The sequence below is a fragment of the Leopardus geoffroyi genome, chromosome C3 (genome assembly GCF_018350155.1).
Source record: "Leopardus geoffroyi isolate Oge1 chromosome C3, O.geoffroyi_Oge1_pat1.0, whole genome shotgun sequence".
NCBI lineage: Eukaryota > Metazoa > Chordata > Mammalia > Carnivora > Felidae > Leopardus > Leopardus geoffroyi.
In genome coordinates this window covers 148,676,103-149,125,705 of record NC_059338.1, presented here as the reverse complement: position 1 = coordinate 149,125,705, position 449,603 = coordinate 148,676,103, and the positions used below count along the sequence as shown (strand labels likewise).

The window sequence follows — 449,603 nt, the reverse complement described above, 5'->3', positions numbered from 1 at the left end:
CAGGTTTGGGAAGTGTCCTTAAATAACCTCTCTGCCTTCTTCCCCTCTCCGTCTTCATGTATGTATGCCCATTATTCTTATGTTCACTCTCCTAACAGAGTCTGGTAATTCTCAGAGGATTTCTTCACTTTTAAAAGAACTTCTGTCTCTCACACCGGAATCATTTCTAGATTCCTGTCTTCCAGATTGCTTATTCTCTCTTCCATCTTATCTGCTCTATTTCCAATGCTTTCCAATGCATTCTTTATCTCCTTTATTGAGTTCTTGAGCTCCAGAATTTGTTTGGTTCTTTTTTAGAATTTCAGTCTCCTTGGTAAAGCACTCCCATTCATTAATTTTATTCTTGAGTTCACTGAATTGCCTGTCTGAGTTTGTTTTACAGAGCTTGTTGAATTTCATTACAGCTGTCAAAAATGAGTGACTTCACAATACTCCATGTCTCTATTTGGTTGCTGAAGATCTGTCATTTTCTGTTTGTGATACCGTATTACTGTGATTTTTTTTCCTGGCATTCGATGAAACGGGCTTCTGTCGCTGCCCTTGAAATACTGAACACTGTTCACACTTGGGTAAGATTTTATTCATTTCGATTCACAGTTCAATAGGTTGGCAATTAGAAGCCTTTCTTTTGTTTTCCAGTAGGTGGCGCTTGAGCACAAGGTTTTAGTTTCTCTTCCTTGAGCTGTGTGGCCTTTGCAGTTGGGAGCCGGCCTAAAAAGAGAAAGGTGCTTGAGTGGGTGGCTCAGTCGGGTAAGAGTGGGCTCTCAGCTCAGGTCTTGCCCCTGGATTGGGCCTGTCAGGAGCTCAAGCCCCTGCGTGGAGCCTACACACACACACACACACACACACACACAAAAGGGGCTAGTGGCAGAGTTGGGGGAGGTGCGTGCTAGCCCTTGGGGTTGGGCGTGCCCACCGGTTGCTCAGGTTTGGGGGGAATCCACAGGCAGGGGAATCCCAGGGCACCTGGCGGGGCCTCTTGGCTGAACTCCAGGGCAGACGGCCGGAAGTGTGCTCCTCCAGAGCTCTTTGTCCGCCTTTCTCCCTCCCCTCCCCTCCCCTCCGCAGCCAGTCTCACCCTCCACCTTCGAGGCCCCTCAGCAAGTTGGGCTGTAAGGAAGAGCAGCCAGCCCCTCCAAATGCAGACGCCTCCCGCCAGTCTCACCCTCCACCTTCTTCGCTGCTGCCCACTGCTGCCGGTGCCACGCCAGCGCCACGGCCGCCGCCCCCCTGTTGCCGCCCGATTTCTCTGTCTCTGCAGCCTCCCCGAGGTCCAGCCTCCCCCCCCCCCAACCCCACCGGCCCCCTGCGCGGATGGACGGACCCCTCCAGTCCCGGTGGATGTCTGACTAGTTGTAAACGGAGGGGGAGGCACGAAAGCAATGGCTCACGGGGCCGGGACAGTTTTTCTCGAAGGTTCGAACCGTCGGTTTTCCCGATCACAGGTTGCTTTGCGTTTTTAACTGGGACTTCTGTTTTAACCTCAGCAGTGAGCCTCATCTTCACAAGCTTGCAGTGAGTGCAGTTCGTGAGAGAATACAACCGCAGAAAGGTCCAGAAATTCTGGGCTTTTCCAGACACGGCTGCCTCTGGTATAGAGCTGCCAGGGGCGCTCTGTGCCTGCTGGGTCTGGACGAGCCCGGTAGGGGCCGCGACGCCGCTGTCCTTGAAGGCCGCTGTGTCCCTAAGCACAGGCTTCCGGGCACAGGCTCAGAAGTACGACTGAAGGAAATAGCAGGACCTGATCCTTCCTTTTCTCTGAATTCACCCGTGGCCTTTAGTGTTTCAGGCAGGACCTGATCCTTTCTTTTCTCTAAATTCAGCCTGTGTCCTGTAGAGTTTCAGGCAGGGTAGATTTCTGACTCATTCGTTAGCCTTTATCTTCTATTTTGAATAACAGTGTCGAAATAAAAATATTGGGAAGACCACGTGTTAGAAAATGTAAATCTAACCCCAAACGATAAAAGACAATTGATTTCAACCTTCTGAATGGAATGTCAGCAGCTTTTTCATTTACATACTCACTTTTAAGGCATCTTAGGTATGGTAGTGTCTTAATAATTAAGGTAGTAAATTAGCATAATTAACATAATTGCAGCATAATAAATTAATCTTTGTATTTTGTTTGACGCCAAAACATATATTGGTGAGTTAGGTTATGATTAAAGATTATACCACTAGGGCCTTGATTTAATTAGTATTCTCTTGACTTGAAAGGTACAGTTGTTAGGTAATAAAAATTCTAAATTGAGGTCATGTAGTCACTTTGAAGAAAAAGACACTTTCTTTGGTCTCATACTATACCATAAAGTCTCCGAAAAGAGCTATTCAGAACAGGCAAGTTGGGAGAGAAGTTTTATATGCTAATGATTCAGTTCTTAGCTAAAGGGTATTTTTAACTTACTAGCAAAGTGTAATAATAACACCATTGATTGTCAGTGCTTTTGAAGATGAGGCAAAAGGAAAGGAGGGAAACGGGGGTGTCGTGGAAGTATCATAGTCACAGGTAGGACATGCATCTGGAGGGATATATGTGCACACCGTTTCACACAGAAGCCCACAGACCTCGGCCACCACCCTGGAGGGTGGGGGTTAGGGTCGTTTCTGGGCTTGTCTCTTGACCAAATGGTAGACCACCTACCTATCCTGGGACACTTTTGAGAATAAAAAGGAGTCCCTAAATTAAAAAAAAAAAAGTTTAAAATATCAATTTATTAATCAACACATTGGTTTATTATAGGGCAGATCTGCAAACTAATTGCATTCAAAAATCTCTTTCTGAAAAAGAAAAAATAGCATATATTTGTGTATACTGAAGAAAAAATTTTAAACAACTTTATATTGATTCTTCGATCATTCAAATGGCAAACAGAGTCCTTTTTCTTGCTACAGATTTAAATATTCAAATACTGTAATACTTTATATTCAAATACTTTAATCAACTTTGAAGACCTATCTTTTTTTAAAATACCATGGAGCTGGTATTTTTCTGAAAATATGTTTTTCAATATAGTTATTATTTAAAGCTGTTAAAAATAAAATTGCCTTCGGTCTTTTTCAAAGTTCCATTTGGAGTTAATAAAGTTGGAATTATTGGTACTTTCCATTGACTTCTCCCTATGGACTGTAATAGTTTTAATGTCAAAACGTCTCTATGGATGTTGAAGCACTTAGCAATGGCAGAGTAAACTCTGCCATGTGGAAAATACCAGTTTGGGGATGATACTACAAAACATTCTGGGTGAGCGCAGAGGCATGGAAACAATGTTGGTCTTACGAAGTTAAGAAAGCTGGGGAGCAGAGAAGCCCTTGACTTTGGTTATGACGCAGACATAATTCACAGTGTGCCCACACCAGCTGTGGTGTCATTCCAATATAAAGAGACCGACATAAGGAGAAGCCGCAGCTGTCAAAATGCGCAAGTATTTGCAAATATGCCTGTTTCTGAGTGCATTTTGTTTGATCCGTAAGTGCCTGCGTGTGTCCTTGAAAGGGAGGTGTTAGTAAAATTGCTTCTGGAAAGGGTCAGGAAAAGAAATACGTGATATAGGTATATAGGTATGTAGCGTGCCGATCTGCAAACTCATTCCAGCTTATTTTCATGCAACTATTAGTACTACTTTGTTAAAAAAAAAAATCCAGGAAAAGTGCCAAACTGGATCATTCCATAAGGATACTAGGCATGATTTAAGACTCTTCTGGTCAGACCAGGACAGATGGCCATCAGAGTCGTGTTATAGATCAGTGCTCTCCGGTACAAACCGAACACAAGTCAGATAGGTGATTTAAAATGGTCTATCGTCCCATTTTTAAAAAGCTACAGACATAGGTGAAATTTATTTTAATCATATATTTGAGCTGGCATCTCAGAAATATTATCATTTCGATGGCAGTCTTCATACGATTATTCACGTGCTAGTTCACATTCTTCTTTTCTGTACCGACTGTGAAATCCGGGCTGTATTTATAGTTAGAGCTTCTTTCCCTGTGGACCAACCACGTTTCAAGTGCTCAGTAACCACCCGTGTGGTTCGTGGCCACTGGATCGAAGAGCGCAGCTCTTGATGATAAACCTGTGGTTATAAATGTGTGCTACGACACCTGCACGGTACAGCCGGGAGGTGGCCGCACGCGTTTTGAACTCAGGTCTGATGATGCCAAGGCCGGTGTCCCTTCCACTCCTGTCTCCTGAGGCGGCCTTACCGCTCAGCCTTGTCGATGGGGGGGGGGGGGGTGAGCTTGAAGAGCACATCCCAGGGTTCCCTAAGCCCACCTTGTCAGAGATGGCGTTTCCTTTCTTTGTCTTCCTTCCCTTCACCCCTGTTCACAGCAAATGCTGTTCTATGTGGGAGGGCAGTTGAGGACGGGGGCCACAGACTGGTTAGAATCAGTGTAGGGAAGGGGCCAGCTGGGGGGGCGGCAGGCAGGTGGGGCGGCCTGGCACTCCTGGGGGTGCGGGATGGGGGCGTTTGCAGAACGGTCTGCGTGAATCCCTCCCTGGAACACAACCTGTGTGGCAGTGGCATCAGGGTCCTGTCCTGGGCCGGGCAGTTTCAGGAATTGGGTTTTATTATTTCATTCGGGGCTTTTCAGATCTAGGAACCCCATTGAAGTTCAAGGAGACCGTCCGAAAGGCACCCAGATGTCCGTGTCTTATTCGATGCTGGGTTGAGAGCTATCATTTGCACGTGGTGCTCTTTCCTTGCGAGGAACTAGAACAGGAGACAGAAGCCTGCCTTACGGAGTTCCGTCTAGAGTACGTGTGAAAACCGACGGTGTGGCGTATGCTGAGGGTAAAACTGCCCTGGGTGTTCTAGGCTGACCCGTCTTCCCTCCCATTCACGTTGGAGTCCTAGCCCCCCCCCCCCCCCCCCCCCCCCCGTACTCAGAATGCGACTATATTTGGAGGCAGGGCCCTTAGAGGGCCCTGCCTCCTGTGCTGCGTGGGAAGTGACGATTTCCTGCCACGGGCAGCATCACCTGCGTGTCCCTTCTGTGTGGCTTGGCCACCTCCCTTTCAAACTCCATCCCCGGCTGCACCAGGAATCCAGGGCTCCCAGGCCTACTCAGGACCCACTTTTCTCCTGTCATTTCCTACACAACCGGCTGAAATCCTGAGCTGCCCACAAAGCGTTGTAACACTTGATAGGAAGGAAGAGCAGGTTGAATGAAGAATTTAGGTTTGGATTATCGAGCTCATGCACTTTACGTTTTGTTCTTTTAGTTTGTGAAAGATTAGATTTTTTCCCACTGTACATTAAAGTTAGCTTCTTGGGGCGCCTGGGTGGCGCAGTCGGTTAAGCGTCCGACTTCAGCCAGGTCACGATCTCGCGGTCCGTGAGTTCGAGCCCCGCGTCGGGCTCTGGGCTGATGGCTCAGAGCCTGGAGCCTGTTTCCGATTCTGTGTCTCCCTCTCTCTCTGCCCCTCCCCCATTCATGCTCTGTCTCTCTCTGTCCCCAAAATAAATAAAAAACGTTGAAAAAAAAAATTTAAAGTTAGCTTCTTAAAGCATTTACGTATTTTGCTTGAGTAGTAACTTTACGAGGCAGAATGAATACTTTTAGATGTTTCTGACTCTTAAGACAATGCTCTGTTCCACATATAATTAGTAGCCTACTTAAAATGTTTGAGGCCTTTATAGTTCGTTATGACAAGGAAGTTAATTAAAATCAAGCTCCTGTGAAAAAGATGGTTTATAAGTTTAAACAAACAAAATTTCCTATAACCAGTGTGCTTAAAATGTAGTTTCTTACAACAATCAGAATGTTAAGGTTATAAATCCTTGAAATTATTAAGGTGAACCTTTTACAATTGTTTTTGTCCTTTTAATACGCTGACAGAAGGAAAGAGATACAGACATACAATAGCTAGAGATGTAACTTATTTTTTATAATAATGGGCAAATATGAAATAACCCTTTTTCTGTCATCACCTTCTTTTAGATCCTTAACCATTACAATGTATTTGTTTAAAATATCTGTTTCCTGGGGCACCTGGGTGGCTCAGTCGGTTGAGCGTCTGACTTTGGTTCAAGTCACGATATCGCGCTTCATGGGTTTGAGACCCACCGTTGAGCTCCGTGCTGACAGCTCAGGGCCTGGAGCCTGCTTCAGATTTTGTCTCCCTCTCTCTCTGCCCCTCCCCTGCTCACACTCTCTCTCAAAGATAAATAAACATTAAAAAAAATTCTTTTAAATATCCGTTTCCTTACCATTTCTGTGGAGTGATTTCGGTGGATAAGGTACAGAAAAGTATTATACATATTATGTAATATGTGTATATTATGACATATATATCTTTCATATCTTCCAATTTTTATTTTGTTTTCCTGAAAAGTTTTCTTTAACTGGGTTGACTCTAACATCTGAAAAAGGGAAGGGACCTTGACATGAGAAATTAGCGGCCTTTCTCACCTGACCCCTGGTTTTATGATTTGGGCCTCCTAAGTGGACCTTGGGTTCGCTTCCTCACTGCCAAGGCCATGATCTTGTTCAGGGATTCCTTTGAAGTGAGATGTACAGGAAAGGGGTGAGGTCACTTGAGGTACTTCTTGGATGTGGTTTTACGTGATATTGACTCATGTAGAAAAGGTTATTCCCTTTCACTCCTTCCAATTATATGAAGGAAAGATCTCAGCCTGGAGCTAGTGTATCCCTAAAATCATCCTTATCAACCAAGATGGACCCTTACGTGGCAAGAATGTGTAGCTAGGATTCAAGACGGTGATTCTGTTTTCTTGAATATATCTTCCTACCTCTGTTCTATTTATGACAAATAATTCTGTCATGCAATTTATAGAGATAATAATAATATAAAGTTTCTTTTAAAAATGAATTACTAGGGGCACCTGGGTGGCTCCGTCGGTTGAGCGTCCGGCTTCGGCCCAGGTCATGATCTCACAGTTCGTGAGTTCGAGCCCCGCGTCGGGCTCTGTGCTGACAGCTCAGAGCCTGGAACCCGTTTCAGATTCTGTGTCTCCCTCTCTCTCTCTGCACCTCCCCAGCTCATGCTCATACTCTGTCTCTGTCAAAAATAAATAAACTGTAAAAAAAATTTAAAAATGAATTACTAAAAAAGAGTTTAATGAAAGGTCATCTTTATTCTCTATACAAAAACTGTAAAGATGGGAGCTAATCATTCCAATGTAGGAAGCAGTGGCCTAATCCAAGCCCTAGGAACTCTCACAGACTATTGTAAGGACATCCTCTGTGTCCTCCTTGCCTTCCCTGCCTCCTTGTTGCACAAACATTTCATCACTCTGGGGTGCGAATCAGATAAGGTTACTGTCTGGCTTTAGCGGCTCCTCCATTGCCAATGGGAACATCTCAACTCTTTAGCACGAAATGTACACAGGGTGCTCACCTCTTGCCATCACTCCTTCCTGGGAGCTTCGGGTATTAGCCACACCAAACCACCTGGGTCCTTGATCATGACAAAGACGTGACGAAGACAGACCTCTACATCTTCGTAGATAAGATACTTCTGTTAAAAGCCATTCTCCCAGTTATACGCATCTAGTACGGAGGAAGAGGATGTGTGATTCTGGAAGCTAAATGTAAAAGAGGAGAGAAGACTTTTATTGTGACCAACACTGGACTAAGTCCCATCCCTAAAACAAGGACTTGGGAGAAGAGCTTTTCTAGCAGAGATGTTCGACAAGGATGGAAGGGATACAAGGGTTCTGAGCTGAGGGAGACGTTGACTGGTTTGAAAGGAACAGTTGATGGGAGGGTAAACGCAGATGAGAATGTCATTTCAAGACCTCCTTTTGTTCTGTCTTTTGCCAGAAGTTAGACTCTCATTCGCTTTTGGGGTGGGGCCACGCCAATTCTGGAAAAGCCACTGGCGTGGGTTTTGTAGTTGTATTTGCAGAGTGGTGGTTCAGGGGACGTGCCTGACAGCCTGAGTAGGTAGGTATGTCCTCCATTACTCCGCCACTCGGTAGGTGTGTACTTTGGGCTTTGTGAGGATTCACTGAAGTAGCTAAAGGACTTGGCACACTGCTTGGGCACATCGTGAGCTCCACGGAGGTATTCGCCATTCTGTCACTTGCCATCACAACGCAAAGGCGGAGATACGGCGTTTGGGCAGAGGCCGCTGGCACATCTGTGCCTCCCCTCGCTTTCCCTCCTCCCTGGCTTCTCCTGGGGTGTTGTGACGCAATCCGAGATCCAATTACATCATTTCATCCACCAATATTTCACTCTGGTTGACATACAATTTAACAGCAGAATATTTCACCAAGTACACTTTAAAAAAATCTTTATTTAAACATTTCTTTCTAGCCTGCCAGATTTTTAGGTGGTAGATTTTTAACTTTTCACTCTATCTATCTGTCACTATATACATACATATGATATATATTTCTCACTATATATCTCACTGTATATATCATATATCACTATATATGATATATATCACATATATGTGTATATTGTAATATGTACATATTATATGCATTATATAATTATATAGAATATATTTATATAACAAATATATAATAGTTCCCCCAAATTAAATTATGAAATCAAAGGGTATGAACTTAAAAAACTCGTTTAATGTTTATTCATTTTTGAGAAAGAGAAAGACAGACAGACAGAGACAGAGAGCAAACAGGGTGGGGGGCAGAGAGATAGGGAGACACAGAATCCGAAGCAGATGCCAGGCTCTGAGCCAACGGCACAGAACCCTTCGTGGGGCTCAAACTCACGAACCACAAGATCATGACCCGAGTCAAAGTTGAACTTTGAACCAACTGGCCAACTCAGGCACCCCAAGGGTATGAGCTTTTTAAAGACACCCACCTGATACATATTCCTGTTTTCCAGCATTTGGTGTACACATTTGATTGATATTAATAAATGCTCTTTTCTTTTTTTTTTTTTTTTAATTTTTTTTTTTTCAACGTTTATTTATTTTTGGGACAGAGAGAGACAGAGCATGAACGGGGGAGGGGCAGAGAGAGAGGGAGACACAGAATCGGAAACAGGCTCCAGGCTCTGAGCCATCAGCCCAGAGCCTGACGTGGGGCTCGAACTCACGGACCGCGAGATCGTGACCTGGCTGAAGTCGGACGCTTAACCGACTGCGCCACCCAGGCGCCCCAATAAATGCTCTTTTCAACGTGACCACAGGGATCTGCGTCCGTTTTATTCAATGCTTCATTTCCCACATCTAGAGCAATGCCTGACACACACCAAAATGTTCAGTAAATGTTTGCAAATGAATGAATGGTGCTCCGTTTACATCATTCCTGTTTGCATTCATTCATTTGTTGGGCAAATGTGTATTGGGGACCCTGTAAGTTCCAGACATCCTGCCCGGTACTGGGGGTACAGTAGCAAATGCTGCCCCCACTTCTGCCCTCAGGGAGCTAACCTCCCCGCTCGGTGTTCTGGGCCGCCCTGCCTGAGCAAGGTGTGGGGCTGGTGCCAACCCACAGGCTCTTGGTCTGTGATGAGATCAGCGCGGGAACTGAGAGCGAACACTTAGAAACAGCTATGGCCACGTGACAGTAATTTTACGTTCTATGGATACCATAATAATAAAAACTTCTTGTGTGTTTTGAATGCATTTTTTAAAAATTATTTTCCTAGTCATTTATTTTTATTATATTTTGCAAAAGTATGTGTCCAAGAAAGGGGGAGAAAGCCCACTAGTCCTTCACTAAAGGTAGTATGAGAAGCTGTGCTCTGCTCTATTGCAGTGTAGGAGGGAAAAACTAGAACATTCCATGTGTATTTTTATATGTCATAAGTAAAGCAATTAAGCTGCAGTGAGATTCATTACCAACGAGGACTGTGTCCTCACGAGGTCCCTGTGTCTGGTTCCTTTTCAAGCACAGCTGCAAAGCCTCCTGAGAGAACAGTTGGGAGCCATAACCCCCGGGGTCAAGAGCATCATGTTATCTCTGTTAGCTTTCAGCAAATTGCAAAGTTATTGCAGTTTGGTTGGGCCTAGTTAAACGTACTTGCAGATTACATTCTCTGGTATTAACTAAACCGCGTCCACAAAACGAACAAGAGACTAAGAATACTCCTGCAAAGAAACCGTGAATTGGAGTAATGGCACCGGGGGGTCTGAGTGGCTCAGCCAGTTCAGTGTCCGACTTTTGATTTCGGCTCAGGTCATGATCTCTTGGTTAATGGGATCGAGATCCAAGAGGGGATCCGTGCTGATAGTGCAGAGCCTGCTTGGGATCCTCTTTCTCCCTCTCCCTCTGCCCCTTTCCCTGCTCACACACACACACACACACACACACACTCAAAATAAACAAATTAAAAAAAAAATAATGGCACCACCATAGACACAAGCTAAAAATTAAAAAAAATGACAGAATGGTCACTCTTCAATCAAAAAAAGCTCTTTGTTAGTAATATTACAAGGCAAAAACCAAACAAACAACGAAAACTTAATCACATCTGACAGCGAATCACACCAAACTTGAAGTTATCACTACGAAAAAATTGAAAAATGTATTTACTATGTAACAATGAGCCTCAGCTTATTATCTTGAGAGATACACTAGCAATAGCATAGAGCCGTCACAGAGAGTACAATATTTACGAAGCAGGCATCCAGGACATAAAAATGCCTGCATCTTTGTAGATGTGTCAGTAAAGATAAAATCTCTGTCATGGTCAGTGCTACAGGTTGGTTGTTGGAAAAACAAAGTTAAAATCTCCATAAAAAAGAGCAAATCGTCAATATTACGTTTTCCAGACAGACATTGTGATTCTTTCTAGACGGCCTTTTTGAAGTTTGTCAGTCTGTGATTACAAGACATGCCCTCTCCTCCCTCCTACGGATCCGAGGCCCTTTGCCCTTGCAATCCTGGAAGCTGGACTTAGTTGGTAAGAACGCCCACAGTTTGATATGTTATATTGAAAATAAACAAATGAAACAGTGTTATGATCCTGCAACTTCCTGTTAGGAATAATCTCTTTCATCCTGCAAAACAGTTCTTAATAAATAAGCATGTAGATTTTATTCTTTTATTTTTTTAAGTTTATTCATTTATATGAGAGAGAGAGAGAAAGTACGAGTCGGTGGGGGGCAGAGAGAGAGGGAGAGAGAGAGAACCCCAAGCTGGCTCTGCAAATCGGTGCAGAGCTCGAACCCATGAACCGTGGGATCATGACCTGAGCCCAAGTCAGGTGCCTGACCAACTGAGCCACCCAGGCGCCCTGACGGTGTAGATTTGAAATGTGAAGTCTGTAGCCGTACCTTCAACAATTCTCAATTTAATACTTCACAAAATTTCATTAAATTAGATGAAAAAGTGATCGGAGTCCATGTTGCTTTTGGATTTAATAGCCAAAGGCAAAAACACATCATGGTGGGAAAATCCAATGCCCACCAAAACCACAAGTGTGGTTGAGGAAGTTTGCACACCAGGAGGACAGGGGCATCTCAGGAAGGTGCTGGAAAGAAACGCTGATAAGATTTGGACTTGGGTGGTTGTGGAGGAGGGATCAAAGAATGGCTAAGGAATGATACTGTCAGGAGGCAGTGATTGGATCCCTGTCTTATTGATGTGATGAGAAGCAAGGCTAATGCGGATTTATAAAGAGAGCGCAGTGACTTATCCTCGCCAGGAGAGGGGGATGTTCGGTCGTTTTGTGGCTTGAACTTGATGTTTTGACTGTTCGGACGAGGCGACAGGGTGGCCTTGCTCCAGGTTCAGTGGATCGTGGCCGCAGAACGGCCTTGTCTGATGTTGGTGTGAAATGGCTTGTGGTCAGTGGGAGAACACTCGTTTGTGCTGTGAGTTATCTGTGAGTGCTGGGCCGGCTCCTGGATGCCAGGGGTGCGTTTGTAAGAACCTTCGCAATGACTCTGAGGAGCCAGGAAGCCATTCCAGGACGTGAACACAGGCATACCACTATCTGTCTCCTGTTTAAAAAAGCCCACCTGGGATGATAGGGGGATAATTTACTTTACAATAGAATACTTTTGTATATTTCAGGAAGACAAAGCTGCGTGCTGATATTCCACAAAATGGCTTCAAATAGAAATGCTTCTTTCTGCGGGTCAGATTTTGTCAAGACCGCCTGCATTGTATCTTTAAAAAAAAAATTTTTTTTTAACGTTTATTTATTTTTGAGAGGCAGAGAGAGACAGAGCGTGAGTGGGGGAGGCAGAGAGAGAGAGGGAGACACAGAATCCGAAGCAGGCTCCAGGCTCCGAGCTGTCAGCACAGAGCCCGACGCGGGGCTGGAACCCACAAACCGTGAGATCGTGACCTGAGCCGAAGTCGGTCTCTCAACAAACTGAGCCACCCAGGTGCCCCTGCATTGTATCGTAATGAATACGACAGAACACATCCTGAAGAAAAACAACTCTTGATTTTTGTATGTGATTTACTTATGTTTGTTTCTATAACAATTTAACCAAAGCTTTGAAAATAAAACACACCCTCTTTTAACAATTTTACTTGGTTCTCTCGGACATCTTCAATGAACTTAATCATATTAGCTTGAACAGAAAAATTAAAAAAAAAAAACAAACCAGAAAACTACTCTAATAAAGCATTTGATGTTGGGCTGTAGAAGTAAAAAAAGTGAAAGAAAATCTGTGCTTTTCTCAGTCATCACCGTATTTTAGTAAAAGTTTAAGCCCCTCACCTAGTGCTACACATTCAAGCAAACAAATAGAAAAGCATCTCAGAACTTGGAAGTCTCCAGGCTTAATAAGGCTTGCTCTCCTTTCTGGAATTAAAGGAGCACTTAGGGAAATTTGGTTTGTGCCAGGCTGCACTGTCCCTGGGTCATGCCAATCCAGGGGTGGGACACGAGTCAGACCAATGTGACAGGCGTCTTCCGGCAGCTTCCTCCCCTAAAATTTGTAAATCATCCTGCACTGACAAATATGCCTTTTTTTAAAAATGTTCATTTGTTTTGAAAGAAATAGACTCAGAATGTGGGATGGCTAGCATGTGAATGATTTAATAAAGCAATAGTTTCCAACGTGAGAGACATACTTTGTGAGAGTATTTCTGACGAGCAGGGGCCTAAATATATGTTTCTAAAATGCATCTATTTCACATTTGTCATTCTCTTTTTTTGCCTCGGCTCCTGCTTTCTCTGTTCTCAGTCCTGGGAGCTCTCGGTTCTGAGCGAAGCCGACTTTAGCATTCTGTTTCTCAATGAAGTCTAATCTCAGATTTGGGGGAAAAGAGTACATTGTCTGATGTTCTCACGAAATTAAACAGGATTCTGAAAAAAAAATCTATCTGTACACACCACCCTGTGACATTATTGTTGGTTATCGCTATTGTGATTATATTGCTTTTTTTTTAATGTTTATTTTATTTCAGAGAGAGAGAGAAGGAGAGAGAGAGAGAGAGAGAGAGAGAGAGAGAGAGAGAGAAAGAGAGAACATGAGTGGAGCAGGGGCAGAGAGAAAAGGGGAGAAAGGATCTGAGGCAGGCTCTGTGCTAACAGTAGACAGTCCGATGCAGGGCTTGAACTCACAAACCGTGAGATCATGCCCTGAGCTGAAGTCGGATGTTCAACCGACCTTCAACCGACCGAGATGGCCAGGCGCCCCTGTTGTGATTATATTGTGTGGTTTAACATGTGCAATTTTGTATCTGCTGATTGATACTTTTCACTGCATTGAGAATGTATTCACTTTGTATTCTGAATTAAAAGAATTAATTCTTGGGGCGCCTGGATGGCTCAGTCGGTTAAGTGTCCGACTTCGGCTCAGGTCAGGATCTCGCGGTCCGTGAGTTCGAGCCCTGCGTTGGGCTCTGTGCTGACCGCTCAGAGCCTGGAGCCTGTTTCTGTTTCTGTGTCTCCCTCTCTCTCTGACCCTCCCCCATTCACGCTCTGTCTCTCTCTGTCTCAAAAATAAATAAATGTTAAAAAAAATTTTTAATAAAAATAAAAAAAAAGAATTAATTCTTTTGTTTTTAATTTTATTTTAGAAGAGAGAAAGTGTGTGAGCAGGGGACAGGGACACAGAAAGAGGGAGAGAGAGCGAATCTCAAGGAGGCTCCGTGCTCAGTGTGGAGCCTGACCCGGAGCTCGATCCCACAACCGTGAGATTATGACCCGAGCCCAAGTCAAGAGTCCAACGCTCAACCAACTGAACCACCTAGGTGCCCCTAAAACAATTAATTCTAACATATATTTCTCTTCACATCTGTCTGTCTACCTATCTACCAAGACAGATACATCTCCCAGGCTGTATATCTATCGCTTCCACACTGGGAAGATGGAAATAAATATCAGGTGATGGTTCCTGTCACATGGCCACATTCAGCCACAGTCATCGGTATTTTGAGAAACAAAACTAATTTCGATGCCTCGTAGGAGTTTCGTGACTGGGTCTGGCTGATCTTTTCAGCATGATACTCAGGATCCCCCGTCAGCATGTATCCTATCACCTGGCTATTCATCACTCCATAGAAAGTCTGTGCTCCTTTTGCTAATTTTTTGCTCTACGTGAAATGTCTTTTCTTCCCTTTTTGCTGGGCACGGTGTTGCATATGTGCTTCAAGGCTCAAGTCACATGTCACCATCTCTCCAGGTAGAACGAACTGTGAAGTCTTCTGGGGTCCCCTAGCGGACTGTACAACCCCTTCGGCATTTATCCACGTGTGACTCATGCACATAGCTGGTCCCTCTGAGGAAGCCTTCGTCTTATTAAAACAGCACAGGGATTGAATTCTGGCACCATAACCTTCAGGTGCGTAGACTCTAGGTACACCTTGTCTATGCGGTGGGCATAACCGTGCTTACCTTGGGGTGCTGTTGTTAGAAAAAAAGCCATCAAGGGACCCATCATTTGTTCTCCAGCCACACTGGCTACATTATGATGTCTGCAAGTCTCTACTCATGTTTGTGTCTTTATATCCTGGCCTAGCGACAGCATACTCTCAAATATTTATTGGCTGTATGATAGAATATGTCAGCAGAGATTAAATATAGGAGTTGACAAGGATGCAACTAAATATTTATGATGTGCTCTATCAATATCACCTATGAGCTCTAGCAGAACGTGAGGTCCAGCTGAGGCAGTGAGAAAAATCTCATCTTGCCATTTTGTAATAATATATTTTCAGTTTAACTTCTGATATGAAAGAGAAACCAGAAACCTAAATTCCACTGCCTTGATTTCCTTGAACAAAATAATTGCCAGGATGAAGCAACCGGCTTCTGTCCTTTCAACTCAGAATTTTTAACTCCGAGGTCCTCAATCATTCAAAATTTGGTTAAATACAAAATCAAACCTAATTCAGACCATTAATTACAGAGCTTCTAATGTTCTATTCAGCTCTGATAGCTCTATTCTCTTGAGAAAAACTGCAACAATAAAAGAGTTATTCCTGTTGGCTTGGAAATTTCAACTTCCTTGGGATTTTACCCAACTCTGCATTTTAAACCGTATTTTTCCACTTGCTAGGAATAAGGTGCGTTGGAGAATTGCACAGATTAGTTTGGACTGCTCTCCATTTGGCATCACCATAAATAAGCCAGAGCTGTGAACCAAGAAGAGTGGACAGATGTCATTTTGCCTGCCCAGTGTCTGTTTCTCCTTAGGTCACAGCACCCACATTTACAATAGGGATTCAACTCCCCCACGATGTCTCAGTCTTGCTAAGACTGTAAATCAAGGTGTTTCTTGCGCAGTCAGTGGTGACCTGGTAGGCTCCTTATCCAAACCACAATCTGTCCCCAGATGTCAAGTTGTCCACCCCACCCAGTCTCCAGAGCTGCCCTTGGTTCTAATCAGCTCAAAGCTGAATTCTGCAGTTTCCTTTGTGCTCTGGAGATTGCCCGAGAGCCCTTCAGTAAGTCCCTTTTTACTTGTCACACACAGTGAGTTCCTGATACAACCAGAGAACCTTAAGTAATACATTTAAGATAATTTACACTTAGGGGGAAATATTTTCATCTTCGCATCATCTTAATCAATGTCAAGTAGCTATGTCAGTCCCCTGGACCATACTGCATGTCTAACAACAGATGGATCCTATGTGACCATGGGCGGTCAGGTGGCTCTCCTGAGGCTTGACTTTCTCATTTGCAAAACAATGATGATAAAGCTACTAGACATACTTTGTTTAGACCTCTACTGTGACGGTAGATTAAAAACAAGTAACGAAATTGTAACAAAAACAACAAAACAACAAAAACAAGTAACAAATCACAAAGCACTCTATAAGGTAGGGTATTTATTTTCTTCATGTATTCTTTTAACAAACATCTCCTACTACGAAAAATATTTTTTACCATGGGGTTATTTTGGTGCTCATAGTGTATATTTTAAGACAAGAGTCAACTCTTCTCTAAAGCGTGCCATCCATGTGTCTGAACATTGATGATATCCTAAGCAGGTACGATGGCTCCTCACCTTTTTTTAGTTTCCAATAACCTCCAGTATTCCTTCATTTCATTTCAATGAGTCCACATAATCAGGGGTATATGTTGAAGGGACATTTTAAGGGAGGTGCTTGAGGAGGCATATAATAGAATTGTATGGAAAAAAATAGGATCGTAAGATTGTACTGATGAGCGATTCCAGTTGGCCTTTTACTTTCTATGTTGAAATGTCACCTCCATCCTCATTTGTTGTCCTTTTAGAAGAGCAGCGAGTTATGAGGGAAAACGCATGTGGTTGTCAACCAGAGCACCCAGGTCCCAGCCCAGGCTCCTTCTTTCATTCTTTGTGTCTCGAGAAAACCCATTTATCTTTCTACACTTTTCCCTCATCTGCTAAACAAACCTAATGCGTACTATGGTGTAAGACAGAATCAAATGAGATCATGGATTCCTTCTAAAGTGCTAAGCGCTCTCAAATCCTCGGGTGACAGCAACAATTATTGCTTGCTTACAGTAAAACGTTTACTTAATACCGTTCACGTCTCAGCCATCTTAGGATTACCTTTCGCTAAATACATTTTCTTGCTTTCCTTTTCTAGGACATTCTATGATTGATCGTAAAAAATAAAACTCGTGCCCCAATGCCTAGCAGGTGCTTACATGTAGTACATACACCGTCAGATATTTATGGAATGAATGACAGAACATGTAAGCAGAGATTAAGTAAAAGCATTGACAGAATGCAAGTAAAAAAAATATATGATACGCTCTGTCAGTATTAAGTATATACGTTTTAGCGGGACGTGAGGGAGAGTGAAAGCAGTGAGAAAATCTGTAGATCAGTGTCGTTTATACATGAGGCTGCTCTGTTGGGAGCTTCTTGGAGTTCACATTCCTGGCCCCACTCCAGACGGACTGAGTCAGAAGCCCTTGGGCTGTGGCTCAGGAATCTGTTTTCGCAAGGCTTCCAGGGAATTCTGTTGCCCACTTAAGTGGGGATGCGCTGGCTCAGACCTTCCCATTCCAGTTACTCTTACTTCCTTATTTAAAAAACATTTCATTGATTAATTATTTTTCTGGCTTTATTGAAAGATAATTGACATATTACATCGTATGAGTTTAAGGTGTACAACCTAATGGGTTTCAGGTATATGTATTATTGCAAAACGATCGCCACAATATGGTGGCAAAGTTAGTTAACGCATCTATCAACTCACATATCATAGTTTATTTCTTGTTTTTATTTTTTGTATTCCAGTTATTCTTCTGTATGCCAAATGTAGTTCTTTATTTTAAAATAATAACGATCTTTTTAAGAATTTTGTTTATGTAAATTCAAGTTAGTTAACATACACTGTAGTATTGGTTTAAGGAGTAGAACCCAGTAATTCATCACTTACACATAACACCCAGTGCTCATCCCAACAAGTGCCTTCAATACCCATCACCCATTTAACCCATTCCCCCCACCCACCTCCCCTCCAGCAACCCTCAGTTTGTTCTCTATCACTAAGAGTCTCTTATGGTTTGCCTCCCTCTCTGTTTTTATCTTATTTCTCCTTCCCTTCCTCTATGTTCATTTGTTTTGTTTCTTTTTTTTTTTTAATTTTTTTTTTCAACGTTTATTTATTTTTCTTGGGACAGAGAGAGACAGAGCATGAACGGGGGAGGGGCAGAGAGAGAGGGAGACACAGAATCGGAAACAGGCTCCAGGCTCTGAGCCATCAGCCCAGAGCCCGACGTGGGGCTCGAACTCACGGACCGCGAGATCGTGACCTGGCTGAAGTCGGACGCTCAACCGACTGCGCCACCCAGGCGCCCCTGTTTTGTTTCTTAAATACCACATGAGTGAAATCATATGATATTTGCCTTTCTCTGACTGGCTTATTTCGCTTAGCAGAAAACCCTCCAGTTCCATCCACGTTATTGCAAATGGCAAATTTTCATTCTTTTTCATCACTGAGTAGTATTCCATTGTGTGTGTGTATGTGTGTGTGTGTGTGTGTGTATATGCATATATATATATGTATATACACACACCATATCTTCTTTTTTTAAAAAAAAATTAAAATATTTTTATTTATTTTTGAGACAGAGAGAGACAGCATGAGTGGGGAAGGGGCAGAGAGAGAGGGAGACACAGAATCTGAAGCAGCCTCCAGGCTCTGAGCTGTGAGCACAGACCCTGATGCGGGGCTCGAACTCCCGGACCGCGAGATCGTGACCTGAGCTGAAGTCGGACGCTTAACCAACTGAGCCGCCCAGGCGCCCCACACACCATATCTTCTTAATCCGTTCATCAGTCGATGGACATTTGGGCTCTTTCCATAATTGGGCTCTTGTTGATAGCACTGCTATAAACATTGGGGTGCATGTGCCCCTTCGAATCAGCATTTTTGTACCCTTTAGATAAATGCCTAGTAGTCCAATTGCTGGGTCGTAGGGTAGTTCTATTTTAGTTTTTTGAGGAACCTCCATACTCTTTTCCAGAGTGGCTGCACCAGTTTGTATTCCCACCAGCAGTGCAAGAGAGATCCTCTTTCTCTGCATCCTCACCAACATCTGTTGTTGCCTGACTTGTTAATTTTAGCCATTCTGACAGGTGCAAGGTGGTATCTCATTGAGCATGGTATGTTTTTTCATTTCTTTGTATCTTCTTCAATTTCTTTCATAAGCTTTCATAGTTTTCCACATAATAATAACCATCATCTTAATGATAATACAATAATATTGACAGTATTCTAATAATAATAATATTTTTGCCCCGTCTTTCCTTTAGGCTAACATTCATCAGGAGCCTGAGTGACCCAAATAAGATAATTTCACTCTTTTTCTCAAAACAGTCTAGAGGCTTTCTGTTCTTACTTGGAACAAGATCCAAAGCTCTCACGTGACCTCCAAGTTCTTCCTGAGTTGGCCCCTGGCTGCTGCTGGATGACTCTACCAATCCCATCGTTGATGTCTCTGTTTCAGCCACCTTGGCCTCCTCCTTATTTCTTGAATGTCCCGAACACGTTCCCACCCCAAGGTCTGGGCACTTGCCAGGAATCTTTGCTGTCTTCCTGACCTTTGCCTGATTAGTTCTCTTATTTCTTTTAGACTCTCATGGAATGCCAACTTATCAGTAAGGCTTCCCTGACCACCCTCCCTAGCTTGACTTCCTTCTCCATTGATTGCCATCTGACATGCTTGCTCTGTCTGCCCCCCGAGACAGTGTAAACCCCATGAGAGAAGGGCCTCTGTCTTTAGGCAGATGTTATTTCTCCAGAACCTAGGACCAGGACTGCCACACAAGTGGTAATCAATATATTTTTGCTAAATGAAAGAATAAAGTGCCCACTGTGTGCCCACCCTCCAATGCTTGCTGAGTTAACGATATCCCAGATTTGCTAACTAACTCAGTGACTGTGATTCAAACACAAGGATGGGAGTGGGGGGGTCGTCAGTACAATACCAACAATGTGTATTAGGCAGTGTTCTTCAGAGAAGCAGAACCAATAGGATGTGTATACACATATATACACACATATCTATTAATCAATCAGTTGATCAATCGATAGATAAAAAGGGATTTATTGTATGGAATTGGTTCACATGATTATGGAGGCTGGTAAGTCCAAAGCATGCAGAGCTAATGGCTGATGTCCCGGTTCGTGTCCAAAGGCTGGAAGCTGCTGTAGGACCAGGAAGAGTCTATGTTCCAGTTTGAAGACTTTAAGGCAGGAGAACTCTCTCTTACTTGGGAGAGGGGCACTTTTGTTCTAGTCAGGCCTTCCTTGATTGGATGAGGCCCGTGGGGGAGGGCAAACTGCTTTCCTTGGTCTACCAACTTAAATATTAATCTCATCCCTCATAGACACCCTCATGGACACGTGTTGAATTATGTTTGAGCAAATATCTGGGCACCCCCATAAAGTCGACACATGAAAGTAAACACCACATTGTCACACGTATCATCACTGGGCTTTGTGCTTCTCGTGCTGTTTTCATTCCATTTAATTCCATGAATATGTTCTTCATATTCAGACATAAACACAAAAGTTTTATTTACCATGACTGCCAGCTTTTGGGTCTCCTTTGTAATAGCTCTACAGAGTCTCTCCTATGTGTCCAGTCAAAATATTGACTATTAGCCTTTGGCTAAGCACAGCTTCCTCTCTGGATGTTTTTCCTCCACTATAAATGTTCTATAAAACCAAAAAGGAAAAAAAAATGACTTAACTCCTGAGAAGAATAATAAAAAAAAAGATCGTGCAAAAAATATCTCCACGTGAATCACATTAAATTCCATATTTCCATTTGAGTGGAAGACAAGAGTCTTAGGTTCCTCTTTTTCCCCTGGAAATAAAAGGAAAAGTTCGAAATGGAAGGAAAAAGGCTTTGGATGAGGGCAACGCGCAATGGGATAGGGGAGCTGAGGGGAGGAGCAAAGGCAAAAGGAAATGTAGATGAAATTAAATTTCCTTACCACTCGCTGCCCATCCACAGATACTTGAGGCACATTCCTCCAGGAGCTCTCATGTCTCAAAGTTAATGCTTTGCTAGAGGGAAAAACAACCTTAGCTTGACAACAGCCAGGACTCCAGGATCCTGTGAGTCTTTTGAACGTATGAAAATTCTTTATCTCTGTCCCTCCCAACTGAAAAGTATATAATCAACCACTCCTCGTAATCCCAGGGCAGCTCTTTCCGCCCACGAGGAGCCCAGCCCCAGTGCTTTAACAGAAGCACCTTCTTGCACTGAAAGTGTTTCACGAATTTTTCCTTGACCATTTGCTCCTGGCCCACGTCATATCGGGTGCCAGGTGGCCTCTGATAACCTTTAATCACGTGAACTTTTAACTATTTGGCTCCTTCGCCAACGAAATGAAGGTTAAAAACTCAGAAAGGTGTTAAGTCCGCAAACTCCCAAGTGAATGGGCACTTTTAGTTTGTTCGTCATAAGGAGAACAAGTGACGAGTGGTCACAGGGAGCACTGTGGTGACTAAAGGTGACTAAAGGGGAGCTGGCAGAACTGGAAGAATGCGGAGGGAGTGCTGATGAGGACAGCCTGGCCCTGCCCAGGCTCTCTGGAAGGACCTTGGAAGGGGAGCCACCAGGTGTAGAGGATGGCCAGGGCCAACGACAGGAGGAGCGCCTGGAAAGGGTGGAGTAGCTGGGCCCTAGATTCTCCCCTTCTCTGCTCTGTTCCACAAGCCCTTTCCCACAATGACCTTAGAAGTTTAGTCCCTGGTGAAAATGAGTCACATCAGCCCCAAACTCACCAGGACCAACACAGATTAGGGACGGGGATGAGTAGAAGAAATCAGGCAACCTGAGAGATTGCAGAGGTCCATGGGGGAATGTTCATACTTCTCTCCCCATTGCGGAGCCCCCAAGCTTGGGGGAGAGCTCTCCTCTAGAGAAACAGAGCAACCTCAGGGGAAATGCCTGAGATCAGGGACTTGGGGGGCTCTCCTCTAGAGAAACAGAGCAGCCTCAGGGGAAATGCCTGAGATCAGGGATTTGTAAGGTCCCTGCTCCCCAGCTGATTCATCTTTAAGGAAGCCGACGCCTTACAAGTCCTTCCCAGCTGCAAGGTCTCAATTGGGTTATCAGTGTCTCATTCTTAATTATGAATTAAGAGCAATAAAGTCATAAAGTCAATGATTAAAAAAAAAGGAAAATAGGAAGAAAATAAAGGAACTCAGTGGGGAGATGATAATAAAGACATTAGAATAAAATAGTAAAATAATATCTAATGCTTTCAGAGAAATAACAGATAATATTTATTCATGTAAAAATATCAGAAGGAACAAAGAGGGAATAAGAAAGAACTCTAGATGACAAAATATGTGAGAACTCAAACTAAAAACTCAGTTGAAGATTCAGAAGATAGAGTGGAGAAAGCCCAAACCAGAAGAAATGAAAATAAGATGGTAAAACAGTGAAAACTGGTAAAGGAAGGATTAAAAAAAAATAGGAAAAGTAGTCTGCGTTCTTAAAATAATTTCCTTAAAACAGAAGTTTTCTCTAGGAGAGAGAAAAATAATTTTTTAAAGCTGCCCCCCCCCCTCAAACTGAAGAAAATTAATTTCTGGGTTGGTCTAGCATCTCCTCCCACGAGCCTGACTCCCCAAGACAATGATCAATAAAGAAAAGAATCTAAATGTATCATGAGATTAAAATAAATGTTTGAAGCAAAGACAAAAGATCAGGATGCTCTGATGCTTCTGAAAATCACACTGGAATTGAGGAAGACAATGGAGACATACTTTCCACATTACAAAAGACAGTAATTCCACCATGTGGGGACAGAGCAGACAACTCCATACAAGGGAGTTCTCAAAAAGCTGACCACTCAAATACACTTTCAAAGAAAAGAGGAGGTCTTCCCCCAGTGTGAAGGTGTAAGTCAGAATACAGTAAGATTCGGGTTCTAGTGACAGGACACAGATAAGAAGGCAGCAAAAGTCCCAGGGAGGGAGCTGAGCAGGACAGCGAGATATCCAGTCTCTGTTGGAGCCCAAGAACAGGGCCCTCCCTGGGAAAAAGAAAATGAACTGATAAGCTACTGGATATGCTGGACTGGATGGAAAGTTGTATTCAGAGTGTTTAAACGATACTGCTGGAAAGCTTAAGAATGAACAATAATAGGGATGTGGAAAAATCAAGCTGATGAAAAAAATCAGTCAATTAATAAAATTGTATAGAAAAGAAAATGTGTTTATAGTATACTGATGGGCTCGGCAGCGAAAAAATACTTCCAGGCCAATGATGGTATTTACACATAGTGTGAATGATGAAACAGTGTGATGTTTTTATACTGGGAGGAAAGCAGGAGAAAAGTAGGGGTAGCCAGGATAGAGGCTAAATCCTGTCCTTCACAACCAGATGTCAGTAGACCAGAGTTTGACAAATAAAAAAAAAGACATTGTAGACATCTCTAAAACTGGAAGCATAGAGGTAAAGGTTGAGGAAATAGTTAAATGAATTGAATGTGGTAGCCTTTGAGAAAGATACCCAGGAGGTAAAGAAAGGAGGGGGGCCGGGGGTGGAAGACTAGACGTCTTAACGTGTACATTCGTCACTTCGATGGTTCCAAAATGAATTTTACGTAGATACAGGTTGCGACAAAAGTACAATTTCTTATATATTTTAAAGTAATCTTTCTATATCTTCTATATTTTCTATAATTTCTTCAAGTAGGAAGCTACGATAAAAATATTCCTCAAACTGGTTTTGTAGTTGTGTGTGTGTATCAGTCCCAGAATCCGCCGCGAGAGGATGACACACACGCTCCAGTGAGGACCATTTTAGGAAGCTTTCCGAGACGGCTGCTTCCTAAGGAGTGGGCTGGGCGAAAGCAACCAGCAGGGGTGTCCCCAGGCTGGAGGGAAAAGTCAGTCGCCTTAAGGACACCTGGAACCTAAGCGAGGAACCTGCTGGCAGGCTGGGGAGGGGCCAGGAGGGACAATTCTGCTTCTTGCCCCTCGTCTGATCTTCCCCTGGGACTCAGGAACCCCGGGAGCTAATGTCGGGCTGGTACAGGGCGGAGAAGAAGCCTTGGGAGGAGCACACAGGAGTTACTTGCAAGACTGGTGTGGAAAGCGCTGGGCTCCTACCGACCAGCACATCCAGCTCAGCTCAGGTGCACGGTTCCTCCGCTGAGCCCTGCCGGGGCCGTTTGAATCAGGACGGTGACATCGGTGACATTTGTGTTCTTCCGGGAGTTGTCTCTTCCTACTCAGCCCAGGCCTCTAGACTTTCGTCCCTGGGCAACTGGCTGCCGTTTCTGAATTTATGGGGGAAGTTTTGCCTTCTCTGCTAATCAGGGTCTCCTTGTGGACCGCATCAGCGACCACGACCTGCTTGGCCGAAAGGCGGGCAGCATGGAAGGCTGAGACAGTGTAGGATCAAACCCTGCCCGTGAGCACCGGCTTCCTGACTTAGGGAAACCGTTCACGTCTCTGAGTCTCATTGTCTCGTATGGACTGGGGAAAATGCTTCCTACCTTGTCTCTGAAGGTTATGTGAAGACATTTACATAAAGCAAGTAGAACAGTGCTCGAGAGTGAGTGCTATTTCCCCTTATTTCACACAGAGAAGTTACAAGTTATTGAGAGAATGTTTCAGGGGGGTGAGGTGGGTAGATGCGAGGAAGTCCAGGAATCAGGAAAGGTTTCCTGGCAGGGAAACTTCCAGACTTTTTAGAAAAGAGTCAAAGAAAATGCTGTGAGAAGTAAGGCCTGGATTACTTTGTATTACAGCCCAGGTAATGGCATGACTACTGTGCAAACTTTGGTCTCTGTATTTTAAGGACTAATCATGATAGCGCCTATCTGCGGGGGTTGCCATGACAACGATGTGCTAGTACATGCAAAGCGCTTAGAGCAAGGATGCGCCCACATAAAAACTCATGCCAGTTATTTTCAGGTGGTTTCCTGAGCCTTTGAAACTTCCAAATTTTTGAGACCTGGCTTGCTATCTTCCAAATCTCCCGTTGCCTTTTGGTAAAGTAGTAGTAAGAGCCCAATTAACGCAGTGTGTTTCTTTTTTTTTTCTGAGATAGCAAGGAGAATGGGAACTGGACAAATAAGAATAGTCCCATAGCCAGTATTGAGAGAAGAGAAGAAGAATGTTCCTTGGGAAAAGGAGTATGCAGAAAGGAAGGAAAGAAGCTCAGTTTTTAGAGGACCAAGAAATAACTTGATTTAGGTAGCTTACCTGACAGGAGGTCCAGGTACAATTTTTCTGACTCAAAAATTGGCATCTGTAGGCTCCCGTTGGCATCCAATTGTCTTGTACATTTCCAAAGATCTTCTGCCTCTAGTTCTGTGCCTTATGTCTCAATGCAGTGGGCTAGCTCCGTAATATGTCTTTAGCCAAACAAGCTGGGCAGTTCATCCGTTAGGCTACCCTTTGGTCAGTTATCTCTGCCATTCTCTGATTTCTTTGATGGTGTGTTTCCATCTGTCCATAGTCCATTGATCTCTTTGGTCCTTACGAGCCATGTGTGCTCCTGGCTGGGGTGATGAGTAGTCTATAATCATGTTGGTGAATATGTTCACTATATATTTAGCCTTACCTCTAATTATCAAGTAGAATTCAATATAAAGAGAAGGTGAGGTACATTCACAATATTCACGGCATCTTCTATTTGCCGGGATCTTTTCTTGTCTTTCAGTTCTCACCCTGATATTAGAAAGGGTAGAAACTTTCACTCAGCAAATATTTATTGAGTATCTGCTATACACCAGTTACTGTAAGTCTGGGGAGAGAGGCTCTAATGATAGAGATGCCTTCATCTTTTGGGGGCTTATTGTCATATTTGTAAAAATAGCTGTGGGATTATGTAAAGGAGGACAGTCTTTGAACGACCACACACTAACCAATTCTTTGAAGAATCTTCTTAAATCAGACCCAGACAGTGGACTGTCCCTTTCTCAACCTGTTAATTTGTCGTCCTTAGAGATCCACAGGGATTGTAACACAGAGGTCTACATTGATTTTGTAAAGAGTAGCCAAGAACATTTTTCCTTAAAAGCATTTATGTTTACTACAACGGTGATAAGAAGATGGAGACAAAAATACCGCATTACGACGCTCATCAATTATGACTTTCTGGGTTTTTCAGAATATGCTCCAGAATCTCTTAAGATCAAATTGTTGTTTTTCATTAGATATTCTTTTTATATTACTTAAGTATTTTTTAAAGTTTACTTATTCATTTTGAGAGAGAGGGAGAGAGAGTGAGTGAGCGTGAGTGGGGGAGAGACAGAGTGAGAGAGAGAGAGAGAATACCGAGCAGGCTGTCAGCATAGAGCCTGAGGCGGGGCTCAAGGTCATGAACTGCGAGATCATGACCTGAATTGAAATCAAGAGCTGAACGCTTAACAGACTGAGCCACCCAGGCACCCCTACATCGCTTATGTATTAAAATGCATTATTATGTGTTATTTCAAACAGTAGAATAGATATTTCCACATTCTTTAAGAAATACATAGTCAGGGCCTGGAAACATTATGTATTTTTCAAGTTCAAACAGCTGTGCATGATGAAAGTACTTGCTTCTGGGGTGAACAAATGGTATTCAGCTATTTAACCCTATTATCAAAGTGAGTTAACAAAATTCAGTTTAAATAGTCCCAGTTCAGAGTTGCTAGCCGAGATCTGAATAATGAATGTGTCATATAGATCTTCTGGCATCTCTCGCTCTAAGCAAATACCCGTAGGTTTCAGACTTTCTAATGTACGTGTGCTTTGTGCACGCGTGTGCTTGTATGTGTGTGCACTCAGCATTAAGTATATCCCTGACATTTGACTCGCTTTTATTTCATTTCTGTCGAAAGAATGTAAGTCCTATTCCAATAGCAGACCTCTTTTAGTAAACTAGTACTTAAATTTGTCATAATTTTCAGGAAGAAAAATGAAATGATGTGCATAGATTTGGGTATTGATTCTATACCAACATCTTTGTCACAAAAATTTATTATTACTGAATCATAGCATAATATTTAAGACATGTTAGACCTGTGGTTTTTGACTCTATAGAAACAATGGGAGAGAATGAAAATTAACTGCATATGAACAGGAATAATAATAACAAGAATATCAAAAAGAGAGACCAATAAATTTTATAGGAGCTCAGAAACCCCAATTTCTAGAAAAAATCTGAATAAAATTTATTTCCCATATTATACTGATATAGTTAAAATTAACCGTATTCCAAAATTTAAAAAATTTTAATGCTTATTATTTATTTTTTGAGAGAGACACAGCGTGTGAGTGGGGGAGGGACAGAGAGAGGGAGACACAAAATCGGAAGCAGGCTCCAGGCTCTGAGCTCTCAGCACAGAGCCTGACACCAGGCTCGAACCCACGAACCATGGGATCATGACCTGAGCTGAAGTTGGACGCTTAACTGACTGAGTCACCCAGGCACCCTAACCTGGTTCCAAAAGTTAAAATGAGTCAATACTACTAAAGGGTGTTTTGAGACAAAAGGCTCTCTTCTGGAGGAAATAAATATGCCTAATTTTCAGCACACTTAAAATAGAATTAAATTTTCAATGAACTTAATGTGTAACTTAGCACCAATTTTTTGAAAAGTTTGGTGATGTTGAACTGGCAGTCTCAAGTCAAATATGTTTGATTTTTAAACTGAAAATTAGAAGAGCATACAGTAATAGAACAAAAATCAGATAGTAACTAATTCAGATGGATGTTTGCCATTATCACTAACATTCATGGTATGAAAATGACCAAAAGTGTCTTCACAAAAAGTACAGGATAAAAAGGTTTTAAATTGCTATGTGGTACTGAAATCATTAGTATGAAAAAGTGGTCTCAAATAATGTAAGTAATGCACAGGGTATCTTTGCAATAGATGTTATATTTTCTGAATACAAATGGCAATTTGTAAATGTAATTCCTCTGTTGTCTATAATACTTTTGATTTCTAATAGCACTCTTGTCTACTCAAACTATATTCGGGAGGTTGGGATTATTTCCATAATGCCACAGTGTAGAATGAACTTCGGGCTTCTTTAACATTAACCTTGGGAAGGATTCCCTTTAACTTTCCTATGGTGAGGCCATGATTGAATTTTTTAACTTTCTTCTGGAAATGAAGCCTTCAAGCCGAGGCTATGCAGTACTGAGGGAAAGCGTTATCTGGAAATTATCTGATTTTGAGTGAAGAAAGATAGCAGGTTCATATAATGTAAGTCTCAAGGCAAGTATCTGCAGTATGACTTAGTTTCCACAATTTAGATTAACCTGACAAATTTCATGTTGGCCCAGGAACCTCAACCCTTGGAAGTTGACTCGGTGTTCTTTTGTTGCTTAAGTGTTTTTGGTTCCTCCCAAGCTGTCCCAACACTCAGCCAGATGTTTCGGGATCTTGCAGAGAAAACCCACCGACTAGCAAATCTTCTATGGAGACAAGATTCCAGTAGATTCAGGGACTGACAGTGCCCAGGGCAAGCTCAGGAAAGGCGACCTGGAGCTCAGGAGGGGCGAGCACCTCCTGCGGCTTCGGCTGCCTGCCAACCTTGAGACTAGAAACTTCTCTCTGGGTGTGGGCGGAGGTGTCACATATGGGTGTCTACTCCTTGTCCTCTGTGCCCTTGTCACCATTTTCCTTTTCCAACTGACCTCTGGATATCCCTCCCCTTCCCACTGCCACCAATATATTTAGCGTGTTTCAAGGTCTTGTCTGTCTTTTCACCACTTTCTAACCCAAATTTTAAAATTAAAACTTGAATCCACCCCGTTTCCTTTCCCATTCTACTATCCCCAAATGCTTCTTTGGATGGCTGGGCGTCAATCTTTGATGACTAGATTTCTGTCCTTTTCCTTCTGCTTCGTCTTCATGCTGTTGGAACAGCAAAATCCTCCTTACCTCCCTCCAAACAGCCTGCCCTTCAGGTAAATTGTGTGATCAGTGTGTCTTGTTGTTTTTCATTCTTACCACTTGTACTGGACATGGAAATTCATCCCACGTGGTTGTGGTGAGCTGTCGTTGACAGTCATCTAGGAGTCATAGTTAGTTGACCTCTCCCTTCCTCACTGTGTTGTTCCCACTGATGGCTAACCATGGTCCTTTCTCATCACCTGAACCCACACTTCTGTGAGTCCCTGCTGTTGCTATGTGACTCCGACTCAGAATCTTCTCCTGGATTGACCCACAGCAGCCTCCTCTGGTGTCCACACTGTGAATTTCACCCTGGTCCCAACACATTTGCTCTGATTCTGTTGGAATACATGCGCTTTCCAAAACTCATACCTTGTACCATTCTTCTGCCTGAAATTATTCAATGGCTCCCAACTAGACAAATTCTAAAGTCTTTTGCATGACATTTGAAACACTTGAGAACTGAATTCCTGCCTGGATCTGGCCAGTCACATTCCACGCTAGACCCAGCTGCTCTCAGGGACCTTGCTTACTCCGCCCCTCTATTGTACCTAACATAATATTTTCTTGTATTACATACTAGAGTAGATTACTTTTTGCTTTTTCGATTTTCCTGCATGGGCCATCTATTTTTTATATTGTATTTATTTTTGCATATTTAACATAGAGTAAATTCTCAAAATTTTTAGTGGATTAAGAATATATTTGTGAAAAGCTGAGGTCGAAATATATTCCCCACTATTCTTTCCTCAAGTAATATAATTATCAGCCATTTTTTTGAATAGCTGCAATTATCTACATGTCACATAGTTCCAAAAAAAATTTGAGTCATCAAACAAGAAATCCACATTATATCATTACGGTGAAGCTTAAACGGTAGGAGTTATACAGCACAGAATGGCTTGGTACATTTAATGCTACCCTGACTGCTAGGGAAGACAAATGAAAAAGCAAAAAATAAAAACACAAAATAATCACTGACCACTGGGTGTTGTAGCTTAGCCATTAAAAAAAAAAAAAAGGCTATTAGTAGTGACTCTGGATTTGGTGTCTGACTTTTTAAAAACTTTTAAATATTAAACAGTTCTTTTATATCGGCCATGTTTTGTTTGTTTGTTTGTTTTTTCTACTGAGCATATTTCTCCTTCTACCATCAAACAAGGATTGTATGAAGACCCTGGTCAGGATTATCTTGGCCTTTGGATTCCATCAGGGTCATATTTAGAACTTGGCTAGAGCAAAAATCTGGCTCCCGCACACCCCTCCCTGACCAGCATTCTGTTTGGCAAAGCCTGCCAGGTGCCTGATTGCGCAGAGAAATGGGATGGGATCACTCAGTGTGACAGTCAGGAGAGATTTCACAGATCACAAGTGTTTGGAGAGACAAGTCAAAACCGAGCCATGGAAACGTGGCCTGCCATCTTCCCACTAAATGGGGGTGGCTTGCCAAGCAGGAGTCCAAGGTCACATGGCAGCACTGCTCTTTTGGACGATAGCCCGATAAAAAGAAACGCCTCGAGGCATACCACTGGTGTGTATAGTTTTTTTGGAAAAAAAAAAAAATCTAAACTCCGTTCTTTACCTGGTTAGCTAGCAAGCACAGGGAAATTGGAGTTTAACATGACTTGGTGGATAATAAGCCTTTAAGTAATGACATTTTTATAGTCCGTCCTCAAAGGAGTACAATGCCAACTTTGTTGTGAGGCAGATGGTGGGGAAAAAGGTGGATGTGAATCTGATCATTTAGCAGGCAAATTAATTTATGTGACAATAACCAGCCTCCAAATTGGGTTTATTGACTCATTACATTTTCTCCCTATGAAATTTAGTAAAATGCCAAACTCTACATTTTAAAGGAGCTGAAGGTTATTTTCTCATTTTAAAAGGGGGCACATTCAGTATTAGTTAGGATCTATAGTAATAATATTTCCGCAGGTTCAAGTTAGTTGGTGATTTTTCTGTAGTTTATGGGTAATGTATTTGCAATAAAATTATGGTCCCCAGGCAATCCTTAATCAATCTTAAAGATAATCAATTGTTTAACCACTGGATCACTTTTTCTTTAGAAGCCCAAGTAATTTTCAAAACAACAGTAAAACAGACAGTGAGGCCTCAGATCATTGTGATAAGTGAAAGAAAAGAAGGGAAAGGAGAATGTGGGGAAAGTTTTAATGTCATTTTTAGCCACTCTTTGAGTCAGAGGAGTGTGCTTACTGCGGAAAGGTTGTCTCATTTGATCTGCTAAAGCTAATGTCGTGCACGGGAAAAGACTTTTATTATAAAAATATCAAGAAAAGAAACAGACACACGTTGTTGATTAAACTGTATAGTAGACTGTGTGATAAATTCTTATAACCCATATATTCGAGTCGCTGACAGAATCTCTACAGGAAAATATCAGGGATACGTGTGGCTTTCTGAGGCCACCCAGCCGGGTGTGCTGCCTTGTTGCACTGACAGCAGCTGATGCCTCTCTGGACAGGTTTATGCTTTACCACAACAGGGTTCACCTGATCCCAGGCTTCTGGACCTGCTCCTCTTGGCCCTTTAAAAGCCACATCTTCACGGGGCGCCTGGGAGGCTCAGTCGGTTAGGCGTCTGACTTCCGCTCAGGTCACAATCTCATAGTTGGTGAGTCTGAGCCCCGCATCGGGCTCTGTGCTGACCGCTCGGAGCCTGGAGCCTGCTTTGGATTCTGTGTCTCCTTCTCTCTCTGCCCCTCCCCTGCTCATGCTCTCTCTCTCTCTCTCTCAAAAATAAATAAACATTAAAAAAAAATTTTAGGGGCACCTTGGTGGCTCAGTCGGTTAAGCGTCCGACTTCAGCTCAGGTCACGATCTCACGGTCCAGGAGTTCAAGCTCCGTGTCGGGCTCTGGGCTGATGGCTCAGAGCCTGGAGCCTGCTTCAGATTCTGTGTCTCCCTCTCTCTCTGACCCTCCCCCATTCATGCTCTGTCTCTCTCTGTCTCAAAAATAAATAAAACATTAAAAAACAAAATAAAATAAAATAAAATAAAATTTTAAAGCCACATCTTCCCCAAACTTCCTCACTGCAGCTTTTGCTTATCTCTACAAGCCAAGAAAGTTGGGTAGAAATGTCCTTTTTGTCTGCAATGCCAACATAATTGGTATAGTAAAGCACGCTTTCAATCTATTTTTTAACAAAACTATCATACAAATACATCCTTGTTAGCAAACGTTTGGACAGCGTGGATGGATATAGACTGGCAAGGCCATGCTCCCCTTTCCTGTGGAGATGATTCAAGGGAGATGCCTTTGTGTTTATGAACACAGGGCTGTGCACCTGCTGACTATTGCCCCATTTGCTTTCTGAATAAGTGGGCTGGTATTATTAGGCTGTTCACTGACTTGTATTACTCACAGAATTACCTGGGTGTTCTTCAAGTGCTGGCACATCATTACAGAAGCTCTACCTTAGTCTTTTCATAGCTGCATGATAGTCCAAAGTATGAATGTATTCTCTTTGCGTATTCAGGTCTTTTTGTTTCCTCCTCTGAGATGGATAAAGAGACATGTCTCCTGTGTTGTGGACAAGAGCTCTAACGTTATCATTTTCTTATGTCTTGCCCAGAGGGACCATCTGGCAGGAACCACTGGAAAGTAAGTATAAAACAGAGTATCGGGGACGAACATTCCTTAACTTGTTTAGAAAGTAGTTTATCAAACCGGGCACCTGGGTGGCTCAGTCGGTTAAGCATCCTACTTGGGCTCAGGTCATGATCTCGCAGTTCGTGGGTTCGAGTTCCACGTTGGGCTCTGTGCTGACAGACAGACAGCTCAGAGCCTGGAGCCTGCTTCAGATTCTGTGTCTCCCTCTCTCTCTCTGCCTGTCCCCTGCTCATGCTCTCTCTCTCTCTCTCTCTCTCTCAAATGAATACACTTAAAAAATTTAGAAAGTAGTTTATCAAATTATTTCTATAAAATGTTCTCTCCCCAGTACATCCCCTAAAGCACATGCCATCGTCACCTCTTCCTGGCCCAGGGTGTCCCCTCTCCCCTGCTTTTCTGCTTCCGTCTAGCCTTGAGCATGGCCTCCAGACTGTTCCTCCTACAACTTGGATCGTGGCCTCATTGGTGGCTCTCTCAGCAGCTGGGTTTGGACTAACTGGCAATCTCCGCAGCCTCACGGGGAGCCAGGGGGAGGTGTTGCCCCGAGCACCTCAGCTGACCGGCGGTGAAGTCACCGGTCCCATCAGCGGCCCTGTCTGAGTCTCCATTTCCTCATGCACGAAGGGAGGGATCTGGCTGCGTAACCTACATGGTTATTTTCTATTGTGAGACTCTCGGCCATTTCAGCATTGATCAAAGAGCTGAGAAATTCTGCCTGCCGTGCCAACTCTCAGATCAGCAGTATATTTCATCCTTACTCCAGCACAGTTTAAGATCTTTTGAAGGATTTTGCTTCCGTTTTAAACGTATGAGTATTGATGTTTATTGAAATCTGAAAGCCGGATGGGACCCGGCTCATTTTCGCATCCTGGCACCACTCACAGCTAGTGACATGAGGGGCTTTTGCCAGCAAGGCCTGTTTTAATCAAAAGCTTTCATCTGAAATGCAATTCACAATTTCTGGGTGGTAAAGAATAATTCCCCCTGGGACGAATGTACGAAGCCGTAACGCCGAGCACTTTAAACACTTTCTACAGGAGGTAAAACTGATTTCATTGAACAAACTTGTATCAACTGCTCTTTGCAAGCTCTCCTAAGGACACGCAATGAAGAAGATGAAGCTCCTACCCTCCAATGGCTTAGAGTCAAGTGGCAGAGAAGCCGGGAGTACCAGAATAGGTTAGAACGTCGTGAATGCCTTACAGAAGGCTTAAAATCTCTAGGGGCTCACAGAAGGCCGAGAAACACTCTTGACTGGGATGCAGAGGGAAACATTCATGAAGAAGGTGGGATTCGTGCTGCATAGTTTTTTGGTTGCGTGTTGCTCAGTTGGTAGCAGTTGAGAGGCTGGTGGGGGACGGGCTGAAGCCAGAGTGTGGAGTTCTGTACTGGTGGGGGTTTCACCTTTCCTGCCCTCTCCCAGCCCAGGCGTCACGGTTAGTGGAGTTTCAGCGATATAGCCCGTGAAAACCAGACATCACGACTCCCCTGGATCTCGCGTCCCTGGGGGGCTCACCCGTGGGAAAGCCGGGGTGGCAGAGTTTCAAACAGAAATGAGAGAGCTGCAGACGCCGGTCTTCATACCTCACGGCCAATCTAGCCATATCCAATAAAGGGTTTTGCTACCACGGCTGGGGTTTGAGCAGTGATAGTCCCGCACTCTTCGGACCCTTCTCTAAGTTCGGAACCACTGGAGAAGTAGAGGCAGGAATCCGAAAGGTGGTCAAAACGATAGCTTCCGTCCTACTGATGCACGAGTGCACCGATTCACGCAGATGGTGTCTGGTCAGTAACCACCCCCCCACCTTCTCACCCTCTCCTTTCCTGCCCAAATGGACTCCACCTCCCAGGCTGGAAGCGTCCCTTGCAGGCTGGAGGGTTGACTGAATGAGGGTTGCATGAATGAGGGTTGACTGAATGCAGGCTGCATACCAGGAAGTCAGGCAGCCACTGGCAGGGGAGGGGAGGGGGTGGCAATGTCTCCTCAGAATCCTGCAATCAGAGAAGCCATGCCACCTGCAGGGACACTGAGTATGGGATGCAGGCAGAGGCAAGAGGCCAAGGGTGTTCTGGGAAAGGTGGTCAGGGCACGAGAACATTCCTCTGGGTTTCATTTTCTGCAACAGGCTGCAGTTTGATTTCCAGATGGAGGAAGTCGTCGGTTGAATGTTTCCTCATCAGTTTTGGGGTAGTTGCCGTGAGATGGGCGCTCTGACATCCGGGTTAGCCCGTAGCCCTCTGGATCACGTTGGCTGTACCAGCCCACGTGTGCCCTGCACCCCTTTTCTGCTCCAGAACAGTGTCGTCCTGAGGGTGACAGCCCCCTTCCTGTTCTATTCTCCCACTCCGGGCCTGCCCAGCTGACAGTATAGGTCTCCAGACATTATGCAACAGAACTAGAAGGCCAACTAAAGGCACATCCTTGCAACATAACTAGAAGGCCAACTAAAGGCGCATCCTTGCAACATAACTAGAAGGCCAACTAAAGGTGCGTCCTTGCAACACAACTAGAAGGCCAACTAAAGGCGCATCCTTGCAACATAACTAGAAGGCCAACTAAAGGCGCATCCTTGCAACATAACCAGAAGGCCAACTAAAGGCGCGTCCTTCCAAAGGACCAGCAAGTAAAAATGTTCCGTATTTGACCACGGTGAATTCCTGTACGTTAATAGATTTCCAGGGAGAAAGTAGAAAGCACCAAATGACCCTCCCGTTTCTTACTCCCTTTAGCTTCAGCCAAAAAGTCTTCCCTGGGATTCCTGGCGGCAGCTGGGGCTGCGTGGCCGTCTCTGCCAACCGCGCTTCCTTCAGGATTTCGGAAGTCCAGCCAAGGCAACGCGAGCCGCTGACTGTTTCACCTTCTGGAGAATCCACAAGGCCAGTAGGTCACACACCACACTACGCGCTCCACTCCCGTCAAATGCACATGTACACATACGCGTGCATTCATGGGCACACGTGCACGCAAACGCGTGACACACACACAGGCACACAGGGCGCAGTACACGTGCTCGAGTGTAGACGCACATGTACGCACGCACACGTGCGCACGTACACAATAGACACACACGCAAGCAAATCACTGTTGGTGTCACCGTTAACTGAAGCAAAAGGACGTCCGCCGAACCAGCAGTGAATGCAGTGTGGAACGTAGCAAGCTGAGACCAGGGCAAAGATCCGGTGACGTCTGATGGAAGGAGGGAGATCGAACCATTTTTTGTTTCAATCTCAACGCAAGGTCAGTTAGTGTACACTACTGTACGGACGTAGGTTTCGCTGCGAATCAAGCTGGGCCCGAGCTCATCTCTGCATAGTGTTTCCTCCCAGTAGTTTGCAGAGTTCATCGCAAACATTAGAAACTTGCACCAGCTGCAGCTACAGACCCGAGACCTTATTTTTTTTTTTTTAATTTTTTTTTCAACGTTCATTTATTTTTTGGGACAGAGAGAGACAGAGCATGAACGGGGGAGGGGCAGAGAGAGAGGGAGACACAGAATCGGAAACAGGCTCCAGGCTCTGAGCCATCAGCCCAGAGCCTGACGCGGGGCTCGAACTCACGGACCGCGAGATCGTGACCTGGCTGAAGTCGGACGCTTAACCGACTGCGCCACCCAGGCGCCCCAACCCGAGACCTTATTGATGTGTCCTTCTTCCCCATCCAGTGTAATCAAACCCCTGTTTTGAGTGCCCCTGTTTTCCAAGTGGCCATGCCCTCCTGGGGTCAAGCTGAGGATGGGACTCAGACAGGTGACACAGTCTACTCCTCTTGTACCTCTTCCACTGCCTCTTGTGGTTGGCGCTGCGACGACTGACCCCTCAGGCTGGTGTTCCCCGCTCTGCGTGTTCATTTCCCTCAGAGAATCACTTTTGGTAGATAGAGGAATGAGCTGACGTCGCTGACCTCGAGCCCTGGGGTTCCGAGAGAGGACCATTGCCTGTCAGGGGCTGGTCCTCAGAATGTTTCCTGTTCTCTTTGACTTTCCAGGTATTGAATATCTCGTGATTCTTTTTTTTTTTTTTAATTATTATTTTATTAAAAAAGATTTTTTTTCATGTTTATTCATTTTCAAAAGAGAGGCAGAGACAGAGCATGGGTGGGGGAGGAGCAGAGAGAGAAGGGGACACGGAATCTGAATCAGGCTTCGGGCTCTGAGCTGTCAGCACAGATGCCCAGTGCAGGGCTCGAACTCACGAACTGTGAGATCGTGACCTGAGCCGAAGTCGGACGCTTAACCGACAGAGCCACCCAGACGCCCCTCTCGTGATTCTTTAATAACAGCATAAATACTTCTTTCTGATATCTAAGTTAGTGACACATGCCTCTCTGTTCTATTTTCATTGTTGTTGCCTTCATTCTTTTGTTTGTTTTTTATTGAGGTAAAATTGGTACACAACATTATGTAAGTTTCAGGAGTACAACATCATACTTTGACGTTTGTATACATGGTGTAGTGATCACCACCATAAGTCTCATTTCCATCCGTCACTACACAGCTGAGCCCTTTCACCTATTTCTTACCCCTAACCCCTCCCCCATTAGTAAGCACCCATCTGTTCTCAGTATTTATGAATTTGTTTTTGTTTGTTAACTTGTTTTCTAGATTCCACAACACATGAAAGCATATGGTATTTATCTTTCTCTGACTTATTTTACATAATACCCTCAAGTTCCATCCATGTTGTCACACATGGCAAGATTAAATTCTTTTATATGGTCGAATAGAATTCCGTTGTCTATCTATCTATCGATCTACCTATCTATCTATCTATCTATCATCTCTCCATCTATCCCACATCTTCTTTATCTATTCATCCATCAATGGGCACTTAGATTGTTTCCATATCTTGACTATTATGAATATGATAAGCGAACATACGGGTGCACAGATCTTTTCAAATGAGTAGTTTTGTCTTCTTTGAATGAATAAGCAAAAGTGAAATGACTAGATCATACGGTTGTTCCATTTTTGGTTTTTTGAGGAATCTCCATGCTGTCTTCCCCAGTGGCTGCAGCAGTTTACTTCCCATCAACCGTGCACAAGGGTTCCCTTTTCTCCACATCGTTGCCAACACCTGATTTTCTTGTCTTTTTGATAATAGCCATTCAAAGAGGTGTAAGGTGACATCTCATTGTGGCTTTGAATTGCATTTCCCTGATAATTAGTGATGTGGAATACCTTTTCGTGGGCTCATTAGCCATCTGTATGTCTTCTTTGGAAAAATGTCTGTTCAGGTCCTCTGCCCATTTTTTAATTGAATATTTTTATTGTTAAGTTGTATGAGTTCTTTACATATTTTAGATAATTAACCTCTCATCGGATATATGATTTGCAAACGTCTTCTATTCAGTAGGTTGCCTTTTTGTTTCATTGATGGTTTCCTTTGCTGTGGAGAAGATTTTTAGTTTGATATAGTTCCACTTGTTTATCCCTGCTTTGATGCCCTTGCCTTCGGAGTCACATTCAAAAAAAAAAAAAAAAAGAAAAAAAATGATTACAACCAATGTCGACTATCTTACTGCTGTGCTTTCTTCTAGGAATCTTATGGTTTCAGGTTTCACATTTAAGTGTTTAATTCATTTTGAGTTAACTTCTGTATATGGTGTGATTTTGTGCAATCTATGTGTACAGGGGTCTTCATTCTTTTGCATGTGGCTGTCCACTTTCCCAACATTTATTGATGAGACTGTCCTTTTCCCATGATATATTGTTACCCCCTCTATTATAAGTGAATGGACCATATGTGTGTGAGTTTATTTTTGGGCTCTTGATTCTGTCCCATTGATCTATGTGTCTGTTTTCTGTTTTTATGATAATACCAAACTGTTTTGATTACTATAGTTTTGTAGTTCAGTTTGAAAATAGGGAGCATGACACTTTAAGCCTTGTTTTTTCTCAAAATCATTTAGGCTATTTGGCATCTTTTGTGGTTGCATACAAATTTTAGAATTATTCGTTCTAGTTCTGTGAAAAGTCTCATTGGGATTTTGGTAGGGATTGCATTGAATCTGTATATTGCTTTAGGTAATATGGACATTTAATAATGTTAATTATTCCAATAAATGAGCATGGAATATCTTTCCATTTATTTCTTCAATTTCTTTTAGTAATGTCTTGTAGTTTTTAGTGTTCAGATCTTTCACCTCCTTAGTTAAATTTATTCTGAGTTTTTTTTAATGTGATTATAAATGTAATTGTTTTCTTAATTTCTCCTGTTGATAGGTTGTTAGTTTAAGAAATGAAACAAATTTCTGTATATTAATTTTGTATCCTGTAACTTTACTGAATTTAGTTTTTAGTTCTAAAAGTTTTTTGGTGGAGTTTTAAAGGTTTTCTATATAAAGAAATCTACTATCTGCAAGAGACAGTTTTACTTTTTTCTTTCCCATTTGGCATGGCTTTTACTTCTTTTTCTTGCCTAATTGCTATTGCTAGGATTTCCAATATTATGTTGAATAAAAGTCATGAGAGTGGGCATACTTGCTTTGTTCATGATTTTAGAGGAAAAACTTTCAGCTTTTCACTATTTAGTACGATGTTAGCAGTGGGCTGGTCATGTATGGCCTTTAGTATATTGAGGTACATTCCCTCTATCACTACTTTGTTGAGAGTTTTTATCATAAATGGTTGTTCAATTATGTCAAATGCTTTTTCTGCATCTTTTGAGGTAATGATATGAAATTTATCCTTTTTTTGTTAATGTGGTGTATCCTGTTGATTGATATGTGGATGTTGAACCATCCTTGCATCCCTGGAATAAACACCATTTGTTCATGATGTATCATCCTTTTAATGTATTGTTGAATTTGGTTTGCTAAAATTGTGTTGATTTCTGCATCTATGTTCGTTAGAGATATTGGGCTGTAACTTTCTTTTGTTTGTGTGGATCTTTGTCTGGCTTTGGTATCAGCTTAATTCCAGTCTTGTAAAATGAATTTGGAAGCATTTCCTCCTCTTCAATTTTTTGGAAACGTTTAAGAAGGACTGGTATTAAATCTGAATATTTGGTAAAATTGTCTGTTTCCTGGACTTTTGTTTGGAAGGTTTTTAATTACTGATTCAATCTCCTTGCTAATAATATTTCTTCAAATATGTGTTCTGCCTCTTTCTCTCTCTCTTTTCTCCTATTGGAATCCTGTAATGCAGATGTTATTCCACTCGATATTGCCCTATAGGTCCCTTAAGCTATTTTAAATATTTGAAATTCTTTTTTTCTTTTTGCTACTTTATCTGTGTGATTTCTACTGCGCTTTCTTCCAGCTTGCTGATTCATTCCTCTGCTTCATTCAGTCTGCTGTTGAACCCGCATAGTGTATTTTTCAGATCGGTTATTGCATTCTTCAGCTCTGTGACTTCTGTTTGGTATTTTCTTATGTTCTCTATCTCTTTGTTGAAGTTCTCACTGTGTTCACCCATCCTTCTCTTGAGTTCGATGAGCTTCTATATGACCATTGCTTAGAACTCTTTATCAGGCACATTACTTACCTCTCTTTCATTAAGGTCTTTTTGTGAGGTTTTGTCTGGTTTGGAACATATTCTTATGTTCCCTGATTTTGCTAGATTCTCTGCATTTGTTTCTATATATCAGGCTAAATAGCTACCTCTCCCAATCTTGAAGGTGTGGTTTTATATAGGAGATGAAATTTGTTATTTAACATTGTCCTAGCTTTTTTTTTTTGATCAGAACTTTGTGATTGTCTAAGTAGCCTGACTTGTTCTTCATAGGTCCCAGTTGTTAAGGGTGTGCCAAGACCTTCCAGTGTTCCAAAAGAAGGGATCTCAGATAGTGCCTAGTTCAGGCTAATTGTAAGCCAGATCCTCAGGTAGCAGATTGTGTGTGTGTGTGTGTGTGTGTGCATGCGTGCAGCTTTTAAGGTATGTAAATATATATAGTTTTGTGGGCCTGCCTATAATTGTAAACTCTGCTGGCTTCCAGATCAGGAGTTCTCGAGGTGTCCCTTAGGCAATAGTTGGAAACATCATTGCTTTAGATAAGCGAATAAACTTCTTTCTGGGAGGTATCAGCAAGCCATGGTGGGGCCAAGGAAGGGCACTGTATAGTGTCTTCCTGTGCACGTTCCCTGGGGACACCCCTGTAGCTTCTGGTTGTGTGGCAAACCTGAAACCTGCTCCTTACAATGAAGCTGAGGGCACAAAGGCTTGTTGCACATGAAGACTAGAGACGTGTGTCAGTCTGCTGTTTGTGCAGTGCCCTGGGGGTGGTGGCCAGACAAAGATAGTCTCTCCAATTACTTCAGGCCCATGGTGTCTGAAACACAATCCTCCCTGGCCACCACAGCCAGGCGCTCAGAGGGCATCCCCTATATATGCTGCACATGCCTGCTGGCTGTGATGGGGTGAGCTATGGCCATGGCATGTGGGGGCAGGGCACTCCTGCTGATGGATTACGGCAGGGGAAGGTACAAAAATGGCACCTGCCAGCACTGGCACCAGCGAGGCAGAAGGAGAACACGAATTGTGTCCACCAGCACCTCTGTCCCCAGGGAGAGTCCCAACACAACATGTGCCTGTGTCTCTAGCAGGTGCTTTTAGATTAAGAGATGAGTCTCCTTTGCATATGGTCAAATTGTTCCTTTTGTGTTGAAACCTGAAGTGACTGTGTCTGTGCACAAACCCTTTAAGAGTGGATTTTCTATTTCCTACAACCCAGTGGTTCTCTTGGCAGTAAGCCCTGTTGTTTTTCAGGGCCAGATGCCATGGGGTCTTGTCCTTTGGTGTAGGTCCCAAGGGTCAGGTACCTAATGTGGGGCATAAACCCTTCACTCTACAGGGGCAAGTTTCATACTGTGAGATCCCTCCTGATTGTGGGTCTCTGGCATCTGGAGTGGAGTTTCTTGCCAGACCACATCTCCACCTCTCATACCCAACTTGATGTGGCCTTTTTATCCTCTTTTGTGGATGTGCTGTTCAAGTAGTTCCTTACCCGAGGGAATTGTTTCATATGTAGCCGTAGATTTATTCTGTTTGTGGGAAGACTGAGTTCAAGATCTTTCTATAACACCATCTTGAGCCCTCCTCCCTTGCTATTTTATGAAAAATTTTGTTGAAGTTTTAGCAGTTTAACTCAGTTCATAAAAGTGGATCCCTTCCCTTTCCTCTTATGTTGGGCAATTTTGCTGGAACTGAGTGTTTCTTTTATATTTTCATTATTTTTAGACTTACATTTTCCATGTGTTCTTTAGATTTTACCTCATTGGAAAAAAATGATGTCAAGGAATTCTGGATCTACCTGGAGTACCAATTATTTGAACAGCTCTAGCTTACAACTTGTGCTGATTCCGGGGCACCTGGGTGGCTCAGTTGGTTGAGCGTCCGACTTCAGCTCAGGTCATGATCTCACACTCCGTGAGTTCGAGCCCCGTGTCAGGCTTTGTGCTAACAGCTCAGAGCCTGGAGCCTGCTTCAGATTCTGTGTCTCCCTCTCTCTCTGCTCCTCCCCTGCTCATGCTCTGTCTCTCTCTGTCTCAAAAATAAATACAAACATTAAAAAAAAAAAAAAAACTGGTGCTGATTCCAACTAGGCTCTCACCTGGGTCATTTGCCTTTCTACTCATCTCCAAGTCAGAGCCAGGCTTTTCAGTAAACCAGTGGTTCTTAGAGTGCGGTTCCCAGACCGGCAACATCATATCCCCTGAGAACTTTCTAGAAATGTAAATTTTTGGGCCCTACCCCATACTTACTGAATTAGTAACTCTGTGGGGAAGGGCCATAGAGTTCAAACAAGCCCTCCAGGTGCTGTTGACACTCACTCAATGTCTTAGTACAGGCTGATATAAGAAAAATACCCCAAACTGTCTTGTTTAAGCAACGGAAATCTATTTCTTACAGTCTGGAGGCTAGAAAGTCCAAGATCAAGGTGCCAGCTGATTCAGTTCCTGGTTAGAGCTCTCTTACTGATTTGCAGATGGCCAGCTTCTAGCTGTGTCCTCCCCTGGAGGAGAGAGAAGTTACCTCTCTAATGTCTTTTCTTAGAAGGGCTCTAATCCCATTGATCTGGGCTCAACCCTCAAGACCCAATTACCCAAAGGTCCCACTTCCAAACACCACCACGTTAGGGGTTAGGGCCTCAACATATACATTTTGAAGGACGTAAACATTTAGTCCTTCGCACTCAATTTTGTGAACCATCTCTTTACACAGTATTCAGGTTCTCAGTAACTCATTCATGTGGGCTTTGGAGAATGGCCTTCCTCCTTTTCTTGGCCATATTGAAGTAGTCTGCAGGGTTAATAGATGTGACAGCCCCTCTTCTTCAGATTGCTAGTACAGAGGTAGCGGTAGTAGTAGGAGTCTGGAGCTGACTGTGCCCCAACCAGTTCTAGTGGTTTATGTAGAGTAACCCATTGGTCTTACTGACCGACAGGCTGACTGACATAGGTACTCATTATATACTCATTTGTCTTGTCCCTCCCCTTCCCCTTCCTGGCAACTACTTTTTTTTTCTTACCGTCTTCATAACTGTGCTTTTTCTAGAATGTCTTATAGTTAGAATCATACAGTATGTAGCCTTTTCAGATCGACTTCCTCCACTTAGTGATATGCATGTGACTTCATGGCTTGAGAGCTCATTTCTTTTTAGAACTGAATAATATTCCATTGTCTGGATGTATTACAGTTTATGCATTCACCTATTAGTTTTATACTCATTTTACAGATGAAAAAGATGAGACACGAAAGATTAACAACTTACCTGATGACACCATAGTTAGTGGGAGACAGAGGCAGGGTTTGGACTGCCTGTACAGTCATGCTTATCATCAAAGGAAATGTGCTCATTTTTGGTTGACCTACTTCCTGACACGTCTCTATTCTTTGTCTCAACAAATATTTACTAAGTCCTCGGAAACTGGTCTTTAAAAAAATTTTTTTTTAATTTATTTTATTTTTTAATTATTTTTTAAATTTTTGTTTTTTTTTCAGAAACTAGTCTTCTGAGCCAAGTTTACTCCTATAAAAAGAACTCATACATATACTTGTTTGAAATTATATTCTCAAAAACTTGAGAACTCTATAGAACTTCTTTTGTGCTAGTTAGGTTTCCCTAAGTTGTTGACAGAACATCTCATAAAAGGTTGCCCCATTCTGATGGCCAATAGGGGCCAGGCATTTCCCTCTGCACCTAACTGAAGGCATGAGACACCTAAAGACCACAGGTTTTGGAGGATGATGACCATGTGATGGAATTTTGGCATTTCGAGTTAGGAGCTCTTTGCTAATAGGAAAGCAACAGCCCTGAGTTTTAGTTTCCTAAAACTAGAAAAAATGGAAGAAAGAAAGAAAGAAAGAAGGAAATAAAGAAAGAAAGAGAAAGAAAGGAAAAGAAAGAGAAGAAGGAAGGAAGGAAGGAAGGAAGGAAGGAAGGAAGGACGAACATGTACATTTTTCTAGGCTTGTGAACATGAAGTAAACAGGTAAGATGGAGACAATCTAGCATGAGCCTTGTAAGAAGGCATTCAGCCCAGATTGCTTTTCTCCTTTCACCCAGAGGCTGAGTGGGTCTGCTGGGCCTTGTGACATTTCTCCTAGGACAATCCTGTCCAGGGGCTCTCTCCTCTTACATCAGGCCGAGAACTCACCACTGAGCTCTAGGGGCTGCTAGAGCATGAATTATTTAAGCCATGAATCTTAAGCCACAGCTTAAGGATTCATGCTCTGAATTCAGAGCATGAATCCTTACAGAGCATGAATCCTTAAGCTACAGAGGTTCTTTGGTAGTAAGTTCCCAAGCCATAGAGATTAGGAGTGTTAGATAGGTGCCCAGGATATAACGTGATTTCCTTAAGTACAGTATGTATAATATTCCATTTCTGCATTCACAAAAATAAAAGTGATAGAATATATTTTTATATGTATAAGAAGGACTAGAATCATTCTACTTAAATTTGAGTCCATCAGAAGAAAACAGTGTCAAGGCAAAGGGCAGACTCTTGGTGCCTCGAACCTCACTGAAGCAGGACTCGGCTTGTTCCTGGAGACGGAAGTGTGACCAGGACAGTGGGGCCATATGCTTGATGGCTGTGCCTTGTGGCTTGAAGTGCTTTCGGTCCGCTGGTGGGGTCATTGGAAATGTTTGCTGTTAGCAGAGCAGCATTTCCATTATTAACAGTTGCCAAAGCGACTTCAGAAATGCCAGAAGACGCGCTGGAGTCTAAACTTGGCTATCTTAGAAACTCAAGGTGAGTGTTTTCTTTTCAGTTGGATGCCCAATAATTTATTTCTCTCTCTGTAAATATTTATAGATTCTTTGAGTCAGCTGGAGCAGTTAGCGTTGAGTCAGAATTGAAAATGGGGATGAAAATTATCGTCTTGAATTGAAACAAAAGGGCTTCTTTCAGAGAGTGGCAGCATGTATGAGCGCCCTGCCTCTGCCCGCTGGTGAGAGTGTGGGCTTTGCAGAAGTGCTATGTAATTGTTATGAGCTGAATTGGGTCCCCTAAATTCGTCTGTTGAAGCCCTAACCCCCTGTCCCTGAGAGTGTGACTGTAGTTGGAGACAGGGTCTCTAAAGAGTTAATTAAGTTGAAATGAGATGCAGAGGAGTCAACCCTGCAGACACCTCGATCTCAGACTTCCAGAATCCGCAACTGTGAGAAATAAATTCCTGTTGTTTAAGTCACCCAGGCTGTGGTATTTTGTTACGGCATCCCTCAGAGACTAACACAGCAACACACATATTCGACTTTTCACTTCTGTTCTGAGTGAACAATGGGTAGTGAATTATTTACCCTGGTTTAACCCCATAGCTTCCCTTTTCCCAGGAAACTAGGGAGAAAATATGTTAGATCTGTCTCTGAATCCTTTTCTCCTACCAAATGTTATATTTTATGAGAATAGCAATGGATAAGTCATAGCTCTGGGTCATTTCCAAGATTTAAAAGAAAATTCACTATGATTCATCTGTAATTCCTCAAAAAACAAACATGGCGTATACATTCCACTAAATCAGAGAATGGAGCAATTTAGTCTTTGGAAATACCACTTCCAATGTATTGAAGCAGAACTCTTAACAGAGAAAGTGTTTTAAGAACCTTAGTGAAATATTTACTAAGATAAAACCAAGCAGGGTTCATAAATTAGAATGTAAATTCACTTTGATTCAACTTCTGCAATTGCTTCTCACAAGGTGATTTTACAAGAGGTCTTAATATATGCTTAGATGACTATTTCAGCTTCCAGACTGGATTACAATCAGAAATGACGATACTTCAAAACTTACTCTTTCTGTTGGAATGTTGAGAAGTGCCTGGCTCATAAAATAACAATGCTATCTCTCCGCTGGCTGAAGTTGGCTGTAACCATGATTCAAAAAGCCTAAAAACGGCCCAAATAAGTAGTGATTATTTTCCATACTCATGTATAATGTTATATGGATTTATTAAAAAACAGATGGTAGGGGTATTAATTATCTGAATATCTGATGAATGACAAAAGAAGCCTAAAATTTTTTATAAAGGTAATTAACAGCAATACCCTAAAATCTTCCTGTAATGTACATTCACCTGCATATGTCAGAGACTTTTAAACAGTTTTATTTTTTTTAAATATTTATTTATTTTTGAGATAGAGACAGCCTAAGTGGGAGAAGCACGGGGGGGAGGGGACAGAGGACCCAAAATGGGGTCTGCACTGACCACAGAGAACCCGACATGGGGCTCGAACTCACAAACTGTGAGATCATGACCTGAGCTCAAGTTGGACACTTGACCAACTGAGCCACCCTGGCACGCTTGAACAGTTCTATACAGACTGATTTAAAGGGATTTGGGGGGGGGGGCGATGTTTTGATTGCTTACTTTTGAACAAGTAAAAATCAAAATCCATGGCAGCTAATGGCAATTATGACAAGAAGATGTCAGTTGGCCTGAGGTACAAAAGATGTCTCTGTTTCAGCCAAAGAATGTGACCTGAACTTGTGATTCTAATTCTTACCCAGGCATTTTTTTCAGACTTCTTGTCATGTAATTAAAATAAAGGCCGATGAACAAATGAAACAAGTGTTACAACACGTAAGAACGAAATGTGTCTATATCAGCTGATTTCTTAAGCTGGATTCAGGATACATGAGTGTTTTTTAAATTATCCTTAAGACTTCTTGGCCTGTCTTGGGGTGCCTGGGTCACTCAATCACTTAAGTTCCCAACTTTGGCTCAGGTCTGATTTGCCAGTTCCTGAGTTCGAGCCCCGCATCGGGTTCTATGCTGACAGCTCAGAGCCTGGAGCCTGCTTCAGATTCTGTGTCTCCCTCTCTCTCTGGCCCTTCCCCTCTCTGTCTCTGTCTCTGTCTCTCTCTCTCAAAAATAAATAAACATTAAAAAAAATTTAAAAAAGACTTTTTGGCATGTCTGAAATATGTCATAATGACAGAAACAAGAGTAATATCTTTCCAGCTTTTTCAATTTTCCTTCTTTTGTGGATGATGACTCTTAGCACCATCCCTCTGTGTGGTGGGTCCTTATAGCTGGAGAAGCAAAAAGGAAGCTGGCCCATCCTCGGTGTGTACAATTAGATGAACCAGCATGGCTGTGTTGTGCCCATGACTTTTCTTCTGTGTGTGTACCACTTTTAAATATGCTAGGACACTCTCGCCTTGAAAGGCACAGAGTAGGGAATCAAAATAGTTTTTTGATGATGGGAATCTCATTACTTCAGGGAACTCTTGTGGGATTTTAGAGGTTTTAAAAAAGGGAGTCTTTTGATACTCAAAAGGGAGTCTTTTGAACAGCCACTGTCAGGAAATACCCATTACTAGTTATTGGTTAAAACAGCTTATTTTGTTTAGAATGTTGGGGGAAAAAGGAGTGTTAATATGGGAAATTATGGGGCTTCTTAATAAATATAGACCATGAGAAACATTTGGGTAGAGAAGCCCTAAATTTAAAGCCCTGCCATATATATGCAGACATTTAAATCTTGTTATTCCACAATTATCAAAAACCTATTTTATACTAGACAATGTGAATAATAGAGAACGTCAATCTAAATAAAAATCTGGTGGTTTCCACTTGAGGTGTCCATTCTTTTTGCCTTTGGCTAATCTTATTTATAATTCACTTGATATAGTATATTATATTGATATTCACCTGGTAAACCAACCTTGGATTGCTGGGATAAACCCCACTTGGTCATGGTGTATAATGTTTTTTATGTTTCTGGTTTCAGCTGGCCAGTATTTTTTTGAAGGATTTTGTATCTATATTCATAAGATACATTCGTTCATAGTTTTTTTTCTTTATCATTCTAGTTTTCTTAGACATCTTATGATTGTCTGGTTTTGGTGTCAGGGTAATCACTGGCTTTATAGAATGTGTTGGGAAGTGTTCCCTCCTGGTGGATAGTTTATGAAGAATTTGTATTGATTTGTAAACGTTTGGTAGGATTCACTAGTGCAGCTATCTGACCTTGCATGTTTCTTTCAACATAGTTTTTTTTTAATTAATATATTTTTAGTAATTTAATCTCCTTACTTGGTATAGATTTGTTCAGATTTTCTATTTCTTTTTGAGTCAGTTTCAGTAGTTTTTGTCTTTCTAAGAATTCATCCATTTTATTTAAATCACCTAGTTTATTGACAAAACTGTTCATATTACTCCTTAATAATCCTCTTTATTTTTATAAGGCTGGAAGTAAGGTCCCTTTTTTCATTTGACTTAATATTTTTGTATTTTTGAATGTACAGTATGTTTCCTATAGACAGCGTATAGTTGAATGTTTTTTAATTTTTTTTTTTACATTTATTTATTTTTGAGAGACAGAGGGAAACAGAACACAAGTGGGGGAGGGACAGAGAGAGAAGGAGACATAGACTCCAAAGCAGGCTCCAGGCTCCGAGCTGTCAGCACAGAGGCCGACATGGGGCTCGAACCCACAAACTGTGAGATCATGACCTGAGCCGAAGTCGGATGCTTAACTGACTGAGCTACCTAGGCGCCCCTAGTTGAATGTTTTTTAAAAATCTTGTCTGACAATCTCTGCTTTTTGATTAGATTATTTAATCCATTCACATTTAATGTTACTATTGAATATAGTTGGATTTATGTGTGTCATTTTATTATTTTTAAGTGTCTTACTTCTTTTCTGTTCCTCTATTACGACCTAGCTACTTTCTTTCGCATTAAGTGAATATTTTCTAACATAACATTTTGATTTTTTAAATATTTTTTTCACAGTTTTTTTGAGTTGTTTCCTTAGTGGTTGCTCTAGACTTGATTATAAAAATCAGTTTCAGATTTATACTGACTTAATTCCAGCGAGATAAAGGAATGTTACTCCTATGTAGCTTTATTTCCTTTTTCTGCCTTCTGTGTTATTATTGTTGTACATAGTGCATCTATAAATGTTACAAACCTAACAATACATGGTTACAAATTATACAAGCTCATATCTTTTAAAGAGCTGAGACAGGAAAGGAGAGTAAGTGTATATTTATAGCTTTTGTTATATTAACCTTATTTTTTACCATTGCTGATTCTCTTCATTTGTTTCTGCGGTTGTGAATCACCATCTGTGGTAATTTCCATAGTCTAATGCAGCTTTGCTCTCGTTCTTCTCTGTTGTGTCACAATTTGGGCAAATGTCTTGATATGTTATAGGTACAAATATGTAACCTCTATATACATATTGATTTATATAATTGATTTTTAGATCAGTTAGTGGAAGAAAGGAGAAGTACACATTTATGCTGTCTTTTGTAGATACATACTTACCTTTACCAAAACCCTTGTTTTTCACGTGGATTCAAATTACCATCACTTGCTTTCAGTCCAAAGAACTAACTTTCTTTCTTTCTTTCTTTCTTTCTTTCTTTCTTTCTTTCTTTCTTTTAATTTTTTTAAATGTTTTATTTTATTTTTGAGACAGAGACAGAGCATGAGCGGGGGAGGGTTAGAGAGAGAGGGAGACACAGATTCTGAAGCAGGCTCCAGGCTCTGAGCTGTCAGCACAGAGCCCGATGCGGGGCTCGAACCCAAGAACTGTGAGATCATGACGTGAGCTGAAGTCGGAAGCTCAACCGACTGAGCCACCCAGGTGCCTCCCAAAGAACTTTCTTAAGTATTTCTTGTAAGGTAGATCTTCTGTCAACATTTTTTTTTCTGTGTTTGTTTATATGGGAATGTCTATATTTTGCTTCTGTTTCTAAAGGATAACTTTGCTGGTTATAAGTCTTTGTTGATGTTTATTTCTTTGAGCACTTTGAAAGTGTTAGCCATTTTTTTCTGACTTCCGTTGTTTCTGATGATTCAGGTGAGAAGTCTGCTATAATCTTCCTAGGGTCCCCTTCTGAGTAAAACTTTGTTTTTGTCTTACCAGTCACTTCTGGTCTTTGTAGCTCATCTCTTCAGGTGGGAAGTCTCCACCTCATGAGCCATGTATGGGCTGAGAGACATCCAGGTCCCAGCACATCCGTTGTCTGCAACCAAGCTAGAGCCACCACTCCACCAACGAGAGCCCCAATGTCGTGGCTGTGCCCTTCTGTAACTTAGCTTCTTTGCCAGGTTTCTGAGAGGATAAATGCTGAAACCTGCCTGTCCCAGGAAGATACCTGAGCCATCCAGCAGGGTTGCTGGGGAGAAAGGAGCCCTGTGGTCTCGGCTACCTGCATCTGGAGTGGAATTGCCATCTCAGTGGAAGGAAACAAGGGAGAGAGGAATGGGTCATGGTTCAAATGCCATAGACTCTTGCTGTTCTGACCGAGTTTTAGTAGGTTTTTTCGAATAAATGTCCCTTCGTTCAGTGTTTCACCTTAGGACTATTTCCAGAGAATTTAAATGGCGTCTTTTTATGATTTTTCACCAGCTCCACTGTGGGATGGGTCTGTGGAGCTCCTCATGTATCCATGCCCAAAGTAGACCTTCTGTTCACGTCCCTTTAAGTCTTCACCTTTTACTAAGTCTCTACTGATAGATCACAGATTATTTTAGACCACCATCATGGACTTCATTGTACCTCCATGCCCAAATTCATGTGTTGAATTCCTAACCCCTAGTACTCCACAACGTGACTGTATTTGGAGACAGGGCCTCTGAAGAGGTAATTAAATTAAAATAAGATGATATGCTTGGGACCTAATACAGTATGATTTTTGTCTTTATAAGAAGAAGAAACACCAAGAATGCACACACATATAGGAAAGGCAATGTGAGGACATAGCAAGAAGTCAGCCACCCACAAGCCAAAGAGAGAGGCTTCGTAGGAAACCACACCCGCTGCCACCTTGATTTTGGACTTTCAGCCTCCAAAACCGTAAGGAAGTACATTTCTGTTGGTTAGGCCACCCACTTTGTGGAATTTTGTTAGCAAACAAATACAAGGACTGTGATAATTTAGGCTTTTTACATTAATATTGTCTTCCACAATTGGTGTGTCAACATCTTCTCATTTCCTCCTATTTCCACCAAAACCAAACTCAACAAAACCAAACCAAATGGAATAAGACAAATCCTGGCAGTCTTCCCCAGCATGCAGTGGAAGTGGTGAGGAGCATTTGTGCTTTCAGATGTTTTCTGCGTCTTTTTGGGCTAACTCCTCAAAGACCCAAACCCATTGGACCTCTTTTCTGCACATTTGGTGGTATTGTTAAGATTTTTGAGGTTTGTTAACTCACTCTCTTCCCCCATACACACACCATTTCTGTGGGTTGGAAAAGAAGAAGAATGTTAACTACTCAAAAATCCTTAGTATCGTTTGACTTCCTCCCTTTTCTTTCTCTTCTTTATTTGTTTCTTTCTTTTTCTTTTTCTTTTCTTTCTTTCTTTCTTTCCTTCTTTCTTTCTTCTTTCTTTTCTTTCTTTCTCTTTCTTTCTTTTCTTTCTTTATTTCTTTCCTTCCTTCTTTCTTTCTTTCTTTTCTTTCTTTCTTTCTTTCTTTTCTTTCTTTCTTTCTTTCTTTTCTTTCCTCTTTTCTTTCTTTCTTTCTTTTCTTTTCTCTTTCTTTTCTTTCTTTCTTTCTTTCTTTCTTTCTTTCTTTCTTTCTTTCTTGATATTCTCTTTTCAGGATAACAAGTAGCATGAAGCTGTGCCCTTCCTTTGTAAGAGGCACTTGCATAGTTTTAACCACTTTTAAGCATTGGAGTTATTTATATTGTCCAGTTTCAGAAAACAAGATATTGCTTTCCAGCTTCATTCTGCCATTATTTCATTATTTCATTCTGCCCTCTTGTTTCAGAAGAGCCTCTCAAATAAGAGAAGGTTGGTGCAAATTTGAGGTTCTGTCAGCCAACTTCTTGACACCTATCCCAGGAGGCTTTGATTTTAACCGAGGCAAACCCAGAGTTTCCTGAAACTAAGCTCCTGTATTTCTGACAGTGCTATGCTATAAGTGTAATAAGATCCCTCTTTCCTACTGTACAAGCTAACGTCAAAAATGTGTGACCTGGGGTGCCTGGGTGGCTCAGTTGGTTAAGTATTCAACTCTTGGTTTCAACTCAGGTCATGATCTCATGGTTCGTGACATGGAACCCCATGTCGGGCTTTGCGCTGACTGTGCGGAGCCTGCTCGGGATTCTCTCTGTCTCTTTTTCTGACTCTCTCTCTCTCTGTCTCTCTGTCTCAAAATAAATAAACATTAAAAAAATAATAAACGTGTGACCTTATGAAAACACACTTCTGACCAGCACCAGTCGCATAATCTCCCCCTCCATGACTCAAATTTTATAATAGGAATTAACAGTCCAAGAGTGGCATTGGTGCTAAATAGCACAATTGTGCCATCTGTTTCAATGCCATAGATTTGGGTATTACTACATGGTATATTGAAGGATTATTTTAAGAGGTGCAGTTTATGATGAAGCCTTCTAATAGTGCTTCTTTGCTAAACCAATTTGATATTTATAAATGCCTGGGGGTGGGGGGAAAGCCACTGAAACTGTATCACCACCTTCAGAAAGATTTTTAAAGGGCTTGTTTAATATTAATGTAGTGTACAATTACTTTTGAGCTCTTGCCAAGAGTGCCAGGATAATATAGGATATGAATGTCCCAGTGTGCCTGAAAATTATTTTAATTTACAAAACCCTACTCAAGCTGCTGTTTGTAGATTTAAACTTGAGGGCAGATTCTGCAAAAGGAGCACAGCATTTGCAAAACTATGCAAATATGCATCAGAACAGAGCCCCAGGCTTATAGCACGTTAAAACACCTGAGATCGCATGGTCTAGAGGGAGACATTATATAATATTTGAAAGGACAAGATGCTTCCGGGGGCTGCAGATTTTGCAGGGGGGTTCAAAAATGGCCAAAAGAAGCAGGGGGAGGCATGCTGCCTAAATAGCTCTTCCTCATGGGGTCCTCACAGGCTTGTCTTTTCTCTTGGTCCCTGTGTTACTCAATCTCTCTCTCCTGGTGTCTTTAACATTTAATTCAGATGCAAAAAATCAGCTTCCTTTGTTCTCCATCTCTTTCCAGATTATACTCTGGAGACTATCTTTTTCCTAAAAAAAACATATTTTCCTGAACGAAGAACCATCTATTCTGAGATGAATTATGTATCTTCTCTAGTGTTAACACACTAAGCATTTTTAACATAGCACTACAGCATATCATATTTTCATGCTTAATGGAATGTTTTTTGTTAAAATTATACAAAAATACAAATTATTATTAGACTGAAAGAAGATACCATAACACTTAAAATATAAATAGGCAAAGCTGGAATTAAAAAATTATATCTTTGTTAAGGATCTTTTGGATATGCAGATAGTATTTTGCACAGGAGCAACAGAAGTTCAGTTTTCTCTGAAGTCTTGCCATCTATTGGCTAATTCATGCAATAAGAATTTATTCTAACGTTAATTAAAAAACAACCACTAGTGTTTCTATTCATGGAATGGAAAATAGGTGCATTCCTTGTGGAATTATGTAAATTTTTAAAACGGTCCCTATGATGAGTAGATGAATACAAATTTTAGTGCTAGTAATTAGTACAATTATTTTATTAGAAATATTTTGTTTATGGGGTGCCTGGGTGGCTCAATCAGTTAAGCATCCAACTTCGTCTCAGGTCACGATCTCACGGTTCATGGGTTCGAGCCCTGTGCTGGGCTCCATGTTGACACCTCAGAACCTGGAGCCTGCTTCGGATTCTGTGTCTCCCTCTCTCTGTGCCCCTCCCCTGCCCATGATCTGTCTCTCTCTGTAGCTCAAAAGTGACTAAATGTTAAAAAAAAATTAAAAACAAAAAGAAATATTTTGTTTTCGTGGAAGTTTTGGACAAAACTAAAGAAAAACTGAATAGAAGCTTGATAAATAACACAATGTCATATCTAATCAACAAAATAAGTAATATCAATAGTGAAATGTGTATTGTTATAGTCTCATTCCACAGAAAAAGGAAGTATATTGCAGAGAAGTGAAGTGACATCCAAAATCATGCGTAAAGTAACCAAGTCAGGATTTCAGTCCATGTTCGTCTAATTCTAAAGTTCCTGCTCATGCTGTCGAAAAGCAGCTGCCTAAAGACCCTATGGTCTCAATGGTAGTCAAAATAGTCACTTTAAAATTTATGTAAGTCTAAACTGTATCCTTTGGAAGGCTGTGGCTTCTTATTCTATGGCCAGGATAATTGACATCTTGTAGTACCTAACAGACACCTATTGAACATGGCCCATGTAGTCACCATGTTCACTGTCCTACAATGGCACATGGGGAGGAAGTCCCTTCATATAAAAATTAATAGTTTCCATTGTGGGAAGAACTTAAGAATAAGCTTAATTCTTTCAAAGATGTTTTACTATTATAATTTTACTTAATTGTGACCATGAGGCAGCAAGGCAGTATTATTCCTATTTCCTGTGTGAGAAAATAGAACTTCAAGGTTAGGGACTGGATCACAGAACTGGTGTGGCAGAAATGGACTCGGACTTAGGTTCCATACTCTACCAATCAAATGGGCAGCTTTAACTCTTGACAAGAAGAAAGAACTGGCTGGTAAAATGAGAGTGGAATGTTGGGGGAGCATTTGTTAAAGTATATCCGTTGCTGCAAAACAAATGACCCCAAAGCTTTGCAGTTCAAAACCACAACCGTTTTATGTACTCATGAATCTGTGGTTGGGGATTCAGACAAGGCTCAGCAGGGTGGTTCATCCAACTGCATGTGATATCTTCTGGGACTGGAATGTCTAAGATGTTCTTTCCACTCGTTTCTAGTTTCTCAGCTGAGATGGCATCAATGGCTGGCTGGGACCCTCAGACTAGGATCTCTTTGTTGGCTGTGTTTATCAGTTTCCCTGTGTGTAGTCTTTGTGTCCTTTGCTCTCGTTCTCACTCTTGTTCCCTGTGGCCTGTCCACATGGTGTCACACTAAGTTTCCTCAAATGGTTTCTCCAGGAGGCTGGCCACACCTCTCACATGGAAGCTCAGGGATCTCCAAAGTGCAAAAGTCAAAGCTTCCAGAATTTAAGAGTCAGCACAAAATGAGCACAATATCTTTCTGTCCTATTCTTTTGATTAATCAAGTCATAGACCCAGCCTGGATTCAAGGGGAAGCCTGAATACTGGGAAATGTGGTTAAGTGGAGGTACCAACTCAACAGACTACCACAGTCCACCTCCTGACCCTCAATGATTCATGTTTCCACCATATACCTTATACACTTATCCCCTAGAATGTCTTCCGGATGTCTCATTCTATTACGATCTAGGGCTCATGCTTGAGGTTACCGATCTCCTTATCTAAATTAGGTCTAGGTGCAGGTGAGGCTCCTTGGGAGTGGACCCTCTCAATTCGAAGACCTGTGAACTCAAGATTCATATTCTCTGTCGTCCACTTACCAACAGACTTCAGCGAGGCTGTGATAAGGAAAATTGGATACCTCTAATCAGAAAAGAGGAAAATAAGAGGCCCCTGGCCGTCACTGATCCATAGCAATTCTGAAACCCTGACAGGTACAGATTGCTAGTTCCCCTTCTGCCACCTGAGGGTGTTTCTCCATGGACCTTGGCACCCCACTCTTAGTCATATCTTTTCTATGAGAAATGGCCCTTGCTTACAGCATGACAGCTTTCACAGTTCGTGTGTTGGAGGCCCCCAAGACAACCTTCACTTTTAGCGATTCACTCAAAGGACTCACAGAGATTGGAAGCTTGTAATATTTATGGTTATGGCTTATTATGGTGAAAGGATACAGAGTAAATTCAGCAAGGGGAAAAGGGACATGGGATGATGTCCTGGACAGAGCAGACACAAGCTTTCAGGCGCCCTCTTCCAGTGAACTGACCCAATGCATTTAATTCTCCCAGCAATAATGTGTGACAGTATGAGTAAAATGTAGCCAACCAGGAGAGCTCACCTGAGCCTTGTTGTCCAGAGTTTTTAGTGAGGTCAGTTATCTAGGCACACAACACCTCACTTACTGAGACTCCAGAGGAAAATCAGATACACACCAGAAATCACATCATCAGTATGAACTCTCTGATCAAACCGGTAGAGCATGGCCCAAGGGCTCGGGCATACAGAATTATTCTTATCAGGCAGAATATTCCAGGGGCTCACAGCTCATTACCCAGGAACCAGTCAGGGTCCAGTTCTGAAATGACATCTTTCTTGGGAATGTGCAGTTTTTGAGCAACCGAGACCTCCTACATTAACCTTTTTTTGCATATCCCACCTGTCCTGGTCCTTGCCCTAGGCAATCATATTTTTATGAGCACCTACATTTAGTATAACATTTATACAAGAGATACAGTAGTAATATAAGTATAAATATGACTAACATTTGGAGAGGCCAGGGTGAGATAGGGATAGATTTAAGAAACAACTAATCCATCCTTGAAAGCCATTACATACATTTTCATATTTTTGTATTGATTTATTTGCTCTCCCCCTTGATCTATTATTTGTATCTTGTGATAAACTTGTACAGAACTATTTCATATAGAATTCAGCTGATGGTTTGCTAAATGCAGTTCTTCCCTAGGCAAGTGGTTTTCCATTGGCATTACGTCTTGTGGGGGCTTTAACTTGATCTCCCAACACATTTGATCATCAGTATCAGTATTATTGGATCAATTATTTACAGAAGGTACTTGAATTTTATCAACAGTGCCAATGTTACACCATACTGCAATGTGGTCATGGTAAAATTCAATTTTATTACAGAACACATCAGTAAGAATTATAGATGTATTTGCTATGCCTTCTCAACAGAGTAAATAATCCCTTGCCCATATACAAGAAATTATAATGAACAGGCATGATTATAGTTGGATGTTTGGTATTTTTGGATTCCAAGTCAGTTGGGGGGCAAGGCCTGTCCTTCTGTCTCAGTTAGAAGCCTTGTACTGAGACTGGCTTCCACTGTGTGCTGTTATATAGTGGGGTCCACATCCTTTCTACAGAAAGGAAGCAGGTGGTATTCAGAATGTTTCCTAATCCAGCTAACTGTACTACAAGATACGTCTTATTTTGATCTATTCTTGGGATGAAGGCAGTCATCGTGCATCAAAGTAAATTACAAGTGCCCTCAGAGAATTTCGATAACTGTAAAGGTCCATAAGTTTTTCATAGGTGTGCCCTTTGGATCTCAGCAGCTAGGATGGAGGGCCGTTGTCCCATGGCTACTTCAGACTCCTTCTGTGTTAAAATAGTGAAGAGACCCTGTTGGGCCAGGGACAAGCCTTTGCCAATGCTGGGTCCTGACTTTATGAAGCATTGTCTGCTGGATTTGCTTGACCACTTCACTAAAACCTCATTATCTTCCCAGGTGACTTTCATCCATGGTTTTCTTCCTAGAAGAGAATACCCTTGAGTATGCTTATTCTAGTTAATACATCTTTTAATTTCTGAGTGCTGCTCCTCATTTAAAGTAAATTCAATTTGTCCTGGGTTACCTAGACCAGCACCAGTCTCCCTCTAAAGCCCTTTCCTATCTCATGGGCTAGTGTTGTTTACTCCACCATGCATGTTGCTACTGTATTATAATGGCTTAAGTGCAGTTAGACACTAGTTCTATGCCCAAAAATGTTAGGTTCTGCATGCTAGGGTCAAGTGAATGGTAGTCACACCAAATGTAATTTAGTCTGAGTATGCTATGAGGCCACCACAGCCTTTCTTGTCTCAGGGTGGGACCATTTCCTAGGGAATTTGAGATCCACTGTGTGATGCCTACTGCTTAATTCCCATTATCCTTTCTATTCTGTTTCAAGTTTTCCATCCACAAGAACAGAGCTGGTATGTTTTTTGTGCACAACACATTTTAGCATGTAAGGCATGCAGTCTCTATGTTTTATCCACTGTAACCAGGAACTTTTCTAAGCATCTGGTCGTCAAGGTTTATAGTTACATAGATCAGTCTGCCAAGAATTGTACACTATGTGGCCCAATGGCTCTGTGCGGAGTAGTTTCCAGAAATCCCTTGCCAAATGATATCCTTTGTAATAAATGTGACCTAAAAAATAAGAGTCAAAAGTTATTGACATATTACTAGACTCTCATTCATCATTATTTAAAAAGTGGTCTAGTTCATGATCGTATTGTATGGTCAAAATGTCTCCTAGAGTGAGCCCTCTCGTGTTTGCAGGCTTCTATTTTAACCCTGTCAGGTTCAAAAGCAGGTGTGGTCGTATGTAGCTTTACCCTTTCAGGCATCTGTTATAATTAAACTCAGAGAATATCATCTCTTCCTCTGAGCTTTTCTTGAGGCAGCAAAGTAATGTTGGGCTTCCATTGTTTCATAGCTTATTATGCATTCCTTTATCCTTAGCTACTTTTTTGCCTTTTCTCCATTTGTCATTGATTTTTACCCAGCCTTTTCCAATTTTGGAAGGAACATAGGTCCCACCACTGTGCTGGCTGAGTCGCCAGCAGTGATGCTCGTCTGTCAAGTGCCTCCCGCTTAGTCTATTCCCACTGACATGGAGTAAGGTTACATTGATATGGGGTAAGGTTAGGTATAGAATTAGTGGGCTGTCTCAATCATTAGGTAATATAGCTGTATTCGTTGTCAACCCTAAATTTGACAGTAAGAGGGAAGCCACAATCCACCACATAAGCCCTTAGAAATTCTGGCTAAAGTTCTTGCTTAAGGATCATTCTTACTTCTAGCACCCCCATTGTCACTTGGGTCCCAGACCCATTGAGGGGATGTTGGGAAAAACTGCATAGCTGTGTAAGCCTCTTCTTCTATACCTTCCTCCCTAGATATTTCCAGAAAAGCATCAACCCAAACATGCTCCTCCATTCTGCAGTGTTCGAAACCAGACTTCCCCAAGTTAATCACTGTCACAATCCATTTTAGTAAAAGCTCTTTGGAAAGCTGTCAATATCAGTAGTTTGTTGGTTTTGCCTCCCCTCGCCACCAAGACGAGCCTCTGTCCTAGAGGAGCTATCTATTGTTCCAGCATAAATTGTCCCTTCAGTGTGACCCTGAGACTAAAAGCTGTAGCTCAAACCAGTTACCATCTGAGCTTGGCACAGGGCCAGGATCTGCCCCAACACAACCCTTTGCTTTCATTTTAGCTATTACCGATAAACACAACTAAGATTGCATATTTAGTTACTCATTGTTTTGCATTGCCTTCCATATCCAGTGAGCCAAAGCTTCAGGAGTCGGGTCTATCTTCCTAAATTCCATTGATAGTTTTCACTTCCAATAACTGATTGTAGCACAGCAGTTGTCTTAGTTCACAGGTGACTTGGTGGCCATTTGGACATCAGAATTTTGTCATTCCCTCATACTATCATCCTGCCTTTCCCCAAGCAATGCTTTCACCATATTTCAAGTGAGTGAGGGTCATTCTAGAAAATCCCACTTCTGCTGCCCACTGTATCAGAGGTCCCCAAGACCATCCTCACTCCATGATTCACCGGAGGGACTCACAAAATCAGAAGCTGTTATACTCATGATTATGGATTATAACAGTAAACTGATACGTATCAAAATCAGTAAAGGGGCAATATCCAGGAGAAACCAGATGCAAATTTCCAGTGTCCTCTCCCAGGAGTCAGATGGACAGACTTAATTCTTCCAGCTGTGATATGTAACAACATACCAGGAGTGTTGACTATCAGGGAAGGTCTTCTGAGCCTTAACATCTACTGTTTTTATTGGGATCAGTCATGTAGGCATATAGTGCCTGCATAACCTACTTTAGCCACTCCAAAACCATCCCCAAAGCGTCAGGTATACAAAAGCACTCTGAAGTAGAATATTCTGGGACCCCGAGTTCATATCCTAGGAGCAAGCCAGGGTCAAGTTGTGAATCAGGTATTTCCTGGGAATGTGATGTGTTTGAGAAACTCAGAGCTGCTAAGTTAACCCTTTCCAACACAGCGTATTTTCTTCCATGGGAGCCTGGAGGCCTAGAAGCCTCTTTTTCATTTTGAACCATCTCTGGCCCTTTTAGTCCAATATATTATAAGTCCTTTTAAAAGTCATTATATTTGCAGTATATCAAATTATAAATCTATTCCATTGAATAAAAGTCACACCCATAAATCCCTACAAGAAAGGTCTTTTGCTACTTTGAGCTGGAAGTCAGAGTGGTGAGGGACGTATTAAAATTCTTAGAAGCCCTACTATCTACCTGGGTAGTCTATGAAGTAGTCTTAAGATACTTGGAAATGGAGCTCTTTTGTGACTTGGACAGAGTCTATGAGGTTTTGCCTTAACGTTCCTGAAGTCTTAGCAAAGTGTCTTGCAGGGTTTTGTTCCTGGGGCCACTCTCTTTAATTTATTTATTTATTTATTTATTTATTTATTTATTTATTTATTTTCTGGGTCTGATCTTTGCTCTCAGGAAATTTATAATGTGGAGACTCTTTCACTACAAAAAAGACCAGGGACGAAAAACAGTTTTGGTTTTGGTCTTTCTATATTTTCTCTAAATTTCACTTGAAAATGAACCACTTCCTTATTTAGCTCATTTTATTTCTCTCATATTTTATTATAAACAGCTAATAGAAGCCAAGGGTATTTCGCCATGGAAATCTCTTTTGCCACATCTCTAATTTTATTAGGAATCCTTTTGTCCATTTACTAAGAGCGAGAGTTTTTCTTACTGTGCTGACACAAATCAGCTGCCCATTTCCTCACTGACCTTCCAGCCTTCACGGTCTTGCGGGGCACCTTAAAGCCTGTCTCACTGCATGGTCTTGAAGCCAATGTGGCATGGCTTAGTTTTTCCAGGTTTATCAATCAGTTTCTTCTTCTTCTTTTTTTGTTTTTCTTAAATGTTTATGTATTTATTTTGAAGGAGAGAGAGAGAGAGAGAGAATCCAAAGCAGGCTCCACACTCAGCACACAGCCCGATGCAGGGCTTGATCTCACAACCATGAGAGCTGAAATCAAGAGTCTGATGCCTAGCTGACTGAGTCGCCCAGGAACCCTGATCTCTCAGTTTCTGATGAGAATGTGTTAAAGTCTCCTACCAAGATGATAGTTTTGGCAGTTTTCCATAAGATTCCATTGGATTTTGAGTATATCTATACCTATACATCTATATCTATCTATATCTATCTATATCTATATCTATATCTATATCTATATCTATATCTATATATATATCTCAGGGCCATTTTGTGCATACAAGTTCATGACTTCATTGTATCTACTAGCATAATTGTTCCTCTTTATTACTATGTATCATCTCCCAACATCTGTCCTAATGCTTTATCCTCAAAGTCCCTTCTGTCTAGTATAAAGATCTCTACGCTACCTTTTGGTTTCCCTAACATCTTTTTCCAATTTTCTTTTTTTAAAGTTTATTTATTCTTGAGAGATAGAGAGAGACAGAGTGCAAGCATGGGACAGGGAGAGAGAGGGGGAGACACAGAATCCAAAGCAGGCTCCAGGCTCTGAGCTGTCAGCACAGAGTCCAACATGGGGCTCAAATTCACGAACCGTGAGATCATGACCTGAGCTGATGTCAGACGTTTAACCAACTGAGCCACCCAGGCGCCCTCCAATTCTTCATTTTCAATATTTCTGCTTCTATGCTTTATGCCTGTATTACATAAGCATCAAATTGCTGGATTAAAAAGAATAATTCCAATAGTAAGCAGTTCTGATGGATTTGGGCATATTCCTAAGGTTTTGTTTTATGTTCTGTTTGCCATCTCTGAGGACATGCCACTTGATACAAGACCTTAAGGATGAAAAGTGTTCAGGCTTGAGATGGACCCTTTGCAGGCACAAAGCAGTCAAAGACATGGAAGCAGGGAAGAAAAAATTTGACATAGCTGAGGACACACGAGGAGATCGCGGTGGCTGATCTCCTGGTAAAAGAGTTCTCTGGGGAGGAGTAGGACAGGAGCGAGGTGGAGAATGGTCTTATAGCCATGCTGAGTGTTGGGAGACTCTGTGTCCCAAGAAGCCTGTCTCCATGAGGGGAATTCTCCGGCTTCTTTCCATCGCCAGGGAACCAGCGCTTTTGCTGAATGGTGAGACTCGGAAAAGTAGCAGAGCGTGCCCCTTCTGAGCTCTCTCTTTGGTGGGAGAATACTCTGCACCTGCAGAATGCCTGCAGAAGGCATGTGTCACGTCTGTGCTGTGTTGTGTGATGGGCTCTGCTCGCTCTTGTCATCAGACCCATGGTCATCTGGAAGTGCCCCTGTCTACTCCAGGGCTGGGCTAGCAGAAGCCGACTTGGCCGACACGCAGCAGCATTCTCTAAACAGTGTTATCAAAAGTACACTTTGCGCTTTGCCCACTAGATGCCTGTCTTCTGGGTCTATTAGGATGCAAAACTATCATTTAATCAGCCCATGACAAGCTAACATTAATCACTTAGTATTTTTTAACTGCAATGAGAAGATTTTGAGGGGTTTCAAGGTACAGCTGGGGGCGGAATGATCTGATTTATGTTCTCTAAAGGTCATTTCGTCCACTGAGAGCAGAATGCAATGAAGAGGTGAAAAATAGAAGCTTGTTAGTGATCCAGCCAAGAAGAAAAGTGGGTTAACTTGAGATTCGTTCAGGTTGGGTGAGGGGAATGGACAATAAGGTGGAGTTTATGGTAGTTCTTGGTTTTTAGGTTTAGTAATTGAGTGGAAGGTGGGTACTGAGGTCAGAAAGCCTAGGAGGATAACATCTTTAGTAAAGGACTGTGTTTCAGGTTTGTTGAATTTGAAATACCCATTACATAGTCAAGTAAGATATCAGGTATGCAATTGAATTACATGCGACGCTTAGGGTTACATCAAGACTAACGGCATAAAATTGGGAGTCATCAGCAAAGGTGGTATTAAATGACTTTGGATTCTGAATAAAACATAACAAGTGTTTGATAACTATAATCATGTGGTGGGTGGGTGTGATGCTTTAACAATACAAGGTAGGGGAGAAAGCCAGTGGGAGTGCAGTTATCACAATTACCAACTGCAGAAATAGTTGCTTTATGAACTTACACACTCTCCTCACAGTGGAGATAATCGGAAAGGTATTATGGCATAAAGCTGGAAAAACAATGTCAGTAATGTTATGTTTAATCATGAGGATGAACCGTAATCTGAGTTTCAGATGACTTATTTCACCCTTGTATAATTTATTGTTAGGGTGTAACTTTATGAATGTTGTTCATTTCATAAAACAAAATTTCAGAAAACAGAAAAATGCGTATATCAATGCTTAAACCCAGAGAAAAAATTATTTTGATACTGCTTCACTAAAAAGAATAGTTCAAAATGTACTGGGGGAAAAATACCCTAAAATCTAAGGAAGCCAAAGCCCTTATAAAATTCTACGGAAAATATGCAATTTTTTTCTTTTAGGGAAAATTGGATTGTGAGGATGAATAACAAAAAATTTCCCAAAGTCTGTCATTATGAAATTGAATTTTGTAACTGTAAAAAATTAGCAACTTGATAATAACGTAAAAGCATGAAACATTTTTTTTTTTTTTTTTTTTTTTTTTAATGATCCAAAGTGGACTGAAACCATCGAACTACTGCCAGGAAAATATCTACAAACAGATTGTCCTCTTATTATTAGATTGGCGTTAATAATTATCCAGGCTCCAAATGGTAGTTTGGAGAATTGCTGAAAGAATACTTTCAGACCAATTTTTCCATCTGAGACAATTTTGGGACTATGAAATATGTGGAATTGAATTAAAACACTGGTAGGGCAACTTATTTTCTCTTCTCTGTTGCAAATAAATTTATCTAGCATTCTGGCTGAATCTTGTAGCTGGAGGAGAGGAGACAGAAGGAGGTGATATTTATCCAGGCCTAGGGTGCGGGGGGCCTCCAGTCGGTAGATAAGGGTTGAAGGGAATTGAGAGACTATCCCTGTCCTCAAGGAGCTCATGCAACTACTTTGCCTCAAGGCAGTTCCCCAGACAGATACAGTTGCTCTTGGATGAAGTCACTGAGGCTGAGGGAAGGGACAGGAAGTTGCCCGTGGTCTTCTCTGAGACCTTTGGGATTCCAGGCGAGAGCACAGGATCAGAAGCAGCAGAAACCGAGTGTTTGAGATCTGTTTTATGGGTGGAAGAGCGGCAACGATCATTTGTTATTCATTGATTCATTCCCTTAACAAATACAGCGAACTGCCAAAGTAGCCGTACTAGGCATATGGAGGGAAACGGAGCTCTAACTGTGGGAAGAACAGATGTGTCCTTCTCTTAAGAGTTTACAGTCTAGTCGGAGATAATAATCATGAAGGTGAAATGCGGTGTGGAAAATACTGTGACAGGAACTGCTGTGGATGTCTACATTTCACTCCTTCACACTGTGCTCCAGTGACCACCCCAGCAAAATTACTGGGGCCTCTCACTATCTTTTGATTAACATGAATGTTGATAATCAAGGGCCTATAGCCAAACTTGACCAAGTCAGTAGGTCAATAAATGTGTAATCGGTGAGTTATTTGGGGCTATATATGATTCCTTTTGCTCTGGTTCACTCACCATAGTCCTCCAGTTTTGTTAGGGAACACAAGAAATTGCTGAAATTAAACTCAGTAACTGATTTTCTTTCCATGTTTGCTTAAAAAGAGAAGATATGAAAATAAGGCTTAAATGAGCTGTGAATTCCAACCATGCATGCCTTTGTTGCCTCCTCTTTGTTTTATCTGTCTTCCTAATAATTTGTCTCAACGTTATTATGGAGTAGCTAATGTTGACAGTCCTGATGTTTCTTTAAAAAATGGAACAAACTTGAAAGTTTTAAAGATTATCTTGAAAGATATCAAAATATAAGTTTATGCAGTAAAATCTTAATGTCCGTATTAAAAGAAGAAGTATATTTCAACGGTAATTTCATTAAGCAGAGATAACCATTGGTAAATTGTTGTTACAGTCCTATATTGTTCTAAGCTTGTAATTTTCCTTATGCGTGTATCAGGAAATTTTTTTTCTAGATTAGTGCACATAACTTTAAGTTACCTTTTAATGGGTTATAGTATTTTATTGTATGAATGTACCACGAGTGACCTAGCCATCCTCTTATGTGACAATGAAGATAATTCTATATTTTCCTTATAAACAATGCTGCAACGAACCTCTCTGCACACATCTTTACTAGGTGCCGTTTTTAGAAATAATATTGCTGGATCTAAGGTACCAACATTTTACAGTTTTTGATACAACTTGACAAGTTTTCCTTCAGAAGAGTAGCAACTAATGCTTTTAACAGCGGTGCGATAGAAAACTTATTTCCAAAAACCCTGGTCAAGACTAGTTTCGTCTCCTTTTTTACTTTACCAATGGGATGGCCAAGTGTAACTCATTGTTTTTAAAAGAAAATATTCTGGGGCACATGGTGGCCTAGTTGGTTGAGCAGTTGACTCTTGATTGCACCTCAGGCCATGATCTCATGGTTTGTGAGATTGAACCTCGTGGCGCGTTCTATGCTGACAGCACGGAGCCTGCTTGGGATTCTCTCTCTGTCCTTGCCCTACTCGTGCTCTCTCTCGAAATAAACGTTAAAAAAAAAAATTTTTAACGTTTATTCATTTTTTGACAGAGAGAGACAGAGCATGAGCAGGGGAGGGGCAGAGAGAGAGGGAGACACAGAATCGGAAACAAGGCTCCAGGCTCCGAGCTGTCGGCACAGAGCCTAACGCGGGGCTCGAACTCACAAACAGTGAGATCGGACACTTAACTGACTGAGCCACCCGGGCGCCCCAAAATGATTTTTTAAGTTTTACGCACAGATGCACAAAACAGGGAAAATTAAACATTATGACTTGAATGAAAGCTTTTTCTGATTTCATACCAGACATGGGATGAGACACGCTAAGGATTAGGTTCACCAAGGCTGAGTAAAGGCTTTGGTTATTATCAGCACTGGGCCTGCTTAACAAGGAATCTTTGAGAATAAAGGAGTTTTGGCAAATCCTAGCATGAATTGTCAAGAACTGCCTGAGGAAGGAGAATGCAAGTGAGGGGAGGCAGAAACACGGGGACGGAAGTCCAATAGGAGTCCAATAGCTCCAACAGGAGCTAATTGTAATGTCACTGTAACAACTCCCAGAAGTTAAAAGAGAGAGTGTACCCGAGTCTATTCTGATCCTTTTATAGCTCTGACCATTGTCTTTCTACTTCCTTCAGACATCTCAGCTACTGAGGTCTGTGAAGGAAAGACTCACCGATAGTCTGTTATTTGTTGCTTATTTTTAAACATTCTATTATATTTACAATAGTCAAGATATGGAAGCAAGTATCCACCCATAAATGAATGGATAAAGAAGATATAGCTATAATGGAATATTATTCAGCCCTAAAAAGGAATGAAATTTGCCATTTGCAATGACCTGGATGGTGCTAGAGAGTGTTATGCTAAGCAAAATCAGTCAGGCAGAGAAAGACAAGTGCCATATGGTTTCACAGAGATGTAGAATTTAAGAAACAAAACAAATGAGCCAGCAAAGAAAAAAAAGAGACAAACAACAACAAAGATATGAGAGAACAAACTGCTGGTTGCCAGAGGGGAGGTGGGGGGATGGGCGAACTAGATAAAGGAGGTCAAGAGCACCGGATCTTAACTGGAGCACTGAGTAACGATGTGTAGGATTGTCGAATCATTGTACTGTATTCCTGAAGCTAATATAACACTGTATGTTAGTTATACTTCAATAAAAATGCCCTTCTATAAGCATTTTTATGTTGCCATTAACACGGGTTTCAGTCTACACACAATAAACTTAAGAGAAGGTGGCTCGCCCTTCTGAGATAGAGAACTGAAAAAAGCTGAGTAAAGAATAGTGGACCTAACCAGAGGTCCACAGGACATGAATGTGAGAGTTAAACGAACGTCTCCTGTATTCATACTAGAGTGTGCATAAGGGCGAATTTACTCCAGGGTGACAGAATGGAGCCTCCAATGAGTCTGAAGCCAGCCTCCAACCTGGAGGAAAAACACAGTTTCTTTTGGGGGAGAGTTATTACTGCCAAGCCAATGAACAAAGAAACACCCTCGAAAAGTCAATGATTGTTGTTCACAGATTTGCAGGTGAGAAAACACAAGAAAATCCTGGCCAAGGGGCGCCTGGATGGCTCAGTCGATTTAGCGTCTCACGGTCTGTGGGTTCGAGCCCCATGTCAGGCTCTGTGCTGACAGCTCAGAGCCTGGAGCTGCTTGGGATTCTGTCTCCTTCTCTCTCTGCCCCTCCCCCACTTACTCTCTGTCTCTGTCTCTCTCTCTCCAATATAAATAAACATTAAAAAAAGAAAAGAAAATCCTGGCCAAGACAAAAGTAGCTTCTCTTATCCCTCCACATTCCCCTTCATCATTTCAATGCACCAGTAACGATGGTAAAATGCATATTACCAAGTACCCATGGATGTCCTTTATAGGCACGACTGTTTTCTCTTCCTCACAGAAAACAGTCCAGTGAAATTGGGAAACTGATTGCTATATACCTTCAATTAATCACATCAAGAGCTGTTAACACCTTTCTCTGAAATATTCACTGCGCATATTGCCAAAATAAAATTTGTAATTCTTTTGGCTTCTAAATGTTGTTAGACCAAAAATAGGGATTTGTCTGCTGAACACCAATCAAATACAGAATAATTAACTGGACAACGGATCATCCCTAACGTCCTAGGAGAGGTGATATGGGGGGTGTTCAGAGCACCTAAACAGTCGTATGGTTACATGTTAAACTCTGTATTTGCCCTCTGAGAGAGGGTGGGGCTAGAATCGGCTTAGACTTAAAAAAACAACACAGAATAAGAAATCTCCAGCAGATGGCTTAACTGAGTCTAGCAGAAGGCTGAAACTGATGTAAATAATATCTAAATATTTAATAGGTTCTTGAGTAGAAGATGAATGGTTAATACAAAACCCTTGAATGCCTTTAGTATTTCATTGTCACAGAAGGTCCACCCCCTTGTTTGTTTTCAAAGAATATTTACCTACCTGAGTGAATTGGGACATGATTAACTTTGACCAACACCAAAGGTGTCTACCATAGCACTTTAAAACTCAAACTCGTGGTAGTTGAATGAAAATACAAATATTATTTTTTCTCCCTATAGATAATGTCACAAAACCAAATTTCTTACTCATTGTATGAAGCAGAAGAAATGTGCCATTTGCTAAAGTGTATCCATTCTAATGTTAGAAAATGGCCACCTTTTAGGAATTTCAACACATATAGCAATATTTTTCTACTGTAAATTTTATATTCTAATATAAGCTGTTTTTATTAAAGCGGCTTCTCTCAGGCCATCTTAGAGAAGTGTCTGAAAATCTACAGTGAAGAGGCTTACTTGGATCTATTTATGCATAGATAAGCCTTCATATGGCTCAGCCCTGAATAGAAAATTATATTAATGTGGAATTATTGGATTAAATGACTTTACTGGTTTCAGAAAATGTTTCTTGATGGACATAGAAGTTCTTTAGTTTGTCCCAGTAGGTGTTAAAAAACCAACTCTAATCTTAATTTCATTTTGATCATACTTATCCGTTATAAGTTGTAGCCTTGACCAGATGACTTTGAGAGTAGTGCCTTCTGCTCTCAAGCCAGTGTGAAGAAGAGTAGATTTGGGAGAGGCACAAGAAACAACAGACTAGCAAGAAGATGACTGCAGGGGTTGACATTGTTTCATTAGAATTTCAATAACGTGTCCTTACAAGAAAAAGATACCTGAGCAATCACAGAGTCCAACTCTTAGTTTATTGTTGGAGGAAGTTAAGTCAGAGAAACTAAGTGGTTTATCCAATGCTAGTTGTAGAGCAAAGACTAGAATATATTTCAGTTACTTACCTTTTTAAAAAGTATAGTTGGCATAAAATATGCTGTTAGTTCAAGTGTATGTCATTGTGGTTTGATATTTTTATATTACAAAATTATCCCCAGGATAAGCCTAGTTACCATGCGTCACTATACAAATTTATTACAATTTGACTATATTCCCTAAGCTGTATATTACATCCCCATGAGTTATTTATTTTATAAGTGAAACTTTGTACCTCTTTTTTTGTTTGTTTATTAAGTTTCTAATTCCGGTATAGTTAAAGTACAGTGTTCTATTAGTTTCAGGTATAGAATATAGTGTTTTAACAATTCCATATAACACCCAGGGCTCATCACAACAAGTGCGTTCCTTAAAGCCCATCACCTATTTAGCCCATCCCTCCACCCACCTCCCCTCTGGTAACCATCGATTTGTTCTCTATAGTTAAGAGCCTGTTTCTTGGTTTGCCTCTCTCTCTCTCTTTTTTTCTCCTGTGCTTGATTGTGTTGTTTCTTAAATTCCATGTATGAGTGAAATCATATGGTATTTGTCTTCCTCGGATTGACTTATTTACTCTCTAGCCCTTGCAAATGGCAAGATTCCATTCTTTTTTTATGACTGAGTAATATTCCACTGTGTATATGTACCATATCTTCTTTATTTGCTCATCTATTGATGGGCATTTAGGTTGCTTCCATATTTTGGTTATTGTAAATAATGCTGCAGTAAACAGGGGCTGCATTCATCACTTCAAATTGGTGTTTTTGTTTTCTTTGAATAAATAGCCAGCAGTGGGGTTGCTAAATCATATGGTAGTTCTACTTTTAATTTTTTGAGGATCTTCCATATTGTTTTCCTTAGTGTCTGCACCAACTTACGTTTCCACCAACAGTTTATGAAGGTTCCCTTTTCTTCACATTTTCAGCAATATCTGTTATACTTTGTCCTTTTTATAAGACCCAGTCTGACAGATGTGAAGTGATAGCTCATTGTAATTTTCATTTGCATTTTCCTTATGGTAAGTGATGTTGAGCATCTTTTCACATATCTGATGATCACCTGCATGTCTTTAAAAAAATGTCTTTTCAAGTCTTCTGCCATTTTTTAATTTTTTACTTATCGTTTCCCAAGTGGTAACTTGATTTTGATTGTAAATTTATTTTGAGTCATTAGTGGGGATTATTGAAAGTAAATGAAATGAAATGTGTTCTGGAGGGTCAATTTCTGTTTCAGGTGTTAAATGTCATTTAGCATGGGACAAATGTGAATCAAAATCAGGAGAAGTAAAAACTAAATTCAGAATGATGAGTGAGGGAAATGGACAGGCAAATGGTAAAGTCTTGGTTGCAGGAACTAGAAAAGAGAATATGACATATAGTCAAAGATGAGGAATGATCTGGGAGATGTAAATTTATTGTTGATTGAATGTTCACTGCTTAGTTGTGAATGTGGGAAAGATACTTGAATTCATTGTTGTACTGGCTATATGTTTGTTCTTTTTTTTTTTTTAAGTTTTATCTGAAGTCCAGTTAGTTAACATACAGTGTAATATTAGTTTCTGGTGTAAAATACAGTGATTGAACACTCCATATAGCACCCAGTGCTCATCACAAGTGCATTCCTTGATGCCCATCACCTATTTAGCCCATCCCCATCATCCACCTCCCCTCTGGTAACCATGAGTTTGTTCTCTATACTTGATAGTGTGTTTCTTGGTGTGCTTCTCTCTCTCCCCGTACCTTTGCTCATTTGTTTTGTTTCTTAAATTCCACATGAGTGAAATCACATGGTATTTGACCTTCTCTGACTTATTTCACTTAGCATAATATTCTCTAGCCCCATCCATGTCATTGAAAATGACAAGATTCCATTGTTTTTTATGGCTGAGTAACATTCCTTTATATGTATACACCCCACATCTTTATCCATTCATCAGTCAATGGACATTTGGGCTCTTTCCATAATTTGGCTATTGTATAAAGCTGCTATAAACATAAGGGAGTATGTATCACTTTGAATTAGTATTTTTGTATTCTTTGGGTAGATATCTAGCAGTGCAGTTGCTAGATTATGGGGTGGTTCTAGCTTTAACGTTTTGAGAAACCTCCATACTGTTTTCCAGAGTGGCTACACCAGTTTGTATTCCCACCAACAGGACAAGATGGTTACCTTTTCTCCACATCCTCGCCAACATGTGTTGTTTCTTCTGTTGTTGGTTTTAGCCATTCTGACAGGTGTGAGTTGGTAGCTCACTGTAGTTCTGATTTTCATTTCCTTGATGGTAAGTGATGTTGAGCATCTTTGCATGTATATGCTGACCATCTATATGTCTTCTTTGGAAAAATGTCTATCCATGTCTTCTGCCTATATTTTAATTGGATTATTTGTTTTTTGCGTATTGAGTTTTCTTTTTTTTTAAATCTATATCCAAATTAGTTAACATATAGTGTAATAATGATTTTATGAGTAGAATTTAGTGATCCATCACTTACGTAAAACACCCACTGCTCATCCCAAGTGCCCGCCCTAATTCCCATCACCCATTTAGCCCATCCCCCCACTCCAGAAACCCTCAGTTTGTTCTCTGTATTTAAGAATCTATTTTGGTTTGCCTCCCCCTCTGTTTTTATCTTATTTTCCTCCCTTCCCCTATGTTCATATGTTTTGTTTCTTAAATTCCACATAAGGAGGAAATCACATGGTATTTGACCTTCTCTGACTGATTTATTTTGCTTAGCACAATACACTCTGGTTCCATCCACATTGTTAGAAATCGCAAGATTTCATTCTTTTTGATTGCTGAGTAATATTACATTATATATATATGTAAATTATATATTATATATATATGTATATTATATATATATATACACCACATCATCTTTATCCATTCATCAGGCGATGGACATTTGGGCTCTTTGCATAATTTGGCTATTGTCGACAGGGCTGCTATAAACATTGGGGTGCATGTGCCCCTTGAATCAGCACTTTTGTATCCTTTGGATAAATGCCTACCAGTGCAATTGCTGCATCATAGGGTAGTTCTATTTTTAATTTTTTTTATTAAAATTTTTTTTTCCAACGTTTATTTATTTTTGGGACAGAGAGAGACACAGCATGAACGGGGGGGGGGGCAGAGAGAGAGGGAGACACAGAATCAGAAACAGGCTCCAGGCTCTGAGCCATCAGCCCAGAGCCCGACGCGGGGCTCGAACTCATGGACCGCAAGATCGTGACCTGGCTGAAGTCGGACGCTTAACCGACTGTGCCACCCAGGCGCCCCTCTATTTTTAATTCTTTTGATGAACGTCCATACTGTTTTCGAGAGTGGCTGCACCTGTTTGCATTCCCACCAACAATGCAAGAGGGTTCCCGTTTCTCCACATCCTTGCCAACATTTGTTGTTTCCTGATTTGTTCATTTTAGCTGTTCTGACAGGTATGAGGTGGTATCTCAGTGTGGTCTTGATTTGTATTTCCCTGATGATGAGTGATGTTGAGCATTTTTCCATGTGTTGGTTGGCCATCTGAATGTTTTCTTTGGAAAAGTGTCTATTCATGTATTTTGCCCATTTCTTCACTGGATTACTTGGTTTTTTGGGTGTTGAGTTTGATAAGTTCTTTATAGATTTTGGATACTAACCTTTTGTATGATGTGTCATTTGCAAATATCTCCTCCCATTCTATAGGTTGCCTTTTAGTTTTGTTGATTGTTTCCTTCACTGTACGGAAGATTTTTATTTTGATAGTTCATTTTTTATTTTGTTTCCCTTTCCTCAAGAGACATATCTAGAAGGAAGTTGCCAAGGATGGTATCAAATAAATTACTGCCTGTATTTTCTTCTAGGATTTTTATGGTTTAATGTCTCACATTTAGGTTTTTATTCCATTTTGAATTTTGTGTATAGTGTAAGAAAGTGGTCCAATTTCATTCTTTTGCATGTTGTTGTCCAGTTTTCCCAAAGCAATTTGTTGAAGAAATGTCCCCCCCCCCACCCCACTGGGTATTCCTTACTGCTCTGTCAAAGATTAATTGACCATGTAGTTGTGGGTTCATTTCTGGGTTTTCTATTGTGTTCCATTGATCTATGTGTCTATTTTTGTGTCAGTATCAAACTATCTTGATCACTACGGATTTCTAATATAACTTGAAGACTGGAATTGTGATGCTTCCAGCTTTGCTTCCTTTTCAAGATTTCTTCAGCTATTTGGGGTTTTATGTGGTTCCATACAAATTTTAGGATTGTTTATTCTATCTCTGTCAAAAATGCTGTTGGTATTTTGATAGGGATTGCATTCAATGTGTAGATTGCTTTGGGTAGTATAGGCATTAAAAAAAATTGTCCTTCTAATCTATGAGCATGGGATGTCTTTCCATTTCTTTGTGTCTTCTTCAGTTTCTTTCATCAGTGTTCTATCGTTTTCAGAGAACAGGTCTTTCACCTCTTTAGCTAGACTTATTCCTAGCTATCTTTTTGTTTTTGGTGCCATTATAAATGGTATTGATTCCTTAATATCTCTTCCTGGTGCTTCATTATGGATGTGTAGAATGCAACAGATTTCTGTGTGTTGATTTTGTATCCTGTGACTTTACTGAATTCATTTATCAGTTCTAGCAGATTTTGGTGGTGTCTTTCAGGTTTCCTATATATATAGCATCATGTCATCTGCAAATAGTGAAAAATGTTACTTCTTCCTTGATGCTCTGGATGGCTTTTATTTCTTGTTGTTGTTTGATAGCTGTGGTTAGGACTCTCAGCAGTATGTTGAATAAAGGTGGTGTAAGAATGGACATCCCTTTCTTGTTCCTGACCATACAGGGAAAGCTCTGTTTTTTCCCATTTAGGATGATATTGGCTGATTGAATGATTTCATTGATGGCCTTTATTATGTTGAGTTATGTTCCCTCTAACCTACATTGTTGAGTGTTTTTTTTCTTTTTTATCATGAATAGATGTTGTACTTTGTCAGATGCTTTTTCTGCATCTATTGAAATGATAATAGGGTTCTTATCCTTTCTTTTATTAATGTGATGTATCATGTTGATTGATTTGCAAATATTGAACCACCCTGGCAACCCAGGAATAAATCCCACTTGATCATTGTGAATGATTTTTTAAATGTATTGTTGAATTAGGTTTGTTAGTACTTTATTAAGAATTGTTGCATCTATGTTCACTAGGTATATTGGTTTGTAGTTCTCTTTTTTAGTGATGTCTTTAGCTGGTTTTATCTTTATCTAATGCTGGCCTCATAGAATGAATTTGGAAGTTTTCTTTCCTTTTTTATTTTTTGGAATAGTTTGAGAAGAAGAGGTATTAACTCTACTTTCAATGTTTGGTAGAGTACATGTGTTAAGCTACCTGGCTCTGAACATTTGTTTCTTGGGAGTTCTTTGACTACGGATTCCATTTCCTTGCTGATTATTAGTCTGTTCAAGTTTTCTATTTCTTCCTCTTTCATTTTTGGTAATTTATATTTTTCTAGGAATTTATCCATTTCTTCTAGGTTGTCCAATTTGTTGGGTTATAGTTTTTCATAATATTTCATAATATAGCTGTTTGTATTTCTGTGGTGTTGGTTGTTATTTCTCCTCTCTCATTTGTGATTTTGTTTATTTGGGTCCTTTCTCTTTTCTTCTTGATGAGTCTGGGTAGAGGTTTATCAATTTTATTAATGCTATGAAGAACCAGCTCCTGGTCCTGGTTTCATTGATCCATGATATATATATATATATATATATATATATATATATATATATATATATATTTTAGTTTCTATCTCATTTATTTCTACTCTAATCTTTATTATTTACTTCCTCCTGCTGGCTTTAGGCTTCATTTGTTGTTCTTTTTTCAGCTTTTATAGGTGTATTATTTGGTTGTTTATTTGAGATTTTTCTTGCTTCTTGAACTGTATTGCTATATACTTCCCTCTTAGGGCTTTGCAACATCCCACTCACAGAGTTCCCCCTTAGGATCTCTTGTAGGGCTGGTTTAGTGGTGATGAACTCCTTCAGTTTTTGCTTGTCTGGGAAAACCTTTATCTCTCCTTCTATTCTGAATGACAGGCTTGCTGGATAAAGGCTTCTTGGCTGCATATTTTCCTATTCAGCACATTGAATATTTCCTGCCACTCCTTTCTGGCCTGCCAAGTTTCAGTAGATAGGTCTGCTACCCTTATGTGTTTCCTCTTGTAGGTTAAGGCCCATTTGTCCCTAGCTGCCTTCAGAATTCTCTCTTTATCTTTGTATTTTGCCAGTTTTGCTATGATATGTCATGCAGAAGAGCGATTCAAGTTACCTCTGAAGGGAGTTCTCTGTGCCTCCTGCATTTCAATGTCTGTTTCCTTCCCCAGATTGGGGAAGTTCTCAGCTGTGATTTCTTTAAGTACACCTTTTGCCCCTTTTTCTCTCTCTTCTTCAGGAACTCGTATGATACGGACATTATTATGTTTCACTAAATCCCTTAGTTCTCTTAATTCTCCCCTTGTGGTCCAGGATTTTTTTATCTTTTTCTCAGCTTCATCTCTTTCCATAATTTTCTTTTATTTCACTTATTATCCCCTCTGCCTCTTCTATCCTCGCTGTCATCGCCTCTAGTTTATTTTGTACCTCATTTACAACATTTTTAAAATTCATCATGACTATTTTTTAGTCCCTTAATCTCTGCAGCAATAGATTCTCTTCTGTCTTCTATGCTTTTTTCAAGCCCGGAGATTAATCTTATGACTTTTATTCTAAATTCTTGTTCAGTTACATTGTTTATGTCTGTTTTGATCAATTCTTTAGCTGTCATTTCTTCCTGGAATTTCTTTTGAGAAGAATTTTTCTGTTTCATCATTTTGGCTAGTTTTCTGTTCCTTTTGAGTTTTACAAGCTTGTTATGTGTCCTGCACCTGTGAGCACTAATATATTAAAGAGGGATCATGCATTGTCCAGGACCTAGCCCTTCAGGAAGTGTTTTTTGGAGCATGTTATTTGCTCTCTGTTGTTGTGACTCTGGTTGCTTTATCTCCCTGCTCGTAGTGATGTGTTGGACCCTTCACCAGGCATGCTTTGATTTGTTCATTGAAGTAGCCTTGGAAAAGAAAACAAACAAACGAACAGAAAAAAACCAAAACCACCAGCTACAGCCAAACAACGGGGTGGGAGCATTGTTGATGGAAGAGGCCTTATCCCATACAAAGAGTGAAATGATAGGGACAGGGAAAAAGGAAGGAAAAGAAAATTGACCGGGGAGAGAGACTATACAGCTTAATGCAGAGAGAGAGAAAGGAAGATAAAGAAGGAGGTGTAGAACAGGTATAAAGAAAATAAATTAAAGGTGTCTGCCTAAACGAACCAACAACTAGAACACCCAGACTAAAGGAGGGAAGAAATAAGAAAGAGAAAAGGAAGAAAAAAATGTATATGTAATAAGAATTGTCCAAGAATTAAATGAGGAAATGCAAAACCACTGGGTGCCTTGGAAGCGGTGGCAGTGCTGGTCTGGAGGAGGGGCCGTCTGGTGCCTCGGCGTCAATCCCGATCCGGTAGATCCACAGTTAGCAGGGGCGGAGGGGCGTGGTTTGGTGTGGGCGGGGCCCGCCTCCACGGTGGGCTTGCTGTCTGTTCCCTGCGGCCCCGCCTTGTTGGTGACGGGGAGAAAAATAGTGACCACCCACTCTCTTCTCTCCAGACCCGGTGTCCAAAACCACGGGGTCAAGGCGGTCCTCGCAGTGCTGCGGGCTCGAACGAGGCGGTTTGTCTTGCTCCGCTGACCCCCGAGCCTCCCTGGTGCTTGGCTGGGATCGAAACCCCGGTGTCTTAAAGGACCCCGCTCCGTGTGCCCCGGTTCTGGGCAAGTGCCGCCCGGCGCCATCGATCTATGGCCTCTGGCTGGCGGGTTGCAGGCAGTCTTTGTCCTTTGAAAGGCTAAGTCCCTTCTTCCCACGGCACTCCAGGCAGGGGACTGCTCTCTCCCACCGCGGACTGGGCCTCCGAACTAGTTCCCGAGCCCCAGGCTGGCCCCCCTTCTCCCCAGGTGCACGAACAGGGCGGCTGGCCCCAGTCCGGAGGAGGCCCCGCAGTCAGGGGTTGGGTCTTTGTCGCCGGGTCGGTGGTTTTCTCTCCCCCAGATACAGTCCTGTGCTTCCCCAGCCTCCGTTCCTCTTCCTTTGTCTCTCTGCAGATGGGGATCCCTCCCCTCCGTGCCTGTGCGATTTGGTTAATCTTGCAGTTCGCACTTGCCTACCTATGGCCTGCCAGTCTGTCCCTGTGGGCCCCCAGAGACGTCTTTGTCACTCTGGCGCCCGGACTCTTGGAATTCAAAGTCCTTTGGCCTCAACACTGCTGTGTTTGAGGGACGAGGGCACTTCGGGTCCCCCTGCTGCTCTGCCATGTTGGATCTCTCCTATATTTCCCTCTTAGGACTGCTTTTGCTGCATCCCAAATATTTCGGACCATTGTGTTTTCATTTTCATTTCTTTCCATGTATTTTTTATTTCTTCTTTGATTTCCTGTTTGACCCATTCATTGTTTAGTTGTATGTTGTTTAACCTCCTTATTTTTGTGGTTTTTGCAAATTTTTTCTTGTGGTTGACTTCTAGTTTCATTGCCTTGTGGTCAGAAAAGGTGCATGGTATGACTTCAGTCTTTTTCGTTTATTGAGGCCTGTTCTGTGACCTAAGATGTGGTCTCTTCTGGAGAATGTTCCATGTGCACTTGACAAGAATGTGTATTCTGCTGCTTTAGGATGGAATGTGGTAAATGTATCTGTTAAGTCCACCTGGTCCAGTGTGTCATTCAAAGCCATGAGTGCTCCCATGTTGTATGCATTAATATTTACACTTATATCTTATTGTTGGATTGTCCCCTTTATTATTATATAATGCCCTTCTTTGTCTCTCGTTACAGTCTTTGTTTAAAGTCTAGTTTGTCCAATATAAATATTGCTACTCTGCTTTTCTTTTGACATCCATTTGCATGATATATGATTCTCCACTGTCTCACTTTCAATCTGCAGGTGTCTTCAGGTTTAAAATGAGTCTCTTGTAGGCAGCATATAGATGGATCTTGGGGTTTTTTTTTTGTTTTTGTTTTTAATCCATTTTCACGTCTTGTGTCTTTGGATTAGAACATGTAGTCCATTTACTTGCAAAGTCATTATTGATAGGTATGTATTTATTGCCATTTTATTACTTGTTTTGTTATTGTTTTTGGAGATTTTCTGTGATCCTTTCTTGCCTTTGTCACTTTTGGTCTCTCCTTGATTGATGATTGTTGCTTTAAATTCTCCATCAGGCATGTTACTTCTATCTGTTTTATTTAGCTCCCTGGCCATGGCCTTAACCTGTTGTTTAGTTTTGGATAAATTCCTGTGTCTCTGCACTTTGTCTAAGTCTCTGCCTTCCTCTCTGTATTAGAAAATCCAGTTTTGTCTCCTGCTCCTGAATGTAATGGCCTTATGAAGAAGAGGTCATGTAGTGCCCGGGGCTAAGCACTTCAGGGAGTGTGTCTGGTGTGTGTCATGTGAGCACTATGGTGTTGTGGCTGCTCTATCCTCAGGCCAGTCATCTGCAAGGCTCTTCTTGCCTGCAGTGGGCAGTGTTTGTTCCCTGGACTGAGTGTGGCAAGTTTTACCTAGGTGCCCTGGCCCTCTTGTGAAACGAGACCTGTCACCACCTCCACTGGAACTGAGGCCCTGCAGAACTCTCTGGTTGGGAGACATGGTGTGGGCAGGGGTTTGTGCTGGTCTTTGGGTCGTGGGACCAGCCACACTGGGATTGAGGCAAACTTGACTGAGAATGGCTGTCCCAAAACTGTGTAGGGTTGTGGGGCTTGGTGTAAGCAAATTAGGCAGCCACTGTTGGTGCTGCACTGTTTCCTGCAGGTTGCTCTTTGTTTATGCTGAAGGATGGGGGAGGGGAATGGTGTTGGCCATCTCTTTTGTTCCTAGAGAGGTGTGTCATGAATGCTACCTCTTAGGGACATGCTCCCAGAAGAGTGAATAATCTCCTACTCTGTGCTGTAGGCACTCTTCAGCTTAGTGTTTCCACATTGTCTGTCCCTGGGTTGGCTGCCTTCTCTCCAGGAACAGGGCAGTGCCCTCTGGGATCTATTCCAGCCAAGGCTGCTGACCTTTAAAACTCTAGACTTTAAGACCTGCTGGTTGCAAGCACTCATGAAATTCAGCCCCTCTCATTTTCCAAGCCAATGGCTTGGGGAAACGTTATCCTTATACATTCTCCTGTGTGCTTCTGTCTTTCCCACCCTTCTCTGTGACCATAGCTCTCTCCCCTCCACAGCAGCTGTGATCTATTTCTTCCCTAAACCACATCTCTGCACATCCTACCTTCTTCAATGTGGCCTTTTCTCTCTCTTTAGTTGTAGAGTTTGTTCTGTCAGTCTTTGGGTATATTACTGGGGTATTTAGGATGATTTCACAGCTTTCTAGTTGTGTTCATGGGATGAGGCAAGCCTAGGTTCCTCTTACTACACCATCTTCCTCTCAAGTTGTAAGTTCTTTATATACTTTGGACTATTCCCTTATCAGATGTGTGATTTTTAAATATATTCTCCCATTCAGTAGGTTGCTTTTTGTTTTGTTGATGGTTCCTTTTACCATGCAAAACTATTTAGTTTGCTACAATGCCATTTGTTTATTTTAGCTTTTCATTTCCCTTGCTTGAAAAGAGTGTGCCAAAAAATATTACTAACACTGATGTCAAAAAGCTTACTGCCTGTGGTTTCTTCTAGGTGTTTTTGTTTGTTTGTTTGTTTTGCGGTCTTATGTTCAAGTTTTTATTGCATCTTGAGCTTATTTTTTTACCCTTTTAAAAATAATATTTATTTATTTATTTTTAGGTGGGGGGACAGAGAGAGAGAGAGAGAGAGAGAGAGAGAGAGAGAGAAAGAGTGGGGAAAGGGCAGAGAGAGAGGGAGACAGAGAATCTCAAGCAGGCTTCATGCTGTCAACTCAGAGCCAGAAACAGGGCTTGAACTCAAAAACCAACCATGGGAACATGACCTGAGTCAAAACCAAGAGCAGGACATTAAACTGACTGAGACACCCCGGCACCCCCATTTTGAACTTAGTTTTGTTTATCATATAAGATAGTGGTTCAGTTTTATTCTTTTGCATGTAATTGTCCAGTTTTCCCAACATTATTTATTGAAGAGACATTCTCTTTTTGGTACATTCTTCACTGGTAATCTCATTGGTAATGCTAGAGAACATCAGCTTCCATGTTGTACAAAGGCAGAAGGAATGAGAAGCATCGATTAATTTAAGAAGGTTGAATTCGTTACCCCTCAACAACTTATTTATTACCTTATTTATTACCTCACGTCAGTTTTGGGAGGAAAACACTGTTTTCTCCTAATTTAAAAAGAAAGTCCATTTAACCTGAGTCTGTATCTCTAAGACAGTTTAGCATACTCATGCACCTCCGTGCTTGCTTTTTCAGCTCCTGCCTCTTCTCCTCTCGTTCTTCTCTCTTTTCCTTTTATATTCCCACTCTCACCATTTTGGACTTAGCATTGAGTCTCCTTGGCTTGCCTTGAAGCTTCTTAAGGATTTTGCTTTTGCCCTACAAGTTGCTCAGCTTGGTCTGTAGAGAACTGGGTCTGTCAGCTCTGTGCAGTTTTTCTTGACGGGATGTTAATTCCAGCAGGCACACGAGACTTGGAGAGATTTAGCTAGTGGGTGATTGATTAGACAGGACTCTTAGTTGAAGCAAGAGAACCCCAAAACTCAAATAAGCTCAAGTAGGAATGATAATTCATTATTGGGGAGAGGGTTCTAGAAGTACCACGCCCTCTATTTTTTATTCCTCTCTGTTCACCACTGAATTGTCCATCTCCTCACATCTGTGGCTGCTATAATTTGCCAACCTTTAGGTTTGGGTGAACTCCTGTGTTTTGCTGAACATCCCTTGGCAATTAACTCTATATTTATGGGCAAGGCAGTTAACTAGTCTGAAGTACAGTGATCGGGACTTGAGGGAAGGTGCTGGGAAGATCTTTTTGTTGAGGCATTTGTGGACACAAGGGGAAATTGACATCAGCTCACTGCGATAGCCCAGTGGTCTTAGTCTTGGAGGCTGGAAGAATGCCAGGAAGCCAAAGAACTAGAAGCTTGGGCGTGAGGAGTATCAGGACGATAATGACAATCTGCTCAGCCCTGGAAGACCACAGTGAGAGAGGCAGGAGAAGATAGAGAGGTGACCCCAATTGATCTCTCATTATCCCCCTAACAGTTGATTCAGGGAAGGGAACAAGAGGGGTGAGGAGAACTCTGTAGCAGACTTTCTGGGAAAAGCATTTTTGTTCCTAAGGGAGTGCCATAGGAAAAAATGGACTGCCTCCATCCCCTGGATGGCATTAAGCCTGGAACTGTTGAGGATAAAGATGATATTTAGGAGAGCAGAACAGAGAGATGGGAGGAACCTGACACCTGGTTGACTAGTTGAGCTAATGAGCTAACCAACCTGAAGCTTGCCCTGTGTCTACACATACTGTTATGTGAGATAGCACACATCATTACTGTTTAACAGAGGCATAACCAGAGCACAGGAGTTGCAGCCCAATTCAACCTGACACAACTTGATAAGAGATTATGAAGCAAATCAGTTAGATGAGATTATTTAACTACAGAAATGAAAGAGGAGGTGGGGAGAAAGAGAGAGTGAGAGGAGACAGTTATATTGACAGACAGAGGGAGAAATATGGAGCTAGAAAACCTATGAATATGTGTAAAAAGGAAGAAAGTGTTAGAAGCATCTACTTAATAGCAACTATTATAAAGTATATACTGGAATTTTGGAAAGTGTGAAACACTGGACTCTACAACTGTAGAAATATGATACTGCACCAAAGACCACAGGAGAGAGTACAACTCCTTGAATTACTAGTGATATTCTAATCCCTTTACATTTTGTTTAATATGAAATTTATTGTCAAATTGGTTTCCATGCAACACCCAGTGCTCATCCCAACAGGTGCCCTCCTCAACACCCATCACCCACCCACCCCTCCCTCCCACCCCCCATAAACCCTCAGTTTGTTCTCAGTTTTTAGGAGTCTCGTATGTTTTGGCTCTCTCCCTCTGTAACCACTTTTTTTCCTTCTGCTCCCCCATGGTCTTCTGTTAAGTTTCTCAGGATCCACATAGGAGTGAAAACATATGGAATCTGTCCTTCTCTGTATGACTTATTTCACTTAGCATAACACTCTCCAGTTCCATCCACGTTGCTACAAAAGGCCAGATTTCATTCTTTCTCATTGCCACGTAGTATTCCATTGTGTATATAAACCACAATTTCTTTATCCATTCATCAGTTGATGGACATTTAGGCTCTTTCCATAATTTAGCTATTGTTGAGAGTGCTGCTATAAACATTGGGGTACATGTGCCCCTATGGATCAGCACTCCTATATCCTTTGGATAAATTACTAGTTCTATTGCTGGGTCATAGGGTAGATCTATTTTTAATTTTTTGAGGAACCTCCACACTGCTTTCCAGAGCGGTTGCACCAGTTCGCATTCCCACTAACAGTGCAAGAGGGTTCCCATTTCTCCACATCCTCTCCAGCATTTATAGTTTCCTGTTTTGTTCATTTTAGCCACTCTGACTGGCATCAGTCAGAAGTGATATCTGAGTGTGATTTTGATTCGTATTTCCCTGATGAGAAGTGACATTGAGCATCTTTTCATGTGCCTGTTGGCCATCCGGATGTCTTCTTTAGAGAAGTGTTTATTCATGTTTTCTGCCCATTTCTTCACTGGATTATTTGTTTTTCGGGTGTGGAGTTTGGTGAGCTCTTTATAGATTTTGGATACTAGCCCTTTGTCCTCTTTACATTTTTTAAATGCTTATTTATTTTTGAGATAGAGAGAGACAGACAGACAGACAGACAGAAAGACATAGAGACAGAGAGGCAGAGCATGAGTGGCGGAGTGGAACAAAGAGAGGGAGACACAGAATCTGAAGCAGGCTCCAGGCTCCGAGCTGTCAGCACAGAGCCCAGTGCAGGGCTTGAATCCACGAACTGTGAGCTCATGACCTGAGCCAAACGCTTAACTGACTGAGCCACCCAGGCATCCCTCTAATCTCTTTAAAGAAGAGATTCTTTTACATATGGCAACTCTTAGTAGTTTGCGTCTTTAAAAATCTGCTCTACATGAAGAATTACATACTTTTAATAGCAAGGAGAGATGATAATCCATATTTGTTTTTGTTATTTTAATTATTTGAAAACCTACTTCCAAATTCGCTGGGCAGTATCATCAATTTTCATACCTACAGGATGTCCTCCTCTCAGCAGTAACCAGCCTGCAGGAAATGGGAATTTGGAGAAATCGTCAAATTTCAACTCCTTAGTGACTATTGAGTATTTAATGAAATTTATCGCACTGAGAAGACATGAGTGAGAATGCCATAAATCACAAAATGGTAGAATCTTCACTATTTCACATTTTTACCTAATCTAATAATTTTTAATGCAGGATGGACTGTTGAAGGATGATGGTGAACAACCTCTCACTGGTTTTGAAAGTTTATCAAAACAGGTTTTTTCCTGCAAAAAAAAAAAAAATGTGTCTCTTACATCAGGCAAGTTTGCCAAACTTATTCAGAGCTGATCAAACGCTCTTTTACATGGACTGAGAAACGTGTTCTTTTTTTCTTTCTTTGGTATAGTAGTTTCAGAACTGGCACCCCAGCACTGGCACAGGGAAAATTAAAAGCACATGCTGATTGCCTGCTTTTGTGGCTATACTGCACACTGCAGTTATCTCCATGTGGGGATGTTTGTCTGGGGGTCCTACAGCTGCCTGTGGGTGAAACAGCAACTGCACATGAGCAGTGCACAGATGTTCCTCTTAAACACTTTTAAAACTAGGGCAAGTAACAAAACAATTGGTTTGTCAGCTTGCTGCTTGTATCCCAGCCAGCATGGACTTTAGATGACAGTCAACTTGAGGACTGGCCTAAAGGTTATTTTTCCTTAATCCATTATAGTATAAACAGAGCATAGGAGGTTATATTAGTTATGTTAGTTTGCTAGGGTTGTCATTCCAAAGTATGCAACAGAAATGTATTATCTCACGGTGTGGAGGCCAGAAATCTGAATCAGTGTGGGTTCCCTCAGAGGGCAGTGAGGGAAGGATCCACCTAGGGCCTCTCTCCTTGGCGTGCTGATGGCCATCTCCATGTTCCCACGGGACTCCCCTGTGTCACAGACTATGAGTCTGGAGTTCTCCCTTGTCCAGCAAGAGAGTGGACGCAGAATTGAATACGAGAGAGGCTAATGTCTAGGAGGAGACAAGAGCCCAGATCAGGAGTTTCATTTCTGTATTTGTTGAGCTCACAAGATATTACCCACGTGGTGAACGTGAAGAAAACAGACAGTAATCATCAACTTGTGTGAGTAAAAAGCAAAGGGTCTGCGGGGCAAGTGGAGTTTGTCATCACGGTACATTGGCACCAGATGGAAAGTAGTTCCCTGCAGGTTATAACAAGTTACTTGTGATCCCATTACAATATTTTATTTCACCAGCTAACCTCAGGGGCTTTCACCCTGTGGTGGCGGCTTTCCACCATAATCTTTTTTTCTAATCCGTTTATGTAAGTAGAAGCCTATTTCCCCACACCCTTGTATGTGTGCCTGGGTCCTAATTTTTTCTTATAAGGGCACCAGTCATATTGAATTAGAGTCCACTCTAACTTAATCTCAGTCTAACAATTACCTTTAAAGATCCTATCTCACATAAAGCTGGAGGTTCTGGAGGTTAGAACTTCAACATATGAATTCCGGGGGTGGGGGGTGGGGGTGTGCACAACTCAACCAGTAACAAGGATGAAACATTTTTATTATAAGTAACTTATATATGGAAAGCCAAAACAAAATTACAATATGTGGGCAATGCCAGGCCTCAATTTATTAGATATAAATAAACTTAGATTTCATGAAAGAAAGATACTGCTAAAGTAATCTGAATATTTTCCAATGATGAAGAATTTATACAAAGTAACATGTAACTTTAGCAGTTTCTTAGGTAATTCAATATCACAAATGCTTTTGCCCTTGAGGTATGTGAGAGTGGTTTTTTTTCTTCAATATTTCAGTTCTACTGGCCTAATCAAGTTCTCTGCTGAGCTGCACATCTCCTTTATGAAACAGATAACTGCATATTCCCTGGGATGATCCATGACTACCTCAAACTTCATCCCAAACCCGAGTTACAAGTCCAGTTAATGGGCTCTGCTTGTAAATCTCAAGTTCCTTTCAGTAAAATGATACAAGACTGACCGAGCAGTTATCCTAAGGGTATCCCCCTCCCACCACATTTTATTTTGCCCAATAGCATGCTATGTTATTATCTCTTCTCTCCATCTCTCGCTTTTATTCTACCTTCATTCCTGCCTTCACTTCTTACTCAAAGAAACAATTAAGACTCCTACTCTAGTAATGTAAAAGCACAACTTGACCCATCAACTGGCACGTAAAATACATGACGCTCACACGTACGTGTACCACATGAATTGGTCCTCAGTCCCCTTCTGTGTCATTATAAGAAGAAATTGGAAGAGGTGCTAGATTAGTTTTAAATCTAACTTTAAGACAAACTGAATAAAGGGGCATCTGGGTGGCTCAGTTTGTTGGGCATCTGACTCAGCTCAGGTCATGATCTCACGACTTGTGGGTTCAAGCCCCACGTCAGGATCTGTGTTGACAGCTTGGAGCCTGGAGTCTGCTTCATATTCTATGTCTCCCTCTCTTTCTCTGCCTTTCCCTGCTCGTGCTCTGTTTCTGTCTCTCGTTGTCTCAAAAATAAGTAAACATTTAAAAAAATGAAACAGCAACAAAAAAGACAAACGGAATAAACAATTAATATTGAATTATTTTCTTAACTTTAAATATGGTTAATTGACAAAAGTTATACTTAATCATAACTTTTTGGGACTGCTTCTATTACATTAAAGCAGATTAGAATTAAACAAGGCAGAAAGTTGGTTTTTCATAATATAATGGCAATTGCTGACTTGAGAAAATAGCTCTAAGTCGAGTGATTGAATATTAAGGATTCTTAGCAATGGTAGAAATTTATAGCATCTAGAATATATCTCCTGAAATAATTATTAATTTTAAAATACAGAGTATTGGGGCGCCTGGGTGGCTCAGTCGGTTAAGTGGCCGACTTCGGCTCAGGTCATGATCTCGCGGTCCATGAGTTCGAGCCCCGCGTCGGGCTCTGTGCTGACAGCTCAGAGCCTGGAGCCTGTTTCGGATTCTGTGTCTCCCTGTCTCTGACCCTCCCCCATTCATGCTCTGTCTCTCTCTGTCTCAAAAATAAATAAACGTTAAAAAAAATACAGAATATAATTTGGTAAAGGGCTCCGTTTTTGAGCACATGTGAAATATCTTATGAACAGCGGTGTCACTTCCAAAATTTTGAACGTAACATGGTAATTCACAATATGATCACAATTCCTTCTTGAAAAGAAACCTTATGCCAGTCAGTCTACTCTATGAAGCATATTTTTTTCAACCTATTTCTTGAGGTATACCTGACATACGCTAAACTACATACATTTAAAACGTGCAATTTGATAATTTTTCACACTTTTATACTGCTTGAAACCATGACCTCAATCAAGATAATGAAGATCTCCATCACACCGCAAATTTTCTGGTGCCTCTGTGGTCCTCTTTCGCCTCTCTCCTCCCACCCTTTCCCCTAAATTCAGGCGACCACTGACAATGTGACTTAAGCTAAGTCCTAAAAAACAGCAACAATTAAGAAACATCCCATCCTTTTGTCTTTCAAAGTCTCTCCACCCCTTTGTATTCCAAAAAAGAGCTCACACTAAAGGACTGCCTACCCTTGTATATTCTGAGCTAAGACCCATCTGCACCCTTCTTAATGATTCCCAACAGAGAGATGGATGAATCTCTTGTCGACCTGCCTTCTTTTCTCTGAGATAGTCTTCATTAATGAATGCGATAGCCTGATTAAAATCATCTCCTTAATTGTCCAGTGCACTTGGATTTGACAGCATGGTGCCTTGGCTCCATCAGATTGGACCTTGACTTTGAGTTTTCATTTACTCCATCTGGGTGACACGATCTTCAAAGGGCTCCATTCCTGGTTGGCCAGCTGGGGACCCAGGAGTGAGAGGAGCTTCTGGTTCTGTGGTCTGACTCCTGCCAGAACTCTCTTCTGGAAGCATTGTGAGGGTTTGGTTTTGCTTCCTTTCGTGTACTTGATTTCTGGTACAGGTTTTTTCTTTTTTAAGTTTAGTTATTTCCTTTTTTTTTTTTTACAGTAAATATAATTTATTTTATTTTTTAAGTTTTTTTAATGTTTACTTATTATTGACAGAGAGAGACAGAGCATGAGTGGGGGAGGGGCAATGAGAGAAGGAGACACAGAATCTTAAACAGGCTCCAGGCTCTGAGCTGTCAGCACAGAGCCCAACGTGGGGCTCAAACTCACGGACAGCGAAATCATGACCTGAGCCGAAGTTGGACGCTCAACCGACTGAGCCACCCAGGTGCCCCATAAATATAATTTATTGTCAGATTGGTTTCCATACAACATCCAGTGCTCATCCCAACAGGTGCCCTCCTCAATGCCCATCACCCACCTTCCCATCTTCCCACCTCCCATCAACCCTCAGTTTGTTCTCAGTATTTAAGTCTCTTATGGTTTGCCTCCCTCCCTCCCCTCCCCCATGGTTCTCTGTTAAGTTTCTCAGGATCTACATATGAGTGAAAACATATGGTAACTATCTTTCTCTGCCTGACTTATTTCACTTAGCATAATACCCTCCAGTTCCATCCACGTTGCTACAAATGTCCAGATTTCATTCTTTCTCATTGTCAAGTAGTATTCCATTGTATATATAAACCACATCTTCTTTGTCTATTCGTTAGTTGATGGACATTTAGGCTCTTTCCATAATTTGGCTATTGTTGAAAGTGCTGCTATAAACATTGGGGTACAAGTGCCCCTTGCATCAGCACTCCTGTATCCCTTGGGTCAATTCCTAGCAGTGCTATTGCTGGGTCATAGGGTAGTTCTATTTTAAATTTTTTTGAGGAACCTCCACACTGTTTTCCAGAGCGGCTGCACCAGTTTGCATTCCCACCAACAGTGCAAGAGGGTTCCCATTTCTCCACATCCTCACCAGCATCTATAGTCTCCTGATTTGTTCATTTTAGCCACTCTGACCAGCGTGAGGTGGTATCTCAGTGTGGTTTTGATTTGTATTTCCCTGATGAGGAGTGATGTTGAGCATCTTTTCATGTGTCTTTTGGCCATCTGGATGTCTTCTTTAGAAAAGTGTCTATTCATGTCTTCTACCTGAATGGCCAAAGTAATATTGAAGAAGAAAACCAAAGCAGGAGACATCACAATCCCAGACTTTAGCCTCTACTACAAAGCTGTAATCATCAAGACAGTACTGGCACAAAAACAGACACACAGACCAATGGAATATAATAGAGACCCCAGAATTGGACCCACAAATGAATGGCCAACTAATCTTTGACAAAGCAGGAAAGAATATCCAATGGAAAAAAGGCAGTCTCTTTAAGAAATGGTGCTGGGAGAACTGGACAGCAACATGAAGAAGAATGAAACTAGACCACTTTCTTACACCATTCACAAAAATAAACTCAAAATGAAGGACCTGAATGTGAGACAGGAAACCATCAAAACCCTAGAGGAGAAAGCAGGAAAAAACCTCTTTGGCCCCAGACGCAGCAATTTCTTACTCAACACATCTCCAAAGGCAAGGGAATTAAAAGCAAAAATGAACTACTGGGACCTCATCCAGAAAAAAAGCTTCTGCACTGCAAAGGAAACAATCAACAAAACTAAAAGGCAACCGATGGAATGGGAAAGGTATTTGCAAATGACGTATCGGATAAAGGGCTAGTATCCAAAACCTATAAAGAACTCACCAAACTCCACACCTGGAAGTTATTTACTTTTAAAGAGAGAGAGAAAGAATGAGCTGGGGAGGTCCTGAGAGAGGGAGAAAGAGAGAGACAATCCCAGGCTGTATCCACACTGCCGGTTCTGTGCAGGCCTTGAACTCAGAAACCATGAGATCATGACCTGAGCTGAAATGCAGAGTCAGACGTGCAACTGACTGAGCCATCCAGGTGCCCCTGGTACTGGCTTCTTTTGGTTTTATGGTCAATCCATTTTGTGATCTCTCTAAGTGCACTGATGGTTTGTAGAGCTCTTGTAACTATTTGTTATCTATTTTGATTTCAAATCAATTAAGGATTCATACCCTTTGGGAAGAGAACAGCTTTTTTAAATGTACCAGTGAGTATGGCACCTGGCTGGCTCAGTTGGTTAAGCATCCAACTTTCGATTTCAGCTCAGGTCATGATTTCATGGTCATGAGATCAAGGCTCAGCATGGAGCCTGCTTGGGATTCTCTCTCTCTCCCTCTCTCTCTGCCCCTCCTCCATTCATGCTTTCTCTCTCTGTCTCCCAAAATAAATACATAAACATTAAAAGAAAACAGTAAGTATGCAATCCTGTGTTTATCTTTGACCCATGGCAAAACTTTGAATTGAATTCATAAAGCTACACTGTCTATGTCATATTTATATGTCTGTGATTGTGTGAGTGCGTAACATTTCCCTACATCTGGATAGTATTAATAAATTAGATTACAAAATCTCTTAAATTAAAGGAACTATACTCTGACTGACTGCCTTAGAGATAATCTAAGGTAAATATTTCTGAAATACCTAGAAATTAAGAAAATTTAACTTCCAGTACTTTTCATGCTCTCAAAATTTATATTCTTCTTAAAACCTGTTTATTTATTCATTTTGAGAGAGAGTATAAGTGAGGAAGGGGCAGTGAGAGAGGGAGAGAGAATCTCAAGCAGGCTCCACTCTGTCAGCCCAGAGCCCAACGCCGGGCTTGAGCCCATGCACCGAGAGATCATGACCTGAGCTGAAATCAAGAGTCGGACACTTAACCGACTGAGCCACCCAGGTGTCCCTCAATATTTCTATTCTTATAGAAACCAACTCAAACAAACATTCTCTCTATTGCAACAGGCTGAATAAGATCATGATCATTCTCTGGTACCCTTTATCCTTGACACCACTTTATACTTTCTAGAACTATAGATTACTTTTTATTTTTTTTAGAATTTTATATAAATAAAGTCATACAGAATATACTGTTTCTTCTTTTGTCTGGTATTTTTCTCTCGCCATGATGTTGTTGCATGCATCAATGGTTCACTATCTTTTATCACTGAGAAGCATTCTATTGCATGAATGTACCACAATTTGTTTTTCCATTTTCTTGTTGCTGGACATTTGGGTCATTTTTAGTTGAGTACTATAACAAATAAAACTATTACGAACATTCGTGTACAAATATTTTTATGGATGCTTTCATTTCTCTTGGGTCAATACCTAGAAGTAAGAAGGCTGGTAGAAAGCGAATTTAAATTTTTAGCTCTGTGTTAATTCTCCCTTGTTCGAATTTCTTGAAACTGACCCTTCGCTGTATGACCAATGTGATGATTTTAAGTAGAAAGTTTCCATAGAAATTTTCCTAGGCTAACAGGATGACCTTAATAATCTTTTTGTAAAGAATAATGAATTTTTAAAAATCTATTTGCCTTCTACACTTATGGACTTTATAGAAAAAATAGAGAGAGAGAATGTGGCCTGGCTCTGGGAAGGTCCTAAGTGACCTACAGATGACCTTACTCAAAGGACAAATTTCAATTGTCTTTTGGACTTGTTTTTTACATTCAGCATTGTTCATTATATTCTTCCCTGAATTCTGAGGCTTTTCCCTGAATTCTATGATGCTATTTTTCTCTTAGTGCTTCTCTTACATTTCTGGCTTTTAGTTCTTGTTTTTTCTTTGGAGGTCTCTCTCACCCACCCCTTAAACATCCGCTTTCTAACTACTCTTCACTTTCTATATACTCTTGCTTTAAGGCTATTTCGAGGACTTCAGCTTCCTTTCAGTAAATTACAAACACAGGGGCCCGTTTAAAAAATTTTTTTTTTCAACGTTTTATTTTTGGGACAGAGAGAGGCAGAGCATGAACGGGGAAGGGGCAGAGAGAGAGGGAGACACAGAATCGGAAACAGGCTCCAGGCTCTGAGCCATCAGCCCAGAGCCCGACGCGGGGCTCGAACTCCCGGACCGCGAGATCGTGACCTGGCTGAAGTCGGACGCTTAACCGACTGCGCCACCCAGGCGCCCCCACAGGGGCCCGTTTAAATGGAAGCACTAGGAAAAGGCAGCCATGTCCTCTGGTGGCACACTCCAGGCCAGGGCACAAGGCTCATGATGACCAGATTGCACCCCCATTCATCCCCCTTCCAGGCACCACGGAGCCTGGACATAAGCCACTCAGCTGCGCGGTGGCCTCCTCTCTCATGACAGTTCCTTTCTCCTTGCTGGTCTCGTTTTGGGAAATGCAACTTAAAAGACGAAGAAGGGGTCAAAATGTCTAGCTGCACGATAGCTTTCCTGTTTTAACTCACCGTCCCTTCCTTCCACTCTGATGAATGAGATTGGCATCTATGATCACAGCAAAGTTTAGATCCTCCTTCCACGTTTTCTGAGAACAGCATGGTGCACAGAAGTACCCGGTAGTGTTTTCTGGATTCAATTACAGGCCTTTTTTTCCTTCAGCGTGGTTTATGAGAAACGTTTCAACTGTTAACGATTTTCCCACTCATCTCTCCAGTGATAACATATTTATAAAAATACATGTTAGGACAATTATTGAGGACGTATAAGGGGAAGGTAAGGAGAAGGAATTTACTGCTGTAGGAAATGGCTGCTAATGAATTCTGTGTACATTTAAATACTAACATTTTGTAAAATCTCTTTTTAATATCTGTGTTTCCTGATTTTCAGTGCATTTTTTTCTATATTTCCCTCTTTTTTTATGTTTTTATTTTTGAGAGAGAGAGAGAGAGAGCATGAGAGGGGAGGGGCAGAGAGAGAGGGAGACACAGAATCCGAAGGGGGCTCCAGGCTCCCAGCTCTCAGCACAGAGCCTGATACAGGGCTCGAACCCACAAACCGTGAGATCGTGACCTGAGCCGAAGTCGGACGCTTAACCGACTGAGCCACCCAGCTGCCTCTTTCTATATTTACTTCTTAATGTATTTGTGTGTCAATAAAGAATAATTTGCAAGACAAAATACAACCAGGTATCAAATAATAACAACAGACATCGTCATTGTTATTTTCACCAGGAGTCACACAAAAACGAGCACGGTGGAGACGTTTTTCCTGTGCCTTTCATGAAATGCAATAAAGCAGGGCTATTTCCAATATGTATTAAAAGTAGTCACATGCTTTGCATTTCTGTCCGCTTTTCCACAGAGCCAAGAGAGAATGAGTCCATTACCGTAAATTATATAGTCAAAATTGTATCCGTTTATTACTCTTTTTAAATGAAATGAATAGTTTATGAATTAGTAACAAAATTGTAAGCATTTATAATGTTGTATTCTTTGTCCAATTATTGCTAACGTGGCTCTTATAAAGATAGATGAAGTTTCACATATTTTTAAAAAGACATACACTGTGAGTCAGAGAAAGGAGTTTATTCAAGAATCTCTCATAATAACTAGGCTGGCATACATGTGAGTGATGAACATACTTTATACATTATGTTAAGTTCTTTAGAAGATATGTTAAACATTAAAACTCAGTACAATCTCTGCATGTACCAGGAGGTTTCCCCTACCCCGCCCCCTTCCCTTGGGGGCAGGGGACCTACCTGGCTTTAGTTCCGGGGCTGTGTGAACTCAGGCTAGCTCATGAACTTGTCTGACAGGTGTTCACCAGTGGAGGAAGTCATGTGGACTTCTGCCATGGCTTTGAGTGTTGGCCAGAATCCTGGAAGCGGGGTTTTAGAGGGAGAAGCCACCAGAAGAACACGGTCCCTCTGGGAACCCTAATGCGTGCGAGGGAAAGTGCTGGATGCCAGCAGCATACGGGGTGGAGACGAGTTAAATCTCAATTCTCTTCAATATCCCAAGGATTCTGAAACTAGCCCTTGAGGACATTTCTAATACTTGTAAGTAACGCTGCCCAGAGCTATTATTTAATTTTGTGGAAGTTCAGTGAAATGGACCCCACAAACCCAGTTCCCGAGTGAGTGTCACTTCTAGGCTAGGATTCTGCCCTCTAGACACCAGGAGCTTGCCCTGTGTCTGGTCTTGCTCATCCTATCTCTCATTTGTGCCATTCTTGTTTCTGCAACTTTTCTTTACTTACTTTCCCTTTCCTACCTTTTGCGCTAGTTAAATCTGGCCGAGTGATATTTGCCTCCCCAGACCTGATCCTCTAAAAAAAATGCATTTTTTATTCCTCTTTTCACTGTTTCCTTCACTTAGAAAGCCCATCTTCCATCTAGTTTTCCAGAATTCTATCCGTTCCTCAAATCCCAGCTTAAATATTATTGCCTCCACAACACTTTCTTTGGCTTCGTCAGGCAGAGTTGATCTTCCCTCTACTATAGCACTTAATACATCTGGCTTTGCGATGCAGTGAGGAGAAAAAGAACTTCCTCTTACATGATTGTGCTTGGGGTAAGTGCCGGGGGCACCCCCCAGTCCCTCACTACTGGGCTGAAGCACTGACACCCTTCACCCCGGTTTCTGGGAGTGTGGCTAGCCAGCTTGCAGCTGGGTCCTTGTCTTGAAGTAAGCTGCCTTGGCCTGGCCATGCCCCCTCCACAGAGCCGGTAGGGTCTAAGGACTCATCTATGGGCAGGGGGAGTTTCAAGGCCCAGCTCCCTTGCCTCAATGTGGAGCCATTTGGGCTCCAGAGTCCCTGCTGAGCTTAGCTGAAGTCTTTGCATGGACTGGATCACAGCTCAGCTCTCCCATCTGCCCAGTTCTGCTCCCACAGGACGTGGTTGTATGGACACTCCCACTAAACATCCTCCCTGCAAATTTGCACCTCAGCGTCTCTTTCCTGGGATCTCACTCCTTCCTTACTAGATGTGGCTGGCAGCGTGTGTTGGTTGGTTCGAATAAAACAGAGGTTGAATGCATTGAACAAAACAGAGGTTCCCAGTTCTGCCCCCTACCATAGCCCAACATCAAAAAGAAATCCAGTCCAGGCCTTGTGCTCATCAGAGATGAGCTTTGAGTTGTTCAAGGAATTCATATAAGAGACTGGGCCTTTTATTCCTAGGTGGAAATGCAACAAATATTGAATTAGATTAAACTGATACTTTAGATAGTGGGAGGAACCGAGGCCAAGAAACGTTGTGAAGGGGCGCCTGGGTGGCTCAGTCGGTTGAGCATCTGACTTCGCTCAGGTCATGATCTCGCAGTTCGTGGGTTCGAGCCCCGCGTCGGAAACTCATCCCAGCTCACACAGGTAGTAACTAACAGAGCCAAGAGCTGCACCCCAGTCCTCTCCTCATTAAGGACAACTACCCATCCCATAAAGGAGCTGTGACTCTCAGCTTCGGAAAGTCTTGATTCCGATGGGATCGTTACAGAAAATCGTTTTTAAAAAAGAAAAGAAAAATCAATTTCAACTCCACCTTGGGCTTCCTTCTGAGGCCCTACTTTGCCACTGAAGTAAAATTCAAACATCCCTTGTTGGAGTGGCTGGTGGGCTTCTCCTGATCCTCACTTTCCCTTTAACTATTCCAGAGACTTCTCTCTGGAATCGGAGCACCTTTTTGGGGGGGTAGCCTGGAGCAGTAGTTTCAAGAATCGCCTTTGAAACTGGGGCTTGACTGTCTCTGGGATCGCTTGAAACCTGGGCATCCCCGCCCTGTAGTCCAAACAAACACACTGGGAGAAACGGAGAGTCAGTTCGGCACTGTCTCGTTTCTCTCGCCAGTGATGTGACCCAAACATGTTTAGGAGTCCTGATGAGCCTGCCTAAGTCAGCAGGGTGATGTGGTTGGAACACATCCAGAGTGGCTCTAGCATCAGTCACATGCTGAGAGTGTAGCTGTGTGGATCTCACTATTTCCATCTTCTCTGATAGGGCATTCGGGCACCCGCCGAAGGGAGGAGACCGCATTCCCTTGTGGCTTCAGAAGATGTCCTGCCACACATCGTCTTGTGAGGAAGTTGCACACTGATGGTCACATTATGTCGTACTCTTTTCCGAATACTTCTTTGGGTTTCCCCAGGCGGATAAAAGTAAACTTTAATAGGTGTAGTTTCAGCAAAAGCCTTCAAATGTTTTAGGGACCATTAAAGGACATTATTAAGAGAAATTGTCCTGGGTCTGCAAAATAGAGAGTAGATATCAACTGACTACAAATCTACCAACCAGGGCTCTGGGCCAAATTAAATCAGAGAATACATTGGACTAATTTTCAAATAGAAATAATGCATAGGGTTGACTGGAAAAGAATTATGAGGACAAAAAAGAGGGAAGGAAAGCAAATTAAAATAGGTTGTTGAAAGGTGATGAAACTGGGTCGGTGTTGTCACGGCGCGTGAAATACATAACCCTCACCCCTGCATTTTAATGAGTTCCTCTCCACAGGTAACCCAACCTTCTTACTAAAGAGTAAAGCATTTATCTATATGTGACATAAGCTTTCCTCACATTGAGTTCCCTAACTAAATCAGGTGCTTGAGGAATCAAATATAGAAACAGCCTGAAATTCATGAGGGAACGTGCAGAAAAATGATATGCACTATGATAGGAAATGAGTTTTGAAATTAAGAGCATCGTGGGAAATGTGTATAATTCAGTCATAGGAACAGGCTAAAAAAGGCTATTGAAAAGTTGATTTACTCATTGTTTAGTGCCACATCCAAATGTAATTGCAGCGGAGAAATTAGCATTAGATTATTGCATAGCAGTTTTGAAAAACTGTCTTGGCCAATTTGTTTTTCTAAATCTATATAACATTAGCTAACATGAGTCAGGCTGTAATATTTTTCAGGCTCTGCCTATTTAGTGCCAAAACCTTTAGAGGAGAAGTAGAAAAAAAAAAAAAACAAACCTGTGTTCAAACAGATACAGATGTTTTTAACTCTATATCAAATGTCTTACCTAAGTGCCTTACAGTTTTTGCTAATATGAATCATTATTTTACATGTTTGGGTGAAAGTGAAAAGCGACGATTTGCGGTTGAGATGTTTCCAAGTGAAATGTAGAGGAGGACGATCCCATCATCGGGCTGCCTGTGGGTGCCTGGCCCTTCTATGCCCTCAAAGTAAGAGATCATGTATCTATATGGGAAGATGGATGTTAGCTGAACCTGTTGTGTTAAACATTTCACAGTAGATTAATTCAAACTATTATGCTGTGTGCCTTAAACTCACACAGTGATGTATGCTGATTAGTATTTCTCAGAGAAACTGGAAAAAAAAAAGAGGTCAGGTGTAGGCAGGGTGGTGAAGTGATAAGGCTTGTATTAGCCACGCCCCTACTCTGCCCACTGGCTACTCCCCTTCTCCCTGTGCTGTCTTACTTGGGTCCTTCACCCAAAGTCCCTACGACCAGGACTCCAGGGCGTGTAACATTGGGAAATGCTCCCGGGAAAAACTGGCAGGGGAGTTTGGAAGGAGGGACGAGGAGCCCTCAAGGGTGGGATGTCAAGAAAGTCCACGGAGAGGGTCCACAGAGGGACACTCTGGCTCAGCCCCACAGGAGAGTTTCGAGACATCGTAGGTCCCCTTCCAAGAGGGGCGATCCGAGAGTTAAGAGAGCTGCGGTAGTCTTCCCCCGGGTGTGTGCAACAGTCAAGAGGGGTCAGGGGTGAGAAGATATGGCTCCCTTGGCAGTTCCAGCTGGGCAGCAGCAGCAGCAGCCTTGCCGAGGGGACCCCAGAGCGTCACTGCCCCCAGACCCCTGGGGCAGCGCTGGAGCGAGAGCCCCGCACCCTTTCCCAGCCATCTCAGCAGCCCCACCGTCTTTCTAGGAGACTGCAGTTCCTCGCTCCTTCTTCAAGACCCTAGCCCAGAGCCAAAGAGGCGGCCAACAGCCACATGAAAACGTGCTCAGCACCGCTCGTCACCAGGGAGATAGAAACCAAAGCCACAGTGAGAGGTCACCTCCCACCTGACAGAATAGCTGTGACCAAAAGACAAGAAATAACGAGTGTGGGCAGAGATGTGGAGAAAATGGAACCCTGGTGCACTGTTGGGGAGAATGGAAATTGGTGCAGCCACTCCGGAAGACAGTATGGAGTTTCCTCAAAACACTGGGAATAGAAAATAGAACTACCGGATGATCCAGCCATCCCACTTCTGGGTCCTGGTGCAGAGAAAACAAAGACGCTTGCTTGAAAATGCACCCCCACGTTCACTGCAGCATTGTTTACAAAGCAAGACAGGGAAGCAACCTAAGCGGCCATGGATGTAGGAATGGACAAAGAAGGTGTGGCATATATATATATATATATATATATATATATATATATACAGTGGACTGTTAACCCTAAAAAGGAATGAAATCTTGCCACTTGTAACAACGGGCATGGACCTTGAGAGCATTACGGTCAACGAAAGAAGTCAGACGGAGAAAGACGCACAGCGATCTCACGCAAATGTGGAATCTGGAAAACAAACGCATCACGCACACACGCAAACCCCAGCTCACAGATACAGAGCGTTTGGATAGGGGGTGGGCAAAACGGGTTAAAACGTACAAACTCCTAGCTATACAGCAAATAAACCCTGGGGATGTAACGTGCAGCATACTGACTGCAGTTAACGATGCTCTATTGTATATTTGAAAGGTGCTAAGAATAGATCTGAAAAATTTTCATCACAAGAAAATAAATTTGGGCACGGCAGTGGATGTTAACTAGACTTGACTCGCTGGTCATTTGATGATATACACAAATATAAAGTCAGGATGTTATACACCTGGCACTGTTATGTAACATGTCAACTACACCTAAGCACAAAGCAGAATAACAACTAACTCAGCCAGACCTCAGAGCCTCTGGGATCCGTGATGCTCGACGTTTGGGCTCCTGAGCCCCTGCCCTCTCTGACTCCCTTTCCTGCCCACACGTGAGGATTTAGCACAGATCCGGAAAAAAGCCCAGCTGTGATTATTAAAAGTAAGCAGAAACGGGCAGAGGGGGCTTGAAAAGTCCAACCGTGTGCCAGGCAAAACTGTCTGCCATCAAACCCGAACTCATTCACACTTTGAAACAGCCCGACCTCGCCTCCACTGGGTAGTGGAAGAAAGGGGGTGTCCTCTGTTGGCTCAGGGCTCCCCCACACAGGGTGGGGCAAGGATCCGAGGGCCTAAAAGCGAGAGAGCGCGGCGGCTGAGAGGGGCATGGTCTGACCCGAGGACAGTTTGGGTGGGAGAGGCTGGAGCTGTGCGTCTGGTCCCAGGAGGCACCCAGAGGACGGAGAGGGGCTGGAAGGGAGGGAGAAGCCCGGAAGGAGGAGGGCTGCCGAGAGGGCAGGTCTGCTCCCCGCCTCACCGCCCACACCCGACTCTACTGGAGGGAGGTAAGTCGAGGTCACTAACCGGCCGCAGTAAGCAGGACTGTTCTCTGTGGGGGCTGGTTCAAGGGACTTGGCTGAGCTCTGTGGCTCTGGTCTTTGCTCTTTTCCCTTTCTTGCCATCCTTCTCTCAGCCTGGGATGCAGGAGAGATGGCCGGAGATCCGGCAGCTATTTTGACTCCTGATGACCTTGTGGCTGCAACCTAGGGGTAGGATCAGAAAGGGGCGCCTGGGTGGCTCAGTTAGTTAAGGCTCCGCCGCTTGATTTCAGCGCAGGTCGTGGTGTCCCCCTGGGTGAGATCAAGCCCTGTGTTGGGCTCTATGCTGACAGCACGGAGCCTGCTTGGGATTCTCTCTCCCTGTCCTCTGCCCCTCCCCTGCTCACGCTCTCTCTCTTTCTCTCTCTCTCTCTTTCAAAAATAAAATCAATAAATAGAAAGGCGGATAGAACTAGAGCGATCCAACTTCTTGGCGAGAGAACGAGAGAAAGAACTTTCCATGATGTTAAAGCTCCTCTTAATTGGGTCTTACTGTTAGCTTCAAATAAACCAAATCTGGGCGCCTGGGTGGCTCAGTCGGTTGAGTGTCTGACTTCGCTCAGATCATGATCTCACAGTTCGTGAGTTCGAGCCCCACATCGGGCTGTGTGCTGACAGCTCAGAGCCTGGAGCCTGCTTCGGATCTGTGTCTCCCTCTCTCTCTGCCCCTCCCTGCTCACGCTCTGTCTCTCTCTCAAAAATAAACATTAAAAAAAAAAAAAAAAACAAATAAACCAAATCTAACACAATCAAGTGTTTACTCTTTATATTAAATTGGAAAATCTTGGATGGGTCTAGAGGATATAATATGCTAAGTGAAATAAGTCAGAGAAAAACAAATACCACATGACTTCACACACATAGGACATTTAAGAAACAAAACAAATGAGCAAACAAGAAGAGAGAAAAACAAAAAAGACTTAAGTGTACGGAACAAAGTGTTGGTTGCCAGGCAGGAGCTGGATTGGGGGATGGGTGGAATAGATGAAAGGGATTAGGAGCACACTGGTCATGGCGAGCGCTGAGAATCATGTCGCCTTGTTGAATCGTTCTATTTCACACCTGAAACTAATATAACACTGTATGGTAATTATACTTGGAAAAAAAACATAAAAAACAAAACCCAGCAAAATTAGAAAATCCTGGCGTAATTATTAGTCATTCAGAGGATAGCAATTGTTCAGGGACTCTGGCAGGAAATTCTGGGTATCTGATTGAACATGGACCCAGAAATAATGCCAAGATTTCCCACTTCTTCGTAATTTCAGTGCTTCAAAGGTATTAAGGTGACAAATGCCTCCCACTGAAACATTGAGAGGTTCAATGTTAACTTGGATAATAGCTGGAAATGGATTTCTGATCCGTTCCTTGGTCGCATGTGTCTCTGAAAGCATTTTGGCACGTATTTGATCTTAGTATAGTTTATAAGTATATCCAATAATGGGGCATTGGTTTCTTTCTCCACTGAGTGAAAAAATAATCAAGTTTTGTGTAAGTATTAACTCCAGGTGATTGAACTGTTTGATCTGTAGTTTGCTTTATTCAGGAAATTCTGTCTTATCCTCAACATTAGAAATTATGATATTTTGCTTTTAAAGCTATAGGGTCATCATACTTCTGACACTATCTTTGAGATCCCAACTTAACAAAGCTGCATAAAATCTGAGAGATGATTTCATTAGCAGTATCAGGGTAATTAAAAATATCTTTCTTTCATTCTTCATTTCAGGAAAATCTCGATTAGGGGCGCCTGGGTGGCTCAGTCAGGTGAGAAACCGACTTCAGCTCAGGTCATGACCTCTCGGCTGGGTTCCTGAGTTCGAGCCCCGCGTCAGGCTCTGTGCTGTGAGCACCAAGCCTGCTTTGCATCCTCTGTCCTCCTCTCTCTCTGCCCCTCCCCTGCTCGCTCTATCTTAAAAATAAAATAAAATCATTAAAGAAAGAAAGAAAGAAAAATCTCAATTAGCACGTACGTCTTCCCTTTTATTAGAAAGCGCGCTTCAGGGTGAAAAACCAAACTCACTTCCCGGTTCTTTACAAAGAACGCTAAGAATGTGTATATTTGGTGTCCAAAGGTAATTTTCCAACTTTCACTGTTTCCTTCAACACGGCATTAAGATCAAGAAGCATATTGCAATGCCAGCTGCCCCCTGTGAATGAAGTGGTTTGTGGGTTGGCATTCAAGTTGAACCAGCTCATTCCAGTACTAACGCCCTTCCTTTTTTCACACTTAGCAGGTGCTCCGTTAGTACTGATACTAAGTATAAATAATGGCTTAAAAATTGTCATTCGTTCGGAAAAAAAAAAAATCTCACAGATTTTGGGCGATAAGAGAAAAGGCTCCCCCGTTAGCTGTGTGGCAGTGTTTGGAGATGCAGGCTCCAGACCCCAAATGGTGGGGTTCAAACCCAAGCTCTGCCACCTAGAAGCTTTATAATTCCAGTTTATTGATTGATTTATTAAGAGTGCAGTTTGTGGCTTTTAGTTTTTTAATGCTTATTTATTTATTTTAGGGGAGAGAAGGGGGGGGAGAGAGAGAGAGAGGGAGAGAGAGAGAGAGAGAGAGAATCCCAAGCAGGCTCTGCACTGTCAGTATAGAGCTTGATGTGGGGCTCAAACCAACGAACTGTGAGATCATGACTTGAGCTGAAATCAAGAGTCTTGGATGGTTAACCGACCGAACCACGCAGGCGCCCCACATGATCCCAGTTTAGGAAATCCCTACATGCTTCAGTCTCCCCGTATATCAGTGGGGAGAGTGTTCGTGTCTGCCTCACGGGACTATGTTTTCTAGGTTGAAATACTTGTGTTGGAATTGCCGTCTCTTCGTTTCCACGTCGACGAATCAGTTTTGGGCCCTTGCTTCACTTCTGTATCAACAAAACAAGACAATGAAAATGTAATCAACGCAAACATAAGGCACAGCGGACAAAAATACATTTGCAGAGACGAGCTGCACCCCATTAACAAAATGTTCGCCTGTATAAACTAACCCAGGGCATCCACAGCTTATGTGCAATTCTTAAGAACCAAACTGATAAAGGGGATTTCTTCAGGAATAATCATTTGGATTATAGTCCCCTTCCTGTTCTTCTGAAACTGCTGCACCCCTGAGAGATTACGGGGCAGAACCCCGGGACTCACTGTGGCCTGCTCACCACACCGGAGAAGCCCAGCGTTAGATGATCAGCTCAGCTTCAGAGGTTTTTTTTCCCACCTGTTGTAAACAAACAAACAAAACTATCATCTATCTATATCTATCATCTATCCATCCATCTATCTATCTATCCATCTATCTGTATCTACCCATCTATGTATCTCTATCTCTATCTACCTATCATCTATCTATCATTATCATGTCTCTATCCATCTATCTATATCTGTCATCTGTCTATATCTATCACCTATCCATCTATCCATCTATCTATATCTATCCATCTATATATCTATATCTATCATCTATCTATCTATCTATTATCATCTATGTCTGTGTGTATGTATGTGTCTATCATCTATCATTATCTATCATCTATCCATCTATATCTATCCATATATGGATCTGTATCTATCTATCTATCTGTCTATCTGTCTATCTAGCATTATCATCTATGTCTCTGTCTCTGTGTCTCTATGTCTCTATCTGCTATCTCCATCATCTATGTCTCTATGTCTTTGTGTTTCTATGTCTCTATCATCTATCTATATATCTACCAATCATCTATCATGTGTTTGAATTTTCTTAGCTAATCTCAAAGTTATAATAATTCTACCTTTATAAATGTTTCCTTGAACTTGGCCTTCCTCTTAACTTTCACTGTAATTACCTTTGGTCACGCCCTCACCATCTTTTCAGCCTTTGCAGTAGCCTCCCAGCTGGTGTTCCCAAGTTACTTTCTACCATCTACTTCCTCCCCTTCCCAGGTCCAATATTTTTCTCAGTCAAGGACCAGGTTGCATATAATGTGGGGAGAACCATGATATTTCGAGTTAGACAGACCTGGGTTTGAAGGACTTAACTCCCTTGAGCCCTATGTAAAATATAGGTACAAATACCTGCTTTGTGGAGAGACTTTCTAAGATTACATATGCTCAGCCGCTTTTGGGTTACATTAGACATCCCTCTTTTGGGTGCTCATCAACTTTGACTTACTCAAGGTTCGTGTGTCTGTGTGCTGGGGGAGAAGACAGCGTGTATGCTTTTGATTAATCCCTTCCCAGATACACACAGTAAAGGAGTGTTGGATCGAGGCGTCTATGGTCAGGCTGTGCTATGGTCATTAGTAGATAGTGGCTTGCTCCTGCAACATTCTGAGAACCTGTGGCGTCCCTTTGCCTAGAGACTCCTGCTGACGCTGGCTAGCTGGTCCCCACAGTAGGCCATCCCTGTCAGCCTTAAGGCCTCAGGATTCCTTAATCCCACCGTAAAATCTCTGAAGATTTACCTTGGAGAGCAGAAACCATCTATCTCACATAGCTTGCCATATACATTAATACAACTAATTAATATTGTTATAGTGTCTTTATCCACTTGACTTTTCAATTCCAGGAAATTCTGCCCAGGAAGATAAAGCTGGAAATAACTTTATTCTTCATTTCATAACACTCCCCCAACCCCAAATCTATTTAAGTGGACGTCAGAGCAGTCAATTTTCAATAGATAGCGTCAAACATCTATTTGCTCTCCAAGACTCCCTGCAGAATGCTCACCTCTTAACCCATGTCCAATGATTGTAAGCCATCATATCACGTAAATGACCCGATCCTAGTTAGGCACTGTCATAGAAAGATCTGTCTTCAACCAGAACCCCACAGTATAAATAACCCATGATTGTCTTTCCCCTTCCAGAAGTGCTCTCTTCCTGTGGCAGTAATGAACTCAGTTTCTTTAATCAACAAAAGATTGTGCTTGTGTAAAAGACAAGAAATCCACCTGATGTTTTTTTTTCTTTCTCCTCCTCCTCCTCCTCCTCCACCTCCTTCTTCTCCTCTTTCTTCTTTCTTTAAGTAGGCTTCATGCCCAACATGGGGCTCACAACCTTGCGATCAAGAGTCACATGCTGGGGCGCCTGGGTGGCTCAGTCGGTTGAGCGTCCGACTTCAGCTCAGGTCACGATCTCACGGTTCGTGAGTTCGAGCCCCGCGTCAGGCTCTGGGCTGATGGCTCAGAGCCTGGAGCCTGCTTCTGATTCTGTGTCTCCCTCTCTCTCTGCCCCTCCCCCATTCATGCTCTCTCTCTGTCTCAAAAATAAATAAACATTAAAAAAAAAATTAAAAAAAAAAGAGTCACATGCTCTACTGACTGAGCCAACCAGGACCCCCTTTCTGGGTTTTCTAATTTCCTCTAGGCTCTCTAAGCTTCTAAGTCAGCACTATATGTAGCTATGTACTAAAAAAGATTCCAACTATTATAGTGATCTTTTATTTCTTTAAAAACGATTTACTTATTTTGAGAGAGAGAGAGAGAGAGACAGAGCGTGTGAGCAGGGGAGGGGCAGAGAGAGAGATAGAGAGAGAATGTTAAGCAGGGTCTGCACTGACTTGGGGTTCTGTCTCACAAACTGTGAGATTATCACCTGCGCTGAAATCAAGAATTGGATGCTTAACCGAATGAGCCACCCGGGCACCCCTATTAGTGATTGCTTAAATCAGAATTTGATTCTGTAGATTGGTTATTATAAAAAAAAAAAAAGCAAGCTAAAATGATTAGATTTTCAGGTTATGCTAGCTTATTTGGTATACCTATGGATTTTATGGTCTGATTAGCTACTTCGTTTCTTTGTCTGAATACATAAAAATTATAATAATCTCATATGTTTTCATAGCTGGAGGATTTCTCCCTCAAAAAAACAAACAAAAATCATTACTGACTTCTAAGCTGTAGAAAAGGTAAAAAAGCAGAATATGTTCTTAGATTTTCGTTTTGAATGTTCTTCTGGCTTCCTGCAGAAGGAATGGTCAGAAAGCACCGTTGGATAGACGTGTAGTGAAGTCCACACGTGTGACTTCACATTTCCTAGCAGTTACATTGAAAATAAGTGAAAAGAAAAGGGGAATTTTCATCTTAAAACCGTAGTCTATTCAACCCAATACACCCAAGATACTTTTGTATCTCCGGTGGCACCGGCCGTAATGCAGCGCTCAGCCCCAACTATTGCAGATGGTGCCGGAAGGGCAGGAAGGCTGGGAGGAGAGTCTGCACGGGACAGATGGAACAAGGCGGCTCTTGAGGGGAGGGCCGAGCAGACGTGAAGGGGTAAGCCGTCCCCAGCTGTGCACCAGTTACTTAACCACTTTGTGCGAATCTTTTCAGAATGTGTAACGATTAGGATTCTTAACTCACAGAATTGGACTGAGTTAAATGATGTACGTAGAGCTCTTGAGCAGTTCCCGGCCAACACTGAGCGCCGAACAAATGTTAACACACACACACATACACACAGAGTGTTTTGGGGCACCTGTGGAGACAGGGCGCAGGCTTGGTGCGTGTCCGGACCCATGAATCACCTTCTGTTCCATGTAAGGAATTTGAATTCACTTTTTACTTACTTTTCAAAATCCTCGTGTTACCAGGGAATGATCGTTTTTCTTGTCTTTGTTCCTTCTCTTTTGCCGGAGTCCCGCTCCAGCGGGAAGGATGCACGGAGTCGGCGAAAAAGTGAAAAAATAAAAAATAAAAACGGGCACAGACAACAGCAGTGGGTCGAACTGGCCGCTTTATTGTGGCAAACGTGGCGTTATATTTGCCAGCAATTTCCTTGTAGCGTGCGTCATCTATGTTTTCTAGCATTACCTGATTCTAAAAATGTTCCTATGTGTAATCACCCTTTAAGGAATAACATGGTTATTTTCTCATAACGTTCCCTCCTGCCCTTTGCTTATTGATTAATTTCTTACATTATTTTCATGATGTATCTACATTTGTCTATCATCTAAAAGCATTTGCTTTGCTGTTTTCGTGAAAGGTCATCTATCTCTCAATACCTCAAGTGGAACAGTTACAGGGACGCGACCTCTTAGTTGTTTCCCTGAACCGCTTGTGGCTTGAGGAACAAAAGTGTTCGCCTCAGTCCGAGGTGCCAGGAGGGGGCCAAGAAGGCCCTAGAAACCCATGCCTTATACATCCTCAGAGAGACCATGCACCTAGGAACTAATGAACCATTCTTTAACCGACTAGGTTCAGTCATCATCTGGAATGCCTCCTGGGGGCCAAGTGGGCCTAGAGGTCGGAGTAACCTGTGCCCACAGATACACTCCTTAGTTACTGGAGTGGGGCTTTCAAATCCATTTTTTCCTTCCTTGGCTGGGAAATGTATGGGGCTATCCTTCCTTTAGGTAGAGGAGCCTTTATAGGGGGTGGCAAGGGCTAAATGTAGGGCCGCCCAATTTCCTTGCGGAACCTTATTTTCTTTCCCCAATGGTTCTTTTCCCAGGGGGCCTGTGGAGGGCAATTCCCCAAGAGACAATTCCCCGGGTACTTTTATTAAGGCCAAATTACATAAAAGCGGGAGTACGAGAAGCTTCGCTGTCGGCGGGCCACCCTGCGGTCCCGATCCATCCACCGCCTGGGCCCTGCCGTCAGGCTGGTGGGATTGCTCGGCTTCCGGCACTCTTCCCCCTTCACCCCTTCCACCCTCTACTCCTTTTCTTCTTCCTCCCCTGGCTCTGTGGACTATTTACCCTTTCCTACCGATCTAGATGATCTGAGGGAGATGGTAAAGGGCATGTGGGAGAGAGTAAAAGCATTCACTTTTGCTTGATGTTTGCAGACGTATCCAATGAGACTGTGGAAAATGTTTAGAGTCAAGCTCTTAGCTGCTGGATGATTCAAAATTGATCCAGGGGTGTACCTGCTTACTGAAGAATTGAAGATCCAGATATGGATTCCCGGCTGTGTGTGGGAATTACTTGGGTGGGTCGAATGCTGTTCCCACAGAATCCAGACAAAATGATCTGTTGATAACACAAAACTCAGTTTACCCTGGCAGAGTCTTTGCAAAGGGGGGATGTTTGTGTGGTCTGGGGGGTCTGATTTAAGGAAGACTTTTTAATAAGAGTGCAATTGGAATGGGATAGATTCACGACATAACAGCTTAGAAGAGACGCCACAGCAAAGCTGGGTCAAAGTGAGTCTAGAAAAGAGAATAGTCCTTTCGGGCTGGCTGTTGTCCTGAGACGGGTATTTACTCTGAGAGTACCTTGAGCAGTTCCTGTTCAGATAAATGCATTGTGGAGAAGTTCCCGGAACAAATAATGAAAATATTTTCAATTTTTCTCCCTGGGCAGAGATTTCCCGGAATAGTAAACTCATGCTAATGGACACAACCCGATAGCGGAGACATGTCGGAGAGGACAGTGACCTGTGTCCTGGGCACAGCCAGCTGTGCGGGTGGAGATGTTTCTGGTCCTTGAAGGTTCTCCTCTTCATTTTTGAAATTCAAGTACACCAGTCTTGGAAATAAGTGTTTACAAGGATGTCCCATGGTTAAAAGTTTGATCCTTTAAAAGCATTATTAAGGTGTCAAATCCCCAAAGTGCATATCTAGCTCGTACATCCGACTCCCGATTTCATCTCAAACCAAGTAATCAGTCACAGAAGAAAGATGACTGTATTTATATATGATAATACACATTTGAGTGGAAAATTGTAAAACAACAGCTGTTTCTTAAGATCAGGGAACTTCACGTTCTCTTTATGTTTTTGAATATTTAATAGCTGATAAAGGTCAGTGCAGTGGCCTTTTATTGGTCAGAGGTCAATCCCAAACTGTCGAGCACACACGAAGCAGCTGGTGCCAGAATACAGTAATTATGTTGTTTTGCCCTAAAAAAATGAGTTTTTACATTTTCTTTCTTTCTTTTTTTTTTTTTTTGGCTGTTAATACAATGCGTAGTAAGATTTTCAATCCCAATTCATCAAATAAATTATTAAAGTGTCATATTTTTATGCTACGCCCTTACAAGAGAAATACATCATAAGAGTGTGGTTTAAATGTGAAAATGATGCTTCTGCGAACAACTTTCTCTGGAGTGGTGATTAAAATGACCGCCTCTTGCCCAGTGACTGCGACTTGTGGTGGGGGCGGGGGGGGGAGATGGCGGCCAGCGAGCCAGGGGTTGGCTAAAGACAGTAATGATGGTCTGCAGAAGGGACAGGAGCTGCCCTCCGGGTCAGAGTTGGGTTGAATCCTGACCCTGGTACTTATCTCCGGGGCCTCAAGCAAACTCTTTATCCTGTCTGAGCCTCAGGTTTCTATCTGTATAATGTGGATGGTGAGCCCATGCACTGTGGCCGTGAAGCGTAGGCGAGCCAGCCCAGGGGCTCAAGCCGTCTTAACCAGCTCTTGTTTACCAACCGTGAGGCGGCATCTGACCATTCTAGACCGTCAGTAACTAGACTGATGCCCGTGGACTGGACCTTCCAAAGGTTAGAAAGAGGTCGGATCCTGTCTCCACCTTTTCCCAGTTTTCTGGTCTGGGGCAAGTCACTCACTTTCTAGAGCACCAGTGTCCTCATCAGTTTAATCGGAAGGGGCGCTATTCACTCCATGAATCCGTTTGAGGATTTCACCGGACGCAGCATCCAAGGCTCCACTGATGGTGTGTGACAGTGTAGACAGCTATTAGCCAATTAAATCTGCTTACTTTATAATTATCTGCTGAATAATGAGAGGAAATAGCAGGGCACTATTCCCAGAGCACACTCAAATGGTCATGCTGTGTGGGAGGAGAGGTGGAAAACATGAGTTTTGTTAGTGTTAAGAAATCTATGTATCATCGCAAGGTTCGTTTTCAGAACTTCTTCCAGCGAGGCAAGTGGGAGATTCATTCGGCGCCTTTCGTTTCGTCCAGGACATCGGTTCAAGTGGAAGCGTTTTAGTTCTGGGCCTGAAGACCCGGGCACCTTCCACGCAGCGGTGGGAACGGTCTCTAGGTGGGAACGTCTTGAGCTGGAAGACAAGCACAACACTCACCGTCAGTTGTTACGTTCTCCCGGACGGCAAAGGTGCAGCGCTGAGCCCAACTGCCTCGCTTTGACGTGGAAAACGTTAACTGTTTGCATGATTACCTCCAGCGGAAATCCGATCCGGCCATTCCGTGGTCCTGAAGCTTCCTCTGGCATTCTGGAGTCTGCTCCTGGAAAAGAACACCCCTCAACGTGGCCGGTCACAGCGCGGCCCCCGTCGGGCACTCGCCTCCTCGCTTCTCCCGACGTTTCTGATCTGTTCACTGCCTTAGTCTGCTCTGTTGAAGATTGGTCCCACCAGCATGCCTTCGCACATGCAGTTCCTGCTGCCCGCAATGCCTTTCCGCGCACCTGCCCAGGGCCCCTGAACCCGGCGCTTTTCCGGGACCTGCGTTCCCTCTGCACACTGTCTCCACGGGAGCCTGCACGGCCATCGCGGTAGCCGGTACTCACCTCGTTGTCCCTCGCCGGGCCGACGGGCATGGAAGCCGGAAGCGGGGCCGGCGGAAGTGTCCTCCGGTTAAACCTCTGTCGTGTGACTGTATGAGGCCTACCCATCACGCTCTTATTTCCCAGAGGACTCGCGCTCCTCGTCTGGCGTGTTCAGAGACAGGGCCACAGACCCCGGTTACTGATGGAAAATCCCAGTCGGGGCAGGATGCACACACGCTGCGGAGGGTGAGCTGAGAACACGGCCGAGCAGCTTTGCACCTGGTGACCCGTTTTCCCAGGGGGTGTCATGTGCCCGTTCGACAGGAATAACTTTCGTGACTCAGAGCCATGTTGGTCACTAACTGCCGGGCACCAACCCCCGCCCCGTGGAGGTCCCCCCAAGTGCAACCCGGGGCGTGCCTCTGGGGTTCCACCCAGACTTCCCTTCGGTCAATTCTGCTTCATTGCATGGAGTACAGGGGTTTTACCACATGGAGTATAATGTCAGCTAGTCCTACGGATGGGCAAGGCCGGGCAGAAACTGGACAATGAAATGAAGCTGGCTGCTTGACATTAGCGAGGAAGAACACAGAGGCAAAGGAGACGTTGTCGAGAACTCACCATGACTTTCCTTGCCTTTGAGTTCAGCGGGCTTGGATGGATACAGGGATGTACCCGGTCCCCAAAGCGGTTGTGGAACTCGCAGGAGGGGGCCTGTGTCTTCCTGCTTACTAGCTACAGGGGAGCTGGTTACCCATTGGTGCCAGTGCAGGTCCCCCCTGCCCCGAAGGCATCCGCTGGCCCGCGTGTGTGTCCTGAACCGAAGGCCGAGGCAACTGACCAGTTGGCAAGAAGTCCTGACCCCTCGGGAAGAGGCCATCAGCCGAGGGGCCCGGCTGGCACAACTGAAAGGAACCAGGGCCCTTCGACTCCGCGGTAGCTCACCTCAGCAGAGCTCCTCGGGGATCGAACTTTCCGTGGCATGGCGACGGTGGGCCGTAGCTGGTGGCCCGAGAAAGATCACAGCACAGCTCATTATCAATGTTTATTTCCTACCATACATCAAACGTACAGCACTGAGCACAATTTCGTTGCTTTGATGTAAGAAATATTAATCGTTTGAAGAAACAGTATACAAACAAGCTACTTGAAATTAAAAAAAAATGCATACATCATTGCCTTTTTGTGGTTTACAAAAGACCCAGTTTACAGTATCTACCATTAACAGAGTTGAAAGGAAAAAAAAAAATCAGTGCACATGACAAAACACATCAAGTACCAAGGAGGCAAATAAATACAAACATATTTCACCAAACATTCTGCTCAAACTATGCCAACACAAATAAATTAACCCGAAGTCATAGTAAATTATAGTAATAAATACATAGGTCGGTAAGAGATTTCTTTTAAATTAAATAAAATATATAACAGACTTGTTAAAATATTTAGCAAATTAAACTTTCGTCTTTGTCATAAGTGAACTTATTTGTATGCATCTATCGAGGACTGTATAGCAAAATGTTTGCAAGTACGTAACTTTTAATAGAAAACTTTGTTTGGCGTCCCATTTATAATAGCACATATGGTAGCTCTTCTTTTTTTTAAATTGATTTTTAAATAAACACCGTTCCTACCTAAGAACAGACATCTCACTTTCACTAAACTAAGGTTCGAGGGTTCAAATGAACCCCAATCCGAAGATAAGCCCCACTTAGTACATAACAATGACCACAGGGTCATGGGAGTGGAATTACTGTCGACATTCCTTTTCATTTGTGCAGGTAACAGTGATAACAGTGGAATATATCAAGCCTGTGAGTGCCATCACTTTCAATCTACGTATCCATGAGGCTAATAAAAAATAAACACTTTTGTTAGAGCACAGAAAATGAAGCCCACACTAAGTTCAAGTGTCCATTTACACGGAGGCACATTGCACACGAGGTGTGTGTGCACACCAAAAAGGCAGTTTAGCTGGTTGTCTATACCTTTTTCTTAAAAAAAATAAATATAAAAAAACTTTTGAAACAATGCTTAACTACTTTACAATCCCTGAAATAGACATTGCCTTTACTATAGCAACTACTAAACTCTGATCCACCCGGAAATTCAAGATTGCGGGCTCAATTTCCCGTGTGCGTGAGTGCGTGTGAGTGCGTGTATCTGTGGGTGTTGTGTGGGTGTGAGTTGTGTACACTTTGTAGCGCCTGTTTGGTTTTTATCAGATTGGAAGTTTTCCTGTTGCTTAAGGAGGGTAAGACAACGTCGCCAGTGTTCAAAGCAGTTACTCAGATGGGAGTAATGCTCTTTCGCGTGTTCGCGTATTTTCCATTCCTTTCTAGTCCACCCAGTAAGATAAATGCTATTTCAGGGGATATGGTACCTACAAATTCTCCCATTTGGACGTGTTTGTATTTGCTAAGTACAAATCTACACCAATATTGTCACTTGTATAGCGTAGCCACATATGGCAGGGAAGCCTGGCTGGTCACATCAAGCCTTATTTCTCATCTTGGGATAAGAGTTGCCAACTATCTGATACGACTTGAAAAACAGACAGACAAATCTGCATCACTAAAAAAGCTTATGTTTCTTTAAAACATGTCAAATAAATAATCCATAGTAACTAAGACCGTACAGCCAAGTCGAATACTTTGCTGATTGCTATATTTAATTATTGCTGACAAATTCGGAACAGGCGGTCTTTCGGTACGCTGTGCTTCTGCGGGTGCGCATTTGCCACTAGTGGGCGCTATTTATCTTATTTCTTCCCCGCTCCTTGCCAAAAGCCCGTTTACAAATACAAAAGCCAGTGAAAGGGGGGAAAAGAAGTGCGCAATAAAAATCAAACCGGACCATAGTGCAGTCCTTCGCCAAGGATTTCCTTCTTGCTTTTCGGTTTTCTCATTGAAACCCAGCAAGATATGTGATGTGAGAGTAGCCTTTCTCTTTAAACTCTATCGGAAAATAAATTAACAAACACACTTGTAAAAATATGGCAGACTTCAAAATGCAGTTAAAAGATAAAAAACTCTTTGATTAGAAATAAATAAAATATAAAAATGTCACATTTATTTTACATATACTTTACAAAAACAAAAATAACCCAAAAGAGTGCAATGAAGAAATAAAATAAAAACATACGAAAATAAATAAGATCTAATATTTGACTGCATTGCTTTTAATCCACAGAGTCTATCATAGTTCTTCTCTCCTTTTTATGTCAGCTGGGGGGGGGGGTGGGGGGTGGGGATTAGTGCAATGTTGCAATCGTAAATGCAGTAGGGCCACCCGCGCGCCTTCGCAGCACAGGGGCCCCTTCCAGATCCGGCTGTGTTCCTGCTGTTTGCAATTTCTGTTGCCCCGCAGCGCTGTGGTCCTACACATGGATGCCCTTCACTGCCTGTTTGATACTTTCCAGCAGAGCTTTGCATTCTGGGGAAGAGTCCCGTTCCAGATTGCTGTACATGTCTGTCAGTGTATTTACATATGCTTCAAAATTCTGCTCGCTGATAGGTCCCTAAATGAAGATAAAACACATTGAACGAATCAGAGTGATTGAGGCTGGGACAAAAGGAGGACCGAGTAACACAAAGGGTAGCAATGGCCCCAGAGTCTGAGAGGGAAGGGAAGGGTGCCCGTGGCTGCACGGAGGGTGTCAGGATTCACCTGTTCCGTCTTTACTCCGTTAATGGGCTTGATGTGATGGACTGTCCGGAATTTTGTGCTCAGCTTGGAGCCACACGAGGTGGATGTCTAGCTACTGGGCTGGACCCCTCGAAGCTGCACACCTTCCCTCCAGACGCAGCCTCAGCAACTGCACACGCTCGGCACAGCCCAGACTCCCTGTCTGCAGAAGGTGAACGTCCGAGGGGCTGCGGAGGAATGCTTTGCTGGAACCACGTGGTTCCTGTGGCAGCACTGGGCTGGGATTGAGGGCTAAGATCCGAGCAAGTTGCTCACAGACCGGGTGGAAATTGTTCCTTTTTCATCCTCAGATGCTTTTTTGTCCATTTTTCCCTCGATGCATTGCGACATCATTGTAATGTACTTTTTATTTTTCTGTTTCTTTTCTAGGTAGCATTTCAGATTCGCAAAGTCAGGATCTGCTTGTGCCTTATCCTTTTTGTGTGTTTTGGGAGCTCCTTTGCCTAGTGGGGTGCTTCACACAGTGGTCACTTGATACATGTGAGTCACACGCGTGCCTGAAGGGAAATGGATGACACAGGGGGAATGCCACTAACCGCCTCCTGGTGCCTCCATTTCCCCACATTTTTGAAAATGTGTGACACGTGCTTTAGTTGCTTCACAAAATGCGTGGAAGAAAGGACTTTTAAAAGGTCTAAGTACGGGGCGCCTGGGTGGCTCAGTTTGTTAAGCATCCTACTTGGGTTCGGGTCACGATCTCACGGTTGGTGAGTTCGAGCCCCGCGTCGGGCTCTGTGCTGACGGCTCGGAGCCTGGAGCCTGCTTCGGGTTCTGTGTCTCCCTCTCTCTCTGCCCCTCCCCCGCTCATGCTCTCACGCTTTCAAAAATAAACATTAAAAAATTTCAAAAGAAAGTTTATTTTTGGGGGCGTCTGGGTGGCTCAGTCGGTTAAGCGCCGACTTTGGCTCGGGTCATGATCTCACGTTTGTGGGTTCGAGACCCACGTCAGGCTCTGTGCTGACAGCTCGGAGCCTGCAGCCTGCTTTGGATTCTGTGTCTCCCTCTCTCTCTGCCCCTCCCCCGCTCTTGCTCTGTCTCTGTCTCTCTTTGTCTCAAAAATAAAGCATTTAAAAAGGTCTAAATACTATAAAGGATGTTATTGTTATCGCTGCTATTTAGAAAGCAGGCTTGCTAAATCTGATGGTTATTGTACTGAGCAAAGTGCTGATTGATTGATTGATTGATTGATTGATTTTTATGTAATTTATTGTCAGGTTCGCTAACATACAATGTGCAGTGTGCTCTTGGCATCGGAAGTGGATTCCCGTGACTCGTCGCTTCCAAACAACCCCCAGTGCTCCTCCCAACAAGGGAGGAGTGTCCTCCTCGATGCCCGTCACCCGTTTTCCCCACCCCCGCCACCCCCCCCCCCTTCCACCCTCAGTTTGTTCTGTGTATTTAAACGTCTCTTATGGCTTGCCGCCCTCTCTGTAGCTGTTTCTGTTTTCCTTCCCTTCCCCCGTGGTCTTCTGTTAAGTTTCCCAACTGCCGCATGTGAGTGAAAACACAGGATGCGTGTCTTTCTCTGACTGCCTTATTTCAGCAAAGTGCTGATTTAAATCATGAATGTCATCTAACGACGGTTTCCTGTTTGCCCTGTCGTGTGTTTCTTGGAGAGTCTGTAACCTGACTACGACCCTGGCGGCAAGGGGAGTAAAGGCCACACGGTAAAGCCGGGGTCACCTGGCTCTTGAACCTTGATCGAATTACACGAACTCTCTGAACTTTGATTTCCTCAGCTACGGAATGCGAATGCCGAGGCTCAGTTGGTGTCTGCGTGTGTGAACGGGTAGTGTAATCAGCCCTAAATCTCACCACTAGAATGCCTTGTAGACAGCCGTATGGGGTACATGGTCCCTTGTATGGTAGTGACTATTTTTATGACACTTGTGAAGGAAGAACTACTAATGAATACAAATTTCAAGTAGGAGTTACACAAACGTTCATAAATAGTATCATAATAATATCCAATAATTTACCTTGAAATTGGCCATAAAGTAATAATTTATTTTCCTGTGTTCGCTATTATATTATCGATTTTCTTTTTTTATTGTCAAGAGACACACTTGGAATTGAGTCGGATGAGGGCTCCATGCTGGAAAGTGGGGTAAATTGAAGGACTTCGTGCTTTCAGGAAACCCACTCATCTTTTGTCATTAAACTGCTGCTTGGTTTGTTTTTTATTTTTGGGACAGAGAGAGACAGAGCATGAACGGGGGAGGGGCAGAGAGAGAGGGAGACACAGAATCGGAAACAGGCTCCCGGCTCTGAGCCATCAGCCCAGAGCCCGACGCGGGGCTCGAACTCACGGACCGCAAGATCATGACCTGGCTGAAGTCGGACTTAACCGACTGCGCCACCCAGGCGCCCCAAACTGCTGCTTCTTTAAATCATTCTGTATATAAAATTTGCAGCTTTAAAAAACTTGTTCTAAAAATGCATGCATTAATGAAACGAAAAGCATTCAACAATGCAGCCTCTCTTCCAAATGTGTGTTTTATTTACGAAAACGTGATAGAAACCCGTCATCTCTGCATTTTAAATAGCTGCCAAAACTCAAACACGTTTCGGTCTTGAAAGGATGTCTTGCTCACTTTTTTATTCCATGGGAGAACTTAAGTATGTTCTTCATGCTTAGCAGGAAAAAACCCCACCAAGTTAAAAAACTTTTTTTTTTAAATGGTTCTTGAGTTGGGTGGCTGGCTTAAGCTTTCCATTTAGAAATAAACTTTTAGTGAGGGGGCTCGGGCCTCCGACATTCATCTCACATCGTAAAGCGAGATTTGAATCAGCCGCCAACTCTAAAGGACTCGGGCGAGATCCACCACGCTCCGCCTTACTGTAAGTTGGCGTGCGTATCGGCCACGGTCCCCGGCGGGGAGGTCGTCGCCGGGCAGCGGCCGTGGCCGGCAGCCGGGCGGCGATCTTGCTTGCGGAGGTGACGCCTCGGACTTACCATCTGCGGGAGCTGGATGTCCGCGAGGCTGGAGATGAGAGCTTGGCTCAGGCCAGCCAACTCCTTGAGCAGGCTTTCGTTGTTCTGCTCTATGAGCTTGTTCTCCTCCTCTATGGTCTTTAGGTTGCTCTCCATCGATGTGATCTGCAACGGAAAGGACCTGGGGTAGGAGCGGCTGATCTGGGGGAGCGCGAAAGGCGAAGGGCACCTGCCCACCCTCACTGCCAAGGAGCGCGTGCCCCCCAGCTTCTCCTCACCAAACCGCAACCCATGCGACCACTCTAAGTCTTGGGATCACATCGCCAAGTTTACATCCCTAGCCCGGACTTCCCCCGTGAGTCGCCAGTTCCGCCTCTCCACGTGGCCGGACGGTGGCCGTCTCCAGCTCAGCAGGTGCAAGAGGGAGCCTTCGCTGCTTCCCCCAATCCCGCTCCACACGCAGTCCTCGCCTACCCAAACGGTAGCAACTTGAACCTCGCGCAGACCTTCGAGGTGTCCCCGAAGGCTCTTTCCCTCTCACTGCACACCCACTGGGCTCCTCCTTCGCAGTCTCCAAGATGGACACCGTCCCCACCTGCACTGCCGGCCCCTGGGTCCACCCCCTGGAGTGACCGTGGATGCCTTGTCACAGGTGGCCCTGCACCTGGCTTGGCCCCATGCAATCTCTTCTTGGCTCGTCTTCAACAGTTACCGATACCAGTCTCTTCAAATGTAAGCCCGAAAATAGATCAAATATGATGGATATATTGATTGATACTGGCTCAAAACCCCATAATGGTTCTGCATTAAAGCCAAAATTAAAACCAATGGTTCTGGGGCACTTGGGTGGCTCGGTGGGTTAAGCGTCCAACTTCGGCTCAGGTCATGATCTCATGGTCTGTGAGTTCGAGCCCCACGTGGGGCTCTGTGCTGACAGCTCGGGGCCTGGAGCCCGCTTCGGCTTCTGTGTCTCCCTCTCTCTCTGACCCTCCCCCATTCATGCTCTGTCTCTCTCTGTCTCAAAAGTAAACATTAAAATAATAATAATAATAATAATAATAAAAACCCAATGGTTCTGCAATAAAAACCAAGCTCTTTAAACGGGCCTCCGGGATGCTCCATGGGTGACCTCTCTTGGGATCCCAGCCTCGATCACTCACCTGCACATGCTCCCCTCTGCTATTTCTCAGAACTCTGGGCCTTCTCAGGATTTAGGGTTTCCGCACTTGTGGTTTTTACGGTTTGAAATGCTCTGCCCCCACACCTGTTTGATGTTTCAGCTTCTCAAGTCTTTGTCAACACGTTTCCTTCTTCCCAGGCCAGGTTAAAATCCGGCCACCTCTCCCCGTCCCCTTGTCTCACACAATGTAATTTGTCATGTACGATTTTTTTATCCTGTATCTCCCCCTTCTAGACTTTAAGCTCGTTGAGGGCAGAGGTCTTGCTTGCTTCACGAATGGTTCCCAAGAGGAGTCCCCATGATTTGTAAACCAATGCGTCAAGCTCTTTTGTATACCTGCTAGCTATTAAAGGAAGATTATAAAACTGGTCACGGTGGCTTAGGAAACCAAGTTCTGTTTGAAGCCACAGTGAGTGAGGACTTCTGAGAGTCAGTAACCAGAAAGGCCCTAAAACCCCATGTTTCAGGAGAAGACAGAAGGGGGAAAGAAACTTCTGCCCAGGCTTTGTCTCATTATTCTCATCCCTCTGCCTTGCTGCAATATGGTCATTATTCGTGTTAAAAAAAAAAAAAAAAAAAAAAAATCCTGGACTGAACTTTTAATTTCCATTTGGATACATTTAGTCAGGGGGTGGTGCAGACATAACACAGGAGATTACATAACTGAGAAACTGCTTGGGTTTTTTCAGTAAACACTCTGTCCAGGAAAATCTCCAGAAAGACCTGTTTCTTTTTTTTTTTTTAATTTTTTTTTAACGTTTATTTATTTTTGAGACAGAGAGAGACAGAGCATGAACAGGGGAGGGGCAGAGAGAGAGGGAGACACAGAATCTGAAACAGGCCACAGGCTCTGAGCTGTCAGCACAGAGCCCGACGCGGGGCTCAAACTCACGGACCGCGAGATCGTGACCTGGGTGAAGTCGGACGCTTAACCGACTGCGCCACCCAGGTGCCCCTATGTATATTTTTTTTAATGTTTATTTATTTTTGAAAGACAGAGACAGAGCGTGAGTGGGGGAAGGGCAGAGAGAGAGGAAGACACAGAATCTGAAGAGGCTCCAGGCTCTGAGGTGTCAGCAAAGAGCCCGACGCAGGGCTTGAACTCACAGACCGTGAGATCATGACCTGAGCCGAAGTCAGATGCTCAACCGACTGAGCCACCCAGGCTCCCCCAGAAAGACCTGTTTCTAACAAACACACGTTCAGAGGTGTTCCAGAAAAAGTAAATGGGAAAAGTTGCTCTGTTTTATTTGAGTTTTGAATAAAACTAAGTCTTCTTGTATCTTTTCGTAACAATTTTTCTAAATCACCATGTGTTCTGCGGGACTCTAATTACAGGACGATCGGCTGTGCTTCTAAATCCTTTAACGCACCCAAGACAAACACGCGAGTAACTTTGCCTCCAGCTACCAAACCAGTTGTGGCCCGGGGTGACCGACCTACCTACCCAAGCTTTGCAATATGGTGTCACCGAGGCACGCTCAGTGTATTCATAGTAAGGTAACGGTTTATCTTTCATCACAGGGTTTAACTGTTCAGTGTTTTGCCCCCACTAATGGTCGTGGTCACTTTAAAGACAACGAATAGCTTTCTGTCGTTTTGTTGTTTTTACCTGCGTCTGGAGTTTCATCATATCTGCTTCAATTTTAAGGTTGGATTCGTTCAGTTCTTTTATTTCTTCATCCAGGTGCTGAATTTCCTCATCACTCTCTATACCTACAAAGAGTCAGACCCTCTTGAGTGCAAACGGAAATGTGAGACAATGAGAATACAAGTCATTTTATGTTTCGTTTGCGGTTTGCTAAGTGAAAATTAGTGTTAATTTGAAATGCTGACTTTTTACCCTGACCCATATCCAAGATTCTAAAAGAGTGGGTTCCAGAGTTACAAGATGGGATTTCTTTGTGAGACGAGGGAATAGAAAAGAGCTTTTTCTACTTTTCTACATTTCTACATTCTGCCCTGGGGTTACTACCCTGGAAAAGAGTCCCTTGTCCCCTGAAGGTGGGCCTCCCATGCTCTGTGACCCAGCAACTCCATTCCCAGGTCCACACCCGAGACAAACGGCCGCCTGTGTGCAATGGGAGGCGGGCATGAGACGCGTACACGGCACATTCACAAAAGCCCAACCTGGCAACACACGGCACGCCCACCAAAAACAACGCAAACAACGCTTACCAATATAATGTTAAAACGAACCCGTAAACCCTGAAGCTTTCCACAAAGCAGGAAAAACCAGGTGGCCGTTTTGTGGGCACGTACTTCCTTATTGTAAGGCATTAAGTGCCTGAATCAAAACGGGCCAAGCGGGCACCAATGAAGAGAGTACTTCACGAGATCCATCTAACACTGGGCTCCGAGATTCAGTAAAGAAGAAAAGCGAACCGACAGCTAAGGTCCCGGCAGTTCAGGACCTAGATCGTTTTGAATAGGAGTCAACGGTGTGACACGACTCCTAAGAAAAAATACACAATTCCCCAGGACCACACTAATGGTTCTGTAACATCCGGGATACGGGACTCAGGATTTATTCCGAACTGGCTGGCTGCACCTGGAGAATTCCGAGCACCGAGCTCAACTGGTTGCTACCCTAGACAGGATCTCCTTCAGACAACTGGGTCTGAAATACTTGATTTGGATGACACCAGGGAGCGCAGACTCCCCATTAAACATGTTACGCGTGCTCTAAGCACTTGGCATTTTTCTGATTTCAGCAGACGAAAGCTCCTGTTGCTATATTTCTTTGTCAAATTGTTTTTCCTTTCTGTCTCCTTGGAATAAAATTCCACTTCAGAAAATGGCATTTTCTTACATAGTATCTGGTGAGGCAGACCCTAAGTCTGATAAAAGATGAAGACCTGGGAAGGAAACACATGCGGTGCTTTGAGAACCCTCACTGGGGAAGGCTCTTTTAATCTGAGCCTTTGCCACTACAAAAAAGGCAGGCCCATGAAAAGCTTGGGAGCCGGGTGGGATGAGCATCCCGGGGGACGGTGTGGAAAGCACAGAAGCCTGGGGTGGGAAGGCAATGAACGGGGAGGTCTGCTCCCTGGACTGTAAGAAAGCCCCCGTGAATGAACACACGGTGAGTGACAAAAGCAGGCCCCCTCACAAAGAGCTTGGGTTTATTCTCGGGCAGTGGAAACCCGTGAAGAGTTTTAAGCAGGGGAGTTGATGCGATCTGGTTGGCTTTTCAAAAGCATAGCTCCGTCCTGAGTAGAGGATGCGGTGAAAGGGAGCCGGTAGAAACCAGGAGACTGGTTAGGAGATTATCCCTGGGGTCCTGGCTCGTCGGATGGCCCTTTGCCCCATGGCAGTGGAAGCAGGGCTGACGGAAGTGCACTCAAATAAAACTTGCAGGTAGGATTTGCAATACTTGTGACAGATGGAAGAAAGGGGATGAGTGAACGGAGTCCTCGAGGAAGACCATTTGTTTCTGCTCAAGCAGCTGGCGACTAGTGGCATCCCTGGGATGAGGAAGGCTAGCAGAATGGCAGCTTCCAGAGGGAAAACCAAGGGTTTAATGTTGGCTGTTAGGTCATGGATGCTTGCGAGAAGACTCTGACAGCCCCGATTCTCGGTACTGAGATCTAGTTAGGATTGCGTTCCCCTGGCATCCAATGAGAGTGAGAACGCTCACATCTCTTGACCACGATGGGGCCATGTAGAAGATGCCTCGTAACAAAAGGTGCCTGGACACCTACGGGAAAAGTACGATTTGGAGACGAGATCTCACAAAAGGGTAATAGCATGAATTCTCCAGAATTCCATAAATTCCGTAAATCCTCATGCAATTAATGAATACGTGAACTAATGTTTTCATTATGGCTTCTGGGATTGGGGGAGATATTTTATTTTGGGGGAGGAGGCATTTCAGCCAATCTTTTTGTAACTATTTTCCCCATGAATACATGACTGTATTTATTTCCACTGATCTATTTGTCTGCCCCCCTCCTCTCCGTACCTACGGTCTTTAAGAGCCTCCACCACTGAGTGGAGCTGGGAGGCTGCAACAGATGAACTTCACACCTGCACTTGCCAGTGTGAACTCACTGGATCCTCTTCAGGATCCCATGAAGCAGGTACGCTTATTACTCATTTTGAGGATGGGAAAACCAGGGCATGAAGGGGTTAAGTAGTAAGCGGGAGAGCTGGGATTCAGCACACAAGCTCTCCGGTTCGAGAATATGCTTTCTCAACCATTATAATGCTACCTTTAGCATAGATATTTAATCTGTTTTGAAAGTATCCATCAAATGTGTGCGCTGATGTTCTCTGACAGATACACACACAACAGAATGTAGAGTGGAGGTAGGGCCCTGGGGTAGGCCAGCTATGTACTGTTAACCAAGGAAGCCATATAAACTTTCCAAGGAGTATTCTGCTGAACTATTCAGTGGCCCTGTTTCTTTAAAGGGTGTACCTGTTTAAAAGCAAAGGAAGATGCTTTCTTTGCTTGGGTTCAATCTGTGCCTAATATACATATCTAGGGATTACATAATTTATAATGATATTTTATATTCTGTATAAATTTATAAGGGATGCATATACTCGTATACAGCAGATATACTCAACTTGCAAGGGGCTTTAAGTAGTTAGAGCTCTATCCAGAAAAGAATGATGTATAACAATATTTAGAACATGATACTCCGCCACACGGAAAGACCTAGAAAGGTCTACTAAGTAGAAGAACGTATACGTAGGTCAACCATCATAACTTTTACTTGTCCCACAAAGAATAGAAAGGCAAGCATTTGTTCATGTACAGACATTGTAATTTCACTATCAAGGACTAGTCATGGTTTAAAAAATTAGGGTGGCAATTTAATTATGGCAAGGGCAGAGAGCTAAAGACCAATTCTTCTAAAGTGAATGTAAGTGCTTTTGGTGTAGAGCTTCCATGTTTTAACTAGTTTGTCGGTAAAATGCTCCCAACGTGTCCTGCAACTAACCAATTTGCCTGAATGATCTGTACCCAGTTAACTTCATATAGCCCACCAGGAGGCTGACAGTCATATGCACTCCTGAGTTTACTGCAATTTGACTTTCTTAGGACGGCTGTGTCCAAGCTTCAAGGCAGGGGGCCAGGGGACTAGGGGACGATGCCCCACTGTTATAGAGGACCTCAAATGAACTTATGTCCTCCCTGACCCTGACTTGAACCAGGTGGGGTTTTCCTCACACACAAGTCACTGTGGGTTCTCAGGCTTTCGATGAGCATCAGCCCCTGGCTCCTTAGATTGTGAGGCTGTGCCGTTTCCAATGTCCTGGCCCATTTGGAATAGAGGCAGATCAGACACTTGTCAATGTTTTCTAGCCATCTTGCTGCTGCCCCGTGTCCTTTGAAAGTTCGGCTGAAGATGCTCAATTTATAAAGCACCCTACGAAGGACGTGTGTGCAGTCCAGCTGCCCCCAGGGTTCTGTGACCGTCTACCAGGGCGTTTGGGCAGCCCAGCAGAGCCGTGTGCCCCGCACGGCTTCGCTGTAAGTTGCTGTAGTGCCAACAACTGGGCGTCTTGTTCTTTATCAGGAGCAGCCTGCGACTTCTGTGACTCTGTTACCTTTACTGCTCAAGGTGTTGCTGGGTTCTTATAATGAAGATTCATGGGAAATGTTTTCTTCACGCACTCAGTTCCCGAGAAACTCTTTGCTCCGAATTTACTTACTGACGTGTGATTCTCATAGCGATTATATTCTTTTGCTTTGGCTTCTGAAAAGCCGGAAGTCAAATCCGAGATCCCTTCTGACCCACCGCGAAGTGCCTTGCTTCACACGTTCCTTCCGGGATCCTCAGGCTTGGCCCACCTGGCTTCCTTATCTTCGATCTCCTTTTGTCTCATTTTTTTTTGAATTACTTTCTAAGTAGCTTTTTTTTTTTTTTTTTAATGTAGCATCGCACTCCCTTTCATTTACATATTGTTTGAAATAAGGTGACACGAGAATAAATAAATATTAAATTGTGCCAGTTTCACAGAGAATGTGCTAAGAGGCCGCTGAGAAGTGAGGAGTATTTCTAAAGAACAAGGAAAACGCCTGGAGAAAGCACTTCCGCTGAGCATCTAAACGTGGGACAGAATGGCGAGCGCAGCCCCTAACCCCCCGCGTGTCCATTCCTCCCCCAACCCCCTTCGCCTCTTAGCGGTGGCTGCGGGAGGAAGAGCAGGTCCCCAAGGGGCCACCTGAAATAACGCATCTGATGGCAGATGAAAGCCTTAGAGGGAAGTAGGAAGCTCAAAAGTGTTGCCCTCCTTTGGATATTGTGCATCTTCGTTCTAAACACTCGCACGCAAGTTAAAAAAATGGAGCAACGCTTTCGAAGAAGTTAAGTAGCGGTTGCTCCGTTCCAGTCGTGTGCCAAAGACACCATCAAATAAATCTCCAACGCAAACACGATTGCTTTGCCATGGTTTCCGGATGCTTTAGAATGACGTTCTAAGGAAACACCACGTGCCTGAGATAACAGTGATGAGAATCTTGGGGAAAGCGCTCAAGAGTCAAAGGGAAATTGAAGGACCCAAAGACAGAGCTCAGAAACTGCATCTATTAACTTCGATGAGGCATTGACACTAGGGAAATACAGATACAGATTTGGATATAAATTTAAATCATCCAGATTCATCATAAAAATATCATTCTGAGTACAGAACAAAATTTGAGGATTCAAAGATAGATGCCAAAAACTGTGTTTCTTGAAATTTAATAGAAGACCTATACCGGGAACGCGCGCACGTGTGCGCATACACACACACACACACACACACACACACACACTCCTGCAAGAGCTGTCGTTTTGAGCACTGGGAAACAAAAGTTCACCCAGTGTTTCCTAATCCCTTGAATAGCATTGCTTGATTTTCCGTTGGAGATCCTTACTAAGAAGGAAGGGAAAAAACCCAAGAAATTGCGTTTTAGACGAAGTTATGGCTTTAGTTCAAATTCAAGGAAAGCTTCCTCCTTGTATATTAAAATCGCACTTCCCACTTAGAGGATCCTTTGGCACAAGAACACTTTGGGGAGCCGGCTGAGACCTTGGCGGGGACGGCGGCCTTCAGCTCTGTGCTCTTACCGCCTGTCGCTTTGAGTTTGATGGTCATCAGTTCTTCTGAGACCTTGCCCTTTTTGATGGCTTGTGCATTTAGAGGACATCCAGATAAGCTGTGAACATGGAAATTATACCAATGTGTGAAATACATATTACTTCTCCCTTTTCACATGCATTGCGTCTTACAAAAATTAAAATTTTGTATTCCCACTTACTGTCTTTGCCTGCCAAGTAATTACATTATAATCTGCAGTCTCTTTGTAGAAATAACATGTAACATCTATGAAAACGAAAGCAAAGGCCCTCAAATAATGTAATAGTGCTTTGTGTTTTTGTTCTTTAAATCAAAACACAAATAACAACTGCTGATACTATCATTTAATTACTTTTGTTAAAGTTACTATTCTGCATTCATATAACTGCCTTTTTTTGTAGTGGTCCCTTTATTTCCCATAAATGTAAGACTGTACGTATGTGCTACAAATAAGAATTGTTCCAAATTAGTCAAAATTCCATGAATAATACAGCAGAATCTAGTTCCTCCTGTTTCTTATATACTGTAGTCGGATCTTTACAGAATGGCTTGAATTAATACACACCCAAAATAATAAAAATAAACAGGTGTAGCGCATACCATTTGGGCATGGGACTGTTTCTAATTTATCCTCTAGCTTTTAAAACGTTAATTGTCGGGGCGCCTGGGTGGCGCAGTCGGTTAAGCGTCCGACTTCAGCCAGGTCACGATCTCGCGGTCCGTGAGTTCGAGCCCCGCGTCGGGCTCTGGGCTGATGGCTCAGAGCCTGGAGCCTGTTTCCGATTCTGTGTCTCCCTCTTTCTCTGCCCCTCCCCCATTCATGCTCTGTCTCTCTCTGTCCCAAAAATAAAAAAAAAATAAAAACGTTGAAAAAAAAAATAAATAAAAAAAACGTTAATTGTCATTTAAAAAAATCTCTACTCCGAAAGGAGACTAAAAGGAAGCACTGTAAATATATTCAGATGCGCTCCCTGTGGGCAGTGTCTATTCCTGCAGTGGGGTTTACCCCTTTTCCTTAATAGCTACACCCTTCTGCTATGCTTCCTTTCTTTAAGGTCACCCGTTTTATTTAAATTGCACCAAAATGATCATGACAACGTTGAACAAAACTTGTGTCTTATAGTACGTGATGAGATAGTTTTGTTCTTTTAAGCAACCATTAATTCCGTTGCAACTTTGCTATATTTTTAGAGACAGGATTTTTAAGTACCATTAAAAATGGTCACAAATCAGCCACTTCAAATATTTTTTCCCCGCAGACATTTGGTTACAATTCGTATATGAAACAATCATTTTCGACCTGAACATCAGGACACTCGGCAGAGTGAAAAAAAATATTTCTGAAGCAAAGCCCCTTATAAATGTTTGCTAAATGAATATATTTTTAAATGACTTCTAAGTCATTGTATATGGAGATTATGTGAAATATAAAAATAATAGATATGTAATATTACATATAAAAAGAAGGCCATGTGGTTTGCCAAAATTTGCTAAGTTACGAAATATTTAGAAAATATTGAAAAGAAAATAATGAAAAAGCACAAACAGAACCGTGAACTGCATTTTCCTTATTTTGTAAGCTTCTCACTGTAAAGTGTGGCCTACAAGCTTCATTATCTGTATTTTTTCTGCAAGGTTAGCACAAGTGTGTCTTATTTTATGTCACATAGTGTGTTCTCAGAAAACTGTCATGAACAAGATTAATATTTAGCTGGTAAGCTGGATTTTGAAAGTGACCTGTAAGTCCACTTGTAGTGGAAAAGTGATGGCTTTTAAGAGCTCAGAAACATTCTCTGGCCCTGTCCTCTAAACAATCTGCTCTGTTCCTAGCACAGGGCCACACACGTCCAGTTGTAACAGTGGTGAGGAGAGTTAGTGACGCGTCCGCAGCTGTGTGACTTAGAACTAAAGCACACGGGAAGTTACGAAAGTGAGGATATGATTTCAAAATACCACTTGATATTTTGTATTTTCCAACGTAGTTATATCTTCCAGGGGGTGAAACAAATCTTAAACGTAAAACAATGGGATAGGAAAATACGATCAACGGCTGTCTTCCCATTTGAGGATGAACACGTCCTCCACGGGGTTTCCACCTGCTGCGTAGGTGGAGGCTGGCTGGGGTGTCACCATCACGGTCTGGGCTCCGAGTTGCAAAGGCAGGAGAAAAGGCAGGTCACCATGGTTTTGACCCAGTGTATAAGTCTACCACTTAGCGCGATGTTAAACTGTATCTTCATCTGCCTTGTTAAAGTGAAATAGCAGATGACACGATTTACGTGGACATCACTGTGTATATTAAAGCTCTCAAACAAATTACAAAGTTCTGGCATAGCACTAAATGAGGTCATAGAAGTTCTGGTTCTGAAACTACAAACATCCATCGTGTGTGTGTGTGTGTGTGTGTGTGTGTGTGTGTTTTAATATAAAATCATTTGTCTTCTCAGACTGCTATTTTTTTCAAAGTAGAAGTTTGTCATGTAAGACTTAAAGCAAGGTTTTAAAATAGTCTGTAAATATTATGCTGATGTAAACGCATGGGCCAAACTGTTCTCGACCATCCTCTAAGGTAAATTTTGTACTTATTCCCGTTTTGCGGAATGTTAGCATGAAAAAAATGGCAGAATTTACCTTAGAGAACGGCTGGGGGCAAACCGTGTGCGTGAGGCTGGCACACAGACTCACTGAACACCAAGGAGGGTCACGACAGGGGCGCTGCTGTCCCGACACCGCCTGCAAAAGGGCAATTCCTGAACCTCCCTGCACTTGTCCTCTTCTGTCGGTGGAGGGTAATTGCACTAGCTCTGTAGCTCACAGGGTTTTGTAAAGGATTAAAGGAATAAAGCACGTAAGGTACTTAGAACAGTGCTCTCTACTGGAACAGAGCGTGCCCTGAATAGATGTTAGCTATTGTCCGCGAGCGGAGAGAGTACCAAAACACCTCAGGGATTTGAGGGTCAAAATACAGAATATATAAAAGTGTATCAGAGGTTAAAACGTGCTATTTTAGCATAAGTCATTCTCACTTTAATGAATTATTAATGAATTACTGCATATATATATATATATATATATATATATGTATGTATATGCAGATGTTAATATAATTTTTATGAAAGGGAAAGGAAATCGTCTGGGTTAAACACCATTATGTACCAGGCTATAAGCTAGGCATTTTATTACGTTAGTTCATTAAATTCTATCTAGAGTAAAGAGAAGCATTCCACCTTAAAGAGAATACGCCAAAGTAAATTCAGTCTCTTAAACCCTTTAAGCAGCAAGAGAACTCTCCAGTGAAGAACAGTGAAATCTGAATTATTCATTTGTTTAAACACTTAATTATTTTCTTTCTCCTACAAAGTTCTATCTTGGCATTAATACTGAAGCTTATATTTTTTGACTCATAATTTCCTTTTTCTTATTACGAAGCACGTAATATGTGTATTGATACATACAATGTATATTCGCAGTTTAAAGAACACCGTCAAGGTGAACACCTTTTACCTTCAAACACGAAAATGACTTTGAAGCTCCCCATGCCCTCAACAGTCACCTCTCCTGCCCCCAGAGATCACCATTGCCTGTAGGTGAACGAGGACCTAGCTTTCTAAAATGCAATTCTGCTCCTTGTTTTTAACTTTTTGGAAACAGAATCACGCCACACATATTCTCCAGCATTTTCTCCCACTCAGCATTGTGTTCTAAAATTCACTGAGGCTTCACTTCCTTTTCACCGTGGACCACTGCTCACTTACGCACTTGACTGTCAGAGGGCATGTGGGTGGGTCCGTCCCAGTTTGGACTTAGGAGGGCAACGCTCCCATAGACATTCTCTGACATGTCTCTGGGCTCCCGTGTGCAGGAGACTCTCCAAGGCGTAAGCCTATCAGCTCGGTGTCTGGGTGGCTGGGAATGTTCATCTGTTCTTTTCTCAACCTGACTTCCTGAAGGGATCGGCTCTAGCGATTCTCTTGCACCTCTAGTGAGAGCCCCTGTTGCTCTCTATCCTCACCAAGCCTCGGTGTCATCATTTAAAAGTTCATGATTTTTAAAGATAATTCTGTTGTTGCTGACCGAGGGATGCGCCCACCATAGGACGGCGTTAATATTTCATTATCGGTGTTAACATGGATATTACCGAGTCTGCGATAAGAAAGTAACGCCACTTGGGAGTTAATACGCCATCAGGCACACTTGATTTGTGACTGTCCTTCCCGAATCTGAAATAATGACTCAAACTCAGAACAATGTGTGCTGTTGTGAACATGACCGTGCATTTGAAAATCAGGAAAAAAAACCACTTCAAAAATTTAGCTTTTCTCGATAAGCAGCTATGGCTATACGTCCACTTAAAACAGCAATTCCTGGAAAGCTTAATTTTCTGATGCCATTGATACATATCTTTAAAATCAAACAAAATCCAGAACGCCCCCGCTTTGCTCAATTTGCATACGCAAAGCATCAGGGCTCACTAAAGCTGCATTGGATGTCAAATGCGCATCACGCACAGGGGGCCAGAAGACTAGAAGGGCCCTCCTTGATTAGAGAAGTGTGTGGTGAATCTTCTAGCCTCTTTTCTTTAGGTAGAATGTGAACCAAAAAGCTGGACGAAGATCAGTGTTCCCAACAAAGGACTCCATTGAAATCCACGACACCCAGTGATAAAGGAATTAAGTCATCGTGAAACTCTAAAGGGTTTTCTAAACCTCTTTCATCCTGTGGTATCCTTAGTAGTCACTGTGTCATTCTCTTTCTGGCTGCTGGGGATGAGTCACATCTCCCTAGCAGCAAAATAACTACAATTTGGCCTGAAATCGAGCCAGTTCACGAGAGGGAGGGACATAAATATGTAAAGAGAAAGTTTACAATTACGCCGCGTAACGGAGTAAATATCACCACTTGAAATCGAAGCGGACCGTTAAAAGACTAAACCATTAAAAAATAGCAGCATAAGCAAATTTTAGAACCCCAAAACCAAATGCAATTTCTATAGCCCTTGCAAACTACGGAGTAAAGTTTCAGAGACAGAGAAAATAGCATTTTTCATTCCTCGAAGTCACCAAACATCGATCCGGCAAGACTCATCGCAACATCTGAAGGGCTACGACTGATGACCCCAAGGAGGGATTCCCCACCTCGACCCAAAGCCACTGAGGTGACACACCCTCACAACAACAACACAACAAAAGACAGAAAACAGACGTTACCTTCTGTGGGTGACAAAAACATTATTTACATGGCCCAGCCCGTTGCAGCCTGGCAAGGGACAGTGTGGCAGCTCTTGTTTGTTCAGTTTCCAGGAGAGGGGGGCCCCATTGACAGGATTCTCCTTCTGTCTCTTGGCGGCCAGGGGACAGCCAGAAGCTGTGCGGTGGGACGTGTATTTACCTGATATGTGACCTTGGCCGTCACACCCTATCACAGGACATCTAGAGAGACAGAGCAGAGACGTTACCAGCAGGGAGCCAGGGGAAAACTCTACAGGAAGCACTGTAACTAGGTGAATGGGAAGGCAGCGGCGATTCCATACCAAATAGATGGCAAGTGGTGAAATTAAGGAGCTCTGAAAATGCCAGTCCAACTAGCAAAACAGCATTGTATTCTCAGTCAGAGTGGTCCGCAGGCCCAAGCTAAGGAAGGTTCATGCATGATCTCAGGTAATCTTCACTATAAACCCGTCGGGCAGAGAGCGTTATTATCCCGTTTTTTAGGTGGGGAAAACTTTTGGAGCTCAGGTAACTTGCCACCCATTTTACTAGAAGTGGAGTCATGTTCACACCCACACGTTTTAGGTCTAGAGCCAATCACGTAAGCACTGTGTTAGGCTGCCTCCAAACAAAAGAGCCAAGTGTATAAAACGTTAACCACTTTGCCCTACATTGTATGGCACATTGCCCGTAGAATGGGGACGCTGGTTTCTTAAATGCCGAAGTAACGCATTTAGAAATGTTGTAGAGCAAGAAATTTACAAACTTCTACATCTGTAGCTGCCTATATTATCCAAGACTTGGTAGCACATTTCTCAGCAGAGGGAATTTAATTTAGACAAAATTGTACCTTAATGAAAATTAAAGTGTTGGGGGGAAATGCTGCCATATTTATCACGCTATGGCCCTTCCACCAGGCTGCTTTCCATTTAAAACTCTGTTAAAAGTATAAACTTCCTCTTTTCTTTATTATTATTGTTATTTTGCATTATCAAAGAACTGTGTACACATAGCTAGGAACAAGACAATTTTCTTGAGCTTTTAAGCCCTCTGACTGCTGCTTCAAGCGTCCGTGCATTTCATAGGCTACCCCCTCTCCCCAAACGCTCAGTTGCTTCCCAACCAATGTCCTGCCCATCTGACCAACAAGCGGCTTCTGGCCCCGGTGCCCCACCTCAACGGTCACACTCACTTGAGTTCAGGATCTTCTTTTTCTTCCTTTGTAGGAGTCATTTTGACACCACCTTTCCTGGCACGAGGGCAGCCGGACAAACTAAACATGTGCATGACAGAGAACAAAACCAAACCATGTGATCTCACTGGCCACTGCGGCAGAGTTCTAATTTCGCTACTTCCGAAATGAAATCGATCTTACCTTCTGTGGGAAGCGTAGTTTCCAGTCACGTGCCCGGAACCATCGCAACCTGGGGTTGGACACCTGGAAAACACAGGAACAGAGTGCCGGCCGCGTGGTTGTGGGGGAGGGAAGGGGAGCATGCCATGTTCAAGTAGAACTAAACAGAACGAGTTGCTTTTGGTGGGGCTCTTTTTTTCCCCCTTAAATGTAATGAGTTTTTGCCTAAGAATACATTTTTAAGGAATATGTTAAGGTGGGGGCGCCTGGGTGGCTCAGTCGGTTAAGCGTCGCACTTCGGCTCAGGTCATGATCTCGCGGTCCGTGAGTTCGAGCCCCGCGTTGGGCTCTGTGCTGATGGCTCAGAGCCTGGAGCCTGCTTTGGATTCTATGTCTTCCCCCTCTCTGCCCCTCCCCTGCTTGTGCTCTCTGTCTGTCTCTCAAAATATGAATAAATGTTAAAAAAAAAAGTAAAAAAATAAAGAATATGTTAAGATGTATAAGATAACTACCGTGTGATGCTTGGCAGACAATGCATTAGCTGTTATCCTACCTTCTTTCTTTCTTCCTCTTTTTGACTTTATTTTGGGAGGAATCGGAAATTCGGCCCGCAACCTACTGCTGGCCTTCTGTCTGCATCATGCAAAGTTTTTCTTTTTCACTTAAGAAAAAAAAAAATTTTCCAAATTGTTTTTGTGCACAATTTACTTTCTTCGATTTGCTCCACGACCATGATAATCTATTAAATTCACACGGACGAGAGTGGTATGTGTGAGCTCCCGAGACTTGGCGCATTAATATAGTTGCCAAAGAACCCAAGTCGTTTGCACCTGGTCTGTTCTGCCTCATGGCCCAACTTAAATGGCCTTTTGGAAAATCTACCAATAGCTATTATCGACAATCAACCACTAAATTTGGAATGAGAAGGGGAAAAAGAGGGAGGGGAATCCAATTCTACTTGGAATGCTGAGTAGGAATAGGTTTCAAAACATACTTGAAAGTAAAAATTGATACAACTTCTCACCGATCGTTACCCTTCTAAAAAATCCCCAATACTAATGAAAACACAGTGGCCGATATAAGATGTTTGCTTTTCTGAAGGTTGCTGTACACATTATCATTGTTAGTGTTCCACTTGTATGCTCACCCTGGTTGAGATTTCTCCCCAAACAAGAGTTTGAAAATAATAATAATAATAATGATAATAATAATAAGCAACATGAATACCATTCCTTTTCTTAAACTCTAACCCACTGAACTTTCATGAAAATACTTTTATATCCAGTCCTGAGGCAGAACATAGAGTGTAAATGCTTTTTTTCCCCAAATGAAATTTAAAATCAGCATACATCTCGGTGAGCTAACCAGAGAAACCAGCTTTGTATCTTTAACCGACCTTTTAAAGACAGAGTTTATATTCTACATTGTAGGAGAGGATTGAAAGCTGGTCTTTTTTTATTAACATTTCTAGGAAAATAGTGGTTTCTTAGTATATTGCAATTACAGAAAAATCAGTGACCTTGTTTTGGAATTCTACTGGAGTATCTAAACAAGAGGTCAATGAAATGTCTCTTTTTCTTTTTTGTATAGAAAAAACCCAAAGATGTTAGTTATCAGATGGGTGTACAAAACATGTAAATACTGAATATTGCTATAGAACTTCTCGACCTACATGCTTTCAATATGTTATCAACATTTTTCTTTTCTAGAAATAATGTTCAGAGGAAATACTTAAGAGAACCCACAGTTACAATTAAGGCAGGGAAATGTAGACATTTAGAACAACTGAGTAAGACTGAATAAAAGTACTAAGTAAGATAAGTCTGATTCAGTATTTCTCTCTTTTCACTGGCACTTCTCTCTTTTCAATCTGTTAATTATTTCTCAACCTAACATTCTGACATTTCAGTCTAGAAAAATGGCAATGTATAGAACGATTTCCAGAATCTATACTGACACAATCAATTGGACTTTACATATTGAAAATGAGAAAAGTTGCGTATTTCATAGTTCACTATTTCTGGTACCAAAATTCCCCAGTTTTATATCTGTTTAATATCACCTCTTATTTCATAAATTTGTCTTTTGTAATTTTTAGAGAAAGAATTTTAAACAAGTTAGAGAATGGAAAGACTAACAAAAGAAAGAAAATAAAATCTCTGCATTTTTACTTGTGATTTAGACATCAAATGTTTATTCTACTATTTATACAAATAGTGTTTTATCACTAGACTTAGTAACACTCAGTTTTCTTAAAATATTATTATTTGCAAATAAGTTTCATGAATTTTGTTTAATGTTATTCCTTATCTTTTCTAAAGTTATGCCCTATTATATTTTTAAATATAATGATGGATTATAACTTCTTATTATTCAGATGGATTATAACTTCTTATTATTCTATATATAATGTAACAAGATGTGAAAATAAACAAGTGAGAAGTTTGGAATAAAAGAAGAGAAAAGTAGGAAAAAATAAAATCATTAAGTGGGGCGCCTGGGTGGCTCAGTCGGTTAAGCGTCCGACTTCAGCTCAGGTCACGATCTCACGGTTCGTGAGTTCGAGCCCCGCGTCGGGCTCTGGGCTGATGGCTCAGAGCCTGGAGCATGCTTCCGATTCTGTGTCTCCCTCTCTCTCTGCCCCTCCCCCATTCATGCTCTGTCTCTGTCTCAAAAATAAATAAACGTTAAAAAAATTTTTTTTTTAAATTAAAAAAAAATAAAATTAAGTAAAAGATAATAAACATGTGACTTTGAGATCCTGTACACTAGGTTGAAATGAGCTAGAATTGTGCCTAGCTCCCAAAAGTGAAAGACAATCATATGATTCAAAATTCCCATAAGGCAAAATATTATGCCGTTTGTTAAAATTAGATGATGAAAGGGCTTTGCCACACCTTTATAGTTCTGATTTAGTGTATAAATTCTGAAATCAACAGAAAAAAGCATTATGTTTAACTATTACACAGTTACTTTAAAAAATACTATAATATAAAAAAAAATCCCCCAAACAAGCAAATTAACTAAATTAAATCAGAGGGAGTTGGTTTTAGTCATTTGAACTTTTTGGTGAAAGAGTGCATTGGTCATACTTTCGTTGGCGTGATTTACTACTTGTTAGTACGGACCCCACAGGTCTTGAACGCGGGGAGTCCTGACTCAGTGGGTGCAGGGCAAGGAAGTCTTGGTTCCAATACTTACTTAAGCTCCTGGGAATTTGCAGCCATGAGGGATTTAAGAGTCTTATCTGCTAAAGGACATCCAGAAACACTAAAGAGGGATGAGAAAAACAAAAGCAAAACACACAACACTGACATGTACAAATCCCACTCAAATGGCATCTTGAGTCTGTGAATATATGCTAAATTTACTGGTGACCGAACACTGGGAAAAATACAACCAGGTTTGCATCTGGCTTTGCCACCCTGACTGGTCTGGGCTTGTGGGACCCTCAGTTATTTCCCACAGACTCAGGTTTGCTATCAAATGAAGGGCTTTAACCCAATGAGTCTCTCCGACTCTAGAACTCAGTGATACGATGATTACTGACTTGGAGTTCATTTCCATTGCACGCCGAGCTGTGGTGGCTTAAAGGTTGAAACCAATGCCCAAAGGGAAAGCGAATCACATCAACGAAGAGGTAAGTGGAGACACTAAACCCAGCTTTTTTGCATTGCTTCATCTAACACATTGACCTTTTAATTGCCCAGGGCGGAGGATGCCACATCTGACAAGGTGAATGGTCAACCCAAGTCACTCTACTGTCTTACCTTGGTTTCACTTGAGTCCTAAAGCTAGATAGAACCAAAGCCCTGACATAAACTCTAGCTTTTGGTTTATGATCTGCATAATAGGACCAGAAAAACATTTTTGACCAAAAATCATGATTTCTACACCATATAAATAAAAAGTCAGAAGATTTAACTTCACTTTATTTCTGAAAAAAAAAAAAAAAAAACACACAAAAAACAAAAAACAAAAAAACAAACAAAAAACAAAAAAACCCAAAATGCCCCCAACCGCAACTAACTCACTCTTCAATTCGGGATCCAGATACTGCCTTTCTAGAATGGGTGACAATAAGGATTTACAAAGTATTTACATTAGAATAAGATGTTGTAGGCTATCAGGTACCTGCGATGGGACGCATAGTTCCCTGTGACATGGCCACTTCCGTCACATCCTGGCGTTGGACAGCTGAGTCAAAAAATATATACATAAAGTCAAGCACTTTTCACAGATTCATTTGCTGTGTCTATAGGTTATGATGTATCGTCTCTTTTCAAGATCGGTTAGCACAGTACAGGACACGCAGGGGCTAGTGAACTAAGGATTTATGTCCTACAGGAACCAGGAGACTAGCAAGAGAAGACTGGCCAGATCTGAAGGTATTCGTTTTCTTTTCTTTTTATTTTTTTTTAAACTAGGGGAGTCTGGGTAGCTCAGTTGGTTGAGTGTCAGACCCTTTAAAAAAATTTTTTTTTAACCTTGATTAATTCTTGATAGAAAGAGAGACAGAGCATGAGTGGGGGAGGGGCAGAGAGAGAGGGAGACACAGAGGGAGACACAGCAGGCTCCAGGCTCCGAGCTGTCAGCACAGAGCCTGACGAGGGGCTTGAACCATGAACTGTGAGATCATGACCCGAGCCCAAGTCAGACGCTTAACCGACTGAGCCACCCAGGTGCCCCTGAAGGTATTCGTTTTCAATATCACATTAGTTCTCTGACTCGAATCATGTAGGAAGGCGATGCGCAAATATATGCCCTCATGATGTTATGAGTCAACAACCAATGATGTCTGATTTCTTTGAAAATATAAATGTCCTAAACCCGCGCTTTATGATGAGAATGGCTCTTGGGCATACTGGCACCAAGTACATACCAGATTTTAGGAAGGAATTTTTGTGAGTTTTTAAGGGAAGGGCATCAGAGTAACTTCATATACATTTTTAAAAACTGCCTGAAAAAGAAAATCTTTGAACACACTACCTATCTCTGGAAAGGTAAGCTGACATTTTAGATGGGAAAGTTGCTGACGATACAGAAGCAGGTAAGAAACTTCGTTATTAAAGCTTGGGATCAGTTTCATCTAAAGCTTGAAACCAACATAGACAATTGCTAATTAACAACCAAAGCAGTAGGCTCTCCAGGCTACCTGCCAAAGCCTCGAGTCGGTACTGGTGCACTCCATTTTATCTCAGAAGCTGGTCACATTCTGCACATCTTATGTGTTTTAAAAATAACGTAAGGGGATTTGTTTCTGTAGTTAATAGATTCCTTGGTTTCTCAGTCATTTATTTTCCTCTGATGCTGCTCAAAAGTCACTCATTTGGAGTAAGCAGATTGACCCCAGCCTACTCAGGGCTATTTGTGGCCATGTTAATCAGAGGAAAAATCAGTTACATCATTCAGGCTTCTGGTTTTCTCTGACACGCTGCCTAACGTGAAGGCTTACCCGTATGTGTAGAATACAGAGTTTACCTCTTTGAAGGGACATTTAGAGACAAACTGCCAACATCTAAGGCTTTTTGAAATACCACCTTTTAAGTTTCTTTTTCTTTGTGTTTTTCCCCTGTGAGCTACTTTCTAATCAATTTCAGGTAATCTAAAGAGACTATAAGACTCAGAACATTTCCATCTCTCAGGGAGATGTTTGATTTTCAGGGCTTGATCTAAGCTGAATTGCCTAGCTCTTCCCCCATCACTTTCCCTAGATGGGTTCTCAGAAAGGAAAATGCAAAAGCTATAGATGTATGTAAACAAGTAAAGAAAAAAAAAAAAAAAAGAACAACGATCAACATTTGAGCTGAGTGATCTTGCAAGTGCCGTTCACCCACTAAAGGAGGAAACAATCTCTTCTGAACACTAAAGCAACTGGAATATTCAGAGCATGAGAGATGTGTTTAATTGCCTGGGAATCCTCGCTTTAGAAATGCATGGCCACCTAGTGTGCAAAAACAGCATTGTATGTACTTTATTTTATTATTTCATTTCATTTCTATTTTTAAATGACTCCTGTTCATACTGCCAGGAGAGGCAAGGAAGTGCCAGTGATTTTTAAATCAATCAGCTAAAATTATTTAGGAGGTAAAATAATAAAGCTAATTAATTAATTTAATTAGCTGCTAATTACTTTTTTTAAGTTTGGTGGTATAAAGAGGTCGAAGAATAAAGAAAGGATTGGAGATGTCGGTGTTGTGGGAAAAGCTTTTGTTTCAGATTCTGATAGCTGGCTTAAATTACAAATCTTCAGGGGCGCCCGGGCAGCTCAGTCGGTTAAGCGTCCGACTTCAGCTCAGGTCATGATCTCACGGTTTGTGGGTTCGAGCCCCGCGTCGGGCTCTGTGCTGACGGCTCGGAGCCTGGAGCCTGCTTCGGATTCTGTGTCTCCCTCTCTCTCTGCTCCTCCCCCACTTGTGCTCTGTCTCTCAAAAATAAATAAACATTAAAAAATGAAAAACAAAAACAAAACAAAACAAAAACAAGTCTGCAATGAAAAATCTTACCCAATCACATGGGCCTAACTAGTTGGGCAAGATCTTCTGGGAAGGTTTGCAAATGAAAGTATTAACCTTGGAGAAAGGAAACACGCTAGTTCCTTTAGTAAGCGGCCTCAAATTCTAAGACAGTTTATTCTAATCAACATTAAAAAATTCTATTTTGAGGGGCATCCGGGTGGCTCAGTTGGTTAAATATCCAACCCTTGATTTATTTTTTTTTTTTTAATTTTTTTTTTCAACGTTTATTTATTTTTGGGACAGAGAGAGACAGAGCATGAACAGGGGAGGGGCAGAGAGAGAGGGAGACACAGAATCGGAAACAGGCTCCAGGCTCTGAGCCGTCAGCCCAGAGCCCGACGCGGGGCTCGAACTCACGGACCGCGAGATCGTGACCTGACTGAAGTCGGACGCTCAACCGACTGCGCCACCCAGGCGCCCCTCCAACCCTTGATTTAGATTCAGGTCATGACCTCTCAGTCGTGAGATAGAGCCCCTCTCAGGTTCCAAGGCCAGCGGGAGTCTGCTCGGATTCTCTCGCCCCCTCTCTTTCTGCCCCTCCACCACTCTCTTTCTCCCTCTCTTTCAAAAATAAGCAAACATTAAAAACAGTCCTATTTTGGGGCACATGGATGGCTCGGTCAGTTAAGCCTCTGACTCTTGGTTTCTGCTCAGACAACGATCTCACAGTTCGTGAGTTCGAGCCCTTCATCAGGCTCTGTGCTGACTGCGTGGAGGCTGTTTGGGATTCTCTCTCTCTCCCCGCCCCCCCCCCCCGCTCTGTTCTTCCCCCACTTGTGCTCCCTCTCTCTCTCTCAAAATAAATAAAAAAACTTTAAAAAATCTTGTTCTGCAAACAGTTTCCGGTAAGTAATTAAGGCACATTTATCTGTTAGAAACACAAAGCAAAACATAATTTTTAAAAAGGATGAAACTATAGAGTAGTCAGACTTTAAAAAAACCAGTGAACTACTGCAGTTACGTGAAGATCAGCGAGCGGTATCTCATCGGGAAGATGAGTTCATTTCCCAGGAATTCAAGACTGTATTCCCAAAACGGTTCCCAATGTTTTCAGGTCCAGTGTGAAGGGAACTCAGCCAGTTCCTCACCGACACCACACGTACTATGGAACTTCCCACCAACTGTCTTCAGAAACTGGATTTCAAGGGGCGCCTGGGTGGCTCAGTTGCTTAAGCGTCCGACTTCGGCCCAGGTCATGATCTCACGGTTCGTGAGTTCAAGCCCCGCGTTGGGCTCCGTGCTGATGGCTCAGAGCCTGGAGCCTGCTTTGGATTCTGTGTCTCTCTCTCTCTGCCCCTCCCCTGCTCTGTGTCTGTCTGTCTCTCTCTCTCTCTCTCAAAAATAAACATTAAAAAAATTAAAAAAAAAAAACAAGAAGTGCCCATCACAAAATAATCTCACTTCATTTTTCTGTTCAAAATGACAATGCAGGTTAATTATCAATCTTTCACACTACATTTAGTTTGGAATGACTCTTATGTTTTGCAAATACTGACCTTTAAAGGATGAAAATTTGCCATTTTTGAAGGGATTTAAAATAAGATGCAGACACAAAATCCATACAAAGTTTTCCCCCCCCGAGGGAGAAAGTATATGGCTGACCCCAGGTCACCTCTGGGAAGAAACAGTGTTCGGTGAAATTGAACCTTTAGTGTGTTTGGTACCACACCCATCACACTGTTCCAGCCACCAGGCTCCAGGTGAACATTAAATTCTTTATGAAATCCATAAAGAATGTAATCTAAGATTACTTAAATATCAGTCACAGGTCAACCCAATAAACCAATGTTGCCCTAGGAAGAATATCATCGAACACTTCCTATGTGTAAGGTTTGCAACAGCATTTAAGATGTATTCCCTGCTCCCGATGCATGTTCGTGCAGCTGGGAAAGAGGAGGCAGCGTGGTAAATATTATTTACCAATGGCGTGGATGTAGGAGAACACAAAATCAGTGAAAGAAGTCCTCCCCTGCCCCCCTGCCCTCCTGCCCCCCTGCTCTAGTGGGGGAGGCAGACAACAGAGAATACAGGCGAGCAAAATGTATGAGTGTGTTAAATACTGAGGGACCACAGGAGATCTGGGAAAGAGGACGGGAGCATGAGGGCTGGGGGTGGGGGGCGGCTACAGTAGCCAGGAAGACTGGTCAGGGCAGTGACATCTGAGAGAAGAGTCGAGGGAGATCCCTGCAGAAGTCCGTGGTGTGGCGGATGGAATGGCAATAGTGGCTCAGTCGGTTAAGCGTCCAACTTCAGCTCAGGTCACGATCTCGCGGTCCGTGGGTTCGAGCCCCGCGTTGGGCTCTGGGCTGATGGCTCAGAGCCTGGAGCCTGCTTCTGATTCTGTGTCTCCCTCTCTCTCTGCCCCTTCCCCGCTCATGCTCTGTCTCTCTCTCTCAAAAATAAACATTAAAAAAAATTTTTTTTAATTATTACTGAATAAACTAACAATTGTTCCACTGCCATAGAGAGAATAGCTAGACCCAAGTAGTCCTAAAAAGATGTGACTTCTTAAGAATGGATTCTGGGGGCGCCTGGGTGGCTCAGTCGGTTAAGCGACCGACTTCAGCCAGGTCACGATCTCGCGGTCCGTGAGTTCGAGCCCCGCGTCGGGCTCTGGGCTGATGGCTCAGAGCCTGGAGCCTGTTTCCGATTCTGTGTCTCCCTCTCTCTCTGCCCCTCCCCCGTTCATGCTCTGTCTCTCTCTGTCCCAAAAATAAACGCTGAAAAAAAAAAAATTAAAAAAAAAAATGGATTCTGGATCTGGGGCACCCGGAGGGCTCAGGTGGTTAATCACCCAACTCTTGATTTGGCTCAGGTCACGATCTCATAGTTTGTGGGATTGAGCTCCGTGTCGAGCTCCACACTAACAGTGCAGAGGCTGCTTGGGATTCTCCATCTCCCTCTCTCTCTGCCTTTCCCTTGCTTGTGCTCTCTCTCTCTCAGAATAAATAAATAAACTTAAAAATAATAAAAATAATAGAAAATAAAGAAGAATGGATTCTGGATCTTTCACTCCATCATCACCACTGACTGTAGAGCATCACTACACTCATCATGGTGAAAATGGTAATTGATTTCTAACAGAATCCCCAAATTAAATGTAAAAATTCCTCTTCAAAAAGAAAAAGCTGGACTCTGCTTTGTTTTTGTTTTGTTTTTAATTTTAGAGGGAGCATAAGCAGGGCAAAGGGACAGAAGGAGAGACAGAGACAGACAATCTTAAGCAGGCTCCACACCCAGCATGAAACGTGACTTAGGGCTTGATCCCATGATCCTGGAATCATGACCTGAGCCGAAATCGAGAGTCAACCAACTAAGCCACGCAGGCACCCCGGTCTCTGCCTCCCAGGAAAATCTGTGAGTCTGCGAGGGAGGTTAGACCGACGGGTAGTAAGTTTTTCGTATCATCTGTGTGATAACAATACTGTTAATTATGTTATGGAAAGGAACATTAATTTACTGACAGGTACTTAATATTTATTGTAAAATCAAAAAGAAAATGGCTGCCGCCTGTATTTCAAACACAGGTGTAATATTTAAAAATTTTCAATGTAATAATTGTTTAAATTCTCATTAAATGTGATTAATTTATCAAAAAAAATTTCAATAGGAACATGAATTAATGTACTTCCCCATTAAAAAAATATTTATGCCTTTAGTGGACAAAATGCAATAATCTTACGTAGAATACTGTGACCTAGTCTATGCCACAGGTAGTAATAATGATCACAAAATGAGAACATTCTGCCCGCTAGGCATTTGATATATTCTTATAGATTATTTCATTAGATTTTCACAATTTCATGAGATGACTATTGATATCCCTGTTTTACATTTAAGAAACTGGAGGTTCAAATGAGTTAAAAAACTTTGTCTAAGGCCATGAGACTAACAACTGGTACGATAAAGACACAATAGAACAAAGCACAACGAAAGATTTTGATGAGCCAAACAGAACAAAAAATGTAAACATTTCTAATTGTTTTATATTGGTTTTGTGTTTTTAAATTATATCTTAGCATGAAGTCTCGTCATGTACACTTTGATTTTTGTAATTCTCTTAGTTCTAAGCAGAAATTTCGGTACATATAGAACACTTAACTATCGACTGGTTGAAATTGTCCTAAAACATTCCGAAAATCAGCTATACAAATCAGGATATGATTACTCAAAATTATGAACTTGAGTCTCCTAGTTCTAGAATCTCGCAGAATATGCCGTTGAGGATGACTTACGTAATGAGCTCTTTTTTGAGGTCTCTCGCGTGGAGCTTGGGTTTAGGACTTGGTATGGAGGCCTCTCCAGGAAACTTTTTTTCCTCTAAATTTTCTAGAGAGCTCGCAGGGTCTTTCTGGAAAAAATAAATTAAAAAAAAAAAATACAGAAGCACAGAAGGCATTAGGGAACCTGAAAAGACAACTGTATATACTGGAGTCATTAGGGTGGAATTTGAGTTTTAGCTTAATGACTTAGCTGAAGTTCCTCATTGGATTTGTACTCAAAATTAATGAGCTAATAAAGTATAATGATATCCTGATTAGGATGGACCTCTATCCTTGGTGAAGAAAAGAAAATTATAATTCATGAGGACATTTTGGCAAATATAACTACAGAGGCATTTCTTGAGCTATATAGTGAATATGTTTCTGATTTTATTGCATAATGAATGTTTCCTGGAGAATGTAGAAATAGTTCTTTACGTACACAGCAGTCATTGGTAAAACAAAAGAAATATTGCAAAAGTGAACCACAAATTTTTAAATGAAAAAGAATAAGTAAATTTAGGTTAACAAAATGTTCTTTCTGATATACAAAAAGTTAACATTTAAATTGTTTAAAGATGTAATAACTGGTCCACAATATGTAGGCATTTGGTTTGATCTTTCTGGATAATTGCTTTTATTCTCACATCATTTCCTATTTTCTTAAGTTACCTCTTTTGCTTAGTATCTTGTAATGCTTTTACTCATTGGATGGAATTTCTTGCTGGCTTACCCCTCATTTTTGTAGCCTTCTTTTAAGCTTAATACTGATCTTGATTTCATAAGGAAGATTTATTAATCCTTTCAAATAATTTATACACCATCTGATATATTATCTTAGAGAAAACTAATGATGGTTTTCCTCAATTACATAATTAGCTTGCATTCATCCTTAAGCTTATATCCAGTAAATATAATGCTTCCTGGATTTAATATTAAAATCAGATTAACTAATATGGAAAACTATTCTAATTCTCAAAAGTACTGATCTGTTGTAAATGAGAAAACTATTCTGAATTATTCAAGGTAAATCTCATTTAGGTCAAATGGATATAAAAATGTGATGGCAAAATATAATATATATAATAAAACGTATATAATATATTTTAATAATTCTGAGTCTACACTCAAAATCAGTGGGAAAACAAACTCCCTGAGTTTTCCCAACCAAGGAAAAATTCAAACCTTGAGCTCAGTCATAAAGGCACATGTAATCATTTTCATTAATTACTGGGATAACAATTCGGCTGTTTTCCACAAAACCACACAGCGGTAAATACATTGGTAAACCATCTCAAGTAACACCATCCACAGACCAAATTAATAAAACCTGGTTTGGTCCAACTTCTTTCCGTATATTCTTTATAGTGCTAAGTATTCCATTGTATTTAATGGATATATGTTGAAAATTGTAGGAGATCGTAATGCACCGTTTAAAAATAAAGAGAAATGGATGCCTGATAATAGTTGCCTTCTAAGATACAAAAAGAAATTCCACTTTGACGCTCCTTCCATGGAATCTACAGCAAAATAGACGGATGGTGCTTATCTTTTTCAAGCTCTACAGTGTAAATGCCTAACATGAAGCAACTCCTAATTATAAGACCTTAAACCTGATAATACCACCATTTGGGGCTATCTGGAGTCCACCTGGGGAGTGTTTTCTGCTATAATTTATAAATGTCTTGGCTTTTTGAAAGTAGACACAAATGCTGAATCCAATATTGTCTCAGTGTGAAACAGCCTTTGTTTTTCTGTTTAGGCGCTGAATTTTTTTTAAAAATGGCATAAAATGAAAAAGAGCCTTTTATTATTTTCTTCATGATAAAATTAAGAACAAAGTATTCCTAAAGGCGTGTACATTTATAGATGAACGTAAAAACATATAAAGTTTATAAGCTATTGTTGAACTGCGGAATCTATACATTATGAGAGGCAAGAGAATAAGGGATTTTGAAAGAAATGATCACTTATGAAAATTTATGCTATTATTGTGACTAAAATGTATATAAACATAATGCTTGCAGAATGTATGGCATTCAATTTGGAATAGGAACATGTGGTAACGTTTTAATAGGATAATTTTATTGGATATGACCTTTTAAATATTACGCAGCTTCTTAGAAAAACTATGGACTCTTATGCATGCAATTACATTATGAAATAACTGTCTTTTTCCCTTTTCTTCACTCAGCATCCTACCCCTAGAAACCTGCAGAGAGCATATACACAGACGACCATCACTGAAAGAATTCCTAATTTTGTTGCACAAGCATTTTACACTAGAAAAAATTTTAAACAGCACCCAGTAAAAAATAAGTCAATATCATTTGGAAGCATTTTTTTCAAAATTTCAACTATAATTTTAAAAATAATAATTTCATCCTCTGGACATGTAACAGAGAATGTGATATATATGCATTACATTTAGAAAGTATACGGGTGCAATGAAATTCCTTTAATGTACAGATGGAAGTTTATATTGATTTCAGTAAAGGCCAGAACATAATGGTAACATGAATAACAGATAATAGCATCTGGCACTTTTAACATTTTAAGCCCTGAAATCTTTGGAGAACTGACAGTTGAATGCAACTGACAGCGCTGGTTATTTCTCCGCACTTTCCTTTCGAGATATTTTGAGTTTTTTCCAGATTCAGGATTTTTTTTTGCAGGGGGCATCTGGACAGGCTATTTCACTGAGAGAGACAGACAATATTTTCTGAAAATTACCACCAAAATTAAGCAACTGTTGTGCATATGAACTAGATAACAATGAATTAGAAATAATCGCTCTGTTTCTGGTTGTGTGTGCATGTATGTGTGCGAGTGTCCTGTGTGGCAGGGCGCGGGGAGGCGGTGGAGGTGGGAACGGGCAGGACGGGGTGTCAGAGCGGAACCGACCACCCTTCACAGCTTATGGCCTGGGCGGAGCACAGCATCCCATTGGGCTCACTGGAAAAGTGTGGTCACGTCCTGTAGATCAGGGTCAAGGGGGGCTTGGTCCACTGTTGCCTTGGCCACATCTCGCCAAGTACCGTTTCTTCATTGTTCTCTTCTTCCCTTTCCTTTCTAATTTCTCAATATTTCCCGGCTGTCACCATTACTTGATGTGCTTTTTAATCTTTTCCTTCTCTTTATTTTCACCCTTCTCCTCTTTCTTCATTTTAGGAAATCCCAGGCCCATTTCTTAATTTCTGTATGACCAAGGACCAACAACTTTACCTCTTCGAGTCTCAATTTTCTCCTCCAAAAACTCTGACCATAATCCTGCTTTTCAGGATTGTTAGGATGATGAGACACTGTGTCTAAAGATCCCTTATCTTTATCCTTACGGTGTCCCTCTGTTACTTTCGCAACGAGGACAATGAATACAATCTATTTTTTCAAAATAGTAACTATCGAGTATCACAGTTTTCATTTACAAGGTTCAGAACAGGGAGGAAAACATTGTCTGTTTGTAGATTACCTTGGCGCAGAAGGAGGCACAAAGAACGAGGGCTGAGAAATTGTCTTAGGGAGTCACAGTGCTTTAGAAACACTTTTGTGTGTGTGTGTGTGTGTGTGTGTGTGTGTGTGTGTGTGTGTCCCCATCAGGTATAGTTTCCCCAAGCAATGAATTGCTCATGGTCAAATAACTGTGACAATAAATATTAAGCTTAAAAAATGTTGTCAACTCAAACCTAGGGCAAGCACTATGACCTCGAGAACTCACTTAGCATCTTCAACGTCCTCTTTTGTTATTCTTAGTGACACTGAATTTCCACACAGCTTCTGGATTCCAGATTTCAGAATGCTTAGGTTGTAAACAGTAGCAGTAAAAGTCTGTACTGTCAGACCTGAAGTAAGTTAGCCTTTCTGAAAAGAGCAGAAATCTAATCTAAACAAATGCGCTTTCTCCACGATTTTGCTGGGAAACAAAACACTGTCACAGATATATAAGCATTAGATAAGAACATACTCTAGTTGAATCTCCAGGGTGAATCCAGAGTTTTTTTGGAATTACGTAGGTAAATGAGATTGGAAATAAAGATAAAATATGTATTATGAGACCTCATTTTCTGGCTGATAAGATAAGACGAATAGCCAAGGAGGGTTCCTCAGGCACTTACTAGACCCCCAAATGGGAGGCGTGTCTCAGAATGTGAATGCAATGTTGACATTGTTGCTGATGCCAAAAATTATAACCAAGATCAAACAATACAAGGGACCCTAAAGGAAAACAAGAACCCACTTGACACAAATTTTCTTCATTACTACTCAAGACTGAATCAGGATGTCTGACACTGGAGGGAAGATTTCTGGTGACTGTTGACCATGGTCCATTTATAGCACAGTCACAAGGGTGGGGACAGAAAGTCTACATCCCACCCTGCACATGACATGGAGATACTCCCAAACAAGGTGGGTGTTGTCCTCATGGGATCCGTCCAAGAATATGGCACAGTTATGCTTACTTTGTAAATACCATACTCCATGTGACATAAGACTTTTTACCGAACCTTCAACAATAAATCTTCTGACTAGGATTCGGCTTCCTTTTGGTGGTGTAGAGTGGGATGAGCCATGGTCTTCTCAGCTCTTGGACTAGCTGGTGATTGAGCAGTTTGGGAGGGTAGGCCCGTTCTCTACAGCTGGCTACTACAGAGGGGGACTGAATCAACAATCTTGAAAGGAAAGAAAGAAGGAAGAAGGGAGGGAAGAGGGAAGGAAGGGATGAAGGAAGGAAAGAAAGAAGGAGGGAAGGGAGGAAAGAAGGAAAGAAAAAAGGAAGAAGGGAGGGAGGAAGGAAGAAGGGAGGGAGGAAGGAAGGAAGGGATAAATGGAGGAAAGAAAGAAGGAAGAAGGAAGGGAGGGAAGAAAGAAGGAAGGAAAGAAACAAGGAAGGAGGGGGGAAGGAAGGGATAAAGGAAGAAAAGAAAGAAGGAAGGAGGGAGGGAGGAAGAAAGAAAGAAGGAAGAAGGGAGGGAAGAAGGAAGGAAGGAAGGAGAATTGCAGAAACAACCCAATCTTGTGATCACTATGTCACATTTATGCTTCTTTTTTTTTTTTATTTTTTTTTTTAATTTTTTTTTTTTTCCAACGTTTATTTATTTTTGGGACAGAGAGAGACAGAGCATGAACGGGGCAGGGGCAGAGAGAGAGAGGGAGACACAGAATGGGAAGCAGGCTCCAGGCTCTGAGCCATCAGCCCAGAGCCCGACGCGGGGCTCGAACTCACAGACCGCGAGATCGTGACCTGGCTGAAGTCGGACGCTTAACCGACTGCGCCACCCAGGCGCCCCACATTTATGCTTCTTTACGTCAACTTAAGCTCTCAGATGTTAAAAATCAAATTAGTATTTCCCCCAAAAGTTTCTGAACTTCAAAAAGCTCAAAAAGGTGATGGACACTTCCAAAGACAGTAGCTATTTTAGTTCTTTGAATGTATCAACCAGCAAGTATCAACAAGTTTCCTGACAGCAAAGCAAAACGAACCACTCCTGTTACAGGGTCCCATTTGTAATGATATAGTCTAAACAGTGGAGGTTTCTGGCCATGAATTCTTTTGAATGACTCTAAGTCAGGACTAATCAGACTAAGCCAGGTGGCTCAAACTATGGAGATGAAGGCTTGATGAATCCTGCACAGTGACAACATCTGGCTTTCACCGGTGAAACCACTCCAAAGAGAACCAAATACACAGATGCATCTCCTTGACTTTGGGATTGATGCAATCTAGACGCCCAACGTTCATGATCCACATGCCTCGGCCAATGGCTCTATATGTAGATATCCTAATAGTTCCTTCATGAAACCAAGGGAAGGCATCTGACACTGATCTCTGATTCTTACTTATCCCTGATTTGACCTCATCTTCTACCCTCTGGTTCAGAAAGAACGAGTACGTTGGCATTTCAGTGCTGGGTTATATATGGCACCTTACAGGCCTCTGTATTCTGAAGGGAGGAATAATATAATCTCGCATTCAGTGCACACAATCGCAGCCCAAATGGGGATACGATGTACTATGGCGACGCCATTTTGGGTAAGTGACAGGAAAAGTTGGGTACATTTCTCAATTTCTGATGAAATTTTAAGACCACCACTATACCAAAGTCTGAAACAAGGTACAGAATTATGTATTGTCTACACAGGAATACGGAAAATAATTCAGGAGGAAAAAAAAAGCTAAGAATACTGTCCAGTCATGCTGTGTCTTAAACTTAGTGATTGACATATTGAAACAATACCTCTTTTTCCTCCTCTGTCTTCCCATGAGGTTTGCTATAGTTGATAGGCGTGTCCCAGCCCTCTTGATCACAGAGAGCCTGATAGAAGGCTGCATTGACCAAAATGCTGCTTGTTTTGAATGGGGAAGAGGAAGGGGTTGGAAGAGAAGTGTTAGAGGAAGTTAGGGGTGCAGCTTTGTCCAGGGTTCGATTTTTTTTCAGGCTCAAGTCCAATGTGCCATTTTCATCCACTTCTATCTCGGCTCCCTGGTATACAATAGGAAACAGAAAAACATTTGAGCAGTTTGCAGTTACAGCTAGCCATGTGGGGCTTTTAAGGGATCATTTTAAATGCAAGCTTTTATGTAAGTATATCTGATTTAAAACCTAGCTTTCTGATTTGCTTTGGTTAATGTTCAATTCTTAGGCAGACTTTTAAGAGCAGTGCCATTAGCGAGCTTCGTGTTTCTGGGTTTAAACAAAGTAGAGCCTAATATAAATAAGATGTTCCAAACGCTAAATGTATTGGCTAACCCTGTTTTATGTATTTTTTTGAAGTTTAGCTTTAAATCTCCTTTCCTGGCTTGCAGAATTATCACTCTCAATTCATCATTTATAGCATTAACACTTGAGTTTATAAAAAGGCACAGCACTCCTTCCCAGCTCGCCCCCCCCATCACAGTATTAACCTAACACAAATAAATGCAAAAATAACCAGCTGCAAGAGAATTTTTATCGAAATATTAGATTCATAGGAACGTGACCTTTTACCCTGGGTGACTTAAACCAGAAAAGCTTTGTTACGTTGTGGGGGCGGGGGTGGGAGGCCAGATAGGGCAAACCGTTGTTGACTGGGGGGAAGGGGGGGTGGTAGGTAGCAGTTGCCATCGGGACTGCTTGGGAGTAATTATACAGTGAAACTGCACAACAAAGATGATTATTTTCCAGATACTTAGTATGAAACTAAAACTCACGATACCTCACAGCCTTCCTCCTGGGGATACCTCTGGCTATGTTTTCGTTGTTGTTGTTTTTAGGGTTCAAGGCCCCACAACTGCTCAGGTGCTCCGGATCGTCCAAATGACGCATTCCTAAGGACAGCCTCTGTGCTCTCGTCAACTGTGGTCACTGCCATCCAGTCACTCAGAACGCGGGACAGCGTGCTGGGCTCTTTCCTAACTGGGCCAGATAAATACCTCTCGGGTATTTTCACTAGCATCTACCAATTCACAATTAAATCTTGGACAATGTCTCTGCTTTTTTTTTTTTTTTTTTTTTCCTTTTGGCTGGCAAAGCAGGAGGTCTCTTTGAATACGTTAGCAAGATCCCTAACACATATGGTAGCCAGTTACTTCCCGGGGGATTTATTTTAACTCCCCATTTACACTCTGCCTCCCCCGCCCCCCAACAGTTGCCACTGAAGGGTGGGCCAAGGTAGCCGCCTCCAAAGGCTCGATGCTTGCGCCTGATCAGAAAATAAAACCCCTCTTCTGTCCGCTTGTTTCACCTGCAAAGTTCCTATTTTCAACCTCTCAGCCCATGAGGTAGATATGCTTTATTAAATTTGCGGGAGGTAAATATACTTCTAATATGTTTGTGCTAAGATGCTTTGGCTATATCTTTCTGTCCTTTTTAGTAAATAGTTTAATCTCCTGTGATAGTTTTAAGCCCTGAATTTGACAGTGCAGCTTATCCGGGATAATAACTTAGTAACCACAACATCTTATGCCATCTGTATAATATCAAATACGTTTTTATACCAGCATTAATAAACCTTAGTTACAAAAATCCAAGATATTAACCATATCCGTGCCACGTGCTTTCTCCAGGATCTAACAATGTATTCTGCCGTGAGCCCATCGAAATAATTCTTGGCATCATAGCTGATATGTAACTATAGCAATGAAACAGAGCTATAGTAATCAAGTTTAATGGCCAATGTGAAGTAAAATGCTAAATATTGTAGTTGCTGACATTTTTCATTAAAAAAATAAAAAACTTGGGTTAAGACTGCACAACCAACATTCACATAAAATTCCAGACCTCTGTGACAGATGGCTTAGGAAAAAGAAGCCATGTGACTGGGCTGCAGAGTTTTATAGTGCAAAACCCATAAATAGTGCAGATTCGATCTCCCTGAAAAAAATATCAACTATTCCAAGACAACACTGATATATATATTTTAGTTTTTACAGAAGAAAATCCAAATAGTAAATAAAAAATTAGAGATTCTCAGAGTTGTTATGATTCTACATCTTGAGTAATAATGAGCTGATTGGGGGGAAAACTCACTCCCAATGTTTAAAAGAGGCACTCTTGTACATCCCGCGCCCCAGCCGGCTGCTCTGAGCACCTGACTTGACAGGGAGAAAGCACGTTTGGGTAGCAGGGTACAGATGGGCTTTAAGTGAGCGCACAGATGCATTCAACAATTACACACAGTACCAGGGAAGGGTCCCTTTCTGCCCATAGATGGGTGGATCACACGTTTACTGCATGGATTTTTATTCACAGCCGTATCAATAGACATCACTTCTGTCTGTGCCTGAATCTCCAAAAGGAGGCGCAAAAAGGAGGGGGTGGTGGGAGAGGCCGCGATGTGGACCCCCACCGCCACCTTCTCATATTCTGATTTCTCAAAGTGCCATTCCAGACCCTTATTTTAATCATATCAATTTAAATTTAAAGGTTTTTTTAAGGGCAGACGTAGGTCTAATACCATCCATGCACTCTCCAACTTAGGAGCGACACCAAGGACCATCACTTTCAGCCACTTTTGAGGTACAGGTGCCACGCAGGATGTATTTATTAATTACATTATTGAGAATCCATATTTGGGAAAAGAAGATTGAAAAAATACTGCCTTCCTGCCTTCCAGAAGTGTGTGTTATGCATAGAGGAGATTGTCAGGAAAGGCAATTTAATAAAGATAAGTTATTATTCAACTGAAAGTTGAAATAATTATTCGTTAAAATCCTTATTGGTATTATGAAATAAGAGGTGATTCGGATGTCCACCAAGAGCGAAATGATTAATGAAATTATGCTACATCTATTTAATGGCACATTATGCAACCAGTAAAATGATATTGATGAGGCTTCTGTTGCAATCAGGAAAAGATGTCTATCACGGAAAGCAGGAAACAACCCCGAATCCCTATTATGCTTACAACCAGGGGAAAGGGTAGACATTCGTTTTCTGAAGAACAAAAGGGAAAACACAGAAATTACTGTGCTTGGATTTAGAAGGTAGTCTTAAAGCAAGCCTCCAATATTATCCAGGCAAATGGCAGTGTTACATTGTTTTAATAATGAAAAAGTATACATTCAAAGATGGCGATGAAGTAAAAGCAAAAAGAGAACTTTATCTTAAATGTTCTGACTGTGAAAATTATTAACTCTGAAAACACAGATATAACAAGACAGCCTTGTTTTCCTTATTCGACAAGGTTTCCATGAACACAGGATAGGCCGTCTTTCCCTTTTTGACTTGGCTAACAGGAGTGCAGACATTAAGCGTCCCTCCGCTTAGGCTGCTGCCGCGATTAGCCCCCGACTTTCACCTTCTGGCTCATGTTCTTCCACTTTTGCTGCCAGATGCTTTGTTTGGAGAGGATCTTTTCTGTATTGAAAGCTATCTGATGTTGTCAAAGCAGGTAGGGTATTAATAATAAAAAATATATATATAGTATATATCACTATATAGTACCTGAGCATCAAAACTATTAAGTTCAGAGTATTAGCTTATGAAGTGTGCTCAATATAAATAGAAGGACGGAATTCAGGGGAGAAATCAGTGTCTGACATAAGGTATGAAATTAAAATAAAATTTCTAACCATTTTCCGAAAGTCATTGTCTGAGACTCGGAACCAAAGTCAGTGAAGATTCTTAAGTTGGACAACAGTCTACATAACACATAATAAGATAATGATAATGATAATAAGATAATGATAAGAACTTTAAGAGCGTAAGAAATTGGACAGGTATGAATTAAAATTTTAGTTCCAATTAATAAGAGAGAATTATTTAATGTCTCCATGCTACTATTTCTTCATCTGCTAAGTGGGATGATATCTTCTTTACAGAGTTTCTAGAAGGATTAAAAAGAATTCACATAGGCGGGGCGCCTGGGTGGCTCAGTCAGTTAAGTGCCTGACTTCACCTCAGGTCATGATCTCATGGTTTGTGAGTTCGAGCCCCGCGTGGGGCTCTGTGCTGACAGCTCAAAGCCTGGGACCTGCTTCAGAGTTTGTGTCTCCCTCTCTCTGCCTGCTCTCTCTCTGCCCGCTCTCTCTCCCCGCTCACGTTCTGTCTCTCTCTCAAAAATGAATGTTTATTAAATTTTATTAAATTAAATAAACATTAAATGAATGTTTATTAATGTTTATTAAAAAATGAAAAAAAAAAGAATTAACATAGGCAAAGTGCTTATTTACAGTGCCTGGCACATAGTAGGTGTTCAATAAATGACAGCTAATAATAATAACAATTTGATGGGGTTTTCGATGCCGAAAGAGACATCCCACTGCTACTGCACTCAGGGGCAAGGAGAGAATTAGTAAATGTAATCACACATATCAGTTGGTTCCTTGTGATCTGTGACCCACGTCTCTTGAAACATTTCACTGAAAATACACGACACAATCTGACACGATACTCAAGTTACTGAAAAAGGCTGCTTTTGGATTCTAAGCATCCCAAGAGCCATCAGGCGATTTCCGATACCGGGCAGCAAGAATGGTGAAGTGCTATCATGTTGTTTCTCGGCCTTATTCAAGCACAAAACAGATTTTGAACTTTAAGCGTTTCAACCGAGTGTCAGTTTTTTGTTTTCTTTTAAGGCATACTGTGCATATGCCACTTCGTCTAAACAGGTGGGGAAAACACCAAAACAAACAACAGAATGCTTGGCAAGCAGAAGCGATCGGGATGAAGATAGACCGCGTGCGTGTTCCTACCTCTGCTGCTGAGGGCGGGAGGAAGAAGGCCGTGGGGAGGGTCTCCAACAAGCACTGGCCCGTGCGCTCAGGGGCCAGAGGAAAGCGCTCGGCCAACTCAGCCAACCCGGGCTTGCTCTGCGCCTGCTGCCCCTTTCTGCTAATGCGGGGCTCCTAACGGCAGCGACGGCCGTGGGACCGAAGAGGGAGTGTTTGAGGTTGTGGCCCACGCCCGTTTTACAAACTCCTATTACTAAGACGAAGGACATTATACCAACGATATACCAACGATACCAAGGACTTTATACCATGGGAACCACTGACTTCTTCTTCTGACTTGATGCCTTCGAGAGATATTTAAAACAACATACAGGTGAGGTGGGTGGTGTACATGTGCTGGGAATGTGCCGGATTGTCTTTCAACAAATACACAATTCCTCTTAACCTCCGCTTTCAAGTTATAATGGACTCAGTGGGGCAGTGATGGGTAATGTCAGCACTGATTTTTCTCAACGCGATGTGGGGAAAGGGTCCCTGAGGGGAGCGTCTCGGCGTCCGGTAGACCGCGGCCCGGGGCCGCGTGACTTCAGAAGAACGACGTAGAGTGTCCGCGTTGTCCCTTCACTGCTTCTAGACTCTGCAGGAACTCACAGTCGCGTGGACTCTCTGAACAGTCTCTGCTCCCTCTGTTTTCTACGAGAGCAGGGATTTCGCACGAAACCACGAACCTGCCACTGAACTCGGGGGCAGCCGTGAGCTTACGCGTGGCACAAAGAAAACCTGTATGTGCCCCCAACAAGTGGGCAGGAAGGCAATTTCAAGGTTAGTGTCCTTTGGCTTGATTTTAAAAAGGTGGCCTCCACACGTGACAGCGTGGTCTCTAATTTGTTCTTCGACTGGGCTCTTCAGGCGACGTCAGAGAAGCCCATTCCATCAAGGAAGTGAGCAGTCTGCCCTCAGCCAAGTTCTGATAAAAGCCACTCTTGCCTCCCCTTAACACTAGAAATGTCATCTCTGAAGACCTAGCTCCCCACCTGGGACAACTATTTCTTTCTTTCTGCCTTGCCCATAAGCTCCCTGAAGGCAGGGTCTGTGGCAGGATTTAACACGCAGCTGGCCAGTCGAACCCTCGTAGACCGTTTCGTGGGTACGGCTAAGAGTCCAGCTGCCAGAGTCTCTCTCTAGTACATCAAAAAACGCTCCTCTGCTCAGCTATAAGAGTAGAGGAGGGCACATCTGTATATCTCTCCATCCTTCCAACCAAACAAGGAGCTCAAGAGACCTGCGGGTTTGGGTTAGCAGAAATAAGCACGGGAACCACCACGGAGGAAAAATCAAATCACGGTGGCTAGCATTCAACGTGGAGGGGAGGACTGTTCATATATAGTGAATCCTAGATTAGGTAAAGGGCACGGAGCAAAGTGTAACACTGAGTAGAACCAGCTGACGCTGGGCACTCTTGGATCACAGGCCACTTGGCGGGGTTAATTGCTTTGGCCTTTTCTCATTGTTTTGCTACGATCATTATTTTTGTTGTTGTTGCTGTGGCTTCAGGGATTTATGAGGTCCTCTTTTATATCTGGAGCACAGGGTCCAGCTAGGAGAGAGCTCTGCAAGACGTTGCAGTCGTGTGCGAACGTGTGCCTGGAAGAGGGATTCGCCCGTAGTGACACCGTAGGGGGGACCTATTTACCCTGTTTTCACCACCGCTGTAGGAAAACGGCTTTTTGAACTGCGAGTGGAATAAAGTCCGCCTGAAAGTCGCTTGTTGCACTCTGTGTCTCCTCTTCCTCATCGTACATCAGTGGTTTGGCTTCTGCGGGTAAGATTTGCTTGGCTGTCTGGGGGCTGGGACACACAGTGTGTCCTGTCAGCCCGGGCGGGGGCATCCGCTCCGCAGAATAACCCTGGCACACACAGTGCTCCCGACAGGGGTGTAAGAACAGACGCAGAAGCCACTTATTTGGATTTTTGGAATGCGCCAATTTAACAGTCACGCTTCTGACCAGAAAGTATTCAAGAAAAGAACAAAACACGTAGAGCAATAAGAAAAAAACAAAAACAAAAAAACAAACTCTCAGATTTCGGTCATCTTTGTTTGATTCCTTATCTGGCCCCAGCAACTAACAGAACGTGGAGAATATAAAGGTTAAAGGCAGAATTCCAAAAAACAACAAAAAAAGATCTACACACGCAGATGGAAAACCTTCATTCTGCAGCCCTTTGCTCAAGTAATTTAGGTAGCATTAATCATTATTCTCAAAGGACAGCCTTAACAACAAATACTATAAAGCCGAAGACGGTAGGTATTTCAGGCTTTCTCCAACTAGCTGCGTGTTAGAACATCCCTTTGCAAAAGGAGAAATTTACTCAGGTTTTAAAAAATGAATAAAAATTAACTAAAGTAGCCCTGAGAGCACCCTGAATAATAACTCGTTTGTATAAATAATTTCTGACCTGAATCCTTTTGAATTCGGATAGCTGGGTATTTTCTTCACCGTTTTCAGAGGATGCGTTTTTCTTTGTTTAAGAACCTCATTTGTTTAAAAATTGTTTTTGAGTGGTTTTTGGCCACCAACTCTTCCTGGGGTTTACTTGGCTCAGATTTGTCCAGAAGCTAATTCTGATTCTTCTGTCAAATGCTCGATGGCACCACGTTCCCTGCTCTCCTGAAGGCCTGGCAGGCTTAGGTGAGCAGCTGACCACACCAGGGATGGGGTTGAGCTTACAGGGAAAAAGAGAGCCATCCACTCTAATCGCCTGAGTTTCGGGGTTAGAGTTTAACCCAGGAGATCTCCCACTTAAAGCAAGGGTAAAATCTCTTCTCCAGATAAGCCTGGGCACTTTGCTTCAGCTGGCTTCAGCCATCTAAGGAGGAAAAGCACTTCTTTTAACTGAGCCCTTTGCGTAGATAGGAGTTACAGGCTCCAGCTGACGGCCTGCGGAGAAGCTCTTCTAGTCCCTCTGGGGCTCTGAGGCTCGCTTGCTACTCTGGAGCGTGAGAAACCTCTCCTCTTCAAAAGGCAAGAACTGGGACATCTTTGTTTTTTGTTGCCATCAAGGTATCCTAAACATGGATGTCTACTTCTCATTGTTAGAGGGAGAGATTAGTGGAGAGACGTGGTTAATTTCATGGGCTTCAGAAATGTGGCATCTTCAGAAAGTTCGCAGAATTTGATTTTGGATTTGAACGCCCCGAGTTCTCAAGTGCCCCCCACCTCCCAAACCATCTCATGTTAATTTAGTGTATCCAGGTTTTACTATGTGTCCTTTGAGAATACCATAGCCACTGAGACCACCTTCCATTACACAGTAGTAATGCGGACAATCACAAAATCGCACGGGTCAGCTTTGCAACTGTTTCACAAGTCCCTGTGTACTCCGACATTCCCTACCATCTTTGACAACAGAAAGCTTCCATTGTTCACGCTGGTTTTAACGGCAAGCCTCTCTCTTGTGCCCCCAACACAAAGGTAGGTCTGAAATCTACAAAGTCCCCAACACAAAGCCAGGTCTGAAATCTACAAATCTCCGCAAGGCACGTCTCCCCAGACTCTGGGGTACCACCTTCAAGAACAACACTCTTTCACTCCTCCCCGAAGCCACTACGCTCAGGCCCTCTTCCCAGGATGGGGAAGGGATGTGCTTTAGGGGTGGGGGAGCGGCGTGGCAGTGAATGTGGTTAGGAACACGAAAAGCAGTTTATTCTCACGGTTCAGTCGCTGGCCCACCCTCCGGGCTCTTGGACTGGCCTACCTTGGCATGCAGACTCTGTGGTTTGTTGGAGAGGATGTCTGCAGTTTCCCTGCAGCGGGTGGAAAGGTTCAGGATAGCAGCAGTTGCTGCTATGTGGGTGTCTTCACTACATTGACCGTAGCCGTAAGAGCTGGCACGACAAGGGCTCTGTGTGTGGGCGCCCGCACTAGGCAGTCGATTAGGAAATTTCCCTGGATTTGAAAAATGCTTTGCTGTTGAAGAGAGATTTGATTAGCAATTGCACGGACGTGGTTTTCGTCATTAAATAGATTTGTTTTAAAGATACAACTCCTTGCACTGAAATATGTTAAGAACAGATTTAAAAAAAAAACACGATCCATCGTCTACTGGTACATTAAACAAAGGGGATTCAGATCGGTTTTCGCAGAAGTCTCCCAGACCAAACGTTGTGACTGCTGGGGAAGAAGGTCTATTCTCTTGATATTTTTCGTCTTTACACGTCTGATGGTAAAAACTCTGTAACTCACGTGATGGGGCAGGTGCACTGGAAGCATTTGTGGCAAAAATTGTAGATTAAAAACCACATTAGCAAAACCCATCAGAGACTACAGGAGCGTAAGACTCGTACATCTGTGAACCGTGTATGTGTGAGGACCAGTGATTCCTGTAGAGAAAAAAGTGCACCCTTTCGACATTTGTTTTCATAGTAACCGTTTATATTCAGACATCGAACTGCATGTTTATTATTTGGCATTCAGGTTTGTTTTGTGCTTAAAGCAGCAGAAGTTGTTCCTCACGTCCAACTACATGGGACTACATACACGGCAGTGTCTTTAATGAGCTGGCATTTTGCATATTTAGGTAGAGCACGATAAGTAAAGGACGGAGAAAATGTTCTCAGGGTGAGCAGAACGGCAATTTAGTTATCAAGGCTGAGTTTCTGTTTTATGTTTCTGCTGTGGCACCAAGGCATTACTGAGAGAGAAAATTAACCATATTTCCCTTCACTCTGGGTGTTTGCAAACATCACTCAAGGTCATGGGAGAAGCAACCAAGATTTAAGTGGGATAACATAGAAGTACTTATTTATTTTGCTGTAACTGTTGCTTATTCTAAATATTTGATCATTATTTTTCATGAAGTAATTGAAAGCATTAGCAAATGTTGTTCCTATGGTTGTAAAAACGTAGGAATGTCACTGAATGGTTTGCATTTTTAAACCAACATCTGTGTTGCGTAAGTGTATAGAATGCCCTTAACCAGCTTCACCCGAATCAAACATCTATGTGTATGTGCATGCATGTGGGTATATTTTGCATTTTTATAATAGAGAACATTATTCAATGTTCATGTACATGTACATACAATAGAGTGTGCATGTGTAGGTGCAAACGAATTTTTTCCTGGATCTAACAGGATTACTGTCAGTGTTATTTATGTTGGCTGGGCCTATTTTGGGTAAGAATAGATAAAATATCTTTTGGAGTGGAATGTACTTGCCCTCGATGGGCCAATTCCTTTCAAGTCTGTTTATCACTGCTAGGTTTTATATAACATGCCAGTTCTTGGAAGGAAGTGACCAACACCAGAGAATGAAGCACATAGTATGTGTCCTAAGAGCACTCAGTCTAGGTAACTAGGTAGATCGAAGAGATTCCATGGATGTGTATGTTGTAACTAATCCATGGTCTATGGAGAACTCAAACTGGGGAATCACTTCACTTCTTTCCTTATGACTGTTACCACGACAAAGAAATCATGCCTGGGTTTCTCCCAACGCTCACTCTCTTACCTTTTCATTAGAATATTCAAAGACTCTAAAACACTTGAAGAAATGTGTTAGTAAGAACACCCAAGTTGTATATATCACAGCATCTCTGAGCTCTGATCTTCTACATGGATGTGACACCATTGGAGTATTAACACACTTTAAGTGACTCTATAGTCATTCTTAAATATGCGGTTACCATATTGCTCTCTAGTAAAATCTTGATTTCTGAACCATGAGTTTCTCAGACTTTTCACTTCTTCTCTCACTTTCGGACTAATTGCTCTTGCGGATTTAAGTACCATTTGAAGTCGTATTTCAACATTTTATGTATTAAATTTCCATAATTTCAGTATGAACCAAAATTGTGATGATTATTACAGTTTCGATATATTAATCCCAATCCCACCTAAATGTGAACTAAATATTTCTTTAGTAAATTACTGTATTTCGATTCAGCAATGGCACAATGTTTGTAAAATAATTAGTCCATTAACTATTCACCACATTCAGTGCAACCTCATGCAAGATCAGAACACTGAGCAACACTGAGCAATATTCTACATTTGAGTACACTCCCCCCCCCCCCAAAACACACTCAGGCAAGGTGCTGGTTTTGGAATAAGGATTAGGATTTGAAGCTTACATTCAGGAAATGGTGGCGTTTTTCGTCCTTGACCTGTTTGTACGAGAGGGCGTTTGCCAAAAACCTGGGCATCGAAACTGGCATAATCGAATGGTACTTTCCCAAACTTCTCTTGTTCTTTTGACACCGTGGCTCTGGGAGAGGTGATGGCTTGTGATCGGAAATTGAATTCAATTTGTTTCACCAAGCTCGTCCTGAAGAAAAAGGGGAGAGTTCAGAAGAAATATGGTGAAACTCTTGGTGAGCATATTAGCCTCAGAATTTAAAGCAGACCGAATGTGTCATGCCTGTTGGTACCCACAGAGACAGTGCACTGTGGAAAAGAGCCGTGGTCACAGCAGGATCAAGCACAGAGTGCCAGGAGCCAGAGACAGGAGGTACTGAGGACTCTGGGTGGCTATGGTAAGGCTGCATGTCATGGGTCCGAGTCCCCCATGAGTAAAAGAGGAATGTGCAATTTTGCACGCATCTTATGCGGATGCAATGAGGAACAAGTGTCTGATGACTGTTGGCGCTTTGAGCTCCACAGAGGAAAGTGCCATGTAACTATCATTAGGGCACTGACAAGGTGTGCGCATTCTGCTTGTTAGGACTGTTCATCAGATTGGCTGATTCACGAAAAGTCACGATTGTAGCTGGTGTCGAGACGGCATTACAGTCAGTTCGGAAGAAGCAATGCTGAGCCCTGCTCTCCTTCGGCAGAGCTGATGGGAGCCTGACGGGGGCAGGGGCAGTATGGGCACCAGAAACTCGACTTCTGAATTAGGAGTTTCTCAGGCTTTTCACCCTTTTCCCCCTTTCGTCTGAATGTTTTTGCTGATGTAAATAATACTACTAAACTGCCATCATTTCAGTATGAATCACAATTACCATATTGTCACAGCTATCACATTTTTCAATAGAATTATATTAATCCAAGTTACATCTGAACTAACGACTTCCTTAGAACCACTGTGCTGAGATTAAACAAGGGCATCATATTTGTGTAACCAAGAAAAACACAAATATGCGTCTAATGGTAAAGGGCATAAACAAGTGTACCTCTCAGGATTTAGCAACATTGAAAATACATATGTGTTTTTCTTTCGTTTTCAACCAAAACTTCCCTGACTCATCCGAACGCCAAAATTTCAATGATATTTCTCGGATTAGGTAAAATACATTTTAGCTGCCACATAAAAATATTTGAGTAGTTAGTTGGTCTAATTATTGTATACGTAACTTGGTTTCTACCTCTAATATATCAGCGTTCTAGCCTAAAACAACATTTATTTTTTTCAGAAATTAGCAAAATAAAACATCATGCTATTTCTGTATTTGATAAATAACCTGCTTAGGGAGAAACTAAGAGAATATGATCATATTACCCAAGAACTTTGTTGTAAGATGTTTTTGTCTTTTTTCAAAATGTTTATTTATTTATTTTTGAGAGAGAGAGAGAGAGAGAGAGAGAGAGAGAGAGAGAGAGACAGAAGGAGAGAATGAGCAGGGGAGGGTCAGAGAGAGAGAGAGAGAGAGAGACAGACAGACAGACAGACAGAAGGAGAGAATGAGCAGGGGAGGGTCAGAGAGAGAGAGACAGAGACAATCTGAAGCAGGTTCCAGGCTCAGGGCTGTCAGCACAGAGCCCCATGTGGGGCTCAAACTCGCAAACTGTGAGATCATGACCTGATCTGAAGTCAGACACTTAACTGACTGAGCCACCCAGGTGCCCCTTTGTTGTAAGATTTTTCATTGCTATTTGGTAATTCAAGATCTTTGCTTGACATATGTTCTCCACTCATGGGATTTTTGACTCTTTTAATTAAATCTATAAGAGCACACATTAAGGGAAGTCTTATCTTGAAAATACTCCTAATAACTATTTTGCATTTCGGTGTCTCAGTAACAACAATGAAGATCTGGTCATCTGTTTTAACCCCGAAATCACTTTTCCTACATATACAATTTGTATATTAATAAACATACAACTTCTCATTGTGCCATCACACATAGCGTACTTTTTAGGGATATGTAAGGTCTTCCAACCTGCTAGAGCTTATGAAGTACTTGGGGCAAATAGGAGAGGTTTCATTAATAGTTATCAACTCATGGGATGAATTTTTGTTTTAAAGGAACTACATGTATAGCTGGAACAGAAGAATGAATATACACCATCATGTACTTTGGGTAGGTATGAGTGATTTATGAAGGCATTTTCTGCAGGCATCAAGGTTAATCATCGGGAGTGCTTACCTAACTAGTGGGGGATGGGTTGCACTTCGTGACAGAGAATTTTGATTAATATATGTTATAAACTGTATTTCTTTTTTTAAGCTTATTTATTTTGGAGAGAGAAAGAGAGCCAGAGAGCGCATGCACCAGAGCAGGGGAGGGACAGAGGGAGAGAGAGAGAATCCCAAGCAGGCTCTACGCTATCAGGCTATCAGCACAGAGCCCGACACGGGGCTTGATCGCATGAATTGTGAGATCGTGACTTGTGCAGAAATCAAGAGTTTGATGCTTAACTGGGTCACCCAGGAGCCCTTACTATATTTCTTTTAGATTCACCCACATTATGTTTCCTTTACATGCAGATCAATTTCATGGTGAACTTCTGGAGGGTCTGGCCACTTAAGCCCATTTAAGTGACAGTACGATTAACTGGGCCAGCCTCTCAGACCCTGGTAGTTGAGAACGAAGGTCAGGCCATAGGGAACTGGCACACGAAGGGACATGGGCGGCATCGTGTGGGAGCATGGCACAGGCATCCTACTAGGAACGCCATGGGAGGGTCATACCTGTGAACCTGGTCAGGACACTGGCCGCTTTTGGGCGAATCAAGCTGACTTTTGTCTTGGGACATTGCCAATTTTTCAGCTGCAGCAATTGGACAGCCAGAAAGACTGTTTAAAAAAAAAAAAAAAAAAAGGAGGATCTGAGTTAAAAAGATGAAGTAATTTGCTTTGGCATGTACCTTAGAGCGTACTTGGCAAACATTAAATGTGAAGTCATATTAACATTAGCCCCCTTCCCATCCTAACGGATCCCAAAAGCATTTTGCAAACTATTGTGTCATCATTTCCCCCGCCCCCCAATCACATCCCAGAACTGATGAATAAGAAACTCAGTTTTAAAATCAGAAAATTGTGTAAGGGAGAAAAATCTAAATTCTTCTGAAACTCCGTAACATTTTAAGTAGAACGCACTCACTCCAATTGGAATGTGCCCAGCTATAGAAGCTAGCATGAAAATTCCATGGTTTGTCTTAAGATCTTCAGAAAAATGTTAGGGACTTAATTTTAAATCAGTTCAAATTTAAAGTACAGGATACGAAGTTTTCTGGCCATATGCTTACGAGTCAAATGGTATCTCATGACCACATAATCGATACATGGTATAAAGTACACATAAAACGGTAGGAATTTCCAACAAAAGCATTTACATATACCCAATACATTTGTGTGTAAATGCACATATGTGTTTTAAGTGGGTGACAATCTCAATGTAACGCATCTGGAATCTTCATCCTGGTTTATAGTGAGAACCACAGTACGTTGAAGCCCTTTTGGTACCTTTTTTTATTTTTTAAGTTTATTTATTTATTTTGAGAGAGAGAGAGACAGCCAGGGAGGGGTAGAAAAGGAGAGAGAGAATCCCAAGCAGGCTCCGCGCTGTCAGTGCAGAGCCCGATGCTGGACTCGACCTCGGGAACCGTGAGATCATGACCTGAGCTGAAACCAAGAGTCGGACGCTTAACCGAACGAGCCACCCGGGAGCCCCTCTTTGGTACCTTTTTAATGCTTACTGGCTGGAGTCCAAGATAAACCCTACGCAACTCTTTTCAATGCAAAAACAGCCATGGTGAGATTCCAGAGCAAAACAGAGCACGTTCTATTTGTGTGACTGTATGAATACATAACTCTAGTCTTCAAATAGAACATTTTTGTTTGCATAACTGGCTGCTACATGAAAATTTCTAGGAAAGTAAATTGTGTTTTTTTGTTTGATTCACTCTGCACATGCTGAGAATACTTCTCTGTTTCAAGTGGCAACATATTTGATAGCGGTCCAGCGATTTTGGTAACACATTGTTAGTTCCTTCTTTTCTTGGGGGAAAGGTTCTGCCACGTCTCTTTGTAAGGGAAAAGGTTGGCGCCTCATCACGATTACCTCCTGTGGGTGTTGCGGTTGCTGTTCACATGCCCTCTTCCTGTGCATCCCGGGGTGGGGCACTTGAGCACGTTTTCATGCATGGCAAGAACTAAGCACAAAATGTCACATAAAAGAAGAGAATAATACACCATAAATACATAACCCACTGACAGACTGACTTCCCAGCTTTGCATTCACACGAACTTGGTTATATAACCCACCACGCTCCCTCCCACAGGTGTTTGGGTTGAAATAAATGAGCCCTTGAAGAACTTCAACGATGAAATTCAGCAAGCTTGTTCAAGTTTTAGTTTCTCTAAACTTCACGTTGCGGGTAACACCAGGCTCAAACGAGACTATTCTGCTTCTATTTTCCCTAACCTGAGAAGCTCATAAACTTTCTTTTACGGGTATGTGCTTTTCCTTGTCAAATCGTTCCTTCCATCTTTTCCCCACAGTGTGACCTGAATACAGTCTTCTTTACTTTCTAAGAGGTATTCTTTTGATTCCTTGTCCATTGCCCCCCACTGCCCACCCCCACTGCCATCCGGCTACTGGTGAAACAGCACGGCCGAGTGAACGACCGGGTAAGCAGGAGGGTGAAGGGTTGATCTGGTAGGCCCGTGCTGAGCAGACCAGATTTGGTGATTGGCAAAAGCGTGCTTTGGAGAGAGCTGACGTTGAGGCATCCCCACCACTGTGGCTTGGATGACCCAAGAGGGATTTCAATAAGTGGGTTCAGAGAGGAGAGGATGTGGCACGTCGATACTTCGAAACTGAGGAGGCAGCCCTTTCCTTCCCCAGTCTCCTAGCGTCACAGCGAAGGCTGTGGCTCGTGAGACCAACCGATGTTTGCTTTTGCTCAGCGCCTTCCGCTCCTGCAGGACGCCCTGGGGAGCCACGGCTGCCAACACCAGCTTCTATGGGGAGCGGGGGCCAGGTGGACACTGGGTGGGATGCATCCCTTACACTTAGATGCAGCACCGAGGCGGAGACCGTTCGTGGGCTTAAGGCAGCCACGCCCGCGGGTGAGGAAGGGCCGTGCGGTCACACAGCGTATGAACTGTGCCTTTTACTTTCTGTGTTCTGATGCTTGGACACCTGGGGCCCTGCACCCCCTGGAGAGACTGCCCTCTCAAATAGCTTTCGAAGGCAAAGCAACCAATCGTGAGCCCACACCCAAAACCGCCTCCTTTATCAGACTCGCACTCTCCCCCTGCCAGGTATCAGACACTAATGGACAACCCCCAAGCCCCAGAGCCTACTGAGAATATTCAAACTAGCCAGTCCTAAGCTTGCTTCCTCTGCGCCTTCCCACAGAAGCCGCAGGTAACCCCTCTCCCCCCCACCCCCACACCGCTGGAGGACGCCTGTGCTTCCCTGCGTGGCCCTGCCTGGCGTGGCCCGCACCCTTCTCTCAGGAACGGTAACAAATTCTTTTCTCGGTGTCGGTTGTCTCCTGTTCTATTGGCCTAACTGTACCCCAAGTGTTCTTCTTTTAAATACAATTTTTTAATGTTTAGTTATTTGGGGGAGAGACAGAGTGTGAGGGAGGGGCAGAGAGAGAGACAGAGAGAAACAGAATCCAAAGCAGGCTCCAGGCTCTGAGCCGTCAGCACAGAGTGACGTGAGGTATAAACCCACGAACCGTGAGATTATGAGCTGAGCTGGAGTCTGAGGCTCAACCGACTGAGCCACCCAGGCACCCTTACTTCAAGTTTTCTATTAATATAGTTACTTGGAAATTACCGTGAGGCAGAGAGGAATCTTTCTATTTGCATCCCTAAGTCCACATCGGAGGAGAAAGAGGGTAACCCCCCGATGCCACGGCACATATGGGAAGAGACCTACTTGCTTTGGGGATAAGCAGTACTCACTTTCCAGGGGAACCCGCACTTTGTGGGGGCACCCCGAAAGGCTGCGGTGGTGGGGGTAGAGTCCTGTCACATGTCCCGTGCCGTCACACCCCGGGATGGGGCACTTGGTCTCCCTCTTTTCAGGCCTCGGTGAATCTACAGAGAAAGTAAATCGAGAGATTCATTCGACACGCCTTCTTTCCCTTCCCATTCAACACAGTGGCCTTGTGGGGTGACATTTTCACTTCGTTCCGTGTTTACATCATAAACATTCTTCTCACGCTGCCTTGAATCAGACCCTCAACTGAGACCTGTGGAAGCATGAAAAACATTTTCAATTTTCTTGGTTTCCTAAGCAAAGGCTGACACGGGGCAGGCGAGCCTTAACAAGCGGAGACGGTCTGAAGTTGTCTTGTAGTTAGAGTCTCATGATGAGACGTGAACCCCACTGCCAGAGGAGGAACAAAAAAAAGTGAGAAAGAAAAATGAATTTATTCAAACCCAAATGATCTTGTATTCAAGGAATTTCAAAAAAGCCAGATTCAAAGTTAGAAAACTGAGAAGCCACCGTGTCTAGAAGGGCTGCTCTGGTCTCGGCCCTATGGGCCCCTGCCCTCACGTTGCCCTAAGGTTCCAGTCCTACCTGGGGCGGAGCCTGCTTTGACCAGAGTTAGGCAGGAGTCAAGAAGGCCGTCTGGTGCCATGCCCCACCAATCAGCACTGCCGCCGAGGCCCAAGGTCCCCAAACCCCCACGGTTTGTCACTCTGGATCAGGACGGGGCAGCTGAGGAGAAGCTTTTTTTACTTAATTCACTCTGAATGCAGGAACTGAAACCTGAGGCAACAGGAAGGTGGGCCGGCCAGGAAACATTCTAGGGGGAACGGAAGTAGGGAGTGGAGGAGGCCTCGAGAGGTCTGCAGTGCCAGGAGCCTCGGGGTAGAAGAGGGGACCGCAGGGATGCCTTGGGCCACCACCTGTCAGGCCACCGGGGGGCTGCGGCCTAGAGGGCGAGGGCGGGAATCGAGCCGTGCTGAGGGTGGGTTAGATAAAGGGCTGTGTAAAATAAAAATAAATATAGCGTGATAGGAGTACAAATACAAATAAAATATGTGAAATAAACGAGGATTCGCACGGATAGCGGTGGGATTGGAACTGACACAGAAGAGGCCTTCTGGAGACATTTTCGTAGTCGTGACTCCGACGATACGTAAACTGAAAACAGAAATGTGTTTAGAGCCCAGGCCACCCCCTAGCTCGGGAACGGAATGGTAAGACCGATCGCGGGGCGCTCCCGGTGCTGACAGAGGAACCAGAATCAGAGCAGGCCTGGGAACCCCAGAGACAGGGCTAGTGCACAGCCCAGGCTGGCTCGCCAGCCTCTCGGCACACCAAGTGTCACAGAAAGTGAACCCACTTGATGCTGGGAGCCACAGCAAATAATCTGCGAGATCCTGCCGCCCGAAGGCCGCGGGCACTGGAGGAGGGGGCCCATATGCTCCCGCCCCAAGCGCCGCACCGACGGCAGAGTGATGTCGCGGGATGCGACAGCCGTCTCCGGTGGGGGGGGGAGGCTGCTGAGACGAGCAGACGTGCCTGTGTGATACCACGCCACCCCAGTTGTTGGATTATTAACGGTCCTGGGCAGATGGGCACAGCAGGTTGTATGTAATGCAATTATTTGGGGGCAGGCTTCCAGCAAAGCGGGAGGGGCCAAGGACCCTTGAAGTTCCGCACGCACTGCCGGGGAAGGACGGTGGGCAGAGAGAAAGCTGGAAATTGCAAGTGAGAAATGAACAGCCCGAAGACAGGGAGGCCTCGCGTGGGCGTTTACGTTTAAGGAGGCACAGGCTTTAAACGCCAGGGTGTCCAGACTGTTCTCTGTCTTTTGCAAGACACCAAGAGGCACGTTAAGAGTTTTGACTTGCTCTGTGGTTTTCTGGGTACGTAAATCCCCCAATGCTGCCAACTCTGGAGTCGATTCAGGCCTATCGTATCTGTAGACCGAGAATCAAAAATCCTCGAGGTTCGACTCAGGTGACATGAGGAGGGTTGACGAGAGGGAATTAGAGCAAAGGAGAAGCCGTGTGGGTTTTGATGCCCTCCCTCCCTTGGATCCTGTCCAGGTGAGGCCACATTTCTAAACCACATTGAAAGGTCTGGCGCCTCTCGTTTCCTCTCCTCGCCACGTTACTTGTCTATAGGCAGCCAGAGAGGGTGTGGGAGATAAGGCAGGGCTGGCACCTGACCAGGTGTGGTCCGCTGACAGTCCATCAGGCGCGTCTGCCTGGAACCTCCTCCTCTGGGTGAAACGGATGCCATGAAACGCTCTGTGGGGCAGAACCTGTTTGCATGATAAGAAGACGGAGCCCGCTCTCAGGTGACTCTCAGGCCTGGCTCTTTTCCTTTGATCTTCTTTGCCGGATGCATCTTCATGAGGGTGACCTCATCCCCCGGTGACCTTCCATCCCCGTTTGCCTGGGACCGTCTTATTCACGCCCGATATACTCATGTGATTGTTCCTATGGCTCTGCCAGCGTCTGAGGCTGTCCGATAAATTCTATCCGCTGCGACCTCCAGTCTTGCTAAATGCTTAGTCAACGAGACCAACTTTTATTAGTTTGGGATTCCTGGCTCACCTGAAGGCTGGAGTGAAACAATATTTTAAGATGCTAGCGCTCTCTCCCTTAACAAGTGGGGCTGCATGCCCAAGGCGGATGGGAAGTTAGGACAGTCTCGTGGAGAGCTGGAATGGCCCTTGGCGTGAGTACTGACCTCGGAGCGTGGACTGCACAGCAGACAAAGAGGGGCCTCTTAAGCCACTGGCTCCCACGCCTGGAACACAGATCAGGGAAATGAATGCCTAACTTGGACGCTGCAGGCACCCTCTAGACGAAGCCTGTGGTTCTCGTGCGTTATGAGCTTTACCTCTCTTTGTCTCTGTTTCGTACGGGTCTGGTCTAGATCTTGTTGCATAGGCTTCTAACACCGCAAGGCAGGACCATGGCACCAAGGCATGCCTGGTTACGCTGTTGAGTCACCCAGCCCTCGTTAGCGATTCCCTAAGTCTTACATGACCCGTGTTCACAAACACAGATTCTGTGGCCTTGTTGTCTTTTTGAAAACAGACAAACAAAATGTTTAAGTTCTATAGAAAGGACCAAATATTTTAAGCTATGGCACAAGTAATTAAAGTGTCTCCAAACACTGAATGTCACGGGCTGGAAGATATCATCAATTGTAAGATGCAACCTCATTTTGTGTGCTAGTAAGAAAAAAACAACAACAACTAAAAGTTAAATTATGGCGTACCCTTCCGATTTCAGAGATGTTAAATGGGAAAACGGTGTATCTTAGAATGAACGAAATGTAGTATCTCACAAATAATGACTTTTTGGAATCTGAAGTCAATTTTATCTTTTTTTTTTTCCTGATTTTGTAGTTCATAAGAAGAAAAAACAACAACAAGCACATGCACAAGTAAGTTCAACAAGTTGCATACCAGTGGAGCGCACAGAGCTAAGTATTTAGTAGGTCCTGTCCCAAACTACACGCACTGCTCATTAATAGTCCATCCTACTCCCGACGCTGGCAGGATGCTTGCATAGTATTGTTATCTTGCTCCTCACTACATGACATTATTTTATTCTTTTTTAATTTTCTCAGCTCTGAGCTGCAAGACAATAACTGACAAGATTGCAGGTGAGTACCAATATCGACTTAAAAGGACAAACTATGCAATTCATTTCCCTATAAATCTCAGCAAGAAGATCATCTAAACTAAGACATTTTTCTTGTAAGCTCCCCGGGGCCATGAGCTTGATTTTCTCTAAGATATGCCTCCCCTAATTCTATGGTTCTCAGACTTTAGGGCACCCAAGAATCATCTGAAAAATGTGCTTAAAAATGCACGTTCTGGAGCAGTAGGTCTGATGGGATCTGGGAAATACCCATTTGAAACAAGCTTTCTAGGCCCTTGAGAACCACCATTTGAGAATTATCACCAGGCCCATCTGGTGCAAGACTTGGGGTGGGGGAAGAATATCTTTATGGGACAGGGGACACACTTTCCTTAAAGTTGAGGAACAATTTTAAAGTCCAAGCACATCTATCCTCTCATTCATGTTTGGCCCAGATATTTGGGGCCCTGAGTTAGAGCCCTGGTAAAAGCACAGGCTTAAAACAGCATTAACATCCAGTTTTATTCAAGAAGGATCATCCTGGCTGACTTGCCAGTTCCTGAAGCTCCGAAGCAGTCAGATGACCCCAAAAAGAGGCTGGGAAAGAAAAATTAAATTTCTGGAATTGATTTGACCAATAAAAGGATTTAAAACCCAGTAAGTACTAATGTACTTCTAACATGTCCAATAAAGTACTGCATGAGGAATACTATATATTTTTAAGAAGCAGTCATATTAAAAGAAATAGGGGCAATGGTCCTTTTTTTGCGTGCAAGAACACTGCAAAACTGACCCAGTTTGGTCTGACAATAATCTAGAGAGCAAAGCAGAAAGAAACAAAAAGAAAGAAATCGTTTATTTTATAATATATATTGGTTTTTTAAATTGCATCAAGTTGTCAAAAGCTACCTGGAAGTGATCATCAAATCTCACTAACTTTTTTTTCCCAACCCTTAAAGCCATTTTATTCCTAAAAGAAATGCAAAAAAAAAAAATGTGTCTTACGTTTACTGTTCAAGATTTGTCTTCCACCCACGTCAATTACTTTGGTCTGCCTCCTTTCCCCAGCCAGGTGCGCCAAGAGAAACCTGTCCAACTCCTTGTAGGTGTTATGGAAAACACAACCTCGCTCCGCCTGCAGAGCAATCGCCTGCTCCAGCACACTCAAGCTCCCCTTCGCTTTCTCCAGGTCGAGGGACTCTTCTCTCATGGCTGCCAGGCTCCCGTTACCATGTTCCTCCACCCCCGCGCACGAGGGCTGGCCTGTGCCATCTAGTGGTTCCACGCGAGTGTTCTGTGGGTCTCTCCCTTCCGTGTCGGGGTCACACGTGTTTTCACAAGAGATAAACTTATCGCCTTCGGTTTTGATTTCAGGAGCTCCCAGTAGGTCTTTTGCATCATCCACCAAGATATACTTGGGGACCCTGTGCGGTTTGGTTTCTTCTGAGAGGCTGGAGCCACTGTCCCAACCATTCTCTACACTTTCAGAGTTACTCTCGCTGTCATCTGAAGAGCAGAACCGAAGCTGGGGATCATTGATTTTTTCTTTTCCGTCATCGGAATGAACCACGAAGTGCTCGTCCGCTTCATCACTCTCTGCTTGGACACACTGGAGGCCACTGCCATTTAAATTCTCAGTCACGGTCTGAACAGACACATTGTTTTCAAATTTCCCCAAGTGCATTAAAGATTTGACCACGAGCTCTCGATAGCAGCCATATCTGTCTTCCTTCCCATTGGAGTTTTCTTGGGCAGTTGAATGAAGGTGCTCATCCATAGGTTTTATCATGGTTTCTTCTATGGAAAAAGAAAGCCAATATTTACAAAAAAACAAACAAACAAAAAAATCAAAAACTATTTTAAGGAAATTGCACAAATAGATGATAGATCGATTGATACAGATATACATATAGAGTAAGTACAATATGTGAATACGTGAGCTCTATCAATTTTATAAACACTGAAGAGAAAAATATGTATCTTCTTAAAACAAAACAAAACAAAACAAAACAGACCTTAATAGTCTGAGAATTAAATTTAAAGAAGTGAGCTAGGAGAATTTTCAGCATATTAAGAGCTAATTGTTTCCAGGGTACTGAAATAGATACTTAACGATAACAGAGTGCTGAATGTGAAATTATTGTTTCTTTTTTTTTTCATACAGAGAGTGTGTGTGGATGAGTGGGGGAGGGGCAGAGGGAGAGAGAGAGAGACACAGAGAGAGAGAGGGAGAGAAAGAGAGACAGAGAGAGAGAGAGAGAGAATCCCAAGCAGGCTCCACACTCCGTGCGGAGCCCAAATGTGGTACTCAATCCCACGGCCATGAGATCATGACATGAACCAAAATCAAGAGTCAGACGCTTAACTCACTGAGCCACCCAGGCGTCCTTACTATACCTCTTTATTTGCAAATCGTAGCCAGCCAGAAGGAAACCAAATATGCATAATACTATGCATTATAACAGAAACGTTCATCAGATTTCTCTGCTGGCGTGGCAATGTACCTTCAAAGCTTATTTGGTTTCTGTTCTCTACCTCCACAGTTTCTCAAGCACACTTTCAGATTTCGTGGAATGTTAGCTAAAATGCAAAATACATCCACAGAGAGACGGTAACGAAGAGTTCTGAAGCTTTCAAGGCTTCCTGTTCACTTTCATAACTGTCACGCGGAAATTCCGTGCCAAGGGAAATACGAGCAAATGGGAGAATCAGCATGATCGTGTATCTTAACTAGTAACACATTCTCCGGCCTGGTACTTGCACACATTTGTGTAAGAAGGCAACGAGACCAGAGGTGAGTGGCCGCAGTATGTGGCACATGAACTCATCGTCTTCAGTAGAGGGTCAACTGGAGTCTTGACCGTCAAGAGCCCTGTGACTGAGAACAGGCCTCCACGTGCCGCTCCGTCCAGAACAGTCCACCGGATCTCTGTGGTCCCAGTCCAGTTGTTAGTGTCCCCCCTTCACTCTTGGCAGTGGCCCAGCTGCAGGGACAGTGTGTGCGTGTATAGTCGCATGTATGTGTGTATGTGTTTAGCTGTATGTGTGTGTGCACGTATGTGCATAACGACAGTCAGCCTCCCCAAGCCGGTCCCAGGGCAAACGCACCCGTTCAGGGTGCAGAGATGCAGATTCCCCAGTAACCCAGCCCCGGCTGTGAAATGCACCTGACAGCCCAGCAGTGGTCCCCTAATATTCACTAAGACAAAAAAAAAAAAAAAAAAAAAGGAGAGGAAGCAGGGCCCTCTCTGTGTCTCTAAAGGCAGAGTGGGGGATGGAAAACGCAAAATAATAAGCCCCCTTAAAGACTGTGAAAGACACCAAGTGAAGTGCGTTCTGTGTTAATAAACATCTTTGGAGGGAAGAAAAGGGCAGCCATCCTGTGTGATGGCTGCAGGAGAGAGCGTCTGTGCCCAAGACAATGTGCCTTTTTTGGTCTCATTTAATTTTTTATAAACATTGTCTCTGACAAGGACACTCAAAAATACATCTCCATCATCTTCCTTTCTGGTAATTATCTCCCTAAATCAACACTGGACTGCCAGGATCAAGTAAATATTGCCATAGTAACTAAAAGCATTTTTGGATGCAGGGAAGAATTTAGTCACAACACTAGCCCCTTTAAATAATGCTGATTATAGGGTGCAGCCTTTTGTGGGGATCTATTCAACATAAACTGAAAAATTTAACATTTTACTTCCTAGAAAAGAGGCTGGAAAAACAAGCACATAATATTTGATAGGACGGTCTATTCTCTCCTGAATTCGTATCAGAGGAATTCCAAGTTTAAATAATATATTAAACATAGTCTAAAATGCAAATGAAGTTTTTCTCAATGTCACGGTTGGCTATTAGGAGAAAGTGTAAAGGGTTATGATAATTTTAAAGTATTATGAACTACAGAAAACAAATAAAAAGCATTTTCAGTGAATATGCTCAATTCATTGAACTATTCTCTCACTCCACTTAACTACCCACATGTGTACAATAATGATTTATAGACATTATACCTAATTATGCATATTTGGGCTGTGTGAGAGTGCTAACAAAAGCTCTAGAAAGCAACAATTACCTCTGTTGCTTAGCTACATAGTTTAAAATATTCCTATTAAGTGCAGATCACCAGAGAGGCGGGAGCGACAAAAACGCACATGTGCACGACAATGCGTTTCACTGTGCCGCTGCTAACTGCTAGCATTTTGGGTCATTTCCAGTTTACATAATTGTTTGGTTCAACTGTTTGTTACATGCTAAAAGAAAATATTTATTAATTATTCTTCAGAAAGAGAGGAGTCCTGCCGATAGAGGTGCCTACGTGCGTGGCACGCGATGGTTTCCGGGGACGTTTGCAAATCTGCAAACCAACTTTCCACGGACCCACCCCTCTCTGGCTTTCTCTGTCGTTACAAGGGAAAAAACAAAAAGACAAAAACAGAACAAAGTTGAGTCAGCTTTTGAGCCTGATAGATCTGTGATGGGCTGCTCACTTCTCTTAGCTTTGTAATGGGCTGCCTACCTTTTTAGGTTAGTGTGTTTTTATTTTCACCGGGCCACTGGTGATTTATTTTGTGCCTTTGCCATTAAAAACAGCTGACCTGGTTTTGACTGTAGGCTCGCGTGCTCACATCTGTGCAGACCCCGAAGGCTTCCTGCACCTTTCCGAAGCCTGTGTCCTCACACGCATAGTGAGGCCCACTGCGGAGGTCCCACGGGAGTGCACGCAAAGAGGGTGCCACACAACAGGTGCTCTTAAACGGTGGCTCTCTTCTCCCTTCCCCCAGATACAACTTGAGAAGACAGTAGCGGCAGAGGATACGTGGAACCCTCCACCTAAATGAGGTGGGGCCTGGTTTTTGTTTATTTACTTTTGAAGGGGGGCAGGGGCAGAGAGAGAGGGAGACACAGAATCCGAAGCCCTCTCCAGGCTCTGAGCTGTCAGCACAGAGCCCAACATGGGGCTCGAACCCACGAACTGTGAGATCGTGACCTGAGCTGAAGTCGGCCGCTCAACTGACTGAGCCACCCAGGCGCCCCTGGTTTTTGTTTAGGATAAGTGGCCAATCTGGGCACCTGGGTGGCTCAGTTGGTCAAGTCACCGGCTCTGGATTTCAACTTGGGTCACGATCTCACAGATCCTAAGTTCGAGTGACACATCGGGCTCTGCACTGCGGAGCCTGCTTGGGATTCTCTCTCTCTCCCTCTCTCTCCCTCTCTCCCTCTCTCTCTGTTCCTCCCCCACATGTGCTCCATCTCTCTCAAAATAAATAAACTTTAAACAACCATTTAAAAAAGATGATAAGTAGTGAATCCGACGTCTGAGAAAGGGCACACAGTCCAGTGTGAAGGGAACTCAGCCAGTTCCTCACTGACACCACACGTACTATGGAACTTCCCACCAACTGCCTTCAGAAACTGGATTTCAAGGGGTGCCTGGGCGGCTCCGTCGGTTAAGCGGCCGACTTCGGCTCAGGTCATGATCTCACGGTTCGTGAGTTCGAGCCCCGCGTCGGGCTCTGTGCTGACAGCTCAGAGGCTGGAGCCTGCTTCGGATTCTGTGTGCCCCTCTCTCTCTGCCCCTCCCCTGCTCATGCCCTGTCTCTCTCTGTCTCAAAAATAATAAAAATATTTCTAAAAAAAAAAACAAAAAAAAAAAAAAACTGGAGTTTCAATGCACAATGCACAATGCGGATGGAAAACCGCTATAGGTTTGAGGTCCAGAGACTGGGGCCAGACTGCTGGCCCGGCACCGCCTTTCTGCGTTCTGAGTCCTGTTCTTGTAAATGAGGATGATCCAATGACATCCTAGGACAATAAACTGATGCTCCTGGCATGGTGTTCGGTGCTTTATTGCATTTAATCTTTACAACAAGGACAAGAAAGGTCTATTCCATTTTGCAGAAGGGAAACTATTTCTCAGGAGCTACGGACTTGCTCAAGCTTACACGGCTAACCAGTGGCGGCAGGGGTGTGGTTTGGGGGCTTCCAGATCCAGACCCAGGGCCACGTGCTTCCCAACTCCGTGCCCATCCCTGTGCAACACATCCCACAGCCCAGGAAGTGCATATGCCACGGGTGATGCTTGCAAAACACAGCGACCCTTAGGAGAAACTGTTCAGCATACTAATAGCCTATTATTCTCCCAAGTTTGGATGCTTGCAAGAGTGAATTTACAGGAAGATACTAAAACACGATCGTCAGCTGACTTGCAGTAAGGAACAATGGCTCCTGAATTATAAAATTATAAATAAAATATGTAAAGATGAATCAACAACAACCACACGACAAAAATTAACAAGGAACCACACCTTGGCTTTCTCAGCACCACAGCAGCATAGGTCAGAAAATTCCTAGGGTACATTCCTGGGGGCAGTCAGAGCCTTGGGTGATTACCTAGGACACCCCTCCCTCCCCCTGAGAGCATTTCAAAGTGTGGAGTAGGGAGGAGGGGACGGAGCTTGGAGGACACCTTCTGCAACTTGGGGTAAAAAAAAATAAATGTTTTTGCCCAATATGTAAAAGTTCACATTTGTTTATTTGCTTTAAATCAAAGTCTCTACTCTGAGATGTCTGGTCATCCTAGAAAGTCTATATTAATGGATTCTCACATTACGTGTCCGCTGTTCTACATCAAAACAATTTTAAAAAGTCATCTGAAAATCACAAGTTTGGAGTTTGACTCCTTTAATACAAGTGGATTTTATTATAATTGGATTTTAGTTCTGTTTCTGGAACTATCAACGTTGCTTCTACAGACAAATTAGTTTTCCAGGTCTCTTGCATATGTAAATTCTGCTGGGAACAAAAGCCCTAGAAAAATGAATTTATCCTTCAAAGTTCTAAAATCGGGGTGGTTTATTCATTATTTGCAATTTTTTGAGAGGTAAGATGTGTTAAAACGATCATCCCAGCCCCTAGAGCTCTTACAGTAGTGACAGATTTCCCTGAGTCACCAGTGCGTGCTTAGAAACTGAGGAGAGGGGGGTGCCTGGGTGGCTCAGTCGGTTACGCGTCAGACTTCAGCTCAGGTTATGATCTCGCAATCCGGGGGTTCGAGCCCTGCGTCGGGCTCTGTGCTGACAGCTCAGAGCCTGGAGCCTGCTTCCCGTTCTGTGTCTCCCTTTCTCTCTGCCTCTCCCCTGCTTGTGCTCTGTCTCTATCTCTCAAGAATAAATAAACATTAAAAAATTAAATAAAAAAAAACTGAGGAGGGACTCCACACATTTGGCTAATGTCACTTCCAGGGGACCTTCCTTTCCTCGTCTGCACTGGGGAAGCACGCATTTGCCCTACCCACCTCCTGGTAGTACTTTGCAAACTTGTCTTCCCTTTGCCCCAGTGAAGAAGCTGCATCTGTATGGGTTTTCCACAATCTCTTCTGTCACCACTAATGTCCACCTGCAGCTCTTTGAGAGATAGCCAGTTGAGGGTAGGAGACGCAGTTGTGCCATTAAATGAATTCAAGCTTAGGACCTTAGCCTTCCTGAGCCCTGCTCCCTCTCTCTGTCATCTGAACTGCCTGCTGAAGACACAATTGGGCACACCCCTGGACAGGTAAAGACCTTGGGGTACCCGGAGTAAAGGAGAGGACAGGTGGAAAGCCCCGATGTTGACTTGCGCCCTAACTCAGCTCTCTTTCCTTCTGGCGAGAGGGGGTGACGGGCTCATAGACTGAAGCCAACGGAGAGTTTTGCTCTTTCAGCCAGGATAGGAGCATCTGTGACCTGTCATTTCTGGAAATGTGACTTTGTGATTTGATGTTGTAAAATGCTGCCCTGTCTACTTTCTGGAGGTAGTCAGAGCACGGGAGAATTGGATTATGGAGCACGGTTAGCTGGGAAATAATTATTTTGCTTATCTGTCAGTTGTGTCCTAATTATCTTCTTTTCAACACCTATGAGCTGCATTACCTTAAGCATTAAATCTCTTTGGTCTTCAGTGATCTCATCTGTAAAATCATGACCATAATCATGCGTACCTCATGTCATTGTTGGGTAGATTAAGTGATGTAATTTATGTGCCTGGAATATATTAAGAATGCAAAAATAATGGCTACCACCACTATAATTTCAGCATATTCATTACTAGTAATGCTTCGAGTGCTAAATATAAAAATAGGTAACATTTGGGAAGCTGCAAATAGATGTCCATCAATGCTTGTAACTGAATGTTTCACTGAGAACATTCTGACAGTACATCTTCTTGGTTGGTATTACGCATCTACGATGATCACGTGACTAACGTGAAAGGCAGGAAGTCAGTGGGCAGAACAGTCCTGTCCTCATGGTACTTACAAGAATGGGTTGGTGTAAAAGATGCCCATTTAAAAAAATACTCGGTGAATTAATGTCAACTAGATGAATTATGCCTCAAGTCTAACCACATCGATTCAAGGACCTTCCCTAATACCGGATTCACCCCGCAATTTTCACAAATCAACGAAAAACTGACCAGCTCAAGGAAACAAAGAGTCAAGGATGATTGTAATTTACAGATGACCGATGAGGCTGTAAGCCATATGCTAACTACAGAAAAGCCAGGACATTTACTTAAACACTGTCAAATCAGAAAATACAACTTTGTTTTCACTGCAAAATCTCAAACTACTCACAAGCCCAAATTACCGAAGATCTGATGGTTGTGACCTGACATTTGTGTTCATTCAGTCAGTACACTTTTACATCTTTTCTAGTAATACCTATCGCTATTACTATGATTCTTTCAATAACAGATATTTATGATCTAAGAACTCACTGCCTTTGGCTTGTATAATACATACTTCTTTTCACATAACATCTTATTGAGTGCATTTTGATTCCTTAAAAAGTCACATTCAGGAAAGACGTATTTCGTAGAATAGATGTACCCCTCATTTCATTTTCTAACCAGTCAAGCTTTAGATTTCCATTTATTTTTTTTTCATAGATTTTTGAGATATGTTGTGTGTCCTTTGATTTCAGCCTCATGCATAAAGTGGTTGGTGGTGGTCCAACCCCTGGAGGTGCTGTGAGTGCCATGGGCCGAATAGAAGCAACTGTGAACTGGGGAGAAACACATCCCAAAATTTCAAAAGAGTAACTACATATCACTTAGCATGCAAACAGCATGTCATGAGTGAGTGAAGAGTCAAATTCACGAAATACAATGCATGCCTAAAGATAAATGAAAATTATTTATTTCTGAACTAATGGGCACAGTGATACATTTTCTATAATGTATCATCTTCCCGCTGAAGGAGACCCTGGACGGCCAACTTTAGGTCCCTTCTGCTAAGTCCATTGCTGTAAGTACTTATTTTTAGAATGGTAAAAATATTAAGGTCACAGGCCACCGGAATTAGTCTGTGTTATTACCAAATATATTTGGGGGAGGGGGATAGTGGCTAAATAATACTCTGCATGTTTATAAAACAAAAGAAGTAAATGCTTTATTTCTATATGTCCTATCTTAGATACCTTAAGCTTAAATATGTCTGCCCTTTTATTTTTAAGGGTTCTTTCAGGGATAGACATCCGTCCTATTAGGGAGTCGAGGTTCTCTTTAAGGCTTAGATCTTTTATTTTCTTCAAAAAGAGGCACAGTCCAATTGTATACTTTTGAAAATGGACTCGGGGCAAGGACTCTCCGTGGCTTGTATTTAGACTCTCCACAGTTACTGACTGAAAAACATCGGCTCTCAGTAAATGGATGCTGAGTGAAAGCAAGGTTTGCTTTTGCTTCCAAACGGGAATCTGCCTTCACAGCCACACAGACTATGTTCTACGTAAGTGAAGACTGGGTCTTTGGTGCCAGGGAGTAGACAAAGTTTGGGCCACTCCTGCTCGCTACCTGAGGCGGTGTGATCGCTGGCTTCCGGGAGGCCATCTTCCTCCTCCGCCTCGGTCCTGTCGTCACATTCTTCTCTGCAGTCCACGTTCGGGCTGTAGTGTCGGGGCTTCATTAGCAGGGATTTTCTCTTGTTGACTGGGACGCCCAAAGCCTGCTCTGCAGCTCTCCTCTTCTTCGCCATGGAACAATCGTACGCAGCACTGTAGTGATTGAGGCAAATTAAGAACATGGAGAAAAGACTTTACTGCTACTTGCCATCTGATTTCCATGAAGTGCAACCCAAAGCCTGTGGACACCTGGGACCAAAGGTTTAGGGTTAGTTGTTGGCACTAATGAAAACAGCCCATCCACTGACTCTACTAAACTGTGTGGATTCTATTTTACTGCCTATCAGAAGAGTTTTTTTTTTTTTTTAAAAATCATCCTTAATCCTGAGTAAGCATATGTTAATCTGTGCTTTGCTTGGCACTACATTAAATACCCAGGGAGGGATGAAACAAGATTTGTACTGGTTTGCTAATCCTAAGAAACAGCTAATGTGCAAAATATACCACCAGACACACACACACACAAAACGTGTCCAGTATGGATAAACCACAAGGTTTTTCGAATAGTTGTTTGCTACCCAAACTGCTTATCTCTCCCACGGTTGTGCACCAAACTTGAGATGCCACATCCTGAGCTTTGACCTGAAAGGAAAAAGCATAAAGGGAGGGGCAAGCTAGGAACACTCTGTCAGCCCATCTCCAGCCACGAATAAAAAAATAAAAAAATAAAAAAAGGTGGAAAGATGCTACGTGGCATTCTGCCTTTTGATTCTCACCCATTTGGCACACAGAACAAACAAATAAAAGGAGGAGACATAAGATTGGATTTCACAAAAATGGACAACAGTTTATCCCTATTCTTGTCCTCGTATGATTTTATTTGGAAATGCTCCTGAGGGCGGCCCTTTCAAAACAGATTTCCTACCTATAGCTCACTCAGAATTAATGCAGATCACTCTATGTGCTGAAGTTAAGACAAACATTCTCTTGGCAAGATCCAGGAAGACCAGAGGGCTTAGCCCACAGTGAGTCTGTGAGAGATATTTATTAAATGCTCTTTGAAGAAAAGCACAAAGCTTTAGAAGCAAAGATCCAGAACAGAGAAACTTAGAGCAATAAGATATTACTTACTCCATCACGAAAAAATTACTGAATACTCAGTAATATTATCAAGTAGATAAAGGACTTAAATTGTTCTCTTAGGAACATCAATGCAAAGACAGTGGCCCCGTTCACAACAATTATGTGATTACAGCTGTATGTGAATTCTTGAACTTAGAACGGTAGATTTAAAAAACTTCAGAGGGAGGAAAAAAAGGCTATTCCTTCCAGGAAAAAAGGAATATAGAAAGAGAGATAATCCGAGAGGGTTAGAAATCTTTCAAAAAAAAAAAAAAAAAGATTAAAAAGCGGACAATTGAAAATTATCCTCCAGAAGAGAACAGTGACCTTCCCAAATAAACTAATTTCCCTTTGCAAAATCTCTCTGATGAGCCCAAATTTAAAGCGACCCTGTACAGAAGATGGAACAAGAGAGAATATAATCAGATGACTACGGTAGCTAAAACCTGCCTTTATATGGTGGTGGATATATAACATTCATATGGAGACTGCAGAAAGTGGAAACCTACATGGCCTAAATCTGGTGGTTTCTCAAGGAAAAGTCTACAACGTGGGGAGGTAATGGGAATGTGCAAAAAGAAGCAGAACTAGCCTTACACGAGTTTTCTTCGTCAAGGAGACTGACCTGGGAAGGAAGGGGGACAGAGAAACTTATCAAAATGGGTACATTTCCTAGGTATGTGAGGAGAGTTCAAGAACTTCCCCAAACGAGTTAAAGTGTCCTGAGTCAAGTGAACTTCCATTAAAGATGCTCAGAAAATATACCAGACCACTAAACTATTATCTCAAACCAAGAAGATGCATAGAAAATGAGAGAGGCTCCTGGCAAATGTCATTCAGGTATTGAAGCAGGGAAAGAAAGCAGATTCTAAAAACCACTTTAAGCATACCATCTGTGCCAGGGAAAAGGCCAAGAAAGCTTATCAAAACAAAGATTTGTCAGTGGCAGGAAACACTGATCAGTAAGACCTGGGTGGCAGGGCTGGTTTACTAACTGGTTGATGAGGAAACTGTCATTTCTTGCTTTGATGGTGGATGAATGAGGCTGACCGTCTATTACTTGGACAATCCTTACAAACTTTGTGCCATTAACACTGTTATCCAAATTGACTTATAAAGACAAGTATCGTTCTCAAAATCACGTACCTGGTCAATGGTGTGGCTGGTATTTGAATCCCAGGCTGCTGGACCCCAAAGCTCATGTTTTTTCCTATGTGTTGCCAGATTAAAACAATGAAGTTGCTAATTTCCATATGCATTTGGCAACTGGGTGAAGTTATACCTGAGTCAACCAGCCACGTCTCTAACTGGAAGGAAGCTATCACAGGGCTTTGCCCAATGATTTAGGTGCAGGTATGTAGGACGCTCGTCAGATCTGGAGGTAGTACTGAGTTGCAGCAATGAAAATCATGTTGCAAAATGTAATTAAGATCCCCAAAGTGTCCACAGTCTGGAGTTGTAGGGTGAACCTAATGAGATGATATTTAATGGTAATAAAACTCAAGTTCAGTGTTTAGGTCCAAATACTAACTGTGCAAGGATGAAAGGGCTATGTAAGGTTTTACTGAAAGTACAAATTTAGCTTCAAATAAATGATTGTGTTTGATAGTGTGTAGGAAGTTCCTTAAAGAATATTATCTGTGTAACCTGGAAAAAAATAATTGTATTTTTTGGAACATCAAATTCCTTATCCCTCGAATAGGGATAATAATTTCTATATCACATGTGGTGGATAGAGAAGATAACATCTGTGCTGTTACTGACTAAAATAGGTTAAGATAGAACTGTTCTGACTCCCTGCTCAGTGCTCCTTGGACTCCATCAACACGAGACTGATGCTGTCACAAGGCGACATCACAAACTCTCTCCCCAGCATACTGCATAGATTTATGCATGCTTGTATGTCCGTAAATGCATTCTAATTTTTTACATATTATTTATATTTACATAAATTACACGAGATTTATACATAACATTTGCTTTAAATCTCACATTCTGTGCATTTCTCCATTGCAAAGTAGCCATGGCCCAGGCAGCATTTGGAGCTAAAATGAAAGGCTTTATAACAAATATTACCCTTTGTGTGTGCATGGAAAATGGTCCCTTTCCCTAGTTTTCCCTGAGGGCACACTATTTTGGCTTTATTGTGACACTTCACTGTGACACTGCAATGAGGGAAAGCCATGCTTTACATGTCACTGAAAGAAATGCCACAAAATGCTAACATATCTTCTCAAGGTTGCCAGAAATAATTTCCACTGGGTTGTGTTTTCCCATCTGCGGAGCTCTGAAATGTTAAGGAAATAAATGAGCTCTATTATCTATATTTTTCTAGTAGATGAGAAAGAAAGAGAAAAAATACACTCAGCCCTGCATTTATTGTTCTATTCAATCAAACTGTTGCTTTAAACATCCACAGTCCTCGAGGGAACTTTATCAATGCACCAAATACCTTTCAACACCACATTTTCATATCTGTGGCTTTGACTTTATTAAAATATCTTTAAAAGATCTGTATGTTTACTTCGGAGAAATTTTTGGTTACATATTTGAGAAATGCTTCCATTTAGAAACTCAGAGTCTAATTTGAAATGGCATTCCCTTTGATGACAACATATGGCTGAAATTTCATTCAAAACAATGATTGAGAAAAACAACAATTAGATAACTTTAATGATAGACTCAGGGCTGGAAGTATGTTTAGAAGTCACATCCATTGATCTTTCAGATTTCAAAGAAGAGTACAACAAATTAGAAACCTGTGAATTCCCAAAATCTGTCCAATAAACAGTGGGTTCTACAGTCTTCCAGCTTATTTTCCAGTCATAAATTCTCAATGCAAGTTACAAGAAGACATGTAACAAATTAAAAAATGCAGGTTCAGCAATAGATCTATTCTGAGTGCACTCCCCTCAAAAAATAAAATACAAAAATCAATGAAAGTTATGAATCCCTGAGCCTATGGAAATTATTTATAGGTTCCATTTCTATGGAATATTCATAACAGGTACTCCTGTGGATTTCTTTTAACTAGGAAGAACACCACAGACTTGTGGAAAGGAACCAAGGAGTATAAATTTGAATTAAGGATGATTCAGAAAAAAAACAACAGTATGATGATTGAAAAAGAAAAAAATTAAATTATTTTCAGAGACATCCTTTTATTTAAGGAAAATCCAAATGAATCTACAGATAAAATATCAAAGTAAGAAAGCAAATTTAATGAAGTCATTACAAATTATTTGAGCTTTTATAAACCATTAATAAAAAATTAGAGGGGGGGGTCTGGGGGCTCAGTTGGTTGAGTGTCTCAGCTCAGGTCATGATCCAGGGTCGTGGGATCAAGCCCCACATCAGGCTCTGTGCTGAGCGTGTAGCCTGCTTAAGATTCTTTCTCCCTCTTCCCTTCTCCCCCACTCTCTACCTCTCCCTCAAATTAAAAAAAAATTAATTAGAAAAAAAGTTAAAAAATAAAACCATTTATAATGCATAGAAATATAAAATACTTAGGGATAAATCTAAAAAAAGATGCATAAAACTTACACAAAACAACATTTAAAGAAAACTAAAGAACTAAACAGAGAAATATAAGATGTGCATGGAATTAAAAACTCAGTTTTGGAAGATTTCAATTCTCCCCAAAATTATCTATTAGATTCAATGAAATCTCAAAGTCCCAAGAGTAATTATTTTTTTAGAAAGTAACAAGTTAAGGGGCACCTGAGTGGCCCAGTGGGTTAAACATCCAACTCTTGGTCACGGCTCAGGTCATGATGTCATGGTTTGTGAGACTGAGCCCCACATGGAGCTCTGCGTTCACAGTACGGAGCCTGCTTAGGATTCTCTCTCCCTCTCTCTCTGCCCCTCCCCTGCTCACAATTGTTCTCTCTCTAAATAAATAAATAAACTTAAAAAATAGAAATTAACAAGTTAATTGTAAAATTTCTATGAAAATGAAAAGAACTAAGAACAACATACACCATCTTGAAGAAAGCAACAAAGTTGAAAGACTTACAGTTTTAAATGTCAAAATTTATCATAAATCTCTAGTACTTGACATAGGGTGTTGTGGTGCAAGCATAAACAAATCGACCAATGTAACACAACAGATATTCTATCCACTGGGTTCAGAAATAGGTTCACACATACGTGGTCAATTTTTGACAAAGGTATTGTTGAGAAAAGGGTTGTTTCCTCAGTGAATGGCACTGAGTCAATTCGATATCTATCTGAAAAAAAAATGTCTTGACTTCTACGTTATATCATATACAACAAACAATCCCAGAAGAATTATGGATTTAAAAGACTAAGAAGAGAGTAGAAAAAGCAATCCATTGAATGGGAGAAGGTATTTGCAATTCATCTTTACTTAAAAAAAAAAAAATTTACATACAGAATATATAAAGATTTCTTGCAAACAAATAAGAAAATCACAACCTAATGGAAGTATCACAACATAGATCCATAGGTCTCTGGAGGAGGGCCACAACATTGCAGCAAAGAATTAGAAATTCTCAAAAAACAGCACTGGCAGAGATAGAATCCCTGAACTTGAAGCCAGAGATGGCCATTGTCAACTAGTTTCTGTTAGATCTACCAAGTCATGATGTCAAGCAGGCATCGAAGTCATGGAAGGCCCCCCATTAGGCTGAGGCAAGTCTAGAGGAAACAAGCAAGATCAGCGATCAGATTCCATAACATCCACCACTATGGTGGCAGTACCTCACCATCAACAGCCACAGATGAGCCACATATAGGGGTCTTGAATATCAGACACAAAGGGAGAAAAAGGAAGAACTTGATTTATAAATGAGTTGGCTCAGCATCTGAGGGCAACTGGAAAACAGGCCGCAGGTCACCATGTAAGGGTGGCTCTGAAAGGACAGAGAGAAGAAACTTCCCAGTGGGCAGAGCTACAGGACAGGGCAGGGATGCAGCTGGCCCTCCACTTTGCATGAAGAGAAAAGTTGCCAAGGAAAGGAAATATAGGTGCCCATAGGCAAAGTGAATAGTTTAATTAGTCAGGCAGGGACAGAGATGAATGGTTTAGCCAGAAAATCAGGGACAAGAAGGTCTGAGGAAAAGGCATGTGAATGCAGTTATGAAAGTTAGGACGAAATTTGAAGGCCTTTGTCTTGTGCAATGACACCCACCATATAGCACATACCAGGAAATGAGCATTAAACCACCATCCAGACATAACGGCCTTGTCAGACATCAGCCAGGCTCTTTCTTTAGCTTTCAGATGCTGTTGCAATGGAGTCATTAATGGAGTAGACTCAGGGGCAGGGGAGGAGGCACTGAATATACCGAAAACATGGATTCCCACCAAGACTGAATTAGCTACTCTCACAGCCCAATGTCCTGTGTGTCAGCAAAAGAAATAAATGGCACGTGCCCAGTATGACACCATCCTTTGAGAAGACCAACAATTTAACTTGACTGGAATTGACACATATTTTGGATATGGACTTGTTTTTCTTGCCTTCAGAGCCTCATAGCACCACTCTCTGAAGGCTTATGGAATGTTTGTTCCACACAAGAAATTCTCATACATCTCATTGGACCACAGGATCCTGTTAGGAAGAGGACTATGAGAACAAAATAATTGGGTACATGTTAATATCACTTACCATACATCGCAGAAATTGCTGGCCTGATGGAGTGATACGATGGCTTCTTGAAGGCATAGCTGAGATGCTACCTTTGGAGGTGATACCCTGCCAAGATGAAATCATATGGCATTTGTTTTTCTTCATCTGACTTATTTCACTTAAGCATAATACCCTCAAAGTCCATCCATGTTGTTACAAATACAAGATTTTATTCTTTTTTATGGCTGAGTAGTATTCCAGTGTGTGTGTGTGTGTGTGTGTGTGTGTGTGTGTGTGTGACATCTTTATCCATTCATTCACTGACAGACACTTTGTTTCCATATCTGAGCTACTGTGAATAATGTTGCAATGAATATAGAGGTGCATATATCTTTTCAAATAATTTTTTTTGTTTTCTTCAAATAAGTACCCAGAAGTGGAATTGTTGGAATATATGACAGTTTTTTTTTAATTATTCTTTTTTGAGAAATCTCCTTTCTGTTTTCCATAGGGGCTCCACAAATTTATATTCCCAACAACAGTACACAAACATTCACTTTTCTCCACATCCTCACCAGCCTTGTTATTTTGTGTCTTTTTGATAATAGCCATCCTGGTGGGTATAAGATGATATCTCAATGTGATTCTGATTTTATTTTACTGATGATGAGTGATGTTGAACATATTTTCATATGTTTGTTGGCAAACTACATATCTTTGGAAAAATGTCTATTCAGATCTCTGCCCATTTTTAATCAGATGGTTTGTGTTTTGTTGTTGTTATTGAGTTGTAGATCTTGATATATCTTGGATATTAACCCCTAAGCAGATATATGATTTGCAAATATCTTATTCCATTGAAGATGTTGCCTTTATGTTTTCCTAAGGATTTCCTCCACTGTACAGAAGCTTTTTAGTTTGATGTAGTGCTATTTGTTTATTTTGCTCTCGTTGCCATTGGCTTTGGAGTCAGATCCAAAAAATATCACCAAGAGAAATGCCAAGGATCTTACTGCCTATGTTTTCTTCTAGGAGTTTTGTGGGTACTGGTCATATATACAAATCTTTAATCCATTTTAAATTAGTGTGTATGGTACTAGATAGTGGTCCACTTTCATTCTTTTGCATGTGGTTGTCCAGTTTGCCCAACACTACGTGTTGAAGAGACTGATCTTTCTCCATGGCATATTATTGCCTCCTCTGTCATAAATTAACTCACCATATATATATGTGTGTGTGTGTGTGGGTGTGTGGGGGGGGTTATTTATGACCTTTCCATTCTGTCCCATTGATGAATGTTTCTATTTTTATGCCAATACCATACTGTTTTATTACAGCATTGCAATATAGTTTGAAATCAGGGAGTGTGATGCCTCCACTTTTATTCTTCTTTATCAAGATTGCTTTGGCTATTCAGAATCTTTTGTGGTTTCATATAAATTTTAGGATTTTTTTTTCTATTTCTGTGGGGAGAATGTCATTAGCATTTTGATAGGGATGACTCTGAATCTGTAGAGTGCTTTGGGTTATATGGACATTTTAACAATATTAATTCTTTCAATTCATGAGCATGGATTATCTTTCCATTTATTTGTGTCTTCCTCAAGTTATTTCATCAATGTCTTGTAGTTTTAGAGTACAGATGTATCACCTCCTTGGTTAAATTTATTCCTACATACTTTTTAATACAATTGTAAGGATGTTTTTTAAATTCCTTTCTGATAGTTTGTTGTTAGTGTATAAAAACACAACAGATTTTTGTATGTTGATTTTGTATCCTGCAACTTCACTGAATTTGTTTATTAGTTCTAAGTTTTTTGGTGAAGGCTTTAGAAAAGTCTTCTATGTATAGTATCATGTCATCTGAAAATAGTGACAGTTTAACTTCTTCCTTATCAATTTGGATGCTTTTTATTTATTTCTCTTGTTTGATTGCTGTGGCTAAGACCTCCACTACTATATTAAATAAAAGTGATGAGAGTAGACATCTTGCCCTGTTCCTGATCTTAAAGGAAAATTTCTCAGTTTTTCACCATTGAGTATGATGTTGTGTACTTGTTATATATGGCCTTTATGGTTTGAAGTACATTCCTCCTATACCTGCTTTGTTGAGCATTTTTAGCATTAATGGATGTTAAATTTTTTCAATGCTTTTATGCATTGATTGAAATGATCATAACATTTTTTATCCCTCATTTTGTTAATATAGTGTGTCACATTGATTTATTTGTGGATGATAAGCCATCCTTGCATCCCAGAAATATAGTCCACTTGATCACAGTACACAATCTTTTTCGTGTATTGTTGAATTCAGTTTGCTAATATTTGTTGAGGATTTTTGCATCTGTGTTTATCATGGATATTTGCCTGTAATTTTCTTTTTTGTGCATCCTTTTCTGCTTTTTTTGTAGCCAGGTGATGCTGACCTTGTGAAATGAGTTTGGAAATACTCCCTCCTCTTCAACATTTTGAAAACTTTGGGAAGAATAACTATTGAATCTTCTTTGAATATTTGGTAGAATTCACCAGTGAAGTCATCTGGGATTGGACTTTTGTTTTGTTGGGAGGTTTAGATTACTGCTTCCATATCCCTGAAAATTGGTCTATTCAAATTTCCTATTTCTTCATTAATCAGTCTTGGAAGATTTTATGTTTCTAAAAATTTATCCATTTCTTCTAGGTTGTCATTTGTTGGCATATTATCGTTCATAGCAGTCTCTTACGATCCTTTGTATTTCTTTGGTATCAGTTGTAACTTCCCTTCTTCCACCTCTGACATTACTTATTTGAGCCCTCTCTTTTTTTCTTATTAAGTCTAGCTAGGAGATTATTAATTTTGTTTATCTTTTCAAAGAACCAGCTCTTAGTTTCAATGATATTTTCTATCATCTTTTTGCTGTCTATTCCATTTATTTCTGCTCTGATCTTTATTATTTCCTTCCTTCTTTTAACTTTGGGCTTCATTTGTTTCCTCTTTTTCTCATTCCTTTTGCTGTAAAGTTAGTTTATTTGAGATTTTGAGTGTAAAGTTAGATTGTTTATTTAAGATTTTTCTTGTTTCTTGATGTAGGCTTGGATTGCAATGAATTTCCATCTTAAAACTGCCTTTGCTTCATCCCACACATTTTGGTATGATGTATTTTCATTTTCATTTGTCTAGGTATTTTTTTATTTCTCCTTTGATTTCTTCATTGAACCTTTGGTTATTTAGTAGCATGTTGTTTAATCTCCACATATTTGTGATTTTTCCCAGTTTATTTTCCGTGATTGATTTTCCGTTTCACACCACTGTGGTTTGAAAAGATGCTTGATATGATTTCCATCTTCTTAAATTTATGTGGACTTATTCTGTGGCCTAACATATGATCAATCCTGAAGAATATTCCATGTGCACTTGATAAGAATGTGTATTCTGCTGCTGTTGGATGGAATGTTCTGTTTAATCTATCTGGTCTAATGTGTCAGTGTTTCCTTCTTGATTTTCTGTCTGGATGACCTATCTATTGACGTAAGTAGGGTGGTAAAGTCCCCTACTACTATTGTATTGTCATTGATTTCTCTTTTTAGGTCTGTTAATATTTGCTTTGCATATTTAGGTGCTCCTATGCATGATGTATAAACATTTATAAATGTTACATTTTCTTGCTGCATCTCCTGCTTATCTTTTATTACAGTCTTTGTTTTTAAGTCTATTTTTTCTGAAATAAGTATAGCTACCCCAACTTTTTTTTCTTGGTTTCCATCTGCATAAAACATCTTTTTCCAACACTTCACTTTCAGTCTGGGTGTTTTCTTACATCTGAGGTAAGTCTCTTGTAGGCAGTGAAGAGATGGGTCTTGTTTTTTATCCATTCAGCCACTCTTTGTCTTTTGATTGGAGTATTTATCCGTTGACATTAAAAGTAATTATAGACAGGTAGGTACTTACTGCCATTTTGTTCATTGTTTTCCGGCTGTTTTTGTAGTTTCTGTCTGTTTCTTTCTTTTTCTCTTGCTTTCTTCCATTGTGGTTTGATTCCTTTCTTTGGTGTTATTTTTAGATTGCAGTCTCATTATTTTTTGTTTACCTACTATAGGTTTTTGCTTTGTGGTTACCATGATGCTTGCATATATCAGCTTGTATATATTGGTCTATTTTAAGTCAATAGCAAGTTAAGTTTGAACACATTCTAAAACTACATTTTTATTCCCCACTCCCACATTTTGTATTTTTGATGTCACATTTCATCTTTTTATTTTGTCTATTTCTTAATTTTTACATTTATAGTTACTTTTTTTTTTTACCACTCTTGTCTTTTAACTTTCATAGTAGCTTTATAAGTAATTACTGAATTAACTATATATTTACCTTTACCAGTGAGCTTTTCCATACATTTTCTTGTTACTAATTAGTACCTTTTCTTTCAGCTTAAATAAGTCCATTTAACATTTCTTGTATGGCAAGTTTAATGGTGATGAACTACTTTGGTTTTCACTTGTCTGGAGAACACTGTATCTCTCGTTCAATTTTGAATGATAACCTTACAAGTATAATATCCTTGGTTGCAAGTTTTTGTTTTCAGCATTGCTGACATATCATGATACCTCTTCCTGGACTACAAAGTTTCCGGTGAAAAATCTGCTCATAGTTTTATGGGTTTCTTTGTACATAACAAGTTGTTTTTCTCTTGCTGTTTTAAGATTTTGTCTTCAATCTTTGACACTTTAATTATGAGGTATCTTGAGGTGGATCCCTGGATTCATCTTATTTGAAATTCTGTGGAGTTCCTGGATCTGTCTGTTTCCTTCCCCAGGTTAGGGATGTTTTCAGCCATTATTTCTTCAAATAAGTTATCTGTTCTTTTTTCTCTCTCCTTTTGATAGCCGTATAAGTGAATGTTTTTCTAACAGATGTTGTCCTAGAAGTCCCTTATTTTCACCTTTTAAAATTCTTTTTTCTCTTCGTTGCTCTGTTTGGGTGAGTTCCACTGCCATGTCTTCCAGGTCGCTGATCCTTTCTTCTGTTTCACCTAGTCTGCTGCTGAACTCCTCTAGCATATTTTTCAGTTCAGTTATTGTATTCTTCAGTCTGTGGCTTCAGTTTGGTTCTTTCTTATAGCTTCTATTACTCTGTTGAAGTTCTCTCTGTGTCCATCTATTCTCCTAAGATTAGTGAGCATCTTAATGAGCATTACTTTGAATTCTTTATCAGGTAAATTACTTATCTTCCATTAAAGGGTGTGTGTGTGTGTGTGTGTGTGTGTGTGTGGCTTTGTTTGTTTTGTTTTTCTGGGATATTATCTTGTTCTTTTGTTTGGAGCATAGTCTTCTGTTTCTACATTTTGCTTGACTCTGTGGTTATTTCTATGTATTAGGTGAACAGCTACCTCTCCCAGGCTTCAAGGGGTGGTTGTAGGAAGACTGAGGGAGGGTCTGCCTGTCTGTTCAGGGCCCTGAATATGGTAGCCTGCCAAGAATTATCTCTACAATGTTTCAGCCCCTTGACACTGAGAAACACAAGCCCTCACACAAAGCCAGGCATTCAAGGGATGTCCCCTGTGTGGACTGTGTACAAGCTCTGGGTCACGGTACACCACCCACTGGGTTTAGGGCCAGGGGGGAGCACCAGGCCAGGGTAAGCCTGTCCACTGGAAATATGCACTTTTTAAAAATGTTTGTTTATTTATTTTGGGGGGGCAGCAAGGGCGGGAGAGAGAGAATCTGCACTGTCGGTGCAGAGCCCAACACAGGGCTCAAACTCACAAACGGTCAGATCATGAAATCAAGAGTCAGCCACCTAACTGACTGAGCCACATAGGTGCCCCTGGCAATATGCAGTTTTAATGATTATTGCATAGTGTTATGTCCTTGACAGTTTGAATATATGGGTCCAAGAGCTATGAGGTAGATTAGGAGTGGCTCGGTGTCCCGTGACTTCCAGCGGCCAACGTGAGGGACTTATATATCCCTTGCCCCAAATCTAGACTCTGTGGGTCTGATGATCTCGGTCCCCAAAAGGAGAATGCTTACATCAGGGAACATAGTAAAAGTCCTGTTAAACTTTAAGCCCCAAATGCCTCTCAGTCACTTGGGCTTCTTGCACTGGGATATCAGCAGGCAAAGAAGAGTCATCATCCTGGAAAGAGTAACTGACTCTGATCATTGGGAGAAGTGAGGTGGCTGTTACATTTTCAGGACAGAGAAGAATACATTTAGCACCCAAGTGATCCACCGAGGTGTCTCCTGGTTTTTCCTAGCCGAACCTGGCAACAAATCAACATGTGCAGCACGCAGAGAATCTGAATGTTACGCTGACCAGGGGCTCAGATCCCTTAAGGAGGAAGGTCTGAGTCAGGCCACCAAGTAAGCCATCTAGATAAGCAGATGTACTTGACAAGGATGTAGGGAATGACTAGATGAGTAAATAGAAATTAAGCTTGATACGTGAAGCAGGTGGGTCCGAAGTGTGATGCGTAGACTGTAGTGGTTGCCATGATATGCCCTTACCCTCTCTCCAATTCAGGATTAAGGTGCTCATTTCCCCCGCCTAGAGAGAGTGCTGGACTCTAATGGCTCTTAGCTGAATCCAAGAGAATTGCCCTGAGAGAACTCGTAACTCCAAACACATCCCCACAGGGGCAGCCCGCATTCTCCCTGGCCTTAAGGAAGGACAAACTCCGAAGAGAAATCTCAGAGCTCTCAGTAGAAATGGCCGAGGCTTCTGTTGCAACCGCACTGCAATTCATCTCCCCATGGGCAATCCTGCCGCCCTTTCTTCCGACGGGTGCTGTTCCCAAGAACATGCCTCCCCGCCCACCGAAAACAAACACAAAACATTGTGTGGCACATTCATGTCTCGGTCTGCTTCTCAGGGGGTCTAATGTTGGGTAAGGACTGATGAAATTAGCCCTGGGGGCTGCGGGCAGGTCCCTGCTAGTCTGAAAGCCCTGGTAGGTGTGCAGCTCACCCCTGACCTACAGAACTGGATACGGTCTCTCTTGCAATTCTTGTTCTGAGAGAATTTATGATCTTGGCTGCAGTATGTACCTTTGCTCTTGGCTCCGTTCGAGGCAAGAAGATGAAGACACAGTTCATTACTACTCACTTAGAAAACCAAGAAACATTGATGCTTTCTACTTGGGAGACTGATAGTAAAAACCATGTTAGTTTCTTTGACAACATAGCGTATTGTTTTGACATATGTTTTTCACATCACTCCATTGGGATAGCCATTCGTGGTGAGTCTCGTTATATATTTAATTTTAAAATTTGAAAAAAATTGGCATATTTCAGTGACTTTTTCAAGGATCTTGTTATTAGCTCAGCAGAATAAAATATGCAAAAGTGTGAAACATGATCTCCGTTAAGAACTCATAATCTAACTCGGGGGAGAAAGGAAACACATGAGACAAAAATAACTGACAGGAGGGAATTTATAATTATGTTTGAAATGAGTGACACAGCAAATATATGAGACAGTAGCTCAGAGAAGAGGTAGACAGGATCGACTCGCCTGTCCCTGTGTTTCAACAGACAAACTTCCTTTTAGTGATCTAAAACACTACCTATTGAAGTCTAAGAACCTCACTAAAAAGAACAAAAGAAAGCAAGAAAGAAAATGGAATCTTAATGTTATGTACTAGAAAATTGGGTCTTCAATATTTTTCCACTGTATTTTTCACAAAGTGAATGGATTACCCTAAATGCCTAAATCACTGCTGGTAAGAATATAGGCAAATGTGCAGGAATTTTTAGCCCGGACATGATGCTACATATGATGCAATGTTATATTTTCTCTGCAGGTTTTTTTTTTTTTTTTAATTTAAGAAACGTCACTTTCTTTCCTGAAACTCTGCACCCCAACACTCTGAGGTATGGATACCCATAGTCGACAATAGCTACTTGACTGCATTTTTAGCAACACAGGAGACAGGACCCCGTGGGAAAGTGAAAATCCCGTCTTCATTTGAAATGGGTCTCGTGATTCCCGACAGAACCTAAAGGCTACTGTAAATGGCAAATCTACAAGGAAGACTATAGCGATATTGTTCATTCTTTGAGGACAGTGCCTGCAATTCATGAGCCGGCTCTCAGCTCTGTCTTAGAAACTTGTGGCCATGCTCATGTTTATGGAGCTATGTCAAGCTAGAGTGTGCCCAACAGTAAACCTATAATTTAAGCTTCTCCTACTACTCATGTCATAAATTCAGCATCTAAGCTGTTGCTATTTACCGATGGTTGGTTTGCCGTCATGGAACACTGATTCCACGGGCAAGGTTATTTGATAATATCAGGTTTACAAGAGGGAGGAAGGTTTTTCCCCATAAGGCCAGAGCTAATAGATGCCTTTTGGCTCATTTAATTGAGATTAAGTTTTACGAATGATAGATTAATTTTCTAACATCCACAACAGTTTTTTTCATAAAATAGTCAAGCCATTCAAAGCCACACTGCAACAATAATAGTAATAAAAACCTACTCTTGAATCTCCCTAAAGACCTCCTGTCGCTTCTCCGTGCTGGTGAACACTTCAACTCCACCCAGATGGAAGCATATAAAAATGACAGCAGTTCAAACACGAATCGAGGGAACTGCCTTCCTCTAGGAGACGCACCAAAAAGCTACTCGCTGAATGTGCGCGCGACGTGGCTAGCCCACCTTCTTGCAACAGAAGTTCACTGACCTCTGTGAACTTTTGCTTCTAGTTCCCTTCACCACTGAGGATGTGCTTTTGCAACATGGCAGAAAGAGACGGGAGGTAAGCTGACAGTAGCAGGTAAGTCAAGAAATCCTAGTCGGTCCCCGTGAAGACTGACCAAGCGACCATGATGTCATGAACCAATCAGTTCCAACCTCTGCTCTCCAAGAACGCACAACAATCATGCCTTTTTACAAATAATTCAATCCTCACACGAACCCAAGACTTTTATAGAAAGAACTATTCAACAGTTCAGTGAAACACAATACACCAAACTTTGGAATATGGTATAACATAAAATATACATTTCCTGCGAATTTATAGCCACAGGCAAATGACGTACCTCAGGTAAATAATGTGTGCCCCACCAAATTTCTTTTAATTGCCTATAGATTGACTAAACAATTTAGTTAACGTACAGCAACAGCTTAGCCATGCAATATATAAATAGTTCATTCATCTTTTCAGAAACATAATGTGATGGGTTATACAGATTTCTCCCAAAAGAAATTGGATAGAATAAGATAAAATCAGAAAATTGAAGACAGCAAGAGATGATCAGTGTGTGCATTTCAGGATGAGGGTACCGAAAGAATTCAGAAAGGATTTAAGTACAGAAAGAGATTCGTCGTTGTTTGCTGGGAAATCTAGCTTCATCAAAGCCAGACTGTTATCTTAAATTATTAATACTTCGGGGTGCCTGGGTGGCTCAGTTGGTTGAGCATCGGACTTCAGTTCAGGTCATGATCTTCACGGTTCGTGGGTTCAAGCCCTAAGTCGGGCTCTGTGCTGACAGCTCAGAGCCTGGAGCCTGCTTCGGATTCTGTGTCTCCCTCTCACTCTGCCCCTCCCCCACTCACACTCTGTCTCTCTGTCTCTCTCTCTCAAAAATAAATAAACATGGAAACATTTTTTTAATTTATTAATACTTCAAAATACTTTTATAAGTACATAAAATAAAAAATATATGTGGTTTTATATTTTGTCAAATATCAGTATAAAACTAAAAATATTAAGAAAAATGGAATGTAGGGATCTTATTTTAATCCTAAAGAAATACAAAAATGAAATTTACATAGTTCATTAATGTTTGTCTTATCAAAATAGTATATATTTTTTTCTTTTTTAACGTTTTTTTACCTTTGGGAGAGACAGAGACAGAGTGCGAGGCGGGGAGGGGCAGAGAGAGAGGGAGACACAGAATCGGAAGCAGGCTCCAGGCTCTGAGCTGTCAGCACAGAGCCCGATGCGGGGCTTGAACTCATAAACTGCGAGATCATGACCTGAGCCGAAGTTGGTCGCTTAACCGACTGGAGCCACCCAGGCGCCCCTCAGAATAGTTTTTCTGAGGAGAAGATATTTAAAATAAGCCCTACTTAAAAAAAAAACAAACACTTTAAGATTATTGCATCATCTTAATTGATCTATAAGTATTTTATTATAGATTGTATCTGCTAAAAAAATTAAATGTGGTTGAATAAGAATAGCATTGTGACAATTCAAGTTAATGCATTTGTAGAATTGAGTTCAAAGTGACTCTTTTTATTGTAACTAAGGAGTCAACAATCTGAATTCTTTTATTTGAAACTTCTATTCCTAGCCAATAAAATAAAATAAAATAAGTTAAAATAATGAGAGTTGTGAAATTCCATGATAATGGGGATAAAAATACAGTATTTGTGTATCTTATGTTAGTATATAAGACCATATACATTCATTTCTTTGGCATATTCACAAATGCCTAGTTTTAGAGGAAAATAAAATGTACTCTCCTTTAATTTCCCTAGCATCATGTTTTATAAAATTTTATATAGCAATTTTGCTACTAGAAGAAATCTTGTTAGCAGAAAATGCTTTCAAAAATGGTTAAATTTAAACAGGAAGGCTTAGGTGCCACTGAAGTGGGGGGCTGGGCCGTGCCTCTACTCCACCTCCGACCCCTCCCACTTGCCTAAGCTCGGCCAACAAGACACTGGGATGTCAGGGAGCCCTGTTTCCTGGGAGGAACTAGCCATGCTGGCTTGGATCTTCCCTGGGGGACATGGTTTTTAAGCCCCAAAGTTCAAACTTGAAAGAAAAAGAAATCTTAAATACGAGTATCTTCATACTATTTTCAAACCACCCCCGTGAAGTCTATAGAAAAGCTTCAATCATCTGGCCATTTAATCAATATCCCATTTTATTTTGTTTGGTGCATGTCTTACAAGGACTGACACCCTGTACGTCTTCTCCCTGACTTTAAACCTTATTCGTACTTTACTTATACGTGTTTAGACGTTATATATGTGTGTGTAGCATGGGGCCTGGGCTTCCTAGAGGTAATGAAGTGTCTGCTTTGATCATCTAGGCACCGGGCAAGTGCTCTCTGCAGCTGGAAGAGAAACAACCCTTCCATGCATGCTTCTAAGGAAAGAAAAAAACCAGTTAACTTTGTCATAAAACTTAGGGCTCAAAGTAAATTGCAGTTATTTAATAATCAGAACGAGAACTTCAGGTTTTAATGGAGGGTGCTGAACAGAACGTAGACCCTGCCAAAATTCCACTTCAGCTCTCATTTTTGAACAGAACATCAGAAAGGAGAAAGTGACAGTGATTATAAAATACACATAGAAAACATCTGCTTTAAAATTACTTTTGAACAGGAGCGCCTGGGTGGCTCAGTCGGTTAAGCGTCCGACTTTGGCTCAGGTCATGATCTCACCGTTTGTGAGTTCAAGCCCCACATCGGGCTCTGTGCTGCCAGCTCAGAGCCTGGAGCCTGCTTCCGATTCTGTGTCTCCCTCTCTCTCTGCCCCTCCCCCACTTGTGCTCTGTCTCTCTCTCTCTGTCTCTCAAAGATAAATAAATGTAAAAAAAAAAAAAATTAATTATTTTTGAACAAAAATGGGGTGCCTGGGTGGTTCAATTGGTTGAGTGTCTAATTCTTGATTTCAGCTCAGGTCGTGATCCCCAGGTCATGGGATCGAGCCCTGCATCAGGCTCCATGCTGTGTAGCCTGCTTGAGATTCTCTCTCTCTCCTTCTGCCCCCTCCCTCACTTGAGCTTCCTCTCTCTCTCTCTCTCAAAAAAAAAAAAAATTACTTTTGAACAAAAATAACAAAGGTAATAATATTTAACACATGACTATGTAAAAAAATTCAAGATCATGTGAATTAGCCAGACAACTCAGAGGAGAAAAAAAAAGTTTATTGTGGACAACTTTATCAAAACTTCTCTCTATTGTACACCATGCCCAAATCTATTGAATATCAAGTTCCTACATGTTTGTGATGCAGGCATAGCCTTATTAATGAAAATGATCTCATTTATTTACAAAGTAAAAACCATTAGCTAGTGATGGGGTTTGAAGCTTCTTTGTTTCTGTCGGTCAATCACTCCCAGAAACACTCAAATCAGAGCCACATAAGTAATATCAAGTTAATTTAGTAGAGCTCTAAATGAAGATCAGGAAACACAAAGGTCTAATTAGTATTATAATGAATAAAGTATAGGTGTCCTTCTGTTCTCTAGTATGAACACTTTATTTTCTTTTTCCCAAGATGTGCGTATATGAATTCTCTCTACGGAGTAGGTTCTGAATGGTTATTGAGAATAAAGCTTAATATATGTTTAAAAATTTGATGTCAGAATCAAATATTTTCACATACTATGGATAATTATAACCATATCTTGCATATTAAAAGCTAATATAGTGGCTGCTTTTCTTTGCAATGTAATGAATTCGCTACTCCTGGATGAAATTTATATGCGAATTGTTTTACCAGGTATTATTTATATTTGTACTATTTTGTAGTAAAAAGGGGAGTCATGTTATCTTTGTCATCTAGAACAGAGTTTATCAAAGTTGACCCTTTCACTAGTCGCTGATTTTTTTTTCTGGCAACTCCCACTGTGGTTTCCATTATAGACATTTTTCGGTGTTCAAAAGAATGTTCCTCTCAAGTTCAAGTAGGGTAGATCTGGCGTGGACGTGCAGAAAAGAGATTTGCACAAAGACAGATACTATGAAAAGAAGGAGAGCTGAGAGAGAGGGAAAGAGAGAATGAGCTAGAAGCGATCCCAAGGAAGTCAGGAAGGTTGGGAGGGGGAAGGAAGGAAACCAAGCACGGGGTGGGGGAGGGGAACAACTCGATTGTCAAAGATGAACAGAAATACAGATACTGAGAGCAGTCTAGAGTGGGAAAGACTGGGAGACACAGACACATCTCTAGGAGGCAGAGGTATACCCACTGAGAGAAAATGAAACAAACAGGCACAAATACAGATACAAAGACAGAACTTCATCAAATAATGAGTAACTACTAGGACAAATGACTTTTTTTTAAATTTTTTTTTTTTTCAACGTTTATTTATTTTTGGGACAGAGAGAGACAGAGCATGAACGGGGGAGGGGCAGAGAGAGAGGGAGACACAGAATCGGAAACAGGCTCCAGGCTCTGAGCCATCAGCCCAGAGCCCGACGCGGGGCTCAAACTCACAGACCGCGAGATCGTGACCTGGCTGAAGTCGGACGCTTAACCGACTGCGCCACCCAGGCGCCCCGACAAATGACTTTTGAAGAGCACATGGCTGTTTCACGACTGCTCTCATAAATGCCAACTTTATTTCCTGACGTCTACCTGAATGCAGATATTCGGTCCATAAATCTAGGTTCCTTTCTTCGTCCTCTGAACTGACATACGAGAAACCTACAGATACGCACAAGGTCTCTGCTATGAAAGAACTGTCTGATGCGTCGAGTGTTCCCATTTACCCTTCGCAGCTTCACGAGGACATATTATGAGTCATTTCACAGAACTAGGCTGCTGTTCTGGAGTAACACTTAAAAGGAAGCACCAGGGTTAAAATAGCAAAGTGAGTACTGAGTTAGTAGCCATCACCTACTTTAATATATTGGTATAATTACGTGTATATAAACGTATGTGTAATGTCCCTGTGTGTATGTGAAGGTATATGCAGATACACACACAAATCTGCAAACTGTTTCAGCAGCCAAGCATCCTATTGAATCAGAAATAACTTAGAAAGGTTGTCTCTGCTTTACAAACACGCAACCACCAATGAAGCTGTAAGTCCCACACCTCACTTCCTGTAACCCAGCCCCTTCTACATGTGCCTGTGCCTTCCTTGCTACCTACCACCAGAGCTTCTGAGGGGCCACTTCCCCAGCCTGCCCCCATGCAGACAGGCCTGGTCACCACATGGTTCTCCTGCCTCCCAAGCTAGCAGGCTGGCTGACCCCCTGGGCCACTCATAAGATGCCCCCACAGTTCCATTCACCAGCGGGGGCAGGAGTGAGTGACCGTCTTGCCAGTGACTCCATTCGAATTTAATACTCCATCACGTAATCTTGTTTTTGTAATTCATAGCCTCATAAAGAGTATTACAAAACTGCTTCTCTGAGAACACCAAAGCAACTGGGAACCCAGTTCTGAGCCACAGCTCGCTCATCCAGACCAGTTGGACAGTAGTGCTTCAGGGGACGCGAGGGCTCAGGATACTCATTTCACCATTTGACCCACACATTGGTTGGCTGGGCTTCGGGGAGCCATCTTGTAAATCAGTACTTATAGGGATGTTTCCATGATTAACAGATATCATGAGGTTAAAAACCTATTTGCAGGCTTGGTCTACAGTGTTGTTAAGAAATCATCCCTTGTTTTTAGATGTAGAAATAAACTGATTATCAAAGCTTAACTCATTAAGCACAAAAATCAGAAAAAATAAAGCCATTTGGATCTTACAGTATAATCTTTCTTCGGATACATGATTTTTTCATGGCTTTTAAAAATATGGGGCGATCTTGTTCAGGATGGGCAAACAGAAGTGAGTTTGAAGTAACAGAGGAAATTGGCCTCCATATACGCTCAAGGGACAACCTCTGTTCTTTTCCATTCCTTTTCCTTTGACCCCCCAGCCACCCAAACCCACAGCAGGCCAAGAACCAGGCTGATCGAAGACTTTGCCATTCAGTCGAATTTAACTCATCTTTACAGAGTCCCTCTCTCTGTCCACTGGAGTTGCCTGGGCAGACACCCTCTCAACCTTCCAACCCGGGACAAACCCCACCAGGATTAGTTGCTCATTCTAGCGTGCTCCCTTACATAAATCTATTCTATAGGAACTATCACACTGTGTTTTTATGACCCGCAGGCTATTTCAAAAACTGTGAGCTCTTGCCTTATTCCATTGCTTTCTATAGCACTTGGAACACATTTAGGCAAAGTTTTTCATTAGCTCCTTATGCGAGCGTCAGGCACCTTTCTAGATTTGGCGATATTATCAATGAAATAAAAGGTTACAATTCCTGCTTTCAGGAAGCTTAACGATGCCTTGAAAAAAGACAGATTAGAAACAAGGTAGTAAGTAGTTGTACCACATGTGAAAAGGTGTTCTTTTTTCTTTTTTTTTGCCCACCCAAAATAAAATAGGGAAAGAGAATAGAGAAAGCTGAGAAATGAGGGCTTGGCATTTTAAAGGCTGAGGTCAGGGAAGGCCTTGCTGACGAGGAAGCATTTGAGTAAAGACCTGAAGCAAGACAGGGACAGAGACTTGCAGCAATGCAAGGAACAGCATTCTAGGCAATGAGAACAGCACGTAAAAGCCTGAGGCATCAGCAAGTCTGATCCAGGGAACGGCATGTGTACACCAAGAGACAATGGAGAGGTCAGAGAGACCAGGTCAGAGTAATAATTTTTTTCTTTTCTTTCAGAAAAGGGAAAACCATTGGAAGGTTTTGAGAAGAGCGGTGACATGGTCTGAGTTTCCCCTTAACAAGATCATTCTGGCTGCCTTGTGGAGTAAACTGCAAGTTGCTAATGGCAGAGGGAAGAAAACCGGTGAGGAGGTTATCTTAGTAACTCAAGTGAACAGTGTTGGTTTGGGAGCCTGGAAAGAGCAGTGGGGGTGGGGAGAAAGGGTCAAACTGTGCGTTTATCTTGAAATTCAACACATAAGAATGTTCAGAGAGATTGCATTTAGAGTGTGAAGGGAAAAGTCAAGGATGGCTCCAGGGCTCTTGTGCCTCCCAGGTACTGATACGGGGAGGGCTGCGGGTGTGTCCAATTTATAGAAGATCATGACTTCGGTCTGGGATTATTGAGTTTGAGATACACATTAGGGATCCATTTGGAGATGTTGACTACACAGTTGGAGCGTGAAGCTTAGGGAGAAAGGGTTTATTTGTGTGTAAATATATTAAAAGCCTGAATGAGATCACCAAACGATCAACTGCAAAAAAGATCAAGGACACACCTGGGGAGACCCAGTGTTTAGAGTCTGGGCTGTTGAGGGTGAACTATCAATGAGAACTTGAGAAGATACAAAGAACTAAGAGGAAATCAGGAAGTGTGCTGTGTCGGGAAGCCAAGTTTCTTTAAAAATGATCATGGCAGGGGAGCCTGGGTGGCTCAGTCGGTTGAGCCTCCCACTTCGGCTCAGGTCATGATCTCACGGCTTTTGGGTTCGAGCCCCACGTCGGGCTCTGTGCAGACAGCTCAGAGCCTGGAGCCTGCTTCGGATTCTGTGTCTCCCTCCCTCTCTCTGCCCCTCCCCTGCTCACGCTCCGTGTCTCAAAACAAATAAAGTAAAACATAAAAAAAAAATGATCATGGCAGCATGAACCCGCCGGTCCTTACTTGAAGGAACCCAGAGCTTAGCGATCCTGCAGGAGAGACTGAAGGCTTTGTGTTAGCTTCCATCTACAAGGACACAGGGTCCTCAGAAGCTCTGGAGCCATAACCACAAATACTCTGAGGGCTCTGGAGTCTAAATTCTCTCTGTTCTCATTGGGTTGACCTAGCAGAAGGGAGTCTCCTCTGGGACCCCCCACACAGGAAAGGTGGTGGAGAGTGTGACCTCATAGACATATTGCAATCACTTCCTCACATAGGCCCACTCCCCTGACCCTGAGTTGGAAACAAGTCCCTAGAATGCATTTCTCACCCCACCTTTGAGAAACATCTCCAAAGTGCCTCCCCCACTGATGAGAATGTGCTCCTGTGCCTCAGGCTGAGAACCAGGGTGAGGGTCTTTTTAAAAACCCCAAGCTCAAGACATTCTTCCTTATCTACACTGTTCTGTACCTGGCTGCCCCAGCCTTGGATTCCTTCTAAGTGATCACATGTCCAGGGGTGGCTTTACTTTCTGACCTTGTGGCACGAGGCCACTCTTGTCCGAGGACTCATTTTGGCTGATCCTTCATACAAATACAGAAATGTGAATTTCTATTCCAGTCTTAGTTTCTCTTCCCGGTTGCAAATGACCAAATGAGACCAAAGGAGAAGTAACAGAATTAAAGTCACCTCACTTTTCTGTCTGATACCTTGATAAAATATATTTGTAGAGGAAGACACTTATTGACGATAGAAATATGACTGAGAAATGAATTCGAAGCCAGCCAGAGGAGGCTGGTTTGTAGTTAAGGAGCCAGGGAGAGTTTTGCTAGCTAAACAGTCTTGACTTTAAAGGGACAGAATGAGGGAAAGAATCTAAGAATTTGGAACCAAAGAAGTTGTGGGCACTATATAAAAATAGTTAAAGAGTACTGACATTAAATAGAAATTCCTTTACAATGAGTTACTAACTACATTACTTATTCTAAATGCAAACATTGGTAGGCAATGCAAAATAAATTTTTTTCTAGTAACATCATGTACTAGGGATACACTGGTGAATAAAATAGATTCTTTGTCCTTAAAAAGTTGAGCAAATAAAAGTGTATTGAGGCAAAATTGTGTGTGACTAATTAAAATTTTTTAGTTTTTAGTTTTAGTTTTTGTTTTTAATTTTTCCCAATCAAACTGTAAACCTGAAGGCAGGGAATCTGCTTTCTTTTGAATGGGTGGACAGACGGACGAATGAATAATAAAATAGCTATGATTCAATGTAATCAGTTGCTTTAACACAGACAAGAAAAGAAGTACTTTGAGTACACAATGGAAAAATTGTTAGTCAGTCTGGAAGGTCACGGGGACAGTTCCTGGAGAAGATGACATTAGTCATTTGCCTTAAAGGATGAGGATGAATCCCACGTGGGAGAAGATGAAGGAAAGAATTTTGCCAGGAATCGATTACAACAGTTGAGATGAAAAGAGCACTTTATAAAAAGAAGGATAAGCAGCAGCTTTAGGCCTTGGGGTTTCCTGTAGGAAACAACATCGTGGTGAGATTAGAAGACCAAAATGTGAGGATAAAGGTGATTAGAAAAAAAAAAAAACAACACTTTCTCTTTCAAGAAGAGAAAATAAACAAGGAGAAAGATCATGCAAGGAAAACACCAACAGGTGAAAAGGTAGCCAAGGAGAGGTTCAAAGGCAAAGATGAACTCAGAGGGTATGTCCGAATAAAGCAAGAGTTTCAATGTAGCTATACTTTGGGATGGGGATGGAGGGAAGTTGGGTGAATTCAGAGGCCAGGACTCAAAATGCTTTACAGAAGTTTCCTGAGCCAACAAGGCAGCAAGACTTTGAACACCTCTCCAGAGTCACATGCTAACCACTGACAGAACTCCCAGAACCCAGGGCTGCTGTTAATCCACTGTTCTTTCTACCACGTGAACTGGTCACATCCTAAGTGGGGGTTTGCATTCGTGTTATGAGAAGTCACCCATGGTGAGGAAATACTGAAAATTCAAGCACACCGTGGTTTAGTTGCGGGAGCCGATCTGTCAACGCTGTGGGACATACGTATTTCAGTTCACATTTGATGCAGGAAAAATACTGCAAGATGTCAGAAACATTATTTTTGCAAGCATACAATGCGATTGAGATGGGACTTCAAATGGGTATCTTTTACCTAAAACATAACAGGAAGACATGAAGTGTTCTGCCTGAAGATTAAAGTCAATGCCTCCCCTTCCAGAAGGATTGAGGTGAAACAAGCAATAGTGTTAAAAAATTCCACGTTGTGTTCGAGGTGCTCGAGAGCACACGAGGGCGACAAATGTCCATCGGCTGATGAATGGATAAAGAAGATGTGGTACATATATACAATGGAATAGTACTCGGCGATCAAATAGAATAAAATCTTGCCATTTGCAACAACGTGGATGGAGGTAGAGTGTATTATGTCAGTCAGAGAAAGACAAATATCGGATGACTTCACTCACGTGGAATTTGGGATACAAAACAGATGAACATAAGAGAAGGGAAGCAAAAATAATACAGAAACAGAGGGATACAAACCATAAGAGACTCTTAAATACAGAGAACAAACTGAGGGTTGCTGGAGGGGCGTTGGGTTTGGGGGGAGGGGAGGGCTGAATGGGCAAGGGGCACTAAGGAGGGCATTTGTTGGGATGAGCACTGGGTATTATTTGTAAGTGATGAATCGCTAAATTTTATTCCTGAAATCATTATTACACTACATGTTAACTAACTTGAATGTAAATTTAAAAATAATTAAATAAAAAGAGCACATTAGGGCGAGAAGATGGCGACCAAAGGGAACAAAGTGCCTAGGCAAGTTAGAAGGAACCTCAGCCTATTAGTTACTAAGGTGTCAAAATGGCAAGGCAGTCATGTGACATACGGAAGCTGAAGGAGATTTTGGATTTTGCTTGAGACATAATCATTAAATACTCTGAGAACACACTCTCGATGACTATGAAGTCATCTACGGAGGCATATAATACGCTGTTTACAAAGCATCCTTACATATTTTCGCTTTCTAATGATCTGTGGGAAATATTTAAGGAAGATTTGGTTGATTTCAAACACTTGCAAGAGGTCAAAACAAAGACTCACAGGAGACCAGGGCTCATACTTTTTGCTACACTGCCGTTAAAACTGTTCAGTATTCTGCGACTTTTCGACCAATACAAATGCAAACAATGGGTTAATCCCAGACCTAGGTCTGGGGTTTCTATCAGTGGCTGGTGTGTGACCTTGGAGAAGTGTTCAAGGTCAAGTCTTGCTGCTTCTTGGCTAAGGAGCCTTCTGTATCAACCCATGAATCCACAAACTAGGAAAATCCCAAAGAAGCCCAAACATTTGACTTCCCTGCTGATCCACACTGTTGAAAATTAGCAATAGAGAGAAGAGCTATTCCAAGTAAGCAGCAAAGTCTAAGCTAGTGCTTCTCAAAGTTAAGTATGCATGTTACTAGGTTAGAGATCTGAGAAAATGCATCTGGGCCGGGCCTGAGAGTGCATTTCCAGCAAGTTCCCAGGGGATGCCAGCCAAGCAGATACTCTGATCAGCCAGGCTACAGGGTCACATTCGATCCCCAAGTTGGAAGTGATCTCTCCTGCTCCACGCCTGTCGCACTTTGCTCACGTCACCCACGGTGACAGTTATCATATAACTCGCCGGGGTTATGATGCCGACACCATTAGTGTTCTCTCTCCCGCAACACCCGGCACTCCACTGATGCGGAGGGAGCCCCAAATGAACAGCTAGCAGAGGAAACGTTCACTCCTCAGTCAAGAGTGGCAAACACTGCTGTGTAAAAAGATTTATGTTACACAAAAAGAAAAGCTCAATGGCTGGAAAAAATTATCTCTGCGGGTGAGCTCCACAAATCTGAAAGCCACAGTGAGGTAAATCTTCACGTGCGGCCCACAGTGGCAGTGTTTTGTCACAGTTTTAGAAAATGTCAGATTTCTAGAGAGGTTAGTGCCTCAGACTCTTTTAAGCTATTGGTTGACACGGACCAGTGATATCACTTCCAACATCAGGAGCAGATGTGACCCCGTAGCCTGGCTGCTCCAATAGGATTCTTGCGATAATATTTGAATGTAAAACTAAAAGGTAAAGAAAGCACATTTTCTTGTTCTTATTTTTTTCTGAGAAACTTCACTCTCAGGATTTACTTACAAGCTCCATAGCATTTTTCTGAAATGCAGAAATGCTAGTTTAAAATAGAATATATACAGTTAAGTTACATTGCCTCTTCCCATGTAATCACAATTTTATATATAGTATATACTATTGATATAAAAATAGACAGAGAAACGATGTGTGCCAACTGGAGCACGTACAGCCATTTAGTCTCTAAGTTCAACGTGCTTTGAAGGGACAGGACCCCATCCTTGGCCTATTTCTAAATGCCTGTCATCAGTCTCAGGTGAATGTTAAGTGACACACGCCTCCCATACCGTAAAATCAGTCCCCGAGGGGCACCTGGGTGGCTCAGTCTGTTGAGCATCTGACTTCAGATCAGGTCATGATCTCGCAGTTCCTGAGTTTGAGCCCCACATCGGGCTCGCTGCTGTCAGCCTGTCATTGCAGAGCCCGTTCTGGATCCTCTGTTCCCCTCTCTCTACTCCTGCCCCACTTGCACTCTCACAAAAATAAATAAATACTAAAAAAAAATAAAAATCAATCTGCGAAGTACAAAGCCCATGGTAGATCACCCGGAGGTAGCATTTTGAAAGGAAAAACAAATAGAGGAGACAGATTTGTATCATCTCCTGACACTTTAACATAGACTTAAAATCGCATGATCAATTCATGGAAAAAATCGAGAAAGGAAGGACACTGGCCTCTTTATCACTGGCACCGTGGTGAATAAAGAAAATGTGCCGGGGTCAGTTGGCAGATAGATTTCAACCTGATTTATTAATTTATTGATAAAGTTCAAGTAATTATTTCCTCCAAATGTGGATGACGACATGGAAGGCTGGTGTGTTAATGTAGGTTCATCAGTTGTAACAAATGAGCCGCTCTGGTGGGGGTGTCGATCCTGGTGGAGGCTGTGTGTGTTGGGGCACCGGGTCTACAGGAAGGCCCTGTACCTTCCCCCTTCTGCTCAGTTATTCTGTGAAGCTAAAACTGCTCCAAAAAGTCAAAAAAAAAAAAAAGGGGGGGGGGGTTCTATGAGGGCTTGCAGTCATGGAAAATAATACACCGACTGCAGTGGGTTTGGGAACGTGTGGGATGTGCCCTGCACCACAAACAGAATCTAAGTTCTACTTCCAGTGCAGTCACTTGTTACTCAAACCCCTTGTATAAATAAATCCCTTAACTTCCCCTACTCGGCTCATAAGTTAAATGTGGCTCATGTCATTTGTCCTGACTATCCCCCAGGCTGATTGTATGGATCCAATTAGACACTGCGTGTTATTTCAACAACTCACTCAATAGGCACCTATTGAAGGCCCACTCAATAGCAGGTTCAGTGCTAAATGCTATTAAAGGCTATGTAAGTACATAAATATATGATAGAATTATGGTGAATGGGATTTTCTTGTTAAATAACAAACTCTTTTAAAAATTTCATTCTTATTGAAAGACTCCCTAATCTATTTTAAGACACTCTCTTACCCTAGCAGGCACAAATGATCTCTCTGGAGTGATTAACCGATCTTATGCTTTCATGTCATATGTCCAACAAGAGCCGATCCATTACCCAGAGGTGAGGACGAGGAAGGCGGAGAGCAGGCAAATGAATGGGGACGCATCAGCCACCCCCAGATGGACACTTCTCTTCGATATCCAATCCTTACCATCATCTGCCTTGGTTATCACTCTCACCTGCCCCCCAGAATAGCCCATAAGAAAATGAGTTTTCTTTAAGGCGTCAGGCTCCTGGATTCTAGTTCATAGGCTTGGCAACAACATTTAGAAAGACACGAATGTAGGAGATATGCTATTAAATACCCAAAGCATGAACCGAGCCCTGCATTTGGAAATCATAGCAATGAAAGGAAAGACGAGGCTTTCTTCCTTCTTTCCTCCAACCTCGTGATTACAGCTACGTATTTCCTCTAACCTGGATGATCGATTTATGGGACACTTAATTTTAGAAATCAGCTTATGTCCATTTTATTTCCTTTAGTTGTCATCTCCAGAAATCTGTGCAATAAGTAGTTGCAATAAAATCGTATTTATTAAAAGAAACTTTATCCCCCCTCCAAGTTGGAAAAGCTATTGAGTAAAACATTTAAGTGATATAAAGACTATCATGAATGAAATAAGATAGAAGGAAAGAGAGAAAGCCATCTAAAGCTGTAGGTTGCAATTTTTTTCACATGCTGATTAAATGTTATGATTAAATCTACAGCCTACTGATTATAGAGCCTAGAAAATATTTAACATTTTAGGGATGCCTGGGTGGCTCAGTCGGTTAAGCATCTGACTCTTGACTTAGGCTCAGGTCATGACCCCACGTTTGTGGGATCGAGCCCCACAGTCAACAGGGAAGCCTGCTTGGGATTCTCTCTCTTCCTCTCTCTCTCTCTGCCCCTCCCCCCACTCATGCTCTCTTGTGCTCTCTCTCAAAGTAAATGAATAAACTTTAAAAAAAAATACTTACCATTTTAAAATTTACAAGAAAATGCCAAATAACGTGGTTTTAAATGAAGAAACAAATTATACAAAAGAAAAAAATGTAAAAAGACAACTAAATTGAAATTTTCATTAAAAGACTGAAGCCAACAAATCAGTAAGCGGTAATAAGGCCACGAAAGGACAGTGGGATCTGAATCTAATACACTTAAGAGTCTTGAATTCATTTGTGTCTCTAAGTAGTCACATAGGAAAGCCATTTCAGAGGCTAGAATATATTTTCCTAATTAGAGGAAAGGGCTGGATTGGTGTAAAACACTTTGCCAATGCATGAGACAATTACCAATGTTAGTAGATGCAATAGCATTTGGGTCAGATTAAGGATACTAGTAATAAAAGAAAAGCAGAGATAATACAGTGGTCATGATTTAGAAAGACACGACAGCGCCTTCTCCACACCACCTGTAACCTGTATTGTGCTGGAGGAAAGACTGGAAATGCTAATAAGGAATGTGATTAAAGGTGGGCCTGTGGTTATAAATTGCTTTTTTAATGGTGATGATCGTAGCTGACATAGAGTATAATAAGAAGATGAGAATGTCACTATCAATTTTTATTAGTGTCATGAACAATATACAGTATATTTAAATTAGCTTCATTTGTATTAGTATTTTTGTAAGTAGTAGCTCTAGAAGCAATAACATGTCCAATGCATTCTAAAAAGAACTAAATAAAGTTGCCAATGTTCCCTAGAAAACAGCCGTAACTTTTACACTGGGGAAAATGTGTCCCATTTCCTAAGATACTCAGAATTCAGGTGCACAAAAACCCTGGATTCTGGAACAAATCTGCAGAATAAGTTGGAGGAGTAGTTGTAGCAAATGGATAAAGTTGTGCAAAAATTTAAAAGACACTAAAAACATAACCTTCCATATAAATCAGAACATTTTCCCAAGATTTATATAGAATTAATACTTCGGGTTAATACTTTGGTCAACTTAAAGCCATCTAAGAAACAATTTGGAACACACGCCTAAGCATGAATATTCTGTTGAAAATTCGTAATTATAAAACAAACAATCATCAGTTAGTAATTTTTATAAACTGGATCTTATGAAAGAAAAAATAGGTGACTTAGTTTTGTTTATGAATTTTCCCAGCAATTATCACCAGCTTTCTGAGTTGGTCTAATGAGAAATTAGGTAAAGTTGAATATCTGACAAAAAAAAATCACTTGTAGAGAATTAGGAAAACAGGAAATATTATTACTTTTAATCAAACCACCTTCTTTGTTTGAATTTCAGAAAACTAAGCTGTTGAAAAGCAAACCATACGGTTAAAATACAGAATTAAAAAAATCCAGCTGCTGGGAATATGAACAACAGACCATGTCTTTTTGATTTACATTCTAGATGGTTAGTATTAATTGTGCATGGGAGGAAGCATGGCATGACAATTGAGAAGCCAGCCTGAGTTAAAAGACTGGCTTACTTACTTGCTGCATAATCTTGACCTATTTACGAAAACTCTTTTCGCTTTCTTCATCTAAAAATTGGAAATATCATAGTTTCTACCTTAAATGGTTATTGTGAGGATTAAGCGAAATAATAACGTAACCAAGAACGCTCAAGAGTGTCTGGCACACAAGAGCTCAATATATATTAGTTTTGCTTCACAATAATAATAATGATTCTCTTAAGTAGGCTTCACGCCCAGTGCGGAGCTCAGTGTGGGGCTTGGATTCACAGTCCGGAGATCAAGACCTGAGCTGACATCAAGAATCAGACGCTGAACCGTCTGAGCCACCCGGGCACTCGCATTTTATTGTAATTATTAAAGCTAACAACGTGGTTAAATAGTAAGCTCTATTGCCCTAGAAAGGTGATATTACACATTTTCCCCCACAAAGTTGCTGCTCTCTGCTGATTCCTTCCTTTTTCTCTATGAATTATAGATTTCTCCTTAAGCCAAAGCACACACTTATTTGTTCCTTCAAAATTCTCTTTTCTCTTTCAAGTTATTTTTCAAGACTTCTGACTCAAAAGGCTCTCTTCCCTCCCAGATTGGTTTCATTCCCTGGAAGGACGGACTGGAGACACAGTTATTTCAACAAGGGGAAAGACCGCGAGTTCACAGGTGCCCCGTCCCGGCAGTGGGCCACTAGGAAACCACCGGAATGGCAAACGTCTCAGGTGCTGTGAGCCCTTGATCGTTTTAAACTTCCTTTGATCGTTCTATGGGGAACATGAAGTCTCCAAACAGATAGGAATTTTACATGAGAGCAGGCTTACAAAGCGAGAATTTAAGCGAGCCAGACAATTCATTCATTTAATCCTGTCCTAGTGTGAGCGTGCTATCCGTTCTGCTCAAGTAATTTCAAATATAAACTTCTCGTTGACGATTCCCCACTAACTTGCACAGAGAAGAGATCAGCATGGGTGTCTAACGGTGCTGATAGACACGTGTTCCACGAAGCAAGTGGACTGAAACCGCGACACAATGAGTCCTAGGAAACGTGGAACTGAGAGAGCCTTTGCTTCAGGAAATGACAGAACACAGTTGCCTGGGAAAATAACCACGTAAAGAACGGTTTTCAAACGTTTTCCTGAGGAACGCACATAGACCATCGTCGTTTTCAGAAAGGTGGGTTAGATCGTAGGCTGGAGACTTTCTGGGTTTGCAATAGCAAATCTAGACGAGGGACAAAGGACTCATCTTGCTCCTGACACCATTTCTCTAAAAAAAATATCATCAGTACAAAATATGTATCGTCCGCACATGTTTCTTTTTAAAATGTATTTTTTCATACACTACACCTTGACAGAGACGCTACAAAACAAAAATTCGAATTGGAGTTTATTTTGCAAAACCTATTGCAGTGGACTTTTCGTAACATTGCCGGGGGGGGGGCATTCTCAGTATCTGAGGTGGAAATGTATGGACGCACCCACAAACCTATTGTCTTCCAATGTCTACACGTAAAAACTGATGATAGAATTATCTATTTAAAACAGAAACTGGAGAACTTAGCACCTGGGCCATCTGTTGCTCAGGTTCACGGACGACAGCTCGTTCTTCACTGGCCACCAGGGCACACACAAGCCATGGGTGAGGTATGGGCACAGAAAAAGCAAATACTCCACACAGAAAAGCGGGGAAACTACATCACAGCAAAATGTGGTTGTGTTTTCTTATCCAAATATTAGCCCTAATTGTTTTGAATCAATTATTAGTGCTTTTCCCCTCTCTTCTCCTTTGGGGTACAGACAAAGAAGCCTGTTGGCCTATGGTTCATACTAACACAGGGATTCTCCGCTTTGAAAAGTACAAAACGTTCTAATGATTAAAGCCAATCGATATTAGAAAAAGTAACATGGGGCAAATCTTACCTAAGCTCCTGAATTAGAGAATCTATTGGCACTGTGGACAAAAAGAAAGAAAGAGAAAATCAGTTTATAATTTTGAAAACAGTATAATTTTGAAAACTTTTCACGCACCCAGAGTTAATGACCGATAAATGGTTAGCGCAGACCCCGCTTAATTTCCTGCTGGGTAGATTGATCTTTTCTGGTTCTGGTGCTTTGGAAACCAGTGGGGAGATGAATATGGCCCAGAACAGATGACTCTGGCTTTAGTGCCTCAGGTGACCCTGGGGCCTGACACTCATGGGTTGGGTTTTTCAAAGGCCTGTCTTTAACGAGTCACTGAAAACTTACAAGAATTCGAAGGACTTGAATTCTTTTTTATATCAAGTCTATTGTTTATATGAAGTTTTTCAGAAGGATCCCAAGCTTACATTTTTATTGACATTAAACAAGTATTTAAATAAAACGGGTAAAGTTTTACTAAATGTGTCCCAAGATGATGCTCCATAAATGTCACTTGTATGCAGAAAGGAAGATATGTTCAGCTGAGCTAATGTCAAGAATGGTTTAAAAATAAGAATCTTGTAGAAAAAAAAAAGCTTTGATTTTTCTGACAAATGATGCGAATGAAAGAAGTTCATGTTTATAAATACCTGCCTACACAAGGGTAAGCAGCATATTGAGAAAGACAACAGGTGGTTTTAAAGATTACTCATGCCGCACGAGAAAACAGTTGTTTCATTTCTAGAAGAACATTTTGGCTCTATTTAAGGGTGGATATCATGTGCCAAAAGAATTCAAAGTACAAGAAGAATTGCAAATTAAAAGACCCACATTTTAAAAGTCTGCTAGAATAGTGTGCTTTTAGAAGTCAAAACAAGAGATTCGTATAATCCAAATACTGTCGCTAGTATGCCGGATGTATGACGGATGTGAGCTTATCCTAAATAACAATACGAGTCATTTTTTCTCTTAAATTTGTATTCTGTTGAGAAGTTTGCTGCGTAAAAGTCTAATGTCTAGAATTACTGCATTCTAAATATTATGATATATAATGTAGTAACTTTAAAGTAACTTGAAGTAACATTAGACACTAACATGGTATCAAACCTCTGTTTGGGTAGAAAATGCTGCTGCATCTTGCATAGCATTCTGCATTTTGGTTATCATCGCTAAAGACAACCATGGTTGCATTTGAACTAAAAAACACATCATTCTGGAATTTATTAAAGATTCTGGGATTCCAGGGGCACCCATGTGTCTCAGTCCGTTAAGCGTCCAACCCTCGACTTCAGCTCAGGTCACGATCTCACAGTTTGTGACTTTGAGCCCCGCATCCGGCTCTGCGCTGACAGAGCAGAGCCTGCTTGGGATTCTCTCTCTCTCCCTCTCTCTGCCCCTCCCCTGTTCGCACTGTCTCTCTCTCAAAAAAAAAAAAAAAAAAATTGAGGGGATTCTGGACTTCAAGTCAAACAGGAATTATTTAACTTGACTACAAATATGAACATCACTATGGAAAGCATTTCATTTGATTAGCGACTTTCGACCGTACATCTCAAACCCTTCCAAACAAATTGCACTATTGCTTCCTAACTCAGGTCTTCCTTAGCGAGGCCTCTGGGGAGAAGAGTTGCGTAAGAAACAGCTATCCAGAGTGTTTTCAGAGGCTATGGTGAGCTACAGTTCTCCATTTAGAATTAAGGGTCACAAAAATATAGCTAATTATAATAAAAGTTATTTTCCTTAAGGGGTATTATTGCCAGTCAATCCTGTTTTCCAGATGTTTAGATCATCAAGGGCCTGTTTATATTTCAATATTACATTACCATCTGTTGGCTCCAAAAAGAGAAGGATAACCAGCAAGTTAAACCTTTCAAACATTACTTTGCCGAGCTGCCGGAAATTCCCAGCAGGGACAGGCAAAAAACAAACATCATCATTTTACTTGAACTAAGTTTAGACTGGGAGCCACTAAACCAGGTAACATAAAAATCAAAACTGGCTTTGGCAGGAAACTAACAATTCTGTCTTTTCCCTTGCCCATTAAAGGTCACTTCAATCATCTGGAGGTCTCTGTGAAGCATCCTCCTTCCCTTGCTGACCCTTGTGTTGTTTTGCATGACGTTTAAATCTACTCGTGATCGCATTTTGTAAAAATCAGCATCATACACCATTGGGACTTTTCTGAGTCCTTTAGCTCCTGGTTCATAATATTTAGCTCTCAATGCCATGATCCAGTGTCCTAGCTTGATTTAAAAAAATAAAAAAAAGAAGCCCGGAGGAAGTTGTAATCATTCTGACTACCCATTAGGGACTGAGCATTGGAACTCCCATATTTCATGGTGTGGTGGGCACGGTGTCATGGAACCTGCTTACTAACTCACCCTTGGTTCCTTTAGAGCGGGTACGCAGCGTTTTATCTTCAGTCTCTGCATCCATCTGTAACATGAACACAAAGTCCTGAGGTCATTCCTTTGATATTGACCAAAATATGAAAACGTGTCCTTACAAGTTCTGAAGGTGATTATGAAAAATAGACCAGCCTTCCATGCTCTTGAATAGCACTCATCCTCGGCAGGTATAGAGCTGTGACTGCTCTTGCGGTCCATGAATTTTGGAAATACTTTTATAGATGCTGAAGGCAGAGGAAACAGTGACAAGAGGGCAGATGTCCTTGTCCGTAAGTGTTTGCTAGCGATTCAAACACTTCTGGCATTACGCAGATAGAAAAACAACAACAAAAAAAAGGATTGTCTGAATAACAGTGGTTGCAAGGGAGACAAAACCTCAAATGCCAAACCAAAAGGTTTCAGGCTGATTTTACTAAAATATGATTCCTTTGCATTTCTAGACCCTTTCTGATACATACCTCCTTCTAATTCGGGAAAAATAATCCCCTGGGTAAAAAGCAACATGAAGGCAAACCCCTGAAACACCAGCATTTCAAAATACCACTGGAAATGTTGATCATCAAATGACATACACTGACTCCCAGAATTCCAGAAATAAATACCGGTTATAATCATGCAAATCTATAAGGAAAGTGAAATTTGAGCATCATGTGTGTCAGCATCAAACTCCCTACAGCATCATTACTAAATATTTTAAATGCGATGAAATAAGCTACCGAAAGGATGGAAAGACTTTTAAAAGCCTGTTGTTTTTGCCCCTCTGGAGATAACAGTCAGACATGACTACTCCTATCCATTTCACTAGAACCTCGCCATCATCTCTAGCTTAATTCACCTTTGCATACTAGCAGAAGGAATTCTTCAATGCAAAGAAGTTGTTTTGCTTGCTGGGAACGCGAGGCAGGCAGAAGGCACTCTCCGTGGCGCCCATCCTTAAATCCTGACACTAGTGTGGATGCCGTGTGACTGCAATGGTAATGGGAGACGCATCTCTGCTCTCTGAGGCTGAGTTGTGATTGAAGGCACTGACCTGCCATAGACTTATAATAGGGGAGCAGGTGTGGCAATGATGGACTTTAATTTCCTTTAATAAACCTTTTATGTGCCACACTTTTACTGCCATTCGACGCTCTCCAAGGTCCTGCACATAATAGGTTCATTACTTTTGATTACTAGAGTCTATTGAGACAAACAACTCCAGAACATACTATATATTATGTTCAGTTAAACCAATATAGACTATTTATCCATTGTGCATTTTTTCACCTGCAACACTACAGACAAAATTAACGACAGCTCTCGTAAGCTAAAACTATTAAAACCACCAGTACCCTTTTGTCATCATTTCATAATAAACACCACACCAATCACTGAACTGTTTTTTTAAATTAGCAAACAAAAAAGTGTCCACTGCTTTTGCTAAGCAGCAGTCACTTTCGTCTAAATAAAACGGTCCATCGTTAGGAATATTTGAAAACCGCATGATGAGAGGAAACAACGATAAAACAGAGGTGATTTTTTTTTTTTTTTTTTTTTTTTTTGCCTGTAGCTTTCCCTTCTTTTAAAACCACATGAATTTATGACAGATGTGGCACTGCCTGGGATTAAAATGGCTTGGTTTACTCAGGATGGTGAGCATTGCGTTGTGAAATCCTCCTCCTCCACGAGTATCTCTGTTGCATATAAATTGGCTCAACTCATGCAAACTCCCCTCCATGGGCTACAGGAGTAACTCGATTAAGAGAGGTCAGTAGCAAGGAGAGTTCAAATGACGAAAACCACCAACTATTTCTGAGGAAGCTACTCCAGTGGGTGAGTAGTGAGTCAACATAACTCTAACAGTCTCCTGCCACACAGGTGCTATGAGCTCTCCCCAACCACTCTGAAAAATCTCCCCCAAAAAGGCAAGTGAAGATTGAACTCCATGAGTCTCTTAATCGAAACTGAAACGCAGGTTGCAAAGAGTGCCCCAAGGTAAGCAGAAAAGTTTCAGAAACCTACTTCAATGTAATCTTCTTTATAACAGCTTTAAGACTATTTCCATTTTGCAGTTCAGCTATCCCCTTGGACCCGCCTGGTCTGCAACCACTCCATGCAGCCACCTCCCCATTACAGTCATTGGAAGGAATGCATAAATATTCATGGACCTCTGCTTGATTATGCTCGGAATGCTAGCCCCATAATTGTATTTTGTGGCACAATTGTCCTCTTGACGGTGTAGCATATACATCCTATGTAAACATTCTAAAGACTGGTAACTAAGCTAAGTTTTCAAATTTAACTTGTGGGCCAAGTGGTAGGAGTGAAATGGACGGAGGCCATAATATATATTTCACCTTCTTTCTCCGCTTCACAACCGAAAAATAATAAAAGTTACTAAGTTCCGTGCCTAGTCCTGTCTGATAGCTCATTGGGGAATAAGGACATCAGAAACCTAAAGCAATGTGCTTTCTTTTTAGGGGCTGAAGGTTTTAACATTCATGAGGTGGCTCGCTCTCCTGACAGATCTCAATCTGAAGGTAAGTCTTTGTTTTCCAAAACCTTATAAATGGGAGTGGAAATTTCTAAGTATTCTTTATATGGAATACTCTCATGGATTTTAATACATTCCCAATAAGCAGACTTAATTTTGGTAAAATCAAACCTCAGATTCAGTGTGTACCTCCTTCTGGGAATGGCTCCTTAAAGGTAAGAAGAAGTTTCTGCCTCAGGGCGTGCGTTGAGACCAGGATGGGGGTGGGGATAGAATTCCCCTCCTATAAACTTTTCCCAGGGCTATAGGGAAGACTGACCTAACTAACTCCTGCTATGATCTGGGAAACTACATTTCTCTCTGGGAACATTTTTTTTTTTTTTCCTGTTGGAAAAGAAGACTTGATCATTTTTACTGCTTAAGTCCCAAATGCTATTGACAAGGCTCCAATGAATTTGGCAACACTTAATGAATCACTTCCTTTCTCAAAACAGAGATTTGATTTTCTGAAAAGCTGTTCTTCTGGAGGTTTCTTAGAACCTTTGTCTATCTCATTTCATTGTTTATGGATGGGAACAAGACAAGATATTTTCTCAGGTGCCTATGCCACATTCCTCCTCGCTCTGACAATCTATTTCTCAATAGATATAAAATATTAAAGGTAAGCTTTGCCATTTATTTTTCTTGATCTGAAACTACTTTGAGAAAAGGAGCAGGACACAGAATTCGTAAACTCAATTTTGCTTTCATTCACACAAAGTACTGGTATGTGAGGAGATTTACTTCCCTTTGATTTTTATTGTTCACTCAAAATCTCATTTTAACATAATGGTAAAAAAATTTCTTTTCAAGTCAATATGTAATCACTTCTTAAAAAAATATCTCTTGGTGATGTTGAAGTTTTATTTTTTCTTTCAACAGCACTGTAGACAGACATCCTCTCTCTCTCTATACACACACACATATTTATATTTATAAGTAGTCACGAATTTCTTAATATTAACAGAAAAAGCGATAGTGATCATAACGTTCTGAGCATACATCTTGATTTAATTAATCTTAATACTGTCTAAATACACATAATCTCTGACGGTAGCTACCTTTAATTTGAGAAGTCCTCCACATACACTCAACTTGCAATAATTTTCACTTTTAACAAGATTTCATTGTGTTGCCCTCCTCAGGGCTTTGGACTGGCCATGCATTTTTGTAGCTCGTGCCACATGACTTGTGTTACATGTCGTTTCAGTCCCGGGGAACACGTGGCAGTGGAGAGAGGAAGCTCTGTGGCTGCCGAGCAGAGGTCCTGGGGTCCTCTCTATGAGGAGCCTTTTATCCTCAGTGGATGCTTCCTTTACAAAAATCATTTTTAAAAAAAAAAAAAAATCAACAAAGAGAAACTCAGGAAGTTGGAAAAGGCGAACCCCAGAAAACGAAACAACCGGAGGATGCCAGTATCTTAGGATGCAATTTGGCCAGATTGAAGAACAAAGAACCTTACACGGAGTGCCCTTTCTTTTTCTGATCCTGGCATCATTTTCTTTTAAATACAGGTTTGGATCAGCCCAAAACGGCAGCAAAAGCTGTCTCCCTGTTACACAGGGAAAGGACGGGGAACGTGAATTGTGATACTAAAAGAATAGTTTACTTGTTGAGAGGAATACTGAGATGGAATGTTCCAGTATTTGTTGTCTCTCTTTGGACCCTCTTTTTACTTTTCTGATTTTCTTTCCATATGTTTCTCAATTACTCAGAAAGGGTATTAAAAGAGTAATAAACTTTTTAAAAAATGTAAACTAATAAAAAACTTCTTTACATCATTCAAGCTGTCATGTTAATAATTTTCACGACCTTCTCTAAATCCCTTATTCTAAACACAATGAAAATCTTCTGGCTCCTTTATTAGGGCACAATTATCCCTGATTCCAACTCTCTGTTCCTACCTCTATGTCTCTTGTGATACAGTCTTTGATCCTGTAAGAAAGCTAAAGAATTGAATGATGTGTTCCCTTTAAAAATTAAAAAAAAAAAAATTTAATGTTTATTTCTTTTTGAGAGAGAGAGAGAGAGAGCGAGAGCGAGAGAGAGAGAGAGAGAGAGAGCACGGGTGTGGGAGGAGCAGAGACAGAGGGAGACACAGAATCCAAAGCAGGCTCCAGGCTCCGAGGTGTCAGCACAGAGCCCGACGCGGGGCTCAAACTCACAGAATGTGAGATCATGACCTGAGCTGAAGTCGGAATCTCAACTGACTGAGCCACCCAGGTGCCCCAAATGATGTGTCCTCTTTAGATTGAGGATTCATCTCTTGTCTCTCTGCCCTAATCCTTCCCACCCGACAACCGCCACACCTCAGGAAGCAGCACCCTCAGTCCTCGGTCAGATCAAGTCCTGTGCTCTGCAACATTGCGCTTTCTGAGGGCCAACGGCACCACATTCCCCCTAGAGGAAGTGATTCTCACAGGGATTTCCAGACTCACTCAGAAACTCCCTGCAATGGAAGCAACCTTAGAGCAGAGACAAGCTTGGGGAGCTTTATAAGGAAGTTGATCTATTCTGAGCCTCATTTCTCATTTCTGAGTTGTCACTGCTATTGTAGACTTCATCCTGTAACTTCGCACAACTGGCAAAGCGGAATATAAACCAAAGCCATATGTTTGTGTCCTTTTGCCAAACGACTCCAGCAAATAGTTCTATTATTCCCTTAGGTAGCCAACGTGTGCCAAGGATTTCTATTAGTCGCTGTACCATGGCCTCTGAGTCACAGCTTTGTGACATAAGGGGGCAATCGCCAGCTTTATGTTTTAGGAGACTTTTTTTTTTGGTATTGTTTTTAATAGGCTCTGTTTAAAGATAGCTCAGGGTAAGTAACACCCTAAAAGGGCCTTAAAAATTGTTTTTCTTGCTGATGTATTGAGCTGCCTGTGCACCAAATACGTAATTGTCAGAAGACAAGCTCCTTCGTATAGGGATAAGTTATTTTAAATAGGTTTTTCCCAAGGTCAACTCAAGTCCTTACTTCCCAGTGTTTGTAGGCATTAACTGTAGAAGTCACCCACAGTGCTTTTAAAATATCTCACTTGTTTATTCTTAATCCTTAAGTGAACTAATTTCTATACAAATGAATTTAAATGGACTTTTAAGACTATTTTAATGCTGAACTCTTCTTTAAAGGCAAACAGGTATGAACAGATAATATATACCAATCGATATGCAAAAGCATTTGTAGGCTCAAAGGACTTCACCTGTTTCATACTTTTAAATATTAAAGCAATCATGCTTCTGACAAAAAGGCCAGTTCCAAATTCAGCGCTAACAAATTCCTTTCAAAGCAAATCCACAAAGTGCTGTTATAAAGGAGAGCTTTTATATAAATGCTTTGATTGGCTGCATTTTATTTCGACATATTCTCCTTTTAATTAAAAAAAAAAATGTTGCCTTACCTCTCTTCTTCTCAGGTAACTTGTATGCCAACTCAGTTTGCCCTGCTTTGTCAAAGTGACTAAATGTGTTTGTCCACTTTAGTGAGAAGTCCTTAAATTCATTCTATTGAGGAAAAAAAAAAAAGAAAAGAAAGGAGGCACAGCAGAGAGGACAAATGAAACAGAAGACCAGCTGTAAACCCTGAAGTGGACAATGGGCAACACAGTGACACTTTTACCTGTAATTTGCTTGGGCTCTAACTCTAAACAGAAAGAAAAATTTATGCTACAATATCAATCAGAAAAAGATTCTTACGGTTTTAAAGGTAGCCAAATTCATTTTTGTTTCTATTACTGACATATATATATATATATATACACACACACACACACATATATATATATATCGTCTTCAATTTATAGACAAATTGGGTAAAAGGAACTCTCTATTATTACTGGTATTTTTACTTTTAACCACCAAAAAAAAAGTTCAGGCAAGATTTGGAAAGTACTATACTCAAGAAGTCACAAAAGACAGATTCAAAATTCATCCTTTTGCTGTTTAGAGCTCTCTTTAATGAGGCTGTCGTAATCATGCTATTTGCCAATATTCCAACCCGCTTTCCTTAGAAACAATTTGCCGTTGGTTTACTTTGCACCCATAGAACGCAGAGCTGCTTCTCCTCTATTTGGTCTCAGGGCTGGGAACAGAATCTGTCTTTAGGCACTTGGCCCTTGAGAGGAAACTCTGAAGTTCAGCATAGCGCACTCAGCCTCCTAGAGAGGGGCTATTTATACAAATAGCACGTATATCAATGCGCATCTAAAGAGTTTATATCCGGCAGTTCTGCTATTGTGTCAAACACAAGCCACCAACCTTCCTTGCAGAAGATTTCTATCTTCCTGTATTTCCCCCTTTGCAGTAGATTGTGAAGCACTTGGCTTGTTAACCATAGATTTCTGGATCACTTGTAAGCTTTGACCAGACATTAAGCAGATGCTTCTTCAACGCAAGTCAGCAACCGTAGTTCCTGGGGAAAAATAGGTATAAAACTCTCTCAAGTGATAGAGCAGATTACTGCACATGATGTAAGAATTGAAAAGTGGCACAGGGGCTTGGGAATTCTTAGTTTGTTTTCGATGGCCACCGAGGGGGATAAAAGGGAGGGGGGCTTTCTCTGGAAATGCGTTTGGCTTCCTCTACCTCACTCTCACTTCAGAAAGAGTCCCGAAGCTTTCCACCTGCCTATTCCCTTTTGTTTGCCATACTCTAACCTAAAACAAAAGATCCTGGAAAACAGTCACACTGGTGAGCAAAGCTCTTTCTAAATCCTGAAAGTAATGGCTTTTTGTCTAATACCCTATCGTGTTATGTATTTATTAGCAATACATTTTCCATTTATTTTCTCAAAGATTGCCAATAAAGAACTGAATCACATAAGGGAGTAGCTGTAAACCCTGTGAGTTCCCTAATGTCAAACTCATTAGCATCCGAATAAGCACACAGCAGCACATCATCTGCACAATTGCAATTTTTTACTACTTTTAATAGCGTTTCTCAAAGGGCTCATTTTCAACTTTCTTCAGTGGTTAGTTGGTTCTCAGGGGAAAAGTAGCTTCCTGACGCTCGCAGCTTCCACTCAACAACCCGGCCGTTTGCTGTCAGATGCATCAGCCCTCTGCCCTAACCCCATCTGCTGTCTCTCCCCTCCCTGGGGAGGAGAGTTAAGGCAGCACAGCTGAGATCGACTTGGAGAAGTGCACGGAGGGCACCAACAAAATAGAAGTTTCGGAATACGATTTGACACAAAAGGGCTGGAGAAGTCCAGGTACGCCCAAATACAAATGGGAAATTCGAGCCTTTCAGAGGCTCCCCAGCGCACGTGCCTATCATTCATAACTCCACCCACCCGCTCATAGAAACACACTGGTGGCTGATGCCAAAAGGAATCTTCCACTGAAATCGGTTCCTTCTGTTCCTTAAGAGTGTCCTATCGTTACATCAAGGAGATACCTTATTCAAAAACCATAAACGTTTTTATCAATTGCCATACTTCAATCTCTTTCGCTGCTCTTAAAACTTGAGGACTAACTCATATATTCATAGGAAATAGCCATTCTGGAACAGTGAACTTAAGGCCTGGCATCTTGACCAACTTCCCACGACTCGCAACACAGTTAGTTCTATCCCCCTACCAGGATGAACACTTTTCCATTAAAGCTCAGATGTTTACGAAACCCAATCTTAAAAGGTGAAACTACATGCCAACCACCAAAGGGTTCGTAGCCTAATGGGCTACAGAGTCCTTAAATGTGCTCTCTAATTAAGACGTGGCTTTACTTGTTAAATGGAGTCATCACAAAGTATTTCATTTGTCTGCTTCACTATATGCCAATAATTAGGGCCTCTTAGTTCTTTACAGCTGCTTCATGGGTGAATACTTGCTTCTGAAAAAGACGGTCCCTTCAACCAACCATACGATAGAATGGATCTGCTGTGTGGTTTTTTTTTCAAAGGGTATATCAGATTATATTTTAAAGGTGGTCGGGGTGGGGGGAGTGAGGGAGTGAATGACCTAAAGTAATACGAGGTATATGCCCACTGTATCCTTAAGCAGAGAACCACACGTTGGCTTATGGTTAAAAACAACAACAACAACAAAAGACACGTAATATTAAAAAAAACACACACACCCACAAAAACTCCCAACTAAAGTGAAAAATCTGATGGCAGGGCCAATAGATTTAATATGAAAGGCCTATTACACTTGTAGCCCTACAAGTACTAACTAATGTAATAGGAGCTCACCACCGCCTCCCCTTTCTGTTTGGAATTTGCTGCCTGATGGAACCAGACCGCTGTACTTCACTCGGGGTGGAAACGCACGGCCGGGTCCTCTCGGAAGTTTGGAATGTTAATATAAGCTGCAGAGACAGACCACTCTTAGTCTCTCCAGGAGTCAAATAAAACCAGAAGGATGCCAGCATATTCACCTCAGCACTGCCATCATTTGAGGCCGTGTCTGCACAACTTCTAATAGCTTTAATCTCCTAAATCGCTTTTCAAAGATTCAAGTCTTTACCGATTGTTCATTAGGGGGAATGATGAGAAAGTGGGGGGGGGGGGAGGGAGGGTATCCTGGCTCAGTTCATTTTTTTTGAACCCTAAGGCAAATATCCTTCACAGTCCTAAGTTTCCAGGTGTATGTTTATATGAATCAGCATGATAATTTAACTTAGCGTCAAATTCTGTAGAAATCTGAATGATATGGTTCCCTAGACAAATTCCTTGTTTTCCCATTCGCCATGTAGCCTCATTAAATATCTAATGAAACTCCAAAGCCCTTATTTTGGAATGTCTAACCAATGAGCTATACAACTGGCTTTTCCATCATAGTCACAGATTATATATTTCCAAATCAATACCCCAAAATTATGTCAGCCTATCGCCACCGTACACTCACGCCATCAAAGGCGACTTCTTTCTGTTTAGCTCTCTAGGTTGAGATTAGAGGATATGCTTCACTGGCTGGAGCAAATGAAGAGGGGCAGTGAGTTTCGTCTAAGTTGTTTTAGGCAAAGATAAATACTGTTTACTGGCCACCAGCTTTCCTTTTACCATCAACCCCTATTCAGCTCCGGATCATAGTAGGGGTGGCGGAAAGAGCTTCAGCAAATGGGGAGCTACTCTGCAGAGGGACCAGCCCCCACTCCAAAGTGGGTCAACGGTATCACTCACTTTTAGGGAGAACGTCTGGATTTTAAATCCTTACGTATTCAGCAAGACTAATTCTTTGATATTAGCAACCAAATTGCCTTTCGTGATCCATTTTGAACATTTTTTCCTTCCCTGACGGATTACTGAAGTTCAACTATTAAAAAAGCCTTCTTGTCACTCAGCGTAGTTTGTCATTTTAAAAGAATAAAAATAAGATCTGCCAATGTACAACATTTCCATGAATGGATTTAACTGATTTTTACTGGTTTTCCTGGCTTTTTGATATCTCTGCCCTCTAGAATCTTTCAAGGAATTTTAAGTCCAAGGAGTGCTATGGCAACTCTGATCTCCTCCCAGAAAATGCAATTTTTGCTTTGCAAATTGCTGAAGTCATACAGAGCATCAAAATCACTTCTGGTTTCCACTGTGATAGATATAAAGTAATTGTACTTGTACTAGCAGTCATTATAGTATTTGTATTTGTCCTTCCAGTACCTGCAAAAATGAAACACAAGCCTTTTCTCCTTAAACTGGAAAGCCATGCCAATAACTTGTGCAAAACCCATATTTCTCCCGGCAAGAAGATTTCACTCTCACCTGATTTAAGTAACAAAATAGCCCTCAAAGATACTTAAAGCCTTGCTGCAATTAACATAACTGCATTTAGATGCCATTCATGACTGATAATTCCAACACCTTGTGGGAAAAAAAAAAAAGTTGCATGCTGTAAACATTATAAACATATTCAAATAAGCTTAACACAATCTGCCATGCTTATTTCTGCCTAGATCATGGACCAGCGAAATGGTTAATGCAAATGGATTTATAATTTGCTTTGGGGGGCCAGTTTCTTCTCCTTATTTATTAGCCCAGCTGATGGGGCAGATTTGATGAGGCACTTCTGGAATAATTGAGTCATCACACAAAGAAGGCTGCTAGCATTCAGAGTGGTTTTATCAGCAGCAAGCAGGCCTGATTACTGACAATTACACTCTGATCCGGTGATGGAGGAGAAAGGGCCAACGAGTGGGAAATGTCCGTGTTTCTATCCAGGAATAATTTCTACATTCATTTTACATGCTAAGTGTTTCCTATCTCTGCATAATAAACTGTAAACAGGAATAGATGGCACAATGTCCCTTAATATTTCCTGGTAATGAAGACACAAATGTACAGTGAGTGCTGATAAATATAGATGAAACATAAGCTATTCTCCTAGTCTGTATTGTTACCTTTAAAACAAATGCATTTTTGTGGTAAAAGCATAATCATAGCTAATGCAAAAAAATGACAGAAGATTGAAACTGTCCTTGTAACTACACAGAAACTTTGTAAAAGTCCTGTTAATCACTGCTGCTTTAAAGGCTCAGGAGCTGAAGGTGAGATCCGTGGAACCACATCATTTTGTTTCTCAACAGTCAACCGGGAAGAACTCCTCGGCTGAGACACAGCGGAGGACAACACGGAAAGCGACCTCCGTCAGCTCTAGGAGACAGCGCATCTCAAGGCGAAGCTGAGAAAACAATGAAGCTGGCAAGGGAGGCATCTTCGCCAGCACGGACGTCCACCTGCCCTCCATCGGGCCTTTCAACAAAATGTTCGCCCCACGGTTGTCTGATCTGTCATGTAGAACAAGGCATCGCTGTCTTCTAGAGGGGCTTTTTTAACCACTTGTTTGTGGTATGGGTTATTAGTGTAACGCTGTGAGCAAAACTGCATCTCTTATCTGGATGATGATATGGAGATATCTTATTAAACTAGCTTTTGGAGATATCTTATTAAACTAGCTTTCCTTCTGACTCAAAATCAGGTTGCAAGTGCCCAAAGGGGTGTTCACATTTCTTAATTTTAGTGGCAAAAACTTTAATTTCCTGTTACATCAAGAGTTTCCTCTTTTAAAAAGCCAATCAGGTGTGAACCCCACATAATGAACCTGCTTGGATCTGTTTGCGTAATCTTTTTTCTAAAGCTCCTTCCTGACTGCCAAAGAAATAAAAGTTATCCTCTGTTCTCCTGTGGTAACTATGGAAACTCTGTTTTATTAAACTAACCACTTAACTTCAAGGCTTGTGTTGCAACTAAAGGTGCTATTTTGGGTGAGTCCACACTAAACAACCTTACAATGTCAAAACATTTTTAATAAAGTTCAAAGGGCACTTGTTGATTCAAAAATTCCCTTTATGTTATGGAAAGGGAATTTTCTCTGCTTAATCTATTTGATTACATAGATTGCTATACCCTATGCTCTATAATAATGCTTAGACATGTTCCATTTTCCTGATCCATTTTTAAGAGATTTTTAAAGAATTTTTCCCCACAAGTCTGCAGTTTTTCCCAACAGTAACTATTTGTCACTAATATCTTCACCACATTCTGTACATTTAAATGAAAAGGATAGAGTCATTTATCTTTATTATCTGACTATGAAATATGGAATGGGAAAACCTACTGAAATCTATAGAGAGAGCAAGTGACATGACCCTCAATTGTTGAGGCCTGTGGGGCACTGGATTTTTGAAGAATGATCCTTGGGTCTTATTCTCAGTGCAGTGTTTAGTTGAATACAGATCCTTTTAATATACATATACTTCTCCTGGAAAAATTTACTTATTATTGGCTTAATACACAATTCTTGAGCACCAACCGATGGATTGCCCCATACGCAACAGTCAGCATGAAGAGACAGATAAAGCACAACTCCTGTCCTCACGAGTACAAACAAGCAAATTGAGGATTCCAGTGAGATGTGGAAAGCATGATTATGGAGGGAGGCAGAGGGCACAATGGGACCAAACTGGATAAGCTTCTCGAAAATGATGTTTCCTGAAGAATTCATCCCTAGAGAGATTCAGAGAACTTTGACTAAAATAAATAAATGTCCCCAAAGGCCAATTGAAAAGATACAAATAGTTGATATTGTACTTGGCCTGGTTAAACAACGTATTACAGCCATAACTTTATATAGTTACACAAGGGTCAAAGAAGACTAAACGGTCAAAATTAAATAGCTACCTAAACGGTCAAAATTAAATAGCTACAATTAAATGTTTAGAATCTGTTCATTTCACCTGTAACTTTCAAAGGAACTGTCCCCTTTAGTGTCAGAACTATAAAATCTGTCTGCAAAAAAGGGATTTGTCGCTCGTGTAGTGGATCGAGTGACAGCATCTCACAGAATTCTGCATCCCAATAGTGTTTTGATGGCACCTTCATCTTGATTTGTCCGTTGGGTCTAATATTATCTCACTCATGTCCCTCTGACCTTCTCTGCGTCAGTATAAGCTCATGGAAGCGAGAGGCTGTGTCCTGTTGACCTTTCATTGCAACATAATGCTGCGGCCAGCGTAGGTACTCAGTAGACGATTACTGAGTTAAATCAAAAAGAATATTCTTCAGATGCTTGAGATAATTCTTCATTAATTGTATTTGAATACAAAACATCCCAGACACAAAGCATCCGGAACTCTCTAGATTTTTTCTGATTGCTCTCCCAGCTAAGGAGATTTTCTAATTTTGTCTTCCCTCATGTTGAAAATGTCAGCTCCCAAAAATTTCAAACAAGAGAAGGCATGAAATGTAACAGAATTTATGGTCAGGTTTCCCCAATGTCTACTTTTATCTAATTTATATGAAAAGTTATAGTTTGTGATTTAAATTGACCCTCTTAGGACCCTCCCCTCTTATGGGAATAAAAGCCAAAGGTAAAATTAGAAGATAGTCTTATTTTTCCAAATTTGTCAAGAAAACAATCTAGGAAGATCTCTAATTTTTGTAAACTATTTCCAGTTTCCGGTTTTTATTCCTCACTTTTCTTATTCACCATGTGACAGAAAAACCTGACTATTAAGCGCTCAAACATTTTATTTGAAGCAACGTCTCCCCATACACTCCAACCTGATCACTTTTGTGTTGGAGAGAAAATGGCATTAGCCATGAGGAAAGACAAAAGTAATCTACTTTTAAAAAAAAAAAAAAAGGTTTTTTTTAATGTTTATTGTTGAGACAGAGACAGGCAGAGCATGAGCAGGGGAGGGGCAGAGAAAGAGAGGGAGAGACAGAATCCAAAGCAGGCTCCAGGCTCTGAGCTGTCAGCACAGAGTCCGACGCGGGGCTCGAACCCACAAACTGCGAGATCATGACCTGAGCAGAAGTTGGACGCTCAACCGACTGAGCCACCCAGGCACCCCATCTACTTTTTTTTTTTTAATCAAAATAGTAAAGTGACACAGTGTTTCTAAATAAATTTAGCTCACCCTCCCTGAACTCTTATCACGTGACAGGCACTAGGGTAAGTACTCACTCACCTTCTTCCTCAGTCGGCATGATGTGCCTCTGAGGCGGTGTTGTCCATTTTACACGTGACGTAAGGAAACCAGGTGAACGCACTGCCCTACCCAGCGAGCGCTCACACAGGTAGCCGGGGGTAGAACCAGGCTCCCCATGATCACCATCTCCTGCTAAGCACTAGGCTCAGCCTACTTTGGGACTGTCAAGTCAGCTTTCCTTCTGCAGCAGGGACCTGGCCTTCCGTCCCCCGACTTTCCACTCCTTTTGCCTTTGTTCAGTTAAACACAGACTCACTGACCATTCCAACGAAGCTAGGCACTCGTTGGCACTTTGAATGATACAGGCACCGTGTTTTACAAAAGTATCATGTGAAGACTTTTTGTGTGTGTCTATGGCGGGGAGGAGGGTTGCAAAGCAGAAGACAGAAATCTTAGAGTTGATGGCAACCGTCATTAGGATCTACGAAATGAATATTCCAGTTCCTAAAGACCACCCGTCTTAGCCTCTTGAGGGATCTTTCTCCTCTCCATTCACACACAGGAAATTCTTCACGGGATTTATATTGCCGGCTGTAAAATGCATCCCATCTCTCGGTTGGCTTCTCTTCTGTATTAGTTTTCTATTGCTGCTGTAACAAATTTCTAAAACCCTATGGACCTAAAACAATGCAGGTATGTCCTCTTACAGCTCTGCAGGCCCACCGTCTGGTACAGTCTCACTAGGCTCAAATCAAATCAGGCTGCACTCCTTTCTGGAGGCTGCAGGAAAAAATTCATTTCCTTGCTCATTTGGGCGGTTGGCAGACTCCAGTTCCTTGCTGTTACAGGACTGAGGTCCCTGTTTCCTTGCTGGCTGTAAACTGAGAGCCGTTCCGTTTTCAGCTTCTAGAGGTGGCTGAATTCCTTGGCTCATGGCTGTGTTCCTCTGTCTCCAAAGCCAGCATTGGTGGGTTGAGTTGAGTTTTTCTTATGTGGCATCTCCCTGACTCATTCCCCTACCCTTCTCTTATGGAACATATGATTAATTGGGCCTACCTGGATAATTCAGCATAATCTCACCATCGTTAAATTCTTCATTTCATCACCCTCCTCCTACCACATAACGTAACATATCCACAGGGTTCAGGAACCGGGACACAGACATCTTTTGCGGGCGGGGGGAGGGGGGGCATTATTCTGTCTACCACGTTTTTTAGCTACATACATGAGTTCTGACTGTGTTAAAGATTTAACGCTCTTCATATGAGCCATGCGAAGTCACAATCAGGATGAGTAAGTGAATATAACACCAATATAATGAATATATTACAAAAAAAATGAATATAACACAAATTACCATGATGATACCAACATTAGCAAAACAGAATATCTTTGGTTGTCCGCTAAAACGAAGTTCCTGAATTTCTCAAGTTTTTGAAGGCTGGTGAAAATTGGGAATCTCTTCTCTTTGAGGGTAAAGTTTATTTTTAAATAGTCTTCACTTACCTTCCCTAATATTCATTGGATTTGAACTGGAGAGTTTCCATTGCTACTGATGAGAAGCGTCGACAGAGGAAAAATGGAAAGAGAAAAAAGAGAGAGAAAACTTAATTAAATGGCAATTATCTACAGCTTATTAACTATATAAAACAATCCTTTTGAGTGATTTACATACTGACTATTAGAGTATGGGTGGGGATACTACCAATCTTGAATCATCAAACACAGTATTCATTCAAAAGAACAAGCCCTCTCGACAAGAAAAACAGGTGTCTGCTGTTTTCAGAAAATGCTTTTTAGGTTTGAGCTCTTTTGTATATAAATACATTTGAGAACCTTTTCTAGGGACACACCTGAGAGTGAAAGTCTTTAAAAAAAAAAGAATCAGTGGTTTAACACTAATTTCTAATCAGATCCTACAGAAAGGAACAGCCCGCACGGCAGCTGTACTTTTCCCAGGGTTAATTACCTTTCACTGCTCTCTGCTAATGAGTCAGCTGTTCCTGTCACCGCGCACTACACTGGTTCATCTGGAGCTCTAGTTGTGGACAAACACCGAGTGACAGTCCTATTTACATACGGGGGTGTTTGTTGTGCAAAGACTTCAAAGGATCTTTTTTTTTACTCCTTTAATTTTCATGCGTTTTCCACGCTAAAGACATGTTTTTACAAGTAAGATTTTTCTGGGTCCACTATTCTTGTCCTCCCAGGCCACTGGATTCACCAGCGGTCTGTGTAAAAGGCCAGATCCTTGGAAAGAGGCAAACTTCGTCACCCCCACGCGTAGTTTTGTCTCAGGGATATTCCCTAGCATCGTGACAATGACCCTATGGGGATGAGACGGAGCCTTGAAAGTTCGCAACTTCCTTGACTGGTAAAAAGACTTTCTGAAAAGATTCCTAGAAGGTCAAAGGTAAATAAAAAGACGCGAAACAAAAACAAAAGGACAGAAAACACAGATTTATCCGCACATCAAAAGTGAATGAGAAAATTGAATTTTCAGAGAACTTTAGACCTGAAAACTAGGCCTTCACCTAATATTTCTAGGTCATCGCGTGATATGTATACAGGCATGTGTGCATGTACATACATTTACACACACATATGATTTATCACACAGATAATAGCTCTGCCACCCAGATAATGGTTCTGTTCTCCATCTCATAATGTAGACACAGTGTGCCTTTATGTATTTGTGAACACCGCAGCCAAGCGGCTCACACATCTCTTCCCCCTTTTTAATTCCAGAGGGAACGGAGAGGCAACATAAAACGTAAAGTATCTATGGAGGTCCATTTTGACAGCCTCCAAAATGCCTCAGAATAGAGGATACGCGCCCACTGGTAAGTTTCCTGCTTTAACCCTTAGATCAGTGGCTGTCAGATTTTAATATGCATTAGGATCACCTGGACACCTTGCTAAAATGCGGCTCCTGATTCGGACACCCTGATGTCCTGCATTTCTAATGAGGGTCCAGATGCTTGCAGGACTGCACTTTGAACAGTGGAGTGTCACAGCAGCGGTTCTTAAACTTCAGCCGGTGTCAGAATCACCTGGAGGGCTTGTTAAAGCACAGGCTACCGATTCAGTACTCTGGAGCGGGGCCCGAGAATATACGTTTCTAACAAGTGCCCAGATGATGCAGGTGTTGATGGTTTGTCGATCACACGTTGAGAAGCACTGCCTTAGACAGTCACCATTAAATGCACTGAAGAATCCTAATCCCCAAAGGCAAAATACTCTACACGGAACAGAAGCACTTCCACTCTATTCTAGAGGTGTTTACTTGCTCTGTTCTTAATAGTTTATGATAGGAAGAAACAGAGAAAACGTGAATGTTCTGAAACACGTTCTGAGAACCACTTTATAGCTTATTGAACGTGATCTTCCCTTCAGAGGAAGCCATTCATGTCAAGAAAGAAACAGCAATTAAGTACTGCTTCATTACAGGTGCCATTATCAAATGTAAGCTCACAGATTATGAGTCTAAGACTGCACAATATTTAAACTTGCCAAAAGCAAATAAAATATGGGAATGAATTAATCAAAAATTATATCATAAAAACAAATTTTAATGTCAAGCAATGATGCAAATTTCTTTGAGACTTCAACGTTTTACCAGCCTTCGTAAATTCTGACAATTTCTAACGGGTACAACAAGTTTCTTATATACACCATGTGAAGTGTTCTTTTTCGATCATTGCTATTTTGAGGAACACACTATCCTGAAATCTTGAAAGATAAAAAAAAAAAAACCTTTTAGTCTAATACTAAAAATACATTTGCATTTCTGTTCATGTAAATATCTCAGTGATAAAGCTCTTAAAAGGGCATTTTGCAACATCATTCATAAAAATACGTGTTTTAGGAAGAGGAGAATACAACCAGTTGATAATAAGGTAAATTATGGAACGAAACATTGCTGAATGTGATTTAGTAAAGAGAGAAGGGTGAGTTGCCCAAACCCCAAGTTTCTCACTGAGCAGAAGTTAGATGCTTCCGCATTGATTTATTCAGGCCAGGAAAAACTACTCAGTATCCTGAAACATGAACTTATTAAATTATACTCCGGTACAGCTGGGAGACAATGGCACAATGTAAGAAATATCAGTAAGCACAGGAGAAAGATTTTAAAAAGAATCGATGCCCCTTCTGAATCCTTGCCATCACTCATTGGGGTTTGCTATCCCACTGATGTTTGTGTTTTTTTAACAAAGCTACTTTAAAAGTATCAATCTCGGAGCTCCTGGGTGGCTCAGTCAGTTGACCATCTGACTTTGGCTCAGGTCATGTTATCACGGTCCGAGCCCCTCATGGGGCTCTGTGCTGACAGCTCAGAGCCTAGAGCCTGCTTTGGATTTTGCATCTCTTTTTCTCTCTGCCCCTCTCGTGCTCGTGCTCTATCTCTGTCTCTGTCTGTCTCTGTCTCTGTCTCTCAAAAGTAAATAAACATTAAAAAATAAATAAATAAATAAAAGTATCAATCTCATCTAAATGCAAGAAAATGATAATGTCACAAATAAGGAATTGGATTAATATCAGTGTAACCAACCCTCTTGATATAGAACGGTATTATTTAGTAAGTTCATTAACTTATTTACTCAAACCTTCCTGGAGATGAGAGGGAAAACATTTACGTCAACAGGTAGAGTTTTACGTCAACAGGTGAGTAGAGAGGGATATATGGTGTGTGCCACACTAATAGAACAGATATATCCATTGTACAAATCAGAGAGGCAATAAAATGAAAATCTTTGAGGAGACGTGGGTGTTGAATTTATTTCTTGGTAACATGGGGGAATCACCTGATGGCTTTGATGAGAACTCTCCTCCAAAAGCACAAACAGCAGCATGTATAGTTGGAGTAAAGCACTCACAATCATACCCATTTAAAATGAAAATACACACTGTTGTCAAGGGCTGAACCTGCATGTGACTATCAAGCTCCTAACTGGTCTTTCTCCTTGGATGGTTTTTAAGGGTTACAATGAATCCGACTAAATACGTGCCTTTGGTCATTTGAACATCTGGTTTTATAGTTGCCTCCTGTGATTAATCAGAGGTTAGTACAGTTCACAGCAGGCATTTTGTCCTATGCTTATCCAATTCCAGTCTGTTTGTTGGTTTTCATTGGCCAATCGGTTTCTCCCTATTACAGTGTTTCATTAGCTGTGGCAGACTAGTGAGGGAATCTGACCTTAGTTTGCTGTCAGAGGTAACAGGTTACATATTTTTGGGCCGCCTTACGTTTTCCCAAAAAAGCGTGTGCGGGAAGAAAGTGTCTTGGAAGAACTATGGGATCCCTGCTTTTAGAGACCTCACAGACACAATGTGTTGTCATCGCGAATGATAAGAGTGCTCGTGAAACGTAGGCTCTATGTCAGAGGAACCTGTATGGGTTTCCTTCCACCTTGTTAAGACCTCCTGCTTCAGGTCTGGCTCCGAGTTCCCATAGGAAGCTTTGCCTACATCTATCACAGCACCTGGCCCACCAGGACGAGTCACTGTTGACATGTACGTCATCTGCTCTAGACAAGACGCTCCTGCAGGGCAAGGACAACCTCCCTTTGGCTTCCCTTCATAGAAAAGATACTCAACAAGAATGCTGACTGAGTACCAGGGGACTAATTAAGAAAACAGGAACTATACTGAAGTCACTGCCTCTGTGATAGGGATTTTAGGAAAACAATGAGTGTAGTATTTAGAGATGAGCCACGAAAGTAGCCATACAGTGTAGCAAAAAGCTGTGCTGGTGAAAACACACGGTTAGATTAGCTAAGAGTAATAAATGCAATTCTCTAAAGTAGATCATTGAATTATTGACGGTGTATCTGATGACTAGTGAAGTAGAAAATAATGATTTTAGGGGCACCTGGGTGGTTCAGTCAGTTAAGCATCCAACTCCGGTCCTGAGCTCATGGTCACAGGATCGAGCCCCACGTTGGACTCTGCATTGGACGTGCACCTTGCTTGGGATTCTCTTTGTCCTTCTCTCTGGCCCTCCCTGCTCATGCACACACCCCCTCTCAAATTAAATAAACCTCAAAAGAAGAAAACAATAATCTTACAAACAGTTTGCTTCCAAATTGAGATTAATCTGACAAAGTAAAAAATGGACAAAAAGCACATGTAATACTACTATATCTTTAACACACAAAACTAGAGATTCGACACAAAGGGAAGGGGGTATTGAAATTTAAGAAACGCCACTGCCAGTTGAACCACATGTTAAAATTACAAGAGTAGCACATTACAAATGCCTAAAAAGAGTACACAGAGCAGTTCTTGAAAACCATAAAATAAAAAGATAATGAAAGAAACATAATATTGACCATGAAAATATAAATGAATGTTCTATGAGGCAGACTGATCTCGAATTACAATACTGGAGGTGGGGAGGACAGAAAGAAGTAGATGATGCTTTGAGTGAAATACATTTAGGAGGGAAAAGGTAAAAACAAAACCCAGATGAGGCTTTCAGCTATCGCTGCCATTAATTTGTGCGTCGACACTGATTCAGGCACCAGACTAGGCAGTTTCTGTTTCTGTTATCTTATCTAAACCTCACAACAACCTAGGGAGGTTGACATCGTTGTTAGTCCCGGAAGCTGCGCAAACCTAGGTCACACTGTCAGTAAGAGCTAGTACTCAAAAGCATGTCTGATGCCAGTGTTTATTCCTGCTATGTAGCACTGGCTAAGAAGGCAGCGTGATGCTGGACAACTATGTGTTTCTCTGAGCAAAGCGTAGAAAGACCTACAAGGATAGAATGAAGTCAAGGAATGTTTTGTGCCGCATTTAGACTAGATATAGGCTCCACAGAATGTTCAGAAAATCAGTAATAAGTGTTAAAATAATAAAGACACTGAAATATGGCTTAAAAAATCACGAAGCCATGGGGTGCCCAGTTGGCTCAGTTGTGATCTTGAGGTTCATGAGTTTGAGCCCCACATTGGGCTCTGTGCTGACCGCTCAGAGCCTGGAGCCTACTTCAGATTCTGTGGCTTCCTCTCTCTCTCTCTCTGCCCCTCCCCTGCTAGTGCTCTCTCTCTCAAAAATAAATATAAACATTAAAAAAAAAATCATAAAGCCAGTATATAGGGAAGACAGTGATAAATGACCTGGAAATGATTTGTTAATGACGGGAGATCCTGAGCCCTGGCCCCAGGCAGATTTAGAGGGTTCCATGCTTTGTCACAGAACTAACACCAATACGAACTGGGATCCTAACTCTGACAGCTGCTAGTTCTAGATCTCAGAACTTTGTAACCTCCCTAATCATCAGGTTCTTCATCTTCTAAAAAGCTGTGATAACAGAACCTCCCTCTAGAGCTGTGAGGATTACCATGATAAATCATACATAAAAGGCAAAGCACACGGTAGAAATTCTACAAAATTCCATGATCCCAAACTCACTCCTTATGCAAAGCCCACAGGTAGGTAGTACCCAATTCATAACCTTGTGTAGTCATGGTGAGGCCATGTGTTGATAAGATTGATTAAATCTTTGGATATTAAACAGTAGGAAAATTCTTCTAAGTATCAGTCAAAAATACTTGTCAACTTTTTAAATTCTATTATTTAGAGAAGTTAAGTACTTGCCCAGAGTTGCACAGCTAGGGAGGAGCAGTGCAGGGAACTGAATTCTACCTCCAAGGTGCAAGTATTTTATCACAACAGTCTCTCATCATCACAAGGTCGGTGACGGAGAAGCAGGGATAGACAGCAGAAATTATATCCCAGTGTGGAAGCCAAACCAAAAGCCAAGGAAACAGTAAATATACAGAGCAATCTAAGCAGTGATATGCACTATTGGGAAACAATGCAAGCTGGAAGTTGGGGGTATTTCAGATTGAAGAAGGAATAATCTTTATTCATTTGAGAAAGAGCAGAAAAACCATGTGCTCTGTGAAAACAGAGCCCTCTTATTGAGAATATATAAAGAACAATTGCAATTCAATAATAGAAAGATGGGGGGGGGGGGTAAAAAAATAATAGAAAGACAAAGTTCCCAGTTAGAAATGTGCAAAGGATGAGGCACCTGGGTGGCTCAGTCAGCTGAGCATCTGACTTCAGCTCAGGTCATGATCTCATGGCTCGTGAGTTCGAGCCCTGCATCGGGCTCTGTGCTGATGGCTCAGAGCTCAGAGCCTGGAGCCTGCTTTGGATTCTGTGTCTCCCTCTCTCTCTGACCTTCCCCTGCTCACACTCTGTCTCTCTCTGTCTCTCAAAAACAAATAAACATTAAAAATAAAAAAGGGCACCTCGGTGGCTCAGTTGGTTGGGCATCTGACTTCAGTTCGGGTCATAATCTCATAGTCTGTGGGTTTGGGCCCCGCGTCGGGCTCTGTGCTGACAGCTCAGAGCCTGGAGCCTGCTTAGGATTCTGTGTCTCCCCCTCTCTCTACCCCTCCCCTGCTCATGCTCTGTGTCTCTCTGTCTCTCAATAATAAATAAACGGTAAAAAATAAAAATAAAAGAAATGGGCAAAAGACTTGAATAGACATGTCTTCAAAAAAGACATACAAATGGAAATAAGCACATGAAAAGATGTTCAACATTATTAGTCACTAGGGAAATGCAAATCAAAATCACAATGAGATACCACATTGTACCCACTAGGATAACGATAATGAAAAAGACAGACAATAACAAGTGTTGGTGAGGATGTACAGGAATCAGACCTCCATAGAACTGTTGGTGGAAATGTAATTTTACTGCATGGTGTTTTCCATTGCAGCCGCCTTGGAAAACAATCAGGCAGTTCTTCAAATGGTTAAACATAGAGTTACTATATAATGCAGCAATTCAACTCCTCGGTACATACCCAAGAGAAATGAAAACATATGTCCCCAGAAAACTGTACTGGAATGTTGATAACAACATTATTCATAATCATGGAAAGGCAGAAACAACCCAAATGTCCATAAACTACTGAATGGATAAAATTAAGTATATCCAGTCAAGGGAGTATTATTCATCAGTAATAAGGAATCAAGTACTCATATGTGTTAAAACACAGATAAGGCCTTGAAAAACATTATGCTAAGAGAAAGGAGGCAGTCACAAAAAAAAAGACCACATACTGCATGATTCCATTTATGGGAAATGTTCAGAATAGGCATAGCTACAGACACATAAAGTAGATTAGTAGTCACCTAGACCCTGGGGTGGAGGTGATGGCTAAAGGGTGTAGAGTTTCTTTGGGGGAAGAAAATTGTTCTGAAATCGATTGTGGCAATGGATATATAGCCCTGAATATGCTAAAGACTGTTGAACCATACACTTTAAATGGGCAAATTGTACAGTATGTGGATTATATCTCAATAAAGCTGCTTTATAAAACAGGTGGAGCCATGCAGACTAGAATGAGGAATCTGCATCTTATTTTAAGTGTGATAGGATGTCCTTGAATGGCTTTGAGCAGAGAAGCGAAAGGAAGGAAATCCGTTTCTAGGCCACAGCGTCATCTGGGTATGAAAAGTGGGACCTTGTCTGGGACAGAGGTGGTAAAAGTAAGAAAGCTAACAGTTGGAAGTTCTATCTCCCAGATAAAATAAGGAAAAAAGTACCAAAAGAAGAGACATTAAGCACAGAAATGGGTCCACTGCCTGCTATGATCCAAATTCATTGCCCCTAACGTGCTGGACACTGTCCTGCGTGGAGAAAAGCCAATCTCTTCCTCCTGCTTTTCACTCCTTGCTCCTCACGGAGAAGGAGAAGACACTCCCCACTTCCCCTTCACCCTTCCTAAGTTAAAAACAGTTCAAATCCGAGAGGAAAGTCCCCAGCTCTTCTGGTTCTCATTAGTCTTCCGAGTTTCTGTGTCAGTATCAATTATACATAACAGGTAAAACCTTTTGTTTTTAACAATAGGATGTGAGTGTAATAATACAAAGTACCATGTTAAAGGCACTCGCCATACAAAACCATTTCACATAGAGATGATTTAGAATTTGGTGCCTGATTTCACAGGGAATGTTGAGGCTATCAACTCTGAATGGTCTTAGCCTCTTACCTCTACACTTACAAGTATATTTCTGTCTCCACTCCTACCTTTGCTCTAGTTGTAGAGGAAAAGGCTTTCTCCTTCCTTCTAAGGGTAGGTTCTCCATGGAGCTCCGTTACATTTGCTTCCTACTTCATCTAGTTGGTTTTCCTTCCAGACCTTCAAACTTTTGAGTGTTCTTGTCTCCTCTGGTTCCTTTCCATCAGTATATAAACATATTTCTCCTCTCTATATTGCTATCTCTGTGCTTCAGAGTCAAACTTCTTCAAATCCCTCGAGACTTTTTGTTGTCACCTTCCCTTCCCTATGCAATTCATGGCCATCTGGCTTCAAACCCCTCATTCCACTGAAGCTTCTCTAAGATCACCAGTGGCTTCCTACTTGGAGTAGCCTGTCGTGCATTTTCAGTCTGTGGTCTTAAGTCATTGCTTTCCTTAAGAAACTGTTCACGTCTTTGTTTTGTCACTCCTGGATTTCTTCAGCTTTCTCTAAGTTCCTTCTTCATGGACTCTCCTCCTGTTTTCCCATTATCTACTGATATTCCCTGGGGTTTCTAATTTGGGTCCTTTTCTCCCTATATTATCCTTGGAAGCCACATCCAAATGCCCATCTCTCCACCCCATGTCTCACTCTTGAATTTCTGATCCACTGATCAAATGTATACTCAACATCACGCCTGTTTGTCTGTACTCAATGTGTACATCATCTTTTCCTGTAAATAACCTCTTCCTTCTGAATCTCTTATCTTGGTTATGTAATCCAAGCCAGATGGTTGTCATTTATGACTCTTGACCAGTTTTCAAATTCATGTCCTGGGCTTGCCTCTTGCATGGCATAGGTCCCACTGCATTCTGAATATCAATGTGCTGTGTCACCTACTATGGTGTGAGATCTTACAGTGTTTATGTCTGTCTACACTGCTTTCCACAGCTTCTGGAACATAGTAGGTTCTTAGTACGTTTTTGAATGGATGGATTCAAGGCTCTGTAAATGCCTCTTCTTTCAAATAATGCTACCTCGAAGCAAAGGTGGTCATTCTGTTCTTCAGGCCATAACGTTACCTTTCAGAGGAGAAACAGAATTGACAAAACCTGATGAGATGCCCAGGCCCCACCTACATCAAGGTTGAGTGGCAGAGTGGAACTGCCTGTGACCACATCCTGTTTTACCTTTGCACAGGCCACAGTGGTACACAAGCCTAGGTAACCTGTTCACAATTTCTTAGTGCTTGGCTTTCTTGGAAAATTTAGTACGTGTAAAATGCAAACAATATCTGAAAATCATACCCAGATGAATAAACTATTTTAATCTCTTGTGAACTTAATATGCTATCTACCTAGGAGGAGTTCCATTGTGACTAAAAGTCTTCATTCTTACATTCTTTCTTTCTTACAACAATTACTTGTGCAATTATCACCATGTTCAAAGCTTCTCTGCCAGATTTTGAGAAGAATAAAATGACTTTATTTTATTCTTTTAAGTGTATTTATTTTGAGACAGAGAGACAGCACAAGCGGGAGAGGGGCAGAGGGAGAGAGGGAGAGAGGGAGACACGGAATCCCAAGCAGGCTCTGCACTGTTATCGTAGAGCCTTACTTGGGATTTGATGTCAAGAACCGTGAGATCATGACCTGTGCCAACATCAAGAGTCGGACACTCAACTGACTGAGCCACTCAGGCGTCCCAAGAATAAAATGATTTTAAATATAGTTTCTCTTCGAAAGGATTTTTGTCAAATCTTATTAAGTTGGCTCTTTTCAGTTAGTATTATATTTTCAACATGGTGTTTGCAAAGGATGTAAAAATGCTTTGACAATAATCCTCCATAGTAATAGAAGGAAACTATTTGAGTGTTGTGACAGTAACTGCTCGAGATCTAAAATACAAAAATGAATATTACGGTGTCTAAACATATTTGCAAACTGCAATCTATGTTTTGAAATAGTTTTTAAGCAAAGAGAAGTCTTAACAAACCCACAGAGAGAAGGCTCAGAGGTCAAATGTACAGAGGTTGGTACGTCACACCCGAGGCCACGTATGTTCGGGCCAGTGGGAGCCCTGACCCTATAGCCCCGGATTCCCTGGCTGGTTGCCCCGCCTCCTCATGGCACAGTCTTCTCATCTGTAAAAAGGGGCTGTTGACAGACCTTCACTCTACCCTATAGGTTGTTGCTCTGCTCGTGGTTGTTGTGTGAATTAAAACAATTCATAGATGGAAAGTACTCAAGAGGGTGGTTAGCACCGTGTCATTGTTATCATTATAAAATAGAAAAAACAACACAAAACAAAACAAAACATGTCTTCTGCTTAACACCAAAGTACTCAGAGGCAGAATTCAATTATCAGATGCTTCTACGTATCTGTGTTGATGCTCACAGATTCTGCGAGCAAGATTTCTGGCTGTTTGGCCAAATGTTTAACTTTTGATCTGATGTTTAGCATCAGAGCTACAGCTCATATGGTTCTTAGCACAGGCTACTTCTGAAACCAAGGTTAATTGGCATGCTAAATATGGATGTCTTAGAGAGGTATAATAAAGGCTTAGGCTGTCTCTGAATTATCTTTCAAACTGCTGGGATGTTTGCATTATAAAAAGTTCACAGAGTTATAGAATTTGGGGAATGACAAGGAGCATAGGGTTTACCCCGCATTAACTCTTAATATGACAGATGCTATCAATAAGGACAATGAAGCAACTTGTCAAGTCAGAATCATTTGACTACTTAATGATATTTAACTATGAGTGCAACCCAGGCACACTTGAGACCCACTGTCATTTGATACGACGTTGTTGACACTGTTTCTGCCCCTTCCACCCCCCTCCACCCCCACTCTGTGCCCAGACACCATGTAGCATAGGAACAGATTAAGAGCATAGATTTGGAGACTGGTAACCGAAGGAAAAATGTCTTAAATGTCTCTCGGTTTCAGTTGCCTCACCAGCAAAAAGGGAACACGAGTGGAAATACTATGGGCATTGATTTATATAATACCTACAAGGAACTTAACACACTGGGTGGCACAGTGTAAGCACCTGGTAAATATTATTGTTCATATTGTCATATGTATCATCATTGTTACGAAAAAAATTCATACGCATAATGTTTGTACCGAAAGTTCTTTTTCTTATTTGCCAAACCCTAAGAAATAGTTCTTGGGTCAATGATTTCACGTGTGTGTGTGTGTGCGTGTGTGTGTGTGTGTGTGTGAGGGAGAGAGAGAGAGAGAGAGAGGGAAACAGGGGACGTATATGTGCACGTTTCCGTTATTTGACAAAGCCAAGTCCTGGGATCCTATGGCTTTTTCAGATTGCCCTCACCTCACTTGTAGTCTGCTGTGATATGGCCTATATATCAACTCTAATCTGCAAATCCTGGCCCTTGGAATCCCCTGGTTTGATTACAGAAGAAACATTCCCAAGGAAGTAAGCGAATCAGCTATGGAACATCACCAAACTTCAGAGGTTTATGGTGGCAAGGAAGGGCCCCACGAAGATACCTGCCAGGGGAAATCTGGTCAGCACATAATTTCATGCAGAAAAAGAAAAAAACATTTGAAAGTCTGACCTTTAAGCTAAAAGGTTGGCATCAACACGTACACACTGTTTTACAATCTGAAATCTATGCCTGGAAGGTTATTCGATTGAATGTGAGTATTTCAGAAAAATAAAGCCGCTGGAATATTCTATTAGTTCAAAAAGTCTAAGGGAAATATACTTAATTTACCTGTGAAAACCAAGGTAGGCAGCATTTGGGAAGATTTTTTCTTTATTTGTTTGTTTTGTTTAGACTTGGAACCTGCCTTTCAGGAGTAAAATGAGAGAGCTTTAATCCCTAGGAAAAAAAAAAAAAATTCCCAAATACATCATAGAATCTAGGATAATCCTTCATGAAGTCAGAAGCAAAAAAAGAAAAAAAGAGAAAAATAACTTCCTCTACCATTAAAAATAACCACAACAGCAACCCCGATCTCCATCCTTTCATTTCCTCACGTCTGACATTCTGCAGATGACCGCCCTTATTTGTCCCTACATGTTTTCCAAAATATAAAAGTGAAATAGAGTCCCAAGGGCACTGTACTTGAAAGGTTATGAGAGTTAGAGAATTTTAACCATGCCTGCCAAATCAGCAGATGGCTTGTGATTATAATTATATGCATCAATAAAACGAATAATCTTTACAAAATTTGAATTTCTACTAAAGTAAGGGATTTAGTAAGCAGATGCAACAGAATGCATTTTCTTTAACCCTTTTGGTAGACACTGGTATCTTTCACACACACAAAAAGATCAAGGGCTGTGCACAAAATAGGTTGCATCCTCTAATTTTTGCCCCCTTTCTGAAGTAGTCATATTGTCAGCCTCAATCTTTCCTTGATTTCATGTTCTTCATGAACACATTTCCTTCTCACCCCCTTTCCCCCCTCCAGAATAGAAATGTTTCGACTAATTCCTACCATTGTCTGATATTTGAAAGAAGAAAATTTAAAAGAGGTAAATGCCTTCATTCAAATTCATACCAAATAGACCATAGAAACAAAACAGCAAACAGTGGATGCATCTTTCTAGCTGATGGCATTCTTTACAAATTAGGTTTTCAATAACACAATTTTTCATTTTTTGTTTTCTGGTTCTCTTTAATCTACATTCCAGGAAAGAAAACACTGCTTCTTCTATCTAAATAATTAACTATTTCATTTCTGCATAACATTATAAGTATCGATAACTAAGTTTTGTCTCATGCCAAGCATGAATTCACTCATACAGAAACTGGATACATACGTGATACCTTTGAAAAAAAAGATAAGGCAAGGTTTACTGGCCTTTAGCCATGTTTCTCCTTCATGGGGAAAAACCCAAAATTTAGGAAATGAAATTAAACTTTTAAATTTTGGAAAAAGTGGAAAAATGTATCACAGAAATCTGTATACTCATTTTTTAATGAAATCATACTGTAAATGTTTTTCATGGAATTACCAAGTGTAACTCTTCAATAGTGTATCAATTAACGTGCAGTTCACTATGACAGACCAACAAATACAATATGTGGGAGTTTTTGGAGAACATGTATTCTGTGCAGTTAGCTCTGGCCCCTTCATATTTACACTATATAAATCAAATAAATTAAAATGTTCTGATCTACAAAGCTATTATATGTTGTAGATAACCCTATTCAATAGTATAAATAAGTTACTAATAAGACTTTGAAGGCATTGACAGTTTTGTGGGTCAACCCAATTTACTTGTGGATATACAGGATTTATGAGCTCTTAGCTCCAAAATTCTCTCAAAGTTGCACCTTATATGTTGCAGGTCGAATCCTATGAGAACAGATATTCCTACAATCACAGTCTGGAGAATTAAACCGAAAAAGTAATAATTCTTGCCCAGAAGCTTATATGTTTGACGCAAAACCTGAGAGCACAACATTCAAATACTTACAAAGAAATTAAAAAAAAAGAGTTCATTGAAATGGAATTTTAAGACATTCGACAGTAAACTATCTTCAAGTTTCTTTATGCAGGTGTTAAAATATTTTTCAATCATAATGTCTTTGGAAAAAGAATTTTTTTTAACCAAATCCCAAGTATCAACTAAAAGAAACCACCTAAGCCAAAACCTTATGAAATAAATCCTAAAGGGGCAAATAATAAAGATACTAATATTAAAAATAAAAAAGAAATGAGGGGTAAACCTAATAATCTTATTACCTGAAGACCTTTGCTATAATTAACTACTTAAATTATAGATATGCCATTTGAAATTAGATAAAATTAAGTATTTCCGCTTACAGAAAGTTAAAGTTGAAATGTCATGAAATTCTAATGTATACTTTTGATTGCCATTAATAAAAGTATGCACAATAAGCCAATTTAATCATATATACTTAATGTTACACTTAGTATGTTTAACTTGTTACCTTAGACTGGATATGGGCACTCAGCCATGTAAAATGGAATTTTCACAATCCTTCAAGGAATCTCACAACATTTAAGGCTCTGGAAGGGAAAACATGAGAGAGTTCTGTACTGACGGAAGCGGACGTATAGTGAGTATATAACATGATACTGGGATGTCCAATTATTGTCTCAAACTCCAAGAGAAAGTTAAAAAACAAACACTTTTTGAACACCTACCATATACCAAGGACTTTAGATACATTATCTTATTTAATTTTCACATGAGTTATAAGGCAAGATTTATCTACCCTGGCCCCCCATCTAACAGACCAGGAAACCAAGGCCCAGAAGAGTTAAATAACTTATTCACGGCCACAGACTTAGTAAATGGTGGAACCAGGTCTCAAACACATGAACTTGAGAAGGGGATGTCGTAGATTCTCTCGTTGCTTGTGTCGCTCATGTGGCACCTATAGTGACTTCTTCTCTAGGAAACGCTTTATAGGTCTTCCTAGATCGTAGACCCTTAGGTGTGAGAATGAGGTTCCGATATCACCCACAGCACCCAGTACAATCCTTTGAACCACGTAGTTTTAGTAATACTCATTTGTCAAATAAGTGGATCTAAATAAAAGTTCCTTCTGTCAACAGAAATTAAGTTCCTTAAATTTCTTTAAAGAAAAAAGTTATAAAGCAGATAAATCCACTTTCTTGGTGTATTTCCATAGTTGAAATTTTTTAAACTCTCTCAAATTCAAGAATAATACTTAGAGAAACAAGTTCAAATCAGCCAAAGTAATGATCTGTGCCCTCTCATCTTAATTACAACACAGCCCTATTTTGTGTTGAGGGATAGCAACTACCTTTCTGTGAAAGTTCCACTCGGTTCTGTCCACAGTGAGGCAACTGCACAGACTTCAGTCAAGTTTTCCCACCCTTTGTTGTACTGGTGAGGACAGGGGAATAATATTTATAGCCAACCAGAAGGACTGTGTGTTTTTGGAACAATTCACTCCTGTATTAATATGATGAACATTAGCAAGTACAGAAAAATATCTTATAATACCTGAGACCCAAATCCAAAATCTTCACAACAGAAAAAAAATTCCCGATATATCTAGAATGCCTGGAAGAGGAAATTAGCTGCATAACTCTACTTGAAACTAAAATTGGTAGGTTGCAATTGTAGCCATTGTCAGATAGCTTGCTTTTCCCATGATTTCTCCCACATTGATGAGACTACTTGTGAGAAAGATCTTAATTTAGTAAAATTGTAGTGTATCTTCCCCACATATATTTTACTTGGCATTACTAAGACACTGTCATACCTGTTCACAAAATTTATTTCCTTCCCAATTCTGGTTACTATAAAAATAATAGAGTTTGTAATATATAATATAGGTTATATACTATATACACAGTCTTAAATGAATTATATAAATAGAGTGAATGTTGGGAACGCATTTAGAAGAAGAAAAGTACTTTGAGACCAAAAAAAAAAAAAAAAAAAAAAGGAAGAAGTCTGTGACCTCTGGTCACCCAGACCATATTATAAACCCCTATCATGAATCTCTCGTGAATATTAATAATAAGTGATTTATTCTGTATCCTAAAATCTCTATATTCTTATGTAAATAAAAATGTTTCAGGGCAAGTCATGCCAGTTAGCAAACTGATTTCTGCATCACATGGAGAGTTTTAATTTATGAACAAATGATTAGGACATGCCATTCTAATATTAAATGACAGTGGTTTTAAAAATTCAATCCTGACACTGATACTATGAATCCATCCATTTTAAAAACACCACCCTTATGTTAACAATACTTTTTAAAATGTTTTCTGTGAGATTGTCAGAGTTTATTAAGCCACTGACAATCCACTAAGCTGGCAGTTCTTAGAATAAAATATTTCATTTACCTGAATGTCTTGTAACAATATCATCCTCTCTTGAACTAAACGTCCTCTGAGTACACAAGTCTAAGGCAGACAGACATTTCAGCAAGGCAAATAAGACTTTCTGGCAACTTCCTGTTGCCATATTTCTCCAAAGGATCCTGCAATGTTATACTTCAACACTGCAAATGCATTTTTCCAAGGGACACAGTAAGTCAATGCTGCTCAGTGTCAGAGAGCTTTGATTTTTTTCCCAAGTACAGCAAGCAAATAACCACTAATCCTATTCAATATTACAGATTCGCAGCAATGATTTTATTTGCAGATCCAAGAGAAATGGAACACAGGAAGAACAGAGACGCCTTTATTTTCTTGTTTTGTTGCGTTTGATGGATTGATTTTTAAGATACTGATCAAGGAAATGGTTATCCCACAAATGAAATTAAATATACCTTAGCAGATGGGACGATTTTACATTGACAAGAATGAACCTCACTGCACGCATTCCTGCTCAAGGTTTCCATTATCTTTTAAAAGCAGTAGGACTAACTAAAATCAAAGTTGCCTGACGCCTCTGAAAGTTTTTCAAACCTGCACACACACCCGAATGGTCATCATTTGTGAAAGCACCGTCTCTCCCACAAACAGCCTACCTTCCCAAATTCAAGTTCACTTGCATTTTGGGGTACACTTTACTTCTGAAATTCAAAAACTTTTATGAAACGGCAAAACAAAACAACAATAACAACAACGCAAGAGCATTGGTCACTGAAGCAACATTTCCAGAAGTGATAGCAAAATCCCTTCATTCTGACCTACTTGTCGAGAACCGGACTTTCAGCCCCACGGTTAGGCTCAGATTTGTTCTACTTTCTCCCTAGGGCTTAATTGCCAGACTGACTTACCCGTGCCTCCTAGCCTTTGTTCTGCCTCTCACGCTGACATCAGGGAAGCAGTGATGTAGAATAAAGCAGGGGTGGGCTAGGTTAGTCCAGTGTTTGTGTCGTTGTGTGGTGTGCAGGGACACTCTGTGATACTCTAGTGAGCTGCTAAGCTTTTTTTGTAGGCTTTGTGTCATTTACTTAACGACCAATCTCATTAGCTGCCAGGGTACAATGGGCTGATGCATTTTCTATGTACATACTCTACACAGTGACCCTCAAGGTTGCCGAAGGTCTATTTAATCAGTCAAATGCTGAATATATTTGCAGTAAATCACTAAAAAAAAAAAGAAAAAAAATATATGGGACTACCGAGGTATCTTACAGGCTTACTATTTACGGGTGGTTATTTGCAGGTAATAAAATGCATGCATATTTAGCCAAAACAAGGGTAGAGCAGGCGAAGATGAATTATCTAGCTTGCACTGGTGACCTTAATTTTAGGAAACTTTCAGAATCAAAGATATTTTCTGTTTGCAAGGAACCCCGATTTAGAAGGTAATTTCTGCCTTGGGATAATCATATTAGCAAAACAAAAAAGAATTGCTCTCCTTAGCAGCTTCTCCTCACTCCAAAGTCACCCCCACCTCCGTCCCACCCCCTGCCCCAGCAGCCTCAGAACTGGCAAAGTTGCATTTATGCCCTCTTTCAGTTACAAGGTAAAAACCCTTTTAACTCCTATGAAAAATGAAATACTGAGAGCACGATGAATGAGGACAGCTGTCCATAAGTATCAGGGAGAGTTCTATTGTCCAGCTTGTCCCTGGATAAAATGAATACTTTACAGCAGAGGCTGTTCAGCTTGGCTAAAGAGTATGGGGAGAAGGGGAGGAGGTCACTGGAGATTTCGCACACTAATTTAATCTGGGAAAAGGACAGCCTCTGCATCTCCCTTGAACAGACTGGCAGCAATCTGGGCCCCCACAGAACTATCTCCTTTTGCCTGTGCTCTATTTATTCCTTATCTCTGTTTACCAACCGCTAGGTCCCTTTCATTCACACCACGAGGCCGTTTTCCTACTATCAGTCAGCAGCTGACACTGTGGAAGAGCCTCAAAGGCAAAAAAAAAAAAAAAAAAAAAAAAAAAAAGATCAAAACTAAACCAAAGCTGTATAAACAATGCAACAGTACAAGTAAATGCATAAACCCTGATTCTTAACCCAACCCACAGGGTGCAGACAGAATCTTTATAGTAAATCCAACAAACCCACCACAGTGAGCTATGGGCCACAGAGAAAGAAAAGTCAAAAACCATTCATGAAATCACCATCCAAAAAGAAGTGCTAAAATGTACGCAGGCTGCTGCAGCCGCCTACCTTCCAGGGATGTTCTTATCTCTATCATGGATCAATTAACTGGCAACCAGGAAACATTCACCTTGCCTGAGAGGCAAGCTATACATTTCTAAGGGAAACCTCACTCTCATTAAAATGCTGGCAGACGAAAAAAAAAAAAAAATCCACCAATACAATCATAAGTTAAAGAGGATTCAACATTAACTTTTCCCACGCCTCATCACATTGACTTCATTGAAATGATTCAAGAAACTGGGCATTAAACCTCCATTACTTTTACATAAAGATACTAAAAAGTCCTGGGCAATGTAGCCAATGAGATCTTTTTTCCATGTCAAAGTGCCTAACAGCAGAGGAGTTGAGAAAAGCCTACTTCATGTACAACTTGGTATCTTTTGAAGTCCTCTGCAGGATGTGAGTGAAAACAGAGACCGAGGCAAATAATTTGAAGTGTAGAAGGATAAGAAAACAAAACAAATGTTATTTTGAACCCTGCAACTTTTGAGTAACTATGAATTTTGAAGCTAAAATGTGCTTTACTTATATTCATCTTGAGTACCCAAGAATTGTGATTATTTCAACAAATGGGAGAATGCCACCTAACATAAGTAGTTCATCGAAGTGATTCAGAATGTATATGACTCAGGGTATATATGTGCATATATTTTAAACAGAGATACACGTACTGCTACCCATGTATACCGTGCACAAAATCAGAAATGCGTAATTTCTATTGCCTACAACCCCCTACATTAAAAACTGTGCCTGACTTTAAATTTCCCTGAGTTTTTTTCTATCACTGAAATGATTGGAAATGATTGGTTATTGTCATAAAAATCAACACCGTATTGACTCAATCACTAAGACCTTTACCAAAAAAGGGAAGACAAAATGTAGCTCATTATCCAGGATGATCAATTGGACCAGCTTTCAGTTTGTGTTTTCACCTATATGCATTATGAGCAATGAAGTCTTTACTACTTGGATCCTTTTTTCCAAATGAATTAATGAATTAAATTTATCCTTTCGCCAGCTGCTAGGCAGCAGATGGAACCATTTCTGAAGCCTTGTTGAATTCAATCCATAAAACTCATTTCCTAGGATTAGCAGTCCAAAGTTTCTTTTAATGTTTATATACCGCTTGGGATTTTGAATTTCATGATGTTAAACTTTCAATTTAACTATTCTTTTTGCATTTCATATCAAACAATTATGATCTTTTAGACTTCTGTAGCAGACATGGCAGGTCACATAAGGACAAGAATTAATTTCAAGAGCAATAAAGTCATGCAAGTTACATTTTTTGATGTTTGCTCACATTGCCCTACTACCATGGAAACTATTTGCACTGAGCTCTCATATTAATGTCAACCTAAAGAATTATATATTTAATAGATTGTGATTTTTGTTTGTTTACTCATAAACACTTTAAAGCTGTAGACAGGAACACTGATTAACATTATGGAAGTTTAAAGTTTTGCAATTTAGTGATGAGTACCATAGTTACATTTTCTGCAACTAACTACTGTGTGTACCAGGTTCATTTATCTAATAAGAATTTAATTCCAACCTTTAAAAAGGGTAATCAAGCCAATTCCACAGAGTATGTAGATATGGAATTTGTGGAACTGTTTACTTTTTAAAGAGCACGCTACCATGGACAGCTCCAAACATTTCTCTTCCTTTTCAAGTTCTTTACACTTACAAATGTCTAATTCAAAAAGAACCAGGAAACTTTAAATCTTACTGATGGATGTTAGAGCAGAATAGTAACAACCACTTTTCAAAAAAAAAAAAAAAAAAAAGAGGATTCCTTTAAACATAACTAAATTAGAATCTCATAAAAGTTCCAATGTGTTCTGTAGAAACGTTTTAAATACAGCCACCTTATGCTCTCCAAGGTACAGTGTATCCAGATTTAAAATATAAAAGCTTTTAAGCTTAAAACGATGCTGCTTCTATAACATGAATACAACTAAAAAAGAGTGAGTCACTCTTATGTGCAACAGTGATTTCCGCTAATTTGGCAAGAAATCTATATTAATCTAATATTGGAGTAAGCCAAGAAGGCCACATCATAATCACCACTGACTAATTGAATATTTAGAAGAAGGAGAAAAAAGATCACTGGTAATCTTAGGTTACATACATAAAAGTAAGATCATATGCAGATGATAGCTGCAAGGAAAAAAAAAAAAAAAGAAGACAAAGTCTAGTTTCAGTTTTATTTTAGACTATGAACCTGATTATTCCCTGGAACTCATTTACTTTTCTTCTAACATAAAAATAGCATACACAACTGTATTCAAGATTTGTTCACCATTTGTTTTTCTTTTTTGTTTCCTGGATGTTGTAGTGCTAGTTATGGCCAAGATGAGATTTGATATAACTTTTTCTGACGATAAGCCTCTATCTTTTCAAAAATCAATACTGGAGAAGTTATTTTACATACTTTGCTATTAGCTGCTTTGTTCCTTGAAACTGAAAAAAAGCTCACTACACCCTTTTACGAGACTTCTATTATTTTCACGTGTATCAAAGCAAGCACGATTAATAAATGCCTTGTTAGGACGAAAGGAATATGAGGCAAAGTCCTGTTTATCAGGGTATATTTTCTCTCTCCTTTTACTTCACTGAACTCATCCTTCTGTAAAATTTTGTTCAAGGCTAGTATTAAGTCTTTCTCATTTTTCAGCCTTTTCTAATATTACTTTTTAACTTTCTAAAGAGTCTTCTGACATCTGCATTTATCAAAAAATGAACCGTATCATTTTTTAAGGAAGCTGTTCTTATTCAATTCTCGAAACGTTCAAAGACAGGAATATAAATACAATACTTATCAATTCAAATTTCTTCGGGACTTCCCATAAACTCTTTGCCTATGTGCAGCCACTACCAGAATTTTGACTTTTCACAACAAAACCATCCTTTTGATGTTGGTTATTCATTTATAGAAATAACTGACATTATTGTGTTGACAGCCCCCCCTCCCCCCCGCCAAAGATCTCTATTCTAGTGAGATGTCAGATGTGGGATCTTGCTGGTAATTTTTGTGTCGCAAAGAAAACAGTGTAGCAAGTATGACTTCATCTCAAATATTCTCTGTTGCAAATTTGCACATTTCAAAAATGTATATGAACAAAAGTGTTACTGATGCAGTATAAATGCAATTGCACCATGGCATTTTATTCTGAAATCCTTCTCAAAGCAGATACAATAACGTTTTTTACCAAAAAAAAAAAGAAAAAAAAAGGAAAGAAAGAAAAGAAAAAGGAGAGAGAGAGAGAGAGAGAAACAGCATTTAAAATAATGACCAAGTATATATACATCACAGCAGAAACCAGAGAAGTTCAAAAACAAACATCAGAAAAACCATCAACCACTTCTAAACTTCAGCCTTTAGTAGTGTCTTTTCTTCCCCCAGAAACAAAACTAAACATTACAACTTAAGACATGAAAACTTCCTAAATTTCCGAGTGCCTTAAACGTCAGCGTAAACAGTACGCGGCTCCAAAGTTTTAAACTTACTTTTTTGTTTGTTTCCAAAACTTATATTTCTCGCCTCCCTTGTGTGCTGAACGGAAACACTAAAGCTGTGTCTTTGAAAGGTAGTTCCCATGATATGACATCCAGTGCCTTTGACTGCTTAGAGATAAGCACCTCCGTTTGTGTCCCCTCTTTACGTCACACCTCCCTATTCAGACCTTCTCAATATGATTCACATTTGCACATCAACAGCCTCATGCGCATACACAGATTTTTTTTCGGCTCTGGGCCCAAAACTTTCACTTTAATTTCCATCACATGATTGCTGTGGCATATGTCCTTCCAAACCTCCCATATATCAGTCATCATGCAAATGAGACCGAATATCACTCCTCTGCAGCAGATGGCCAGGGATGATAACAATGGCTCAACAGAGGAGATTCAATGTCCCTGACTTTATCGCCACGGCAACAACAACCTAAAATATATGTAATGGAAGTGGTGCTTATTAATTTTGCAGGCTCGAGTGTTCTGATTTTGTGAGTGAATGGGCTGCGTTAAAAAGGGGGCTGTGTCCTCCTGCCTCTAGAAGACTATCTATAAAAGCCAGGGACCTGGAAATTATTTTCAGTGACTAAGAAGGCAACAGCCTAGCAATTATTTGAGTAATTAGGTATAATTCCTCCCTGTAGGCCTTGTACCCTCCTGTGCTTGCTTCACAGAAGCTCACGAATTAGACAGGCACAGATACTGAAAAGAAAAGTGCCTCAAGATACAGCGGGAGAGCTCGCAGGAGCCCCGTCACTTGGCCTCCACCAGGCTTGGTAAACACAAGCCCCAAGCTACAAGTAAATAGAGGCCCCGCTTCACAAACACAGACCAATTAAAATGACAAAGGCAACCACACTTCTGGGTGGAGCTTAGCAAAGCTTTATTCTGCACCAGACTCCGTGTGAGTCGCACACAGAATGGTCTCTTAGTTCAGAGCCCCACAGCCCTGTCTCCAGGACTGGCTTCAGGACCGGACGCTGCTGTCCTTCCCTCCGCGGGGTGCGCTGTCCTCCGTCGTCACCAGCGAGGTTTTTCACGCTGCTGCTTTAAGCCTTGACTCCGAGTGGCTATTTGATGTGTTTCTCCCGCCCCCAATAGCATTAAATAAATCAAATAACGGAAAAACAACCGATCCTTCAGAATTTCCAACGAGCCCTTTTACATTTTAAGGAATGACTACCAAACTCACAAAAACAGGTGGGGCTCTCACGAAACGTGTCAGGCTGAAACACTGAGTGAAGAGTCTTGTCTCCAAATATTTCCCCAGAACTATTTTTAAAACACCCTCGGCAATATGTTCCTACGAACCAATAAAAAAAAAAAAAAAATGAAGATTTCACTTTTGTTTGTTTGTAGGGTTGAACCACACAGCCACATTTTTAAAGTTTGAGTCCACTCACTTTTCTTAAAAGCAGTTTTTAAGAAAAACCACCATGGCCGTCTCCTAAAAGCATACCAGACTCTGTCTATAATAGAAAAGGAAAAGAAAGCACATGAATAAGAACTGACTTCCCTACCAGAGGAGAGCTATGAAAAGTCTTTAGAAAGAATTAAAAGCTTCTCGCATCCGTTCAACATGGAAGAAACCTCAGAGACACTGTGCTAGGCTCTCTGTACAGAAGAGGGAAAAGGGAGATAAAAGATAGTAGGACCTAAATACATAGTTTGAGACCCTTGCCCCCCATCGTTCCCTTACCCGGTTTTGGTTTCAGGAAAGGCACCCCCTCCCCACCTCCCACCTGTTCTGGCTGGCCCTGGCCCGCCTTCTGAGCGCATGCCCTCCAAGGAATCGGAAGCACATGCCCAGGGACAGAATTCCTTCAGCCTCTTATGCTAATGGCCTCCAAGTCTGTATTAATTAAAATAGAGCAGTCGACTCCTTCCTTAAATTGGGTACAACATTAAATACTTTACAACCTGACCTTAAAAATAGTTCCATTTAGGGGCACCTGGGTGGCTCCAGTCGGTTAAGCGCCTGACTCTCGGTTTTGGCTCAGGTCACGATCTCACGGTTTGTGAGTTCAAGCCCCACGTGGGGCTCTGCACTGACAGTGCAGAGCCTGCTTGGGATTCTCTCTCTCGCCTTCCCTCTCTGCCCCTCCTCTGCTCACTGCTCTCCCTCACAAAATAAATAAATTACATTAGAAATATTAAAAAAGTAGATCTATTGGCCATGTGAGGGGGTGGGTACAGTTAGGCTCACTTTCCTTCCTAACATGAGGGCTATCAATCAATCCATCAAGGTTTTTGCAATACATTTGGCATTGTAAATAGTATAACTGCCTAGTGCAAAATTTCACTGTGCTATTTAAAGGCAATACTACAGGGGCGCCTGGGTGGCTCAGTCGGTTGAGCGTCCGACTTCGGCTCAGGTCATGATCCCATGGTTTGTGAGTTCGGGCCCCACATCGGGCTCTGTGCTGACAGCTGGGAGCCTGGAGCCTGCTTTGGATTCTGTGTCTCCCCCTCTCTCTCTGCCCCTCCCCCCATGCGTGCTCTGTCTCTCTCTGCCTCTCAAAAATAAAGAAAACTAATAAAAAAAAATTTTTTTTAAATAAAGGCAATACTACAGTGCAAGGACAAATTAGGAACAGCCAATGTCCAATATGAAAATCCCCATACAGGGAGTATACAGCCCCTTAAATGCCACTCTTTCAAATGAATCCCTTTACTGTGGTATCAGTTATACCATTAGTGAACCCTTACAAGATGGAAACGATGTTGCCCCAGGTACATCTGATGACAACATGTATTTCTAGCTGAGACATGAGCCACCTGATCAGTATCAGAATTTTAATGGATATTATTAACACTGAAAGATACGTATCATCTAATATTGGAAAATTTTTAAATCACGGCTTTACTGAAATATAAACGGCACACCAAATTATTTACCAATTTAAAGCATCCAGTTCAAGGATTTTTAATATATTTATAGTTATGCGACCATTTACCACCCCAAAAAGAAATGCCATAACTGTCGGCAGTCACTTACTCTCCATTCAATACTGGCCAATTTCCTCCTTCAAATCCAGGCAACCACTAATCTACTTTCTGTCTCTACGAATCTGCGTTTTGGGGCATTTCACAATATTATCCGGTATCTTTCCCTTTGTAACTGGCTTCTTTCACTTAGAATGATACCGTTAAGTTTCATCCCTGTAGTAGCATGTGTCCATACATTTCTCTTGATTACTGAATGATAGTGCATTGTTTGGACATACAACATTTGATTTATCCATTTGCCAGCTGAGGGACATCTCCGAATGATGCTGCTAACACATACTTACCTGTTTTTGTGTGAAGATATGTTTTTCTTTCTCTTAGGTATACATCTGGAAGCGGAATTGCTGGGTCATTTCATAACCCTATGTTTAACTGGACCTTCCAGATTGTTTTCCAAAACAGCTGCACCATTTTACATTCCTATAGGCAGTGTATAGGGTTCTAATTTCTCCACATCTTCACCAACACGTGTTATTGTCTGTCTTTTTTTTTTTTTTTTTTTTTTTATGGCCCTCCTAAGGCATGTAGATTGGTATCTCTTGGATTTGATTTGCATTTCCCTATTGACTAATGACACTGAGCATCTATTCAGGTGCTTCTCGGTTATTTGTATATCTTTTTTGGAGAACTGTTTATTCAGATCTTTTGTCCATTTTTAAATTGGGTTATTTGTCTTTTTTGTAATTGAGTTGTAGGAATTCTCTATATATGTATTGTAGATTCAAGTCCCTTATTGGATATATAATTTGCAAAACTTTCTCCCATTGTATGGGTTGTCTTTTCAGTTTCTTGATTTTGTCTCTTAAAACACAAAGGTTTCTAACTTTGATGAAATCCAATTTCTCTGTGTGATTCTTACTCTTTCTCCTCTGAGTCGTCTTGAAACCCTTGTTGAAAATCAATTTACCATACGTGGGAATTTATTTCTAGACTCTATATCTTATTCTGATGTTCTACACATCTATCTTTATTCCAGTGCCACACTACTTTGAATACAGTAACTTTTGAAATTGGGAAGTGTGACTCCTCCGGCTTTGTTCTTTTTCAAGGTTGGACTATTATGAGTCCCTTGAATTTCCATATGGAATTTAAGATCAACTTGTCACTTTCTGCAAAGAAGCCGGCTGTGATTTTGAAAGGGAATGTGTTGAATTTGTAGCTCACTTTGCTTACTATTGCCATCTAAACAATATTCAAACTTCCAATCCAAGAACATGTCTTTCTATTTATTTAGGCCTTCTTTAATTTCTTTCAACAATGTTTTAGAGTATTCAAAGTTTTACATTTCTCTTGTTAAATCTCTTCTTGAGTATTTTATTCTCTTTGATGTTACAATATGTAAACTTGTTTTCTTTCATGTTTTGTTTATGGCTACTGTATAGAGATATATTTAATTTTTAGGTTTATTTTGTAACTTCAAACCTTACTGAACTTTTTTAGTTCTAATTATTTTTCCAGTGGATTCCTTAGCATTTTCTTTTCATACTTTTTTTTTAATATTTATTCATTTTTGAGAGACAGACAGACAGACAGAGAGCAAGTGGGGAGGGCAGAGAGAGAGGGAGACACAGAATCCAAAACAGACTCCAGGCTCTGAGCTGTCAGCACAGAGCCTGACACGGGGCTCGAATTCACAAGCCATTAGATCATGACCTACACCGAAGTTGGGCACTTCACAGACTGAGCCCCCCCCAGGCACCCAGCATTTTCTGTATACAAGTCTATATACAACAGCATGTCACTTGCAAATGGATATTGTTTTCCTCTGTCCTTTCAATCCAGATGACTTTTACTTCATTTTCTTGCCTAATTGCCTTGGCTAGAGCATCCAGTATAGTATAGAAGTGGCACAAGCAGACATCATTTTTTGCTTCCCGATCTTAGAGGGAAAGAATTCAGTCTTTCACCACTAAGCATGATGTCAAGCTAATTTTGGAATTCTGAAAGTTCCATTTAAATGCATTTTATTTTATTTTTTTTTTAATTTTTTTTCAACGTTTATTTATTTTTGGGACAGAGAGAGACAGAGCATGAACGGGGGAGGGGCAGAGAGAGAGGGAGACACAGAATCGGAAACAGGCTCCAGGCTCTGAGCCATCAGCCCAGAGCCCGACGCGGGGCTCGAACTCACGGACCGCGAGATCGTGACCTGGCTGAAGTCGGACGCTTAACTGACTGCGCCACCCAGGCGCCCCTTAAATGCATTTTATTTATTTATTTTTTTTTAATTTTTTTTTCAACGTTTATTTATTTTCGGGACAGAGAGAGACAGAGCATGAACGGGGGAGGGGCAGAGAGAGAGGGAGACACAGAATCGGAAACAGGCTCCAGGCTCTGAGCCATCAGCCCAGAGCCCGACGCGGGGCTCGAACTCACGGACCGCGAGATCGTGACCTGGCTGAAGTCGGACGCTTAACCGACTGCGCCACCCAGGCGCCCCTTAAATGCATTTTAAACTCAAAAGCTAATTGCTGCCTGGCACAGTAAACTGTCCAGCATTGGTGTGCTCCCTAGGGAGACCAAAAAAGAAATCCTCCAGCTCTGAAATGTTACGAGTACTTGGCATGGGATTTCTCAAGGTGCTGGTCATAGTTGCTCCCCGGCTCCCCCACTGAACGTGACTTAGGAATGACTAGAGCGGTCTGACACAGGGAGTTCATCCTCCCTGATCCAGGCGGCCTTGGTGGTTCAGACTCTCTCCCAAGGAAGTCAGCAGTGGCTCCCCGGGGATAAGTGGCTAGGTTTTCTTTGATGTGCCTCAGGTTCTGGTAGTAAAGGTCAGGTCGACCAGAGTTCAGTGATGCTGCAAGGTCAAGCTACAGGTTGGACTTCTAGGTCTCCCGCTTTTCACGCTAACATTCGTGAGCATGCTCTGTGAGGCTCAGGTGTAGACGGAACACCTAAATTCCACCCGCTGCCTGAGGTCAAACGAAGCAAGCCCAGCCATAAGAATATTGCCCATCTGGTTCACATTTCCCATTTTTAATCTCGACATATGGACTCTGGGTATCTGCTATAATTGTTTGCAAAAGTAGATGTACTTATAGCCAATAAAATGTAGCAAAATGGAATCAGATATTAGGAAAATTACAGAATCAAATGATATTTTGATAATAAATGGATGATGAGATATCCCCAATGCAGCTACATATTAGCTCAAATGATTCCTGTAACGGTGATGCCATTATCAACAGCAATGGCAGCTAACACTTATCTTATGGGAGGTGCTTTTCATGGATTAATCTGGAAGCCGAGGCACTAAACTCTCGCCAAATTTCCCAGGTACCTACTGTAGTAGAGTTATTGAAGTAGGACTTGACCTCAGGTGCTCTGCCCCTAGGTTCACACTCTTCACCACTAGAACTGCCAATGTCACTCCTATCTGCACCTCATATCAGATCAGTGGCAACCACTAAGGATCTGATGGGAACACTTTCCGGCGAATTCTTTCCCTTTTACCGTTTGGCGTTTTTGCAAGAAACTGACGCCAGAGAAGGAGGTTTGCCTCTAACCTTTGCATCTTATTCTGTGTCTCCTACACCTTTACAAAGCTGTTACCTTCAGGAAGTGAAGATCTTTCATGTAAAATGGACGGAATCAATAAGAAATTTTAAAGATCTTCCTTTGTCAAGTGTTTATGAGGAACCACATGAACACTAAATATAGTTTAAAATATAGTGAAGCATAAAATATTTGCTGAGAAGCATGGTGTGTATATATATATATACACACACACACACACACACACACACACACACACATACATATATATACACAAGTATATATACACTTATATACTTCTCTACTTATGTGTGTATCTCTGACTATACCTATGCCAATACCTACACCTGTGTTTACACTTGCCTCTGTATCTCTTACATGTATATGGATGTATTTGCAACATAGACAATGTCAGATAGATAACGTTTTATTTTGTCACCAAGCAGCTGAATTTCATATTGTCTATGCACTTGGTGGCCAGCTCACTTTCAGTCGGCCTTGTTTTCGTTCACCAAGTGATGTGGACCATCACTCAGCTGCATAAAGTCTTTGGTAAGTTCTCTTTATATACTTTATACATGTGGCAAAATGGCGGCTTTGGGTCATGGACTCTGGTGCTCTGAAAAGAGTCGTCATGGTGATGTGCTCATCCACTTCCTCCTCAGCACCCTTGCTTGTCCTGGGTCATGTTCCCATGGAAAGACCAGCAGTATAAGTACACGGGGCATTTATAAAGTCATTCCAGGTGTGTGCGTCCTTGATTTCTCATTTCTCTGCATACTCCCTCCTTCTACACACACGCACACACGCACACACACACACACACAGCAATTCTTCTAGTTAGATAAATTTGTCCTTAAACTAGTGTCTTAACTCATGCTGCTATTACAGAACATCACAGAGTGGGTGGCTTAAGTAGCAGACATTTATTTCTCTCAGTTCTAGAGGCTGAGAAATCCAAGATCAAGGTGACTTAGTTCCTGGTAAGAACTCTCCTCCTGGCTTGTACATGGCTGTTTTCTCACTGTGTCTTCACATGATGCAGAAAGAGATACATAGTCACTTTCTCTTCTTTTAAGGGCACTAATCCCAACTGGTGGCCCCACCTTCATGACGTCACCCAAATCTAATTACCTCCCAAGGGCCCCACCTCCAAATACCACGACACTGGGGGTTAGGGCTTCAACATATGGATTTGGGGGAGGGACACAAACATTCAGACCATAATAATCAGTTTATTTCCCTCTTCACAGAAGGGCAAGACAAGCCTATTAAATTCCACTTACGAAAAAAGCCCACATTTTGCAGACGGATCATTTGACTTCCCGGTTTCCTTCTTACTGTGATTTGACAGAGTAGACCACAATGTCTCCAACAAAGGACTCTCTGTGGCTTCCACAATTAGTTCTGTAAATGTGTTTGAAGTAAGTGTCTTCATGACTGAACAGTTAGCATTTAAAACAACAAAAAGAAAAGACACAGCAAGAGCGAAAGGCTGGTTTCAGAATGGCCCAAGCAAAACAAACAAGGCTGTTGGCTAACACTCGGAATATCCCCCCGGATGGGAGGTGAGACCGACATGGCACTCTGAATGCCCAGCTGCTGCCACTGACTTTTAAAGAGGTGAGAAAAAGAGAAAACACATCTAAATCATTTGCAAAGCCCTTTAAAATGGTGAACGTGTTTCCAGAGATCACACAACATTTTTCTTAGACTCTGCTGAACAGATGTCATGACCAGAGACTATTCTGGACACACACCCAGGAAATGAGGTAAGGATGGTAAATGTGGTGTGAACTCAGGGCTGTCTCATTCAGTTTTCATCTCTGTTTGACAGCACGGGGGAGGGCTCTGAACAGCGCGAAAATGCCAAGTTTGTTTGATGAGCCTCCTTAGCCACTGCACTGGCATAAGGTCCAAGGCGCTTTTCATTCTCATTGTTCGTTCCATTTCGGGTTAAGTCCCAGACATAAACCTTCTCAATCTTATCAGGAAGTGCAGATTTTAAAGTCCTCATCTTGCTGAGTCACCAACTAGTCACCTTGCTTCCAACTGGCTGTATACGACAGCCCCCCACAAAACCGGAACCCTGGGCTCCGACAAGGCTTCTAGCGTTCTCCCAACTGTCACAGTCCTTCACAAACTCCTCTCACTGTACTTTCCCAACCCTATCTCCAATGCCTTGTTTCAAGCTCTCGTCATCCGCTATCAGAGCCCTGACATGTCTTCATACCCAATCTCTCTGGCAGCCTCCTTCCAGGACATTCTTTCTTTGCCTCCAGCACTTTTTTCCATAAAGCGTATCCAGTTACGGCCATCCTTATGGCTTCCCTTTTCTTCCTGGTACAACCAGGCTGTGTGTCCCAGCTTTGAGGTTGGGTATGGCTGTGTACCGAGGCAGATGTGTTTGTCACTTCCAGTCCAGCCTATAAACTCCCCCGACACTGCGTCTCCAAGCTCTCCTTCCACCTAGTGCACAGAGATGACCTCAAAAGCCATGGGATGAAGATAGTAGGGCCCCAGTCAGAGTCCTGACTGACTGCACAGACCAAACCCCAACGTCCTTTATGAAGCAAGAACTTTGAAGACTATTGTTATGATTTTAAAAAATCAAGCTTGTTAACGTTTGTGTCAATGTACATTTTTGAGTGGATTCCTTATGCAGCTACTGTTGGTCTAATAAATGCATCCCCTGCTTACAAGTTTCTTGTATCTGTAGAATTAAGTCCAAATTTCTTAGTACCACTCGGACCTTCTTAATTTTACCTCAGTGGGCCTCATCAGCTACCTTACCTTCACTCTTTACCCACAGACTGCATGGTTAGCTTCTCACCATTTACGGAAGGGGTCCTGCTCATTCCTGCCTGGGAGCACGTTGATTTAATCTCTAGACTTCATTGAGAAGAGACCATGGCTTTCATATTACAATACATAAATATATATCAAATTGACACGTTGGATGTACACCTTCAAGTTACATAATGTTATATATCAAAGGTACTTTCATAATGAAACAGGAGAGGCATTAAATGTTACTCTGTCTCCCAGAATACTTTTCTCCAAAGATGCTAAAACTTGTCTTACTCCTGTACTCAGGCTATTATACTGGTTGTGGTTTTTCTCCAGAAACCCGAATATAGACAGCCAAGCTTTTGAGGCCTCAGTGCTTCTGTGAAAGGCTTCTTCTGCCTCTTTGGAGCATCACAACGAACGGTGTAAATTTCTGGTACAATGATGCAATGCTGGTGTCCGTTTCCCACCCACATCCAGACTGAGGAACTGACAGGCAATTCTCATACTGCGGGGTGAGTAGATCGGATTATTCTGCCACACAAGGACAGAAAGTGTGGTTTGCTCCTCTTCTCCACTGAAATATCTCCCGGATAGATACACGGATAGCTCAAAAGTACTTTGAGATTTTTAGAGAAAAAAAAAGCTACATCATCCCCAAAAGTTAAGATAGGTTCACAGACCATTGCCTTTGGAAGAAGATTTTGTAAGTCTTCTAAGGCTAGGACTTAGAGTTGTGCCAGCTAACACCCTTGAAGAGAAGGCACTCCGGTGACAAGGTTGAGGGAATCCATTCTATCTTTGCAGAGCTCTGTATGCAAAATGTTGTTCCTCGCATTTAATTATTATTGTGAGGAAATTTGTCGTTACTACATTGCTGTGTGTATTTAATCCTTCTAATTTTTTTTTTTAACGTTTATTTACTTTTGAGGCAGAGAGAGACAGAGCATGAACAGGGGAGGAGCAGAGAGAGAGGGAGACACAGAATCCGAAGCAGACCCCAGGCTCCGAGCTGTCAGCACAGAGCCCGACATGGGGCTCGAACTCACGGACCGCGAGATCATGACTTGAGCCGAAGTCGGACGCCCAAACGACTGAGCCACCCAGGCGCCCCAACCCTTCTAATTTCTTATAATACCACACAGATTTTTAAAGTGAAGACTATTTTACACTCTCTAAATAGTGACATTTTCCAGCTGAATTTATGCCCCAGTATGCTGGGGATAGGGATATCCTATTTCTTAAACATTAAGAAATAAGATGTTAAGAAAAGTGATAGCCAAATGGAATTTATAAATAATAAGTCTCCAAAAGGCCTTACAAATTAAGAAAGAAACATTCATTAAGGTAATTGTTCCAAACAGGTCAATAATGTTAAAAGTTCAAAATTTCAAAACCACTGATCCAAAATGAACAAATGAAATGATACTTGTTGGACTTCCAATGGAAAATCATTTTTTAATTAAAAAGGTATTTTTTTTATAAGACTTTCTTTTTTGAGAGGTTTTAAGTTCACAGAAAACTTGAAAAGAAGGTACAAAGATTTCTCATATCTCCCCAGCCCCCAGAGACATAGAGCCTCCTTCATTATCAACACCCCCCAACCAGAGTGGTATATTTGTGGCAACAGACAAGCTGATGCTAACACATCATTATCACACAAAGTCCACAGTTTACATTAGGGTTCGTTCTTGATGGTATATAGTCTATGGGTTTGGGCAAATGTATCCACCATCATAATATCATACAGAGTAGTTTCACTGCCCTAAAAATCCTCTGTGCTCTGCCTGTTCATCCCTCCCTCCCCACCCACCCCTGACAACCACTAATCTTTTCACTATCTCCACAGTTTTACCTTTTCCTGAATGTTATATAGTTGGAGTCATACAGTATATAGACTTTTTCAGATTGGCTTCTTTCACTGAATAATATGAATGCAGGGTTTTTCCACATCATTTCAAGATTTCATAGCTAACTTTTTTTATCACTGACTAATATTCCATTGTCTAGATATATCATTCACCTTCCAAAAGACCTCTTGGTTGCTTTCAAGTTTTTGGCAATGAACTGCCACAAACACCCATGTGCAGATTTTTGTGAGACATAATTGTTTTTAGCCCCTCTGGGTAGGTACCGAGGAAGACGACTGCAGAGCGTATGGTAAAAGTATGTTTAGATTTGTAAAAAACTAACTGTCTTCAAAGTGGTATGGGTTTGAAAATGAGCACCTGTTGGGATGAGCACTGGGTGTTGGGTGGAAACCAATTTGACAATAAGTTATATATTTTAAAAAATTCTAAATAAAAGAAAAAAAGAGAAAAAAAATAAGTGGAAGTTTATTAAAGCAAAACCCAGACCACCGAGGGCACCTGAATCTAAAGATGCTCAAAGAGTTAATAAGACACAGATTGGAGGAGACATACTGACTCAAGGGAAATGTGAGAAGCTGGCTTTTGAACACCAGCAATGTGTGCGAATTCTCTCCTGCAATCATCTGTTTTCCAGAAAATGCTTCCTCCACCCTGTCCTGAATATGCCTCTCTAATCTCCTGGGATTAGTCGCGGCATCGCAAAGGCACAGAGTTTGCTAAAGAGAACGTAGAAAAAGAAAGAAATGTTAACATAATGAAAATCTTAATATTTTTTTAAATTGTCCAGACAAGGAGCAGTTATTGTGAAATAAAGAGCAAACTTTTCTGCACGAGCTCTCTACCCAACTCATTTTAACTGCACATAGACAATTTCACTTTATATTACTTATTGTTCTAGCAGGGAATACACACTGAATTTAAAAAAAGAAACCTTTGGGGTCAAAATTTGAGTATGTACATCATCTAAATATCATCTAAATAACTTATCTCATTATAAATATATGACATTGTAATGTGTAAGTACGAAAAGAATACTTGGTGTTAAACTCAAAAGAGTTCATTTTTTAAACAACCAAAAATAAAAATAAAACAGTCAAGACAGTAAAAATAATTCAGTGTTTTGTCTTGAGAAGAAGAAAATGTCTACAATTAGGTATTCACTAAGAAAAGAAAGATTGCTTATACATCTTACAAATATTTTCATCAAGTGTCGTAGAATATAAACTGTCTATACTTAGTCACCAAATAATTAAATTGACTGTAAAAGTCACTTCTATAAGTATCTGGTTTCTTAAGGTTATATTAAGATATAGGTTTTAAGCTCTACAGGTGCATATGTTTGACAAGTATTGATCAGTATTTGTGTCAGTATCAGTATTGACAGTATTTGCTCTGTTCCTGGCACCACTCTATGTTCCGGAGATGCTACAAAGAATGGGACAAAGTTCCTGTCACAAAGAGCCTGAATTCCAGAATAAGCAGAAAAACAGGAAAATCTTACCATGGAGCAGAAGGAATGGGGTCAAAGGGCAGAATAGGAAGTAAGGTCAGATGATTTGGGGCTTAAGCTGTGGCAAGGTGCTCAGACTTACTTTAAGTGCAAGGGGAAGTTACTTAGAAGGCTCCAGATAGAGGAGACACACAGACTGACTTACATACATGTCTAGAAGATCACTCTAGACACTACATGGGAACAAACTGAGGGAAGACGGAGGACAAGCAAACGACCAATTAAATGCTGCTAAAATAATCCAGGAAGCTATAAGGTAGCTTATGTTCTAGAACGGGAGCAAAGATAGAGAAATATGGTCAGATTCAGGAAATATTTTAGAGATAGAATCCAAGGATAATTTGTTGAAATAAGATAAGAATTACTTCCTATTTTGGACCCAAGCAACTGCATAGAAGGGAGTTCATTTATGACAGGGAAACTGGAAGGAATAAATTTTGATAGGTATGGGAAAATAAAGGTTGTCTTTAAAATTAATTATTAAAATTAAGATACTCTCCCAAACTTAAGATACCTATTGATACTACTTTGGATTTCAGCAGAAATTCCAATTTAGAAGATATAAACTTGGATATCATAGCCATGACGATCGTGTTTAGAGCCAAAAGGACTAGCTAAGATTCCCCAGGGAAAGTGTCACTGTAGGGAAAGGTAGAGACCCAACAACCACACTATGAGACAAAATAATACTTAGGGAAGAGCACAAGGAGAAGCCAGTAAGAGAGACTGAGCAGGTGATATCACAGATATCAAGAGAAAAGAGTTGCTTAAGAAGGATGCCTCAAATACATCAAACACTGGCAAGTGGTCAGATGAGTTGAAGACGAGAGTAACCACTGAATTGGCAATTTGAGGTCAACAAAGACCATGCAAGAGCAGTTTTAGGAATATGGATAACACGGAGTGAACTGAGGCGAAATGAGATGCACAGAAGTGGTGACAGGACAATAGATGGTTCTATCAAGATGTGTTACGGTGACCATGTACAGGAGCCGAGTGATGGGAATATAAGTGTAGTTGGAGATGAGATCAAGGAAAATTTGTTTAAAAACGACGTATCATTTTGTTCTTACGGAACGACACAGAAGAGAGGACAAGCTGATGATGAAATGGAAAAGGGCACTGTAACTAGAACGAACCCCTTAAGGAAGTGGAAGATGTGAAATCCATTGCACAGTGAAGGAAATGTACATATTCAGAACAGCAAAGGAAGCTTCTACTTTCCACTGTTATTTAGAAAAGTAAGGGGGTGCCGTGGCTTGAGAACAGCCAGGACATAGACCAGTCCCATTTCTGTGTTTCTGCTTTGGTGCAGCTGCAGAGTTGAGGTGGGGCTGGTTATAAGAAGGACTGAGTTTTAAACAGGTGAGTACGATAGGGTGAAGGTGGGGGTGAGGGCTGGGGTGGTCTCAGTGGCATGTAATGATGCATCATGGCATCCATGCTCATGAAAGAAGGAAAAGTAATCAGGCAGGAATGGATGTCTAAAATGTAGACTTCTGAGACACTGCAGCTACTGGTGATGACACGGTCATGGGCATAATGTGAGCATGAACCATGAGGGGGATAGAAGAAAAGATCAGTGGGGTGGGGAGGCCAAGGAATGAGAGACCAGTGTGTGAGATGGGCTGCCATATTGCCAACAGTAGTATTAGGAGGCTGGAGGGGAAGACAGTGATCTGGGGCTGCAATCTTCAGTGATTATGCGGGGACAATAACAAGGAGCAGTAAGAGTGGTTAAGAGAACATGAAACCACCTAATGGGAAAATCTATCTCTATTCTTAAATAATCAAAACACACGGCAGAATCATCACTATGCAGCCTGTATTTAAGACGAGCGTTATGCATTCTCTTGGCCGCATTTAAATTTTAAGCAGGGTATTCACGTGAACACACTTCACCTGGGAGTCCAGAGGTAACGCACGGCTGTCAGGCTCAGTGGCAAAGAGCAGGAACATTCTCTGGCTCCCGGGCCCTAAGCTTATCTTGGATGCATCCTTTCTGGGCTTCCCTCAACTGCTGTTTCATTCCTGCCTTTCATCTCAGTGTCTAATTCATCTGGGCATAGACATCTGAGATCAGAGTGAGATTAAAAGGAAACAGCCCATGAAAATAAGTGCAATGATCATAGCTCACCCCGAAATGTAAATGTGCTAATTTATTGTCATTTCTTCCTGTTCACCAGCAAGCTCCTTTTGGGCACAGAAGAGTGCACGAAGGATCCCTCACTACCTACCTGCCGATGATGACAACATTCAAATATTGAGAAATTTCAGAGAGCATTTTGGTCCAGTGTGAATGTGTCTGTACGCATAAAAACAAATCCCTCTCCTTCTTCATTTTCAAAAACTGAGTGTTAATGCAGACAGCAGCCACAAGCGGCCTTCCCAAGTCTCCTCATATCCAACTTGCTACCGTGTTTCACTTATGGTAGTAACTGTTGACTAAGTTATAAGCTACGTCCTTCCTCGGCAGGTCTCAAAATCTGGAGCTGACTAAGGACACGCCTGAGGGGGAAGACCTTGCCCAACATTCAGCCGGCCTGGCCTCCAGGTCACTGAGTGATGATGCTGCAGCACAGAAGACCATTTATTTATTTATTTATTTACTTATTTATGAATGTATTATTCATTCCAGAAAGAACTTAAAGCAACTTATAAGAATTCATAAAATGCAGGGTGCCTGGGTGGCTCAGTCAGTTGAGCATCAGACTCTGGATTTTGACTCAGGTCATGCATCATCTCAGAGTTGTGAGACTGAGCCCCGCCTCGGGCTCTGCGCTGAGTGTGGAGCCTGCTTTAGATTCTCTCTCTCTGCCTTTCTCTCCCTCACGTATGCACACTCTCACTCTCACTCTCAAAGTAATCATAATCATAATAAATATTAATAAGAATTCATAAAATGCAAGAATGTACATTAAATCTAAAGAAGGAGTAAAGGAAAGAAAAATCAAGCTGGGGGATACAAAATTACGCAGGGATTTGGCTGAAGAATGCAGACAGAAAGCCCTGTTCCCTTGCTGTGGGTATTCCAGCAACATTGCTATGAGCTTCTTCACAGCAGTGTGCAGGGACAGCAGTCACACAGCTCATAGTACCTGTGACATTACAACAGACCCATGGCTCGGGAGAAGCGCAGCTGCTCCTGGAGCTGAAGTTGGCTGGACTTTTGAGTCATAAGAAGACCCCACATAACACGACGGGCAGTGTACTCAGCCATACCCTCACAGGACACAGGACTTTTCATACTGCCTCTCCGTATAGGCTGATCACATCAAGCTATCGCACACGGAGTCTAAACCGGATAGAGTTTTGCTGTTGTGATTCAATCTCGAATGAATTTTAGCATTTCTAGAATGCCCGTCAAGTACTCATCACTAAATGTCATTTCTGTGGGAGAAGATTTAGACCAGTGCCAGGTGGTGATGGCTTCAATGATGCTTCCTCATGAGTGAAACTCTCTAATGCTGTCAGTTAAATACACGCCCACACTGTGGAGAAGATCCAAGACCCTAACCAGGACTGTATACCTTGAAAGATGACCCATCATCCTCCATTTGGATGTAAACTGGGGGTTTATTCCTAGGAAAACTTTAAAATGAACCATAAATTGGGGCGCCTGAGTGGCTCAGTTTGCCAAGTGTCCAACTTTGGCTCAGGTCACAATCTCACAGTTCGTGGGGTCGAGCCTCACGTTGGGCTCTGTGCTGACAGCTCAGAGACTGGAGCCTCTTTATGATTCTGTGTATCCCCCTCTCTTTACCCCTCCCCTGCTCACACTCTGTCTCTCAAAAATAAATAAACATTTAAAAAAGTATATAAAATGAACCATAATGCATGGATAAATGGGTGAATGCATTCTCACACAGCATGACTGCTGATTTTCTCCACAAAGATGGTGAAGGCAGGTACATACCCTAATGCTCAATTCTAAGGTATAAAACTAGCATATCCTGGGATACCAGGCTTCTTAAAGAACTTAATAGCAAGTCACATAATAGTATGTTAGCACTACATGAAGGCATGATTTTATCACTGCCCTTTGGGCCAATGAGCAGCTGGGCTGGTGTGAGTTCAGTGCCAATAGGTGTGGTTCAATGTGATTGGAAATCATGCTTTGGAGTGGTCTTTGGGCAGACTACAGTGCACTGTGGAATTGCTTGGATTCTCCTCTGAGTGACTCTCCATCTGGAGTTTGAGTATTCGTATCTTCTGCATCAGAAAGGAGTGACACTCTTCTCTGCACTGCCAATTTCATGGTGGGATCATGAAATCCAAATGGGAGATGTTCAAGGGTCTTTAGAAGTCACTTAGCACAAGCTCTTCATTTTACATGAAGAAATTGACAGAAGTTGCTCTGGGCCAAGTTTTCCAGGTTAATTTACCGAATCTCTTACCCAGAATTTAATGTCCTTTCATTACTGGCCCTTTCTTCTGGAACATTCTGTCAAAGTTCAGGGATGAAGACTGCCAAGTGAGTACATGAAAGCCCTTAAAAACTTAAATTCAATAATCATGGCAAAACCATATTTTTACTTCTTATAGCTGGTCTATATTTTTAATAGGTTTTTTCCCTCCTCAACAAATGGAATTCGAGAAAATTCGGAAAATAAAAATGTAAAAGAACAATAATAATCTGTTTTATTTCCCTCCAGAATTTCTCCCATGGGGAAAAAAATGGTTATTTCCTGTTTTACATTTTCGTAATGCATTGCATGCACAATTTGTGTCCTGCTAATTTCACATAACATCATAGAATTAGCATTTTCCAAATCTTCTCAAGTCTTTGTAAAAGTCATTTTAGTGGACGGGGTCAACCAACTTCATTTTATCAAATGTTTATCTCATGGGATGCTCAGTCTTCCCCGGTCGCATGACAAAGTTTTTTCAGTGTTTCTCCATTAAAAACAACGCTGTGGTGAACATCCTTGGTTGGAAATGTTTTTTTCCCTTTTAGGGTTTTTACTTAGAAAAGGTTCTCAAAAATAAAAATACTTCACCAAAGTGTCTAAATGTATTTAAAGTATTTGATACCTTCTTCCAGGCGGCTCTATACTATGGTAACACCAATGTATACTGCCACCATTAATGCAAGAGTCTTTTGTCATTTTATCCTTTGAATGGTGAAGCATAGTGCTACTGAATATTTCTTAAGTCTCCTGAAGGCGCTGTTCTCTATGACGCTTACCATCTGGTAGCTTATCAATGGATACACAATATCACCACGTAATATCTTTTTCCCAGCTCTCTCTCCCCCAAAACTCATGGATTCATGACCTCTACGGTTTTCCAGGAAATAGATCTTACAGAAGTTGTGTGAATGAGTGTCCATGTAGTCTATAGCAATAATTTTCCTTTTAGGATATCTGTTCTCCACCAGTGCACTATTAATACCTCCAAATGGCATCCAGAATGACATTTGTCATTTATCTACCTTCCGAATCTATTCCTCATGAAGTCACCATCTCCCTGAGTACAGGAGCTGTCTTTGACACAAGTCCAGAGTATGCTACGGATCAGGAACTATTCAATAAATGTTTGCGGAATATGCAAATGAATGAACAGACACTTTCCCAATAGTGTTGCGAGTAACTTTAAAATAAATTTTGGTCTATTATCTTCCCAAATCCTAAATTTGACTTTATGAATGTAACCTTAAACAGAAGGCAGAAAAGCATTTGCAAGTTAAGGCAGAGAAGTATTCAATAAACTTTGGAATACATGATTATTTTGAATTTCTGAGCTGAGACTATCTGGAGAACTTTAACATCACAGATAATTCACAAAAGTTGGAAGTGACTAAAAACAGGAGTTTTGATGAAAAGCATTTGGAAACCTGGCACTCACTCCTCCGAATGCCATAATGGCATAATGAGTTGCATTTCTAGAGCACAATAGAATGAGTTAACTGAACATACTCCATGGTTCCTTGTGTTTAAGAGTTGCAGTTCAACCCTCGCATTGTACGCATTCAGTTTTTTAAGCTTAAAAGGATATAAGGATCTGTCAACAGAAGCCCTTTATTTCTTACAACAAGAGAACGCTGTTTATAATGTGACACCAGCTGCTCAGGCAAAATGGGTTCTATTAGAACTAATTTAATTTTACATAAGTTGATCTATTTGCATTTTGAGTCCCCAGTTAGGCGACTAGGTACTACTTTACCGACTGATCTTGTTTCAAGCTCCAGTGTATGGACAATGCTTAATCAGTGTGTACATCCGAAAATAAACATAATCATCAAGTACACTAATTAAGCCTAGAAAATGTTGCAACATGCATACACTGTATGGATTAACAAGGCAATTCATTAAAGACCTTAATTACGGATACTATATTTCTCATACATTTTATTCCACAATGCTTTAGATGAGTTCAGCAGTTCTATAACCCATTGACACTACTCGCTTAAGTGAATTTCTTTTAAATCATGACACATCTGTGTATCCTCTCTGCACTGGCAGCCTTCACAGACATATAATACTTCTCGCCTTACGCCAGATAACTTGACATCTTCTCTTGCAGTAGCTGAAGAAGAATACATCAACTGCTAGTAGAAATGTTGCAAATAATTTCAATTAAAAGAGAAAAATGCATCAAATGCAAAAAGCACTAAGCAGTTTCCCACTTTTCCACATTCATTCTTGAAATGTAGTCATTGATATTTATATGCTGTCCAGATTTCCTTTAGAAGAAAATACATCCAAACGGTTAACGTAAAATATATACACATAGGTAAACCATACATATATAAAAGTAAAACAAACGTATACACGTTAAATGTATCAAATACATAAATACATAAGTATATATATCAAATATATATGTCCTTTACCTGAAAACTTAGTTTTCAGAAATCAACATCTCTCAAGCAAAATTTCATTAGAGTGTAACATAAAGGAAAGAAGAGTTATACGGTATGTCAATGACACAATGCTTCTTGTTCTCTAAAAAACTAGATCATTTCCAATCACATATAATAAGGGGAAGGAGGTGAGGGGTCGGTCCTGCTTTCTCCGTCTTGTTGAACACCTTACCCCAAAATACAAAACCCCAAACTAGTCACCCCTGTCTCACAGCAAGTGTATTCCACATTGTAGTTGCATATAGTTTTGATATGGAATAAATCTTTTTTTTCGTAAAAAAAAAGAAAAAAAAAAAACATCCAATTATAACAAATAACAACCCGCTTTTAAAAATTTGTCCAGATCTAGGGCGCCTGGGTGGCTCAGTCAGTTAAGCGTCTGACGTTGGCTCAGGTCACGATCTCGCGATTCGTGGGTTCAGGCCCCGCGTCGGGCTGTGTGGTGAGCAGCCTGGAGCCTGCTTCAGATTCTGTGTCTCCCTCTCTCTCTGCCCCTCCCCTGCTCGCATTCTGTCTCTCTCTGTCTCTCTCTCTCAAAAATAAATATAAATGGGGCGCCTGGGTGGCTCAGTCGGTTGAGCCTCCGACTTCGGCTCAGGTCATGACCTCACAGCTTGTGAGTTTGAGCCCCACGTTGGGCTCTGTGCTGACAGCTCAGAGCTTGGAGCCTGTTTCAGATTCTGTGTCTCCCTCTCTCTCTGCCCCTCCCCTGCTCTCACTCTGTCTCTCTCAAAAATAAATAAACATTAAAAAAAAGAAAAAATTTGTTCAGATCTACCATCTAGCCTTGAAGTCTGCAAAAAACAGTCCAGTTACTTTCATAGTATAATAATTGGTGTGTTATTTTCTCTTTCCTCAAGATTTTAAATTCGTATTACTTATTTAATGAAAGAATACAACTTTGTATAAATTGTACATGTTTACTAGTCTAAGTATGTGAAATACACAGAAAAAAAATTTTTTTTATCTTAAGCCAAACCATATACAGGGCTTTATAACATTTTCATTCCGATGTTCTTTTACTAAAAATGTTATTTATTCCTGCAGACTGAAAACCTTCCACTGTTGGCAGGCTTGGTTTCTGCGTGACATATAGTCAAAACCCCAGATATCAACTGATGTAGGTTTTAAATGCAAATACTTAAGAAATAATTTAATGAGGGACACATCTGGTCCTTTTTTTCAACTGCAAGCCAACACTTAAAATAAGCCTTGACTCTGAAACTAAAGTAGGGAAAGTATAAGTAAATAAAAGCTTTTTGACCTTGTGAATAGAAATGCACACTGTCTTCTACTATCTAGATTACAGTGGTGTCTATTATGTCCTTTTACAAAGTAAATTATAACTAAAATCAGATGGATGACTTTTGTTAAAGTTCATTTCAAGTTTAAATTCATTTGTTTCACTTTATCAACTTTGAAGCAATTTCGTCTCAGTGCGTTTAGTGTGTCATATCATCAAGCTTTGCCAAATCCAATCCATCATTGCTGAAGGTCCAAACAATAATAATTTCTTCATTACTGAAATGCAAGTATAGTGCAAGTAGATGTTTATCTGTGGTAAATTATTATCCTCCTAACTAAAAAGTTGGAGGAATTATAGAAAATATGCCATGATTTCTGGAAACTAAAGGGACTTATCTATAAGACAGGCTGTTATAATAAATCATTTAATATTTTTTAAGGGGAGGGTATCACAAGCCATTTTGTGAAGCTGATAAAAGCTGTGGACCCCATTCCTGAGCAAATCGCATATAGTGATAAATATGAGATTTTTCACAGCCCCACAGCACAGTGCTTCTCATCCGCAGATCACATAAGCAAGATGAAAGAAAAACGCTGGCGGCCTCTGAAATTTAGAAGGTCAGAGCCCACCAGTGTAGCAAGACACAAAGGTGAGAAACACTTCTCTAGGGATCCGTGTTTTCGGGAAAAAATAAACATACGTGCGCGTGCGCGCGCACGCGCACACACACTCTCTCTCTCTCTCTCTCTCTCTCTCTCTCCCCCATCTGACGGTCCTCCACGAAACCCAAAATGAAAGTTATCTCCCCCGTTCTTTTAGATAAGTTATGTTTGACATTCCAGGATCCTGTATTTCTCAGCAGACACCTTGTCCCAGGAGAGGAATTGACTCCGTCCCTTGGCCCCTCTCAGAATCTGCACGCACAGCCTTACCGTAACTAACCAGTTCGGTCACTGTTCGCAAAACCAATTCCACACCTTTTAATTCTACAGGCAACTAAATAATCTATTTTGAGAGTGGAAAACAACTCTTTGTCCAAATTATGGCCAAAGCCATAAACTCTCTTTTGTCTAGCTGTATTTGACACCTTCTAGATTAGAGATCGGCTGAAGACAGATGACAGTAGGGGTCGTTTGGTGCTGAACAATGCCTCAAAGAGTGGCCTATGATGTCCTCGCATGACACAGACCAGCAGAAGACACCATGACATTTGTTCCCACTCACCCTGAGCCCTATTCTTGGCAACATCACAAACCAGTCCAAGTTCTCTCTTGCTTCAGGTACCTGAAATCCTGGAAGTTATAGCTCTTTTGTTTATCCTAAAATAAAATAACAGAACAGCAGAAGACAGCACATTCCTCCTCTTTCCTACACTGCCATGTTGAAATTTCAAACGGAAAAAAAAAGGATTTCCCTTCTCACAATGTTCTTAGATTTCAGAAGAAATGTATTAATACCATTTGGTCTCTGTGTTTGTGATCGGATTATATAGGCCATGACTCGTCCCAAAGAGAATTCGAAGCATGCTACTGTATTCATCAAGGCTAATACTAAAAAAACTGGAACTTTAAGAGCAGAAACAAAACTAGTATCATCAGCAATAATTAGAAAATATTAAATAACCAAAGCATTTTATTTAGGTCATCCTTAAACTCCAGGATTACTTTTAAAGTTCTTATTAAGATTTTTAGGGTTTGTTGTTAAGATAAATACATTTCACATGAAGAAAAGGACCGTTTTTATCTTATAACCCTTAGTTTTCTGTTTCCAGGACAACCACATACAACTGAGCAATTCCACTATTGAAGTGAGTGTGATACATTATCAGGTTTTGCACATTATACACATGCACAAAATATTGTAAAATCAATTATCTTGTGAAGATACACTATGTAGGCAGAACTTTCTAGCTGACAATAACAAAACCATATCTACTAATGTTTGTGATAGCCACGAATTTTGGATTATTTATCTGTAACTGGATGCTATGGATTTTGATCTAAATGCCGACATTATCCTACTAAATGAGTCTTGGCCAAGAATGAGCATAATGATTACCCTAGGCATCAGAAGTTTGGGGAAAGAGGGCTTTTTGTTTTGTTTTGTTTTTGCACAGAAGATGAGAAGACATTATGTAGTTTCCATTTGCTTGCAATATTTAGATTAATTAAATTAAAAAACACCTTCCCGTGAAAGATAAATAAAAACACAAAATAATTTTGAACACAGGCAAGATGATTAAATAAATAAATAATATATGTATATGTGAGCACGAGCGGATGCTAACAGATATTTTGGGAACGTCTGCCAATCCCTGGTTCTCTGGAGCTTTGGTTTCAGTTGGCTATGCAGAAAATGGTGACGAAGCGTATGGTCACGCAATGTGAGAAAGACATTTGGAAATATCATCCCCCACTACTTGAGAAGCCTGGGCCCACAGAAAGAAATGCCCCAAGTGAGAAGATTAATGAGAAAAAAATGCCTCATCTAGGGTAACTAAAAGTAAAGTTGCCTGCCTTGGACTTGGCTCTTGATGAAGGTGGAAAATAGCCACTAACCTAGATACGCATGGTGAACAATTCCACCTTCAAATAACAAGAATAGTAAGTTGTAATAACAACTAGTCTTGGGTGGGTTTGGCACCTGAATCCACCTACTGCTTTAGTCCCCCCAAAACCAGGTTAAGAATGTAAAGTGGTCTGGGTTGCCTCCTGGTGGAAGCAAACACCAGTTTTCCTGAAGGAACAGATCTTTACTCCATCATCAAAGAATGCTTACAGATAAGGCTCCAATGCATATGAATGCACATTCTTCCAAAAGACAATAAGAAAACGTGTGAAGAACTAATTATAAAAAGAATGAACCAAATGAAAAACAATAAACAAAAGAAAAGGACAGCCACAGCAGACTCATCAAATTGCAAATTGTGGAAATGTCTTTAAATATAAAATAAATTCAGCATCATTGAAGAAATAAATGAATATATCTAATCTATGATTAACGAACAAGAACATATCAAAAACAACCAGGCAGATTTGATAAAGAACTAATTATTGCGCCTAGCAATGAAGAATGTAACAAATAAAATAAGAATTTTGGCAGATGGGCCAAACAACAAAACTGACACATTTGAAAAACTGGGAGATCTGCAGAATTTACTCAGACTGTAGCACAAAAAGATAAATTAAAATATTAAAATGACTCAAAAATATGGAAGATAGAATGAGAAGGGCTAACATATGTCTAATAGGAATCTCAAAAAGAAATATTAGGAAGAATCAAGGAACTCAAAGAGAAAGTAGTTGAAAATTTCCTCACATTTCTGCACCACAATGAATTCCAGTCAAAATAGATAAAAGAAAATCCATACCTGCCCACATGATAGTGAAGATCCACTACTTAGTAAATCAATAAGGAAAGTTAGAAAACAGTACGATATTATCTGAAAGAAAATGTAGTAAACTGCTAGGGGACTTCTCTGCAACCAGAAAGGAAGCTGGGACTCTGGAGATCATCTCCAAAGGCTAGGAGAAACCACAAGAAAATAACTGCCAGCATAGCCCTGTAAAGTGAACAGTTCTATCTTCAAAAACAAAAGGAAAAGCAAACCATTTGCAGACAATACAACAAATAAAGACTTTATTACAAATAGACCCACCCATGAGAGGTCTTCTAAACAATGTGCTATAGGAAGAATCAGAACATCCAAAATGCAAGTCTGACATGCAAAAACATGAATAAATGAAGAAGGTTAACATGTGAGCAAACTAAACAAACCCTGACTCATAGATCAATAATAATAATATCAAAATTGGGGAAGAATTATTTAACGTAATTTGAAAATAAGATAGGAGTCAGGGGGATTGGAATTTATTAAAGAAGCCTATCGTTGTATTGTGTGAGAGGATGGTGAAGATATTAATTTTAATCTTACTAAGTAAAACACATGTGATGGTTCCTACGGAAACCAGTAAAAATGAACTATCATTTTTAGAAGAAAAAAATTCTATCAGTTCAAAATAAGGCAAGAAAGAAGAAAAACAAAGAAAAAGCTAAGAGAAACCACAAGATTTCTCTTTATGGTTTGTCATGAGATAACAATTTATCAAGATAACAGTTTTTCAGGAACATGTAACAATTCTAGATTTATAAGCATCTAATAATGTAGCCTCAAAATATATAAAGCGGAAATTGAGAACTCTAATAAAAACTGATAAATTGCTATATTATTAAGTGGAACTTAATTCCCTCAGTAACTGATAAAGCAGATCAAGATCAGTAAGGCTGGAGATAATTAAGACAATATACAAACTTGAACTAACAGACTTCTGTAGAATCCAGAATTCTTTAAAAACATACATAAGTTCTTTATATATTTTGGATACTAACCCTTTATCAGATAATGTCATTTGCAAATTTCTTCTCCCATTTTGTAAATTGTGTTTCAGTTTTGCTGATTGTTTCCTTTGCTGAGCAGCTTTTTTTTTTTTCTGATATAGTCCCAATAGTTTATTTTTGCTTTGTTTCCCTTGCCTCAGGGGACATATCCAGTACAAAGTTACTGTGACCGATGTCAAGGGCACCTGTTGGGATGAGCACTGGGTGTTGTATGGAAACCAATTTGACAATAAATTTCACATTAAAAAAATAAATAAACAAGTCAATATTAATTAAAAAAAAAAAGAGGTGACTGCCTGTGTTCTCCTCTAGGATTTTCATGATTTCACGTCTCACATTTAGGTCTTTAATCAATTTTGAATGTATTTTTGTGTAGGGTGTAAGAAAGTGGTCCAGTTTCATTCTTTTGCATGATGTTGTCCAGTTTTCCCAGCACCATTTGTTGAAGACACATTCTTTTTCCCATTTGATATTCTTTCCTGCTTTGTCAAAGATTAACTAACCATGTAGTTATGGATTCATTTTCTATTGTGTTCTATTGATCTACGTGTCTATTTTTTTTAATGTTTTATTTATTTTTGAGAGAGAGACAGTGCTTGAGCAAGGGAGAGGCAGAGAGAGAGGGAGACACAGAATCCGAAGCAGGCTCCAGGCTCCGAGCTGTCAGCACAGAGCCCGACGTGGGGCTCGAACCCACCAACTGTGAGATCATGACCTGAGCTGAAGTCGGAAGCTCAACTGAGCCCCCAGGTGCCCCAATCTATGTGTCTATTTTTATGCCAGTACCATACTGTTTTGATGACTACAGCTTTGAATATACCTTGAAGTCTGAAATTGTGGTGATTCCCAGTTTGCTTTTTTCTGTCAAGGTTGCTTTGGCTCTTCGGGATCTTTCATGGTTCCATACAAATTTTAAGATTGTTTGTTCTAGATCTGTGAAAAATGTTGCTGGTATTTACCCAAAGAATACAAAAATACTAATTCATAGGGATACATGAACACCAATGTTTATAGCAGCATTATCTACAATAGCCAAATTATGGAAAGAGCCCAAATGTTTATTGACTAATGAGTGAATAAAGAAGATGCATATATAGATAATGGAATATTAGCCATAAAGAAGAACGAAATTTTGCCATTTGCAATGGCATGGATGGAGCTATAGAGTGTATTATGCTAAGCAAAATAAATCAGAGAAAGACAAATACCATACAATTTCACTCATGTGTGGAAAAAAGAGAGAGACATGCAAATCAGGAAACAGACTCTTAATTATAGGGAACAAATTATGGATAGATAACTGGACGATAGGTGGGGGTGGGGCTGGGTGAAACAGGTGATGGGGATTAAGGAGGGCACTTGTGATGAGCACCGGGTGTCTTAGGGAAGTGTTGAATCACCATATTGTACACCTGAAACTAATATAACACTGTATGTTAACTAACTGGAATTTAAATAAAAACTATAAAAAATACATTGAATATTATGAAAATGATGATACACTAGAATATAAATTTCAAAGAATTAATATCATAAGATCATGTTCTTTAAGCATAAGGTAATTAAGTTAAAAATCAATAACAAAGAGCAACTTAAAAGAAAAACACATTAAGAAATCAAAATTTGAAATACTTTTAACTAACTCACGGACACAAGGCTATTAGAAAACACAAGAAGATAACAAAAGTACGAGGTATTATAAACGGTGGAGTATAAAAACTAGTGTCGACTTAGGCCTTTAAATGTATGTATACCTGAAATAGAAATGCATGTACTACTTAGCCTTAAATACTTTCCATAAAAAAGAAGATAATCTGAAAAGAAATGAGTTAAACAGCCAGTTTATGAAGTTAAAAAAATAAACAAGTGAATAATTATAAAGGAAAGATAAGAAAGGAAGTAATAAATAGCAGGTATTAATGTAAATGAAAATAAAGATCAAATCGAGGGGCTCACCAGAGTCAAAAGTTGTTTTAAAAGACATTTACAGGGGCATCTGGCTCAGTCAGTTAAGCATCCGACTTCAGCTCAGGTCATGATCTCACAGCTTGTGGGTTCGAGCCCCGCACCAGGCTCTGTGCTGACAGCTCAGAGCCTGGAGCCTGCTTCAGATTCTGTCCCCCTCTCTGTGCCCCTCCCTAGCTCGCACTCTGGGTCTCTCTCTGTTTCTCAGAATAAATAAAACGTTAAAAAAAATTAAAAAAGAAAAGACATTTACAAAGGGAAAGCTCGGGTAATAGTGACTAAGAAAAGAACAGTACAAAGAAACAATATTAGAACTGCAGAGGAGAAGTACTTGGAGATGCATTAGGAATGTGAATAATATTACCAACTTTCTGCCAATACATTTGAAGACTGCTTAAGCAAACAGATTCCCCTAAAATCATAAATGATTAGCCTGACTCATAATCATCTAGATTTCCAATGATCTCATAGCATTAATTAAATTCAAATGGTACATAAAATTCTACTTTGAAAAAGAAAAAACATGGTTCCAGAAGGTTTAGCAAATGAATTTTACCAGAGCATTCACAAATAGGTAATTCCAGCATATGCAAATTCACGCAGAGAATAGAAAAAGAGGGGATACTCTTCAACTCATTTTACGAAATGAGGTAGAATAATAATACCAAAATCAGGAAGAAAGAGAAAAAAATAGTAGGAAAAAGAAAATTCCAGGATAATCTTACTAGTGAACTTTGACACAAAATTCTAAACAAAATATTAGTAAACTCATCTAACAATATATCAAAAAGATAATCTATCATGACAAAGTTGGGCTAATTAATTTCAATAATTCATTCAGTAATGATGAGTCAACATTTAAAAAATTCTGGGGTACCTAGGTGGCTCAGTCAGTTAAGTGTCCGACTTTAGGTCAGGTCATGATCTCACTGTTCATGGGTCTGAGTCCCGTGTTGGGCTCTGTGCTGACAGCTCAGAGCCTGGAGCCCACTTCGGATTCTGTGCCTCCCTCTCTCTCTGCTCCTCTTCCACTCATGCTCTGTCTCTCTCTCAAAAATAAATAAACATTAAAAAAAAATAGTGTTTAAAAATTCTAATTATAGAACAGCTTAAAATAGAAAAATAGTGTTCTGTTGGCTGGCTTATCACTGTGGGTCATTGGGGCTGAGCCCCACTGGGAACCTGTGAGAAGCTGGAAAAAACACACCTCAGAACAGCCCCATCAGGGCATGAGCAAGCTGGAGTACTCCCCTCCCTCCCTGGTACTCCCGGCCTGCCCTGTGTAGGCTGAGCACAATCCAGTGGTCAGAGAGTAGTCCCCGGTCAGAGAAAGGAAAGTGCCTGAGATACAGATCCCTTGGTTAGTACCAGAACTATCCTCCAAAGCCACAGGTGCCCTCGAGCGGGTCATGGGTTAAAGCTACAGTTCCCAAAGTACCTGATTGAGTCAGGAAACAGCAGAGGCTCTGAGAAAGCAGCATATCTATTATATCCAGGTGGATTATCTAAGACCTTGAATTTTAAGGAACTGGCCTTCACTCCTAAAAAAATGGAGGGGTTTGAGTAAAAGAGTTACATATTTGAGTTTTAAAATAAGTTCTCTAGCTACTGTACTATGAAGAGTGTATTAAAAAAGAGAGTGTGTATAAGATAATAAGGGTAGAAGCAAAAAGACCAGTTAAGGAGCCATCATCCGGATAAGAGGTGATTATAGCTTGGACCAGGGCACTCGTGAGAGAGGTGATGAGAAGTGGTCACCTTCTGGATGTATTTTGAAGTCAGAATTGATGATTGGTTGATGAATTAGATATAAAACAGAAGAAAAGAGAGAAATCAAGGAGGTCTCCAAAGTCCTTTTTAAAAAATATTTATTTATTTTGAGAGAGAGTGAGAGTGTAAGGGCATGTGTGCGTGGGGGAGGGGCAGAGAGAGAGAGAGAGAGAGAGGGAAAGAGAGAATCCCGAGCAGGCTCTGCCCTGTTAGCACAGAGCCTGATATGGGACTCAATCTCACAAACTGTGAGATCGTGACCTGGGAGGATATCAACAGTCAGACGCTTAACCGACTGAGCCCACCCAGGTGCTCGGGCTCCAAAGCCTTTGAGTTGACAACAGATAGGTAGACCTGCCATCAGCTGAGAAAGGGAAGGCAGAGCCCCATGTTGAGGGGAAGGTAAGGAGCATGTGTGGCATGGCGTGACTGAAATGTCTGTTAAACACTGGGATGGAGATGCTGAAAAGGAAGTTTGGTACAGGAGTTTAGGGATCAGGGAAAACTGGAGATGTGAGGATTGTCAATACAACAATGGGATTCAAAGCCACAAGACAGTGACATGGCTCCAGGTAGCCTACACCCTCAACAGTTCACAGGTCAAAGGAGTGATAAAGCAGGAGCAAAGGAAGTTGAAAAGGAGAAGCCAGCAAGACAGGGAAATAAGTAAGAGATGGCAGTGACCTGAAAGTCTAATTTATAGAGAGAGAGACAGAGATAGAGAGGAAAGAAAGAAAGAAAGAAAGAAGAAAAGAAAGAAAGAAAGAGAAAAAGAAAGGAAGAGAAAACAGAGAGAAAGAAAGAAAGAAAGAGATAAAAAGAAAGGAAGAGAAAGATAGAAAGAAAGAAAGGAAGGAAGGAAGGAAGGAAGGAAGAAAGAAAGAAAGAGGAAGAAAAGAAGGAAAGAAAGAAAGAAAGAGAAAGAAAGGAAGAGAAAACAGAAAGAAAGAAAGAAGGAAGGAAGGAAGAAAGAAAGAAAGAAAGAGGAAGAAAAGAAGGAAAGAAAGAAAGAAAGAGAAACAAAGGAAGAGAAACAGAAAGAAAGAAAGAAAGAAAGAAAGAAAGAAAGAAAGAAAGAAAAAAGGACAAAAGAAAGAGATAAAAAGAAAGCAAGAGAAAGAAAGAAAGGAAGAAAGAAAGAAAGAAAGAGATAGAAAGATGAAAGAAAGAAAGATAGGAAGAAAGAAAGAAAGAAAGAGAGGAAGAAGAGAAAGAAAGAAAGAAAGAAAAAAGAAAGAAAGAAAGAAAGAGAAAGGAAGAGAAAATAGAAAGAAAGAAAGAAAGAAAGAGATAAAAAGAAAGGAAGAGAAAGATAGAAAGAAAGGAAGGAAGAAAGAAAGAAAGAGAAAGATGAAAGAAAGAAAGATAGAAAGAGAAAAATGAAAGAAAGAAAGAAAGAGATAGAAAGAAAGGAAGAGAAAGATAGAAAGGAAGAGAAAGATAGAAAGGAAGAGAAAGAAAGAAAGAAATAGAAAGAAAGGAAGAGTAAGATAGCAAGATAGGAAGAGAAAGATAGAAAGAAAGGAAGAGAAAGAAAGAAAGAAAGAAAGATGAAAGAAAGAAAGAGATCAAAAGAAAGGAAGAGAAAGAAAGAAAGGAAGGAAGGAAGAAAGAAAGGAAGAAAGAAAGAGATAGAAAGAAAGATGAAAGAAAAAAGAAAGAGAAACAAGAAAGAAAGAGAAAAAGAGGTAGGAAGGAAAGAGGCAGGAAGAAAGAAAGGAATGAAAGAAGGAGGAAGCAAGGAGGTAAGAAGGAAGGAGGGACAAAAGAAAGAAAAGCAAAGAAAAAGAAAAAAAGAAAAGAATTTCCAGGAGTCAGAGATAATGAACATATTGCTTTGAGGAAGGATTAACCATATACAATTATATGCTGATTATTCAGGCAAAGACAAGACTGAGGTGTGACAATGTTAACGTCACCGTTGACTCTAAGAGCAGTTTACGTAGCATGATGGGCAAACGCCTGAGTGGAAGCCAAGTCTGAGAGAAGGGATGGGGAATCGGGTTCAGGGGGTACCTACAAGTCTTTTGAGGAGGTCTGCTGGCAAGGAAAGCAGAGGAGTGTGGCACAAGGTGAAGGCTAAAGAAGGGTAGTGCAGGCAGCTTCCGAAAGTCTCGTAAAAAAGGGAGAAATGATAGAGGGTTTCTATGCTGCTGGTGATGATCCAAGAGGAAGGTGTGGGGGAGGGACGTACGAGGAAGCGTAGGAGGAGGGCTGGTGTGCTGAGATGCCCTTGCGCCGGTGAGATGGGATAGGATCTAGTGGGAAAGTGCGGGCTGGCCTTGGATCAGAGCGCTGACAGTTGACACAGGAAAGCTGAGTGTTTGCTAGTCAGGTTGGTAGATGGTAGCTTGCGGAAGTTATCTCTCCCTCTCTCTCTCTCTCTTTCAGAGAGAGAGATTGAGAGCAGGGGAGAGGGGCAGAGGGAGAAGGAGAAAGAATCCCAAGCAGGCTCCACGCTCAGCACAGAGCCAGATGCAGGGCTTGATCCCATGACCCTGGGATAGTGACCTGGGCCCAAATCAGGAGTTTAACCGACTGAACCAGCCGGGCGCCCCTGCAGAAGTTCTCTTCTGATGGTGGCAGTTTTCTTGGTAAAAGTTCATCGACTAAGAGTGAGGATGAAGGAAGAGGTGTTGGAGGTTTGGAGACACAGATCTACAAGGAGAGTCATGAACAAACTAGGGGCATGTGGAGTCGGGGCTGAGATTTGCGGTCTCGCTCAAAATGACATCAGTCAGGGGAACCTGGGTGGCTCAGTCAGTTAAGCGTCCGATTCTTGGTTTCCGCTCAGGTCATGATCTCACGGTTTGTGGGTTCCAGCCCCACATGGGGCTCTGCCTTGACACTGTGGAGCCTGCTTGGGACACTTTCTCTCCCTCTCTCTCTGCTCCTCTCTTGCTTGCTCTCTCCCTCGACATAAATAAATAAACTTAAAATACAATAAAATAAAATCAGATCAGTCAGCTTGGCTGGAAGGCAATCCAGGCCCATTCAGCCACACTGGTGCAGATGCAAAAAGGCAGAAACATTTAACCAAGGTTTTTTATCAAGTTTTTAACCAAAGATTTTTTTTGTTTGTTTGTTTTCAAGAGAGTAAGAGGAAGCAAGAGAGGGCACGGAGCCGGGGTGCTATGCACAGACATGATCTGAGAGTTTGATCCCAGAAAGTTAGGTGACGGGTGGTAAAAGATTTGGGTCCCCACGGCAGTCCGAGGATGTGGGAGCTGGAATGGCCTTGCTTGGGAGAGAGAAGGCGGGGTGCTCAGAAGAGATTCTTGTAAGCGAGACAACGAAGCGCCGTGGTTCCTGGCCAGGGGCACACCCATGAGAGGGAGGGGCTGGAATGAATCCAAGAATTGAAGTGCTAGGGTTTTGAAAGGAATCATCTATGACATACATTCTATGTGGATGTTGAAATCACCCTGAAAAAAATCACACAGTTGTCTAAGAGCGTGGCTCTGAGCCTGGAGCTAAAATCTTCAAGGAATCAGAGGAAGTGATGGAGGGATGTCCAGATGGCTGTCCCTGGGTGAGGATGCAGGGCTGTAGCTGTTTAGGGAGGGACAGGAGAATGCTTCTGGAATCCACAATGGCAGGGACGGTGGGAAGGGACCTGGGGGTTAAGAAGGACACCCGTCTCCCTCTATGCCCATTATCTTGATGGATATCAGAGAGAAAACAGCCACCACTTCTCAAGAGTTGCAGGGGATGCACTGTCCTGAGAGGAAAGCAAGGTTTGGGTTAGAACAGAAGGTTAAAGAAGATGAGGTTATAAAGAATATTACTGATGACAGACTATGAGTCCCAAAGGGCAGGGCATCAGGGTTTCAAGCACTGAGAAAAAAGGAAGGATGGGATTAGAATAGAGAATCTGCAAACCCTAATAGGGATTAGAGTGAAGGAGAAAATACACTTCCCTCTTCCCCCAAAAAATCAAAGGTAGCTTTACTTATGAGTTGCCCATTCTTGTTTGGAAATATCTTTAGGAAACTTGCTTATCATATCTGGAAGGTATTTTTTCTCCTATATTTTGTATCCCATCAGAAGGCACAATTAAGACAATATGGGCTGCATGGGTGGCTCAGTGGGTTAAGCATCCAACTCTTGAATTTGGCTCAGGTCATGATCTCATGATTTATGGGACTGAGCCTTGCACCAGCCTCTGAACTCACAGAGCAGAGCCTGCCTAAGATTCTCTCTCTCTCTCTCTCCCTCTCTCTCTCTCTCTCCCTGCCCCCTCCCCTGCTTGTGTGCTCTCTGTCTCAAAATAAATACATAAACATTTAAAAACACAATAATTTCAGGTAATAAGAAAGAGAATATTGGCCAACCATAAGGAAGGACATTTTGAACAATAAGAGGTATTTGAAAATGGAACATGCTAAGTTATTGTTGGAAACGTGTGGGGAAAGTTTGTATGGTTGTCTATAGAGATGTTTCAGAGAAGATTTTCTACATAGAGTAAAGGTGGATGGCAGGGGGCGGGGTGGTGCTTCTAAGATCTCTTTCAATTCCAAGCGTCTGAGGACTTGGTTTCTATTACACAAGAAAACTGATTATTTATCCTTACATTCATCTTTACCATCATGCTTGATTCTGGTCCAAGTTGAAGGCTAGGATTTTGGTCGTTTCTCCCTTTGCAGTCTTCTACTCTTAGACATAAAGTCTAGAAATATGTAATGAACATAGAAATTCTTATCCCACATATCCAGCACATTTCTTTAGTTTAACTTTCTGTTGCAGAGAGAGATGTGTCTACCTCAACAACAGAATTGCCTTGTATTTTCCTTCTCTTTCTATCTCGTGTCCAACCTCTCCTCCTAAAAGTGAGAGGTCAGATTGCCAGGCTCTGACCTAGACTGGGAGGAAGTGGGGTTGCATGGCAAGAAAACAAACAAACAAAAACAAAAACAAAACATGCGTTTCCAAACCTTTCATACATGTAGCTGTTGGTGGCAAGAAATAAACACAGCTTTTGATCTGGGAGAGAGGGAGAGATCATAACTCTGAAGACATATGTTTGGGCGGGGGGAGACACAGAGCCCCCTGAATGATCTAGAGCATAACCTGAAATGATCATCCCCCCACTGATCCCAGAGAATACTATCTAGTCCTTCAGGGTCTGTGGAAAATATCCAATTTCTACCACAATTTTCTATTGGTGTTCATTAGCTCTTTCCCTCAAGAAGCACGTCTTTCCTATGAAATGGTCATTGACAAGTCTAAGTGCCACTTGTGAGGTTGATTCTCTTTCTGTTACTCCACAACAATGTAAGAAATCATATACAACTGAAAATCCCTTCATAGGAAGTTGGCTTTTAGTCAATTTCCAACTGTCCACATTTAGACACAGAAAAAGGTGAACTTTAAAAGGAAAAAAAAAAACATTGCATCTGGTATTGGGTACTGTATGAAGCTGGCATGATTTTTTTTTTCCATTTTACATGTAAGAAATAATAGCATTCAAGAGATGAAATGCCTTGCCTAAAGTCACATCGTTGTACATAAAACAGCAGATATCAAATCCAGGTGTTGGACCCAAGTTCCATAGTTTTTCTGTGCCATGCTGCTTCCTTATATGCGTGATAATTTTTAAGCTGTAAATTCCACATAAATATAAAGCATTTGTATCATCATTGTTATCATCTGTTCCTTGTTGCAAATTCTTTTAATTTAACAGGCTATGAGGATTATAAACATCGCACTAGCTGGCCACTAGCTGGGATATGCTAATGAGCACAGGAAGAGCGATTGCCTTCATTCTGCACTAATTATGCATGGCCAGGCAATCGGGATTTTCCTCACATTTGAACCCAGACATGTCTGACTCCAAAACGCATGCTCATTTCACTAAACCACGCTGCCTCTAGATAACCACCAACTCCGTGGTTCTCAAGGTTTGGGCTCTGAACCAGCATCACTTAGAACTTGGAAATGCAAATTCTTACCCTCTCTTCCAAACCTATGAATCAGAAACTCTGCGAGTGAGACTTGCAAGTCTGTGGTTTAACAAGCCCTTGAGGTGATTTTGGTTAAGTGTGACGCACTCTCAAGTTTGAGAACCACTGGTCTAAAGGAAAGACTGGGCAAACATACTTTATCCACCATATCTATGGCAGAAACATATTACTGAATTTTATAAGAAAACTGTTCAAAAATAAAAACCTACTCTAGAAGGCCTTTATTTATTTATTTATTTATTTATTTATTTATTTATTGAGAGAGAGCGAGCAAATGGGGGGGGGGTTGGAGGGAGAGAGAAAGACTGAATATTCCAAACTGCTTCGCGCTCAGCGTAGAGCACAATTCGGGGCTTGATCCCACGACCCCAGGATCATGACCGGAGCCAAAACTGAGAGTGAGACGTTCAACCAACTGAGCCACCCAGGCACCCCTCTAGGAGGCCTTTTATTTATTTATTTATTTATTTATTTTATTTTTTTTTTTCAACGTTTATTTATTTTTGGGACAGAGAGAGACAGAGCATGAACGGGGGAGGGGCAGAGAGAGAGGGAGACACAGAATCGGAAACAGGCTCCAGGCTCTGAGCCATCAGCCCAGAGCCCGACGCGGGGCTCGAACTCACAGACCGCGAGATTGTGACCTGGCTGAAGTCGGACGCTTAACCCACTGCGCCACCCAGGCGCCCCTAGGAGGCCTTTTAAAAGATTAACATCAAAATACATAAAGGTCCAGATAAAATAGAAGATATTAAAATGATAGTCATCCCCCAATTTTAATGTACATTCAATCTATCAAGATACCAAAAATTTTGCAAGGATTGCTGAATATGCCCTAAATAATTACATTACATGCTAACAGCATATAGTAAGATTGTCTGGATAACGTTTTGCTCTCTAAATGAGTTTCTTTTTGTCCTTGTATTAAATTGTATGAAAGAAGGTGATGTCTCTGTGCTCCTTGTCTTAGAGACAAGGTAGGGGAGGGCTGGAAAACTTTTCTAACTTTATTTTACACAAACAAACAAAGATGCAATTTAAAAGCATAGTCCCGTCAGGAATTTTTTAGACACAAATAAATATCTCAAACTAACTCTTCATAGAATTTCCCCCAGAAGAGGTAGAGAGAAAGGGAGACAGCATAGCAAAAATGGAAAAGGGAGTGGTCAGGTCTCAGGGGCTACATATCAAGGAAACTGTGTGGACCGAAAAGTAGGTCACTCCTACCCCAAGCGTGGGCACTGTATCAGCCTGTGGGGTCGGGAACACCAGGTAGGATTGAAGTTACGTTTTTCTGCCTATCCAGCACAACAGATGCTCTGAACTAGAAACTACAAGGCATTTTATAAAATAAAGTTACATTATCTGAACTAGGGGGCAGAGACTCCTATATATTACAACTTTTTTTTTTCAGAGCAATAACCTCCATTTTATTTTATTTTTTAATTAATTTATTTTTAATAAAGTTTATTGTCAAATTGGCTTCCATATAACACCCAGTGCTCATCCCAACAAGTGCCCTCCTCAATGCCCATCACCCATTTTCCCCTCTCCCCCACGATTACAACTTAATACACACAAATTTTACAGAAGTCAATTCAGTCTTTCTGGGCTTCCAAAGAAGGATCAGAGACCAACTTGAAGGCTCCGGGACCCACCCCACAGCTTCAAGCAGCTGTCTCGTGGTCAGCCAGAAACAGAGCGACATAGCGGGTTGTGGCTGTAAAAGGCGCTATGGGCAACTACCATGGTGGGAGGGAGGGCAGGAAAGGGCCATGACATGTCTGTCACTAAATAAAGCATGTTATATAAGCACTTTGAAAAACTTTCTTCCCCCAGCTAACCTTCCTGAGAAAAAGCCACAGCAAACATTATGAAAAAAGTAGATGTTAAATGGCCACTTGGCCATTCAGACCTGAACCTAATGGCGTTCTCTTGTAACTAGATCAAAAACTCCCCCTCAGGGGACAACCATCCCATCAGCAGCAGAAGTCACTGACTTTGACGCATCAGGTAGGAACACCGAATCCTCATACAGCTTTAGAGAATCTGTAAATAAGACTGAAGAAAGAGAGGAGGGCGTTAGAGCACAAGATGAGGCCAGAATGAGAAAGTATGATGAGAAAAGCGTCTCAAAGAAATACAGATTATCATGCAGCATTGCCTGAAAAGTAGTGCTAATATCACCAGAAAGTTTTGAAAGATAAAGATTGTGGTAATTAACTCTCAAAACAGCAAAAAGGCCATCAAAAATACTGTCCAGAGTAGGGGCATCTGGGTGGGTGGGTCAGTTAAGCGTCCGACTCTTGATTTCAGCTCAGGTCCTAATGTCACAGTTCATGAGTTCGAGCCCTGCATCGGGCTCCATGCTGACAGACATGCTCTCTCTGCTCCTCCCCTGCTTGTGCTCCGTCTGTCGCTCTCTCAAAATACATAAATAAACTTTAAAAAAATATACTGGCCAGAGCAGACTCAGCAGTACCAGATGAAATTCGGACAGAACAGGTCAAAGGGGGAGAAGAGCAGTGAAGAAGCTGCATTATTGGAACGAGTGGGCAGGGACTCCTCAATATTACAACTTAATTCACACAGAGTTTGCAGGAGTCAACTCAGGCTCTCTGGGCTTCGAACGAGGGATCAGATTTGGTGGGTGGTAAGGACAGGCGGGAGGCATTGTCTTCAAGATACAGCCTCGGGCTCTGGGTGCCGCGTCCTTGGGTGGAAGTCCTGAAATCTTTTCCTATTTTCCTAGATGATCCTCAGAGTGGCCGTTAGGGAAGCTTCTGTTGGTATCTATACTACAGTGAGACATAACAGAACTGTAGCAAGCAACTGCCCGCAGAATCAAAGAATTCCAACTCTTGCTGGCCAGAAAACAACTTAGAAGCTACCTCGCTACAGATGATAAAAACGGGGTTTAATCTCAAAAAAAAAACCCTACATTTAAGGCTGAGTAGTGCTCCCTATGACCTTGGCCCCATGCTAGGTCTGTGCGTTGATGGTTCCCTCGAGGGCACGTTTTCCCGTGTCTGGATGCTGTTGTCTGCCCATCACCAGCTTGGACGGCATCTCCTCAGTGAAGCCTCCAGAGTACCACCTCAGTCCCCACCCTCATCTCTCTCCGTCAGAACACCCTGCCGGTTTCATCTCAGTGCCAATCACTGCCTGATACTTACCATCACCTCAGAGTCTCCTCCCCACCACAATATAAGGTCCCAGGCAGAAGACCCCATCAGCCTCGTGCGCTGTCTCACCCCCAGTGCTGAGCGCAAAGTAGGTGTTATCAAATATTTGCTGAAAGGACTGCAATATTTTGGCAGATGCCCTTCCCTTCGGTGTACAGGTCACGCGTGCTCTAACTCTGAGCTGTCTGTCTCACTGCTCTGTTAAATGGCCCACAGTGGCTGGCCAGACCCGGCGCGTCACGGAAGCTCAATTAGTTTGTTGAGGTCCTGAGTGCTTCTGAGGCTTGCTGTGGTTTGCTTTGGAAAAACAAAATTAACCTACTGTCTATCAAAAAAAGTCTCAGACTGTTGGAAACTAAGTAAAATATTAAAGCAAACTTGACTATTTCTCTTTTGTGGTATCACTATAATAATGCCACTGGTAAACACTCTACATTAATTATACTCCAGAAGAACTCATCCACTTTAAAGATCTGTAACTGCTGATTTTTGCTCAAAATACTTCCGTATGTTTTCATCTTTTGGTTTACAATAACTCTTATGATAGTGTGTTTCCTTTCTATTTCTCAACTTTCCAGTTTCATGAATAAGTATGTTCTCCATCCTCTTTCTTCAATGTTTGTTTATTATTTATTTTGAAAGAGAGAGAGAGAGAGCACGTTGGGAGGGGCAGAGAGCGAGAATCCAAAGCAGGCTTTGCGCTCTCAGCTTGGAGCCCAACGTGGGGCTCGATCCCACAAACTGTGAGACCATGACCTGAGCTGACATCTAGAGTCAGATGCTCAACCGACTGAGCCACCCAGATGCCCCCGTTCGCCATTCTTTTGCATAGTATTCATACAATGACTGGAAATGTACATAAACTTCTCTGGTATTTACTGAAAATCACCAAAACAGATCCTATTAACTCTCTTCTCATGAAAAATATTTAACTTCAAAATTTAGAAATATGTTCACTGGTACCATTTCTAGTGGTCCGTGCAATAATGCTGAAAAAAAAAAAAACCCGCATTCATTCTGGCACAGCGCTTAAGAAGCACCTGTTCGTGTGCATTAATAAAGCAGCATCGCTTCACTTACACACAGAAATGCCCTGATGTAAGAGGTGCTGGCTTTGGAAGCCAGATGGTACTACATCATACAACAGCACCAAGACAAACAGGACTGGTTACATTTTGTGCATGTGTGTGTACCAACAGAAGAAATGTTTCATTAAATATATTCTGTGGGCACCAAATATCTGCTAGCAGATGTGATGACACCGGAAGACATGATTTCTTACGAGTATATCCACCTACTGCCCTAAGCAGCCTCAGGTGTGTATCCATTGGGCAGGATCTTCTCGCTCTGGACTCTACCGCGTTATTAACATAAAATGAATAAAGCTACGGCACGCCGTCCTATAGGGAACAGTCTTGGCCTGACATTCCCTTCAGCGATCACTGGGAATACTGAGGGAGGCATTTAATGCCAGTGCGTGTCTGTTGAGTTTAATTGTTTTTACTTTTATTCAGATTTACAATTGAGTGTTTTTAAATGATGGGGCTCATCTACAAAACCTTACACAAGCAAATAAACACAGAGCCTTGGTTTTGTAATACTGAGACACTAATGCTTAGAAATTAGGTTGTCAATCAACTCTGCCTCCTCCCTTCAAATAAAGGAAGCAAATCTCAGATATGGGATCTGTGTATAATGAAGTTATCTTGGCCTCTTTCCTATGAGCAAATAGGTACACGGAACCCATCAAATTAAATATCGTTCTATCCGGGCACCTGGGTGGCTCAGTGGGTTAAATGTCTGACTGCGGCTCAGGTCATGATCTCACGGTTTCGTGAGTTCGAGCCCCACGTCAGGCTCTGTGCTGACAGCTCAGAACCTGGAGCCTGCTTTGGATTCTGTGTCTTCTGCTCTCTCTGCCTCTCCCCCACTCACGCTCTGTGTGTCTTTCTCAAAAATAAACATTGAACAATTTTTTTTTTTAAATACATCGTTCTATCATGGCCTCAACAATACCTGCAGAAGGTGGGAAGATCATAAGAATTATGTCTGTTCCCTCTGGACTTTGAACTCCATATGGGTAGACATTTATACATCCATACAGATCCCCTCCCCCAAATGTGATTTTGGTACATGTGCAAAGTCACAGAGGCCTCACTTCTGCAAAATTATATAGGAAGTGTTGTATTTCTCCATTAACTTTCATGATCCCTTAGAGAGTTACTAAAAAGGTAATATGGGATAGCAGGAGAGATAAAATGTAGGCAGATACACAGTTCAACCCTGTCCTGGAGGTCCCGGCCATCAGCACCGAGGAGCTCCCTCACCTGCTGTGTGGACAGAGCCGGCTGTGCTGACCATTTAAGGAAAAGGAAAAAAGCAAGAACATTTCATACACACAACTTACGCTGCTGTGGCGAGCAACTTACACAACATGTATAGTGCTCAGTATGCCCGTTCATACCTGCTTAGGGCTAACACATTTTGGAGACTTGGTTCCCTCGATGATAAGTGGGGATAATGCCTTACTCACTACTTACACATAATATATTGTTTTAAAACTACAACGCACTGTACCAATGTTAGTGATCTTTTGAGTGGAGCTCCAAACCCACATCAGTCATTTCTTGTCCTGGAATGAAACCTGAAGCCTTATCTAAAAGCGAAATAAGGGGCACCTGGGTGGCTCAGTCAGTTAAGCACCTGACTCCTGATTTCTGCTCAGGTCACGATCCTTGTCGGGCTCTGTGCTGGGCGTAGAGCCTGCTTAAGATTCTCTCTCTCCCTCTCCCTCTGTCTGCCCCTCCCCTGTCAGCACCCCCGTGCACAAACACACAGTCTCCCTCTCTCTCTAAACAACTTTTTAAAAAAGTGAAATAAGATGGTTTTCTTTAAGTTCAAATTCACTGACTTGGCATTTCCAACCGTGGCCCGTGGCCTGGTTTTCCACACGTATTTGCCCACGGTGGGCATCCTTACTGCACACTGTTCACACGTGTACAACCGTGAGTGTCCGAGTGAGTCCCAGGCATAGTTTATCTGTGTGCAGCGTGAATAGGGGCTCGAGCCCTATTACAGTTTCCCACAGAAAGGACACTGTCCCATACTCTAAGTCTGATACTCTTTAAACAATTTTGCTGTAAATACAGGGGACGTATCATTGGCCCTCAGTGAAGCCAACCTGAGATCCTTCATTTGCTTCTGACCCTGAACCAGAAGGGAACTGAAAAATGGACTGGTTGAACTCCCTGAAACAAATGATGCTTGAGCAGTTTCATGCATAATAACTGCCTTTGATGTAAATGGGGCCATCCGTCAGCAGCCACCGATGCTGTAGGCGAAACTGTTTCCGCAAGGCCCCCCGTCCCGGGACCACCCCGCCAGGAAGCTTGCTGTTTCAGCACACCCCAGGCACCAGAAGCCAGCCAGAGCCTCTCGCGGTCGAGGACCCACTCTTTGGAGAAGGCTCCCCGGAATATTCAGGGGAAACTGGTAGGCAGGGAGGTGACACGTGTCCCTTGGGAGCAATTCTATTAGGGAGCTTCCCCTTTTAGCCGGTGTGCGGGCTTGCCCGCCGCACAGACAGGAGTAAATGCGGTGCCATTTTCAGAAAGCCTGCAGACAGGTGGTGCCTTTCAACACCAGGCTCAGCGATAAAGCCCAGGGAAGATTCCTTCAGCCTCGGGCACTCCTGTCTTTGAGCCAGCAGCCAACGTGAGCCTTGTCTCAACGCTTCACCCTCTCATTTCCTGTATCTAGCGCACGATTCTTGCCAGGACAGAGCCCCACGTTTAGGCCGTGTCTGGACCCACAGCTACCGTGCAGGGAGACAGCACTGCCCACAGCTCACAGCCTGCCCGCGTTCGCAAGTTGCCGTATGCTATCGCGCTTTATTTCTTTTAAAGCAAATATATGCTTATGTGCTTGCGGTTCGCGTGATGAACTTACAATGCGAATAAAAGGAGACGGATAGGAGTCATTTTCGGACGAGATTTACCTCTAAGGAGCCCGTCAAGCAGCAATTCATTTCCTTACCTCTAACCTGACAAACCAGTGACATTAAAGTCAAAGGCATGTCCTAATCGTCACGCATGTAACCACTTTTTTCTTTTTTTCACATCTGTATGCTAATCACGAGAAGCAAAAATAGACTTAGATTGGAAATCAAAGATTGGTTGTATACAGGTAATAGAGTGCTTGAACGCTTTATTTAAAGATAGAGGGCTCTTGAACCAAGCTTTATTATTGAACTAAGACTATCTATCCTTTTTGACACTTTTTAAATTAAGTTCTTCCTCTAATTTATGTTTTTGTCAGCTTTCTTGCCTTACCTGGTTTTAAACTGGCCTTTTCCCCCCCTCTCTCTCTAAGTAATAAACTACGCCAGAGCAGAGGAAAAAAATTTTAATGACCCTAGAAATTCAGATTAACAAAATGGATCATTTGTATACAGCCACAGAATTATGAATCCTTCTGAAATATCTGTGCAGAAATTTTACCTGATGCAAAATTTCATTCTCTCACTCTCTGACATCTCCCCAACTTCCCCCTTTTCTAAATGGCACGGTCACGGGACGTCTGCAGTAAGGTCAAACACCGAAAAGGAAAGAGATTTCGGGGGACCATTTCGAGTCTCCCACAAAAAAGCTTTATTTTTTTTTTCCCTTTTGCATTAAGGAAGACCAGCTCCAGCAATGTGTTAGCATATCAAATAGAAAATAGTTTGCAGAAGGCAGACCAGTGCCGCCAGTCCGGCCTGCCTCCTCACTGATGCCCAACCTGTCTCCTATGGCTGTTAAGCCAGCCTGCCTCCCGGGATGCCCTGCCTCCATCTGACTTCCACGGAGTCCGAGAGAGCTTAGGACAAACAGAACAGGGGAGCAGCTGCACAGTGATGAGCGATGGCAGCCAGATAATCGACGATGATGTCTTGTTGGAAAAAATTGGGGACCACATAATTCCCTCAACTTGCCACAACCCCAGCCTGGAAAATGCAAGCCAAACTTAACATGCAAATTCTCCTGCCGCTTGGCATCGTTTTTCTTTTTAGCATTGTGCACACAGCGGGGAAAAAAAATAGTGGAATAGGAGGGGAGAGTGGAATTGTAAATTGCTGAGACCCGATAAAAAAAAAAAAAAAAGTAGGGATCAGAAATTATTTTTTAAAATAACAAGGACTTGTCGGTAACATGTTCCCCCCCAAAGTTATGTGATCTCTCAACAGATATCCGCCATCGAAGTCTGCTCGATTTCCACAAATGACATGCTCCTGCTTTGGCCGTGTGATGTAAGCTGTTTCTTCTGCTGGGAAAGCTCTTACTCCCTCTCTCAGCCTACCTGTGTTTTACCATCTGTCTAAGTGAAGTCTTACGGCCTCTACAGTCACATCAAATACCAGCCATCTCCTACCACCTAATGCTCCCATCATCAGATTGGGTAGCACCGAATAGCACACTGAATACAGAACACGCAGGCCAGAGCCAGCCGTCTGGGCTTAAGTTCCGATTCACGCGTGCCTCTATTTCCCCACCTCGAGAATGGGACAGTAATAGTTCCTGCGTCACTAAGTGGCTGTGCGCATTGAAACAAAATCCGGCAGGTAGTATCGTAGGCACTACAATAGTATTTTTTTTTCTTTTTTTTTTTTTTTCAACGTTTATTTATTTTTGGGACAGAGAGAGACAGAGCATGAACGGGGGAGGGGCAGAGAGAGAGGGAGACACAGAATCGGAAACAGGCTCCAGGCTCTGAGCCATCAGCCCAGAGCCCGACGCGGGGCTCGAACTCACGGACCGCGAGATCGTGACCTGGCTGAAGTCGGACACTTAACCGACTGCGCCACCCAGGCGCCCCTACAATCGTATTTTTTAAATAAACTAAATTCAATCCACATGCTCCAATTTAAAAGAATCAAATCAGACAATGATCTACTGCATAAGCACGAGAAAACAGTGTAGGTGCTACAGATAAATCCTATGTCTTAAAAAAAAAAAAAAGGTTGTAACCCACCATAGGATCTAAGACAAGTGTGCAAATAACTACTCAATTAAAAAGGATGGAGGGGCGCCTGGGTGGCGCAGTCGGTTAAGCGTCCGACTTCAGCCAGGTCACGATCTCACGGTCCGTGAGTTTGAGCCCCGCGTCGGGCTCTGGGCTGATGGCTCAGAGCCTGGAGCCTGTTTCCGATTCTGTGTCTCCCTCTCTCTCTCTCTGACCCTCCCCCGTTCATACTCTGTCTCTCTGTCCCAAAAATAAATAAACTTTGGAAAAAAAATTAAAAAAAAAAAAGGATGGACATTCAAAATTTCCCAAGAAATGTCAATAAGGTATCACTGAAATTAAAAAAAAAAAAAAAAGATGAAGTTGCAATTAGGTTGAGGAAATGCTAAAAGCTTAACGTAGAGTGACGTTTCATATAATTTCCTCGAGAATCACCCATATTTTATTTTTTTTTTAATTTTTTTTTCAACGTTTATTTATTTTTGGGACAGAGAGAGACAGAGCATGAACGGGGGAGGGGCAGAGAGAGAGGGAGACACAGAATCGGAAACAGGCTCCAGGCTCTGAGCCATCAGCCCAGAGCCTGACGCGGGGCTCGAACTCACGGACCGCGAGATCGTGACCTGGCTGAAGTCGGGCGCTTAACCGACTGCGCCACCCAGGCGCCCCGAGAATCACCCATATTTTAATAATGAGGTAATGCAGGAGTCAGAGAGAGAAACGGAACAGAAATGATACTTCATGAACTGCGCTGAGTTTGGCTAAGAATTTATGTACAATAAAGTACCGGCTTGACTCTACAGATATCACCCTCATGCCTCCGTGAAAAAGACGCCAGGCAGCACAGAAGCCAAGAGTGGGAGCGCGGGGGTGTGGAGTAAGCTGCCCCCCACGCGTCCCCCCGCCCCGCCTCCCAGCCCCGTCACCATAGACTGGTCACTGAAAGTGCTGTAGGTCCTTGTCCTCATCTCTCAAATCGGACTGTTGCAAGGATAAATTAAGCGGCTCCCGTAAAGCGGTTAGCACCTGCTCAATAAGCACACCATCGACGAGCAGAATTATATTTTTGTTTTCTACAATTATTTTTAATGTTAATGTTAAATATGAACTCCCACCTGTCAACATAGCCAGACGAATTCCAGACAGGGTAAAAAATTGACTGTAGAACGTGAAGCCTGTCTAGAGGGAAAAAAAAAAAAATGTTTGTTTTAGGATAGCACAGTTCTAGGAATCAAATCAGTGGAAGGAATTATAAACACCAAAAAAATTAGAAGTCTGACTTCCTATGATTTAAAAAGTTAAAAGTTTTGCATCAAAAACACCATAAATTGTAAAAGCTACCAATAAAGTGGGAAACATTTGTAACATGCTAGTAATATATGAAAAGTTCATGGATTTGAAAAAATATATTCTAAACCCAACAGTAAAATGACAAAGGGTAGAGAATGTCAAGTCACATATCAAGAAAGTGCCATTAGGGCACTTTTTCTAAAACATCTGCTCTGGATGCCCAGGAAAGGGTGTGGTCACTACAAACCATAAATAAATGATTTCACCTCAGCTAATGAGAGCTGTAACTAGAGGTTACCTAAGATTGGGGTTTTTCTTCTGAAATTAATTGACAGCAGTATATAAGCTTTTTTTTTTTTTAGCTATTTTCCCCAAATGATGATTGTGTTATATTCTATAACCTCATTCTTTAAAAAAAATTTTTTTTAATGTTTATTTACTTTTGAGAGAGAGAGAGACAGAGTGTGAGCAATGGAAGGACACAGAGAAAGGGAGACAGAGAATTGGAAGCAGGCTCCAGGCTCTGAGCTGTCAGCACAGAGCCCAACGCGGGGCTCGAACCCAAGAACCGTGAGATCGTGACCTGAGCCATAGTCGGACGCTCAACCGACTGAGCCACCCAGGCGCCCCTGTAGTATTGCCTTTAACTAACACAGTGAAATTTTCCACTAGGCAATTATAATTCCCATATGGCACACCCAACCGACTGAGCCCCCGAGGTGTCCCTCTATAACCTGATTCTTATGTCCTCTGGCCCCAGCTGTCTACTCCTAAATCAGCACCAATATGAGAACATTTCGATCCTGACTCCTGGCCAACCACGAGGGCATCATCAGAGCCCTCCGCTGACCCTGCCTTCAGCTACAGAAGGATCCCGCGAGGTATTTTAGGGCCTTCCCTGGGTGTGATATGCTTTAGTTCTACATGTTATGTCACTGGCCAGAACATAATCACTGGCCCAAAATTAATGCCAGAAGGCTAGGAAAAATAACCTGTGTGCCCAAGAAGAAGAAATGGGATTGGTGAGCCTGTAGCTACCTTCGGATACTTTACTGCACACTCAAAGGATACAGTAAATAGCGGTATAGAGGGGGTATTTCTGAAGAATATTCAACATTATGGAAAAAGCCTCATTTTATGATAACATGAATCTAATGAAGCGAAAAGTCTCGATAGGTAAGACTAAAAGTAATATATTGAAATATTAATAATTGATAAATTATGAGGCCTTACATTTATTTTTTTGTTTATTTTTGAGAGAGAGGGAGAGAGAGAGAGAGAGCGCACGCACGCAGAGAAGGGCAGAGAGAGGGAAACACAGAATCCGGAGCAGGCTCCAGGCTCTGAGCTGTCGGCACAGAGCCTGATGCGGGGGCTCGAACTGGAGAACGGTGAGATCATGACCTGAGCTGAAGTGGGACGCTTAACCTACTGAGCCACCAGGCGCCCCGATACCTTACATTCATTTTTCTGCTTTTTCTTTACTTGTGTGCCACATGCATGCATTACATTTATTTAAAACTTTTTTCCAACTAGCAAATTTTTCTTTCAAGGTGGAGACTTGAGTCTAGCATTCAACTCCTCTTACTGAATTCTGGAAAACAGATATGCATGGAGCCACAGAACAACACGAGATGCAGTAGAATTCACAATATGAAATTGTGTCTACGTGTTTACCATTGCCTTTACACACACTCCTTTTGGAATCTCATCCTTCCCACCAGAGATATTGTTTCTACCTGTACTACATAATTAACAATGGTCTTATTTCCTTGAAATCTCGTTTTGCTTTTTTGGCCCCTTCCAGCACACTGAAGCATTATTTTCCTTTCTTCCGGCTTCCACTGTTACTGCTAGAAATTCAGCTGTCAGTATAACTTCTATTTCCTTGTAAGTGATCTCCCTTTTCCTTTTTCTTTTAATGTTTATTTTTGAGAGCGAGAGAGAGACAGAGCACGAGCAAGGGAGGGACAGAGAGAGAGGGAGACAGAATCCGAAGCAGGCTCCAGGCTCTGAGCTGTCAGCACCAGAGTCCCACATGGGGCTCGAACTCACGATCTGCGAGATCAAGACCTGAGCTGCCTCACTGACTGAGCCACCCAGGCGTCCCAATGATCTCCCTTTTCTAACTGGTCATTCCCTTTGGTGTTGTGAAGTTTTAATTGTGTGTACATTTCTTTGCAATTGGCTTTGAAATTTTGGGGTTTCTTGGATTTGGAATTTGGTATCATTCAACAATTCTGTAAAATTACTAGCCATTATATTTTACAAATATAAAATATATTTGTAATCTTCACAAAAATATATTTGCCTCATCCTCACACTACTTTTCCCCCTGGAACTCTGATATATACATGTATGTTTATTATATACACATATATACATATACACATACACACATATCAATACAAATACCTTTATGTGAAATATATATTACATGTATATAACACATTGGTCATTTTCTCTCTAGCCAGCTCTTCATCCTTCCATTTCTTTGTTTTTCTCTGGGTTACATTTTGGGCAATATTTTTAGTCTAACTTCTTTTTTTTTTTTTTTTTTAATTTTTTTTTTCCAACGTTTTATTTATTTTTGGGACAGAGAGAGACAGAGCATGAACGGGGGAGGGGCAGAGAGAGAGGGAGACACAAAATCTGAAACAGGCTCCAGGCTCTGAGCCGTCAGCCCAGAGCCCGACGCGGGGCTCGAACTCACGGACCGCGAGATCATGACCTGACTGAAGTCGGAGGCTTAACCGACTGCGCCACCCAGGCGCCCCAAATATTTTTAGTCTAACTTCTATTCATGAATTCAAATCTCTCTTTAGTGTAGTCTAATTTGCTGTTTATAACCTTGAAAAAAATCATATCTTTCATTTCTAGTTGCTTCATCCTCTTCTTTTTCAAATATTCAAAGTCATTTTATAATATCACACAACATTCTCTCATTTTCAAGCCACTCTTTCCTACATTAAAACCTACTTATTTTATTTAAATTTTTTTTAATGTTTTATTTATTTTTGAGAGAGAGACAGTGACAGAGTACGACTGGGGGAGGGGCAGAGAGAGAAGAAGACACAGAATCCGAAGCAGGCTCCAAACTCCGAGCTGTCGGCACCGAGCCCAACGCAGGGCTTGAACTCGTGAACCACGAGCTCATGACCTGAGCCGAAGTTGGATGCCCAACTGACTGAGCCAACCAGGCGCCCCTAAACCTACTTATTTTATATTCTAAATCTGATAGTTCCACGATCTTAACCATGTTCAGACTGAGTGAGGCTTAGTTATTTCTGTAATTTCCTTTGGAGACTTTAAAATGTGTGTCCACGTGTCTTGCAGAAATTTTTTCAAACCTACCTGAAAAGAGCATTGCTCCGAGAAGGTTTTTATTTGCTTTTCTGCCAATCACCTGAAAGCATGATCAATCTGAGACCACTTTATATTACACTCTCAATTCCAGCTTTTCAGCCACATAGGTGGGATGAATTCAGGCTCCAAGGGGGTGTGAAAGCCGCTCTGGGTTACAAGTACTCACGGGAGGTGATTTTTTTCACCCACAGAGCCCAGTTCCAGTTGTGCTATTTTAATGTGTATTCATCCTCTCCTAAGGGGCAGCCCCCAGGCCCTAGCTCTTTGCTCGGGAGAGCCCAGGAGAAATTCTTTCCCTCTGTGTTCCCTTAGGAATCACAACAGAGGCTCTGGATCACAAAGAGTTGGCAATAACCCTCCCAGGGCCAATGTTGCTTTGACATGTTTTGATCAACCCTTTGAGGTCCCTGATTTTAAATTGTTTTCAACCTTCTGTTGGCTCCTTCTGTTTATGTCGCTCACTGATAGATTTCAAAACACAATTAATCCAGCATTTTTTTTTATTTTTAAAATGGTTTCCACTGGGAGGGTATGAAAGTTAGTTTGTCCACCAGGCAGCCAACCATGGAAGTGCTTTTCTCTCTTTGCAATCTCTTACTTATTAAGCAGGGCAATAAGGATACGGTTGTTTGTTACATTATTATACAGATTTTTGTAGACTTGAACACTCATGAAAAATAAGAGAGAAAAACTAAACATTTAACTCCAGAAGACAGAGAAAAATCAAGATTAATAGAAGTAGATGGAAGGGATGACTAAATTATTCAATGTCAAGTAACTTAGAGAACAAAGAATTAGGTATCGGTGTGATAAAGGAATGTAAGTAGGTTTTGGTTTGTTTGTTTTTTGCCCAAATCTGTGAAATAGCTTCTGAGTTGGAAAACTGTGGCCTCCAGGCCAAATCCTGCCTGCCACCTGTTTTTGTATTATACTGGAGTTCGAATGGTTTTTAGATTTTGAAATATTTGGGGGAGGGGGTGAGATGAGGAATCATATTTCATGACACACGAAAATTATACAAAATTCTAATTTCAGTGTCCATAATAAAGTTGTGTGGGAACCGGGCCCCCCTCATTCACTTATGTCCTGTCTCTGGCTACTTTCACGCTATAAGAGCAGAGGCCAACAGTTGTGACAGGGGCCGTATGGCCCACAAAGACTATATTTTCCTCCCTGGCCCTTTACAGAGCAATGTGCTGAGCCCTGAAAAAACAAACGTCTGGTAGAATTGCCTGAGAGATGTGAGCAAAAGAGAGAGAAGCAAGACGCACAACATGTATTACAAAAGAACATGTACACCAGGGGCGCCTGGGTGGCTCAGTCGGTGGGGCGTCCGACTTCGGCTCAGGTCATGATCTCGCAGTTCATGAGTTTGAGCCCCACGTCGGGCTCTGTGCTGACAGCTCAGAGCCTGGAGCCTGCTTCGGATTCTGTGTCTCCCTCTCTCTCTGCCCCTCCCCCACTCACACTGTGTGTGTCTCTCTCTCAAAAATAAATACACCTTACAAGAAAATTTTAAAAAGAACATGCACATGAATGCAGAACAGACGGTAAATGTTACAGCTCTCTTTGAAAGTAAAGTTAAAAGTATCGATTAAACAAATTCTTCTTCAGGAAAATACACACGACTAAAATGTTATCAGGAAGAAGCCGAATATCTGAATAGCTTGCCAACAATGGAAGAAATACTGAAAGTTGCCCTAGAGGTACACCTTCTTCCTTTCAAAATGGCCGTGTGAGCTAATGCCTTACAAACAAGTTGCCCACAACTCAAGTCACTTCTATTTTACTTAAGTGTTTTGAAGCATAAATTAGAGAGGAAAACTTTTAGATGTATTTTCCAGAATTAGTATAACCCCGACACCAACATAGGAAGAAGACAGCACGATAAATGATATAAAATTCCTGAAAAATAGTCACATTTAAAATAGTCATAAAGTTAAAGAACGATGCGCCTTAAACAATTAGTCTCTTTTCTAAAAATGTGAGGATGTTTTAATAGTAAGATATTTATTCATGTGTTTGAGTATATCACTATATGATAGGGAAAAAGTCAAACTAGTATCTCAATAGATGCCAATAATACATTTGCTACAACTCAACATTTATTCTTAACAAAAGCTAAGTAAAACAAGAATTAGTATTTAGTTCTGATATAAGAAAGTCGATCTCAAGCAAACTGCCAATATTTGCACAAAGTTGAAACCCTAGAAACATTTCCATTCAAGTAAGACAAAATAGATTAGCTTCATATTAGTCAACATTTTCCCAGAGGTGCGATTTGATAAAATATCAGAAAGTCAGGAGAGGACCGATCATTATTTGCAGATGTTATTATGAGCGATTTAGAAAATCTAAGAGAATCAACTGAAAAATGATGAGACATAGTATGCCTGCCTTCACTTCTTCCTTCCTCCCTTCCTCCCTCCCTCCCTCCCTCCCTCCCTCCCTTCCTTCCTTCCCTCCTTCTTTCCCTCCTTCCTTCCCTCCTTCTTTCCTTCCTTCCTTCCCTCCTTCTTTCCTTCCTTCCTTCCTTCCTTCCTTCCTTCCTTCCTTCCTTCCCTCCTTCTTTCCTTCCTTCCTTCCTTCCTTCCTTCCTTCCCTCCTTCTTTCCTTCCTTCCTTCCTCCCTTCCTTCCCTCCTTCTTTCCTTCCTTCCTTCCTCCCTTCCTTCCCTCCTTTCCTTCCTTCCTTCCCTCCTTCTTTCCTTCCTTCCTTCCTTCCTTCCTTCCTTCCTTCCTCCCTCCCTTCCTTCCTTCCCTCCTTCTTTCCTTCCTTCCTTCCCTCCCTCCTTCTTTCCTTCCTTCCTTCCTTCCTTCCTTCCTCCCTCCCTTCCTTCCTTCCTTCCCTCCTTCTTTCTCTCCTTCCTTCCTTCCTTCCTTCCCTCCTTCTTTCCTTCCTTCCTTCCTTCCTTCCTTCCTTCCTTCCTTCCTCCCTTCCTTCCTTCCGTCCTTCTTTCCTTCCTTCCTTCCTTCCTTCCCTCTTTCTTTCCCTCCTTCCTTCCTTCCTTCCTTCCTCCCTCCCTTCCTTCCTTCCTTCCCTCCTTCTTTCCTTCCTTCCTTCCTTCCTTCCTTCCTTCCTTCCTTCCTCCCTTCCTTCCTTCCCTCCTTCTTTCCTTCCTTCCTTCCTTCCCTCCTTCTTTCCCTCCTTCCTTCCTTCCCTCCTTCCCTCCTTCTTTCCTTCCTTCCTTCCTTCCTTTCCTTCCTTCCTTCCCTCCTTCTTTCCCTCCTTCCTTCCCTCCTTCTTTCCTTCCTTCCTTCCCTCCTTTCCTTCCTTCCTTCCCTCCTTCTTTCCCTCCTTCCTTCCTTCCTTCCTTCCTTCCTTCCTTCCTTCCCTCCTTCCTTCCTTCCTTCCTTCCTCCCTTCCTTCCTTCCCTCCTTCTTTCCTTCCTTCCTTCCTTCCCTCCTTCTTTCCCTCCTTCCTTCCTTCCTTCCTTCCTTCCTTCCTTCCTCCCTCCCTTCCTTCCTTCCTTCCCTCCTTCTTTCCCTCCTTCCTTCCTCCCTTCCTTCCTCCCTTCCTTCCTTCCCTCCTTCTTTCCTTCCTTCCTTCCTTCCCTCCTTCTTTCCCTCCTTCCTTCCTTCCCTCCTTCCCTCCTTCTTTCCTTCCTTCCTTCCCTCCTTTCCTTCCTTCCTTCCCTCCTTCTTTCCCTCCTTCCTTCCCTCCTTCTTTCCTTCCTTCCTTCCCTCCTTTCCTTCCTTCCTTCCCTCCTTCTTTCCCTCCTTCCTTCCTTCCTTCCTTCCCTCCTTCTTTCCTTCCCTCCTTCCTTCCTTCCTTCCTTCCTCCCTTCCTTCTTTCCTTCCTTCCTTCCTTCCTTCCTTCCTTCCTTCCTTCCTTCCCTCCTTCTTTCCTTCCTTCCTTCCTCCCTTCCTTCCCTCCTTCCTTCCTTCCTTCCTTCCTTCCTCCCTTCCTTCCTTCCCTCCTTCCTTCCTTCCTTCCTTCCTTCCTTCCTTCCTTCCCTCCTTCTTTCCTTCCTTCCTTCCTCCCTTCCTTCCTTCCTTCCCTCCTTCTTTCCTTCCTTCCTTCCTTCCCTCCTTCTTTCCTTCCTTCCTTCCTCCCTTCCTTCCTTCCCTCCTTCTTTCCTTCCTTCCTTCCTTCCCTCCTTCTTTCCCTCCTTCCTTCCTTCCTTCCCTCCTTCTTTCCTTCCTTCCTTCCTCCCTTCCTTCCCTCCTTCTTTCCTCCCTTCCTTCCCTCCTTCTTTCCTTCCTTCCTTCCCTCCTTCTTTCCTTCCTTCCTTCCCTCCTTCTTTCCTTCCTTCCTTCCTTCCTTCCCTCCTTCTTTCCTTCCTTCCTTCCTTCCTCCCTTCCCTCCTTCTTTCCTTCCTTCCTTCCTTCCTCCCTTCCTTCCCTCCTTCTTTCCTTCTTTCCTTCCTTCCTTCCCTCCTTCTTTCCTTCCTTCCTCCCTTCCTTCCCTCCTTCCTTCCTTCCTCCCTCCCTTCCTTCCTTCCTTCCTTCCCTCCTTCTTTCCCTCCTTCCTTCCTTCCTTCCTCCCTTCCTTCCTTCCTCCCTTCCTTCCTTCCTTCCTTCCCTCCTTCTTTCCTTCCTTCTTTCCTTCCCTCCTTCCTTCCTTCCTTCCTTCCTTCCTTCCTTCCTTCCTCCCTTCCTTCTTTCCTTCCTTCCTTCCTTCCTTCCTTCCTTCCTTCCTTCCCTCCTTCTTTCCTTCCTTCCTTCCTTCCTTCCTCCCTTCCTTCCTTCCCTCCTTCTTTCCTTCCTTCCTTCCTCCCTTCCTTTCTTTCTTCCTTCCTCCCTTCCTTCCTTCCTTCCTTCCTTCCTTCCTTCCTTCCTTCCTTCCTCACAACATGACAAGGCTATTGGAGTCAAGGTGAAGGTGGTATCCACACAATGCATGGATCATGGAGGCCTGGCTGCCTCCTGTGAAAAGAGGTTCCCACTGCAGTGCATCTATGGTCCATCAGGGTCTCCAAACCTTTGGGGTGTATCTACACAGAGAAGCAGAAGCAGCTTGTTTTGATTTTTGACAAAAGCATTCCACACAGGGTGCAGAAAAGCTTTGGAGGTGGAAGCAGTGAAAGAGATTGGTTAAATACAAGGATGTTAAATGAATAACAAAATACTGGAAGCCATACATCTTACTGTCAGAGAAAGGGTTATAAGTATGAAAAGGGAGAAAATAAAATAAACCCTATGTTGCAGGACTGAAATTGGAGGCACTGAGTGTGAAGCATGGTCTTCAACATGTATATAAATAGATGGAGAAACACATACAGATGTCGGTGGTATGTGTGTGCTTGTATCGATGTATGTTTCTTTCTTTTTAAAGTTTATCTATTTTGAGAGAGAGAGAGAGAGTAAGTGGGAGAGGAGCATAGAGAGAGACAGGGAGAGAGAGAATCTCAAGCAGGCTCCATGCTGTCAGTGCAGAGCTGGACTCTGGGCTCAATCTCACAAACTGTGAGATCACGACCTGAGCTGAGATCAAGAGTCGGTCACTTAACTGACTGAGCCACCCGGGCATCCCTGATGCATGTATGCTCCTTAACACTGTTCCCTGAGAGAGCCTGTGTGCAGCAACACCTCCACAGCAATGGGTACACCTGGTACCTAGACCTGGTTCCTAAATATCATCCTCCACTAAAAAGAACCGTGGCTCCTTGTAGAAGAGGCTGACTACAAGGCCAGGGCAGGGGCAGAAAAGTACAGAGTGGACGTGAACCATTTTGTTGTGTCAAAGAATAATGGAATATGTCAAAAAGGCATAGGAACTCATTGGAAGGAGTTTTCTTGCTGGGACAATCTGAGCATCACTGTAATAATAGCAACTTATAACCCCTTGACTGGTGAATCTACACAGGTAAAAAAATACAAAGAAATAAATGGAGGGCACAATGTCTTCCTTAGAGTAGAATGCCAACAAATACACATAGAAGGAATGATGCCATTAGAAAAGTCACCATTTGACAATCATAATGAAGATAAATAACTAAGTCAAGAAGTACCATTAGATGCTAAAAACTGGTGAGTAGAAGTTTTATAAGGGACTTTCCTACCTAATCTCAGAGACTGTCCTCAGGCAAGAAAAAGCATATTTACTATTTAAAAAGTAATTTTGTTGTAGAGAAATCTGGCAGATACTACCTTGTATTAATCAGTCATTAGATTCAGGGCCCATAATAGTCTAGCACGACCTCATCTTAGCTTGATTACATCCATAAAGACCTTACCTCCAAATAAGGTGACACTCATAGGTGCCAGGTACTTAAGACTTCAACCTATCTTCTTGGGAAATATAATCCAACCCACAAGACATCTTAATTAAGAGATCTAAGTGGACATCAGTAATGAGACAAACAGAATCATTCACCGCCTGATAGGATGCAATGAAAAAGATGTAGCAACACTTCTGTGATGTTCCTGCCAAAGGTCCATATGAAGAAACAAATTCAAGTTGACAGATGGTGTATAAAAAGGTCTATAATATTCAGGTGCCAAAGTCATGGAAGTTAAGGAAAGACTTAGAAACTATTCCAGATGGAATAGGTCTAAAAAGACATACCACTAAATGCAACACTTCATCCCACATTTGATGATTTTCCTATAAAAGACATTATTGGGACAACTGGAAGTATCTGAATGGAGTCTATGGAATGCATGGTAGAAATCTAACAAGTTAAATTCCTGATTTGGATGGTAATTTACTATGTTGTGATTATGTCCTTACTTGTAAGAATTACTAAAGTATTTGAGGTGATAGGACATCATATAGATAATTTACTCTAAAACAATTTGGAAAAAAATGTCCTTTGTATTATTCATGTAATCTTTACTTTGGCATATGAAAGAAAGGGATAAAAAATAGCTAAGGGATATTCAGTAAGTTTAGTTAAATAAAGACACATGCTATGGGGGGGGTGCCTGGGTGGTTCAGGCAGTTAACCATCCAACTCTTGATTTCGGCTCAGGTCACGATCTCACGGTTCATGAGATCAAGCCCTATGTCAGGCTCTGCACTGACAATGGGGGTCTTTTTGGGATTCTCTCTCTCCTCTCTGCCTCTCTGTCTCTCTTTGAAAATAAATAAACTTTAAAAAAGAAGCATGCTATGTTCCTAGCTGAAAAAATCTATGTATTTAAAATTAAATTTTCATACAAGTTTAAAGCAATTCCAATTAAAATGCCAGCAAGATTTTTACATACCAAGTAAATCTCAAAAAAATCAGTGTGCAAGTACATATATACTCACATGCACACATCTATACTTACAAAGTGAAAAACAATAGAAGAAACTTAGCATCCAAGAATTAAAATACATCACAGATTCTATTAACTTAAACAGTTCAATGGAATTCTTCAAAATCTTTGGGTCCAGAAATATTAACTCTAGAAATTCACCTGAAGGAAATTATTTTATATTACCCAAAAAGATATACAGGGGTGCCTCAGTGGCTCAGTCCATTAAGTGTCTGACTTTGGCTCAGGTCATGACCTCACAGTTCATGGGCTCAAGCCCCATGTCAGGCTCTGTGCTGACAGCTCAGAGCCTGGAGCCTGCTTTGGATTCTGTCTCCCTCTTTCTCCGCCCCTCCCACTCATGCTCTCTCTCTTAAAAATGAATAAACATTAAAAAAATTTTTTTAAAGATATACATATGTATATTAAAAGCTCATCAAAATGATGTTCATTACATCAAAATGTATAAACAAGTTAAATAAATGGTTATATTCATATTATTGGATTCAGCATTTCTTTTATGCTTTGTCTTAGAGACAAAGAGAGAGACGTTTTGCTACAACAAAATGCCACAGACTGGGTGGTGTAACAACAGAAATTTATTTCTCACAATTTCAGAGACTGGGAAGTCCAAACCCAAAGCACCATCAGATCCAGTGTCTGGTGAGGCCTCACTTCCTCGTTCATAGACAGCCAACTTCTCATATCACCCCCACGTGATAGAAGGGGCAAGGGAACTCTCTGGAGTCTCTTTTATAAGAGTACGAATCCCATTCGTAAGAGCTCCACCCTCATCACCTAATAATCACTGCTCAAAGGCCCCCACCTCCGAATACCCTCACATCCAGAGTTTAAGATTTTAACATATGACTTGGGGTGGAGGGCGGGGGACACAAACATTCAGTCTGTAGCATGCTTTATTTGCATTTACTCTTTTTTCTTCCATGCTGTATCATATTTAGGTAATACGTGTCATTGAAAGTTTAAGAAGTGCTTCATATACTGAAATGTTGAGACAGCATTTCTTTTTATAGATAAAGTTTGAACACAGGTAAGAAATTTTCGAACGTGGTTCATCAATAGTTGCTGGTCCCATCTAGTTCAAGAATAAAATGCATATTAGGTGACATCCACGTGATATGGCTAGAAAATGCTTTACCCTAAAGTAAATTGATGCATTAGCTCTGGGAATAGTTTTTCTCACTTCAGTTCTCTGAAAACCCCACTGGTTTCCCCCCTCACTCCGTGGGCACTATAACCTCTCTTCCTTTGCTGGTTTCTCCCCGTCAATCTCACTTGTGTCTGTGGGAGTTCATGTGAGCTCAGTCCTCGGACCCCTCATGTCTTTATTGATGCTCCTTTCTTTTTTTTTTTTTTTATTTTTTTTTTAACATTTATTTATTTTTGAGACAGAGAGAGACAGAGCATGAACGGGGGAGGGTCAGAGAGAGAGGGAGACACAGAATCTGAAACAGGTTCCAGACTCCGAGCTGTCAGCACAGAGCCCGACGCGGGGCTCGAACTCACGGACCGCGAGATCATGACCTGAGCCGAAGTCAGGCGCTCAACCGACTGAGCCACCCAGGCGCCCCTTGATGCTCCTTTCTATATTGATGTCATCGAGTCTCAAGGTTTTAAGCATGATCTCTCTGCTAATGACTTTCACAGTGGTAGCTCTCGCTTGAATCTCTCCTCTCAATGCCAGTCTTGTACAGTAAGTGGCCTACTTGCATTTCCTTTTGGATGTGAAATAGACATCTCAAAGGTAACACATCCATATGTGAAATCCTCCTCTTCCTTTCCCCATATGCACTCTGTCCGTGGTCTTCCCCATCTCAATTAATGACAGCCCCTCCTTTCAGCTGCTCAGTGCACAAACTGAGCTAGAAGCTAACCTTGACCTCTCTCTTTTCTCACTCCCCATGTCCAACCTGTCAGGAAATCTTTATGCTCTTTCTTCAAAACCCATTATCCAGATGAGATCATTTCCCACTATTTCCATGAAACCTATCCACCAGTTTGGTGCACGAACCACAATCTCTGGCCTAAGTTATTGCAGTTGTCTCCTAGCAGGATCCCTATAGCCCAGGAAAGAAGGCATGAAGGACAGTGATAGTGGCAGCAGAAGTCAGAGGCCCGACAACTTCGGATTTACCTGATTTAATTAATTATTGATTATAATACAGGTGACAAGAAATAGGTACAAATCAAATCTATATCCCACACTGTGGTGAGTGGCCTGGATGATGATGACAAAAAGGCATAGGATTCAGTCAGAATTCTCACAGGACAGAGAGTCAAAGCACCATTCTGGATTAAAAGCACAAAGGTGCGGGTGGGAAATCCAAATTGAGATCTGGAGAAGGAGGTTGACCAAGTGGCTCTGGAGCTCAACAAGGGGGTACAGTGGAGCAATGAATAGAGGAGTCAGAGAGAGAGAATGAAGCTTTAGAAGCAACAGGACTTTTCTGGGAGATAAATGTATATCAAGTAGAGGCTCTCGATCCCAGAATTAGCAAATAAAACACAAAACAGACAAACACAATCGTTAGGAAATGATTAGAGCTGAGTTTGTGCATTTTCTGCTACTTGCTAAACATGTGAGAGTTTTAAGTACTAGAAAGACCAATAATGTAATCTTTTTTAGACACTATATTGAGTAGACTTAAATATACTAATTAGATATGTTTATTTTACATACATAAATTTATAATATGGTTAGGTATATTTAGGTATTAGATTTGGTAAACTAGAAGTCCAACGTTTATTTGAAATATAAACTGGGGCTGGTGTGCTTCCCAGGCCCAGCTTTCAAACTGGAAGTTTGGGCTGTACAACAGAAAAATCCAGGTTGTGGGTTGCTAGAGTTCTGACTCAAGAAAATATACTGGGCTGATTCTAGGTCATAAATTACATGAAGTTGGCAGTGCCCATAAAGTGAGTCCCTAAGTAAAGTTCTCTGAATTTGCTCAAATTCCAAGGTCCGTGATATCGTGATCCGAATGAAATCCCGAGGGGAAGGCAAACAATGAACACTAGTTGGTCTTCTTAATGACTTGAAAAATTCTTCTGTCATGTCAATCATACTTTGGGGTATTCTGTCAAATTCTATGTCAAAAAGTAAATCTTTAGAAATCTTGCCATTTGCAACAACATGGGTGGATCTTGAGGGCAGAATGCTAAATGAAATAAGCAGACTCAGAAAAACAAATACAGTATGATCTTACTTATATACAGAAACTTAAACAAACAAACACACAAAAAACGAAACTCATAGATACAGAGAACAGATTGGTGGTTGCCACAGGCAGTGGGTGGGGTGGGGGGTGGGGTAAAATGGGTGAAAGGGGTCCAAAGATACTGGTTGTAAAAAAACTAAGCCTGGGGGATGTAATGTATAGCCTGGTGACTAAAGTTAATAATACTGTATTGTAGGGGTACCTGGGTGGCTCAGTTGGATAAGAGTCTGACTCTTGATTTCAGCTTAGGTCATGATCTCACAGTTTGTGAGTACGAGCCCCTCATCAAGCTCTGCACTGACAGTGTGGAGCCTGCTTGGGATTTTCTCTCTCCCTTTCTCTCTGCTCCTCCCAGCTCACTCTCTCTCTCTCTCTCTCTCTCTCTCTCTCAGAAATAAATAAATATTAAAAAAATAATACTGTATTGTATATTTGAGAGTTGCTAAGAGAGTATGCCTTAAAAGTTCTCATCACAGAAAAAAGTTGTTCTTATAACTATGGAACGTGATAGATGTCAACTAAAGTTATTTTGGTGATCACTTCTCAATGTATACAAGCATCAAATGGTGACATTGCACACCTTAAACTAAAATATTGCGATTACATGTCAATTATATCTCAACAAAAATAATAAAATAAAATAGAACAATCTTTTTTTTTCAAAAGGTAATCCTGAGTAACTAGGGAGGCCAGTGAATCACATGCAGATTCGATATCATAATAGCACTGGGGCGCCTGGCTGTTTCAGTCGGAAGAGCACGCAACTCTCTGTCTTGGGTGACAGGTTTGAGCCCCACGTTAGGTGTTGAGACTACTTTAAAAAAAGATACCATAATAGAATGACATCTCCTTCACTCACTGCGTAAGTTTACATTCCATAACTCGATTTTTTCTGGATGTAAAAGCAATAAACGGACATTTGTGGAATTTTCGAAAGAGTAAGAAACATCACCTCTGATCTTGTCAACTAAGGTAATCACTGTTAAGATCCTGATACAGCCCTTCCATTTTATTTTCTATGTGCGAATGTGCACGTACATGTGTATGTGCTTGGGGATTGTTTCGCTCACTGCAATGGTATAAGCAATTTTCTGTTGACAAAACTGTTTTTGAGAATCATGGAACGGTTGCATAATATCTTCTGCATGTATAACTTAATTGACCGTTCTCCGATGTTGGATATTTTGCTGTTTTCCACCTCAAGGGTAAACTCGTTTTCCAAGTGTAAACAAAAGTGAAGGGAGAAGGAAAGAGGGACTCGAGTGGCAGGCGTTTCTTTGCTGAAGCGGGACCATAAAATGGTTTTAAAGTGACTATACTGTACGGGCCTTCTGTTTTGTCCCAGATTGCTGCCAGTGACACACCTTGAAGCGTTGAAGGTCATACGGACTCTGCCAGGAAGGCCCGGATAAAAAGAATGAACCCGTCCAACTGTCCTTCACCATTTCTAGACACGGTTTTGTATACATTCACTCTAGTCTGTTCTCAAAGCCCGTGGTGACCCAAAGGCACGGTAAAGCAGGGCGGACGAGCCCATACAGACCACGAGTGCAGACGTGCTGACCCCAAGCTATCTGTTTCCAACCATTTTTTTTTTAAAACAAAGGATGTCGTTGGCATTTGACAGTTTGTAAAACATTTTGCAATCACTCCGTTTCCAAAATAACTGTAAATTTGAACGTGCGGATAATTATATTATTTTACGCTTCAAAAATGTGGGTTCAGAGAGGCTCACACAGTAGGTCTGTGGTATGAAGACAGGTCTCCTGACCCCTTTCTCGTGTCCTACCTGTTACACCATTTCAGAGGGATAGTGCATGATTTGCGGGAGGCTCTAAAGAATAAGAACCATTTCCCAGGAACCTCTCCTTGCGTTTCATTCATGGATCTGAGTCATATATACCCGCTTCTGAAAGGAAAACCGTGACCAGGGAGTGCGTGGCTTAGGCTAGCACTTCTGAACTTGTTCTCAGCAAGGAGGAAGAGCCACCTGGGACGAGTCAGGCCTCCCCCCAGCCCCTGAGGCCATGGGTGAGAGGAGATGCTAGAAAGATGGCCAGCACTGTCTACCATGCCCCCCACATTTCCCATCCAGACAGCCTTGTAGGCTCAATGTGGCCGGGGTAGTTGGCTACTCAATATCTAAGCTAAGACTTTTAAGTGTTGTAAATCTGCCGGGACTAAACATGATATACAGAGAAGCATATTTTATTTTCACATTAGCTAAGCGCCTACTGTGCACCAGTCACTGGAGTAGACACAGAGAGAAAAGCCACCAGGACAAGACAAAGCTTCTACCTTCCTTCTGATGAGCAGTAAAGAATAAAGACATAAATAAAGACCTAGCATAAGGGTGGGTACTGATAGGCTTGATGAAGGAAAATCAGAGTAAAGACATCAGAAATGAAGGCTAGCTGAGTGGCAGTGACTACCCCAGACAGAATAGTCAGCTATGTGCCCCTTGCAAACGTATTAGAAACACAAGAAGTACATTAAAACTGTGATATGTGGATATTGTTGTTTAGTGTGAGACTAATATTTATTTAAACAATGAGTTTATTTCAATAAAGATACTGATAAATGATAGTAAAGTGGTGCATAGACATAAAATAATTAACAAAGTAGTACCCAAGTGGCAGGTGTGTAGAGTGGGGCAAGGGGGTTTTACGACATCTTTCTGCCTTATTCTCTTGTCTGCATGTATCTGCACCGGTAACATGGTGACCCAGCCAGATTCAAGACAATACGGATTCCATGGTCAGAAGCTCAATCCCTTAAACCAAACTATTTCACTTTCCCCACCCGGGACTCAGAAACAGAAGCCCTTTGTATAAAAACCTGGGTGTCATTAACTCCTTTCTTTTTCCACCTGCCTCACAGTCTACAATATACTCACTGCATACGGCATATGCAGATGATGGAAAGACAGAAAGCAAGAAGTGATTATTTTGCCTCCCGAGTTCCAAGAGACCATCGGTCTGGAGGCTGGGTCATTCAAAACCTCAGTCGGTGTTTAATCCAGATGTATTTTCAATCCTACATTTGTGGCAGGTTGCAACCCGTGGCACTGCAATGCTTGAGATACAGATTAGAGAAAGAGAACGAGAGACTTCATTTTTCTTCCCTGCAGTTTAACGGGAGTGGCGACGGCATGGTAATTATGCATCGCAGTTGCTATAGATATCATCAGTGTGAGGAACATCGAAGACAGATAAGGCAACTAAAAGACTCTGTGCCGTGTCCATTTGTGATAATAGAACAGCGTCAGCTACACAAGTAAGTTATCCAAACACCTACACATGTGCCTTCTGAACGTAAGTGATGCTGTGTAACTGGCATGTCCTTTGTTCTCTCAAACTGAAGGTTGCTCAATATTTTCACTCTAAAACCCCTGTTTCTATGACAGTTTTGATTCTGTTTTTTTTCCATTGGAATTATAGACAAATCGTCAGCAGGCAAGGTGGAGTAAGGTTGTTTGTGGTATTCTGTGCTTTGTTTTGATAGAAAAAAATATTGCTGAAGAAATAATCAATTCAGAGGCAAACATAAGTGGAATGCTGAAAGGTCAACCCATTTTTTTCTTGCCTACTGTACTGCAATGGTCATGAATGTCTTCGCATTCCAGGGCCGCTCAATGTGGGAACCTTTCCCAGCCCCCTCATCTTCTCTTACCCTTCACACAGCCTCAGTTTACCACAGATGGACTTGTTGGCCATGCCAAGGAGCTTGGATTCCAATCAAGGTGCAGCAAGGAATAACAGGATGCTAGGCACGGGGGAGTGATGTGACTGAGTCACTCTTGAAATTTCCCCAACAGCTGTGCGGGGCACAGGCGGTGGGCTGAAGGGTAGGCCGAGAGCCACGCGGAAAGCTACTGAAGTCGTCATGAGGGTCAGGAGGGAAATCACAGACTGGGAGGGTAGGATGGCCACAGGGACAAATTGTCGGATTTGAGACTTATTTGGAGTTAGCACCAGAGACTTCTGGACAGATCAGACATGAGATGATACAGAGACAGAAAACTTCTAGATCCTCTCCTGAGCAAGTGGTTGAAAAGTAAAGACTGGCGGGGGAAGGGCAGTTGGAGGAGTGGTCCCAGGGTTGTAGTTCACACAGCTTCTGTGTGAATGCGTATCAGCTTCTCAGGGAGCTTTCCTGAGGGGCTCAACGGACAGGAGGGAGCAGAGATGGGTGTTTAAGGGCTTCATTCCAAGTCTCTCGTTATTTTCTCTCCCCTAAACCTTAAAAACCTTTAGCTGATGTGACCTAAGCTTACCTAACATTATCCTTGCTTGTGGCATCTCCCAAGACCCCTGGCCAAGGAGTCATTCTGATTCTGGCTCTCACTTCCTGCCTGTGTCACCAGTCAAGAGACTTCTCTGGTTCCGTTGCCTCATCAAAAAAATGGGTTAGTGACCCCACTTGTAAGGTTCTATTAAATGGATTTAGCACAGTATCCAGAAATATGAAAACACGATACACTCATGAATGGAGCAGCTGGGTGAATGACAAGCTCACGGATATAATGCCTCGTGTATGTGCGTGTGGGCTCATTGCTAGTTAAATAGAAGCATGTCTACATGATCCGTTGCATTTACCTTTCACGGGATCCCCATAAGACATGGTATAGGCTACTCGCCCATGGTTATAATTTAGGAAACTAGTAGAGACATATTTAATAACTTCCCCAAATCGAACAAGAAACCAGTTGCTGAGACAGCCTGGATGGCTTTTCCCCTAATCCCATATTCTATCCGTATTCCATCCACCAGGCTTCTCAAGTGGTCCACACACACCCTGAGGTCAGGACCCACAGATGTGGAGAGGGTGGTACCAATGACCCTTCAGGAAAGATCTCCCCATTCCGTTGGTCTGTCAGCAGCTGCCTCCAGCAGCTAATGCCTTCAGAGTGCAACATTCTGTCGGAGGAAATCGCTGTAACTGACCTCCAACCCCCACCCTAAGCTAAGATAGTAAACCAAAAAGCAATATTACACTCAGGGAAGAGGAGAGGGCGATAGAGATTAGCGTTACTCTTGAACATCTCACGAACGCAGGGTGGTGTTCGCGGTCATACCTCCATTCAATTCACCAGGGTGGATCCTACAGAAACCAGACAGATCCTGGAGTGTCTTTGCTAGGGCAGATGGATATGGCCTCAGACATCTGGTATATGGCTATCACGTTACCAAGTGCATTCTTCTCTACCCCCATCAGGAAGGAGGATCAGAAACACCATTCACACGGAGCAAGCAACAGTACTCATTTGCAACTCCAGTCCACGTGCCCAGTAACATGAAAGGCAGCCTGAGTGGGGTTTGGAATAGGACAGAGTTCTGCAACAGATCCAGACTGGCACCAGCTTTGGCGATATGACCTGTAGACCCCATGATCTTGGAGGTGTCAGTGGTGGAGAAAAAAAAAAAAAAGGTGGACTATACAGCATATGTCAATCCCCAAGGAAAGAAACACAAAGCTGGCCCCTGAGTTTCTGGAGCGAGGACACGCTGTCTGCAGCAGAGGACTGTAGGCACGTCGGAAAACAGCCCCTAATGTGTTATCATTAGGTCCCGGTGGAGGGCCCCCTTGCCATGGGACCCCAGGTACCTATGTCCTGCACCACCCATCATAAACTGGGTCCTAGACCCACCGAGTAACCAAGTTGGACTGCCCAGCCGCAGCCCTTCCGGAGATGGACTGGAATGTCTAGGGTTGACCAGGAGCCAGACATGAGGGCAAACGTCCACCGCACGAACAGGCACGTCACGTCTGCTGCAAGTAATCCAGGGCCTGTCCCCAAGCTTGCACCTGTGGTTGTATGGGGCAGAAGGGGACCCAGCTGACAGACTCCCAAGGCAGGAAAATGTCTCTGCTTGTTTATAAATCGAGACAAGAGGAATATGTGTGGGATTCTGTCCACCCGAGCACTTCCTGGCACTCCTTGACCAATTATACTGCGAAGGGACACGTGCACTGGCCCTGGCCTGAGAAGTGTGTGGTGACCGGGAGCTCAGAGGCTGAGCAGGTTGGGTCACACCATCAGGGAGGTGACTCAGACCAGCAGAGGTGACAGCAGGCTCAGAGGAACCGACCACGGCTCTTTGTCTCTCCAGCTGTACTGCCTTTCTTCCTCAAAGTGTCTGTCCAGAAAGGGAGACTCCTCGACCCCGGGGGAGCGGACTGAGAAGCGGAGACACAACACACAGGCGCGGCAGCCAAGAGAGGCTCAGCTCAGCTCTCCCTTCTGCAAAGAGTTCCCTTTCACCCTCAGGAAGTGAGTCCGGAGTGGACAGAGCTGACGGCCCTGCTGTGACCACCCTCGGGACCCACCTCTGCTGTCACGCCGAGGACAGCCTTTCCCAGGCCACAGTAGCTGATAAACGCACGACGGAGCACCACAGGGCACCTGCTGGGGGTCTGCCTAGACTGAGGCTTTGCCTTGGCCCAGGGGCACTCCTCGTACCCAGCTCCCCAGTGGGTTGGTGGAGGGCAGCAACTGTCTGAGGCTCTCCCCTCCCTATCCTACTTCCTCTGCCTTTTATCTTTCACAGGCCTTAACCCCCCAACCCCCCAGTTAACCTCTTGCACGCCTAACTTGCTAAGCCCCTGCTCCCAGAAGACCACCCCAGCTTCTAGAAAACGAACACTGGTGCCAAGTGTTGGTGAGTGGATGGGGATACAGATCTAGAGAAGATGACATCCTTCCCTGTGCTCAGCCCTTGGATCAACAAGGGATTTTCTGCCCCTACTACCGGGGAGGTAACGTCAGAGGTGTTGCCTCACTATCTCTGTTCCTGGATGAAGTTTTACACCTAGTTTTCTTTATAGCTCAAAGACACTGACCTCAAACTCACTTTGGCTAATGGTAACTCCAAAGCAGATTAGATTACGAGCTAATCCTGCTTCAGGACCCGATTCTGTTTAAACCACTTACAACCAAGCTTCTCCTCTCTCTTTTGTCTATGACCCTTTTCTCCTGTGTACTGAAAATGCCTGTCACTTTAGACCTACAGGTCAACCACAGCCTCTCATTCTCCAGCCTGATCTCCACCTCCAATCCCCTCCAGCATCACCCAGAGCCCTTCCCCACTTGCCCCTTCCCTCCCACTACTGTGAGACTGTCCTTCCTCTGCTTGTGTTCTCCCTCCTGAGTCAGAGCACCAGGGACCAACCCACCCATTGTATCCACCTCACAGAGAAAATCCGACTCTGGAGAGAGCCCCCCAGCCTTGATTTTCAAACAGGTGGGATGTTCCTAAGTGCTGCAGACCTCACTTTCTGAAGAAGAGTGAAGTGGGACACAGATGGCAGGAAGGAGGGGTGTGGACTCCCCCCTCCGCTGGTGATGGCATGGAGGTGGTGCTAATGGGGGCGGGGGAGCTTACAACCCCTGTCCGTAAAACCGGAATGCTCACGGGGACGCTCCGTTTTGAAAAGACATCTGATTTCCTTTTTCATATGCGGCCAGTGCTCTGATCCTATATTGCTGATCGAGAGGTAAAATAAACTGAAATGGCCAAAGTAATGTTTGATTCAATTATATTCCATTGAACCCTTATACAGAAATAAACCCGATTCCGTTCAATAAGGGAATCAATAAGGCATTGCCATACATCTGTGGCGACCTTCTGTTCTGACGTGGTATGAAATAGAGGAGATAATTTATTAAGAGACTTCATTATACAGAAAATGCATCTGAAACACATATGATAACCCCTCGTTGACCCAGCCACCTTGGGAAATGCGGTACACCGGTAACGCCCCAGATATTCACCCGGTGACTCTCTCACCCTTCCAAATCTTCGCTCATAAGTCACCGCGTCAATGAGGCCGCCTGGACATGTCTACTTCTATTTCACCCCCCCACCCATCCACCTTAACCTCTTTCGTTTGTTTCTTTGTCTATAAGACTCATCAGCTTCTAACACACTCTTCAATGAATGTTTCTATGATTTTATGGTCAGTTTTCTTCCACAATGAGTTAAAGCTCCAAAAGCTTCCAACCTCCAACCTCTGTGCTCCCTGATGCCAAATACCTGGCACAGTCCTCAGAACAGAGTAGTGCTCATAAAAGTTCGTGGAAGACAGTATATTTTATAAATAACTGCAATTTGTCACTCCTGCCAAGAAAATTTTAATTTGACTCTTTTTAGCTAAAAATCTCTCCCACGTTTTCTTGGTATGGGCAGCTCCATTGTTTGTTCTTTCTTTTATTATTTTTAAGGTATTCTGGTCGAACAAAAGTAAAATTATTGTAGACGATACTGAAGTCTGACGTCACTCTGAAACATAACCGCTCTGAAGAGTTTGGTGTGTACCCTTCCAGAGTCTTCTCTACTAATTCTTACATGCACAGATGGACCTGTTAAGAATGACTGTGGTGTTCAGGCGCCTGGGTGCTCCGGTCGGGTAAATGTCCAACTTTGGCCCAGGTCACGATCTCACAGTTCGCGAGTTTGAGCCCCGCATCAGGCATTCTCCGGTGACACAGAGCCTGCTTCCGATCGTCTCCCCCTCTCTCTACCCTTCCTCCACTCATTCTCTCTCTCTCTCTCAAAATAAATAAACTTTAAAAAATCTAAAAAAAAAAAGAGAGAATGACTGTGGTGTTTGGTATTTCTTAGGTGAATAGCATGATACTGGACATCTTCTATGACTCAGAGGTTTCGAGTGGGATGTGCATATTAGATCACATAGGTCAACTTTAAATTGCTAATTAGTCTCATCATGCAAATGTATCAACATTTATTTTTTAGTTGTTCCCTAGAGGATGGACATTTAGGTTGTCTGAACATCATTAAACGGGCCTCCTTTTGTTCATGTGCAAGTATATCCTGAGAGCAAATACTAGGTAGTGGAATCTCCAGGTGACAGGAGATGCCTATTTGAATTCTACCAGTTCCTGCCAAAATGCCATCCAGGTGTCTGTGCTGGCTCAGTCTTTTCTCACAGCACATGGCATCTCTGGGTCCAGACCTTCCCCTCCCCTCGGCATTAGCAAACTTTACAATTTTTGCAAAACTTTTTATGATTTGTGTAGCATTGACAGTTTTATAATACTGAGTCTTCCCATGAACGTGATATAGCTCTAGATTCACGTTTTATTTTATAGATTTCATTAATTTTTTATAGTTTTCTCCATGAAGACTATGGTTATTTTGCTTAGGTATTATTGTAGGCACTTTACACTCACTGTTACTAAGTAAGAACATAATCATTTTTCCTCGTTATATGTCCTATGTCACTATCACTCATGTATAGAAAAGCCAGTAATTTTCCTCTTGCAAATGTCTTCTTTTCAGAGTTTGGCACCTGGTTCGATTTGGCCACCCCAAACAGTACGGCTCCTGCTCAAGAAGTCTACACCTTACGGGCTTCTCATCTTAATGCATTAGCAAGGATCTCCGGGACCACGTGGAAAAGTAGCGGTGAGGGTGAGCATCCTTGATTTGAATGAGGATTTTTCAAAAGTATCACCCTGATCAGAAATTCGGGAAGATACCTCTTATGAAGTTAAGAAAGATTTCTTCTCTTCCCAACTCACAAAGAGTGTTTACCATGAGTGAGTGTTAAATTTGTGCAATTAGTCTCTTAATTTGAACTTTTGCGTAATCGCTTAATTTAGTGCATTTGGTATTACTGAACACCACCTTTTGATTTGATTACATGTAGAGGGTTGAATGGTGGCCCCCAAAAAGGTACGTTCACATTAGCATCCCCAGCAGCACATCTGAAAAAAGTCTTTGCAGAAGTAATTAACCTAAGGATCTTCAGATGAGATTATCCTGGATTATCCAACTTGGCTCTAAATCCAATGACAAATGTCCTCATAAATGACAGAAGAGAAGACACAGACACAGAGGAGAGCATGGGGAGACAGAGGCAAAGTATGGAGCGATGCTGATTCAAGTCAGGGGATGCTTGGGCACCAGAAGTGGGGGGTGGGGGGGGAGGGCGGGAAACAAGGAAGGGCCCTCCACTATGAACTATGAACGATGGAGGGAACACGGTCTTGCCCACCCCTGGATTTCAGACTTCTGGCCTCCAGACTGTGAAAGGATAAATTTCTGTCATTTTAAGACAGTCAGTCTGTGGGAATTTGCTATACCAGCCTTACTTAGGAACTAATACATTGGTCAACCCAACTTTTTCTATTGTCCTCATTTTTTCCCACTTTCTTTAGAATCGTCTAACTTTTAAAATGAAAGTTCTTAATGTAAAATTTTAATTCATTGTGTTTCAGTATTTTTTGTCTAACATTCACTGAAGGCTACGAATTTCCCCTCTTGCATTCTGATTTGGTGATACTCTACAGGCTGACATATCTAGAGTTTTCACCGTTTCTACTTCTAAGCAGATGTCACCTCCCTTTGACTTTTCTCATGAGAAAATTCTTTAGAAATGGTAGGTATGCACAGATTTTGACCACATTTTTACTGCAGATTTCAAAATCCATCTTAACTGCCAATAAAAGTGGTCTGTGTGTAATTTTTTATCTATACAAAGTTTTAGTTAAGTGGGATGTAATTTTTGTCAATTTTTTTGTCAATGTGTCATGTGTGTGGGAAAAAAAATGCACATTGGCTTTTATTTTATGCAAAGAATTCTTTTCATTATGTTAGTTAAACATGTCACTCACATCCTCTAAACTCTTATAGGTTTTGTCTCCTAAGTCTATTCTTATCTGAGAAATGTCCGTTATCTCCTATTATAAGGATTCATTGGTTTCTTCTTACAGGTTTTCCCATTCTGTCTTTGCGCATTCCAGGCCTAGGTTTCTGATGCATAAATACGTCTAAAGCACGTTTCTCTTTTTCAATTATTTATCACTACAATATATGTTCCTTTGTAATTTTTAAAAAATGTTCACCATAAGTTCTATTTTGCTCTATAATAATGATTCTGGTTACTAGTGCTATGTAACAAATGACTCCAAAGTTTAGCAATATAAAACAACACATATTTTCTGTGGTTCGTAAGTTTGGGGCCAGCAACTCAGGAAGGGCTCACTAGGCACTAAGTCCTCAGGTGGGTGCTCTGGTGTGGCTCAGTCAGATGCTGGCTGGGGATGGCATCATCTGAAGGTTCCACAGGTAGACTCACGTGGCTGGCAGTCCCCAGGGGCCCTTCACCCTTGCACCTGCAGGTGAATTTTCCAGCATGGTGGTCTCGGGATAGGCAGACTTCTTCCACGACCACTGGCTTCCCCATAGAGTGAGCATTCCAAGAGGACCAGGGGAAACTTCAGGGCCTTTTCTGATTGAGTATTGAAAGTCACAGGGCGCCTGGAAGGCTCAGTGGGTTAAGAGTCCGACTTTGGCTCAGGTCATGATCTCGCGGTTCGTGAGTTCCAGCCCCACGTCGGGCTCTGTGCTGACAGCTTGGAGCCTGGAGCCTACTTTGGATTCTACGTCTCCTTCTCTGTCCCTCCCCCACTCACACACACTCTCTCTCTTTCTCTCTCAAAAATAAACATTAAAAAAATTAACAACAACAAGAAAAAGGAAAGAACATCACATTGCATCACCTCAGCCATACATGACTGGTTGAGCAGTCACAAATGCTCCCAAATTCAAGGAGAGGGGCCATACAACCCTCGTTTCTCAACAAAAGGAACGTCAAGAAAACCTGGGGGCCAAATTTTATTTCACTTCAAAATATATTAGGTGAAAATAAAAAGTATAAAACAGTTTGTATGGTTTGCTATAATCTGTGTAATAAAAAAGAATTACATACACGCATGTATGCATATGTATGTACACACTTATATGCAAAGACTACTTTAGAAAAGGTACTCAAGAAACTGATCCTATAGGTAGCCCCTGGGGAGGAAACCTGTAGGGCTGGAGGGCAGGGATGGGAGGCAGACTGTATAATTTTTGTTCTCTTAAATTTTTGAACACATGTTAATAAAATTCGATTAAAAAATAAAAACTTGGGGTGCCTGAGTGGCTCAATAGGTTAAGCATCCGACTTCAGCTCAGGTAATGATCTCACGGTTCGTGGGCTCGGGCCCCAAGTCAGACTGTGCTGACAGCTCAGAGCCTGGAGCCTACTTTGGATTCTCTCTCTCTCTCTCTCTCTCTCTCTCAAAAATAAATAAACATTAAAAATTTTTCAAAAAATTAATACTTAAGCTGTATGCTGGGAGAAGATATATGCAAAACACATTAAGTCACATAGAATTCTTTTCTCAGAGCTTACACTTAACACAAATTAGTAACGGAAATAAGCACAAAACTCAATTTTCAAAAGAAGCCTTGATGTTACCAGTCAATCCACTCAGGAAGACACTCAAATACTTCAAAACTAAGATGGGGCGCCTGGGTGGCGCAGTCGGTTAAGCGTCCGACTTCAGCCAGGTCACGATCTCGCGGTCCGTGAGTTCGAGCCCCGCGTCGGGCTCTGGGCTGATGGCTCAGAGCCTGGAGCCTGTTTCCGATTCTGTGTCTCCCTCTCTCTCTGCCCCTCCCCTGTTCATGCTCTGTCTCTCTCTGTCCCAAAAATAAATAAACGTTGAAAAAAAAAAAAAACAAAAAACCTAAGATGCTCACATTCACTAATAATCAGGACAGTGCTAACCGAAACCACAGTGAGAGACCATCAGATTGGCGAACATTAAAAGGTATCACAATACTAAATACTGGTGAGGATGCAGAATAAGGAAGTTCAGGCACTACCATCTATTACTACAACTTCGAAGACAATTTGGTAACGCCTGCTGAAGTTAAAGACTCATACACCCAGTGGCCATCAGTCCAGGAGCTGCAGATCTAGCCTCGAGAAATTCTAGACTCTACACAAGAAGATATCCATAAGGATGCTCATCCTGTATTGTTTGTATTAGTAGAACTAAATACGTACTCATCAATAGGGACATACCCTGGAATGTTGTTCAGCAGTAAGATAACAGGCTAACTTACCTTGTGACACCGTGTTTCAACACACTTCAATTCAGGAAACAATACAGAGTGAAAACAAAGTTCGAGTTGCAGAAGGGATTCCTTTAGAACATGCTACCAACGACGCAAATATCCAAACTTACACAAAAATGGTGCCAGACATTGTTCGTGTCTATATACACACGTGGGGAAAATACAAAAACCTGGACAGGAAGACATACTCCCATTGCAAGGTGAGGATCATTTCTGGGAGGGAGACGAGGGGTTGGGATGAGGGAGGAGCCCAGAAGAGCCTGGAACTGTGCATGACCATTTAATTGCTTAAGGAAGCAAAGATCTAAAGGCATTTGGCAAACTATTAATATGTTTATATGTGTGTAGCGTGTATTAAACGTCAGTTCAAGTCTTACTCGCATTTTTCTGTCAATGTGAAATACTTGGATGATGAAAACCAGAAAGAAATGCTAGCGGCTCCACAAAATCAATCACTATTTAAATCATCTAGATGATCAGCATGGTTGTTTGTTTGTTTGTTGTGCTCCTTTGGGCTGACTCAGGTGGGAGCTAGCTGCAAACAACTGTGAAAGCATCGCCTCCGAAGGAGCGGGGAGCTTATCTTCCTGTGTTTCTAGAATGGACGTTACTATGTTACTTAGGAGTTTCACCATTCTTATCAGAAACGGTGGCCAAAACAACTTTTTAAACAAGTAAGTCAACAAAATTTAATACATCTCACATATTTTTTAAATTCCTTACAGAGATGTATACATACAGTGAGAGTCCTCATAACAATGTCATAACACTCAAAATATATCATTGGAATTACCATTAAATAGAAAGATGTTCTTCGTTTCAAACCTTCACTCACTGAAGAGAACTGCTGGGTTGACTCCTAAAAAATTCCATTAAGGTGTATGTTTAAAAGTTATTAAACTAGGGGCACCTGGGTGGCTCAGTTGGTTGAGGTCTGACTCTTGGTTTCAGATCAGGTCATCAAGCCCTGTGTCGGGCTCCATGCAGAGTGTAGAGCCTGTTTGGGATTCTCCCTCTCTCTCTCTCTCTCTGCCCCTCCCCCGCTCACTCTCAAGTGTGTGTGTGTGTGTGTGTGTGTGTGTGTGCACGCACTCTCTCTCTCTCAAATAAAAAGTAATCATAAAATAAGACTTATTAAACTAGTCACATTGCTTTATTCCCAGCATCCCACTTTGCCCTCCCGCCCACGTGGGTACGGTGGGGGCAACCGTTTTGTGCAAGTGATGCTGCTTTTTTGGCCTAGTTTACGGGGTCGGAAGGAAGGAACAAAGCTGGGCCAATTCAAATTGTTCTCTGGAATTCTGGAAAAAGGTGTTCTGTGATGGGAGAGGTGAGTGAAGCCAGTACAGAGTGGGAGGAGGGAGAGAAAGTCTTGGCAACATGTGAGTGAGGTACTTTCTCCAGTTTTCCTGTGATCCTTGTCCTCCTGGAGGCTCGGCTGTCTTATAAGCTTTTCAAATATTCTTCTAGTAGTTCTCTGTCCCCTTCTCACTGACTTAAATTCATTCAGATTGGATTTCTGCAGCTTGCTACAAATAGGCCTTAACGAACATTCTTGCTGACTTTCACGTATCGTATGTACATTAAACAAAAATAAAATTATAAAAATTATGACTCTGGTGTCTGACGAATTTCTTCATATTAAAACAACTTAACGTAAAGTTCTGTCACTATTTCAAATAACTACTTCAATTATATAGTAAAGAATAAATTAACATAGAGATAACTGAGTGGCATTATTTCTTGACGTTCGTCCAACCCAGTATCTCATCTCTAAGGATTAATCACTAGTTCCGCTGCTTCAGGGAGAGACTTCAGCCTGATGACACAGCCGCGCTTTGCTCCTTCACCTGAAGGCACTTCTTTCTACTGGAGTCAATCAGATAACGCACTCATTGTTTTAATATGCAAAGAATACTGAGTCACCTTTGCAATTGAATTCATCTTTGTTAAAAGCCAACCAACAAGCATAGCTAAGTCATATCCTCAGGCAAAGAGAACCCCCCACGCAAGAACTGCTTTGCTACAATACTGAGAACTGTAGTTTATGATTTGGTGTGTTACTGGAGTATCTTGAAAATCCTGCATCATCTCTTGCCGCCAGAGGAATCTGTAGCTATCCCTAATCAATTGATTAGCAGCTACTTCTTAAGCAGAGGTTACACACCGGACACTGCGGTGGGTCTGGCGCAGTGACAGTCACACAAATTTCCTGAGAGGCAGCTCCTCGAAGGAGCCCCTGACCAAGACTCAAATTCTATAAGGTGATTGTGATTCAGTAACTCTACAGATGGAGGGATGGTGGGGCAGGGGAGAGGGGGGAAGCGCTGGGTTCTAGAACCCAGAGCAATGTGTCCAGAATAATGCTTTTAATAAAATCATATGAAGGCAGGAGAGGAAGAAAAGAGGAGTCATGACTCCCACCCTTCCTTAAACCACAGATGCTCCCTTTGACCTAGACTTTAAGTCCAATTTTGTCACATCAGTTTGGTTACTTACAACAAGCTACGTTTTTTAATGATGCCTACTAGAGTTGATACAGCTTGTTGTAAGTAATAAAACAGATATGTGATAAATCTGGACTCAAAGCCTAGACACGCATGATCCAAAAGAGTAATCTAGACCTTTTTTGTAAAAGCTCTGGATAATAAGTTTGGAAAATTGAGGTGGGCATTTTTTTTTTTAAGTTTTGAATGCCAGTTTAAGGACACAGGACTTAATTATTAAGCAACAGAGGGCCGGCAGAAATTTTAAGGAGAGTAGCGACATGATCAAATGTTACTTTATGAAGATTAACCAGCCTGCGATATTCAGAACAAATTGTGAGGCAAAGAAGCAGGGAGAGAGGCAGAGAAACAACTAGGAGACGATCAGAACAGCCGAGGTCCAATATGGGGTGGAAACAGGGTAGACAGAAAGAAAAAAGAAAAGTATAATAAAAGACAGTAAAAGGAAATCATTGTAACGCTTAATGACTAACTTGAAGCAGTTCCAACCCTGAGTAACTGAGAAAATGATGGCACCACTGTCAAGAACAGGAAAGTCCTAAGGAGACCATTTGGAAGAGAATTGGTTCAGCATTCCTGACTGAGGAATCTATAAGCACCTGATCCCATATGGCTTAAGACAGAACACAAAGTAATATTTTTGCATTGGGTCTCATGTCAGAGTGGTCAGTTTCTGGCGTTACTACAGACGACCCTTGAACAAGGCAGGGGTTTGGGGTGCCCCCACACAATTGTAAATCCACATTTAATGTGTGATTCCTCCAACACAACTACAAACAGCCTCCTGTGGACCAGAAGTCTCACCAATCACACAGTCGACTGACATACATTATGTGTCTTATACATATTCCATACTGTACTCTTACGATAAAGTAAGCTAGAGAAAGGAAAATGTTAAGAAAATCCTAAGGAAGAGAAAATACATTAATAGTACTGTACTGTATCAAAAAAAAAAAAAAAAAAAATCCATCCTTAAGCAGATCCCCGCAGTTCAAACTTGTGTCGTTCAAAGGTCAACTGTACATCTAAGAATGACATATTCCCTATACGTGCTATAGTTGTACATCCTGAACACTTAATTAGAACAAGGTGTCTGTGTATTATTATCATTTATTATAATTATGATTATACCACACTAATAAATTAATAGCAACATAATTTTCAAAAAGGAAACAGTAAAACGAGGACAGAGAATAATGCCCTTGTATTTTTAAGCTTACACTGGCTTTTCTGGGCTTCGGCATCTTTCTCTTAAAATTCAAATACAAAATTCTATGCTTCTTTAACTTCCCTATTCCCAGATACATTAACGAGGAATCCTTGCCCAGACTCTTTCCAGACAGGATTCTGTGCCACTATTCCCTTTCCTGCTCTAACCCAGCCTCATTTAGAAATAACTGAGGGTCTCTCCCCAAAAGTCTGCACAAACCACTCTAACTTCCCAAACAGATTAAATATTCACATCCGGCAGCTGGCCACATAATACTTGTTTGTTGAAGCCTCAACGAACCTTAAGGGCCTCTCAAATGTCCCTTTTCCATATTTCAGGATAGCGGCATCTACCGCTTCTGAGATAGCTGTAAAGAATACCTAGTCATTTTTCATAAAACCTTAGGTTGAATTCTAACCTGACTTCACACTCTCCTCCTCAGTTACCTGGGGTACAGGGTCCAAAGCACGGACAAAATTTCAGAAATCTCTACACCTCTCAAAATACAACAGACATACTCCCAACTATTATGTTTCTATCAGTGCAGCAAGAATGCCAGAAACAAGGTTAAAATTTGATTGGCAAGTCTCAACCTTCCCGTCTAGTTCCATTTCCAAAGTGGTGACAACTAGATTCTGCATGTAGCAGTAGGGAAGAGGACAGAGGGAGTTTACAAGAACTGCCAATGAGAGAATTTATTGTAGACGGAGGCACAGCATGCTAGAAGCAAGACTTTTCTGGCAACTGTAGGTGCGCCCTGTAGAAAACATTCATTGTTGTGACCTTTGGTTTCGTGTATGTAGGTCTTTACGATTGGATAAAACCACAGGATTCACATTTGCAATAATGAAAGATGCGTAGTAATGAAACTCCTTCTGTATTAAAATGACCATTAGCTGACTGTATTTTTAGCCAGGTGAGGCTATAGACATATTACAAACTCAATAACATAAGGCAAAGTCAATGGTGCCTCCTTTGTCCCAATAACAATGCATAAAGATGTATATTTTCAAGCTGGGAAGTGATAATCATGGAAAATTTATGGGAGGGATATCTGAAAAGCAGCTTAAAGGCCCAGAAGCCATAGGGAGCTGCACAATTTCATAAATACTGAAAAAGAATTATTGCAAATCCCCTACCAAGCCCATTATATGTGTCAGAACTCGGGAAATTTGAGGAAAGTGATTTAACGCCTGAGATGGTGACTGCCAAGAATGAATATGTCACAATTTCTCACAGGAGTGAGGAAACCGTCACAGGGGCTGGTAGCAGTCAATCAGCAGCCCACGAAGAGTCCACCGATCCAGGCCAAATCCAAGTAGTGTTCCTGCGGAAGCCAGAGAGGCAGTGTTCACGGGAAACTACACGCCTCGCCATGGGTTGCTACTGGGAAGGAGCCCCACCGTCTCCATTTGGGCTTGGTGTTACAGTCGCTTGGTCCACAGGCGACTGTAGCCTCCTGTGGCCATATCGCTCACAAGCAATAAAGGGCACAAAGGCAAAAATAGCAACTCTGCTATGCTAGCTGCAAATATCAGAGCCCCCATCTACTGGTCAGGTCTACCCAGCATTCACTCCTAAGCATCCCAAGAATGTTTTCCTAATGCAATCATTTCTGGCAATCTGCCTTCTTCCATACCAATGGAGGGCCTCGTTTGGGTGAAGGCGAAATGAGATGCAGTAAGGTACTTTCTGTCGCTTCTTCCCGTTTCTTGGGTTGATGCCTAGGGCAAGACTGGCCGGCCCTGCTTCTTACAGTCTGTCCAGCCCTCTCCACTCACCAAGAAAGATGGTGCGCGTAGAGCCACTGGGACTCGTTTTGTCTGCCTCCGAAGGAGAAAGTGTACCATGGAGCTTTGGTTTGAAGCGCCATCTTCCTGTGGCCTAGAGCAGCAACTCAAATCCCCCAAATCTCTTGTTACCCTGATATGCCCAGCAACTTGCTCATTCCCTTGTGGAGCACCACTGTTTCATGTTTTCCAGGCAGCATTTTTTTTCCGTATTGTTTTAGACACAGTGCCATTATAATCACTCGCAATTGACCAGTAATTGTTGCAGAAGCCGGCCTCCCCGTGCCAGTGCCACCCAGTTGCTGGACTACACCCAGCTGCGTGCAATAAGTTCCAGAATCCAATCAAAGCTAAGCCCCATCAGTATCCAGGTTTCTCATTATGAAGTTGAGCCAACACTTGCTTCAATGCAATACCTCCCTCGCACGGAGCACACACAAAGCACTCCATCCGAGCTGTGATTCAGGTTCCTGAAATACGTCTGTAGGAAAACTTAATGGGCAACTCTGCCGTGATCAGTAATTCCTGTTTGGAGATCTTTTTGTTTGTGACTGGCTTTATAACTGAAATGGGTACGGGTGCCCATATCCCATCTGGAAAATGGGAACAGTAACGTTTTCTTTCAGGAATGTGGGAATAATCTTAACTCAAGAAAACAAAGCTGAACATCCCCTAGCCTTAGCAATTTGAGAGAACGGCCCCAGGAAGCATTAACTATCTCTGAGTATCTATCCCACTCTCGGTCTATGATGAAATTTGAGTCACACGTGGGAAGCACACACATACAACCTTGCACTAATTAAGTCTGAATAATTTTCCTATCTTCTAAGCTGTTCAGTAATGAGCAACCTAGAGTCACGGGACACAATGAGGACTTATTAATTGGATGTTCTTGCCAAAACTTCATAACCTGGTATTTGTAAAACAGCATTAATAGGGCAAGGCATCCTCATCACCTGGTTATGAGGTTTAGAAAAGGTAGGTGCTCGATACAGGTTTGCTCCCTGAGATAACTTCCCACTCTATGTCTCATAATGGTGATACTAACCACACCTGACATTTACTGACCTCTGTTGAGAGACAGAGTACCATGGTTCACCTCTGCAATTTAGCACGTGGTATTCACCTCTCCAGAATTTACCACAACCTGAGGATTTAAAATTCTTTTCATATTTATTAATTTTTGAGAGAGAGAGAGAGAGAGAGAGAGAGAGACAGAGTGTAAGTAGGGGAGGGGCAGAGAGAGAGGGAGACACAGAATCTGAAGCAGGCTCCAGGCTCCGAGCTGTCAGCACAGAGCCCGATGAGGGGATCAAACCCACGAACCATGAGATCATGACCTGAGCTGAAGTCAACGCTCAACAGACCGAGCCACCCAGGCATCCCCAAACCCTGATGATTTTTAATTTGCCACCCAAGCTGTCATCCAACGCCGGTTAAGTAGTGCCTCGTAGCACACGCTCACCAGCACACAGACCTCCTGCCCACTGTATACAACATTATCCTGGGCACATATGTGATTTCCTTCCACCCCAAGAATGACAACAATTAACAGAATCACCATAAGAATGCAAGTCTTTGGGAATAACTTACATTTCAGTTTTTCCAATATAAAATGCCAGCATTTTTCAGCAAGTGGACTGAGTGTGGATGTAAGTGTGCCAGACCGACTGCTGATAAACAGGAGAAGTTTCAGTCTGCTGGGTGAAGGATGTGTCATATCTATCTGGTGGTTCTGGCTTCCTCCCAAGCACTCCAGCCATTCACATTGAAACTTGTCATGTGCCTGTTTCATGAAACAGAACTTTCCCTTCCCACATTTCATTGCTTCTTCAGCGTCGCCTCTTGTGCCCTAATTATTCATTCACTGCCGTTCATTTTTTCCCCTTTGGTATCAATACAGCTCTCTTCCTCTCACAGAATATATCCCAGGGACCAAAACATAGGCAAATCTTCGTAGGGGGATGTTTATGGGCGTATATATTGGTGTTTGTGTGTGTGTGTGTTTCTGCGTGTAAGTGTGCATGTGTATCTGTGTTTGTTGGGAATGGTCTTTCGGAGTTAAAGGTATTAATAGAGTTCTCGCTCTTTGTGGTGGCAGGCCTGCTGGGGACACTATGCGGCCTGTGACACATCTAAATACACGCATTCACAACAGGAGAAGGTCTTCTCGAGGAATGTTCCTGGTTAGTGAAATCCTGAAATCTAAGGGAACCAAGGAGGGCTGAATCGAACCCCATCTCTACGAACGCTTCTCCAGAGGCTTAAAGAGGTTGCAAAACGTCCCTACCTCTGCTTCTCCGCATCTGAAAGGGCCAACAGCCTGCTTTCCTGGCTAACAACGGTGGGTTGTTTCACTAGCGAATGTTTGTGTAGCACCGCGAAGTGCAACCGTCTGCTACAAAGGCGCTTTGTCTTGTGCGTTTACATGTTTTGTAAATGACTGGGTGTCCTAGAGCTCTGTTCCTCTCAAGACTCTTACCGAATCATGGACGGCAAACATTAAAAATGATCTTAAAATAGGCGTTTGCCCTAGGATCCAGAAGGAATTTTGCATCGTTTTCTTTATGTGTCCAGTAGATTAATAGCTCCTTTATGTTAAGAGGCAAGTTTATTATTCCTGTTATCTTCATTTAATGTCCTGAGGAACCAGGTGAGACGATTTTGTGAGTTTAATGATCACTGGCATAGAGTACACACGAGGGTCACTCAGGACAGGCCATCCCTTTCAAGGCATTTTGCCAGAAGAGCCTGGAGTTAATTAATTAATACTTGGGAAATCCCCTGCCAGCCGAGGCTTTAAGAGACAAAAAAAATAATAATAATGGGAGTCTTCTAGGCTGTAGGCCAACATACCTCTTCTGTAAAAATTAAAAGCCTAATCAGAACTCTGATATCAAACATTCTTTCTCAAAGAGTGGCTAATACAGAACTCATTATATGGAATAAAGGATAAATAAGTGGCCGGCCCCGTCACTTTCTGGTATGATATACAGCGACTGTATCATTCTCTATCATAAATCAAGTTGCCCTGATAGCGGTGTTGGGGTTGGTGTTGGTGTCATTCACACAGCTTCTGTGGATGTGATGTCACAGTCGGGGCAGGCCCTGTGCTCACCTGACAGGCAGCGCCTGGGCAGGAAGTGTGCAGCCTGACCGCACCTTGCGCGAATGCTGGGTCGAGGCAATGCGCGGAGAACCAGAGAGGGCAGAATGCTTAAGGGTCCCTGCGCTGCTGGTGCGAACCACCGCGTGCGGCACGTCTCAGCACGCGCGTAGAGAAAAAAGGCAAAGAGGCAGGGACCAAGGGGGAGTGATCAAGAGGCCGGGAGAGAAAGGGAAGAGCCGCAGAGGCAGACCTAGAGAGAAAGGCAGAGCCGCTCAGGGAGAGGGCAGAAAGAACGAGAACTGGGGGTGGGGCGGGAGGGGAGCACTTCCTGCTTAACTCCTCCCCGGTTCCATTGGCTGCTACTTGAGAACGGTTTCCCTGGCTGCAGCTGCTCGGCCGCTTCCTGCAATTAACTGACTTTATTTACTTTGTCTGTTCCTCCCCCTCCATTAACCTCTTGTTTGCCAAGCCATCTGAGGGGCCCGCAACCTTGGCCGGAGGAGGCAGATTTGTACCAGCACACCGTATATGGTATCGGCCTGCGTCCACTTGAAGCTCTGAAACATGTACAAATAAATACCAGTATTTATGCCCTGTATATGTGTATATAAATTTATATACTTATTTATATTTACATCTTTATTGTGTTTATTTGTGTTCTATAACACACATTTATGTTATATATGTTATATACGTCTATAAATATAATATTTATGTGATATAACACATTTATGTTATAGAACACACAGACACATATCTCCTAAGTCACTTTAAGGCGTACATGTGACTGCAACGTGGATTTATTAAGGAGTCATTTCCTGACCATGGTATACATCCGCACACATATATGCACACACCTCCGCATACACAAGTGACCAAACACTAACACATCCAACCTGTCTTCGCAATGGGAAATGAAGAGGGATAAGCCTGACACGCTTTTAGGTAGGACATTAAGTCTACATACATAAAATTTGGCAAAACGGCTGCAAAATCACAGCCTCATAGTAAACGTAGGGAGTGACGAGCGAGTGACACATCGTTGAGTTTACCGACAACTCTGACCAAATGGTTTAACAGTTCCTTCCTGGGAGACAAGCGCGTGTCTTCAAGTGTAAAGCCACTGAGACATAATTTTAGGGTCACGGTTTTATATAGTTAGTGAGTAGTTGGCCTGATCTAATCGTCCCAATAATCTATATCAGCTACCCTAGTCAAATCTGTATGCAGCTGGTGCTGGGTAAACATTTGGGGAGTGGGGAGAGGGTTCCTACTCTCACATTGAAAAACCACAAAAAAGTTTCTGATAAATGATACTACAACTAAAAAATATGTGTGCGTGTACGTAACTATCACAAATACACGTGACCAGCATAACAAAATGTGTTTTTCCCACTATAAAGTACAGCCACTCATTGTTATATGTTATGTGTTAAATATACATTAAATAGTATCCTAAGTGCTCTAAACAGTAATCAAAGTAGATTTAATATTTTGGAGAAATATTTCTCATAGGGCAAAAATATTTAATTGATGGCATGACTTAATTTTGAGCACAGTCCAAATTTGTACCGTCTTGATGTATCTTTTCCATTTTTTTCATTTCTAAGAGCTGTGATTACACAATTTTCTCTGAGAAACATCTTGAAATCCTTACACTTTACTCAGTGTTTTCATCCACATTCAATTTAAGAGGAGAGAATTTTCCAGTGGTAAAACCATAAGCACTCGGACCTAGAACTCACTCATTCTTGTTGTCTCTAGAAAGCACAAGAAAGATACCACTTCCGCTGAGGCTCACACGATGCAGCTTATTTTTTTAGCCAGAGCTCAGTGGACCCTGCCGATGTGCCAGGAACACAGGCCTCATCATTCAGCGACCCTAGAGGACCTTACTATTCTCCTGTCCATTTTGGGGATGAGAAAACTGGTTCTCAGCGAGGTTGGATAAGTCACCCCGACACATAAAGCGTGTGAACAACAGACAAGGGATCAGACTCAGGTCCGTCTGACTCTAGAACCCAAGTTCTCATCCACTGAACTAATTTGCACCTGCCTGGGCAGACGACAGACTCAGCTTTGTTTTGAGTAGTGACGTGCCCGTAAAGCATGAGGTACGTATTTGCAGTGTTAAAGAGGACATTCTTCCAACCAGGGTGTCCTAAGTGTTTCTCAAGGGAAAGTTTTCTGCAGTCTCGTGTGTAACGAATCATTCTACCAGAATAAGACTTCGATAGCATTTTCTATTAAAAAGAAAGGTTAAATGGAAAAGACAAGTGGCTGAGAGAACACCACTGAGAATCCTTTAAAGAAAGCTACCAGCTCAGCAGGAGCGCCTATATTTAGCCAATTAGTCAGACATTTCTTACCTAGGAAGCCACTGGGCTGAATGAACAGGTTGTAGTTTCGGTTGAAAGGACACAGGAGAAGATGATTTGAAAGAAAAGAATACTGAGAACAATAGGATTCTTGAAAAGAGCAAATGACAGAAAATGATAATGTTGAGACCTGCCAGAAAAACAAAATTGGAGGGCGAGGAAAAAAGGAAAGCCGAAGACAAGAAAGACAACTTCCAGAAAAGAAAAAAAAAAGAACCTACTTTTCTAATTCTTTACATTCTCATAAACTCTGCAACTGGGTTCCCTTGCACTAATAACTATTGTGCACAATATATAAACCCTTCAGTCCCTAGAAAGTAGGATTCTCTTGCTACTGAAATGTCACCACACCGAATGAAAGATCTTGCTTCTAGGTTGACTTGTTCTTAATAACTGCATCGGATGGGGCGCCTGGGTGGCGCAGTCGGTTAAGAGTCCGACTTCAGCCAGGTCACGATCTCGCGGTTCGTGAGTTCGAGCCCCGCGTCGGGCTCTGGGCTGATGGCTCAGAGCCTGGAGCCTGTTTCCGATTCTGTGTCTCCCTCTCTCTCTGCCCCTCCCCCGTTCATGCTCTGTCTCTCTCTGTCCCAAAAATAAAATAAACGTTGAAAAAAAAAAATTAAAAAAAAAAAAAATAACTGCATCGGTTATCCTTTTTATCAGAGCAAATAAACAAGTCTCTGCAAGGCCTCAGGGAAAACCAATGGCCTCCATGTCTGAGAAGGGAACTGGTTTTTGGAGAGTGGGCCACCCAACCCCAAGAGAAACCCTTGTTATCTATCTACACAGCAACTCTCAGATCTCACCAGAGAGGCTGTTTGCTCTCTCACGTAGGGCGATAAAATGTATTTCGACGTCCCTGAAGACAAACTCCTGTTCTACCTTTAAAATTTGATTTTATATGGGGCGCCTGGGTGGCCCAGTCGGTTAAGCGTCCGACTTCAGCTCAGGTCACGATCTCGCGGTCCGTGAGTTCAAGCCTCGCGCCGGGCTCTGGGCTGATGGCTCAGAGCCTGGAGCCTGCTTCCCATTCTGTGTCTCCCTCTCTCTCTGCCCCTCCCTCATTCATGCTCTGTCTCTGTCTCAAAAATAAATAAAGGTTAAAAAAAATTAAAAAAAAAATAAAATAAAATTTGATTTTATAGTCTCCGCAAGATATTTGATGTCACAGAATACCTAATTTAGTATCATTTGAAACCTTCTTCCATACTTTCGTTAACAATATTGACTTACCTCTACCTGCTTCCTTCATTCTCTGATTTAATGAAATACATAGATAAATAAATAAAATTTCACTAAAATAGAGCATGTTTGAAAACAGCAAAATCTATTTTCTAGTTTTCCTTTGTTTCAGTTGATGGTATGATTTCAAATGTGAAATCACCTTATTTCCCCTGATTTACAAGTTCTTAAAACGACATTTTTGGGGCGCCTGGGTGGCGCAGTCGATTTAACGTCCCACTCTTGATTTAGGCTCAGGTCATGTTCTCACAGTTGTGAGATCGAGTCCTGCATGGTTTATAAGACATGTTTCTAGGAAATCAGCATGCCCAGTTTTAAGACTCTGTTAAAATATGTCCCCAGGCATTGAGGTCTGTGAGGACTGTGGGACTTTTCCAAAGGGAGCTGTGAGAAATATATGTATTCTCAAAGCTACCCCTGGCTCTGTATGCTGTTACAGTTCCAAGGTTTGGATCAGACCAGCTCACCTGCTCCACATTACTCATTTCTCTCAGCAATGTCTCATAACTCAAAGGAACTCTTCATCTACCAAAGCTCCCATTTCCTCTCCCTAACCCACAGAGCTATTTCAGAGCCAGTTTACCCACCCCCCCCTCCCCACCCCCAATTCTTTCTCTCCAGAGGTCACAGAAATTAAAACGCTGCCACAGTTTGTTGGATAAAGCACAAGATTACAGTATTTGGAAAGAGAGCCTTGATAATTGAATTGGAGATCTCAAATTTCTGATTCTTTGGCCTAAATGCTAGAGAATTTTATTTCTAAAGTTCTACCTTATTTAAAAAAAAATGTTTATACCACTGGGTGACATGGCCATCAGCTCTCTTGTGCCTCCTGGACTTCACCTGGTTGTCTAATATGAACCCTGCATTTACTACCTCCAAAATGGAATGTGAGCCCTTTATCCAAAAAAAAGAAAAAAAATTTTTTTAAAGTGATTTTCCAAGATTCCGAGTTCCAGGGAATCACAGAACCATTCCAAAACCCAGCAATCTTCTATGACATCTCCCTTCATGCCATCTACCTTCATCAATTTGTCATTCATCTTGTTGACAAAAATACCTAACTAGGACTACAACCTGGCATCTCTCCCAAGTCCAAGAGAATACCACCTCCTGCTACGACTTGTGAAAATCCTCCTGTCTGATTGTCTTAGGTTCCTGCTCTTTCCTTTCAGATCCTCTTACCCCAGACTCAAGTCCCTCAGGACACTCCTATTGCTGTGTGAATAAGGGCAATAATCTTTAAGTGCCCCAAGGTCTTGCCCACCTGGCCACTCCTATCTCTCCTGCCTCATTTCCCACTGCATTCTCTTCCTCTCCAGTCCCAACTGTCCATCCTTCCTGTAGAACATTCTTTCACGCCCTCACCTAACTAACTCCTACATCAAGAGTCACTAATAAACAAAAGTGAAATGAATGGAATTCTTCATCAATATTAGCCTTACCTCTTGGATTATTTAGGTGAAAATACAACAAAATGCACAGAGCCATCTCAGGAGCCAAATCTGAACTTTCTGTCTTCCATAGTCAAGAAGAAAGGCAAGATAAATGTAGTTAGCTGGATCACAGCAATGAGTGTTACTGGAGAAGAAAAAAAATTAGGAAAAGCCCTCCAATATGTTTCCTGTGTTCTCTGGGTGAAAGTGGAGTGGGATGGGGTAAGAGGAGCAAGTAAGACCTACTGAAATCTTCCTTTTTAGCTTGTCAACGATCCACGTAAACTGCTCATGACAGAACAAAAAGGCAACCTACTGAATGAGAGAAGATACTTGCAAAAGACATATGCAATAAGGGATTAATATCCAAAATATATGAAGAACTTACACATCCCAACACCAAAAAAAAAAAGGCTGATTAAAAAATGGGCAAAGCATCTGAATATACATTTTTTCCGAAGAAGACATACAGATGGCCAACAGGCAAACAAAAAGATGCTCAACGTCCCAGCTATTAGAGAAATGCAAGTCACAACCGCAATGAGACATCACCTCACACCAGCCAGAACTGCCAGAATCAAAGAGACAAGAAACAGTAAGTGTTGGTGAGGATGAGAAAAAAGGAAACCCTTGTGCACTGTTGGCGGGGATATAAACTGGTACAACCACTATGGAAATCACTACCTTTTACCCAAAGAAAACAAAACTACTAGTTTGCAAAGATATATGCGATCCCATGTTTATTGATTTATTGCAGTATTATTTACAATAACCAAGATATGGAAACAACTTACATGTTCATTGACAGATAAGTGGATAAAGCAGATACCAGTAGACGTACACACACAGACACACACACACACGTATGTACACACACATTCCAGTGTATACTGGAATATTACTCAGACTTAAATAAGAATAAAATCTTGCCATTTGGGAATAACACGGATGGACCCGGAGGATATCATGCGAAGTGCAATAAGCCAGACAGAGAAAGACAAATCCCAGGCTATTTCATTTACATGTGGAATCTAAAAAACAAAAGAAATGAACAAAGATACCAGACTCCTAAATACAGAGAACAAATTGGTGATTGCCAGACAGGAGGTGTCAAGACGGGGGGAGCTGGGTGAGATAGATAAAGGGGACTAAAAGGTAAACTTTCAGTTGCAAAATAAATAAGTCAGTAGGATGAAAACTACAGCACAGGGAATACAATCAATAATACTGTAATAACCTTAATTTTTTTTTTTTTTTTTGAGACAGAAAGAGAGAGACAGAGCACAAGCAGGGGAGGCACAGAGAGAGAGGGAGACACAGAATCCGAAGACAGGCTCCAGGCTCTGAGCTGTCAGCACAGAGCCCGATGCAGGGCTCAAATTCATGGACTGTGAGATCATGACCTGAGCCGAAGTCGGACACTTAACCGACTGAGCCACCCAGGCGCCCCACTGTTGCAATAACCTTATACGGTGCCAGATGGTGACCACGCTTATCATGGTCAACATTACATAGTGTATAGAATTGTCAAAACATCATGTTATACACCTGAAGCAAACATAATATTGTATGTTAATTATATTTCAATAATTTTAGAAATCAGAAAGAAATTCTCATGACAGAAAACACATACGCGGTGGGATGCCTTCCGCCATCCCAGGACCATGTACTCAGGTGGGGTTCTGAGCCCTGCACATCAGAGTGTCGTCTGCTATGCCCCCTCTGTAGTCTCTGTCACCATCCTCAGCCATGCATAAAATATTTTTTCCTGCCTTTAAAATACCTTCATTTTATAGGATTTTGACACAAAGGCAATGTCTGTAACAAGTCGAGCATTGCTTTCAGAATAACATATACTTTAACACGCTCACTCCACTGAAATACGGGGAAGTCATTTTCAGAAATTTATTTATTCCAACTCTTTCGGAACCAAGTAGAGATGTTTGTTTTTCAAAAGGTTGCTTAATGATCATTCTTTCTGACATTACATGATGGAAAGTCAACAATGTGACATTTGCCATAAGAAAAACAGAAAGATGGGGCTGAGAAATACAATAACAAGAGCTGCCGCGGCCGCAGCCAGTAAGTCTGGGATGATTTTTCGGTGCAATTTGTTTCTTTTAGTCTGGCACAGGCTTTGGCTTCAGTTTCATGTTCTTTGATTATTATTATGCCTGTCTACTAGTGGAAACTGCAAGTACTCTTTCTGTCTTTCCACCCTGGAAGAGCGGAAAGACGAAAGGAGCCAAATCTGCTTTGAACATGGGTTTAGAAGGAAACGATCCCACCAGTGAGTCAAAAGATCCAGAAGGGCTATTTATCTCTATAACCCCATTCACCAGATAGTCACTCCGTTACCCAGTCTCTGCACATACGCAGCACGAAAGTGCCAACGAGCAGTGTGTGGGGTACGGCTGACTTGGAACTCACTGGATCAGGGTAAGCCATGAGCTTTATTGCTGATAGCATTTAAAAAGGATGCCAAAACCTTCTCCATTTACAGTGAAGCCATCACTAAACTGCATCCCAGGGCACCCGGGCCTTAGGTACACGAGGGGCACAAAACCCTGCGTTACCCTGCAGGAATCTTTGAACGGCAGTCATGTGATTAAGTGTAACTAGCTGCCACCTAATGGGTTTTCCCTCTGTCACCCAAATTTCAAGGTCAAACTGATGTACAACTATACTCCATGCCCTTTACGTGTGGTGACTAACTACATCTATATTGCAAGAATGTCAGGATGGGGGCACCTGGGTGGCTCAGTCGGTTAAGCATCCCACTCTTGAATTCAGCTCAGGTCATGATCTCACGGTTCATGAGTTTCAGCTCCGCATCGGGGTCCGTGCTGGCAGCGTGGAGCCTACTTAGGATTCTGTCTCTCCCTTCCTCTGCCTCTCCCCTGCTCAGGTGCATGTACTCTCTCTCTCTCCCCTTCTCTCAAGGTAAATAAACTTTATAAAAAAAAAAAAAAAGAAAAAAAAGAACGTCAGCATGGAGTGGACAGCACCTTTTAAAAGAAAATGTGATTCTCTGGTGAACTTTTTTAAAAGGTAGGGAATATGGCTATATCAATTTCAGGGAATTTCTTTTTTAACGGCGTATCTTCTGGTGGTTCCTAATGCACAATAAAAATATATATAAAATTTGTATTTCAAACACTTTATGAGTTGGTCATAACAGAGAAACACTCGGGACAGAAAAGGAGTTTCATGACTTCCATTAATGAAACATTACTTTATAAAATTAATGTGGAGAGTGTATTAGTTTTTCTCAGCTGCATCACAAATTACTGCAAACTCAGCAACCTAAAACAATGCATTTGCACTCGCTCACGGTTCTTTAGATCAGAAGTCCATGCAGAGTGACTGGGTTCTCCGTTCGGGGTCTCACAAGACTGAAACCAAGGTGCTGGCAGGATCTGGGCACATCTGGGCCTTGGTGGGGGGTGGGGGGTGCGGGTCTTTTCCATACTCAGCCAGACTATGGCAAGATTCGGTCCCCTGCTGGTGAACCCGAGACCCCTGTTCTCCTGCTGGCTGTCAGCTGGGGATGCCCCAAAACTCCTAGAGGCCATGCTCAGTCCCTACCATGTGGCTCCTTCCACCTTCAGAGTCAACAATGGAAAATATCTGTCACGTGTCCTGCTTCCTCTCCCTATGACCTCTCGACCACTGCGCTGCACAACAAAGCTTAATCACAGGAGGCGATGCCATCCCAGTCATAGCCCCAGAAATCATGCCAGGCATGGACAGCAGGAGGGACAGCCCTTGGGCACTACTTTAGAGTCCTGCCTCCAACAAAGGTCTAGACATCACTCAGGAGATCTCAGTTTGACAGATTTACCTCCCGGCTTTTCCCCTTGAGGCACTGAACTTGAACACAGCTCAATGGAGGCCGCTGGGCCTAGGGTCTGTGGCCTGAGGCCAAGGGCAGTTCAGCTCACTCCCCCAGCACCCTGGATCCCCACTTTGCACAGCTTGGGGCCAGCCCGGGGCCCTTGCTCATGGCCACATGGAGGCTACTGCTGTCATTTTTCCCTTCCTCCTCCACCTCTTTTTAAATTCTATTTTAGCTGCTTGGATGTTACTGATTTTTGTGGATCTTTTGACACCTTTAATTGCTCTTCTCTTCCTACGCCTATTAAGTTTTCTCACCCTTTGATATTGGCATTAGGAACATTTTAAATAATTTGCCAAATAATGTTTTACCACTGCTGTTCTCTGTAAGTTACACTGCTTTGCCTTTAACCCTGTATTAATTTTGCTGTAAAGCGTTAAGTTGTGTGGAGTGAGGTTAGTTTACATGTAAGATAAGAGGGCTTCTCATAAGTCTTATTTCTTGTGGCTACTAACTCAAAGTAGAGGCAATTTAACATTGTAAATCTGCTTTGAAACAAACAAACAAAAAAAAAATTTTTTTTAATGATTTCATCTTTTGGCACACAGCTAGGGTGGACCTATCCAGCTAGACTTTGAGCATCGACTCTAAGAAGGAGTGAGGACATTTTCCAACATCGAAATTCTTTCAAACTCTCCATAAAGCTAAAGCACAGAAATATCATCAAGACCACAACAATGAGTCTTCAAATCCTGGCACATTTCACTGGTGTGCTTTTGAGGTGTTCTAAAGCCTGGATTTGTTTCTGATTCCCATGAATAAATAGAGAAATCCTCACTTTTTCTTTCTCTGGTCCTCACCCACTTGGTTCCCATACTGCAAAAGCAGAGACGAGCGGCTCTATGACCACATCAACAAGAGCCACATTTTTGTGTTTCAGAAAGTCTACTCCCACCTTCTTCATTACATGTCTGTGACCTCTGAGGTCACCTGGATGGAATTTCATTTGTACCCAAAACCAGCAGAAATGGGCTGTTTCCTGTTGATTCCCAAAGAGCATCTGCTGCTACAGCACTTTGATTTCCTTCGCCTTGTCATCTGTCCTCTTCCTGACCACCTCTCTCAACGCCTGCAAAAGTCCACATTTCTTATGACATACTCTGGTGCTCTCTGTACCAGGAAGAAGGGTGCTGTTTGTTCTCCACTTGGTTCCAAAGCACAACTTAAAAACATGTCTCCCATTGCCGCTGAATTCATCCGTACGGTGAGAAGAGACAAAGAATACAGTGTCCTAGAAGGAACCTCGAGAACAATTAGCAGGGAACTTTTGAGCAACACCTCAAAGCTACAGTACTTCGTATCCCTTTCTTGAATTTAAGATAAGCATAACTGAAAATGTAAGATTTCCTGGAATCCCGTGACCAAAAGTATAAAAATGTAAGAGTGCATTACACTGGCAGTTGCCCTAGATCGTGCTGAATACAATGGAAGTCTATTCTCTCCCAAGCGCCCCCAACCTAACTCCCCCCTGCAGCGCACATGGCAAAGGTGTAGCTTAGACACACATCCCAGATTGACACACAGATGCATTACAATCCGTTTCTGATAAAAGTGTGTTTATTTTGTTGTTGTTTACTTTGGGGATCCCGAAATCAATCACACAGAAAGAGAGGAGTCAAAGCCCTTTTGCCTGGCAAATCACCAGGACGAAATGGTTGACGAGGAGTTGAAAAAGACGCAAATTATAGGGCTCGACTTCTTAAGAAACTGAAGAAAGTAACCTAAAAATATCTAAAAATTCGCTGAGACTTTGAGATCATTTCTTCCCAAATCTCTGTGGTAGGTAGAATATTCTCCTCCTTCAGTCGTCCACGTCCCAATCCCTGGAACCTTGGGAGTATGTTGGCTTACATGGCACAGGGCAATCAAGGGGAGGGTGGGCTGCAGATGGGGTTAAGCTTCCTCATCAACTGACTTTGAGACGGGAGGATATCCCAGACTATCCAAGTGGGCACAGTGTAATCACGGGGTCCCCTAAAAGTGGAAGAGGGGGCCATAGGAGGAGGCCAGAGTGACGCGATGTGAAAAGACTCTATCTACCCTTGCTGGCCTTGAAGGTGAAGAAAGGGGTCGTGAACCAACGAAAGTGGACAACCTGTAGAAGCTGAAAAGGCAAGGAAGCAGAGCCTACAGGAAGAAACACGGCCTTGCTAACCCTTCGATTTTAACCCAGTGGGTCCTTGTCAGACTTGTGGTCTCCAAAACTATAGGAAACAAACTTGTGTTGCTTTAAGCCACTACATTCGTGGTGATTTGTTATGGAGGCGATAGAAAACTAATACAGCATCTGCCACATGTTTACTAACCAATTTGTGAAGAGCGACAATATCTGGACTGACACATCTTAATTGAGATGTAGGGCAAACTGAGATTTTGTCCTTTCATTATGAATCCAATGGCCTATTATATTAACAACTAGATGAACACAGTAGATTAAAACAGTGGTTGCATTATGGTTGTGAAAACAATAAACGCCTTAACTTTGCGTCAAGTTCCATAAGAGAGGCTGTCAGCATACTTATAATTTATACTCTTCCCTAACTTGAATTCCCCAGGGGCCCCAGAAAATAGTGACATCACTTGTTAAAAGTGCCAGTGCCTTTGCAGTGGCAGATGCCAAACAAGACTATGGGACTATTCTCCAGAATTCTTCCCAGCAAAGGAAAGGTGTTTTTTCTACCTAAGGTAACTTCCGAGAACAAAAAGCAGTCTAGACTGATACAATCTCCCATCAGTTTATAGGACCAACATTAGAATTTTCATAATATTTAGACTGTTGTTCAGATTTTTTGGTTATTCCCCAAAAGTCTGTGGTCAGAAATTTGCTATGACCAAGAACATACACTCGATGCACGCTCCCTAGATGGATTCAGGAGATTCTCCTGGCTCTACCCACCCATCGTTACAGTGCCACACATGAGACCTAAGGTTCTGTGTGGCTCCCTTGGTCGGCCTCAGGGACCCGTGGACTCCCAGCTCCATCATGGAGGGCATAATGGAGGGCACCAACATGAGGCAGGATGCCCTATAAGCTGCAAAAGAATATCCACCCTCCGGTTATTTAAAGAAAAAGCTCTCCAAAGACCACCCTCCTTGGAAATGTGCTATACTCAGAGGCAAACAAGAAAGAGAAAAGAAACTTTATTCAAGGAAGGAATCCAGAACAAAAGTTGAAGCTGAAAGATACACACACACACACACACACACACACAATGACTAACTCTAGGATCTTCTATGGGATTTCATAGAACTCTAACGCCCAACACAGTCTAGGAGACCAACAACTGTTGCTAAAGAGCAACTTAGGTCTTTTGTTTGTTCATTCAGCAAACATTTGTGGAGTGCTGATAACGTTCCAGAGAGGATGAGGGCATGAGTATTATGATAGTATGTTGTAAAATCTCTTATCGAAGGTTTCCAGGACCACCTCCGTGAGTCCATCAGCTGGGACAGTGCATCTAAAACTTCAGCATACACACGAACCTCCTACAAGGCGCTGCTACGAGGCGGATTTGGAAGCACCTGAGATGCTGCATTTTGAACGGACGCTGAGATACTGAGGCTGCCGTTCCAGGGACCATGTTTTGAATGGTAAAGAGCTAGAACCCAGGACTCAGCTTGCTTTATCCACCTCATTTTGCTACTTTCTCCTGAGAACATTTTATAAGATCCCCAAGATGACACGTTTATCCCTCCCACTCCTGTACAACTATATAACACACGGCGATAATATTTCTGATGCTGACCTTTGTAAGTGTCATAAAAAAGTGACTGGTAAAACTAAAGAACAAGGTATACTTTCATTTCTGTGGGGGGGAGAGACATATGGATGAGGCAGCAATCTGGAAGCACGTTACCTGTATTCATCAAAATAGAATGACTCAAAATGTCAACAGCTCCAGAGCTCTTGCACTGACTAAGCAAGCAGGTGTTTTATTTGTCAGTGGGATACAGAAACATACTCACGATAAACAAGGGATGGGAGGGTTCGAAATCAGTTTTCAGTGAAGGAAAGCTCTTTAGCCAGGGCAGAGGTAGGGGCACCGAATGGAAGTGAATGCCCTGCGTGCAGAAATAAAGCAGGCCATTACTAACCCGCCAGACAATAAAGCTTCAGGAGAGTCGGGTTTTACTACCATATTTTACAAAGCACCGTGCCTCGAACTGCTCCCAGATGCACTGTTCAGGTTCATGCTCCTCTTCTCCCCTTCCTACTTTATATGAGGTGATCATATCTTTTACTCACAGAGCTGGGAAAGATGTCCTTGAATGTACCAACCATAGACATTTCTATCATTAAAGCTTGGTTATAAAATCTCCCCGAAGAACAAACGGTGGGGACCGTGCTGGCTTTATAAGAGTTCCATTAGTCCTAGGAGCAATGTCTCCATGGCCAAAACCCAAATCCCTCACACACAGTGGAACCATCGCTGGCCGTAAAGGACTGTATAGGACACATCGGCTGTGACCTTTCACACAGAGAGTCATTTGTAAGTGAATTAAAGGTATCACCAAAGGGATTAAAACCACGGCTATGAATCAACAATTTCTGATAGATGAAGACTGCTTCACAAGCTAACAAGTAGAAGAATGAGATTACCTTATTTAATTACAGATTTGCAAAATGTTTCTTTTAAAATCCAGACTCCACATGCTTCAAATACTTTTAAATGTATTTTAAGTAGCCAATTATCTGTTCACTTCAAAGTGTTAATACTTCCTGCTACATTAAAGGAAATACATTCTACTGAGAAGGTATTCTCTTCTTAGCTAACATAAACACACAGTATGGATATGCTAATAAAGTATTTTCAAGGAGCAAAAAAAATTACCATTTTATGCAGATGATAATGTAATGCTTAACCAGTAAAATAATTCCCTCATTTATTACAATAGCTGTAATTATAATAGCTGTATCATCATTAATAGCTGTATAATAGCTGTACAGCTATTAATACTAAGGCACAAAATCAATTTAAATTTAGTCAGAACTTTTGTTATTATCAAAAAGTTATTAAGACTCCTTTTATGTGTAATTTTAATTGCCCCCAAAGCATTCTAAACATTTAAGCCATTTAATAAAGAGCCAGATATCATAAAAGAAACCTTATTCTTTTCCCCAAAGCTAATACGGAGTTTGTGTAACAAAGTACTAGAGTCTTAACTTTTTTGAAGATGTAGAGAAATGTTAAAATAATTTCATTTTAAACAAGACCTTTGGAGACTGTCTTATCTCCTTGGAGCAATATAGTAAACCTGATTAAAATCCCATATAATAACTGCCACTTCTAATGAAAGATGATTTTAATCAATAACATACCAGAACAGGTAGTTTACATATATATTTAACTTTAAAAGTTAAAAGGATTTAACAAATGATAATAAAGCTAATTTTATGCAAAGCTTTCCATGGGTCAGAAACCGTGTTTATTGCTTTATATTTATTCTACCCTTTGATTCTAAGGTATGTATGTATGTATTTTTTTTTTTTATTATTCCCATTTACAAACAAGAAGTCCAAGATGCACAAATGTGGCAGTTACAAAATCTGAACTTAAGTTACTCAGACTCTAAAGTTCATGTACTTGGGTAATATACTATGTTGTCTCAATATATAGAGAATTATAACATAATCTTTAATTCTTTTTAAAAAATTTTTTAGTGTTTATTTATTTTTGAGAGAGACAGACAGACAGAATGTGGGCAGAGAGAGAGAGGGAGACACAGAATCCGAAGCAGCTTCCAGGGCGTTCTGAGCTGTCAGCACAGAGCCTGACACAGGGCTCGAACTCACGAATTGTGAGATCATGACCTGAGCCAAAGTTGGACCTGTAACCAACTGAGTCACTCAGGCACCCCTATGTAATCTTTAATTCTTGAACAAGAAAAAAACATCACTTGTTTTTCAATGAAAAAGATAATTTAGACTTCTAACTCTGGAAAACAAACTAGTCAGCGGGATTTGCCTCTTACCTTTCCTGACACCCCAATTAAATGAAAGTTAAAGCTGATAAGAGGAATGCAAAGAACAGAAAAGGTAACCGGAGAGGGGTCTGCCAATCAGCGACGACTTCAACACATTTCTGGAAGATGGAAAGTTGAGGGGAGGGGATTGATGCACAAAATGCATGGAGAAGACTTATGTCCTAGGGTCTGTGATCAGGGGGCTGCAGAAGAGGTCTGGCCAAGTATCTCTGACAAACTCCACACTCTCAGAGTGATAGGTGAGGTGTGAACAGGAGTAGGAGATATGGGTAAGATCACGTCTTTAATTTAGATCAGCTATATCAGTGGCTCCCATCACCACCCAAACTCCTCAACTGTGCCCACAGAGTGTAAGCAGCTGAAATTTCCAGTCAGGCTAAAATATAACAGCTCTTCTCTGAGGAATCTGAATAAAGTGCCTGGGAAGATCCAAGCATTCTAATACATGTATCTCTACTTCCCGAAAAAAGACCCTTCCTGTCCTGGCATTTGGTAGGACCATCAACTTAACCATTTCCTATCTCCTCAACAAAAAGCAAAGATTCATAATCATTAAACCCTTCCTTTCCCAACTCTACATAGAATCTCAAAAAAAGAATAAAGATTTTTTTAAATGTTAAATATGCAATAGCAAAGAAAAGGTACATTGTCTACCCAATAAAATGCAAACAGATCATTAGCCCCATAAGAAAACAATCTTGTAGGAAAAAGACTAAATATACAAGTTAAAAAAAACTGACCCCAGAGGAAATAGAGTAAATTCAGGGTACAAAATAGAAATTAAAAAGTGAATATGCTATATAATAAAGTTACAGATATTAAGTGGGGCGCCTGCGTGGCTCAGCTGGTTAAGCATCTGACTCTTGATTTTGGTTCAGGTCATGATCTTGTGGTTGTGAGATGGAACCCACGTTGGGCTCCATGGGGAGTGTGGAGCTTGCTTGGGATTCTCTCTCCCTCTGTTTCTGTCTCTGTCTCTCTCTCAAAATAAATAACTAAACATTAAAAAAAGAAGATGTTAAGTGAATTATTGGCTCCATACAAGAGGATAAAGATTATATGTAAAATTTTTTAAAATAAGAAAATAAGCAGAAAGTCTTAAAAGCTAGACATGGAATTGCTGAAATAAAAATTTGAAGAGAAAGCCTAAAACATAAAGTCAAGAAAAAGGAAATTCTCTGTTACATAAAGGAAACAGACAAAAGATGGAAAATACGAATGAGACCGATTCAATAGATGCAATATTCAGCTAAGAGCCCTAGAAAAACAAATGAAGAAAGTGAAGGCAAAAAAATAACAGAAAAGAATTTCTCATAGTGATGGGGGAGCTGAATTTCCAGACTACAAAGGCCCAAAGTTCAATAGATGAAAAACGCTGAACCCCAGACTCATGATTGTCAAATTTCGGAGCACTAAGAGCTCCTGTGGAGGGTGGGGGTGAGGGTGGGGAGTCAACTGCCAAGTAATGACAAATACAAGTGCGTCAGACTCCTCATTGGCCACACTGTTGCTAAGTTAGTAGGATAATACTTTAAAAGCTTTGAGGAAAAATGCCTTGTACCTCGGAATTTTACCTCCAACCAAACTTTATTCCAGAGTGAAAGCTCAATGAAGACATTTTTAGATAGGTAAGGGATCAGGGGGCCAGAGACAGTATGGCTGAATAGAATGAATGGTGCTATTGTAGGAAAAAGCAGTGGGAGGAAGTCATCTCTGCCAGGAAAAGAGAGTAGATAAAATAAACAGAATGACTGGAGTGGGGGTGGGGGGGAAGCACACAGAAATTCTGAAAAGGCCAAAAATATAGAAAAGACCCACGGTCCCACTAAACAACTGTGGTTAAGCTGTGGTTTCGTTTTAAGGGGAAAAAGGGGGAGTGTATGTAAGAAAAGAGTTGATTTGACCTTGATACTGGAAACAATCTCCTTAGAGAACCAGGGCATTTGGCACAGGCAGGTAGATGCATAGTGCCTTCACAGTGCCTCTTGGCCTAAAATAAAACTATTTGTGGGGTTATAATGGCATAAATAGTGCTTATTACTTTTCACCTTTTATCATAAGTCCATAAACAAGGCAAGGGAGACTCGTGCATGCAGATGGCATGTACACATGTACGATCTCAGCCATCCTAACAGTGTACGCTGATGGGAAACGGATCGTGGAAGACAGGACAGTGGAGGAGAAGGTAGAAGGGCCGCTTCTCACCTTATAAAGAAGGGAGTCAACAGAAAATGGCAAAAGGTGATGGAAGAGAAAGAGCACCTCAAGTGAATTAGGTGAACTGTCAAAGGTGACTATAAGAAGAGCTAAAAATATCATCACTGAACATTGGTATGAAAAGAGGGGAGAAGAGAAGACAGAACGGTGACCACTCCTTGTCTTTCCTGTTGGGGAGTCAATACATAGTCTAAAAATTAATTTCATAAAAATATACAGAGCAATACGAGTAGTCAACCCTTAATGACTACTCCCTATGTTCCAGGCTCTGTTCTAGGTACTTTTATATATTTATTTATGTATTTAACTCCTATAACAACCGTAAAATAAAAATGAAGAGCTCAAGACAGAGATGTTAAAGGACCCACCTGGAGGGATCTATGCAGGGATCTGGGACAAATGGAGGAGACTGGGCTCAAATCCACCTAGTCTGGCTTCAGAGGCTGTGAGATTCATCACTGTGTAGACTCCCTTCTTAAAATGGCACTGCCAGTGGGCCACGTACTGGTCTAAATTCTTTATGTGAACTGACTTACATCTTTAAAATATAGGTATGTTTGGGGCGCCTGGGTGGCTCAGTCGGTTAAGCGGCCGACTTCGGCTCAGGTCATGATCTCATGGTCCATGAGTTCGAGCCCCGCGTCGGGCTCTGTGCTGACAGCTCAGAGCCTGGAGTCTGCTTCGGATTCTGTGTCTTCCTCTCTCTGACCCTCCCCCGTTCACGCTCTGTCTCTCTCTGTCTCAAAAATAAATAAACGTTAAAAATAAATAAATAAATAAATAAATAAATAAATAAATAAAATATAGGTATGTATAAAATGGGTAGTAATACATTCCTCATTGTATAGATGAGGAAACCAAGGAGCCATATCATTAAACAACATACCCCCCTCTTTTGGAGCACCAAACTCTTTTCTGAAATGGGTCTTGAATCCAGGCCCTTTACACGTGCAGGTGGGCAAGGGCTGCAGGGGACAGGTCTTGCCAATGAATATGGTATGTATCAACCGTTCAGGGAATATGATCTGTATCAACAGTTCAGGGTACGTGTACCTTCTCTCTCCTCTCGGTCTCCTCTCGTACCAGCTGAACACAGAGGGTGTCTACAACTCAGTGGGAGGAGTCGTGTTCCATGAGTGACCACACAGGGCACAGAAGCCCCTCCTCACACACATTCTTTACCAGTCCACGTTGGACTGTGATGTGACAGAGAAATCAACTCATTGCATTAAACCGGTGAAATCTGGGAGTCACCTGTTTCAGCAGCTTATCCTAGCAGCCCACAAATGCAGAGACCGCTAGGTATTCCCAGTCTCCCCTTCTTCTATGGCAGAGGATGGCAAACTTCACTTTCCGAGTGAAATCTGGACTGAAACTTGTTTTGGGGTGGCCTGTGAGCTAAGAAGAGTTTTTATATTTCTAAGGAGTTGGAAGAAGAAGGGAAAGAAGGAGGAGGAGGTGAAGAAGGAAAAAGAAGGAACAGAGGAAACGGGAAGTTAAAAAGGAGACAAAGAAGGAGGAGGAGGAGAACCAGACACTATACGTAGTCCACAAGACCTAAACTAATTTCTGTCGTGCTCTTTATAGAAACCATTCAGCAACCCCAGTTGGGTAGTAGGAGCTGGATAAGTGGCTGCCCCGAATGAGGACTGTGTCCCTCAGCTTCAATGGCAGCTGCAGCCATGAGACCTTGCACTGGATGACACTGGAGCAGAAGTGGCATGGGCATCTTTATTAAGAACAACTGACACGCATCATGACTCTCCCTTCTTCTTTGCCTCTTATTCTTCCTCCTGGCTGGAGAAATGGTGGACAGTTTGTGTCCCCAAGGGCTTTGAAGAATGAAGCTGTCATTTTTATCTTGGACTATCAGCGTTCTACATTTTATGAAGCTGAGAAGTTCATTTCTATCTTGATCGGTCACTGTTATGTTGGGTCTTTGCTTCTCTCGGCTAAATTGATTGCTAACCAATAAAACATGTGAGTGTATCACTCCATTTTTTAAACACTGTAACTTACTCAAAAGTATGTTTCGTAGAGTGAGAGCCCATCCCAACAAGCAGACTACAAACTGGTCATGACCTCATATTATAATGTTTTTTTTAACTGAAATGAAATTGTCATTTACCTCTGTTTCCTGGGGCAAAAAAGAAAGGAAGAATATTAAGTAGAAACTGATTTGCAGAGGCCAAAATAAAATAAATTTCTGATTTCCAGCACAAATAAGTAGTTCAACTCACAAATCTAGTTTTCCTGTGTATCGGTAGGAGCCCTGGTGGGAAACAGATGGTACACTCAAACTGGATAATTTGAAGAGTGTTAAGAGACTGTGAAGGTGTGAGCGGGGTAGGGGAAATGGTAAGGGGTGAGTAAAATAGAGCATGAAGGAGTGGGGGAAGAGGGCAGCTCCCTGGGGAGGTTTCCTGAGAGGAGCTGTGACTTCTGGAAGAGGTACACACTTTCTATGGCAGCTCTTGCCAAAGGCATTCAGGGGTCACAGACACCAACTTCACCCCCTTCCCACTCTCCAGGCTCTCATCCACAGAACCCGACCTGAAATCTGAAGAAGGAGCAGGGAAGACAGGGTGGGGTTCAAGGGGAGCAGCGTGGACAATGAACTTGGAGGGACAACGTCCACCCAGTTCTCTAAAGACAGAAAAGCAGAAGTTTGTCTTTTACAATATCCATTGAGGTTCTTACCTAATGAATTAGTAAAAAAAAAAAAAAAACAAAAAACAAAAAAAACACACACAAACAAACAAAACATAAAAACACCTTATTCTGTTAGAAGCTCTTATTCAATGTTCCAATCATTATAGTCCACTAGGGAAAAAGGAACACAGTCGATCACTGCCCCAGAAAGAGTTTTGTAAACACCCAGGGCAAATAAACTTCTGTGATGTGTTTGACCTTGAGACAAACTATGATACGCTGGGTATAAGTACACAGGGTCAGATCCATAGACTGGAGACCCACGCAGCTAGAGAATTAGGCACTATGGAAATATCAGAAGGCACTTTTTACCATCACTTTTTACCACCATTATTTTAACGTGAAATGAAGGACAGCAACCCTTTGCTTGGCAAGCATGACCATACCAAATCAAATGTACTCATTGTCTAAGTCTTGAAAACTCATTTCAAACTTCTGAGATAGACTACAGCCAATCCTGCGTGTTGCCAGATGAGGGGGGAGGGCAAAGGCACAGGGCCTTTGGACAATTCTCCCTTGAACTTTCATCCCAGCACTTACTCCATCTTTACTTGTTATTTTCATATTTATTTGCTTTTCGACTGCTGGCCCCAAGAGATATAAGGGTCTTCAGAGCCACGACAGGAAATATGTCTGTCTTGGCATCTCCAAGTAGATGCTTGAGAAGTGTCTGTTTAATACATGAATATCAAAATATATTCCATTCTCTGAGGCACTATTTGGTAGAAGAGCAAACGTGGCAGAAAATGGATTATTTCAGGACAACTCAGTGTGACTCCGAAGTACGTTAACACCTGATGAAATGGGAAAACAATAAACTCTCCTTTCAAGTGATCCTTCCTCCAGGAAGGCTCCCACAATCGATGAAAAGTGTTACCTCTGCTAAATCTCTAGAGGACTTCGACTTACTTTTCAGACCTATTAGTAATTTTTTCCACTTATGCCTTGCTACCACATTATCGTTGACAGATTCTTTGAAGACAAAGGCCTAACTGCATGTGTGTTTTACCTCAGTGGAGGACAATAAATACATATTGAATCAGTGAGACTAAAATATACCAGCACCCTCGTAACATAAGGACATCTTTTCTAATTGCCATCTTTGACCTCGTTTTTTACATATCTTCTGTATAATTCTGAAAGCAAACACGTGCCTGGATTGCCTTGTCAAGTGGAACTAATGCTCCTTATACTACCTCAAGTGGGAGAGAGAAAAAGCTTTTGAAAAGTCAAATGTGCTCTTCACATATTTGTCATATTATTTGTGTGTATGGAAGTGAGTGAAGATTTTGGAGGCCAACTTCTTTTATCTTCAAATTAGAACTCCATTAATCTACGTTGATTCATTTCGAGGCAAAATGGCTTGACTCTTGGGGTGGTTCACAACAAAGAATAAGCAATTAGAAACCTAGAATCTAAAGGCTGTACAGAAAACAAATAATTTTTATGTCACACAATCACAGAGTCTGAGGAGGCTAATTCAATCGCTGGTCTGAATAGATGTTAAACACTGGAATCAATTTTATAGGAATCAGAAAAAAATGCATTCAAGTAGCAGTGATGGAAATTCAGAAAAACAATGTACCTGTGGCTTTGATGAAAACCTAAACCTGCGGAGCTCTTAGAGTTGGAAACTGGAGGCACGAAAGAGCCAGAAATGCAAAGTGTAGTCTATTTGGCAGGTTCAGATGCCAAACAGAGCACCTGCCCCCCACCTCTTGGTACACCCATATGCTTTGGCACAGTTCACGATGTCTGCTAAAAGTGACTCTTGAGGAGAGGGATGCGATGGAGAGACAATGGAGACAAAGTCAGCCTGAGCTGCACTTGGCTCCAGCAAGGCCATGAGACTCTGGTTTCTGGAAGCACTTGATTCACCCACATGTTGCTTGATGTAAGGTTTTCTCAACACTCAAGCAACAGAGTGAGTACAGATACATCGGCGTCTTCCAGTGGGTCTACTTTTTCATTAAACAAGCGAAAACACGGTCATGAATCCCACAGAATGTTCAGGGTTTTAAAGATACACAATGCTCATGCTTCCCAGAATCTCTGTGTGCATCCTCTTTCTATATATTCATATATATGAATTTATTTTAAGTGAAAGTAACAGCAGCAGCTTAATGAACTCTTTCAGACAAGTCTAGAACGATTTTCCAGGTGAAGATAGATATAAGATGCTTAAGAGGTTTGGATCAGCAAGACTTTCGAGAGCAACTACTGTCTGCCAGGCATTGGGAATAAAACATGTTGAATAAGAAAACACCGTGCCCATGTTCCAGGGAAATTTAATAAACAAAGCAGATGAACATAGGTGGGAAAAAAGAGGCAAACCTGGAAACAGACTCTTAACTATAGAGAACAAACTGATGGTTACCAGAGGGGACACGGGTAGGGGGATGAGTGAAATAGGTGATGGAGATTAAGGAGGGCACTTCTAGTGATGAGCACCAGGTGTTGTATATAAGAGATAAATCAGCAAATTGTACACCTGGAACGAATATTACATTGTATGTTAACTCAGAATTTAAATTAAATCTTGAAAAAAAATTTAAAAATAAAATAAGCTCACGTGTTTTCCACTCTTCCACACTGTGCTCCCTTAACACTCACAGGACAAGTGGCCCAGCCTCAAGAGGTCTGTTGTATACTATATGGAGTAAGATGTACTCACACATGGGCATATCATAAGACAGAATTATGTGCTGTAAGACAAATAGAAAATGCCAATGTGGGAGAGTTCTTAGACGACAACAACAACAACAACAATATTTATTGAGTATTTAATCATATACCTAGCATTATTCTCAGCACTTTACATGTTTTTGTCTACATTTCTAGAAGTGTAAAATAAACATATCTTTCTTAGATGCTTTATTGTAAATAAATTATTTTAAAGCACCCATAAAACCTGTAGTATCCTGTTGCAAATAATATTTTTAACAAATAATATGTGAGAAGTCCATTGGGAAAAATAAATACCGGTACTAGACGATGAGATGGGATAAAGAAGAAACACAAGGTATTGTCTTTGGTACCAGAAAGTCTCCAGTCTAAATAGAAACACACTCTCACAAATGCACACAAAAAAATGTATGAGCAACTAGGAATTAACATGGAGAAATGAACTACTTACATGAATATTAATGGGATTCAAAGTAAATGTATTTTGATGGAAATAAGAGTTTTGATCAGGTGTTTTAAAGCATTTCCCAGAGAAGAATGGAAAGATAATTATAGGTAAGGGAAATGGACTAAAACTGTAAACAAATAAGAGAAGGAATGATTGAATATAATAAGATAATTAGTGTAACTCACTGAGCATAATGTCCAACCAAAAGAGAATGCTCGGTGAATGTCAATTTCTGCCTCTTCCTTCAACCCTGTTTTAGTCAAGAGTCTTGGTTTCAGAAGATAGAAAACACAACTCCTTATGCATCTGCTTTAAGCCAAGCAGTGTTACTTATTGGCCTGTAATGAAGCTGCACAGTCCAGGAGGTATCTCTGTGACTCTCAGCCATTTGTCTCTGCATTTCCATCCCAGGCAGATCAACCCCACCTGGCAAATACCTTCCTCCAAATCCAGGCTTTTATCCTCTAGCCTCAAATCCAGCACCAAAGAGAGAACCCACCTTCTTTAAGTTTGAATAAATTTCCTATACTTGGTTCTCACTGGCCAGAACTGGGTGATATGCTCACCTATGAACTACTGAAAGGGCCTTCACTTTTACTCTAAATGAAATGGGGAGTCATTGGATATTTTGAGAAGAGGAGTGACACAATCTGACATAGCTTTACCAGAATCACTATAGCTGTAGTGGATGAGGGTAGAACCTGGATGTCTAGTCAGAAGGCTCTAGCAGCAGCAATCTGAAAAGTTGTGATGGTAACCTGGACCGGGGTAATGCTAGTGAGGTTGTGAGAAGTGGTAAGATCCAAAATACAGGATTTTGAGGTCAAGGCCAAGATAATTTCCTGAATGACTGGGTGTGGTATGAGAGACAGGAAGAAGAGTCAAGAAAATATTTTAAGGGGTGCCTGGGTGGCTCAGTCAGTTATGTGTCCAGCTCTTGATTTTGGCTCAGGTCATGATCTCATGGTTTGTGAGATCAAGCCCCACATCAGTCTCTGCACTGACAGTGAGGATCCTGCTTAGGATTCTCTCTCTCCCTCTCTCTCTGCCCTTCCGCTGCTCACACTGTCTCTGTCTGACTCAAAATGAATACATAAACTTTAAAAAAAAAAAAAAAGAGTATTTTAAGCCTGAATAACCAAAAGAATAGACTGTCCTTAATTGAGGTTGAACAGGTGTCTTATCCATTAGACAAAGTTGAGATGTCTGTTAGACAACCAAGTGAAAACCTTGAGGAAGCAAGTGGATATACTGTGTTTGAGTTCAGAAGAGAAGTCTGATCTGGGGATCTAACAATAGAAATGTAGATAGAGGGGCACGTGGGTGGCTCAGCCGGTTGGGTGTCCAACTTCAGCTCAGGTCATGATCTCACGGTACGTGGGTTTGAGTCCCATGTAAAGCTCTATGCTGACCACTCAGAGCCTGGAGCCTGCTTCAGATTCTGTGTCTTCCTCCCTCTCTGCCCCTCCCCTGTGCTCTCTCTCTCTATCTCTCAAAAATAATAAATAAGAATTAAAAAAAATTTTTTAGTGTAGATAGAAAAGAGACAAGGACAAATGACTGAGCCCTGGAGCCCTCCAATGTTACTTGGTGAGAAAGGAAAGTGAGAAAAGCTACCAGTGACATAGGAGGAAACTCAAGAGTATGGTGTCCCTGATGCGCCATGAAGAAGTACAGCAAGGTAGAGAGAAAGAGATCAACAGTGCCAAACTTCAGAGGGTCCAAGACAAACATGTCTACACAGCCCACTTATAACTTGGCAATGCTTGGTGCAAGACCACAAACACAGGCTCCTCACATATCTAAATATTTGAAAGTTATGAATCAAATTCAAAGACTGTTAATTAAAATATGTTCCACTCTCCTGCATTAAGAACTATACTTTTCTGGGGCACCTGGGTGGCTCACTCGGTTGAGCATCTGACTTTGGCTCAGGTCTCGATTTTGCAGTTTGTGAGTTCAAGCCCTGCATTGAGATCACTGCTGTCAGCACAGGGCCCATTTTGGATCCTCTGTCTCCTCTCTCTCTGCCTCTCCCCTGCTTGAGCTCTCTCACTCTCTCTCAAAAATAAATAGACACTAAAAAAAAAAAAAAAAAAAAGAACTATACTTTCCTACGTGCCTAGAAGGCCATGTTCAAATGGAGAATTTTCAGACTCCTCAAGACTCTACAAGGATGTCAAGAACACAGAACTACTGGGCCCATCCCTTCCCTTCCCACATGGTTAGGGGTCTTGCATACAGAAGTATGGACATCCCAGCCTACTCTTAGATTTAGGAAAGATCTAGTTTCTTCTCTGCCTGTACACACCCACATCCCTCCTCCTTAGCAAGAATCTACAGGCCAAAATGATGTTCCCACTTGGAGCCAGAACCCTCCCCTCTAGACCATGCTCTGGTAACTAGACATATGGAATTGCCTACCTAATGGCCCTAAACCTGCCTCTGGGGCCTGTGTGGACCTCCTCCCCAGGATTACAAAAGAGGAGCAGTTTGCAAGAATACAAACAGAAAGAGGATCTGTGTGCTAGGATATCCACATTTGTGAATGATGACAGTAAATATCATTAAAAGAAGAAGAAGATAAAAAGCTAGACTTAAAATGGCAGCCTAGGGAACTCCAGAGTTCCATCCCTCCTAAAGACAATCAATGAGCTGGGAGAAAAAAAATTCCAGAATCAACTTTTACAGAACTCTAAAATCCAGCCCGAAACATACAACATATCAGAGGAAAGCTTGGTGATTAAAGAAGCTGCTGATTTGCAGTGAGATCTGTGACACTTGAACTTTTCTGTGAAATCTAGTTCTATGAAAAACACTATTCATATTTTGACAGGGAAATTACTGAATCTGAGATTGCTTTGGGTATTATGAACATTTTAACAATATTAATTCTTCCAATCCATGAACATGTATATCTTTCAATTTGTGTCATCTTCAGTTTCATTCATTGATGTTTTATAGGTTTTAGAGTATAGGTCTTTCACCTCCTTGGTTAAGTTTATTCCTAGGTATTTCATTCTTTATGGTGCAATTGTAAGTTGAATTATTTCCTCAATATTTCTTTCTGCTACTTTGTTTTTGGTGTATAGGAATGCAACAGAGTTCTGTATATTAATTTTGGATCATGAAACTTCACTGAATTAATCTATTACTTCTAATAGTTTTTTGGTGGAGTCTTTAAGGTTTTCTTTTTTTTAAGTGTTTTTTTTGTTTGTTTTTTTGTTGTTGTTTTTTGTTCTTTTTTGAGAGAGAGAGAGTCAGAGACGCTGGGAGCGGCGAGCAGCTGGGGAGGGAGAGGGAGAATCCCAAGCAGGTTCCGCACTGCCAGCACAGAGCCCAAGGCAGGGCTCTAACTCATGAAGCTGTGAAATCATAACCTGAAATGAAACCGAGAGTCAGGCACTTAACCAACTGAGTCAACCAGATGCCCCAAGGTTTTCTATGTAGTATCATGTTATCACAAACTATCACCAAGTTTAACTTCTTCCTTACCAATGTGGATGCTTTTTGCTTATTTTTCTTATTTGATTGCTGTGGCTAAGACTTCCAGTACTACGTTGAATAAAAGTGGTGAAAGTGGACACCCTTGTCTTGTTTCTGATCTTAAAGGAAAAGCTTTCAGTTTTTCACCATTGAGTATATTAGCTGTGGGTTTGTCATATAGGGCCATTATTGATGTTGAGGTATGTTCCCTCTAACCCCACTTTGTTGAGAGTTTTATTATGAATCAGTGTTGAACTTTGTCCAATGTTTTTCTGCATCTATTGAGATGATCATATGATTTTTGTCTTTTGATATGTTAATGTGGCCTATTACATGAATTACTTTGTGTATGTTAAACCACCCTTGCATCAAAGAGAATAAATTCTACTTGGTCACATTGTATGATCCTTTAATGTGCTGTTAAATTTAGTTTGCTAGTATTTTATTAAGGATTTTTGCATCAATGTTAATCATGGAGATTGGCCTGTAATCTTCTTTCTTTGTGGTGTCTTTGTCTGGATTTGGTATCGGCATAAAGCTGGCCTCAAAATTAATTTGGAAATGTTTCCTCTTGTTCAATTTTTTGAAGAGTTTAAAGAGTATTGGGGTTAATTCTTCTGTAAATGTTTGGTAGTATTTACCAGTGAAAATATCTGGTCGTGAGTTTTCCTTGTTGGGACTATGGTTTTAAAAGTTAAATATGTTCAAAGGGCCAAAGGAAACCTAAACAAAGAACCAAAAGAAATGAAGATAGTAAGTCTTGCCAAATAGAAACCATCAATAAAGAGATAGAAGTCATCAAAGACACCAAATAGAAATTTTCTGGAGTTGAAAAATATAGTAAGTGAAATGCAAAATTCACTACAAGGGTTCAACAGCACATTTAATCAGAGGGAAGAAAGAATCAGTGAACTTGAATATACAACAACTGAGATTATTCAATCTGAGGATCAGGAAGAGAAAAGGATGGCAGGAAATGAAGAGAGCCCAAGAGATACATGGGACACCATTAAGTAGACTAACGTATGCATAACATATGCAGAAGAGTGAAGAAAAAATGGCTAAATCCTTCCATTTGATGAAAGATAAGAATCTACACCTCCAAAAAGCACAACAAACTCCAAGCAGAATAAATTCTAAGAGATCAACACCAAGATACATTATAGTCAAATTAACAAAAGACACAGAGAATTTTGAAAGCATCAAAAGAGAAGTGACTTGTCATACACAAGGGACACAAATAATATTAACAACCAATTTTGCTTCAGAAACCCTGGAGACCAGAAGTCAGTGGAATGACACATCGAAAGTGTTCAAAGCAAAAAATTGCCCAGGAAAGATTCTGTGTCTAGCAAAACTACCCTTCAAAAATGAAGGAGACGGTAATGCACTAGTCAATAAAAACTAAAGGCGATAACCAAAAACTAAATGAATTCATTGCTAGTAGATCTGCCCTACCAGAAATGTGAAGTAGTGTCTTCTAGGCTGAAATGACAGAATGCTAGAAGATAACTCAAAGTTATGTGAAGCTATAAAGATAACAGTAAAAGTAACCACACAAGTAAACACAAAATCAGGGGTATTGTATTTTGGGTATAGTAACTCCTCTCTTTTTTTCTATACGATTTAAGACACAAATGCAGAAAACAAAAGTTATAAATCTGTGTTAATATGCATACTATATATAAAGATGTCGTTTGCTACCATTAACAAAATTAAAGGGTGGAGTTGTAACGGGGCAGCTTTTTTACACTATTAAAACCAAGTTGGTATTAATTCAAAGTTGATTGTTATAAAGCTATGTTAATTGTAATTGTAATCTCCAGTGTATCCACTAAGAAAAAACTAAAAGATGTACCAAAAGAGAAAAGAAATGAGAAAGTGATCAAAATGATACACTCAAAAAAATTAAGCAGAGAGATGAAAAGTACAGCAGAGAATACGTTCAATAAGACTGCAATAACATTATTTGGTGACCGATGGTGGCCACACCTATTGTGGTGGGCACTGAGTAATGTATACAATTGTTGAATCATTATGTTGTACATCTGAACTAATTTAACACTGTGTGCTAATTATACTTCACTTACAAAAACGTAACAGGAGCAAATAACATAAAAATTACTCACAAAAGAAGGGAGTAATAGAGGAATTGAGGAACAAAAAAGTTTTAAGACTTATAGAAAAGGAGTAACAAGATGGCAGAAGTTTTCTTATCACTAATTGCTTTTACTGTACATGGATTATAGTCCTCAATTAAAAGCAGAGATTGGAAGAATGGATTTTTAAAAAATGACCCAACTATATACTGCTTGTAACAGACTCACTTTAGGGCCAAAGACACAAACAGGTTACAAGTGAAAGAGCAGAAAAAGAAAATGCAAGGAAACAGTAATCAAAAGAGAGCTGGGGTGTTCGTACTAATATGAGACAAACAGCCTTTTGAATAAAAAGTGTCACGAGACAAAAGTGACATTACACATCAATGAAAAGATGAGTCCGTCAAGATACAATAATTATAAATATATTTGGACATAAGAACAGATCCCAAAATAATATGAAAAAAATGAAAGACTGAAAGGGAGAAATAGTTCTACGATAACGGCTGGAGACTTCCGTATCCCCATTTGCAACATGGAGAGAAGCAGTCAGAAGATCAATAAGGAAATAAAGAGCTGTACAATGTTGTAAGTCAACCAGACCCAGCAGACATAAAGAGAGAAGGCACTCCGTCTTACAGCAGCAGAATACACGTTTTTCTCAAGAGCACACAGAACATTCCTCAGCACGGACCATATGTTGGGCCACAAAGCAAGTCTCAATAAATTTTTTTAATCTTTTTTTGTTTTTGAGATAGAGGGAGTGTGAGTGGGGGAGAAGGAAAGACAGAATCCTAAGCAGGCTCCATGCCCAGCACAGAGCCTAACACAGGGCTCAATCTCATGACCGTGAGATCATGATGAGATCATGACCTGAGCCGACATCACGAGTTGGAAGTTTAACCAAATGAGCCACCCAGGCGCCCCTCAGTAAGTGTTAAAGGACTGAAATCATATAAAGCACATTCTTCAACCACGACAGAATGACAGTTGAAATTAGTAGCAGAAGAAAAACTGGAAAGTTTACAAATATGTGGAAACTAAACAGCACACTCATAAACAACGAACCAATGGTCAAAGAAGAAACTACAAGTGAAATTAGAAAATATTTTGGGATGAATGAAAATGAAAATACAACATACCAAAATCTATAGGATTCAGTGAAAAAGTGTTCATGGAAAATGTATAGCTTTAAATGTTCATATTAAAAAGAAAAGAGATCCCAAATCAATAACCTAACTTTATGTCTTAAGAAACGGGAACAACAGCAGGCTAAAGTCAAAGCTAGGATAAGGAAGGGAATAATAAAAATTAGAGTGGATTAAATGAAAGAAAGTTCAAGGGAAAAAAAGCGACAAAACCAAACCAAAAACAGGTTCTTTGAAAAGATCAGCAAAATTGATAAATCTTTCGGTAACTGACGCCCCCCAAGAAAATTACTAAAATAAAAAATAAAAGTGGGAACACTGCAACTAACTTTATAGGAAAAAGAAAGAATTATAAGAGAATGTTTTGAATAATCACAAACCAACAAACTAGATGAACTAAGTGAAATGAATAAGTTCTCAGAAACACACAAACTACCAACACCGACTTAATAAGAAACAGAAAATCTGAATAGATCTTTAACAAACAAAGAGATTGAATCAGTAATCAAAAAGATCTCCCAACAAAGAAAAGGCCAGGATCAGATGGCTTCACTGGTGAATTCCACCAAACACTTGAAGAATTATTACACCCTGCTCAAACTCTTCCAAGAAAAAAGAAAAGGAGGAAACACTTCCAAACTCATTCTATAAGGCCAGCATTACCAAAGCCAGATAAAGACGTTATAGCAAAAGAAAACTGTAGATCAGTATCCTTTATGAATACATACACAAAATTCCTCAACAAAATGCCAGCAAACCAAATAATATATTAGTAGTACAGTTGTATATTATATTAATGTAATAGTAGTATATTAAAATTATATTCCGTGACCCAGTAAAATTTATCCCTGGACTGCAAGAGTGAACACATGGAAATCAATCAATGTAATATATTACATTGACTGAAGAAAATCCCACATGCGAATTTCAATTGTTACAGAAAAAGTATTTGAAAACTCCAACATCCTTTCATGACAAAAACACTCGGCAAACTAGAAACAGAAGACCATTTCCTCCACATGATTAAGGACATTTAAGCAACTAGACAGAAGCGATGGTTGCACACCATTGTGAATACACTAAATGTCGGTGAATTGTACACTTTCAGATGGATTAATGTTATGTGCTTTCTACTTCAATGAAAGCAAAGGAGGAGGAGGAAGAGGAAGAGAAGGCAAGGTAACCATGACCATGATGAACAAGATTGATGAGCGTCCTGCTCTTATAGGACTTCTGTTCTAATGTGGTAGACATATAAGAAGCAAAGAAATAACTAACACTTGTTGAAAACTTCCTGTGTGCCGGGAACTACTCTAAGTACTTTGAGAACGAAACTATAAACTCCTTAGAACTAGTCGATGAAATAGGTTCTCTTCTCTTTACAGACAAAAAAAATTAAGGAACAGGGGCTCCTGCGTGGCTCAGTCAGTGAAGTAAGCGTCTGACTTTGGCTCAGGTCAAGATCTCATGATTTGTGAGTTCAAGCCCCACATCAGGCTCTGGAGCCTGCTTCGGATTCTGTGTTTCCCTCTCTCTCTCTGCCCTCCCTTGCTGGCCCTCTCCCTTTATCAAAAATAAACAAACATTAACCTAAAAAAAAAAATTAAGGAACAGAGAAATAAAACAACTCACCCAAAGTCAAGTAGTCATAAAGTGGAGAACCAGGATTTTAAGCCAAAAAGTCTAACTTCAGAGATTACACTAATATAATATATATAACTAGTTCATAACTAGTATACTATAAAATGCTGCGATGGGGGCAGGGTGAATTCAGCAGGGTATGGGACGACACCGCTGAAATTCCTACGTATCCTACTAACACACACTGCGATCGCTATAATTAAATTTGGCTGATACACATCATGATTGATAAAAGTACACAGTGAAGAGTCTGAAAGGGTTTTGAGAGAACACGGAATGTTCGGCTTGGCTTGCATTCACTTGAGATAAGAATAGATACAGCAACAAATAAAGAACCAAATCCAATTAAAATGCACATTGTTCATCATAAAATCAAGCCATTTTCAAACTTCTCATTGGAATCACTGAGTCACATAAAATTAGTATAAGAAACTCATTTAAATATTATCAAGTCCAACTCCTACCTGCATAAAGATTTCAGAGAAGCAAAATAACTTGCTTCTTGGTCCCAAATCCGTAAATCTTAAGCTATCAATCTTTTCAGTGGCTTTTACCTAGAACTACATAGATCTGGCTCTCAGACTTCAGAGAGTTGGTATGCAAAACAATTTAAAATAAAAATGTATAGGAAATACTTAGGCTGAATTTTTTATAAGCATATATGCATGTGTGTATATATGTTTAAAATATTTATATGCATACTTAATTCAGTCTACATAATTAAATATAAATAGATTATGGTACATCTTTTCACATTTCAGCTTTCGCATCTTAACACAGTATTGCAATATTTGGGTTTCAAATGGTGCAAAAAAATTATTATACCTAAACAAACATTTCCTCAAAATATGAAAGGAGATGTGATGACAAAACAGAAATAAGAGCTGGAAAATCTTATAGATAGCATCTTGGAAAACCAAGTGACCTTGGGAAAATTTTAGGCATTACTGAGTTTTGCTAAACCCCCAATAAGTGCTGCTAAGTATTTTTCTATTTATTTTATACCCGGGTGTTGTAAGAAAAACGTCACTCATATGTGTTGAATTCAACTTAAGCTGAGGATAACATAATTGTTGGGGAGCTACTTAATGTCCAGTAAGTTTTCTGAGTTTTACAAAGCCTTCCTTCTCCCTCTGAACAAGCAAGTGGTGTTTTGCCAGCACAGAACAGAGCTTGAACAGGGGGCAGATTGAGTTTGGTTCTAAACTTAGAGCACACAAATTTGAGCGACTGCCAAAGCCTGCTGAAATGTGTTTTCTCCAATCTTCTTAAAGTGCATGAGGATTTCAAAGGAAAAATTGTAGAGCTTTCCATTGTGAATTTTCTCTCAGTATTGAATATTTCCTGAATTGAAAACCACATAATGAATATAAGATTGGGATGTATCTTATCAAGTCTTGGTCACAGTATATTTCACGTTGGTATGTTTTCCCAAAGTGCTATCCTGTAACATTTTTTAAGCTTATGCGGTTTCCCTTATTTAGATATAAAAACAATGATTCCTGCCAATTATGGTTTTTAAATGAACGCACTTTCAATAACCAGAGGGGCAAGGAGTGGATCAGAGAGACATTTATATGAAAAGACAATGTATATTCAGTAATTTCTGATCACATCAAAGAGTCTATGATTCACTGGAGTCTTAAAGGGGGATGGGAGAGTGCTGGTGAAATCAACAGATTGGTCCCAACATATGGAAGCATAGAAGGCAAATGGAAGTAGGAGAAGGGAGAGGGGACATGCAAAACAAGGTCCATCAGTTCACTCCCTGCCAATAAACTGAAAAACATGTCATGGAGAATTTACCACTTAAATGGGATGACATTTAAATAATTCCTTTTGTTCATGTTTTTGAGACATCCCTATTAATTCATAAAGCAGTATGAGTTAGTTTGTATCTTTCCATCCCTTGTAAAAACTTTCTTGCTCTGATTTCAAGTCTCAGTCCTTTGTGTTGCAGCTAAATGGTGCTAAAAAAGACGCAGGAGGCTCAAAGAGGAAGAAAGAGTTAACATCAGCGAGAAAACGGTCTTTAATTATGAAAAGAAGCTGGTATTGGGGATCATGCTGAGAGGTGGGATTTTATTTCTAGATTTCATCTATTAGTGATCATTTTAACTGATTAAGGATCAGTTCTCTATTTCCATCTCTGCAATTCCAAGCATTTGTTGCTTTCACACTTCGCTTTTTTTTTTTTTTTTTTCTCTTTCAGGATGAAACCCAATATGTCTGAAGATGATTTTTCTATAGGGTTTGCTTCAGTCTTAGATTAATTATGAATACATCCATATCCTTAGCACTTTGAATTAATATTCTGGTCCAGAATTTTGAAAACATTACCTAGCTTTTATTCTATAAAAAGGGAAAGATTATAAAACCAGCTTTTATCTCATGCTATTTGATGGGGTCGTGAACATGAACTTGGAATGTTTTCTCAGTCAATTCAAGTTAGCCAACAGGCTGCATTGATGGTCACGTTTGCAAATAATGTGATGGCATTTCCCAGACATGTGAGAATTATGTCACATTCTATGTTGTGTAACTATAAATAACGTAAGCTACCGTATTTTTAAAGGTAGATAAAATCAGTGTCACCAAACTCTTTTGCCGGAAATTAGACCAAACCAAGAAATATCTAATTGGCATCCAGCAGTCTACTGCTGTCAGGCTGCCTCAGTTCAACCATTCTTTCCACCGATTTGTGACATCAGGCAAAGTTATCTTCCGTTTGCCTGGGTTTCCTCATCTATAAAATTAGGCAATTACAATGACACTTCACGCAACCTATAGGCATAGGATTAGCACAAGAATTACATGAGTTAATATTTAGAACGATGCCCGGCACACATAGTTAAGAGGCCAATTCTTTGTAGACCTTATTATGTAATAAATTTTCCCCCACAGAATTCAGCAAATATAATTTTTTTCCGTGTCCTTCCTAAAGCTTTGGTGAGAACACAATCTGGGACACAGGAGTATTTAAGTTTTAGTTATTCGAATGTAAAGTATTTGGTAGATTCCACAGATTGTTCTTTCCAGCCCTTTGAGCCCGGAGCACAAAGACTACCTTGCAGACTCATTCTTACACTTGATGTCTCTGGCACCCAAGATCCACAGCCTTCAACCCCAGAGTCAGGCATCCATCCTTATCTTTCGAAACCCATCCTCAAGTACAAACCCTAGCAGTTACAAAAGAGGTGTGTTTATTCTCCCACAATGACTGTAGATTTGTTTATTTCACCTTTACATTCTGCTATCTTTTGCTTCATATATTTTGAGGCGATGTTATTAAGAGTGACATTTCCATTTCTACATGTTTCTGGTGAATTAGCCCATCTTTGGATTACTTAGGGTTATCTTCCAAGCTGTTTCCTTTTAGTCTTTTATATATTTCTGTCTCATGCTCAGCCTGTTAATTAATAACAACACAATTGTGTAAGATTGGTCACTATCACAGGCTCTGCTTGAATTCCGCACACCATAGAAAGGTCTATGCTCCATATTTTTATGTATGCCATTATACTCCTGGATGGCTCAACTGGCAAGGATATGTTTTTATGGAAATATCAGAATCAGCTTATAACATTTCAACCAGCAAAGTCTTTTTATTCAGGCATTCGACATTTACTAAGCATATTCCTCAGCTAGATGAAAGGCACAAATAACGAACTCGCCCAGCCCTTAGTTTGATTACAACCCAGCAAAGTAGACGAGTTCAAGTGGGTTTTTTCTAGGAATGCATCATTATCCATTCCAAATATTATCATGGTGGATATTACTTGTGTGTGTGTGTGTATGTGTGTACGTGTGCGTGTGTGTATAGTTTTTCTATAATTCCAGGACTTTTATGACAATTATAATCCAGTTTTATAAAAGTGAGGCTGGTCTTAAATCTCAGCGCTTAATACACGTTTCTGGGAAGGTTGATCTGCAGAGCAAGAAAGTATGGGAATCACCGGCAACAGTCATGTGACTCAGGCAAAACATGGGAGACCTGACGTTGCTTTTCCAAATCCTCCCAGCCTGATGGGACAGGGCAAAGGGCACAAAGGGCATGCTGCCGGGGCTTTGCGGACACTTCAGAAACTGTCTTGAAGCTGGAGTTTCAGACAATTTACACTCCTTCTTTGTAAAACAAGGGACGAAACAAAGTTTTATGGGTAAGTTTTAGATTATGACCCCTTATTATTGCACGGCTGTCTCAACACACCCATTTCTTAATTTAATTGCTACCTTTTGCTTTTCTTTATTTCTGTCCTCTAGTAGACCGGCCCATATGGGGGCCGGGGGAAAAAAAGACAGCGAAATGAAGAAATCAAAGAAGATTTCACAAGCCCAGCTCTGGAAGGAAAAAGGACTGGTTCCTGGTGAGTTAGAGCCAAGCTTGGGGAGGAGACTGTGTTTCCTGCTCCATCCCATGACCTTCGAAATTCTCTCTTCCCTAGGACCACTTGCATGCAAATGGGTATGCGTGATCAATACAAGCTTGTGGGATGAAAACCTGGAAATGCTAATCTGGGGGCATAAGCACTTCACGCACTATTTGAAAGAAATAACAGATTGCTTTATGCAGAGGAAATGAAGGCATTTCAAATGTTCTCTTATCATCAAGACCCAAACTCCTGACACCAACATGTATTTTCACCAAGCTGAGAGGCACTCGCCAGACATATGCTGGCTGTTAAGGGAGTTTATGATCTTTTTCTTGCCCCAGATTGGGGCAGCTACAGTGATGGTGAGGGACCGCAGAAAGTGGTGGGGAGAATGGGTGTCACCCTCCACCCACAGGAACGGCAGTGTGATGTTTCTTCAACGTATTCCCACAGAAAGTTCCGTCAGACATTTTGTTCACAAAAATATGATGACAGGAGAACCAACACAAACTAATAAAACCCAACATCCGTAAAATGCTTTGTATGATGTGCATGTCTACCCGTTCCTTTCGCCTGAACACTGTAATATATTTTGCAGGTGTAAAATCTGAATTTCAACAAAGCTAAGTGACTTACTTAGAGCCCGGATTCTGCAGCCTGATTCCTTCTGCTCAGTCCCACACACCAGTCCCAAACCGAAGGATACGTTTATCTCCTTGGAATAAAGACCAGGAATTGAGTTAGGGTTGTAAATGTAAATATAAGTATAAACATAAATATAAGTATAACTAAAAATCAGGTTAGAAATCAACTCTAAACAGAAGCAAAGGAAATGGATACGTTCTTGGCAAAAATATCTCCAAAAATATTATATGACCAAAAGCATTCTAAATACAGCTTATAATAATATTTCTCATAGCAAATGACTCTCTTATGGGCAGAAACTGGTTTTTTAGGAAATCTTAGATTATTTATTTTCGTGACTACACTGTAACGGGTTAATAAAGATAATGATTTACAGATATTTATACTTAGAAGTGCCAAACACGGTTTTCAGTGTGTTCTGTGAATTATCTCACTAGACATCATAATGGCCTTTGAAGGAATTATCATTGTTTCCGCTTTCCAGATGAGGTAAATGAGACTCACAGAGGGTACAGAATTTGTCCAGAATCACACTGTCCCCAGGAGGTCAAGATGGGACTTGAACCCTGGGACTCTGCCGCGGGGACCTCAATCACAGCGGGTTCTGCACTCAGAACGCTAACCCATACTCCCCATGGGTTCCTCACCACCTCTGCCCCCTGCACCGGCCCAAGCCACCCTCTTCCCTGGCCTGAACAACTACATGCTTCCTTCACTGGCTCTCTGTGCACAGTGGGCGCTGTGCTCTTTCTAAAACATAAATTCTATCATGTGTGTCCTTCTCCTCCGAACTCCTCAGAGGCTCTTCAACCACTCAGAACAATGCCTACGGTTCTCACCTTGGCCCAGAGGCCCTACAAGACTTGACTCCTCTCTTTTTCATCTCATTTCCTGCTCCGGTCACACTGGACTTCCTGCTACTCCTTAAATAAGTCTTGCTGCTTTTCTTTTACAACCTCTGTACTTCCTATTGCCCCTGCCTGAAGAGTCACCTAGCGATACTCAGTAGGACTTGTCTCCTTACTTCATTTCACTGTTTCACTGCTCACGCCCCTTCCTAAAAGAGGCCTTCGCCACCATTTGTGAACATGCACCTCCACCCTACTCCGTCACTGGCCATTTCCTTATCCAGCTCTTGTTTCCACCACTGAATTTAATGTCACCTGATATTAATTATCTTATTGCTTATATCCAATCATTGATTTGTTTGTCACGTTACCATTAAAAAGTAAACCACATGATGACAGAGACTTGGTATTATTAATACTATATCCCCAAGACCTAAAAAAGTGCCTGGAAAATAGTGGGTCTCAATAAATTTGGATTGAATAAAGTGATTAATTAAGGAATTAAAATATCCTTGGGAGCAATAGTAAGAAACTGTAATCACTACTAGATCAAAGGGCCTAACATATAAAGGTCATTGATACATATTGCAATTTTCTTTCCAGGAAATGTGTGTGCTGAACATTATGTCACATTTTAACTGTCAAAAACATTAAAGAGTCCAAGGAGAGTATCTTGAAATAGGGGCAATGGCTTAAGATTATACAGCCCAGAGACCAATTAGTATTTGGACTCCTCTCCTGGACTTTTTTTTTCAATGTTACCAATGGTTGAAATTACTTACAAAATTAAGCTTAAAAAATCTTACTACACTGACAGCCTTTGGAGTAGGGGAATAAACATTAAAATATGGGGGTTGACCCGTTAGCCACTGATTCCTTCCATTTTCCTGAAGTCTATGATTTTAACTTTGATCCAGAATTCCGATCTGGAGGAGGGAAACAAATGAGTGTAATGTCTTCTTGACTTTGGAAATATTCCGATTGGTTTTGTTTAAATTAGTAGCCTAGTAGAGGTTACTGATGAGATATCTGAGCTAACGTTTCTACAGAATTACATTATTTTCACTTGGGAGTTTAATGTTAAGATAAGGTCTTGGTTGTTTCTTCATTTTATAAGACTTCAGATCATATATTTCACCTTGAATTTAAATATCATCTCCTAGACGCGTAATATTCGGTCTCTAAGAATAAGTTCCAATGCCAACATCTTGTGGAAAATATAGTAGCGAGTCTTCTATAGAATTCCTGCCTGCTAGTGCACACTCTGCTTTTTTTTCATTAAGCATCCCAACATGCAAAAATAGAAGAAAAAACTATTTATCATCAGAAAAACCAGTGTCAGAAAAACTGCTGTTCAATTTCTAAAAGATGGAAAATAGTCTTAAATGTTTTGACAGAGAACAAAATTCACAAACAAATGGAGAATTTGTGAATAACAACAAAATTTGGAGAAATGTTACAACCCAAAAATGTTCACCAGCTGCTTAGAAAAATCAAAATTCTGGTGTTTCTTGTGGATCATTTAGTTCCACAGCACAATGATTATGATAGTCAACAGCAACTGGGAGCCCAGAAAGAAATAGTGTGTTAGTTAGGGTAGGCTAACATGACATTAACTAAAGGACTCCCGAATACATCAGGCTGAAACATAGTGGACATTTAGATCTCATTCACATAACGTCCAAGCAACAGCCGCTGCTCAATGGGCAGTTCACTACCACGTGGTGGTTCAAGGACCCAGGCTTCTTCCACACTGTGGCCCCACCGTCCCTTAGAGCCTAAAGCCTCCTCATCTGCTTCTACAACCTCAGCCTAGGTGGGGCATGCTCTCCTATCTCGTATCTCGTTCCTTGTTGAGAAATAGTCACTTGACCATCCCCAGCTGCAAAAAGGCTGATATACGTAGCCCTTTGCCTAAAGACCGCATTCCAGGGACCACTGTTTACCAAGAAAGGAGAAACAGATCCAGTGACCAAAAGCCATCTCTGCCAAAGAGAGTAAAAGATATACGCTATGTGATATTAATATCCTATCCATCAGCATCTGAATAAAAGCAGTTATGTTTCTATGATGTGTCAGAGATTGCTGATTGTCCCCCCAGATCAATTCTCCTCTTTTCCCATTATATTAGGACACTTGAAGTTAACCAAGGAGATGGTCTCCCACCCTAGAGACCCCTTTTCTAACCTCCCTTATATTTAGCTGTGATCCTGTCACTAAGTTCTGGCCAAAGGGAAGAACCCGTAAGGGGAGTGTACTTTTCCGAGTCATGCCCTTGAAGGGAAGAGGGTTATTCTCTCCTTTCCATCTATTTCCTTTCCTGCTAACTGAGATGTGATAAGCCAAATGACCTGGTAAGCCATCTGGGACTTTGACAAGAGCAAAACCCTTGGTATCACAGAGCAGAAAGATTCAAGGCACCCAGATTTTGATGACATACCAGCCTACTTATGCCCAGACAGTTAAATGAGAGAGAAATACACTTCTATCTTGTTTAAGTCACTGTTTTTTATAAATCTCTATTACAGATGCCAAACCTATAACTAATACATATGGCAAACAATATGGAATTCTGCTCATCCCCAATTCAACATTTAAAATGTCATAAAAAGGGAACGAAAGAAAGGAACTCAGCCAAAGATAAAAAATATAAGTGTATTGATTCCAGCTACACAACATGAATTGAACTAGATATTAATGGTCTTTTTCATTAAATGTGTGACTATTGAAGGTGAGATAATAATAAAAATAATCACCGTTCCTGCTCAAAGGCTAAATTCACCCTCATGATGTTTATGAATAATGTTCCTTGGTTTATTTAGACAATTGCCTGAAAATGTTCTGGAGGGTTTCTCTGTATTTCCTTGGAATATAATGTGGCAGAATTTACCAACAGAAGGATATTTGTCTCATCAGACTCACTGAGACTTCAAGTGCCCTTCACCGTCTGTACTTAACACACTCTTCATGGACAGACACACGTGTGCATACACAGTATAGGTTATCCATTTGACCTAATGCTCAGGGTGAATGACATCTTTGATTCTGAGTTTGGGATTATTCTAAGAGATGGCTAGAACTATTGCCATTCAGGGTTGGGCTGTAGGGTATGACCAAGAGATCAAGGGATTTCCAGTGACGGCCAAGAGAATGTAAAATGAGGGACTAACGCTGATTAAGCTTAGAGATAGGAGACAAAAGGATGGGAAGTAAAGGCCTCACCAGAAAACTCCCTCTGACCTTTGATCAGGAAGTTTATCAGGTATATGTGTGTGTCTATGTGTGTGTGCGCGTGCGTGTGCACACCCATGTGTAAGGCTTCCTTTCAGCACCAATGAGCTAGAGTTGTTTAGAGGGAAACTCCTGTAACCCATGACTTACCTGGAATGAGGCCTCTCATGGTCTTAAAAGAGACACAGATCAATGCATGTTACAGATTATGAAGTCAAAATACCGCCACCTTATATTCTAGGCAAATACCGAAAAATATTATTGAAACAATCATTTCCTAGCAGCTAGCAAGCCTCCCTGTGGTGCCTCACATCTGGAGCGGAGGGACTCCCCTCCAGCTTTCTCCCTGGGGCTGAGTCCACGGGAGTGGTGATCACTTCATTAGCAGCCTCCTTACCGTCAAGAGTCAAGAGTTCTTACTTATTAGCATACGCCCTTTCCCTCTTGGGGATGGAGAGGTTGTTGGCGACAACACCCCCTGGTTTCCTGCCTCAATAGACCAACCGCTCATTATTTTTGTCTTTGTGATAAACTAAGCGAACTGATCCAGTCACATCTAAAAGGAGGAATATATTTCTCTTTTTCAATTTATAAAATATAGTGTGTTTTTATACAAGGGTCATGCTTGGGCTCTGGTGTCAGACCGTGTGGATTAAAATCCTAACACAACAAAACTGAAATAAAGCAAGCCAACACGTACTTGATAGTATCTATCTATCTATCTATCTATCTATCTACCTATCATCCATCCGCAAAACAATCCTAAGTGGTACGTTCTCTTGTTATCCCTTTGTTCAGGCAGGACTTGAACCCACACAATTTACTGTTAAGAGCCATGCATCCAACCTCAGTGCTATACTCCCTCCCATAATTATGTCACCATGATTATCTTTAAAATGTCCTTTTTGGGAGATGTGTACTGAGGTATATTAAGTACAATGATGTGATACGCATTTACAATTCTCCAACATTAAGCCAAAAGAAAGTCAATAGGTGAACTAATCATAGTGGGGCACCTGGGTGTTCAGTTGGTTAAGCATCTTGGTTTTGGCTCAGGTCACGATCCCAGGGTCGTTGGATCGAGCCCCCCATAGGGCTCTGTGCTGAGTGTGGAGCCTGCTTAAAATCCTCTCTCTCTCCCTCTCTTCCGATCACTATGTCTCTCTCTCTCTCTCTCCCTTATATATATGTATATATAATATATATATTATATTATACATATAATATATATATTATATATATGTATGTTTTATATAATATAAATGATTATAGCTATAAATCTGGGTTATGAGTATGTGTTTTTTATTGTACAGTGTATATTTGACTTTTCCAAAAATAAAAAAAAAAAGAATAAAAAAGGGCATCATGAAAAATTTCACAGAGCTTATTCTTCAACTCCCCTCAGCAGCGTGCCATGATCTGGGGGTCACGGGGCTCCGTAGAGGAGCCTCGGGGCTGGACACCAGATCAGGCAGGACTGACTTCTGGGGCCTTTGCCTACTTACAACCAGAGTTGCTCCTTTTGCCTCTTCTCTCTCACGGAAAGACGCGTAAGAGCTTGTTTACATGGGAAAGAGGCTGAGGGATCATCCAACTGACCTGGCCTCCTCACACTTCCTTTTCGCCACTTTCAGACCACGAGAGCCCTCCCGCTTCCCCAAAGCCCACACTTTTGAGTCTCCCGTTATCAGTTACATTGCACACCACCTTCGATTTCACTGCTATCTTCCTACTCCAATAATTTACCCTCATTTCCAGAAGATTTTAGCTCCTGGTTAACTGTCACTATGACCACCGCCTTAATTTTTGGTAACTTTAATACTTATGTGAATGACGCTTCCCACCCCCTGGACTCTCAGTTTCTTGCATCCTCTCCTCCAATGACTGTGTTGTTCACTTTGCCTCAGGTGCTCCCTCCCAGAGTCAAAGCCTGCAGACCATCCCCCCATTAACCAATTTCATGAATACGGCATGCCAAGCTATCACCTCCAATGCCTCCAGCCCATCTACCTTCCAATACCCTTGGGACATTTTGCCTTTCTCACCAAGCTTGACGATCTTGGTGTCTTCATCCTCCTCTTTCTCTACTTTAAGTCTTAGGGTCAGTTACTTTCATAGAGCCTTTATCCATGCCCCAACTCTCTTGCGTTTCCCTCACTTTGTTGTAACTATTTTGCAGAACCATCCCAGTAAATTCAACCCTGTGCCTACTCAGTCCCTGCATCTAGGTACGTGGCTGGAGAAACACACACAACCATGCTGACTCAGGTCCCACTGAATTCAAGATCACAAATCTCAAGTGCGGCCCCCAACAGCAGGGATATTACATTGCCCTGGAGCGTGCATTTTCCTACTCTTAGACTGTCTGTAGGCTTCATCTTACTCCCCAGTCTTTGAATACCCCCTCGACCTCCTCACCCTCAGCTGATGACCTGACTTTCTACTTCACTGAGAAAACACAAGCAACCTGAAGAGAACTTCCAGAAACTGTGTAAATGCATCTCTACTCAGAATTTATGAATATGGCCTTGTTTAGAAACAAGATCCTTGTAGTTGTCATCAAGTTGAGACGAGGTCGTTCATACATCTTAAGGTGGTTCATACATCTCATAGGACCAAATGTCCTCATAAGAAGACAAGGGATACAGAAACACAGAGGAGACACTCAGAGAGACTGTCATGTGACAATGGAGGCAGAGAATTGCGTGATGCATGTGTAAGCTAACGAAGGCCAAGAATTGCCAGCAACCACCAGAAGGTGGGACACAAGACGGGAACACACTCCCCCCTCAGAGTCCTCTGGGAGAACTAACCCTGCCCGCTGATACCTTGATTTCAGACTTCTGGCCTCTAGAGCTATGAGAGAACAAAACTGCATTGTTTTCTAGCTCGGTTTGAGCTACTTTGTTCCAATAGCGCCATTCAGACTCCAGTCACCCACAGCGTCTCCTCCAAAAACCTTTCCTCCTCTCTGGTTAACATAAATAAATTCTCGAGACCCTCTCAAAGCCAATCCCTCTTTTTGTCGGCCTGATTCCATATCCTCTCATGTCCTCAGGGACCTCTCTCCCTCTCCCTCTCTCTCTCTCTCTCTGAGTCCCTCTCACTCTCTCCCTGTTTCTGTCTCCCTCTCTCTCCATCTTCCATATTTGTTTTCAATCTCTGCTGGGTCCTTCCCAGTGGTATATAAACCTGGTCTTATTTCTTTCATCTCAAAACCAAAACAACAAAAGAAAATCTTCACTCGACTCCACTTTCCCTGCAAGCCACCATCACTTTTATTCGCTCCTTTCTGAGCAAAAGCCAAATCGTTTTTTTTTTTAGATCTATCCTGTTTCACCTCCTTCTTTCCCATTTTCGCTCACATCCACTCCCATGAGGTTTTGGCCACTTATGAAACTGCTCTTGCCAAGATCCCAATGATGTCAATCTGCTTCATCCAGTGATTTATCCTCAGTCCTCATCTCACTGGATGATAAACAGTATCTGACACAGTTATTACTCTCTCCTGGTTGACAGCACTGTCTTCATTTAGCTTCCAGAACAACGCATTCTCTTGTTGTCCTTCTTTGTCCCTGGTGGTTTCTTCTCAGTTCCCTTTTCTGGTTCCTCCTGCTTCCCCAATTCTTTACTGTGGAATGCCCCAGAAAATGTCCCTTGGTCCTCTTCCTCTCTAATCTTCAATCCCACAGCCATGGCACAGATTTAAATACTCTCTCTACACCAATAGTTTCCAAATGCATCTCTCCAGCCAAGAGTTCTCTCCTGCACTCCTGACTCTCATCAACTACCTATTTTATCTCTCCAGTAGGATGTCTAACACACACATATTAAATCAACGCATTCGAACTGAGCTCTAACCACAGCCTTTCCCATGTTAAGGGATGGCAATTCCTCCCTCTAATTGCTCAAGTGAAAAGTCAGCAGTAAGCTTTGGACCTACTGCTTCTCACATCCCACTTTCAATGCTCAAGAAATCCTACCGGTTCTACCTTCAGAGGACATCCGGTTTCTGGCCACCAATACCAGGTTTGTCACTGCCACTTAAGTTCCCAACACCAACATCTCTCCTCCGGAGAGGTAGCAGCCCGTTGTGGGTTTCTTTGCATCTGCCCTTGTCCCAACTCCTACAACCGATTCTCTGTACCAAAGTCAGTATGCATGTGCCTGAAACCTGCAATGGTTGCCCATTTTGTTCAGAGTACAAGCCAAAGCCCTCACAGTGACCTCTAAGGCTCCATGTGGTCTGTGGCTTGCTATCTTTCTGACCTTCTCTCCTCCTGTTCTATCTACACACACAGCTCAACACAATGGACTCCTTCCTTCAACACGTTGGGCTAACTCCGCCACGTGGCTTTTGCTCACTCTCCTTCACCTAAGACACCCCTCTCCAAGGAAACCACCTGGCTAATCCTCTCACCTCCTTCAAGTCTCTGTCCAGATCTTCCCTCTCCTACATAGCCTTCACTGATTTCCATACTTACACTGCGAACTGCTTTCACTCCCCCACTGTGCTCTTGACTTCCTTCTGTACTTTTTGTTTTAAATCTACAGTCATCATCTTCTAAAATACTGTGTGATTTACTTATTTGTTATTTTTATTAATCACGATGTTTCCCTGCACTAGATGTCAAGCTCCCTGAGGGGACAGTCTGTCTGTTTCGCTCGTCATAAATCCCAGGCATCTGGGACAAAGCCTGGATCATCATACTGTTGGGGTCTGTGTGGCACCTCTATCACTGGTCTGGCTGAATCCCTGGTTACGTGATCTAATTCTAAGGTAATGGATCGATTGCCTAACCTTCCATAATACCTCCGCAGATTTAATTTCAGTCAATGGGAACTTTAATGGGTTCAGGGTTTTTAGTCCTTATTAAGTACTTGCAGTGCAGGTATCGGAACTGATAGTTCATCTGGGGTAAGCACTGATAGCCTCTTCCGACCTTAGATAACAGCTACAAGAATGCCACTTACACTTGAAGCCAGACCAAGGGAACAGCATTACCGTGCCAAACATACATTTCAAATCTTTATTAATGCGTAGAAAGAGTGAGTGATGAAGACCACACAAAGTATTGCTACATATAACAAAAATTCAAATATTTCAACTTAACAAAAAATTCATTACGTAAAGTAAATGGCCATAACCATTCAGATAAAATGCCCAGAGGACATCTAGCTTTGAGCAATGTTTTTTCAATGCTGTTGATAATGCCTCTACTCTAATTCATTTATTGCAACACAACCTCGTGATTCTAGATGTATGTAGCAATTGATAAATCAGGATGTTTAATTAGTTACTGTCTTAGAATTGAAATAGGTCAAATGGTATGGAGGAAAAGCTAGAAGCATTAGGGAGAGGACAAAATTTCCTGTTGTGATTCATTAGGGAAATCCAGCCTTAGAAAGAGCCACGAACTATTTATGCTACAAAGGGGCATCGGTCACTGACAAAGAACGTCAATGTTAAACCCAAAAGCGAAGTGCGTGCATGTCAAGAAAAACAAATTTTTTAATGTTCTCTAAGTGCTGCATTATTTCCCTGGTTTAGCCAGGAAGGCAGGCATTCATGTTTAAAAAAAAAGAGCAGATCATCAGGTCTGTAGATTTCAATCCCACCTTAAGCATCTTGTTACTTCCAAACAACCTGTGTAATAAGTGTAGTGGGAGATCCTGAGTTTCGTTATTAAAACTAATATACAAGCTGATAATGGTCAATGTGAAGACGTCACTACTTAAAGTGTTTTTCCCACTGAAGGATCTTCTAGGAGGCCTTTTAAATATATACACTTTACATAATATGCACAAATCACATACATTTATTTGTCATATGAACATACATAGATATATATTAATAGAAGACTTTTAGATCATGTATGATACAATATATAATACATAATGATACACATACTACCTGAGCAAAGTATTTCAAACATTGTGGAACATTATGAAAAGTGAATCACTTTTTGTGCCATTACTTATCTGGGTAATTACTTAATCTGAACACTTTTAGATTAGAATATAGACTCGGCACTTGAATTAAAATGCTATACTCCCAGTAATTTTCAAGGCAACAGTGCCACTCAAATACTGAATGCACCAGGCATTGTTACTTTACTCTCTCGAAGGTAATATCAAACATCGTTGACCAGCAAAGCCAGCCTATGTCACATGAAGGGCAATAGAATAATCGTGAACTGCTGCAATCCTTTTGTGTGATTTTCATCATGCTTTCGATTGTGTTACAGTTCTTGTACTTCACATATTTATTCTCGTTATAAATTTCACTTTAGGGACCCCTGGGTGGCTCAGTCAATTAAGTGTCTGACTCTTGATTTCGGCTCAGGTCATGATCTCGTGGTTTCATGAGTTTGAGCCCTGCATTGGGCTCTGTGCATGGACACTGCAGAGCCTGCTTGGGATTCTCTCTCTCCCCCTCCCCTGCTCATGCTCTTTGTCTCTCTGAAAATATATAAAAATTAAAAAAACTTAAAAAAAAGAAATTTCACTTTACATCAAATGTGGCCACACCAAGTAATGCTGTCCGTCCACTGTCCTTTAAAGGACAAATAACATCTATTTGTAAGACGGATGTGAGCTGATACTAACAGGTACATAGAGGTGTTCCATATGCAGCACTGAAATAGGATGTTACATTGCTCCACAGAGAAGAACGCATCTGGGTCCTTTTTCTAACTCTGCTTCTGTATAATTTTTTCTATCTTTTTCCAAAAACAGTAGAGGTGAATCCCACTCTCAGGGTTAGAAATATTTTCCCCTGTAATATATCATCCAAAGTCAGCCAGAAGAAGCTGACAAGTATGGATAGGTCAATGCCTAAACTCATTCATTTAAAAAAAAAATTGTCCTCCTGCTATAGGCCTGGTAATACGTTAGGAACTAGGGATAAAGCAGGACGTAAGATAAGTGTGGTTCTCAGGGTCCACAATTCAATAGGAAGTAAACATTCAATCAATGTCGATTGACTGGATGAATGAATCGATGCATTTAAGTGCACAAAGAGTGTCATGCAGAGAAAGTGCAGGCTGTGACCCGGGCCTGCAGGGGTGGGATTCTGCGAACACTCACTGTTAGGGCCACTCCTCACACCCCATCTCTCCTTCTGGTATTTTCTCCCAACTGCATAGAGAATGAGTGCTAAGAGAAGAAGCAGGTTGCAAATGAAGTCCACATCCGAGGTGGCTTCATGAAGTCCCATGGAATTCACTGCCCCCCAATATTCCTGCTATCTGAAGTTTAATTGTCTTTATCCAGAAACTCAGAGGTAGAGAAGCTGTACGCGCTACCCATGGATTAGAAACGAGCACACATCACATTCATTTTGGAAATCTGTGCGTAGCTCCTACGGGTGATCTCCTATCAGATGGCTCCAGACCACTTCCCCACAACGCGGACTGTTGGTACGCTGGGACATACACCTTATTTCTGCTTCTTTGTAGCATCACCTCCCTGGTGACAAGGAGACAAACTCCTTGAAGGGAGGGAGCTTCATTTTTACCACCTGTCTTCAAGGACTTCTCAAGGACTTCACAACTACTTGTGTAGTAGTTAGAAACAACGGATTAGTTTTCTTTCAAAACCGCCTCTCACACGCCCTACTTTAGCACATGCTATACGTATTCTAATCTGGCCATAATGTCTTGTGCTATCCCCCAAAACAGAGATTCTTGGATTCTTCTCCTAACTACAACATAATAACTCATTCTGTTAATAATTATCATACTCTGCTGGGCAGATTGTACCAGATCCTGGAACGTAATCAATTAATATTAAGCACTGGGTGTTATTAGTATGTGTTCTTGCTAATCAGGACGAGCATTCTCCCATCTGAGGCCAACCTGTAAGCATTTTCTTAAATCTCTAACTGCTTCCAGACTGGGAATACTATATTCGAAGCACATTACAAACAACGTAGATTGGTTGTGTCCAAAACTGTTCGTTAATCCATGAATATCATAAAAAAAAGATATTCATGAAACTTAAAAGAATATAATAACTTGAACATGCCAAGTAAGCTTAGAGGGCTATATGTTGCATTAAACACACACACACACACACACACACACACACACACACACACACGCATACACAGTTATGGATCCACAACAGGCATGTCTGGTCCATGTTTTCTAGGGCACTGTGATTAAACAGTAGTTAGAGATTCTGAATCTGGGTTCGTTTGTTGTTTCTTTCTTTCAAAGCCCAAAACCTTCTGGCACCCAAAACTGGCAGAGCCGCCCATCCATTTAAAGCCTTCTATCAGATTACCGGGACCGTGTGATGTCGTCCACAAAGCTGGATACCATTTACGGCAGTTTGTATCCAGTACAAAGCTTCTCATAAATAAATAGGGCTAGAGGCATGTTTGGATGGCAGAGGGCAGTCTCTTGCCCCATCCTCACTAAAAGGTGGCCCTGGTTTAGTACAGATATGGTTTACTGGCAAAAAAAAACAAAAACAAAAACCCAAAACCCAAAACCCAAAACCCAAAACAAAAAAACAAGAAGCAAACACAAAATAAAAACACTCTGTTATCTTAGTTAAGTGGTAGGATGTTCAGACATGAAGCATGAAGCTCAAGGAAACGTTTTAGCTTAATCTTGAAGGCGAGTGATTTACTTTAGAGTGTTGCAAGGCGTTTTATTTTTTTATTTTTATTTTTTGTACGGCAGAACAGCTTGTGTGCTTGGAATCACTGAGACACAAAACATCTTGTCCAAAAGACACCGAGAGAAAAAACAGGGATGAAAGGAAAGAGAAGCAGAAGGGGAGATTTTTCACATGAAGCGAGAGCAATCTTCTAGGATGAGTCTAGTCTCTCCTAAGTGGCCACGCACAGAAAGAGAGCCTCCTCCCAAGAAATTTATTTAGATTATTTGGGGGAGGGGGTGAGGGTAGAGATCTAGAACAGGAATGTGTTGCATGGAAGAGAAGCACACCTTCCCAGGCCCTGACACACAGACCACAGAGTCCTCGGGAGAGGTGGCCCACAGGGACATACCCCCTGGGGAGGGGGATGTTCTGGGAGTCAGAGGCCAGTTTCTGATGAAGAGGCACAGACAGCTTGTCTGCAAACTCAAAGTACACGCTTTCCAGTAAACCTTTCCCTTGCAAAGCCTGAGTTCTCTTTTTCCACCACTGAACCAGGAGCAGGCACTTGACCTCTTATATTGTGAAGCTCCAAGGGAAGAGTCAGCTCAAAGGAAGACTTCCAGTTCAGGGTTCGGCCTTGAAATTAACTTTACTGTATTAGGAAGATAAGCGGGCGGCTGCGGGCCTGAATGCAACCTCCTGTTGTTAGTTGTTTCGGGATCAAAGAACACAAGGTGGAGTAAAAGAACACCTGCACCTTTAGGATCCGTCAAGTCCGTGAGTCAGGATTGAGATTCTCAAAACATAAATACAGAGTATGCTGAAAACGACATGTGAAGACATAATTAGTACTTATTTATAGTGCCTAGAAATGAATGTCTCCTCATGGTTATTTTTTGTAGAAGCCAAACAGAGTTTTGATTTGAGCAGCAGAATCCCTCAGAGCCTCCCAGATGTTATGACTATGATTGCTAGCATTTTAATGGACAACTTACAGACAATTCCCAGGAATAAGACAGTCAAGGAAATCCACGATCGGGCTCTAGACTCCCTTCCCAACTTCATCTCCTACCAATTCCCCCCCCCCCACTTCTTTCCTTCTTTCCCACTTCACCCATCCTCCCAACGCACATACACATGCATACGGATACAGGTGAGCGCACACACACACACACACACACACACACCCCTCAGCCTACTTGATATTCCATGTCCAGGTCAGGCGTTCTCTTTCATAGCTATACACCTTAAGGCAAGCCATCTCTCAAATCTACCATGACACCCCACCCCTCTGTCCTCATAATAGTCTGTCCAAAAGCCTACACATCCTTCAGGGACTAATTTAATATCACTTCTTCAGGAGAGGCTTCTCAGAGATGCCTTTCCCCAAATGTAACTTTAACTGCTTTGGTTTTATTTTTGCACATTCATGCCCCACTTGCAAAACTTCTCGGTTTCTGCCACGCTCCTTGGTTTCATGCGTGTTACAGCGTGTGTGTGCGCGCATGTGTGTGTGTGTGTCTATCACCGCCACTCGAGCCCTTAAAAATGGAAATCATGTCACAAGCCACTCTGGATATCTTCAGTGCTGTGACGATGGCAGGGTATCAGTAAATACACTTGGAATTGGAGGCTACGAAGGAAATTGGACTTACAGTTAGTTCATTCATTTGAAAGGAAACCTCAGGTTACTAGTACTAATACCTTACGTTGACTAGTACTTTCATATAAGTTGTCTCATTTAATCCCTCCCGTAGTCCTCTTTGCATTCCATGACAGAAACGTGAGAATCAGAGGGGTTAGCAGGAGAATAACTGACATCTAGGACTGTGGCCAGATTAAACTGGAAAGACAGAATAGAAATTATGTAGAAGCTGGCAGGGATGTAACGATCCTCTCCCAAAGTCCCATCATGGCTAAGAAGTGCAGAACTAAGTGCGACTGCCCGTGTCTGTGACACCCAGCACAAACATGGGCTTGGCCACCTGAGACGGGTGGGTAAACCGTGCGGCAAAGTACAAATAAAAGATCTCAGACTGGATCCCTGGGCCCACTCCTGCTCTGCCAGGCTTTCTCCTGCTCCTCGAATCCTCACCAGATGCGACAGTAAACAAACAGAGAAAACTGGGGTGTTTTCTAGTTGGTGTGTTGAAAGTACTCCTCCCCAAAGCTAACGCAATGAGGCAGATACGTAATTGCTGTGCATTTATTCCAGTGAAGAACACGACAATCCCAGTAGCTGAAAGTATTCGGGGGGAGGCACCCTGTCCAGGGTGCCGCAGGAGAGATTTCCACACTTAAATCAGGAAAATCTGTCACTCTCTGCCATGTCCTAGGAAAGGGCCCTCCCGGATGTTAGTGCCTCTCCTGTGCCTCACCAGCCTCCCCATTCGACACACTCTCTGACCTAGTAATTCTACGCCTGAGACTCGATCACGCAGAATGAATCCAAAATGTAGATAAAGATGCACAACATTGATCACCTTCTTTTTTTTTTTTTAATTTTTTTTTTGATGTCTGTTTTATTTTTGAGGGAGAGAGAGGCAGAGCATGAGTGGGGATGGGGCAGAGAGAGAGGGAGACACAGACTCTGAAACAGGTTCCAGGCTCTGAGCTGTCAGCACAGAGCCCGATGCAGGGCCCGAACCCATAAACCATGAGATCGTGACCTGAGCCAAAGTCGGAAGCTTAACCGACTGAGCCACCCAGGTGCCCCAACACTGATCACCTGCTTTATCACAGAACAACTAAGGTAGTGGAAATGTCCAACCCAACAGTAGGGGGTTGGTTACATAGAATAAGACAAAATTTCACAGAGCCAATGAAAATTGTGTTTATAAGGCATGCTCAGTGCCTGGTAGTATTTGTATTAGATAGCGTTAGTTGAAAAAAATTACAAAGCAAGAAACCCAGTTATGCCCAATGTATGTTCAACTGTCCTATCACGTTCACTGATTTAGAGTCTGGAAAACAAGCCCAATGTCCCCAGATGACAGCATATACTCTTACCATTCTATACCCTTTCTGTTCCTCAAACTCACAAAAAGCTATGAAAGATAAATGTTTCTGTCATTCAACTACTATCATTAAAGTAACTTTTTCTAAATGGAAGCACTTTGAGAAATACATTCAATAAAAACAAAAAGATTTAAGTACGTCACCATTCCACAGGAAGTTAATTAGGTTTACAGATGTTCTGCTTCCTTCCTTCCTCCCTTCCTTCCTTTTTCTTCCTTCCTTTCTTCTTTTTTCCTTCCTTCCTTCCCTTTCCCCTCCCTCTTTCTTTTTTTTTTTTTTTTTTTTTTTTTTTTTTGCCTTCTATCTCTAAACTGAGCAAGTCCATAGATTTTGAAAACTCAACTAATGGTAGATATAATGGAAAAGTATAATCTTCCAGATTTTTCATTCAGGTTATCTGTAGCATCTTCCTGCTTTTCTCCTGTGTCTTTGAGAGTTCAAGTGGCCTCCATTTACGTAGAAGTATCTTAATACGAGCTGGTCCCTAGTATCAACACGTTTGTCCAACTAGAGCATTCCCCTAGATCTGGGGTTAAACAAAATTCAGAATCATTTTCTTTGATGCCCTGGGCAACGTGACGTCATAACTTCTCTTAAGGAGTCTGTCTTTTTCCACTTTGTTTTGAATTCCTCTCCCTCAAAGACTGTGCTACTTTTATAGGTCATGCACATTTTGTGGAGAAGGTTGCTTCTCCATAAAACAAAAATTTCATTTTCATCATCCTCATGATTCCACCGCTTTTTAAGGATGCACAAGATGCTGATTTTTCTCAGGGTTGGTGCTGTATGAGGGATAAAGAGTGCATCTTTCTCGCAGTTACCATGATAGAAGCAGAGAAGTGATTACACTGATTTGCCTGCCAGAGACGCTTAGGCTTAGGCAGCTGCTGTGACACCTAAAATATTTTACATCATGTTAAAAAAGAAGAGAAAAAGGAAAACCCAGAGTGGTCAACACAGATCTCTTCTATGGTTGTCAGTAAAAGCGTGACCATCAGTGACTAAAAATAGCTCGCTCTTTTTAATCAGCTGAATCAGCCTGAAATTCACATCGTCACCTGATTTACAGTCACTGGTCCCTCCACGACACCAGCACCATCGTACAGTATGTAATGGTGACAAAGCCAAGTGCAGGCTCTGCCTTCAAGGGGAGGACAGTCTTGTGGCGGGGGTGGGGGAGGGGGGGAGAGTGGAAACAAAGCAGTAAAACCACTACAGGTACAATCTGTTTTGCTAGAACGCTTGTTTTGAAAGTGTGAATTTGTTCCCATGTGGTTGATATATAGGGAGCCATTCGAGCTCAAGGAACAGAAGGCACGTTTTGTCCTGCTTACGGGCGATTGTCTGTGCAAGGAGCCCTGAGTGAACACAGAAAAGCCACCCGCAGCGGAGCCAGGCCAACCAGGAAGGCAAAAGGCACACTCACACACCTTGAGCACCTGGTCTTGTGGCCGTCCTCTGGTTAGAAGCCACCTCCCACATCTCACCTGACAACTTTTTCAGACGCCCTCCTTCCCCCACGTGGCAATGACACACTAACGGTCTGCGGACCTCCGATGCAACTTCCACACTCAGACGTGACCTTCCAGTGGCAAAGCGCCTCCGTGCTCATGGCACTGACCCATGTTGCTGAACCGTTCAGCACGGGTAAGGTGGGCTAGCATTTTTATTCGGGTTCTTTTTGTGTCCCTTTTAATGTGTCACTGACAGTCTTGAGTACTGTGCTCTGACCTCTTGTCCAGTAAGCCCTGTGGTGTTAATGGTGATTTTGCATAGCACCTTCTGGCATGACGAAGTACAGTAATGTAACTGGGGTTTGGCAGGAAAGATGGGAGGAGGTAAGACAGAGAAGAACAGGAAGGGCTACTTGGATGGGCAGGCCAGGGAAGACTTTTCTCCAAAAATGACCTTGAACAAAAGCCTGAAGGACACGGAGTCACCAGTGCTGCGTGCTGGGTGTCTGTGAGATGGTGAAGGAATGGGCAGAAGTCAAAGGCCCCAGAACAGTGTGGGGCCGGAAGGTCTGGGTGCAGGCGAGGAGCTGGATGGCAAAGAGGGAGCCAGGAGGCTGGAGTCGGGGTGGAGACGTGGGTCCCGGACTGGTTGTGAAGATGCCGGCAAAGGGCACTGATACCCACGGGGATGGGATGAGAGGCACTCAGGGCTCAGACAGGGATGCTCTCCCATCAGCAGTCAGATGATGCTCTCCCATCAGCAGGCGCTGGTGGCACGAGGAGAAGTCACCAGAAGGAAGAGAGCGCATCCGGGAGCCCAGTGAAACTAACAGAAGGTTTGTGGGAAATGGCTTGTTTCTTAGACACGTGGTGACATATCCCAGAAACAGACCAGGGCAAGCCTTCTGGGTGATGGGATATGATGCTATAAAAGGCGAGGATGCAGGGGTGAGCTACCCTATCACCTCTGGTGACATCAACACACATCCTGACAAACACAATCCTCGCTAAAGGCTTTGAGCGCTTGCTGTGTGTTTTACATTCGTGAACTCCTTCCATCTTAGGCACAAAGAGGGGAGTTGCTTTGTGTCGTGTGTCTAGAAAGTAACGGCGTGGGAATGAAAACCGGTTCACCCCAGAGAGCCCCAGCTTCTGCCCCTCGTGTGCATGTGCACACAGAGTGGGGAGGCCACCCGGCCAAGTTGTCAAAGCTGGCTCTGTGCCAACCTTCCTGCGGCGTGGTGATATATAAATAGACATACTTTGCCACTCTCCTCTCTTGTCCAAGTAGAATGTTCTCTTCTGCTTGACTAGAGACAGGTACTAAATGACACTGCGCCGTTCTAGGAAAAAAGAACTGATGGTTAGAAAAATGGGTCCCTTTCCTCCTGCAAGCACGATGCTTTGCAGAGAAGTTAGGATAGAGGAGGGGGGGTGTTTGGGCACTGACATCTGGTCCGTTTCTTCAGGCTGACATAACTTCAAGGCCAGACACCTGCCTGCATGTCCACTAAGCAAACATTTACTGTGTGCTGGTCTAAAATAGGACTTGCCAGTCTGTCAGGAGGAAAACCAAGGAAGCCAACAGGTGACTCTCCCTAAGAAAGTCCAAAGTGCTTTGTTTACACACATATCGCTCTGTCTCTCAAGACAGAAAAGGAGGCTCCCCTCTCATGTCGGTGTACCAGGTACATTTAGACCTTTGTTAAAGAGAAGAACAAAAATAGTCCGGAAATCTCCTAAAATAATAGCCATAAAGAAAAAGATTGAGAAACAGGAGAAACGTGTCCAACTGTGACATCTGAGGTGAATGTCTGCCATCAAGTCCTGTATTTTGAGGGACAATGACCTGGCAAGAAAGAGAGACGATGGGCAGTAAGTGGCCCCGGCACAGGGAAAGCTAGACTCGGAGGACAGCAGCTGAACAACGGATCCAGACATGGGCCTTTCCCGACACACATGCCCACTGGGCCCATGCCACAGCTGACAGGGGCATGGAGTGCTACAGAAGGAGAGCTACCCACTAAACGGTGCAAGCATGGCCCGGCCCATCTGTCATAAACATTAGGTCCAAAGGCCACAGGTGCAGACGGTACTAAAAAGTAAAAATTACACTCGGGCCGAAGCCACTTGATAGAGCAGGAAGAAGCAAAGTCCAGGATTGGTTTCCAGTCACTAAATGGGCTAACAACAGACTATTCATCTTTAGCACCTGTTGTTTCTTCCTCTCTCTGGTTCACCATGAATCAAACAGTTCTGTTTATAAAAGATGTCGTGTGTACCCAGGACCAGCCTTTTGCGCATCGTGAACTAGCAAAGTTAGTCTTTGGTGTCCTCCCTGACCAGCTGGCCAATGCTACTTCCTTTCTCTCCCAGCGGGTGTCAGGGCCCCCTTCCTGTGGCCGAAACACCCGCCCACTCGGAGCTTTCTCGCATTCTCCTGGTTTCACAAGTGTTTCTTTAACACCCAGACTGCAAACCGCCACGCTAAACAAGAGGCGAGACGTTGAAAGAGATGTAAACACAGCCATCGCCCATCGCTGACTTGCTAGGGACGGACGCAGTCACAGACACTGGTGAGCGAAATACACACGTTTTCAGTGGTCCGGCGGAAGCGCAATAAGGTGGCCACGAAACCACGGAGGAAAGAGAGCCCGTGCCAAATGGTGAAATTTGAAAAAGCCTAGGGAAGAAGTAGGATGTGAGCTACGGCTTGAAGAATGAGCAGCACCGGGAAGGGTTTTGGTCGGCAGAACAGATGAGGAAGGACACTGCAGCAGAGGGAAGAGTAGAAGCTAAGGTGTAAAACCTGGATGGTTTAGGCGGTGGGAGAGAGCAAAGGACCGCAGTTGCTTAGAATTCTGGGTCCACCAGGGACTAGCTGTTTGAACACAGAAGACCAATGAACTTCTCTGAGCCTTGATTTCCTCATCTGCAAAATCAAAATGCACTCAACACGCACTGACTAACGATCTTACACGGGCCAAGCTCTGTGCTGGGTGTTGAAAGTACAACTGAATTAAGAACATCTACCTCAGAGAGTTTCTGTTAGGATTTAGGAACACACATGCGAAGAGCTTAGCGGAATACCTGGCAAAGAGGACTTCAAGAAATAGCTGCTGATGCCAATGGAGGTGGTGGTGGTGAGGGAGGTGAAGTGAGCGGTGGTGGCGACGGGGGTGATGGCGGGGTGGGGGTGAATGACAGGCATGACGAAGTACAACATGTGGCAGGATGTTAGCCAGAATTTTAGATCAGATATTGCTTGAATACAGAGAAAACAATTTTACTGCAGAACTTATGGCCTTCATATGCCAGATGCAAATCTGATGTGGAATTGACATGGGGTGGGCGAAGTTCTGGGCAAGCAGTAGGTCCTCCCAAAGGCCCTGAAACCCTACTTCCTGTCCGAGGTCAGCTCTCTGTGCAACTCCAACAGCTATTAAAAATTGATTTAGGGGCGCCTGGGTGGCGCAGTCGGTTAAGCGTCCGACTTCAGCCAGGTCACGATCTCGCTGTCTGTGAGTTCGAGCCCCGCGTCAGGCTCTGGGCTGACCGCTCAGAGCCTGGAGCCTGTTTCCGATTCTGTGTCTCCCTCTCTCTCTGCCCCTCCCCTGTTCATGCTCTGTCTCCCTCTGTCCCAAAAATAAATAAACGTTGAAAAAAAAAATTAAAAAAAAAATTGATTTAATCATCTCAAGACAGGTAGATGTTACGAATAATGTACTCATACTCGTGTTTTTGGAAAACATGGCCAGTGCTGCTTAGGGCTGTGACGGAAATCTTTCACAGTCTTCCAGGGGAGGGAAATGTAGACAGGAGGGAAGTCATGTGGGCAGCATTACAGTCCTGAACAAGTTGCCTCAAAATGCATTTCAATTTGTAAATCCCATTTTCTATTGACTTCCCGGGTGAAACTGGAGATCTTTTTTCCTCTAGAAAAAAACTGTTATTCCAGAACAAAACAAAATCACACCCAGGAGGGCACTAATTTTATGTATTTAAGGGAAATGAAAAAAATCATAAGACCATTAATAATACTTCCGATCAGATGCACACCTCCACATACAATGACACGTGTAGCTCTCTCTCCCCCTACTCAGAAAAGAGGTCGTAGGCTACTGTGAACATAGTCTAAATATAATCCCCATCATATCAATCTCCTAGCCCACAAATTTCACAACACCCCTTAATGCCTGGTGTCCCTCTACCACAATGTCCCAAAGGCACCACTTCCCTCCCCCAACCTCAGCAAAGGGCTGAACTACAAACATGGTCCAGCTACAAACATGGGCGCCCTTCTCCCTTACTGCAGCCATTCCCTTGGTAACTTCTGTCAACTTGACCTATCAAATCTGCCTTTTGTGGGTGGTTGAGTTTTGAGTCTTGCTATAAATTGTCCTTCCTTACTCCAATCTTAATATAAAAAAGAAGTATCTTCAGACAAACTTCACACTGTAGACTGGGAAGGTTAAGGTATGGAGTAAGCCTCAAAACATACAGAAAAATGTCTTCAAAATATCCTTGGGTCCTATCTCACATCTTGTGAGAGGAATTCAGACTCCTCTATCCATTCATTTCCCACCCCTGCCTGAGCCGGCTCTTTTCAGAGTCTAGCCCCCTTCTCAACCTTCTCTTTCCTTTACTTCTTCACTTCTCAGAGGTGTTTTTATTATTTTTTTTAATTCCGATGCCCATCCAGCTCTGCTGACAAAAGAACGTCCCTACAAGGCTCACCTTCTTCAAACACTGGAGGAAGGGAAGTCAGAACACTGAATTTACGTTTAAGAATTTTGTTCCTGAAACAGTATGACAGTTACTCAAGAAATTTAAAATATCACAGGGCCCAGTATCTCCACTACTGGCGATTTACCCAAAGGAAACAAGAGTACTAATTCAAGAAGGTATCTGCAACCCCGTGTTTCTTGCAGGATTATTTATAATCACCAAGATATGGAAATAACCCAAGTGCCCGTTGATAGATGTAAGAAAAAGAAGATGTGGTATATATACATACAATGGAATGATCACTCAGCCATAAAAAAAAGAATGAAATCCTGCTATTTGCAACAACATGGATGGACCTTGAGGGTATTATGCTAAGGTAAATGAGTCAGAAAGAGAAAGACAAATACTATATGATTTCACTGACGTGGGGGATCTAAAAAACAAAAGACATGAAAAAATAAAAAGCAGAATGAGATCTAGAAGTGCAGAGAACAAACTGGGGGTTGCCAGAGGGGAGGAGAGTGAGGGATGAGCAGAACGGGAGAAGAGAAGTGGGAAGTTACGGGATGAATAAGTCAAGGGGATAAAGGCACAGCACAGGGAATGTAGTCAACGGTACTGTGATAACGTTGTATGGTGACAGATGGCAGCCGCACTTGCGGTGAGCTCACATAAGGTATGAAGTTGCCAAATCACTGTGTTGTACACCTGAAAGTAATGAGATACTGTGTATCAACTATATTTTCATTAGTTTTTTTATTTTTAAACTCACGAAAAAAATACACGAAACAAAAAAAAATGACAGGCTTAAAAGGATAACTGAACAAATTCATACACACACACACACACACACACACACACACAAATTTATTCTTGTCCCAAAAAGAACATGTGGGCGGCCCAGCACTCACTGCACTGTCCGTGCTCTTCACGGCATGCCTCACCCACATGCTTGTTTTCCCTCCAACTAGGAAAAAAACTCCTTCAGCAAAGAGCCCAGAGAATACTGTTAAGTGAGTGAAAATTGTACCTTTCCCCCAAACTAGTCTTCTGTGCTTGGTATAAAACGTTGGCTTCAGAAAATAAACACGGTGGTCAACCGAAGGGAAAAGAAACAAAGAAAAACAATGGTGGCGATGACTCCTGACCCAGAACGGATCAGCACAAAGAGGGGATCATGAGGCAAGGGAGCCGGAAACTTGGTAAGGAGAGTCACCGGGAAAGTCTGTCATTTAAAAATACTGTCAGAGCAAGTTTCTAACTATGGATGTCACAGGGTGTCCTGGCTGTGTGGGAGCAGGATTTCAAATTCTTCCAGCCGGCGGGGACCAATCAACAGGGATTCACTAAGCACCTCCTCTGTGCCAAGGACTTCTAAGAGCTGGGCCAGAGCAATAAACAAAATAGACACAACCTTACTGCTCAACGAAGATGAGCAAAACATATACATTAAATTAAAGAAAGAGAAGTGCTTTGGAGAGCAGGGAAAGGAAACAGCCAGGTGGGACAAGATGGTAGGAGTTGGGGTAGAGGGTTTCAGTTTAATAGGGTGGTCCGGGAAGACATGTCCAAGAGGGTAACGTTTCAGTCAGGAAGTGAGGGAGCAATGGGGCCATGGAGATATCTAGGGATAAGCCCAGCTCCTCATGAGGAGACCTAGAGTGTGGCTCAGGTGTGCCAGAAACACAAAATTCAACAGCAGAGAGAAGTCAGCTTACAGAGAGTGCGTTCCAAGAGAAGAAGCCATCCTACAGGATGGAAGAGTCTGACACACAGATTGGGATTCAAACAGGAGAACAGTGTGAAGCTTGGCACCAGCCAGACCCTGCCCCCTTGGAGGATAAGTGTGCCTGAAATGACAGTATTCTCTACTCTTCTGGAATCTGGGGATTCGGGCAAACTCGATGGCCCTAGAAACTAAACCTATGAAGCTAAACTCACGAAGACCTTTTACCCAAATGACTGAAAATGGTGAGATGCTTATGGAAGTGGGAAGTACGCAAATATACAGAATATGCATGCCTACAGTATGTACCTACATAGAGAATGGGCACAAACGAAAATACAATGGTAAACAAAATTTCTCACTTTTAGTATGGTTTTAAGGGACTTACGCATCCACAACGTCAAACAGGAAATGATGTCTACCCTGGCACATTACAAGTGTAAAAGGACACAGACTCTGGGGAGAGAGCAGGCGTTTCCCTCCTAAAAGACACCAAACATAGTCACTGAAGAGAACAGCTTCTAGTCTAATATCTAGTGCTTACTGTACATCTTTCAAAAGCGTAGTAGTTTGATAATCAGTTTGGTTTCAGATAAATCATATTGACTCACCCGTTTTGAACACAATCTACTCTTATCCTGGTTACAAACAACGAAGAAATACTCCCCCTTATCTTTCGTCTTCTCTTGTGCTCTGAACTCTCCATGTATGTTAATAACTGGATTATGTGGATCGAAGTTAATTTTTTTTTAATTAATTTATTTATTTTGAGAGAGAGCACGAGGAGGGGAGGGGCAGAGAGACAAGGAGAGAGAGAGGATCTCAAGCAGGCTCCGTGCTGTCAGCACAGAGTTGGACACCAGGCTCAAACCCATGAACCACGAGATCATGACCTGAGCCAAAGTCAAGGGTCAGACGCTTAACTGACTGAGCCACCCAGGCGCCCCTATGTTGATCTGAGTTTAAAGCACCTCAATTTTGTTCTGCAAACACCATTTTCGGAGGGGTATCACACCTTCGTTTGGTCTTTAAAGTAATGCATGCTCATCCCTACCCCTCCACTCCAGCTGAACGGCTGACCTTTATGATCAAGTATTTTCTTCATGAACACCTTAAAGGAGCTAATTCTCCTAGTTGACGTAACTTTAAAATGTTTATCTGTTATATGTATTATGTGAACAACAATGTGCCTAGCCATTTAAATTCTTGAGTTCTACTTCCCCCTAAACTTTCTCTATCGCCTTTTCCTTGAATCACACACAGAGTCCAAGGACAGCCTAATTCTATTTTATCTTTCTATTAGTCCTTTATTTGTTGCAGGACATTTTTCTCCTATGATACTTTTTTCTGGACAGCATCATTCTAATTTTGCATCAGCACTGACTGCCCTCCATTTTAATTTTATTTGGCTAATTGCTTGTCTCCTTTTTTTCCTGCATTCAAAGGAATTGTGTCAAATATCTCCTCTGTCACCCATCTGGTTTTCAAACAAATTGCTACTCTGTTTCTTGATTATTCTAATGCATTTATCAGTCCTTTGGTGGTATTTTTAGGTCTTCGATTTGTTTTTAACACCAGACTCTGTTTCCTTTAAATTAATTATGTGTATTTGTTAATCAAACTTGTTTCACTGACTAATGGCCTATTTCAGTTCTTTTATTTTACCACCCCCCCGAATTTTAAATTATCTTTATTTGTAACAAAATTACACATTTACATAGTCTAGATAAAGTCAGAAAGGGTTTCATTTTATTATTACTTTTTTTAATGTTTTTATTTATTTTTTTGAGGCAGAGAGAGACAGAGCATGAGCAGGGGAGGGACAGAGAGAGAGGGAGACACAGAATCCGAAGCAGGCTCCAGGCTCCGAGCTGTCTCCACAGAGCCCGACATGGGGCTCGAACTCACAGACTGCAACATCATGACCTGAGCTGCAGTCGGATGCCCAACCGACTAAGCCACTCGAGCGCCCCAGGTTTCATTTTTTTAAATAAAAGTGCCCTCTATCCCTCCTTCCCCCTTCTCAGATGCTGCCATGTTTTCTTCTAGTTAACTCTTTTGTTTTTTTACCCATATATTTTTACATAATATGCTTGAATTGATTTTAATTTTTTCCATTAACTATGGAAATTCCACTCTGGATTTAAGATTTAGCTTTCCTTTCTCCTCTTATACCTAGTACATGCAAGATCCTGCCCTCCCTCCTCTGACATAATTTTACCTTAATTTTTCTCATAATTGTCCATTCATAATTATGAATGGTCATACTAATATCATCATTCAGGGTTGAGAATGCAGCAATTATGATTGGTTTCCCCGTTTACCCAACTTTTTGTTTTCCTGTAGAAGCAGAATAGAATAGTGGCTAAGTGCTTATATTCAGTATTAAATGTCAACTACACCACTCACTGGCTTTGCAATGCTGGTTTAGTTACTTAACCTACTTGTGCGTCTGTTTCCCTGTACGTAAAATTCAGACAAGAGCAGCTACCACATGAGAAGTGAGCAGGTTAAACAAGTTCACGGAGATGAAATGCTTAAAAGAGATCACGCGTTAGCTGTGATCACCAATTACTGTCAAGGATGGACTTCCTGAACACTTTGAAGCTTTCAGTTTCATGGCCCCTCACCTTAAAAGGCCCAAGAAGCCCCAGGAAACGTCCTGGGGGTATGTTCACACAGTTGTATGTTTTTGTAAAATTTGAAAAAATCAGATTATTTAACCATAATTAACACCATAATCTCGGCCACTCCAACTTTCCTTCCATCTCACTTCCCCTTGCATGTGAGTTTTTATTTTGCTCCCATGTTTTTTTTATTTCCAGGAGTTCTGCTGTTCTCCAGATGTCTTGTTTCATAACTGTATCTCCTAGGAAATATTAATAATAGACTTTTTTTTATCAAGTTTCCTTTCTCTTTATTGCTTCCATCGCCTCCGAACTGTTGTGCCATTTGCTGGTTTTGCTTGGGGGCTTTCCTCGTCCTCTGGTCCTCTCCGTTACCTTAATGTGTGGACATTACCTACAGTGTGGACACCCCAGACCGCAGGATTGAGGGGCTGAGTGGGACTTGTTAAACTGTGAACAGAGGGGGCAGCTGGTCTTCCATTGTCAGTAGCCCCAGGATCTTTCTTGCCCATCTCCTCGGTCAAGTTCCAGGGAAAGTTTTTCCACTATCGTTCTGGGTGTGAAAAGCCTGGCTGCTAGTTCTGTGGGGGCTAAGTGAGAATGTCTCAGCCTCTAGAATGTTCGTCGACTTGACTTCAGTGTATAGAAACTCAGGTGTAACTTGGGTCCTTCCGGAGAGAGATACTCTTGCGTTTCCAACTTCAAAAAAGAAACCTTGATCTCACGGTCCGTGAGTTCGAGCCCCACGTCAGGCTCTGGGCTGATGGCTCAGAGCCTGAAGCCTCCTTCAGATTCTGTGTCTCCCTCTCTCTCTGCTCCTCCCCCACTCACACTCTGTTTCTCTCTCAAAAATAAATAAACATTAAATGTTTTTTTTTTTTTTTCAACGTTTATTTATTTTTGGGACAGAGAGAGACAGAGCATGAACGGGGGAGGGGCAGAGAGAGAGAGAGGGAGACACAGAATCAGAAGCAGGCTCCAGGCTCTGAGCCATCAGCCCAGAGCCTGATGCGGGGCTCGAACTCACGGACCGCGAGATCGTGACCTGGCTGAAGTCGGACGCTTAACCGACTGCGCCACCCAGGCGCCCCAAAAATAAATAAACATTAAAAAGAAAGAAAGAAAGAAAGAAAGAAAGAAAGAAAGAAAGAAAGAAAGAAAGAAAAAGAAACCTGTGTCCTCTGCCTCCCTGAGGGGTTAGCCTCCAGGCAGTACAGCACGGAAGAGAGAATTCTGGAGGTCCCACTCCATTTATGTGGACTTGCAAATGGGGCCCCTTATTTTAGATGCTTTCTGTCACTCTCCACTTCTAAAATCACCAAGTCTCCCAATTTCGGAGACTTTCGGGGATTTTGTTTTTTTTACCCATTGGTTTAGAATTTAGATTTGGGGGGTGGGGGGTGTTACATTATTTACCCTGATTCATCTATATCCTAGCTTCCAAAAATTTTTACTTTTACATTCTTTTAACGCCTATTTATTTTTTTGAGACACAGAGTGCAAGCAGGGGAGGAGCAGAGAGAGAGAGGGAGACAGAATCCGAAGCAGGCTCCGGGCTCCCAAGCCTCCAGCACGGAGCCTGACGTGAGGCTCAAACCCACGAACAGTGAGACCATGACCTGAGCTGAAGTCCAATGCTTAACTGACTGAGCCACCCAGGCACCCCCGCCCCCCCAAATTTTTAAATGTCTCGTGATCTCAGTGGGGATCTGGGGAAGAGCAGAAGTAGATGTATGTGTACAACTCACCTCCTTTGTCCAGAAAGCCTCTAGAGTGGATTTCAGAAATACCACCCGTCTTACATGTTATATTCCCCGTTAGTCTGCTTCTCTTCCCTTCCCATCCGATCTCATTCTCTCTTTCCTTTTCTCCATAATGTTTTGCTTGGCGGTCACAGCCTCTTCTCTCATTGCACGTGTGTTGAACTATAGGGTCTTCTCAAGATCTTTTGTTTCTTGAGACAGTTTGGATCAATTCTCTACTTACACACCCTACTGTCTCTGACACGAGTCAACCTGCTCCTCGGAGCTCACGTTCCAAAGTTATTTCTTATTCTGGGGCTTTTGTTGGGCTCAACAGCATTAGGAAGGGGCTGGAAGGAGTTGTCCCCTAGGTCTGGGTCTGCATGGCTGGTGCACCGGGACTCTGTATTTAAAAATCCTGAAGCAGGGGTGCCTGGGTACCTCAGTTGGTCAAGTGTCCAACTTTGGCTCAGGTCATGATCTCGCGGTCTGTGAGTTCGAGCTCCGCATCAGGCTCTGTGCTGACAGCTCAGAGCCTGGAGCCTGCTTCTGATTCTCTGTGTGTCTCTCTCTGCCCCTCCCCGACCCGTGCTCTGTCGTTCCCTCAAAAATAAATAAAACATTCAAAAAAAAATTCTGAATCAGTGTTTGGTCTACATCCTAGAGGCCCATGCATCCTCGCCGTGGCTCAGTGCAGCCACAAGATACACAATCCAGTCCATGCATCCACTCACCCCATTTCAGGCCTTCACTCCAGGGGCCTTCCTCATCAGTGGGGAATTAAGACAGGAAAATGCCTGGGTTGATGAGCTGGGTTATTAGTATATAGGGAGGTAGAAGGACTTCAGCTGAAGATCCTCTGTCCGTCATCCCTTGGGGTCCTGCTACCTACAGAATTGTGTCTTCTTTTCACTCTTGTCCTCCACGCTGCTAACTCTCTGTTATTTGCTAAGGTAAAGATTAGCTTTGGATGATCCTCATCTTTCTGCCTTCCCTTGCGAGTTTTCTTTTCAGCCTAGAAAAAGCATTGAAGTTCAGCTCTCAGGAGTTGTCCACAGTTTTCTGCGGACATTTATTTGCCCACTAAGACTTCTCTCCAAGCTGGGCAATGATAACACAATTTTTCAGGTTTTCATTCACTAGCTCTCCTTGCTCAAACACAAGACTGAGATGGACTCTTGTTCCCTTCCCTGCTTTCTAGTTTCAAAGTTTAAAAGTCACGGCGTGATTTCTTCTGTTTTTTTCTTTAACTTACATTTTTGTGATTTTAGTACCTCATTCTATTAACTTAGTATGAGCACCCCAGTGATATTTTAAGGATCAATTTTTAATATTTTCTTCCTGAAAATGCTACCAACTGGTTTTTTGCTACTCTGCTTCCTCAGCTATAAAATATGGATATAATAGCATCCACATAATGGAAATGTGAGGGTCTGATGGGATAAGTCTTGCAAGGCATTGCATGTGGTCTTAGGCTAACAGTAAAACTCCACACCACACAAAAGACCAAACGCAGGAGATACTGTGTCTCTCTAGACTAACAGTAAACCCCTCAGTAAGGGAGCTCAAAAAAAAAAAAAAGTATAACCATTTGGCAACCATCATAATAATAACTGATATGGGCAAGAATCATCAATACGTGAAAACTAGTGAGATAAAAATCAGGTAAGAAACAGAATCATAGTCTTAAAATATCTCCCCATGACCTATTAATTTTTAAAAAAGGGAAAAACAGTAACTTTGCCGTGAGGAACTTGAACAGATACCACCTTAGCCAACTGAACCAACCAGTAATGAAACCCGCCAATGCTCATGCCTCCTGACACAATGCACTGAGAAGGACACAGTCTCTCTTCCATGGTGTTCCTCCAAACGTGAGTAATTTGAATCAAATCATGAGGAAACATCAGACAAACCCAAACTGAGGTTCGTTGTATAATAACTCGCCTCTACTCCTCAAACATGTCAGGGCCATGACCAATAAAAACTGAGGAAATGTTCCTGATCAAAAGACTAAAACACATGACAATTAAATATAATAAATAATCCTGCATTGAATTCTGGATAACTTTGGTTTTTTTTGTTTTGTTTTGTTTTTTTTGTTTTTTTGTTTTTTTGTTTTTTTTGCCGTAAGGGACATTTCTGGGATAACTATCGAATTTGAAATAAGTGTACAGATTCTATCACCGCTGATGTCATGATCTCGATATCGCACTGTACAAAGTTAAGATAATGGGCATGTGTTTAAGAATACACAATAGCATTAAGTGGGAAAGGAGGCATCACGTCTAGATCTTATCACAACATCTTGTCACAAATGTTTCTTGAAAAAATGATATATAATACATACGTATATATGTTTGTGTGTGTATATCCACCAAACACAGAGAGAGAGTGCAAACTCGGTGAAATGTTAACAATTGGAAAGTCTTGGTGAAGGGCATTCGGGAATTCTTCACGCTCACAACTTTGGTACTTACAACTTTTTCTGAGTGAGTCTGACATCAATTCAAAATAAAAAAGCTTTGGAGCGCCGGTACTAAAGCACAACCTCCTCAGAGACAAGTCTGTTTCTGAAGCAGCAGTGAGGAAAGCTATGGTGTGGGATTTGAATCCCAACTCCAGCACTGACGAGTTTTAGGATTTTGAAAAGTTTCCCTTACTTCTCCAAAAGGCTCAGTCAGTTTCACCACTTGTACAATGGACATAACCAGCACAACCTCTAAGGGCTCTCGAGAGAATTAAATGAAGTCACACATTCAGATGGGACCAATGCCTGACATATTAAAGGCTTGGACTCCTGTCAAGAGAATGAATGGCTGTTCGCTGCAGAGATGAAAGGAGTTGAGGCGTCTGCAAGCCTGTGGAGCAAATATTCCGATCATTCCTCCTCTGGTTCAATGACATCCTAACATTTAAGAGATGAATGGCAGGTGATGTGAGGGACGCGGAAGGAGGCGGAAAGGAAGACGAAACAAGGTATGATCCCTAAAGCTCTCCATTCTCTTTCCACGAACCCACCTCAGTGGGAGACACTAGGCAGCGTGTGGCACAAGGTGGCCAGCCAAGCCCATCTTCCCCTCGTGGTCCATCTTAGCATTTCGAGAACTTGGACTCATCCTTTGATATTTCTACCACCTTTCTCTATTTTCTATTGACATATGCAACCAACGTATGTCTAATTTGTTTTTAACTTATGGTCAAGTTAGCTAACGTACAGTGTAGTCTTGGCCTCAAGAGTAGAGTCCCATGATTCATCACTTACACACAACACCAGGGCTCCTCCCAACAAGCGCCCTCCTCAATGCCCACCACCCATTTTCCCCGACCCCCCAGCCCCTCACCCCCATCAACCCTCAGTTTGTTCTCTGTATTAAAGTCTCCTATGGTTTGCCTCCCTCTCTGCTTATGTTTAATTTTTAACCAAAGTTAAAAAACACAACAAAGCTCAAAAAATCCTGCGTATATGTTTAAATGCTCAGACTCTTTTCTGTAAGAGACAAAGTATAAATATATACAGACTAAAAACAAACCGCTCCTTCAGGATCTTCGAAATACTCAAAACGGCATGTAACCCATAACTTTTCCTTACCTGTTCCAGACCTAGTTAACCATTTTACCGGTTGATATGTTATCACTTCAGAGCCATAACATTGTTTATGCCTTTTGAACAAGCTGATAAAAAGAAACATTTGCTTAAGGTTCCCATCAATGAATGCAGAGCTTAGGGTAGTCTTTAGTTTGTACAAACGTTCTGCTTATTAATTCAGAATATTCATTCAGTTATTGAAATATGACAAAACTGTACAGTGAAAGACCGATTCTCTATTATACATATTAGCTTTGCACAAAAATCCTTTGGCTCGGGAACAGCTGCCCACTCTAAGGATTAATATACCTCTTTCAATTTTTTCAACTGTGATTTAGGTATGAAAACTGTATCATCAATGCTCCTCGATGTACAGATAGATTATAAATTATCAAAAGAAGTTCCTTCTGATTAAGAGCGCTCCAACCAGATTTCAGCTTCAGAAATTCTAAAACTACCTATGTGCAGCCCGGTCCCTGCCAACATCCACAGCATCCGTTTTAATTAAAAGCCAGTGATATGACTCATGCCACCTGTTCCATTGATCCTGCTATATTCCTATGTTGGTCGGAGTTCTCTTTTCCGGATTTAAACTTTTATGAAAACAAATAGCAAATATTTATTCAAATTGATTACTATTATTTCACACCCTGAAAACTGCATTTCCTACTACAAAATTACATGTAGCTACATTAATTTTAACAACCCAAGGATTACTCGAAATGATAATCACAACGGTAATTGTAGCTGGTAGACGGGCTGGTAGTCTATGTGCGTATATATATATATATATAGTCACGCACATATACACACACGTATACACACACATACATATAGTTTCATATATATAATCTTTACTAAAATTACCTGCAGACCCCAAAATAAATTTTTAAAAATCGGCTTATTTAGGGGCACCTGGGTGGCTCAGTCTGTTGAGCATCTGACTCAGGTCACGATCTCACGGTTCATGAGTTCAAGCCCCACATCGGGCTCTGCTATGACAGTGCACGGCCGGCTTAGGATTCTCTGCCTGCCTCTCTCTGCCCCTCCTCTGCTTGGTCTCTCTCTCGCTCGCTCTCCCCCCCTCCCCAAATAAACACTAAAAATTTTTTAAATAAATAAAAAATAAAAATCTGGTTATTTGGACACATTCCAGTGGGACACTCATGTCTCAGTGAGTGTATCAAACAGAACGAAATATAACAATACAGGAAGAAAGGACTGGTGGGGACCGGAAGAGGTAGTGGCTCTGCTTTCATGCCCAGTCGAGATGACAGACGATTCATTGTTGAGGCTCTCTAGACTTGGAGTTCACTGCGGAGCCCACAGGGTACCTCGGCAGAAGCTCAGTACTTGGAGAGCAATCTGCTCTGATTTCCATAGTTCCACCAGACTGTATATTATATTGCCTCATTTGTCAATCGATCCAGTCACTAGTCAGTCAATCAGTTGTGAAAACAAGAGCCAAGGTAAAGAAAAAAAAAATGACATTCTAACTGATCGGTCTGCCTAGATGAGGTGAAATATTCTATGTTAAACAAATCACAGACTGTAATCAACGCTAAACAGAGGAACCTTTTACAGACCACAGGATCAGGGATTCCAGCTTCTCCCTCCCTCTCTGCTCTCTGGAACAATTTGGGTGGTAATTATAAAACCCTCCCTCGAAGCAGGGTGGAATAAGCCTCTACTCACAGCTTCAGGACGGGTTGAAAGTAAAGCTAGATACGGGTGCCTGAGTGGCTCAGTCGGTCCAGCATCCACCTTAGGCCCAGGTCATGATCTCACAGTTGGTGAGTTCAAGCCCTGTACCAGGTTCTCTGCTGTCAGCTCAGAGCTTGATTCAGATCCTCTGTCCCCCCTCTCTTGGCCCACCCCTGCTCATGCTCGCTTTTTCTCTCAAAAATTAAAAAATAAAAAAATAATAAAAAACAAACAAACAGTGAAAGTAGATCTAAGACAGAGAGTAAGGTCAGTGTGCATGAGTCAGCTGGGATCCCAAGGCCCCATTGAGAGACTCAGAGGTGACAGCTCCCCAGTGGACCAGCACTCTGTACTTGAAGAAGTTGCTGGGGGGACTTAAGGTAAGAGTTTGGGGCTCTGTGAGGAGGAGTGAAGCGAACCCAGAACACAGGGGGCTGATCACGATTGTGATCTTCCGCCCAAAATTAATACGAAAGCTTGACAAAGCCTGCCAACTCTTAACACCCAAGTGGATTTTTCTGTGAAATCCATCCATCTCTTCACCGTACCATTCACATTAGCCTATTACATGGAGTCTTTGGTGTTCCTCCTTTTCCTACACACATTACTCACACCAGGAAATGAAGTGAGTGGAGAGTTCAAGGGCACTTTTGACTGGAACCAGATGAATCGTTGCAGTTGCCGGGGAAACCTTTGAAGACAACAATACTTGATATGTCAAATATCTGAAGTCAATTTGAGCCAAAGTCATTTAGAAGGTAAATCCAAGAAAGCTAATGGCATAAGAGGGACACTTGGCTTGTAAAAGTAGCCCCAGTGTGTTATGTGCTCATGAACTTTTGAAAAGAGAAAGTGTTTTATATCTTAATTAGCCTGTAAGAATGATAATCTTAAATGCTAGCTTTCAAATGACAGGATTCAGTATAAAGACATTTAGAGTCCCTAAACATCTATGCATAAACCATTAAACTAAGGTTTTTATAACACCCTTGTAACAAAATAGAACATGCTTTCCTAAAGCTATTCGTCTAACTTCTTTACAACTCTCTTCCAGTCTAATATGCCTTTTTTTCCCAGACTTCCAGTGTAAAACATATGTCAAATATTGAGTAGCACATGTGGTTTTTTTTTTTTTTTTTTTTTTTTTTTTTTTTTACAAAATGTCAAATGTTTGCTGTAATAATTTTAAGGAGAAAAAGAAATTAACAAGCAGGACAATGTGCTACTGGGTTGTTTTGCTTGTCTGTTTTCATAAAGACCACGGACATGACATGTTTGGCGTTTATACAATGTGCTATCGTTTTTGCATCAAGGAAATGTAGATTGAATGGGAATCTTTCTAAGTTGCATTTTGCTTCAGACGCTGAGTTTGGTAAAGGTCATTGCCTGAATCTGAATTTATGATTTTTCCAATGTTGTTCAACAGAATAATCACACTGAAAAGCTTTATGACGAAAATTTGTGCACATTGCTGGTATTTGCGTTCCCACGCTGTGTTTTGTGATAAAATAAGTGAAAAGGAAAATCAAAGTGCAAATACCTCCAAGGTCCACAAGGAAATCACTGTGTCCTCACACTTCAACACTTTCACGGTGAGAAACTTAGGCAGGGGTTAACATATTTGAGGCTTTTAAAAAGTAATTTTAGAGATCTATGATTTTGGGGGGGGGGAGCGTTATCCAAAAAGTACTACTTTTATACAGATAATTTCCTTCTAGATTTTCAGACTATTGAACAGCCGGAGTTCATTGCTCTGCGCTGCCCTCTGCTGGTGATTGCCTGTAAATGGCTTCAGGAAACAATCCAGTACTTGCTGGGGGTTTCACCAGCCCACATTGCTACCCGATATCATAGCTACATTGCTCAACAAGCTGTTTCTTACATGATGATGAACACAGCTGTATTTTAATTTAAAAATGTTTAAATATATAATTAAGGAAAAGCTTTTTTAAAGTTTAGAATCTGAATTTAATTTTTATTTCATGCTGGAGACAAAGCTTTTCCCAGAGAGTAATAACTTATACCAACACAAGGTAATGACACTATTTCATCTAAAAAGTTTGGTTGTAAAATCAGTAAGGAAAACAATATGTTACCTTGAACTTACTTAGCCTGGGATGACTTTATAAGGAATGCTATAATTTTTAAATCAGCTGCACAAACGTGGCTTACGTGGCTTATAGGAGAATTGCTTTTTTTGCACTACGCACTCAAAGTTGATCTAAAGGAACCGTTCCAGTTAATTTGACAACAACGTATCTGAAATAGTGAGAAAGATCAAGGCCCCAAGCTGTATGCAACAAGTGCATCCCACCAATTGTTAGAAAACCAGAAGCCCTCCCTCCATTGCAATGCTCACTCTAACACAACTTCTATTCCGTTATAACTGTTTCATTTTACACACAATCACGAACGTGAAACTGACAGAGTCCTGGGAACTAACAGGTTGATTTCCGAGCCTGCTGGAAAGACAGTCTTATTGTAGTGCTAACGTTATGTGTATATAACCTACCAACAAATAAATGAGCTCTGCTTTGCTCTAAAAACTCATCCAGAATCCCAAATACTACATAGTGACCAATCCAATTCATACTATTGAACTTCATTCCAAGTACTCATTCGAAAGTTCTAAATGATGTGCACTTTTAGTGACCTAAAGTAGCTGGGGACTTTAAAAAAAAAAAAAAAAACAACTGATATTGCTCAAGGGAAAAGCCATAAAGTTTGAGTCGTCAGTGCCTGTATTCCAGAAAAGAGACACGCGGCATGCATATGTCGCAGGTCTCCTATAGCGACAAACAAACAGCTCCAGCATTGAACATGTCTTCGTATTTGATGCTTATTATATGTAAGCAACAGATGTACTTCTCATCTGAGCACCATAAAAGTGATTTTTTAAGAATCCTAAATAGAAAATGAGTCAGTCCCAGTGCAAATATAAACCTAAAAGAAATTCCATACTGTACAAGTAACATTTGCTCTATTGAACACATTGAGGTTTCAACAGAAGTGCCTCCCAAACGCAATAATCTGTCTTCCCCCCACACCCCCCCCCCCCGCACTCGTTCTCCATGGCTCTTCAGCTGGCATTAGAAACAACCCCTGGTGACCACCCATTGTCACAGTGGACCCAGGGCTACCGGATCCATGCCTGAAAGGGGGAGGGGCAAAAAGGTGGGCCCTCCTCATCCCCCCCACCCCCACATCCATCCTGCATCAGTGGTACTCATTTTTCTCCCAAAGTTCAACCCAATGTGACGTAATGAAATAACTCGAATCTACTTTGTATAATTTTTTTTTTTCCTTACCTTAACCTGGCGAGTCTCTACAGATGTGTAGGAAGTTATCTTTTCCGGGATATATTCCAAAATGCTCTTATGCTATTTCTCTTAGGATTTCTCCACACTGCCCCATTCACAAACGTTATTGCTTTCTAAAGGAGAAAAAGACAATGCGCGCATGAAAATGATCGCACGAAAAGCATTGATTTCTAATCAAATCTAAACAAATGCCAAACCAACGTGGCTAGCACCTTCCAAAGCTCCAGGAGGCATGGGTTTTTATGCAGCATGTAGAAATCTGCTCTCTTCATGTGGCTTGGTTAGAAGCTGCGTTCTAGGGACGTAAAATATTCACAGTTATCTCGGCAATTTTTTTCTCCTTACCTCTAGTATGCCAGGGAGGTCACATTCTGTTAAAAACATCCTGCCCTTCTCCCCACAAAAAGGTTCCATAGAATCAGAATGCAGAAACGCAGCAACTTGCTAACTTTGCTCTGTGTTATTTACCAACCGCACAAAGAAAATGCTGTCTATTCAGAACTCATTTCAAAACTCTTTTCACTGAGAGTGAGCGAACAAGCGGGCTCATGTCCCGAGCTACAGTCACATCCCCAGCGGCCGGCGCTGGCCGCGGGGCCAGCGCCGCGTGGCACGGCCCCCCCACTTCCTACAAGGGTCTGTTGTGCACCGAGGGCGCGGGCCACACAGGGGGGTCGGAGGAAAGAAAGTTGCGGCGGGGGGGGGTGTGCTTTCTCACCCCAAGTTACTTTGCTTGTCTGCCCCAAATTTGTCAGGGGGCCGCCCCTTCTCCCCAGGCCCCCGACCCTGACACCCAGGTTGCCAATCGAGACTCTGAGCCCATAGCCGGGGTTTGAGGCCTGACCTCATTACTGAGTTGCTCTGGCAACTCCTGTAGGCGAGTTGTCTAAGCCGCTTGCGATTCACTTTCTTTTTTGTTTTCTGATCACGGTGATCCTACCTATCTCACTAGGTGTGAGGCGTAAGAGGAATCATTCGGGCAGAGCGGAAGCGGCAGGTGCGGGATTTTCCTACCGACGTCGTTCTCAGTCCAGCCGAGGCTCCAGTGCTCGGACCGCAAGGTGAAACCTCCCCGCAGGCCCACGGCCAGGCAGATGTGCACAGGACAGTCCAGGGGCCTGATTCCGCAGGATCAAGAATGTTGAAAACGTTTTCGAGAATGAAAGGGGAGCTAGGGAGAGACCTCATCCGCGCTACACTGGAGTCCTCATCGCCATTTGGGGGCCTAGGGTGGGGGATGTTGCCCTCCGACGCCAAGTCCAGGTGGAGAGGGGGGTTCGGGGCAAGTCCCTGCAGCTGGGGGAGAGGAGCTGGCTGGACCCCAGAAGGCTCCAGCTGACTGCGCATGGGGCGGGGGTTCCGTCCCACAGTCTGTCTGGGAAGTCAGAGATGTTGCCACACGGACAGTGTTGGGGGCGGACCTGGGACACACAGGTGACTGCGGCAAGGGACGGGGAGGGGGTTGCTGGCGGTGGCAGTGAGTGAGAGTTCTCTGGCCCTTCGAAGGAGGAGGAGACCCGGTCAGGGAGAGGCTGGAGGGGGACAACGGGATAGCCAGGGCTGGGGAAGGGGTGTTGAGGGACCACTGAAAGGACGTGGGGTGCATTGCCCCTCTGTCCCACAGCAGGGGTCAAGGGACCTCCGAGAATTAGAAGGCTTGCTGCTGAAAACTTCCAAAGACTCACTGCTCTAGAAAGTCCACCCAAAAAGGGTTTGCCAGAGCAAAAAACAGGATGCCAGGCAGCCAGCCAGGTAGAAAGGGGCTCAGGCTCTTACCCCTCCTTCCTGCACACCCTCTGCCCACCCCCACCCCCACCAGTGAAGTGGGGGCAGGACTCTGCAGCCCGGTTGCAGGCAGGATGAGGTGTAACTAGGCCAAGGTCAACGTCTGCCTATTGCTCGGACCAGACATTCTAAGTGCTGAAGTAAGCCTGCTTCTGTGACTTAAATGGAGCAGGGGATCTTTTGCATCATAAGAAAATGAGCCAGGGTGGCGGTGGGGAACGGGGATACCACCAGAGTCAAGGACACTGGCCCCAGCGAAGACAGTTTGTAAGAACAATGCGGGGATATGTAGCTTGTATTTTGGTTCTGTCAAGAATAGTGCTTTTTCAACATTATCAATTACTTAAGTGGCACACGATGAACGCCTTTGCTAGACTAGAAGCTCCAGAAGACAGGGACCTTGTATCTTATGTTCCTTGATGCTTCCTTCCCCTGACTCTATTGTAGAACCTGGCCCATGGCCGCCGACTAGCTATCCTATCAGTTTTGAGCAGGTTGTTTTATTTTAAGCCATTCCCGTCCATCATGATCTTCCTAGAAAAATCTAGACGAATATATTTTCTCACAACGGTCTTGATCACCTCTAAGACTACTAAATTATTTTGTGCGTTTTGCACTTTCAACACATGCCACTTCTCCTTTGCCCCGTCTCTTCCAGGGAACCTTATATATCTTTAACACATATAAAAGACGCAAGTTGAGGTTTCTGTGAGTCTTAGTTTTTAGCAATTACAAGAAGCCCGATCAAAGAACACCTTAACAACATGCCCGCGAAGCTCAAGGCACATCAGAAAACCCACCAGCTTTTTCTCTTGTGAGCTTCTCTTTGGAAATCGACATCAATTCCTTCTTCCAGAAAACAAAACAAAGAAAATGACGACACCAACCCTGTGTGTGACCTTCCTGTTCCTTCTACCCTCACCCCCACTCCACATGTCAATGAATCCTTAGGACGCGCCTTGCTAGCTACTTCTCTTTTCCGGGTGGCAGCGAAGTTCAAGTATTTTGAATGGCACAGAAGCAATTCCTCTTTGGCCAAAAGAGAAACTCAGGGGAAGGAAAAAAAAAAAAAAAATCAAAGGCAAGCTTACTTGTGAGCTTTCCCAAATTGAGCAAGTTTGGGTACAGCATATGTAGTCTCGGTTTTGGAAACCACAATATGCCATTCATCCCTAACTAGATGACGGGACAGAAATGTTGTTGCTGAACCAACCAAGGGAAATATGCTTGCTGCTTACCCAAAACAAACTTGCAAAATCCAACTTCTATTGCTTCAAATTTTCAGATGGGAAGATTTTCCCGGATATCAATTTGACCTCTTTTTTTTTTTTTTTTTTTTCTTTTCAATTAAAGTGAAGAAGGTATTCTCGGGGCACATTTGGAAACATGGGGTTCTTACCTTATGAAATACGGATCCTGAACAGCAACAGTTGTTGCTTAAGAAAATTCAGGAACAGCTAAGGCAAAATCCCTTCCCCAAGATGAGAATGGGGGTGTATCTTGGAGATGGAGTGAGTGGTGTCAAAGCTATTGGCATGAAAACACACATCCTTGGGGCCAATGAGACACTAATAATTCATTTCCTTTGGTACTGAAAGCCTTTTATCCAGTTCATTAAGGAATCCTCCTGGCACACTTTACTTTCCTGGGTCGTAATGGAGAGTTTTTTTCATTCAGGAGGTACCTTTGAGGCCCAGGATCATATACGTTTGGCAGAGAAAGCTGAGGGACTTCCAGTTGCATTTCACACCCAAGGATGGGGCCTTTGGAAGAAGCACGGATGGGGGCCTTCTTCTTGAAGCCCCCCCCCCCCCCCGAGGCTGCGCGTTCTTAACACTTCCCTGTCTCTCGCCTCGCCGAGAAAAAGTCCAAACTCAGGGGACCTGTGTGCCAGTCCAAATACAAATCCCAATCACATGTCTGTCCACTCTCTCTCCACTTCCCAAGCACATCAACGAAGCATTCTGTCTGCAAGCACGTACTGTTTGGGGCTGGTGTGCTTTGGGGAAGTTGAACTTGCAATAATCCATCCACAGACAATAAAGACTCGCTCATCAGTCAATGAAAAGCTATTACTCGGAGCAGAACAGGAGCATTCCAGCAAGATGGCAGAGTATAGACATCGATCCACAAAATGTGCTGTGAGAATTTGAATTCCTGGCTGCTTCAAAGTGTTTATTAATGAATAAAACTGCCATTTTACTAAGTACTCATTTTTTTTTTTTTAACTAGCCTTAAAACAGTCATATAGTGGTGTGCTATTCAGAAATAACTTCTGCTTAGAGTTTGGGGGTTGTTCCTTTTCTTCTCTTCTTTTCTGGAATACCAGGTTTATTTGAATCAGAGACTTGGACAATAAAGGTTGGCCCAACGTTGATCTTCAAATTGGGGCTCCTGGACGAGCACTATGACAAGGTGATGACCTAATCATTATTGGCAAGGACATCGTTTTGTCAAAAGGACTGCACCCTAGCAAAACAGGTAATGATTACTTATGCCCGGATTCCATAGCTTTAATTATCAGCTTTCTGAAGATGCCTTTTGGAGTCTGCAGGCAGCACTGGCAAAGATGAAAGGAAACAGAAAACGTTTTCCTGGCAACTTGCAAAGTACAACTAGCACCCCGATATCCACGGTGCGGCAAAATGCGCAGCCCGGGGTCGGTCAAGCGGGATCACAGCTTTGGGAACGGGTGCGGGAAGCCAGCGAGGCCACGGTGGCCACGTGCGTCCCACACTATGTACGAACCCGGGACGGAGGAGCCCACGTGTTCCCGATGCTTTCTCCTTGAACCGTGTGCCAATTTTTTTTTTTTTATTATTATTCTTTGAGAAACCAGTGGGTGGGCACAGATGGGAAGTGGGAAGCTGCAAAATGGAAGAAGACGGATCGGGGCGGAACGCGGAGCCGGCCCCCCCTCCGGGCGCGGCCTCACCACGCAGATGGCCTGCGCTCTGCCCGGCACGGCCGCCTCCGCCGCGCCCCCTGGCGGCTGCCAGCGCCGGGGCCTGAGGCCCGGCCAACCCCCCACCCCCACCCCCACCCCCACCCCCCAACTCCCGGGGTCTACCTGACCAACCCTCCCGCCACCACTCCACGCACGTAGCCTACGGGGCGCTCCACGCACACAGCAAACGTTTTTTAAAAGCACAACAGGTTAAATACAGTAACTGTAGCTGCTCTACAGTGTCCTGAAAGTCTTGACGTGGCATCCATTTTATATGCACAATTTGATGCCATTAACTAAAAAAAAGAAAAAAAAAGGGTGGGGGACGCCTGGGTGGCTCAGTCATTAAACAACCAACTTCGGCCCAGGTCAAGATCTCACGGTTTGTGGGTTCCAGCCCTGCGGAGGGCTCTGTGCTGACAGCTCAGAGCCTGGAGCCTGCTTCGGATTCTGTGTCTCCCTCTCGCTCTGCCCCTCCCCCACTCATGCCCTATCAAAAATGAATAAACGTTAAAAAAAATATTTAAAAAAAAATGTCCTCCTCACTTCCTACCTTCATATGAAATCCCAACTCGGCTTGGGGAAGGGGGGGCTCACCTCAGCGCATCCAGAAAACAAAAATGCAGCCACCCCCTAACGAATTCGCAGCAAGTGCCATGACCGAGGGCGAGTTGGGGCGGCCGGAGTTGGGCGGCTGGGAGGGCGAACACGGGGCGCAGGCGAGGCCTTCTGACCCCACGACTCCCCAGGCTTTCCAGCTGCATGCTTCCAACGCCGACAGGGGGCGCCACGCATTGAGGCGCTCGCGCTCTTTGAGATCGGCGGCGTCAAAGAAACGTTTCTATTGGCCCTTGCCGGTAAGTGTACTTTTTGCTGATTGGAGGAAGGCACGTTGGGGGGCGGAGCCGGGTTAGGAGGGTCGTGGCGGAACCCTTCCTCGTGGTCTGACCCTGGAAACTTTTCTCGGGCCCCTTTGTGGGATTGGCCTGGTTCGGATGCTCTCCCAAAGTCAGGCTCGCGCCCCTCGCCGCAAGGGGGGAAATAAGGCAAGATTGGGGTGGGGGGGGTACCCAGACTGAAGACCGAGCCCCAGGGAGACGCTCCCCAGGCTTACTTCCGTCCTGTCCTCGCCGTTGCTCGAGCCAGGCCGATGGGGTGCCGCTGGGCACGTCCACACAGACCCACGTGAAAACCGTCGGCCGACTCCGGACTCAGGACCGGGACCGCGGAAATAAAAACATCGAGCCGCGGGAGCCGCCTGAGAAGACTTTCGGAGTGAAGGCCCGCCCCGCCGTGGGCGGGGGGCGGATCCTTCCCTCAAGCCTGACCTGTGACCTCTTCCCGCAAACACACGAAAGCCAAGTTGCTGCGCTGAGAGGCGCCGGACGGTGCAGGGTCGGAGCCCGACGCTGGAGCCTGATGGCTGGCTTCCAACCCAGCTCCGCAGGTACTATCCACGTGACCTTGAGCAAGGCACGCGCCTGCCTCGTGCCTCGCTTTCCCCACTTGATAAAAACCCCACTCTTCACTTAGGGGTGTCATGGGGACTGGGTTAATTTGTGGGAGGTGTGCAGAATAGGGCCTGTTACATGATAAATGCTGTCTACGTGTTTGTTCGTGTTACTAACACAAAGGTGATGTGGACACACCCAGCACACGCATCCTCGCTCTCATCCTGCAGCCTCCCTAAATCACACCCAAAGGGCCCTTAAGCTCTAGCACTCAGCTTGCAAACTTCTGCTCTATGAATTCAAAGACGAGGCTTATTCAGGATCCTCCTAGAACAGCCCAGAGTGAAATATCGATTTCAGGTTTAGCATTAAAAACGTAGAAAAGTTGACATAACGGCTCTCCCAGGGCTACTCAGAACTGGTGCTGAGTCGGAGGCAGCCTAGCTATTAATGGCTGGGTTTCGTGGAGCATTAATCAACCAATCAATCAATAAACCGAGATTTACATAGCATACGCTATGTGCCGGGCAACGCGCCGGTCCTGGTAACACACTGGTGAAAAGACAAAGTCCACCCTCACGGAGCTGGCAGTCTAGCGGCCAAGAGAGACATAGAATCGTGTGTTGGGGTGACCTTTTGGAAAAGGGGAGTGTAAAACTCTATGGAGCAAATGGGTGGATTCTACATGGTTCCACACGAACTGGAGAAGGCTGTCCGAGAGAAACGAATGACGTTTAATCTAAGATGACTTAGCATTAGCTAGGTAACTGGGTTCTTTCCTGACCAAGGAATGGCGTGCAAAAAAGGCCCAGTGGAGACAAGGAGCCCAGGGAAGAAGGTGACAGTCTAGGGGGGGAGAATTGGGGGGAGGGGGGTACAGCTGTACAGGTGGCAGTGACAGAAAGGGCACAGCCCCAGCACCGAAGCCTGATGGCCTCCACCTGGGCTGCAGCAGCTCTGTGGCCCCCTGATCGCTGGGTCCGGGTTGCCTCAGCTCTACATGTATTCCATGTTCTTGTAAATATTCCCTTTAAGGTTAGAAAAAATAGCCTCAGGGCACCTGCGTGGCTCAGTAGATGGAGCGTCCAACTCTTGGTTTCGGCTCAGGTCGCGATCCCAGGGTTGTGGGATCGAGCCCTGCATGGGGCTCCTTGCTGAGTGGGAAGACTGCTTGGAATTCTCCCCCTGCCTCCCTCCCTCTCTTTCTCCCTCTGCCCCTCTCTCCCACTTGCACACACACTCTTTGTCTCTAAAAAAAAAAGCTTTCTGAAATATTTCCAGGGAGGATTAAAAGCATGTGATTCATGAGTAACAAAGGGTCCCAGATTTTAACCTGTGTATAAGTGCTGAGAAACCTGCCCTATCATGGCACTCTGCTTTAGAAAAGTGAATTTCTGCATTTTATTTCCAAAGAAGAGCCCCCGGTCAGTCTAGCACACCAGTTTCGTTTAACAAAAAAAGAAAAATCATTAAAATTTCTCAAAATTGCGGAGATCTTTTTTCTTTTTTTTGTAACATCTCTTGTAAATGAAAAAAAAAAATTAAGACAAATTCAGCCATTCTGGGTGATGAAGTAAGATTTCCCTTCCAGATCTTAAAAACATGACAAACATATATAAAGCTAATATTTAATAATTTGAGTTAGATTGAACTAATAAGGTAGCATTGATAGACAAGATTTTATACTTTCGTTTGTCCTTGTTTTACTTATTCGTTGCAAGCTCAAATAATTTACTTTGCCTCGGAAAGTAAATAGATCAGACCTTGGTTAAAAGCTGTGCACCTGCCACGAGTTAATGGGAAGAACTTCACTACCAGCTCAGAGGGACAGTTCTGGGCCCTTTGCCACCGACTAGCCAGGTGACTGGAGTCAGTTGAGTGATATGGATGACTTTGACAGACCCACTCTCAACTAAACTGGAAAATTACACACACACACACACACACACACACACACACACACTAAAAACAAGCAAGCCCTAACAATTAGCCTTGATTCAGCACAAAAAGCCTTCACTGGCTACAGGCCATGTGCCCACGACCGTCCTGCCCTCTCACCAACACTGCCCTCTACCTACCCTCACTCTCTACACGGCAGTAGGACCTGCCCACCTTCCCACCTCCATTCCCCACCAACACTTCAAATCTGTGAAGAAAAATGAATTTAGGGGCGCCTGGGTGGCTTAAGCATCCAACTCTTGATTGTGGCTCAGGTCATGATGTCACGGTTGGGGAGTTTGAGCCCTGCATTGGGGACCTGCATGATAGTGCAGAGCCTGCTTGGGATTCTCTCTCACTCACTCCCTCTCTCTCTCTCTTTCTCTTCACCTATGTATTAAGAGCAATCAACTCATTAGCCTTATTCCCTCCTACCCCAGGCAGTTGGTATTTGGCTGATGTCTACTCATGTGTTTTTTCCGTCATCATCACTGCAGAGGGAAAGATGGGGGAAGAGGAAATAAGAAGGAGGTCTTCGTGGAGCCACGAGTTCTGGAACGCACTCTGGATCGACACAGGTGCTCAGCCACAGGACACTTGGGAAAGTCATCCTCCTGAATCCTCCTCTGGTAGAAAACATGGCTTCCCACCGCTGAGCCTCTGTGACCCAGGACTACTTTCTTTTTTTTCTTTTTTTTATTTATTTATTTATTTTTTTTAATGTTTTTTATTTATTTTTGAGACAGAGAGAGACAGAGCATGAACGGGGGAGGGTCAGAGAGAGAGAGGGAGACACAGAATCGGAAACAGGCTCCAGGCTCCGAGCCATCAGCCCAGAGCCCGACGCGGGGCTCGAACTCACGGACCGCGAGATCGTGACCTGGCTGAAGTCGGACGCTTAACCGACTGCGCCACCCAGGCGCCCCCAGGACTACTTTCAATGGAGAGGAATCCATTGGTGATGAACGGAACACAACCACAGTCCTCTTGCCAAAAATGTAGAGGAAGGACTTTAGGAACTAGTGAAATTATTTTACTCATCATAAAAAGGATGAGATGTTTTTTAAAGAACTGTTTTAATGACAGGTTTAACATTTTTATCTGGATCACGAACACACATGCACCTGCACACTTCAATACATTCATAAAAACCGAAGAGCAATACAAAGCCTTGAATAAAGCAGCAGCTGGCATACATTTTTTTTCACTATTCATCTCTCAAAAAACATAGTCTCAATTATTTATAAATAATAATGCATGTTATTCACCTTCCTACCAGAAAATTAAGAGAATTAACTAAAATACACGATTTGTAAAGCCATTCTTGAATAGAAAATAAGACAAGCACCCATATTTATGGAAAATAGAACCTTTAAAAATAGAGCAGGGTACAGACATTTCTCATTTGAAAGAACATGCTAAAATCTCATAATATCAACATAAAATTGTAGCCTTTGAAGAGAAGTTTCACATCTGACTTATCCTTTTAAGCCCATAGAGCCTAGCAATATTGCCTGGTAGATATTGGTTAAATAAATGAATAAATCACCCCCAAAAAAGCCCCACCCACAAATAGTGGAGGCCATTTAAGCACTGGAATCAGGAACTGAAGAAAGCAGAGTTAGGTAAATTTTACAAAATAATTCCAGGGGCGCCTGGGTAGCTCAGTCGGTTAAACGTCCGCCTTCGGCTCAGGTCATGATCTCACAGTTCGTGAGTTCAAGCCCCATGTTGGGCTCTGTGATGACAGCTCAGAGCCTGGAGCCTGCTCCGGATTCTGTGTCTTCCTCTCTCTCCGCCCCTCCCTGACTTGGGCTCTGTCTCTCTGTCTCTCAAAAATAAATAAATGTAAAAAAATAAATAATTTTTTAAAAATTCTAGTAATCCTCCAATGCCGCGGGTATAAAAGCCTCTGAAGTTTCCCTGTGTAAAATGTAGGCTCTTCCTCACATGTCCAACTCCTAGTAGAGTTTGGTTCAGGAAGTTCAGTCCTGAGCCCAGGAATCTGCAATTTAACGAAAGTCCCAAAGGATTCGGAGCATAAGCTGAGGAATGCCACCTGATGGGTGTTCAGCGGTCCCTCTGCGGTCTGATAGTCCTGGGACCAGAAGGCCTGGGGACGGTTCCCAGGCTGCCACCCCCTGAATCAACACCACAGGGTAAGCCCCTTCACCTCTGTATACTGCAGTTTCAATACCTGCAAGCTGGGTGTGATTATAGTACCTGATCATTAAATAGCTAGTTAGTGCAGAGTCCTTACCACGGTGCAGGCATAGGTATTAAGCTATCCTGTAACCACTATGGGGAAGCGCTGCACTTTGTTTACTTATCATGTTTTAGAAACAAAATATTTCAGGGGCTCCTGGCTGGCTCAGTGGGTAGAGCGTCCCACTTTTGATTTCCACTCAGGTCACGATCCCAGGGTGGTGGGGTTGAGCCCCTCGTCGGGCTCTGCACTGGGCAAGGAGCCTGCTTGGGATTCTCTCTCTCTCCTTCTGCCCCTCTTCGCTGCTCCTACTTTCTCTTTCTAAAATATAAATAAATAAATAAATACGAAATTTAAAAACAGAATATTTCATATGGTTGTGCTAGGGGCTTAATTGGGCCCTGCCAGTTATAGGTTGAAGTTCTAACCACCCCCACATCTCATAATATGACTGTATTTGAAGATGGGGGTCTTTAAAGAGGGAATTAAGTTAAAATGAGTCATTCAGGGGGCCCTAATCCAATATGACTGATGTCCTTATAAGAGAAAATTTGAGGGGCGCCTGGGTGGCTCAGTCGGTTAAGCGTCCGACTTCAGCCAGGTCACGATCTTGCGGTCCGTGAGTTCGAGCCCCGCGTCGCGCTCTGGGCTGATGGCTCAGAGCCTGGAGCCTGTTATCGATTCTGTGTCTCCCTCTCTCTCTGTCCCTCCCCCGTTCATGCTCTGTCTCTCTCTGTCCCAAAAATAAATAAACGTTGAGAAAAAAAATTAAAAAAAAAAAAAAAGAAGAAGAGAAAATTTGAACTCAGATATGCATAGAGGAGATTCTGCCCCAGCATGCCTTTGGACTCCCAATACGTCAGCTCTCCCTGGGTCTGCAGCCTGTCAGCCTGCCCAGATTCCCGACTTACCAGCCCTCTCAAATCCTCAAAACCAATTCCTTAAAATCAGTCAACCAACCAATGTCAATCTCCCTCTCCCTCCTCCCTCCCCTTCCTCTCCGCCTCCCCTCCCCCTCCTTCTCTCTCTCTCCCTCTCTCTTTCTCCATACACACATCCTATTGGTTCTGTTTCTCTACAGAACCTCAATACAGCCCACAAAGATCGTAAAAATGGTACTTTGTTGTACTAATTCTTTCCAAGAGTCGCTACACTCCAAAAAGTCTCTAGGGAGTAGAGAGTGGGAGCAGGAGGCAGCCCAGGGCTTCAGGGAGGACGTGGTGAGCATAGGATTGCATCTACCCCACATAAGCCAATTCTTGATTCTGCACAGCATTTTATTTATTTTGTTATTTTATTTTATTTTATTTTTATTTTTATTTTACTCCATTTTTGGTTCTGCACAGCATTTTATTTATTTTATTTTATTATTTTATTTTATTTTATTTTACTTCATTTCTGATTCTGCACAGCATTTTATTTATTTTATTATTTTATTTTATTTTATTTTTATTTTACTTCATTTCTGATTCTCACAGCATTTTATTTATTATTTTTTTATTTTTATTTTACTCCATTTTTGATTCTGCACAGCATTTTATTTATTATTTTATTTTATTTTTATTTTCATTTTTGATTCTGCACAGGATTTTATTGATTTTATTTAATTTATTTTGTTTTTATTTTACTTCATTTTTGATTCTGCACAGCATTTTATTTATTTTATTATTTTATTTTATTTTATTTTACTTCATTTTTGATTCTGCACAGGATTTTTTTTATTTTATTATTTTATTTTATTTTTACTTTACTTCATTTTTGATTCTGCACAGCATTTTATTTTCTTATTTTATTTCATTTTTATTTTACTTCATTTCTGATCCTCACAGCATTTTATTTTATTATTTTATTTTTTTATTTTTATTTTACTTCATTTTTGATTCTGCACAGCATTTTATTTATTTTATTTTATTTTACTTCATTTTTGATTCTGCACAGCATTTTATTTATTTTATTATTTTATTTTATTTTATTTTATTTTTATTTTACTCCATTTTTGATTCTGCACAGATTTTATTTATTATTTTATTTTATTTTTATTTTACCTCATTTTTGCTTCTGCACAGGATTTTATTTATTTTATCTAATTTATTTTGTTTTTACTTTACTTCATTTTATTTTATTTTATTTTACTTCATTTTTGCTTCTGCACAGGATTTGATTGCACAGCACAGTCCTTAGCCCTCTGCCCCCCATTTCCTTGTGGGATCCATTGCCAGACAACCCTCTGAATGTGCTCATCTCCTGTGCTTGAAGAGCAAGCTGTGTTCCCCTGAGCTGGTGCCTCAACAGGCCTGCGAGGAATAGGCTGGACACCGTCGTCCCTCTCCTCCCCAGAGCCTGGCACCCTGGGCCACCTCGAGCAGGTGTCGGGGAGTTTCCGAAAGGGGACTTGACCTCCAGCCCCATCCCCCCCATGACTCACTCCCACCCACAGACCCACCCCAGCCACAAAAGGCAACGGTCACGGACTTGGAGAATTGTCGCTTGTACTCGAGAAACCCTCTTCTTTCATTTTTAAAGCAGTGGACCCAGTGTATGAGTCACTCGTTGGACTTAGAAGCACCCCGAGCCAGCACGTCTGCTCTGGGGTTGTTTGGGGAAGTCTTTCCAGCTTTGAGAAGCTTCCGTGGGGGGGGGGGGGGCAGATATCCCTTTGCTTCTCAGCTTGCCCATCCTGAACTAAGGAGCATGTCCCCACCTCCAAAATAAATGCTATGGACAAAGCTATTTGAACGCAGAAAGTATACAAAAAGATTGTGAATGCTCTTTGAGACAGTAATTGTGGTGTCGTAATACATTGAGTACAATAATCGTGGCCTGTTCGTCTACACATCTCCAGCACCTAGCTCGTAGGAAGTGAGTACTCTGGAGAGGTGTGAGAGGTGGAAGAATAAGGGAAGGAAAGGGACTTGCTGGTAATTACTACACACCGTACCAGGCCATGAGCAAGTTGTGGGGGGTTTCCGTCGGCTGGAGTCTGGGGACTTCGGGGCCTCCCTCTTTCCACGGTGCATTACTAGGTGAATTGCCTACATCCTTTTATTTAATAACACAACATCTATTAGGAGATCCGTGCTTTATAAAAACTTTTCTAAGGTGATCATAATCGTATAGAATGAACATTTACCTCAAATCATGATAAAAATAAACATCTCCAAATCTCTTGCTGTAGCAGTCAAGCAAATCCCAAGTATCAGTGAGTTCACTTTATTTTTTAGCAATATACTTCTTTCGGGATTGAAGAACATATTTCAGAAGATCTATTACTATATTTTAAAAAGAAGAGTGATGTGTATCACTAGAGGGAGACACAGTTTGCCAAAAAACCGCTATCGGGCAAAAATGAACATTTTCCAGTTTTTAAGAATCAAGCAAGAAATAAACCACTGCATGGAGTTACATATTCCTATCCTTTTGTGCATTTAACAAGTTCATACCTAGAATTGCTGAGCCAGGAGCTTAATTTTTCCTTTCTCAATTAATATTGAAACTGTGAGTAAAAAGGCAGATATGGAATTGGTACATTGTAGCAAAATACTAACATTCCAGTGTCATGAAGTTGAAGTGGAATTTTTCAGCTGTCCTAGGAGTAGTCATCCTACGAGTAAAAAATACCATTCAGAGATTCTATCCATGTGCATAAGCATCTGGCTCTGTGAACAGCTGCTTTTCCAACTAAAACTGAATTAAGCTAAATCTTTCAGTAAAAGATGTCAAGGCTGTATTCTGTGTTCACATCACAACGTAAAAGGGAAGGTCTGACACTGACATCTCGCTGTGGAAGTAAAATGTCAGATTTCCAGTTCTTAATCAAAAGAACAACAAACGGAGTACTTTTTTTTTTCTTTCTTTCTGGCGATGTGCGCAAAATATGTGCGGGTTTATGTTTAAGTCACAGTTCAGCAAAAATAAAGAAAATGTGCTTATGCTGCCGGCAGCTGGATTTATTTTGTTTTGTCTTTTACATGCACAGAGCTTAATTTGTTTACATTTCCTACCTGGCCCCTGCAGACATTTGGGTTTTTAATGCCTATTATAAAAGTTTATGGTCTGGAGCATTTCAGACTCTGTGAGCAAAGTTAACTTGCAAAGGGCAAAAAGTTTTCGTTAAGAAGTGATAACGATCTGGGGCGCCTGGGTGGCTCAGACTTCGGCTCAGGGCGCGAGGTCACAGTTGGCGAGTTCGAGTTCTGCATGGGGCTCATTGCTCTCAGTGCAGAGCCTATTTTGCATCCTCTGTCTCCCTCTCTCTCTGCCCCTCCCTGCTCTCTCTCTCTCTCTCTCTCTCTGAAAAATAAATAAAACATTAAAAACAAACAAATGAAAAAAGACATGGTAACAATCTGAAGCCCACAATGGACTTGAACAACTGGTCATAATGGTCAACTTAAGAAAAAAATACACCTAACACCCACAAGGATGGCCTCCCTTCCTGCCGGTCCAACTCTGTGACTCAGCTCCTGGCCTTTCGCATCGCATCTTGTGCGTTTTCCCACCCTCCTTAAACCAGATCTGTCCCCTCTCTCCAAATCTGTCTTCACTGCCTTATCTGTATTTAATGAAATACAATATTTTTATCTTAGAACTTGCTTTACTCACTGAATACCTCATCGTATTCCTTGTTCATTTTTAAATACTATTGATTTAATATGTCTCATATAAAAACTACGCTGAGTTCCTTTTAGGGATGTCCCATCAATTGATTTCTGTCCTTTGCAACTCACGATTGGTCCCCTCCATGCCTTTCCCTCCAAACCCCTCTGCTCATGCCTGACATTTAGCTTTTCTGTTACTAGTTGTTGCCCTCACTTTTCCTCCAGGCCACTGTGTTTCCGGAGAAATCCTGGAGAGAGGTCCAAGGGGGAGGCACAATTGTTCCCTGTCACAGCCACTCCCTGGAGGGAATGTCATTGAGTACCTTGGGACCCTACGGGGAAGGTCTGATGGGGGAAAGTGCCGCCGGCTACCTGCCAGCCCCAGAGAAACGCCACCTGTAGCTGGGGAAGGTGACAATGCAGGCTGCGCGGCCCGCGATGGGGCCACACTGTTGGTGCCCTACGACACAGACACGTCCTGCACCGGGTGCTCCTGGCTCGCAAGCAGCGGCCTGTCTTCACGGGTATGGAGAATACAGGCCCCTACGTCCCTCCCAGCACCGCGCCCAGCTCTCAGGATGGTCAGCATCACCGGCAGACGGCTGGTCTTCCTAAAAGCGGTCATGACAACGTCAGATTTGCCACAGCGCCATTTGTGCAAGAATAATAACAATACCTTTATTGGCATTGGCGGCAGAGAAGGGGCAAAGAAATAAAAAGTGCCCATGGCACGAATCAGCGCATTGGCTGAGCTCTGACTCTTGCCTCCTCGGGCACCTGTTTCACAGCTAGCCACGCGGCCTGCTCCTAGGGCCTCACTCTCCCAGCCGTGACCCCGCGTGGATCCCCCTGCGGGTTGTCTGTTTGCACCTTACAGCTGGCGCTGTGAGACCGTCTCCATCAGCACTACTCGCTACATGCTGGAAACAGTGTTGCTGAAGGCTTGGCTAAAAAGCAAGTACAATCTATCTAGTATGTGTTTGAAAAATCCTGCAGACAAGAAAACTTGAGCAGAGCGTCACAATCAATTCATTTGTAAAAACAAGGGCAGCCCTATATTGAAGCTTACCCCTTCTCCTGAACTCCCTTGAACAACCCGTGGGGTCAGGGGTGCGGACCCCCAACAACCATAGTGCATTGGGAAATCCGCAGAAAACTTAACCACTAATAGGCCATTGTGGATCAGAAGCCTTACTGACAACATAAACAGCTGATTAACACATATTTGGTTACATGTTACACATATCATATACTCCATTCTTACAATAATGTAAGCTAGAGAAAGGAAAATGTTATTCAGGACATCATAAGGAAGAGAAAATACATTCACAGAACTATACCGTATTTACTGGGAAAAAAAAAAAAAACCCACGAATAAAGGGACCCATGCAGTTCAAACCCCTTAATGTTCGAGGGTCAACGATACTTCGGACAGGGCAAGAGGAGAGAGGACTTTGGAATTTATAACACATCCCTCTATGGTGACTTCCCATCTTCCCTGGGAAATATTCCAAATTAGATATCAAAGCCAGCTGTTTTACTCCAGATGTTTTTGGAGATCGCCAACATACACTTAGTCTGAGAGTTAAGCTGCACACAGGGATTTAAAAAACATAAAATAGCTCTTTTATGATGCATTTAAATTAATTTCTTTTCGCATTTAGGATAAAAGTAAGAACAGATGGTGAAGACTTAGTTTAAAGTGAGAGCCATTAAAATAATCTTCACCGGAAAGTGAGTTTTTTCCATAACGGGAATTCGACCACCATAGCGTTTAGGCAAAGTTTTAAAATGACCCCCATAATACGAGAATCTGTATCACTGCAAGTATATCTTATATACTGAACATCCGTAAAAGAAATAATTCAGGATTTCCAGAGTACGTTGGAATGCTAAAAATGGTGGGATGCCAACAAGAGAGTAGCAGAAAAAAACACTGCTACCATTGCAGATTATCTTCTTCAAAATTTTACTCCAATTTTATAACTGTTCAAAGTTTTAGATCTCCAGGAAACAGTCATCATGTATACGTAATCTGTAGATGGCTTATGTTCATAAGTAGAACAGTATTATATATTTTTGATAATGTTGTTTGCGACTTCGAGGTTTGGAAGTCTATAGTTGCTTTCTTTACACAGCATTTTAACAGAAGAATACAACCAATCTGCATAGTTTCCATTGATAAAGTGATTTCTACCTCCAAAGACACTGTAACAATTTCTTAGAAATCCACACACAAAGAATCTTTGTATGTATTGTGTGTGTACATCTCAGAGCACATCTGTACATTTGATATATGTTTACTATGTTTATTCCTATAATCTCACACACACACACACACACACACACACACACACACACACAGTGTCTTGCTAAATGATATAGCCCTGCAGCTGTGGAACTCCAAAAGCTGAGTCAGTCATTTTTGGCTAACAGATTCCGACAATAGCTATAATCTTATTGATAACTCCCACTGAGGAAATGATTGTTAGTGATGGTAATGGAGCCAGAGTTTGATGAAAGGGGTTGGTGTTGGCCCAGTAATAATAGCTGAGGCATAAAGTTTAAACCTCTTTATTGCGTAGCTGACCCCAATTACATCTCAAGACAGATAACACCCTTTACTCAAACACCTGGTGCCAAATGTGGCCACTTCAAACTTCTCCCTCATGGGAGCCTGTAATCATGGCGAATTTCTTTCTTTTTTTTCTAACAATGGACGTTAATTGCTAACCTTGTATCTCATACGCTGGACCTTGCTGAAGTTGAGCAAATTATTGTTTTAATGCTTTAGTTTATTGGGCGTGATTTTTAAAAGCACTGCCCTTAACTAATGCTTTGTAAAAAAAAAAAAAAAAAAAAAATTTAAATGATGCCACAAGCCAAGGCGGAGATTATGCACATAATGAATAGTTCATGCAAAATGCGGGGCACTCTCCAATGACACGTGAATATTCTCGTTACATCAAAATAAAGTCATGACTGTGTTTATTTCAGAAATGAGAAAATCACTCAAAACATGAGGAATTGCTACTTGGCACTGATACAGAGCATCTGAATACTACAAGGTGACTTTGCACTAAAGTGTAGAAAAACATTTGTAATTCATGATCCTGGAAGGAAAGACCTCCAGTCTCAAGTTTTATTTTATGTAAATAACACAGATCTGGGATCGAGCTCTGGAGTCAGACTGGCGGAGGTCGGACTCAGCGAGGTTACTTGGGGCACGTTACTCAGCTTTCCCCCACCTCGGTTTTCTCATCTAGAAACACCTGTTTCAAATAAAGTAAAAAGTGTAAGGAAATTAGCACTATATCTGGCCTATAGGAACATTCAATTTGTAGTTCTGTTGTTAGGATTATGGGAGAAGAAATGGCCTCAGTGATGGCTATGCAATTCTTTTGTTTTTTACGTGTATTTATTTATCTTGAGAGAGAAAGAGAGTAAGAACAGGGGAGGGGGAGAGAGAGAGAGGAAGAGAGAGAGAGAATCCCAAGCAGACTCCACACCGTCAGGTCAGAGCCTGACACAGGGACAGACCCACAAAGCATGAGATTATGACCTGAGCTGAAACTCAAGAGCCGGATGCTTAGCAGACTGAGCCGCCCAGGCGCCCCAGCTATACAATTCTTTCACTGAAGAAAGCACATTATTCACCTTTAATAAAGTGCTGGGACAAACTTTGAAAGATCTGCTATATTTATGTTTGATGCTTCCTTGTTTACTTACTAATTATCAATCAGAAATCTTCTTTATACCAGACCCCAGACTAAGCACGTATTTCTGTCCTCAATGCTTATAACCTAAATCCTTTTTGAAGACAAGAAACTCAGGGCTATGAACTGAATGTCTGTGTCTCCCCCAAATTCATATGTTGAAGCCCAGCGTATGTGACTACATTTGGAGTTGGAGCCTTTGAAAAGTGACTAGTATTAGTCATCCCGCAGGACGGGCTGAAGGCTCTTCTAAAAAGAGAAGGCCAGAGCCCTCTCTTTCTCTGCCTTGTGATGGTGCAACAGGAAGCTGGCCAAGGTGACAGGCCTGCCCCTTCAAGCTGTGGGAGTGACCCTGCCATTCCAGTGGATCCAGAAGGCAAGGTGTTAAGGTCTCACGGGATTCGCCTTCCTAAGTTTTCAACTGGCTTGGGACCCATCAATCTTTTCTTCCTTCCGGGTTCTCCCTTTTGGAATAGGAACGTCTCCCCTCCTTCTGTCGCACCATTGCATTTTGGAAGCATATGACATAGTTCAGAGCTGGAGAGGAATTTTGCCACAGGATGAATCGTACCCAGAGGCTCTTCCATATCTGATTTAGATGCTATTTAGATGAGACTCTGGAATTCAGAGCTGATCCTGGAACAAGTTAGGACTCTTGGCATTGTTGGGGTGGAATGAACTTATTTTGAGTGTGAGAAAGACATGAATTCTTGGGGGCCAAAGGCACAATGCTAGGAACTAAATTTCTGTGTCCCTCCCAAAATTCAAATGTTGAAAACTTAATCTTCTATGTGACGGTATTTGGAGTGGACCCTGCGGGAAACAATTAGGATTATGTTATGTCATAATGGGATTAACACCCTTATAAAAAGAGAGACAGGAAACCTCTCTCGCTCTCTCCCTCTCTCTCCCTCCCTCCCCACTCTTCTCTTTCCTTCCCTCCTTTTCTCCCTCCCTCTTCTCCCCCTTCACAAACCAAGGGAAGACCGTATGAAGAGATGATAAGAATGTGCTGCCTGGAGGAGCCCCGCCCCCAGACACTGAACCTGCGTGTACCTTGACCATGGACTTCTTAGCTTCCAATGCTGTGGAAAATAAAGCTTTGTTGCTTAAGCCACCCGGTCAGTGTGTTTTGTGACAGCAGCCCAGCTGACAAAGGCACTCAGATCACAGCACTGTGAATTCAAGCTCAAGAAGATGGCAACTGGGGGTGTCATGGGCTGGGCATACAGGGGAAGAGTGACTTTGGGAGCGGGGGCATTCAAAGGCATCTGGGCTGCCACCTGGATACTGAGCGGGAGCCAGTCATGGGAATATCTGGGGAAGGCCCTGCAGCCAAGGGGAGAGCCAGGGAAACCTGCAGCAGAGACACACAGGTGTGTTTGTCACCGGGGGGAAGGCCAGCGGGCTCTGAGAGCAATGGCCGAGGGTAGAGCAATGAGACACAGGCCGGGCAGGGTCGGGTCACGGAGGACTTCGCAGGCTGGTTAAGGGCTTTGGATTTTATGCTGCTGGCATTAGAAGACATCGGGGAGGTTGGGGCAGGGCAATGTGAGGGATAGGGAGGTTCATATGACCCAGTTTACTTTTTCAAAAGATCACTGACAGCCGGGTGCAGAATGGACTCTAGGGAGTTTAAGCAAGGCGGGGGCGGGACCAGGGAGGTCGCTGTTGAGTGTGGTGGCTGTCACAGATTCCCAAGTGGGGGGGGGGGCAGGGGTGCCCCTCACTGACAAGCAATTTGCCCACACTAGCTGGCTGCCCTACTGGGTGTGAGCTCAATTGTGAGGCTCAGCCCTACAAGGCTACCGCGGCCTGCCCCACCCTGCGGATGCGAATTGCACGTCCCGCTGTCACCTGGACCTCTCACCGGCAGGCCAGAGATCGGGGGTTCCCCCGACCCCTTCCTTGGGGTTTGGTAAATTTTGGTAAACTGCTAGAGCGGCTCGCAGAACTTGGGGAAACAGTTTGCTTATTAGATTGCCAGTTTATTACAAAAGGCTATAACTCGGGAACGGCCAGATGGGAGAGATGCACAGGGTACGGGAAGGGGCACAAACCTTCCGTGCCCTCCCCGGGGGCACCGCCCACCCAGCACCGCCCCGTGGTCACCACCCCTGAAGCTCTCCACACGCCACCCTTCTGGGGTTTTGTGGCGGCTTCATTCCATAGGCATGACCGACCAAGTCCTTCATCAGCAGCGGATTCATCCTCCAGCCCCCTCCCCACAGGTCAGGGGGAGGGACTGAAAGTCCCCACCCTCTAACCCCTCGTGGGTTCGCCTGGCAACCAGCTCCCCTCCCCAAGTTAAGGGATTTCCAAACTCGCCTCATTAAAGTCAACGCAGTTGTGGTCAAAGACGGCTTGTTACTAGTTTAATAGGAAGACCCCCATTTCGTCTTTATGGCTCCGAAACATTTTCAGGAAAGGAGGCTGAGGGAACAAATATCATAACACAAGATGCTCCCGTTGCTGTCACTGCCGTCTTCACTCAGGAGATTCCAAGTGTTTGGGGAGATCTTTGCCAGGAAGGGGGACCAAGACCAAATACATATTTCTTACTATAAATCATCACAGCCAGTGGTCCTCAAAGCAAGCCCCCTTCAGCCCGGCCTGGAACCTGTTGGTAGAAATGCAACCTTTCAGGCCCCACCCTAGACCTCCTGAGTCTGAAATCATTGAGTGCAGAAATTTATGGCTTACCAAGCCTTGCAGGTGATTCTCACGCAGGTTAAGTATGAGGGCCTCTGGTCAAGGGCCGAGGCTGGGTGCACATTGGAATCACCTTAGGTAGCCTTTTAAAATAAGCAGTGCTGGAACTCAACTTCAGACAGATTAAGTCAGGAGAGAGAGGGAGAGATCGAGAGAGAGAGAGAGAGAGAGAGAGAGAGAAAGAAAGAAAAAGAGAAAAAGAGAGGGGGGAGGGAGAGGAAGAAGGAGGGCAGGGGAAGAGAGGGGAGGGAAGGAAAGGAAAGGAAAGTCGGGAGAGGGAAGGAGGAAGAGAAAAGAAAGAAAGAAAGAAAGAAAGAAAGAAAGAAAGAAAGAAAAAAGAATGGAAAAGGAAAGGAAAGGAAAAGGAAAAAGGAAAGGGGGTGCCTGGGTGGCTTAGCTGGTTAAGCATCCAGCTTCGGTTCAGATCATGATCTCACGGTCCATGGGTTCAAGCCCCATGTCAGGCTCTGTGCTGACAGCTCAGAGACTGGAGCCTGCTTCAGATTCTGTGTCTCCCTCTCTCTCTGCCCCTCCCCTGCTCATGCTCTCTCTCTCTGTCTCTCAACAATAAATAAACATTAAAAAAAAAAAGGAGGGGGGAAGGAAAGAAGAAAGGAAAGGAAAGGAAAGGAAAGGAAAGGAAAGGAAAGGAAAGGAAAGGAAAAAGATTCTGGGGAGCATTGCTGATAGATTAGACGTGTGCAGAAGGGGGACGGAAGTACATGTCCGACGCTTAGAAAAATGAAAGGTTCTAGCAGAAGAGCTAAGAGACGCTAGGATCATGGAGTGCTCAGGAGTTTCCTAACACCATGTAAGAATGTCACACTCTGGGCTAACATGTCACAGATAGCCACCTCCCCAAACGTCAGCTCTACCAGGGGCCATCCCAGCTTTTCCCCCTCCTGCCAACAACTCAAACCTCAGTTCCTCAGTGTGGCATTGAAGATTACCCTTACATGGGCCCCCACCTGCCAAGTCAGTCTTGTTGTTAGGATTCTTGGTTCGATCTCAGAACACAGCCTATTAATTTATGTATTAGCCTCTGAACACATCAGGAGCAATCTCTGTTTCTTTGCCTGTCATACAGCAATTTTGTGCCTCGCAAGACTTTATGTGGATATGAGAAGCAAGATAGCTATCAAGATTTATTTTTCTCCCAGTATCTAGACAGTCATTGAATAAACAAACTCTTCTTCAAGAATTTCAAATGCTCTTTTAAACATATGCTTCGTTCTCCCTTTGAACCTATTTCTGTCTATTTCTGTGTATCTGTTAACTCCTCTGGCATAACCTATAAAACGTTTCGGTTGCCGTAGCTCCCAAGCCCCATGATCCTGTGACACTATCCTTTACTGAGGGTCCCTATATCAAGAAACGTTCTCCCTATCAAGATTAACTAGAAAGCCCCTTGCAATCTCATTTATTCCAACTACAGCCAGGGTTGTTTGGGGAATCCTTCCTTTTCTGCAGGCAAAAACTGGATTTTCTCCTTCCTTGTACTTCTTCTCCAGAGTACCCACACGCCATGAGGATGCAGGGCCTAACTGCCACAGAAAGCTTAGAAAGCTATCCATAGAGGTGCTAAATGAAAAGACGCGTTTCCAAGGCGTGAAAACACAGTCCTCTTAACACAAAGTTAGACAGGGGCTGCCTGGGATGAAAGTCGACCTCGGCAGGAAGTAAAGGAAGCAAAGTGATCTGCGGAGTGGGGTGGGCCGGGAGGGTGGCTCCCAGCCAGGGAGGCCTTTTATCCTGTCATGTTGGAGCACTGCTGGATCTACAGCGGCTCCCAGACATGCGCTCTCGCTCTCTCTCCCTCTCTGTCTCTCTATCCCTCCCTCGGAAACCCTGGGTAGAAATGCCATCTTCCACTTTGGCGTCATATGCGAATCACACGCTCCCACACCCTGCCATTTCTGCTGCTGGAGGAGCCAGGTTCCAGGACTCTGGCATCCTCAACAGAAAGATGAACTTGAAATCTGGCAAAATACACCCGTCCATTTCTCTTCCAGGTGAAACTAGGTGACGACGCGTGGCTCTACCTCTGAGCTGCCTACGCAGGTAATTCGCACGTGCGGGAGGAAGAGCCCATTTTACCACCTGAACCAGGGCAACAGAAATGAAAATGCTCTTTCCTCTAGTGGCCAAAACAGTCCCTGGGTGGGATATCGGGCACAGGAAAACACACACTGGGGTCTCTGCTATTCGCAGGAAATCTGAAAATACAAGAGAATGTCCAGCTCCCATTAATTCCAGAGGGTCAAGTGACCTACGTGTAGAACCAATGATACCCGCACAGCTCCACATGGTGGGCCCAGCACTTGTGACCACTGAGCACCTGAGATGTGGCTCAACCGGATCCAGAGGTGCTGTAAATGTGAAATATCCACTGGATTTCAAAGGTATGGTATGAATGAAAACCACAAGGCAGCGTTTTCTAAATAATTTTTATATTGATTACATGTTGAAATGTTAATATTTTGGGTATATTGAGCTAAAGAAAATACACATTTTTTATTTTGTCCACTCTTTTTTTATTAGGGTGGCTACGAGAAAATTTTTACTTACATATGTAGCTTGTATTTGTGGTTCAGATTATATTTTTATTGGATAACACTCCTCTATACGGCTATCTAACCAAACTGACCAGAGAGCCTGGTCAGTGTGGTTATCTAACAAGATACGTGGAGTTGGGTACTTCTGAGTCCTCCCTCCATCTAGATCTACATAGTGTGTCTGATGGAATTAGCTGTCCATCTTCTTTTAATTCAAGGAATAAACATTTCTTTTAATTCAAGTAATAAATCAACTTGGTCCAAAGAGTTGAAGCTCAGGGTTGAGAAAATGCCCCCTGCTATTTCAGAAAACAAGATTGTTCATTTCCATGAAAACCAAAACCAAAACCAAAACCAAACAGACAGACAAAACCTGGTCTCACCAGGGTTACCCCAGATTATCTAGCTTCATATTTGCATAAAGTTTGTCCTCAGAGACTATAGACAAACTCGATGACCAGTAGATAGATTTCTGATTGTGGCTTTATTTGGGCTCTCGAGGCAGGGAATTGGGTGCAAACAGCAGCTCTAATGTGTCATTTGTGTGACCTTGGATGAGGTGCTCAACTTTTCTAATCCTCAGTTTCTACATCTGCAAAATAAGGAAAATAGTAAGGCTCGCCCACAGTACTGTTACAATGATTAAGATAGTCCTGTTAAGCACTCCAAAACTATTATTCAAAACCTCAACGACTGTTATTCCTTCATTGTTATCATTATTACCTTGCCTATGTCTAAGCTTCTTACAACTGTGATGATTATTGATTTTAAAAGATCAGAAAATTGTACCTAAGTTTTAAACAACGTTCAGGTGCGCCTGGGTGGCTCAGTCGGTTAAGCCTCAGACATGATTTTGGCTCAGGTCGTGATCTCACTGTTCTTGAGATAGAGCCCCAGCCCTGGGGTCTGCACTGATGGCCTGGTGCCTGCTTGGAATTCTGTCTCTCCCTCTCTCTCTGCCCCTCTCCCTGCTAGTTCTCTCCGCCCCCCTCTCTCTCTCAAAAATAAATAAACTTTTTAAAAAATGCTCAGGTTCACAGAGACAGAAGGCGGGCAACAAGGATCGGTAATTCCCGTGTCTTTCTTTGTGCCCAATAATACATCCTGTGTAGAAACTCCAAAACAGACTTCAAAGTGGAGGACTGAAGTAAAAGCAACTTAATGTATTCTTTCCCCACCTTTTTCCCATTTCCATTTAGATGGTAAGACAAAAATCATTCGACAGGCAGTTTAATTTATTTGAAATATATCATTCTGTATTTGTTTCCTATTTCTGCTGCAACTAATCATTATAAATTTAGTGGCTTGGGGCGCCTGGGTGGGCTCAGTCAGTTAAGCGTCCAACTTCGGCTCAGGTCATGATCTCACGGTTCGTGGGTTCGAGCCCCACATCGGGCTCTGTGCTCCCAGCTCAGAGCCTGGAGCCTGCTTCTGATTCTGTGTCTCCCTCTCTCTCTGCCCCTCCCCTGCTCACACTGCCTCTCAAAAATGAATAAATGTAAAAATAAAATAAAATAAAATAAAATAAATTTAGTGGCTTAAAACGGCGCAGTTTTATCTTCTTACAGTCGGGGCGGTCAGAAGCCCAAATTCCATTTCACTGGCCTAAAGTCAAGGTGCTGGTGGGGCTGCTTCCTTGTAGGGGCTCTGAGGGGAGAATTGGTCTCCTCTCCTCTCAGCTTCTAGCCGCCGCCATAACCCTGCATGGGGTCCCCTCCTCCCTCTCCAAAGGGCATCACTCCAGTCTCTGTTTCCATCCTCCTATCTCCTGCTCTGACCCTAACCCTCTGGCCTCCCTCTTATAACAAAAACCCACGTGAATACATCAGACCCACCTAGATAATCCAGAGTGATCTCTCCATCCTAAGATCCTTAACATCCTAAGATCCTTAAGGGACCTGCGAAGTCCCTTCTGCTATTTTTACTAACACATAAATTAATTAATTAATTAATTAACTAACTAAGACAGTACTCGAGACCGGACATATTTGGGAGGCCATTATTTAGCCTGCCACAAATTCCAAAACAGAATTTCTTAGAATGTATACATCCTTCTTATGATTATTGACAGAAGGCACCAAAATTAACCTGAGTGCCGCCCTTAACCAGTAAATGTTATAATACAAAATAAAAAGACACAGCAAGCTCAGCTCCGGTCAAGCCTCTCCCCACCCCCTGCCTGTCCTCACCTGCCCTGGCCTCTCCCTGTCTCCCCACCATCAGCCCTTGGCCATGGACACCTGCTTTCTACAACAGTTCTCTCCATTCATTTAGATATTCATGCCTGTGCTGTCTTGACTCCTACCAGCCCCGTTCTTTCATCCTTTAAATCCCTGTAAAACGTCGCTCGTATTTCCTCTATGACATTCACCATATCCTACCTTTCGTTTATTTGAGTACATTGTTAGAAGAATACATACAACTTCTGGTTCTTCTTTTAATTCTTCAGAGTGCTTAACCTGGACATTTGCATGCAGCGTGTACCCAGCAAACACTTGTTTAATTCTTCCCTACTTCACCGCCCTAACATGCCAAGTGGGTTGATGGGGTACAAAGCATACAGCTTCCTCTTCCGGCCATGATTGAGTAAAGGGATCAGATGTGCCCTCTGCCTTCAGCAGCCCGAAAGCCACCCTCAGAACACCCAAAATAACAATCTCCAGAGTGCGTACCAGGTATGCAGAGGTACGAACATTGAGAGAAGGGACACAAACAGGAGGCACTTTACAAGCCACAGGGCAGGACCCGAGAGTTTGGCTTCATTGAGAAGACACAGGTCTCAGGCTGCAGGGTGATGCGAGTGGAATTCGTAAGGCAGCAGCTCAGAAGGAAGGGAGATGTGCAGAGAACTCATCCTATTTTCAGGCTTAGATGAACTCCCCTTACCTCCTCAGCCGAGTACTGGTTTGTGCATGCATGCGAGGAAACTACCTGAGACAAGGGAACAAACCACCAAAAAGCAGGAGGCAGGAATAGTTTGTGTTCCCACCAGCCAGAGTGCAAAGCAGTTTTTAATCTGCATAAAGTTCTCAGAAGAGCATTGCCTTAGTAACAGGACTAAATGAACACTAAACAAGAGGCCGTCATAGACTCTTTCCAAAGCTTAAAAGCAAGTCTTTTCTAACAAGTGAAGAATCCAACTTGTCACAAGTAACTGTATTCCAGAAGAAAGTCCAATACACAACAAGGGGCACTGGGTTAAAAAACACAACAAGTTAAAAAACACAACAAGGGGCACTGGGTGGCTTAGTCGGTTAAGTGTCTGACTTCAGCTCAGGTCATGATCTTGCAGTTCATGGGTTCAAGCCCCACATCAGGCTCTGTGCTGACCGCTCAGAGCCTGGAGCCTGCTTCAGATTCTGTGTCTCCCTCTCTCTCTGCTCCTCCCCCACCTCACACTCTGTCTCTGTCTCTCTCTCTCTCAAAAACTAAATAAAGATTAAAAAATGTGAAAATACAATAAAATGTGGGACTCAGCATCATTCCCAATGGTCAATAATGACCAATGTCCAATCAAAATTCACCAGGCATACCCAGAGCTAACCTCATACTTTACAGTGAAAAGCTGAAAACTTTTCCTTTAAGATCATGAATAAGACAAGAATGCCCACTCTCACCATTTCTATTCAACATAGTACTGGGAGTCCTAACCAGAACAATTAGTCAAGGAAAAAAAAAAAAAAATGCATCTCAACCAGAAAGGAAGAAGTAAAATTGTCTCTCTTTGCTGATCTTGTATATAGAAAATCCTAAATATTCCACCAAAAACCTGTTAGAGCTAATAAACAAGTTCCATAAAGCAGCAGGATACACAGTAAGTATATAAAAGTCTATTGCATTTCAATGTGCTAACAGGGAACTGTCTGAAAAGGAAGTTAAAAAAACAATCTCATTTAAAATATTACTAAAAAGACTAAAATACATAGGAATAAATTTAATCAAGAGGGTGAAAGAGCTATACACTGTAAAACTATAAAACACTGATGAAAGATATTGAAGAAATAAATGGAAAGATACCAACATTCATGGATTGGAAGAATTAACATTGTTAAAAGGTCTGCACTATTCAAAGTGATGAAGATTCACTGCAATCCCTATCCAAATTGTGACGGCATTTTCCACAGAAATAGAAAAAAAATCCCAAAGTTTGAATGGAATCATAAAAAACCCTAATTAGCTAAAGCAATCTGGAACAAGAGAACAAAGTTATCACACTTCCTGATTTCAAACTATGTTACAAAGCTATAGTAATCAAAACAGTATGACACTAGCATAAAAAAGGACACACTAACCAATGGAACAGAATAGAGAGCCCAGAAATACGCCTCTTTAGTTATGGTTAACTAGCATCCTACAAAGTTTACCTTCAGTAAATGGTGCTGGGAACATTGGATAATCATACTCAAAAGAATAAAACTGGGCCTTTATCCTATACCATATACAAAAATCAACTCAGAATGGATTAAATGTAAGACTTGAAACCATAGAACTCTTGGGAGAAAACATGGGAGAGAGGAAGATGGCTGCGTAGGAGGACACTGGGCTCACCGTGTCCTGCTGATCACTTAGATTCCACTTACACCTGCCTAAATAACCCAGAAAACTGCCAGAAGACTAGCAGAACGGATTCTCTGGAGCCAAGTGTAGACGAGAGGCCCACGGAAGAGGGGCCCCTCCCGAAGCGGATCTCCGAAGGAAAAGCGAGCTGAGCCTGCCCCTCCTGCCCTTGTGCACCTTGCCGATCCACCCCAGCTAATACGCCAGATCCCCAGCACCACAAGCCTGGCAGTGTGCAAGTAGCCCGGACGGGCCACGCCACCCCACAGTGAATCCCGCCCCTAGAGGAGGGGAAGAGAAGGCACACACCAGTCTGACTGTGGCCCCAGCGGTGGGCCGGGGGCAGACATCAGGGCTGACTGCAGCCCCGCCCACCAATGCAAGTTATTCAAGATAGCACAGGGGAAGTGCCCTGCAGTCCCGCACCTCTGCGGGGACTATCCAAAATGACGAAAAGGAAGAATTCTCCTCAGAAGAATGTCCAGGAAATAACGAGAGCTAATGGACTGATCAAAAAGGATTTAAACAATATAACAGAAAGTGAATATAGAATAATAGTCATAAAATTAATCGCTGAGCTTGAAAACAGTATAGAGGACAGCAGAGAATCTATTGCTACAGAGATCAAGGGACTAAGGAACAGTCAGGAGGAGCTAAAAAATGCTATCAACGAGCTGCAAAATAAAATGGAAACAACCACGGCTCGGATTGAAGAGGCAGAGGAGAGAGTAGGTGAACTAGAAGATAAAATTATACAAAAAGAGGAAGCTGAGAAAAAGAGATAAAAAATTCCAGGAGTATGAGGGAAAAATTAGAGAACTAAGTGATGCACTAAAGAGAAATAATCTACACATAATTGGCATTCCAGAGGAGGAAGAGAGAGGGAAAGGTGCTGAAGGTGTACTTGAAGAAATCATAGCTGAGAACTTCCCTGATCTGGGGAAGGAAGAAGGCATTGAAATCCAAGAGGCACAGGGAACTCCCTTCAGACGTAACTTGAATCGATCTTCACATATCGTAGTGAAACTGGCAAAATACAAGGATAAAGAGAAAATTCTGAAAGTAGCTAGGGATAAGCGTGCTCTAACATATAAAGGGAGACCAGTAAGACTCGTGACGGATCTCTCTACTGAAACTTGGCAGGCCAGAAAGGAATGGCAGGAAATCTTCAATGTGATGAACAGAAAAAATATGCAGCCAAGAATCCTCTATCCAGCAAATCTGTCATTTAGAATACAAGGAGAGATAAAGGTCTTCCCAAACAAACAAAAACTGAAGGAATTCATCACCACTAAACCAGCCCTACAAGAGATCCTAAGAGGGATCCTGTGAGACAAAGCACCAGAGACATTGCTACAAGCATGAAACCTACAGACATCACAATGACTCTAAACCCATATCTTTCTATAACACTGAACGTAAATGGACTAAATGCACCAACCAAAAGACATAGGGTGTCAGAATGGATTAAAAAACAAGACCCATCTATTTGCTGTCTACAAGAGACTCATTTTAGACCTGAGGACACCTTCAGATTGAAAGTGAGGGGATGGAGAACTATTTATCATGCTACTGGAAGTCAAAAGAAAGCTGGAGTAGCCATACTTATATCAGACAAACTAGACTTTAAATTAAAGACTGTAACAAGAGATGAAGAAGGGCATTATATAATGATTACAGGGTCTATCCATCAGGAAGAGCTAACAATTATAAATGTCTATGCGCCAAATACGGGAGCCCCCAAATATATAAAACAATTACAAACATAAGCAACTTTATTGATAAGAATGTGGTAATTGCAGGGGACTTTAACACTCCAATTACAAAAATGGATAGATCATCTAGACACACGGTCAATAAAGAAACAAGGGCCCTGAATGATACATTGGATCAGATGGACTTGACAGATATATTTAGAACTCTGCATCCCAAAGCAACAGAATATACTTTCTTCTCGAGTGCACATGGAACACTCTCCAAGATAGATCACATACTGGGTCACAAAACAGCCCTTCATAAGTAGACAAGAATTGAGATCATACCATGCATACTTTTAGACCACAAAGCTATGAAGCTTGAAATCAACCACAGGAAAAAGTCTGGAAAACCTCCAAAAGCATGGAGGTTAAAGAACACCCTACTAAAGAATGAGTGGGTCAACCAGGCAATTAGAGAAGAAATTAAAAAATATATGGAAACAAACGAAAATGAAAATACAACAATCCAAATGGGATGCAGTGAAGGCAGGCTTGAGAGGAAAATACATTGCAATCCAGGCCTATCTCAAGAAACAAGAAAAATCCCAAATACAAAATCTAACAGCACACCTAAAGGAACTAGAAGCAGAACAGCAAAGACACCCCAAACCCAGCAGAAGAAGAGAAATAATAAAGATCAGAGCAGAAATAAACAATATAGAATCTAAAAAACTATAGAGCAGATCAATGAAACCAAGAGTTGGTTTTTTGAAAAAATAAACAAAATTGATAAACCTCTAGCCAGGCTTCTCAAAAAGAAAAGGGAGATGACACAAACAGATAAATTAATGAATGAAAATGGAATTATTACAACCAATCCCTCAGAGATACAAGCAATTATCAGGGAATACTATGAAAAATTATATGCCAACAAACTGGACAACCTGGAAGCAATGGACAAATTCCTAAACACCCACACACTTCCAGAACTCAAACAGGAAGAAATAGAAAACTTGAACAGACCCATAACCAGTGAAGAAATTGAATCAGTTATCAAAAATCTCCCCACAAATAAGAGTCCAGGACCAGATGGCTTCCCAGGGGAGTTCTACCAGACGTTTAAAACAGAGATAATACCTATCCTTCTCAAGCTATTCCAAAAAATAGAAAGGGAAGAAAAACTTCCAGACTCATTCTACTTTGATTCCTAAACCAGACAGACACCCAGTAAAAAAAGAGAACTACAGGCCAATATCCCTGATGAATATGGATGCAAAAATTCTCAATAAGATACTAGCAAATTGAATTCAACAGCATATAAAAAGAATTATTCACCATGATCAAGTGGGATTCATTCCTAGAATGCAGGACTGGTTCAACATTCGCAAATCAATCAACGTGATCCATCACATTAATTAAAGAAAAGATAAGAACCATATGATCCTGTCAATCGATGCAGAAAAGGCATTTGACAAAATTCAGCAACGTTTCTTAATAAAAACCCTCGAGAAAGTCGGGATAGAAGGAACATACTTAAAGATCATAAAAGCCATTTATGAAAAGCCCACAGCTAACATCATCCTCAATGAGGAAAAACTGAGAGCTTTTTCCCTGAGATCAGGAACACGACAGGGATGTCCACTCTCACTGCTGTTGTTTAACATAGTGTTGGAAGTTCTAGCATCAGCAATCAGACAACAAAAGGAAATCAAAGGCATCAAAATTGGCAAAGATGAAGTCACGCTTTCACTTTTTGCAGATGACATGATATTATACATGTAAAACCCGATAGACTCCACCAAAATTCTGCTAGAACTGATACATGAATTTAGCAAAGTTGCAGGACACAAAATCAATGTACAGAAATCAGTTGCATTCTTATACACTAATAAGGAAGCAACAGAAAGACAAATAAAGAAACTGATCCCATTCACAATTGCACCAAGAAGCATAAAATACCTAGGGATAAATCTAACCAAAGATGTAAAAGATCTGTATGCTGAAAACTATAGAAAGCTTATGAAGGTAATTGAAGAAGCTATAAAGAAATGGAAAGACATTCCCTGCTCATGGATTGGAAGAATAAATATTGCCAAAATGTCAATACTACCCAAAGCTATCTACACATTCAATGCAATCCCAATCCAAATTGCACAGCATTCTTCTCGAAACTAGAACAAGCAATCCTAAAATTCATATGGAACCACAAAAGGCCCCGAATAGCCAAAGTAATTTTGAAGAAGAAGACCAAAGCAGGAGGCATCACAATCCCAGACTTTAGCCTCTACTACAAAGCTGTCATCATCAAGACAGCATGGTATTGGCACAAAAAGAGACACACAGACCAATGGAATAGAATAGAAACCCCAGAACTAGACCCACAAACGTATGGCCAACTCATCTTTGACAAAGCAGGAAAGAACATCCAATGGAAAAAAGACAGTCTCCTTAACAAATGGTGCTGGGAGAACTGGACAGCAACATGCAGAAGGTTGAAACTAGACCACTTTCTCACACCATTCACAAAAATAAACTCAAAATGGATAAAGGACCTGAATGTGAGACAGGAAACCATCAAAACCCTAGAGGAGAAAGCAGGAAAAGACCTCTCTGATCTCAGCCGTAGCAATCTCTTACTCGACACATCCCCAAAGGCAAAGGAATTAAAAGCAAAAGTGAATTACTGGGACCTTATGAAGATAAAAAGCTTCTGCACAGCAAAGGAAACCACCAACAAAACTAAAAGGCAACCAACAGAATGGGAAAAGATATTTGCAAATGACATATCAGACAAAGGGTTAGTATCCAAAATATATAAAGAGCTCACCAAACTCCACACCCGAAAAACAAATAACCCAGTGAAGAAATGGGCAGAAAACATGAATAGACACTTCTCTGAAGAAGACACCCAGATGGCCAACAGGCATATGAAAAGATGCTCAACGTCGCTCCTCATCAGGGAAATACAAATCAAAACCACACTCAGATATCACCTCACACCAGTCAGAGTGGCCAAAATGAACAAATCAGGAGACTATAGATGCTGGAGAGGATTTGGAGAAATGGGAACCCTCTTGCACTGTTGGTGGGAATGCAAATTGGTGCAGCCACTCTGGAAAACAGTGGAGGTTCCTCAAAAAATTAAAAATAGACCTACCCTATGACCCAGCAGTAGCACTGCTAGAAATTTACCCAAGGGATACAGGATTGCTGATGCATAAGGGCACTTGTACCCCAATGTTTATAGCAGCACTCTCAACAATAGCCAAATTATGAAAAGAGCCTAAATGTCCATCAACTGATGAATGGATAAAGAAATTGTGGTTTATATACACAATGGAATACTACGTGGCAATGAGAAAGAATGAAATCTGGCCTTTTGTAGCAACGTGGATGGAACTGGAGAGTGTGATGCTAAGTGAAATAAGCCATACGGAGAAAGACAGATACCATATGTTTTCACTCTTATGTGGATCCTAAGAAACTTAACAGAAACCCATGGGGGAGGGGAAGGAAAAAAAAAAAAAAAGAGGTTAGAGTGGGAGAGAGCCAAAGCATAAGAGACTCTTAAAAACCGAGAACAAACTGAGGGTTGATGGGGGGTGGGAGGGAGGGGAGGGTGGGTGATGAATATTGAGGAGGGCACGTTTTGGGATGAGCACTGGGTATTGTATGGAAACCAATTTGACAATAAATTTCATATATTGAAAAAAAAAGGAAAAAAAATAAAAATAGAAACAAACTAATTAAAAATAAAGGAGAAAACATAGGAGAGACACTCCTTAAAATTGGTCTTGTCAATGATTTTTTGGATTTAACACCAAAAGTACTGGCAACAAAAGAAACAAAAACAAGCAAGGGGGAATATATCAAACAAAAATATTTCTGCACAGCAGAGGAAACAATCAACAAAATGAATAGACAACAAAAAGAATAGGGGGAAATAATGCAAATCATGTATCTGGTAAGTGGTTAATATCCAAAACATGTAAAGAACTCATACAACCCCATAGCAGTAAAACAAATAACCTAATAAAAATATGGGCAAAGGGCCTGAATACACATTTCCCAAAGAAGACATATAAATGGCCAACTGATACATGAAAAGGTGCTTAGCATCACTAACCTTCAGGGAAATGCAAATCAAAACTACAATGATGTCACCTCACACCAGTTAGAACGGCCAATACCAAAAACTAAACAGAGCTGCGTCTGTGTGTTTCAGTCAGTTAAGCGTCCAACTCTTGATTTCGGCTCAGGTCATAATCTCACAGTTTCATGGGTTTTGTGCTGACAGCAGAGACCCTACTTGGGATCCTCTCTCTCCCTCTTTCTCTGCCCTTCTCCCCGCCCCCCCCCCATGCTTTGTCTCTCTCAGAATAAATAAACTTAAAAAAAAATTAAAAGGTAACAAGAGCTGGTGAATATGTGGAGAAAAGGGAACCCTGGTACCCTGTTGGTGGGAATATTAATCGGTGCAGCCATTACGGAAAACATTATGAAGGTTCCTCAAAAATTTAAAAATGGAGCCACCACATGATCCAATAATTCCGCTTATTATTTATCCAAAGGAAATGAAAGCACTATCTCAAAGAGCTCTCTGCACTCCATGTTCATTGCAGCATTATTCACAGAAGTCAAGATCTAGAAACAACCCAAGTGTCCATCAACTGATGAATGGGGGACAGAAAATCTGATCTGGATGGATGGATGGGTAAATAGATAGATACATAGATATACAGATACATAGACCATTTATGACAACAGGGATGAAACTGGGGGACAGTATGCTAAGTGAAATCAGCCAGACACAGGAAGACAAATGCTTCATGATCTTTCTTTACACAGAATCTAAAAAAGTTGGACCCATGGTAACAGAGAATATAATGATGGTTACCAGAGGTTAGGGGGTGGGGGAAATGGAGAGATGTTAGTCAAAAGGCACATTAAGTTATATAGGTAGATATATAGTTATAAGATGAAAAAGTTTGGAAGACCTAATGTACAGCATGATGACTATAGTTCATTATATACTGTATCCTAGGAAGTCTCTAAGAGACTAAATCTCAAATGTTCTTACCACAGAGGAGGAAAAAAGGTAACCAGGGGAGGTGATGGCTATGTTAATTAGCTTGATTGTGATAATCATTATGGAAATTAGTAATGGGAAAAACTCACTAAAATGGAGTCAGGAGTTTTTGGCAGGGAGAGCTCTCACGCTCTACCCCTTGTAGTCAATTGCAAATCCAACAGGAAGAGAGGGACTTGACCTTACACAGACTTGACCTTTCACATGGATACCACTCTACTACCTCATCCAGAGAAGGAGACACTTTCCTCATCCCCAGCACAAACTGTTCAGCCAATGAGAAGCCACCATACTTTGAACCCCCAGTTTATTCCAATGGACTTTAGCTCATAACGACCTTCTGTGAGAAATAAGCCCACTGACCCAATCAAAGGAGGGATGGGGAGCCCGGAGCACAGTGAAGTGAGGCTTTCATCAACGTTCTTGCAAGACGGGTGTCTGATGGGCAGACACATGGGGCAGTTACAGCAGACAATTTATCTGCTAGTGTGCAAGTCCCTCCCCTGGTTCCTCATTGGCTGAGCACTACAGAGGTAAGTCCCTCTCCTGGTTCCTCATTGGCTAAGCACTACAGAGGTAAATCCTTCCCCTGATTCCTCATTAGCTGAGCACTTCAGAGGTTACAGCCTTACCCAGATGTCACCTATGCCCATGTAAGGCAAAAAGTAATCTGATTGGAGCAAATGTACATTTTCTGGGGGTGATGCAGAGACTTTCAGTCCCTCCTTTGTTCATTGGCACTTGCTCATTGCAGAACCCATGAAAATAAGCCCACGAAACAGAGAGGGGAAGAAGAACCAGCGAGTGAAGTGTCCAAGTGTTTGGGACTCCATTATGGAGGGGGAGGGGAGTCATACATATTTCTAATAGGTTGTAAACCTACTGTTAACTAGACAGCACAGCTTTTATTTGGTATTTCTGAAAATGATTCATCTCCCTTATGTCTCACACCAACTTACCCCCTTTCTCCTAAAAAACAACAACAACAACAAAAAAAATGGCTTACTTCTCTTTTGTTCCTGGACTTGCCTGCGTGCTTTTGCCCCAGCTTGTTTGTCCCAGTTTGCAATTCTCTTTTATTCCCAAATCCATCTTTTGCTGCTAAAATAACTGGCAGTTTTACTTTTAAGGTTAACATAAGTTTACAATCTAGATGGATGTCAAAATATCACGTTGAATGCCTTACATATACACAATCATACTTCAGTAAAGCTGGAAAAAAAAAATAGCAGACATAAAAGAAGGAAATATGATCCGTAACTAGAAGATGAAATAAGAGTCAGAAATATCAGAGATGATGAGATTAGCAGATAAGAATATAAAATAATATATATAGATTCTTATACTCAAGAATCTATAGGGAAACATGAACATAATTTAGTGAGAGACAGAAAACATGAAAAAGATCCATATACAACTTGTGGAGCTAAAAAATACACCTGAAATTTTAAAAAATGCACTGGAGGTATATAAAGGATACTATTATGATCATTTTTCAGTGTATCATTCTAACCATTAAATGTAAGTCATTGGATCATCTTCATTCATACACACAAAAGCTTTTCAGTGGCTCAACAAAGGGAAAAAAAACCCAAATCGTTACTGATATTTTTAAGCTGGAAAGTCCTGGCCATCGCTGTGCCATGAAACCTAGATGTGCTCCAATTTCGTGAACATTGATGCTATGGATTATTGGGGCTCGCTTGACTGTGCATGTCAGAATCCACGAGTTTAATTAAAGTTATGATGCGAACAAAGAGTGTCCATTAGACAAGAAGAATTTGGTCTTGGCAAGTGATATTTGCATCAATTTGCTTAATTAGATCAGTACTTTTAAAACAATTTGTAAAGCATAGGATTAAAGGCCTGAATTTCAAAGGATTTAGCAGAAGCCACAATCATGGTTTCAAACAAATCATCTGCAAGAAATTGTAGGCTGAAAATAGCAATTAGCAGCCCACAGAAAAAATTTTAATGGAGACCATTTCTATCAATTGAATAACCATGTATAATATGGCTTGGCACGAATCACTGATAACTTAACCTTCACCAAATTTTTCAGAGTGGAAGCAAATGGCCCCTCTTGTTTATTTCAGACTAAATTTCAAACAAAAATTAATCCCAGGTGCAAAAATATTCTGGGTCGTTTTGGCTTTGGGGGAAAGCAACAAAGGAGACAGGGTTGGCAAAGCTCAGTCCTCACGCCTTACCTCTTAGACTTCACATTCGGTCCTAACATTACCTATCCATCCTCGCATTTTAAGAAAAGTGAATACAGTACCTCGATACATGGAATCAGTCAGTACCACTGACTGATTATAATTCAAAAGTTATAACTCAAAAGGCCATTGAAATAGGTTTTTTACTTATTCCCAAACAAATAGCTTAATCAGTAACTTGGCTCATTCCTCTTCCTGAAAGAGAAAATATTTGGGGGAAAAATAATCACATGAAGAAGGTAACCAATTATTATATGGCATGATCCTACCTATATGGAGAACGTAAAAACACAAAGAGACCCAAAGGAAAAGCGATCAGATTTGTGGTTATGGGCATGCTGAGTAGGGAGCATTTGGAAGTCAAAACTTACAATAAGAAGGTAAGTACTGGGCATGTAATGTACAAGACGATGGCTATAGTTAACACTGCTGTATGATATATTTGGAAATTGCTAAGAGAGTAGATTTTAAAAGCTCTTATCATATGAAAAAAAATTGGGGTTAACTATATGAGGTGATGGATGTTAGCTAAACTCACTGAGGTGATCATTTTGCACGATGTGTAGGTCAAATCGTTATGCTGAACACCTTAAACTTATACACGCTGCATGTCAACTATTTCTTAATAAAACTGAAAAAAAAAAAAAAGCTAAGAGGTCAGTGGCTGTAGTGAAGTCAGGGGGTCAGGAGAATAGGAGAAAGGAGTCAGAGAACAATGGAAGACAAGACACAGGCCTGAAAGGCTTGAGCGAAGAAATGTGGGCATCTGCCTTCACTTTATCAGAGTTACTCCAGCTGCTGTATGTAGAACCCACCTGGGGACAAAGACAGAACAGGAGGAGCCAGTAGGAGGCTACAGTCGTAAGTCAGGCAGAGTCCAAGGGCCTTGGGCCAGCTGGTGACAGCGGGGGCTGCAAGGATGCAGAAACGGGAGAGGGGAGTGCGGTGAAGAAAGACACCCACTGGCTGGACCTGAGGAACTTGAAGAATGAAATTGCCACTTCCTGATAAAGGAAGACCAAATGAACAGAAAGTTTTAGAAGGAAAGCTGTTTCGGACATGTTGATGTATCTCTTGTCATTGTCATCTTTGGATATAAACGTCAAGTCAGATGTTGGCTAAGTGAATCTAGAGTTTGGGGAAAGATCCAGGTTGTAACTACAAATTTAGGAGTCAAGGATATAGACATGATACTTTAAGCCATGAGATGAGAGGAAATTCCCTGAAGAGTTAAGGTCGATGAAAAGGAGTGATCAACTATATTAAGTTTCTCTGATTGGAAAGATGAAAGGTCCAGAATTGACCATTGCAATTATGTGGATGGTGGTCTTTGTGAGGTGCTGTGTAGCCATCAGGAGACAGAAATCTTTTTTTTTTTTTAAGTTTATTTATTTATCAGAGAGAATGAGAGAGAGAGAGAGAGAGAGAATCCTAAGCAGGCTCCACATCAGCAGTGCTGAGCCAGACGTGGAGCTTGAACTCACCAACCATGAAATCGTGACCTTACCAGAGTCAGACGCTTAATCGACAGAGCCACCCAGGTGCCCCAGGAGGCAGAAATCGAGTGCTAGGGTCAGGGTTAGTTCAGCCTACCCAGTCACCATGTACAAGGACCGAGTTGTGAGGGATAAGGCTAGAAGGTGAGCAGGGTCTGTGTCTGGGAAGGTTTGAAGCAGGGCAGTGACATGCCCATGGTTTCGTTTTAGAACAATGTCCTGTTGACAATGTGGAACAAGCAGTGGCAAACGTGTGCGTGCCGATAACAGGACGTTCTCAACGTGTGTCAATATGTTCAGGTTACACTGGGGAAACTCACTTAAGGGTCCTGGTTTTACTGACTGACCGATATTGACCCACAGAGGTAGGGACATCTCCACGCCCCTACTCAGCAGGAAGAAGCTACAAAGATGAGACCTTCCGCCTTCAACAACCTTAAAGATTTAAGGGTCCAAATTGTTCAGCGGGGACATAAGGCAAGCTGGGGGTCACGCACAAGCTAGCACCCCTCGCCTCCTCCCCAAGGTGGGATATGTACGTGCCTCGGGAGCTCCTGGCTGTCCAAGAACAAAGGAAAGGACAGAAAACAGACGGCTAATCTGTCAAGAGTCTCCACCAGTTTACAAATATCTTAGTACGAGTACAAAAAAAAGGGGGTGGGGGGGCAATCTTATCAATAGCCTAAAGTCCAGGGACTCCCCACTGTCTTAATGTTAATGCTTTGCCAGAGGGAAAAACAACCTTAGCTTGACAACAGCTAGGCCTCCAGTAAGCGGTGAGTCTTGAGTCTATGGAAAATCCCTTTGAGAGAATTCCTCTTCTAACTAACTTGGATGTAAATTGAAAACATAAAAGAAATATAAAGAGATGAAATAAAATACAATCATAAGAAAATATAAATAAATAAATAAGAAACTTCCTCTTGACTTTACCTTCCCCAACTCCATAGTATATAAGCAGTCACTCTTCATAACCACCGTGCAGCTCTTTTGGCCCACGGGTCCCGTCCTGGTGCTTTAATAAAATCACCTTTTTGCACGGAAAAAAAAAAAAAACAAAGAGTCCTCGTTTTATTTTACTTTCTTCCCACAGATTCCTTCTATTTAGCATTTCATTTCAGACAACGATCAGTTGCCTCAATGATTTAGTGGTGCTGCAATTTTATTACCTCTTCGAGGCACCTAAGTCCTCTCTGTCCCTGCTATACCTACAAGTCAACTATTGTATTGGCAATTAGCATCAGTCAGAATGAAGACAAAGGATCTTTAATGAATAGAGTTTTATTTTCCAGAAATTGATTTACAGCAAACTACTCAGAGATACATGTTTATATACAGTGGAATCCACCTATTAAAAAAAAAAAAAAAAAAAAAAAACTGTCTTCCCCAGGGCGCCTGGGTGGCTCAGTCAGTTAAGCGTCCCACTTCAGCTCAGGTCAAGATCTCACAGTTTGTGAGTTTGAGCCCTGCATCCGGCTCTGTGCTGACAGCTCAGAGCCTGGAGCCTGCTTCCGATTCTGTGTCTCCCTCTCTTCCTCTCTGCCCCTCCCCTGCTTACACTCTATCTCTCTTTCTCTCTCAAAAATAAATACACATTTAAAGAAATAAAAAATACATTTAAAAAACTGTCTTCCTTTCTTCTCCTTTAGCAGGAAAAAAAAAACTGTCTTTCTTTCTTTTCCTTTAGCATACTTTGCCAAGCAAAGATAAATTTTGTCCTTAAAATAAAAACCAAGATCTCAATTTTTAATCCCAGGACACTTTGTCCCTGTACATATGACAAAGATTTCTTTCAATCTTTTTTTCCCCCCTTTTTCAAAAATGTTTATTTATTTTGAGAGAGAGTACACACAAGTGAGGGAGAAGCAGGCAGGGAGTGAGAGAATCCCAAGGGGGCTCCCTGCTGTCAGCACAGAGCCTGACGTGGGGCTCGATCCCAGAAACCATGAGATCAGGACCTGAGCCAAAACCAAGGGTTGGACGCTTAACCAACTGAGCGACCCAAGTGCCCCAACATTTCTTTCAATCTTAAGTAATATGTCACTGTGACTGTTTCCGTGCAACTCACAGTGGTCTTACGAATTGCTGATAATTAAAATGTTTTCAAGCAATTAATAATTAGTTATTTTAAGGTTATAAAAATGTAACACAAACTCTATGCCTGGAAGAGTTATGATTCATGATTAAAATAATTTGGCTTTAGTAAAACTTTAATAAAACATAATAATGGGGGCGCCTGGGTGGCGCAGTCGGTTAAGTGTCCGACTTCAGCCAGGTCACGATCTCGCGGTCCGTGAGTTCGAGCCCCGCGTCGAGCTCTGGGCTGATGGCTCAGAGCCTGGAGCCTGTTTCCGATTCTGTGTCTCCCTCTCTCTCTGCCCCTCCCCCGTTCATGCTCTGTCTCTCTCTGTCCCAAAAATAAATAAACGTTGAAAAAAAAAAAAACATAATAATGTTGTCACTCAGCTCACAGAACAGTCTGCAACTGAAATATGTATGTTTATAAAGCAATTTAATAGATACTGCTTCATTTCATCCTCAAAATAACTTTTGTGAAGAAGATAGCGTTGCTTGCCATACTTTCTCTGTGGCAACAGGAGGAAGGGGAAGCAATTTTCCACTTAATAGATCTTCCCAGAAATTGCTTCTCTAAAAGAGCTCAGGACAAATTATACTTCATGAATCTCAAGATGTAATAGATTGAGGACCACAACAACTTAGCCAAGTGCTGGGACAAAGCCACATGGAGAAAGAGGAGAGTTGTTGCAATACTTAAGGATCACCCTAAAAGTAGCTATATCCCCTCCCACTAAAAAAAAAAAAAAATCCTTTATTCTCTTTAAAGGGTTTTAGCATTTTGATAATTGTCTCTATTATCCATTCGGCTTTGCCTTCCATTGTTGACACGTATCCAGGGGACATAAGAAAAAAGTGGACATTGCACTGCCGTAAAGAGAAGAGAGACTCTATGTTGGTGCACTGGTTCCATTGATTAAAGAAGAGACTCAATTAAGCCAAAGAGTGAAAACTTGAAGATGCCCTTGGATTCATGTTGCAGAAGAAAAAGTCACCTTGTGAAATCGTAAAAAACACCCACTCTTCTCACCATCCATGGTAGCTTCATCCAGCTGGGGGGATGGAGACACGGGATGGGGACCAAGATCAAACAGGACAGCTTCATGTTTAGGTAGTACAAAGCTCATTTGTTTCTCAGAAAAACATATTTCCAAAGCATTTGATCATTTTGATTAGTTTCAGAAAACATTAGCTACGTTTCCAAAAGAGGATTCCTTTCTTTCTTGTCTCCTCCAGTAGCTTCTCATTTATCCCAAATAAGTTGCCATGTTAGGCAAACAACAATCCAGGCCCCCCAATGAAACTGTAAGTCCAGGTAATCAATCAATCAATCAGTAAATCAATGTCCCAAGTATTTCCTGGAACATACTTACACTAAAAAATCATTCTTTGTTTGTCTGAAATCCATATGTAATCAGACATCCTATATTTGATCTAGTAACCATCCCAAAATCACTAAAAAGGAATCTCATCCAGGGATTTAATTTCCTCCACTCACTGAATGCACCAGTCTGGCATTCTAGTTATCTGAAAAGCCTACCTGAGAAATAGTTTAATGAGTGAGAATACTTAGCCAAATCTATAGGCATCAGAGGAGCTTTTCATTCCCCTCGTTACCTCTTACAGACCTTTCATTTTACTTCATCCTGTCGTCCCCAAAGAAAACACAGTTACTCTTCTAACACCTGTCTCCTGGTTTTATTATGTTACAAGACTTCAGAGGCAGTAACTGCTCATTGACTGGAAGCTGTCCTTTCTTCTGCGCATCAAGAAGCCCCAATATCAAAGGAGAGTTTATGTTTTACAAGTACACTCACAGGTGCTTTCCTTAGGAAACAATTGCCATTCCCTCATAAATTAGGAGAAGGTTAAGTTTCCTTTTATCCCCATTACATAGACCCAAAGAATAGACACCACACCTGAAATCAGTGTTTCTGAAATCCCACTGTCTAACACAACTTCCTTTTCTTCCACATGCTGGCTCACTTAGTCTGATTTTCATTCTTCTCTTGGTCACTGTTTTAACTTTCAATAATTTATGTTTATGCTCCATTTCTTGATTTTCTAGTGTAAGATTATTTCTCTTGACTCCCCGCTGTCAAAGACCAATAAACTTGCATGTTACGATTTCTCCACCTCATCTCCCGCCCCTCTTTTCCTAATTTTGATTAAATAACCATTCTTTTATGCACTTCTTGCTTTTGAATGGTGGTGTGCTTCAATATCTCTTATTTGATACATGTGCTTAAAATTCTGTCTTCTGTCCTCACCAGGCGGTGTAAGGAAAGGCTTTACCTTCTGTTCCTTGTCCTTCCCAACCCACTGCCTGTAGGTTCATAGGTTCTGTTATTATTTCTACATTGTGGAGATGCATGATATTTTTACTCAATCCTGCTTCCAGAGCTCCTGCGGATATTTAGCCTTAATTCCATTTTAATGTTTTTTTTTTTCTTTTACCTCTTGTTTGGCTAGATGTCTTCATCAAGTAGTTTCTTCAAGAAAAACTCATACTATATCTTCTGGGTTTTTGAATAGCTGGAAACATCTGTCTGCCTCTTGCCTTTACACTTGAATTATACTTGAACTGAACTCCATAAAAAATTCTTTCTTTCCAAAGACATGCTTCAACATTTCTCGAATATTTCCTCACATTAAAAATTGCTTCGGGGGCACCAGGGTGGCTCAGTGGGTTAAGCATCCGACTTCAGCTCAGGTCATGATCTCGCAGTCTGTGAGTTCAAGCCCCAAGTCGGGCTGTGTCCTGACAGCTCAGAGCCTGGAACCTGCTTCAGATTCTGTGTCTCCCTCTCTCTGCCCCGCTCATGCTCTGTCTGTCTCTTTCAAAAATAAATAAACATTAAAAAAAAATTTAAGGGGCACCTGGGTGGCTCAGTCAGTTGAGTGTCTGGCTTCAGCTCAGGTCATGATCTTGTGGTTCATGAGTTCAAGCCCCGCATCAGGCGCTGTGCTGACAGCTCAGAGCCTGGAGCTTCCTTCCGATTCTGTGTGTGTCTCTCTCTCTCAAAAAATAAAAAATAAACATTAAAAAAAAATTTTTTTAAGTTGCTTTGAGGTCTGAACCCAATATGACTTTTCCCCTCTGTTTCATCTTCTTTGTTTTGACCCACAGGGTTCTGCCCTTGCCTTTAATCTTGCAGCCTCGTAACATTACCAGTATATTTTAGAGGCTGCTTTGTCCTTTTTCATCTAGGACACTGGGCGCCATTTTAATCCACAGGCTCAGGCATCCTTTAATAAAGTTTTTTTCTTTACTATGTCTTTGAAATGTTCTGTTCTGTTTTGTTTTTATTTTATTTGTGTTGCTATGCAGACCTCAGGTGCATAGAACTGAGACATGATATTCTGTAGTTCCTCTTAAATTTTTGCCATACTAGGCCTCTCTGTCATTTTACTTTATGAGTTTATTTACTTGGTTAGTCTATTTTTTGGTTTATTTATCAGTTTATTTACTTTATTACTCCTGGTCCTCTATTATCACTGCTCTTCTCCTTGGGCACCTAACATTTGATCATTACGGTTATCCTTCCTTGAGCATACTACATATCTTTTTTAAGTCTTTCTAAAATCTTTAAAAATAGTTTGTAAACTACTGGTTGGTTGTTAGGCAGTTTTCTATAAATTCTATAGTTTTGTTGTCATTTTAATTTTTATCATTTTTCTAGGTGATTAATGGTGATATACACGATCTTTATGGATTTTTGCCTGTTCACGTATATCTGGAAACCTAGTTGAATTTTTTTTGTCTTTGTTTTTCTACGTAGATCAGCTTGGCAGCAAATAACGGTAATTGTCTCACTTCCCTCCCATCTTTTTATAGCTTATTACTTCTTTGGCCCAAACTTCTGGGACTTGTTAATAGCAACAGTAATAATGATTAAACAAACAAACAAACAAAAAAGGGAGACAAGAAGTAAAAAGAGGAAGAGGAAGCAGAGAAGAAGGAAAAAAAAGAACTCATGGTTATCAAAGTATTCTTATTTTCCAGACACTAATCCGAATACCTTATTTAAGTTAAGTAATTTGGTCTTCAAAACACTACAGTGTAGGTACTGCTATTATTTCTATTTTCAAGAAGAAAACAAGATGCAGAAAATTCCTAGTTTGCCCCAGGTTTAGTGCTAGCAAATCCTCTCTGAGCACTTAACGTGTCTTTATGTATTTGAACGCTCAAATATTGTGTTCAACAGTATCAACCGTATCAACTAGAGGGATGCCTGGGTGGCTCAGTTGGTTAAGCAACCAACTCTTGATCTCCACTCCAGTCATGATGTCCCAGTTTGTGAGTTTGAACCCCTGCCACCAGCTCTGTGCTGACAGCATGGAGCCTGCTTGAGATTCTCCCTCTCTCTCTCTCTCTCTCTCTGCCCCTCCCTTGCTCACAAACGCACCCATGCAAACACACATGCTCTGTCTCTCTCAAAATAAGTAAATAAACTAAAAAATATATATATCAATCATATAGATGTGGGGTTTTTTTTAATGTTATTTTTATTTATTTTTGAAGGAGAGAGAGAGAGACAGAGCATGAGCGGGG

The 449,603-nt window shown here is 41.9% G+C and overlaps 1 protein-coding gene and 2 long non-coding RNA genes across 14 annotated transcripts; 1 reads left to right on the top strand and 2 right to left on the bottom strand.

Annotated features, from left to right (window-relative positions):
- Nucleotides 1-109,436: 109,436 nt before the first annotated feature.
- LOC123586297 (suppression of tumorigenicity 18 protein) lies at nt 109,437-367,416 on the bottom strand. 11 transcript variants are annotated; one of them, XM_045455337.1, is made up of 24 exons: nt 250,306-250,577; nt 242,665-242,743; nt 228,244-228,289; nt 212,836-212,890; nt 210,476-210,506; nt 184,221-184,307; nt 177,419-177,618; nt 168,599-169,390; nt 163,937-164,071; nt 162,078-162,168; nt 160,706-160,810; nt 157,926-158,119; nt 155,551-155,762; nt 146,879-147,124; nt 140,619-140,734; nt 134,000-134,062; nt 133,067-133,135; nt 129,887-129,949; nt 129,704-129,784; nt 128,512-128,733; nt 123,295-123,383; nt 117,840-117,943; nt 115,069-115,212; nt 109,437-111,924 (listed from the first exon to the last, which is right to left on the bottom strand). In XM_045455337.1, the coding sequence occupies exons 4-24, from the start codon at nt 212,888-212,890 to the stop codon at nt 111,784-111,786; spliced, it is 3,240 nt and encodes a 1,079-aa protein (XP_045311293.1). In that variant the 5' UTR covers nt 228,244-228,289; nt 242,665-242,743; nt 250,306-250,577; the 3' UTR covers nt 109,437-111,783. The 11 variants fall into 11 exon arrangements, with proteins under 11 accessions (XP_045311293.1, XP_045311297.1, XP_045311296.1 ...); XM_045455341.1 differs by lacking the exons at nt 242,665-242,743; nt 250,306-250,577 and adding an exon at nt 367,398-367,416 and having other exon boundaries at nt 228,244-228,286; XM_045455340.1 differs by lacking the exons at nt 242,665-242,743; nt 250,306-250,577 and adding an exon at nt 367,398-367,412.
- LOC123586301 lies at nt 115,196-130,148 on the top strand. Of its 2 annotated transcripts, XR_006706730.1 has the most exons (4): nt 115,196-115,779; nt 117,566-117,727; nt 117,915-117,981; nt 129,738-130,148. It is a non-coding gene; the product is annotated as an uncharacterized LOC123586301 (long non-coding RNA). The 2 variants fall into 2 exon arrangements; XR_006706731.1 differs by lacking the exon at nt 129,738-130,148 and having other exon boundaries at nt 117,915-119,025.
- On the bottom strand, nt 116,270-117,572 carry LOC123586302. Its single transcript, XR_006706732.1, has 2 exons — nt 117,409-117,572; nt 116,270-116,950 (listed from the first exon to the last, which is right to left on the bottom strand). It is a non-coding gene; the product is annotated as an uncharacterized LOC123586302 (long non-coding RNA).
- Nucleotides 367,417-449,603: the final 82,187 nt, after the last annotated feature.

Bases quoted from the DNA above. Each gene is read 5' to 3' on its own strand.
- LOC123586297 (XM_045455341.1), bottom strand. From the start codon at position 212,890: ATGGATGCAGAGACTGAAGATAAAACGCTGCGTACCCGCTCTAAAGGA. The intron at 158,120-160,705 runs GTATGACCCTCC...CTTTTTCTTCAG, and splicing joins TGTCCTGACCAGGTTCACAG to GACGAGCTTGGTGAAACAAA. The intron at 134,063-140,618 runs GTAAGTCATCCT...TTTTTGACTCAG, and splicing joins CTCAAAAAAGAGCTCATTAC to CTGTCCAACGCCAGGATGTG.